Raw genomic sequence first — 487,587 nt, 5'->3', positions numbered from 1 at the left:
AACACCCCAACAAGAAACCCTGTACCCAGTAGCAGTCGTGCCCCATTCCCCAGCCCCAACTAATCTACTTTCTCTCTCTTTGGATTTGCCGATTCTGGACATTCCATAGAAATTGGATCTTACAATATGTGGCCTTTTGTGGCTGGCTTCTTTCACTTAGTATATTTTCAAGATTCATCCATATTGTAGCATGTGTCAGTACTTCATTCCTTTTTAAGGCCATATAATATTCCACTGTAGTTAAAACATTGTTTTTAACCTGCTTTAAAAAATAACAACTTAAAGAAAACCCCGCATATTAGGAAAGTAACACACATCATTGCAGGCGGTCTCCTCTGAAACATGAGTCATGCAAGAAGCTTAGAGATCATGGCAGGGAACAACTTTGTCATTCACTCATTCACTCGTTCATTTATTCATTCAACAAACACCTGCTGAGCCCTGACGTTGAGTTGGGCCCTGGAGACCCAGAGGTGGAGCAGCCCTGGCCGAGACCTTGCCTGGGTCCGTCCAGCAGGATAGCCCAGCCTGAATACAAACACTTGAGATCAATGCAGATGCTCTGAGGAGAGATGGTAACAGCAGGAAACTAGAGTGAGGGGGGACCTTGTGCTGGGGCTGAAGCAGGTGGAGGCTTTCCAAGGAGTTGGGTGGGGGTGGCAGATGGGGCAAGGGCATGGGGTGGAAAGGCCTAGCAGCGGGAACAGCATGTGCAAAGGCCCAGAGGCATAAAAATCGGCCCTATGCTTCCCTTTCAAGCAGACCCACCCAGTCAGGAAGGCTTGCCTCTCTCTGCACACACCCTCCCCCGCTCCTCTCCTAGTCCCTCTTTCACAAGCCTATTACCAGAGCAGGCCTCTTAACCAGGCTTCACAGAGAGAACCGCAGGGAGGGGAGACCGGAGGCTAGAGAAGCCAGGGGTTTCTGAAATTGGACACAAAAATTTTACATCCTCATCTCCACACACCTCTGACTGATATTTACTTTCTCATCAGTTAGGAATGGGGGCAACAAACTTCAGTGGTGTCAGCTGCACCCGTGACTTTGTCACCAACAGAAACCCAGATATTTTCAAATCACATTTCAACTGAAGAAAAATCTTTAAATATCATTTACACTCACTGCTACTTTAAAATGATGAATTTTAATTTTATTTATTTAATTTTGGCTGCCTTGGGTCTTTTTTTTTTTGCGGTACACGGGCCTCTCACTGCTGTGGCCTCTCACGTCGCGGAGCACAGGCTCTGGATGCGCAGGCTCAGCGGCCATGGCTCACGGGTCCAGCCACTCCACGGCATAGTGGGATCCTCCCAGACCAGGGCACGAACCCGTGTCCCCTGCATCGGCAGGCAGACTCTCAACCACTGTGCCACCAGGGAAGCCCCTGCCTTGGGTCTTTGTTGCTGCACTAGGGCTTCCTCTAGTTGCGGCGAGCAGGGGCTATTCTTTGGTGAGGTGCGCGGGCTTCTCATTGTGGTGGCTTCTCTTGCTGCAGAGCACGGGCTCTAGGCGCGCGGGCTTCAGTAGTTGTGGCCCACGGGTCCCGCCGCTCCGCGGCATGTGGGATCTTCCCGGACCAGGTCTTGAACCCGTGTCTCCTGCATTGGCAGGCGGATTCTTAACCACTGCGCCACCGGGGAAGTCCTAAAATGATGAATTTTGGACTTGCAGCTTTGGTCTTTTTATTTAATGTGCTAATAAATAAAATACACTACTACATTGCACACGTGTTTAAAATTTTTTATTAATTGCTTTTCTATATAATTGGTTTCCTCCATCTACTCATTTTAAAATACTGTTTAGAGAAGTCCATAGGTTTCCCCCAGACTGCCTCTGGGGTCCGTGGCATGCAAAGTTCAAAGGTGCCTGGTCGAGAAAGAGGAAAGTTCTCAGGGGTGGCAGTGGAGGCCCCAGGGGAGGAGCAGGGGCAAGAGGCCAGGGCCCGGACCGTGGGGAGAGCCCGTAAAGGGCCTGCCACCCGGCCTACGGAGGGCGCAGACGGGACTGGTCCTTGCGGGGAGGGAGGAAGCCACTCCGGCCACTAACCCGGTTAATCTAACCGGACCCCAAAGCCCGACTTGTGAGGATGGTCAAGGCTGCCGCATTTGACAGCCTACAGCGTGCCAGGAGCTCCAAGCGCATCCCGTGTTACTTTCGCACCTTCCGATGACACAGGCCGGGAAGGCGAGGCGGAGGTCCCCAGGGCAGCCTGTGGTTCCCTGACGCCGCAAGTCACCCCCACGCTCCGCCAGCGCAGCCTCCGGACCCTGCCTGCCTGTCCCGCCCACCCTGAGCGCAGGTGCCACGGGGCGAGGGGGCACAGCGTCCGGAGCCACCGCCCTCTTGGGACGCTTGCTGGTGCTGATTCCCCCTGGCCTGGGGGAGCGGCTTTCCCAGCTGCTGCCATGGGCCTTCGGACCCGGACGCGACGGGGCGCACCGGCCATGCCGGTGGGGGGAGGTGGGCCCCATGGGCCCAGATGCGCCGCGGCGCGCAGCCTTGGACAGCCCAGCACTCGGCAGAGATCCCGAGAGTGCCACCCGCTCAACAGAGGGGGCTCCTCAAGGCCGGCCTGTAGTGTGACAGAATCCCATCTCCTTTTTTACAGGTGGAGAAACTGAGGCTTAGAGAGGCTGCGTGACTAGCTCGAGGTCACACAGTGAGTTGGTGGCAAGGCGAGAAGAACCCAAGCTCCTGAACTCCCCGGGCGGGGCCTCTCCCCACGACAGTCTGAGAAGGCAGCAGGTAGAGCCCATGAGGTGTGATACTAAGGTAGGGGCCAGCTGCACATTTCGGTGTTCCCAAGGTAAGATGTGTGTCGTAAGAGAAGTGAAAAATTTGGGCCCCCAAACAGGGACACACAGTTTGACCCATTATATTTTTTAAAGGGCCGGTGGTGTGGGGTGGGAACTCAGAGCCAGGCTACCTGAGTTAAAACCCTGCCCTCCGTCTTCCCTGTGACCTTTAATTTAAGAGCTCTGTGCCTCAGGTTCCTTACCTGTAATAGACATACCTAGTCAGGCAGGTTATTAATGCATTTCTAAAGCTGGGAAGAAATGCACCAATAGTTAACAGTGAGATTTGGGGTGATTTAATTTTGCTTTATTTATACTCATACCTGTACAGTGCAAGCTGTTTTAATTCCTGCTCACTGGAAAGTTTCGAAACACTTGGAACCTGTCTGTCTTAGTTACTGACGTATCCCAGCACTGAGCATGGTGCCTGGTGCACTGGACATGTTTGTTGACTGAATAAGTAAACTATCAAAAACAATGCCCGCCCTCTTGGAACACTCATTTGAGTAAAGAATAATTCTACCCAAAGCAATTTTGATAATATGCAGAAATAGAGAAAGAAGAAGAAGAAGAATGTATGTATATGTATAATTGAATCACTTTGTTGTACAGTAGAAATTAACACAACATTGTAAATCAACTGTACTTAAATAAAATAAATTTTTAAAAAATGAGGGCAGCACAGAAAAAGAAAAGAAAAGAAATAGAGAGCCACAGGAGGGAGGGGACCCATAGCTAAAGGGAAGGGGCAGGCTGCCTGGAAGAGGTGATGTTAGTGGCAAAAGGGGTACGGACGTGACAGCCTTTGGTAGTGTGTCCGCACGGACAGAAGCTAGGTGTGCCACAAGCTCCGCAGGGCACAGCACTAGGGAAGGGTGGACAGGTGGTCCAGCCACAGTTGAGGGCCATGAGCATCTTGCTATAAGTCTGGATTTTGCCTGGGGGCAGTGGGGACCCATGCATGCTCTGAAGCAGGAGAGAGCTAGGATGGAGATGGAGCTTCGGGAAGACTAGCTGGGGAGGCCCAGGGCAGTACCCCTTAGGGTGCCACAATGGTCCATTTGTGAGGTGGTCTGGTCTGGGAGGAGGAGAAGAAAGGGAAGACATTTCTGAGAAAGTTGATCAGGAGTCGAACTTCCCACAGAGCAAACGGCCAGCCCAGATGGCTTCACCTGTGACTCTCACATGCATTTAAGGAACAAAGAGTTCCACTCTTACACAAACTCAGAATGTAGAAAAAGAGGGAAATGCCCCAGTCCTTCTGTGAGGCAGTCATAGCCTTGACACCAAAACCTGATAAGGGAAATGGGAAAAAGAAAAAGTACAGGGCAATCTCATGCATGAAATACAGGCAAAAATTCAATGTGAGTAACAAACGGAATCCAGCAATACGTGAAAAGGATAACAACACAGCCAAGGTGGGTTAATCCCAAGAGTGCAAGCAGATTGGTTCAACATTGGTAAACTCAGCATAATCTATTGCTTTAACAGAAAAAAAATGAGAAGTCATACCATCCTCTCTATGGTTGCAGATGAAATTCAAGCTCCATTCATGAGAAAAACTGTTAGCGAACTAGGAATGGAAGGGACTTCCTTGCCCTGATAAAGGGCAGCTACAAAACCCTATAACAAGCATCACATACAGTGCTGAAGCACTGAAAGCTTTCCCTGTGAGACTGAAAACACGACAAAGATGTCCATTGTCCACTTCCAGTATGGTTCAAACTGTCCTGAAGGTCCTGGCTAGAGCAGTAAGGCAAGGAGAAAAAGGGTATAAAGATTCAAAACGAAGAAGCAAAATTGTCCTTATTTAGAGAGGATAGAAAAGTCACAGAACCAACACATAAGTTACTAGGACACAAAGGTTTTAGCAAGGACACAAAGGTTTTAGCAAGGTTGCTGGATATAAAAATCAATGTGCAAACCCCGCCCCCCCCAACCCACCAGTGTTAAAAAAATTCTAGCTAAGACAATTAGAAAATGAAGGAAGAACAACCATTTACAATAACGTCAAATATAAGCCTCTTAAAACACGTACAAGACCTCTTTGGAGAAAATCATAAGACTTGATAATGAGATAAAGAGGCCTCAGTAAATGGTGAGATATACCATGTCCATGGATTGGAAGACTTAACATTATAAAGAGAGCCACACTCCCCACATGATACATACGTTCAATGCCATCCCAGGTAAAACCCCAATGGGCTGCATCACAAGGCTCTGCACTGGGCTTACCTGCAGGGAGAAGGGAGGATCATGGTCAGGACAGGGCAATGTCTCTGGGGTTCAGCAGTGTTTTTATGGGGGGGGGAACATTTTCAGGCGAAACTGGTCCATTGCTGTTGGCCTTGTAAACTGATGCATCCCTTTGGGGGCAAAATTTGATAATTGTATATATCAAGATCTATGAAAATGTGGAATGCTTTGACTCTGTCATTGCTCTCCTGAGAATAATCCAAAAGAAAAAAAAAAGTAATTTATTCCTTGCCAACGTTATTTTAATCCTGAAAACTGGGAGGAAAAAGCCCCTCAGTATCCAGCCACGTGGCTTGAATTCTGGCCACCTACTAGCTGCTTGACGTCAGGAAAGCCCCCTCTTCTCTGGGTCCGTTTCCTCCTGTGTGGAATGGAGGGAATGGTGTCCAGCCCTCGGAGTGACTGCAAGGCACCTGGCACCCAGCCAACAGCTCCCTGAAGCCTTTCTGGAGTAAGCATGCCCCATGCTCCCGGGAGGTGACTCTCCTGAGGTTGATGCAGCCAGCTAGGCTCGGCTACCAGCCCAAGTGCCCTGGAGACAACGTCCCCATGGCTGCAAAACCCCACCATTCTGCTCTGCTCAGCACTCCCCGACCACCCCGGCTTCCGGCACCCCAGTGCTGTTCTACAAGCCGCTTCAGCTTCCCAAGCACCCACCTCCACACCCCATCCAGAGGCGCCCCGGCCAGGGCCAGCTGCTGCAGCTCACCAGAGTGGATAGCAGCACCTGGCTACAGCACAGCACCTGCTCACACACCTGCTGGCCCTGGGCTAGACCCGGCTTCAGCGCAGCTGCCCGCCTGCCCACCGTCACTCCCGTCTGTCTGGATCAACTGCCATTTCCTGCATTTCCTGTGCTCTGACCGACTTGGCAAAGGCACAGGGCGAAAGGGAGGTGGCCCCCGGCCTCACGAGCTCCTGGGTAAGTTAACGACAAGCCTCCAGGCTCGTGGCTGTCTTCCATGAGGATGGCCTCCACAACCAGCTGATCCCACCACAGAGGCCCCATCTAGGAGCCCCCGCCCTGGTCCTGCTGAGGAGTGCTCCTTGGTCTGCAGTCTCCCCACCCTGGGTCCTGAGCCCCTGGATGCTACTGCAAGTTACAGATAAAAGGCCATGTAGAAACTAGCGAAATGGGCCACGTTGTGACTTTTTTGGGGTATTTTTCACAGATATCACAAAATAAGTCCATTTCAACCCAGAGGGGACTGACTTACCCAAGGTCACATGGAGTTAGCAGAGACAAACAGAATCCAGGTCTCTGATTGTGGGCTAGGGCCCGCCCCGCGCGCCAAGCTAAGGTGCTTTACATACAGAACCTCACCTCATTCTTACAAGTGCCCTGAAAGCCAGGCCTGTTTCCCCACTGTGGCTCAGAGAGGTTAGGTCACCTGTCCAAGGTCACACAGCTAGTAAAGAAGCAAGGGGGGCCCTGTTCTTCCTAGTCAGTGTCCAGCTTGGGTCGCATTTAGGACGCAGCCACAGAAGCAAAGAATTGTCAAGCTGGAGCAGGCAGGCACTGGAGAAGCCCAGCTCATCCACGGTCAAAGCCCAGCAGGACACAGCAGTGAGCGGGAGTCTGTTTGGAGGCGCAGACAAGTTCCTCCGTGCTATGTGGGGACAACAACAGACACTCAGAAGGACGTGCAACCCCCAAAGCAGCAGATGATGATACATATCTGTGGAGAATGTCCCACAGAAAATGAAATAAAATCCAGGGATCCAATCTGACGCAGAGAATGCAGATACAGAATAATGCACAAGGACTAAAAGACTGGTGGTTTCTGACGCTCGATGAAACGTGGAATTCAGAGGAATATCTCCATTTGGATTTGGATTTGCTGTTAATGTTGTATAGCTTTTGATTAGTGTACTTTATGAATACAATGCTATACACATGATTTCATTTGAAAAACCATATTGTATTTGGGTATCTATTAATAGCTTATATTGGGCCCGGGTTTGATCCCTGGTCGGGGAACTAAGATCCCGCCAGCCGCAAGGCACGGACGAAAAAAAAAAAAAAAGAAGAAGAAAAAGTTTATACTGTATAGAGAGATTATTTTTTAGTTCAATTTAAAAAAAAGAAAAGAAAAGCACAGCAGATGCGGGGCGCTTCCCACGGCTCACACTTAGCGGCTCCTGTGGCGTTTCCCTCCCCAACCAGAAGGTAAGGCGGGGTCAGGCTCCCGTTGCAGGAACCCAGGAGCCCCCACAAGCACGCGCTGCTCAGCCTGCTCTCCCCTTGCCTTCACACCCTTTTGTCCCAGTTAACTCGGAAAGCTTTAAGGTCGTTTGGGAGCCCGACAGTGCAGATTCCCACTGGAAGGGACGGCCGGCCTACTGTAGCTCCAGGAAGGCGCCTCCGTCCTGTGTGCCCCACTTGCCTCTCCTGCAAATCCAGGCGGCTTCCTCACCTCACCTGGATCCCGAGGCAGTTGTTCCACTCCAGAAATAGCTCGTATTTGTTTTACAACTTTTGAGCTGATACAGATTCCAGCCTCATTTAAGGCAGAGGAGTTTCTTTGTCCCTGAGGTAGGCCAGAACCTGCCCTGAGGACAGAGCCACACCCATGACCCAGGTCCTGCTAGAATTCCTTGATGGGCTTTGGAATCAGAGCTTTGTTAAAACCAACCAGCAACTAGGTTTAAGGGCAGGGGGCCCGGCCAGGTGTTAAACCACCCCCAGGTATATGCAGTGTGTAAAGGACGGGCTGAGTTTAAAGCAGGAAGTGACAGCTAGTTAGTTCTACCCCTTCCCTGACCCATTTTGCATTGGGAATTAGAAAGACGGAGGCTCTGGGAAGTCACTTTAGTCCAGATTCCATATTAAGCACCTCTCTGTACAAGCCCTGGGAAACCAGCTGCTTGCTAACAATGGAAGGAGGAGAGAGAAACAACAGGTACCCAAGGCAGTACAGAACTACACGCCACGATGCTGCAGGGGAAGGGAGAAGGAATAATGGGGAGGGGTTGCTGCCCAGTGCGGATGGTGAGAGACGGCTCTGTCTGGCCAGGCCGCTGTAACACAGTGCCATAGGCTGGGTGGCTTATAGACAACAGATATTTATTTCCCATAGTTCTGGAGGCTGGAAGCCTGAGGTCAGGGTGCCAGCACGGTCGGGTCCCGGTGAGAGGTCTCCTCCTGGCTGCAGATGCCCGTTTTCTCACTGTGTCCTCACAGGGCAGAAGGAGCAGAGGAGCTCTCTGGGGTCCATTAGGGCACTAATCCCATTCACAAGGGCTCCACTCTCATGACCTAATCACCTCCCAAAAGTCCCACCTCTTAATTAATACCATCACATTGGAGACTGGATTTCAACACATGAATTTTGCTCGGGGAAACATTTAGTCCTTAGCAGGCTCTCTCTCTGCAGTGGTTATATTTCTTATTTTATTCATTTATTTATAAAATAAATTTATTTATTTTTGGCTGCGTTGGGTCTTTGTTGCTGCATGTGGGCTTTCTCTAGTTGCGGTGAGCGGGGGCTACTCTTCACTGCAGTGCGGGGGTTTCTCTTGTTGCAGAGCATGGGCTCTAGGTGCGCGGGCTTCAGTAGTAGTTGTGGCTTGTGGGCTCTAGAACGCAGGCTCAATAGTTGTGGCACACAGGCTTAGTTGCTCCGCGGCATGTGGGATCTTCCTGGACCAGGGCTCGAAATCGTGTCCCCCGCATCGGCAGGCGGATTCTTAACCACTGCACCACCAGGGAACCCCTGCATTGGTTATATTTTAAACCGACAGGGGTTAACACAGGGAATTAATTTACAAAATCACTGGATGGGCTGAAAACAATGGGCCAGAGATCCAGGGATGGCTGAACCACGAACAAGGGCCGAGACCAGGAAGGCCACCACCGGGATTGCCGAATTCAAAGGTGTGCAGCAGGGAATTGACCCAGGGATCAGAAGGCAGGGTGACGGCTGGAGGTACAGCCGTGGATGCGCTGGTGTCTCTGTGATCTTTCTCGCCAGAAAACCAAGTACTGAGAAGCCTTGCACGGAGGGGTGCTCAATATGGGAACTGGACTGGAAGTGATTTCCCTCCAGAGCCTCTGTCTTTCTAATTCCCAACGCAAAACAGCCCTCAGCGTCAGAGAGGGGGTAGAACCAATGAACAAACGAATGAAGGAACGAACTAACTGCACTGCCACCTCCTGCTTTAAATTCAGCCTGTCATTTACACACTGCATATGCCTGTACACGGCAAAGCTGACACTTTATTTCAGCCTTCCAAAATTGAGTATCTGATCGAAGAAACCCAATTTTCACCCAGAACCCCAGCGACCAGGGAGTCTGGGAAGCAGAGCAGGGAAGAAGGTGCCCAGCCCATCCTCCTTCCCAGGAGGCAGAGGGAGAAAAACTCCCCACAGGCCCGACGCTGCTGGTGCCAGGGACTGGATGGGGAGGGAGAAGGCCTGTTCCCAGGTTTTGGTCGGTGCAGTGGGTGGGCGGCGGGGAAAGCGTGGAGCTGGGGGGCCGGAGAGGGCCAGAGTTCAGCTCCCACAGAGCTGAGTCTCTGGGCCTCTTTCCCAGGCCTGTATTTCACAGGGCAGTGGGGAGCTTTTCTGTAGAAGATCATTGATCAGGGGAGAAAAATCAATTAAAGCCCACTGACTGGAAAAGTAACTTGGGCTGGAATTTTTCTAGGGGAAAAGCAGCTCCAAACCATAACTTATCTACTGCTCTATTAATAACACACGAAGCCACAGCCGATAAGCAGAACAAGCGTGAAGCGTATACATTAACTTTATACTGAAGAGGGAGGAGCCAGTGAAGCCGGGGAGGGAAGGATGACGTATGGGGACAGGAAAAGGGAAAGCAACAGAGGAGGAGAGGAAAGCCCGGGAAGAAGCCAGGGAGACAAGGTGCAGAAAGGAGAGAATCAAGAGGAGGGAGAGCTGGGTGCAGAGGGGGAAGCGTTGGGCGACAGGGCCGCAGCCCCACATAGGCAGCGAGAGGCCCGGGTGATGAGAGGCTGACTGTGCCTGTTCTCCCATAAATAAGAACTCTATTTAGTTCACCAGGAATATAAAAATACGCCATGCTTCTGGAAGCAGGCTCCAGCTCCTCTGCCCCGAGTCGCTGACGTAACCCATAACCAGCAGGAAGAGCCGTGATGCGATCCTCAGCCTGCTTCCTAGTGACCCAGATGTGCGCTGCCTGCCTCCTTCCAGCTTATTTCCCGCACTTGCTCAGAGCTCAGTAGATAAGCTTGTTTTCAATTCTTTACATTCTCCCTTGCCTCGCCTAAGGTGACCGTTACTAACTAAAGAGTGGGTACATTCCCGTTCCTTTCTTCGTGCTCATATAACATAAAGATTATCTGTATATCTATATCTGGGGGGGGGGTGGGGAGAGGATGGGGACGATGGAGGGGAGAGAGGAGCCGACAACATATACACACAAGCACAACCGCAAGCCTGCAAGCCTGCTGCCACACGGACCATAAACGGCGCACCGATCAGAGAACAGAGGTGGATCAAACAGGGAGGTCTTCTGCCCTGCCCGGCTGGAGTGCTGAGGAGGTGGCCTTTGAGGTGGAAGTTGAAGGATCCAGCGGGCAGAGGTGGAGCCTGGGGAGGAAGACATTCCAGAAGGAAGGAAAGGCAGGGAGGGACAAGGCACACCCAGTGTGACCGCAGAGTGACATCTTGCAAAGGAGGAAGGAGTAGGGCTGACAGGAGGCTTGTAAGAGGAGGTTAGGGCCAAAGAGCTGACTTGGGTCTGCCTGGATGGTCAGAGCTCACAGACGATGGGCGTCAACCAGGATGAGCGCGGGAAAGGCCCTTTCAGCTGAACCTACAGCCTGAATGCCTCGCCTAAGTGTCTCACGTGGCTGGACGAAATCAGGTCTAGGGGCTCTGGACTCAAATTCTTTTTTTTTTTTTGGCCACGCTGCGCAGCTTGCAGGATCTCAGTTCCCCAACCAGGGACTGAACCCAGGCCACGGCAGTGAAAAACATCAAATCCTAACCACTAGGCCACCAGGAAACTCCCCTCTGGGCTCAAATTCCACGACGCCCACCAAGTTAGTGGATTCTAACACTGCCTCTTCCACCTGAAGCAACAGGTTCCCTGAAGGCCGTCTGGTACCCGGTGGGCCTGTTCTTCGCTGACCCCTGGGTGCCTAGCGGGGTGGCTGCCACGTGGGAGCACCTAATCTAGTGACTTGAACTTGCTGCTCTCTCGCTTTCTGTGTAGTTCGCTGGGGAAACTGATGACGCCACTACACCTTCTGAGTGCTGCAGGAACACCCAGGGCTGTGGGCACAGTGAGCGGCTCTCCAGGGACGGTCTCAGAGGCAGGGGGCTGACAGGTACTAGGGGAGCATTCTCAGGTGGTAAGAAGTCAAATAACCTGCTCTTTAACTACGAGGGAAGGGGGGAGATAGGTAGAACGCTTGAAAATGGTTAACCACTTCACTACTCTTAGGTTTTTAAATGGGGAGAAAGCTCCCAGCCACCATTCTTCCTTCTGATAGGGAAATGGTACAGTTAGTTGTCTAAAGTATCCAAAAGATCTGATACAAAATGGGAAATGATGGGAAAAAAGCACAAATTTAATATGGATAATTTGGCTTCCACAAGCTTTTCTTCATTTGCTACTTTAAAAAAAATTATAAAATACTTATTTGTACACCCATGTTCACAGCAGCGTTATTCACAACACCTAAAATGTGGAAACAACCCAAGTGTCCGCTGAGGGATGAGTGGATTAGCAAAATGTGATATGTACATACGAAGGACCATCATTTGGCCTTAACGAGGAAGGGGATCCTGACATACCTCATGACGTGGATGAATACTGAGGATATTTTGTTAAGTGAAATAAGCCAGACAATAAAAGGACAAACACTGCGTGATTTACTTACATGAGTGAGGTACCTAGAAGTCAGATTTACAGAGACAGAAAGTGAATGGTGAGTGTCAGAGGCTGCAGGGAGTGGCAAGTGGGGAGTTACTGTTCGACAGGAACAGAGTTTCAGTTTGACAAGATGAAAAGAGTTCTGGGGACGGACGGTGGTGAGGGATATACAACAATACAAACATACTTAACACCAACGAACTGCACACTTAAACAGGCCTATGATGGTAAATTCTATGTCTTTTACCACAATAAAAAAATCTAACAGTAAAAATACATGTGTGATAACTGCACACAAATATAAACAAACAAACAAAAACCTACCACATAAACCCCAACTGCTCAAAATCCTAGTTCCCGGAAGCAAACGACACTGTTTTGACATGTTTACTTTCCACTTCTCCTATACCTTTCCCTCAAAAGAGCTGGGATTATAATATATACATAAATGTGCTACATTTTTGCTTATTATTGTATCGTAGCATTTTTTTCATACTAAAAACGTTTACAAAATTAAAAATCATTACATATAAAATCTATCCCGTGGATTCCATATGGACGGACCATAAAATTACCAAGAGACAACCCTTTAGACACGCAGAACGGTAACACCCCCTTCAATGTCCCTTCCCCTCCATCCCATTCCCTGGTCTCTCGTTCCCCAAGGGAACAACTTACAGTCTCCCCTGTGGCAGTAGGTCAAGAATGGGCCCCTGCAAGTTCCTCGCACCCCAGGACAAGGGTTTACGTGAGAAGCCCAGTGGGAGCAGTGGGTTCACGGCTCCACAGGGCCTGACCCCTGACTCTGCAATTCCCTTCGCCTTTCCACACAGTCACAAGATAACGCCACAGTCCTCGCCATCACGCCAGTTTCTGGGCAGGAAGGAAGAGGGGCCGTCTTCTCTTGGGGCTTTATCTTCTTATTAGGGAAGGGAAGCCTCTAATGTAACATGTTTTCCTTAATATTTCACTGGCCAGAACTGGGTCACGTTCTCCCCGACTCCTTTTCACATCCATCACTGGCTAAAGGAAGTAAGACTGCCTTGGGGGGAAAAGAAAGGGACTTCCTGGCGGTCCAGCAGTTAGGACACTGTGCTTCCACTGCTGGGGACCTGGGTTTGATCCCTGCTCGGGGAACGCAGATCCCGCAAGCCATGTGGCGTGGCCCAAAATTAATTAAAAAAAAAAAATTTTTTTAAAAAAGGACTGCCTTCGCTGTTTAGCCAATTATGATTTATCCCGCGAGCTAAGATAGTTCCACCCTCTTCCCGAAGGAGCAGATTTCTACCTGCTACCCGAAGAAAAAACTGGGGCTCTGTAAGGAGGGAGCATTGGATGCTGGGAGAAGAGTGGTCGCTGGCCAGACACCAGAGTGGATGCCACAGGGACCTGATGTATTCTGCTAAACAAATGCACACACGTACATCCGCGTGACATACAGTAACGTGTTCAACCACTCCTCGAGGCTATTTCTAGAAGGGATTTCTGATGTACGACCCCAGCTTACATAAAGGCTATGTGAGAGTCAGCAGCTAACATCGAGCTGGTGGAATAACGTGATGGACGACGGTCAAGACGCCTCCTGTCTCCACAGGCTCCTATGACAGACACAGCCAATAAGATGAAGATCCACATATTACATCTCGTATGTAACAGGTAAGTCACTAAATTTGGATCCAAAGAAAAGCAACGGTTTGAATAGAGGATGGGGAAAGGCGATTTAAAAGCTACATACATGTGAAAGCAAGCAGTGGCTGGTTTGCAGCTCTGAACACTGAAAGGGATGAGTTCCAGTGAACCTTGACACCATGAAGTCACAGCTGAACATGGCCAGGCCCGCTACAGGTGGAAGCCAGAAGCGGACAGACTGTAGTCTTTCATCGAGTAGGCTTTGCATCTAGAATTCAGTGGTTTGGGGAAAAAAAAAAAAAAAAGGGATGAGTAAGCGTCCAAGGGAAACTACCACTTCATGGCTGGAGAGATGTGTGTGAGCAGATCTATAAAACACCTCTACCTGCCTGTAACACAAGCAGCACTGTTACCTGCTTACCACTGGATTAATACATGAATCAAGGCATTTACTTCGGCAGGAAATGGTCTTTCTATGTGGACTCCCTCTTTGTTGTGGCAGTTGCACTGGGGGTTTGCTTGTAGTAAAACGTTTGCTTTGAGAGGGCTGGAGCAAAGACTGTGTGGGCTTTGTGCAGGTCAAAATAAGACCGTTTTTCCAAAGCACAGTCTCCTTAAAGGGTTTCATTTTTGAAGACACTTTTGAGAAATAATTAGAAATATACACTTTCATGTAGTTTGGAATAAGCAATATTCTTTACTTGTTTCACATTATAAACCAGTTTTCACTGTTTGAATTTCCTAGAATTATGTCTAATTTCCAGACACTTATTTGCTCGCAAACGTGGAAATTCCTACTACTCAAAAAATCTTAAGGACGAGTAAGCTAAATTCAGGGTTCCCAGAGTCTGATTACTTTAAGACTCTGCCACGCTGCTTAGCCCATGAAGCAGCATTTTCCTGTCCCCACCAACCCCCATCAAAGTACACCACCATTCATTTAACACTTAGGGCGTTCCAGGCCCTGAGTAACTCAGATGCAGGAACAGCTACGAGAAAGCAGAAGAAACATCCCTACCTTCCGGAAGCTTCCAACTCAGGAACTATCTACAAGTAATTAAAGTAAAAGACAGCTAACTGCTTAGCAAGTTGGGAATTTTCCATGCTGCTGGGAAACGGAAGACCAGGGAGGGCGTTATTTGCAACTGGAGGGTCTAGGACGCCTTGAGGCAGGCTCCGAACTGAGCGTGAGGAAGGCATTCCTTAAAGAACGGGAGTATGAACAAAGGCGGAAAACGAAGGGGCAGATTCACCAACAATGACGCTTCTGTGAGGCGGAACTGCGGGGGTGGGGTGGTGCCGGGAAGCAGCAGGAGGGAGAGTGAAAACCAGGAAGAGGTGAGGGAATTTATTTCGCACCTATTACATGCCAGGAGCATTGTGCGTATTATTTAGATCAAACGTTACAACAATCTTGAATAGTAATATTCTGATTTTACAGATCAAGAAACTGGCCCAGAGGGGGTCTCCTGGTGGCCTAGTGGTAAGGATTCCCAGCTTTCACTGCCAGGGCCCAGGGTCAGTCCCTGGTCGAGGAACTGAGATCCCACCAGCCAGGTGGCCCGGCCAAAAAAAAAAGAGTGAGAAATGCGAGTAGAGGGAGGAAAGAGAAGACGACTGAAAATTGGGGCATTATTCCAAGGTGAGGTTGCCAGACAAAACGCAGGACAGCCAGTTAAATCTGAATTTCAAATAAACAAGGAAGACTTGTTTATCTGAAAAACCAAAAAACAGAAAGAAACTGGTCCAGAGAGTTCAACAAACTCACCTGAGATCACTTAGCTTATAAATAGTGGAGCAAATATTCAAAACCGGGTCTGTCTGATCAGAACTCCTATTTTTTTCCTGCTATGCCATGCTTCCTTTGAGCCCAGCCAAGGATTCGGGACTTTATTCCACGTGCAGGAGGGCTGGAGGACACAGAAGGAGCATCATGGGCACTTCTGCTCTGACAGGGCGGACGCAGGTCCGGCATTGGGCAGACGAGAAACTCCCTGCCCTCAAAGCATGTGCAGCTTTGTGGATGAGCAGAAACATTAACAGCCGTTTTCATTATAATGTGAGGACAGTGAGAGCGATTTGGTCAGAATGCTATGGAAATTCCCCCCCAAGGAAGGCTTCCTAGAGAGGTCATCTGAGCTGTTTCGGAAGAGGAATAAGGTCGAAGGAGGTGAGAAAGGATCTCCTAGGCAGAGAAAAACAGTCTGAAAACAAAGGTGTGAGCTCTTGTGGTGCATGTATTTGGGAGTAGCGGGAAGGACAGAAAACGAGGCCGGCAGGTTTAGGAATGCCCGGCTGAGGAGCAGCTCCACCCCGAGTTTGCACTGGAGTAACGTGGTCCCATCTGCATGTTAGAAAAACCCAGGAGAGCCTTGGGAACAGAGAGGGCTGGAGGCAGGTAGAGCGGCTGGTCGCCAAAGCTTTAGGTGAGAGAGCGCCAAGGCCTGCACCAAGACAGTAAGAGCAGGAATGGAGAAAAGTTGGTTTGAAAAATATTTAGGAGGACTTGGTGGCTACACACGGGGATTACGGAGCCAGAGGAGTAGATGATTTCCAGATTTCGGCCCTGGGCAACTGGGTGTGACTGGTGAGAGGGTAGGTGCCCGAGAGGAAGAGGGCAAGAAGGTTGTTAGGGAGACCCCGTGGGACACTGAGTGGGGACAGTGGATGTACGTCGAGAGCTCTGTGGAGAATCCAGACTAGAGACAGAAGCTAAGACTGCTCAGCACGCAGGTGGCTGTTAAGGCCACAGGGATGGATGAGGTGACGCAGGACAGCATACAGAAGAGGGCCAAAAGGAGGAAAAGTCAGAAGCGAGAAGATGGACAGCAGAGCTAAGGAAGGAATCCGGGGACCGAGCAGCCGGCCACATGAAGTGCAAGAAAGGATGAGAAAACGAGGTCAGAAAAGCCTCACCTGGGCAGGGCACCACAGCAGGTGAGGACACAGTACCTGCGGCTCAACAGATGGAGCAGAGACTCTCAACACAGACCTGGTCTCATGAGGCTTCGCTGGGAATGGAAGGAGATGGGCAATGGTTACAAGGAGACACAGGGTCAAGAGACAGCCTTGTTTCTGAAGACCAGGAGAGGGATTTCCCTGGTGGTGCAGTGGTTAAGAATCCACCTGCCAAGGCAGGGGATGAGCCCTGGTCCGGGAGGATCCCACATGCCGCGGAGCAAACTAAGCCTGTGTGCTACAACTATTGAGTCCACGTGCCACAACTACTGAAGCCCGCGCACCCAGAGTCTGTGCTCTGCAACAAGAGAAGCCACCGCAATGAGAAGCCAGCGCACTGCAACAAAGAGTAGCCCCCGCTCGCTTGCAACTAGAGAAAGCCCGCGTGCAGCAACGAAGACCCAATGCAGCCAAAAATAAATATATTAAATAATAATAAAGACCAGGAGAGACTTAATCCAAAGAAAAAGAGCCAGGGACAAGAAAAGAGCCAGGGACAGACAAGAGATGACAAGTGATGGCACAGAGCCCGAGAGGAAGAGGAGGAGGGAACACAGGTAGAGACAGGACACAGGCTCATCCAGGAGCGGCCACAAAGGGAGAGCTGGTGTCTGAGGGAATGAATTCTGACCCTTCCAACTTTCTTGAAGTAGGAGGCATTGGAAGTGGGCTACTGCAGTGGGGACGGAGAGAAGGACACAAGCAGATTTCTTATGAACTTTGAGGCAAGTAATTTAAAGAATCTGCTGAGCAAAATGGTGGAGGGGGGCTGAGTCGGGACAAGTAAAAAGAAATGTCAAGTGACATCACTTAGGTGATGTCGGGGACCATAAGTCACTGCAGAACTCTACATACACAAGTGGCGTTTCTTCCAGTAGATGCCAGGATCTCAGAAGTATACAGACAAAAGTGATACAGACAAAAGGGTGACGTTTTATCAGCCATAAGCAGTGCGGGAAGCTGAGGATGCTGGTAATCGATTGTGGAGTTCTGGTCTGGGAAGGAAAGAGAGATTAGAAAATTGAAGGTTTGAGGCTGAAATAAAGGGATAACAGGAAAGACGGTGTGAGAGCTGGAGAGGATAGGAGATTGGGAGTTTAATGTGCCAAATGTGGGACTTCCCTGGCGGTCCAGTGGTTAAGACTCTGTGCTCCCAATGCAGGGGGCATGGGTTCGATCCCTGGTTAGGGAACTAAGATCCCGCATGTTGCACAGCGCAGCCAAAAACAAACAAAAAGAGATTCCAAATATGGCACTGCTCCTAGGAATGACAAGGACCAGGATATGGCAGCCGAAGAGGTGGGAATGAAGGTAGCTGGAGTTTTGGAAGCCAACGTAAAGAGGCTGCAGTGACTCAGACGACTCAGGGGCTGGTATGGCCTAGGTTTGAGAGAAAGATATTACACAAGTTTAAGCGCCAGGTCTTCGATGAGCACGGGAGACAGTGAGGTGATGATAGAGAGGGGCATTGTGGGGTGATGGCTTTAGCCTCCAACCATGTCAGTCGGCACTGCCTTTGGTATGATTTGGTCAGTCACTAGGAAAAGATCCAGGCGATCCACGATCGCATTCTCGCTGCAATGACACCGCTGTTTACTCAAAACAGTGCAAGGACACTCCCAATCCACCCCTCGGGGAATAAGGGGATGGCATGGTTTGGAATATGATAGTTCTTCCTTTGCATCCACCCTTTAAATCCCCCAATTAAAACTGTACACAAGCGCTAAGGAAGTTTGTTGGCAACCCTGTACTGGGACGTGGAGAGAGGAGACCGATGCTCATCCTCTTCTGTCTGCCACCTCTGGACTGCTGTTTCCCTGAGTGGCAGCTGTTGACCCCTCCGTGACGACGATACCCTTGCCAAGTCTTCCTGGGTCTACCCTTTCCAAAGCACCTCTGTGTCACAAGGGGAAAAGTGACCAGTAAGACACGAGCAGCTGGATCCCAATGTCGACCCACTTCCAAAAAGAGCTCCAGTGTTGAGAAGTTGAGTTCTGATTGACACAGAAAACACAAAAGCAGTTGTTTAGCCTACTTTTAGTAGACAGTAATCCACCTAGCTCGGGGAGATTCAAAACTTATCCCTGATATGACAAATCTCTTTAAGAAAAGTCTGGCTAGCAAATGAATTCTTATCTGCTCTAAGAAACCAAGTAAGCACTGGGTCCAGCCTATAAGGATGAGCCCTGAAACCAGCACAGAAACTGAGAGGTGAGTGGCAGAGGCTAGCTCACCTGGAGCGAGCTGGTAAGAAGGAAATATAATCAGTCCTGGGAAGCATCAAGCCTTCACACGGTTTACTTACCGCCACGGCGGATTCCTATAAGCCTGAAGACTGGCACCGTTAGGCCCGTTTTGAAGCCGAGGAAATGAAGACCCGAGAGGCTACAAGACCTTGTGGATGTCACCTGGATGACAAAGGGCACAGCCAGGCCCCGACCTGTTTGGACGGCACTGCTCTGCTGCTGCCACTCATCAGAGTACCTTTGTAGCTGGTCTACCTTCCAAGGCCTGGAACTCCAAGACCATTTCCATTATTAATCCCCAAGTTCAAGTGGGACTCTGAACAAGGAATGGCTCATAAAAAACGAAAACGAAAAAAAAAAAAAAAGGACATGATGTCAGTAACCAAGTACTGAGAAAACCTCAGGCATCTCAGTAGCAGTTTTGGTGGATTAATTTGCTCATTTGATGAGTTTCTGAGACAAAAATAGCCCTTTTACACTGAGTGTTGTGGGCTTATCGCAAATATTTACAAATTTATCACTTAATTTATTTTATCTACTTTCTTTTCACATAGAAATTAACATTTCAGGGAAAAAAAAAAAAAGCTGGTTTGCAGCCAAGCACTGGCCTTGGCACTTCGTGGTTTATTTAACTCTCAAGTCCCAGGTGAAATGTCCCCTCCTCAGGAAGGCCTTTATCTGACTAGCTTGGCCTAGGTCCACTTGTCCCCAGACTCTCCACTTCTTGTCAGGACTGCCAAGTGGAAGTGAGACCGGTATCTCTGAGCTCTCTGGTCATAGCCTGTCTCCCGTCCGGGCGCATTGTTTGGTTAACGGCAGTATTCTCCAGCCTCGAAGAGCAGGTGCTTGACAAACAGGGATGAACAGCTGGGCTCACCTAATCCGCCCGTCACTCCTCTTTAGCAAACGGAGAAAATCCCTAACAGAGGCTGCGTGTCCAGCCCACTCTCACTGAGCTCCAGCACTGACCTGCCTCACAAACCGATGCAGGAGTGGCTCGGCTTCCTGTATTTCTGCGCTGCAGTAAGTATGCCGTGAAACAAGGTACCGCGGATTGAGACAGAACTTGCCATTCATTCTGTTCAATCACACGGGTGACATTCATTTGGATGGGCAGGTGGCAGGAGCAACTGCAGTACAAAGAAGCTGATTTAGCTTCTACTTTGGAGGGGCACACAACGAGCGAAGTAGAGAAAAACAAGGCGAATTTATCACTAGAGATTTCAACTTTCCTTAGACTTATGGGCAATAACCAGATTCATCTACTGTACTAAACCACTTAGCCTCAGAAAAAGAGTCTAAGACCCTATAAAAGCGAAGGACATAAAACGTTGCAGAAATGGTGCTAGCTTTACAGACTTGTATGGTTAAGGTATTTCACCACAATTTAAGCTCCAAATCTAATGTATGCATTGATTTGGGGGGAAGGGAGGAGTATCCCCTGAATAGCCCAGGTTTCAAAAATTCCACAATCAAGAAATAGTTTAGATGATTAGGAAAATGTGTTCACACCTATGGTCAATTAACTTGTATTGATCCAAACCAGGGGTAACTAATTTAGATGCAGAAACACAAATTTTCATCCTGATTTTTCTACATGTTTCATAGGAAACTCGGCATGGATCTGGAACAGGGTCCGACCAGCAAATGTAAAAAGACTTCTAGCCTAACAAAAGGCAAAGCTCTAGCTGCAGCCCCATCACTACGCTGCAATGTGACCTTCAGCAGCTCCTCTCTCAGCTGGTTTCCTTAACTGCAAAATAGAGACTGGGCTAATATTCTCCATACAGTAACCGATGCACAGCACCAACTACCTGCTAGAAGTAACTCCAAAAGAACTAGACATTAGAACTAACCAAAAAGCAATTTCATGAGACAGCCAAACTAGTTTGCGGTAAGGGAAATTACTTAGCATGAGTTCACTGCCTGAATCGTTTCCGATCTGTTAGAAATAAAAATAAGGTAGAATCAGATTTCATCGCTAGCCTCCCTATAATTAATAAATGAGAAGATACTCTGAAAAAAGGAGAGAAAGAGATACTAGGTGTCTCTCAATTCACATCCTTTATTCTTCCACCCACTCCCACCCTCTCCCCTCCTCTCCACGCATGTCCCTTCCTAAACCACATGGTCTTAAAGCTGAGTTGGAAATTTAATGGAGGTTTCCGGAAAGGAACCATTAGGAATGAGGGAGGAGAGAAGCCATCCAAAGAGCTGTGGGTAACAGTCCACACCTTTGTCCTGTGCTGTCCTGTCAAGGGACACACTCCTTGCAGGATATGTGTCACGTCTCCTCAGCCATTAGTGAGCTGTGACTTCTCAAAGATTCTAGAAACTTTACACAACTCAGGATTCTTCCAACCTTCTACTTTCTTCTATAGTTGTTGACATTCATTTCCACGGTGGACTGGAAGTCGTTGGAGCTTTTTTTTTTCTTCTTTTTTTGCGGTACGTGGGCCTCTCACTGTTGTGGCCTCTCCCGTTGCGGAACAACAGGCTCCGGACGCGCAGGCTCAGCGGCCATGGCTCACGGGCGCAGCCGCTTCGCGGCATGTGGGATCTTCCCGGACCGGGGCACGAACCCGTGTCCCCTGCATCGGCAGGCGGACTCTCAACCACTGCGCCACCAGGGAAGCCCTCGTTGGAGCTTTTGAGACACCTAAAATGGCCGAGCACTTTCACACAGAAGTCCTCTCTGTCATGGTGCCTTCATTTTTTGATGAACCAACCAACCAACCATCATTCCATGTACAAGGCATTAGGCTGTAGACGGACCCAGCCGTGGTCTTTGCCCTCAGTTGGAAGGATGAAAGCACGCAAACATGGCTGTAAAATACCCAGTTTAATTAAGTGGGGTCAGTCAATTTTCTTGCTGCCAAGACAAAAGGACTCTAGAAGTTCCGAGGGAAGGTTCATTGGCCCAGTTTACTCTGCCCAAACAGAACAGGATAAAAGCAGTGAAATTATCCCTACCTTTAGAGGCCCATGGCTCTGGAACTGCACTTTAACCTGTCCTTTTAAATGGATTTTCACCTTTAGCAGCAAACGCAAGCAAGCTAGAGCAAATACAGCACCGTGTCTTTGCATGCCTATTCATAAGGTACTCCACAGCTAAAGAACACAAGACGAGAATCTCTCCCACCATGGAAAACTCAAGACCTATCTAACAGGTCACCTGCTCTGGGGCAATTTTTAAAAGCTCTTCATGCAGCAGGTGAATAGCTGGACCGTCTCAGTGCTTTCTCCCACCTACTACCCTTCCTGACAGATAAACCCTTTTCAGCCTTCTCCACTTGACTGTGAAGTCTGTAGACCTATGACTCAGGAGCTAGGCTGCCTAACTGGGTACTTCCCCCATTTCCCTTGTATCTATGGGGAAGCATCAACTACTTGCAAAGACATCCTCCTATCAATTACTAGAGAGTGGGGAAAGTGAAATTAATTAAGCCACACAAAAATTCTCCCACAATTCGTTTTCATTTGTGAAATATTTATGCAGAATTTATAAGCTACGAAGCCAGAAATGACTTATTTCAACAGACTTGACTTTGTCAAACTGTGTGGGTGTAGCACTCCAATGGGAATTACTCAGAATTTAAAACTCAAAGAGACAATGATCTAATTTTTCACTCCCTATACCAACATCCTCAAATATCAAGTCCAATGCCGTTGAAAAATAAGCACGGACTAAACGAGATTGACAAAGTCACTTTTTAATCAGAACACACAAACCTCTTTCTCTAAAGGTTCTCAAGAAAGACACCTGCTTGCTTTAATAAGTTGGATCTAAGATTAATGTATATATTACAGTTCAGAATAATCACGGTGTTCACCTGCAAGAACACTGTTCCAAAAGACAAGGCTAAACGTTGTGAATATACACGTTTGAGAAATGCACTCAGCCGTTAAATTGGCCAAACGGGTACAACAAAGACACACCTTCCCAGCTTCTCACTTTCACATGATTTTCTTTCTTAAAAACCAGTTTTTATTTCCGTTGCTTCAAACTCAAAGTCAGGTCGACCAAAACAATGAATAAGGGCAAAACCACTTCACCGCAGCTATTCAGGAAGGGTTAATTGCTGCTAATTCGTGCCAGAAAAAATATAGGCTCTGCTGCAGGTATTAAGGAGAACAGTGCGGGAAAATTGTGGAATTTTCAACGAGGAAACAAATGCAAAGCCTGGTGGGCATTAGGAGGAGCGTCTATGCAAGTGAGAAAAAGGTGAAGACGGTGGTCGAGGGAAACAATGATTGGCTGGAGAGCGAAGAAAGGGAAGCTCAGAAGGAAATTTTCGAAAGCCACAGAAAGCCAAGCTACCGGACCAGCGGCCGGGACCCTGCTGTTCTTAAGACCTATGGGGAAGCAGGCACCCAACGGCTTCGTCTCAGGTTTCCGCGGGTCACAAAAGGATAACGGACATCCTCCCAACGGTGGACCTGGGGGCTCCGCGCGCCGCTTCCGCCCGCCCCGCCCCGCGTGCAGCCCACCTGCGCTCAGCCCCGGACCCAGCGGGGACGGGGCGCTCGCGGCGATATGTGCCGACCCGCGGCCGCCGGCGGACGTTTCCCTCCGCTGCCCGCCCGCCCACCCTCCTTTGTTCGCCTGGCCCTCCTCCCTCACTCGGCCGCCATCGCCCGCCCGAAGCTAGGCGTCAAGAGCGAGCGCCGCCCGACATGAAAAAGGAGGCACAAGCGTTTCTCGTCAAAGCAGACTTTATTGGGGCGCCGGGACCGCCCCGCGCGCGCCGCCCGCTCCCCCTCGCGGCCCCCGGGCCGCCCACCGGCCGGGACCCTGCGCTCGGCCGGCCCCGCCCTGCCCCGCAGGCCCCCTCCCCCGCGGCGCCGGGGGCCGCGCGGACGGCTCACCGGCTCCAAGGCGGCGGCTGCAGCGTCGACGCCCCGCTCCCGAGTGCGGCCCGGGCCCGGGGCGGCGGGCTCCGCAGCTGTGGCACCGCGAAGGGCGGGGGCCGCGCGACTCGCGGCGGCGGCGGTGGCGGTGGCGCGCTGACGTCACGCGCAGCGGCCAGCCAGCGCGCGCGGAGGCCGTCCCGGCGGCCCCAATCCGGGAGGAGCCCGGGTTGAGTGGGCTGGGCCGCGGCGGCGAACGGGCAGATCGATTGGCAGAGGAGGAGGAGCGAGAGGGCGAGCAGGCAAGTAGGAGCGAGGCGGGGCGGGCCGAGGCTGCACGGAAGTCTCGCGAGGCCGAGCTTGAGCGGAGTGTGGCGGCGGCGGCGGCGGCGAGATCTGGGCTCGGGGTGAGGAGTTGGTATTTGTGTGGAAGGAGGCGGAGGCGCAGGAGGAAGGGGAAAGCGGAGCGCCAGCCCGGAGGGCGGGAGGAGGCGCGGCCAAAGCGGGCGGCCGAGGCGCGGCGGGGCGCCGGGGCGAGCAGCGGCCGAGCGAGCGCGGGGCGCACCGAGGCGAGGAGGCGGGGAAGCCCGCCGCCGCCGCCGCCGCGCCCGCCCCTTCCCCCCGCCGCCCGCCCCCTCTCCCCCCGCCCGCCCGCCGCCTTCCTCCCTCTGCCTTCCTTCCCCACGGCCGGCTGCCTCCTCGCCCGCCTGCCCGCAGCCCCGGAGCTGAGGCCGCCGCGGCCGTGGCGGCCGAGCCCTCAGTCATGGCCTCGGGCGACACCCTCTACATCGCCACGGACGGCTCGGAGATGCCGGCCGAGATCGTGGAGCTGCACGAGATCGAGGTGGAGACCATCCCGGTGGAGACCATCGAGACCACGGTGGTGGGCGAGGAGGAGGAGGAGGACGACGACGACGAGGACGGCGGCGGCGGCGACCACGGCGGCGGGGGCGGCCACGGGCACGCGGGCGGCCACCACCACCACCACCACCACCATCACCACCCGCCCATGATCGCGCTGCAGCCGCTCGTCACCGACGACCCGACCCAGGTGCACCACCACCAGGAGGTGATCCTGGTGCAGACGCGCGAGGAGGTGGTGGGCGGCGACGACTCGGACGGGCTGCGCGCCGAGGACGGCTTCGAGGACCAGATCCTCATCCCGGTGCCCGCGCCTGCCGGCGGCGACGACGACTACATTGAGCAGACGCTGGTCACCGTGGCGGCGGCGGGCAAGAGCGGCGGCGGCGGCTCGTCGTCGTCGGGCGGCGGCCGCGTCAAGAAGGGCGGCGGCAAGAAGAGCGGCAAGAAGGGCTACCTCGGCGGCGGGGCCGGGGCGGCGGGCGGCGCGGACGCGGGCAACAAGAAGTGGGAGCAGAAGCAGGTGCAGATCAAGACCCTGGAGGGCGAGTTCTCGGTCACCATGTGGTCCTCAGGTGAGCGCCGGCGCGCGCCGGCCCCCGGGATGTTTTTGTTTTGAAGGGAAGCCATGTTTTATGTGTGTGATGGGCGCCGCCATCTTCTTCGCGGGGCAAGTATGGCGGCCCCAAAAGATGGCGGGCCGCGGCGGGGGCGGCGGGCGGCGGCGCGGCGAAGATGGCGGCGGAGGCGCGGCGCCGCCCGCTAGGCCGCAATGGCGTAGTTTGCTCGGGCGGGGCGGGGCGGGGCGGGGCGTGCTCGGCCAACAGCCGGCCCAGGGCCCGTTGTTCGCGGCCCCCGGCCGGCCGGCCGCGAGGCCGTCTCCCCGCGAGGCCCGGGGGTGCGGGAGGGCGTTGGCGGGGCTGCGCGGCCTGGACCTCGCGCCCGGGCTGGGCCGCCGCCTTTCCCCGGCCTTCCTCTGGGGGGCGTCGCTGTCCCGGCTCCGCCCCCGCCCCTACCCGGAGCCTCAACTGATCCCGGGAGGCGCCTTCCGAGGGGGGCGGGGGCGCCCGCCCGGCCCTCCTCTCGCCCGCCCCGCGTGCAGGCCGGATCCTGCCCGCGGCCGCGCTAGCCTTGCCCGCCTCGGCGGGGCGGGACTTGGGCGGCACGTCGAGCTCGCGTGTGTGCGGGCTCGGCGTCGGCGGGGCCTGTCACCGCGCTGCGGCGAGGGCCTTGCCTCTGCTCCCCCCGCGGCGCCTAGCGAGAGGGGCCGCGGGTTTTTGCAGATTGTTCTCAGTCCTGGGCGTTTGGGGGAGTTTTCTTTCCCTTCTTAAGTATTTGGCTCTTTGCAGGAAGGCTGGTTAGTTACACAGCTAGGAACGTTTGCCACTAAATTGATCAAATCGAGTAAAGCTGCCAGATGCTTTTTACTTGACAGAAAACTCCTTATTTTTCCCGTGAAAAGAAGGATTCTGGAAAGGGTCTTTCTACTGTTTTAGTACTGCTTTGAAGGAGGGCCAGAAAAAATATCTGGCGCAGAAAAGCCTTATCTGCATATGTAAATTTTCTTGTTTTTAACTTCGTAACTGGTGTTTTCAAGTCTTTGTCCTATTATTTTATCCACCGGCTATCTTGTTAAATTGTTGGAATAGTAAATAGACTGAGAATAATCCTACCATAACTAGTTAACCTAGTACCTGTGATAATTAGATTTAAGTGGTAGAATCCTTTACGGCATAGTTACTCCAGCGCTGTCTTAATAAATTCTCACAGTTGGATGGAGCCTCAAAATGCGGTGAACGTTGAGTATTGAAGCGTTGTTAACATTCTCAGGAACGAATGAAATAGGCGAAAAGTCTGGACTGAGAAGCTGGTCTGGTTGTATCGTATCTATCTACCCCAGGCGGAGGTAACTAAAGCTGGATGGATCTGTGACTCAGGACTGAGCGAAGGAGCGGAGGTTCTGTCAAAATGTAATAGCAAGTGCTAACAGCGCTGCTGTTCTGGATTTCGGAGGGCCTGGTAGAACTGTCAGTACTTTGAGTTTAGCGGGGGCTATAGGTTTCAATGAAACATATATTTGAGTACTTAAAAGGTTATCAAAAGATCCTTTCTGTATGCATTCTGGTAGCGCAGAATGATTGCACAGTGATCATGTTGGAACTAAAAGCCATGTTTTCCCATTATTAATCGGAATGGAATAAGAGAGGGGGTGTTGGTTATTGATGAGTTTGCTGAATTCGGGATATCGTTTGAAATTTTTTAATTTTTTAATTTTTTATTTTTTTTGCGGTACGCGGGTCTCTTACTGTTGTGGCCTCTCCCGTTGCGGAGCACAGGCTCCGGACGCGCAGGCTCAGCGGCCATGGCTCACGGGCCCAGCCGCTCCGCGGCATGTGGGATCTTCCCGGACCGGGGCACGAACCCGTGTCCCCTGCATCGGCAGGCGGACTCTCAACCACTGCGCCACCAGGGAAGCCCAGGGTATTTTATATATTCTGCATTTGATCTTATCAAATTGTTAATCCACTTTTCCATACTCAGAAAACTTGGTGATGTAGGCTTTACTTGAAGTGGTACATATCAGGTTAGCTTAAAAGTCATTATTTTCTCTGTGCAGGTGGTTGCTGCAGGGTTGTACAGTTTAGGGGTATTGTAATGTCCATTTCTTTAAATTGTTATCTTGGCATGTATGGTTGGTATCTTTTGAATGGAACAGCAGAAAGGGAATCTAGTAGTTCTGTAGTAGAGTAGTTATAGATCTGAAAGAGTGCCTAGAGATCCGCTTTTTTTCTTTTCTTTTTATTGACATAATTCCCACGTGCACAGTTCGGTGGTTTTTAGTGTATTCACCAGTTTGTGCAATCATCACCACTATCTAATTCCAGAACATTTTTATCATCCCAGAAAGAAACCCCATAACTGTTATTCCCCACCCCCACCCCCAGCCCTTGGCAACCACTATCTCACTTTTTCACCGGATTTGCCTATTCTGGACATTTCGTTTGCATGGAATCATATAATATGTTGCCTTTTGTGTCTGGCTTAGTCTGTTTTCAAGATTTCATCCAAGTTGTAGAATGTGCTTCATTCCTTTTTACGGCTGAGTAATACGCCATTGTAGAGAGAAAACAGCAGGAGCTGCTTATTTTTGCAGATGAGAAAAGTAAGGTCTAGTTAAGGCTGAATATGTTTTAATATTTAATCACGGTTTAACTGTGTTTTGAATAGTTTTAATCCTTTGCTTTAAGGCTCGTGTTTGTTTTTGCTTTTTTTCCCTGGCATGTAATTAATGAACATTTCATTGTTGCCAGATTTAGGGCATAGTATTATGTATTTTTTTTCCCCTAGATGTTCATCACTATAGTTTGGGAGCGACATCCTCTTTTGTAGAACTTACTAAAAACTAAACCACTTAACTAAATCACTGGGTCGAGTAGGAAAGCTAAGAATAAGAGCTGAGTATTTAAAACATTTAGTTTTGAGAGAACCCTAAGAAGCCTTTCAAATCTTGAGGTTTCAGGTAGTTAGAATTCGTGATCTTCACTGTAGGTTGTTGGTATTTTAACTATCTTCGGTTAGACCAAATATAGAAGTGCTTTGTGCTAGATCGAGTAAAACATCTCAGAGCAGAAAGCCATTGACATCAGAATCAGCAAATTGAAAGAAAGTCAAAAAGTATTAAATTTTTTCTCACTTTCATATATTCAGAAGGTTCAGGTTTGCCAAAAATTACTAATCCTGACCATTCCATTCACTATTTTTTCCTTTTTTACCATGCTCTTTAACACTAAGGAGAGATGCCATAAATGTAAATTCCCATGGAGCCAAGCCCAAGAAACCGTCCAAAGTAATCATGTCAACCCCATGACCTACATAGGGCAGCCTAAGTCATAGAGCCCAATGCCTAACCTGGTAGCTCTGGAAGCCTGGCTTACTGATAAGCCTCGGTGCTGTCAGATTGCATCTCCCGGTTATTAACCCTCCCTCCCCACCACCCCCAGTCAACAGCTGTCTCCCCCAGTAGGAAAAGAAAAATCCGTGTCGGAAGAGGCCCCAGCTCCTGACCTACCTACAACTAGCATTTTAGGCTTTTGGAAGAGAATGAATAATAATTTTTTAAAGTATGCCAGACTCCTGGGTTGATATTTACAAAAAGCTTTTCTATTTGTTTTGATGCCTGCTTTAGTAAGATCAGTTTTATTTATTTATTTATTTATCTAAAAAATTATTTTGGCTGCGTTGGGTCTTCGTTGCTGCGCGCAGGCTTTCTCTAGTTGCAGTGAGCGCGGGCTTCTCATTGTGGTGGCTTCTCATTGCGGAGCACGGGCTCTAGGCGCTCGGGCTTCAGTAGTTGTGGCACGCGGGCTCAGTAGTTGTGGCGCACGGGCCTAGTTGCTCCACGGCATGTGGGATCTTCCCTGACCTGGGATTGAACCTATGTCCCCTGCATTGGCAGGCAGATTCTAAACCACTGCGCCACCGGGGAAGTCCGATCAGTTGGTTTTGAGGCTGGGAAATTCAGGGCCCACAACAGGTTATTAGCAAAAACAATTATCAAGAACGAACATTTCCTAAGATCTACATTCTTTTGTCATCTCATGACCTTCTCTTTCTAGGTGACCAATTTATAAACTGCTCTCACTACTTCCCATGGGAAGAGTGAATAAAAGTGAAAACTTTTTATAATTTTTAAATCTGAACATTTACCAGTGAGTTGTGTCCTATCGTATTACTGGATAAACACGCAAACATTGTATTTTCAAAATTTGGCATCAGAAACACTACCTGGATGTTGAAGAAAACATTCATGTCATTACTGTTAGCAGACTATTAGGAAGATGTGGGCAGGTCTTGGAAGTTAGTCGACTCTGTTGTGTAAGGTTGTGCCTTCCTATTTATGGTGGACTTCACAGGTCAGGAGAGGAGCCATTTTCTAGTCCTAGGTGTCTTGTGTTAGTAGGTCCCATTCTGTTTAACTTTATGATTAATTATCAGTAACAGCAAGCCCAGTGGTTTCTGGGAATCTTATAGTAGCAGCATCAAATTTCCCTTTAGAGGGCACTGACCAGAGGTCTGACCTTGGCATATCTTAACTTCTGACCTTGGGATCTTTGTAAAATGACTTGTTTGAGTAGGAGGACCCCAAAAGGCATTTTTCATTTCCTTTACAGCAAAGAAATTCTACTCCTTTATGAATTCTTATGTGACAAAAGGAAGCAGTAAACTCAATTTCTTAAAGAAAACTACCCAATTTTAACATGATCTGGTGAGATAATAGGAACTCTCTTGAGTAAAATTCATAGTAACTATTCAGTTACTTTAGTCTTACAGTGTGGTTTCAGATATGAATAAACATTAATGTAAATGGTTGTGATGGGCTCTTTTCTTTCTTGTGTAAGTTATTCCCCTCAAATATAAGAACTGAGGGGCAGGGAAAGAGGCACTGTTGTGCTGGAGGCTGTTCTGTGGTGTCTGGACCCTGTCTCCTCTCCTAGGAGAGCCATAAACTTCAGGTAGAATTTCTAGCGTCTCACAGTATCACACTCTTAAAAACACTCCAAAGTGTCTTTCTCCTTTTACAGTTCTCAACTCTGCCCCCTTCTTTCCCCTTTTTGTCTTCTAGATTTTAAGCACCCCCAAAAAATAGAAGCTGCTGCCATGACTCCAAATTGAGAGTTGGTTTTTAATTTTTTATTTTGTTGATAACTCACTTGTAATTTGCAGTAATGCATATGGTTATTGTACTAACTACTGTTTTATAGATTCTTGACAAGGATTGAATACAAACTGCTGGATTTTACTTCTGGGGATCTGACTGGATCACACACACACTATTCCTTTCTGAATTAGATTCTAAGGCTTAAATTATGTGAATTCACTCCCTTGCATAAAAATCCCTCAAGCACAACAGTGAGGATATACTTGATACCACTGAACTGTAAATTTAAAAATGGTTATCAGAATGGTAAATTTTATGTTTTATATCTGCACACACACACACATCATCATCATCACCATCATCCCAGAGACATATCATTGCATTCAGTAGAATCCAGGCTTCTCATAAGCCACCAGCCACACGTGATGTGGCCCTGCTTCCTCCCTGACTTCCTTCCTTGTCCCTATGCTCCCATTATGCTCCAGCCTTCCCGGCCTTCTTTGGGTTTCTTGAACTTGTTTCTTTGGACTTATTCTTACCTCTGCTTCCAATGCTCTGACCTCAGATGTTCACCTTCTTAGTGCCATCTGTTTTTCAAGTCTCAGCTCTAAGAGGCCTACACTTTCATCCTTTCAAATTAGCACCCCCCTCGCCATCGTTCTCTCTCAACCCTGTTTTTCTTTGTAGCACCGTCTGAAATTGTCTTGCTTTTATCTTCTAACTTGCTGCTTGTCTGTCTACTTCCTCTAGAGTATAAGTCCTGGGCTGTAACCCTGCAGCCTTACGATGGTACAAGGCACATAGAAGATTCTCAGTAAATAACTTAGTGAATGAGTGCATGGAATTGTGCTATAAGGCAGAATCCTAGTCTAGAGTCCAAAATACCACTCTTACCTGTTACTACTTTCAGAAAAGGAGTAGTGAGTGTGGGGGAGAGGGTGGAGAAGCATTCCTTTTTTAGAAAACGCATGGACTTTAGTCAGTTCTAGATTCAAATCCTGGATCTACCACTTTGCCTCTTTAGATACACTACTTGGCATTTCTCCCCTGCCCCGGCCGCGCCATGCAGCATGTGGGATCTTAGTTCCCCGACCAGAGGTCGAACCCTCACCCCCTGCATTGGAAGCATGGAGTCTTAACCACTGGACCACCAGGGAAGTCCCACTACTTGGCATTTCTGAGGCTTGATTTCTTCAACCAAAAACTTGAGGTTAATACCATAAAAGTTTTGTTTGAATTGAGGAATGTGACAGTTGCTGGCATGAAACAGGTACTCAGTAAATGATAGTATCCTTTCCTAAGGTCTCTGTTAGTGGGGAAAAGTGGAAACAGCCTATGTCTGATTTTTGTCTGTTGCTTAACAATGAATCTCAAGTATTAGCTCCCCCCCATTTCGGTGAAGGTTTGGCTTCATGGCGGTGGTGAGTATATAATGTCATTTTGGTCAAAAGTTACCTAGAATGGTCAGACCAAAGTTAATGGCCTAAGATGGAAGGTGTGGAGAAACAAAATCTAGCCAACCCACAAATAAATAAATAGGGAAGTAGGTAAAAAAATATGTAAATTGGTGAAAATCAGGATCACAGAAAAAAAGGAAGCGTTAGGGTCAACCCTAATGAGCTTCCTGGCAATCAAGATAAACAAGGAAATTATACTACTGTTAGCTGATTCTAAGATAGAAAAGCTTCTAAGGGAATCAAACTTTTCTTAGGACTGAATTCTAAAATAAACTGTTTTCTATATAAGGGGCCCACTGAGTGATAGCAATGCACAGATTCCAGCTAGTATAGTGTCAGATTTCATGTAGTGTCTTGGAGCAGCCAGAAGACTTAAATGTAGCCTAATTGAAGGTGATTCTTTACTTGGCTTACTACAGTTTTTAAAAGTTCAACATTCTTTAAAAACCATAAGCGTAGGACCTACTCTTCCCCTTAGGCCCAGGAGGGAGGGCAAAGTGGAATAAAGGTTTTTTGTTTGTTTATTTTTTGGAATAAAGGTGTTTTTGCACACCTCTTTTCCAGACACCATGGTTCCCATTTAATGTGTTACCTTGTTTCAGCCTTATATATGATAGGTGGTCTACCCTTTAATAAGTAAGGAGACCAAAGAAGGGTCAGTGATAGCAATGAGAGGCCTCTTGAAGGAAAGAGATCTTGATCTGGGCTTTGGAAAGCCCAGGTGGGGGATGAGAGGTGGGCAGGAAGGGAAGGAGCGTTGTGTTTATTCACATACCTTTTATCAGACATTGAATAACATTGCAAGCAAACCAGTTTGGTGGGAGCATGGAGGGCATGTGAAGCTCCACTCATGAACCTGTTTTCTAGGCCTGTAGAGTGCTCCCAGCCTTTACATTTAGTTCAGTTCCTTAGTCATTTCTTTTTGACTGTAAATGTTTTGAGTCTCTTTGCTTTGCCTCTCAAATGACTGAGAGCTTTGGTAACTTAGAAACTGAATAGCTAAGAGACAGGGACTTATTTATGTACCTTTTTAACCTTTTGAATAGTTCCATGTACAGAAAAAAGAATGTTTTTAAAATGTAAATGAATAGATTGTCCTGCTGAAACAACTCAAGGTGTGCCACCCCATTGCTGGATGGTATTGGCTAGAGTTTGTTTTTCCAACACCTTCCATCTTAGGCCTGGTTGTTGTAGGTCATTTGCCTCTAGCCATAGTATTAGTGAGCACGGGAATCATCTAATCCACACTTTTGACTAGAAGTTTTCTCAATATTACGTTTTTCCTACCACCCTACTTCTTTGAATCAATGACTTGTTTTCTCAGTTTTTTCCAAACAGGAATTCTGATATTTGGTTTTCATTTGCACTGCCCAGTTGTGTTGTATAATCACAATTATAAGTTTAAGTCACACTGATTATAGAAACTGATTTTTTTGTTTGTTTTGGAGTATAGTTGATTTACTGTGTTACGTTAGTTTCAAGACTATAGAAACTGATTTTGGTGACACTTCTAATGTGGATTAACCCTGTCCCCTTGAAACAATGAGATAATTAACTAAGTCCTACCCTCAAGGAAAACTCCAGAGAATAATATACAAAACAGATTTTAAAGCAAATTTAGATACTTTGCTTCATGAACATGCTTTACTTTGATGTGTATTTGTTTGTTTGTTTTTAATTTATTTTATTTTATTTATTTTTGGCTGCGTGGGTCTTCATTGCTGTGCACGGGCTTTCTCTAGTTGCGGCTAGTGGGGGCTACTCTTGGTTGCAGTGTGTGGGCTTCTCATTGCGGTGGCTTCTCTTGTTGCAGAGCACGGGCTCTAGGCGCTTGGCCTTCAGTAGTTGTGGCGCTTGGGCTTAGTTGCTCCGCAGCATGTGGGATCTTCCCAGACCAGGGCTTGAACCCGTGTCCCCTGCATTGGCAGGAGGATTCTTAACCACTTTGCCACCAGGGAAGTCCCTTGATGTGTATTTGATAATTACTCTGTTGCCAGTCACTAGAACTCAGTAACACATATAAGAAACTTGATAATCAGAGCTGATCAGTGAACACCTTCATTCTCTTCTATACAGTGAATCTATTTCAGTAGTCATTCTGAAATGGAAGGAATATAATAATGGCCACTGCAGGCAGTGAAAATCTGTATTTGAATACATATTATAATAGTAAAACATTTTAAAATAAAATTGTACAAAAAGAAAAAATGAATTAATACTTCTCACTTAGGTGTTTTGAACAAAGAGGGAAGCTTATGTACATATGGTCTGTAAATGCCGTTATTTGTCTTTCAGTGCATCATAAATTTCTATTTGGCAAAAACTTATGAAGATTTTCTTTGCAAAAATCAGATAAAATGGACAAAGTATAGCAAACAGTGACATAATTTGATCTGTTGCTTTAATATGTGTCCAGTTCTTGGTGAAAATGAGGCAGACATCTTTGATTTCTTCTGGCAATAGATCCTAGCATCTTTTGTCATTTCTCTAGCAGTCTTCTTTGAAATGTGATTTTTTCCCCCTATATAAATAGTTTATTTTCTCAAATTTTGCTGTTGAATAGTTAACAACCGTCTGTTTTACAGTTTCTGTGCACTGGTCTTCAAGGAGTTCTCCAAATTAACTTCCATGAAATACAGTGTTTGTTAAGGAATAAGTAAGAAATATGTGATGATAATTTGAAGTTTTAAGTATATATTATGAAAGCGTACAGTAACCACAGCAATTATTTAGAACTTAGGCCAACAAAAGTTTTTTAAATTTTTTTTTTAAGGAAAGAATATTGTATCACTGACATTGCTTTCAAAGTGCAGGTATATAGTGATAATCAAAAGCAGACTGATTTTTAATCAGTTTAGTTGCGGTTTTTAAAATGATGTACAGATCATGCACTTATTGTGTGTACTTCAGGGCAGATTGCTTTCACTGTGTGCCACTTTCACTTGGTGTGTCACTGATTAAGATTCTCATTAGACAAAGGTAGTTTTCTCTCTATCTGAACATATCTCTTTAGTCTCCTTTGCAAAGTCCTCCTCATTCTCTCAGTATTGGAATTACACAGCTTTTGGTTCTGAGCCTTTTCTCTTCCTATATTTTTTTTATAGATAAGATATATTTCTGCAGCTTTAAATGCAGTTTGTATGCCAGTGATTCCCATTATATTTCTCTCCAACCTAGATTTCTTTTTATCCCCAGTACGTAGCTATGTCTTACCTCCTTGAGGTCTGTCCACTAGGTGTCGCACAGTTAGCCAGTGGAGCCAAACGAAAGTGGGATTCCAGATCCTCTACTGCAGGTTGTCTCTTCCCCCATTTTCCATCTTAGCTAATGACACCACTGTCCTCCAGGAAACACAAACAAGAAACTGAGATGGCATACTTGACATCCCTCTTCCACGCCCCCCCCCCCGTCTGATTCATCACCCAGCCATGTTCATTCCTTTTCCACAATAAAACTTGAATCTAACCTGTTTTGTTTTTTTTAAATAAATTTATTTATTTATTTTTGGCTGCATTGGGTCTTCATTGCTGCACGTGGGCTTTCTCTAGTTACAGCGAGTGGGGGCTACTCTTCAGTGTGGTGCGTGGGCTTCTCATTGCGGTGCTTCTCTTGTCGCAGAGCACGGGCTCTAGGCGCACTGGCTTCTGTAGTTGTGGCACGTGGGCTTATTTGCTCTGTGGCATGTGGGATCTTCCTGGACCAGGGCTTGAACCCTTGTCCCCTGCATTGGCAGGCTGATTCTTAACCACTGTGCTACCAGGGAAGTCCCATGTATTCTGATTCTTAATCATTTGATTGTTTTCTGGGTATTTTATATTCTTGAATGTTGGAACTAAGAACTGATCCTCAAGAAGTATTTCCTCATTCGACTTCAGTTTGTGTCACCCCAGAATTCGTACGTTGAAGCCCTAATCCCTGATGCAGTGGCATTTGGAGGGTGGAGCCTTTGGAAAGTTATTAGGTTATAAAGCCCTCATGGATGGGGTTAGTGCTTTTATAATAAGAGACAGAAGCTATGTAATGTGATGAGAAATGGTGTGTATGTAAGGATACAACAAGAAGACATCTGATGTGTGGGAACCAGGAAGAAGGGATTCAATGGGCTGGCACCTTGATCTCCAGAACTGTAAGGAATACATTTCTGTTTAAGCCACCCAGTCTAGAGTATTTTTGCTGTAGCAGCCTGAAACAACTGAGACCACTTCCCTCGCCAGAATGTAAGTCCCATGAGGGCAGAGACCTGGTTTTGTTTCTGCTGCCTAGATCAGTGCCAGGCTCACAGGAGGCCCTCAGTTATTACGTGTTGAACTAATACAAGGAATGGTTGAGCCTGTGATTCCTTTATGCCAAGAGTTCAGCTTTGTTTCTGCCCCAGCACACTTGAGACATAATCCTTATCAGTGGCTTGCTCAGAGCAGCAGTGATTCTCAACCTTGCCATCATTCTTATATTTATTAGAAAGATACCAACAAGAATGTGTCTTCACTGTGAGAAGAAAAATAGTTTCAGTGAAGAAAAATAGCCTCCCTAACCACCAGTTTATTTCGATACCACTAGAAAGTTGATGTGGTAGTAGTTGTGCCTAGGCTGGAGCGATCAGAGGGTAAAGGAATTATCACAGCCCTGAGAAAAGAAATGAAAGAATCTGGTTACAGTGCGGAATCCCAGCTTTGTAACTTGTGATCAGTAGCCACATTTCCTCTTCTTTTTTATTAATGCATCCAGCGAGATTTTCTTAGGCTTCTTCATATGTAAACGGGTAACCTGGGTTATATTATCAGATTCTTTCTAGTTCCAAACAAGAGGCGGCTGAGCCTAACTGTAAAGCGCTCAGGTCTTAGAGTTCACCCGTCAGTTACTAACTGGTTAACCCTGAGCAAGTTACTTAACCTCTCTGTGTCTCAGCTTTCTCTTCTGTGAAATGAACTTGCTAATTTGCCCACCTCATAGGGTAATATGTGCAGTGATTAAAATAGTGCCTTCCCAGAAACATTCAATAACATGTCAGCTGCTATTATATTCTGTGGTTCCTTGTAATGACCTATAATGTTCCCTGAAGTGAAGAGCGGTGGGAAAGGAGAAGCATTTAAAGTTTAAAACTGTTGTATTCTGTGCTTTTCATTGTGAAGCAATTTGATGGAGAAGCAGAAATTTTCAGTTAGCATCGAGAGTTTTGAAGCATTCTATTTTCTGCTTTAGTCACCAAAGTAGTAGAAGACTGGTTTTGGTCTCTGGGCGCTTCACTCTAGTTTGAGAGACAAGGCCAACAAAAGTTCAAAACAGCGTGATTTAGAGTTCATCAATGTTATTATTCAGAAATAATCCAGGAATTCAAAGGTAAGGATCTGAGGTTGGAGCGATGGAATCAGCCAGCCCTTAGAGAATTTGAGCTAGACTCCAGAGGGTAGGCTGGGTTTGGAGAGAGGTGATGAGAAAGAGCAAAGGCAGAAACTCCTTATTCTTATTGAATATTTCCTTCCAAGCACTTCTGAATTAACCTGTGTGAAAAACAGACTGGTTGGAATATAGAGGGCATGTGCAAAGGAGAAATAAAATACTAGATATGGTAAAATGAGACCAGACAGCATAGGACCCAGAATGGTCAATAGTATTTGGTGTCTAGAATATAGGAGACTCATTGTGGGGGTCAGTATTCCTTTTCTTTTTTTTTTTTTAACCTGTTGGATTTGTGGTGGTAGTAGAGCTCTCCTACATTCTTTGAACACATATTTTATTTATTTATTTATTTATTTTTCTTCATTTCTTTGGTTGCGTCGGGTCTCAGTTGTGGCACGTGGGGTCTTTGTTGAGGCATGTGGGATCTTCTGCCGCCGCGCGGGGGCTTCTCTCTAGTTGTGGCGTGTGGATTTTCCCTCTCTAGTTGTGGCACACGGGCTTTCTCATTGAGGCACACAAGGTCAGTAGTTGAGAGGTCTGTGGGCTTAGTTGCCCCGAGGCATGTGGGATCTTAGTTCCCCAACCAGGGATCGAACCCATGTCCCTTGCATTCGAAAGTGGATTCTTTACCACTGGATCACCAGGGAAGTCCCTGAACACATATTTATTGAGGACCAACCTACATGCCGACTCAGAGCAAGGCTCTAGGGATACGGGATACATGGGGATCAAAACGGACAAATATCCCTGTCTTCGTGGAGTTTACAGTCTAGTGGGAGTGGGTGACGGAAATCACACAGCTCTGAGTACACGTCGTAGTCAATAAAAATTGCACGGGTAAAGGCCATGAGGTTAGGGTGGATGGGCCATGGTACCTTGGAGGAACTTAAAAGGCCAATATAGCTGGAGCTAAGAGTGAGCGGAGAAGAGTGAAGAATGAGGAGGCTGGAGCGGTAGGCAAGAGGCTAGCTAAGAGGTGAAGGCTAGAAAATCAGATCTGAGTCAGCGTTGCAGAGTTGCTGGTTAACAGGAAGTGTGTGTGGTGGACAGAAAGCAGAACTCTGAGAAGTGGTAGGAGGAGAAGCAAGGAAGCCGAAAATAAGCCGCCAGTTAGAGAAGTGGGCGTAGAACCGGGAAAAGTGGACGCTGAGGACAGTGATGGCCAACGCTTCCCACTAGGCTAAGAAGGAGCAGTGAGGGAAAGGTTGTTGACTTTGGCATTGAGGATTTTGGTGACCTTCAAGCAGAAACAGGGTTTTAAGAGATTGAGGAGAAAGACTGGGTGGTTAAGAGGTAATGGCTATAAATCACCCATTTAAGAAGCTGCTAAGGAAAGCATTTTTTATGGTTTTAAAAATGTGTTTGCTTACATATACTTCTTTACTCAGCTAAGACGATCCATCTTATGATGTTTTTCAGATGAAAAAAAAGATATTGACCATGAGACGGTGGTTGAAGAACAGATCATTGGAGAGAACTCACCTCCCGATTATTCAGAGTATATGACAGGAAAGAAACTTCCTCCTGGAGGGATACCTGGCATTGATCTCTCAGATCCCAAACAACTAGCAGAATTTGCTAGGTAAGTTATAAGAACTTTTCCTTTCTTTTAGTTAAAGAAAGTACTTGAGTGTTGCCAGCTGTGTTTTTTGGTGCCTAAGTTACAATAGTGGTTTGTATTCTTGCTCTAGGGAAGCTTCTGAAAACAAAAGCAGTTGGTTTTTATTTTCAGTGGTAACTATGCTATGAATGTAACTGGCACCATTTTAGATTTGAATAAGATGAAGCAAATACCTACTCTTTAATTCTGTAATTGATGTTGCTTGTGAATAAATAAAATTGCGCTTAATTTGTTTGGAAATGGATCTTTACACTGCCTCCTGGCCTCTTTGTATACATTTTAAATTTGCGTGTATTGTCCTGGTCTGAAGCTGCTGGAGGCCTGGGTCTGTACTGGATTTGTACAGCTGACCGCTGGAAAGGACTTCATCAGTTCCAATTTCAGCAGGTCATCAGTTAGGCTCCCGGTGTTTTGTTGATTTAAGCTGGCATGACAGGAAGAGATCAAATATTTAGGGCCAGGACCCTGTGCCTGACTATCCAAGGTGAGGAGCAGGAAGGAAGGTCTGAACCCAATGGTTGTTTATTTGTTTTGCCTGAAACCAGCCAGATTCCTATAGAAACCTTGGCCCCTTTTTACATTATTTTCTAGTATAGTTTGGCAGTTTTTATAAGGACGTGAAAAAACCCACACAGATGTAAAATTCTGAATAAAATGAAATGAACTAATAAAATCTAGAGTAGGAAGTATACTCCTTTTCCCTACTTGAGGTTGAATGGAACCTGGAACAGCCCAGGAAATTGAAGAAAGACAGAATCAGTAAGAAAGAAATCTTTGTGCTCTCCTGTCCTGTCTAACAGAGTGGAGCACCTTTTCTTTCCGCCCCCCTCTCTTGAGAGCAGAGTAGGGAAGAGCTGGAGACCCTGGGGTGTACTGGTTCCTCCCAGCCTGCCAACAACAAGCTGGGCGGCCTCTGGCCATTTGGAGCCTCAGTTTCTCCACATGTCACGTGGGTATAAGAATACCATTGTGCTTTGATAAAAGGGTCTGTACACTTTTCTCCTTTCCAGTGAACTGTAGTTATAGGGAATATAAACATTAATTTATTTCTGACTTATCATGGCTTTAAAAAACTTAAGGCCCTATCCTTTTGTTAATGACACCGTGTTCCAGCTTTTTTTGCTGTTTGTATTTTAAATACAGATATGTGAATTGAATATTAACTGCCCTGCTCCCCTCCCCACCAGAAGTACAAATAAAAATGGAATCTGTAGGGTACATAGTTAGCAGTGAGGTCAAGAGTTTTTGGACAGATTGAGCCAAATATCATACCTGTGTTTAATGTTGTCATGTGTTCCTAAAGTTAGTCACATCTTCCTTATGGTACTCGGATTTATTAGGGTATATGGGCTGCTATCCCAGCGATAGAGAGCTGGAACACGGGAATCAAGGAGGGCTTTGTGGAGGGGCCAGCATTTGATTTGGGCCTTGAAGAACATAGAGTTGTGACAGGTGGATGGGGCTTTCATGGTGGGGCCTCCATGCCAGAACAACATGAACACAGAATACACATTCGCTGTCCAGTATATATTCAGAAAACAGAAGTAGTCAAGTTTGGCTGTGAATTAGGGTGCTTACAGGGAAATGACTGGGTTTAGGTAAACATAAACCAGATCATTAGAGCCTGTGAATACTGGGCCAAGATACGGGCTCTTTAGTATGTAGTAGACAGCTGGTGAAGGTTTTTGAGCAGTAGAGAAGGGGTTGTATGATCAGAGATTTAATCTGAGAGAATTACTTTTCAGCTGTATCCAGGCTGGATGGGTGCAGGGACACCCAGGAAGCGGGAGAAACCAGTTGAACAAGAGCTCATGAAGGCCTGAGCCAGAATTGTGGTGGGTGGCGGTCAGACTATGTAAATGTGAGTAAATGTGACAGAGATGACAGGAGACAGTGGAAGACAGAGACAGTTTGGCTGTATGTCTAGAGGGAGGGGCAAATGCACATTAATTTTTTTAAAATGCACATTAAAAGCTTTGCTCCATAGGTGACAGGGAAATTGGGAGAGGGTGCTGGTGTGCGGTTCAGAGTATGCAGTGTTTGGTTTTAGATGCTGAAGAGACATCCGTGCTGGACTTGAGATGGATTCAGGAAGTAAGTTAGGGCTAGAGCCGTCTGATGGGGGCCAGCTAAGAGCATGAGAGTGTTCTGTAAATAAGCTCTTGGCGGGGGGCAGTAGGAGGTTTTGGAGAGAAAAGAGTAAAGTCTTGGGAAGGCCCTTGTATTCAGAACCAGTGACAGAGCCAAAGGATCATTCAGACTCAAGAAAATAAGTACAGCGGACTTCCCCTGGCAGTGTAGTGGTTAAGACTCCGTGCTTCCACCGCAGGGGGCACAGGTTCTACTGCATCTCCCTGGTTAGGGAGCTAATAAGATCCCACATGCTGTGGGGTGCGGCCAAAAAAGAAAAGAGAAAAGAAAAAGGTAAGTACAGCATTCCAAGAGCCAGTAGAGTTTCCAGAAGGGCCAAGAGAGGGAAGAATAAATATTTCTCTAAATAATATATTGTGAAGTAATTCTGGTGGAGGAGCAGAGGGCTGAGGCAAGATTTTGCAGAGAGGTGGGGCCCATGGGTAGTGAGCAGTAGAAGTAATTAGGTGTTGGTGACCCTTAGCCTTGTTCCCCTTGCTGGAGAATTGGGGCAGCAATCTTAAAGCTTGTCCCCAGTTTTCTGAACAGAAACTCCAGGATGTTTCAGCTCTAAACTCAGGCACATGTCGCTAAAAGCTTCCAGGGAGAAAAGATAGGTCTACAAAAGGATGATAATTAAACCTGAATGAGAATTTTCTTCAACAGCAATAGATAATTAGAAGACAAAGGAGCAATGTTCTGAGGAAAATTATTGTAAACAGAATTCTTGATCCAGCAAAGCTATCAGTCCAACACAAGGGCAAAACAATGACAGTTTTAGACACCTAAGGATTCGTTTTATGTTACATGCATCCTTTCTGAAGAGGTTACTTGAGGGTGTGCTCCAGTATAATGAGGATGAACATCAAAGGGAAGACTTCCTAAAGAATACAGTGAACAGAAAATCAAGAAGACTGCTGTGCAACAGGCTGGAAAACTTGCTCAGTTTAGAATAGGAAGTCAGTGGGTTGTAAGAATTTCTTCAAGAAAAGTCCATTTCATTCAGTAGTGGATAGAATGAGCAAGGAGCTAGAAGATCTTGGTAGTATGGGAAAGAGTCTTCTAAAGAAGAGAAGATAGAAAGTCCATGACAAGCGTGGCAGGGTTAAGAAAACCATGGCCTGAAAATGGGGCATAATCTTGACCATATTTAAAGAGAGAACACTCATTTGACTCGACTCTAGGAAAGTTCTCTCCTTGGTAACTGAAGCTCTACTGTATTGGACTTGCAGAGCAGGAAATACGATCCTAGCACACAGTTAAATTCTTTAGTAAGCATTACTTATGTAATTACCTGAATATAGTGTGTGTTTATTATCTTTTATAATCAGCCTGTTAAAGATTCCATTTTGTATACAGAATAGAATGTAATCTTGCTCCCCTTGACAACATGTACAAAGTAAAGGTACAGGATTTGGGCAGTTGTGAGGTTGGGCTCATTCTCCTCCCCATTTTCCATAGTATCTCTTGAAAAGATGAGTAAAACCAAATAAATCTCTCTAATTGGGCAGTGGTGGTGAGAAATAGTTGAGCCTGGAATGCCCTATTCTGTTAGGGCTTCACATTTTGACAATGTAACAGCTGTGAATAGGACTTTCCAGAGACCCCAGAATGCTGACTGGGTCTCAAAGCTGTTGACAAAGAAGCACCAAGTTTCAAACTGTTGGGGGCCATATCTTATCTTCTTGGCTCATAAAAATGCACAGAAGGGCTTCCCTGGTGGCGCAGTGGTTGAGAGTCCGCCTGCCGATGCAGGGGACACGGGTTTGTGCCCCGGTCCGGGAGGATCCCACATGCCGCGGAGCGGCTGGGCCCGGGAGCCATGGCCGCTGAGCCTGCGCGTCTGGAGCCTGTGCTTCACAACGGGAGAGGCCACAACAGTGAGAGGGCCGCGTACCGCAAAAAAAAAAAAAAAAAAATGCACAGAACTTGTTCTCCTCTTTTCATCCACCTCCACCCTGTGACTCAGTTCTCGGCTTAAGGTGGCATGTTAGTTGCTTTCCCCTCCCCTCCATGTACTGGCATGGTAGGATTCTAGACTGGACTTGGAACTGACCAAAGAATGTTCAGGTTCCTGCTGCACTGAGCCTAGACCGCTTGTAAATCACTTAGTGTGTGTGAACAGGTATAAGAAATAATGACTTATTTGAAAGTCATGGTATCGCGGAGGTGGGACTATGGTGATTTTGTTCTTTCTTGAAATGTGTTTTTAGTAAATACTTCAAAAATTGGTCAGTGGGTGGGACCTAGAGAATTCTGTTCCCTGATTAAATTTTGTGCATTTTTCATTAACTAAACTTAGCCCTTTGAAACCTTCTGAGCAGGAAGATCAGAATAACACGTGGTTCGATCAGTCCCGAGTGGGCGGTGGTTTGTTGTTGTGGTTCACTACCCACCCTGAGGCTTTTTCACTGGTTTGATATAAAGATGAGGTGTGATGGTGGAGCTGAAATGCCATAAAACCCCTCAATATCACATGAACGTACACATAGAGAGAACCCCTTGAACAAACTTGGGCTCGTTTGCCTTAGGCAACACAAAGAAGGGAGGTGAACGGTGCTTGCAGATGGCAGCGCTGTTACACAGGGCCTCCTGTCCCGTCAGCACAGCTGGTTCCAGTCTGGAGTCAGCTAAGCTGCTTATTTTCATTCAGGAATCACTTCTTCAGAAATGTTTCATCTTGGCTTCTGGGACATTTACAGATTTAACTTAGTCAGAACTTCTGGTTTACATAACGCCCTGCTGAAAATTGTCCAGGAAATTCCTGCAGTTAGTGGTACTGGTGTCCAGCCTTCACAATGTATGCAGAATGGCAGAGTGTAAAATCAGCAGTCACGTCATAGGGCACGTAGTCTCTATTTTTAATTGAATGGGAAACTTCTGTTGCCTACCTGGCTCCTCCATATCATTTCTAATACATGGAGGGGCCTTTCCACGTTACCTGTGCAGTTCTTTCTCAGTCTCTCAGTCCTTTATTTGACAATGGTGGTTTGGAGCCACCAGTACCTTCTGGGTTGTTAAATACAACTGGCATTTTTTTAAGGAATGAACTCAGTTTTGCCTCGGCCCATTTAGCACAGGTTGGCGGTAATAAAAGCCGTCATTTCTCAAGAGCTTAACGTACATCATCTCTTAATTTCCACAGCTTTAAGTAGGTAGCATTAATACCTTTTTACAGAATAAGAAACTGAGGCTGAGAAGTTAAGTGATTTGCTCAAGGTCGTGCAGCTGGTTGCAGCCGGCACCCAGTCACACATCCCATTCCACCTCGCTCACGATGCTAATGCTCTTGTCATCGTCTCCGGGTCCAAGAGCTTTGTAAGCTTCTCAGTCAATGAGAAACTCGTATCTTGGTTACTTGTGACTGACTAGTTTAGGTGGGTCAAGAAGGTATTCTAAGTAGTAGTATATAATTTTAGTCTTTTTAAAAAATTACTCTCTTTTTTAGGATTTCAAATATATATATATTTTTTTATTTTGTAGGTTTATGTACCAATTGTTGCCACAAAGATTTTAATTTTAATCTTTACTCACAAAACAGAACACTTTCAATCTAGGCACGCTTGTTTGGAAAATGCCCTTTTTAGTGTTTGCATTCGAATATAATGTAAAAGGTACCTGCGTATACTGCCACTCTGAAGTGAACAAGACTGATTTGCTCAGGAGCTTAAGAGTGGCTGCAATTAAATACCTCCACTTCCTCCTTGAGTCCAAGGGTGTTTGCCCAGATGCGTTTTAAACTCTAGTTCTAAAATTAAGTATATTGCTAAATATTAGCACACATTTTAAAAATGACATTTTAAGAAGAAATGCCACTTAATAACATTCAAAAAATGAATCAAGAGTTGGGTGAATGGCACATAGGACTGTTCTCTTTACTTTTGTGTATATTTGAAATTTTCCATGATAAAACAAAATTAAGTTCCTAGGAATGAATTTAAGAAAATTTGTGAGGTCTGGGGACACTCGTAGGTAACTGGGCCACACCTATCCTACGGTCATAGGCATTTGACTGCCACTGTCCCCACGTTCAAGCCCTAAGGCGGGTGGAAGAGGGGAAAGGTTGTCAGTACGACGTATTTGTCAACCCAGTGAATGTGTTTTTAAAGTCAGAGTTTTTTGTTTTTGAGATAATTTGCATACAGTGAAATTCACCTGTTTTAGGTTAGTACCATTCTGTGAATTTGGACAATCATGTAGTTATCTTCGCAGCCAAGACAGCATTTGAGTGGAATCATCAAAGAGTAAACATCTTAACTGGGAAGATTAAAGCTTGGTTCTTAATATACAGTTCTTATTATTAACATTTGATTGGTGTAGAACCCTGTCGTATGAATCACTATTATTTTTCAGACTCTGTTATTATAACCTCCAGGTGGCGCAGTGGCACCAAATTTTTGTGTACCTGGTTTTGTGAACTCAGACCCAAACTCTATTTAAGGTAACATAGGCTAGTTCAGAGCCCTGTACACAGCAGGCACTTAGAAGATGTTTGCTAACTGATGTGGTAATCTTCCAAGTACAAGAAAGAACAAGTATCTACACGGTTGGACTGGGGAGGATACCAGACTGAAAACGTTCTCTTAGAATTCCCAGTAGGAAATTTGTACTGTCTTGAACAAACTCCTTTAGAGATAAGTTATAGGTACCAGATGAATTGTTTCACCTCTGCTCATCCAGGATGTGGAAAGTTTAAGGAGGTGATTTCATGAGTTCAGGTTTTAATAAAGTAAGGAGCCTCAGGGAATCCTTTTCTCAGATCAAGAGTGAAGAAGGATGATACTGTTAGGGCCTTTGCTCCCTTCAAGATGACAGCAGCAGTCTTTCATAGTAAAAGAGGGGTGGTAAGTGAGCCTGCTCTCAGGGAGCATCAGCTTAGTTGTGTATTAAATATGCATCCTCACACAGGAGTGTGAGATGGCAAAGCTAGGGACAAGAACATCGGTTTCAGAGATTTTAAATCTTTTTTTCTAGTTTTTCTAGGAACTCTTAATTTCTCACCCTCTGCCACACACAGATCTTTAGTGAGTTTTGGAGAGAAAGTTTTGACAAAAGACCAAAGGTTGGTTCAGTGAAAATAGCAGGTAGGTAAGTTACCAAATAAGCAAGCTCTGGGTAGTAACTCCACAAGCAGGACTCTCCCTGACTGCCCAAGTGGTCGAAACTATAATCTCCCTCCCATCACCACCAACACCAAAACTAATAGTATGATAAAAATTAAACAGTGTGAAAAGGTTTGGGGGTTTTCCCGCCAGTCCCTAGGGGCTCCTCCCCAGAGTAACCATTACTCACAGTTTGCTGTGTTTCCTTCTAGAGCTATTATACGTATATGTATATAAATAATTCTCTGTTTAAAAGGACTTTTCTGTACCCTTTTTAAAAAAGAGTCTATTATAAAGATCATTTCTGTCAGTATGAGATGGACAACCCCCCCTTTTTTAAGCAGTTGTGTAGGATATATAGTTTTAAGACCCCCCTCCCATATCTTCCTTTTTTAAAGCACCCTTATTATCACAGCAGCTGCTTTTGGATACCTCACTTTGCTTACCTCACTTTGCTCCCACTAGGAGTTTCATCTGTGGTTTTGGGGCTGTTGGTCTTTTTTATTTTTTAAAGAGTTTGGGGAAAAGAGCAGATACTTAAATCATGCAGCTCGCAGTGCCATCCTAAGCTGCACCAGCTTATCAGCTACGAGACCATAGGCAGCCACTCAGTCCTGTTTGTGCCTGAGAATACTTACCTGTAGGTTGGAAGAGTGCTTCTTCACAGTCGCAGGTCCTCGGAGAATGTGAGTTTTCTCATCCCTTCCCCTTCACGGAAGCATGTTGTAATCTTAGTTTTTGTACCTATAGGGAAAGCATTTTAGGGACTATACGATTTATGCCAGATGAGTCTACCCATTCCTACAAACCTCTCTCTCTTTTTTTCCCCCCTTTGGTAAGAATGAAGCCAAGAAAAATTAAAGAAGATGATGCTCCAAGAACAATAGCTTGCCCTCATAAAGTAAGTAACGCTAGGGGGAAGGTGTGCATTACTGTGGATGAAGTTAGAGAGCCTGTAAGAAATCGCACTTTCTGTTTCCATCTTCATAGTTGAGATTCAGTGAGGAACTATAATCTGGTTTCTAAATTCAAGAGACTGTATCTTGTGATGTAAGTATTGTTGTTCCATAAAGCCACTTAAATTTAAGTACCATTAAATGGGGTTACTGTAGGGTGCCAGTGTTTTTATTATCACTGTACTGAATATACTCTGTTAGGATTTTCTTCTTTTTGGATTGTTAAACAAGTCAGTCTTAAGGCATTGGGTTGTGCCTCACCCATGGACCTTTATGGGACTGTGGGCTCCTTATGGAAATTTGGAAATCTTTTTGGATGTGGCTGAAGTGACCCTAATAAGACTTCATCATTTCCTTCGCAATTTTAATTTACCCTGTTAATTGTGTGTTGCTAGGGAGTACTTAATTGTTTTCAAATGTGGCTGTTTATTAGTCTTTAATGACAGCCTAAAAAGTACTTTGAGATATTGATTGGGTCTGTTTTAAACGTAATTGGAGGTGAAAATAAAGTATCAAGTAGGTGGTACAGAAAAACAGGAGGGGAGAGATTTTGAATGGAGTAAAAAATTTAAAAAGACAACAACAATTGGAGAAGGATAAATTTACTTTCGTGGTCTCCTCTCTGATGGCTGTGCACCCATAAGTTCTTTTTGTCTCTTTTTTTAATGTTCTTGCTGTGGAAATTTTGATATGTAAAAGCATTTCTGTTGAGGCCAAATACTAATAAGCTTTTGAAAACAGTTATGCCTTAAGTGCTCGTCTTCTCTCTAGCTTCTCTCTGTACTTCTTTTCCAGAAAGATTTTTTTTTTTTTCCAATTCCATTTTCTGGATGGAAACTCAGCCTAGGGGGTCAAGGTGAAAAATCTGTGGTGCCCCGCCCCCCTTGCCTGTGAAGCTGTGCAGTGTTGACTCGTGCTGTCCTTCTGTCCTGCTGTCTGATCATTTCCCCATTCACTCCATTATTGGGCAACAACTGCAGAAGAAATGGTGCAGGACATGCTTCTCCCGAGCATCGCCTACCCATCTACCTCCCCCCCCCCCCCCGCTCTGGTATCAGTTTACCTGCTTCTTTTCCTAGTGTCTCACAAAATAAATTTCTTCTGTAGTTGCCATTCCTTGGAGACCCTCTTGCTTCTTTCTCTGTCAAGAAGGGGAAAGAGGCAAAGAGAGAAGAGGGAACAGTAGGCGATGGAGAATGACAGCCCATTCTTGCAGCACAGAATACGGGGCCCACCAAAGGTAGTGGTGGACTGCCGTCATCTTAACTCCGTTTCTCTCAGTGCTTCTGTTACTTCATCTGGGGGCATAGCCGGGTGAGGCGGCCGTGGTGTAGCCGGCAGCCAGGGTGTCTGGGTTCTACTCCCAGCCTGGCTCCTACTACTAGCGTGACCTTGGGCAAGTCTACTTAAAGACATCTCTAAGCCTCAGTTTCCTCACTGTAAAACAGAAGTTTGCATTTCATGTTAAGGCCTTTTTCAGCTGTTTTTTGGGGTTTTTTTGTCGTAAATAATATTTCTACTGTAATATGAAGTAAAATGTATGTGGGGAGGTTGGGAGGGTCGTTGTATTGTGTCAGTGAAGGCTGTCAGGCGGTAGAATCGTTTGTAACAGTTTGCAGTGTGAACCACTAAGCTTCTCTCTCTGTTCAAAGGGCTGCACAAAGATGTTCAGGGATAACTCTGCCATGAGAAAACATCTGCACACCCACGGCCCCAGAGTCCACGTCTGTGCAGAGTGTGGCAAAGCTTTTGTTGAGAGCTCAAAACTAAAACGACACCAACTGGTTCATACTGGAGAGAAGCCCTTTCAGGTAGAGCCAGCCCTCCTCCCCTCCGCTGTCCCCGCAGGTGTAGGCAGGGCGGCAGCCTGCTGGAGAGATGCCGCCCAGAGAGGCCACAGTGGGGTCCTGGTGACTCACTCGGGGGGCTGCCCCAGCTCTCGCCTCCGCTGCGTGTGATCTGTGTGGTACCAGAGACGGGATGTATCGAGGTGTTTCTGGAGTGTACTTGGCGTCAGGAGAAACACGGGATTGCTCAAGAGCAAGCCTAAAACAGAAGTTCTCATGTGTTCACTGCGGGATTAAAGCAATTTACTTGCTGTAGTTAACTTATTTTTTAGAGTATATTGAACTGCTAATTGACAGGGAACTTCTAAAATTTTTCCTGTAAGAGAGTAACTTTGAAAATAGTGTTTATTGCCTTGTTTTTAGAAGCCCATGGACAAGTGAGCGAATTAGCAGTGCAGCTGGTAAATCTCACATGGTTCTTTTTGATACTTGACACCAGGAACCTTCCTAACCATTTGCCTCTTATTATTTGAAATATTTACACAAATGTTAGGATCCTAACATAAGATTTAGGAAGATTCTTGCTGTTTTGCTGAATGTTTCTTTTACGTTGTAGTTAAACAATTCATGAGGGCTACGCATGGGTCCTGGGAGTTGTCTGGGCAGAGTTACAGCTCCCTGCCCCCTAATTTAGACTGTATCTCAAAAGCTTCCCCCCAGGGCAGGGCAGGGCAAGGAGGGGCAGGGAGGAGCGAGTGAGGTAGAAGAGGTAGGCTGCTCTCCCCCCAGCAGTGAGCTGCCCCCTCCCGGGCCTGGTCGGAGTCTGAGCGGGTTGTCTCTGGTCTCTCCTCGACAGTGCACGTTCGAAGGCTGCGGGAAACGCTTTTCACTGGACTTCAATTTGCGCACGCATGTGCGAATCCATACCGGAGACAGGCCCTATGTGTGCCCCTTCGACGGTTGTAATAAGAAGTTCGCTCAGTCGACTAACCTGAAATCTCACATCTTAACACATGCTAAGGCCAAAAACAACCAGTGAGAAGAAGAGAGAGAAGACCCTTCTCAGCCTCGGGAAGCATCTTCCAGGAGTGTGATTGGGAATAAATATGCCTCTCCTTTGTATATTGTTTCTAGAAAAGAATTTTAAAAATGAATCCTACATACCCAAGGGACATGTTTTGATAAAGTAGTAAAAATTTAAAAAAAAACTTTAATAAGATGACATTGCTAAGATGCTCTATCTTGCTCTGTAATCTCGTTTCAAAAACACGGTGTTTTTGTAAAGTGTGGTCCCAACAGGAGGACAATTCATGAACTTCGCATCAAAAGACAATTCTTTATACAACAGTGCTAAAAATGGGACTTCTTTTCACACTCTTATAAATATGGAGCTCACCTGTTGCTTACAATTTTTTAATTTTGTATTTTCCAAGTGTGCATATTGTACACTTTTTGGGGATATGCTTAGTAATGCTATGTGTGATTTTTCTGGAGGTTGATAACTTTGCTTGCAGTAGATTTTCTTTAAAAGAATGGGCAGTTACATGCATACTTCAAAAGTATTTTCCTGTAAAAAAAAAAGTTATATAGGTTTTGTTTGCTATCTTAATTTTGGTTGTATTCTTTGATGTTAACACATTTTGTATAATTGTATCGTATAGCTGTATTGAATCATGTAGTATCAAAATATTAGATGTGATTTAATAGTGTTAATCAATTTAAACCCATTTTAGTCACTTTTTTTTTTTCCGAAAAATACTGCCAGATGCTGATGTTCAGTGTAATTTCTTTGCCTGTTCAGTTACAGAAAGTGGTGCTCAGTCGTAGAATGTATTGTACCTTTTAACACCTGATGTGTACATGCCGTGTAACAGAAAGGGCAACAATAAAATAGCAATCCTACAGAAAGAATATGGCAGAAAAAGATCTGTAAGCACAGTCTTATTTCCTTTTGTTGTCCAGAATAATTATAATTCTTGAGCCTCCCAGAAATTGGAAGTTAAATAAAGCAACTCAAGTTTCCTTTATTTTGCACTCAATTCCAGTGACTTGTGATTAAAGCGATGCATGGCTATTTTAATACTTCCCATGTGTACTGAATTCTGAGAGAGTAGGTAACAGGCATCCCGAGTTAAGGAACTACCTCAGAGTACCCCACGCCAGGCCCGTTGGTAATAGGATTTTGATTTTAGCTCCCCCAGCAAACGTGTGACCGAAGCAGTTTGTGCTACCCTGGCCTGTGTGTGTTCTCAAGGTAAGGTGTTACCTGGCAGGGGACGCGAGCAGAGGGGAGACCAGGCATTTCCATTGCTCAGGCCGCCTTCAGGGCAACTCCCGCAGGTCCTGGCTTGTCTAACAGGAAACGCTTATGGTTATTGGCTATTTGGTTTGAGAGCCTTGGTTCCTCCATCTAGTGGAATCTTGCAGCCCTAGCACATTGTAGCAGTTGAGCGCCAGTAGCTTACTTTTGTGCTTCTAAACAAACGGATACTGAGTGCAGATTGGCAAGGTGATTCGGTTATTAAGAAAACTGTACTCAATGAGTACTTTACCTCTCACATTGTGACCTCTTAAATGTACGATTATAATTTTTGGATTTTACTTAGAGTCAAATATCAAACTCATAAGACTGTTTTATAAACTGCCATGATACAGCAAAATCCCATTTATTCAAAATGCAAACATACTGTGTGTCTTTGTGCTGTATGCTTGACTCTGCAAAGTAATTGACGGACTAGCTAATACCAGAGATTCAGGTACAAGACGTCCAGGACATCATCAGGTCAAAAACAGAGCCCTGTCTCTTACAGCTTCTCCATTGGTCCTATACAGGAGGATTGGTGGCCTAATGACAGTGACCCTGTGGCCCTCCGGAATTTTGAAGTGCCTTCTGAATCATAGATGAAAAATTTAACTTGAGACACTTTTTTCTATTTGTTCAGAATCTGTTATCCATTGAGTAGTTTGATGGAACTGAGTTAATCAGAAGACCCCAGCTGTTCTCTGGGTAAGCCAGGCTTTGCTGTATCTGGCAGTCAGGAGAGAGGTAAGCCCATGGCGGAGGTCCCCTTCAAAGCTGAGCGTCCCAGTGCGAACCTGTGGTTCTTTGACTAGACCTGGGGCAGAGGCCTCCACCGCCGCCCGTGGTGTCAGTGCCCGTGCTTCCCTCCCCACCCCACCATCGGGTGAGCAGTCCCCGGCTGGCTGCGTTAGGCATCTGGAGCTGCGTCACCCTCACCCAGCGTTGTGCCACACTGGAGCCTGGTCCTGGCACCGTCCTCAGGACTCCTGCCCAAGGGCCCACGGCAAGACAGACTTGGGCTGTGGGGAAGTCTCCCCGGCAGCCCCGAGAGCCATGTCATGACCTACAGCAGCCAGGCTCCTGAGCTGGAGGGAGGTCCCTCTTCCTCTGTGCCTTGACCCCTTGGGGGATACCTTTGGTCATCTCTTCTGTCCCTTTCTGTCTCTGAGTGGAATAGCCATCGCTCCCCTTGACTCTTTTCTCTGTTCACATGTTTGCTCTCAATCTGCAGTTAATTTGTGAAAGGCATTTCATTGGGCGTTTGAGGAAAATGTAATGCCCAAGCTCCTCATTGACAAAGCACTCTCAACTTAACACCGGTAGTGTAGGAAACTGATAAATGAGCAGCAGCTTACAGAGTAGGGGTAGTTCTCCTTGGGTATAACATACCCATTTTGCTCGTGGTTAGAATTTATAATTTTGGTAAAGATGTAATTTACTAAAATTTAAAATCATGTTCTCACAGTGAGTCAATTGTTTTGAGGATTAATCTGATTTATAAGTAATACTGATAGACATATTTTCTTACATCTGAGCTGAAATAAATGCATGTTTCTAGCATATATAAAAACTCCAGAGGATAAGTTTACATTTAACAAGATGTTGTTTTCTATTTTTGGATTTCTTATTATTTTCCCCTTTTTTTGGTGGTAGGGGTTTAGGGGGAAGCATAATATTTGTATAAAGAACTGTCACCCCAGAGTGACATTTATTTTCCAAGGTGACATTGAGCTCTCTGTTGGTTTCATATGGTGTTTGTGTGCTGTGCGCCTAGGTTCAAGGCCTGCGGATTTGAGGAAAATCAAAGTTGTTCTTGTGGGGTTTTTTTATTTGGTTTTTACGTACATTCTTTTAAATGTCGACTATTCTGCTAAATTTGAGTAAAGCGAGACCCGTTCGATAGTACCCTGGACGCCTGATGGTGTTGCTGAGTTCTGGTTTGTTTCTTCATGATCTATGAGACCCTTCATTCAGAAGGGCGCCTGTAGAGACCGGCGGCTCTGCCTGAGCAGCCGTTGAAGCTCTTTAAGGAGGTTTACTGCTGCCGGCGCTGCTTAGCCAGACTTACCTACTGTACCTTAACCTCAGGATCGGTGTCTGTGGCGCAGGAAGCCCTGGTCTCTCTACGTTTTTGAGTTGGAACCCTGATAATCCACCCGCACAACAACTACAGGAAGGGAACACGGATCACTTCTTGTGTCTGGTTCTTCTGGTTTGGGATCAGCATGCTTAGTAAGGCCACGTTACTAATCCTCAGTTCCTTCTATATTCTTGACATCTGACCACCAGCAAAAGCAAGGACCCCAGAGGGCAGAGCAGTGGCGAGAGCTGAAGCGGTTCGTGGGCGTCCGCTGGACGCCGGGCCGCACCGCGAGGCTCCCTCTCCCTGCCCCACCCCGCCCCCCCCCCCCCCGCCCGCCCCGTGACTGCCACTGGATGGCCTTGACCGTGGCCTCCCGGGCACCTGACTGCAGAGCCCCTTGCCCTGGCTCCCGTTGGCAGCGCTGCAAGTGCAGCACATCGTCAGAGCTCAGACCCGGCAGGTCCAGGCAGGTGTGTTCCACCCTAACTTTGACCCCAAGAGGTTGAGGAGGAGGCGCGACCCCCCAAGCTGTGCTTCCTCGCAGCCGAGGTCGCGCGCTCCACAGTCTGCTCCTCTACTTAACAGAGGGTGGCCTCGGGGTCCCTCGCGCCTGCGCAGAAGCACTTGACTGCGTGGCTGGCTAGGTCTCCTGCACTGCAGCTTCCTGCCCTTTATGGGCCTTGACTGTCACTGCCCGGACTGTGCGGACTGTGCTCGGGTTCCCTGGTTGCCTGAAGGCCTGTAAGTGCGGGCCCTTCAGAGCCACGGCAGCAGGCAGGAGGGGCGGGCCCTCCACGAGTGGGCGTGTCCTGCCAAAGGCTTCCGGTGTCTGTCCTCATGACCGAGTGGTCTCCGGAGGGCCGGAGAGGATGTTTGCTGGAGCTGGGGCTGGATGGAGACCTGATGGGAGGGGCGGGCGGCGTGCGGTTGGCACACTTCATGCGCTCCCATTGGAAAAACCGGAAGTGATAGAACGTTGGCGTTAGGTCAGCAGGCAAATCAAAATTCGCACAGGTTGGTCACCCGGGCCCCCAGGTCTTCAGCCAGCATTCGGGGAGTCCGCAGAGGAAGGTGGGTGTGGTGGCATCACATTCACCTAAAGCGCGATGATTGGTTTTCCACAAAGTGGCAGGTTTGATCAGATTGACTGCTTTTCGTTCAAGGCACTCAGACGCCGTAAGAAACAGCCTTGGGATGTCATAGGGAGGGGGCCAGTCGCTGTGCTGTATTCTGTTTGCTGCTCTATCGGGGGGCTGCACGATGTCTGCATACAGTATGGAGGGGGAAAGGGCATCAGTACCAAACAATACCCTTTTTTCTACAACATCCAAAACTGGTGTGAGGCTCTGTTATCTACAGATGGTGATTGGTTAAACTATTTTCATAGAACAATTCTGTTTTTATTCACTTTCTGGTAACTTCTGTAGGCCCTGGTTCAAGGACTTAGCATTGCGTCTCATGTACATCTTTTTCTTAAATGTTCTTTGCCATTTCTGGAATTGTCCTTGGTTTTTCCTTAGCTCATAGGTCATAGATGCAGAAATATTAATAGTATTTAAGGCATCCGCATCAAATGGCTTTGCATCCAGAAAAACATTTAACAATAACTCAGTTTGAAGCACCAAGCATGTGTAACATGGCTCTATAAACTATAATAAACGCATAATATTGTTAAGCTTTTTAACGCCTGTGCTTCTTGTTTGTTCCGCAGTCTCTAAGCCACCTCTTTTCCTGAGTTTCATCACACAGTACAGCTGGCCGCAAGCTCCCGCTTGGTCTGCCGGCTGCCTCGGCTGCCCGGGGCAGATCCTTGTGGGTCTCCTTCTGGCACAGGAATGGGAACTCCTAGGATTCAATCTTTCTTGTGTTAAGAAATGCTTTCATAACATAACCTCAACTCCAAGATGGACTAATGGGCCAGAAGGAGTTTAAATGAGAACCTCACCCGCTTTTTTTTTTTTTTTTTTTTTAAGAATTCAGAACCTTTAAGACCCAGAGCACGGTTTCAGGCCGTAGTAAACAGCAACATTATTATAATTTGTCGTTTTTCTTTTTTGGGTTTTTTTTTGGCCATGCGGCATGTGGGATCCTAGTTCCCAGACCAGGGGTCGAACCTGTGCCCCGTGCAGTGGAAGCGTGGAGTCTTAACCACTGGACCGCCAGGGAAGTCCCTTCACCTACTTTTTTTTTTTTTGCGGTACGCGGGCCTCTCACTGTTGTGGCCTCTCCCGTTGCGGAGCACAGGCTCCGGACGCGCAGGCTCAGCGGCCATGGCTCACGGGCCCAGCCGCTCCGCGGCATGTGGGATCTTCCCGGACCGGGGCACGAACCCGTGTCCCCTGCATCGGCAGGCGGACTCTCAAGCACTGCGCCACCAGGGAAGCCCTCACCTACTTTTTAGAGGGCACAGCCAAATGAAATTCTCATGCACTTGGGTCCATGACCCTCACTCAGTGTTAGTTCTGGAAGCTTCTGTGGCAAAAAGAAAAGCTTACTAAAACTGAGCTAGACTCTTTAACACTTGGTAAATATACTGAGAACTAGATAGGATTTAGGGACTGGGGAACGAAGTACTCCCCCACCCTCACCCAGCCAGGCTCCTGTGACTTATGTACTGCAGATCAAGGTTTATTATTACCCCTTAATTCATGTGACTTTACCTCCTCTTTGCTAATGATGGAGGGGCTGCTGACAGAATGTGGCTGAGGGGGCACGTCCACGTGAGGCCCAGACTGCTGAGTGAAGGGCCAAGGTCGAGCTGAGCCGAGGAGCAGCCATGGTGAAAAACTGCGCATCTTCAGGCGTGAGATGGGAAGGACCTCGGATTGTGAGGGCTTTGGCGTTGCTTTCTGTGGGCACCCCCAGGTAACAGCGAGACCAGTGTCCCTCCTCCACGTGCCTGTACCCCCACCCGGCGAAAATACCATTTGTTGAGAGCTGTGCCCAGGACCGTGCCCGGCATTGTGAACACCCTCTCAGTCATTCCTCCAAACTGCCCTTGGAGGAATTCCACAGATCACCCCATGCCATGGATGAGGGGCACTGGTGAAGGTTCGGGCAGCCACAAGTCAAAGCCCAGGCTACCTGGCTCCCAGCGGCACTCTGTTTGCCCCAGAACCCTCAGCCTGAGTTCATCTCCAACCCCCTTTCAAAGAAGCCCTGGTCCCTGTCTGTGGTGGACGCCATGGCCTCTGGGCTCCCAGCTAGGCAGCCTCTCTGGCTCTTAGAAGAGAGCATCTCCTGGTCTTGGATCTGGCTCTCCAGGCACTCCCACTGCCAGCAGTTTTTCAGCTCCTAGATCTGGCCCCTGCGGCCTGCCGTCACTGCCGTGCCAGGTTCCAGCGTGGGAGCTGTCACCGCACCGGAACCTCCAGTGACTCCCTGCTTGTACCCGGTAAAACCCTAAGCCCCAGCCCCGACCTACTTTTCCAGCCTCTTGCCTCCCTCTTGGACGTTTTCATTTCCAAAGCTTCCCTGTCCTTGAATTGCCAGGTTTATTCATACCGCTGAGCACCAATGATGTGTCACGCCCCGTTTCAGGTGCTGATGGGACCGCACTAACTAAGGGTACTAGGATTACATCTAGTAGAGGAGATGGCAAGAGACGATAAAAGATAAGTATGGGGGGGTGCTGTGAAAGAAAAGAGAGAAAGGGGCTGGGGAGGGAGGGCAGCCTCAGGGCAGGAGGCCCCAAGGAAGGGTGTGCTTGCCTGTCTGGAAGCGACCTGCCTTCTGCAACGTGTTGCTTATGTACTGGATCCCCCGAGTGTCCCCGGAGCTGGTGGCCAGAGACCCGCTCCAGCTCTGCCCACCACTCCCCCACACCCCAGGCTCTGCCATGGCGAGTTCAGGCTCTGGTCCCAGGTCCCACGCTGCCTCGCACCTCCGGCTTTGGAGCAGCTCGGCCGTGGGGGGACCGCGGGTGGGGCGGGGGGTCGTGTCCGGGCTGGTGGGGACAGGTGCCCGCGTGCGCGGCGTCGAGGTGCCGGGACCCCGAAAGCCAGCTCCCCTGGAGACGCCTGGCCATTTCGGGAGCCCGAGTGCCATGGGAAGCTTAGGGGCCCTCCGCCTCGGCACCCCATGGCCCCCATGCCCGCCGCGGGCCAGGGGGAGGGGACACGGTGGTTGGAAAGGCCTTGGCATTCGACCAACACGAAGGGCACATGACCTTGGGCCTGTTGACCTTGGGCCTCAGGAGCTTCCTCTTCCTGGATGGAAGATGGGAGGCCTGCTCCACCGTGAGGGGCCGGCAGGGGGACCAGGGGCCAGCCTCGGAGTCCAGGAGGACGAGGCACCCGCCCTCCAGGGACCGAAGGCAGGAGGGGAGTGGGCGCTCGGCTGGCCCCCAGGAGAGGCCGGGAGGGCGGTCGGGGGGGCGTCGGGGGTCATCTGAGCGGGCCTGGGGCTGGGAGGGCTCCTGGCACACGCCCAGACCAGGGAGAGGGCGGTGCCTGCCCGTGGAGGGTGGGGCAGGGGGAGCAGCGGCCCCAGGAGGCCTGGCCATCTCGGCTGAAGTCAGGACCTGTATCGGGAGGGTGGGAGACGCTGAGGCTTCAGTGAGGGGGGCGTGGGAGCCCCCCAGGCCAGCGCTGCTTTGTCTCCGTCACCCTCCTTCCGTGGGCCAGGGGCTGGGCTGCTCATCTTCCCTCCCCCCCAGCCCCTCTCTGCTGCAGTCACCCCCTTCTAGTGCCAGGCCTCAGGCTCCCCACCACCCCTGGTGACCTCAGCATCTGTCCTAGGATGGCCCACCCCCGTCTGGCCTGTCTGTTCCTTGGCTTCTTCCTCCTGATGACCCCACCCCTGAATGCACTGCCATGGCTGCCCCCAAATTGCCTTGTCTTCACTGACACCCGCCCCCTCCAGTCTGTCCCTGGGCGTCCTGCTCTCTGATTGCCACTCCTGCCTCAGCCTGCAGGCTGCCAGCAGATCACCCGTCGCCATTCGGCCACTCAACCCCATGTCCCGGCTTCACTCTCCTGCATCCTTGCCTTCCCTCCCTCTGCGTAGGCTCAGCTCCCAGCAGCCGTAGCTAGTGGCCCTGGTCACGGTGGACACTGCCTCCCCCACGGAGCCCGGGTGGGTGCCAAGAGGTCAGGGTCTGGGTACCAACGCAGCAAGGGAGTTGAGACCAAGGCTCGCACAGAGTGGGCGCTGGCCTGTCCCAGGCTCCTCTGCTACGTGAACTGCCACTCCAACCGCAGAACTTGACGAGTCGGCCGCCAGGAGTCGGCGGGGCGGGTAGGGTGGGAGCCCAGGCTGATCCTGGTTCTTGTGAAGCTCCCGCCGGTGGGTGGAGGACGGCCGGTCGCCGTGAGGGCTGTGGGCCCACAGGGCCTGGGGCTCTGGCCTCGTGACCCTGGACAGGGCCCCCCGCCCCCCGCTGGTGTCCTCTGTTGGGCTCTTGGGAGTATTAAAGTGTGTGTGTGTGCAAAGGGCTGATCCGTTGTTCCTGCAGTCACAGGAGCCCGCCCCCCATGGGGGAGCCATGAAGGCCCCAGCTCTGTGTGGGGCGAGGGGCTTTTGACCAGGAGAATTGATTACATCAGTGAAGGCGGGCCAGGTGGGGCCAGTGAGGATGGTGTCAGGAGGAGGGGCATGCTTTGTTCACTCCCTGTGCCTGGGGCCCAAAGGATAAAAAAGGAAAAGGAGAGAGGCGTGAAGGGGCACGGGGAAGGGGACGCACTTTCCCACGGCCGGCCTCCGTGCTGCAGAAATCGGGGAAAACGGTTGGTGGGTTGACTCGGGGTTTCCCTCAAACTGCATGGGGGCTTCACCGGTCTCCCTTCATTCCCCAGTGGCCCCGCCCACCTGCCACTGGCACCCTCCCTTCCCAGTCTGGAACTGCCCTTTGGCTCAGATGCCCCCATCCAGGCTTGCCTCCTCTTGCCCAGTGTAGCCCACTCACCTCACAGCCTCCTGGGGGGGTCTTCAAGGCATGACCCAGATCACCCCCCACCCCGGGCAAAACCTGCCAGCTCCTTACCGGGTCGTGATGCATTTGGCTACAAATGACAGAGAAACCAAGGAAGAGTGTGTGACTGGCCTTCCGCAGGCCAGGCTGGTTCAGTGGCCCACCAAGGCCACGGGGCCAGCTCTATCCCCACTGCACCTGCAGGCATCCTGTCCCCATTTCATCAGTAAAAGGGGGCAGGGTCAGAGGGCAAGGGATGTGTCACAGCTGCGTGTGTCCCTTTCACAAAGCTTTCTCAGAAGCCCCAGCCACAGCTTTCATCTCACTGGCAGGATCTGGGACCCATGGCCACCTCTAGCTGCAAGGGAGTCTGGAAAGGTGTTTTTTTATTTTTCTGGACACACTGAAGCACAGAACAAACTGGGATTCTAGGCACCTGGGAGCGTCTGCCACGCCGCCCTTCCTTCCCGTCCTCCCTCCCAGGCCTTGGCTAAATCTGCCCCCTCAGCTCCAGCCTCACTGTCCCTCTGTGGCCTGGTCAGCTGTTGCCCTTCCTCCAAGACTGTTCAGCTGTCCCCATCCAGTTACTGTCCCAAGCGTAGCTGAAAGAATAAAGTAAGGAATGCTCACCCGATGAAAGGCCATGCAACTGTTCACAAAAACATGGCCGACTGGAACACACTGATAAGGAAAGGTGTCTGTTGTGGATTGAATTGAGTCCCCTCAGACGTGTTGAGGTTCTTAACCCAGGTGCCTGTGAATGTGACCTTATTTGGAAACGGTCTTTGCAGGTGTTATTAGTTAGGTCATCCAGGAGTAGGTGGGCCCTTAAGCCAACGCCTGGTGTCCTTATAAAAAGAGAAGACAGGGAATTCCCTGGCTGTCCAGTGGTTAGGATGCCCGCTTTCACTGCCGGGGGCCCGGGTTCAATCCCTGGTTGGGTAACTAAGATCCTGCAGGCCGCATGGTTCCGGGTTGGGGCTGGGGAGAGAAGACGGAGACCCACAGGGGAAAAGGGCACATGAAGATGGAGGCAGACACTGGAGGAGCGATGTGCTTACAAGCCAAGGACTGCTGGTCACCAGGTGCTGGAAGAGGCCAGGAGAGATTCTCCCTCAGAACCTCCAGAAGGAACCAACACTGCTGACACCTGAATTTCACACTTCTGGCCTCCAGAACTTAAGAGGATAAATGTCTGTTGTTTTAGCCACACAATCTGTGGGCTGTTGTTATGGCAGCCCTGGGAAACTGCTACAATCTCCAAGATAATTGTCAACTGAAAAAAGCAAAGAACAGAACGGTCAGTACCTGGGCCGTGCTTTGCGGGAGCGTGGATGTTCCCACGTGCTGGGACTCGCCTGGGACGTGCCGGGAGGGGTGCACGGCTGGGAGGCGAGGACCCGGTTTTTCTCTTCGCAGCATAGCCTGGGTTCCGTTTGCATTTTTTACTTTGTAATGTTAATATAGTATTCATTGCAAATAAAACAAGTAAAAATTCAAATCAGGGAGAAAATAAAATGTCAAAAAATCCACACAAACCCTACACCTCTCCCAAGCCCTCCTCCCGCCTGAGTCTTTGGTAAGGTTTAACCATCGCAGCATGGATGGGAGTGGGGGACCCTGGGCTTTAGCAATTGCCTGGTTTCTTTCAGAGGGAAGAGAAGTGAGAGAGAGGCCAGAGGAACCTCACGGGGGAAGGAGCTGCTGCCTGGGACCCGGGGGTCAGGGGGAACACCGCTGGGTTAACAGAGCCTGTGACGTGTCTGAGGACACCCTGCCCGGGGTCACCTGCCAGCCCCTTCCCACCCTCCTGTCCCCGGAAGCTGCAGACAAGCCTGACGTCACAGGCTGATGCTGGGGATTCAACGGGGTGTGAAGGCCCAGGAGAGCTGGCCCCTCCTGCAGCGGAAGCTGGGCCCTCTCCTGCCTTCCTCTGCGGGCGGGCGGGGGCTTCTGGCTCAGCAGTTGGAAGGAGCGTCCAGGCTGTAGCTGTGGAGACTCAGCGTGTCCAGGATTGACTGCAGGAAGCTGGGCAGAAGTGGGGGTGGGCAGACATGAAGACACTCCTTTGGCAAGCGAGGCTTCCTCCAGGAAGCCCTCTCAGATCACTTAGGTTGGGCTAGGTCTAACCTCAGAGGGACAGGTCCATTCGCCCTTCAGAGCTCCACTCAGACCTCCCCTCCTCCGGGAGGCCGAGTCTGGCCTCAGCTCGTGTCCCCTGAGCCCTCCCACCTCAGTACTTGCAGAGAGCTCCTAGCACAGGTCGCCTGCCCTGCCCAGCGGGAGGATGGACGGGGCCCAGGCCTCCCATCACCCGGTCACAACAGTCACGGAGAAGCGCTTGCTGCCCGGCTGCGACTGTGCTCAGCATGTTTGTGAGCCGTACTCCCTTAATCCTCACGCCTCCATTAGCCCCATTTTGTAGATGAGGAAACCGAGGGTCTGGAGGTACCCCGTAGCTGGCCCAGGTCAGGCAGACCACCACCATGCTGGCCCCTCTGACTCGTGTCGGGGTGGGACTGAGACCTCTTCCTCTACGATACACAAAGCCCCGCTGTCTTAAAAAAACAAAGAACACTTTATTCCCTTGGCGGTTTCTGTACAATGATGCCACGTGTACAAGGTGGGAGTCCTGTCCTTCCTTGAGCACAGCCTGCCTCCTGGGAGAGCTTATCACTTTGCCCAAGAGGCTGAGCGCCACTCGGGGCAAAGGAGGCCACAGTCACCTCCAACTTGTGCAGAAGCATCCTCCTCCCCGCCTATTCCCACGGCCATGAGGCACTGGATGCGCCCGGGCTGCCCTGAGCTCACACCACAGCCCCGCTTCTAGTGACAGCCCCTGGAGCGTGGGCTCAGATGCCCTTCGGCCTGGAGGGGCCCAAACTGGCGGTACCTGTGCCCACTTACAGGCCCTGCGATGATTCACAGGGACACGAAGCATTGAGGTTGCCTGGGAAAGACACCATTTCCTGGGGAACCCTGGTGTTGGTTCCTGGCCGTTGGTAGTGGGCCAGAGCCCCAGACATCCGCTGACCCACGTCCCCATTTTACAGATGGGCAGCCTGAAAGCCCAGAGGGTGAAAAGACTTCTCCTTGCCATGGCTGTATTTACCTGTTGAGATCTCCCCTCCCACTGACCTGTGCCCGCTCCCCCACCCCGGCCCCTAGGCCAATACGGAGCTTCCAGAAGGTCTCATGGCTTCTTAGTGGTCCCCCAGATTACCCTCCAGTGGGAGCGTCAGGGGTAGGGGTATTCCCAGCCTTGCCACATGGAGAAGCTGGAGTGCACTGGCAGAGGATTCAGTTCTATGACACCAGGAGCCCCTGAGCTGCCTCTCTGTCCCTAACACAGACTGGACAGGTGGCCGAGAAGTGTCCTGAGAGCTCCGCCAGGTGGAGGATTTGCAGCGTTAGCGAGTCTCTGGCAAGCTCATGGGTGGGTCATCAGAGACCCCATAGTGGTGTGGCTGGGACCCCAGGAAAGGGCTGGCGTGTTGGCTGGGTTTCTGGAAGACTCCAAGTAACAGTGCCAGGCTGGGCGCCGCAGGGGCATCATCTCTGAGCTTCCTGACTGTACAACGTGGGCATGAGGATCCCCATTTCACAGAGGAGAAAACCGAGGATGTCAAATTTGTGGCCAGGGTCACCCAGCTCGGGCGTGGAATTCAACCCAGGTCTGATGGAGTCCACAGCCCACGGGGTCTGGGAGTCCGGTGCAGGGCGGTTGGCGTCGGGGGCCCAATTTATGTCTAGGCTGCGTTTTGGAAAAGCGGCCCCGGGAGAGGTCGGGCCCTCGGGTGCCGGGGGCCCCGGGTGTCACAGGCTGGAGGGCTGGGCCAAGGCGGGCCCCGCCGGGGCGGCGGGCACGGCATCGCCCTCGGGCCGGGCCTCCTCGCCGCGCGCGTAGCTGAGCACCACGGTGACGGTGGCGAAGGTGGCGGCGTTGACGGGGAAGGCGCGCAGCAGCGTGGAGGCCAGCCCGCGCGTGAAGACGCGCCAGCCCTCGGCGCGGTAGCTCTGGCGCACGCAGTCGAGGATGCCCCGGTAGCGTGGGGCGCCCCGCAGCCCGTCAGCCTGCAGCCGCGACTTGACCACGTCCAAGGGGTAGGTGGAGAGCCAGGACGCGATGCCCGACGTGCCGCCCGCCAGCAGCAGCTTGGGCACCAGCAGGCGGTCGCCCGGCTCGCAGCCCAGCGCGCGTGTCAGCGTGTCGTAGGTGAGGAAGTAGACGCCGAAGCTGGGGGTCTCGCGCAGCAGCGTGGACACCATGCCCCGGTTGACGCCGCGCAGGCCCTCCCGCCGGTAGACCTGCGCCAGGCAGTCCAGGGGCCCGCGGTAGGTGCGGGCCGGCCCCGCCTCCTGCAGCTGCAGCCGCGTCTTGGCCAGTTCCATGGGGCAGCAGATGACACACTGGATGGCGCCCGCCGCCGCGCCCGCCAGGAACTGGTTCAGCGGTGAGTCCCGGCCCAGGGCCCGGAGGGTGTTGCCCTGCACGCCGAACACCAGCGCGTTGATGAAGGTGAGCCCCAGGAGGGGCGAGCCCAGGCCGCGGTACAGGCCCAGCACCTGCGGGGCGCACAGAGACGCGTCAGGGGCGTTCCCGCTTGGAGTCCGGGGTTGCCCAAGCCCACCTCTCCAGGGACCCTCCATGCAGCTGGCAGCTGCCCCGGCCCACCCTAGCGGTACACGAGGATCAAGCAGAATTTTAGTAGAACCGAAGCCCTCAACCTGAGAGGCCTGGGCACTTGCACCCTGCCATTCGCAAAGCCCGGATTTGCCCGACAGTTGCCCCGACGCCTCTTCTTCCAGCTCTGTGGTCTGCGGAGGGCAGCATCCCAGAGGCTGGTTCCCCGCCACACCCCCACCGGCCCCAGGCCACTCACGCCTTCCTGCTTGATGATGGCTTGGAAGCAGTGCAAGGTCCCTCGGTACTGCGGCTTCTCCACGCTCTGGACCTGGAGCCGCACCTGGAAGGAGGGCCCGGTGAAAGGCAGGCTAGTGGAGCCAGGACGCCCAGCTCCCCGGAGCCAGCACTCAGGACACCCGGGGAGGCGCTCTCCAGGAGGCCCGAGGCCAGACCCAGAAGGCAGGGAGCCAGGGAGCTTTCTGTGGCTTTAGGAGTTCCGGGGGGGGGGGGGGGGGGGCGGGGGGCAGGGCTGGGTGTCTGTGCCTCTTCAGGGAAGGCTATCAGCGGGGAGTCACAGGGACAGCCAGCTGCAGAGGGGCAGGGGTCCTCAAGACCCCTGCTTCACTATCTCTGCACCGTGTAGTGACAGTGGGGCATGAGACATCTCTCGAGACCTCCCCACCCTCCCGGTAGCAAATCGTGGCCGACGCCAAAGGGGCTCAGGATCTAACATCCCACCACGCACTCCCTTCATCAGGGGCTGGCAGCGCGCAACGGGCACTGAAAGTGAGGAGCCTCGGGCCTCGTGGGCCTTCCGCTTGGTTTCTGCCAGTGCCCCCCGCTGAGGGCAGTGGTCATGAGTTAGTAAAGCGGTGACAGGAGAGCAGCTGGCAGCCTCCTTGGGGACCGTGTCAGCAACTCTGGGGCCTGGGGGATCAGGCTGCGCTGCCCTTGGAGCCCAGCGGGCCAGAACCTCACTGTGAAAGCGTTCTTTGTTGACCGAGAGCTTATCTCTGTCCTTGATACGCAGGCCCCACAGTGCAGAGCAGAAGCACATTTCCTGAACTCCGAATCCCTGTCACGCGGGTCGGGGTGAGCTAGGTTAGGTCCCATTCCGGGAGCTGGTCTCCGGCTCTGACTCAGAGATTATCACCATTACAGGCATAATCACTGGCTGAAGTGGGTTCGGTCACTCCCATTTCAAAGGTGGGAAGACAGGCTCGGAGATGTTTTGCAGCTCGGTCAGGCTGTCCACTCCAGGGACCTGAGTGGCTGTGTTGGTCGGGGCCAGGGTGGGGTAGGGGTGCTGGCGAGTGCACTTACAGGAACTGTTTTGTAAGGAAGAAAAGAATATACCATCTCGGCACACGAGGACCTCAGCCAACAGCTGGCAGACACTGCTCTGAGAGGCAGCTGACCACCGAGGGCACCCTGCGACGTTCACCCCAGCACCCCTCCCTGCCCTGGCTGCCAGCTCAGAGGAGAGAAGCACAACCACTCGATGAACTTGGAGAACATATTAACACCATGAGCTCTGTCTCAGGTTGTTTTCTGTGATGGGAGGCTCTTCATTTTCCCTTCAATGTTCTGGGGTCTCTGGGGGACTGTCTCTTCCTCCTGTGGTCCCCCGACACTGACACCAAGAGGGCTGTGTCAGCAGACATGACCTGAAACGGAGCTGTTCCCTCCGAGGCTGGACTTTCAGATGCCTCGGGGGAGTCTTTTAAGTCTTGACAGGATGTCATTTGAGGACTGAGGGACCCACCCCTGGAAAAGTGGTCATTCGCACACAAGCCCCGGAGGCTCCCAGCTCCCCGACGGGGCTGGGAGACCCTACGTGAAGACTCCCTGATCCAGAGGGGACTGATTTTTCTCAGCCAGCCCCCAGGGCTCCCACCCCAGGATCTGGGCTGGGCCCAAGCTCACCTCACACCCTCCCTGTCCCTAGCTGGGGAGAGACCTCTGGGGCATGGGGGGTGGGGAGGGGCGTGGCGTGGCGGGGTCCAGGCCCAGGGTCTGATTGGGGGGGCGGGGAGGGGGGAACGACAGAGAAGAGAAGCGTTGGGTTCACCTGGTCTGTACTTACTAGCGCTCTCCGGGGTGAGGCTTAACGCTCATCTACAACAAAGTTACATTTTGCTATGGATGGAGACAGCCCCTAGCTCAGAAAGTAAAGGCGGTTAAAGCAACACAAAATTTCAACATCACATCCAGGCAGGGACCCCCGAGGCCAGCCCCCAGCCTCCCCGCCCCCTCCCCTGCCCGGGCCGGCTGTTCCCTGGTGAAAGAGGGCTCAGACACGGTGTCCCTGGTCACTGTCACATCCAGTGACACAGGACAGAAAATGGCCTTCCCACAGAAACATGTGCGAAGGCGGTGTGTCTGCGGACAGCGGCTGTGGTTCTGGGTGCAACAGAGGAAAACCAAACTTTGGACTCAGATTTTAGCCCCAAAGACCTGGAGGAACAAGCTGCCAATGTTGCAGCCATAAGACAGCGTGGATGGCCATGGAGCACGGGTGTCCCTGCGCGCATAAGACAGCGTGGATGTGGCCATGGAGCACGGGTCTCCCTGCGCGCATAAGGCAGGTGGATGGGCATGGAGCACGGGTGTCCCTGCGCGCATTCCGGAGCCCAGGTCCGAGTTCATGAGGTTCAAGAGGTAAAACAGACCACAGATGAGAAGTTAGGATGGTGGCCGCCTGGAAAAGGGGAGGGCGGAGGTGTCAGGAGGGGAGGGGGGCTTCGGGGGGACCGGCCTCGTTTCTTCTCCCAGGTGTGTGCTTCACGGTGATTCATAGATTCGTACACGGAGCGCGTGCGCACATTTCTCTGTGTGTGACACTTCAATTAAAACAACCACCGCAGAGCTATGAAGTAAATCCCACCTTTGCCAAAAGCAAGCAATATATATGCGCCTGTGTACATGTCTGTTTTTTGGTAGAAATCATTAACAAGGTTTGGGGGAAAGGTTACATAAAGGACTGTTGTCTTTTTGTTTTCTTTTTAGTTTATATGTCTCTGTTACGGTGAACATTTTTTATGACCTACATTACTTTTGTAATAGAAAGTCAACGAAAAAAATGTGTATGTACCCGATGATTAAAAAAGCCATCAAAAAAAAATCACGTTTCCCAATTTTCTTTGAGAATGCTTAACTTTTATAATGGAAAACAGTAAAAAAAAAAAAAAAAAAAAAAAGGCCATTGGTGATAGAGCATTAAATCAAACCAAATGAGTGTCTCCCGAATCAGCACAATTTAATGGTACCTGAGCCCATGGGTGGGACAAGAGTGTCAGTGGTGACTGCTGGGGGTGGGTTTTCTCCCCCTTCCGAATAAAAAGCTTGGCTTTTTTTTTTTTTTAAGAAGGAAACAATGTAAATATTTTAATAAAAACAATCCCACAGCATTTATTGTCATCTGGTAATAACATAAAGGTGAGCAAAACAACACGAATAAATGCTTTAGAACTACACTCCTAACAAAGGACACCTAAACACACTGCATTGCCTTCTCAACAACTTCTCACTTCACTGATCATCTCTAGCTGGAGACACTCTGGAGCACAGTAATGTTATCTCCTTTCAGCGTGATCCGACTCAGCTGTTTTCTTGACTTTGTTTTAGCATGAATCTCTTCTGCATCATCTAATACGGAGTTCATATACTCATCAAAACCAGTGATACAGCCCTCTATCTGCATATTCACTTGCTCATAAAGCCACACCTGAATCCCAGATTTTGCAAGCATCGGACGATAAGATCGATGGGATGCACCTGCACCTTCCGCACCTTCCGGCCCCGGCCCCGGTACGCCATGGTGGAAGTTCACGAAGACCACACTACCCCGCACACCAAGAGCTTGGCTTTTTAAAGACAGCTTTGCCCAGATGGGATGCTGGTGGGCCACGGTGGCAAAAACACAGTTCCAAACGGATCTCCTCAAAGCCCACCCTCCAGGTGCCAGGTAAGGTGGGGGGAGAGGGGTGTCCCGGGGGCAGGAACCCAGTGGGGCAGAGGCTCCTGTGCTCAAATTACTGCCGGGGGTGCTGGTCATGGTTCAGAAGGTCCGAGGGAGCTAGAGACGCCAGAGCAAAGTGCCCCCCAGCCTGGCGGGCCTGACTGAGGGGCCGGGGGCGGGGAGCTGCAGAAGGCCTGGCCAGGCCTGGCCGAGTCCTAGCTCAGAGAGGCCTCTGCAAAGCTGGGCTGAAGAAGTGACTCGGAGACACTTCCTGGCTGGATGCAGCTCCGAGAGGCATTCGCAACACATGAACACGCGACAGAAACACAGCACGACGTGGACCCTGCTCGGCTGTCCTGGGCTGCTCTGGCCCGTGGGCAGGCCCCGGGGGGTGGCCAGCTGGGCAGACACCGGAAGCCGTGCGGACAGGCTGCCCCAGCACCTCACTCTCACAGGCCCATATGGGGGCTCAGGGGCTGCTGAGTGGCCAGAAAGCCCGGCCTTTCCAACTCCTCCCCAAATGCGCTGAGTGGCTTGGAAGGAATAAGGAATTCCACGACCTTCGGAACCAGCACTTCACCCGGCACAAACTGCACTGTCGAGCACCGGGCCCAAAGGCCTCAGTAATCTTGCCAACCCCTCACTGTGCAGGTCAGAACTTTACCCAGAGGTAAAGTGACTGACCCACAGTCCCATGACAGATCAGCCGGGCAGGGGGCCCGGAGCTGCACAGGCCCAGGGACAGACTTATTTTTTTTGGCAGGGGGTGGGGTGGGGGGCGGGGGAGACTTTGCTGAGTGGCTTGAGGGATCTGAGTTCCCCGACCAGGGATTGAACCTGGACCCTCAGCAGTGGAAGTGGGGAGTCCTAACTACTGGACCACCAGGGAATTCCCGGGACAGACCTTTTTAAAGTCAGAGCCAGTGCATAAGGCAGGGCCCTCACGCCTCTGCTGGAGAAAATCCCTGCCCTAGTTCACAAGACTTGTTCTCAGCCCAGGAACACCTGGGTTCCTGAAGAAAGAGGAGACAGGGAGTCCTCTCAAACCCACCTAGGGCTGACGTCCTCGCCTGCGCTCTGCCCTCGCCCCCCTGGGAAGAGATGCCAAGTTCAGTGTTCACAGCGGGACACCAGGTCTGGCCGAGTGCCTGCTGCTGGCAGCTCACCGGGCTCCCAGGGGAAGCCCGCAAGGAAGGGTCCTGACGTGGCTACAGCTGAAGGACCAAAAAGCCCCAGAAACGGGGGTATCTTATTTGGGAATTTCCAACTGGGTATGCGGACTTCCTTGGTTTCCGTTGAGGTGCCGGAGAACCTGGGGCCCGACGACGTGCCAAGGTGTGGGCTCGCAGAGGGGAACTGGGCGCCGGCCCCGGGGCCATGCTCAGGAGCCACCAGCACCCTACAGGTGCACACCAGCCCTCGGGAAACGACTGCTCAGTTTCTCAGCCCTGATCACCACCGCTCTGTGAAGATCACGGTCACGGGAAAGGCTGACAAGGTTTGATTTTTCTGCATTTTCTCCCTGAACTTTCTTTCTTTTTCAGGAAGCTGTCTGGAGGAGTTCTGTGTAAAAACGGGGGGTGGGGGTGCCCCTTGCTCTGGGTGGGAGGAAACCTGTCCTTCGGCCCCTCAGTCCCAGCTGGCCAAGCCCCAGAATGGAGCTCCAAGTTCAGCCCCAGCTGGGAGACTGCAGGGACAAACCTGGGAGGAAAGGCCGACTTGGCCCGGTGGACAAGCTGCCTCTCACCTGGGCAGCAGGGAGAAGAACCCTGACTCTACCTTCATTCTAGAACCTGTGGGAGGACCTTGGAAGGGCTCCCAAGGTGGTGCCCAGAAAGGGGGGTCCAGCCACCAGGACGCTGCAGGCCGCCCTCCAATGTCTGTGCCTCCACGAGGGCCTGAGAATAAAACCTCGACGAGAGACTCACCTTGACCGTGTCAAACGGGTGTCCCACCAGCACACCTGCCACACCTGGAGGGAGAAGGGAGGACGTGTGACCCAGATGCCTCGGAAACCGCAGCGTGGGGCACGGTTCTGGCAAGGACGTGCCTGGCACATCCGGAGAGCCCCTTAATCCTCCGCGTGAGGGTAAGTGAGGGTGACCGCCCCGAGGTCAGGCCAGCACCTGGCCAGCTCAAAGCTGGTGACCCTCCCTCCGCCCTGCTGCTCACTGCAGGTGACAACAGAAGCTCCCCCTTGGGAGGCTGCACGTGCCATTTCTAAGATGCTCACATCACTCCAAATACCTGGCACGGCTGGGGGCTCCAGGGCTCTGGACTTGGGGCCGGTCCCTCGCCCAGATTTGAACTTTCCCTGTCATTTACCAGCTGCTCGAGCTCACAGAGAACTCGGTGTCCGAGCATCACTCTCCACCTGTACAGGTGTGAAGATCAACCTCCCCAGGGCTGCTCCTGGCCCCGAAGTGCTGACCCAGGACCTGAGGCGTTCATGCCTGGTTATGTACCAGTCCAGGACCTGTCCGAATCCAGCCCCCCTCAGAGGACAAAGGCTCCCCCTCCAAATGGCCCACAAGCACCTGTCAGAGTCCTGCGTGCTGTGTGCGTTACAAACATCCCTGTGAATCAGGCAGTCTTGTTACTCTGCTTCATGGAAGAAGTGAGGCTCAGTGAGGTCGGGTGACTGCTGCGCTGACTCCCATGCTTTCCTCCCTAGAATTTCATGTGTGTACATCTTACAGTTCTTTTTTTTTTTTTTTGCTATATTTAAATACAGCAATTAAACAGGCTAACATTTGTTGAGTAACAAACAGTAACGTTTCTACCTTCTGGTTACCGTTCTTAGTTTTGTCCGTGTACCAACTCTCTTTCTTATGTATGTAAAGAAAGGACCATTAGCCCGTTTTACAGATGAGGAAACTGAGGCATAGAAAAGTAATATGTCCATGCCACACAGCTAGGTAAGCGGTGGAGCCGAGATCTGGACCCAAACCTTCTGGCCCTGGAGCCGCCCTCCTTAACCACTCAGAGCTAACTCCCTGTCAGAGCTGGTTAGCATGTTCATGGATGCCCAGAGTCAACGGGAGTTACTACGCTTCTTCATAAATTGAATTTTTAAAAATTTATTTATTATTATTATTACTTTTTGGCCGCACCGCACAGCATGTGGGATCTTAGTTCCCCGACCAGGGATTGAACCCGTGCTCCCTGCACCGGAAGCGTGGAGTCTTAACCACTGGACTGCCAGGGAATTCCCCCATAAATTGTATTTTTAATCCTTGTATAATGTCCTCTTCATCTTAATGCTTCGGACCTTAAAATCCACTTTGTTTGATATTAGCTTTGCCAATCCTGCTTTGTTTTTGGTCACGTGTGTCTGGTATAGTTTTGTCCAGTTCCTAATTTTCAACCTTGTCTTACTGCTTTGTTTTAGTTGTTCCACAATCTACAGCTGGGTTTTGGTTTCTACTCTGGCCTGCAGCAGTCTCAGATTTTGCCAAGACAAGAGCTCTGACGTGATTCCGTCGTATTTTATGGGCATGATCTATGTACTTCCTTTCTTTTCGACATTTTTGCTGGTTCAGGCAAACTACTATTTATCCCCTTTCTGCTTGCTAATTTCTAACTTCAGCTAAGAGTTACTTCTGCTTTTGAACACTCATAACCCTTATGTAGAAACAGGGTGAGAACCGTCCCTGCCATGGGGTGAGAGTAGGAGGCTCTCTCTGCCCTCTACTGCCCCACCCTACCCCCAAGGGGGTTCCCACCCTGCCAGCTTCCACTGATCTACAAACCCCACGGGACTCGGGGCTATCCCATCTCCTCTTCACCTCTCCCGCCATCTCGGGGTCTCTACTCCGATCGTTGGAGCCTTTCTTGACTATGGCCCTCAGTTGTAACACATGGGAGACATGCCCTCTGAATTCCTGCTCATCTGCAAAATCTGCTTCTTTAACGCCATTAGGGAAAACAGTCCTGTGCTCTGGTGAGAATTCCGGGCCCAGGCCATTAAGGGCGGCAACGTCCCAGAATCTTCCGGTTTCCAGTGCAGATGAGAAATCTGTTGTCAGCGTGTCTGTTCTCCTTTATCAATAACTTATTTATTCTATGAAGAAGCCACTGAGATTTTATCTGTAGATTTCGGGAATGTCACCAGGAGATACCAAGGGTGTTGTCTTTTTCCTTTAAAAGAACCCAGCCTGGAACTCTCCCAGCACAGACTAGCCTTTTCCTGATCAGAGAAAATTTCCTCTATTATCTATTCATCATCTCCAGACCTTTTTCTCCCTCTGGGACCCCTAACATTCAAGGTGGGTGAAAAGACACCCCAAGCCTGTCTTTCCCCTCGAGACTTCCACCTCTGTGTTTCTGATCTTCGAGACACACTTTGTTTTTATCGCTTGAGATCTACCTTCTTTTTCATTTCATGTTTCGAATTTTCTGAATTTGAAAATCCTAATTCTAGGACCTCCTCTCGTGGGCTGTAACTGGATCTCCTCGGGTTCTGGAAACCTAACACTGCCTGGGGTGCGTTGCCTGGCCTTCCTTCTCTCTCCAGCCGTGCCCCCTGCAGCCAGGCCCAGCTGGGGTGGGGGTCCCCTTCCTGTGGGTGGATGCCCCCGCCTCTGGTCCCAGACTTGCCCAAGTGCTAGTAACAGCCTTCATCAGCCTGTGGGGTGGGAGAGGCGCCCCTCAATCCCACCAAGGGCTCCGAGAGCAGGCAGCTGCATTCCTATTTTCTCCCTTGATCTGAGGGCCCTCAGGCGAAGGGCTGGCGCCCCTCACCCTAAACATCTCCATCTACAGAAACAAGAGTCGGCTACGGGCCTGCCTCCATCAGGGCCTCCAGTCCCCCAAATCCTTACCCTTTTAACCTCCCAGTCACCTTGAGAGCCAGGAAGCCTGAGGGCCGTCTCCCTGAGAGGGGCCTACAGTCACAGCAGCCAAAGTGGACCGTGTCTCCCAACTCCAAAGCCGGTGCCCACTGCCTTACATAAGCTGGCCTTTGAGGGGCAACCCGCATCCCATGACCCTCAAGGGCAGGAGGTGGGACCACTGTCCTGGAGGCGCCTGGCAGAAGAAGTGGTGGGAAGGGACACCAGGATGACTGACCTGTCCCCCATATGCAGGGTCCCACTGCCTACTGTTGAATTTCTCTCCTCCCATCCATGCCTGTGGCAAGGGGACCCCCATTCAGAGCCCAAGGTCAGACCAGGAACTGACCCGTGGTGGGGGAGTGCAGGCGGGCATTGGGACCCTTCCATCCCGGGAGACCTCGGGGAAGCTGGCAATCAAGGTCCCACCCGCACCTCCCCGGAAGGCGAGGTTGAACACGTGGCCCACACTCAGCCAATCAGAGGTGACGTACTGTCCTTCCTCCGGGCAATCTGAATCAAGAGGCACCCCAGCTGCGGAAAGGCAGCCTTCATCTGCCCTGAGCCTCTAGGCCTTGAGGAGCTCAAACCCCAAGGAGCCAGGCAGCTTCTGGGGGACAGGCCCCAGGGCAGGGGCGCCACCTGAGCAAGGTTCCTGGACGGCCCCTCTACTCCAGCCAGGCCGTGCCAGGGGCCCGGAAGGCAGGCCTGGGACACAATCCGGTCACTGTCCTGTGGGCCAGCCCCTAGCGCCCGTGAGGCTGGGGGCAGGGAAGAGCTTGGCAGCCTCTCTCCACTTCTGAGGGCCTAGGTTTCTCCTGGGTCAAATATACCAGGAGAGGGTCTCTCCTACCCTTTCCCGTCACCGCTCACACAGTGCGGGAGAAGGTGGGCACCACCCGCCCCAGGCTTCCACCTGGATCCAGGTAGGGCAGTGGGTTTGGGGGTTGTGGAGTACCTACAGCTCTCCCGGGTGCTGGACCCTGGCCTTGCCCCAACCCTGGGGCCTGGACAGGATCTCTCCCAGGTGGGCTTGGCGAGGATGGGCAGAAGGCATTCCAGGCAGGGTCCTGGGTAAGCAAGAGCCCAGAGTGACTTAACAAGTGTGTCTGGGGGGATGGGCCTGGCCTTAGGATGAGTGTTCCCAGCCCAATCCCCGTGGATCCCAGGACGCCTGCGTGAATACAGAAGGAATCCTGCGCCTCTGGGGAAAGAACCCACTCTGCCTAGCGGAAAGGGGTTGGAAGGGGTGTTGGCCCTGGGGCTGAGCCACCACTGGGGGTGGGTAGAGAAGGGTCTGGGGCCCAGGAGAAGCTGGCAGCCTGGCGGCAGGACGCTCAGGGAGGTCCCTCGAGGGGGACAGGAAGAGCAGAGAGTGGAATGGGGATGGGGGGGATTGAGAGCTGGGTCTACAGAGGCCAACCCCTCCTGTCTCCTCTGGCACCCTGGGCTTGGGAGAAATGCTCCCCAAATTACTGAAAGCTCTGGGGCCTGGAGGCCTGATTGGGTGACCGTCTGGGACACTTCCTGGGCACACCCCCTTCTCCACCAGCCCTCCTCTGGTGCAGAACAGGAAGCTAGCAACGCACTGGTTTAAATGCTAGATGCTCTCCTCTTCCTCCAGGGTGCCCACGGCTGGCAGGCAGCTGAGAGCTTTATTAAAGACAACAGGGGCAGGTGCCGGAGAAGAGAAGCACCTGATGTCAGAGACTGGATGGGGCCTGGGGACACCCAGCCAGCAGCCCTCTCCCCGTGAGGCAGAGCCCTGCCACTTCTGTCCACTCTGCTGAATTCCTGAGGGCTAAACCTGGCTCCCAGTGAATACCTGTTGAATAAATTAACTCTACAAGTGAAAGCAGAGAAACTAAAGGCCAGAGAGGCCAGTGCAGAGCCCGACGCCCGACGGTCAGGCCACAGCAGAGCCCGCACAACACACTGACTCAGGTTCTCCCGGGGACACAGGACCCCAGCGCCACGCCCCGGCTCCGGTGACACGCACGCGTGAGACCAAGGCCTAGCTCGCGCGGCGTGTCAGGCCCACTCTGCCAGCCGGGTGGAGTCTAACCACCAGCAGAACCACGTAGGAAGGGGGCGGGGCGCCAAAGCGTGACTCGGTGCCTGGGGTCGTGCCGGCGCCTTTTACGCCATCTCCCTAGGGCATCGTCCAGTGGCCCCGGCCCCAGCCCCACCCAGACGGCTACGGGAGAGGGGGTAGAGCCAGCTTCAAACTTTCTGGGTCGAGGGAGGGGACCCTGCTCCAGGTGGGCGCGGGCTGGGGGAGGGGGAGAGGGAAATGGGCTCGGGGCCTCGCCGTCCGCCGGCCTCGGGCGAGGAGGGCTGTGGGGCATCCTTCTGGCAGTCCCCTGGCAGCCACGGTACTGTCCCGGAGCGCCAGACCTCTCGTCCGAACGTGCCCTGAAGGACTTAGAAGACACCTGCCCTCGCGGACAGCGTGCTAGGCACCCTCCCGGCTTGTCGGCAATTCACGCCCACGAGAATCCCGTGAGACAAGAGCACTGTTAACCCATTTTACAGACGAGGAATCCCCAGCCTCAGGGTAAGCCACTGGGCCGAGAGCTCGCAGGTGAGCTGGCCTCCCAGCCCGGATGCCTCGCCCCGGCGTCCCGGCGTTCCCGGCCCCCGCACGCGCCCGGGCAGGACCCGCCCGCCTCCTTACCCCCAGCGCATCCAGCCAGAAAGTCGAGCGCCATTGCCGGGTCCTCGGTGAGGCCGCCCTTCCTCCTTGTCCTCTTTCTCTAGCCCCTCGCCGGGCTGGTCGCCGTCGAGGGCTCCCCCTGCCCTGCTGGGCCGGGACTCGGCCTGGCCGCCTCCAGGCACAGAGCACCGCGCAGGCTGGGGTCTGGCGGCGGCGAAGGCGGCGAAGGCGGCGAAGGCGGCTCAGCGCGCGACTCCTCGCCGGGCGCACGTCCTTCGCTGGCCGGCTCGCCGGCCCTTGCTGTCGCCAGCGCACCACCCGTGGTCCCTCACCTCGGTCGGCGTGTCCGGCCCCTCGGACCTGCCGGCCGGGCTCGGGCGGGGCGCAGAGCTCAGCCAACGGGCGGGCGAGGCTCGGACAACACCCCGGGCCCTGCGCGCCGCCGCCGCGCTTCATTGGCTGGGCGGACCTGGGGCGGGCGGGGCGGGAGGCACGTAACAGGCAGGCGGGCGGGCGGGGGAGCTGCCGAGGCGCTGCAGACAAAGAATGTGCTTCGTGCGCCCGCCCGCGCCGCCCCGGGCGGGAGAGGAAGCCGGGTGTGTGCTGCTGCGGGAAGGTGGGGCCCGGCCCGGACGGGGAGCCAACGGCCTGCGCGGCCCAGGAGCTTCCCGGCGTGCGCGATGCGGGTCAGCGGGGCGGGAGGTGGCGTGCGCTCGCTCCGGATTGGGCCTGGGATCCTGGGGCCTGGGTTTAGATCCCGACTCCGCCGCCCAGCCTCAGGGTCCTCGCCTGTATAATGGGGACACGCCGCGGTAACGAACGTGGAAGCGCCAGGACCCTCCAAGGCCTGCAGGCTCGGACACTAATTGTCACACTCCTCGAGCGGCGAAACACCCCCTCGGGGAGTCTTCGCCCCTCCCGTCTGTGCGCCCTCCTGGCGGCGGCCCTGCGGCTTCCGGCCGCCTGGCTCACCTCGGGAGGGGCGAGGGGCGTGGTCAGGCCCTCGCGGGCCCGCACCTGAGCGCGAACTGCGGGAGCCGCGGAAGGTTGTGAGGCGGGGGAGGTTCCTGGACTGGTCCGAGAGCCGCGAGGCGGGAGAGGCCAGATCGCGGCGCCTCCATATCGGCGGCCAGGCGCTGTGTGGCCGGAGGGGACGGTCCTCGAGCCGCGGCTCTGGGAGGCCTGCGGGCCTGGAGAGCCGGGCGGAGGGGAGGGAGGGTGCGAAGGCGAAGTGGGAGGGCGCTGGGCTCCTGTCTACGCGGGTGGCTGGGCGGCGGGGGGTCGGGGGGGTTAAGTAGGAGCCGAATCCGACGCCGCTCCCCGCCCCTCCCCCCCAGTCCCCGAGATTGGCAGTGGCAAGGGACCCCCTCCCTGCTCCCTGGGGAGGGTCCTGGTCAGAGACTTCCCCCCTGCCCTCCTTCCCCAGCGCCTCACGAAGTCCTGATTGGCCGGTTGGGACCGGGCTTGGCTGGACGCTTCCTCACAATGGGAGTCAGGTGACACCTTCAGGCCTGCGCCCAACTTCCTTCTTCGTGCTCCTGTGGTCAGGACCACACCTTGCGGTGTGGCAGATCACACAGTTCTTTTATTTGCATTTTACTGTTTCTGAAATCGACACGGGGGTTGCCGTGGACATGTATCTCATGGACAGGTTTTAAATATTATATATACTTGGTACTAGGGGGTATATGTCAGGAGAATGTACAATAAGTAGTGAACCCTGGTGGTACAGAGGCCACTAGGAATCCGACGATTATGTGCGGTTTCCTTTTCTTCTTCTTAGAATCTAAATAGAACATTCCGTAAGCAGAGACCCAAACCCAGGTCTGCTGACTCCTAGTCCAGTGCTTGTGATGGCTGGTGGGCCCTGAGCTAGGGGTCTGGAGGCCTGGGTTTGAACATCGCCAGCCTCTGACCCAGCTCAGGCCTCAACAAGGCCCATGAGCCAGAAAAGCATGTGGGCCCCAGGAGCAGCCCAGACTCAAAACAGGGGCAGGAGTTGGCTGGAGACCTCTGAGGCCGTGGCGATTAAACTGGACAACCTACGTCCAGGTGACTCACCTCTAGGAACAGGGGGTCCCTGGGTGACTGAGGCCTCAGGAGATAAAGCACAAATGCCTGTAGCATCCGTCCCTGTTTTTGGAGGTTTGAGAGGAGAGTCAAGTGCCTTAACAGGGCAGTGAGTCAGAAGATTATTATGGACCAATTCATAAGGAGACAAAGAGGACCCGCTTTGTTTTGCTTTTAAGAGAACACAAGTGCCTTTAAGTTAATGCCATGCTTGGGGCAGGTGGCATGAGCCCTGACTCCTTGGGGGGGGCGGTCCTTGGGAAGGGGCCCAGCAGCCTGGTGCACAGTAGGCACTCAATATTTGAGCTTCAGAAAGCTCCTTGGAGGGAAGCCCTGTTCGGGCCGACCCTACAGGGATCCAGGTGGGGGAGCTGGTAGCTGGAGGGTGGGATCCTACAGGCCAGGGAGGAGGGGTGAGGTGTGAGGCCTCTAGCTGTGCATCCTGCTGGGAGGGCTTGGAAGTGGGGCTGGGCTGCGGGGGAGCCAGCGTTCAGGCTGAGGCGTGTCGGGTCTGGGGACAAAGGTCCAGTATGTGGTGAGCAGTAGAGGGGTGGGCTCTGGGGCAGGTCTGCCCACAGCGGCGTGTTGGAGAGGCCTAGGCTGTGGGTGCTGGGCAGTGGCCTCCAGCTGGGAGCACCCCAAGGGCAAGTCCAGGGTCTGTCCCGTTCATCCCAGGGTGTGCTGGAAGCAGCATTTTCAAGGCCGTGAGGAAGGAGTAAAAGCAGGCACTGCGAGGGGTGCGCCGCTGGCTTACTAAACCCTACGACCACAGCTCCTGAAAGCCGCCTCTCCCTGAGAATCACGCATGTCCCCGCTGCCCGGGAATCCCTCCCCCGGCTGGTGCTCTGGGCCTGGAGCAGACCCTGGACCACATACAGTGTCACTCTAGGAACTGGACGAAAGCAGGGCATGGGGATGGGGTGGGGGGAGACCCTCCTCCCTGACCTCCTGGGCCTTCGATGACAGCTGGGGAGAGACCCAGAAGCGAAGAAGTCGTGGCCAAGTAAATGAGTACGTCCAGACAGGCCTGCGTTATTACATCAGCCGCTGGGGCCTATGTCTGTTCTTCTTCATTTCCTGAGGCTAAAATTACAGCACAGAATGTGCTCTTTCAAACTTCTCACGTTCCACGGGGCCCCAGGACACTTCCCCCTCCCAGGGGAGGCCACCTTGCGGGGCTCAGACCCCAGCCTTTAAGAGGTGGGAGGGGCCCAAGGCCAGAGCAGTATGAGGACAGCTGGGAGGGGAGAAGTGGCACAGGGGACCAGGGGTCAAGCCAGGTCACTGAATGCACGGTAGAGTTTTTATTTTGCACAGCTTTTATAACTTCTTCCACAAGACAGTTTGGGTTTGGAAAATTTAGAAACACGAGCAGGTAAAAAAAAAAAATGGGTCGTAAATGTTCTCACCTTGGAATCTGATGAATTCAGTGACGGGAGGCTATTTGGACCCCGGGTGGGGTGGGGAGTGAGGTTGGAGCTCAAGGTGTCACAGGGTGAGTGGGGTGAGGGTGGACCGAGGCACCTGCTGTGTAGACCTTCTGGGGTGTTAGGCCATGCCGGAGGGTGCGCAGGGCGAGGCTGGGGGCCAGGGCAGGCGTGATTCTAGGATGGAAGCCACCGGAACAGGTTCCAAAGCTCCTGGGCAAAGGCTGGTGGGGGGGACAGGGCTGTCAACTGGCCCCCCTCTCACTTGGAATAAAACCCAAGCTCAGTGCCTCAGAGCCCAAGGTGACCTGGCTGCACCCTCACAACTCCAAGTTCATTCCCACCTCAGGGCCTTTGCACTGACTGCTTCCCCTGGGTGGCAGCTCCTCCTCCCAGCCTGGCACAGGTCATCTCCAGAACTCAGTTCCCTGCTCAACTCTCAGCTCCTCAAAGGGGGCTCGGCTGGGGGCCCCCCCACCCCATCCCCATGCCCTGCTTTCATCCAGTTCCTAGAGTGACACTGTATGTTCCTCTGTGTTTATCACCTCCCTTCCTCAGGCATGTTAGCTCCACCAGGGCCGGGACTTTGCCCCTCTTTACTAACACTAAACTGGGCCTGGCACACAGCAGGGGGTGAGCAGGCAGCCGAGGAGCCTGCCCTGGGTGAGTGAGTCCTGCCCTGTGGCCACGGGTCTCCCACCCCAAACCTCTAGGATTGGAGTCTCCCAGAGAGACCGCTAAAATGCAGATTCTAGGGCCCCACCTGGGCCCTCGGAGCAGGCAGAGGCAAAACCTGCATTGAAACTGACCTCTTCAGGGGCTGAGACCGTCTCCAAGGACAGGTTCGGGAAGCTCTGGCTCAGTTTTGCTTTTCAGTCTCAACTTGGACCCCTCCTGGCTGTGTGGCCCTGTGAGCCATCTTTGTCTCAGGTTCGTCATCTGTCAGATGGCTTCAGGAGGATTCTAGGGTCCAGAGCAAGTGAAGGAGGCCACGCAGAGTGGGCACAGAGCAGGCGCAGACCCGGCCTTGCTGTCGTTCCTCCAGAGCAAAGTGCCCGGCTCTCTGCCTTTATCCATTGACACCTTTGCAGGAAACATGGAAGATCAGAATTAATTAATCAGCTGAGGTACTGAAGGGTTTCCTAAGGGCCTCTTTTTTTTTTTTCCTAAGGTCTTCTTAAACCCTGACCCCACAGCTGGGCTCCAGGCCCTGGCTCAGGAGGGCCCTCTAATGGCTGCTGAAGATGCTGCAGTGAACAGGCGTGGTGGCTTTGTGCCGGTGCCGATGAAGGGGCTCTGCCCAAGGGGCGTCTTTCTCCCGGTGGATAAACGTCTGCCGTCTGCGTGACCCTCTGGCCTCTGGTCCAGTCTGCACTGGGAGTGACTCAGCCACCCCAGTGAGGGTGTCTGCGCTGGGCCTCAGAGGGTGGAGGGCCTGGGACCCCTTAGGGACAGTCAGCCAGTGTCCTGGCGGCCCCTCCCGAGTCCACGGCGCCCAGAGTTCTCCTGTTGGGTAGATTTTGTGGAATTCACATCTCAGTTGAATTTAGTCATCCCCAAAGCGGCCACCGCGCTGTGTGGGTGGGTTTCTTGCATCTTCCTTCAGCTGCAAACAGTCACAGTTTTCCCCAGGGCCACCTCTCCAAGTGAGCTGTGGCCTCCGCTGCGCTCCGCACCCACTTGGCCTTGGAGTGAGTGGACCGAGAGGCAGGATCGAGGGAGGCTCTGGCCAGAGTATGAGATGAACAGAAACTCAAGATGGGGAGTGACATAAATAGACACGGCAAGTGCTCCTGGTGTAAAAATAGAGCTAAGGGGAAGTGCCTGGGGCGCCCTGGACCCGGAAGGCCAGTAGGGGTGGACCCCGGCTTGGGTTGGGCTAACTGGCCAGCACAGAGGGGCTGGGCTGGGGGGAGCTCGGCCAAGCGTGGACACGTGTGCTTGCTGCCCACGGGCCTCCTGGGGCCAGGCCTGATCGGTGCCCTCTGGGGGCTCCACTGTCATGGTGGGGGCAGCTGGGTGAGCAGACCGTCCCCGGCTGACGGGCAGTGTGAGCAGGCACCCAGCGCAGTGGCCAGAGGAGGGCCGTGTGACCCCACCCAGGCGGAGTCGGTGGGAGGGTGGGGCCCCGGGCAGGGGTACTGGGTACTGAGCCCAGGGGCGTGTCCGGACGGCAGGGTGGCAGGCAGGCTCCTCGCCAGCGCCGGAGACCACGGAGAAAGGGGCTGAGAGAAAGACCTCGGCACCCTGGAACCCAGGAGCCCTGCTGTGGTTGTTGGACCCAGAGTCCAAGCTCCCCTTTTGCAGAACCTGTCCGGGCGGGAGGGGCCTTTGTCAGCGCTGTGTCCCTCCTCCCTCCTGTGGCTTCCTCTGTCCTGCCTGCCCAGCCTGGGGCAGTCACCCAGCCAGACGTGAGCCAGCGCCCGACTGGGGCAACCGAGCAGGGAGAACGGTCCCCTCTGCCCGAGCCAGAATCCCCCCTCTGCCACCTGCCCTGCTGCTTTGGGCTCTGCCCTCTGGAGCCCCTGCCACGGGCCCGGCCTTGGGCCCCTTGGGTGTCTGACACTCGGCTCCTGTGCCACTCAGCCAGGGGCCAGGCTCACCTCCCAGGTGAACCCCTCTCGGGGCCTTGCTGTCCAAATGGAGGGTGGCGGGCCGGCTTCTGTCATCCGCCTTTGAGCATCTGTTGTGCCAGCGGGGGTGCAGGTGAGCCTTCCCTCAGGGGCTTCCTGTCAGAGCGTGCCTCTCTCTCCTTCGCAGCTGGCTCAGGCGTCTCCTCCGCCCTGACACTTTGTCCCAGCCCCCCTCCTTCACTGGCCACTGCCCCCCCAGGCCCGCCGCTTCCCCTGGATGTGCCCGTGCCCACAACCAATGAGATGTGTCCACATGCTCCAGCCAGGGTGGTCCAAGCCCCTCCCAGTCCTGGCCCGCCTTCGGCCTTCCCCCACCGCGCTCCCTGCCGGTCTCGTCCAGGTCTCATGTGCTGAGGACGCCCGTCCAGGCAAGCGCTTCTCTTGCTGCCTGTGAGCAATTTGTCTTTTTTTTTTTTTTTTTTTGGCTGCACGACGTGGCCTGCGGAACTTCCCCAGCCAGGGATCAAACCCAAGCACCCTGCAGTGGAAGTGCGGAGTCTTAACCGCTGGACCACCAGGCAGGTCCCCCTGTTGCTGCCTGTGCAGAAACCACCCCCTTCAAGAGGGCCACGACTGCATAAAGGCACTGTGGCCGGACCCCGGCTGTGTGGGAAGCTAGGCGCCGTGTTTTGAGCCTGCTCAGGCGGTCCTGTGGAGCAGGTCCATTTGGCCAGGAACTGAGGCCCCCAGCCGACAGCCGTGTGAGCGAGTCAGCCTGGAACACGGTCCTCCGGCCCCCGGCAGGCGTCCGATGGCGCATCCCTGGCTGACAGCTTGACTGCAGCCTCACGAGAGACCGTGAGCCAGAGCCCCGAAACTAAGCTGTTACCGGATCCCCGACCCTCAGAAATGGCGAGATAATAAACATTTGGTATCATAAGCTTCTGAGGAATTTGGGGATAATTTCTCATGCAGTAATAGATAACGAATACACTCCCCAGCCAGGCCGGGGCTGCCGGGCAGCATCTGAGTCATTTTTGAATCCCAGCACCCAGTGTGAGGCCTGCACAAGAAGGTGTGCGCTGGAACGAATGACTGACAGACGTCAATAGCTTGCTCTCCCCACATCATCAGATATGCTAGGCCTCAGGCCCTGCTTGGGAGAGAACCTCATTCCTCAATCCACGCCCCTGGGTCTTAGATCTGGGTGGTGTCAGAGGTCACCTTGTCCAGGCGAGAAGCCTGAGGCCCAGGGGGTATGGTCCTCTCAGCCCTTCCAGCCAGTGGACCCCAGGGTTGAAGATGCCTCCTGGGCAGGTCGTGAAGGGGTCACAGGGGACTGGAAACAGGAGACGCTGCAAGAAGTGACCAGAGGGTTTTGGCTATGGCCTGGGTGCCGGGGAACTTGGGAGACAAGGCCGGCGTGTGGGTGGAGGCAGGGCAGGACTGGAGGAGCCTGACCGCAGGCCCAGGAGCAAGCCAGCAGCGGAGCCGGGCCTGAGGCTGCTGGCTGGCCCTTCGAGGGTCTCTTCTGCTCCGTCTGACAGCCGGTGCCTGGAGCCTTCAAAGTCCTTACTGGCAGTGGGACTTCCCTGGCCGTCCAGTGGTTAAGACTCCGCGCTTCCACTGCAGGTGCTGTGGGTTTGACCCCTGGTCGGGGAGCTAAGATCCCACATGCTGTGTGGTGAGGCCAACAAAATAAGAAAAAAAGAATTTTAAAAGTCCTTATCTGCATTAACCCTGCCCTAGGTAGCTGTCGTCCCTGTTCGCAGATAGGGAAACTGAGTCATGGGGTCCAGTTCATCGGTGTCACCGGTGGCACAGCGGGGCTCAAATTCCAGGTCTTCCCCTAACTGTCGCTGGTTGTTTCTCTCTGGCCCACGGTGTCCTCATCTGTAACACAGGGGTGGCTCCAGGGGGCCTGGCGCTCTGAGCTGAGCTCAGACGTAAAGGCAGCACCATCTGGCACCCCCACTGGGAGCAGTGGGAGCTGGGGGCAGCCCTTCCTGTTCACCCCGTTGCCAGGGTGGAGGTGGGGGCACGGGAGACAGCAGGGGACGCACTGTCATATGCTTTGTGACCAAGGCCCTGGGAGCCAGGGCCCTAACGCCTCAGGATATCAGAGGGGGGCTAGGGTGTCTGGGAGAAGTGAGGTGGGGACTCTTCCACCCCCTTTCCCCCGAACCAGTCACACCCTAGAGATAACCCCCCCCAAAGGTGGGTGCAGCCTTGCCTCCTGCCCGTGGCCGTGTGGTCTCAGCGCCCAGCTGGGCATGGTGCCATCGGGCAGAGCACGGCTGGGGTCGAGCCAGAGTGTACAGGCTTCTCTCCTGTCCCATTTTACAGATGAAGAAACTGAGGCTCGGAGAGTCACAGAGTAAGCCAGGAGAGCACCTGGGCCCTCCTGACCTCGTCCAGTCTTGCCAAGGAGCCCCGTTTTCTGGAAATGCCAATCTCCGGGGCCAGCCCGGTCCTCCAGTGCCCATTCTGGACTCATTGCCTGGAAATCCCACTGTCCCCCTCACCCCCGCCCCTCTAAATCCTGCCAAAAATGGCAATGTACGTGACAGATAAAAATAGTTCAGGTATCCTTGACCCAACAGGCTCCTCTCTGAGAACGTGCCCACTGAAACTCCAAAGACTCCAAAGCGTGATTATTGGAGCACTTTCTGTAATAGACCAGAGTATCAAGTACAGTCCAAAGGACGCCACTAGCTCCAAGGACACCACTAGCAAGTTGAATCATAAGGGTGATGTTCAGAGCGTCTCCTGGCTGAAGGCATGGCTCCAGGAGCCTCGTGGCTGCTGACGCCTTAGCTCTCTCAAAGCCATACGGTGGGAAGCAACAGAACTGCTCTCTTACAAAGACACTGAGGCCCCAGTGGATCACACAGTGAGAAGCGCAGGGTGAAGGCCACGCCCGGGCAGCCTGGCTCAGCCTCCTGTCCACCCAGGCCCCGCGGCCACCCCATGGGCACTGTGTTCATGCAGGAGAAGGAAGTGAGTCCCCAGGTGCCACGGTGGCAAGGCGTCCCAGATGTACTGATAAGGAAAGGAAGCAAGTCGCAAAACGATGGTAAAAAAGAACTTGTATCTGCCTGCGTCGTGCTGGGTGGCGGGGCTCTCACTTCTGTGCCGGCTGCATCTCTTTGGTCTGGACTTTTTGTTAGTAACTTGCAGTCATTCCTTTTGCTACGAAGTGTAAGAACGCGTTTTAGGATGTGTCAAGCTCCTCCACGGCGCCTCGGCCAGCAAACAGCCCCGCCGTGCCCGGGGGGGGGGGCTCGCTCCCCCGAGCCCTTTGCATTGGCGGGGCCACGGTTGTTTGTGCCATGTCTGTCTCCCCCTAGAGGGCGGCTCGGAACTCCTCGCTCGGGCTTTGTAGGGCCGCACGTGGTGGGGCTCTGCCGTTGGTGGAGGAGGCCTACAGCTGACCTTGCTGCTAGTAATAGTAACCCTTGCCACTGGGAGGCGTGGCCCCAGCAGCTGCCCATGGGCTCTGTCTCCTGCCATCCATGCAAGACTCAGAGAGGTCACACCACTGTCCGAGTTCACACAGCTGGGAGAGGTGGAGCCAGGAGCCAAGTCTAGGCTGGGGTCTCCCCCAAACCATGTGGGGTTCTCCTGAGCCAAAACCCCTGCCCACCCTGCCACCAGACGGCCTCTTTGCCAACTCCTGTGTCAGGGGTGAGCACATGACCCTGCCCTGGGTTCATCCATCTGTCCATCCACTATCCATCCATCCAACCATCCCTCATCTACCTACCCATCCCCCACCTTTCCATCTCTCTGTCTGTCCTTCCATCTACCAGTCCTTCTCTTCTTCCGTCTATCCATCCATCCATCTCTCCATCTATCCGCCCTTCCATTCACTGACGCATTTTTTTCACGCATTTACTCATCCAGTTTCGCCAGGGTGCTCGCCCTGGGCTGGGCGCTGTGGGCTCAGGGACAAGTCCAGTACGACCCTGCCTGCAGAAGCTCACAGCTGGCTGGGGAAACGCGTAGACCTGCACAAAGCAGCCTGAACAGTGAGGTGGCATGTTTTCTGTTTCTGCTGTGGAGAAGGCTAAAGTTTGGGCATGTTTGTTCAGGAGACAAAGGGCAGGTGAAACCTGGCTGCAGTGACCAAGAAAACACGCCTGTCTCAAATGCCACCTCTTGGGGTGCCCTTTCTAGCACTGTCCCCGCCCCCACCAACACCCCCTGTCCCCTCCCTACTCTGACTCTCACTGGCACTTATCGCCCTCTGGCAGACTCTTTATTTTGGTTATTTATTGTGTTGGTTTTCTGTCTCCTCCCCTGGAACGTAAGAGCCAGGAAAGGACCTTTGCCTGTGTTTACTGCAGTGGCCCAGTGCCTAGAATGTGGCATGTAGCAGGCTTGCAGCGTGTGTTGCCCAGGTGGGGGGCATGGGTGGGGTGGGCTGTTGTCCAGGGGTGGAGACCATGCAGCTGGGGGCTGTGCACGTGGGTAGCGGGAGTGGATCCCAACGTGAACTTCAGAGGGTTGACCTCAGGACCGGGTGCCTCACAGGATGTGGGGTGCAGGGGGAAGGGTGGCCAGGGCAATTCCTGGGCTCTGGCTCAGGTGCCTGGGGCTGGGTGGCACTTAACTACATTAGACACTGCAGGAAACATGAGACTAGACAGTTCCCTGTTCTTTCAGTTAGACAACACGCCTCAAGCTCCCTCATCATCCAAGGTTCCGGGCCCTCAAGTGTAACATCTGCAGTTGAACCCATGTCCCAAATGGATTTGCCCTGCTCAGAACTGTCCTGTCGTCACCTCCCTCCTTCTAGAACCTATGCTCCTACTAATGCAGCCTTAGTGTCTGGCTGGCCACTCCCGCAGGGACACACGCGGGGTTTGCCCTGAGTGCTCACAGACAAGAGGCAGGCACTGTCCTCATTTCATGGGTGCAGAAACGGAGGTTCAGAGAGGTCAAGGGCTTGCGCAAGGTCTCAGAGCTGGGATTTGAAGGCAGACAGCCTGGCTCCTAACCAGATGCTAGCCTGAACCTCTCTAAAGGCCAGGATGGATATCAGGACTGGCCTTGGAAAGGCTGCCTTTTGCCCTTTGTCCTCTGTCGTGGCAGCGGCCACTGCCAACCTGTGTCCCCCCACCTTGCTCCACAAACAGCTGGGCAGGTGGAGGCAGGGCTCCCCCTCTGTCAGCACCAGTCAGTTCAAGGCCAGCCTGCAGATCCTTCCGTCAGAGGACAGGAAATGGGCGGACACATGGCCCCTGCCCCAGGGCCGCCTGGACAGGGCTGCCCAGACACGGCCCTGTCAACACCTCTCCCCACCGGGGTGACCCTGGGCAAGTGCACAGCCTCCCTGAGCCTCAGTGACCTCGAAGGGCTGTGTGGGGTCACGTGGGGGCGTGTTGAGCACACCACTGGGTTGATGGCCATGAGCGCAGGGCTCACGGGCGTCAGGGCCTGGCCCTCGGCAGCAGAGAGGGGCTGGTTGTGCAAGTATCCAGCAATCGACTCTGGCCCTGCCGCTTGCATGGCCCTGGACGAGCCCCTTTTCCGGGCCTCAGCGGCTCCATCTGTAAAATGAGACCATCAGCCCTGCCTCCCTCCCGGGGCTGTGACGAGGACCCCCTGAGCTGGTGAAGGAGGGCTTGGTTAACTAAAGTGGGCTGCCGCTGCCGGGGGGTGCGTCACCATTCTTTACAGTGGTTTCCAGTGCCCAGCAGACAGAAGTGGCCTCTTATTGGAGCGGCGTCCCCTCCAGGAGTGCCCTGGTTTGGTTAGAGGCCAAATCAGCAGCCCCTGCCCCCGTCCTTCTGTTCAGTGAGCCCTGCTCAGAGCTGGGTCCGTGTTGGGCGCTAGGGACTCAGAACAGAGGCAGACCTGGCTGGGGCCCTGGGCGCAGGGAGAGAGGTATGGAAGCGGCAGGGGAAGTGTGGGCCCAGGGTGGTGTGAAGGGCGTGGAGTACAGGGTGGGCTGCCCGTGACCTCTGTTGGGGCTGCTCACAGAAGGGCTCTGGCCAGCCTCCTGGATGCTTAGTCGTCGGTGGCCTGTCGCCCTCAACTCCCTCCCTGCTAACTGGAGCTCCTTGGGGACAGGGCCAGGGTCTTATTTGCCTCAGTGCAGCCTCAACTCAGATAGTGTTTGTTGAATGAATCAGCGACGGAGCTTTGAGGGTTCCCTGGGCAGGAACAATTCCAGGGGAGTCGAGGAGGCCCCAGGACACGGATAAAGTCTGAGCTTGGGCTGGGAGGGATGGGGGCATCACAGCCTCCCAGGAGCGGTCTGGACGTGGCCTGGGGCCAGGCCTGCAGGCGGTGCAGACGGTGATCCTGCTTCCCGAGCTTAAGCCTCCCGTGGTCTCCCACACACTTCCCGACACCTGGGTTCTGAGCACACTGGAACAAGGGTCCTTTGGGGTAGTGGGGAGGGAGTCCAGGTGGGCACTGACCTGCCTGCTGCCCAGCACGGCCTCTGCCTTCGGGGCCACTGGTCAGCAGGCTCCGCCCCCCACCGCAGGTATAAGGTCTGAGAGGAGCCAGCGGGGAGCTGTTGAGGCCACCCTGGTGGTGGCAACGTACCTTCCTCAGGCACGCCGACCGCAGGGCCTTCCCCACCAGCCACGCTGTCCATGGAGTTTGCTGCTGGAGCCATCGGAGGTAACAGTGGGGACAGAGGGGTCTCGGGGGGGACGCTGCTCCTGGGGCCAGCAGGAGGGGCTGGAGGGGGTGCTCTGCCCGGGCAGCAGTGGGGTTTGAAGCCCCCCGGAAGTGGCCGGCACCTGGTGTGGGCCACAGGTGCTGGGAGGACAGAGCAGTCTTCCCGGAGGCTCGGGGCAGGCGACACAGGGCCCAGGAGGAGCTTTTGGGGGGCCGGCGGGGGGGAGTCTGCACTGGCCTGGGGGGGCTCAGCCTGGGAGGCTGAGGGGCTGCTGGGTGGGAGCAGAGGGTGGTCTCTGCGTGGCCAGGGGGAGCCTGGGAGCTGTAAGCATGGAGTGGGATGGCGGAGTCATGGGAGGGGAGGGGAGGCTCCAGGAGAGGGTGGACAGTCAGGACAGATGGGGCCTGGGGCCTGCCACACTGACTGCAAGGGTGGGCGCGGAAAGGGAGGGTCCCAGCCGAGCCCAGCACCCCCGTCCGCTGGCTGTGTGCACACACAGGGCCAATCCCGGCCTTGCTGACCCCCGGACCTTTTCACTTTTGGGGAAAGGGCTATTGTGAACGCCCGATCCAGAGGTAGCCGGCCCACGGGGAACGGGCTCCTACCGGCATCGATCACACACCCAGGCTATTTTGGGCGAGGCGCCCTTGGCCTTGCTCCTCTTGTGAAACAGCAGCGGCTGCCCGTCAATACTTCTGGGAACGGTGTGGGGTGTTTTCAGAAGGGGAGGGCGGTGCCGAGCCAGGAAAGACCAGGGCCCTGGCCTCATCAGTGGGTTTCCTGAGGTCCCGCTGTGGGCCGGGCCTGAGGCCAGCTGCTTCCCTGGACATTAGCCCCCTAAGGAGGAGGCTCAGAGAAGGGGCTTGACTTGCCCAAGATCACACGGCAGGAAGGGCTCCCGAGTCCTGCATCTTTTCTCCAGAGCCCAGGGAAGCCCTAGGTGGCAAGGGCTCCTGCTCTGTGCCTGGCTCCGGGTCATGGGGATCAGACCTGGGCCTCTTCCTTGAGGAACTCTAGTTCTGGAGTCAGAGACGGCAGGCGGTGGGACAGCAGCAAAGCCATATGACAGGGGCTGTGACTAACGTGTTTTCTGGCACAGAGGCAGCCCGGAGTATAGGGGTCAGGGAGGGCTCCTGAGAGGAGGTGATGCTACGGCAGGGCTTTGATGGATGAGTAGGAGTTTGGTGAGGTATATGTAAGGGTCAAGGAGGGGTAATTCTACCCAAGTCAGTCAGTCAGTCTTTTGCTTCACTCTTTGTTCCTTCACTCATTCATTCAGTTTATTCTTTCATTCATGCGTATTTCGCGAGTCCTGGGATACACAGTAAATAGGGCACAGCCCCCACATGCCTTACAGTCCTCAGATGGCCCTCACCGCCCCCCCCAACCAGGGATGAAATCCCAGGGACCTGCCCACTAGCTCTCTGTCTTTCTCATGGCAGTGCTGGGGGCTTGGACGTTGAGACCCTGGTGTCAAGACAGGAGAAAGAGATAGGCGGGTGGCACCTGGCCCTCTTTGCAGGAGGCAGAGGGTCCTGGTCCAGGAAGCCTTGAGTCCTACTCTGTCCCATGCAACCTTGTGTTTCCAGGCAGTTCCTCACAGAGGCCTGGGGTGACCTGGACTTTCCCAGCCCCCAGCCTCTGCTTGGGCTGTGTCCCCCCGCCATCACCCCCAGAGCTGTGAGGTGCAGCTGCCTCCTGGCTTGCAGACAAACCCTTCACAGACTGAGACTTGAGGGCGAGCTCGGCCTGGCTTGGAGACAGGGCCCAGCAAATTTTGGACCAAGTCTCCCAAAACACACCGCCAGAGGGGAGGCCAAGGAGTGTCCCTGGCTTTCAGAATGCGGCTCCAGTGGGCCAAGCCTCGGGAAGGAGAAACCACTAGCAGCCTGGCAGACATCAGTTCACCTCTCTGAGCCTCAGTTTCCTCATCTGTAAAATGGGGTCACGCTCCCTCACTGATGAGACACGGTGTGGAAGAGAAGAGCCAGGTGTGGCCTTTCTCAGCAGGAGCACCGTCAGGGTTCACCCACCCCCTCTCCCTGGGACGGCTCAGGCTCCCGCTCCTCTCACCGGTTCCTCTGGTTTCCTTCCAGGCGTCTGCGGTGTTGCTGTGGGCTACCCCCTGGACACGGTGAAGGTGCGGTCATCACCAGGCCCCTGCTACCCATCCCAAGGCCCCTGCCTGGGCTTAAGCCCCCCATTCATGGCCAGAAGACCTTTCTAGCCTGCTATTCAGAGCCAGTCGCCCCATGCTCCTTGGGACTGTAGTGCCCCTTTCTCCCCCTGTGCCTCAAATTTCTCATCTTAAATGGGGCTCACTGTCCCTGCTCTGCCCACAGTCAGCAAGGCTGCGACAATCAGGTGTTGGCTCTTCCCCTCCCCCAGGGCCTGCCAACCTTGCCCCTGGCCTGGAGCCACGCCTTCCTGAAGCCCACTTCTCCCACAGGTCAGGATCCAGACAGAGCCCAAGTACACAGGCATCTGGCACTGCATCTGGGACACGTATCGCCGAGAGCGGGTAGGCCTGGGGAGAGGGTCACAGCAGCAGGATGTTGGGGCCTCGGACCCCAGGGCTGCCACTCACCAACCAGCCTGGCAATACTGAGCTCCTCTCTGAGCCTCAGTTCTCTCACCTTCCAAATGGGAAAAGTTGTACCAACCTCCTGGATTCCTCCGAGAACAAGAGCCAGGGTGTCTGGCACACAGGAGGTGCTCAGAATGAGGTCCTGCCTCCAGAAGAGGGTCTAGAGGGGACATCTGGGGACTTGGAAGGTCTGGGGAGGAAGCTGTTTGCATTTCTGTCCCCTCCAGCCTGGGCACCCCTTGAAAGAATGCTGGGTGGAGTCATCAGGGGTCCCAGGGTCCAGCTCGGAGCCCCGTCCAGAGGAGGGTCTCAGGGACACTTACCAAAGTGAACTTGGGAATCAGTGCCGACCAGGGGTGAGCAAAAGAGAAACAGCAACGACCAAGCTGCTAGTTCAATGTCATCGTCATCAAACAGCTGCCCTAGGTCAGGCCTGGCCCCCCGCCCTTCAATCCCTCAGCACAACCTCACGAGTCGGGGGTTACAATCCCCATTTTACAGCCAAGGAAACTGAGGCCTGAGGCAGTCTACATGACTTGCCTGAGGGAGGACAGGGCAGGGGCTCAGGACCCCCTCGGGCAGCCACTCCCCCCAGCTGGGCCTCTGGCCTGACTCGAGCCCTCGGGCCCCCTCCACCTGCCGCCAGGTGTGGGGCTTCTACAGGGGCCTCTCGCTGCCCGTGTGCACCGTGTCCCTGGTGTCGTCCGTGTCTTTCGGCACCTATCGCCACTGCCTGGCACACGTCTGCCGGTTCCGCTACGGCAGCGCCGACGCCAAGCCTGCCAAGACGGACATCACGCTCTCTGGATTCGCCTCCGGCCTCGTCCGCGTGAGTGGGGCGGGGTGACGGGGTCCCGGGACCGCAGGGGTGGGGAGAGGCTGGATGGATCCTGGGGGACTGCGGCTGAGGACACAGCTGACTCGGTAACTGAGGGCAGGCTAGGGAGCCTCTCTGAGCTTCTGTCTCTTCATCTGTAAGAGGCGTGGTGAGGTCACGCACGTGAAGCCCCCAGCACAGGGTCTGACAGGTATGAGCGAGCACGACATGTAGCCAATGTTATTAGTAAAATTATCCTTTATGTTATCTATTAACTTTATCAATGCTTACATTAAGTGTTACGTTATTCTTACACTAAATACTTACATTAATTAAATAATACATTAATATGTCATTAATAGATTAATGATGAGATTAAGCGCTTCCGTGAACTGGAGTCACATTTACCCGACACCTACTGTGTGTCAGGCCACTCTGCCAGCAGAGAACGTGTAGCTAAAGGAAGCACTGCCTCCGGCTGGGTGGGCGCAGCCGGCTTTGAACCCCACTCCACCATGGCCCGTGGGCCAGCCCGGAGCCTCCTGGGGCCCAGGCTCCCTGGCGGTCACCACGGGCCACAGGGGCGGAGGGAGGCCAGGGGCAGGGAGTGCGGGCAGCGGGCAGCGCTGCATCCTCATCCCTGTCGGCCCCGCCCCTGCTCCAGGTGTTCCTGACCTCGCCCACCGAGGTGGCCAAGGTCCGCCTGCAGACGCAGACGCACACACACACGCAGATGCAGACGCAGCAGCGGCGCCCCTCGGCCTCAGGGCCCTCGGCTGCGCCCCCCACGTGCCCTGCGCCCGCTGTGGGTCGGGCGCCAGGGCCCAAGTACCGCGGGCCGCTGCACTGCCTGGCCTCGGTGGCCCGGGAGGAGGGGCTGCGCGGCCTCTACAAGGGCAGCTTGGCCCTGCTTTTCCGGGACGGTCACTCCTTTGCCACCTACTTCCTCTCGTACGCCGTCCTCTGTGAGCAGCTGACTCCCGCTGGCCGCAGCCGGCCAGGTGAGCGGGGGCCAGGGCCTGGGGCGGTGCTGGTGGTGAGGCTCAGCCTGGCGGGGGTTGACGTGGGGGGAGGAGACGGGCTGAGGTCACACTGGCACCCAGGGCCTCCCAGGTGGGAAGCTCATTGCCCTCAACAGGAGTCAGGACAGGCCTGCTCTGGGTGGCCCTGGACAGGTCATGTCGGTGGCGAGAGCCCAGGGCTCCCTCATGGCCAGGCCCCGCCCTGGGTGCACACCAGCTCTCCTCGGGGGCCCCAGTGCAGCTTCCAACCAACGTGCCTGTGGGGCCCTCCCCGCAGACGTCTTGGGCGTGCTGGTGGCCGGTGGCTGTGCAGGGGTGCTGGCCTGGGCCGTGGCCACCCCCATGGACGTGATCAAGTCGCGCCTGCAGGCGGATGGGCAGGGCCAGCGCCGCTACCGGGGCCTCCTGCACTGCGTGGTGACCAGCGTTCGGGAGGAGGGGCCGAGGGTGCTCTTCAAGGGGCTGTCGCTCAACTGCTGCCGCGCCTTCCCCGTCAACATGGTGGTCTTTGTCACCTACGAGGCCGTGCTGAGGCTCATGCAGGGCCTGCTCTCATAGCTGGCGCCCATCCCCCCGGGGCCAACCCGCCAGCAGCTTCCAGAGGCCGCAGGGGCTGGAGGGGGCGGAGGGGAGTGTCGGGGTCTGGGCCCCAGGGGGCCATCCCCTCGGCTGACCACGAGGAGGTCAAGGGGCCCAGGGCTGGCCTGAGGGTCACAGGAGCCAGGGAAAAGCGGGCCTCTGGGATGAGGATGCGGCCGCCTGCAGCCGTCTTTGCGTGTGGTCAGTGGCTCGTACCGGCTCCCCTCCCACCTCGTCCCGCCGCCCCCTCGGCTCCCCATCCTTCTCTCCCCGCTCAGCTCTCCCTGCTGGGCAGCGTGCTCTTCATTCCTGGTCCGCAGACGCAGCCAACTGGTCTCCCCACCAGCCGGAACCCGGGTGCAGCCGCCTGGCACCCGGCACGCTCGGTCCCCACACCAGCATGCTCAGGGAGGTGTCGCCCGAGCCCCGTCACCCCCCCTCACTCCGCCTGTGGACCCGAGACTCAGCGGCGAGCTGTTGCCAATAAAACGTTTCTCGGGCAGTTCGGTGGTGTTGCTCCGTGGTCTGCGGGGCTGGTGACTGGGTCCCCATCTCCAGCTTGTCCTCAGAGGCCAAGCCCTCCAAACCTGTGTGACCAGGGCTCCCACTGCACTGACGGCACGCTGAGGCCCCGCCAGCTCTCCGGCTGGCCCCGCTCCCTCGGCCTTTGGGGCCGGGGGCCACGCCTGTGCGCTGAACCTGCCCCAGGGGGCCGTTCAGCGTTCAGCATGATGCCTGCTCTCCGCACCACCTCCATCCCAAACCCACCCCCTTTCTGAGTGAAACTGATCTCCAGCCAGTTCCAGACACCAGGATGTGAGCTGCCTTTCCATGGGGCCTGGAGGAGGGAGGCTCCGTGTGTCCTCAACACTGCTGGGTCCGTACACAGGTTATCACAATGGCTCAGAGAGGACCGGCCTACCCAAGGCCACCCAGCAGGGAGAATGGGGGTCTCACACCTGCACTTCTGAGGCCCCAGCCCTCTCTCTGGCATCACGTGGCTTCCGGTGACGGTCCAACACGAACCTTCCGGGTGCCCACCACAGCAGCCCTCTGGTAAAGCCAGACAGCACCTGCCTCGACGCTCACTCAGACACTAGCCTTGACCGTGACTTTGGACTGAAGTCCAGTGTTCACTGGTCCACCTCCAGTGTTCTGGCTGAACACAACTCGTTCCTGTTCCCAGAACACGTGGGTGGACCCTCTCCTCCGGCCTCTGCTGTCGTACGGACCCAAGCATTTGCTTACACCCTGTGCTCCCTGCCAGGGACGCCCTTCCCTCCGCTCTGCCTGGCTAACTCCACGCATCACTAATCCCAGACATCACTTCCCCCAGGAAGCTCAGCTGCTTTGAGGCGTCTCCTGCTCTGCTCCGTGGGGCCTGGTTTGTGGTCTGGTCACTTACCCACCTCCTGCCCCCCCCCCGCCCCCGCCGCCCCGAGACGATGAGCCGCGCACGGGCTGCACATGCCTGATGTCAGGGCCCGGCACGCAGCAGGTGCTCAGGGAGTGTGGAATGCATGAATGCACGAGTGAGTGAACGAAGGCCCGCAGTGGATTCCTGGAAGTTCATCAGGCTTGCGGTTAAAGATGCTGGGATGCTTTGGCCAGGTGCTGGGAAAAGGGGGTCTCCTAACAAAAGGTTTCAATATTCGTCAAGCCCTGTGTCCACTTGTGGCAAGAAGACGACTAGTGTGTCCTCCTGCTTTGGCCCTGGAAGGAGAGTTACTCCTTCCTCATGGGGAGGGTGGGGACCGTCGGTCACGGAGCACCAGCTCTGCTGTGCTGGGGAAGTGGCTCTGCAGGAAGGCCCGGGCCTTGCTCCGGCTGCATCCTCTGGGAAGCAGGGCCCTTCGGAGGGCGGATGTGAAGGGACAGGGAAGAGAAGGGCTGGGCCCAGTGTCAGCGGGCCAGAGCTGGGCTCTCCTACTGAACGGGGCCACCCTAACCACGTCCGGGCTGCACCTGAAGTTTCAAATGGGAGATAAAGGGTGGTCACCCAAGGGCTCCCAGAGCCTGTGCTGACTGGGGGTCATGGGGCCTCCGAGCCGCATCTGCCGCAGCCTGCGCAGGGCCTGGCCCAGCTCTCCACTGCCGTCAGCGGGCTCCTCAGTGCCCCTCAGATGCAGCTCCACTGGGCTCCCCCAGACTGGGGACAGAGGCGGAGCAAGGTCTGAGGGGTGGACATTAACAGTCACGGGGGCTGGGGACCGACCTCCCACTTCAGCCCCCAGACACCGCCGGGCCGCACACCTGCCCATCCTCATCCAGGGCGTCTCTCGGGGAACTTTAAGAATCTACTGGTTTGCAGCAAAATGTGGCGGGTGGGAGCGTCTGTGGCCCTTACCAGCAGTGACCTTGGGCAAGTCACCTGACCTCTGGCCCAGGGCCCGGCTGACCCAAACATGAGGTGTCAGTGCTCTTGTTTTACGGGCAACGGGGGGTCCCGCCCAAAGTCACTGGCCTGTGTGGGGCCTCAGCCCTGCCCTTCTGTGGCCCCGGGATGACACCCACTCCTTCTGGAGGCTCTGGCTGGTGAAGGGGCGGCTCTGCCACCCCGGGGACTTTGTTGTGGTCCCTCCTGTGACGTGGACACAATGGAGCAGAGAGAGGTTGTCTCAGCTGCCCAGGCCACACAGCCTCGCCACCTTCTGGGCTCACCTCCACGGGCCACATCCGGTCCAGCGGGAGCTGAGGCCGGGAGAGGAGACGGGATGAGCTCGTGCCGCACACGGCACCCGGCCACCCAGGTGGAAACCTCAGGGCCCTCACGTGTAAAACAGCCTGTGCGAGGGGACAGCACACGAGACAGGGTGGGCGCGTTGGGTCGCAACTCACTGTGTGGCCTCGGACAAGTCACATTCCTCTCCTGAACCTCAGTTTGCCCACGTGCAGTACAGGGTGGGCGGGCAGAGCGAGCCCAGGGCTCCATTCCGGCTGGGCCCCTGGCCTGGGCCCTGTCACTACATGGCGCTGCTCTGATGCCCCCGTGCTGTCCGCGAAACAAGGACATCTGCTTGCATTCTCCAGCAGCTGCTGGGAACCTCCAGGAGGGTGGAAACCAGCACGGGGAGACCGCTGAGCGCCAGGAAGGCGCTGCTTCCAGCCTATTCCCGAAGGCTGCACCTCCACACCGTGGGGCTCCTGGGACCACGCTTCCATCCCACACACATCCTGGTATGACCCGTGCAGGAGCTAGGGCATCCACGGAGGGTCAGGCGCAGCACGGCCCTGGGCTGGAGCGAGGCCTCTGCTCACCCCTCAAACCCCAGACGGAGCACAGTGACACAGGCGGGACCAAAGGAAGTTTATCTGTCACGAGTGAGACCAGAGCGGGGCACCCAGGAGTGGACCCTGCACCTCCAGCCAGGGCAGGCTCTTGGACCCAGGCTTCCCCGAGACAGGCCATTGCTTTTCCGAAAGTACACAGGGCGCTTGGTTAAACAGGCCTCCCACAGACACACAGCTGAGGGCCTCGAGGGCTGCTGCACGCTGCCTAGCTGTGCCCACCCGTCTGGGGCACAGGCAGGGCACTGCTCTGTGCAGACAGACTTCCACGCCAGTCAAGTGTCAAAACAAAAGCACCTGCAAAGGCGGCAGACTCCCCTCAGCGTCCGGCACCATCAGAGTAAAGCAGCCATCAGTTCTCAGGATGGAGTGTCTAGGATTACTTGGTGCAAACAAAATATTAGTATGTTCAGGGAAAACAGCTTGATTTCTGGAGTACAGTACATGCACGGTCTGGAGTCTGGCACGCAAACTGGGAAGTTTCACCCACAGACGACTCAATTTAGTAAAAACTGGCCCACTCTGGCCAATATTCAGAAACGTTCAAGGCCACTTCCAAGCCGAGAGGTCTCTTGGTTAAATGCTTAGCAAAGTTCTTGGCCAGCACTTCTTTTTTGATTTTGGGGGCATTGCTGAAATGCCTCTTGTGCCCATTAAGCTTCCCCACAACAATTTTTCGAAGCACTTCTTTTTGGTTTTATGATAATAACATCTTTTTTTTTTTTTTTTTTTAAGGGATAATAACATCTTGATTCCAGGTATGCATACACAGACTACATATTCTTTGATAGAGCACGTTTAAGAGTATGTTTGGATGTGGGATGCTTTCAAACAGGAGCTGTCCTGTGGACCAGAACAGGCTGGCCAGTGGACATCCAGCCCAAGGCTGCACATCCTTGGGGCTGCTTTGTGGGAGAGACTCCAGCTGGACTTGCCTGTGTGACCACTCAGTGTTACCCGGCACCCAATCACCCCACAGGGTTATGCTCACAGGAGACAGGGAATGACATTCAGCAGAAGAAACAGCATTGATACACACAGAGGGCTTATAGACACCAGGCCAGTAATTACCGTGTGACACAGCCTAAGGGAAGTGGTGATTCGACTGGGCTGGGATTCTTGGTAAATTACATCTCAGTAAATGTATAGAAAGTGAGCGTTACTCAAAGTCGTAGGACAGCTTCCGGGGAGTCATGAACTCTTTCACTATCTCGTCTGTGACCTCCTTGCGCCGGGCCTGGTGCTCGGCGATCAAGGGCTGCAGAACTTCTATGAGCTCCTTCTTGAGCTCGCCGGTGAGCATGGCCCCGCTGGTATAATCCTGCCCGGGAGGAGACAGGCCATGTGAGAAACGGCTGCGCACGCCCTGGGTACCTCCCTTGCCCGGGCACCACCCATGCAGAGCCTGGCACACGGGCGGCACAGAAAAACGAGAACCTTAAGCCATGCCTTTCTTAAAATGACTCTGGGCCCTGGTAAGCAGCCGCGACTCAGGCTGGCACAGCGAGGGGAACAACGGGGTCCGCCCCCCCACCTCGCCCACCCTCCTGCGGGGTCGGGGGACTCCAAGCCCTGAGCCCGGGGCTGCCCCCTTCAGCCTTACTGGCTTCTCTAAAATCTCTGCCGAATCTTTTTTCATTTTCTGATCGTGATGGTAACATGTACTTACTGAACAAACTTAACAAGGTACCGAAACCACAGAGCAGCAGCAAAGTAAAGAAAAAAACCCCCTGCGAAGCCAGTGCCCAGAGGCTAAGGGCCACTGCTACTATCCTGGCATGTCTCCTTTTAGACTTTTTCTGGTGCGTTGTATTTAAACATAGTGGATCTCACTGCACGTCCAATTTGGGGTCCTTTTATCACTGTCACTGGCATACTCCCCCGTGTGATCATAAACCTCACACCTGTGTGATAATCCCTCCTGACGATTCTCAGTTAAGGTTTCCTCTGTTGTACAGAGTCTCTTCTGAACTTTTTGCTACTGTCATTTTTACCGTCTTTGCATAGAGAGCTCTTTCTTATTCAGGATTAGTTTCTTGGAAAAGATGCCAAGAATTGGAAAACCTGAAGCAGGAGCTATGAACATTCTTCGGGCTCTCTGGCTCGCTGAGAGGCACGCAGGGAACGCTCGACTCACCCGGGTGAGCCCCAAAGCGTCTGGATTACAATCAGTGCAAATACGGCACAAACCCGCTAAATTGGTAGTGGAACTGTTTCAACACTGAAGGCGTCCTGATTTCACTTCTGTTTCTCGATGACTCGTGGGATTAAACCTCTCTGTGTGGCTACTCACTAGCGGTTTGTATTTTCTCTTTTGGGAACTATCTGTTCAGGAGGTTTCTGGGCACGTGGTCAGAACACGACCGACCTACTCAACTCTGATCTGGTCTCAGCTGAGCGCCTGCCCCCCAGGCACCAGGGACACCGGCTGCCCCCAGCGTGGCTGCCAGGCCTTCCCGGTCCCGTGTGGGCACTGGGCCCCCGCCTCACCTTCCTGATCTGCTCCAGCCTGTCGTCATCCTCCAGGAAGAAGGTCAGGTACATGAAGGACACGTCCACGTCGCAGTTGCCCCCAAACTGCCGGTGCTCCTCCGTGGTGTCTCTGCCTCCGGAGAACGCGTGCTTGTTGACCTGCGCCAGCGAGAGGACACACATGCTCGTCGGGCCGCCGCCCTGCGCATGCAAGCCGGCCCGAGCAGTGGGGGGAGGCCTCGGGCTGCTCCTTCCCACTGAGCCCGGGACGGGCCACCGCGGGGCTCGCTGCGGAGAAGGGGGGACCGGAGGGGGGATGAGCTCTGACCCCCCCACTCCCCAGAGACACAGAATAGACTCGGGAAAGCCAAAGCACCACCTGTGCTGAAATTTGGGGAAAATGTCCTAAAGTGTCCTCGGATTCAGTAAGAGGACAGATACGAGCCATCTTCAGAGCAAAAGGGACGAGCAGGGAAGGGCGGCTGCTGCCTGGGAGGGCGCGCTCTTGGCGGAGGACAGGAGAGCAGAGCACGCCCCCACCAGCCCCCCACCGTGGACGGGAGGACGCGAGGCACAGGACCGGGCTCCCGGGAGGGCAGAACCCGTGAGGAGCGCCGAGGTGGACAGGGCCCGCAGGCGGTGCCCACCTAAAGACAGGCACTTCGAGAAGCTGAAGAAAGACAGACTCAGAAACTAACAAAATGGTTTGTAGGATTGAAGAGAATCTTAGAGAAATCAGGATCAAGAGGTAAGAGAAGAAAAGCCAAAAAGGGGAGACAAAGTTCCTTCAGTGTTCTTTCAACGACTATTTGAGAAACCTATCACGTACAAATGTCACCCTCATTTTCTTCCGGAAAAGGGTGTGTCAGCAGTCTCAGTGGAGACGTTTGGTACAGCAGGACTCCAGAGAGGATTCCTAACCGGATCATCCAGAATCGCAGACTAACGTTGGGGGGCAGAGGCTGGCGGCCACGAGTGAGGCCAGAGAAAGCTGGACTTTCTGGTGGAGTGCCAGCGGCTCTGAGGGACAGCAGAAGCTCCGACCTGTCCCTGGGCGTGACGTCCCAGGGAGGCGGGAGGCACGTTTTGGCCCGCATGACAAAGGAGCGGTCCAACGATCCACATTTGAACTGAAATCTTAAATTTGGGTGGTACTCTACAGTTTGCAACCACTTTATATGTGATCTCATGCAAGCCTTGCCCCTAGTCTGCAGTTTTGTACAGCTGCTCCCACTTGACAGTGACACCTGGACAGCCATGGTCACCCACCAATGGCAGGTAAGTGGCGGGGCCCAGACAACCCAGGGCTCCTGCCTCCAGGCCACCCGAGGGCCCAAGCCGTGCGGGACCCGGGTTATGGCCCTGCCCCACTGCTTCCCAGCTGTGTGAAAGTAGGGAAGCTGCCGGACCCCTCTGAGCCCTACGTCCTTGCTTCTGAAATGGACGCAGCCCCCGGGGTGGCTGTCAGGACTCAGTGAGCTCGCACAGGTGAGCACATGGCAGGTGATCACGCAGCCAAGCTGCCGTGTCCCCGGCACTCTACTGTTGTTATTCGTGGGAGGGGCCTGGAGCAGATGCCCCCTCTCCTGGCTGGCGTGGAGATTCTGCTTCTGGAGTTGAAGGTGGGCTTGGGGATTGGGAACAAGGGCCTGGCCTGACCCTGTCCTGCCCCACAGGGTGCTCATGACCCTGGCAGCCTGGGTGGCTCCCGACCCTCCACTCACTGCTCACCCAGCCCTTGGGTCTTTGCTGGTCCTGAGTGAATGAAAAATGTCCCAGAGCCAAAATGACTTCTTTAAAACTTCCAAAAACAAAACAAAATGACTTCTCTGCTAGAGGGAACAGGAGCTTCCCGTCCCCTCTAATGCACTCCGTGCTCTGGAATTTTCGGCCAGAAGTGAAAGAGAAAGGAAAGCCCTGCCGAGGCTGGGAAAGCTGGTGGCTACCACTTCCTGGAAGACAGTTCTGATACTAAGGGTTCCCCATTGTCAACCAGAATCTGGGACTTTCCAGAAGGCGTCGGGGCCTGGTGGTCACTCAGATGGGTGCACTACATGCCTCAAATCCAGTTTCTGTCACTCCTGTTGTGATCGTCCAACCCGCAAACGTGCACTTGGTTCCAAATGAAATGTCAACAGCTTTGTGGAACAGAGAGGGGACTGAACACACACTGGCAGTTCAGAACTGAGCAGCAGAAGTGCGGCCCTGAAAAGCAAGGAAGTTCAAACTCATTCTGACTTCCAGTGTCTCTGGTGACCCGGAAAGTATTTACTGAGCTCCTGCTGCACGCCGGGCCGGGCATAGCACTCCCAGGCGGGACCCGCCTGTGGAAGGAGGCTGATCAGTCCTGAGTCTCAGTGAGAACGCTCCGGAGAAAACCAGCCCCTACCAGCTTGGTAACGGCAGCTCGTGGGCCGTGGGCCAGGAGGGCATCTCCTGGTTTCCGGTGGAAACCTGGTCAAGCTGGTCATCCTCTCCGGGCCTCATCCTTCTTGTCTTTAAAGGGAACACACCACTATCTCCCAGTGAGGATTAAAACCTAGAAACATAAAGAAAGCACCTGGCCCAGCTCCTGGAATACGGCTGATGCCCAGAAATACACTACATTTTTTCTATTGTTTAACTGTAACTAAAGAAAATTGCCGTGATTTTGCTTCCCAAACAGTGTTGGTGAGGAAATCAGAGAAGAAAAAAAAAGAAAAAAATTCCAAAGCCTTGCCCACATGAAAAGACACAAATAAGAAAATCCCCCTGTCATCTGGGAACGGGGACAGGCTGCCTGGACCCTGGAATTCAGGGCCCCCGTGGCAGCGGAGGCCAAAGGACAGAGCAGCACCACGTGTGCGTGTCTCCCCGGGGTGTGGCCCTGCGCAGGGGCCGCCCGCGCCCCAGCTGCCGCTCACCTTGGTCTTGATCTGCTTGGCCGTGTCTGTGAGGAAGATGGAGGAGTTGGGGTCGCTGGCGCTCATCTTGGTCTGGGCCCCCTGCAGGGCGGGGAAGAAGGTCGAGTGCAGCAGGGCTGGCTTAGGGTAGCCGATCCTGGGGGCCACGTCTCTGGTCATCCTGAAGTATGGGTCCTGTGGGGAGGGAGGGGATGGTGGGAGGCGTGGGCCAGCTGCTAGCCCGTGAGCAACCCCACGCTTCCGGTGAGCGCAAAGAGTCAGCTCCGCCCCGCGGCACCTTTTCGACCCTCCTTTCCCACCGAAGAGGGCAAAGAGCCTCCTGCAACACCCAGGATGACACAACCCTGGCCCTGCCTCCTGACCTGGTCAATGGCACACGGGATGAGGCACTGGACATCTGTCCGGTCTCGGAAGATCTGGGGGAACGAGTTGCTGAAGGAGGGAGCGGCCTGGATGGCAGGAAAACTGATCTTCCCTGGAAAGGAGGACAAAACATCTTTATACACGAGACCGCTTCCTGCTGGAACTGTAAAAGGGGTGAACAAAAATCGGCTTTCTCCCCACTGGAGAAGTAACAGTCATTAAAGAAAACCTGAAAACTACAGAAGAGCAGAAGGAAGAAAAAAACCCCTATAGTGCCAGTTTGTGTCTCTTTTCACCCATTTCCTCTCCCTCTCACACTCTGCCTTTCAGTTGTGATTCTCCTCCGGTCTGTTTTTACAGGCTCCACTTTGTACCCACACTCTATCCCATCCACGTGCCCTGGAGAGTCAGCGGTTCTCCACCCCCGGGCGTCTGGGGTGTTCCTCGGCTTTAATTATGATACATTATGACCTCCTGGTGCATAAAACGTTCTCAATATTTTGGATGCTGCTGCTGTTAACACTGCTACTGCTATTTGCTTAGACCTGCAGAAGCGGAACTCTGGGGTCAAAGGGCATGGATCTTGGTGTGACCCTTGATAAGTGGAGCTGGGCCAGTCTACCCCTCTGCGCTGCTCAGGCATTTCCCAGGTAGCCCACGTGGCTCCAGCCCTGAAACGCTGTCTCTGTGATGCTCTTTCCCGGCAGCTGTTCTCTCCCCTCTGCAGAAAGACATGCCTCATTTCTGGGCTCCTTTCTGCCTCTGGGTGTCCGCGTGGCAGCTGCCACTGACACCAGCACCCCCTTTACAGCACTGAGCAGCCCCGGCTCTGGCTCAGGGCCTTCCCTGGGCTCGTCTACGCCCCACGACTCTATGGAGAAGGTGTCACTGTCGTCCCCATTTTATGCACGTGGACACCAGGCTCAGACTGCCTCTGTGGTTTCCTGGGACTAGTGTGCAGTCAGTGAGTGGCTGAGCCAGGGTTCGAGCCCAGGTCCCCTGGCAGCAAAGTGTGTGCAGCTCCTCGTCGCGCCTGCTGTCTCCCTACTCACTTGGGCAGCCTTCAGGGAGACACCTCTCCACTCCATGCCGGGATTCCCAGGGTTAAAAAACCCTTTCAAAAGCACCGGGTTTATGCCCCAGTTGTCAGGAATGATCTGACCGAAACATCGAAGGGTTCTGCTTATGTGAAAAGCCTCCCAATAAGGCCTCTGCGCATTTCTCTCTGCACTCTTCCTTACAGGCCCCTCACGGTGGGCCCTGGAATGTGCTCCGTCCCAGCAGGCACCCCCGGCACAGAGCGCCTGCAGGCACATCCTGGGAGCTGCCTGGGGCCGTGCACCGAAAATAAAGGGGAGGGGGTCCGGAGGCCCAGCCGCTATTCTCAGGATTGATTCTCTGCCCAAGGAGCTAAGGGTCTCAAAGGAGAGAAAGCCAACGCATCTGAAGGGGGCGTGGAGGGAGACACAGGGAGAGGGGCGTAAACGTGGGCAAAGGGGCCTATCTGCTGCAGACAAGCCTGGAAGGAGAGCGAGGGAGCGCAGGTAGGGTGGGCTTCCCAGGGCCTCCAGTCAGGACCCTCCTTTTGCAGGTGGGGAAGCTGAGGTCCAGGGAGACAAAGACGGCAGGTTCCGGCCATAGAGCAGGCCCTCCTGCAGCCCCTGGGCCCCCACCAAGACCTCCCACGCGGACTGGCGTCCCAGGAGCAGGCGGAGGACAGAAGTCATCCGTACCCTTCTCTTCCTTCTAAACCTTAAAACGAACGGATAACTAAGGAGAGGGACAGAGGGTGTCCCGAGGGATAGCTCCACATGGCCCAGAAAAGGGGCCAAAGGCATCACACCAGCTCTTGATGTTCCAGGGAAAACCCACCTATTTAAAGAGACAAACTGCAAATGCTACCACCTCAGAGAGAGCTCAGCCCCGGGCAGGCACCAAGCGCGTCAACCTGCCCCCTGCTGAGCTTGGCTCCTGTCTGAGGGCAGCGGGGCGGGGACCGCGGGCAGCAGCGGCTCCTTACCGATGCAGTCACTGTCAGTGAAGCCGAAAATGCCTTTCACCTGGTTGAAGGTGACGTGCTTCTGTATCTTCACCACGTTCTTGTAGAAGCCTGGGCTCATCCTGCAAAGACAGTCAGAATCAAACTCCGGACCCAGAGGGTGGCGTCCACTGAGGGCAAAGCGGCAGATGGTACAACATGGCAGGCCAGACACAGGCCGGAACACACTGGGGAGGAAGGCGCTGTGACGCCCCCTGTACGCAAAGATGCCTGCGGCAGGCGAGGCGAACACACCTCTACCTGTGGAAGGAAATCAACATGAAGCTGATAAGCAACTAAGGCAAGAACACACCGGATTCAGTGGTTGACTCAGCGGCTAACATGAGATATTGAGATTCTGCCAGGGTCACTGCTGAGCTTATGGGGCTGTAAGTTTGGGGGCCCCAGTGCAGCTTTTCTGTTGAGACGGACCGTGTGCTTTCTCGTGGGAGATTACCGTTGACCCTGGAACAACGCGGGTCCACTTACACGTGGTACTTTTCAATAGTTAACACTGCAGTGCTACATGGTCTTGGCTTGTTGAATCCACGGATGTGGGGAACTTAGGCTGTGGAGGGCCGACTGTGAGTTATACGTGGATTAACCTTCTCATTGTTCAAGGGTATTTGCAACCTGTTGCTGGATGTAGTGTCCGGATAGCAACTGACGGGCCCAGGAAGGAGGGTCTGTCTCAGTGCAGCTGGTCCTCCCTGCATCCGGCCACCACTGTCCCCTCCACCGTGGGGCAGCCAGGCTGTCTGGACAGGGCGAACTCTCCTGGGTGGTGAGGGGTGTGAATACAAGGCCTGGATCTGTGGCAGCCATTCTGCTATTAGAAGGAACTAGGCTGAAGGGGCAAAACCCAGAGGGGCTTCCTACACTGCATCTTTTGACTGACATATTCAGTAGCTTTTCCTCCAGGCCCTATTATGTGTCAGGCACCATAAAGATAAAAGGAAAAGGCGGGAAAGCTGCCGTTTACTATCGGGGGCAGGAGCTGTGCTGAGTGCGGGAGATACACTGCCACTGCCCCGCTCCCCTGTGAGGCGGCAGCTTTGCCTCCACTTTCACAGAGGCTCAGAGAGGTTATGGTCATAGACCTAGTGAATCTAGGACCTGGGATCCAAACCTAGGCTCGCCTGGCCCCAAGGCCTGTGCTTTTCTCACCACATCTCACAGCGTTTGAAGAGTTTAAGGCTTCTGGCCTGACGGAGGGCCACCGAATGCCTCTGGGCAGGCACGGGGCGCGCGTCAGAAGCGCAGGGATGCCGGCTGCCTGCGTCTAGGGCAGCCACAAGGCAGGGAGGCCGGTAAAGGCCAAGGCCACCGCAGCAGGGTCTGTTTGAGTTGAGCAGAGTCCCACTCAGACAGGGAGCAAGGGCGGGGGAGGGATGGTGGCTTCCACTTCAGCCCTGGGGGCACCGGCCAGGGTGGGAACAGCGCTGCGAGGACGCGCCAGGAGCAGTGGCAGCAAAGCGCTCCCAGCACAGGTCACCCCCCCCCCACACCCCCCGACGTACACTGAACACACCAGAGAGCAGAGCGGGATAGCCACCTGCAGAGATGCCCGCTCGTTCACCCTGCGGGAACAGGAGCGACCTCCGTGCCAGGGGTCTCCTGGGGGAAAGCAGCAGGCCTCGTGCTGCCTACGCGGGGCGAGGACCAGCGCTGTCCACCACCGGGGGGGGATGGGCAAGAACTCTGTGCATCCTGGGGTTGAGGCGACCCTCAATGCTAGTCCCCTGGGCAGGTCAGCCGGTAGGCCCATCCTCTTGTGTCTGGGGTCGTGCTGCATAAGATGGCCTCCAAGGCCCACAAGGAGGGAAAGTCTACAGCAGCCCTAGTATCAGAAGCAGTGCTTCTGAAGAAGACCGCCTTGCCCGTTCTTGGAGGCCGGGTCGCTCTCTGGCTGCACCGAGAGCATGGCCACCCCCCGCCACCCCCCCAGGGATGTCTGTCCCCCGGGCTCGCCCCTGTGCCGATGCAGCGTGACGCACCCCGAGGCTTCGCCTTGGGGACCAGGAACAGACCCAGCTGCATCCTGTAAATGAGGGCTGGGTACCAGTTTGTCCCCCGAGAACACCTGCCCTTCACACTCACATAGCTTGGAGAACATGGCCTGGATTTCCTCACACAGGCAGGCAAATGAGCGACAGGGTTCTAAGTTGGAAGAGATTTTCAAGAGTGACACTGGGCACTCACCAGGGCCAGGCTCTGCTGGAAGCGCCCCACATGCAGCAGTTCAGTGGTCAGTCCTCATGAAGCTGCAGCGCAGGTGCTCCCGTCCACTGAGCTAACCACCCTGTCCTTTCTGTTCTTCCTTTGTCCTCACAACACTCATTCTCACCTGGTTTACTACCTGTTAAGTCCCGTTAGAGAGAACCTGACGGAGCGGCTGGATAACTGTCTTGGCTGCTGACCCCCAGCATCATCTGACATGTAGCAGATGCTCAATAAACACCTGTCCAACACTCACTGCCCGAGTCACACAGGAGGTGGCGGTCAGGATGCGAGCCCAGGCGGGCACTCTGAACCCCTCAGCTAGACCACCCCTAACTAGTAGTAACCCCCCACTGCATAGGAAAACGGGAGCTCAGAGAACTGAAGGACTTGCCCACAGGAACCAAACCAAGCCCGGCACAGAGCTGGGTCTGGACCACTGGCTTTCAGCGTCCCGGAGCAGTGTCCTTCCACCCCTCGGGGGTCCTGTCAGGAAGGCCCCTCTGGGCCCAAACGTGTGGGGGGACAGGGTGGCGGGAAGCCTCAGCCCCAGCACCGACTCCTTCCCCCATGGAGCCCCCCGAGGGGGTGGAGGAGGCTTTGTTGTGTTTCTTGTTCGTAAGGAAGACTGGCTTGGGAAGGAGCTTTATGAAGTCAGAGGTTTAGATTTTGAGTTAAACTTCAAGAAAAACAGTAAAATGCCTGAGTGTTTAGAAGAAACTCTTAAAGGGAAAAAGACACTTGAAAACAGACTTTAACATTTAAATGTCCCTCCTAACTTTAGGTTCAACATAAAATACCTAAGAAAAGCTAGGACAGGCCCTTTGTCTGGGCTTTCATCTTTACCCCACGTTCATAAAGAAAAAGGGAGTTCTTAGGGAGCAAAGGTGGCAGAATTGAAGCTGCAGGTACCAGAAAGACAGGGTGGAAACCAGTCGCCACAGATGCCACATTCTCTCAGAACGAGCTGAAAGCACGTGGGCCATGGTGGTCTTCTCACGCGGACTGTTCAGAAGTTCACGCCCCCGCCCTGACATTCTCACGGACTCGTCAGAGGTGTTTGTTTCTGTCCTATCAACATCTCAGCACCACAACAGGGGACTTTGTTTTGCTCAGTGCTGTGTTCTCGGGGCCTCGGGGGGCACCTGCCACGGCGAGCACCCCATGACGGCTGCTTTACTGGTCTAGTGTGAGAGGACAACCCCTCACACTGCACCAGAGGGGGGGCCCGGGGCGCAGGGGGACCAGAGAGGGGTATCTAAATCTGGCTGCAGGAGGGACAGCTCCCAGGAGAAGGTGGTGCTTGACCACGTGTTTGGAAGGCAGCATAGGAATCCGCGGAGCTGGGAGTCCTGGGGTCAGGGCAGAGAAGAGCAGGGACAAAGGCGAGGGTGTGGAACAGCAAATTGTTCTGTATAGCTGCAGGGGGCGGTGACCAGAGAGGAACACAGGTCAAATCACAAGGGGCTGGTGTGCAAAGGAGAAAGCGAGAACTTTATCCTGATGATGATGGAGAACCAGGAAAGCTGTGAGCAGGGGACTGAGCCACACCTGCCTTTTAGAAAGATCGCTGGCTGGTGGGGGACCAGAGGCTGAGAGGGGCCACGGTGGGTGGGAAGAGGCTGCACAAAAGGATGCCAGTGACTGTGTGATGCCAGTACTGCCTTGTCCGAAAAAGAGCAGAACCCATGGTGTGTCTATGGGTTCAAGCAGTTGAATCAGGTCCTTTTAAGGAATAGGGGGAGAGAAATAAAACTAAGTGTCATGAAAATGATAATAACAGTGACAACTAAGGTCTCATCTAACCCTATTTCATGGACCAGACTTGCTGACTCACAGACCCTGAACAGAGGAGACCTGGGACTCGAACCCAGGTCTATTTTCCTCCCTTGGAAGGTCATGTTTCTTCATGGACCCCACAATGCCTCTGTGCCCACAAGAGAGTGGTTAAAAAAATGTAATAGGTAAAATTAGAAAATGCATTCATTTACTGGCTGCTAGAAAGGTCAGATTTCATACCAAGGCGTGTATTCCTCTCAATGGCTATAAAGGTCCCCCTCAGATCTCAGTAGTTACAGAAGGGACCCTTCTGGGCAGTGTTAACCAGCAAGCTCCTCTGCACCTACTGCTCACGCAGCCTTTGGTGTTTCCGCTACACCCCGTCTGGGCCTCTAACGAATCTCCTAACAGGGGCCACACTCCACCAGCAAGGTGGGCCCTCAAGCACTGTCCCCCACGGGCGGCCAGACCCGTGCAGGGAGCGCCATATCTTAGGGGCTCATGCAATACTTGGTGACCTGAAGAGCATTCTTCTTGGGACGGTGGACAGAGTCTTACTTTTCTAACACACTTCTTGGTAGTCGTCTGGAATGAAGTTCAAAACCGCAGAAGTTACAGTTTGAGGACTTCCAGAAGGAAATCTTTTGGACTATTAAGTGTCTGGTTTAACTAGACTGTGAGGGAACTGTGTCACCAGTGAGTCTTTTCTCTGTAGGGAAAAAGGTACACTGAGAAAGAGAAAGACACCCAAATTGGCACAACTGACCATCCGTGGAGAGAAACTACGACACAGATGCACATCTGTCACAAGCTGAGGATGGAAATCGTATTTGTCAATAAACCAATAAACCAGACCATAACATTTAATAAGGGAAGAAAAACACCTTCCAGACCTCGAGATGCTTCAGGTGTTTCAGCTGCAGCCGTGGCCATGATGACTTGTCTACAATCTGCATCTACTTATTTAAAAGGCAGGCAGGCGTTCTCTCCTTACCCCATGTAGTCAAGGTCAGAGAAGATGAAAGTCTTCTTGATGTCAAAGCCGCAGGCGATGATGTCCTTGGCGTTCTCCACAGCGTAGCCATAGGCCTGGTCCAGGGTCAGGTCCTTCCACAGGTACTTCTCGTCATCGGTCATCTGGATGACCAAGGGCACATTGAACACATCCTGCAGCCACCTAAGAGAGGGGGGGAAGAAGGCCGTCATCTCATTTCCCTGCAGAAAAACGCCACTGTGCCTCTGAAAACACGGTTCCTGCTAACAATGTATGTCAAAACGTCCCTGCCCACAAAAATCACACGCTCTGATCACACTGTGAATTTGACTCCTGTTAATAAGGGCTACAACTGTTTATTACCATGTCAGCTCTGTGCCGGTTTCCCTGCACACTTTATTTTGAAGCCTTACGAGAACTGTAGGTGGTAGGTATTATTACTCCCTCTGGCAGATGTGGAAACTAAGGCCCAGAGAAGTAACTCTTCTATGGTCACGTGGACAGGGGAAGAGGAGGACGCAGGTCCACTGACTCCAAAGCAGTGCTCTCTCTACCACCCACATCCCGCTAAAGCGACACCAGGAACAGGGTGAAGAGAAGCCACAAAGGCAGCAACTCCCCAAGACCTTGGTTGTTCAAGCAGATGTGAACTAGTACTGTCTTGTCAGTTCTAGACAAGGTTTGTGACTAACATTTCTTTTTTTTTTTTGGCAAAATAATACATATATTATCTATGATTGGCAGATATACTGCTGATTTAGTCTCTCCATGGTTCAAAAGAATTTCAAAATAACAAAGTAATTTTATACACCATACTTGATCAGTAATGTGACTAACATTTCTGATTCACTAATACAAGTGAGAACAGTCACACGACGCAATACTTACTTTGTGAAGATAAACGGGATGAGATGACCTACGTGCATTGCTTCAGAAGAGGGGCCCCTGCCCGTATACAGGTAAAATGGTTTCTTATTTTCATAGGCATCAAGAATTTGATGCATGTCTCTAAAGGAAAAAGGAGAAAAGAAAATAGTGTGATGTTCTGAGAAAAAAATCGCGGTGTGAATGCTCATTTGGAAATGATAAACAGACAAAACAACCCGGATAATCACTAGAGCTTGTTATCCTTGGCGCTTATGCTGTAAAAACAACAGGAAACTTCTTCTGAGCTGGTTCTCCTGTGATTGTTTTAAAAGTGGAAGACATGCAGATTGGGAATAATATATTTAAATGTTGGTCAGACGCTGGATCTCTCTTGGAATTCCTCCAAGTGTCGATGTTGACGTACTGCCTGCTTCACACACTTTCCTGGGAGCGACACCAGGCCAACACCACCCCGTCCTTGTTGAGAACCACACAGCGCCGACACTCTGCTGGCCCAGATGGGGGAAATCACAGGGCTCCCACAGTCCTGACTTAGGCAGGGAAGTGAGGGATGCCCCCAGGTGGAGATCTGCTTTGGGCTCCCTCAGCTACACTGGGACCAGGTGTCTTCATCTGGGAGTTATTCTGGAATCATCCACCCTCCCCAAGGACTGGGGTCCACTAACAGCGCACACGAAGAGGCCTCCTCCCTGGCGGTGCATCAGAATCACCTGGCCGGCTGTTTCCACACCACATCTGCCTGAGCTGTGCCTCCACAGACTCTGGTCCAGTGGGTCTGGGGTGACGCCTGGGAATCTGTATTTTTAAAACCCCTGCCGGTTCAGAATGGCCATCATCAAAAAATCTACAAACAATAAATGCTGGAGAGGGTGTGGAGAAAAGGGAACCCTCTTGCACTGTTGGTGGGAATATAAATTGATACAGCCACTGTGGAGAACAGTATGGAGGTTCCTCAAAAAACTAAAAACAGAACTACCATGTGACCCAGCAATCCCACTACTGGGCATATACCCAGAGAAAACCATAATTCAAAAAGGGTCATGTACCACAATGTTCACTGCAGTTCTATTTACAATAGCCAGGACATGGAAGCAACCTAAATGCCCATCAACAGGTGAATGGATAAAGAAGATGTGGCACATATGTACAATGGAATATTACTCAGCCATAAAAAGAAATGAAATTGAGTTATTTGTAGTGAGGTGGATGGACCTAGAGACTGTCATACAGAGTGAAGTAAGTCAGAAAGAGAAAAACAAATACTGTATGCTAAAGCACATGTATGGAATCTAAAGAAATGGTACTGATGAACCTAGTGGCAGGGCAGGAATAAAGATGCAGATGTAGAGAATGGACTTGAGGACACGGGGAGGGGGAAGGGTAAGCTGGGACGAAGTGAAAGAGAGGCATGGACATGTATACACTACCAAATGTAAAACAGCTAGCTAGTGGGAAGCAGCTGCTTAGCACAGGGAGATCAGCTCAGTGCTTTGTGACCACCTAGAGGGGTGGGATAGGGAAGGTGGGAGGGAGATGCAAGAGGGAGGAGATATGGGGATATATGTATATGTATAGCTGATTCACTTTGTTATACAGCAGAAACTAACACACCATTGTAAAGCAATTATACTCCAGTCAAGACGTTAAAAAAATCCCACAAAACAAAACAAACCCTGCCAGTGACTGCAACGTTTGGCAGGGTATGAAACCACCCTTCCAGGGTGTGAATGTTCTTTGTTTCTGGGCAAAGTATGCCCAAATAAAAGAGGAATAGCTGCCTTTTCCAGAGGTCTGGGCAGGAGAACCCAGACAAGAGTATTCTGAAAGTGACTTCTCCTTATGCCCCAGACCAGGGGCTAACAGTGCTTATCTCTGGGCTGATAGGATTAGGGGGATTCTGGTTTTCGTGCATAGTTTTGATTTTTCCCCAAGGAATGATCACCCAGTGCTTCTGAGATAAGGAAAGAATGAAACACTTGATTTTGGAAGAAAAAGAGTCCTTCTTTGGTTCTCATGAGTAACCAAATCAAACTTTTATCAGCTTATAGAAAAGAAAAAGAGCACAGCCGTCCCATGAGCTGCTCTTTTTATTTTTTTGCCGCACCGTGTGGCATGTGAGATCTTAGCTCCCCAACCAGGGACTGAACCTGTGCCACCTGCAGTGGGAGCACGGAGACCAGGTCCCGGCTGCGCTGCTCCAGATGGCTTTGCAGGAAGTCTCTGAGCACTCACGATGTGCTGTCCCGAGGGGTGCTGTCCCGAGGGCAGGGCGCCGACGAGGCTCCCGTGCTGGGCTCAGCTTTGTGAGGATGGCTTCCCGCAGGGCCCCCTCGGCTGCAGAGGGAGACAGCGCGTGGCAGATCTCATCAAACGCCTACTTCACAGACCTGAGAGGCGTTCTTAAATCTGAGCATGGCCAAAGCTTCAAGTCCTATGCCTCCCTAAACCAAGAGCCCACAGCATTATTATACTGAAGTAAATACGTCACAGGGCAGTGAGAACTGTAAAATGCTAAGATAAAAATTTGATTTAAGATCAACAAAATTGATAAAGCTTGAGCTAAAAAAACAAAAGACTCAAATTACCAAAGTCAACAGTACTAAACACTTTATAGGAGTAAAAAGGATTATAAGGGAATAATACTAGGAACAACTGTATGCCAGCAAGTTAGACAACCTTGATGTAATAGACACATTTACCAAAACTGACTCAAGAAGAAATAGAAAATCTGAACAGATCTATAGCAAGCAAAGAAATTGAACTAGGAATAAAAAAAAGTCACACAAAGAAAAGCCTCGGGCCAGATGGCTTCACTAGTGAATTCTCTCAAATTTTCAAAAGAGAATTAACAACAATCCTTCACAAACTTCCAGAAAAATGGAAGAGGGAATACGTCTCAACTCATGCTATGAAGCCAGTATTATTCTGATACCCAAAGCAAAGACATCAAAAGAAAACTACAGACCAATGTCCCTTATGAATACAGATGAAAAAATCTTCAGCAACTCACAAACCAAATCCAGCAACATATAAAAAGGATTACACACCATAATCAACTGGAATTTGTTCCAGGAATGCAAACTTGGTTCAACATACAAAAATCCATCAATGTGATACACGGTATTAATAGAAAGCATGACAAGAGCCACATGATCATCTCAACAGAGGAAGAAAAAGGATTTGATAAAACCCAATATTCTTTCATGATAAAAATACTCAACAAACTCAGAACAGAAGGGAACTTCCTTAAAATGAAGGGCATTTATGGAAAACCCAAAGCTACTCAATGGTGAAAGACTGAAAGATTTCCCCCTAAGATCAGGAATCAGACAAGGATGCTCACTTTCACAAGGACTGTACTAGAATTTCTAGCCAGAGCAATTAGGCAAGAAAAAGAAATCCAAATTGGAAAGGAAGAAGTAAAATTATCCTTACTCGCAGGTGAAATAATGCTATATAACAAAAATGCTCCAGAATCCACAAAAAAAGAAAAAAAAAAAAGAGAATGTTAAAAAGAAAACCACAGGCCCACATGGTATCATGTTAAAGCCCATGACACTAAACCTAGACTTAATATCTGATTTAACTGCACTTTCCACCTTCCCCAGAAATGTAATCTTAATCAACCAGTCTGGAATTTCCTGCTCAGCACCTATGAGGTAAACTGTCTCCTGCCCTACACCTTCGATCCCTCAAGAATCAATCTGCGTGGTAAAACCCTTGCCATTCCCGTCCACAAAAAGATGTCCTGGCCTAAAAATAGTCCTTTTTTCCCTTTTGCTAATTCCTCCCTTGCCCCACCCCTCTCCCTGTAAAAAGCTTCCATTTTGTAAAACCCCTTGGAGCGCCTTTCTAGTTGCTAGATGGGAGGCTGCCTGATTTATGAATCACTGAATAAAGATAATTAGATCTTCAAATTTATGTGGCTGAATTTTGTTTTTTTTAATAAGAACTAATAAATGAACTCAGCAAAGTTGCAGCACGTAAGATCAACAAACAAAAATCAGTTGTGGTATTTCTCTACAGTAGTGCAATATTGTGATTGATTGTAAGAAATACACAGTTGGTCTTCGTTCTATCCTGTTTCAAGCACAGAGCTCCTTTAACCATTGTGGGAATTTCCTACGTGAAAAGAATGATAAAGATAGGAGTGTTATTCATATAATAAGCTCCTTTCAACCACACCAAAATTTATGTTACTTAAGTGACTTTTGGAAAGCCCATAGATAACCTAAGGAGGCGGGCTGGTTCCCAGGGGAGCTAACTCTGATTAGAGGATTGGAACTTTCAGTCCCCCCTGCCTTCGCCCCACTTTCTGGGGAGGGCGGAGGGGCTGGATATTGAGTTTAATTACCAGTGGCCAGTGATTTAAATAATCACGTCTATGTAGTGAAGGCTCTATAAAAACCCAAAGGACAGCTTCAGAGAGCTTCCGGGTTGGTGAACACATGGAGAAGTGGGGAGAGAGGTGCCCAGCGAGACCATGGAAGCGCTGTGCTCCCACACACCCTGCCTTGTGCACCTCTTCCATCTGGCTGTTCTTGAATTATACCTTTTATAATAAACTGGTAATCTAGTAAGTAAAATGTTTTCCTGACTTACGTGAGATGCTCTGGCAAATTCACTCCACGAAGCAGTCATGGGACCCTCTGATTTATGGCACGGGTAACAGTCCAGACCCGTGATTCCTGTCTGAAGTAGGGAGGTGGGGGGCAGTCTTCTGGGACTGAGCCCTTAACCTGTGGGATCACACGCTATCTCCAGGTAGACAGTGTCAGAACTGGGTATAATTGTAAGACACCAGCTTGTGCTGCAGAACCTGATGTGTGGAAACCCCACACATCCAGTATCAGAAGTGAAGCAGAGCTGCAGTGAGCACTGAGCTAGAGGAAACACACAGGAGTGTGCTTTCCCTTCAGAAACAGCAATGAACAATCCAAAAAAGAAATGAAGAAAACGTTATCTTCAACAGCATCAAAACAAACAAAACCTTAGGAATAAATCTAACAAAAGAAGTGCAAGGCTTGGGGCTTCCCTGGTGGCACAGTGGTTAAGAATCTGCCTGCCAATGTCGGGGACACGGGTTTGAGCCCTGGTCTGGGAAGATCCCACATGCCACGGAGCAACTAAGCCCGTGTGCCACAACTACTGAGGCTGCGCTCTAGAGCCCACGTGGCACAACTACTGAAGCCCACGCACCTAGAGCCCATGCTCCACAACAAGAGAAGCCACCGCAGTGAGAAGCCCGCGCGCAGCAACAAAGACCCAATGCAGCCAAAAATAAATAAATAAATAAATAAATAAATTTATTTAAAAAAAGGAAGTGCAAGACTTGTACACTGAAAACTATAAAACACTGCTGGAAGAAACTAAAGACCTGGTGAATGGAAAGACGTCTATGTGCATGGATAGGAAGACTTGATATTTTAAGATGGCAACACTCCCCAAATTGATCTATAGATTCAGTGCAAAATCTCTACCAAAATCATAGCTGCCTTTTTTACAGAAATTAGCAAGTTGATCCTAAAATTCACTTGGAAATGCAAGGGACCTAGAACAGCCAAAATAATCTTGAGAAGAACAACGTTGGAGGACTCACACTTTCCAGTGTCAAAACTTACTACAAAGCTACAGTAATCAAGACTATGTAGTATATTTAATAAACCCTTAAATATACGGTCAATTGATTTTCAACAAGAGTGTCAAGAAAATTCAACAACAGTCTTCAAAAATTCGCGCTGGGACAACTGGATATTCACATGCAAAAGAATGAAGTTGAATCCTCCCTCACATATATACAAAAATTAACTCAAAATGGATCAGAGACCTAAATGTAAGGGCTAAAAGAATAAAACTCTTAGAAGAAAAAACAGGTGTAAATATTCATGACCTTGAATTAGGCAATGGTTTCTTAGATATGACACCAAGCAACGAAAAACAAACAGAAGAAAACTGGATTTCATCAAAATTAAAAATTTGTGCTTCTAAGGACACTGTAAATTAAGAGCTAATATTTGAAAATCAAGTATTTGATAAGAAACTAGTATCCAGAATATATAAAGAACTATTATAACTCAATAATGAAAAGATAAATAACCCAATTAAAAAGTTGGCAAAGGATCAGAGGAGACAGTTCTCTAAAGAATACATAAAAACAGTCAATAAGCATATGAAAAGGTGCTCAACATCATTAGTCATTATGGAAATACAAATCAAAATCACAGTGAAATACCACCTCACACTTACTAGTATGGTTATGGAAAAACACAAAATGGAAAAGAATAAATGTTGGCGAGGATGTGGAGAAACTGGGACCTTTGTTTGCACTTTGCTGGTGGGAATGCAAAATGATGCAGTCACTGTGGAAAACAGTTTGGAAGTTCCTCAAAAAGTTAAATGGTTAACTTATGACCCAGCAGTTCCACTCCCACGTACACACTCAAGAGAACTTAAAATATATGTCCACATAAAAGCCTGTATACAGGACTTCCCTGGTGGCGCAGTGGTTAAGAATCCTCCTGCCATTGCAGGGGACACGGGTTCGAGCCCTGGTCTGGGAAGATCCCACATGCCGTGCAGCAACTAAGCCCGTGCACCACAACTACTGAGCCTGCGCGCCACAACTACTGAAGCCCGAGTGCCTAGAGCCTGTGCTCCGCAACAAGAGAAGCCACTGCAGTGAGAAGTCCGCCCACCGCAACGAAGAGAAGCCTCCGCTCGCCGCAACTAGAAAAAGCCCACAGACAGCAATGAAGACCCAACACAGCCAAAAATAAATAAATAAAATAAATAAATTTATTAAAAAAAAAAAACCTGTATGCAAGTGTTCGGAGCAGCATTATTGATAACCCAAAAGTGAAAATACCCCAAATGTCCATCAACTGTTGAATGGGGGGGTATGTCCATTCAATAAAATATTTTTCAGGTATGAAAAGGAATGAAGTACTGACATATGATACATCATGGAGGAACTTTGAAAACATGATGCTAAGTGAATGAAGCCAGACACAAAAGGCCACATGTGGTATGATTCTATTTATATGAAATGTTCAGAACAGGCAAATCCACGGACACAGGAAGTAGGTTAGTGGTTGCCAGTGGTGCTGGTGGGGAGGGAGGAATAGGGAGTGACTGCTAATGGGTAGAGGGTTATTTTTTGGGGTGAGGAAAATGTTCTGGAATTAGACAGTGGTGATGGTTGCACAACCTTGTGAATACACCAAAAAAACCCACTGAATTATGTACTTTCAGAAGGTGAATTTTATGTCATGTGAATTAAATCTCAATTAAGGAAAAAGCTTTGATTGCATTCTGCCCAGAAAGAGGGCTGAGCGGGGCTTGGAGTTCTCGGCCTGTAGAATTTAAAGTGTTCGGCAGACTGCCGAGTTCTGTCCTGCACGTGCTCTCCGTAACCCTGATGTGCGGGCAGAACAGAACAACCCTACCTCGGACTATAAACTCCACGAACATGGCCTTGAACCCAACCCGAGGCGATGTGTGGGGTGGGAGAGGCAAGACCTCACTCAGAAGCCGGCTGTTCTCTGATGTTATCTGCATGGAATTTATGATCTCAGGTAGGGATATTCTGTGCGTGTTCGCTCTATTAGTTTCTCTCTTTTTTTAACTTTTTTTTTAACTTTTAATTTTGTATTGGTGTATAGCTGATGAACAACGCTGTGATAGTTTCAGGTGCACAGCAAAGCGACTCTTTGGCTATTATTTATGAGTAGGCCAGAACAATAGGAGGAAGAAGTATGTAATTTCAGGAAGCCTCCTGCTTATCTCATGGGAAATGCTGAACTTGGACACGTTGATCTCTTTTGTTTTGTGACATTTTATAGTTTATTGCACGTAACCTGGCATGAATCTCATCTGCTGTGTACTTGACCTTCACCTTGTGAGGTGGGCAGTTTACAGGTGAATAAACTAAGGGCCAGAGGTGAAGGGACGGGCACCATCCCACGGCCAGTCACTGCCAGCACAGGAGGTGGAACCGGCCTTCTGCCAACTGGCAACCACTCGCCGCAAGGGCCTGGAGGTCTGAGGGAACAGCACCCTGATAGTTTTCTTCATTAGAAGAAGAGGAGGGGTGGGAGGCCCTGCAGTGAGAAGACCCTGACCTGTGTGAGAAGAAGATTCCCCTGCGCAGGAAGCGGTGCGGCCTCTGACCCGTGGCTCTCTCTATTCGGTTTATCAGCTCCTTGTCAATTTTACTGCTTCCGAACCGAACTGGAAAAAAAAAGAAGAGATGCCGATCTCAGGTGGTGGGAGGTTTGGTGATATTGCTGAAACGAGAGGGAAAGCCTTGTGATCCACGCACAGTCTCAACAGACCCAGGCCTCTTCAGGCCTGAGGCTCTGGTCCCTTCCACCAGCCCAGAGTGGAGGTCACAGCCAGCAGAACAGAGAATAAATTACAGAACAAAATGCTCTTTTGTCTGGGATGGGATTCTGACAGGAAACAGATCCAGAATGCAGTTTAGCCAGCAACTCCAGGCAACCACACACACACACACGCACACACACACACGCACACACACACACGCACACACACACGCACACGCACGCACACACACACGCACACACGCGCGCACACACACGCACACACACGCGCACACACACACGCACACACGCGCACACACACGCACGCACACACGCGCGCGCACACACACACGCACACACGCACACACGCACACACGCACGCACACACACGCACACACGCACACATGCACACACACACACACACACACGCGCCCCCGCTGCTGACTGCTCATTAAGCTATCATTTATATTCACTCACAACCATAAATTTAAATAGTCTTTAACCGAATTAACAGCTGTCTTCAAGAGAATTTTCCCTCCTTGATAGTCTATAATAAATCATGGAAAATGGCTTAGACTTAGGTAAGAACATTTTAGTTCTGTTTCTTTTTTGACAGCCATCAATGTTCTCAGAGTAAGGATTTTCCTGAGCAGGAAGCCCTCCAGTGAAGGGCTTGGCAGTGAGGACCTGCCCCCTGTGAGGAGTCATCTTTCTTAAGCTGACTTCCAGATGTTTAGCTCCACACTCAGTATCACACTGGAGGAGAAACCTTAAGTAATCTATGACTGACTTGTACCCACTAAGTTAGAGACAACTTAAGTGACTGTAAAGATGCCCAGTTCCATGGACCTTCCCCAAGTTCTGAATTGCTCAAAAAAAGGAAAAAGCTTCTACTAAGCTCTCTACTATAAATCATTATTTTGAGATTTATTTTATATTGTTATGTTAATTAACAATAATCCTCTGGGAATAAAATGCACCACAAAAGATTTTAGGATCTATTTTCTCCTTGGCATTGAAGCTTGACTGGATGTATGATTAATTCAAATTAGAAAACATCAGTGGAATCAACTCAATGGAATCACTCCTAAAAGCTGGGGCTTTTCCCATAACGTACCGATGAGCTTGTCATAGTCAATGCCTTTTGCACTGCTTGTCTGTACTGTCCATGGGTCCACAAAATCCTCGCCTGCTTCTGTGGCATCCAGGCCACCATCACTCCCAGGTGCCGGGTCCCTTGGAGGGTAGTCAGCCTTGTAATCCTCCCCCGTGGCAGCTTTGTAGCTCATTTTCAAGGATAACAACATCTCCACTGCGGAATCAATTTCATTCTGCACAAAGGAGCAAGGGTGAAGGCTGAGTGTATTAACAACGACTAACATTTGCCGAATGTTACTGCTGTGTGGCAGGTGTTGTGCTAACTGCTTTCACACACATCACCTCCTTTAGCCTTACAATGACCCTACGAGGAAGGCGTCATTGTCACTGTTCTTTTCCAGTTGAAGAACGTGAGACTCAGAGAGGTGAAGGAGCTTGCCCATGGACACACAGCAAGTCATGGGCCTGAACTTATTTTAATTCATGATTTTAAAAAAATCTATTTATTTTATTTATTTATTTGTGGCTGCGTTGGGTCTTCGTTGCTGCGCGTGGGCTCTCTCTAGTTGCGGAGCACGGGCTTCTCATTGCGGTGGCTTCTCTTGTTGCGGAGCACAGGCTCTAGGCGCGCCAGCCTCAGTAGTTGTGGCTCATGGGCTCTAGAGCGCAGGCTCAGTAGTTGTGGTGCACAGGCTTAGTAGCTCCGCGGCATATGGGATCTTCCCGGACCAGGGCTCGAACCCGTGTCCCCTGCATTGGCAGGCGGATTCTTAACCACTGCACCACCAGGGAAGCCCCTTTGTTTTTTTTATCTGTTGGTCTAGTGCTACGGATTACTACCACAAACACTATAGGATACGTGTAGCGACACAATTTACACCGTTGTTTATGACAGAGTTAATGTGCTAAATGTTACTTAAACACCACCAATGCCAGCGAACATATGGGACAAGCTCCACTAATCAATTACACTGAGCTCTGCACTGGAACTTGTTTTTACAATCCACACAGGTTGAGATGAATATTTATGGAAACTTAAACAACGATGCCACCAAGGACAGCAACAGCAACTCAAGTAGACATTGTGAAAACAGATAAAGGCAAGGAAAAAATACAGACTTTCAGGTCATAAATTAAGGAGGGATTCACTGGGAAACAGTTATACTACAGCATTTTGGAGTCTTATCAAGCTGTCCAAAGTGTTTGCACATTTAGTGTTTTAAAATAAGCATAAGAAAAACAAATGTAAAATATATCCTTGGGTAAGCTGGAAACCTATTAAAGACCTCCTCTCTTCCAGGAGCCCACACTAGCCACCCCTGGAAGCCTGGCATTTGAAAAAGCAAACCTAATTAAGCAGATCAGTCATGCTATGCCCTAAAGCTCTACTCCCACAATTGGCCTTGCTGGATTAGATCACAAAGAATATACACAGTCCAATCTGCTTGCCAAGGGAAATACAAACACTTCCATTTAGAGTTTATACACAATGTGCTATAAACTGGGCTTCCCAGTGGAGAAACATCACAGCACCAAACTCCATTCAGAGAGAGCTCCTCTGTCAGGTACGGCACCTGGGCCACAGAGGACTGTTACTGTAGGGTGATTTCGCAAGCACAGATTTGTGTTTCAAACTCCGAAACCATCTGGAATTCATCGTTTAAACGAGTCAGAGTTGTGGCATCAATAGCCCCATGGATAGACCTCATGCAAGAGACAGGATGTTGGCCTACCTTAGACAGGCAAGCATGTTTTCCTCACCTCATTACGGTAGTGCCTAGGCTGTACGTGCAGCAGAATAAAGACTTAGCAAGCATGATCTATCAAGTTATCTATGGGAGAATTACCTTGCTTTGAAGTGCCCTGAAGTCACTACCCTTTAATCACCAGCTGTGTGACATTCATACTCTATGTGGCCTAACTCAGCTTCCAACCAGGTGGCTCTTTGAAAGTCAAACATCTAACCAGGGTCCCAGTTCAAGGACCACCTGTTAACTGGAATGGGACCGAAACAGACAAGCAGGCTCGTCTTGTCCGTTTTCTTGTTCTCAATCTAACATGGACCAGGACATTGAAACAGATTTTAAAAGCTGATGTTCTGAAAAAAGCCAGACATGAAAGACTCTATATACACTACCTGATTAAATAAAGTTCCAACACAGAAGGAACTATCCACAGTGGGGGAGACAGGGTGGAGGCCTCTCTTGGGAGAGTAGAGGCAGGGCCTGAAGCGGCCCGAGGGTGGCTTCTGTGCCATTTCTCCAACTGGATGCTGGTTACACAGGTTTGGTCATTTTGTGAAAATTCAGTGAGCTGCCTGTTTGTGATCTCCATATTTTTCTGAACGAATGATGTATTTCAATTTAAAAAGTTTACTTAAACTAAAAGAAGAAGAAAAAAGGCTCTGTTCTCTACCTTAACCCCTACAATCCAGTGTCATTTCGTGAATCCCGCTCTAACTGTCTCCCGTTAGAGCCCCCAGATTCCGACCTACCCGCCAGGAGAAGCTTTGTGAGCTACTGCTTCTGAAAGCAGCGGGTGTTATTCTCTTGGTACACGAAGGAGAAAGAACGCCGAGGGCCATGACCTGGACAGACGGCAGAGAGAGTGGAGGAAGAGCCTGCGGCACCCTCACTGGACCAGAGATCCCCGAGTAGCTCAGCTATTTCACTTAAAGTGAATTTCCAAAACATCAGGTGCTTCTAGTATGATACATTTCAGGGTCAGATACAAACTTACTCCATTTAACTCTGGTTTCATCATGTAACCTCTGATCTCTCTTGTTGAGTCAGCTGACTATGCATTAGTCAAAGACCACCCTCGAAAGAGTTATTCTAAACTGTGTTAACAATGTTCATTGCAGCACTACTTACAATAGCCAGGACATGGAAGCAACCTAAGTGTCCACTGACAGATGAATGGATAAAGAAGATGTGGTACATACATACAAGGGAATATTACTCAGACACAAAAAGGAACGAAATTGAGTTATTTGTGATGAGGTGGATGGACCTAGAGTCTGTCACACAGAGTGAAGTAAGTCAGAAAGAGAAAAACAAATACCGTATGCTAAAGCACATGTATGGAATCTAAAGAAATGGTACTGATGAACCTAGGGGCAGGGCAGGAATAAAGATGCAGATGTAGAGAATGGACTTGAGGACACGGGGAGGGGGAAGGGTAAGCTGGGACGAAGTGAGAGAGAGGCATGGACTTATATATACTACCAAATGTAAAATAGCTACCTAGTGGAAAGCAGCTGCTTAGCACAGGGAGATCAGCTCAGTGCTTTGTGACCACCTAGAGGGGTGGGATAGGGAGGGTGGGAGGGAGACGCAAGAGGGAGGAGATATGGGGATGTATGTATATGTAGAACTGATTCACTTTGTTATACAGCAGAAACTAACACACCATTGTAAAGCAATTATACTCCAATCAAGATGTTAAAAAAAAAACCATGTTAAGTATTGTTTGCTAAAATGCTGAACATAACTGGAGTCACTAAGAGTTACTAACTAAAAGCATTTATTAACATTATTCGAATTTAACGTTAAATGACAAAAATATCACCGTCAGGTTCCTGAAATGGGTTTATAGAGTAAATGATCAACATTTCGGTCCTTTATTTATTTTAGGTTTTCAGATTTTTTTTTTTTAAAACAACTTAGCCTCATCTATTGAGCCCTGCCTGGTGTTGTAAACCCCTTTCTGTGAATAATCAACTCCTTTTTTTGGATATCACTGTTTCTTTCTTTTAAAATGTAATGGATTATTTAGGGTCCAAATAGTCAAAGTAAACTACTGGAGTGACTGTGATATGGTTGATACCATCTGGTGAGAATCTAGGAAGAGATTTTTGAAAAGACGACGACAGGGATTGGAAGTGACAGACGAGGAAGTCATGGACATGAAGAAGCTGGGTGACCGAGAGTGAAAGAAAGTGCTTAGGTGATGGTTACAGACGCAGACTGAATGGGTTACACTTCTAAAACCCACTGCAGCAACAGCAAAGAGATCTTTAAAAAAGGCATAACCCACGAGGACCAAGGGAACAGGAAGAGGATGACAGCAACAAGATTCAGAAGCTGGAAAGCGGAGGGATGAGTGGTACCTGACCGAACACGGGAGAAGAACAAATGCTAAGACAACACGGGGAACCTGGGCAGCGACTGGACTTACATTGCTGTGGAATCCCTGAGAGGTCTGGGCATTGGCGGCCCTAGATACTCAAAGAAGTGAGGGTGAAAGCGGGCTATAAAACTAGGAGCACTTTGAAAGTCTGTCTAAGAAGCAGTTATTGAGATCTCCCCCCTACCCGGTACATCCCCCCTCCCCCATCCAGAGGTTTAGTGTCTCATCAAGGAGAGTAAAAAGTGTCCAGACTGGAGGCGCTTTGCCCAGCGGGGGCGGGGGCGGGGGCAGTGCACAGAGAACGGGGGCTTCAGCGAGCGATCACACAGCCCAGCTCCTCTGCCCCACTCAGCTCACAAGGCTGGCGGCCGGACCCGTACCCTCTGGACAGCAGACTGGAGGAGTCCTCTCTGGGGACTCTACAAGCCTCAAAGAAGAGCTCTAAAGACCCTGACACTGAAGCCTTCCCAAGGCCAGAGAGCAGCGTGGCTGCCGTCCAGGGAAGGGAAAGCCACAGGACAAGCCCCTCCCAGCTCTGAGCGCTCCCGCTAAAGTGCCGCTACACGGCTGAGCGTCACCAAACACCAGACGACGGCATCTAATGCAAAAGGCAGAAGGAACAAAAAGCTAACTTGGAAGAAACCGAGTTTATAAAGTGGGTAGAGAACACTGGGAAAACTATCACCAAGATCTCAGAGACAGAAGGACAGTGCACCCATGAAATAGGAGCAGAGAGCTATGAGGAAAGGCATGTTCAGAGGTCAAACGAGCTCTTGGAAGTCAAAAATGACAGAATAAGTGAAAAACCATAGGAGGGTTAGAAGTTGACGAAACATACCTAAAAGAAGAACAAAAAGAAAAATAAATGAGGAAAATAAGTCAAAAAATAAAAAATTCAGAGGACCAGTCTTTGAATTAAAAAAATACACAAAGAAACAGAAACCAAAACAAAAAACCCAGGATAAATCAAAGAAATGATATAATTTCTGAGAATTAAAGGTCATGAATTTCTGGTTTGAAAGGAACAAACTAAAAGATCCTGTACGCTGCAACTAGATCCCACGTGCTGCGACTAAGACCTGGCGGGCGCAGCCAAATTAAAAAGGAAAAAGAAAAGCCAAGCAGGGGAGTTCCCAAGCGGTCTAGTGTTCAGGATTCTGGGCTTTCGCTGCCGCGGCCTGGGTTCAGTTCCTGGTTGGGGAACTGAGATCCTGCAGGCCGCAAGGTGCGGCCAAAAAACCCCAAAATGAAACAAAGACAAGCCAAGCAAAAAGCAATTAAGACAACTATCAACTCTGGAGAAAACAAAAGTTGGGCAGGAAAGGAGAAGCACTTATGCTATACCCAGTGGGTCAGCAGCGTTTACATGGAGACTGGGGGGATGGGAAGTGCTTACGAAAGTGCTAATTCCTTGTCGTCCACAGTGAAAGCCCCAAACCCGAACACCTATCAGGAGCAATATAATGTGTGGGGTTTTTTTGTTTTTTTTTTTTTAATGTGTGGTTTTGAGAGACGTAGGGGTTACATAGCCAAAGAATCAGCTAAAAGAATTGAAAATCGTTGTTTCTGGGAGCAGGAAACAGAGAGAGGCGGGATGGACGGCTGCTGTGTTTCCCAGGGGCTTCCCTTTAGACTACACGCATCGATGCTGATAAAGGAGAAAATACATTTAAATTGAGAGCCAAAACACCTCAGGTGGTGAGGGAACGGAATCCTGGTAACATGACCCTACAGACGTGGCTTGGATGTGTGTGTGTGTGTGTGCGTGTGTGTGTAGGACCCAGCTAAATGACATACCTTTGCCGCGTTTCTGGCTTTGAGGGCCCTCACGAGCTCCCCTTGAGCAGCAATGTTCTTGAACAGCTCCAGTGGAGACCCACAGCCCTGCTCACCGTTGGGCACATCTGCCATTTTCCAGGACCTGCGTTCACAGCCGGCTAGGGTGTTGGCAGATTTGCTCAGTGGTCCAGACAAGACTGTGGGGGGAGGAGAGAGAGAGATTAACAAACCATCGCAGCTGTTTTTCCTTTACCGTAGCTAGTTCTTCTTTCCAAAAAGGTTGGAGATGAGTTATAAGAAAGGGCATAGATAATATAACATTAATACAAATATAAGCAGAAATTTGGAGCCATGAAACAGGGGAAAAGAGGAAGAACAAATGCTAATGATGAGGTCGAAAGGAATCGCTGTGATATACAGACTTAGGGCAAAGAAAGACCCCTCCTAACCAAGGGCAAGTGTGCATCTGCCGAGGTGCCCCTGTGCCTCGGCCAGTGCCCAGGACACAGGAAGGACTCGTGTCTGCTCAGGCAGCAAACACCAAAGTACTTTAGTAACCCTAAGTTCACCACAGCTAGAAACATTTGGCAAATGGCTATTTACTCTTTATCTTAATTGCTTTCGGGATGAATTCCCAGGCCTTTGCAGTCATAACCAACATACTGCTGAACAAATGGCTTCCTTTGCTGGCCAGCTGTTCCGTTCTCAGACGAAGGGAAGTCTGGGTGGAGGCAGGGCCTTATCCCTTTTGGGTTCCAAATGAGGTAAGAATCATATACAGCCTGTCCACTCCACATGCTGCCTTATTTAACTGCAAACCTCTGAAGAAGGTGTCCCTGCACCTCCTATTGGTCATTATTTACTATTAACCTTAAGAAAGGTGGGGCACACGGCAGGCTACCTGAGGCCGCCTTGGGGCCCCTTTTGGGTTGGTCACTTCCCTTTTCTGAGTGTCAGCTTCCTCAGCTATAAAGCAGCAGCCTCGGGAACTCTGTCACCTACCTCAAGAGCTGTTATGAGAAGAAATGAGAAAAAACGACATGGTGGCATTTTACAAAATGTAAAGCAAGGCACAAACCCATTGCAAGCATTATTTGTTAGGGCTCCAGAGCTTGGCTGAGCTCCAGTTCCATCTGTAACTTGCTGTTACACCTTGGACGAGGAGGATGACCGTGACAGTGCGGCTACACCAGAGCAGCTAACCTCCAGCTCTTAAGTGCCTGGTACTCTTCTAAGCACTTAAACCTACAGCAATCCTATGGGACAGATTTGTTATCTCTGTTTCGTAGATGAGCAAACTGAGAGGCTGTAACACTTGCCCAAGATAACGCAGTTAGTGAGTGGTCGAGATGAGATACAAACTCAAACAGTGTGACCCCAGAACCTATGCTCTCAAACATTATCCTATGGGCTACTTAACTATCATACGCCTCAGTTTCTCAACTGTAAAATGGGAATAACAATAACAACACTAACTTGCAGGACTGGTCATGGAATAAGTGCGATAATGTGGGTAAGTAAATAGTCTAGCACAGCATCAGCCACAGAGGAGAGGTTTAACGAATGACTATTTTGTGTCTTTAATCATTAAAATTTTTTTTTCTAGCAGCTCTATGAACAAAACACAAATTTGAGGGGGTAATTTATTTTTATTCATCCATTTGTTAAATATCTGTTTAAAAAATATGTAAAATTTAAACCAATCTTTATATAAGTCAATGAAACTGTAATACTGAAACCAGGATGGGACAGCAGCCAGTTTCTTTCTCCTCCTTGCTGAGAATTGCCTCAATTCCTGGAAAGGGAGGCCCGTAAAAAAGAGAAGGAATGTGGAAGAAGCTTCTGACTAGCGCTGGAGAGGAGAAACACTCAGGCCCGTATCAAACAACAACCAAAGTGAGGAAAATTCCTTCTAGCCACCAATGCTCGAACATCACGCCCAGATGCTTTACCCATGATGCCCAATTCTCCCAACCTTCAAAGCTGGGTGGTACAGTATCTGCTCTGCATTAGCGACCAGAGGCGGACGGCTCAGGGAAGTTAGAACCGTCCTCTGAGGTTCCATGCCAGAGTAGCCGAACCGGGATCTGATGCCAAAGCCCCCCTCGAGCACGTGCTCTCTCAAATTCCAGCTGCTCCCCCTGCCCGGAACGTCTCATACCCTCCTCTGCCCGCTGTCTTACTAATTCAAACCTCGGCTCCTCTTTGCGGCCTTTCCTGACCCCTGCACCCAGGGGCCAAGCTGGTTGCTCTGTCCTTGGTGATCCCTGAGCGCTCGTGAGTGAGGTTATTAGAGCACTCACACTGCATGTAGTTACTTATGAAAATCCGTCACACAGAGAATGCAAGTACTGGGTTTTATTCTTTCATGTGCTTCTAGCACCTGGTACAGAGTAGCTCATCAACAGACGTTTACGGAATGAATGTCTCACAAATCATCTAGTTTACTTTTCCCCTTCTGGTTTATATCCTCTTATAATACCTCTGCAGTATTCCAGTTTAAGGTAGATTTCTCCTACCTGGACTTTAGAAGTCCTCTTAGAACGTCCTGACACTGCACTGAGCCTTCCGAGACTTGAGAAGAGCCAGGTTAATCCCACGTACCCAGTCTTGTTTCCTCACCCATTGCGAACATCTGCCCACTATCCTGGTCATTCTTTTTGGAATTCCCTTCGGTTTACCCTTGTCCTTCCAAAAATGTGGTGTCCTGCACGGAAGGCAACAAGTGGCTTTTGAAGTCTGCTAGTAGGACCCAAATCAAGCACAGATTAAAATTACCCTTAAAAATTCCTAGGGAAAGCGCCAGGTAGAATGACTTGGTGAGCCCCAGACGGCTAATCTACCCCTGCGAAGGAGCAGATAACTGCAGAGGATCAGCTAGATGAACTGAGCCTGCATTTAGGGTCCCTGTTGTAGGGAAAAACATGTATCTTTAACTATCAGAATCCCATTTAAGGAAGAAGAGGCACACGGGAATGAAACTTGACTGAGGAAACAGCAGGTGAGGTCTCCCTGCTCTCAGGATCATGAGGCATGTACTCACTGTGTGGGAATCACCCACACTGTAATCTCGTGTGTGTGCGCATGATGCAACTTCCTGAGTGATTACAGTGCTTCGGCAGTGATCAGAGACAAAGAGAATAGAACTATCACTTCCCTCATGTCAGGCATCCATTCATTAGCCCATTTATGGGCACATACTCTCCTTTTGTCCTCCTATCTAGTCAACATTCTCCTTTATTTCTTTGTTAACTAACTTTTAGAATTTAATTTAGCTTCAGAGGTTTTTAACCCAGAGTTCAGAACCTCTGAAATGACGTCAACGGTTTGCCCGCACGTTTGCGGTTCTAAGCAGAGTATCCAGGCTTTACTACTTTCTCAAAGTGGTCCGAGATGCCAAGAGACTAAGGACCACTGCCTTCAGTGTTTACTGTGTAAACTGCAAATAGGGCTTTGAATTTTTGTCAAGGAAAACTGCTTTATCTATTTCACAAATACTACAATCTAAAACAAAGAAATGAAGCTGTATCTGTGAAGTAATGTATCATCTCCTCTAAAAAAGGACTGGGAGTGAAAAGAGCAAAACTGCAGAGTCCACAGCAGGTCAGCACACAGCTAAGGAGGAAACGACAAGACTCTTCAAAATGAACTCTCCGTCCCTCTTTTTAAGGAACTTGAAACTTGTGCTCATTTTGAAAGGTTCCACTGTTCCCAAGGAGCATAACAGGCACCTGAAGAAACTGTGCACAGTTTTGGGATGAGGAATGGAAAGAGGAATTACAGAACTGTTTAACAGAACGGCAGGACAATCCCTTGGGCCACAATGAAACCATCTCACAGATAAGATCAGAATACACTGATTCTGCAATTTGGGGGAAGGGTGGCATTACGCACTACAGCCAATTCTGGAGCAGCTGAGAAGAGTGGGGTACCCAGAAGTTCCTGGATGCCTGGAATATTACCAGGAGGTGGGAGACCATCTTCCACATCCTGACCCCTGAGTGTGGATGACAATGGCCTTGGACTGTCAAGTTTCCAGAGGACAAGAAAATGATGTCTTACCAGCTAGGAGTCCTGTAACGCTTCAAACATTGGAACAGATTGAGGTCACTTTTTCTTTTTTAAACACTGAGAGGAAAGCTTACTTTCCCCTCCAAATAATAAAATGAACATCATCTTAAAAGGCAAAGAGGACATTAATTTATATGAAGCCAGGCATAAGCTACTTATGAGTATCACAATGAGATACCGTGGATGGATATCGACTATTTAAGGAGGGCTCATCAGTGTAAAATAGGATAGCCAACATCAAAGTGCTGAAAGTCAAGCTACGAATCCAAATAGGCAGCTACTCTTCCAGTATCTCCACTCCCTACAGAAGCTGTGAGCCACCTGAACTTTGGGACAATGAGATGAAATAAAATGCACAACACCCTGGTCCTAAGAGATGCTACTCCTCATGCCCTAAGCCAAGGTTTCCAGTACTTTGGGAAAAGGCTGGTAGAAATACTAATAAACTCTAAGCCTAGCAAAAACGGCAATACATACCCAGGTTGCAGGAGGTGCTGCAGAGGTGGCCACTGGTCACGCTGGGCAGTTGAGAAGCTGAGACTGCCCAGTGCAGCTCGAGCTCCTCTTTAATAGTCTTTCCCTTTTTCTTTCAGTTTCCTTTCTAGAAAAGACTCTTCTCTCTCTCTTTTTTTCCTGTTTACCCCACCCTTTACTACTTGCATGTAGGAGCTTCTCGTAAATCACCCAATTTCTCAGAAACACTTGAGCCTCTCGACCAACCTCTTCGATGAGACTGTCCAATCAGGGGTGGGCGGAGGGGGGGATGCGGGTGGGGACCAGGGAAACTCTCTCGGGAAGCAAGACATTAGCTGGTCATTGCATCAGCCACCCCGTATCCCAGGTTGGCCTCCATATAACCTCCCCACCCTCTTCCCGTTCCCTATTCTCAGGATCAGTATGAATAACTGTGTTTGTGTATAGTCTTGGGGCGGGGAGGGAGGGGGTTGGGGGGGAAGGCGGATGGTAAATTCCTCGCCGCTGCTGTTCACGGAGGCGGCACAGGGCAGTGGAGAGATCATGAGTTCTGGGGTCAGACCCGGATTTCAAACCCAGTTTGGGAGTCTTCTTGTTACAAGACCTTGCGCAAGTCACATTCCCTCTCCGCTTCATCCTGCGTTTCCTCATTTGTGAAATGGGCATAAAGAAGCCTCGTAACTTTATCGTGGAGGAGACTAAGTGCGATACTACCGGCAAAGCCCCTGTCACATGGCAGGCACTCGTTAAAAGTGAGGGCCTCTCCCCTCGGCGAACGAGGAGGGAGACGATGAAAGGTCGGTGCCGGTGGCAGTGGGCGACAGGCCAGGTCGGCAGCGCTGGGGAGGACGGGGGCGATGGGCGCCGTGGCAGCCTCCGCGCACCCCGTGGTGCCAGAACCCGGCGAGCAGCGAGCCGGGCTCTGAGGAGGATACTCCGGGCCTTGGTGTGCAGGAGGCTCCGGGAGGGCCAGGTCATCTGGCGCCGCCCCGGCCTCCCTCCCTCTTTCATCCCCTCACTTACCCGCCCAGCCGGGGCCGTCAGCGCTGCCGGCTCAGCCACGGGTGGCCTCCTGGGCGTCCGTGGAAACGCCTTCCGGCCGGAACAACTTCCGGCCTGGCTGCGCCATCATTGGTTGTTCGCGTCGCGGGGCCGGACGGAGGCCGCCGCTGATTCGCTGGCGGCCCCGGCGCCGGCAGAACGCGACTGGGTTGCGGGGTACAGGCAGGACAGCCTCCGGGAGGACCGAGAGCTTCCGGTGCGTGTGGTGAGCGGAGGGCCGGGGGCGGTAGGGGACTGGGATCTGGCGGTGGGCCGAGCGCTCCACGCCACTCCGCGCGGGCAGTTCACTGCCGCTCGCCTGTCCTGTGTCTCCGGTTACTTCCGAACGCGCAGTGCTCTGGACGATCCTCACCTCTCACTCTTGACAGCCCGGCTAACTCCTTTGCATTCTTCAAAACCCATCTCTGGTCGTATCTTGTTTGTTGCCTTCATCAGTCTGTGGCCTCCGGCGCAGGATCCGTGTTTTGTGCTTAATCTCTGTCCATAAGACCTAACGTAAGACTTGGCACAGAGTAGGTAATCAGGAATATTTGTTGAATGAGAATATCCTATTCCTTTTACTTTCTCTGTGCCCCCCCCCCCACCCCCCAGGTTGCATTTCACAAATATTTCTAGATGCTGGCGATCAAACAGTGAACAGAACACAAAAAGTCCAGCCCTGGTGGAGCAGACATGCTGAGGACTGCCAATGCCACTCCCCCCTTTTGTAGCCTTATTTCTCCAAAGATGACTTTTTCTTCTGGCTGTTCTTCTTGGTTTAATCGCTCCCTCTTTCCATGAAAAAGTTTCCTTTTCTTCCCCCTTTGCCTTAGAAACATAAAAGGCAGCAAACACTTTCCCCCTAAAGTTTACATTGTCCCCAGTGGCTCACAATCTTCTCCATTTTTGCCTGTTTTTCTTGAGTCATCCTTGCCTCCTTCTCTCTCACCCCATTTGATCAGTTTTGTTGGTCCGGTCTTCAGTGTTTTTTTATCACCTCTGCTCCCTCACCTGCAGAGCATCACCTTCTGCCTTAGGCCTGCCTCGGCCTCCCAATGTTAAACTGCATCCCAGGCCCACTACCACGCCTCCTTTTCTTTTCTGTTTTACTTTTCTCCTTAGGATTTCTCACCTCCGGACATGCTCTGTTTCGCTTGGTTCTGGTCTGTCTCTCCCCACTGGCATGTGAGCATGGCGAGCACAGGGCATCGTCGACTGTCTCATTTGCCCTGGTGTTCCTGGTGCCTCGTGTGGGGCTTGGCTAGTAGCCCATGCTCCGTCAGTGTTTGTTGAATGACTGAATGAAATGTACATGAAGCAGATGGGGAGCCCTATCATCCACCTGCCTGCATTCATTCAGTCCTTGCTGCCTTGCCTTGTAGGAAGTGGGGCTTATGGGCCCCAAGCCCACTACTCTCTGATCTTTTGCTGTAGACTTCATCTTTAGTTCTGGTCATTGGCGTCTCCTGTGATTCGACAACTGTGGACAACTGGGTGGGTAGGAATCCATCCCAGTGGCTGCAGACAGGAACCTTTGTGGTGGGAACCTGGTGGGTTCCCTCTGGCAGGACGGAATGCTGTGGTGGGCGGTCCTGTGCATAGGAATTGAGACAGATGAAATGTCTGATCAGGATGCAGGACCAGACTAAGTAGTGAGAGAAAAGAAATGCCAAATCCTTCACAGTGCACGCTTCCCTTTGTTTATAATTCGTCCATTATATTAGTTCCATTTGAGATGGGCTGGCTTGTTGTGGAAGTTTTATTTAGATAACGGCTCTGTGTGTGGAAGGTGTTACCTGCCTGGATTGGGCTACAGGTGGGGGTGGGATTTTTGGAGGAGGCAGGCAACAGACATTTTTTGAATGATGACATAACTTGTTTGGTACCCTTTATGGGAAAGGCATGGAAGGGGTGGGATGGTTGATTCCAGGGGACATGAAACCCACTGCCCAGGGGAAGACGTGGGTGATAGACAGGCTGTCTGGAATGGCGTAACCGAGGACCCCCAGGGAGTCTTCAGGCCTCACCTGACCCCACGTGTGGGAAGAGGAGCTCAGGATGGTTTATTAAGGTAGGGGACGCAGGCTTTCCTGGAAGTGGCCTGTTGCCTGAGCTTTCAGGGCTGCTCCACCGCGCCCTCTGCTGTCCTGGATGTGTGCAGCAGCGTTGTTTTCCTCTTGATTACTTGCTTCCTGTTAACTGCACAGAATTGAATTCCAGGAGGAAGTACTTCTTTGTAGAAACTAGTTGGCTACAACTGATTCTGTAGGATGTTTCAGAATTCCAGGAAGAGTTTTTTAGAAAGGGGAAGTTGTTGTGTGAGCCTGTGTTTGGAGTGAAACTGGCAGATTTGGTTCACACCCTTGGAATCGGGTGGACCCATGCCTCAGGCACCTCTCCGCCCTGTGTTGCCGGTCTATCTCTCCGACTGGCTTGTAGTTGAGATGGGATATCTGGGGAAGAGTGTTCTAGGCAGAGAGAATAAAAGGAAGGACTGGAGCATAAAGGGAGGACAAAGGTGAGGGCAGCTGCTCTTAGCACGTGGTGGGTCCTGGTCATCTTTGCATTTCGGTATTTTCAGAACTAACCTCACTCGCGTTGATGAGTGTATGCTCTTCTTGTCTGTTGCTCATAAACAGTGCTGCAGGCTCTCTGTACACCTATCTTTGCAAACACGTGCTAGTATTTGTGTAGGACAGAGTTCCAAAGTGGGTTGTGGCAGTAAAAGCTATGTGTGTTTAAATTTACAATAGATCCTGCCCAAAGCGCCCTTCCAAAACGTCTCTTTAAAACCATGAGTCTTTCTGTCCAGGCACCCTGTCTCCATTTAGTCAGGTCCTCTTTTATATCTTTCAGTACATTTTTAGTTTTCTTTGTGTAGGTCTTACTATTTTCTTGTTGTTAAATTTTTTTTTTTTTTTTTTTTGGCCGTGCGGCACAGCATGTGGGGGGATCCCCGACCAGGGATCGAACCCGCGCGTGGAAGCACGGAGTCTTAACCACTGGACCCCCAGGGAAGTCCCAAGGCCTCATTTTTAATGTGTTTATTCTTATGGGTTTTTCAGTCTTGGATTTGCTCTGTGGCACGTTTGCTTTTGGCACGTGGTAGGAAACATCCTGCCATGCACATCTTCTGACACTTTGTTTGACCTTAGGTAGTTTGCCCTTGACGCACAAGGAGAAACTGTGTCTTCAATGGCTTCGCTGGTGGCTTATGACGACTCGGACTCAGAGCCTGAGACTGAGCCTGGGGGCAGTTTTAATCCTGCCGGCCAGATGAAAGATGCTTCAGATGCCATCAGACCTCCTGGGCGGGATTTTGCCTCGGAAGTCCTGGATGCGAAGGACGGGGGCGCACTGCCCACAAAGCATGGTTCTTGTGAAGATGCAGCCAGCTGTCGTCTCCCTCTGGCTCGGCTCTGGAGCAGTGACTCAGGATCTTGCCCCAACCAGAGGCTGCAGTGGCCCAGGACAGAGCCTGAGGTCACCTTCCCCACCAGCCAGCCTGCTCGTCCTTCCCTGTGGACCAGCCATGCTCCAGCTGGCCACGTGCCCCTGGCAGCTGCCCGCTTAAAGCAGGTGAAACTCTCCTGGGGAACTTCTGGCTCCCCTGAGCCATCTTTCTGTGCCCGAACTGGATCTGAAACCCCAGGTAAAAACGGCAGCTCTCTTCAGAGGCAGTGGTGTGAGGACTGTGTTGTACCCTATACCCCGAAAAGACTAAGACAGTTGCAAGCATTAAGCACGGAAACAGGCAAGACTAAAGACATGGAGCCCCAGGGTCCCTGTGCAGGGCGTGCCCCAGCCCCTCTCTGTGTGGCGCCCCAAGTGTCCGAGTTTATTCAGCCGTATTTGGACTGTCAGTATAAGGAAACCAAGATTCCCAGGAAGGTACTCTTCCATCTGAGAGGCCACCGGGGCCCAGTCAACAACATTCAGTGGTGTCCAGTCTCTTCCAAGAGCCACATGCTTCTCTCAACTTCTATGGATAAAACCTTCAAGGTAAGACTTGAGTGAAATTGCTCTTTTCAGCTGCTCTTAGGAATAAACTGCTGGGCTGTTTTGTTCTTCAAAACGGTGAGGTGGGGCCTGGTTACAGGTTTCTTTTTGGGCATTTCTGGAGTTCTCTTTGTTGCCTTTGGGAGAGGGTTTTCAATGGCCCACCTGGACGGCTGGTGCGTCCTGTCCCATCACCGCCCCCCTCCCCCGAGGCGGCCTTGCCCAGGCCACCAGAGGATGCTAGCCCTGCCCCCTGCTGGGGGCGCCAGGGGCGCCCAGACACACTCACGCCCCCGGAGGATGAGGTCGCTGAGTGAGAGGGAGCAGAGGGGGAAGAAAGGCCCAGGCCAGGCCCCAGGACCTTGGGGACATCCACTGCGACCCCCACTGAGTGCCGAACAACAGTTAGCTCTGTACCAGGTGCTGTGCCGGATGCAGGGGGTGTAAAGGTCGCTGAGCTGACCCTGGCTTCCAGGCCGGCACAGTGGACTAGGGGCCACGGACTAGCGGAGAGGCGCTCACAAGCCCGCGTCGGGGCCGTGAGGATGGGGCCCCAGGGGGTTCCATGGGGGCTGAGGGCACCCGGGGGAGGGCAGCAGCTCAGCTGGAAAGGGCTTGGTGAAGGCTTCCAGGAGGGAAGTTTCACTTGGTGAAGGGAGTGGGCTTGGCTCTAAGCATGGGCAGCTATGAGGCCCATGATGGGGTGAGGGGCCCGAGGCTGGGGAAGAGGGCAGGGTCAGAGCAGGGAGGGCTCTGGATGCCCCGCCGGGGACTTCCGGTTTACGCAGAAACTCTTTTTTGGTTGTTATTTATTTATTTTAAAAGCTCCCGAGGTAAGGCAGACTTGTAGTAAGCAGTGCCCATGTGGACAGGTAGGTAGTGTGACAGGTGTGTCACACCTGCCTGGAACCTGCCCTCCAGCCCCCTCGCCTGCCCCCCGCCCCACCCCAGACTGTCCTCTGTCCCCCTCCTCACTTTCCTCGGCCCCTAGCAAAGCCCAGTACATAGTTGGTGCCAAATACACGTGAGCCAAGCAAAAGCTTCCTGGAAAGAAAGTAGCTTTGGAGTTGCAGGGACGGGGCTTCGGGTGCAGCTTTGCTGTGAGTGGCTGGCCAGCTGCCCAAGCCGCCCCCTCTGAGTCTGGAGGCTCATCTGTGAAGGGCCTGGTTGTACCTGGGTCATGGGACTGTGTGATGAAAACGCTTCCAAAGCCCCTGGCGCAGAGGCAGGAGCCCCATAGGTGCTCAATAGATGTCAGCTTCCCCGCCTGTTTTCCTCACGGTTCTGGATCCTGCCTGCCGAGGACACTGTATTTGCACGTTTCATTTTGAGCTTTTTTTCTCAGGAGGCATTTTTGGAAGCTAAGAAAGGAAGCCCAAGTACAGTGAAGTCTTGGAAACGACCTCTGTCGATGAGTGTCATTTTAGGTGGCACGTTTGAGTCCTGGAATGACGTGTCTGTGTTCTTGTCTGCGAGGCTGATGGAGTTCTGTGGGGACAGTGTCGTGTCCCGTCTGCAGCCTGGAGCCCCAGGGTTTACATGCATATTTTTGTTGCTTTTCCTGCGAGTTCGGGGGCCCTGTGGTCCGCTCAGGAGGCTCCTCACGTCCCTGGTGTGTGTTGTCACGTGCTTGGACCCATCCCCCAGTCCTGGGGCTTCTTGGCCCTTCCTCCCGCGAGCCTGCACCTGTCCCTCTGGTCAGGAGCCTGTCTGGAGGGTTCCTGGTGGGCAGTGTCTGGCTGGCCCCTGGAGTTAGAATGATCTGGGCTCAAGGGCTGGCTCCATCCCCAAAGCTTCGTGATCTTGGGCAAGGCACTTGACCTCTCTGAGCCTCTTTCCTCGATGAGACAAGCTTGTGAGACCTACGGCCGGGGCTTCTCAGGTGGGACACACGCCCAGGTGCTGTGTGTAAAGCCCCCAGTCTGATGCCGGGCCCGTGGTGTGGTGGAGTTCTGTGGAGAGTGGCATGGTTACAGGTGGGCCACCTGAAGGGCGTGGGCAGCCCCTTCCTAGGACCCCAGGGGGTGGGGCCAGTCTGCCAGACATGGGCAGCCCAGGCTTTTGTGTGTGTGTATATGTGTGTATAGTATGTGGCGTGATGTGTGTGTGTGCACGAACATGCAGGTATTTAAATTTTTTCCTTTTTTCTTCCTATTTTTTTAATTTTTTAATTTTATTTTTTTATACAGCAGGTTCTTATTAGTCATCCATTTTATACACATCCGTGTGTACATGTCAATCCCAATCTCCCAATTCATCACACCACCCCCACCCCGCTGCTTTCCCCCCTTGGTGTCCATACGTTTGTTCTCTGCATCTGTGTCTCCATTTCTGCCCTGCAGGCCGGTTCACCTGTACCATTTTTCTAGGCTCCACATACATGCGTTAATATACGACACTTGTTGAGGAGGAGGCAAGCTTGCCGGGGGCCTCAGAGGACAGGCTGGGTCGCTGTGGGCAGAGCTGGGTGGAGGGATGTGTCTGCCCACCCGCCCTCGGGGCTGTGTCTCCTGGTGGGGAAGGGCAGGCCTGGAGCCCTGTGGGGACCGGTCTGCACCCGGCCTCAGTCAGGTGCTCTGCGGGCCCTGCTCCGGTCACTTTTGCCCAGAAAGTTTAGATTTGCTGAGCAGGGGCATCCCATGATAGTTTTGGAACACAGAGCGTCTGAGTGACGCCTCTGACTCGGGGCGTGGTGTTTGTTCGAACGTGTAGCGGGTGTTCGCGCAGAGATGAGCCTGCGGGCTGTGTGCTGGGGAGGCGGGGAGGCCCCGCGGAGGGGACCTGGGAGCAGCCAACCCGCTGTGACAGCTCATGACCAGAAGAGGGCGCAGTTGGTCCACCTTGGGACGGCTGCTCAGGCAGAGGGACTATCTGTTACAGGAAAGCAAGCCCTGCTTGGGGCAATTCCCTGAGGCCTCCCCTGGCCGTGGGGCTGCCCTGGGCGGGGCCTGGCACCGCTGCGTCGCCCATCTGTCCCGAGGACGGTGGTGTGTGCTGCAGGCAATGACGCGGGCACTGGCTCCTTGCTTGGCCTGGCACCCTCCAGGGAGCCCTGCCCCCGGCGCTGTCCGTCTCTCATGGTGGGGCTGCAGAGTGGCGTTGGGGGTGGCCCCCGGGGCAGAGTGTGGCTGCCGTCATGGCTGCTGCGGTCCGCATCTCCTGACCATTTTCTTACCGTGGGTGTCTCGAAAATCAGGGCCTCTACAAGCCATAGATGCAAATAGTCTGGCCAGGGTCCTCTCTGCTTTATGATGTTTGACAGTTTTCAGTGACAGAATTATTTGGCAAATCGACCTTAAGCAACTTTTCAGTGTGAAGACCTTGAGGCAGGGCTGGAGGAGCCAGGATGGGAAGATGGATGGAGAGCAGCTGGGGGCGGGGGGCTGGAAGCCCGGGAGGGAAGTCCCGGCTGGGGCCTTGGAAGCGCTGGGCCCTCAGGGTTGTGTGTGTACCGGTGGGCAGCTGGCAGCTTTTCCCTCCCCGGTGTCGGAAGGTGGGCCACGTGGGGGTCCTTGTGGTCGGGTAGGAGCTGGAGGGGTGCTTGGGAGGCACTGCGTGGATGCTTCATCTGAGGTGGGGACAGGATCGTGGGCGCAGGCAGGAGTCCTGGCTTGCTGCAGCCCAGTCCTGGGCGGAGAGCAGATGCTGGGTGAGTAGGGAATGAGCTAGAAGAGGTGGGTGCGACAGGGCACGCCCCCCCCCCCTTCGCCACTCTGCACTCTCTTTGGAGGGTACCTTCCCCTTGTCTTTCAGTTAAAGTCTACCAGAGTGCCTTCTTACCGGCCCCCCCGCCTTGGTCAGGAAGGAGGGGAGAGCTTGGGGGCTGGGGTCCTAGGACTTCAATTTGAATCCTCCCTCTGCTGCTGACTGGCTGTGTGATATCAGGCAAGTTACTTCACTTCTCTGAGCCTCAACCTGTGTTATGTAAAGTAGAGGTAGTTATGCATAGCTTGCTGGGTTTTCATGAAAAATAAATGCTATTAGTTATGAATTACCTGGTGCGGCTCCTGGCACATAGGAGGCACTTACTGCGTGCTCCCTCTCTTGCTCTCCCTGGGAATTTTCACCCTTCCTTAACCATGGGGTGGTATCTCTTTCTACCTGCATTGCCATGGAACCGTGTCTGCTTGTAGATTTTAAACTTCTTGAGCATGGGAACTGTACCAAATCCACTTTTATATTCCCCAGAGCACCTGGCACAAAGTTTTGTACATGTTAAGTGATCAATAAAGATTAAAAAATTATTTTGGATTTTACTTCCAGCCTTTGGGAAAGGATTCTCTTTGACGTGCATAAATGCTCTTTGCCACTAGGGGGCACAGTAGGACAGTATAAGCTGCTCACCCAAGCTTCTAGAACGTGGAAGAATCCTTGATTCAAGGTAACATGTACAGAAATACGATTTCCTTTCTGATCAGGAGAAAAACAGCACAATCCATGTGATTGATCTAAAGAACGTGGCGCGCCAGTTCCTTCATTGCCTTAAAATGCAGCTTTGGAATTCACAAAGTTCAACTGGGCACATTACGGCAGAAAGATACTTATTTTAATATGTTCTAAATGTTCTGTGAGCGGTAAATTATGGTTATATTAGTTTTGAAAAATTTACAGCTGGAGAAATTAAGTAAAACAAAACAATGACTCATAATTCCTCATCGATGCTCCGTTTTCTTTCCTGCCCGTCCCTCCCTGGCCCTGTCGGTACTGTGCGTCTGTTCCCGTAGTTGTAATCCCAGCATGAATACCCTGCTGTACACTCTTTTCATTTCCCCCCTGTCTTCACTTGGCTCAACATGCTTGAATACCCATTCCACGTAAAGGTAGACTTCAGACTTTGAGGCCCTTTTTGAAGGAAAAAGCAGAAACGGAATGGATCCTGCTTTGGCCAAACACGGGCAGCCCTGATGGTCAGCCAGCCCTCTGCCAGGCACCGAGAAGACTCCCAGAGGCATACGGCATGTTTCTTGCTGCCAGGGACCGACTTTGAAAATGCAGAAAACTCGAAGAATGAAGGAGAAAACAGAAATCACTGACAATCCTCACCCGAGCCAGCAGCTCATTAACACAGGGAGCTCCCCTGGTCAGGACAGCGCATCCCTCTGCGTTTACAGAATCGGTCTGGCGCTGCAGAGCGTGTGTGGTTTTGACTGTTTGCTTCCCCACCCGCATCTTTTTTTTTTTTTTTTTTTTTGCGGTACGTGGGCCTCTCACTGTTGTGGCCTCTCCCGTTGCGGAGCACAGGCTCCGGACGCGCAGGCTCAGCGGCCATGGCTCACGGGCCCAGCCACTCCGCGGCATGTGGGATCTTCCCGGACCGGGGCACGAACCCGTGTCCCCTGCATCGGCAGGCGGACTCTCAACCACTGCGCCACCAGGGAAGCCCCCCACCCGCATCTTTTGTACTGTTTGTAAGGGGCATTTTTCTACCTCATTCAAAACTTTCCCCAAACATATTTTTCTCACTCTCTCAGATTCCAAACTTTGATTGGTCATTTCCATGTTGTGTCCTATTGTTTCCTGCTTTTGTTTTTCAAATAGCCAGTACGGCAGTGAACATGGTTATACATAAATGTCTTTTTGCTGTTTTAATGCATTAAGGAGGGCTTTGATTTGAACGCAAGCTTTAGCTGAAACCTTTGTGTGTGGTGAGTAGAACCTGATTAGATTGGCCAACCTCCATCAGTGCCATTGTTATTCGAGACTCCTGGGTTGCCATTTCGTATCTGCTGCTTGGTAGCTTTGTGACTTTGGGAGAATCACCTAGCCTCTCTGATCCACATTTTTTTACTGGTAAAATGGGGATAATGGCTACCTGTTAGGGTTGTTGCTGTGGAAGAGAAATGAGAAGATGCAGCCCAGTGCCTAGCAGTGGGAGGGGCTGAAGAAACAGGTTCCCGACTCCCCTGCATCTGGATCTATTAATTAAAAACAACTGGATGAGAGACAAGTCACCCAGAATCCTCCGACTTCATGTAACTCTTGTTCTTGTGAATCTCTTCATAATCTGTCTATAGCTATATAGTTTTCAAGAGTTTCAATATTACTTCCTGAGATGGCTACTTTTAAAATTTAGAAAGTTTTTGAGATTGTCTGTAGCAAGCCATTTACCCGCTCCGTTTTCATGCACCGTGCGCTTGGAAGTTTATATTGGAGGGCTGGGTCCACGTCTCCAAACTGATCGCGTTCAAGTGTGATGGAGGAGCATGGACCCAGCGACATTCGCCAGTTTGCAGAGTGTTTCTGTGTCTGGGCCTCTGGCAGTGCTGGGGGCAGCGATTTCCCACCCGAAGAGACCCAGGAGAGTGAGTGCCCGGTAGGGTAGGTGTGCCGCCAGGTGGGCCTCGGGTCCCCTTCTTATGTACGTTGTCCTGGAGGCTGCGACCTCTGCCTGTGATACAGATGAGAGGATGGGGAGAGCCAACCATCCTGGAGCGCCCACCACCTGCTAGGCACACCCCTAAAACACCCCATCTCGTCTTCATAACAGGCGTACAAGGCAAGCGCTGTTATTATTCCCATTTTACAGGTGAGGAAGTCGAGGCACAGAGGGTTAAGGGATTTGTCCACGGTGACACAGCTGGTAAACGGTAGAGGCAACTGGCTGTCAGGCTCCAGAGCCTGAGCAACAAAAGCTAGAAGACCCATTCTGCTCCTCTGCCTCTGAGAATAAAGGATGGAAAAGCGTATCCCCTCGCCTCGGGGGTGCCCAAGCACTGCCCAGCTTCAAAGCCTTGTGGTTCTTGTCAGGGGCATCAGGAGATGAGGTGATTTCCGTGGTGGTTTGGATTTGCATTTTTATGTATTACAGGATCCCGTTGATTTGTCATTGTTAGCGTATCAGATGATGTTAGGGTATCTTAAATGTGCTTTGTAGCAAGTAGTATATCTCAGATTCAAAGACAAGGAATTTATGGATTCAAGTGCCAGAGTGAGGGTTTATTTCAGTTTTGAAAGAATTATTCTTGACGGATTTTACAAAATGAGATTGAGAAAGGACGTGGTGTGTACAGTGAGGAGTCGTGGAACATTATGCAGATGACCGGCAATGTATTCCAAGCACGAGGCAGACCTATTGGAAATGAGAGCCGCACAGCTGGGGAGGAGGGCTGGGTTGTGGTGGTGGGCGTTTGGTATTTGGGGAGTGAATGATTAACAGTGCATCGAGGGTAATTAGGTGAAGGCGAGGAGAGAATGGGTGGTGTGTGCGCGCGCGCGTGTGTGTGCACGCAGAGATCATCTGGTTCCATCTGCATTTGACAGAAGCCCAGAGAGGGGAAGACACTTGCCTGAGGGCACGCAGGGAGGTCAGGTGTAGGAAGTGTTCGGCTGCTCCCCTCTCTGTACCCTATGTTTGCTCCTCTCTGTTCCCATCCTTTAAGGGTTTTCCTTCCAGGGAAAGTTCACGACCATCTGAATTGTAACAGACCGGGGAGTGAGGGCTTTAGGCTGGTCGACAGCAGGGCTGCCGAGCCTCCGGGAGGAGCTGTGAGATCCTGGGTTGGAACCTTCTCCTCGTGGGAAGTGAAGTTTTGACACTCCTCTCCCCCATATGAAAGCTGCGACGTTTCTGAGGCCAACAAATGAGATATTTCCCACTTCTCCCTCGCCTGCCAGAAGGGCCTTGTAAGCTTGTGACTTGCAGGAAAAACCCTGGGTTGAAAGAGGGATAAGAGAGGAAAGTGTGGCAGAACCCAAGCTGTGTTTTCTTTATGTCTTTTGAAAACTTCATTCGGTTTAACTTAAACAGTTCAGTGTCCCCAGTGCCAGAGGCTGATGGGGAGAAAACAGTGCCGTGTGAAGGTGCAGACTCTGTTCTCCGGGAACCGGCCTCATCCAGTCTCATCCTGTGTCATTAAGGGAAGAATAGAGCAATTTGGGAAAATGCTTTTAATGTAATTGAAAAATGCTGATTGCAAAATTGGCACACTTAGGAGTTGAGACAATCTAGTAAATTATTTCTTGCTGCTTTTAAAACTTGGACACCGAAGACTCTTAAAGGCCCCTATCTAGTGCCCAGTGATGGCTTTGTCCTCCTTTTTTTTAAGAAAAAAGGCAGAAAATTAAAGATATAACCATAGACCCTCCACTCAAACATATGGACTATGAACATCGGGCAGGGAGTGTTTCCCTCCAGTCTTTTTCCCCATGTGCATCAGCTGATTTTAATCATAGCCTAGGTACTTTATTTGTGTAACCAGCATTAAAAACTGTCATGGTGGTCATTTCCTCTCCCAACTGCTAGGATTTTTATCCCTTAAAAGAAGGAGTGGATGAGTCTCTCCAACTTCTCAGCCTTTTCTCCCGGCTTCCGCAGTTTGTAGTTTCGTGTCTCTCCCAGATGAACACGGCTCTAGCAAAGACCCCACGAACTGGGGGAGTAGAGCGGGTTGCAGGGGCCAGAGCCCTTGAGTGAGGCCGCGGTGTCAGCCCAGCATCCCTGGAAGCCTGCCTTCACATAGCTTCCCTTTGGCAAGCTTCCTGAAGTTTCTTTACTCGACAAGAAAAAAGAGAGCATGCTTCAGCCCCCTCACAAGATACTGTGACCCAGCATGAAACGGAGGAGGGGCAGGAGGGCTTTGGAAACCTAGCACCGGGGAGGGTGTAGCTCTGCTTTGCCAGGGGTCTTGGAGCTGGTCCAGGGCTGTCTTTCCTCACGAGGAGTGAGGTGTGGGGACCTCAGGCCCTCGCAGGGAAGGGGGGCCACAGGGAGATGGGCGACACCCCCCGTCTATTGCCGGTCAAGGGCGTTGACTCTGGGACTCTGATTAGTTAGATGATCTGCGTGTCCCTGGGTTGCGCTTCTAATTTTTCTTATCTAGTTTTCTGTTGCTTTGCCTTTTTCTGTTTTATTTTTCTGGGGAATTTCCTCCTTTATCTTTCAATCCTTTTTTTCCTGGGATTTTGTTATTTCTGATGTCCTATGCTTAAACTTTTCTATTGAAGTATAACATATATTCAGAGAAGTATTCCGTTCTATCATATTTTTACATTCCAAGAGCTGTTTATTTTCTGAATGTTCCTTTTAAAAGATATTCATAGGGTATTATTTTTTATTGCATGTTTACAAGGTCTTTTCTTAGCTCTCTGAGTTCTTTGAAATTTTTCCCATGTTTTCTGAAATGTTTCTGTCTTTTTTCAGCTCCTTTTGTCTTTTTTTTTTTTTTTTTTTTTGCGGTACGCGGGCCTCTCACTGCTGTGGCCTCTCCCGTTGCGGAGCACAGGCTCTGGACGCGCAGGCTCAGCGGCCATGGCTCACGGGCCCAGCCGCTCCGCGGCATGTGGGATCTTCCCAGACCGGGGCACGAACCCGTGTCCCCTGCATCGGCAGGCGGACCCCCAACCACTGCACCACCAGGGAAGCCCTGTCTTTTTGTTTTGGTGTCTGTGTTTCACATTAGAGATTTTCTGCTGCTCATTCTGATTCAGGAGGGAGACCCAAAAAAGCTGATGTGACCATAGGCTCTGTGTGTGCGTGTGTGCGTGTGTGTGTGTGTGTGTGGCTTGTCCACAGTGACGTTGTTACAGAGTGATGAGGTAAGCTGGACCCCCACATGTGAACATCTCTGATGATTTTCTCTCAGCCTAGTCAGCTTCCCAGAGAGGAACCTTCCACTCCCTGGGGTGCGCTCAGCCCTGCTACCTGCATTCTGGCATCTGAGTGGGAAAGAGGACTGGGGTCTTTGTTTAGCGTGCAAACTGCCCTCTCCGTGCCGTCCTCCAGCTGGATTTTTCACTCACGTGTGGTGCACATCTTTCCCTCTCAGTGCCCAGATCTACTTTCTTCTTTCTTTTTTCTTTCTTTTAATTGGCGTATAGTTGCTTTACAATATTGTATTAGTTTCTGCTGTACAATGAAGTGAATCAGCTATATGTATACATATATCCCCTCCCTCTTGGACCTCCCTCCCCCCGCCCCCAATCCCACCCATCTAGGTCCCCCCAGAGCACCGAGCTGAGCTCCCTGCGCTATACGGCAGGTTCCCACTAGCTATCTGTTTTACGCATGGTAGCGTATATATGTCATTCCCAATCTCCCAATTCTGTTTATGGCACACAGCATCATTTACGAATGTGATCATGTCTCCTCATCCGCGACAGCGCTAGAATTATTACATTTTTAAACGCTTGCTAATCTAGTGGTATCTTGTTTGAGAACCAAATGAGTTCATTTATGTGCAGCTCTTTTAGAACTGAGCCTGGCACCTCGTTAAGGCTGAAGGAGTGTTTGTGGTGGTGGTTCTTGCCCATTAATCTCCTGTAGTCTTGGTGTTTCTCTTACCAGAGCAATTTACATACTAATGCTATTGACCTGTCAAAATAATCGCCCCTCCCCACCCCCTGCCATGTGGTGTTTGACTTTGGTATTTCATCGTTTTATTTTATTTTTTGCAGAGAAAACCTAACATTTTTTGTGGTCAAGTCTGTGGACCTTCCCCTTTGTAACTGTCCTCTGGCTTTAGAGCATGTCCTCTCCCATCCGGGTGCTGATAAATAGTCACCTATATTTGACCTTCATCTAGAAGTGATTGGCTGGGGCCCGCTTCAATTCTCGTCATCTCTCCCCGGCTCTCCGTGGGTCTGGACAGGCCGTGCGTGCTGTGATGGATGTGGTCCGGGTACCAGCGATCGATGGGTATACCAGGAGCAGCCGCGCTTGGTGACGCTCCCCACACGGATGCTGGCTACCAATGATTTAAAATGACCTTCTTCCCATCGGCTGCTTCCGTAGGGCACGGATATACCGCGGCTACCCAAGCCATTCCTCCAAAAAGAAATGTTGTTTTTGACCATAAAAGAAATATACATACACTATGGAAAAAACAGGAAGGCATAAAGAAAGAAATTGCCCAGCGCCTTTCCACCCAGAGGCAATGACTGCAGACTTTTTAGTATATTTCCATCCACTCTTCAAAAAAAATTCCACGTTGTTGAGTTCCAGCTATACATATAATTTTAAAGCGCCCCCTCCCCATTACAGCAGCAGTTTTCAATGCTGTAGTTTATTGCAGTGGTTTTCAGTGTGTCTGCAAACCCCTAGGGGTCCTCGAGACCCTCTCATGGGGGTCTGTGGGGTGAAAATTATTTTCATAATAACACCTAGAAGTTCCTTGCCTTTTCACTCTCATTCTCTCATGAGTGTACGTGGAGCTTTCCAGAGGCTATGGGATGTGTGCTGTTGCCGTTGATTAAATGCAGAAGCAGCGATGAGAACGCAGCTGTCTTGTATTAAGCCGGCCATTAAAGAGATGGCAAAAATGTAAACAGTGCTTTCTCACTCGTTTATTTTTGCCTTGGAAAACAGTTATTTTTCATAAGAGATACGTTATTTATGTTAACGTGTAATGAGTTTATTATTGTTACTTTTACATAAATTAGTAAATATTTTAAAATGTCCTCGGTTTTAATTTTTAATATGCTAAATGTGGAGGGATTAAAACTCACATAAACAGCAGCTCTTTGGAGTCCTCCCTCGCTTTAGAGAGTGTCAACGGGACCAGAGGGTTTGAGAACTGCGGTTTTATCCTCATCTGTAATTCCATCTGGGGGCATGTTTGTAGTGTTCACAGCGGTGTCACATCCCCGCTCCGGCGCGTGTGTGCAGGTCAGCCCCAGCTCTGCCACTGCCGCCTCTTGTTTGGTTGGATTTCCAAACTGTGTGACCGAAACACGACCCTGCAGGGTGCAAGCCTCGCTCGGTCCCCCTGCCTCTCCTCCCTGCCCTCCATTTTGCCCTTTACAAAGATGATTTAACAGCATTACAAAATGATGGGGGAAGATCGCCCAATTCCAACGTACACTAAAATTATGATTATCCTTTTAACACCCTCCCATCAATTTCTGGTCCATATGGGCTTGTGTTTCTCACAGGGTGCACGCACAATTTTGCAGCCTGCTTTTCCCACTTAACATTCTCTCCCAGCCTCTCCTGCCACAGCGCTAGCGGCTGCCTCTGAGTCGTTGGAGGGCCGTCAATTTCCACTGGTTCCATGATACTCTATCGAGTTGATTAACTGTAATTTACTTAGCTGTCCTTGGACACTTAGGTGGTTGCTAATTTTTGCTATTATAGATAATGCTGAAGTGGTTATCTTCATGCATGAAACCTTTTCTGTTGGATTATTTCTTTCAGATTGATTCCCAGAAGTGGGACTGCTGGGTCAAAGGGTTGTACATTTTCATGGGTCCAGATACATCTCCTGTCAGATTGCTTTCCAAAAGGATTATACCAATTTGCACTGCCACCACAAAGCCTGCGTAATAACCAACTATTTTGCTTAACTATCATGCCTAGAATTTTCCCTTGGAGCCCCGAGGGGGCAAAGGCTCTTATCTAAGTGAATGTGACCTATAATTATTTAGACTAACACCCAAATTGCTTTCAGAACATTTTTAACCTGCTGAGTTTAGGATTCTAATTCACATACATGCCAGCATTAAAAGTTTCACAAGTAGCAATTTCTCTCTCCCCGCTCACAGTGTGTTTACACAAGCCCTGGCAACTGGAGGAAAACTCAAGGGCTTTTATAAACAGAAGTGGTTTCTTTCTAAACTAGCTGAAGTGTTATTTTGAAAGGTACAAAAACACAAATTAAAACTCATTTTCATTGTAACCTTTGGTTAGAGAAGTTGTTTGTTCTCATCCTGGTTTCTTTTCATGTTCTTTTGCTCTCACCCAAGTGTGTTCTGAAATGTCCTGGCTCCTCAGGGTCTCGTTGTGATGCTCTTAGCCAGGTGGTGGGGGGGACGAGTGGGGAGCACGTGGTGCTGGCAGGGCCTTGGTGGGGAAGAGGAACGAGACGCACTCTGATTTGCTCCTAGGGCAGGAGCAGGACTAAAGGTGGAAATTGCAGGGGACAGAGTCAGCACAGGGGAGGGAGAACCTTCCAGCACTCAAGAACTGGTCACCATGGCGAGTGGATTCCTCTCAAAAGGGCTGAGGATGGAAGGGTTCAGGGCAGGCTGGAGCCCACGTGGCCAGTGGGCAGGGAGGTGGGTGCGGGTGTGCGTCAAGGCTCCAAGGCCCCTTCTGGAACGGTGGCTCTGCTGCCCACGGCCAGCCCCAAGCTTGGTCTTGACACGCGGCAGCCCTGGCCTGCACGTGCTCAGAATAAGGTCGCGAGTCCTCCCCTGATTTGTCTGGGCTTCCGTGTTCTCATCTGTGAAATAATTACCTCGCAGGGCTGTAAGGATCAGATGAGGTTAGATGTGTGAAACCACTTTGTAAACTCTAAACCCTTACAAATGGAAGGTGTTATCAAGAAACTTCAAGCCAGGGTTTCTTCTGTAATTGCCTCCTAAGCCTCGTTCCTAAGCACACGGGGCTGGCGGTCCAGTTTGCCTCCAGTTGCCTCGATTTGTTGAACGAATAACCTGGCGGGCGCCCACTGACGCCAGCAGCCTCTCCAGGCACCTGGGCTGCGCCTGCCTATTTTCCGGCTCAGCAGCATGACGTCGGCCGCTGGTCATTGGGGTGTAGACTTGGGACGTGCAAGCCAGGCCTTCTGGACTCTCTGTTGTACGGCCAGTGAGTTGCTTGGACCTTGTTTTAGGCTCTGTCTGTGGTGTGAGCGGCGAGGGCCCCAGAGGGGCACCAGGTGCCAGGGTGCATGAGTTGCCCCTCCGAGTCTGTATCAGGAGACCTGCTTCCCCTAGCACTTTCTTTGATTGAGCATCCGTTGGTCCAGCCATTGATTAAATGCTGGCTCTGGACAGGCTCAGAGGGGATCAGACACCCTTGCTGGCACGAAAGCTAATGGGGGACAGGCATCAAAACAGACTGACAGTGTGACAGGCCCTCCAGGGGCCCCCTGTGCTGGGGACGGGAAGACAAGGGCAGTGGGGTGGCTCTCTTGGGGACAGGGGCTGAGGACCAGCCAGACTTCAGGGAAGGGGAAGGTTGAGCCGGGTCTTAGAGGACGAGGCGGTGGGCAGCTGGCTGGGTGACAGGGATGGCCCTGCGCCGTGCTGACTGCCACGCTGTAGGGGGGCCAGGGAGGGTGGGCCTAGGCAGTGCTGGGGCCCACCGAGGGGAGCCAGGTGGGGGTTCTTGTGGGCTCTAGGCCTGGACAGTCGGTGGCATGAGGCCAGCACCTGTTTCCTGTGTCGGGTCAGCCTCCATACTGGGCTTTTGCATCTCATTTACCCCCAGCTGCGGCACAGGGCAGTCAGCAGAGCTGGAGTCTCACTGTGGTGGGTGAGGGTGTGTGCTCAACCCTGGCCCCCGCACTTTCTAACTGTGTAGCTTTGAGTAAGTTACATAACTCTTGGGACCTCAGCTTCTCCATCAGTAAAGCAGGGGTAGTCACAGCATCCATCTCAGTCATCTGACAATTAAGCAAGAAAACTCGTGGAAAACTCTTTGCCGAGCATACAGCAGGCGCTCCCTAATGTAAGCTGGCACCGCCATTAGCAGCATCCTTATGTCCATTTTACAGATGAGGAAACTGAGGAGCAGAGAGGGGCAAGCACAGAGCTGGTATGTGATCTCCCCTCTCTCTGCTCTTGCCTTCTGGGGTTGTTCCCTGTGCCCTTCCTGCTTGGGAACTCCAGAAGGCAGTCACATGTGTGTTGGCAGGGCCCTTAATCTTCGTGAGTCTTAACTAGTTCATCTGTGAAATGAGAAGAATTCTAATAACAATTCCATGACGGCAGGGAGTTTATTTTCTTCCTTTGTTGTATCTCCCCTTCTGGGAGGTGAGCTGAGCACATAGTAGGTGCTGAAGAAACATTTGGGAATGAATGAATAACACCTACTCGGTCTGCCGCACTTTTGTGGGCCTCCTTGGACCTCAGGGGCATGGAGGCTCTTGGGGCTGGTCTTGTCCACACACCTTGACGCCGTCCCCCACCTCCAATCCATGCAGGAAGCATCCCTGCAGAGGTGGCTGGGCTTTGGAAAGGGCTTCGAAGATCATAGCTGGACACTAAATCAAAGCAATGATTGTTCCCCATCTGTTGAGATGTTTGCCTGTACACTCTCAGGTAATGGGCTTGGGCCGACGCTTGCAGCTTGTATGTCTGTTTATTTATTATTTATTTATAAATCATAAATCGAGAAAAGGTTTGAGGAGGCTTACTATAAAAGACACGAATACAGTAAAGCTGTTAAAACAAAACACAGCATGAAAAGCCACCCTGAACGGAGAAGGAGGCCCCTAAATCAGGGCTGAGCACCGCCGTAGGGCTGGCGTGGCTCTGCGTGTCCTCGCGGCCCCAGGGCAGGGGTGCAGGGATGCGCAGTCTTGCTGCCTGAGCGTAGCCACAGCAAGTGGTCCCGAGCGGGGACGTGGGCTGGCAGGACGGTGGGGCTTGGGGACAGGCATTTTATTCCAGGGCCTTGGCTGCCCTGCGATGAGATCTGAGGGTCAGAGCGGAGGCTTGGGGCAGTTGTGTAGAGACAGCCTGAGGAGTTCGTGTGCTCTCCCCGGGGCCCTGGGCCGAGTGGCCTGGGATGCCCCTCACTTTTCTGCACCTCAGTTTCTCTCCTGTCAAATGGTGCTGAGAATACGTACCCGGCTCGGCGGACCATTGTGAGGATTAAACGTGGCCCGAGACCTGGCACTTGGCAAGCGCAGTTGTTGCGAATCTGACCTGTGTGGGCTGATTCCCCTGATGAATGTGGTCCTGGGCAGGTCCTCACCCGGGCCCCCGGGTTCAGAGGGGGCCCCGCTGGAGGCGGTGGCAGGACGGGGTGCCCCCGCATGTCCTCGGCTCGTCCGTACTGACGCCGTGCACACTGAGCCTGGCCTGTTCGTTATTGCTTATAAACACTTAAGGAGTTCGAAGCAAAGAGAACATACTTTTTAATTATTTCCCTGCTTGTCTCCAGCAATGCTGTTGTCAAGGAAACCAAAACCTTTGAAAAGCTTTTCAGCTCTCTGGTCAGAAGAGGATACTTGTGCGGGACTCGTGTTATCTGTGGAAACGGACCCGTCATTCTGTAACAAAAATCTGTTTCTCTTAAAAGGGCTTGCTTCCTTCACTTCTGACAAATAGGACCCTTTTTTTTTTTTTTTTTAAATAGGACCTTTTTGACCCTTTAACGGACGATGGAAGGTTGTATACTGGTATTTTCTCTTTTAAAAGAGTTGCCCATATTCTTGACTCTGAGGCTTTCATTCATTGAGTATCTGTCCCAAGACTTGGGTGCTGGGGATGGGAGTGGGATGCAGAGATGAATACAGCGTCTCACCCTTCCTTGAAAGACTCCTGGCCTCTTTGGGAGAAAGAAACAGGTGGACGTATACTTCTAGTGCATCATAGCTGCTCTGGTGGGTGGAGGATAAGATGCCCTGGGGCACAAAGGATAGCCCTGGGGGCGCAGTTTCAGCCAGAGTCACAGGGGGTCTTAGAGGATGGGTAGAAGTTGTTCAGCAGGAAAGAGACGGAAGAGCATTCGGGCAGAGGGAGTGGACTGTGTGAAGGCTGCGACGCGTGCAGGAGCCTGCAGATTAGGCAGGGCTGGTCGTTGGACCCATGGACCGAGGGGAGCGAGGTTCTCTGGAGAAGTCTCAGGAGGCAGGGAATCCAGAGCGTGCAGTGTGAGGAGGTTGTAAAGGCAGGTTCTTCAAAGCTGTTCTAGTTCTGTCAGACAGAAACCTCGCTCCTTGATGCGCGGGGACACGCCACTCCTTATATCCCAGGTGCAAAGCGCAGGGACACTGCTAACATGTTCCGAGTTCAGTAATTCACTTTTGCTGCAGGAGTACAGCTTTCGCTATAATGTTTCAGTCAGCCTTCCAGTAAAGCTTTAGGATAGTTAAACCCTATCAAGGGCGTTGGTTTTATATGAAAAAACTAAATCAGTGTGAGAAAAACAGGAGTCTCGTTTTTAAACAGACCTCGTTGTTTTTCTTTGAAAACTGTAAAAAATAATTTTAGATTTATAGAAGAGTTGTAATCCAGAGAGTTCCTGTATACCCGTCCCCAGCTTACCGTGGGGCGTTTGTCAAAACCAAGATGATAACATCCGTATAATTCCGTTAACTAAACTATAGACTTTCCTGGGGTTTCACCAGTTTTTCCCCTCATGTCCTTTTCTCTTTCAGGATCCAAGCCAGGATCCCATGTTGCGTTTAGAGCGCTTGTTATTTTTATTTGTTAATTATCCGCTCTTGGGGGGGGGGGAGCTGGGGGGACAGGAAGTGACTGAATCTTGTCCTGGCCACTTATTCTGAGCTCCTTGCACTGAGGCCCCCCACCCCCTGTCCCCCAGTCCCTGGCTGCTATCCCCTGTCAGAGCCCCACAGCCAAGCTCAGGCTGGACACTTTTTGGTTTTCAGGACCTGTTTCCTTGTGGAATCTCGAGCAGGACCCGCAGGTTGGCCCGTTAATGAGGCTCAGCGAGCACACTCACTCATCAGGCACCAGTGGGTCCCTGTCCTAATGGCTGTAGGTCAGTGATAGCAGGTCTCCGGGGCCTTTTCTTTTTTCTTTCTTTTTTCCTTCTGGATTTAAGCCAGCCAGACCTTTGGGCTGATGTTGACATTAGTGAGGGTTTGGAGTTAGACCTCTCACTGCACGGACGTTTTTACACAGCTTTCCTGGGGTTTATCAGATAATTGAGCGTGTCTCGGGGCACTGACTGAGAGTTGAAATGTGTTACATTTAATGACTGAAACTAGAACATTCTTTGCGGACAGATAGAAGCACATCTGTAGGTGATTTGGCCTGACTGAAGTCTCAGCTTCTGATGTTTCCTCCCCTCCCTTCCCTTCCTTCTCTCACACCCCTCCCCACATTCCCCCATCCTTTCTTTCGCTGTCTTTTTCTGTACTTCCCCCCCGCCCCCCCCCCCGCCTTCCCCCACGTCCTGTCCCCGTTTGCCCTCTTTTTAGCTTTTCCTCCTTTCCACTCCCCCCTTGCCTCTTTTCCCTCTCCCCCTCCAGTTTCCTCCTTCCATTCCTTTCTGTGACAGGCCAGTGAAGCTGTTACCACAGAAACAGAAGCCCAGCAGAAGCTCTGCTCTGCTTTCCGGATGCTTCTAACGATGATGACGCAGATAATGTTGAGCTCTAGAATCAGCTGAGCCCCGGCCTGTGGCCTTCAGAGTCCCTTCATTTATCAAAGGCCAAACTGTACCACGGCTCGTAAGTCTATTCAGTAGACGGTCCCTTTTGATTTGGCAGCTTCAAAATTTTGAGTCATCCACTTCCCCGTGGCCCCAGAAGACTGGTTGCAACCCGTGTGAAAAATACTCGGTGGAGTTTACTTATATTAACGGAGGGAAAACGCCAGGGGAAAGGCAGTGGGGCTGCCCGGTTCAGAGAGTCATTTACATTCCACCTGGGAGGTGGGTGCTGCACGGTGGTCGCGTTCTTGGGGTGGGTGCCTGATTGCTTTTAAAGGAGGTTGGGGGAAAGAGAAATATAGTTGGGGCCTTAAAAAATCTTCAGATACTTAGTTTCACTCAACAAATGTTCAGTGAGGACTTGCCAGTTCCAAGACAGGCGCTGCTCCTCTGGAGAAGCCCGTACTTGAGTAACAGAGCTGGGGTACGTGTGTGCGCGCACGTGTACGCAAGAGTGCACGCGCGAGCACACACACGCACACACACACACTTTACTGCAGAGTCACATTCCTTGATATTTGTCATAGTAATCCAGTGAGTCCAGCTGTTGTCAGTTCTGCGGAACAGCCCGCATGCCTGCACATTAAGTAGGCTTTGTGGTCCCCTCAGAGGACTATTGGCTTCTGCGTCTTCGTGGAGCTGGTTTATAGTGGTGGCAGCGTTGCTCCTCTCTGTTTGTTCAGGGTCTGACTTAGGCCCAGCTTGTTGGCATTAGCTCAGATTTGGAGTTTTGCCATTCAGCCAATAACCCAGCTAAGAACCCAGCAGGGAAGAGTTAGTTCATGGATTATATTTAAGTTAGTACTTATTCCCAAAGGTAACTTTACTTAATGAAAACCTTAAGCCTTTATTACTGTGCTTATGGGTATCTTAGCTCCAGGGTGTAAAAATAAGACTTGTAAAATCCAAGCATTATTTGTGGAAATGCAAAAACATTTTCATTAATAGAGGGTGTGATAAAAAGCAAAAGGTGCTTCTCGTTGATGCCTAAGTGGTCTTTCCGCACTCGGGTCTTTTTATTTTCATAGTCATTTCGAGCTTATTTAAATATCGTCCTTTCAGCGGTGAGTTTTAAAGGAAGGAAGCTTTGGTGTGTGAATAACTTTATCACAACCCACGGTATTTCCAGCCAGTTGCTGTGACTTAAGTTGATAATGGACCCCACACAGCAGTCACTAATGGCTGATAATCTGGAGTGTTTTTGTTATTGTGGTTTTTATTTTAGAAGAAAGGATTGAAATTAGCATAGTAAATCTCTGTGGGATCTTTGCAAATAAAAGAATATTCACGTTAAAAACAACTTTCAGGAAAGATGTATGGTAATGAATAAAACATCAGTGAGTGAAAATAAGCGTGTTTAATTATTCAAGTAGAAGTAGTAATTTAAACTAATTATTGCTTGCGGATTTCATAATTCAGTTTTTGTCTTGCAATAATATTTCCTCTGGGCCTCTGGGGCGCATCGGCGGCTGCTCCCATTCCCGGGGAGGGGCCCCCCTCCCTCCCCACCACAGCCCCTTCTCCTCTGCACGGCCTCCTGGGTGGCCTCGGGCCCGCGTGGATCCCCCCTTGCACTGCTTGATTAAGCATTTCCTTGCTTATGGCTTTCTCTGGCTGCTTCAGGGAGTCCCAGACCAGTCCTGCCCACGGGTCCTAGGTGTTATGGGGGCAAGACACCTCTCCCCGCCGCAGTGTCTTAGACTTCTCTCCCCTACCCTGGCAGAAGTGACCCCAGGGCCCACGTCCCTGCATCCCCAGTTCTTCACGAGGCAGGTCCTTGCCTTCCTGGGCTGCCGCGAGTTCCCTCTCTGCTGGATGGCCATCCTCACCCCCTGCTGGAATTGATCATTTCTTTCTCCTCGTAGCTTTGGACCAGTAGGCTCTTAGGACCAGTGGTCCGTTAAAAAATTTTTTTGTTTGTTTACAGTTTTTTATTTCTTTGGCTTTTCACTTTGTTTCTGATTCTAAAAGAAAAACATGTTCATGTGGAGGAATTGAAAAGTCCCGGAGAGGACAAGAAACTGCGGGTGATGAATTGCCCGTAACTCGCGCCTGGGCCTCTCTCCTCCTTCCGCAGCTGCCCTCTGCCCTCGTAGTTCAGCTCATCCTCTGCGTGCTGGTGCTTGCCATCTTCCCCCTGGATTTTGGGGGGTCATCTTATTTATTTATTTTTGGCCGCACCGTGCGGCTTGTGGGATCTTAGTTCCCCAACCAGGGATCAAATTCGGGTCCACGGCAGTGAACGTGGACCGGGACCGCCAGGGAATTCCCTCGGGGTGTCATTTTAGCACGACTCCTGGGAGGGGCTCTAGCTCACTCTCCTTGGTGCACCTTTCTGGGGTCTGACTGGCATTAGTAGGTGCTGGGGAAGGAGTAGTAAGTGCTGGAAAGGACTCGTGCTCCATCGTGTGGGGCTTTTAAAACCCAGTGATTACTGCTGCCGCCATGAATGCCTGCGATGGTGCGGGAGCTCTGGAACCTCCCTTTATTACACATATGCCACCCTGAACAAGTCTTGACGATTCAGGTGAATTATCATTCTACCCCTCAGAAAGTAAAGGGAAAGCTTTCTCTTTGTAACTTCTTCTTCCCGAGTGCCCTCTGTCAAAAGGTAGTGACATCTGCTCTCCTGACATGCGACAGCCATTATTAGCTTGGTATAATCACACACCATTCCATCTCATGCCCAAAAGCTTTCCATCCATCATGTCAGGAAGGACAGGCTTTATTTAAGACACCCCCCCTGCCTCTGTTATTACTTTTTCCTAAAAAAACAACCTTCTGATTTTACAGGCATGATCTGGGTGAGCAAGTGACTCATTTCTTTGTGCAGCTATTACTGTGGACGGGAACAAGACAGGAGAGCCACGGGGGTGGGGAGAGCCGTGGGCTGGCTGTCGGGGCCGGAGTCCACGTGCGGATCTGCGTCTACCAGCTGAGACCCTGAGAAGTCAGGCCAGCTCTGGCTTTGGTCTCTTATTGGGAAAACAGGAAGGTTCCACGGATCTCCAGGGCCCTTTTAAGTGGTTTTGTGATCTGCAAGCTAACTTTAGCTAAATGAGGTAATGAGAGGATTACAGGTGTCACCCCAGCTCTTGCTGCAGAGTCACTGAAATGAGCTTTCCGGATGCTGAATCGGAAGTCGTTAAGCGAGCAGGGAAGTTACTAACACCTTGTGACCACCGTGAAAGAAAATGCCACGGGGATGAAACCGAGGCAGCAGCACCGTGCGGGTCCTTCCCTCTCGGAGGAACTGACGGCTGAGTTTCACTGCCTTTGTGACCTGTCTGGCCGAGCTCAGGGCCTCCATAACACAAGAGCCCAATAAATGGTTGTTGGGGTGAATGAAATTTTTCCTGTAGATCAAATCTCATCTCCCCTATTTGACTGTAAGCTTCCTCAGGAGGAAGAAACCATTTTTACTTATGTCATTAAAAAACTTATTTTTAAGAGTAGAAATACATGAATTTGGTACAAAATTCAAAAGAAATGGGTGAACTGTTTTTAATTTTTTTAGTTTAAATAACTTGGGAAAAAAATAGGCAATTAAAAGAAATCAAAGGAGACAAAGGCTGTACAGAGAAAAATGGGTCTCCTCCTCTCTGCCCTCGTGCCCCCCGGTCCCCTGTCCTGAGTCTGGAAGAGCCACTCATCACTCATCTCTGAACCTTGGGGAGCAGTCCGCCCAACCGCAAACTGACTTGGGCTCAGTCGAATTAGAAGGACCTAGCTGCCTTTCCAACCAAAGCACTTATGGCCACATATTGAGAGAGTGAACTGGAGGCAAAAGCCTTCGGAATTATTGGGATCAGTGGGACTCCTGGAAGAAGCTAGCGGACTTGTCCTTTAGCGGCCGGTCTACCTGGGGCCTAGGGAAGGCCCTTGGCCTCTCTCTCCTGTGTCTCGTGAAGTGAGGCTAGTGCCACTCCGCCTGCAGGGCTGCTTTGCACAGTCAGCAAGATGGCAGCCCTGAGTGACGCCCGGAGCTTCGCGCAGCCATGGTAACTCCCGGTTCCTTCCCGGTGCTTAAAATTCAAGATGGAGAATGAATATGCATCGTTTTGAATGATAATGTAAAATCATTGTGGAGGTGTGATTCCATTAATAGATTGCTGATTAACGCAACTTTTTAGGAGCCCATTTGTTGCCCAGGGTGAAGCTGGCTGGAATGAAGTGGAATTAGAATGGCCAGCCTACTCTTCTAATTGAAACGTACATAAAGTGCTTGGCCCTCAGACTTCCATCGAGATGATTGCGGCGATCAATATTCCAGTTTGTTTGGCTGGCAGCTTGCAGGGAATAGAATGGATGACGGACCTAGGGAAGCACTGCCAAACGGAGCATTAAGTTAATTCTCGTTGGCCTGGTTTCTGCCTTGCCTGATGAAGTGTCTCGAGGAGAAGGGGCCCATGCTGGTGCAGACTTTACCATGGGCCGCCTCTCGTATCACCAGAACTCAAGGTGAGATGGAATTTTGGTGGGATGATAAGTCCCACTGGCTGAGATCCCACCATGTTCCCAGCTCAGTGCTGGCGTCACACACATGATCAGTCCTCCCCGAACCTCTGAGATGTTGATGGTCTGCCCATCCTACAGTCAAGGAGCCCAGGGCTCAGGCCCATCCTACAGTCAAGGAGCCCAGGGCTCAGGCCCATCCTACAGTCAAGGAGCCCAGGGCTCAGGCCCATCCTACAGTCAAGGAGCCCAGGGCTCAGGCCCATCCTACAGTCAAGGAGCCCAGGGCTCAGAGGGCCCAGGGGCTTGCCGCTAGCAGGTGGCGGAGTTGGGACTGGAGTCCGCGACTGTTTACTTCCAAAGCCAGCGTTCTTCCCACCCTCGCGTGCAGAGTAAGTCACATATTTGGATTCTCCCAAGGCTTTGAGGCTCCAACTCAATCAAGACGTGTGGGCCCCGAGTTCAAAGCAAAGGACGGAGAAGGGAAGTCTGGAGTCCTCGTGCTCACATGGATAGACGTGTGCCCGCACTGAGACCTGGATGACTGGCTTTGGAGGCCGGCTGGGCTGCTGAGTACTGATGGAGTGGGCTCGCCGCAGGAGCACAGGGCAAGCGTGTGTCCTGGTCGTCATACACCCAGGAGGGGGTGTGGGACGATTCAGTGACATAATTCAGCAGCAGCTGTTGACTGTTCACCGTGCGCGTGGACCTCCGTGCGGATAGCCCCCACTTCTTCAGGAGCCACTTTTAGGTGTTCTGTCTTCATTCTGCGGTTGAAGAAATTGAGACTTAAGCTGGCGGTGTCTGTATTTAGTGTGAGGAGCTGGGAGTTGAGTGGGAAATGCACGTGTGGCAGCAGGTACCAGGTCCCTCCTGGGCGGCTTGCCCAAGGTCAGGCTGCTACCGGTGGTAGAGCAGGAATCCGTGCCACCCAGCTTCATTAATCCCCACCCCGCCCCACGCACCTCCAGAATTTGTGCCTGTCGTATGTGCGCAGCCTGGGTCCCCTGATCGTCTTCATGTGCTTTTGGACTGGGTTCTTTAAGGTCGGGGCCGCGTCTGCGCTTCCCGGGCTCTCTGCCTTGCACAGAGCGGGTGCCGGCTAGGCATTGGTGCCGTGAGTGAATGAATGGCACACCATGGGGACAGAGAAAGGAGGGGCAGGCTCAGGGCAGTTGGGCAGATGCGAAACATGATTTAAAGACTCGGCAGTAGATCTGTAGTTGGGTCCCCTCGTTCTCCATTCCCTTCTTTTTTCCTCATTGTGACTCAGAATTGCTGTCTGCGCAGGGGGCCACCGAGCAGGACCAAAGGTGGGGACCTGGGATGAGCCCAACTTGTTAGGGAAGCCCCGAGGCGTGCGTTGTGGGGATTCAGCATGGTGGTGGCTGCAGTTTGGGAGTGGAGTGAGTTAAGCGCAGAAGACAAAGTCTGCTGAAGTCCTTTCAGGGGAAGAAGCTCGATGCCGGGCTGAGTCTGCAGTTAACGTCGTGATAGTAGCCAAAGAGTTTCTCAGAGATTAGGTATATATATATATACACTGATGTATGTGCAGTGCTCAGACATATATATATATATATACACTGATGTATGTGCAGTGCTCAGACATATATATATATACACTGATGTATGTGCAGTGCTCAGACATTGAATTTGCATTGTGTCCTATATTCCTGGAAAGTTGCTTTCACATTCTTATTGATGTGCTCCCATTGGGCGGGGTACTTGTTCTCCTTTGACATGAATAACTCCCCTGTTTACTCTCAGGCCCACATACCTCTCACAGTCCGGGGGCAGTGAGGAAAAGCTTTTAATTCTAAGCGCTATTCACCTTCCCAGCTCAGGTGAGATGGGGATTGGAAAGTCAACTTGGCCTCGATCAGCGAGGCTGGCCCCTGGCTGGCTGCTGTGGGCTCCCTCGACTCCTTCTTCCGGGTGCCCTCGTTGGGAGCTGGTGCGTTCCCAGGGCAGCTGCTACTGGTGGCTGCTTATTACACGCAAATCAGAGAAACCTGCCAGGCCACCTGTACTCTGGGAGCTCTGGCTATGTCCTTTCTGGAGGCTTTGGAGGCAGCTGTCCCCTGAAGCATAAATGTATTAAGAGCGGGGACCACAGTTTCACACTTCGGTGCCCGAACAGGCTCCGATGCCCAGTATTGCTAGGTTGAGTCTGGGTGCCAGAGATTGGAGCGGGGACAGAGATGTGGCCAGGCCCTCCCCTGAGCGCTCATGGTGTCTGATGAACGTCCAGACAATTATAATAACGTGGGCTGTAGGAAGGACCCTTGGCTGGCGTAAACCGGGTGTCGGGGAGCAACGAGGAAGAGAGCCAGTCCTGATGGGGGCGGGAGGGGACAGGTGAGCTGGGCCTGGGGGTTGGGAGGTGGTTGGGGTGGGAGAGAGACTGCAGGCCGAAGGCCCTTGGGTGCAGAGTACAGATGCCTGCACATCAGAAGGGGAGGAGGGGTCTGGGGTGGGGAGCCGTGGTCATGGTAGTGGCCTGTAGTGGGGGGTCGGGGCTTTGTGGGGCATGTGGCTGGATCTCAAGTGTTTCGTATAAGAAGTGGGAGCCGTGGCGAGTTTGTGTACCGGTGTGTATGCAGTTGGAGGGAAAGCCCCCTGGGGAGACCTCTTCTGAGGCTCCTGTGATAATGTAGACCCCGGGGTAGAGCAGATGGGGAACGGGTGTAGCAAGCCCGACTTCAGACAGCTTTGCCCACTCCTTTATTGCAGACTCCCGAGATTTAGGTATAAATGTAATCAAAATTTAGGGGCTTAAAAATGCCTGCATTTACTGAAAATCCACTTGTACGTACATTGAGCTGCAGTATTGCCTGGCCCTGCGTGGCGGATGTTAGGGGTGAAGAAACCCGAGGTGTGGGAAGGCCGAGATCTTCTGGAAGCTTCCACAGAGCCCCTGCCCTCTTAGTGCCGGCTCTTTTCCTTCCGGTGCCCCCCCTCCCGCCCCCAGTCTCTAAAGCTGAAGGCGGCTGGGGTTATGAGTGTTTACGCAGGCCTGCACAGGGCTCGGTGACGCAGCAGAGAGCCGCAGAGCGCTGGGTGACTCATCAGACCTTTCCAGACACCGTGGTATTTTGCTGCTCTGAAGGGACGAAAGCAATTAGCTGTTAACGCTGGCAGATGACGCTGGAAGAGTACAAAAACCTTCCCGGCTGGTCTCTTCTGTGCCTCGGGTGTTTTTGTTTTGTTTTTTTTAAAGCCATGTGAATTATTTTCTTTTTAATAATGTTTGTTTTCTTCCGGTTATTAAAATAATGTATGCTTATTGTATAAAATACATAAATGCATTAAATAGGAAATAAAATGCATGAATTATTTTTCCATTACAGTCCTATTAAGAGCGTTTTGCTTGTGCAAAGGAAACTCGGAGCACTAGACTTATTTTATTGGAGGGTCCGGTCGAGATAACTCAGATGGTTGGTTTGCAGACTGTGCTTTGGGGGCTCTGAGGGCTTCATGGAAATTTTCGGGGGCTGCCGCCAAGGAGGGTGAGCTGGGGGGCTCGAGCACCCTCCCCCCTCGCCCCGCATAGTTCTGCATTATCTGTCTCAGGTGGGCTTCCTCACATGGCTGCCTTGGAGCAAATGGCTCCGTGGCTTATATCAGGATGGGGACTCAGTGATCCGGGCCCAGCCTGTCATCTCACAAGTGAGGAGTCTGAGGCCGTGGGGAGATGTGTCTGGCCTAAGGTGACATGGTGGCTTGGGGCTGGTCTCTGTGCTTTCTGACTCTGCATCGCCTTTTAGAATATGCATCAGAAATATTGGCAGACTTGAATGTCGTTATCCCAAGCTATGCCACCGTGCAGAGATCCCCCGCAGGGTGAGCAGGGATCTCTAAAGGGCGTGCTTTGGAGGGAAGGGGAGACCTCAGAGCAGCTGGCCCTCGAAAAGATGAAAAGCAAAAGCGCCATCATGACTGTTAGGCACACAGAGGACGAGAAGTTGCTCTGGGTGATCCCTGGTTGTATGAATAATGAGAAGAAATTAAGTAAAGGCCGTGTTTCCTGACACTGATGTATTAGAACACAGAGTAGCTTTCTACAGGAAATTGGAACAGGGATCCCTTTAAATTGAATTTGAAGCTGTGAATAGCAAGCCTACATTGGCCCTGCTTGTCCTAAAGCAAGTTAAGTAAGCAGTTTCCTGGGTAGGAGTTAAGTACTTTAGGGATACAGGTTAATGTTGAGGCCAACATGGCACGAGTTAATAAATTACCTCTCCCGTGTACTGTCTGTGAAGACGCAGAAGAGTAATTTGCTGCCCGCAGAGCCGCGCCAGATTTCTCCTACTTGTTTTATTAGATTTTTGGCCCAATACATTTGTTCCCTCTCGTTGGTTTCGTTGATAATAATTACCCACCCTCCTTCCATCTCCCCATGGATCGCTTTCGATTTTAATTGTTCGCAGTAGCTGAAAAAGTTTACCATTCTAGAAAACAAGTGTTTTAAAATAAGAACAGTCGGGGCCAGAGCCCTTCTGAGTTTCCAGAGGGAGATTGTTAAAGCTCTGTTTTAAAAGGTATTCTGAGGATGACAGCCACTGAGATCAGGAAAAAGAGCAGCCCCCAGCAGCCGCGTGAGGCCAGTCCCTGGCCTCAGGGAGCTGCTTCCTGGCGTTTGGAGCTGCTCGAGGGCCTCCCAGGGGAGGATGGAGGCCAGAGCGCGCGGCCTCCGCTATGCTGCTCAGGTGTGGCTCTTGACCCTGCGGGCCCAGGGGAAGACAGCCGTGGGTAATGGCAGCCGTACTCACTGAGGGCCTCCGGGGTGCCAGACGCCATGTGGGGCCGCTGTGCCTAGCTCACAGTCTAATAACTTAACTCATTTACAAGGTAATTGTAAGTAGCAAAGTGCTCTTTACTGGGAAATAGAGGAAAATGGCCAGCAGGTAGGGGAGAACCCGTGGAAAGACAACATGGAAGCTGAGCTTGGAGGTGTGAGGGAAGGACTCAGGAACGAGAATGGAGGGGGCAGGGCAGGCGGTGGGGCACGGAGGCTGGGGCTGGGGGTTGGTGTGGCAAGAAGGGAGACAGATGCAAGAGCCGGCTCGTCCTCAGGTTCTCCTCAGACGAGGCATTTCCTGTATAGTTGAGTCTGTTGAAGTTTCTCAAATTAGAGGACACTCTCTTAATTTTGGACCACAAAGTTTAAGCAGATCTTTTGATATTTTGTCTATCACTTAGTTTGTTCCAGCCCATCTCTCTCTCTCTCTCTCTCTCTCTCTCTCTCTCTCACACACACACACACACACACACACATACACACACACACACACACACACACTCATACACACAGTCTTGATAAAGCATTTAGCAGTAAATGCATCTGTGAAGGCCATGTTGCTTTGTGCTGGGTTTGGACCCCAACTTCTTAGCTCTGTGATTTTGGGTGAGCAATCGCTTGGTGCCTCAGTTTCCCCATCTGTAAAATAGAGACAGTGGCGCAGAGGGTCTCAGTTTACAACGCTCTTAGTGTCACAGTAACGTCTCCCACCTTTCTCCAGGCCAAAGGAAGCCCCTTAGTGGTCCTGTTTACTAAGGAGTTCGGGCCAAACAGCTTAAGTATTTGTGTCCTAACAGCTCGGCACCTGTTGGACACGCACAAGTTCTCCAGTGTCAGGGGCGGGCCGGGCACTGCCACCCACATGTCCTGTTCCACCTTGATTTTCATGTGATACTTGCTTTTTATCACAGAACCTCTGATGAAAACCCAGCTTTGCATAGATATGACCATGGAATATAGAAACGCAGAGTGATCTAACGTTGAAACGGTTAACGACCTCAGCTAGCAGTCTGCATGGTGTCAACAGATAGTACTGCGTTTCCTTTAAAAAGTTAAAATATCTCTTGACACTCACCCTGGTGAGTTTGCTGGTGTGCCTTGGGGTGCCCTGGTGCAGAGTTTGGGAACTGCAGTGATGTTTACCTCTTGTGGTTTTGTGAAGGTTTAAATGAAGTGTTCATTGCAAATGCTCAAGGCAGTGCCCTATACTAGGTGCTTAGTAACCGCTGGGTTCCCTTTTGGACACGCGTAGAATCGTCTCCTTGGAGTGGTGAATACACTGATCTTGAGGATGCCTAGGGATGGCAGTGGAAGGAGACAGTATTTCTGCACTTGTCATAATAGGTGATTCTAAATATGCATGTGTGTAAGTTAATAAATTAAATATAAATATTTGATTATTTCCTCAGTATCTCTACAAGTGTATATGTTCAAGATGGCCTCTCTCCTTTTTGTTTTGTTTTTAATCTTCTCATTGGGAAAATGAGGGAGTTCCCTACAGTTTGCCTTAGGTTTGGGATATTAGCAAAGGGGAGAGTGGTGTGAGTTGAGGTTGGTGACTTAGGCAGGAACCAGATTGTGAGAGGCCTCGAAGGACATGACCGGGCCTTAGGGTTTTGTTTTAGTTTTTAATTTTTTTGCTAGGCACTGTTTTATTTATTTATTTTTTTTTCCTTTTTTTTTTCTTTAACTTTTTATTTTATATTGGAGTATAGTTGATTAACAGTGTTGTGATAGTCTTAGGTGTACAGCAAAGTGATTCAGTTATACATATACACGTATCTATTCTTTTTCGATTCTTTTCCCATTTAGGTCATTACATAATATTGAGCAGAGTTCCCTGTGCGGTACAGTAGGTAGGTGGGATTTTATTCATAATGAAGTAGAGAGGTTTTACATTTTTAAAAAAGTGAATTAACTTTATTAAGGTGCAATTTACATGTAATGAAAGGCACCCATTTTAAGTGTGCTGTTGGATGAGTTTTGACAGATCTGTGCACTTGTGCAGTCATCCACCCCTTCTGCATCATCAAGACACGGAACATTTCCACGACCCAGAAAGTTCCTAGTGTCCTTTATCAGTTACCCTCTTCCTCCTAACCCCAGCCCCAGGCAACCATTGATCTGCCTTGTTATTATAGATTAGTTTTGCCTGTTCTAGAATGTCACGTAAATGGAATTATGCAGCGTGTAATCTCTGTGTCCGGCTTCTCGCACTCGGTGTAATGTCTTGGAGGCTGGTCCACATCACCGTGTGCATCAGCAGTGCGTTCCTTTTTATTGCTGAGTAGTACCCATGGCATGAAAATGCCACCATTTGTTTATCTGTTCTTCTGCTGATGGGCATTTGGTCTGTTTCCAATTTGGGGCTATTAGAGTTAGGACTTTTATGAACACCTGTGTGTGGACATTTGTTTTCGTGCCTCAAGTAAATATCTAGGAGTGGAACTCCTGGGTTGTATGGTCATTGTACGTTCAACTTTGCAGGAAACCACCTATCTTGAGCAGGGGTGCGACCTGTTACCTGTGGGCATCTGCTGTGCCGGGCCTGTGCCGACACCAGCTGAGGGAGGAGTGCTTTAGCAGGACACTTAACACATGCTGGAGGCTTCGAGTTCCTCAGTCTCCCATCACCCAGTGAGTCCCTGGGGAGGCAGAGGACCTCAGGCCTGAAGAGCTAGAGTTGGAGCCATGTTTGGGGCCAGGCTCTTTCCCACAACCTGGGTGACTTGCCCGGAAAGGGCCTGAGCCTCCAGGCTGTGGATCCAGCCGCCCTGGCCCTGGCCCTGCCCCTGCCCTGATGCTACTGTGAGCATCTCCCTCCCACAGGAAGGAGAGCTGTGAGCATTACCTCATCCTGCGGATAGGGGTGCTAGAGACCGAGCCTTGTGCCGGCTGCGTCTGCCTGCGAGGTGGGAGAGCGAGCCTTTACCTCGACGCTGCCTGGTCTGTCTGTGTGACAGACACAGAGCCGCCATCGCATTTTCCGCCCGACTTCTCTGGGGCCGCAGTGACCCTGAGCTGTTCCTGGCCACTGCCATCTACCTTCCACTGTCTCTGTGATGGTGACCTTCTCCCCGCGCTGGGCCCCGACACTTAAACTCCGTGCGTGTGCTTTTAGGTTGGCATGAAGGTCATTACTGAATTCCTCACATCCTGCTTCCCTGCCCGTGATTTTGTACATTATGCACACAATGACGGCCCTGCATTCACTTCCCTGCATCTATTAAAAGTGACCACTTTGAGCAAAGTGGTGCCGTAGTCCCAGCCACGTGCGTAAAAGGCAGGATGTGTGACTGGGACACACACCTGGGACAGGCCTAGGGGTCACCGCAGGCCGTACTGAGTGGAAGTCTCCCCCCTGCCAGCATCACCCACGATGGCAGAGCGGGCCGGGGAGTGGTCTCCACGCCGCAACTCACATGAATCCCGTCCCCTCTCCTCTGTTTTCTCACGTGGGACCCCGGCCCTGAAATGCCGCGCTCCAGGGAAGCTCTGTTCCCCTCTCCGTGGGGGCTTCGTCTCTCTGGCTTCCTGGTGCCTCTCACGGCCTGCCTCTCACTGCCTGCCCTGTAATGTGATCTCCTTCTCAGGGAGTCTTCAAATGAACAGTTTTTAGAATTGTCAAAAGCTCTGTTGGAAAACAGAAAAGGCTATTTCATGGGAAGATGATGCCCTTTTTAACTATAATTAGGCAATTCACAGAGGTTTCCAGTACAGTCCAGCATCTCGCCTGGTTGAAATTCGGGGAAAATTCTATGGTAATGTCTTTGGGGATGTACTAGTCTTTAACACATTAACAGTTTAATTTCCTCTTGAAGGTTTGGCAGCCTGGTGTTTTCATTTAGCAAGCCGAGGTAGAGTTTTACAGTCATCCACATTAATATAATGATTATAATTGTGAGCAAGTCATTTCAGACACTGACATCAGGAGCTGTTTTTATAGCGGGAGGAGATCTCAGGTAAGAAGGTGGAGCCTCACGTCTAATCTCCCACGAGAAGCATGATACGGCAAACACAGGCGGTTCACGTCTCTGGACTAGACTTCATATTTCGGGCCGGGGATGTAAAGGCTCAGAAATTCTTTCTGCACTCAGTCCTCAGAGAACACGCGTATTTGAAGTTAATGGGAAACTTTCTTTCCTGAAGAGTTTCAAGTACATGAGCCCATGCTCTGAAATTCCTTCTGGACTCTTTGTATCAGGTTGCCCCGTGCCCTGGGCTTGTGTGAGGATGCACCTGGGAGGGGGCAGCACCCACCGAGTCCCACGAGAGCTTCCCTCACCAGGCTGTGTTGCCCAGACCTCTGAGGGCCCCTGGCAGCCTGGAGCTGCCATCTTCTGGGCAAGGAGGCTGTTACTCCCCACCCCCCGGCCCCCTGCACCCCTCCCCTCCGCACGCATCAGGCCCTGGCCGCTCCCTGTCCTCTCAGCTCCTTTTGCTGGCTGGGCCGTCCCTGCCCACAGCGAATAACCTGGGTTTTGTGTCTCACCTTTCCCTTGTGAACAGATTTTTTACAGTTCTGTAGGTATTATTCATATATCATTTTGGATCCTGTTTCTGAAGCTTAATGTCTCTCCTCTTTTTATAGGCTTCCAAGTAGACGACTTCTTTCATGTGGTTGCGCCACAACTTACTAAATCGTGTCCCTATTGCTGAACATTGAGGTTTGTTCCAGCAGGTTTTTTATTGTTGTTTTATAGGCAAGGCTGCGGTGATCATCTTTATGTACATAATGTTTAGCTTCTGTGTAGTTATTTTCTTGGGCTTGGTTCCTAGGGCTGGAATTTCTAGCCAAGACTCGGATCAACTTAAAGAAAAACATAAAAATTTTCTTATCATGGTAACAGCATTTGGAAAATAGGAAAAGGGAGAAAAGGGAGAATAAAGATGGCCAGTTGTCCCCTCACTTGGCGTTTGCACCCTGTGGACTAGGAGTGCCCTAGGCTGCACATAACAGGAAACGCCCCCCCCCCGCCCCCCCAGGGCAGCTCAACCAGGTGGAGGCGCGTGGCTCAGGGGACAGGATGCTCGAGGGGGCCCGTGGCTGGCTCCTGGGTACCGCTGAGCCGTTAGAGGTGCTGCCTGTTCTCTTCCACCCCCCGTCCTCAGTGGCTTGGCCGTGGTCCACAGCCCGCTTCCTCGTCCTCTGCTCAGCCTTCCCCATGCAGCAGCTTCCTCCTTGCCTGGCTGCAGCCTTCCCCATCCCTTCCTCTGGATGAGTCTTTTGATTTCTGTCCACTTCTGCTCCTCAGACAGACCGTCTCCGTCTCCTGCATTTGGGCTGTTATTATAATGAGATATTTGCTGCTATTTTCTGTACCTTCTGCATTTGCAGCTGCCTGTGTTTGTGACATACCGTTTGGCCAAAGCTGCAATCTTAACAGTGTCCAGGCAGAGAAGGGGGAGCCGTGCGCCTCAGGCCGAGGAAGGGGCTCGTCTTTCTCTTTAGTGGAGCTGTCTTTCATCCTGCGTTTTGAGGCCTGCCGAGTCCCTTGGGTTAATTAGCGCATCTCCTTTGCTCTCTGCTTGGCTCCCATGCACCAGGGGAGGGAATGCACTCTTCCTGCGGCCTGTTGGTTTCTCCGGTCGACCTGGCAAAGGGAAGTCCGTCAAGCACCAACCGCGTGCAGTGGCGATCTCGAGCACAGTCCTTGCCTCAGGGAACTCCCAGGAGAGTGGAGGAATCAGCCAGAAATGCCATCACCAGCCTATCATCGTGTAAACCAAGCTGAGCGGCACAGAAATGAGCAGTTAGTGACCTGCTCTAATCCTACAGAAAATAAAAGATAATAAAAGGCTCCCATGGACCCCCACCGGATCTAACTGTTACTAACGTTTTGCCGTGTTTGTGTTGGGTCCCTCTTCTTGTTTTGTAAGGAGTAAAATATTTCTGATATAGCCAAAGGCCTGCCTCCCTCCCTGGCAATGGCTGCTCGCCTGAGTCTGGTGGATCTGCTTTTGAACTTTACTGCATGTGCTTATCCATAAACAACGTGTAATATCGGCTTTGTACTTTAAAGATTTATGGAAATATTACCATGCGCTATATCCTTTTGTAATTCGTAAAACATTAAACATTATGTTTTTGCAGTTTTTCCATACACACAAACACACACTCGCATCTGTCTGTTTTTCCGGATTATTCATTTTTAACTGCTGTGTACTATTCCACAGGATGGACTAACCTATAGTTTGTTTATTCATTCCGCTACTCATGGAAGGTTGTTTTTCGCTTTTTATCTCTTGCAAACAATATTTCAGTGAACGTGTTCCAGTCATCCACTGCTGTATAATAAAGCACCTCCAAATTTAGTAACTTAAAACAGTAATGTTTCTTTTGCTTGTGAATCTGCAATTTGGGCCGGGCTTCGTGGGGAGAGCTCATCTCTGCTCTGCTTGGCATCATGTGGGGTGGAGTCCTCTGAAGGCTGTGCGCTCACATGGCCGAGGGTGACTCTGGCTGCTAGCCAGGTCCTTGACTATGCTGCTGCCTGGAGTGCTGTGGCCTGGGCTTCCTCACAACGTGGCGTCTGGTTCTGTGCGCGAAAGAGCCAGGCCGTAACGGGATTGCTTTTATGATCTTGGCTCAGAAGTCAGGAAGCGTCCTGTTTGCTGCATTCTGTTCGCTGGAAGCCAGTCACCAAGGCTGACTCCCATTAAGGCTGGGGGGGATCCGGCTCCATCTTAACGGGACAAACGTCACAGCTTTTAGAGCTGCTTTAAAACCGACAGCCTTAGCTCTGCTTCCTGTACACACCTGGGAGGGGCTCTTGGACCCCTCTGGGTGGGCTGACAGGCCTTGGCGTGGTGCCCCTTTGGCCCACCCTGATGTTGCCAGATTGCTGTCCTGGGTGTTTGTTCTCCTGACGCCACCACAGCACTCGAGAGTTCCATTACTTCACACCCTCTCCAGCCCTTGCTGGTAGGGATTTTGAGTTTTGCCCCTCTGGTGGGTGTGAAACAGGATCTTGTTGTTTTAATTTGTCTGTCCACCAGTGAGGCCAAGCGCCACACTGCCTCCTGAGATGGTGTTGTGTTCCCTTTCCCACCTGGTTGCCCTAAAGAAGACAGAAACGTCAAAGGGCTATTTTTTTGGCTTATGATGTCAATTTTTCAAAAGAGAAGTGGTGAGTATCCCACAGAGTTTATTGAAAACTATTATAAAGACCTTGGAGTTATTATTGGTGTGACTCACTTATGAAAAAAATATGATCTCAGTAACTGCAGGCTGAATTTGTAATGTGATAGATTTTCATTTAATCTCTCACCTCTCTATAATTTGCCCAATTTAAAAATGCCCTGAAGCTTGCTTTCTCCTTGTCTGGGAGTCCTGTTCTTGCTGTGTGTTATCACAATAATAGTAATAAGAAATGATGCCGATATGAGTCTGTCTTCGAGCCTTGCTGCCTCCTTGGTCATTTAATTACTTCTGGTACCGATTCCCCCACCCTGGTCTCCTGCTAGAACAGCGTGTACGTGAAGCTTCTGGGCAGAAGGCCATCCAGGACTGGTAGCCATCGGGGTTGGCAGGCCCCAGGTTGGGAGGCTCACCGTGACCCCCAGGCTGGGTTGGGGTCCTCCCTGGGCCGCCTGGCACCCCACTACTCAAACACACCTTGCTTAATGACGCTGTGAGGTCCAGTGGGCAGTCTATCGCCTTCAGAAAGCCTGGCACCTGGGAGCGTTCAGGAAATGCTCACTGAACCAAATAATTCAAAACGCTTGATTATTGTAATGATCAGTCTGACCTACTGGCTTCTCTCCCAAACATCTGGAAAATAGCCACATCTGATCACGAGTTTTAAAATGAATCCCTAGGCCTTCCTTGAAAAGCGAACTTTGGGCTACTTTTAAATTTAATCAGGTTCCGTCTGAACACTCTCTCCGCGGCTTGCTGGAGAACATTATCTTCTCCATCGCCCTCCTAAGGGGCGCTCGGCTTCTTATCTGTGCTTAGAGCCGGAGCCTCTGTGCCGGAAATGAGGCCTCGTCTGTGTGCTGAGAGCTGGCTCAGATCCTCTGCAGACGCTCTGGAAGCAGCCTCTGCCTCCAAACCAGGGCCCCCGGTGAACCGTGCATGCCACTGCCTGGAGCTTCTAGGTCGGGTGCCTGCAGCGTCCTCATGCCATCGCTGCTGCCTTGCTGTCCAGACCTTGCAGCGGGCGCACAGGTCACTGCAGGAAGCTCAGGGGAGCTTCTGTCCTGGCCAGGCTCCATGCTGGTCCTGGGGAGCTGGTGATGGGTGTTGCTTCACAGAACAGGGCGGCCAGCCAGGACTGTCAATGCTGGTCTCACGGGGCTTGCCCTGTACCAACCAGAGTGGGTATAAATGAATAGTTCATTATCTGTATTTTTCAGGGGAGGAAGGCTTTGTGGTGGTTCGTTCGCTCCTACGTGGAGCCGCTGGGTCCTATTTGGGTTCTACTTGGGCAAGGCCTCCTAGGCTGGGGGGGTGGGTGCCCGCAGCTCAGGCACTCCCAAGACCATCCCACTTCCGGGGGGCCAAGTTTCCGAGCCTGTGGAGTTTTCACACCACATTCCAGGGGCCAGCAAAAGTCTAACAAGGGCAGGGCATTAGCTCCATTTTTGTGACAAGTTTGTTCACGGCCTAACAGTTTGTATCCCGTGTAAGCAAATACAAGTACCTGCTGTCTTAAACTCAGACCTCATTTGCATAAGGAGAGTAAGCAGGACATATCCTTTGCTGTTGGGGACCTACCCACTGACCCCAGGGCTTCCTTATCTGATGACCCAGGTGTGACCTGACTATGCTTTGCCAAGGGGCCCCAACCTCCTGTGGGTCTTGAAGGCGAGGACCCTCGCCGTTGCTTGGCATTTGGGCCGGAGCATCCTGGGCCCAGGGGTCTGGGGCCTGCGTTCTGGGACAGCCCTTCCCAGCTCGGGTCTTGGTTTCCTAGTCTGTGAGATTCGTGGGTTGGGCTGATTTGGGGCTCCACCCAACAGCAGCTGATGCTGTCATCACCTAGAGGGCACCCGCGATGGACCAGCCTCTGCCAGGTACCTTGCAGTCACGCAGGGTAAGAGTTTAATCATTCATCGCCCTGGTAGGGGTACGTAGGTCCAACAAGATGATACCTTGCCCGGCACACCCGCCCCTCCTGCCTGCCCCTCACAGCGAATGATCCCACCTCCTGCTTGGTGGTTGGGTGAAGATACAGAGGTTGCTGTGGGGTGCACAGCTAATAATTAGGGAGACCAGGATTTGGACCCGCATCTGTTAGATTCCAAAACTTCGAGGTGTGATGGGGAACGATACCCAGGCCAAAGCCCGCCTTGTGTATTTCGAAGGAAGCGTCCCTGGCAGCCTGACTCGCCTCTGTGTGAAACCCATTAGGCAGGGCCGTCCCATGCTGACGACGGTGGGACCCGTCCCGCGTTGACGCGCACTCGGCAGGCGGTTATGAAGGCCTTGGCAAATTTTTGTTTTAAAAGAGTTCTCGAAAATGACAGCCGTCATTTCGGGGGTCTTTGTTAATCTAACAGTGTTTCCTGGCTGAAATGTGTGGACTGTTTACCAAAGTTCTTGCACATAATGAGCTCGGGGCAGAATTAAAACAATTCTGGCTTGTTTCAGGCCCGGTGTGCAGCCGGAGAAGCCATCTGGGGGAAGGAGCCTTCAACACGAGCCCAGGGCTATCCGGGTGGTGCCAGGGTTAGACCTTGAGGCTGTCGAAGGCCCCGTGCTAACATTTTCACCCCCAAGTGGATTTGCATCAGCACAAAGCAGTGCCCGGTTATTCTCCGCACGGTGTCACTGCACATATGCATTCCACGGCTTCGCATGGCGTAGTTTAAAAAATTAATAGACGAGCCTTTATTTCTCTCTCTGTGAGCCAATGCTTAGAATTAATTTTTTCTGGCCCACTAACTCCTGTGGTTAAAAGTACAAATTAAGCTTTCTGGGAGAATCCATCACAAAATTATTGAAAAGTCAGTGTGGAGAAGATAATGGGGCCTGTATTGGGTTATGTCTATAGGGTTATTGTTTTCTGCAATTACACTTTTCTTTGTTTTTCTTTTTCTGTGCTTTGGGAAATCAACCCGAGAATGGTCTTCCAACTCGGAAGAGTTATGGGCTATTTTTCCCGAATGGGATTGCCCTTCCCGAGAACAGTGGGCATCTATTTGACAACAGGTTATAAATTTGTGCTCCAAGTTCTCTGAAGAAAGCATGAATCTCAGACAATGGTGCTGTGGCGCGATATTTCAGGCGGGCGTGTAGAGGTGTCAGAAGTCAATAAAGTCCTCAGGCTCCAGCGTGTACCCAGGCAGCATCTGTCAAGCATTCTGTGTGGACTTTGCGCGGGATTAGAAGGTGGATTACAGCGAGTTCTCCAGCGTTTCTTGCCCTGCAACTTCCCTGTGCCCCAAAGCCCATCCTAGAGCGTGCTCCGCTCGAGCCCCAGCCCTCTGGGGGAGTGTGCCCGAGCCGCGCCATCTGTCGGCCACGCTCACAGCATCTTTCCAGTCACTAGACCCTGCTGGGTGCCAGGCGTGGGGCCGGGCAGTAGAGCACACAGAACGCAGGTGTGCCCTGCCCCGGAGAGCAGCTCCCCTGCCAGGTGGGCCCTGTGCCTGTTTCCCGCTCGTTTCTCTAGTGGCAGCTACTGAAGTTGCAGGCAGAGGGGCTCAGAGGTCCTTGATCGCTCCCAGTCTTGCTTCAAACCATCCAGAGGTGCCCCTGCATCTCCAGAAGAGAGTCCCGATTCCCCCGTGCGCCTCTGAGGCCTTCTGGGGCCTTCCTCTTCCCTTCTGCGGTTTCATCCGCGTAATTCCAGCTGGACCTTTTCCCAGGGTCCACCCCCCCACACTGGGTTGGGTGCCCCTCCCAGCGTGTCCCCACTGCCCCTAATCTCTCCCCTCACCACACTTGTCTGTCACCTCTTGGAATGTGTCCCTTTGGTTAACATGGGGGCAGGGCCGCGGGGTCTTTCTCATGGCTGTGTCCCCAGCATGATCATGGTGCTTTGTCAGTGTTTGTGGAGTGACACACGGTGCCCTGCGGGATGGCGCCGGCTCCGTGGGCTGAGCGTGACGGCCCAGCAGCCGCCAGCATGTTAGCGGAGGTCTCAGGGAAGGAGCTGGAGGTGGCGTGTAGGTGAAGGATGTGTGCTGGGGTCCCAGTCATCACTTTCTTTATTAAACTGGGCCTATCACTTGACATCCTTCGCCACTGAGGGAAAAATAGCCTGTTTCAAAGTACAAGTTCAGGGGTGTCTGGGCTGCTGCCGCTGGGAGAAAAATGACTCCTGGCGAGAGTGCTGGGGTGGGCGGGGCTGCCGTTAGGCTGCATTGACGGGCTTCCTTCCTGCTGCCCGCTCCGCTGTACCCACAAGGACACTGGGGCCAGAGGGCAGGGGGAGGAGCTGGGGCCCTGGCTGCCTGACTCCTGGTGCAGGGCTCCTTCCTGCTGTTTTTCCAGGCAGCGGAAGGGCCGAGCAGGCAAGAAGGCAGGCCTGTGCGCTGGAGTGGACGTCTTTGGCCCAACGGCCAGGTGGGTGCTTCTGGTGATTCTGCTGATGCCCCGCCTGGGGTGGGAGGCTCCTCCTTTACCGTTCCCAGCCTGGTTCCCCTGGGGAGCGCCCACCAAGGCCACTTTTCCCTCCCGGGGAAACACCTGTTGTGTGCGCCCATCGCGAGATTTGAGGCTGTGCTGTGGGTTCCCAGACGCCGGCTAGAGGCAGGCGGCGTCCCCTCTGCCCCTGGACGGTGAGGGTGGCCTGGGGCCCACGGGCAGAGGGCCGGGACGACTGGGCTCCGGTGTGGGTGGGCTGGTCAGCGTGGAGTGCGCGCTGGTGGGTGTGCGGAGCCACTGTCCCGGCCCCTCTGGGCTCCGTCCCCTCGTCTGCGGAGGGCTGGCCCCTGAGCTCTGTGCCTGTCGAGGGGAGCAGACCCCTCCGTGTGGTTCCTCCCGGTGCCGTGCCCTGCCTGCAGCTGCCCCTGAGCGGCGCCCTCTCTTCTCTTTCATCAAGGGGATGCGCGTGTGTTTTGTTTTCATCTATAACACGTTTTTCAAAAGTGCCGCACCTTAGTTTTTATTCTACTTTGAATGTAAGTTTAATTTCAATGCACATTTATGTTTAAACCTCATATGTATTAACTTCATGATACTGGTTTGCTTTTCTTCTCACCGTCACGAAGCAGTATTATTGAGCGTTCTCCTGCCTCTCTGGCACCCGCGTCATCACGATCCCCCAGGCCACTCTGAGACATCTGATAGAGTTTTCCAGAGCGTGGCAGCTTCACTTCCACCTAAGTCATTTCAGATCCTGCACTTACTGAATCAGTGAACGGTGCTGTCACTGGAAGCTTTCTACCGGGCCGCAGGTGCTCATTTGTAAAACTTTTGGACATTTTGTTTTTCTATTTGGCACTTTGTGGACGTGGTCCACCCACCTTCTAGAACTCTGACCTTCAGCTTGTCACCACTCCCCCTGTCCTTGGGGACCAGGGAGGTATGGGGGCAGGGTAGCACAGCAGAGGGAAAGGGGGCCTTGCATACTCCCACCGCTTGGGGCTCACAGGAGACCTACCTACTAGCAGGTGAGCAGGGCCCAGAGTGAAAGGAAAGAGATGGAGCCATCCCCTCAGGGTTCAGGGGCTCGAGTGGTACAGGATACAAGCCTGTCCTCTTGTAGGACAATCCACTGTTTATCTGCAAGATGCCTTTTTTTTTTTTTTTGAGGTACGCGGGCCTCTCACTGCTGTGGCCTCTCCCGTTGCAGAGCACAGGCTCCGGACGCGCAGGCCCAGTGGCCATGGCTCACGGGCCCAGCCGCTCCGCGGCATGTGGGATCTTCCCAGACCGGGTCACGAACCCGTGTCCCCTGCATCGGCAGGCGGACTCTCAACCACTGCGCCACCAGGGAAGCCCTGCAAGATGTCTTTTATAAACAAGGTCCCAGTGGCTTGTGGGGAGGCCTAGGCAGTCCTACACATACAGCTTCTAAGAGCCTCAGAAAATCAAAGATTCAACCCAGTGATGTATGTGAAATGCCATGTCTTAGTCTGCCCGGGCTGCCATGACAAAATACCACAGACTGCGTGGCTTACACAACAGAAATTTATTTTCCCACAGTTCTGGAGACTAGAAATCCAAGATCAAGGTGCAAAGGGTTGGTATCTGGGGAGGGCTCTCCTCTTAGGCTGCAGATGGCCACCTTCTTGCTGTATGCTCACGTGGCCTTTTCTCCTGCATGGAGAGAGAGTGAGCAAGCTCTCTGGTGTCTCTTACGAGGACACTAATGCTGTCAGATCAGAGCCCCACTCTTATGACCCCATTTTATCTTATTTACTTCCTTAGAGGCCCTGTCTCCAAATACAGCCACGCTGGGGGTTTTAGGCTTCAACTTATGAATTTTGGGGGGACACAATTCAGTCTGTAATATGTTTAGCACATTGCCTGACACATGGTGGGTGCTGCTCAGTGAACATTTGTTGCACGTGAATCTGAAACGTCTTAGGTAAGATGGAATTTGCCCCAAAGGCTCTAGCCAAATCCTGAAGATCAAGAGGCCCTGGGGAGTGGTGTGTCTTCCTAGGAAGGCACATCCTGAACCTGTGCCCTTTAATCTGAGCCATCTCCAGATGCCTTGGTCTCTGACTTCCTGATCCTCCTGGGGAAGTGGAAGAGTTGCAAGGTTTGACCAAGGTGAGGGGATGATACTAATGGGGCCAAATACTGTGAAGCCCAAATTCTTAGTCTGTTTGTTAATCATAATACCTTATTTCTGAGGAATTAGCTCCAGGAAAGCCAGGAGTTTGACTGTTTCATGACCAGCATGTTAAACAGTGCCCCGCAAAAATTAGGTGCTCCCTGAATGGATGTTGAATGGGTGTTGACTTAATCGGAAGAGTTGCAGGGTCCTCATGGACCGCTTAATGCTTCCTGCACTGGCAACTTCGGACGAGGCTGGCAGGGCTGCTGTCCCCGCTGGTAGGTGAGGACACAGAGGCGCAGCCGGGACCGGGGACCGTGTAGGTGATCCAGTAAGGAAGCCTGGGCCTGCTGGACTCAAGGGGGCGACGTGGGGCAGGTCCCAGGAGGACCGGGCTGGGCAGGCGTGCACGGGAGGGGCTTGCTCTTCGGTCCCCCCCCCCCCCCCCCCCGCCCCCGGCGGCCTGTGCCTTTCTGGCAGGTGGGGAGGGCCCCGGGAGGTGCCCACTCTGCGGTGCTCCAGTCCTCAGCCTGCAGGGACAAACCGCTGGAGAAAGCCTCCCTTCTGGCCTGCCTCGGGTCTCCATGGCCAGCCCGAGGCAGGGGTTTCCTGAGTGAGTGAGTGAGTCAATGCAAGGACACGTTAACCACCCTCGCAGGTTTAAATGGAGGCCATTTCTGCTCAGCTGGTTAACCTGTCACTCCCTTTGGCCCCTGACATTCATTCTGAGGTGCATTCTTCTTTTATTGGTGTGGCTAATTAATGCATGACATTAAAATATTGACATGGATTGATTCGGGTATCTGAACCCTTGGAGCCTCAGTTAATAAAACAACTTTTGATAAGACTAGTGGTTTTAAAACGTTTAGACTTAATTATATTTTCTAAAGGATTTTTCTAGACTCATATGACTGCCTGGCAAGGTACTTCAATTCCCTAGTTAACTGAAAGAAATTGGTTTTTCATTTGGTTTTGCTTAATACAAATTAAAAGTCATATACATTTGATGCAAGTAGTTAAAGGATTATTTATTAAAGTCTCCCTCTTTATGTATTGGGGGAAAAATCTGTCAGAACTGAATTAACTTTGAGCATGATGTGAGGAGAATCTGACAGTTGGAGAGCTGTTTGGCCTGGCGAAAGCTCATTTCTGTCTAGAACTCCCTTTTCGATTCTTCCTCCGGGATGACTGCATTTCTTCTTTGAGTTTCTTCTGTGCGGTAGATGTGTTAGCCCACGTGCATCTCACTTTCAGCGTCAGCAAGTTGTGAATTAAGACAGTGCTTGAAATGGGAGAGCTGAGGAGAATTCAGGTGTTTTATTCTCATCTCACTCAGGTTAGGAAGCCTGCCAGAGGTAGCAATTTCAAAAGAAAGAAAAAAAGAGAGGAAATGAAAAGGAAAGTATCCTCAGAAACACTAACTGTAAGAGGATATAATAAGTCAATGGATATTACCCCACTTGTAAGAGTCAACTCCTCTCATTAATTATTTTCAGAAAGCTCACTGTCACAATGCCAAAATCTCCCAAAAGCATAGCCTAACAAAAGACCTTGCAAATAACTCCATCAAATTTACCAGCCTTCAAAAGAAATCTTTTCTCCTTTCTTCTTCTTTTTTAAGGTTTTGACATAATTTCAGCCTTACAGAAAAGTTTTGAGAGTAGTGCAAAGAATTTCCAGACACCCTTTACCCAGATTCCACTACTGTTAATACCATTTTATCCTCTCTCTTTCTCTCTCTCTTGATATATAGATGTACGAGTATATACATTCGTACATACATACTTAGGTACATTTTTTTTTCTGAACCACTTAAGAGTAAGTTGCAGACTGATGGCCCTTTACCTCTAAATACTTCAATGTGTATTTCTTAAAAACAACAAATTCTCTTTCATAACCACAGTGCATTTATCAAAATCAGGAAAATAACATTGAAACAACATTATTATCTAATCTCCTGTGTATACCTTACTGAGATTTTTTTTCAACAGTGTCCTAATAATGTCCTTTATAGTGAAAGAAAACTCAAGATCATGTGTTACCTTCATCGTCATGTCTCTTTAGTCTCCTTTAGTTTACAGCCTGTAAACATTCCTGTATTTCATGACATTCACATGTTTGGAGGGTACAAGCCAGTTATTTTGTAGACTATACTTCATTTTGGGTTTGTCTGGTGCTTCCTCATAGTTAGATTCAGGTTGTAGACTTTTGGGCAGGAATGTCCTAGGGGTGATGCTGTGTCCTTCTCGGTGCCTTGTGTCAGGAGGCACATGCTGTCAGTTAGTCCTATTGTTGGAGTTACTGGCTTTGTTTGGTTAGTGTGATGTCTGCCAGGTGATGTCTTTCCATTATAGTTACTGTTTTGCCTCTTTTTTTTTTTTTTTTTGCGGAACGTGGGCCTCTCACTGTTGTGTCCTCTCCCGTTGCGGAGCACAGGCTCTGGACGCGCAGGCTCAGCGGCCATGGCTCACTGGCCCAGCCGCTCCGCGGCATGTGGCATCCTCCTGGACTGGGGCACGAACCCGTGTCCCCTGCATCGTCAGGCGGACTCTCAACCACTGCGCCACCAGGGAAGCCCGTTTTGCCTTTTGTAACTCAAAAGTATCATGTAGGGAGAAACTTTGAGACTAAATAGCCTGTTATCCCTCAAACTTTATCCACTAGTTTTAGCATACACTGATGATTCTTGCTGTATCAGTTCCTATGATGATGGTTGGAAAATGGTGATTTCTGACTCTATCATTTCTTCCTACTATAAAGAGACCCCCCCGCTCCCCATAAGTTTATTTATTTTATAAGAGTGTGGGTTCATGGACTCTTTGTCTAACAAATTCTAATTTTTTTTTTAAATAGAATTGCTGGGATTCTTTCTCCTGTGGGTTTTTTTTTTTAATTATTTATTTTTGGCTGTGTTGGGTCTTCATTGCTGCGCGCAGGCTTTCTCTAGTGGTGGCGAGTGGGGGCTACTCTTCGTTGCGGTGCGTGGGCTTCTTATTGCGGTGGCTTCTCTTGTTGCGGAGCACGGGCTCTAGGTGTGCAGGCTTCAGTGTTTGTGGCACATGGGCTCAGTAGTTGTAGCGCACGGGCTTAGTTGCTCCGCAACATGTGGGATCTTCCCGGACCAGGGCTCGAACCCGTGTCCTCTGCATTGGCAGGTGGATTCTTAACCACTGCGCCACCAGGGAAGCCCTCTAATCTGTTTTTATCATTGGACCAGTGGAAGCTCCTTCAAGCTGGCTCCTGTGTCCATTTGTCTCCATCATTCCGTGAACACCCACTTACTATTTGGCACGGCAAAATAATCCGGTCTCATCTTGTTCTATCCCTGTCCCATCTCCAAGGAGCTATCTCCAAGGAGCTCTAAGGAGCTCTGCCTTCTTTTAGTGGAGAAAGGCATTTAGAAACCAAGATTTGGGTTTTAAGTGTGCTCACCACTGCTGGGGTGTCAGTGCATCTCAGAAGACAGATCAGTAGATGTACACGTGCACATACCCATATATACCTCTATCTAGTTCTTTCCATTAAACCCACGAGTTCATGTGGGTTTCTCTGAATCCTACCCGGTGTTGTGGGGTTCATTTCGCCCTTTTCCATTTCCGTATTTGTGACTTCCTTCTCTAGTAATGTGAGACTTAGCTCCCATTTTCACAACATATTTATATACTTGCTCAATTCTAGAATGTCAAAAAGCCATTTCAGAATTGTTAACCTCTGTAAAAAAGCCTACTAATTAGAATTCATTATTAAGAGTTCTTTTATGCCTTTAGCCTGAGGGTATAGAGTCCAAATGTATTCAGATGTTCCTTGGGCTAAGTTCTTTTTCTCTTTCCCTTTCAGTGTGATTTTGTCGTTTGTTTGAAATACCATTTGGTGCATTTGTTTTTCTTTGTGTTCTATTTTTTCCTTTTCCCTCCCTTCCTTCCTGCCTCCCTCCCTTCCCCCTTTCCTTCCTTCCTTCCATCTTCCATGTGAACCACTCACATATATATGCAAGTCAAATCTATAAAAAAAAGTTCTATTTAGAGAGGTATCCCCCATCCCCACACCATTTTCTCTATCCCATCTGCCCACTTCCCAGCCCTGCCCTGTAGGTAACCAATCTCATTAGTCTTTGGCTTTTCCTTCTATGTTTCTTTTTGCTCAAATGGGTAGTTTCTTTTTTCTTTCTTTCTTTTTTTTTTTTTTTGATGTGGACCATTTTTAAAGTCTTTATTGAATTTGTTGCAGTATTGTTTCTGTTTTGGTTTTTTGGCCCCGAGGCATGTGGGATCTTAGCTCCCCAACCAGGGATAGAACCCGCACCCCCTGCACTGGAAGGTGAAGTCTTAACCACTGGACCACCAGGGAAGTTTCTTTCTTCTCCTTTTTTTTTTTTGTGACTGTGCCCTGAGGCTTGTGGGATCTTAGCTCCCCGACCAGGGATTAAACCGGAGCCCCCGGCAGTGAGAGTGTGGAGTCCCAACCACTGAACCGGCAGGGAAGTCCCTCTCCTTCTTTCTTCATGAAAACATATTAGCATATTATAGATCCTCTTTCACATTTTGCTTTTTTTTTTTCCCCTCCCACTTAACAATGTGTCCAATCAGGCCACACCAGTCCCTAGAGCTCCCCTGGTAGCTTTGTCACAGCTGCAGAGTATTCCATTGCATGCTCCTTCCTTTTGGCTATCATTTGGGTACATGAGAATGAACTATACTGCGTGTATCTAGGTGCTGGTAATAGTACAGTCCTTCCTGGATGTCACCTCGTTTCCACCTGATGGTGGAAGAGTGGCAGTGTGCTTGGAGGAGGAAACTGAGGCTAAGAGTAGTAGCACTGACCCCATGTTATGCACACTGAGCTGGATCCTGGGGTTTGAGGTCCGTCTGTGTGGTGCTGGAGATCGAGCTCATGCACGACGGCTACATTACACGCCCTAGTGGCCCGTCCTCTGTCAGGAGACGGGGATCAAACGGAGGGTGCTCCTAAAAGCAAGGCTCACATCCCTGGGTGCCATGGTCCTGGGGGAGGGAGGGTAACCCAGGAGAAATTGTTGTGCATTCCATTTAGAGCTACTTTTCATATCATCATTCTGAAATTTCTGTTTGTGTGTGTACGTGTTTTATTTTTTTATTTTTTATTTTTTATTTTTTTGCGGTACGCGGGCCTCTCACTGCCGTGGCCTCTCCCGTTGCGGGCCCAGCCGCTCACGGGCCCAGCCGCTCCGTGGCATGTGGGATCTTCCCGGACCGGGGCACGAACCTGTGTCCCCTGCATCGGCAGGCGGACTCTCAACCACTGCGCCACCAGGCAAGCCCTGTACGTGTTTTATAATGTATCTAATGTGTCGGTAGAATAGTATTTCTGTACTCGAGGTTGTGTGCTCAAAAAAAAAATTTTTTTTTTAATGCTAGTGATAAGTGATCAAAAAAGTTTGGAGGCTACTGAAAGAGTTGTTCTCTCAGCTGTCCTGGAGTGGAAAGAGCCTGGCTGGGCCTTTGGTCCAGAGGTGACTCTTGTGACCCGACCTGTCCCTGCCAAGCGGGGTGAGGAGCTGGGCACTCATTGATTCATTTACTCAGCTCTGCTGGGTGGTGGGTTAATGCGGTGAGCAGTGCATTGCCCAGACCTCATCTAGTGGCTCCCAGTCCAGATGGGAACTCCCAGGCCTCTCAGGAAAGAACACGGTGCTGCGGCTCACCTAGGAGAGGCGCCTAAGCGAGATTTGGTGGTTGGACACGTCTTCCAGGGAGAAACGAGTGACAGCGCAGGAGACACCTGCGAGCCTTCAGCTGAAGAGGGGCCTGGAGGAGGGAGAGCGCAGCTGCGGGTGGAGTTCACCGTGCACAGATCTTTAATCTCCCCGGGGCCTCAGTTGACTGCTGTGCACCACCAGCCCAAGGGCGAGTCTTCTCAGATGAGTGTAGATGCTTCCAGCCCAGACTCAGGCGTCACCCTTCCAGACTCTTCCTTCTACTGACCAGCCACGTGAGCTTGAGATGTGTAGTGTCTGAGCACGTAACTTTCTCCCTCTCCACTCATCTCATTTAACCCTCCCATCAACATAGCATTTTTTGCATACGGGATCTTGAGGCTCAGGGAGGTGAAATGCTTATGGAGGGTCACACAGCTAGCTGGGGATTGAGGCCAGGCGGGAACGCAGGGCTGATTGCCAAGTCTGGGCTCAGCTTTTCACCACAGACTGCGTGCTTTTTACTTAGAATTCTCTTGAGCTTGAGAAAGGGGTTGTTTGCTTTAACGTTACTTTAATGTTTCTTGGAATCTATTTCCTTTGTTTATTTTACAGCAGTATAATTTGCAATAGAATAGTTTTGCATTGAGCTTCCATGTTTTAATGGTGTTTTAATGGCCTCTTAATGGTGTCTCCATGGATTTGTAGTCAGATACTTTTGTTATCCTAACTTCCTCGCGGCCTGAGCGCCCCTCCAGGCCTGTTGGACGGCTCTGCGATGGGTGCCGCGTGTCTCAGGGCGAAGAGGCCTCTGTGCGCTGGGGAGAGGAGAAGGGGACGTAGGTTGCCCGTGCGCCTGGGTTTCACTTTGCCACGTCATTGGGTCGTTCCTGGGGTTGATTTCCACCTAACAGCACCTGCCCGGGCATCATCTACATAGAAGAGAAAGTCCGAGTCTCTGTCCCCGAGTCCTTGGGGATGTGGAGGGCGTGCACCCACCCTGGAAGCCAGGACGCTGACCCCACAGGGCCTCGGTTTGCTAGGATGCCCTGCTTGCAGTTGTCCCTGTGCCACACCATAGGCTGAACCATCTGTTCTGCCTTTCTGTTTTGGAAACCGTGACACAACAGTTAGGGTCTTGCCTGGTGGAGCACAGAAGGCCCTTTAGGTCTGCGGCTGGGCCTCAGCCTTTTGGGTCCCCCCAGTGCTTGGCATGGAGCAGGGGCTCAGTGCTTGCTCATTGAATGAATGAATGAATGAATGAAGGCTTGAATGCTGAAGACGATGATAAGAAACGAGGAGGTGAAACCCAGTCCCGGGGACTTCTGTTCAGGACGAGCCCACTTGTTGGCCTTGCTCCTGGGACAGTGTCCAGCTACAGAGAGCAGGTCCCTCCATCTCTACCGCCATCCAGCCTCAGCCCTACTTTCTTCTTGGCTTCAGCAAGACCCACCTCCAAGGTACCAGCCGGTGCTCGTCGAGGGCCGAACCTTGCTGTTGTGGTGGTGTTGGCACCCAGTACGTGGTGCTCGTGCGCTAGGGAAAGCTACCCAAAGCTGGGCTCGTACTCCCGCTCTGGCGCTCACTAGCTGCGTGGCCTTGGACCAGGTGGGTGCCGAGCTCCGGCACCTCAGTGCCCTTATCTCGAAGTGGGGACAGTGTGTCCCCGTTTGCAGAGAGTGGCTGTGGGGACTTGGAATGCTGTGTGTCCTGCCCAGCACCCAGACACGCGGACATTAGTTGCTGCTGTCATCATTGTCATTACTATTACTGTGCCACCCCAATGCGATTATCTGCTGTCCCCCACTAGCACACTCCCCCCACTGCGTGTTCACCCACAGCCCTGGCGCGTTAACTCTCCCTCAGTGAGACAGGAGAGACGCTGGCGTCAGTGTGTATGTCTGCTAAGCTGCTCAGAGGCCCCAGCGGATGACTGGGGATTGAGGACCGGAGGGGCTGGAAGGGAGCGGCTGCCCTCCCTTTTCCTCGCCTTCTCTCTCTCTCCTCTCCTGACGCACCACACTTTTCTCAAAAGAAAAAAAGACATGGTTTGAGTCAGGGAGAGAAATCCCCGGGGCCCTGTTTCACACAATTGTCCCATTTCTAAACTTGAGTTAATAAGAATAAACAAAGTAGTAGGAGGGTTTGCACAGAAGAATATTATTCTGACGATTATGTAAATATTTATGTGTTCTGGCTTTCTCATTTTGTTACTGGTGTCTAATTTCTGAGTCTCATAATGAAGTGTAATTTGGAGAAGATTTGCAAAGACAGGCGCAGCCGTGAAATAATTTGATTTGTTCAGTAAACTTGGTTTCAGCTATTCCTTTTCATCAGTTGTTTTAGAACCGCTTCAAGTTCTTTGTGATTTGACAACCGCTTTTAGCCTGATGAAGATATGACTCTTAAACATTGCCAGGAATTCAGAAGAGGTTTATAATATCGTTGCTTAATAAGAAAATGCATTCATCGGCAGGATATAAAATTTATGGGCTTCAAATGGATTTGAGTTTGTAGTTTTAGCCTTCTGTGCTCCTGCCATTCTTGAGGCTACGAGTGGGGTTTTTTCATTAAGTTAAATTGAATTGAATGAGCTTTTACTGAGCGCCCACTCCCTGCTAGACACAGTCTCCTTAACCCGTGCACTGCCTGTACGGTGGCAATGGGGGGCGAGCTAGCGGAGGCCCAGCGAGGTTCTGCCCCGCGCTCACGCACATCCGGCTGGCGAATCTGGGAGGTGGGATCTGAAGTTAGGGCTGAGGCGTCTGCTCTTTCATCCCCTGCTGATTCCAGGCAGAGCTGATTAGAGAGAAGAGACGGGTTGAGTGGCTTTGCATATGTTACCTGGTTTAATCTTCTCAACCACCCTGTGAAGTTCAAGTTTGTTACATTTCCTTTCCTTTACATCTGAGGAAACTAAGGCTCCGAATGGTGTGGTGACACGCCAGGTCACAGAGCTGGTGAGAGACGGAGCTGGGATTTGAACTCAGAAGCCTCTGGCTCCAAAGCCAGCGTTCCTTCTAGAACTCCTGGGGGGAGGTGGGGGGAGGAGTGTCTGCATTTCCTCCAGCATGTGGCTGACCGCCTGCCGTGAAAGTGGCCTAGCACTAGTGACTGGGGCACCCTCCTGTAAACCGAGGCAAGGGGAGGTATGGAGGCGGGGCTGGCCTTCAGTTTCCTGGGCACTTTCTAACTCTCTGCCCCAGCCAGGGCCATCTGTCCTCTCTGACCCTCCCTTTTCCCGCTGGTGAATGAATGGCCACGATGACACATCCTGGGTTGTTGGTGGGATTACAGAGAGTATGTGTGAGGCACCTGGCGGTGTGTCTGGCGCGTGGCGGGCCCTGCAGTGAGGAGCCCTGCCCTTTAGAGACCCGCTCGCTGCCGCGGCTGAGAAGCTGCCATTGCTTCAGCCCCGGGACTCCTGTGCATCATGGAGCTGATTGCCAGTGGAGACGGGCGATTCATTCGACGGCCTTTTGTGTGGCATTGTGCAGTTCAGCCTGGCACAGCACGCCACGTCCACAGCAGGTATTCAAGAGCCATTAGTGCTTATGAAGGTGGTAAAATTGCTGAGATGGAGGGAAGCCGTCAAAGTAAGAGCCTCTGGCTGTCTTGTGAAAGTTAACTCGCAAACCTAATGACTGTTGCGCTGTCGAAAAAGTGTCATCTGGGTTTCTCGCTGGAGATGGAACCCTCTGGAAGGGTAGTCGGGCAGCCCCTGATGGCTGCGCGGGGGCGGTGCTTTTTCTATGACAGTGAGTTGGAGAAATTAACAGTGGTCTCTGAGGAGCCGCACTCAGCTTAACCCTTCGAATGGCAAAAGCTTTAAAATGGATCCTGGAAATAGCTGTATATTCTTCATACCCCGCCATGTTTTCTCTGAAAATGAAAGCGACTTTGAATGTTTGAGGTTTTGGTGACAAAGATCCCTCTCCTTCGTAAAGCATGTTGCAGTGGTTGGGAACGAAACCAGCACAGCGTGTTCTGTGCTGTAGGGGAGGCTGAGAGATTCGTCCAAGCCCCACTTCTGTTCGGTGGGGGGGAAACAAGGACCCCGACTTTTGGTCCGTGTCCAGATCTATGTCAAGGAGAGGATTCATTCTTTAGAAACAAATGTGAGTAACAGCCCCTGAATAGTCATTTTCAAGTCATTCTCTGATAAAGATAGAATGCTTATTAATTGAGGCACATTGAATGGTTTCAGGGCATTTGGAGTAGTCCCAGGGTGGAACGTTTCTACCTGACTTCATTCTGCCATGTGGGTTAAGTGTCGTTATACCAGGGGAGCATTTTCCTCTTGGCTGCGTTTGTACCTGGCAAGTTGCGCAGGAATTCCTTAATTGCAAAGTAGCTGCTCTCAGAATGCAGCCAGGCAGCCGCACTCAGTAGCCTCTTGGCCACGGGCAGCGGGCTGGTGCCAGCCACCTGGGCTTGAGTCCTGTTGCGCACGCTGCTTAGCTGTTCTCAGCTGCCATTTGCTCGCTTGTAAAATGGGGCTAGGATGGGACCCCTCGGAAGGTTCTGGGGGGCACGGAGGCCGGCTAGTGTGATGCGGTGTGTTAGCTCTGCGGGGGCCGCACCGGGCGCTGAGGGACCGTGGGACAGAAAGACAGGCCCCGGTCCACTGAGGTGGAAGAAGCTCGTGTGTCCGGGGCCGCGCGACACCCACCTTTCCCGGCGACCTCTACCTTCTGGGGTATTGCGAGGCTCGTTCCTTGTTTTTGTTCCCTTTTCTTATGTAGGGAGAGTCGGAGCAGCAATTCTCAGGTCAGATTATTTGGAAGATCCATATTACCACTGATTATTTACGAAGGGACAGGCCAGGGGGAGGTAACCAACTCGATTAATTTGTCAGCGAGGCAGCTGGAAGGATGTGTGACAAACAGACCAAGCTGTCATTTGGCCAGAGATTGTCAGCGCTGGGGTTGTTCCCCCAGGAGAGCCATGATGGCAAATGTAATTGACATTTTTTATTAACCCTGAAATGATTAAAGATGCCACTGCTGACTTTGTGTCAAAGTGCCCAGTCCCTGGCATTTTGAACCAGGGTTCTGTGTTGGAGCCAGTAAACAGCCTTGTGTTTACTTCCTGCTCATCGCTTTAATCAAACAAGGCATACAGAGATCTGCCTGATTTGGTCTTGAAACCAAGCCAGGGAGCCAAGGCTCTGCTTCCTGGCTTAGGTTCTCAGAACATTCTGGTACGAGCGTCATGATGGACACTTAGAAGGCACTCTGTTCATTGACCCACTTAGGCATCAAGCGTTAGCTGAGCTCCTACTGTGTGCTGGGTACCGAGGTGTACAGAGGTGCGGGTTGGGGGCCGTCCTCTCGAGGGAGGTGTCACTACAGAGCGGGGATGGATAAATGTTCATCACTAACTGCGTGACCCAAGCTGTTGGGACCGCGACCAGGGCTGCCCTCATTGCCGGGGGAGTGAGAAAAGTGGCACAGGGGTGATTTGGGTCTCAAAGGGAGAGCGTCTCCTCGCCATGCAGGACTCACCTCAGGGGCTTTCCAGGCAGAGGTGGAAGCAGCCGTGCCTGGGGTGAGCGGGCACGTGGAGGGGCGTGAGGGGGGAGGGTGAAGGGCACATAGGGCCGCTGGCAAGAGCATCCCTGCAGGTGGGCTGGGGGCTCAGTGGAGAGCGGCGTGGGCCTGCTGCTTCCTCTCCTGCCGCCCAAGTTACTGAAGCTCTGTGTGCTCAGTTTCCTCATCTGTGAAGTAGAAGCAGTCATAATCTCCCATCTGTCAGGGCTGCTCTGAGGAGGGAATGACCCTGGGGGTAAAGCTCCCGACCAGCCCGGGCCTGGCAGAGGGCCTGCAGGCACGCCGACGGGGGAGGAGGGAGGTTTGCGGCCATGCAGAGTCCTCACTCTGACTCTCTGTTAGGTATTTTTATTCCCATTTTATAGCGGAGAAGCCTCCTCGTAAGAGGGTCAAGCAGCTGCCCAAGGTCGTACACGGCAGTGCAGGGGCTGGGAGGGTGCAGGGGGGCTCCCGGAAGAGGAGCGGGCCTGTGTAGCAAGGGGGTTAGGACGTGGCCCATCACGGCGAAAGTCGGTTTGTCGCACCGCCCCTGAGTGGAGCAAGGACTCGTATGTTTCCTGAGCACCTGCTTTGTGGCCCGCTCTCAGATGGGCGGTACACACGTTCACTCAGTCACTGAGCAGTATTTAGTAGGCACCGACTGCATCCCAGGTATTCTACCAGATCCAGAGTACCCTAGTGGGTACCTGGCGGGGAAAGAAGGAAAGAAAATAAAATTATGACATGTCCAGCAATGTGGATAATTGCTGTTTCAGCCTTGAAATAGTGGGTGCGTGTCATTAAAGTTTTATATACTAGCTCCCCTACAGCCCCAGCTAAAGCCCCCCCTGTCGCCCTCCCCCACTCCCCCCCTCCTCCCCACAGTACAGGCTTAGAACGAGATTTATCACTTGTGACTTAGACCTGTTGCTTGGGAGCCTTCCCCATCAGTTTAATCTCTTCTCCCTTTTAATCCTGTGGCTGGCAGGATGTTGCAGGGGCAGTAATTTAATAAAAGTACGCAGTTTGTAAAGCAGCTGCTATTCTGTGTACTAAGCACATTTGCCAACCTTTTCGGGGAAACCTCCAAGCTGTTCTAGGAACTTGGCGATATTGCAGGAAGAAAAAAGTTATATTTAATTTCATCCTTTGGGTTCTGCGGCTAATAGAAGCGTAAATGCGAGCCATGTCTGAAAGCCATTTCTTTATGTGATTCAGAGAATCAGGACGCTGCAATTACCCCGTGTATGAGATTTATGAAAACATTAATGCCTAACGAGAAGAAAACATCTCGGTAAGTTATTTAATTTGAAGTTGCAGGCCTGGCTGCTGGTTCCTAATTCAGACCTCGTGCTCTGCCGCCAGCCCACAGGCACTCACTGCCCTCTGGCTCGCCCAGGAGCAGGGGTGGGGCAGGGCAAGGCGGAGCTGGGTTTGAATCCCGTCCGTCTGATTCCGAGCCCACCCCTCGCTCCCCAGCCCTGCACGGGCAACCTCTTTAGGTTTGTCACATGTGGCAGCTGCATGATCTGCACACATTTAAAAAAATTTACGTGCCGCATGCTTTTCCTTTCTTTATTTCGCTTTCCCCTGAACTGACATAAAAAGGGGAGTCACACACAAGCAGATGTCAAAATGACTGCCGTGCTTTGCCTCATCAACTGGAAAAGCCACCGACTGAATTACTCGCGACACCATTTCTGTTTACTCTGTTTACAGCAGATGCAGAGCGGGCGCTCGGGCTGGAGGCCGTATGTTTTCCTGTTTTTGGCGGTGGCTGAAGCCTTAATTCAAAAACAAATTAAGTCCTTCAGCTGTCACTTGATTGTTCCCTCCGATCTTTGGGGATAAATATCATCGCTCCTACCTCGTATCTCTTCTCTCTCCTTTTCCCCAAAGGTTTTCCCCCCTTAATTTTTTTCTCTTTGCCCAGAACTGAACATTTTTTTTTGACAAAAGCATGCATTATTTAGAGCCTGTCGCTTCCTGAAGTTCTTTAATTACAGAATTAAACCAAAGTAATGACAGTTTAATTTGTTCTTTCATTAATTGGGAGCGCTCCGGGCCGATGTGAAATGAATGCATTTGGAAAGCATGAGGAATGTGCGTTGAGTGATTGGAGCATGGTAATAATGATCGCTGTCGTTTAACGCCTGGCACTGGGCAAGGCGCTCTTAAAGCATGTTCTCAGTTTATCCTCCTAGCCACCTTGAGGAGGGGGTCACGCTTCTCTGTCCTGCAGATTGGATCTGGAGGCCAAGAGAGGAATGACAGGGCGAAGTCCTCCCGGGTGCCCGGAGGGAGAGTCAGGCCCGCACACCAGGTCGGGCCGCCGAGCCCCTGTCCTGTCCACAGCACCCCTCGGTCCTCAGGCCCGAGCGGTGGTCTCAGTTCTACAAGGAGCCGCCCACAGGAAGACAGGCGCAGCCTGGTGGGGTGGGCCTGCGAAGCACGCACCCGCGCCAGGCTGAATGCTGAGGTTGAACCCGTGGAAATGAAAGGAAAGCTGGGCAGGAGGGGGCTGATGCTTCGCCGAGGCTGCTGGTGGTTTTTCTACTTTGAAAGTAGCCATGGGGATGCAGAGAGGCGCGCTTGCAAGCACGGCCCGTTCCGTTTCGTTGTGGGTCAGGAGAGCTGCCCCAGAGAACCACAGGACCTATGTCTCTCTGAAGCCTGTGGTTCAGGGTGGAACCCAGGTGTGTGGGGCTCTGTCAGGCCTGCACTCCTGGGCTCCACTCTGTCCAGGGCCCGGTCCAGGTCTGCTCCGGCTTAGGACGGGTCTCATCTCCAGCTGAGGCCAAGGCCAGGGCAGCTGCTGAAGCCAAGATGGCAGTCATCAGGGCAGCTGCCTTTCCACGGACACACGTGGCCCGGGCATCGTCCTCCTCACACTGGCCTCAGGGTCCGCCAGACCTTTGGACCCTTCTGTGCAGACTTCGGATGTCCCCGTCATGTCTGCATTGGCCCTGGGCTGGGGCTTTGGTACTGGGCTTCTGGGACCGAACTGAGGGTGGACACTTGGTACCTTCACTTGTGCAGCTGAGCCATCTGGCCCGGCCAGCATCCCGAAGGGAGGCACTCAAGAAGGACCTTACTTTGTAGGGTCTCGAGTCCTGTTTGCTCCAACAGAGGGTCATTTCGGCAGCAGGTGGTAAAAGACGGGAAAGAGAACAGACGGCTAGTGGCGCCTTCCTTTGTACCTTCTACTTTACCGTAATGCCCTCTGAGCCTCCCTGCAGCTCTGGGAAGCGGTAGGCCTGGCCCCATTTTCTAGCTGTGGACATGGCAGCTCAGAGACGTGGTCGTCTGCTCAGGCCATGTCAATAGAAGGGGCACAGTGGGGTTAGGATTCGGGGTGTCTGAAGTGCCCTGTGGAATCGGACCTTGATGTCCTTGTTGCTTTCATCCGGTGTCCCCCAGGCCGCCTGCTTGCTCTCACGGTTCCCAACCCCCGGGACTCTCAGAGCCCCGCGCTACAGTTCCCCTGTGAACTTGGGATTTTATTATTAATGCGTTCTCTGCAGCGACGTCTAGATGAGTTTAGGATTAGAGGATTCAGTTACACTTTATTATTGTTTGCCATTAAAAATCATGCAAATAAGACAGAGAATAAAGCAACTTGTATTGTTTTGGACAGCAGATTTACATGTTTACTGCAAGAAAAATGACACCAAACGCCTGCAAGGTGGTAATAAGATTGTACCTCAGAGCTTTTGCTTTGTTGGTCTTTATTCATAATTTATGCCACGACAACTTCCAAAAGAGGTTTTAGACTAGTTTATCATAAAAACTTACAGCACAGCAAGAGGATTTTAAAGCTTACTGTTGTAGAGATGAAAAGAAAGCCTGGAAGCCATGTAGCTCGGGGGAGGGGGTGGAGGCGGCAACACATGCTGTAGCCGGCTGACCTGGGCCCCGAAACTGCCGCAAGCTTCCTGGTCGCTAGAGCTGAAAGGAGGCCTGCTGGGTGGCAGGCTTCTCAGTTTTGGAGTAACAGGAAGCTTTCCTCCACCTCCGTTCTCAAGCCCTTGGGTTGCCTTGTTGGGCTTCTGACTTCTCTCTGGGAAGAAGTGGGCACGGAGCCTGTCTGGGAGCATCTGGGCGGAGAAGGGCTGGTGTAGAAAGACACTCTGTTCCATCCTAACCCGAGTGTCGGAGGTGGTGCTGGGGAGCTGTTACCACGCCTTGGAGTTTAGAACCCTGGGCTTCTGACTTGGTGGTGGGGCTGCCTGGGCGATGCCAGCCTTAGGGGCAAGGACTTTAGGTCGGCCACGGAAAAGGAGGCTCAGTCCACGGTGACCCCAAGCCTTCAGTTAACTGCTACGTCTGGTGCTTCCCCAGCACTGTGACCACCTGATGTTTCAGCCCTGGGCCCACCTTCCGGCGGGCAGGGTGGGAAGGATCGACCGAGGCCCAATCAGAGTCCAGAGCAGAAGCGGGCTGGCCTTGTGCGCCTGCTCCTGGGGTCCCCAGGGGTCTTCACAGATGATGTGGAGCCACAACAGGTGCACTGCCGACGTTGATGGTCACATCAGTAAAAATATATAAATCACAGCACACGGTACACACAGCGCAGTACTGGTAATAATTAACTCAACAAAGGACAGCTCGAAAGCTAAGCAGCAGCTGTCCTGCTTTCCCTCTTCCAAAAAAAAAAAAGTTGGAAGCCGCGTGCCATGTCTGAAAGCTTGTGATCAAGAGTGTAGGAGAGACAGATTGACTAATGGCCAAATGAGCCTCCTGTAATCACTACAGGTATTGCTGACCTCACCTGGCTCTTGGGGGAACTGCTGTTCTCTGATGTGTGAATCCTTGTTGCTGTCAGCACAGGTTCAGGTAAAGGGATTTCTGGCCGTTAAACTCCCAGCCAAGCAGCTTCTGTAAACTACAGGCTGTGTGACCACAAAAATCATTGACCTAAGTGCTATGGACTTATTATCCTATTATATAACTTTTCTTAATCCTTTAGAATCACTTGTTAGACTTTTATAGGTAACATAATTTTGTGCTCATTGAAGTAATGTAATTATACAGACTAATTCAAGACTATTAGAAATTTTGGGGACACCATTTATAATACCACCGAATGCATTCCAGGCACAGTTTGTTAGGGAATAATGAATATTCAACCCCCAAGAACCCCAGGCCTGGGCGTGAGCTTGGGCGCTGAGGAGGTTTGAGTTGACCGAAAGCTACTGGAAACTGGTTAGTTAGTCCTTAGCTGGCCCCTTCAGAAGCCATTAGACTTAGGGGTTGTTTCTGAGAAATGAACTTGAGACGCATAAATGTACTATGATTTTATTTTTGGGCACCAGCCTGGAGATATCACAAAGATAATTTCTGGGGAGTTAACAGCAGTGCCGGCCGCAGAGCAGGAACTTCTGCTGCCGGTGGGCATGGTGGGCATGCGAGCTTTCCGGGGGGAGATGGGACTTGTTCCTTGTCAAGTGTCAGCAGCTCTTTTACTGTCTGTGAATTGAGCAGATCAGAACCATCTCCTTGTCTTTCAGGAGGGATTTGGGGGTGATCTGGGCCGAGGGGCTCAGCCTGCTACCACCCCGGGTGCGAGTGCTCTGAGTTTGTCTAATGCAGCGCCGTGGGGCACCACTGGGCGGGTCGGGGAGGTGGCAGAAGCCGGGCCTGCAGAATGACATTTCTGTGGCCTAATGATTTTCAAAAACCATTTGTGAGATTGAGGTAATGTATTTCCCAGGCACAAGCAATTTACTCCTTCCCACCGTGCTGAACCAGGCTGTTAAATCCTCTTGCTGTGTGCATATAGCTGTCGGCACCAGGGGGAAATGGTCAAGTTCAGTGCCCTTGCCATAGCCATGCTTGGCTTTTCTGGAATTGATGAGTAACTGCTCTTTTGGAAAGGAAGTTTTTAAGAACACTGGAAAGTGTTAAGTGAGGAAAGCAGGAGGCCAAATTGTATATTCAGTGAGATCCCAGGAAAAACCAAGCCTGCAGAGAAAAACACTGGGCGGGTGCTGGCAGCAGGGTCACAGTGGCTCCTTCGCCTGAGCACAAGGATTAGATTCAGTGTCCCCTTCTGTACTTTTTCAGTCCCTTACCCACTTCCCACTGCCTAGAGTGGCAACACCTGGCACCCAGGCGAGGAGCACCCCAGCGAGAAGCACACAGATTTGGACACTGGCCATGAATCCTGGGCCCGTTACTTGCACATTGTGTAACCTTGGGCAACAACTCTCTTCATACCTCAGTCTCTTCACCTATCAAATGGCCCAGTTACATCTACCTCAGAGGGGTGCTGTGAAGATTCCATCACTCGGCTCAGCACCTGGCAGTGTGGGGCAGGTGGGGGTCTAAAGAAGTGATAGCCCCGGGCTTCCCTGGTGGCGCAGTGGTTAAGAATCCGCCTGCCAATGCAGGGGACATGGGTTCGAGCCCTGGTCCGGGAAGATCCCACACACCGCAGAGCAACTAAGCCCGTGCGCCACAACTACTGAGCCCACGTGCCACAACTACTGAAGCCCGCATGGCTAGAGCCCGTGCTCCACAACAAGAGAAGCCACCGCAATGAGAAGCCCGCGCACCGCAACGAAGAGTAGCCCCCGCTCGCTGCAACTAGAGAAGAGCCTGCACTCAGCATCAAAGACCCAACGCAGCCAAAGATAAAAAAGAAATAAAATAAATAAAAAAAAAGAAATGATAGCCCTTGTGGGGGTTATTATATAAGTGCATGTGTTTCTTTCATAATCTTAAAAACATTATAAATAAATAATGGGAGAAAGGAGTAATGACTGAAAATGGAAGAACAAAGCAGTCCCTCTGGCTGCACAGTGCCACCGACCACTCTGTCCCGACCACAATGACCACTCTTCACTTGTCTTCAGGAAAGAGGTCAGAGGGCAACCACTGCCACATGGTGCATCCAGCCCTCCAGGAGGGAAAGCGTGGAGCGCGATGGGAACATCCACTGGGATTATATCCCAGATAGTCAGGAGGGCTTCCTGGAGGAAGGAACATCTCAGCTGAGACTGGAGGGAAGAGTAGGGGCCAATGTGGTGGAGAGGGAGGAATTTGCTTCGGGTACAGGGAAGGGCATGTGTAAAGCCACAGGTCGCAAAGAGCAAGGTGAGTTTGGGAAGCCTAGCTAGAGGGCGATGCGCAGGTGAGGTGGTGGTGAGAGGTGAGGCTGGGCAGGTGAGTAGGTGGCTCTCAGGCCAACTGGAGGCTTTCCCACTAGACTGGGTCCATTTGCAACCCGTATGGAGTCCCTGAGCGTGGCCAGCAGAAGCCCACAGCCAGATAAGGCCTTAAGGCCAGAAGGCTCTGAGCGTACCTCCTTGCTGGGTGTCTGCATGCGTTTTAGGGTGAGGGGCCTGCGTTTTTTGTTTCGTTTTGTTTTTTAATGCATAGTGAGAAATCATAATGAGAATGACCACCCCCATCCAAACCCCCTCACGGAGGGCTGGTGAGAACCGTGGCTTTGGTGGGCAGTGTGGGCCTGACGGAGCCTGCCCTCAGGGCTGCCCTGGAAGGCCTCTTTGGGGAGCAGAGACAGCCTGGCGCTGGCCTGTGGCGGTTGCCGTGGCAGCAGGACCTGAGTGGCCTCACTTTCTGAGAGTGGTCACCCTGTTGGGGGGTCCTGCCCTGGCTGGCGTCAGGTGGGGTGGGGGACTTAGCTGGGTCTCTGGAAAAGCTGTCAGGAGGTGCTCCCCGGGGACAAGGCTGTGTGTGACAGCCAGGACACCAGGGCCCCCCAGCCTGGGCCTGCACAAGGATTAAGTTGGAGGCCACTGGAAATAAGTCAGGCCGTGCTCTCAGGGGCCCCCACTCAGTGACTGCTGCACGCAGCCCCTCCCTGCCCGTGGGTGAAGCAGACACGCTGATCACGAACCGGCTCCTCCCCCGGCTCAGGTGGCGGGTGTCCCACCTCCCTGCCACTACTGTCCCTTGTCCCCGTCTGTCTTCCCTGCCACTCCTCCAGTGGTGCCCCCTCTGTCTGCAGCACCCCACCTTCTCAGCTTCTCTCCTTCCACCTCACTGCCAGTCAGATCCACCCCCAGGTCCTGGTGACACTTCTCCAAAATGACGTCCAGTGTGTCCTTAGCCCCGGCCTGCTCCCTCCCCTCTGGTCGTCCTCTTCACTGGTCTCCCCACAGGTTTCTGGCCTCCTGTGCAGCAGCCAGACTGTTCTTTCAAAAGGAAAGCTGACTCCTGCTTTTCTCTCCTATGTTTAACCCTTCAACAGCTCCCCATCTTTTGTGGAGGGAGACACTTCCAAAGTTCTCCGATCTGTTTCGCCCGCCCCTGCTGCGCTCCCATCCACATGGGGCCCCTGGCCTCTCTGCAGGCTGGCTCTCCCCGCCCTCCCACCTCCCACCTTCCTCAGCAGCCCGCCCACCTCCCCAGTCAGAATTAAGCTTCACCTGCTATTATTATCTCTTGGAGGCCAGCTCTTTTCTCTTAGCACTGTCCCCAGTTGTAATACCCGTTTGTACATTTGCTTAATATCTTTTTCTTTCATTAGACTCTTGTGAGCTGTTTTGTTCCCCGGAGATTCTAGCAGTGAGCAGTGTTCTTGGCACGTAGTGGACCCTGAATATATAAATATCTGTGGAATAAACCCAGTGAATGAATGAGAGTTGCCCAATTTTCAAAGCCTCTGTTTGCACATCTGTAAAATGGAGGTAACTTCCCTGCTGACCTCATGGGTCTATGTGAGGGTCACATGGTTCCGTAATTTGGAAAAGTACTGTGGAAAGTGATGCACAGAAGTTAAAGTATGATATTATGACTCCTTCTAACCAGGTCACACCCTCCTCTTTCCCCGGGCATTTTTTGAGAACGAGTACTTCTTAGCATAAAAGAGTAGGGAGCAGTACGAAGCCCCTTTTGATGATCTGGCTTTAGGGTAGGTGCGCCACGGAGGAGAGAGGCCTGCGGCTCAAGGGCAGATGTGACATTCAGCCTGGAAAAGTCCCTAACTGCCCTTCCTGCTCCCCCTGAGGCGGGCTGGTCTGGAAGAGCACCTGGCAGTGTTTCAGTGGGCTCCAGCACTGAGACCTAGAGCATTCTACCTATGTTGATGGGCTGCGGTAGTGCTTAGAAACTGTGGCGAAGGGGGGAAATTTGAGGAGACTAGATGGGCTTTCCAAGAGAGAGAAAAGGTGGTGTTAGAAGCTAACTATCAATAAAACTAACATTGACCTCTGGAAAAATTCTACAATGGATTTGTGTTAGAACTCTTGGTTCCAAGTGATAGAACACTCAATTCCTAGTAGCTTAAAGCAAAAAAGTGAATCTGTTGGTTCAAGGGTGACAATGCTGAGGGCTGTTTAGCTTCAGGCGTGGCTGCACTCAGGGGTCAGATGTCCTCATGTCTTTGTCTCACCTTCTCTGTCTCTAGGTGTGCCCTGGTCCCAGGGACACACCACCCCTGTGGTGGCTCCCTTTCAGCCTCAGGGCTACTGCTTCGCAGCCCCAATAGAGAGGAAATGCCTCTTCCCCTCTACTGCCTGCTGCATCCCTGGGCTTGTACCCCAGTGCCTCGGGTTGTCCAGGACTGGGTTACGTGTCCTTTGTAGAAGCTTTGAGCCAGTGCCTCGTGCAACACACTAGCCGAGTGGGGCATGCGTGGTTCTCCAAGGAAGGTGGGCGCATGGACACCAGGCAAGCAGTAGAATCCATGGCACTGCAGGACTAAAAGACAGGTGTGCTGCTGGGAGCCAGCATTCAGTCACCAAAACCATTCATTCTTTTTTGAGTTCTTAGACTCATAGGATCTGTGTATATTGAGGCCGGAGACCAAGTGTATCTTAATTTGCAAAGGCACCTGACACTCATGGGGCCCAGGTCTTTAGAATCTTGACGATTCTATCTCATCCTTATTTTGCAGAAGAGCTGGAACCCCAGGTTCTCCTGGTGCCAGAGAATCTCAGGCTGTTCTTGCGAACATGGCAGGGTGGTGGTGGTGGTGTCTACCATGCGATAGTGTCCAACTAGATGGCCGTGGCTTGTTCAAAAATAGCACCCAACCTAAAGAATCAACGATTTACTTCTAGGGTGGTAGAGGTTTCTCATGACCAAAGGGCACGATACTTAGCATTCTTCTGTTCCACAGCTTAATAATAAACAAATTGGGTAGCATTTCAGAAGGGAGGTCTGCTTGTCCAAGCTATAGAGGACTCAAAACTAGGATAGCCATCCTTTGGTTCCTCTGTCCATTCGTCCATACATCTGTTCATCTGTCCATTTGTCTATTCATCCGTCCCTAAAGGGCTGTCAGTGGGAAGAGGGCTCCGTCTGACTTTTTGTTGTATTAGTCCAGAGCCGTGTATGGGACCGCAGAGCACACTGCAGGTGGGAGGTGGGTGAGCATTGATGGTTAAGCCTGAAGGCTTTCCAGCCAGTCTGCCTCTATCTGATTCTCTGCTCCACCCCTCACCATGTGACCTGGGGCAGATAACCTCTCTGTGCTTCAGTTATCTCAACTGTCAAATGATGTTTATAATAATACCCATCTCCTTCTGTGCGGTAAGGATTGAGTTAATTCTTGTGAAGTGCTTAAAACACGCTTCTGTGTAGTACGGTTGAGTGCGTGATTACTGTTACCTGGAGGTATGAGGTGAGGTGGTATTTTGTCTCAGAATAATGTCCAAGGTTGCAGTGCTCTCAGAAGGGTCTCCAGCTCCTCCTGGAGTCGGGCAATCCCCACTGCTGGACAGGCTGCACCACCTGCTGGGGGCCCTGCAGGCCGCCGAGGGCTCCTCCCCACTCCACAAGGAGGGTGGAGTGATGACCTCTAGAACCCCCGCCTCCACTCTCCACACATTCTTCAGCAACCTCTGCAGACATCTTGCTCTTAATCCTTTTTACGCAAAGAAAACTCTTTTTTGCTCCTTTACATCTTCTACTGGCATTTAAAACTCCTTCCCTTTGTTCTGACCTTATTGAACGAGAGAATAATTTCTTGGAATTCTCTGTCTAATGAAAATGCTCATGTACTTACAGATTCTGATCAAGTTTCTCCTCAACCTTTACTTTGAGGGAACTTGCATCATTTGGTATAGAAAACATTTTTTTTTTTGCGGTACACGGGCCTCTCACTGCTGTGGCCTCTCCCGTTGCAGAGCACAGGCTCTGGACGCGCAGACTCAGCGGCCATGGCTCACGGGCCCAGCCGCTCCGCGGCATGTGGGATCTTCCCAGACCGGGGCACGAACCCGTGTCTCCCGCATCGGCAGGCGGACTCTCAACCACTGTGCCACCAGGGAAGCCCCTGGAATGGCATCTTTAAAGTGCTGATAGAGAAATAAAAATTCTCAACTCATGATTCTGTATCCTTTAAGAATGAGGGTGAAATAAAGACATTTTCAGATGAATGAGAAGTAAGTGAGAATTCATTGGAAGCAGATGTGCACTACAGAAATGTTAAAGGAAGTTCTTTAGGATGGAGGAATATGATACCAGATAGGAACTCATATCTTGAGGAAGGATTGAAGTGGCTGTCAATGGCAAATATGTGGGAAGATATAAAAGACTATTTTTTCCTCTTAAATTAAAAGAATACATATGACTATTTAAAGCAAACGTTTTCACATTGCATTGTGGGGTTTATAACATATATGGGTGGAATACATATGACAACTATAGTGTAAAGAATGGGGGTTGGAGAAGACATTTATGGTTGCAAGCTTCTTATATTTTATGTAAACTGGTACAATTTACTATAAGAAGGCTTTAAAATATTAAGCATGACATATATACAATGGAATGTTACTCAGCCGTAGAAAGAATGAAATTGAGTTATTTGTAGTGAGGTGGATGGACCTAGAGTCTATCATACAGAGTGAAGTAAGTCAGAAAGAGAAAAACAAATACTGTATGCTAACGCACATATATGAAATCTAAAAAAATGGTACTGAAGAGCCTAGTCACAGGGTAGGAATAAAGACTCAGACGTAGAGAATGGACTTGAGGACACGGGGGGCACAGGAAGCTGGGATGAAGTGAGAGAGTAGCATTGACATATATACACTACCAAATGTAAAATAGGTAGTGGGAAGCAGCTGCATAGCACAGGGAGGTCAGCTCGGTGCTTTGCAATGACCTAGAGTGGTGGGATAGGGAGGGTGGGAGGGAGGCTCAAGAGGGAGGGGATATGGGGATATATGTATACATATAGCTGATTCACTTTGTTATACAGCAGAAACTAACACAACATTGTAAAGCAATTATACTCCAATAAAGATGAAAAAAATAAAATATTAAGCATGTATATTATAATCCCTAGAGCAACCACTTTAAAAAGGTTAAGAGGCATAGCTAAGAAGCCAATAGATAAAATGGAATTCTAAAAACAGGTATTTCAAAAGAAGGCAGTAAAGGGGGAAAGGAGGAATAAAACAGAGGTAAAACAGAAAACTAATAGCAAAATGGTAGATGTAAATCTGCTCATATCAACAATTACATTAAATGTACATGGACTAAACACTACAATCAAAAGAGATTGTCAGGGCTTCCCTGGTGGCGCAGTGGTTGAGAGTCCGCCTGCCGATGCAGGGGACACGGGTTTGTGCCCTGGTCCGGGAAGATCCCACATGCCGCGGAGCGACTGGGCCCGTGAGCCATGGCCGCTAAGCCTGCGCGTCCGGAGCCTGTGCTCTGCAACGGGAGAGGCCACAAAAAAAAAAAAAAAAAAGAGATTGTCAGAATGGATACAAAAGCAAGACTAAATTATATGCTGTTGACAAGAGGTGCACTTCAAGTAAAAAAGAAACAAATAAGCTAAAAGTAAATAGGTGGAATAAAGGGATATCATCCAAATAGTAAGCATAAGAAGACTGGAAGTATTATAATACTAACCAATAAAATAGACTTCAAGACAAAGGGTATTACCAGAGATAAGAGGGACTTTTCATAGTGATAAAATGATTAATTCATCAGGAAGACGTAACAATCTGTGTACCTAAAAACAGAGCTTCAAAATACATGAAAAAGTTTTCATAGAATTAAAGGGAGAATAAACAAATCCATAGTCATAATTGGAGATATTAACACTCTTCTCTAAGTAGTTGATAGAACAACTAGACACATCAATAAAGATGGAAGATCTGCATAACATTATCAACTACCTTAACTAAACTGACATTTATGGAACACTATACGTAACAATGCTGGGTACAGATGCTTTTCAAATTCAAATAGTACTTCTCTAAGGTAGGCCACGTGCTAGGACATAAAGCAAATATCAATACATTTAAAAAAGCTTAGAGACTTCCCTGGTGGTCCAGTGGGTAAGAATCCATGCTCCAAATGCAGGGGACCCGGGTTCAATCCCTGGTCGGGGAACTAGATCCCACATGCATGCTGCAACTAAAACATGCTGCAGTGAAAATCCTGTGTGCCACAACTAAGATCCGGCACAGCCTAAATAAATGTAAATAAATGAATATTAAAAGAGGGTTTAAACAATAGAAAGCCAAGTCTTTGATCACAGTGGAATTAAATTAATAATAAATAATAATAAGATACTGAAAAGTAAGAAAAACTCCATAAACATTTGACGGTTAAATCACATACTTCTAAATAACTTATGGGGATTTATGCTTTCGGCTAAGATGGAGTAATAGGGACCAGATTTATGCTTCAATCTTAAATAATTAAAAGAAACAGGTAAAATATAAGGAACAGTGGTTTTCAGGCACTGAACACCAGGTAGTGTAGACAGTGATCCCTGAGAGAGGGGAAACAAAATGGGATGAGCCCTGAGATTGTTGCAGCTTACAGCCCGATGAGAGTTTCTGGACTATAGCACAGGGAGAAGAAACCCAGATGGGTCCCAGTGATCTTCCTGAGTTGAGGAGACAGAGCTGGAATCCAGGAAGGGCAAGGCAGCTAGAGTTCTCAGAGTTCTCTCTAGAGTTCTGGTTCTCAGAATAGAGAACCAGAGACTAGAGAGCTGCCCAGAGAGAGAGAGAGCTCCAGAGCCTACAGGAGGTTCCCTCAAAGTCTTCAGTGAAATACTGATCAGCACACGTGTAGGAGGAAACTCCCCAAGGTGGGGAAAGAGCCACTTGAAAGGAACAGGATGAACAATCCCCAGAGCTCACAGGACCAAGAATACGTCATATTCCCATAAGCCAGAGTGGGAAATCCTTGTAATTCACAAGGGTATTGCCTCAGGAATGGAGTAAAACAACCCTAGATAAATGCTGCTCTTTTTCCTCCTATCAAAGCTTAGAGACTATCCTGGCGAGAAGTGAACTGTTTCCAAGTAATTTAATTGTGTCCCAGAACAAACCTCAAGACTATTATAGGAATACAAAAATAAAAAAAAAATCCACTAAAGTAAAATTCACTGTGTCTTGCTTCCAAACAAAGATTACAAAGGCATGTGAAAGAAGAAGAAAAATCTGAACCATGATGAGAAGAAAAATCAATAAATAGAAACATACCTAGAAATGGCAAGATGATACAATTAGTAAATAACGTTATACCAGCTGTTATAAATATGCCTTATATATACAAAGAGGTGGAGAAAAGTATGAACAGAATAAGGAGAGACATGGAAGACAGAAGAAAGGTCCAAATCGAACTCTAGAGGTGAAAAAAAAATGTTTTGGATGAAAACTACACTAGATGGAATTAATTGCAGATCATAAACTGTAAAAGAAAAGGTTAGCAAATTTGAAGACATAGTTATAGAAACTATCTAAAATGCAGCACAGAGAGTAAAAAGCTTGGGAAAAAAAAAAAACAGAGCACCAGTGAACTGTGAGATAACTTCAAGCTTACCCAATATACATGAAATTGGAGTCTTCAGAGGAAGAGAGAACAGAAAAAATTATTTAAAGAAATAAAGGCTGAGGGCTTCCCTGGTGGCACAGTGGTTAAGAATCCACCTGCCAATGCAGGGGACACGGGTTCAAGCCCTGTTCCGGGAAGATCCCACATGCCATGGAGCAACTTAGCCTGTGCACCACAACTACTGAGCCTGTGCTCTAGAGCCCACAAGCCACAACTACTGAGCCTGCACGCCTAGAGTCCGTGCTCCACAACAAGAGAAGCCACTGCAATGAGAAGCCCACATACTGCAACAAAGAGTAGCCTCTGCTCACAGCAACTAGAGAAAGCCTGCATGGAGCAACGAAGACCCATCACAGACAAAAATTAAAAATAAATAAATAAATAGAAAGAAAACAATTTTAAATAAAAGAAAGAATGGCTGAAAGTTTTCCAAATTTGATGAAAATTAGAAACCCATATATCCAAGAACCTCAATGAACCCCAAGCACAAGAAATATGAGGAAAAAGTTTACCAAGGTACATCATAATGGAATTTCTTATAATCAATGATAAAGATAAAAATCTTAAATGCAGCCAGAGAGGGAGAAAAAGACAAGTTACATACAGAGGAACAAAGATAAGAATGGCAACAGACCTCTTATTGGAAATGATACCAGTGGAATAGCATACTTAAAGTACCAAGAGAAAACAAACAGACCACTGTTAACCCAAAATTCAAAACCCAGCAAAACATCTTTTTAAAACAAAGGCAAAATACTGTTTCAGACATTTAAAAGTTGAAGCAATTCATTTCCAGCAGACCTGCACTAAAGGAAATGTTAAAGTTCTTGAAACAGAAAGAAGGTGATGCCAGATAGAAATTACATCTTCACAGAGGAATGATGAGCACCAGAAATGGTGAATATGTGGGTAAATGTAAATATTTTTCTTTTTATTAAAAAATCACTTTAAATGATGATTTATGTTTAAAGTAAAAATAATAACAATGTTTTGTGGAGTTTATAACATATGTAGGTATAAAATATATGATAACATGCATAAAAGCTGAGATAGGAGGAATGGTGTATATTGTTATTATGATTGTTATGATTCTTAAGGCAAGTGCTAATATTACTTGAAGGTAGACTGTGATAAATTACAAATGTATGCTGTAAGTCTTAAAGCAAATAGTAATAAAACAAAACCAAGATTTACGGTTAGTAATCTAACAATGGAGATAAAATGAAGTAACAAAAGATACTCTTAACAAAAGATAAAATGAAGTAACAAAAGTTACTCAATCCAAAAGAAGGCCAAAAAAAAATTAGGAAAGAGGGAACAATCGAGATAAATGGAAAACAAATAGCAAATTTAAGCCCAAACCATATCAGTAGTGGATAAAATGGCCTAAATACCCATTTAAAAGACAAAGTTTGGGGACTTCCCTGGTGGTGCAGTGGTTAAGAATCCACCTGCCAATGCAGGGGACATGGGTTTGATCGCTGGTCTGGGAAGCCTGTGCCACAACTACTGAACCTGCTCTCTAAAGCCCACGAGCCACAACTACTGAAGCCTGCACGCCACAACTACTGAAGCCCACGTGCCTAGAGCCCATGCTCCGCAACAAGAGAAGCAACCGCAACGAGAAGCCTGTGCACTGCAACGAAGAGTAGCCCCTCCTCGCCACAACTAGAGAAAAGCCTGTGTGCAGCAACGAAAACCCAACACAGCCAAAATAAATAAATTAAAAAAAAAAAAGACAAAGTTTGTTAGGTTGGATAAAAAGGCAAGACCCAATTATACAATACCCGCAAGAAACCTTAAATGAAAAGACACCAAAGGTTAAATGTAAAAGGATGGAAGAAGATATACCATACTAATAGTAATTAAAAAAAAGAGTGGCCATATTAATATTAGACAAAGTAGATTTCAGAGCAAAGAATATTAGCAGGGATAAGGAGAGACATCTTATAATGAGAAAGGGGTCAATTCATCAAAGGACATAACACTAGATACTTAACTTCGGGCACATAAACATTAAGGGCATAAATATGTATACATCTAATAAGAGAGCTTTAAAACACATGAGGCAAAGCTGATAGAACTGCATGGAGAAATAATCATATATACAATTATAGTTGGAGCTTTCAACACCATTTTTTCGATAATCAATAGATCAAGTAGACAGAAAATCAGTAAAGGTGTGGAAGACTTGAACAACACTATCACCAACTTGGCCTAATTGGCATTGATAGAACAATCCATGTAACAACAGCAGAACACACATTCTTTTCAAGTGTACATGGAATGTTTACCAAGATAGACCATATTCTAGGCCATAAAACAAGGCTCAGTAAATTTAAAAGGATTGAAATTATTCAAAGTATATTCTCTAATGGTGATAAGATTAAATTAAAAATCAATGACAGATATCCCAAATATTTGGAAACTAGACAGCACACTTGTAATTAACCTCTGGGTTCAGGGAGAAACTGATAGGGATATTAGAAAGTATTTTGAACCAAATGCAAATGAAAACACAACATATAAAATTTTGTGGAATATAGCTAGAGTAGTTCTCAGATGGTAATTTATAGCATTAATGCCTATATTAAAGAAGAAAATTTCAAATCAATGATCTTAGCTTCCACTTTACATACAAAAGAAAGAAAAGCAAATACAACCCAAAGTAAGCAAAAGAGAGGAGATAAAGAAAAAGCAGAAATAATTGAAAGAGAAAACATAAACAGTAGAGAAAAGTCAGTGGTGCCAAAAGCTGGTTCTTTGAGATCAGTGAAAGTGATAAACCTTTAGCCACTCATCAGGAATAAAGAGAAAACATACAAGTTACCAATATGAGGAATAAGAGAAGTGACTTAATTACAAATTCTAAAGATATTAAGAGAGTGCTAAGGTAATATTATGATCAACTTTCTGTCAATGAATTCTACAACTTAGATGACCTGGATAAATCCCTTGAGAGACTCAAGCAATAAAAGCTCACTGACAAAATTAGATAACTCCAAAGCCTTGTCTCTATTAAAGAAATTGAATTCATAGTTAAAAGCCTTCCCATAAAGAAAACTCCATGCCCCAAAACTTCACTAGTGAATTTTACTGAACATTTAAGTAAGAAATAGGACCAATTTGTTATTGGTTGAATCGTGTCTCTCTCAAAATTTGTATTTCTAAGTCCTAACCCCCAGTGCCTCAGAATATGTCTTTATTTGGAGATGGGATCTTTTTTTTTTTTTTTTTTGCGGTACGCGGGCCTCTCACCTCTGCGGCCTCTCCCGCTGCGCAGCACAGGCTCCAGACGCACAGGGTCAGCGGCCATGGCTCACAGGCCCAGCTGCTCTGCGGCACGTGGGATCTTCCCGGACCGGGGCACGAACCCGTGTCCCCTGCATCGGCAGGCGGACTCTCAACCACTGTGCCACTAGGGAAGCCCTGGAGATGGGATCTTTATAGAGATATTCAAGTTAAAATGAAGTCTTTAGGATGGACCCTAATCCAGTATGACTTTCATTTTCTTTTCTTTTTTTAAAATTTATTTATTTATTTATTTATTTTTGGCTGCGTTGGGTCTTCGTTGCTGTGTGTGGGTTTTCTCTAGTTGTGGTGAGCAGGTGAGCAGAAGACTGCTCACCACTCTTCGTTGTGGTGAGCAGGCTTCTCATTGCAGTGGCTTCTCCTCTTGCAGAGCACAAGCTCCAGGTATGCGGGCTTCAGTAGTTGTGGCTCTTGGGCTCTATAATGCATGCTCAGCAGTTGTGACGCATGGGCTTAGCTGCTCTCTGGCATGCGGGATCTTCCCGGACCAGGCTTGAACCCGTGTCCCCTGCATTGACAGGTGGATTCTTAACCACTGCACCACCAGGGAAGTCCCTATGTTTTCATAAAAAGGGGATATATGAAGACAGACAGGCATAGAAGGAGAACACCATGTGAGCGTGAAGACAGCCATCTACAAGTCAAGAAGAGAGGTCTGGAACAGATCCTTCCCTCACAGCCCTCAGAAGGAACCAATCCTGCCTTGATTTCTGACTTTTGACTTCCAGAACCACGAGACAATACATATCTAGTGTTTAAACCAGCCAGTTTGTGGTATTTTGTTATGGCAGCCCTAGAAAATTAATACACAATTCTTTTCAAACTCCTCCAGAAAATCAAAGAGGAGGAAGCACTTCCCAACTTGTTCTGTGAGGCCACCATTACTGTGGTACCAAACCAAGAGAAGAAATAAGATTTAACAAATCAATCCAACATTTATTTATTTATTTATTTATTTATTTATTTATATGTCATGACTAAGTAGGATCTGTCCCAGGAATTCAAGTTTAGCTTAATATTTGAAAATCAATTAATATAATACAGCCTATTGATGAACTATAAAAGAAGAACCATATGATGATCATCTCAAGAGATATAGAAAGAGCTTTTGACAATATCCAGCTTTCATTCCTGATAAAAACTTTCAGCAAACTGGAAATAGAAGATAATTTTCTCAAACTGTTAAGGAGCATTTATGAAAACATAACCTCTAGCATCTTACTTAACTGTGTAAAAGACTGACTGCTTTCCCCATGAGGTCAGGAACAAGGCAGGGGTGTTCACTCACACCGTGTCTATTCAGCATTGTTCTGGGGATTATAGCCTGTGCAATAAGGCAAGAAAAAGAAATAAAAGGTATCTGGATTGGAAAGGAGGAAGTGAACTTGTTTTTGTTCACATATGTGATTGTCTATGTAGAAAACTCTTCTGAATCTACCAAAAAAAAAACCCTTTAGAACTAATAGTTTAGCAAGTTTGCCGAATTCAAGGTCAATATAGAAAATTAATTGTATTTCTACATTAGAAAAGAACCTGAAATTTAAAAATTTTAAATACTATTTACAATATCATCACAACATGAAAAAAATAGGGATACATTTGACAAAAGTTGTGCAAGATTTTTTCATCAAAAAACTATAAACCATTGCTTAGAGAAATTAAAGACCTAAATATTGATAAAAAGAGAGATATATCCTGTTCATGCATCAGAAGACTCAATATTGTTAGGACATCTCCCCAAATTGGTCTGTGGATTCAACGCAATTCCAGCCCTTCAATACACACACATCCTGAAGGATTCCCAAAACTTTTGCAGGTAAATGGCCTGAGGAAGGCTTGGGCACTGGCTGCACCGGCTTGTGCTAAGCTGTGCAAGCCTGACAGCGGTCTCTAGAATGATATCCTGGGACAGCAGAGACTGTCGAGGATAAACAGGAGTCCATGAGCTGGGACTGAACTAGGAGGGTCTGTGAGGCAGGAGCTGGCAGGACAGGGCCAAACGGGAGGCAAAGATTCACCCAGAAGTCTGACAGCTATTATCTCCAGGTAGTGGGATGATAGCCGCCTCTTATTTTCTTCTTTGTGTTTTTCTGTTTTGTTTGTTTGTTTTGAAAAATTTTTTGCAGAACACTTATTTACAATGTAGTCAGAGAAACAGCCATCCTGTTGTTGGTTCCTATGGGGTTTTACTTTTTGCACTTTTGTATAATTTGAGTATTTTTTACAGAGATTGTATTTGTTTTATAATATTGGGTTGGCCAAAAAGTGCCTTCGGTTTTTAAGGAAAAATAAAAGACACATTTTTCATTTTCACCAAGAACTTTATTGAGCAACATATTCACCCTTTCGTTCCACTACCTTCTACCATTTTTTTAGGCAACTTCATAATTCCATCTTCCCAAAACTTTTTATCTTTTTGAGCAAAGAACTGTTCCAGGTGCCTTTTACAGTCTTCTAGGGAATTGAAATTTTTTCCCTTAAGAGAATTTTGTAAAGACTGAAATAAATGGAAATCCAAAGATGCAATATCTGGTGAGTAAGGCGGATGAATCAGAACTTCCCAGCCAAGCGGTAACAGTTTTTGCCTGGTCATCAAAAAACATGCGGTCTTGCGTTATCCTAATGGAAGATTATGCGTTTTCTGTTGACTAATTCTGGATGCTTTTCGTCAAGTGCTGCTTTCAGTTGGTCTAACTGGGAGCAGCACTTGTTGGAATTAATCGTTTGGTTTTCTGGAAGGAGCTCGTAATAGAGGGCTCCTTTCTAACCCCACCATATACACAACATCGCCTTCTTTGGATGAAGACTGGCCTTTGGTGTGGTTGGTGGTGATTCATTTCACTTGCCCCACGATCTCTTCTGTTCCACATCATTGTACAGTATCCACTTTTCATCGCCCATCACAATTTGTTTTAAAAACGGAACATTTTCGTTATGTTTAAGTAGAGGATCACATGTGGAAATGCAGTCAAGAAGGTTATTTTCACTTAACTTATGTGGAACCCAAACATTAAAGTGATGAACATAACCAAGCTGTTGCGAATGATTGTCAACGCATGAGTTGGATACTTTGAGTATGTCAGCTGTCTCCTGAGTGGTTCTCAATTAATGTCTCGATTTGATTGGTATCAACTTCCACTGGTCTACCTGACCATGGAGCATCGTCCAGCGAGAAATCTCCAGCGTGAAACTTTGCAAACCACTTTTGACATGTTCAATCAGTCAGAGAATCATCTCCATACACCGCACAAATCTTTTTTAGTGTTTCAGTTGCATTTTTACCTTTCTTAAAATAATAAAGCATAGTATGCCGAAAATGTTGCTTTCTTTCTTCCGTCTTCAGTATTAAAATGGCAACACAAAAATTCACCAATTTTGATGTATTTATTTTTATCGGGGTATAGCTGTTTTACAATGTTGTGTTAGTTTCTACCGTACAGCGAAGTGAAGTAGAGTTCCCTGTGCTATACAGCAGGTTCTCATCAGTTATCTGTTGTATACATATTAGTGTATATATGTCAATCCCAATCTCCCAGTTCATCCCACCCCGCCTTTCCCTTCTTGGTGTCCATACATTTGTTCTCTATGTCTATGTCTCTGTTTCTGCCTTGCAGACCGGTTCATCTGTACCGTTTTTCTAGATTCCACATATATGTGTTAATAGACGATATTTGTTTTTCTCTTTCTGACTTACTTCACTCTGTATGACAGTCTCTAGGTCCATCCACGTCTCTACAAATGACCCAATTTCATTCCTTTTTATGGCTGAATAATATTCCATTGTGCCACATCTTCTTTATCCATTCGTCTGTCAATGGGCATTTAGGTTGCTTCCATGACCTGGCTATTGTAAATAGTGCTGCAGTGAACATTGGGGTGCATGTGTCGATAAGTCTTTTTTATAAATGCATGCTGATATGACAGCTGTCACATACAATCTAACAAAATCGTTTTGAATGAAGTTAAAGACAACTAAGCGCTACTAGAGCCATCTTATGGGAAAAACTGAACAAACCTTTTGGCCAACCCAGTAAAAAACAAAAGCCAGGCAGGTAGGCAGAGAGAAGGTGACCCGTGGCTAAAGCTATAGGTCTTGAGAGACTGTTAGGAACTCCTGGTGGGGCCATGTCTCAGTAAGCAGAACACGGAAACTGCAGTGAACGTGCACCTGCACCACATTTCACTTGTCATGTTCTTTCTAAACCTGACTTTTGTTGGACACGTAGAATGTCTCCAGTTAATACAGCAAGTCATCTTAGCACATGTGACAGAAGACTTAACTCCTTAATTCCATGAAGGCAGATTGGGCTCTCTAATTACTTAATTGAAAAAAGGTACACACTTCAGGCTGCGCGGTGTTTGGGAATTAATCTTTAAAACCTGACAGCAAACATTAAATTCAATTAGGGAGAGCGATTAGCAAAGATTCTTCTCTCCCTCACCCTGGTTACTTTGAGAAGTGGCTGACTGGGGTGCATTGATTCTGATGCTATCGTTGTGTATATATCAACCAGGAGAGCCAAGTATGCATTTTTCATTTCAGAGGGGAGTTACTGGATAATTTACGGATTGATGGATTTCCTTAAACATGTCTCCGCGGCTGATTTAGGAGGCCGTGGCCAGGAACTCAGACCTCTCTGGTTGCTGCTTTCGGCCTTTGTGCCACAGGGTTTAAGGTCTCTTTTTTCCTCCGTCTTTGATTAGGGTTATGAGCCACCCCCTCCTCGTCCCCCACCACCTCCTTCTCCTCCTTTCCCAACACCTAGCTGATAGCAGGTACCCAGGAAGTGTTTGCTGAATGAATGATTAAATGAATGACTTTAATAGATGGGGACATTTGGGCATGTTTGCTTTGGAGCACATTCATTTTCTCACGCTCTCTCTCTTTTTTTTTTTTTTCTGTACGCGGGCCTCTCACTGCTGTGGCCTCTCCCGTTGCGGAGCACAGGCTCCGGACGCGCAGGCTCAGCGGCCATGGCTCACGGGCCCAGCCACTCCGCGGCACGTGGGATCCTCCCAGACCGGGGCACGAACCCGTGTCCCCTGCATCGGCAGGCGGACTCCCAACCACTGTGCCACCAGGGAAGCCCTCTCACGCTCTCTTTGCCTCTCTTTAGGGGAAATACAGTGTAGTGTTCACAGCTCCCATCCCCCAACCCTGCCCCTCTCCCTCTCCCCTCTCCAAGCATATTTTTTATAGTCTGACTACAAGTACACAAAGAAACATGATAGAGTTTTGCTTCATGTGTGTTTTTAAAATTGTGGTGAAATACACGTAAGGGTTACCAGCGTAGCCATTTCTAAGTGTAGGTTCAGCGGCATTGAGTACATTCATTCACGGGGTTGTGCAGCCGTCATCGCCATCCACCTGCAGAACTCTTCATCTTGCAAAACTGAAACTCTGTCCCCATTAACAAGTCTCCATTTCCCCCTCCCCGCAGCCCCTGGTAACCACCGTTCTACTTTCTACGTCTATGATTTTGACTGCGCCAGGGACCCCACATATGTGGAATTATACTTTCTGTCTTTTTGTGAGTGGCTTATGTCACTTAGCGTGTTGTCTTCAAGGTTTATCCATGTGGTGGGTTGTGTCAGAATTTCATTTCTTCTTAAGACAGTAATATTCCATTGTGTGTGTATATATATATATATGTATATATATATCACATTTTGTTTATCCATCTATCCATCAGTGGACACTTGGGTTGCTTCCACATTTTCACTGTTGTGGCTAGTGCAGCTGTGAACATTGGGATACAGATATCTCTTTGAGATCCTGGTTTTAATTTTTTGAGCACCTACACACACGTGGAATTGCTGGATCACACTGTAAGTCTATGCTTAATGTTTTGAAGTTCTGCTCTGCTGTTTTCTCTAGTGGCTGGACCATTTTGCCTTCCCACTAACAATGTACAAAGGTTCTGATTTCTCCACCTCCTTGCCAACACATATCTTCTTCTTTTTTTTTTTTGATAGAAGCCATTCTGCTGGGTGTGAGGTGGTGTTCCATGTGTTTTTAAAACTTAGATGGCATCGTACTGCATATATGCAGTTGCCTTATGTATTCAATATTATCTTTTCACTGTTTAGCCAAGTTAACCCTGTAGATCTAGCTCACTCATTTTACTTTATTTTTTCCTTTCAAGTCATACTTGCACATCGTTTTGAGAAAACAGCAGTTCCCTGTGCTCTGCGTTTCTGCCATGAATTCTCACTTCACTTTGAAGTCTTCTGGCTCTTTCCTCTGTTACCTCTGTTCGTATTTCTAAATGTAAATGTTGCTACTTTTTGCTTTTCAGTCTGAAACCCCAGCTGTTGACCCCTAATTAGGAAGAAAGGAACTGAGCTGTCTTAGCATTCTTTCAAGGCTACCCTTGACCTCTTGTTTTCTTAATCTTAGACATTTCCGTATGCCCGGGAAATACGCGTTCAGAGCTCTCATCCTATGCATTTTGAGAACCTTCAGGATGTGGCGGGGTGAACTTTCTCATCTTGAAAGGGGAGCTTATCTCTCACATCCAGTTTGTGGATCTGTGTGGGCACGCTTTGGGTTTACTCTTATCAAGGGAATAAGAGAGGGTCAGGGAATCCTGCTGTTAAGAACCGCATGCACTACCTGCCTCAAGAAGCACAGGCTCCGGCGCCGTGGCTCCTGCTGTGCTCCAGCTGCGGTGCGGTGTGCCCAGCCCTCGCTCATTCCTCACCACTGCCCTTGGGACGGGGCTCTTCTTATGCCCATTATATGGACGAGGAGACTGAGGCCTGAAGAGGCCAAGCTTCAGCCAAGTCACAAGGCTGGAAGCATCACACAGGAGGCCCTGTGGGTGCCTTCCTGCTTCTGTGTTCAGTCCTCTGACCCACCTTGGATGGCAGGTGAGAGCATCCCTTTCTGCCAGCAGTGACACCACGGGAGGACAGTAGCACTGCTGAGCACCTCCGCGTGCCAGGCCCTGGGCCAGCCTGGTTGGGCTCCTCGCCTGCCGGCCTTTCCCTGGGGTGTGTGGTGGTCGGCAGAGTTTCCTGGGAGAGCTGGTGGGAAGCCGAACGCAGCCCTTTCATGCACAAGTGGTCCTGGCCCTTGGAATGTACAGTTCTATACTTGAGGGCCTAAAAACACATTTCAGAGGTCATTAAGTATACATAGGGCTTTCTGCCACAAGCCTCGCTCCCCAGGGAAAGCAGAGGGGAGTGAGGGGCAGTACTTTCTCTCCCAGAAAAAAGGCCAGCTTGCCCCTCGGGCAGAGATCTGCTCTGCCTGGTTGCAAACACAGGTGTGGCAGACTCTATTTTGGATCTTAGTCTTAAAGCAGGACCCGTGCAGGTAGCCTGGCCTGGTGCGGCATCCACTACAGGTCTCAGAAAGTCCTGTCTCGGAGGACACATGTCAGAGGTGCAGGTGAGGCTGGGCTGGAACTTTTTGGTGGTGAGCAGGTGTGAATCAGGTGTGAAGGGCTGGGCAGGTGAGCGGCAGAACACAGGACATGCTGTTTCCTTGTGAGCTCCCTTAACCCCCAGAAAAAATTTTGTGAAAGTCTCCCCCTCGACTTGCCAGTCCCAAGGCCTTATTACATTTCCACGAAGAGAAGTTTAACATCTAGATGTTGCTTTGATGGTAAAATATTGGGAATCTAGTTCCACTGTGAGAGCCTTTTCCCCGTGCACAGGGGCTGAGCTGAGCCCCCAGGATCAGGCCCCCGCTTGTGACATCTGGCGCTGTGTTTGCCTCGTAGGTGTGGAACGCCGTGGACTCGGGAAGCTGCTTGCAGACCTACTCCCTGCACAGTGAGGCAGTGCGGGCCGCCCGGTGGTCCCCCTGTGGCCAGCGCATCCTCAGTGGTGGCTTCGACTCCGCCCTGCACCTAACAGACCTCGAAACAGGTGTGTTTCATTACCCCGAGGCGCCCCCTCCTCCGAGTTGGCGCCTTTCTCACTGGGGAGGTTTCTGGGAGGGGGATTCTGCAGCCGCCAGCTGCAGACGGTTTCAGGGCAGGGGCAGACGGGACGAGGGGAGACTCATACTCGGCAAGCCTGTCTCCAGGCTGTTTGCCTGAAACCGAGACTGGCCCGTAGGCTTCACAGTGGACCTCTGCCAACCTGCCCGGAGGACAGAGTCCCAAGGTTGTCCCAGCCCCAACCTGTGGAGCTGGATAGAGGTGGCTTTTTAATCAACTTCTGACATGCAATTTGTACTGAGATAGATTTAGCTTCATCACAGCGTCCTTTGGTTGGAATCAGTTTAGAATTCCTGTCAATTCACTGTCGCTGAAAGGCTGTAAGGAATGATTCCAGCTCGTACGGAAAGCCAGCAAATGAGCTCTGCTTTCATGCCCACACTGAAAAGGCATTTGGGCGAGATGGATTCGCGCTGGCTAAATCCTAAGGGGGCTCTCAACAAGCAGCGCGAGGAGGAGAGAGGAGTCAGTGGGAGGAACTTTCCATTCCCCGGCATTCCGATGCAGCCGGCACGTTGAGCACGAATCCCGCCACAGCCCTGGAGCGGGGGCCTGTCTGTGCTTCGGGCGAGAACAGAGCCAGCGAGCGCAGACCTGGGTTCCAGCCTTGCCCCTGACCCCCGGGCCGGCTGCCCTCAGCGCCCACGTTGCCTTTTCCTCCCTGGGTTCCTCCTGGGTCACTTTTCTGCTGGGCATCGCTGCCAGCACCAGGAGGGGAGGCCTGGGTTCACACCAGTGCCCGGGGCGTCCCTCGAGCCCTCAGGCAGCCCCTGCCTGCCTGGCCCAGCTGTGGTGGTCCTGGGGTCCGTGCCTCTCCCAGAGCCTGGCAAACAGTGGGTGATCACTCCGGGGTCCAGCCACCCAGCTCCGCCCCGCAGCTTGGATGCAGCGGGTTTGTTGCTACCTGGAGTGTCCTCCTCTCTTGCTGGGTCACTGAGGGACGACCCTTTTGAGGCCATGCAGCTCCTTTGGCTGGGCCCCGTGTGCCGTCAGTGGGGTGTTGACCAGGCTGTTGGCTGTGTCGGCGGCTGGTACTGTGCCACAGGCTTTGCACACATTTCAATCCTGCCAGCCATTGTTATCCCCATTTCACAGGCGACTAGACTGAGGCTGCAAGGGCCGAGAGACTGGCTCAGGGCCTCCAGTGGTGCAGGGCAGGTGGGGGTTTGGAGCCACGTCCGTGCAGCTGCAAACCCTGGGCCCTTTACACAGTGCTGAGTGTACGGTGTTCTTTTTGGCAACAAAGACCACACTCTTCCTGTGAGCCCCTCTGAGAGGGAGTCGAGGCTTAGGGGGTTTGGTGCCCTGGGTGACGGTGACAGTTGGGTCGCTGGTGCCAGCAGTAGGTACTGTCACTGAGCACCGACTGTGTGCAAGGCATTCCTCTGCAGCTTAACATGTGGGGTGAGGGCCCATTCACCCTTTGAGACTGGCACCACCGGAATCCCCTCGTCACACACAGGCACGGGGCACAACCAGGAAGTGGCTGAACCAGGATGCACACAGGTCTGCCAGGCTCCGAAGCCAGCTGCCTGACTGTTATACTTTGTTACCTGTGTGTCCAATAAGCCGTGCTCGGTATTGGAGACACAGAGGTGAATAAGTCCCAGGATCCACCCTGGAGGAGCTCACATCCACTGGGGGAGACAGAATTGCAGAGAGTCCCAGGGTACAGTGATGGAGAGAGATATAGGAACCGCAAGGACATCTAGCCTGGGAGATCAAGGAAGGCTTCCTGGAGGAAGTGGGACCCAAGCTGAGGCAGGAACTGGGGGACAGCGAATCAGGATGGAGTGGGGCTGGGGAGGGGGAGGGAAGTGGGTTCTCAGCAGATGGAATGAGGACGGAGTTCAGGAACATGAACCACGTGGTGTGTGTGGAAGTGTGGGGTGCAGGGAGCTGGGGGAAGTGAGTTTGTGGGTGCAGGAAGGGGAGCTCGGGCTCCATGCGCTTCCTGGCCTGTGGGGTGTGCATTCCCCAGATGCCGCTCCCCAGTCCAGTGTCACTGAGCACCCATGGGTACCTGCACTGCCTGCCCAAGAGTGGAGAAGGGATGCTTCTCACATGCTGGTGATGCTGTCGTGTTAATCAAATACAAGTTCATTTGATAACATTAATGGATTCCTAGCGGCCCTTTGTCATGATCTATCTTCTCAATCAACAGATGTTAAGCAGACATTGCCATTGTGTGTGTGTATGTGTGTGTGTGAGTGAGTGAGTGGGGGGGGGCTCTGACATTTTCAGACGTTCGAAGAGAGTCCTCTCACCTGGCCCGTTAGGCACTGCCGCAGCAGGTGGCAGTAGGGGCCATTGCTGAGTTTGGAGCAGGAGAGAATCATGGCTCCATGTGCACCCTGGGCAGGCCTCCCTGGTGGCTGTAGCGGGCTGGGGGTGACCCGAGGCTGGGTGGGGAGCTTCAGGAGGGGATGTGGCAGCCCTGCCCAGCTGGTGGTAGAACTCGCTGGAGGGAACATTGTCTGGCCCGGTCCCAGCTGCTCCTCTAGCTGTGGTGTGTTGGGTGGGACAGGGAAAGCATGGCCGGGCCCTCAGGGCTTTGCCGTCCCCCCGGGGAGGTGAGGGGGCACTTTTGCCCCCCACCCCTCTGCTGGGAATGGGCTCACCACCCGGTTTGCCTATTGAAGGCCCCCTCTCATTCCTTCAGCAGCTACTTGTACAGGACCTGGGCTGGGGCTACCATGGTCAGCGTGCTGGATGTCCTTTGTTGCTTGGTGCGTAGGGTCCAGGGGTCTGGCCTTGCCCTTGGGGAAGGCCGCCAACCCCTGGGTGGGGCCTCTGCCACTGAGAGGTTTGGTTTCTGTGTCCATCTCCATGGCTAGTGTGGGAGCTCCTTGAGGATGGGGCCCATCCAGGTGGTCTTTGTGTCTCTGTCACGTGGCCAGGCCTGGCTCGGAGCAGCTGCTCAGCGTGCGTGCACGTGAGGCAGAGCTGAGGCCCTTGCCAGGCGGGGGTGGGTTCATCAGGGGCCGCCGGAGTGGGGTCTGCACGCACGCCCACGCCGCATTCCGGCACCCCACCTGGCCCAGGGCGTGCGGGGGCTGTATACAGCCCCCGTGGCTCTCGGCCTCGTTTGACTTCTGTCCTTTCTTGTCACCGAGTCTGATCTTCCTTTTCACTTGCTTTGCCTCTTTCCGCCCTTGGTGATTTGGCTGTTCCATTTCAATCTAATTAGAACTCCCCGCCAGGAGAAAGCAGCGCAGGGCGTTCTCACCGCAGCGCTCTGGGAATTAGTCACTCGGTGCCCATTGTCGTTAATGGGAATTTGGCGCCAAGGCCATTTATCCTGGTGTCCTCAGTCAATACAGTTAAAAATCTGTGGATTCTAAAACGTCAATACCCGGCCTGAAATATGGAGGGCCAGCAACATTTTATCTCGTTAATTTATAGTTCTGACGGGCTGTTGGCTTAGAGAACAACCATGAATCAACACTTAAATAAAATCTGCTCACAGGTTAATTATTTCTGGTGCTATCATTTCAGTCTGTAATCTTCCTAAGGAAACGTCTCTGGTGCGTCAGGCTGAGGCGGCCTCGGGGAGCGCTGGTCTTCGACTCCACCAGGGCCCCGAGTGCCGCCGGCTTTATGAGTCAGCTGTCCGGCACACCACATCGGCCAGTCTCCTCAAAAGCCCCCGAAGAGCTTGAGCTTGTTCAGTTCTAAGTGGTACTGGTTCTTGCAGATTCCACCCCTTAGACCATCGCCCCCAGCCTGGCTGTTAAGGCCTGGGAGGCACACGAGGCCTTGAACTTTGCATTTGTTGGCTGCAAAGGAGATGGTCCTTTCCCTGGAGCCTCCAGGGCCCTGGATGGGCAGGGCACCCTGTCCTCCTTCCTGTGCCCAGTCAGCTCTCCTGACGTGTGTCCAGCCCATCCGGGGCATCCAGGCCGTGCCACCCGGTCCCAGCTCCCGGATGCTGGAGGCAGCCCCGTGTGGTAGGAGGAACTTGGATGGGGTGGAGACACGGCTCTTCCACCTACCCAAGCCGGGCGTCCTCGGGGAAGCTTCCTTTACTTCCGTTTCCGCATCTGTGAGATGGGTAGCAATGCCCAGCAGCTGAGGTCATGGAGGGGAACAGCTGGGATAACGTATCCAGAGTGCTGCACGGCAAGCACTCAGCAAAGGCTGCCCTTCCCTTCCCCGCCCCTGCCCCACAAGGCCCTTCAGAAGGTAGGAAATCATAGCCGTGTTCCTCTGAGCATCCGGAGAGCCGCAGTGGCTGGACCACGTCCCCAAACGGGGCAGCTTTGGTGGCTCAGTTCCAAAAGCCCCCAGAGGTCCCCCCGAGCCAGCTTCCTGGTGTCGCTCTTGATCCCACGTGTGGGTCTGGGGGCAGACCAGCAGGAAGACCGCCTTTCAGGGTCTCCCAGCCTCTCCTACGTCCTCCGCTGCTCCGTGACAAAATGGCCTGAGCGGGGTAGCAGCTTCCTCCTCGTGATGGGTCGGCACGTGCCTTTCACTTGAGCTGGCGTCCTCTTCACTCAGACCCCGCTTCCCGCGCCCTGCTGCCCCCGCCCCTGCCTGGCTCCTTCTGCTCTGGGGTCCCTGTGTCTTTCCGTGGGGGTCATGGTGCGTGGGCCCGAGTGACCGACTGGAACTGGACCCATGAATGATCATGACTTTTCTTTTCCAAGAAGTGTCTTCTGGTGTCTCCCTTGTTTTTGCATCATGACTGGGGCCTCCATCACAGGAATGCTCCAAGGAAAAGGGGAGTGACAAATCGGCTGGGCGCTCCCTGTGGTCCAGACTGTGAGCCGTGTAGCCCTGGTTCCTGGCACCCTGCCTGGCCTGGATCAAGCCAGAATGAATAAGTGGATGTTAGGCTCTCTGCTTATTACATAGTTAGTCTTCACGCTAACCTATGGGGGAAGTGTTTTCATCCCTATTTCATGGGCTCAGAAACTGAGGCTTGGAGCGTTGGATGACTTGCAGTGACAGAGCTGGGGTTCAGCTCCGGCCCGTGTGACTGGCAGAGGCTTTGGCTGTTCAAGGACAAGAGTGGGTACCCTCAAGCACGTGTGTTTCTGGGCTGTGACCGAACAGTTTGCTTAAGCCGACTCCGGGGGAGCCCGCTCTCACCCGGGCAGCTGGCTCACCACCTGCCGAGGATAACTCGGGGCCTCTGGGAAGAAAGCGCGCCCAGACTGATCCCTCTGATGAAGTGACTGGCTGAAGGGTGCTTCTCCGGCTATCAACAGCCGCCGTCCCAGCAGGAGAAATGTTTGCCCTGACGATTTTAAAACACTTGTCAGAGGAAGGGTGAGAAGCGTCCATATTAAAAGCCCGGAGAAGAGTGTCAGGGGCTCACTCGGCTTTGGAGAAGTGGCGGCAGGGGGGCTCCTTGTTGGGCTAAAGCCTTCAGAGTGGTGCCGCCCCCTGACCCTGGGTCTCCTGGGAGGCGCTGGTGAGAGGGGCCTGGGCTTTTCCAGCCTTTAGGCTTTCCAGCACCATGACTATTCTCTGGAACAGCTCAGAGGAACCCGGTTAGGTGTCCTTCACGCGCCCGCGGACAGCAGCGGGCATGGACATGGAGCTCCCGAGGGTGTGGGCACGTCTCGTGTCATTGCTCCTTTGGTCCTCGGGGTTTTACTACTAGATCCAGATATGGAGGCTGTGCAGAGCTCTGTGCCCCAGTGAGGTCTGAGCTGATGGCGGTCCCTGGCTGCCGCCCCTCCAGTGCCCTCTTGCCCTGGGAGCAGCCGCCTGCCCTCCTGTCCTCCGTCCCACAGATACAGGCGGGACCCCGCAGACTCCTCTACACAGTGGAGTCCCACTTTCTCCTAAGCTCGCTCCTTCACCGGCATCCCTTTCCCAGCCCTCCTTTAAACTAGTCTGTTCTCAAGGCTGTGCCCTTTTGATCCCGGGCACCGGTCCCCATTCCCACCCACGCTCTTCTCCTCCGCTGAGGAGTATTTCTCTCCAGTCCCAACCTCGATTTCTCCCCCTCTTTCCATACAGCTTTGGAGTAAGAAGCTGACCTAGTTGTGGATATTAAATCAGATGTTACCAAGCTTGAGTAAAGCCCCTGCCAGCCCCGTATCTCACACTTTAGAACCTGCCTTCGAGGTCCTTCCACGCCTCCACAAACCTCTGACTAGTCATCTGCCTCTAGTTAAGCTCGTGCCAGCCCTCTGGATAAATCAAAGGTGGTTTTTAATCAACGGCACTGTTTCATTCATTACCATTATTGCACAGAGGTGATGTTTTTATCTGTGTGTGTGTTTAATTGTGCTTGCACTGCAGTTTGGCTCCCTTTGTAGGTAGGACGACCTCTGTTGACTGACCCCGGAGGCTAAACACAGTCACGGCTTGTTCGTTGTCCTGGTGGTGACTTCTGAGTCCCAGAAAACCAACATAAGTTGTACCTTTGGGACCTGTTTGCAAGTTGAGAACTTTTTTTTTTTTTTTAATTTTGGAAAATTCAGACTTGTCCAGTTAATGAAATGCAGTGGCCAAACTTGATATGAAAGAAATTTCTACAACAGCTACTGCTGTTTCTGCTATGACTACTGCTGCAGCTGCAGCCGCTGTCTGTCGGGCCTGTCGTTTGCCTGGGGCTTGCTGTCTTATGTGCATTATTTCTAATTCTCACAACAAGCCCTGAAGGTAAGATTGATTCTCCTGAGTGCACGTATTAGGAGCCCACGGATCTGAGAGGCTTGCCGGCGGATCCCGGGGCTGCTAGCTTACCTACAGGGAGCGTGCAGACGCGGGCCCGTCTGACTCTGGCCTGGACCCTCCCCGGGACTCTGCCCGGCGTGCCAAGATGGTGCTCGTTTCTGATTCACAGAGTTTGATTTGAAAGTTAGTAAGCTCCTTTCTTCGTTAACTTTGAGTCAGGAGGGTTAAATTTACGGCTGGCTGAATACTTCCCAGAGGATGAGTGTAACGATATTGATTTTCACAGGATGAGTCATACACCGCCTGCCTGGGAACACGAGCTCAATCACCACCAGCCGACAGCACCAGCCAATCCCTCGTCAGCATCTCCCCTACCGGCTCCCGAGCCTGTGATGTGCGCGCAGAGCTCAGCGGAAGGAAAGGTCACGAATCGCTCGCGGGCGGGCTCCGGGGTCACAGGGGTCCAGCCTCTGTCCCAGCGTGGCCGACTCACAAGGCCCTGGACGAGGCCTCACCTCTCTGGGCTTCCATCCCTCATTCCCCCAACGCTGAGAAATGGGGTAATTACACCTCCCACGCAGGGTTGTGGCATGACACGTGCAAGCCCCAGGCAGGCCTGGAGGCGATAGGCGCCATCTCTCTGGAGAGGAGGGCATGAGCTTCCCTGCTCTTTCTTGGGGACCCGTACTTGGGTTTCACCTGACCTGTGTCAAGTGCTTCTTACGTGCCAGGAACTGGGCCGGGGGCCAGACGTGCTGGGACAGAGGAGGCCCCTCAGGGCCCTGGAGCCCTCGTGACCATAGGGTCCCACAGGGGAGGCGTTAGGGTTGACAGGCAGTGTTGCCTGGCCACGCAGGTGGTCACCCTGGGAAGCTCAGTGTCTCCACCGGAGAAAGAGGGGGGCTCCCCGAGGAGGAGCGCGGCCAATGTTACAGCTGCCTTATCACAGCAATATTGGTGACGGTGCAGTGCCAGCGCTAGTCGTGTCAAGAGACCCAGTTGAGTTTCTGCGTTCTGTCTTAAACAGGCTTTTGTTTTAATGGCGATTTATAGTTTATCTGTATCATTATGGATTCAAGGAGGAAAAGAAGTGGTTTTTCCTAACTCCAAGAGAGTCTGAACAGTTCTTTTATCCTGGTTGAGATCATTAGAACAAGATCAATAAAGTCAGTGTCAGTGGACTAAATATTTTAAAACTCGGTTTCTTATAAGCAGCATGCAGTGAATAAATGGAATTTTCCATAACAAACATGTAAACAAGCCAGATAAGTCTCACGGTTAAAGGTTATATACAACTAACCATTGTGCTCAAAGTAGCATTGCCCAGGAGGGGGTGCGATAAACAAGCTACTCCCGGCTTCCCTGGTGGCACAGTGGTTAAGAATCCGCCTGCCAATGCAGGGGACACGGGTTCGAGCCCTGGTCCAGGAAGATCCCACATGCTGCGGAGCAACTAAGCCTGTGGGCCACAAATACTGAGCCTGCGCTCTAGAGCCCGCGAGCCACAGCTACTGAAGCCCGCGCGTCTAGGGCCTGTGCTCCGCAACAAGAGAAGACACCACAGTGAGAAGCCTGTGCGCTGCAAGGAAGAGCAGCCTCCGCTCACCACAACTAGAGAAAGCCCGCGCACAGCAACGAAGACCTAACACAGCCAAAAATAAAAATAAAAAAAATAAAGAAAATAAATAAAGAAAAATTAAAAAAAACAAAAACAACAAACAAAAAAAGCTACTCCATTTATGAAAAGTTGCAGAGTAGGAACACATCTGACAGCAAAGGACCTTCACCTCCAGCGTGGCTGTCACCTTCAAGACAGTTTCTGATAAATATTTACCAGCCTTTATTTGTATCTCTTTAACTAAATGTAAAGGCAGCCCAAGGCATTGTATTCTCATAGCCGCAGAACAAAAACTCAACGTCAGTAATCTCTCAAGTTCCCTGCTCTTAAAAACTCATATCCCTTGGCTTTAGCTTTCAGTTTAACTAAGGGTGGATTCAATAATTGGAGGTTTAGTTTTTTTCAAACTGTAAGAGTTTTCCCCTTTGTTGTTTGCTGTCTGCCAGGCCCTCTAGAATGCTTTCCGTACAGCCCTCCCGACAGACGTGTGTTTATGAGGGCGTGTGACACAGCAGGGAAGGGCCCTGCCCAAGGTCGCTCCACTGGAAGTGACAGAGCTGGGGCGGGACCCGGGTGTGTGTGACTCCCCACCCCTCTGCTGTATCACCTCCCACTTTGAACAGGTTGCTGGGTGACAATGGCTGGGGTCCTGATTTCTGTGCCACAGTCTCGCCCCAGACCTCCTTACCTCGTGTTTCCCAATAGGTATCTGTAATTATTATTCAAAACTGGAAAAATTTCATTTTGGTCCCTTTTAACAAAGAAGTACAGTGAAGGCCTAGTTATTACAAGTAAAAGTAGGAAAAAGTAGAAATTACAGCTTGTCTTCTAACTGGAAAATTTTAGTACTTAAAAGACATAGATTCTCTCTCAGTCTCTTTGGGGGATTGAGGATGAATAACGTAGTCAGAAATACATTTTTTCAGCAAAAAAGTCCAGTCATTATCTTTTAGCAACTCGACTTTCACTTTTCCTCTCATCTTTTTCCCCCATTATTGGCAAGACTGTCACGGCACTTTTTGAAAAAAACATGGCTAATTCACTGCTTTTCCTGAAATAAGCATATGGTATATGCTATGGTCCAAGAAACAGGGAGAATTTTTTCTCCAGGCATATAGAGTTTGTTTTTCCTTTTGGACTTAAGGGTTGGCAGTGAGTTCCAAATGAGCAAGGAGTCGGCATTAGGCGCGGCTGTATCTGTCTGGAGAGAAGACTTCTGGCCTACAGGGGCCTTCTTGCGCCGGTGTGAGGGTCGCAGCGACATCTGTGCTCCTTTTCCATCGAGGGGATGTAGTGATAGTCCCTCGCCCTTAGCCCCCATGTGGCTCCCCCAGCCCCCTGGCTGGAGCGAAGCTCCTGCAGCCAGCGCTGCAGGCACGAAGCCCATCCCCAGGGCACGCGGTACCGCACGGGTGGGCGGCCCCCTGCTCCATCCTCCCTGGGCGGGGGGCTTGCTAACCGGGCATGTCACGCTTGCTTTCTGACCCCGAAGTGTAGCAGAAAAGGCGAGGAAGAGTTTGGGTCCCAGACAAGTTTCAGGAAAGGAAAAGAAGAATAAGAACTGGGAATACCAGGTTTCCAATTAGACCAGTTCCTCAGGAAGTGATTTTTTTGGTCTACTTGAGAGTGTTGCTTGTCTCTTGACCTAATGAGAGGGACACAGCACACAGCATACGACAGGTCTGCTCATCTTCCTCGTGCTTTTATAGAAGAGTTCTTTACTTATTAGAAAAACAGTATTATGACAGCAATATTAGTATAATTTAAGAAGTTACCTTACTACCCCTAGAACAGCTCATTTCCTGTGGGTGAATCACGTCTTCCCTATCTTTGTTCATGTCAGTCCTTCTTTAATACTCCTGTAATTTAAGAACGGGTATCGAGCTTTGTCCCTCTTGCCACAGAATGCTATTTATCATTCCAGTTGGAAATGGCTTTTCAACATCCCACCAGGCAGAGAACCACATCTGCCTTAACTGCCCTCTCAGCTCGGACAGCTAGGCTGCTGTCCATAGTCCCGTCACCGTAGTCAGTGCAACGACCCAAACTGGCCAGGTCTTGACAGCATTGTGATGACATAGGATGACCGTGGAAATCTTTGTGAGTTGCATTTTGTAGCAAAATAGTTAAGGGGCTTGTTGAGCTTAAAGAGGTATAGAGTCTTCATTTACAAAAAGCCAAGTGTTTCCAGAGTTTTCTCTGATGACAACTGACTGCCAATTGTAGGCCCTTAGAAGATACTAGAAAAAAATCCACACAGTTAGTCATCCATCAGGGTAAAGGTGATGCTTGAACAAAGAACAAGGGAGCAGCCTCTTTCCAAGAAATCTGCGCTTTGGAGAGAACACTTTGAAAACAGATGTTTTTAATTGTTTATACCACTGTAATTTTTGTTGCCAAAAACTATGTGAACGTGTCACCTATTAAAAACTTCAGTGTCAGCACTGTTAACCTGGGAACAGTGTTTTTCTAATCCTGCTTTAAAATCCTGTAAATGAAAATTTCAGTGGATTTTGAATTAGGTTGTTAGAAATAGGAGCATATACAGCAATACCCGCTGATTAGTGGCGGGAGCCATTATTTGACATTAGGGGAACTGGAGCTTTACTAGCAAATTGTTCACAAAATCCTTTGCATCAGTGGTAGATGGAAGCGGAAAATGTCTCCCCTGTTGCTAGTGGTAAACGTCTCTTCCATTCTGGGTCCTCACATCTCTGGAAGGAGGCTTTGGGGCTCTGACAGTGTTCAGTGTGTAAACTTAAGCTGTAACCGGGCTACCGTCAAATCACTGACTCACAAAAAGGTCCCTACATTTTAAAAAAGTGTAAGCATATTCAGTCCTGTTGCTCTTACTAAAATTATTATAACTCATTTGATTTAATAATTTCCAAGAGGTTTGTTGATACTCTTAGTAAATGGCATATTAAAATATATTTTAAAATATTGTTTGTTTTATCCTTGTCTCATCTTTCAAAATGTTCTTATTTTGGTAATTGCTTTTAGACTCATAATATACTGGTACAGTAGCACATAAATAAATATACACGTGTTGGCGGTATGCGCCTAAGGGTTTCTCATGGCTGGGATGTACTGTCAGACAAGTTTGGAGACCAAGGATCTAGGCAAATTGGATTTGTCAAGGCTTCTGCTGTAACTCTCGAGAGGACCAATTGATGCCTTTCATTTCCTTACCTGGTGAGCCGGTGGAGCATTTAACTACAGTGTGGTCCTAAACACAGAGCAGGACAGCCTTCCGGAAGTGCTCTCTGAATTGAAGGACCAAGTGTACTTCCTGGGTTCCCGTAAGAGGAGGTGATGCTTGAGATCTTGGCGTTGCATTGGTATCCAGCTTCTTATGTCCAGGGGAAGGGTTTCAAGCTAATTGAGTACCAGGTGGCCAGAGAGTGAGGGCAAATGCCGCTGCTGTTGTGTTTCCAGAAAGTCTCTGTTGGCCGCCTCAGGCCCAGGGGAAGGGTTTCAAGGTTGTCCCTCCTGGGCTGTGGCACCGTGTAGAGGAAAGCATGCTGGCTTTCGAGACCTGGGCTCAGCACAAAAGATCTGTTCCCCGAGTCTGACCTGTTCTAAATGATCGACATTTCTGGCGTTTTTATGGCTTACCTCTAAGAGAGCTCAGTGACAGGAAGACAGTTTCCACGGCAGAGGTGTGTGTGTGCACGCAGACGTTTGCACAGCATCCAGGAGCAGTTGACAGCATTTCATGGCAGATAGAAAAGGTGGTCCACGCACCCCCTCCAACCTGTGGCCTGAGCCACTGTGATGTCACACTCGCATTTATTGCCCAGACGCTGACGCCACCCCACTGGCCACGCTCTATGGAAAACCGTCGATGGGTTATCATGAGGGTGTGACTGTAAGATGCTGATCCTAAAAAGAATCACTTTGGAGCATTCTGCTTTTTTTGTTTTTTTTTTTTGCGGTACGCAGGCCTCTCACTGCCGTGGCCTCTCCTGTTGCGGAGCACAGGCTCCGGACGCGCAGGCTCAGCGGCCATGGCTCACGGGCGCAGCCGCTCCGCGGCATGTGGGATCCTCCCGGACCGGGGCACGAACCTGTGTCCCCTGCATCGGCAGGCGGACTCTCAACCACTGCGCCACCAGGGAAGCCCCTGCTTTTGGTTTTTAGACTCCCAGTAAATAATCTAACAAAATTAATTGTGTAGCTCTGGAAATGTTATTCAGTCTCCCTGAGTCTTGGTTTTTTCAACTGCAAACTGGATTATGTGCTTGAAATGAGTTGATGTGCATGATGTTTACAGAGCACCTAAAAGGTGGATTCAGACGTCTCGTTTATCCCTGGGGGTGGGGGGATTCAGCTAATTGAGTACCAGGTGGCCAGAGAGTGAGGGCAAATGCCGCTGCTGTTGTGTTTCCGGAAAGTCTCCGTTGGCCGCCTCAGGCCCAGGTGGGCTTGTGCTTTCCCGTGGCTCCGTATCAGATGGCATCTTAGTGTCAAGGTATTTCGTTTGTGATCTGAGTAGTTTCTAACCCTCTCTTCTCTTTTCGTGTTGTAGGAACCCAGCTCTTCAGTGGTCAAAGTGACTTTAGAATCACTACCTTGAAATTTCATCCAAGAGACCACAACGTTTTCGTATGTGGCGGCTTCAGCTCTGAAATGAAAGCTTGGGATGTAAGGACCAGCAAGGTAACACCCCTCTTCCTCACATGGCCTTTCCAGCAGAGCTTGCCTGGACATTTTGAATGACTGGGGGTGGGTCAGCATCTATATATAGGACCCTTGAGATGGAATAATTACCACTTAATATTGAATCAGTGGGAAGCATAATTTTTAGATGTTTTGAAAGAACATTCTTGAGTTGTTAGATTATTAAAGCACTATAGGTGCAATTCTATACAGCATGTTACTAAACATATTTGTTGAGCACCTACTGTGTGCAAATGCTTCCTGATGTTATAAGATGAATCAACCTCAGATTACTCAGGGGAATAATATGTAGATACAAATAAGTGGGGTGGAGAAGTGCTCTGTGTGTGTATGTGAGTGAGAGGAGGGGTGGTGGGGAGGGAGGGGCTGGCATTCAGAGCGGGTGAGCTTTCAGTTCAGCTCAGTGTAAGGAAGGCTTCTCGGAGGAGACAGTGTTCCCGTTGGGGCTTAAAGGCTGGTCGCCGTCAGTCCCATAGAGAAGTGATGTCCACTCCCGTCCTTCACCACAGCCTGCCACTCCTGTTGCTTCCCTAACTTAGGAAATGGCAAGTCCAGGACTTCCCTGGCGGTCCAGTGGTTAAGACTCCACGTTCTCAATGCAGGGGGCATGGGTTCAATCCCTGGCCAGGGAACTAAGATCCCGCGTGCCACACAGTGTGGCCAAAAAAAAAAAAAAAAAAAAAAAAAGTGGCAACTCCATCTTTCTGGTTGTTCAGGCCCAAACCATCAGAATCATCCCTCTCTCCACTCTTCCTGTCATCCCCCCAACACCCAAACCATCAGCAAACCCAGTCGTAACTCGGGTTTAAGCTGCCGTTGTCTCTTGCTCAGATAATTGCAGTAGTTTCCTCTCTGGTATCTGTCTTCCCCCACCACACCCCCCACCTCCCCCGACCCCTTACGGTTTGTTCTCAACCCAGCAGCCGGCGTGGCCTGTGACAGTGGAAGTCAGATGTGTCACTCTTCTGGTCAGAACCCTCCAGGCTCAGGTCTCACTCACAGGAAAAGCTGTGTCCCTAGGGCGGCCCACAAGGCCTCCTGATCTCCGCTCAGCCTCAGCCCCACCCGCCTCCTTGCCTTTCCTAGAACACACCAGCACAGTCCTGCCTCAGGGCCTTTGCACTTTCTGCCTGGAATGCTCTCCTCCCAGTTTTCTATGGAGAGGCTCCCTCCCTCCTACAGGGTTCTGCTCAAATGCCACCTCTGCAGTGAGGCCTTCCCAGACCACCATGCCAGCCACCCCTGCATTCACTAGTCCCCCTGCCACCTCTTTTCTCCCCATAGCACTTATGATCACCCGGCACACTATGGATTTTCGTTGTCTATTTGCCTTGTCTCCTTCCCCTCGAATGTAAGCTCTTCCAGGGCAGGGATTTTTGTCTGTTTTGTTTGCTGCTGACTTCTAGCTCCTAGAACAGTGCCTGGCACATAGTAGGCACTCATCAGACCGTGGGTGACCGAATGAGTGGACGGAGGCAGAGGGCAGCCACACGGGATGGGGGATACAACGTGTGTGCAGGGCCAGTGGCCTGCTCGACGTGGGGGATACAACGTGTGTGCAGGGCCAGTGGCCTGCTCGACGTGGGGGATACAACGTGTGTGCAGGGCCAGTGGCCTGCTCGACGTGGGGGATACAACGTGTGTGCAGGGCCAGTGGCCTGCTCGACTTGGGGGATACAACGTGTGTACATGGCCAGTGGCCTGCTCAACTTGGCCAGGCGTGGGCCCCAGGCAGTGGGACAGGCCGGGCAGAGAGGTTTTTAATGCCATGAGTCTGGGTTTGGATCAGCAGCGGGGAGCCATGGGAGGTTTGTGAGCAGGGGTCTGGGATCAGGGGTGCAGAGGGGCTCAGGGAGGGGCAGTGGGGAAGAGCCTGACTGCCTCCTGCCTCTGGGGGGGCTCAGTGATTTCAGGATGGCTGTTTCAAGCTCTGAGAAGCACCGCCCTGGTCTGAAGGAGGCACACAGCCACTAGGATGCTACAGGGTAGTTCATGATGATACCGGCATTGATCTTGACCTTGAAAGAAGAGGGTGTGGAACGTCAGAGAGTGTCCTCCTCCATTAGGGATTCAGGGGAGTCAGTGGTCCCACACCAAAGGGCTCTAGCCTGCTGCATCTGCAGCGCCAAAGCCTCTACCTAAAGGCATCCCCCTCCAGGGCCGCCTCCTGCCCCATCCTGGGCAGGTGCAGCCCCCCATCAGGTCTTCACTGAGCAGAGGCCGTTCTGCGTGGCCAGGATGGAAGGAGGTGGGACACGACCTCCAGTGCCGGATTCGAAAGGCGAGTTGGTGCGTCAGACCGGCTGCTGCAGAAAGACGCTTTCCCCCCAGGCTGTGGGAAGGGGCTGCTGGTGTTTGCAGGAGAACCTAAAACCAGAGACAGTTTCCTTAAAGAGAACAGGATGTTCTATCCGTAGGTATTTTGCCTAAAGTACTAAACAAGTGGGAGAATTAGAGCATAGAGAGATGTACTCTTTTTAAAAAAAACACACATTTTTCTTTTACAAGACTTTTTAAAAACAAGAACATTTGGAAAAGAGAGAAAAGTTACCCGTAAAGAAGTGGATGTGTGGACTTTTAAAAGCACTTGAACACTTGTATATGGGATATAAATACATGATAAATGAAAGAAGACATTGGAAAGTGCTGCTGGAGTTAGAAACTCTTAGTCATGCTGTTTGAAGCGGGGCCTCCTGATCAACCAGCCCCTGGTGACAGCCACGTCCCTTAGAGGTGTGCTGTTTTTAGCCTCAAAGAGCAAACACGTAAGAAATTACTCATCAAGGACGCCATCTGATTTAAGACTTTGTTAAAAATATCGGATTTTCTCCTAGGGCAGACGCCAGCTGACGTGTTCTGAGAATGCTGGGGGAGAAGCAATTAGGAGCAGATGTTGCTGTGACTGGTATCGGCATGTTTGCCAGTCTCTCCCCAGCTAATAATGTGGGTAAAGGGATCTGTGCAATATTTGTTTCTACTTCCTTTTTACCAACAATCTGACTGCCTGTCCTCCCTTGCTGGGTCACAAGGACTGTTTCCATGTGCATCAGCCAGACTCAGGGGACCAGTCTCTTTCCTGCTTCAGTTCTGTTTCCTCTGATAGGTGTGGCCCAAGTGCCTAGTACGGACCCAGCAGGAGGACCAGAGAGGAAAGGTGTGGACAGCCACCTGGGGTGGCTCTCTGCCCTCCTGCTGGGCTCCCGTGGGGCCTGGGGCTCTGTCCCAGGTGCTGAACTTTCCAGCCCTCCCTGGTGAGTGTAGGAACACCTAGGGCTGAGCCGCTTGTCTTCTGACTGCCTTCAGGGGCAGCTGTGGAAACTGCAGGAGGGACACAGACCTTAGCTTAAAATCAAGACGGGTTTCCTCTTTTAAAAACAACGGAAGGACTGTTATTATTATAAAAGTAATATGCGATTATATGAAAAAACAAATAGAAACAGAGAGAAGGGGTAGTTGAGCCAGCCAAAGGTAAACATTAGTAACATTTAAATATTTTTATTTCATTGTTCTTTTCCACTGTGTGTTTTTTAAAACACTGTTTGGTCTTATTTTGCTTTTCACGCAGCATTGCAAGGGTTTTCCTCGCAGTGAAATGAACTCTTGTAGGTGTTTTAATGCGTCCCTCTGACGCAGCTGCTTGGCTAATTCGCTCCATGTTTTAGCCTCAGCGCTCGGGGCCGCGTCTGACACAGCAGGCACTCGATAAATATGGATCGAATGAGTCAATTTCAGATGGTTGAGCTTATTAAGCCATTTCCTGAGGTTGGATTTTAGGACATTTCCTTTTGTTTGGTTTGGTTTGCCATTTAAAGTTAATAGATGTGAAGGTGGAGATCAGGGATCGGCAAGTGCAGCCTGGGGCTAAATCTGACTTGCTGCCTGTTTTTGTAAATAAAGTTTTATCGGAATGCAGTTCCTGTCATTCATTTGTGTAACGGCTGCAGCTGCTTTCACACCACAGTGGTAGAGTTGAGTAATTGCACCGGAGACCACATGGCCCGCGAAGCCAAAAATACTTAGGATCTGGCCCATCCCTGCTAAGACGTATCTGGCTGTGGTGTGTGTCACGCTGTGGCTTGTGGGGACTGATCCTTCTGACCTGGCTGACAAGATGGGTGCCCCTGTGCCTCACCCTATTATGGGCACCCTGTGGAAGCCGTGTGCTCAGAGAATGTCTTTTCCAGAGAACCGTGCCTCAGTCAGGGGTATATGGGTCGTTTCCCCCTCTTCTTTTAATCTCCAGACAAACCATCGCAGTCTACTTTGTGATACATTCCACTGTGGGACACGTTTGTGCATCTAGTGTTTTCCACATTTGCAGTTTCTTTCCTGCAGCTTGTGCCCCAGAACTCAAACTGCTGGGTTAAAAGTGAGTCAGCATTTTGAAGGTAAGGGGTAGGTTTCCGACGATGGAGCTGAGCCCACCACTGGAGCAGGACGGTGCGGCCAGACCGCCTCTTGCCGGGTCTGAGGAGTAGTTGGAACAGATAACTTTAAAGCTACTTTCCAGTCATAGACTTTCATTCCTTAAGCTTAGCCACACGATGAATGTTGGGATTCTGGACTTCTCTGGTCCAGCCCGGTGCATTACAGCAAACGGGCTCTTTGGTTCCCCTGTCTTTTCTTGGTCCATCTCTCTCTGCTCTGGTTTGATGAGTGGATCACATCCCTTGTCGCCGCAGAGCGCCTGGCTTCATTTCCGGCAGGTCGGCAGGATGTGTTCTGCACGAACCCTCCGAGCCTGCTTACTCGTGCCGGCCCCGTGCTGCCAGTGCAGGGTCTTCTGACTATTCTGTCTCCCGACGGTCTGCTTGAACGTGGGTCTGGTCTGGAACCCAGGATGTCTGTGGTCTGACCTTCATGTTACCACGGGGGTCCAAGCCCCTCCGGGCTGCCAGTGCTTATTGGCCTGAGATCCAGCAGCCCTGGGTTCCCATCCTCCCTCTCCTACTTGCTTAGCTGGCTGATTTTAGGCAAATCTCTAAACTCAAGCCTCTCCCAGTCAAGGGTTTCCCCCGTGGTATAGTAAAGGGGCAGGATGAGGTCATCTTTCAAGCAGGGCCTCTGAACTCTCCTGTGCGTAGGAGAGCGCCTGGGACTCTTGTTAGGATGCAGACTCTGTTTCAGCAAGATGATGTCTTAGCTCAGACTGCTGTAATGAAATACCACAGCCTGGGGGGCTTAAACAGCAGACATTTATTTCTCATTGTTCTGGAGGCTGGAAGTCCGAGATCAGGGTGCCAGGGTGGTCGGGTTCTGGTGAGGGGGCTCCTCCTGGTTTGTAGATAGCTGCCTCTTGCTGTGTCCTCACATGATGGAGAGCGAGCAAGCTCTGGCCTCTTCATCCCTTAGAAAGGTCCCATCCACTCCCATCATGGGACCTCCACCCTCATGACCTTATCCAAACCTAATTACCTCACAAAGGCCCCACCTCCAGATATCATCACACTGGGGATTAGAGCTTCAAAATATAGATTTTGGGGGGGACACAAACATTCAGTCCTTTGCAGGTGAGATCCTGCATTTCAGCAAGCTCCCAGGAGATGCAGAGACAGACGGCCCATGGACCACACTTTGAGAAGCCAGGTCTCAAAGGGCCTCTGAACACAGAGGTCCCATGCTTCTCTCACATGGGCACCCTTGGTCTTCGTCCTCGATTGACCTGCACCACCTGTGACCTATCTCAGCGATAAATAGGTTGTGAGCACCTTCACCTGACAGCTATTCATTTACAACTGCCTGTGAGGGGGGCTCGGTCCAGTCATGTCTGCGCCTTGGCATCTTCCACAGGACCTGGAACCGGAGCAGGTGCTCAGGGGGTAACTTGGAGTGAGCTGCTGGGGTCAGCCGCCCCTCCCATCACGATGGAGCCCTGCAGGAGCATCCACCTGCCCACATTTCGAGGGGCAGTGGCCTCCCTGGGATTTCTGCAGAGGGAGTGGGCCCTCCAACAAATGGGAAATAAAGGCTAGCTGCAATTCAGCTGTAACTGTTCATTCCAGAAGTGTAGACAGAGGCCGAGGACTTGGGAGATCCTGGGCCAGATGAGGGCTGGTGCAGTGAAGCTGTCAGCCAAGTCTGAGCTCTCATGTGCCCCAGTGTCTCGTAGATGACGGAGTGTCCAGCCTCGCAGGGCCCTGGCTCTTTGCCTGGCCGGGAATGGGAGCTGGAGAGTTCCAGATCTGCAGGGCCCACCAGCACTGTGGGAAAGGCTCCAAGGTAGTTACTTTTAGGTTTGCTTTAAGATGACTATGTAGTTTGAGCCAAAAGTTAGGATAGGTAATAAAATTTCTCCCTTGTATCATGCATTAAAGTTGTAGAAAAACTCCTACAGAGGCTTAAAAATCCTGTTGCATATTTCGTGAATCACCCTTTTTGCGAGACTAAATTCTGGAACCCCAACCTCAGCAAATGACCTCTCGGTCAAGCAAAACTGAGCACTGCCAATTGGAGCAGCCCTGGAAAATCTGGGACATGTGGCTCCCGACACTGGGAGCCTGGCCTCTGCTCCAGTTCTCTTCCCTTCCGTGGGCAGGGCCGACACTGGGCAGGCTAGGGCCCAGCACGACTTCCGATGCATAGGTCTACTCTGCTCCCGAGAAGGAGAGTCTCAGGTGCCCTCAGGTCCCCACTGGGCCTCGAAAACACCGACCCCCACCCGCTCAGGTAGTTCTCAGGATGAGATCTACTCTGACAGACCAGCTCACTTTCTTTGCTCTAGTGTTGGTTTGACCCGAATCATCATCAACAGTCCATGCTTGTTCTACATCTTTCTTTCCTTTTAAGTTTGTAAAGGGCCGTCTTGACTTCCAGATCTTGAGTTCATTCCTTGACCTCCTTTGGGAGCTTTGTCCCAAACCCACTGCAGGTGTGTGTCCTATCATGCAGGTGACAGTGGGCGAGGCCTCTGGCTCGTCCTTCCCACCTGCTTGGGTTCTCATCTCTGCCTGTTGTTGTCACAGCCCCTCACCCTGCTGCAGTTTCCCCACAGAATGTAAGCTCCCTGAGGGCAGGGATTTGCTCCTTTCCTGCTGTTTTCCCTGAGCCTAGCGAAGTGCTGGCTGGATGGGATGGGACTGTTGCAGGAATGACTAACGGCCTTAATCCAGGCCAATTAAAAAAAAAAATCCCAAGTGATAAGCCTACCCAGGTGAAGTGGAAGCTGAGTCAGCATCTGTTAACACGCTCTTCTCCGGCACCGACCGACCTTGGCCGTCCTGCCCCGAGGGGGAATGAACCAGCTGGTCACGCAGCCAGTGGTTGCCGGTCTGGACTGGCTGCCCTGGTGCCATGGTTAGAGCACCCGGAGCCTTAGAGGATACCCACCCGCCCCTGCAGGTGGCCTCGGCCTCCAGCATTGTGAAAACTCTCCAGGTGGTTCTAATGAAGAGCCCGAGTGGCGAACCACAGCCCTGGGGGCCAGGGTTTGGGAGCAACAGTGCGAGTCCCGAAGGGTGTTTTGCAGGGTCTCTGCTGGTGTAGGTGAGGGTGTCCTGAAATGTCCATTCCTGCAGTGGCAGCTGTCGGGAAGACTCAGCACCTTCACCTCCTGGTTCCTGGGCGCCATCAGTCTTCGTGGCGTTGTAGGCCGGTTGCTTATTTGCCCTAATGAGGTTCTGATTACTCTCCATTTGTCTCTTTCATCAGCTTTATACTAAAAAGCCTTTTGTTTGGACTCTCCATACTTCTGCAGTTCTGGCTAAGTTTTGCCTTCGGCCAAACTTTTTATGAGATGAGAGCGGGAGCCTAAGGGAGGTGGAGACGGGGAAGGGCGTGGACAGCCTGGGGCTGAGGGAAGCGTGGTCGCCGCTCCGTGTGACTCGCCATGGGTCCTTGTCTCTTCCGGGCTCCCATTGCCCCACCTGTCAGGTGGCGGTGGGGTGCGCTCGGGTGGCATGGACTGGGCGGCCACCACCTGCCAGGCTCTGTACTGGACCCTCCCTGTGTGTCATCTACCGCGACACAGCAGTCCTGGGAGGTGTACCAGGTGCTGCTGTCACCCCATCCCCCTGGCGGGGTGCCCGAGGTTCAGCAAGGTTCCAGCAGCCAGCACACGGCTGGTTGGTCGGGGGGTAAGACCTTGACCCGGTGCCTCGATTCCCGCGCCCTTGCAGGCCCTCCTGTTCACAGGTCGAAGGAAGCGCTGGTCTTGGGTGTAAATAAAGCTTTGGCAGTGAGAGCCGTGTGCTTTCTTCTTGGAGAAGCCTGCAGGGGGCAGCCCTTGAGTTCAGACGCCTGCTCGGTCCCGCCGCTTGCAGCTCGATGCCCGGTGTCAGGGGCCCCCCTGTGAACTTGACAGTGGTCTGCCCTGCGGCCTCAGGCCTGAAGTCACAACCCCGGCGCCTCTGTGAGGGCAGCCCTTCGGCCTCCACAGGTGGATGTGGAAACCAGTCCTGAAAGGCTCAGCTTTCAGCGCAGGGGTGGACGGCCACGGTGGGGCTTGGACCTGATCTGTCGGCCTCACCGGCTGCCTTCACAAGCGGCCAGGGGGTCCCCATGTGTCTCCTGGGTCATCCAAAATCTTGGGCGAAGCTGGGGAAGGGGTCCCTGGAATCCAGAACCTCAGACCCCTGCCCCCAGCCCAGTCCTCCTCTTCACCTTCACTCGGCAGCGCTGTCTTGGGGTGTCAAGCAGACTCCAGTTAAAAACCTGAAATGTGAGTTGCCACCTGGAGCTCAGTGTGTGACAACGGGAGAGCATGGCACTCAGGAGGGCCACGTCCCTGTGTGATCACTTGGGCTCTTAAAGATGCAGTAGGATGTATCAGAAAATATAAAGCAGACTCTGGACCCGTAATGATTATATAAATAAAATATTTATGTAATGCTAATGTATATGACCTTTGTAATTCGTTTTGCCGCTAAAATAAGCTGTGTTACATACACTGAACATCTCTCGTTGAGATTTTTTATCTCCTTGAGATTTTTAAAAATTTAATATCTTTATGAAATAGATTCACAGTTTTTGTTTTACCTAAAAACTTATTTTAGTTTGCCATAACTGATAGTATCCAAAAAAAAATCATGGGTTTGATGCCCTAGTTATTTTTTTGTCTTAATATACTTTAAATACTTATTAAATTTTTTGGTAGCAACATTTTTTCTTTTAATTAATTAATTAATTAATTTTTTTGCGGTACGCGGGCCTCTCACTGTTGTGGCCTCTCCCGTTGCGGAGCACAGGCTCCGGATGCGCAGGCTCAGCGGCCATGGCTCACGGGCCCAGCCACTCGGCGGCATGTGGGATCTTCCCGGACCGGGGCACGAACCCGCGTCCCCTGCATCGGCAGGCGGACCCTCAACCACTGCGCCACCAGGGAAGCCCTAATTTACTTATTTACTTGCCTGCTCCAGGTCTTAGTTGTGGCATGCAAGATCTGGGTTGCGGCGTGTGGGATCTTTAGTTGCGGCATGCAGGCTCTTTTAGTTGCGGCATGCAGGATCAAGTTCCCTGACCAGAGATCGAACCCGGGCCCCCTGCACTGGGAGCGCGGAGTTTTAACCGCTGGACCACCAGGGAAGTCCCAGTAGCAACTTTGTTGAGATGCAATTCATATACCATACAATGCGCTCATTTAAAGTATACAATGCGTTCGTTGTTAGTATATTTACAGAGTTATACAACCATCATCACTGTCAGTTTAGAACATTTTCATCACCTCAGAAAGAAACCCTCTACCCTTTTTAGCAGTCACCCCAACTCCCCTGCCTCTATCCCCTACCCCCAGCCCCTGGCAACCACTGATCTACCTTCTGTCTCTATAGATTCGCCTATTCTGTACATTTTATAGAAACAGAATCATACAGTATGTCACTTAGAATAATATTTTCAAGGTTCACCTATGTTGTAGCATGTGTCAGTACTTCATTCCTTTTTACGGTCAAATAATATTCCATTGTACGGATAGATGCATTTCGTTTATTCATCAGTTGATAGGCATTTGTGTTCTTTCCATTTTTTGGCTCTTATGAATAATACTGTTATAAATATTCATTTACAAGTTTTTGTGTGGACATGTGTTTTCGTTCCTCTCGGACTCCACCTGGGAGTGAAATTGCTGAGTCATGGTCCCTCTATGGGTGACCTTTTGAGAAACTGCCAGACTGTCTTCCAGAGTGGTTGCACCATTTTGCAATGTATGAAGGGTCCGATTTCCCCCTGTCCTCACCTTACTTGTTATCGGTCTTTTTGCTTTTCCCCATCCCAGTGGGTGTGAGGTGGTGTCTCCTTGTGGTCTCCTTAAGGTTTGATATAGGACTGTGCAGACTGTATATTTCTTCATGAATGAGCTCTGGTAGTTTGTGTCTCTCAAAGAATTTGTTCATTACATCTAAGTTATCAAATTTATAAACATAAACTTGTTCATAATATTCCTTTATTATCCCTTCTGATGTCTTTAGGTTCTGTCTTCTCCTTCATTCCTGATATTGATAGTTATGTCTTCTTTTTTTTCCTTAGTCAGTGTGGCTAGAGATTTATTTTCTTCTACTTGCTTTGGGTGTAATTAGCTCTTCTTTTTCTCATTTCTTAAGGTAGCAATTTAGATCATTGATTCAAAATCCTTTTTAATGTAAGCATTTTACATTTCCCTCTAAGAATGCATCCCACAAATCTTGATATGCAGTATTTACATTTTCATTCAATTAAAACATATTTTCTAATTTGATTTTTGCCTCCTCTTTGAACTATGGGATATTTAGAACTTATTACTCAGCTTCCAAATTTGTGGGGATTTCCCTGATATCTTTCTGTTGTTAATTTCCTTGTTATTAATTCTGTTATGCTCAGAAAACATACTTTATATGATTCAAATACTTCTACGGCCCAGAATATGGTCTGTTTCGCTGAATGTTTCATGCGCTCTTGGCAAGAACGTATATTTCAGTGTTGTTGGGTGGAGTGTTCTATAAACGACAGTTTGGTCAAGTTAGATGATGGTATTGTTCAGTTAGTTCTTCTCGATCCTTGCCGATCTTTTGTCTACTTGTTCTTCCAGGTATTGAGAGAGGAGTGTTGAGGTCGCCAGCTAGAATTGTGGATTTGTGGATTTCTCTCTTCAGTTCTGTCTTTTCTCCCTTATGTATTTTGAAGCTGCTACCACAGCTCCACTGGGGGCCTGCTTGCTGGTCAAAGCTGTTAGACAAAAGAAGACGAAGAAGAAGAAAAAAAAAGACCAAGGAAAGAAAATAGCAGCTCGTCCCCATGCTGCGCACTCCTCCAGCTTTGCCCTCTCTCCGGGGTCTCTCTGCTTGTGTCCACTTTCAGTGTTCTCAAACGCCAGAGCCTGTCGTAATCAGTGGGCAGAGAGGCTCTGGTGGGCTTACTGGATCCCACGTGGCCCCAGGTGGACTTTGAACATATTTTTTTCCTGGCCTTGAGTTTCCCCTCTTCTGTTGGCTGGATGCCACCTGCCCGTGGGCCTCCACTGCTGTCTCCTCTCCAGGGGCTTTTCCCAAGCCCCCCTGGGTCGGGTGCCCCCCTCCTTCTCTCAGTCTGGGTTGTAGCTGCTTGGCAAGTGTCACCCCCGCACTGGAATGTGAGCCGCATGAGGGCTGGGGGACACGACGGCCTTGTCCTACCTGGCATTGTGTCCCCAGACTCTGTATTGCTGGCATGGGGTCAGCGGCTCAATCAGTGTTTCTCGAATAAATGGTCACAGCAACCTCCGTGAATCTGCAGCCTAACTCTGCAAAGATGCTATGACTTTGGGAAAGTTTGTGCGATCCAAATTCGTGCCCCAACCAAGAGCCCCCCAGTTAGAGGGCGGTGTGGACAGCTGTGCTGTTTCCAGTGCATGGATGTTCTGTGTACCCTGCCAGTGGGCAGACTCTCCCGGTGGCCACAGCCTTCCCTACCTACCCTGAGGGAAGACTGCCTGGTGCCTTTCACAGACGTAGTGCGCAAGCTGAGAAGGATGAGGGGACGTGTGAGAGGAAACCTCGTGGTGCATCCTGTAATTAGGCTGTGCCGAGCTGTCCACTCATCACGCTGGATTCAGAGAGGAGATGAAGGGTGGACATCTCTCCTCACCCGCTGTGTGCCCTTTTTATATCAAGTGAATTTCTCAGTTTTTAATTCTAGTATTTCACTTAAAAAATTTTTTTAAAAAGATGTGGTTACCTGGTTTGCCTCATTCATTTATTCATTGAACATTTGCTGGGCACCTGCCACGTGTAGGACATCTTCCTAGTTTCCAAGACTCAAAGAAGCTACAGGAAACGCCTCACGCCTGCTGTTGCCACCGTTATCCACCAAGTTGCTAGACCATGTGGGAAACCTCCCTGGCAGCTTTAGGATTGCCCTCCCCATACCACCCCCATACCCTGTGCTTCCCTCTTCTGGGGTCGTGCAGGCTGTCCACTGCGCACAGGCACCTGGCCACGGGGGTGGCTGGGTGCTGGAATCCAGCCTATGCTCCGCTGGCCAGGCGATGCCCCTAGCATGGGGTGATCTCCACCTGAAGGAGGGTCTTTTCCCGATATGCACCAAGGGGCCAGGTGGGCCAGCCGTGGCCGCATCCCTTCCCCTCTGTCTGCTCCATCCACTCCCTCTCCATCCCCGCAGCCTCACCAGGTCTGCCCCTCGCCCTCTCCCCCCGGGATGCCAGCGCTGCCCGCTGCCCACTCCCCACCGCCTTACGTCTTCCACACCACGGCAAGTATCATCATTTGGAAACGCAAATCCGAACACATCGCCCTTGGGCTCAGGGCTCTTCCCGGCCCAGCACCCTGCAGTGCCCGTGAGAGCAGGCCCAGGTCTTCCTTCCTGGTGAGGACAGCTCCACACCGCCCAGCCCAGCCTCCCTTACCAGGCTTGGCTCTGAGAGCCCAGCCTGCCCCAAGCCACCACCTCACAGGACTGGGGGACTTCACACCTTTCCAGACTGTTTGACTTGTCTGCCACGAGTGGGATTTACTCTTCAGAATAAAAGAGTAGATACATTATTTTCCAAAGAAGATAGAGGAAGGGGAGCTTGCAAAGGAGCAGCCAGAGACCTGGGAGGAGAGCTGGGTCCAGGGCTGCGAGCTGATGGGGATTGGGGGAGGGACTGTGGACTCGGGGTTCCAGCAACATGCAGAGGTAGAGGTGTGAAAGGATGTCAGGGACCTGGAGACGTGGTGTGCCCGTGACATGAGAGCAGAAAGGGAGGCTGTTCTCTAGACGTTCAGATTACAGAAGTAATCTGTGCTTTTTGCAGGCTACTTGCAAAATGGAAAACTGTAATGAGGACGATAACGCATTCAATTTCAACACAGCCAGAACCACCGTTGACAGTTGGGGTCCTTCCTTCCAGTTTTTCAATGCATATATTTACATTTTTAAGTAATTTCCCCCCAACTGAATATATCCTTAGTGTTTCTGTATTGTTAAACAGTTTTTGGGTGGTGTAATTTTTAATAGTTACCCAATATACTGTCATGTATTTAACCAGCCCTCTATGATCGGGTATTTATCATCTTCCCAGTGTTCCCTTTATGACAGCACTAAGGCGAACATCCCTGTGTGCAAATTCCCAGATGCAGACTTGATCAAAGGGTACGTGTGCTTTTAGGTTCTGGATCGCACTGAATCCAGAAGCCACTCCTTCCAGAAGGGATTACCAGTTCACCCTGGGAACGGGCTTGGTGGGCTAGCTCGCTTGTTTTGGGCATAGGCGAGGCGCATGCAGGCTCACCACCGTCCGGGGAAGAGCTGGTTCAGGGGGAGGGGCTGAAGGTTGGGGTGGGCGGGGCGACCGGAGGTGGAAGGAAGTGGGGCGGGGGGCCAGGGCAGCCAGGCCAGGGGGGCCTGCTTCCTTCCAGGGCCCCTGTCTCGGCCATGGACTAGGTCCCTTGTGCTCTGGTTTCCTTCTCTCCGGCCCAGGCAGGACAGCCCCACACTCTCCGTCCGTCCTGTCCAGAGTAGGCCTGAGCCTCTGTGCGTTGCCCCGTGTTGCTTCTTGAGGGTCCGAGACGCCTGGAAGAGATGGGTGCATACCGTGCACGGCGCAGGCGCCCAGACTCCGCCGAGCTGCGCTGCCCTTGGAGGTGGCTGCATTGTTAGAACCCTATTTTAATTCATACCTCCATTGTAAAGTGAGGAAAACCAATTTTTCACTTGAGAGGTTCAGCAATGTGGATACATGTGTAATTGTCTATTTCTGCCTTTCTTCCTTTCTCTCGTGTTCTGTAGCCGTAATTTAAAATCTCACGGTCTCCAACCTGATGGCTTCTCTGTGGGCATGTTCAGATCCGCCTCAGGTTCAGCAGGCACTAATTGAGCAGCTACTCTCTGCCTCTGGCTGGGCAGCCTGTGGGGTGCGGTGAGGGGTGGGGACGGGCTCCGGTGTCGGCCGCAGATCGCATGTCACGCCGGCTCTGCCTCTACTCAGCTGTGTGGTCACCGGCAGGCCCTTCCCGTTTCTGAGCCTGGGTGTCCTCGTCTGCACAGTGGGGCTGGTAATCTCCACCCCGCAAGGTGGTCATGAGGATTAAGTGAGGTCACACGTGAAGCCCCTAGCAAGGCGCATGGCACACAGTAGGTGTTCAGTTAATGCACCCTGCCGTCCCCGATGATCACCACAGGGTCGTGCTTTCCATGAGCTTGGGATAATTGGCAGTCAGGAGCTGCCTTCAGCTTTGCTAAAAGCTGAGTGGGGATCGTACCTTTCCCCCAGCCAGGCAGCGCGCCTGACCGAAGTGTCAAGTGCCTGCTTCCGGCTGAAGACGTTCTAACCGGTTGTGATAACACCGGCTCTCTCAAGCTGATCAGAGGCTCAGATATGCATTCCCCCGCGCCTCTGATTAATTTTTAAAAGAGAGAAATGAATTAATTATTGCCTAGTGAGCATGGATGCTCAGAGCACAGGGGAAGAGCAGACAGCGGGACCGCAGGAGATGCCTCGTTGGGAACCTAGCCCCAGGCGCCCAGGAGTTGTCCCAGGTCCGGTGAGTCCCAGAAAACTGGCCAGTGCAGAGACAGAGGAAGGTGGCGACTCAGGCCCTATCCAGGGGTGACTGTGTGGGTGTGGGTTTCCTGGATTCCCTGGGGCTCCTGGACAGTGAGATGCAATTGGCTGCTTCTCTCCAGGTGTCCCCTCATGTCCCCCTCCCCCAGGCCCGAGGCCCACGACCTGCCCTGCTACTCCCTGGCCAGCTCCTCGGGCTACATTGTGGAGGGTCACACCTAGGAAGGCGGTCCTTGGGGGCCATATCCTGCTCCTGCTTGGCCGTGGTGGAGGAGCCTGAGGCAGTTTCTGGAGGTGCCGTGTGGGGAGAGGTGCGGTGCCCTGGGCCTCCCACCCAGCTGCAGACAGCTGGTGGCTTCCTTCTCCACGTGGTCTGAGGGACAATCGTCCCCGCCACTCCTCCACCCCCACCCCCTTGGGGAAAAGGCCCGTCCTCTGGGCCGTAGTCCTCCCATCGGTCGGGAAGGGGCTGGACTCTGTGATGGGGTCTGCACCGAGCAGAGCCCCCTCCGCACAGGGTGTATCTGGGAAGGGCTCAGCTGAGGCTTCATGCTGCAAGCAGTCAGCCTCCTGTCCCGCGCTCAGGGGAACTGGAGGCCCAGACGGGGCTGCTCCCCACCCGCTGACTCCCCAGGGTCCTGGAGTGCTTGGTCTAGATCCATTCATCAGGGGCTCCTTCAGACGCTCACCAAATACCTGCCGGGTGGCATGTGGCCACAGGATGGAGGGAAACGAGGCTCATCCCTGCTCCGAGCCCTGAGCTCACAGTCAAGGGGAAGAGACAGAATCAGGCAGAGTGTAGTGTGATGGTAGCTGCCGTGGAGGGGATGACGAGAGGCCCACAGAGGAAGGAACTGATGAGTCTGCCTGGCACTTTGGGAGGCTTGGTTGGCAGAGGGTTTTAAAGGATGCATAGGAGTGTTCTAGGCATCAAGTCTGGGTAAGGAATTCTAGGCATAAGGAATGCACAAAGGCACAGAGGCGTGAAAGGGCTTGACAGGTGAGGGAATGGTGAGGGGTCTGTGTGGCTGGAGTGCGCACAGGGTGTGTGTGTAAGTCGATGTGGGTATGTTTGTGTGTGTGTGTCCAGGAGGGTTAGGAATCAAGGTGGCTGTCTGTGCAGGGCCTCCACCCCAGCCATGTTTAGGTTGTGGCCCAGGGCTGAACACCTCGAGGGAGGCTTTAGAGACAGGGAGCCCTCGGACACCCCCGGTGCCCTCAAACAGGCACGCAGGCACCCCCAGTGCTCACGACATTGCCTTTAGGGAAGGCTCAGAGCAGAGGCTGGTCCTCTGGGAGCCCGAGCCAGCTCATCAGTTACACCTAAATGTAAAAGGGAAAGGTGTCCTCCCCCAGCATATGGTTATTAAAGCTCGCCATCTTTAAACCTCATTAAGGAGTGTTAAATGCTAATGAATTTACAGAAGGGCATCTTGGGGCCTCTGTTTCCTAGGAAACATTTGAGAGCAGGTGCTTTATAATGAGCTGTACCTATTTTAAAAGTGAGCCACGAGGCCCACTTTGATAGGCTGGATCTCAGATGCTGATGGGTAAGTGTGAACAAAGCCGGTGGAGGCCAGTGGAGATGCTCTGAGCTCTCTGAAATATCATTCTCTGGTGGTTTCTATAGAAACCACTGGCACCTAGGTAGGAGAATTGCCGAGCTCTGGAGTCTCATTTACGCAACACAGCGTTGCCTGCAGCCTCAGCAACTCGGCCCCAGCCTCTGAAGACCACTGGAGTCCTGTTGGCAGGTTGGGACTGGGTTCTGGACAAAACAGGACAGATGTGTGTTGCCACAGCTGTAATTTTGCTTTAATTATGTCTGTTCTATACCTGCTGCTTGATTTCCGCTGGTCCCCACTCTGCTTGTTATTTCAGGCCCACTGACAATGAGAAGAATTAACATTTGTGGAGCTCATTCCTCCCCACAGAGCACTTTAAAGAAACTTTTTATTATTGAAGCAGTTAAATATATACCAAAGTAGAGAAACTGATGAACCTCCAGCACCCTGTTTAAACAATTATAAACATATGGCCAAGCTTCTTTTAGCTATAATCCTACCCGTTTTCCCAACAGTCTCTCCCTCCGTGCCCCCGCTGCTGAATTATTCTGAAGCAAATCCCAGAAACATGCTAGTATTTCATTTGTACACACTCTTGTTTCTTTAAAAGATAAGGACTGAAAAAGATGATTATCACACTGTTGTCCCTTCTAACAATTTAGCAATAATTCCTTTATGTCATCAGATATTCAGTACATATTTAAGTTTCCCTGATTGCCTCATAATTTTAAACATTTTAAGACAGTTGCCTTGTTCAAATGGGAATCTGAACATTTGGTTGATAAATCTCCCAAGCCTTGTTTAATCTCTGGGTTTCTCTCCTTCTTTGTTTTCCTTGTAACTTATTTACTGGGGAATGAATTGGTTGTTTGTCCTTCATTTTCCTCACTGCATCCCCTGTGGTGTGATTTAACACATTCCTCTGTTCCCTGTATGTCTTATAAACCGGCAGTTAAGGCCAGACAGGGCTTCTCATGCTGTGGCGTGCATGCAGATCACCTGGGGAGCTTGTTACTCCAATTCTAATTGACTCTGTGGCTCCAGAGAAGGTACATTTCTAATAAGCTCCCAGGTAATACCTATGATGGAGGCTTGATAAGAGTCAGGGACTTATTTTCTCTTTCCTTTTTTAAAAAAAAATTTTATTATAAATTTATTTATTTATTTATTTTATCTTTGGCTGCATTGGGTCTTCGTTGCTGCGCGTGGGCTTTCTCTAGTGGCGGCGAGCGGGGGCTACTCTGTTGTGGTGCGGGGCCTTCTCATTGCGGTGGCTTCTCTTGTTGCAGAGCACAGGCTCTAGGTGCGTGGGCTTCAGTAGTTGTGGCGTGCGGGCTCAGTAGCTGTGGCTCATGGGCTCTAGAGCACAGGCTCAGTAGCTGTGGCGCACAGGCTTAGTTGCTCCGTGGCATGTGGGATCTTCCCGGACAGGGCTCGAACCCATGTCCCCTGCATTGACAGGTGGATTCTTAACCACTGCGCCACCAGGGAAACGCTCTTTTCTTTTTTTCAAGAATATTTGATCAGATTCAGGCTCAGTTTTTTGAAGACGAGGTCATAGGTAGTGGTACATACTTCCATCAGGAGGCACCTAATGTCTGCTTGAACCATTTTTGATGATGATGTGATTGATCAGGGAGTTCAGGGGTTGTCTGCCTGGTACCTCATTTATAAAATCCTCATCAGCTTTGCACCTAATGGTCTCAGTAGTTACTAATGATCATTGTCTAGATCTATGAAGTCATTAGAAGTTGGAAAATACTGGACTACTTCTATAGAGAAAGATTTGCTTTCAAACTTAGCTACCCTGAGGTCAGGAAAGCCAAGAGAAAGGCTTGAATCTTTTCCTTTATTCACAAGTTTTCAGAATAATGGGTTGCTTCCCTAGCATCTCCAAAGGTACCTAATTGGGTTTTCATGGGTGTTCTTTTTTTTTTTTTAGTGTCATTATGAACTTTTGGCTTTATAAAATATTTGCTATGTCTCAATCAGTTGTGGCCCTTATTACCGCGGTGGTCAAATTGCCCTGTATTTCGTGAGTGAGTCTCTTTAAATATGCTTCTGAATCTTTTTTTTAAACTCAGCTTTACTGGAGTATAACTTGATACAGTTAACTGCCACCCATTAGGGCGCACAAATCAGTGAGTTTTGACAGATGTACACATGTGTGGGGCCACCGCTACAATCAAGATACAGAACATTTCCATCACCCCAAAATTCCCTCGTGCCCCTTTGCGATGAATCCATTCCTCTATTTCAGCCCCTTGGTAACTACTGATCTACTTTCTGTCACTAAAGAGAGGTTTGCATTTTCCTGGACTTTTCTATAAATGGAATCATAAGTAGGTAATCTTCTGTATCTGGTTTCTTTTAGCATCATTATTTTTGGGTTCATCCATATTGTTGTTTGTATCAGTATTCCTTCTTATTGCTGAGTAGTATTCCATTGTACGAATATGTCACACATTGTTTATCCGTTTACCTGCTGATGGACATTTTGGGTTGTCTCCAGTTTGGGGCTGTTACAAATGAAGCTGCTGTGACTGTTCATGAGCAGGTCTTTGCGTGGATATGTATTGATATTTTCATTTCTCTGGGGTATGTAACTGGGAGTGTAGGTGTTAAGTGGTCTAGTATGTGTAAGTTTACATTTATAATAAACTGCTAAGCTGTTTCCCAAGTGGTTGCACCATTTTGCATTCCCATCAACAGTGCAGGAGAGTTTCGGTTCCCCCCACGCTCTGACCAACACTTCGCGTTGTCGATCTTTTCCATTTTAGCCATTGTAGTGGGTGTGTAGTGGTATCTGATTGTGGCTTTCATTTCATTTTCCTGATGACTAATGATGCTGCTCATCTTTTCCTGAGTTTGTAAACCAACCATTTGAATATCTTCTCCTGTGAAGGTCTGTTCAAATCTTTTGCCTATTTAAGATGATGATGATGATGATGAAGAAGAAGTTCTACGAATTCTTTGTATATTTTCTTCTCCCATTCCATGGCTTTTTGTGTCCTAGCTAAGAAATCTTTGTCCACTGTAAGGCTGCAAAGATTTTCTCCTGTTTTCTTATACAAGTTTTATAGTTTTTCCTTGGTTTTTTTTTTGTTTTTTTTTTTGGCTGCGTTGGGTCTTCGTTGCTGCGTGCGGGCTTTCTCTAGTTGCGGCGAGCGGGGGCTCCTCTTCGTTGTGGCGCGTGGGCTTCTCACTGTGGTTGCTTCTCCTGTTGCGGAACACGGGCCCTAGGCTCACGGGCTTCAGTAGTTGTGGCGTGCAGGCTTCAGTAGTTGCGGCACATGGGCTCAGTAGTTGCGGTGGGCTCAGTAGTTGTGGCTTGCAGGCTCTCGAGCACAGGCTCAGTAGTTGTTGCTTGTATTTTTAAGTCTATGATCCATTTTGAGTTAATTTTTGTGTATGGTATGAGGTAAGGTTTTTTTTTTTATTTTTGGCTGTGTTGGGTCGTCGCTTCTGCGCAAGGGCTTTCTGTAGTTGCGGCGAGCGGGGGCCACTCTTCATCGCGGTGCGCGGGCCTCTCACTGTCTCGGCCTCTCTTGTTGCGGAGCACAGGCTCCAGACGCGCAGGCTCAGTAGTTGTGGCTCACAGGCCCAGTTGCTCCGCGGCATGTGGGATCCTCCCAGACCAGGGCTCGAACCCGTGTTCCCTGCATTGGCAGGCAGGTTCTCAACCACTGCGCCACCAGGGAAGCCCTGAGGTAAGGTTTTTATTTTTGTCACAGTATTTTGTAGGATACTCAGTTGCTTTAGCACCATTTGTTGAAAAGACATTCCCTTCCCCATTAGATTGTTTTAGGACCTCTGTATGAAAATCAATTGGCCATGTAAGCATGGTCTCTTTCTGGGTTCTCAGTTCTGTTCATTGATTGATATAGCTATCCTTTTACCAATACCATTCTCTCTTGGTTACTGTAGCTTTACAGTAGTTCTTGAAATTGGAGAGTACAAGCCCTCCAACTTTGTTTTTCTTTTTCAACATTTTTCTGGCTATTTTAGGTTCTTTATCGTCCCATTTCAGTTTTATAATCACCGTGTCAATGTCTACAATAAAGTACCTCCTGATATTTTGATTAGGATTATGTTTAATTTATAGATTGATTTCAGGAGAACTGACATCTTAACAATATTGAGTCTTCTGACTCATGAGCATTATATCTTTCTGTTTGTTTAGACCTTCTTTAATTTCTCTCAGCAGTGTTTTGTAGTTTCCAGTGTTGAGATGTTTCACATATTGTATGACATTTATTCCTTGGTATAAACTATATTTCATGGTTTTGGATACTATTGTGAATGAATTCTTTTAAAATTTCATTTTCCAATGTTTGTTGCTTGTATATAGAGATACTATTTACTTTCTCATTTGACCTTGTATCCTGTGACCTTACTAAATTAACTTCTTAGTCCTAGTAGTTTTTTCATAGATTACTTAGGAATTTTCATGTACATGATCATGTTGTCTGCAAATAATACAGTTTCATAGCTTCCTTTCCAATGTATATGCATTTCTATCTTTTTCTCACTATATTGCAATGGCTAGCACCTCCAGTACAGTGTTGGATAAAAGTGGTGAGAGTGAACATCCTTGTCCTGTTCCTGATCTTATGGGGTTTTACCATTAAGAATGATGTTATATGTGGGGGTTTCTAGATATCTTAAATTGGCTTAAGGGACTTACCTTCTAGTCTTAATTTTCTGAAAGTTTTTATCATATGTTGGTGTTGAATTTTGTCAAATCTTTTTTTCCTAGATTCAGTTAATATGGTGGATTACATTGATTTTTTTAAAAATGTTAAATCAATATTTATGCATTTCTGGGATAAACCCTACTTGGTTGTAATATATTATCCTTTTTATATACAGTTTAATTCTAGTTGCTAATAATTTGTTAAGGATTTTATATCTATGTTCATGATGATTATTGGCTTATACTTTTTTCTTATGTTGTCTTTGTCTGGTTTTGATGTGAGGTTAATATTTTCCTCACAAAAATGAATTGAGAAAGGTTCTCTCCTTGTATACTTTCTGAATGTTTGTGTAGGATTGGTGTTATTTCTTTCTTAATGTTTGATAGAATTCACCAGTGAAGATACCTGAATCCAGGGTTTTCTTTGTTGGAAGGCTTTTACTTATAAAATAATTTTTTTTAAGTATAAATAAGGAAACCATAAACAAAATGAAAAGACAGCGCACAGAATGGGAGAAAATATTTGCAAATGAAGCCACTGATGAGGGATTATCTCCAAAATATACAAACAGCTCATGCAGCTGAATATCGAAAAAACAAACACCCAATCAAAAAATGGGCTGAAGATCTAAATAGACATTTCTCTAAAGACATACAGATGGAATAGACACATGAAAAGATGCTCAACATTGCTAATTATTAGAGAAATGCAGATCTAAACTACAGTGAGGTATTACCTCACACCGGTCACAATGGCCATCATCAAAAAGTCTACAAAAAATAAATGCAGAGAGGGTGTGGAGAAAAGGGAGCCCTCCTACACCGTTGGTGGGAATGTAAATTGGTACAACTACTACGGGGAACAAACAGTATGGAGGTTCCTTAAAAAACTAAAAGTAGAAGTACCATAGAATCCAGCAGTCCCACTCTTGGCCATATATCCAGAGAAAACCATAATTCAAAAAGACACATGCTCCCCAGTGTTCATTGCAACACTATTTACAATAGCCAAGACATGGAAGCAACCTAAATGTCCATCAACAGATGAATGGATAAAGAAGATGTGGTACATATATATACAATGGAATATTACTCAGCTGTAAAAAAGAATGAAACAGTGCCATTTGCAGCAATATGGATAGACTAGAGATTATCATACTATGTGAAGTAAGTCAGACAGAGAAAGACAAATATCATATGATATCACTTATATGTGGAATCTAAAAAAAACGATACAGGTGAACTTATTTACAAAATAGACTCACAGACTTCAAAAATAAACTTATGGTTACCAGAGGGGAAAGGTGGGGGTGGGGGGCTTCCCTGGTGGCGCAGTGGTTAGGAACCCACCTGCCAACGCAGGGGACAAGGGTTCGAGCCCTGGTCCAGGAAGATCCCACATGCCGCGGAGCAACTAAGCCCATGAACCACAACTACTGAGCCCGCGTGCCACAACAATTGAAAGCCCATGTGCCTAGAGCCCGTGCTCGGCAACAAGACGAGCCACCACAACGAGAAGCCCGTGCACCGCAACGAAGAGTAGCCCCCTCTCGCTGCAACTAGAGAAAGATCATGCACAACAGCAGAGACCCAACTCAGCCAAAATAAATGAATAAATTAATTAATTAAAATTTTTTTCTTAAAAAAAAATCTGAAAAAGAATGGATATGTGTATATGGATAACTGAATCACTTTGCTGTACACCTGAAACTAACACAACATGTAAATCAACTATACCCCGATATAATATAAAAAGTAAATTAAAAAAATTATATATAGGGCTATTCAGGTATTCTATTTCTTCCTCATTTTTGTAACTTTTTTCTTTCAAGGAGTTTGTCCATTTCATCTAAGTTGTCAGATTTGTTGGCCTAAAATTGCTCTTATCATTATTTCTTTCAATTTATTTTTTAATTGGCTGTAAGGTCTTCATTTCTTCCTGTTGATCTGAGTACCAATCTGCTGTCATTACCCTTCAGCCTGAAGAACTTCCTTTAACGTTTCTTGTAGTACAGGTTTGCGGGTTGTGAATTCTCTCAGTTTTTGTTTATCAAAAAAGTCTTTATTTTGCCTTCATGTTTTCCATGTCAGCCCTTTAAAAAACACCTTTATAGAAGTACAAATGACATATAATAAACAGCACATATCTGAAGCATACAGTTTGATAAGTGTCGACATGCACATATGTCCGTGAAACCATCACCACAACCAGGGTTAAGTATGATACATCCATGACCTTCAGCTGTTTCTGTGCCCCTTCATAATGCTTTCCTCCTACCCCTCCACTGATCTGTTTCCTGTCATTGTAAGTTAGTGTCCATTTTCTAGAATTTTTGTGTAAATATGGTCATATGGCAGGTGATTTTTGATTTTGCGTGATTTTTTTTCCCATTCAGCATAATTATTTTGAGATTGATCCATGTTGTTGTGTATCAGTAATAGTTCATTCCTTCATATTGCTAAGTATTCCATAGTATTCCATTGTAAGCATATACCACAGTGTATCTTTTTACATATTGATGGACATTGGGTTGTTTCCAGTGTTTAGTTATTACAAACAACGTTACAATGACCATTCATGTACATGCCTTTGTGTGGACACATGTTTTCATTTCTTTAGGTGTTATGGGCCGAATTGTGTCCCCACCCCCCGGACCCCTTCCCCCAAACTAAACTGGTATGTTGAAGACCTAACCCCTAATGTAACTATATTTTGAAAGCAGGACTTTAAAGACATAATTAAGGTTAAATGAGGTCATAAGAGTGAGGCCCTAAACCAATAGGACTGGTGTTCTTAGAAGAAGAGGAAGAATCACCAGAGCTTTCCCTGTGCACCGCATAGAGAAAAGGCCACGTGGGAACACAGCAAGAAGGCACCGTCGTCAAGCCAAAGAGAAAGGCCTCCCCAGAAACCAGCCCTGTTGGCACCTTGATCTTAAGACTTCCAGCCTCCAGAACTGTGGGAAAATAAACGTCTGTTGTGTTAAGCCCCCAAGTCTGTGGAACTTTGTTACGGCAGCCTGAGCTGCCTGAGACATTGGGTAAATACCTAGGACTGGAATGTCTGGGTCATATGCTGGGGTACGTGTAACTCTTTTAGAGAAACTGCCAGTTTTCCAAATGATTGCACTATTTTACATTCCCGCCAACATTTTGTGAGGATTCCGTTGCTCTCTGTCTTAGCCAACATTTGGTATGGTCAACCTTTCTAAGTTTAGACGTTCTAAAATGTACTGATACATAGTGTGGTATCTCACTGTGGTTTTGATTTGCATTTCCCTAATGACTAACAATGTTGAGGATGTTTTCATGAACTTATTTGCCATCTGTTGATTTTTTTGATGAAGTGTTTGTTCAGATTTTTTGCTCATTTAAAAAATCGGACTGTTTGTTTTTGTAATACTGAGTTTTGAGTGTTCTTTATATTTAGAATATAAGATGTTTATCACATATGTGATGTGCAGATACTTCCTCACAGTCTATAGGTTGTATTTTCATTCTCATAACAGTTTTTTTTTAAAAGAGCAAATTAAAAAATTTTTGGTAAAGTCCGATTTATCAACATATCTTATTGGTGTACAATCTAAGTAAACTTTGCCTAACCTAAGGCCACAAAGATTTGCTCCTGTTTACTTCCAGAAGTGGTATAGTTTTGGGCTTTATATTAGTCTGTGGTCCATTTTGTATTAATTTTTATTTTTGGTGCAAGGTATGGATGGAAGTTAATGGTTTTGCATATAGATACTCAATATTCCTGTAACATTTGTTGAAAACAATATCTGTGCCTTTATGCCTCTGTGGAAAATCAGATGACTAAATATGTGTAGGTCTTTTTTGAACTCTCTCTTCAATTCCATTGTTTTCTTTGTCTATCTTTACCCCATTGTTTCCATTATTGTAATCTTATAATGGGTCTTGTAATCAGGTAGTGTAAGTCTTCCAATTTTTTTCTTTCGCAAAATTGTTTTGACTATTCTAGGTTCTTCGCATTTACATTTCAATTTTACAATCACTTTGTCAGTTTCCACAAGAAAAGCCTGCTTAAACGTTGAATGATATTGCATTTATTTAATCTACAGATCAATTTGGAGGAGGACTGAATTCTTTTTTCTTTTTATATTGACTTACAGTTTTGTTTCAGTGTTCTTATGTGAGCTTATGTGAGCTTTATGAGGGAGGACTCTACCCTAGTTTTATTTATACCTTAATTACCATTCCTCCAAAAACCAACCAGCCAACCAACCAACCAGCACTCCTTATTGCTATCTAAAGGGACATTTTATATATATATATATATATATATATATATATATATATATATATATAAAATTTTTAATTTTTGAATTTTATTTTATTTATTTTTTTATACAGCAGGTTCTTATTAGTCATCAATTTTATACACATCAGTGTATACATGTCAATCCCAATCGCCCAATTCATCACACCACCATCCCCACCCCCCTGCGGCTTTCCTCCTTGGTGTCCATAGGTTTGTTCTCTACATCTGTGTCTCAACTTCTGCCCTGCAAACTGGTTCATCTGTACCATTTTTCTAGGTTCCACATATATGCGTTAATATACGATATTTGTTTTTCTCTTTCTGACTTACTTCACTCTGTATGACAGTCTCTAGATCCATCGATGTCTCAACAAGTGACCCAATTTCATTCCTCTTTATGGCTGAGTAATATTCCATTGTATATATGTACCACAACTTCTTTATCCATTCGTCTGTTGATGGGCATTTAGGTTGCTTCCATGACCTGGCTATTGTAAATAGTGCTGCAATGAACATTGGGGTACATGTGTCTTTCTGAATTATGGTTTTCTCTGGGTATATGCCCAGTAGTGGGATTGCTGGATCATATGGTAATTCTATTTTTAGTTTTTTAAGGACCCTCCGTACTGTTCTCCATAGTGGCTGTATCAATTTACACTGCCACCAACAGTGCAAGAGGGTTCCCTTTTACCCACACCCTCTCCAGCATTTGTTGTTTGTAGATTTCCTGATGATGGCCATTCTAACTGGTGTGAGGTGATACCTCATTGTAGTTTTGATTTGCATTTCTCTAATAATTAGTGATGTTGAGCAGCTTTTCATGTGCTTCTTGGCCATCTTTATGTCTTCTTTGGAGAAATGTCTGTTTAGGTCTTCTGCCCATTTTTGGATTGGATTGTTTGTTTCTTTAATATTGAGCTGCATGAGTTGTTTATATATTTTGGAGATTAATCCTTTGTCCATTGGTTCATTTGCAAATATTTTCTCCTGTTCTGAGGGTTGTCTTTTCATCTTGTTTATGGTTTCCTTTGCTGTGAAAAGCTTTGCAGTTTCATTAGGTCCCATTTGTTTATGTTTGGTTTTATTTCCATTACTCTAGGAGGTGGATCAAAAAAGATCTTGCTGTGATTTATGTCAAAGAGTGTTCTTCCTATGTTTTCCTCTAAGAGTTTTATAGTGTTTGGTCTTACATTTAGGTCTCGAATCCATTTTGAGTTTATTTTTGTGTATGGTGTTAGGGAGTGTTCTAATTTCATTCTTTTTCATGTAGCTGTCCAGTTTTCCCAGCACCACTTATTGAAGAAACTGTCTTTTCTCTATTGTATATCCTTGCCTCCTTTGTCATAGATTAGTTGACCATAGGTGCATGGGTTTATCTCTGGGCTTTCTGTCTTATTCCATTGATCTATGTTTCTGTTTTTGTGCCAGTACCATATTGTCTTGATTACTGTAGCTTTGTAGTATAGTCTGAGGTCAGGGAGTCTGATTCCTCCAGCTCCATTTTTTTCCCTCAAGACTGCTTTGGCTATTGGGGGTCTTTTGTGTCTCCATACAAATTTTAAGACTTTTTGTTCTAGTTCTGTAAAAACTGCCATTGGTAATTTGATAGGGATTGCATTGAATCTGTAGATTGCTTTGGGTAGTATAGTCATTTTCAGAGTATTGATTCTTCCAATCCAAGAACATGGTATACCTCTCCATCTGTTGGTGTCATCTTTAATTTCTTTCATCAGTGTCTTATAGTTTTCTGCATACAGGTCTTTTGTCTCCCTAGGTAGGTTTATTCCTAGGTATTTTATTCTTTTTGGTGCAATGGTAAATGGGAGTGTTTCCTTAATTTCTCTTTCAGATTTTTCATCATTAGTGTATAGGAATGCAAGAGATTTCTGTGCATTAATTTTGTATCCTGCAACTTTACCAAATTCATTGCTTAGCTCTAGTAGTTTTCTGGTGACATTTTTAGGATTCTCTATGTATAGTATCATGTCATCTGCAAACAGTGACAGTTTTACTTCTTCTTTTCCAATTTGTATTCCTTTTATTTCTTTTTCTTCTCTGATTGCCATGGCTAGGACTTCCAAAACTATGTTGAATAACAGTGTTGAGAATGGACATTCTTGTCTTTTTCCTGATCTTAGAGGAAATGCTTTCAGTTTTTCACCATTGAGAATGATGTTTGCTGTGGGTTTGTCGTATATGGCCTTTATTATGTTTAGGTAGGTTCCCTCTATGCCCACTTTCTGGAGAGTTTTTATCATAAATGGGTGTTGAATTTTGTCAAAAGCTTTTTGTGCATCTATTGAGATGATCGTATGGTTTTTATTCTTCAATTTGTTAGTATGGTGTATCACATTGATTGATTTGCGAATATTGAAGAATCCTTGCATCCCTGGGATAAATCCCACTTGATCATGGTGTATGATCCTTTTAATGGGTTCTTGGATTCTGTTTGCTAGTATTTTGTTGAGGATTTTTGCATCTATATTCATCAGTGATATTGGTCTGTAGTTTTCTTTTTTTGTAGTACCTTTGTCTAGTTTTGGTATCAGAGTGATGGTGGCCTCATAGAATGAGTTTGGGAGTGTTCCTTCCTCTGCAATTTTTTGGAAGAGTTTGAGAAGGATGGGTGTTAGCTCTTCTCTAAATGTTTGATAGAATTCACCTATGAAGCCATCTGGTCCAGGACTTTTGTTTGTTGGAAGATTTTTAATCACAATTTCAATTTCAGTGCTTGTGATTGGTCTGTTCATATTTTCTATTTCTTCCTGGTTCAGTCTTGGAAGGTTATACCTTTCTAAGAATTTGTCCATTTCTTCCAGGTTGTCCATTTTATTGGCATAGAGTTGCTTGTAGTAGTCTCTTAGGATGCTTTGTATTTCTGCAGTGTCTGTTGTAACTTCTCCTTTTTCATTTCTAATTTTATTGATTTGAGTCCTCTGCCTCTTGATGAGTCTGGCTAATGGTTTATCAATTTTGTTTATTTTCTCAAAGAACCAGCTTTTAGTATTATTGATCTTTGCTATTGTGTTCTTTGTTTCTATTTCAATTATTTCTGCTCTGATTGTTATGATTTCTTTCCTTCTGCTAATTTTGGGTTTTGTGTGTTCTTCTTTCTCTAGTTCCTTTAGGTGTAAGGTTAGATTGTTTATTTGAGATTTGTCTCGTTTCTTGAGGTAGGCTTGTATAGCTATAAACTTCCCTCTTAGAACTGCTTTTGCTGCATCCCATAGTTTTTGGATCGTCGCATTTTCATTGTCATTTGTCTCTAGGTATTTTTTTATTTCCTCTTTGATTTCTTCAGTGATCTCTTGGTTATTTAGTAACGTATTGTTTAGCCTCCATGTGTTTGTGTTTTTTAGGTTTTTTTCCCTGTAATTCATTTCTAATCTCATAGTGTTATGGTCAGAAAAGATGCTTGATATGATTTCAATTTTCTTAAATTCACTGAGGCTTGATTTGTGACCCAAGATGTGATCTATCCTGGAGAATGTTCCGTGCGCACTTGAGAAGAAAGTGTAATCTGCTGTTTTTGGATGGAATGTCCTATAAATATCAATTAAATCTATCTGACTTATTGTGTCATTTAAAGCTTCTGTTTCCTTATTTATTTTCATTTTGGATGATCTGTCCATTGGTGTAAGTGAGGTGTTAAAGTCCCCCACTAATATTGTGTTACTGTCGATTTCCTCTTTTATAGCTGTGAGCAGTTGCCTTATGTATTGAGGTGCTCCTATGTTGGGTGCATATATATTTATAATTGTTATATCTTCTTCTTGGATTGATCCCTTGATCATTAGGTAGTGTCCTTCCTTGTCTCTTGTAACATTCTTTATTTTAAAGTCTATTTTATCTGATATGAGTATTGCTACTCCAGCTTTCTTTTGATTTCCATTGGCATGGAATATCTTTCTCCATCCCCTCACTTTCAGTCTGTATGTGTCCCTAGGTCTGAAGTGGGTCTCTTGTAGACAGCATATATATGCGTCTTGTTTTTGTATCCATTCAGCAAGGCTGTGTCTTTTGGTTGGAGCATTTAATCCGTTCATGTTTAAGGTAATTATCGATATGTATGTTCCTATGACCATTTTCTTAATTGTTTTGGGTTTGTTTTTGTAGGTCCTTTTCTTCTCTTGTGTTTCCCACTTAGAGAAGTTCCTTTAGCATTTGTTGTAGAGCTGGTTTGGTGGTGCTGAATTCTCTTAGCTTTTGCTTGTCTGTAAAGCTTTTGATTTCTCCATCGAATCTGAATGAGATCCTTGCCGGGTAGAGTAATCTTGGTTGTAGGTTCTTCCCTTTCATCACTTTAAGTATATCATGCCACTCCCTTCTGGCTTGTAGAGTTTCTGCTGAGAAATCAGCTGTTAACGTTATGGGAGTTCCCTTGTATGTTATTTGTCATTTTTCCCTTGCTGCTTTCAATAATTTGTCTTTGTCTTTAATTTTTGCCAATTTGATTACTATGTGTCTCGGCGTGTTTCTCCCTGGGTTTATCCTGTATGGGACTCACTGCGCTTCCTTGACTTGGGTGGCTATTTCCTTTCCCATGTTAGGGAAGTTTTCGACTGTAATCTCTTCAAATATTTTCTCTGGTCCTTGCTCTGTCTCTTCTTCTGCTACCCCTACAATGCGAATGTTGTTGTGTTTAATGTTGTCCCAGAGGTCTCTTAGGCTGTCTTCATTTCTTTTCATTCTTTTTTCTTTATTCTGTTCTGCAGCAGTGAATTCCACCATTCTGTCTTCCAGGTCACTTATCCGTTCTTCTGCCTCAGTTATTCTGCTATTGATCCTTTCTAGTGTAGTTTTTCATTTCAGTTATTGTATTGTTCATCTCTGTTTGTTTGTTCTTTAATTCTTCTAGGTCTTCGTTAAACATTTCTTGCATCTTCTCGATCTTTGCCTCCATTCTTTTGACAAGGTCCTGGATCATCTTCACTATCATTATTCTGAATTCTTTTTCTGGAAGGTTGCCTATCTCCACTTCATTTAGTTGTTTTTCTGGGGTTTTATCTTGTTTCTTCATCTGGTACATAGCCCTCTGCCTTTTCATCTTGTCTGTCTTTCTGTGAATGTCAGCACTGAATTCTTAACTTCAAGTCTTCCAATCCTTAATCATAGTATATTTCTCCATATATTTAAACCTTTATTTTTTCTCACCAGTGTTTTGTAGTTTTTATTGTACAACTCCATCACATTGTTTTTGTTTAGATTTATCCCTAAGTATTTATATATTTTTATGCTATTGTAAATAGTATTTTTCAATTTCAATTTCTGGTTATACATTGTTAGAATATAGAAATATAGTGGATATTTGTATATTTACCTTGAATTCTGCAACTGTGGTAAGCTCATTTATTAGTTCTAGTTGCTTCTTTGTAGGTTCTATTTCTGCAAAGATGATCATGTCATCTGTGAATAAAGGCAACTTTAATTCTTCTTTTCTAATTTGGATGTAATTTCTTCTTTCCTTCTTCCTCCTGTTACCTTATTGCACTGGCTCAAACCTCTAGAACAGTGTTGACTTAGAAGTGGTGAGAATGGACATACTTGCCTTTCCAATCTTAGAAAAAAAAATTTCATTCTTTTTCATAGTTACATATGATGTTAACTGTAGTTTTTTTCGGTAGATGCCCCTAGCAGTTTGAGGACATCCCCTTTTATTCCTAGTTTGTTGAGATTTTTTATCATGAATAAACGTTGGATTTTGTCAAATGCCTTTCTCACATCTATTGAAGGGATAGTGTGGTTTTTCTCTTTTATTTTGTTAATATGGTGGAATTTCTTGATAGATTTTCAAATATTAAAACAACATTGTATTACTGGGATAAATCTCACTTTATTATGATACATTATCTTCTTTATATCTTTATGGGATTCTATTAGGTAAAATGTGTTAAGAATTTTTAATGTATGTTCATCAGGGGTATTGATCTATAGTTTTCTTATAATATCTTTGTCTGGTTTTGGTATCAGAGTAATTCTGGCCTCATAAGTAATTTGGGAAGTTTTCCTTTCTCTTCAGTTTTCTGGAAGAGTTCATGTATAATTGATATTATTTATTCCATAAATATTTGCTAGAATTGACTAGTGATGAGACTGGCTTGGCCTGAAATTTTCTTTGCGGAAAGATTTGAAACCTCAAATAAATTTATTTAGTAAATATAAGGTTATTCCAATTTTCTGTTTCTCTTTGAGTGACCTTTAGTAGTTTGTATCCTTCAAGAAATTTATCCATTTCATCAAAGTTATCTCTTTGACATAAAGTTTTTCATACTATTTTAATTATTTAAAAATATCTGTATAATCTGTAGTGATGTCACCTCATTTCTCTCATTCCTGATATCGGTAATTTGAGTCTTTTCTCTTTTTCCTCTGATCAGTCTGGATAGAGATTTATCAATTTTGTTGATCTTTTTTAAGTATACATTTTTGTATCATTGATTTTTCTCTATTTCTTGTTTTTAATAAATTTATTTATTTTTGGCTGTGTTGGGTCTTTGTTGCTGCACGTGGGCTTTCTCTAGTTGAGGGGAGAGGGGGCTACTCTTCATTGTGGTTTGTGGGCTTGTCATTGGGTGGCTTCTCTTGTTGCAGAGCATGGGCTCTAGGTGCATGGGCTTCAGCAGTTGTGGCTCACGGGCTCTAGAGCACAGGCTCAGTAGTTGTGGCGCATGGGCTTTGTTGCTCTGCGGCATGTGGGATCTTCCCGGACCAGGAATTGAACCCATGTCCTCTGCATTAGCAGGCATATTCTTAACCACTGGGTCACCAGGGATGCCCTGATTTTTCTCTATTTCTTTTATTTAAAAAAGTGATCAATTTTGCTTTTAAACATTTTTTTTCTGCTTAAAATTTAGGTTTATCATTTTTTTCCATCATAAAGTGGAAGTTGAGGTCATTATTTTGGGATTTTTATTCTTTTCTATTGTAGATGTTCAGTACTTTTAATTTTCCTCTAGGTTTTGCAGCTGCATTACACAACTGTTGATATATTGTTTTTCATTTTCATTCAGTTAAAAATACTTTCTAATTACGTTTTGTATTTCTTCTTGATTCATGGATTATTTAAGAGTGTTTAGATTACAAATACTTGGGAAATTTCTACATACCTGTTAGTGATTTCTAATTTAACTCCATTGTGGTCACAAAACATACATTGTATGTTTGAATCCTTTTAAATTTATTGAAATTTTGTTTGATGTCCTATAACATGGTCTATTTTGGTAAATGCTCTGTGTGCATTTGGAAATAATGTATATTCTACTGTGTTGTGTGCAATGTTCTATAAATGTCAATTATCTCAAGTTGTTTAATAGTGTTATTCAAGTATTCTGTATCCTTTCTGATATTTGTATTTGTTCTGTTAGTTATGAGCACCTAGTTGAAATTTGTGACTATAAGTGTAAATTTGTCTAATTTACTTTTTAAGTTCTGTTAGTTTCCCGTCACTTATTTTGAAGCCCTGTTATCAGGTGCATAAACATTTAGGATTGTTGTGTTATCCTGATGAATTGATTCTTTTATCATTGTGAAGGACCCTTTTCATCCCTGAAAATATTTTTTACTGTGAAATATTTTTTACTGTGAAATTTACTACTTTGTCTGTTACTAACAGGCATTCTTGGTTTATTTTGATTACTGTTAGCATGGTATATCTTTTTCATCTTTTTACTTTAACCTATTTGTGTCTTTATTTTTAAAACATGTTTCTTATAGACAGCATTTAGTTGGGTATTGCTCTTTCATTTTAATTCTGTATAACAATCTTTTCCTTTGACTTGTGTATTTACCCTATTTTAATTTAATGTAATTTTTGATATGGCTGGGTTTAAATCTAGCATCTTGCTATTGTTTTTTGTTTGTTCCATCTATTCCTTTTTCTCCTTTTTTTTGTTTTTATGGTTTCCTTATAGATTAATTTAGCTTTTATTTTGTGATTTCTTTCTTATCTCCTTTGTTGCTTTATCATCTGTGGATTTGTGTTGTGGTTTATTTTTAGTGGTTGCTTTAGAGTTTATAATATATATTTTTATCTCATCAGTCTACCTTCAAGTCTTAACTCCTTTTGTATTGTATGAGGACCTTGGAACAATATGCAGATGTTCAATTTTACCCCTCAGGGTCTTTGTGCTGTTTTTGGCATACATTTTACTTGTACGTATATTACAATCCCCTACAATACATTGTTATTATTTTTGCTAGAAACAGCAAGTTATCTTAAAAATATTTTAATAATAGAAAAGCATTTTTTATTTTCCTTCATATTTACCATTTTTTGCTGCTTTTCATCCTCTTGTGTAGATTCAAGTCTGGTATAGTTTTCTTTCTGCCTTAAGGACTTAGAATTTTTGTTTTCAACAGTCATGCATATTTTAAAGAACTTAACTGGAGAAAAATGACCTTTTATATTTGCCCAATCGTATGCCATTTCTGTTGTTCTTCCTTCATTCCCGAAGTTCCAAGTTTTCCTCTGCTATTATTTCTCTTCAACTTGAAGAACTTCCTTTAGCGCTTGTTTTAAATAGAGCAGGTCTCCTGATGACAAATTCTCTTAGTTTTTCTTCATCTGTCAAGGTCTTTATTTCACCTTCATTGCTGAAGGATATTTTTACTGTCTATAAAATTCTGGGTTGACACTCCTTTCTTTCACCATTTTCAGTATGTCCCACTGCCTTTTAACCTCCATAGTTTCTGATGAGAAATCCACAGCATTTAAATTGTCGTTCATATAATGGTTCATTTTTTCCCCAGGTGCTTTCAAGATTTTTTTCTTTGAGGTTTTCAGCAGTTGGATTGTGGTGTGTCAGGGCTTGGATTTCTTTGATTTTTACCCTCTTTGTGGCTTGCTGAATCTCTTGACTCTAAATTTATGCCTTTCACCAAATTTGGGCATGTTCAGTCAGTATTTCTTTTCTGCACTGCTCTCTTTTCCCTCTCCTTCAGGAACTCCATTGACAAAAATATTTAAGCTTCTGATATTATCTCACAGGTTCCTAAGTCTTTGCTTATTTTTTCTTTAGATTAAATTATTTCTATTGATCCTTTTTCAAGTTCACTAAGTCTTTCTTTTGTCACTTCCATTTTGTTATTGTGCTTATCCCATGATTAAAAAATTTTTTTTTCAGTTCTAAAATTTCTACTTAAAAGTATATATATAATTTCTGTTTCTCTGTTGAAATCATCTCTCCATTTATTTCAAGGGTGTTTATCTCATTGATGATTATTATTTAATAGCTGTTTAAATGTGTCTGATAATATGGGTCAAACATCTGGGTCACTTCAGGGTTGACATCTATGGTTTCTCTTTTCTCAAGGGTACTGTTTACATTTTCCTGGTTTTTGTGTGTCAAGTAATTTCAGAATATATCCTGAATATTTTGAACATTATGTTGTAAGATCCTGGGTCCTATTAAAATCCTGTAGAGAGTAGTGATTTGTTTGTCTTAACAGGCAACCAAACCTGCTAGATTCATATTGCAAGTTCCTTCTCTCCTGTGGTCAGTGGCTCCATTTTCAGTTCTGTATTAAAAACCTTTGTTATGCGGAACCACTAAAGGGTTAGTTTCGGACTGAGGCAGCAGTTACATGGTACTCCACGTCTCAAAGCTTTAGCTGTGCCCCTTTGGCCGTGTTCCATGCACATGTAGCTTAGGGATTGTCCTGGGATGTGTGTCAGTTCATACACAGAAGTAGAGGATTCCCTTCTCAGCTATCTCCTCTTTGGAATTTCACCCACACTGCCTGGCTCCCTGGGCCTCCTTTCCTGGTTCTTCTGCCCGGAGCAATGGAGTTCTTTCAGAATGTTAGCCTTCTCCCTTGTCACACAGTGTCCATAACCGGGATCACTTTCAAAGCAAATGGGCCAGAGAAGATAGAGGAAAAAATAACATGAATTTCCGTCCCTTTTCCCAGTTCTTCTATTCAGGTTTTTTTCCCTTCTGGTTTTTAGGTATTTGCGCTGCACTACCAGAGCTGTTGGGATTGGCATCAGGGCAGGGCTAGGAGAGCAAGGGGATATTTTAAAAATTTCACCCGATACTCTCTGGCTCACAAGGACCCACTTTCTTGTTCCTCTGGCCAGGATGATGGATTTAGTTCAGAAGCTTTGCTGTCCATGTCTACTGTGTAATTCCTTGATTCAGTCTGTCTGTGGGTCAACACCAGGAGTTAAAAGACAAAAAAACTCCCCCAAACCCCCAAAGTAAAAACTAAAACAAAAAACTAGAACCTTACCTGTCATATGGGTCTTTCTTCAAATTTTGACTTCCCTCTTCAACCTATCAGCTGTTATTTACTTTTCAGAATCTTCAGGTAGTTGCTTCTTGAATTTCGTCCAGAGTTTTTAGTTGTAATTTATGAAAGAGAGTGAGAGACCATAGTGGGTTTGCTCCATTTTGGTTTAAAACTAGATTTTGTTCATTTTAAAAATTCAGTCTTTTTTCTCTCCAGTATGTTTTGGAATTTTCCATTGCTATGTCCTCTAGTTTCAGTAATGTTCTCTTTTGCAATGTCTCATCTGATGTTAATGCCATCTAATATAGCTTTTCCTCAAACATTGTGCATTTCATCTTTGGAAATTCAGTGAGGGGCTCATACATCCTCCATGTCTCTACTAACCTTGCTCAGTCTTCCTTCTACCTTCTTAAACATATGTTATGTATAGCTGTGATGACCATTGTAATGCCTTGCTCTGTCATCTATGTCACTTGTGGGTTTAGAGACCAGAATCTGAGTGTTGTGGTTGGTCATTGCTTCTAGACTTCTTCTGTGGGCAGACCTAAGAAATGTTTTTCTTATTAAGAAAAAAATATATCATTGTTTATGCTGACTTGTCCCATTCAAATTTAGCATTACAGAATTTTTCTTTAGCTTCTTTGTTTTTATATGTTTTTGATCTCTTTTAAACTGAAAAATTTTATTTCTGTCTTCCTTACCACAATTTTTTGGGTGTATATGGACACTAGCAATGTAATGACTGAAAACAATTGAAGATTTCTCACAGTTCTTTTTGTCCATAAGGTATATCCAATTAGGGTTTACCATCAGATTACTGGTTTTCTGTTCATGATGTATATTCAGCTGAGGATCTGCCTTAAACTACTGTGCTTTAATGTCTCTTAAAATAAACCCCATTTGTGTGATTAAGCTACCAACTCAATACATGTTTAGTTTCATTTGCTTAATTTTGCTTTCACATTTTAGAGCCTGCTTTTTAAGTTAATTTTGTTGTATAATTTTATAAAATACGTACATGGTTCTGGAGAAGGGATTGGAAAACTACAGCCCATGGGCCCAGTCTGGCCTACGGCCTGTTTTTGTATGGTCCTTGAGTTAAGAGTGATTTTTGCATTTTTAAATGGCTGTAACACACACACACACACACACACACACACAAAGAGAAGGCAACAGTGACTAAATGTAGCTTCCAAATCCTAAGATATTTACTGTCTGCCCCTCTACAGAAAGCCTCTACTTTCTGCCTCCAGCCCTGTCTCCCCCGTTCTGTCCCCTCCCCTCTAGAGGCAGTCTGACTGATTTATTTATTTAGTTTCTGGTTTATCTTTCTACTGTTTTTTATGGAAGCAGACACAAACCTCTCGTATTTGCTGTACGCCCTTTTGCTCTCCACCTTGCTTTTGCACTGAGCAGTACCTCCTGGAAGCCAGCCCACAGCAGGCGGGGAGATGGGCCTCTTTTTTACAGCAGCACACATGGTATTCCAGAGTGTGTCTGGACTGATGTCTGTTTAACTGGTCCCTTCTTGTACATTTGGGTTATTTCTGCTTTTTAATTTTACAGGTAGTGCTGCTTTCAGCGGCCTTGTGCTTGTGTTTTCTGGTGTTTGCTGCTGTAACTTCGGGGTCAGTTCCTACAAGTTGGTTTGCTGGGTTATGTATATTGCCGAGTAACAAGGCACCTGCTGCTTTGCTTGGTGTCACCCGAATTCTCTCCATAGGGACCGTACCATTTTGCATTTCTGTCAGCAGTGTGCAAAGTAAGTAATGCCCAACAGCCACCTAACGGAGTGTGTTGTCAAACTTCTGGCTTTTCTAATCTGACAAGTAAGAAATGATACCTCCATGTCATTTAAAATTTCATTTCTTATGAGCAAGATTGAAGGACCAGTTACATTCCCTCTCATATGAACTCTCTGTTCACTTCTCTTGCCCATTTTTCTGTAGAGCTCTTGGTCTTTTTCATTGATTTTTAGACCCTGTCTGTGTACTAGGGACAGTGACCTTTGCCTCTAATATAAGTTGCAAATATCTCTCCCATTTGTCTTTTTTATTTTTCTTAATTATTTACCTGTTTTTTATGCCGTGCAATAATGTTTATTATTATTATTACTACTACTATTATTTTCATGTAGCCAGATTTATGCATCTTTTCTTTTATTGCTCTGGCCTTGGCGTGATGACCAGGAAAGTTTCCCCTACTCTCAGATTGCACAAAAATTCAGTCATACTCTTTTTTCATACTTGTATAGTTTCTTTTGTTTTAATATAAATTTCTGTTTTTTTAAAAAAATTATCCACAGAGCACTTTTTTTTTTTTTTTTTTTTTTTTTTGCGGTACGCGGGCCTCTCACTGTTGTGGCCTCTCCCGTTGCAGAGCACAGGCTCCGGACGCGCAGGCTCAGCGGCCATGGCTCACGGGCCCAGCCGCCCCGCGGCATGTGGGATCCTCCCGGACCGGGGCACGAACCCGTGTCCCCTGCATCGGCAGGTGGACTCTCAACCACTGCGCCACCAGGGAAGCCCCACAGAGCACTTTAGGTGTACACTATCGCATGTGATTGGCTACTTTTACTTGTGTGATTTTAAACCGTAGAAAGGGGCTCTCTACTCACCTCTCCAGTTTGCCATTGTGCAGAGACTCCTCGCATCTTAGAATTTGAAGAGGCCAATATATTCAAGGGGAAGGAATTGAAATCTGGGGAGAAGGGACTTGCCCAAGGACCCCCAGCCCCATCCCAGGGACTAGCTCTGGCCGGCCTGGGAAGAGGTTTGTGAGCATCTGCTGTGTGTTGGCCTCTTGGCCAGGCCTGTCACCGTCCTTCACGCCCAAGCTCTAGGTCCTGCTATTAGCCCCACCTTATAGGTGTGGGGACTGAAGCGCTGAGAGGTGAGCTGCCTGCCCAGCGGCGCGCAGCCAGTGATAGGCCATCAGGCTCAGATACCCGGGTGTCTGCCTGAGAGCTTGGCCTTCCCGCCTCCGGATGTCTGGTGGTGGCGTGCATACACTGAGCCCTTCCCTCCCCTCCCCCCTCCACGGTCTTGGAGGACCTTGGCGGATGAGGTGTTCTTGTCTCCACGCCGAGGGCCATGGAGGGCCCCGTGAATGAACATCATCTCCCAGGGCGCCTGCTGGAGCCAGTGGCGGCAGGTCCACGTGCATTGCCTCAGCCCCAAGGGCCTGCCTGTTACTGGCAGCCAGAGGCCTTTCAAGCTGTCCTTTCGTTCGTCCGTCCATTTGGTTATCTGCTCATTCACTTATCCAGCCCTTAATTCAGCACAACTTACTGATGCCTGCAGTGTGCAGACCCAGTCCTGGCCAAGGGTGTCCCAGAAATGTGACAGGCGTCTGTCCCCAGGAACTCACAGTCCTGTAGGGCGGGCAGGTGGCCTCGGCCGTCCTGGGGGGCCCAGAGCAGTGTCTCCCTCATTTTCCCTCCAGGCTTGGGTGCAGAGGACTGGCCGGGGTGGAGGGGAGGGGGGAGCTGGGCCCCCAGCCTCCCTCTTTCTGGGGTCCGGTAGCACATAGACGCGAGAGGCTGGCTTGTTGTCCAGTCCAGGCCCCTGGTGGTGATGACTCAAAACCAGCCGCGGAGCGGGCAGGGATGCCCCAGGCACACAGTGAGTCAGCAGCGGGCCAGGACCGGAGCCTGCCCCCCAACCCCGCGCACCTCGGAAGCGGCACGGCCCGGGGAAGGGAAAGGCGAGCCTTCGGAGGTCTGTTTGGTGGGCCAAGCAGACAAGATTTTAAGGATATTAGGTGATTTTCATCACACCTGAATGTGTCTTGATCACGTCTTCCATTTTTCCCAAAGCCGTAGACTTTTGGCCAAGTGTCTGCAACTGTCTGCCGACAGGGGCCCTGGTTGCCAGAAGGGTCTGAGTGAGGTTCCCTCCGGCTCCAGCTAGTTAGGCCCTGCAGCGCTGTCCCACGCCCCTGGGATGGGACGTACCAGCTGTCGGTGTAATTAAGGTTGCCATAAAACCCACCAGCTAGACACACAAATGGCTCCTCTGCTCTTTGCCGGGGCAGCAGCAGTTGTGAAGGCAAGTGAATCATGCTCGGCGGCAATCACTTCAAAGGTCAGCCTTCCACTTACAGCAGCGCTGTTGGCAGGGATCGCCCGTAACACGGCTTGTTTCCCGGCCATTCGATTTTACGACGCCCTAATGAATTGGGCCATTTCCATCCATTCTCAGGAAGTGTACAGAACGAGGGTTTTCGTTCTCCTGGAAAAGGCAGGTGGTGTGTCGGTGGGCACGTGGGTGGTTCTGCCGGGGACAGGCCGAGGACCCGTGGCACGTTGCTTCTCTGGGCCTTCGCACCGCCCTCTGGGATCAGCTTCTCCCTGCTGCCATCAGGAGATGATTTCTGTGAAACCCCCGGCCTGTGGCTGGAACTCAACGGGCCCTCCTCTTCCTCCAGGCTTTCCTGGGTCAGTGTGTTTTCCGAGTGCGTGTGGGGATCCAGGTGCCGCCGCTGGAGAGGGGCTCAGGTGCCCACAGATGTCACGGTCCTGCCCATCGGCAGCCACTCCCTATGGGCTCTTGGGGCTGTGTCCCCGCTGCCCGGGAGGAGACGCGCCTCAGTGCACAGGCCACATCTAGGGACGTGAGTTGGGCCGGACTTATCACTCTCCCTTGATTCCCTGCTCCTCGCCTGGACTGTGGTGATGGGGAGGGCGTCGGGAAAGGCGGCAGGAAGGCCTTCAGGCCCCACGTGGCCTTGGCAGATGGAGGCCTGGGGCTGCTGGTGGAGAGGGTGGTTTAAGTCAGAGGTGACCGTGGCGCTGGGGATGGGAGGTGGGGATGGACCTGGAGCCGTGACGATGGGCCTTGCTCCCTCCCCTCCCTTCTCTTCCCACCAGAGCAGATTCCAAACCCTGCCCTGGGACAGCGCTGTTCTTTGAGTCGGGATGTTGTGCACTTCTCAGAGCACGTGTTGGGGACTCTGGTGGTCCACGTCCCCTCCCAGGCCCTAGACCGCTGCCCCAGCTCCAGACTGGGCAGGCCAGAGCATCTGCCAGCAGCACGGCTCCTATGCCCCTCCTGGCGGGGGCTCTGGAGCTTTCCTTCCAGTCCACACTCCAGGAGACTCATGGCTACCTGGGAGGGCAAAGCGGGCATGTGGGATCCTGGTGCACAGAGTGGGAGAGGAAGGGAGGGAGGAAGGTGGGCAGTTCCACGCTGCCTGGGGCACAGCTACACAGGCTGGCCAGTGTTCAGAGGCCTGCAGGACTGCCTTCACTTTTCTACCCCTGGACTACTCCTCAGGCTCCAGGGGGCCCACCCTGAAATCGCCCTAGCTGAGGGCTGCTTCTGAAAAGGCTCAGAGAAGGTAATCGTTTGTTCCCCACCCTCCACCAGGAATTTGCCCCAGCGTTTACTGAGGCAGGACTTGGCCAGAAGGAGACGGGGATGTAGGCCCCAGAGAAGCACCACACCCTGGCCCGGCGCCCTGGAGTAAATCCCTGCATCTCTCTGAGCCTCAGTGTTCCTCATCTGGAGAATGGGTCTCAAAATACCCCTCTGTCTAAATTGGATTTATGGAGTGCTGCATTTAATGTGAATTTGACTTATATATATTTGAAAGAGGATGATAGAAAATCTATGTCTGAAACATTTTGAAAGTTTGTAAACTCCAGTTTTTATTTTATTTATTTTTTTAGATATTTACTATTTAAAATTATGTTTATTTATTTCTCTTTGGCTGCTTTGGGTCTTCGCTGCTGCGCGTGGGCTTTCTCTAGTTGTGGTGAGCGGGGGCTACTCTTCCTTGGTGTGCGCGGGCTTCTCACTGCGGTGGCTTCCCTTGCTGCAGAGCATGGGCTCTAGGTGCCGCAGGCTCCAGTAGCTGTGGCGGACGGGCTGAGTTGCCCCGCGGCATGTGGGATCTTCAGGGACCAGGGCTCAAACGCATGTACCCTGTCTTCTCAGGCGGATTCTTAACCACTGCGCCACCAGGGAATCCCTAAACTCCAGTTTGTAAGTAAGTGTGAAGACAGCTCGTTGCACGGCCGGCTGCCAAGGTGCCGGAGAGCTGTGTTTATGCTGTGGCCACATGGTGGCGCCCTGGGAGCTGGTAAACAGGCCGCCAGACCCGGCAGGCGGGCCCGAGGCACTGTGCCCGCGGCCTGTTGCTCACTATTGCAATTTGAAGTCGTGTTGCCCAGGAGTTTACTGGAGGTGCGTGTTAGTCCGGGCGCTGGGACCTCCACCCTGCCCCTGCCCAGCCCTGTTGCTGTAGGCTGGAAGGTTCAGGTGAGAAAACACCCTGAAGGAAGCGGGACAGCAGCTTGCCGCTTGATTGTGTTAGTTTGGAGACAGGAGGCTGTGCAGTGTTGGTGATGACGTAAGAAAGAAAGAGTGTCTTTAAAGCTAACTTACATGCTGCGGTTCTGGTTCCGTGGGCTCGAGAACACTGGCTCCCACAATGCACTTATCACTCCAGGGACGTTAGGCTGAGGCTTTGAAAGCTGTGAATTACGTGACCTCTTCAGAAGCCAGACCCTCGCACAGAGTATCGCCCTGGCATTGATGGGCATCACTGGTGCCTTTAGGTGCCCTGGGCTAGGCGTGGGCCCTTCCCTAAGCTCTCCTTCGCTGGACCCCTGCTGCTCTCCAGGGCACCAGTCTGACTGGGGAGATCTTCATGCCTCCCTGCACCCATGCGCCAGTGGGTGTGGGGAGGGGACGCGGAGGACTGCCCACTGTGGAGGTATCACGGGGCAGGGCCTGAGGTCACCCCGCAGCAGCCCCACCTCCACGCTTGGGCTCCTCAGCCTGGGGGCGCATTTTCCAGCACCAGCCTCTCCAAACTCTCCAGCCCTCGGGGCACTCAGCGGCCCTCCTTGTCCCTGTCTGTGGCACCCGCCCTGTACCCCTGGGGCCCACCGGCATGACGGGTGCCCACTCTTGCAGGTGGTGAGAAGCTACAAGGCCACCATCCAGCAGACCCTGGACATCCTCTTCCTCCGGGAAGGCTCCGAGTTTCTGAGCAGCACAGATGCCTCGAGCCGGGACTCTGCCGACCGCACCATTATTGCCTGGGATTTCCGGAGCTCCGCCAAAATCTCCAACCAGATTTTCCACGTGAGAAACCCTGTTTGGCATTGCTTCCAGTTTCAGGGTGCATCCGTGTAGTCCCAGGCTGTCCGGGGCCCCAGGTCACTTCTGCGGAGATGGTTCAGCAGACAGGACCTTTGGAGACAGATGGGCTGCCTGAAATCTGTAGGGTCGGGGAAGGCAAAATGCAGGTCCAGGCCTGCGCAGAGAACCTTCCACTGGCTCGCAGATCGGAGTGACTCCCTAACGGTCCTCTCACTCATCCTCCGTCCAGCACAGCCTGGCTCCGGGGTAAGCGTGTGGAGGGGCGGTCCAGATCCACGGGAACGCGGATGCACCCCCGAGACACCCCTACCCTCCCTCTGCCACCCCAGCCAGCCTGCAGGGTTCCACCTTGCCCTGGCTCAGTGGTTTTGGCAGGGGCTGTGGCTCAAGGGTTCAAGCAGGGACCCCGAAGGTAGACCACCTGCATTAAAATCCTGCATTCACCACTTATAGGCAGAGGGCCTGGGCCCGTTATTTACCCTCTTTGATTCTCATTTTTCTCTTCATAAACTGAGGGTGAGAATGTTTCTTGCCTCATAGAGAGGCTTTGAGAATTAAAAGACATAAAGAATCCAGCACAGTGCCAGGCACAGGGAGTTCTCCATAAAATGCACTACCTGTCATCACCCCACCTCTATTACCATCACCACTGTCATCATCATCACTACCGTCATCACCATCACCATCTCCAACACCATCACCACGCGTCACCGCCATCACCGACATCACTATCGCCACCCACCATCATCTTTTAAGGTTTCAAATTAGCAATGGCTAGTCTCTTTGGTGCTGCCACCCTGAATTTAAAAATACATGTCACGTGTATATATACACCATCTTCCTCTCCCTGCTTTTCCCCTTGTTCTTAGAGGATTCTAAGTGACCCTGAGCCAACCTGCCTCTAGACCTTCACTTCAGGGTTCTAGTGCAACCCACCGGGAACAGTAAGCCCTGGGAGGGCCCGGAGGGTCATGTGTAGCCATTGGGGCATCCTGCCTCTGACGGCCCTGCAGAGACCAGGGAAGCAAGTGAGGTAGCGAAAGTGCTGTGTGCCTGAGCCACCAGCCCTCCTAGGGTCACACCTCCTCACCTTCTGTGCAGGCAAGCAGGCACTCTGCCCGGTAGCATCACACCAGGAGCTCATCATCAGGTTCCCATGTGCCTCTGACAGCACATCAGTCTGCAGCCATGGTTCCACCTGCTCCTGACGTCACCCTCTGAATTTGGGCTCAGTTAGAGGCTGTGGCTTCAGGACATCACCTAGAACACGGAACGCGTACAATGGAGAAGGGAGCTTTTAGGGGTGTTTCTGTGTGGCCGAGCCTGTTAAACAGTGAGATTTTCCCTCCTGTTTGGAACCCCTTGTGCAGGCGTTTACCTCCCCGCTTGGCCAGTCACCTTCTCACTTACTATGTGTTCTGGCTGCGTGGGACCCTGGGCTGGGCCGGGGACCCTTGACGGCTCACTGTGGAGGTGGGGAGATGGGCGTGTGGATTCGTTTTCTATCGCTGTATGACAAATTACAAATTACCATAAACCTGGTGGCTTAAATCAACAGAAACGTACTTTTTCAGTGATGGAGGCCAGAAATTTGTAAAAAGTATCACGGGGCTGAAATCAAGATGTCGTCAGGGCCCGCTCCCCTTGGAGGCTCGGGGGAGCGCCTGTCCCTTGCTTCTTCCAGCTTCTGGTGATACTGGCTTGTGGCTGCATCACTCCGGTCTCCGTGCCAGCATCTTCAGGTCTCTCTCTGCTCCGTCTTCACATCGCCTCCTCTGTGTGTCTGATCTCCTCTGCTTCCCTTTTATAAGGGTGCCTGTGATTTCATTTAGGGCAGTAATACGCGACAATCTCATCTCAAGACCCTTAAGTTAATTATACCTGCAAGCTCCCACCGCCTTTTTTTTTTTTTTTTGACATATAAGGGGACATTCACAGGTCCCAGGAATTAGGACATGGAAGTATTTGGTGGGACATTTTTCAGTCTACTCCAAAGGCCATGAGCCGAGGAGTGCAGGGGGCCCCTAGAAGCCAGAAAAGACAAGGGAACAGATTCCCCCCTGAGGACTCCGGAAGGAACGAAGCCCTGCCGGCCTCTTGAGTTCAGTTAGCCCAGAGAGCCCGTTTCGGACTTCTGAGCCCCAGAACTGTAAGATGATACATGTGTTGCTTTAAGCCACGACCCTGGAGGCATTTTGTTACAGCAGCAGCAGGAAACCCACACACCCCTAAGCCAGGTCTGGGCAGAGGGCCCGGGGCCCCGCGGGCAGAGTCTGGGGGGCGAGTCCGTCAGAGGCAGAAGCCCAGTTGGGAGCCTCCTCCGCCCTCTCTGTGGCCCTGCTGTTTCTCAGGAGCGGTACACCTGCCCCAGCCTCACCTTGCACCCGAGGGAGCCTGTGTTCCTGGCGCAGACCAACGGCAACTACCTGGCCCTCTTCTCTGCCGTGTGGCCCTACCGGATGAGCAGAAGGCGGCGCTACGAAGGCCACAAGGTACCTCGTCCCTGTCCCCCAGGTGGAAAATGGTCCCACTGACAACGCCAGCACGGGGCTTGCGGCCCCCGAGGGCAGGGACCCTCTGTCCAGGCAATTCGTGTTTTCTCTTTCCTGGGTGACCCCCATGCCACGTGGCCTGGTGTCCGCTCGAGGCCCTGGGCCACATCTGGGCAGGGACAGTTTCGTTGATCTGTCAGCTCACATGGACAGGTCACGGGGCTTGGGGAGGGGCGCAGGACGGAACGGGAGTGGGGCTGTTTCTCCATCTGCCCCCTTTCCCTGCTGAGGGCTGCCTCATGGGGCAGAGCCAGTGGGGACCCAGCGCCTGGCGCGGAGGCCAGACGCCATCAGCTGTGCTGGAGCTGGGCTGTCTGGGTTACGCTAAACCAGCCTTGTGACACAGGCCGATGCCGGGGCCCTGGCCTCAGGGCAGGAGCTCGGCCGCTGGGTGTGAGGCCCAGCCCTGCTCCTGGCCGGCTCTGGGCCCCAGCCCGCTCCCCTGTGGGAGGGGCGGGCGAGGCCATGCGCCCTGTGCCGCGCGGCCTGCTCACCCCGGGTCGCCCTCTGACCCCGGGTCGCCCTCTGCAGGTGGAAGGCTACTCGGTGGGCTGCGAGTGCTCTCCAGATGGTGACCTGCTGCTGACGGGCAGTGCCGACGGCCGGGTCCTCGTGTACAGCTTCCGCACCGCCAGCCGCGCCCGCACGCTGCACGGACACACGCAGGCCTGTGTGGGCACCACCTTCCACCCCGTGCTGCCCTCCGTCCTCGCCACCTGCTCCTGGGAGGGCGACGTTAAGATCTGGCACTGAGCCTCCCAGCACGGAACCTTCCAGACACCGGCCGGGGTGGGCGTGTGTGTGTGATGAGGAGGCTCTGAGGTTGGCTTCGGGGTCAGGCTCGGGTGGCCGCTGCCTTCTCCACCCTCTGAGCCTCAGCGTCCTCATCTGTAAAATGGGGACAAAATCCCGTGTGCCTCGGGGTTCTGAGGACTGCGTGAGAGAAAGCGCCTGGCGCGGTGCTGGTGACGCTCAATAAACGAGTGTTTTGCTCTTTCTTAGGTTATTTCAGCGACAAATATGTATCGGCTCCCCAGTCGCAGGCCTGCTGGAGCTTGGAGACAAAGCCTGGGGTGGGAGCTGGAGGGGGGGCAGCCCCCGGGGGCGCTGGGTCCGGGTCTGCCCACCCCCGGTCTCACAGGGCCTGCTCAGGCGCGGGCCGCCCTCTCCCTCCCCCGAAGTGTGGCCAGCGGGGTCCCCGGGTTTGTCCGAGCCCTGGGCCATCTGCGCTCCTCCTTGCCCACTGCCTGTCAGGTGTGCGCGCTGCCCACGGGAGTGCGTCTGCCCCGGGGGAGGGAGCAATGTGGAGAAGCAAAGGTCCCTTGAGGAGCCGCAAGGAGCCCTAAACCCCAGGAGCCCAAGGTCCACCGATGGGTGGGGGTGGGGACCGAAGGTGCGCACGTCTCAGGACAGGGGCGTCCCCGAAGCCTTGGACGTCTCCCTGGAGGGGGCAGACCGTGAGCCTGTGAGGAGGGTGTCCCCGGCAGGGGGTCAGTGAGAAAACACAGGGGACCCGAGGAGGAAGCCACGGAGCAGGTGGTGCCCAGCCTGGCCTCTCCAGAGCCTGGGCTCCAGGCCCAGCTCTGCTGTCCGTGTAGCCGAGACCAAGTCACATTTCCTCCCGGAGCCTCAGTTCCCCCCTCTGTAAAGTGGTGTCAGGATCCCCAGCCTGCAGGCTTGCTGTGAGGGTCCAAGAAGGTCAAGTGTGTGGGGGTGTCAGCACCCTGGGAGCTCCAGTCTGGGAGGGGCACTGGGCAGATTGGGGGGGGCTCTGGGGCTTGCTGGGGCTGGTGGTAAACGTTTATTTCAGTGTGTCTAACCCACCCCCGGGCCCTCGGGAATCTTGGGGTCCACAAGCAGGGCATCCCAAGCGGAGGGAAGGGCAGTGCAAAGGCCCTGAAGCGGGACTCATCCTGAGGGCCGACCCCTTTTCTGTCCTTCGTCCTCTTCCCCTGCAGTCAGCACGAAGCCTGGCCTGCAGTGGGTGTTGAGCGGACGCTGTGTCCCCGAGCTGGGCTGGAGAGGCCAGGGCCAAGCGCGTGGGTGGGTGGCGAGCACAGGATCCCGGGTGTCCCTCACACCAGGGAGGTGAAGAATGGCTCAAGAATGGCTCAAGGCTCAAGAATGGCTTCTTTGGTGGAGGGAAAGATAACCGCACCCCACGCTCAGCCCTGGCAGAAGTGGAGGCCCGCACGGGGGGCTGCCCCAGCCTGAGCAGAGGGGAGGCTGAGTGTGCATCCGCTCAGAGCCTGGGCAGGCAGTGGACACTCCTGCCTCGCCCCTCACGCCCCCAGGTGGCTTCGCCTGCTCTGAGTGGGGAGCTCTGTGACCTGTGAAGCCCGCCCCGGGGTCACTTCCTCTGTGAAGCCTTCCCAGGTTACAGCTGCCTCCCGCCGCCCCCTGTGCTGGGCCCCTCTTCCCCCCGCACCCCGCACCCCGCTCCTTCAGGGCCCCGAGTGTAACAGGCGCCCTGAGCCCCGTCCCCTCCTGACGCTGCCTCCCAGCGTGCGTGCTCAGTGCAGTGCAAACTTCCCGGGCTCGCAGGGCCCTGCTCCCGGCTGCATCCCTGGCCCCTGCGTGCGGGGGGCATTCTGTGAATAACTGCAGGTAAGACCTGCCCACAGGATGTGGGCTTTGGGATCAGACGGCCGTGGACTTCAACCCCGTCACCCCCTTTCGCTATTGCGCGGTCACAGCCAGTGCTGAGCTGCCCCGTGCCTCCGTGTCCCCTGCTGTAAACGAGAACTCACAGCACCCAGCTTGTGGGGATTCATGAGGTTGGGTGCGATGGCTCTCGGCAGGACGTGTATGCAGCAGGCGCTCAGGAGCAGCAGTGGGAGTATCGGTATTAGCGATAGTATTAGCATCAGTGTCAGCCCAGCCACTGGTGCAGGAGTTGAGCCAGTTCAGGCCAGAGGGCGCGGTTGGGTTCATCCTCAGACCTGGTCTGGCGAGGCCCCCTCTGGCCAGCTCTGGCTCACTCTCACGGCAGAAGCCCCCCGTGAGCTCCTCCCACTTGACAAGTCTCAGGGAAGGCCTCTGACTGGCTGGCTTGTGTCACATGCCCGCCCCAGACCAGGGGTCCCTGGCCAGGCATAGCTGCCACTATGCAGCTGGAGGGGAGAGTGACGGGACCCCCACAGTACTGTCATGAGGGTGTGTCCCCCCAGGTCCAGCCCGAACAGCCCCTTGGCTGGCATTTGTCGGATGGATTGACCACGTGTGAATGAGCCCAGACACAGGCCGGAGGGGAGGCTGTGCTCGTCTGGGGCGTAGCGGGGCCCGGCCTTCCCAGGTGCCTCTCGCCCGCCTCTCCTGCCCCCACCTTGCATCCAGCCCCAGATCCTGGGGTCCAGACATCCTGCTTTCTAGCCCAGCCCGAAGCGGGCGTTTTTCTGCCTTCCTTGTTGTGGAGTGTGTACTGAGTGAGAATTTCATCGCGTGGTTTGCTGACTGCTCTCCCCGCTGTGATATGTCAATATGACCACTCCTTTGTTTAATGAGCATCAGTTACACACGTACTCGACTGGCTTTGGCGTGGCTGCTGGGGTGTGGCCAGGGGATGACCTCCCTGTCCACCGAGCTGCCCGGCCCCTCCCCTGTGCTGAGTCCACACCCCGGCTACCTGCAGCCCTGTGGGACACCATGGGTCCCAGACCCGTCACCTGCTTGCATGGGGCCTTTGTGGGCTGGGACCCTTTCGACTTCTCTCGGGGCAAACACCAGCCGAGTCTCTGTCCTTGGAGGCCGTTTCTTTACCACACTGGTCACCTGGAGCCAGCCGAAGCTCTGACCCTCCTGGGACAGGGATATCCAGGGATCCCCGGACACCACTGCAGCTGCTTCTTAGCACCCCTCCCCTGTGGATTTGATTTCCTAACTACGTGCCCTGCAAGCCCTACCCCTTCTTAGGTTATTTTACTGGGAAGAATGGCAGGTGCTCTCCGTACCCTGATCCTCTGCAAGGCGTCTAGGAGTTCACCATTTGCAATTTTAAAATAAGAGAGCTAAATTTAGAAAGTATGGAGCAGGAAAGAAAAAGGAGTGTGGGCTGCCCCTCCACCCACCTTCCTGGGGCTGAGTGCCTACCTTCGCCTCACCCGTGAATCTGAAATACAGATCCGAAGCCATCGTGGGAGAAGAACGCTTTCATGTTGAGATGCCAGCGTGGCTGTGTCTGTTGCTGAGCGAGGCTGATGCTCGCAGCCCCCGTGAGGTGGCTGTGGGCCCCACCGTCCCGGTGGGCAGAGGGACAGGCCCGGGAAGCCTGCGCTCCTCCCCTCCCTCGGGACCCATCTCTGGCCCAGCCTGGGGCTCTCCGTGCAGTGGGACAGCCACCAGTCTCGAGGGCCCCTGGGAATCTCACGAGTCACAGTCCTCAGGCTCCAGAAGGGGAAACTGGCCCAGAGGGCCCAGGACTTGCCCAAGGTCACACAGCCCTGCACTGCCTGCTGTGGGTTGAGAAGAAACATGGACAGAAGGGTCGGTGGACGGTGGGTGCACAGCCAGGGTCCTGTTGGGAGTGAGGCAGGACCGGAGTGGAGCGAGGGGTGCTTGGTGAGGGAGGGAAGGAGGGAAGGAGGGAAGGAGGGAAGGAGGGAAGGAGGGAAGCCCATCCCGGCCGTGGCTGGCTTCAGAGGCCATGGCAGGACAGCTCTGTGAGGCCTGTTGGCCGCCTGCAGGGACGAGCAGTCAGACTCTGAAGTGACCATGTAGGGGCCCGCCCTTCTGGGCCCAGACTGCAAAGCCCTCGGGGTTCCCAGCCCTGCTGTACAGTCTCACAGCCCACGTGGTGCTGCCGAGGCTCAGGGCCCCTCTGGGAGCGTCTCTGAGCGAGAGCCTGCTGGGTGCCGGGGGCCATGTGTTTTCCCCTCCACCCACTCACTTGCCCCCCAGTTCCGTGAGGGTTGCTTCCCCACCTGCCCACAGGGAAACCGGGCCCCACACAGGGGAGCCGACTCCGGAGCCTCTCCACAGCCCCTCCCCCGCCAGCAGGCTGCTTCCTGGGGCGCATCTGCTCCTGGGGGTGGGCAGCCGGGCCTGCAGTGGCAGCTCAGGTGCAGGCACCCTGGAGCTACACAAAGCTGGGTGGGCCGGAGAACTTCAGGTGTGCACCTGGGCCGAGGCGGTCCCCTCCCAGTGGGAAGAAGCAGACATAAAGCCCCCTGGAGGAGGGGCCCTCCATCCTAGGCCTTGCAGAACGTTCACAAGTACTTTCTCAAGGGCATCAATGAGCATGCTCAAAGATAACCAGGCACACACAGAAACAAGGCGACATGGGCAGGAGCCAAGATAAACAGTCCACACAGACCCCACCTGATGGACGTGTCAGGCCCAGACCGTGAGCCAGCTGTGCCCGCTCTGTTTAAGGAAACAAAAGACAAGCTTGGAAATCTCTCCAGGGAATAGGAAACTATTAGAAAGTGGCATAGTGGGTTTGTAGAATGATCAGACAGAACTTCTAGAAATGGAAAACATTAATAACAAAAACTAAAAACGTGGTGGCTGTGTTGGGCAGCTGAATGGACGCAGCAGAAGAGAATTAGTGACCTGGAAGAATGCAGGTTGAGCACGGTGACACCAAGGTGTGGGTCTCAAGGAGGCAGGGACACGGAGGTAGAGGCAGTCCCAGGAGGAGGGACGGGTGGAGAAATAGTTTAAGAAGCAGCTGAGGATTTTCCTCAACTACTGAGATACACCAATCCACAGATGCAAGACTCCCTGTGAATTCCCAGCAAGGAGAAATCCACAGCGAGACACACCTCAGGGAAATTGCAGAAAACCAAAGGGAAGATCTTCCACCGCTGGAGAGAAGAAGACAGATTAGCACCAAAGGAACAACTCCTGGGAAGGGGGGGGACTGATGGCGAGTCCCACCCCAGCAGGAAGCCAGGGGACATCTCTGTGCACTGAGGGTAAGAGACGCCCGCTGACATTCTCCCCAGTGAGAATATCCTTCAGAAATGGGGCAAAGACATCTTCAGAGCAAAAAAAAAAAAAAAACCCAAAAGAGTTTGTCACCAGCAGAGCCGAACTAAAGGACATCCTAAGGAAGCTTGAGGCAGAAGCAAAGTCTATAAGGAACATCGTATGAAATGGCAAAAACAACGTTTAGTGGGTTGAGACGATGGAAGAATTCAAACACTGGACGACACGGTGCCAGGGCGGGGGAGGAGTGTTATCATCAGGCTGCCCTGGCCTCAGAGAGGGGAGGATGGGGGGAGACACCCAAGGCCACACGTCCCGAGATCAAAAGGCAGGGGGGAGAAAAAACTACCGAAACCCAAATTCTTTCCACCGACGTCTTTTATTAATGAATGCAAAATACAGTACTGAGACGGGGCATGCATCACAGACGACAGGAAAGCAAGCTACAGAAACCGGGGTCGGAGGGCCTCATTACATCTGAGGTAGAGCGAGGTGGTACCGGGGAGCGGGACACTGGGGGGACGAGCACCGGCCCCACTTGGGACTACGGACCACGGGGGAGCTGGGGGGTGGTCGGTCGTCGGCCACACGGCAAGAACAGCTGAAAACGTTACACATCCCTCCACCCGTTCCAGTCCCCCTCTTTGTGGACAGAGCGTCAGGGTTCCCTTGTCACTGGCTGGCGGGGGGTCTCCGCGGGACACCGTCCTTCCCTCTGAGGGGCAGGCCCCACTCACCCTCACCCGAAAATCAAGGAGCGTCGCGTCGAAAACGCCTAGGCCACCATCCAGGGAGCTGGAGGCTGAGTGCGTTAAGAAAGACCCTTTTGCTCTATAAAAATAGTTGCACTTTATAAAAGGGGGGATGCTCATCTCCGGTGGGGAAGGAGGCTGCTGTGTGAGAAACGGTCCACCGTGGCGGTGCGGGGGCGGACGAGACACGTGGGTGGGGTGCCCCCCCTCCCCCGGCTCAACGGGGTCCTCGTTTGCGGGGCCGGGAGGACGGGTATCAGGGAGGCGAGGCAGCACCCCTCGGGACCCGGTGTGCGGGGTGGCCACGGCCGAGGCCTGCACGTGGGTGCTCAGTTGAGCAGGGTTCCGTAGAGCTGGGCTTTTGTGAGACTGTCCTTGCGGCTGAGCCCCGAGCCGCCAGTCCGAGGGAAGGCGGGCTGGGGGCTGAGGCGGGCGCCGGGGTGCATCTCCGGGGAGGCCTCCATGGAGCTGGGCTCCAGGGAATCCCTGGAGCTCCGAGGGCTGTGCTCGGGCTCGGGGCTGCCCCCCGCCCCACAGAGCTGCACCCCGAGCCTCTCCCGCTCCCCCTCGCTGGCCGCGTAGCTGGGCAGGGGCTCAGCCGAGCGGCCGGGGCTGAGGCTCAGGTCACCGGCCGCCCGGAGGTAGCGGGGCTCGGCCAGGTGGCCCTGGGAGAGGTCATCGCCCTCCGAGAAGCTGTCAGCCTTGTAGCTGGCATAGAGGGGGCTGGCGCGGCCCTCGGCCTTCTCGCCCGGGCCGCCTCCGGCCCCGAAGTAGCGGTCGTTGAAGCCGCCGGGCGAGGCGCGGCCGGGGGCGGCGGCGGCCGCAGCGGCGGCCGGGAAGGGGTAGGCGCCGATGTCCTCCACGCTCAGCGGCCGCCACTGGCCGCGCACGTCCTCTGCGGCCAGCCGGGCCGACCCCGGCTTGGCCCGCAGGTTCCACAGGTTGGGGGGCATCAGGGCGGGCTGGGGGCCGGGGGAGACCGGGAAGCGGTAGGGCTCGGCGGGGTACGGCGACACAGTCCTCGCGAACCCCGGGGCCGCCTCGGCCTCGAGCGGGGCGGCCACCGCAGCCGCGGCCGAGGCATAGCGCGGGCTGCTCCCGTAGGCCGCAGGCGGCGTGCGGCCGAAGAGCTCGTCGCGGCTGTTCAGGTAGATGGCCTGCTGCGAGGCGGTGAGCGTGCTGGCCTGGGCGTGCTCCTTCTCCTCCGACGCGGCGCTGAAGCTCGAGTAGGAGCTGGACGTGGGCAGCGAGGCCGCGTAGCCCCCGAAGGCCCCGTGCCGGTAGCCCGCGGGGTAGGCCGCCGCCTCGGGCTCCTCCTCCTCGGCCGCGCTGTCAGTGGAATTCTGGGCCCGCAGGAAGCCCACGTCGGTCACGGGCCCGTCCGCACTGGGCCGCCGGTCACGGCGCCGCTCCTCGGGGCAGTAGAGGGCCGTGTCGCTGCAGTAGATGTCCCCCTTGTAGGGGGGCCGGGGGCCCGGCTTTTCCAGCCTGTCGCGGAAGGCCAGGTCACGGGCTGAGGCATCCGACAGATGGGAGGACAGGCTGCCGGGGTCTGGCTTCTCCAGCACCTTGGCGAGGACGCAGGGGGGGACACTGTCAGCGTACGCTGGGCGGCAGAGCGGGGAGGGCAGGCTGCAGCCTTGCTTCTCCATGTGCAGGCTCACGTGCTCCTGGAACTCTGAGGGCAGCTAGAATGGGATGCCGCGAGGAAGAGGAGGGGACGGGGGTCACGGTCGGCCCCGGACCGGCAGCCGAGGCTGACCCACCGGGGACCTGCCCAGGGCCTCTCTAATTCCACCAGCTGGAGCCGACGCCCGGGATGCTCTATTTCGCAAGCTCCCGGGATGTGCCTGTGAACCCCTGGTCACCGCCACCCACCCAGGCCCACTCCAGTGGGGCACTGCAGAGCCTGGAGGCTGGAACCCGGCTCTGACTCAGGCCTCTCTCGGGCCTTCCCCTGAGGGGCTGACTTGCTCTCCCAGCCCCAGGGTCTCTGGGAGGGCACCCCTGGCCCACGCACGTGACTTGGGTGCTCCCAAACCAGACAGACTCAGAAACAGATGCGACAAAGATTGAGGGCCAGGCGCCCAGCGGTTTCCGCAGGAGCGCCTGGTGCCCTGTGGGGGGCGTCCCACTACTGTTTGATCTATTTTGTGAGCGTCTTAGGTGTGGCCCAGGCTCGGGGAGGCGGCAGGTGGAAAGGCCTGGGTGAGGGGAAGGGCAGCCTGGCTGGGGTGGGAGCCCTGGGTCCGAGGCTGGGCCCTGTGGCCTTGGCCCAGTGACTCCCGTGTGAAGCCAGTTTCTTATCTCTGAAATGAGCACTGTTAGGAATTGTACCCAAACCAAACCACAGGGTTTCGGGGGGGGGCTCACACAGCAGGTGGGGACTGGGGGCTGTGCCCAGAGGAAACGGGGTGGGGGGTGCGCTGGCTGTCTGGGCTTGGCGGGGAGGTGTGTATGCGGTGGTCCCTCCACCACGTACCCAGAGAGGCCAGGGCACGGCAGGATCGAGTAGGGCCAGGGGGCCTCGGGCGCAGCCAGCCCCTTCGCTCTCAAGGGTGGGACCTGCGAGGAAGGGGCCCCGAGTGGTGGCAGGGGCAGCGGTGGGCCTGGCCGGGGCGGGGCTCACGTTACCTCGGACACCTTATGGCCCCTGCCGTACGTCTGGCTGCACTGCAGCAGCTGGGCCGCTAGATTGCAGTCCTTCCTATAGAGCTCCTAAAAGACAAGAGAAGCTGTTCTGCACAGGCTCGCCCCTCGCCAAGGTCGCTGCCACCCTGACCGGTGCCCAGTGGCCAATGCGGAAACCGGCGGGCAGAGCCAGCTGTGCAGTGGGCAGCACGAGGACCCTCTCTGGGCCTCACACTCTCGCCTGCAGAACGGGGGCCCCTGCTCTGACCTGGAGCCGCTGGTGCATGGAGGGCGCCCTCCCAGGCAGTCCCACCACTGACCCGGGTGGGAAGCTCCCACAGGGTGGGGGGCAGTGGGAGAAGAAGGGCCCGCAACGTGCCCTAAAGTCCCAGAGGCCCCAGGCATGGACACCAGGCCCGGTCTCCCTGCCCGCGGCCTCTGAGTCCCTCCCAAGGGAACACAGTGGAGAGCGCCGGCAACGGCGAGGGACGAGGAACGGGCCTGCCGCTCCCACGTCTCAGAGTGAGGCCTGGACTCGGGCGTGGCTGCAGGGCCGGGCAAGGGTCAGGGCGAGTGGGGGGCAGAGGGCCTGTGTGACCCCGGGTCCGGGCGGGGACCAGCTCAGCCTCCTGAGCTGAAAACAGATGCAAACAGTAGGCCTCGAGGGGTTTTGGTTTCATCTTTGGAAAATCTCTGTTGCACGTGCCTGCCTCTGGGCCTTGGTTCCCACTGCCGGCCAGGGACCCTCTGCAGCCAGGGCTCTGACGGGGGCGGGGGGTCTGGGGTCCACGGATGGGCCCTGAGGTCCACCTGCTCCCATAGTCTCAAGTCAACCAGGCCCAGGCGTCCTGCAGCTCAGGCGAGCTGCTGAGGGCGTGGGCGCCCCTGCCATGCCCTGACCCTGGTCCTGGTGGCTGCCGCCCCTCCACCTTCTGCACTGAGGCTGGTGCCCCGGCTTGGCCTGCACAGTGGAGGGAACCCGGGTCTCCCACTCCTTCATGCATCCCTGAAAGGGTATAGTTGGTTGAGAGCTGGGAACTGGGCTCCTGTGAGGCCCCAGACTGGCTGCCGCTGGCATCAGAGGGCTGCAGGCACCGTCTGGCCAGCCCAGACCTGCCACCAAGCTGTTAACAGTCTTCTGAGAGCCGCCCCTCATCTCTGTGCACTCTTCCGCCATCTCCTACCTGTGGCATCTCCACCTGGCTGTCCAGGGCCCGGCTCCAGCCCCACGCCTGCCACCCCTCCCACGTCTCCCCCAGAAGGTCCCAGCCCAGGAGATGGCAGGTGGCTCCCTTCCAGCAGACTCGGACCCCTGCAGTCGGGCTGGACCCATTTTTTCTTCTCATAACCCACATCCCAAATCAGTCAATCACTTTGGTTCCAGCTTCAAAATATAACCAGAATCCAAGCCCCCCGCTTCCCACCTCCCTGGCCGCCATCCTGGCCAAGCCACCATCGTCTTTCTCCCAGGTTGCTGTCTCATTGACCTTCCCACTCATGGCTTTGTCCTCTACGGTCTGTCCTCAGCAGAGCAACCACTGGAGCCCAGTAAGAGTAAGTTCAGTCAGGCTACCCCTCTGTTCAAGAACCTTCAGTGGCTCCCTACTTCACTCAAAAAAAACCCCCAGATTCCTATCGAAGCCTATACAATGCGGCCTCCTGTTTTCCTTCTGATCTCAGACCCTCGGCCTCTCCTCCCCACAAGAGCCCCTTCTGGTCTCTTTGCTGGTCTTCAAGTTACTCAGACCCACCTTTGCCGCTGTGGCTCTTTCCGCCTGGGAAGCGCCCTTCCCCGCTGTCGCATGGCTAGCTCCCTCATCGCTTTCAGGTCTCGGCTCCAGCAGCCTCTTCCAGAAGCACCCGACTGAGATTCCCTAACCCTGCACCTGGCAACTCCCAGCGCCATCCCCTGCTTTACTTTTCTCTGCAGCATTTAGCACTTCTAAGTCACTACACAGTTGACATATCTATCCTGTTTACTGTCCGCCCTCCCCACTCCCCTGCTCAGATGTAAACTCCACGTGGGCAGGGCGCTTGCCTGTGTTGTTCACACGTATTCTCAGAGCCTCGTAGGGTCTGGCCCGGCGAGCAGCAGAGGCTAATCAGTGAGTGTGTGCTCAGCTGACGGGTCTGTGGCAGGCAGCGGGGCCCTTCTCGCGGGACCCTGGAAGTCAGGACCCACGGGTAGCCACAGGACTCTGATGTCCACTGAGAGTGGCCGAAGGCAGGAGTCCTGAGTGGCCACGCCCCAACCCTGGGGTCAGGAAGCCCTGCCTTGACTGGGACAGCGTGGCCCCATGCTCCCTATCGCAAGTCCCATCTCCTTCCAGTAGAGGGTCTCGCGGGATGCAGTTTGTGAGGCAGCCCCCGTCCTTCCCCGACTGCCCAGGTACTCCGTGAGGTCCTGACCATCCCATCTGTCCACCCGGCCCTGCGCCAGCCCCTCAGGGTCAGAATGGCCCGGCACTCACGTTGTCCTCCGATAGCTTGTCGATGGTCACCTTGGCCTCCAGCAGGTGGCTGTTGAGGGCGACGATCTCGTGGCTAAGCGCTCGTTTCTCTTCCTCATAGTGCTGGCCCTGGAGGTGGGGGACAGGCAGAAGAGGGAGGCGCTCAGCAGCCAGCCAAGGCCTGGGGGCTCCTGGGTCCCCTCTCGCAGCCGATAACGAGGAGGAGCTTGGAGGCCAAGGCACACAAGGGTCGGAGCACAGAGCAGCCCATGTTCCAGTCCCGCTCCGCCAGGGAGGAGCCAGACGGCCTTGGGCAAGTCACGGCCTCTCTGAGCCTCAGTCTCTCCTCTGCACCATGGGGACAGTGATAGGTGAGTGCTGGAGAGCACCCAATCAGGGCAGAGACAGGTGGGACTGGCCCAACCCCGGGGAGCAGGGAGCGGGCAGCGTGGAAACGAGGCCTTTGGCCCAGCTCCTCATGGGCAAGGGCATGACCACCAGGCCCGAGGTCCTCACCATGGTTCCAGAGCTGGGGGCCCAGGGCTGGGAGTGCTGGGGTGTGGGGGTGTGTGGCGTGCCCTCACCATGCGGTACAGCTTGTCCTCCAGCTCCTGGTTGATCCTCTGCAGCGCCATGTAGTTGCTCTGAATCCTGGAACGGAGGCCTTGACGTCACTGCTGTGCCAGGCCTGACCCTGACCCTCCCACGGCCCCCGTAGCCATACAGCCCGCTGAGGGCTGAACACAGGCCCCACCCTGCTCTAACTGCTCCTGTGCTAGAAAGCATCTGATTGAAGCTAACTTGTTGCAACATTTCCTGGGCCAGGGCCGAGGACCCCTGTAGATGAGAAGGGAAGGCCTGTTATTCACAAGGGACTCTGTCGGGTCCTCACTCAGAGCCGGTTAACTCACAGTTTACACACAGTCCTTACAAAGCTGGCGAAAGGGTTCACAGTTCAATAGCAGTTTAGCAGGGGTCTAACCTGAAGACTGTGTGATGTGCCCTGGGGTGAGTGCTGGGGACACACAGTGAATAGGATACGGTTCCCCCTGGAAGAGGCTGAGACGGAGGCAGGTGTTGGGTGGGAAGCCGTTGACGCCATGCGGTGTGACGGTGGAAGGGGCAGTGTCCATCCTCTCGACAACCTATGTGTAGTGTTATTGCCCCTGTCTTGCGAGTGGGGAAACTGAGGCTGGAGGTGCTTAAGTAGTGAGGGACAAACAGCCTCCCTGCAAATCCAATGCTCTATAAACATTTATAACAAACCAAGCCAACAGCAAAGTTTGCGTTTCCTTTCATTCTTCCTAAAAGAAGCCTGGAAAGCGTGTAATAGTTTTTAGAAGAATACCCATCTTACACGTGCAGCACGATGTTTACAGAAGTTTTGTTTTTAAGGGAGCCATTGCTCAGGGTCCCGCACCCTAGCCTGCTGTCACTGGCTGCTGTGCTGCTCAAGGGAACCGTCTCTAAATGCTGGTTCACCTCCAAGGCTGGACATCATTTCCCGGTCAGAGACCCAGGCGCCAGTGGCTGGGGTCTGGGTCTAGGGATGGCTGCTCCTGTGTCTTGCTGCCGCCCCACCACATAGATACAAGAGAAGGAATGAGCAGGGGACGCAGAGGTGCCTGGGAAGAGCCTGTACCCGGCAGTAGCCAGCGCCAGTTCAGATCCTGGTGTGGCAGCTCTTGGCACAAAGCGCGACTCTTGTCAGAGCCGCCTGCCCTCGCTGAGCCTTGGACTCCCCGTGTACGAATGGGGTCACCAGCTCGGGTGGGAGGCACGGCCCTGCTAGCGGCAGGTCGCCGGCCCCGCGCCCCGCGCCGCCCAGGCCCCGCCCCTCCCAGGCCCCGCGCCGCCCAGGCCCCGCCCCTCCCTGGCCCCGCACCGCCCAGGCCCCGCCCCTCCCAGGCCCCGCCCCCTTACCTGCGCAGCTTCTCCGTGACCTTCTCCAGCTCCTCCTGCGCTCGGCGCAGCTCGATCTCCAGGTAGTGGCGGGTGGAGTCGAACTCGGTCTCGAGCTTCTCGAGCTTGTGCGTAGTGTAGGACAGCCGCTTGCGCAGCTCGCCCTTCTGCTCCTGCAGCGCGCTGCAACGACACGCGGCGGCGGGCCGGGCCGCGGCGCTGAGCTCGAGGCGCCGGTGGGTGCGCACGGGGTGCGCCAGGCCGCACCAACGCACGCGCACACGCACCACAAGCACGCACACCGCCCAGCCCCCGCCCCGGGGGTCAGGGTCTCTGACCCTGAGCCAGTCTGGCACTGGGGGGGGGCAAGTGCTTGGGGCGGCTTAAAGGACCCTGGTTTAAAGAGCACCCATCGGCACCCAGTCTCTCGGTCTGCGAGCCGACCTCCAGATGGCATCGCTTACAGGGTCCCCCACTTTTGCTCCTCCACAGCGCTGGCTGGGGACGCTGAGGCCCAGAGGCACTAGTGCCACACCCTAGACCAGAATTGTCTTCCCCAAATCGACTGTGTGGTCCCAGCAGGCTGTGTGATCTCTGGGCCAGGGAGAGGATGAGCCTGGATGCCCCACGTCCAGGTAGCATCCGCCACAGTGGCCAGCTAGCTGCACAGAGCATCAGACACTCAGAAAACCACTGGCCTGCTCATGTCTCCCTTCCTCCAGGAAGCCTTCCAGGGCCAGGCTTGGCTCTTGAGGCGCTATTTTCCCCACAGACTGAGGGCTCCTCTGGGACCCCAGGCCGCCGAGTTCCCATGCTCAGGAAAGAGGAACGGGATGATTCACCCTCTGAGCCATATGCCATCAATTCACATCAGCTACCGTTGGGCACAAGGCAGGAGGGACAGGTGTGGTGGCCACACCCAGGGGACTGGCCGCGAACTCCACCAGGGCAGGGGCCACACCCTCCTGTCGGCAGCCACCCAGGTCCCAGGGAGCACCTAACCACGGGCCGACCTGAGGCACCTTTCCCCTGACTGGCTGAACACGCAGAAGGGGCCAAGGGGGAAGGACTCACCTTAAATAGCCGGGAGGGCTGATTTCTGCAGGGAAGGGAGAGCGGCCCGGTGGGTGAGGGGCGCCAGGGGAGTTCTGCTGGCTGTTAGCCACGAGTGAGGCTAAGGTTCAAGCTGCCGTTCAGTGCCCTGGGTGTGCACTTTGCTCTGTCACTCCCTGCACTTTGCCCCCGTCACCCCCTACATTACAGTCACAACGAAGCCCAGAATGGTGCAGCCTGAAGGTGAACTCCATGGTGTCACGGGGTGGGCGGGGTCCCTGCCATCACACAGACCTGGCTGCTGGTCCCCGCCACGCACCCCCCCAGTCCACCTGCGACTGTCCTCATCTTGCCCTGGGGACACAAAGCCCTGGCTTCAGAGAGGTGTCCGGGTCGGAGTAGGGGCCCAACTGGGCTGTTTGCTGGAGGAAGCCCAACCCTCCTCAGGGGACCATTTGGAGCTAAGACCCTTTGGATGGTAACTTCTGGTGGGTTTGCTGTGGGCAAGCAGGAGGCTTCCTCCAGAGCCCGGGGTAGAGTGGGCTTCAGTCTTGGGCCCTGTCTGTAAACCACGCGTGTTACCATAGGCGCACACCCAGAGAGCCCCGATTAAGCCTTCCTGGATTCCTGCCCAGGTCTACATTCTTAAAAATAAATAAAAATAGGGCTTCCCTGGTGGCGCAGTGGTTGAGAGTCCGCCTGCCGATGCAGGGGACACGGGTTCGTGCCCCGGTCCGGGAAGATCCCACATGCCGCGGAGCGGCTGGGCCCGTGAGCCGTGGCCGCTGAGCCTGCACGTCCGGAGCCTGTGCTCCACAACGGGGGAGGCCACAACAGTGAGAGGCCGCATACCCCCACAAAAATAAATAAATTAATTAATTAAAAAAATAAAGCATTGCCTACGTTTTGAGAACCTCAGAGAAGGGCGGGGTGGGTCCTCCCAAGAGTTGGTCCCCAAGGAAGATGCAGAGTGACAAGCAAGGAGGGAGACCAGTGGCAGAGTGCCCGCCCATGGCTGCCAAGCAGGCCCTGCCGCTTCCTCCAGGCAGCACGCCTGACTGACTCACTCCAAGCCCCCTGCAGCTACAGGTCCCAGACTGCCCCTGGCCCAGGCCTTTCTCCCCAGGGGGCTGGCGAGCTTCCTGGGGGCTCTCCCATGTCACCCAGGGCCCCCTGCACACATGGGGTCAGGCGTGGGAGTGGGGCGGCGGTCCCTGAAGTCAGTCATCCTGCAGGGGCTGCAGGTCACCCACAGCCCTCGGTCACAGGGTACAGGCGGGGTCCGCACCCTCGGAAAGAGGTGAGAGCACCCGTGGGGCCACCTGAGCCCCCGCCCTCCCCCACCTTGGTCACTCGCCTGCAGCCACAGCTCGGACCCTGCCGTCAAGACTCTCCACACCTGACGTGACCCAGCCGTATCCCCCTACGATGCATCCACCCGTCACCCTCCTTCCTTCCTTTCCTGCCCTGTCCCACCATTCCCTGCGCCTCACAGCACGAATGAGACAAATGTGGTCCCCGCCCCGCGGAGCTTATAGTCTCGAGGGGAGACAAACAGTGAACAAGGGAGCAGGTTCACCAACAAGGCACGTGTAGGAGGAAAATATGACAGGGCTGTAAGGTGGGCTCCGAGCAGAGCCGGGACCCGCCAGACGGGCATCTGAGCCGCGACGGCCCCTCGCGAGGCAGCCAGCTTCATCGAGCCGGCCCACCCCAGCCTCAGTTTACCCTTGACCTCCGGATGGCCTTCCAGACATACTGGGCGGCTCTGTCCCACCACCCGTCAAGTACTGCTCTCACCTCCTGAGCCCCTCACACCCACCCACCCACCCCTCAGCCGCAGCGGGTCCGGCCCTGGGCTGCCACAGCCCCCAGCCCGCTTGCTGGAGGTACCTGGGCCCTGGCCCTGGACACGCCCCCCTGGTCCCTCAGTCACAGCAGCGCCAACCCCGGTGCCCCACCACGCCTCCCCACCTCTGCCGCTCCAGCTCCGTCGCCCAGGCTGATCCTCAGGGCCCTGGTTTACCCCTCGCCCCCTCCCCGCACATCTCAGGCCTAAGGTCCTCTGTGCCCAGCCACACACGAACCCCTCCCCAGCCTCCATCTGCAGCCCCGACCTCTCTCTAGGGCTCTACTGCCCTCCACGTCCAGCCGCCCACCGGCCTCTCCTCCCAGAAGGCCTACAGGCACCTCACAGCCAGTGCGTCCAGTGCTGACTCTTCTCTGCCCCCTGTGCTCCCCAGCCCCGGGAAGGTCACAGCTACCAGCGGTCCCCAGTCAGACCCTGAGAAGCCGTGGTGACCCCTCTCACTGCCTGTGGCCACCCTTCACAGTCCTTCACCAAGTCCTGGCCATCAACTACTCCAGAGCTTTGGACATGTCCCCTCCCCTGCCTGGTCCAGGGAGGGCCCTGGGCTGGGCACCCTGAGGTCTTCAGTCACCTGTTTGGTACCACCATCCTTTCCTGCCTTTCCCTCCCAGGGAATTTGCCCGAGCCCTGCCTGACCTCAGCCTCAGTCTCCACATCTGTAAAAGGGGGATGTGTGCACCCACACGCTGAAGCACCCGCCCTCAGGGAGCAGGGCTGTCACCGTGGTCCCTGCATTCCCCGGATCATCAGAACTGCCAAGAGACGATGCCGGGGGCAGGCACCATGGGGGGAATGCTCAGTGCCTCTGCCTCCCCCCTGGTGTGGAGTTGGCTCAGGGGGCCCCTCAGCAGATGCACAGGGAGGGCCTGGAAATCCCTCATGCGCCACCCTCCGGATCAGGGTCACCCTCCCGGCTGGGGGGCTCGGGAAGCCCTGCTCACACTGCTGCCCGGGGGGGTCCCCTCGCTTTGACCTGGGTCCTGGTGAATTGATCAGTATCTGGCCTCACCCGGCAGGGTGTGTGCTGGTGGGTGCATGCTTCGTGGTTCCCTCCTTGCCCGTGGGAAGCCCCTGGAAGGCTTCCCCACCTCACAGGGGAGAAAGATGAGCTCCCTCGGCGCAGAGTGGGACCCCGCCTGCCTCCCACCAGGAGCCCCTCTGGCTGCTCAGCAGAGGCCTGAGCCCGATGACCGAGCCCAGGGCTGGTCTGTGGGGACACCGGGGCCTCGCCTCCAATACCAGATGGCCGGGAAGCAATGGCGAGGGTGTGCTGGCAGCCGACACCCTCCCCCTCTCTGGGCCTCATCGGGGGAGTTGATGCAGATGTGGGATGGACGTCTGGGGACAGGCGCAGAGACACCGAGGAGCCGGGGAGACAACAGGTGTATTACCTGTCCCAGAGCGAGGGTGAGGACCTGGCCAGTCGGCCCTGCAGGACGCGGGGTTGCCCGAGGCACGAGGGCACCCAGGGGCTGCGCAGCCTGTGGGTGAAGAGGACAGAGCTGCTCAGAACGGGGACCGGGGGCCACGCCGGGCCCGCCATGGGCACGCAGTCACAGAGAGATGGGGGATCGTCCCCCACCGGCAGGAGAGCTCCTTGTCATCAGCAGGGTGGCAGGGTAGGAGCGTAGGAGCTGGGGGGTAGGCACCTGCCAGCCCCGGCTGCCCGACTGCATTGCTGTCACCGAGTCCCACCCCAGGCCTGCATCCCCATCTCAGCCTCAGAGGGGAGCCACGGGGGGCAGGCTCCCCCAGCTCCAGGTTTCTGTCTGGCTACTGCTCCTTCCTTGCAGGACCTGTTGGTCAGAGAGCCTGGGAGGCAAGGAGGATGGAGGGCGTGTGACCCCCGACCTCTGCTGACGGACACCAGTGGGGTATTCTGGAGGTTGTGGAACCTACTGGATGTTAGGGGTCCAGGGCAGGACCCACTTCACCCCTCCTGGCACCCCTTCTCACTCACCCTGCCCGTGGCCTGTCTGGGCTGGGCGGGGGGTGGGACAGAGGCGGGTGGATGACCCACCCCAGCCCCATGGTGCCACCCTGCTTGGGGGCAACGGGACGTACATCACAGCTTTAGGCGCAAGTCGGCTTGGTCGCCCCCTTCCTGTAGTCTCTCCAGGGAGGGCTCCCGGTGGCCTGGCTGGCCCCGGAGCCGGAGCAGAAATCTGACGGGAGGACGCTGCCCCGGACATCAGGCGTCCAGACAAGGCTTAGAGACACGGGCGAGTGTATGTGCTAAGAGAAACCCCATTTACAAAATAACTGCGTACAGACGCCACACAAGACAGCAGAAGGGAAGGAACGTTAATGTCGTCTTGGGTGGGTGGTGGGATTCTGGGCAATTAAAAAATTTTCTTTTATACTTTTCTGGATTTGTCATATTTCCTACAGCGAGGATGAAAAATCCTCACTGGCGGTCCAGTGGTTAAGACTCCGTGATTCCACTGCAGGGGGCGCGGTTTTGTTCCCCGGTCAGGGAACTAAGATCCCACATGCTGTGGGGTGCAGCAAAAAAAAAAATTTACTAAGGATCAAATTTTGCCCCTCCCCCCAGAGAAGGTTGAAAGTGTTGATTTGATAGGCTGGGGGCTGAGGGGACCGCGAGCTGCACGTCGATCACCACTTCCGTAAGCCCCCATCTGCTCATCTGTGAAATGGGCTGCCCCTGGCCCTGGCCTCCTGGGCTGATCTGCAGGCTGGGCTGGGGGAGGGGTGGGGGGAGAGGCGGCCGCTTGATCTCCATTTGAACTGGACTTTGGAAGTCCAGGCCCAGGGTTCACTCTTGGCCCATGACCCCGACGCTGCTGAGTGAACGGAGAGGAGGGGCAGGACTGGCCCGTTCCCGTGGGAGCAGCCAGAGACCCAGTCTCCCCTTTGGCGGCTCGGCTGGGTCCAGCAATCCCTGGGGGAGTCCCCGTCCCAGCCCTCGCCAGCCAGTCCCCACCCCAGAAGGCCCTTCCGCTGGGGACTCCTGGCAGGTGAGTTCTCAAAAGAGTAGAAGGGAGGCTGGGACCCTGGGAAACTGAGGCCCAGGGAAGGGGCGGGGCTTGCCTGGAAGCACAGAGAATGGGGGGCATGGCTGTGACTTGACCCAGACTCTGCCGCTGGTCACACACAAGGCATTTATCCCTGACAACCGCTCTTGTTCTGACCCAGATTCTCATTTCAGGCCTATGGCATGGGGGAGCGCCTCTTCCTAGAGTTAAGAAAACTGGGGCCCAGAGAGGTTAAGCAAGATCACACAGCAAGTCTGGGATGCGGCTGAAATCCCCCGATGCCTGTGATGCTGTGCTGGGCACGGGGTGGAAGGACACGTGAGCTCTGGGGCCCGGGGGCCATCCTTCCCTCCTCCGCGGTGTGAACAAGGTTCCTGGGGGCAGAGGTGCTCCCTGGTGGGCTGTGGTGATGGGGCGGGTGGGGCTAAGGAGTGTCCGCCCTCCGGCTCCCAGGTACCAGGAGCCGGTCCCCGTGGCACCCCCGTGGCACTGCCTGTCTCCACACGCACTGTCCGCGCTCAGGCTCTGGCCCCCAGTCATGCTCCAGTGACACCAAATTGCTTGTCATTCTTCACACGCTGCAGGCAGCTTCTCATCCTGGTGACTTTGTCGCTGTGTCCCCTCTGCCAGGACGGCACTACTCCTTCCCGCTCAGGTTAACTCCTCCCCACCCAGGGCTCACTGGTGGGACCCTGACACCCATCCCGCCCCAGCCTGCCCGCCAGGGAGCGTCACTGGGGTTGAGCCTCTGTCCCGGGGCCCGGTCTCCTGCCCCGTGCCGGCCCCGAGTCCGGCCTCTGCCCTCCGCCAGGTCACGAAACCCAGCCAGACCACTCCCGCCTCTGGGCAAAATTCCCCGAGATTCCTTCCCGAAGCCCCCGTCCCCTCAGACCCCCACGGCCCCCACCTCGCCCTGCGCTGGCCCCCTTCCCGCGCGCTGGCTCCAGGCTGTGCCCGAGTTACCCTGAGCCCCTTCCTCTCCACCTCAGGGTCTTTGTCCTCGCCGTCCTCTCGGCCAGGTACCCCCCCCCCCCCCCACCTCAGGCCCCTGCAGCCAGGGACAGCATTCCCTCCTCCACCCTCTCCCATTCCTGCGGGGACAAGGACCTGGGGACCTACCTGCCTGCCCTCCCCTGGGACCACCTCCCTCCTTCACCGACTCGTCCCGGTGCCCCGTGCTGTGTCCACGTGGAGCCAGGGACCAGCAGCATGCGCTGCGTGAACGGCTGCAGAAACATCTGCAGAAACATCTGCAGGAGAGGAGCCGATCTTGTCTCCGGGGCTGCAAGGTCCGGTGCATTTTTATATCCCCGGGGCCTACTCTGGGGTTGGATAAATGGGGGGGTAAGCCCCCCCAAGTCCTCCTTGCTCCCCTGAGGTGCTGGTGAGAGCACCCGGTCCCTCCCCCACTGGCCTCTCCCCTTCCCGCAGGGGCCGACACCCTGGAACTCATGGCACAGGGACTCGTGCCAGCTCCCAGTGTCAAGGGCAATGGCCAGCAGAGGCAGACACCATGGAACCACCCTCAGAGCTACCACTGACGGGCCACCTTGGCCAAGGTGAGCCCAGCCCTGGGAGAAGGTCTTTGCCCCCAGAGCTGCTCAGACCCAGCTGGTCCTCTCCCAGCTGGGTCTCCAGTGGGCACCTTGGGACCACCGCATCAGACTCTTGGGATGCCCTGCGTGGGCCTGGGGGCGGGTCCCTGGAGGATAGCCTCTGGCCCTGTCCCATGCTGGCATCATCTCTGAGTCTCCCTGTAGAAGGTCTGGTACCACCATCCTTCCACAAAAGGAGCCAGAGGCAACCCCTGCAGGGCCTCAGAGCCCCCTCGCCCCTGCCGCACCCCCCGTGCCCTGGCCTGTGCCCCCGTGCTTGGTGGCCACCGCTTTTCTGTGTCTCAGAACAAACAGTCTTTCTCTGTTCCCCTTGAACTTGTTCACTGCTGCACTGATTCCATCCTGTGTCCCCAGTGGGAACCTACTGAGGACCCTTCTCGAGGGGCAGGTGGGCATGAACGGTTCACCAACGCCCCCAGCACCCGCCGAGGGCCTGCCGTGCCCCAGGTGCCCACACGCACCTACTCATCTAGTCTCAGGCCACCCTGTGAGGGAGGCGTGCGCCACACCCATGCGACAGATGAGTAAACTGAGGCTCACGGCAACGACGCCACACAGCCCTCCTGGGGCTCGACACCGGGCAGCTGTTCTTCCCCTCACGTTGAGCCAGGTTTTAGCGCCAATCGCAGCCCTTTACTCTTCCTTGAACCGCCTCCCACACGTCAGAATCACAAGGCACAGCCACGGGCTCCCTGTGAGGGTCGACCGCGGCCAGCTTGACGGGGCAGAGGCTGGAGTCTAAGAGGTGAGCCACCTGGCGGGGTCAAGGGCAGGGGCCTGGAGTCCCACAGGACAGCTCATCCCGCTTCCTGGTGGGCCGTGAGCTTCTCCTTGGAGGGAAGCAGTCCTGGGCCTCCGGCTGGCACTGGTCTGCGGCTCAGACACGCCTGCGCAGCCCCTGGGCAGCCCCTGGGCTGACTGTAGCCATTTCACCAGCACCGCCACGTGCACGGAGAAGGGGACTCTGGACACGCCAGGCCACTGTGCAACAGCGTGTGCGTGTGTACTGGGGGAGGGGACTGTCACAGGGCTGGCCTGGGGGCCCACAGCCAGGAGGGGTCACCCACTCAAGCCAGACAGGGGGTGACCTCAAACTCTACGCCTGCTCAGGCCCTGCTCTCTCCTGGTTTGCTGACCGAGGTCATCCAGTGGAACCAGTCCCTCTTCCCTCCTCGCGGCCCGGTGACACGGACGCTCCACTGCTCTCCTGCCCAGAGACAGGAGATGGGAGACGCTGCAGGGAACATTTCATCTCGCTTCCGCCTCATCTTATCAGGCGGCTGCAGCCCTGCTCCTGCCACCCCCTCCCCCCACGCCCATCAAGGCAGAACCACGTGCTGGGAGCTGGCAGCTCTGCAGCCTGGGAGCCCTCAGTGGGCGGGTGGACCCAGGGGTGCTCAGGGCCAGGACAAAGAAGAGCAACCTGGGCAAGTGGGCGGAGCAGCTGCAGAGTCACCGCCGGGCCTTTGCACATGCTGCCGCTCCTGCTGAGAACACCCCCTCCCTGTTCTTTAGTTCATTCTGTCTACCTCCTCCAAGAAGCCCTCCCGGACCTCCCAAACCCCACTCTGGTTAGGGTCAGCTCTCCACAGACTCGGCGCCTGCACCTGTACAGATGGCAGGAAGTCACACGGCCGAGCTGACAGGCCTCCCTTTCTGCTCATCCGGCAGACTGACCCGGGAACCTTACCACATCCCCTGTTCCGTTCCTTCACTTTCTCCTCCCTGCTCAACCTCCCAACGCCTCCTCCCGCACCGCCACTCACAGCTGATGACCTCGCTTCCTTTTCCTCGGGAAAAAAGAAGCCACCCCTAGGGAACTTTCGCAGATGCCACCGCCAGGTCTCCCCACCTACCAGCATCTGCCCGCCTGTTACTATAGACAGCCCGCCAGGCAGCCCCTCCGCCCACTCCAGGCGCGGCTCCAGCTACCCTCCCCTCACTCCCAGACCACCAATTTTCCCCTCTTTACTGCATCATTGTCTCCAGCACAAGAACATGCAGGTACGCTTGCCATATTGAGAACAACCCTCTGCTGACCCTCCTGGACCTGTCCTCATTCTCTGCTCCAAGAAACGTTGCCTGTCCTTGCACCCAGCCTGCCAGGACCAATACCCAACCTGGCTCGCGTCCCCTCCACGCGACTGAACCAGCTCTCGCCGGTCCCTGAGCTCAGTGCCCAGGCGACCTGAGCCCTCAGCGGCCAACGGCACGGTCGACGCCTCCCTCCTCCTGCAAACACCATCCTCACCTGGCCGTCCTTCTCAGCCCCCTCTGCGGGTGGCCCTCCTCTCCCTGGCCTCCTAACCAGCAGGACCCAGGAATAGTGCCTCCAATCTCTCTCCTGCCCTGGGTACACTCACCCCATGGTGGCCTCAGCCACAAATACCATCGCTCCACTGAGGGCCCCCAAATTTGTGTCTCCCCGACTCCAGGCGTGCATACCCTCTGCTGCCTCTGACTCTGCTTGGATATCTCGCAGGTGGCACAGACCTGTGGGGCCCACTGTATCCCACTCCGCTCGCCCTCCCCAAATCCACAGCCTTCCCTCCCCAGTCCCTGCCCCGACCCAGCAGGGCCAGCACTCCTCCCCGCGCCTGGAGGCACCCTTGACTCCTTTGCTCTTTCCAGCGCCGCCCACCACCCTGAGTCCAACTTTTCTTGTGCGGCATTGCTACACAGCCTCCTAACTGGCTCCTGCCCTCACCTGCTCTCAGCCAGAGGGGTCCTGTTGAAGGCTAAGTCCAATCCGCCCTCCATCTCCAAAGCTCCTACATCGCCAGGGTCAGGCCCAACGTGTTCACACTGATCACTGATGGCAGGTAGCCTTCCCATTGCCCCCTGGACCTCACCTTCCAGCCGCATTCAGCACGGCCTTGCCTCAGGGCCTTTGCACGTGCTGTTCTTCTGCCTGGATCTGTCTCCCAGATACCCCACGGCTGCCCCTCTCCTCCTTCACTCAACATTCAAACGCAACTTTATTGGCGAGGCCTTTCCTACACTCTGCAGGCATCCTCTCTCCCCGTTTCCCTGCCGGGCCTGTGTGTCCTTGGCCTCACCCCCCTGGAGTGGCAGCTCCCCAGGACAGGGATCTCTGTCTGCCTCGTTCCCTGCTGGGTCCTCAGACCCTGCAGCAGAGGCTGGCAACCAGGAGGGCCCAATAAACATTCGCTGAATGAGTGAAAAACACAGAGTGAATGCATTTTACAGATGAGCAAACTGGGGCTTCGAGGGAGAAAGCGCGCCCCGCCCCAGGTCAACAGGCTGCGGGCCTCCTGGCAATCAACCCGAATTCCCCTCCGCAGCCTCCAGTGTTTTGGGCTCTTCCTTGCCTCTGAGGTCAGCGGCTTTAGGGGGTTGGCTTTGTTTGTCTGGCTCTGCCAGAAGAAGTTGCTCTCTGATTTCCATAAGGGCTGAGCGCCCTGAAATGATCATGAGAGGGTGAGATGTGAATTTCAGGTCAATAATGAGTGTTCAGTGTAAGCATGTGCAAAACACGGCATGGAAGTACTTACACTAAGTAAGCATCCAGCTGTTTATTGAGGCCGGGGAGCCCGACAAAGTAGAGGATGCCCAGTGAAATTTATTTAAACTCGTTTAAATTCCACTGGCCATTCTGTACTTTATCTGGCAGCCCGAGTACGGAGACAGAGGTGACCCCATGCAGGAGGGCCTCCAGCACCGGCAGGAGAGGTCATCCCGTGCCCGTCACGAAGAAGGCCAGCCATCTGCGCGGGAAACACAGCTTGGGCAAAGGCCGGGAGATGAGTGTGGCCAGAGCCCAGGCCTGGGGCAGCTGGCAGGAGGCCGAGAGCGCCTGGCCCTAAGTGTGGGCCAAGTGTCCGGTCCCCTTGCTCGGGGCGCCGGGAGCCCCAGGGGAGCTCCACAGTGGAAGGGACTGGCGACAGGCTCCGGCCTGGGGCTGTCCCTCTGGTGGGTGAGTCGGGACAGGGAGTCCCAAGGAGGCTGCCTCAGGAGAGGTAGGGCCAGCCACACAGCGGGCCCCAGGAAGCCCCCAAGGCCCCCCTTTCTGGCTGTGTTGGGGCTCCTTGGGCACCCCCGCCTGGCCTCGTCTTTCCTAGCACCCAGCCCAGCACCGCTGCTCATCTACTCTCTTTCCTCACCCCCTAGACTGAGGGGGCCTGGAGGGTGGGACTGTGCACACGTTGGCCCTGGACCCCTCCCCTGCCCCAAGGCCACACCTGCTCTCTGCCCAGAATCCGTGTGCAGGGGGCGTCCGCTGGGAGGACAGGTGGGTGGTGTGGTGCGACCGCGGGTGAGGCTCCCAGATGAAGCTCCCAGCGCCCGCCACGCTGTCCTGGAGCCCAGGTGAGAAGAGGCTGCCGTGCAACACTCTGATGATCAGGTTCTGCCCACCACGGAGCCCACGCTAGCTTCACTCATGTGACCACCCCACCACAGACACGGGCACGCATTAACTGGACCGGCGGTGGGGCCCGCTTTCCAGAATTCTGGGGATCATAAAGGTAATCAGGGCTGTGGGAGGCTTGTTGATGACCCTGGAGCGCGGGGCATAGGGTGGCCTGCCCAATCCCAGCACTCTCTACGTGCCCCTGGGCCCCTCCGGGATGCCCTTGGTCCCTGGTCCCTCTGCCCTCACCGCCCCACCTACCCCGCACCTCTCCACACCCACAGGAGACAGTCCTGGGGGCCAAACTGAGTCTAGAAGAAAAGAACACTGGCGTTATGATCATAGATTTTAGCAGCAGCTGGTGGTTGCAAGGCACTGGGGCCGAGGAAGGAGGCTGCTTTTCTGGGCCTCAGTTTCCCCATCAGTAACCAAAGCCCAAAGGACACCTGTGACCATCACCTCCTCTGGAAGCTTCCCCCGAGATCACCCCCATTCAATCACTCAATCACCCAGAGAGACCTACTGCGTGCCCTTGACAGTCCCCTCACTGAATCCTCACCCGAGGCCTGGCAGGGAGTGGGGAAGCTACCCATTGTACAGATGAAAGAATTGTGGCCTGGAGGGCCAGGGCCTTTCTCAAGGGCACCCAGCTAGTGAGCATGGGAGCCAGGATAGAACCCTCCCCATGGCAGCCCCTCTGGCCAGGACACAGGACACAGAGGCGCAACCCCCTGCCCTGGCAGGGCACCCCCCCATGCTGTCTGCCACGAGGGCTGAGGATCCCAGGATACCTGCTCCCGAGCACCCATCCCACAGACATCTCGTGCATCCCCGCCTGCCCCATCTCCATCCTCCCCATGTCAGGTAGCAGCAGCTCCATCGCTCAAGAAAGACACCCAGGCCTTGCCCCCGACACCGGCGCCCTGATGGGCAACGCCTCCAGAGCCTCAGTGGGCCTGTCGAGGGATGCAGGCAATGCAGCAGCTCTCAGGCTGTCATGAAGGTAGGGTGAGAGCGTGCAGGAGGGGGCCAGAGATCTCAAACAGTCAGGGCTGGCTTTCTGCCCGTGGTGAACGGGGGTGAGGCAGAACGCTGAGAAACAGGTACACGGCACGTCCTTGCTCTGAAATACTCAGCCACCACCAGGACTGGTGATGCGCCCGCTCTGGGAAAGATGCAGTCTGGGGGCACAGCAGAGCCGGCCCGCTGCCCCCGACCCTGAAATGCTCTCGCAGTCCTAATTCAGTCTAGGTCTGCAGGTCACAGCCCGACACCCCCCCCTCGCCAGGCGGTCCTCTCCTTCACGATGGGAATAATGCCATCTGCCCAATGGCTGGGGAAACAGGGTCTGGGAACAAATGAGACCATGTGAGAGGCGGGCAGGAGGCTAACAGGGTGAAGCGGCCCACACAGCGCCAGCCACGTGCCCAGCTCCACGTTCACGAGTTCATTCGCAAAACAACCTTCCAAGTTAGGTGCTATTATTATGATCTGCGTTTTAGAGATGCAGAAACTGAGAATCAGAGAGGTTCAGAAACTTGCCCAGGTCCACACAGCCAGTAAGTGGCAGGTCTGGGATTCAAATCCAGGTAAGTCCACCTTCTTAACCACGTACTTCATCAGGGAGCCTTTGCAGAGGAGTGGGACTCAGATGGGCTGTGAGGACAGGAGACTTTGAAGGGCAGGGCAGAAGAAGGTAAGAGAGAACAGTCCATGTGGATGGTCCCTTTATAATGCCCTGACTCCCAAAGGGAGAAATCAAAGTGAGGCAGTCATTCACAGCTTAGTAAGAATTAGCGCATAAGACTTCCTCTGCTAGAATCATGTTTAGAAGTGAGGCAGAGCTGGGAGGAGCAGCTGGGTCCAGGGCTCAGGTGGCCACACAGAGGGGCGCTGGGTGCCACACAAGAGCTTTGGGTTTTCTGAAGGGTCAGTGGGGGCCCGGAGGCCTCGGAGGTGCATCCTCACTCTGGGCTTCGGGAAGGGTGTGGGTGTGGCCCTCAGGAGGGAAGGGGCGAGTGGGCTGCAAATTTTGGCCCAGACACAGAGAGGCCTCCTCCCACTGGGCAGTGTCCAGCTGCTCTGGGAGGCTGTGGCTGTCCTGACCCCGGAGACCTAGACAAGCCCCTTTCCGCCTCTGGCCTCTGTTTCCCCAAACCCCTTCGGCTCCGTGATCCCTCCTGGCTGGCAGGGGCGGGAGGCCGAGAGCCCGAGAACAGCAGAGCTCAGCTGCCAGGTGAGGAAGAGCATCCCCCCTGCCCGCGGGCCTTTGCCCACGACGGACCCCCTGCCGGGAATGCCCTCCCCCCACTCCTCCTTATCTCCGTCCAAGCATCTCCCTCTCAGGAAGGCTCCTCTACATGCTGCTGAGGCCAGATCCCTCCGGTGGAGGCTCTCACACCTCTGAGGGCCTCTCACGGGGTGATTTTTTTTAAAAAACACTACTCCCTGAGGGGGTGGGGGGCAAAAGTGTCCCCAACACTCCCCTTCCTGGGGGGCAGAGTGGAGGCCCCCCTCTCGGGCATCATGAAGCGTGGGGAATCGCTGTTCCCCATCCTCCTTCCTCACTGTGCACCACACTTTGGTCTCATTCCAGAGCATTTACTGAGCATCTACTACGTGACAGCTCTAAGTGCTGGGGGTCAGCAGTCAGTTGCTGTTCTTGGCGGGGAGACGGATGTAAATAAGATAAATAAATAAGACAAATTGAGAGTCAGGTGGGGATGAGGGAGATGGAAAATCAAGGCAGGGAGGAGGAGGAGGCTGGGGGAGGGGCTATAATTGTACATGGAATGAGTGGTCAGGAGCACCACCCTGACCAGGGATGACATTTGAGAAAGATGTGAGAGGAGGGGAGGCAGGGAGTCACGTGGATATCTGGGGATGAACATTCCACGCAGAAGGAAAGGCACCTGCAAAGGCCCTGGGGCAGGAGCCTAAAAAAAAACAAACCCAAAACAAGGAAAACCAAAAATATTTAAAAAACAAAAAACGAAAAAATTAAAAACACAACAAAAACACAAAACAACCCCCCAAACAAAAAAAAGCCAAAAAACAAAAAACCCCCAAACTCCCACAAAACCCCAAAACACACAAACCCAAAAAAACACAACAAAAAAACCCAAACAAAAAAACGAAAAAATTTAAAAACACAAAACCCAAAACACAAAAAATCTCCAAAAACCAAAAAAAAATTTAAAAACAGAAAACCCAGAAAACCAGAAAACAAAAAAAGCCAAAGAACCGAAAAAAATTTTTTAACCCCAAAAACAAAAAAATCCCCAAAACCAATTAAAAAAAACCCAAAGTAAAACCCCACAAAACTCCAAAAAGCAAAAAAACACATACACACAAAACGAAAAACCAAAACCAAACCAACCAACCAAACAACAGCAGCAACAAAAACCCACAAAGAACGACGACCAAGAGGAGCCTGACCTCAAAACCATACGCGAAAATCACTTTCAATAGCTTCATGACGACAGAAGGGTTTCTTAAACAAGACACGAAAAGCTTTCATCAAAAAGTGAAAGTCTGAAAGATTCAAGAGAAATTCAACGGAATTAAAATTAAGAACTTCTGTTCATCAGAGGACCATTGAAAGAGTGAGAAGCAAGCAAACCAGCGGGAGGGGCATTTGCCACACGTGTGACTGACAAGGGCTCTCTGAAGAGCTCCAAATCAATAGGACAAGCGATGGAAAAACACACAGAAGTCACAAACGAGGAAGCCCAAACGGGCAGTAATCCAGGGCCGTGCAATTAACGCTACAGCTACCGGAGGAGCAGCTCCCCGCCTGTGGCCTGAGGGAGCCCAGGGAGGGCAGGCTGCGGAGACACAGGAAGTCCCAGTGCCGCGGGGAGGGCGTGGCCTCATCTCCTAAAGCCGGCGGTGGGCGTGCCCTGTGCCCCCGCAGTGCCGCCCCGAGGTACCCCAGGGAGGCTGCACGAGCTCCCCAGCACCTGGACAGGCACGGTCACAGCAGTTTCATTCAACAATGGTCCAGGCTGGAAGCCGCCCGTCCGGATGGCCATCAGTGAACAAAGAGGTATAACTTCACTCACAAATGCCGTTCCCCAAGACAGCCAGCAATGGGCAGCTCCACGCACTCTAAGGACACCTCTCGAAAACATGATGCTTTAGTGGAAAAAAAAAAAAGCCAATCTGAAAGCACAGGCTAATAGACACCATGTATGTGAAGTTCCAGACCGGGCAAAACAAAACGATCTCTGTTAGGGATGCTTTCAGGCAGCCAAATCGGGAAGAAAACAAGCAACCACTTTATCACAAAAGCCAGGATCCTGAAGACTTCCGGGGGAGGGGGGGGGGGGCTGTGACTGGGGAAGGGTCTCGATGGGGGCTGATCCCTGGGAGGTTGGCAGCATTCAACGTGTTGACCTGGGTGGCGATCGTCCTAAAGTTAACCTCTAAACGGCACAGATGTTTATTACTTTTTCTAGATGCCTATCACAGTTCACAACTTTGAACAATTATATTGTGGGGGGAGGGATGGACTTGGAACAGGAATAGCTCTGGGTTTCCTAGGTACCTTCTGTGTCCCAGGTGCCATGTGAGGCGACTGACCCACTTTGCTCTATGACAGAGGAGAGAACTGAGGCTCCCACAGAGGAAATGGCTTGCCAAAAGGCATGCAGCAAAGCGGCCACGGCGGTTGTTAAAACAGGCGGAGCCGGGGCAGACAAGGCAGAGGAGGGGATTAACTTGGGATTAGCGGTGCAGCGGCTCCGCGTGCTGACAGCCAGCCGGGACTCGCTAATATCTGCAAATATTTGAGTGTCACGGGAAGAGTTTTTCAAGCAGTCAGAGGCAGGAGAGCTGGGTGAGCGAGGGACAGGGGGCATGCATCAGGCCAGAGCAGAGGCGGCCAGATCTGGGGCTGGAGAAATGGACCCCATGCTCTGCTCCCAGGGGCTTCCTTATGGGGTGCAGAGGACAGAGGACACCCCACCGACCTCCACTCCCCACCCCTCACCGGTCTCCCTGAACACAGCCTTGTTTCTTCAGGCCCCCAGGACTCTGCACCTCTAGGAAGGCTTGTCCTATCTGTCCTCCTTGCAAACTCCTATTCATTCTTTAAGCCTTGGCTCAAGTGTCCCTGCTTCCAGGAAGCCCTCTCTGATTCCCCAGGCTAGTGTCTCCAACCTGGGATCCCCAGGGGCCTGTGTTTTGGGCCTGGGTCCCTGTTCTGGAGGGCTGACCTGTCTCAGCACGAGCGCAGGACCTGGTACACAGAGGGGGAATGAGCCCATCTGGGGGTGAGGGATAGGAGAGTCACAAAAGCAACAGAGAAAAGTGACAAGGAGGATAACTAGTCTGTCATGTGGACAAGAAGGTGGGTGGAAGGGCATTCTGAGCAGAGACAACAGCATGGGAGGCCTGAAAGGCAGAGAGGCATGAAGGTGACAGCTAGTTCGGGACTCAGAAGTGGGGCTGCAGCGTGGGGTGGTGGTGAGGAGAGAGGCTCGGGCAGAGGGAGCCCCAGCTGGGTACCTGCTCACAAAGGGAGCCGCTGAGGGTCACAGGACATAGTCCTTGTGGTTCGGGCACTGCGGGTGGGTGTGTGTGTTGCGTGACAAGTGTTGGACGGGGCAAAGGGCCTGCCCTCTCGGAGCTCAGTTCAGATTCCTAGGCCCAGCCTGCGATGCGGGCCCCAGGACAGGAGGAAGGACCCCGGCACAGAGCCATCCTGCTGGACAGCCAAGACCCCTTCACTTGGACCACAGATGAATCTTCTCCCGCCTGAGAACCCAGAGTTGTGCAGGTCGGATGCCCCACAGTGAACCTCTACCTGGACACCTGCTGTGGGCCAGGTCCTGGGTGAGGCCCGCCAGACCCCAGTATCTCAGGTCGTCCTCCCAACAGCCCTGCAAGGTGGGGGTGCTCAGGATACCCACTTTACAGATGAGGAAACTGAGCCCCAGAGAGGGTCAGGACTTTGCCAGAAGACCCTGTGACCTACACCATGGGAGGCCATGCTGACCAGCTTCCCCTACATCCCTTGGGGCCTCTTGGTCCTGGACCCCCAACACTAAATGCAGGGCAGAACCCTACAGGGGCAGCCCCAGTACTGGCTGGGAAGAAATAGTCTGGAAAGGCCCTCGAGGTCGCTCTGAAACTACTAATAGGGTGAGAGGGAGAGGAGAGCAGGATGCTCCCCAATTCTGGGAGGCTATGCTGTGTCCTGGCCACACGGGACCCCCAATCCCACCAGCTCCTGAGCTCTGCTTCCGATGCCTCAGTGAAGCCAAGAAGCCTGGGCCCTGGCCACTGCGACCAACCTTCAGGATTCCGCTCAGGGAAGCCCTCAGACCACCCAACAAAGAGATGCTCGTGCCCTCAGCAGCTGGGACAGTGGATCTGCCCACCCGGCTCACTTGTCCACCTGTGTTCCAGCCAGGCTGGGCCATGTCTCTGTCCCTACTGCTCACAAGCTCCAGGCTGGGCATGGAGAGAGAGGGAAAGAGAACCAGAGAGGGGCCCCCCACCAGGCTGGCCTCAAGGTGCCCCATGAATACTACCTTCTTTTCAAGTCCCAGCTACGTAGTGATGCCTCCTCCACAGACAGCCCCATCCAGTAGGGGTACTGGTGAGATGATAGCTGATGGGGGTATAGAGGAGGGTCCTGGCATGAGGTCAGAGGCCCGAGCTCATCTATGTGGCCAGAGGCAGAGCTGCCGCTGTCTGGGCCTCATAAGCCCCACCTGGACCTTGACCATGATAAGGTGGGCCTGGCTGATGGACGTTTGGTTTTGTGTCTGAGCTCCTACGACCTAAGAGACTGGACTCCTCCTCCCAGCCCAAGACAGATGGGTTCTGGTCCTGTGGGACCCACAAGGGAGGGCTGCACTCCAGCTCAGCGGCCAGAAGAAGGCCCTGCTCTCATGTCCAGTCTGGGGCCTCCGTGTGGGCCCACCTGTCCCCAGGTCCCCCGGGCATTCCCGAGTGACTCATCCACAGCACTGAGGGTCACTTGGGAAGGCCCCGGGGCCCTCTCCCCTAGCCCGTGGGGCCTGCCCTGGAACAAGCTGGGCTCTGCTGGGTCCCTGCCCCCTGGGGAATGGGTGCACCCGCTACCGAGCTGCCTCCCCAGGGGTGCTGATCCTGGCCTTGGGAGGGGGGAAGAGGGGGAAGGAGGAGGCCAAGAGACCCTCCAGGCCCCGCGGATCTTCCTGAAACCCAGCAGCCAGAGCTGGGCCTCGGTTCAGCTTCCGGAAGGAAGACACAGGAGGGGTGATCCCAAAGTGGGGGTCAGGGCGCCCAAGGGAAGTTGTGAATATTCAAATCGACTGATCCCGGGCCAGCCGAGAAGGGCGCCCAGTGGAGTCCTTAAGGCTCAAAGTTTAGCACCTGGAGGGAGGCCGAGGGAGACTCTCCCCAGAAGCCCTCTCGGGATTCCCCTAAAATGGCTCCAAGACGCGACTGCCTGGCCCGCCGGGAGGACCCCATCCCCCGTCCCTGCCCCCACAAAGTGGAAACTTAAAAACTCAGAACAGGCAACTGTCAGCTGGGGGATGGGAGACCGGCCGGCGCGGGGGACTGATGCGTAACGGCAGGAGCAGGGTCCCGGGGGACAATCCAGAGTCCAGGGCAGGGCCGGGGGTACCGCGTAACCCCGCGCGCGCGCAGACCCGGCCCTGGGTGGCGCACTCCCACCCGCAACCGCATCGGCCCAAGCCCGGCCGGGGACCCCCCGCGCGGCGCTCCCCGCGGTCTAGCCGAGCGCGCGCGCGCGCACACACGCACCACACACACGCATACCGGCCCGGGCCAGCCCCGCCGGGCGGCCACGGGCTGTAGATGCGCTCGGGCAAAGCCCTCTCCCGTCGCCCTCCCTAGCGCCCCCATCCCCGACCCCGGCCCCGGGAGCCGCGGCACGGAAGACGCTCCACTCACCTGAGTTTCTCCATGTCTGCGGCAGAGGCCTGCGAGAAACCAAACGAGAGGGTCAGCAGGCAGGAGGCGTGCGCTCCGCGGCCGCGCCGGGCGGAGCTGGGCACCGCGGGCACAGGCGGGCGCGGCGGCGGGTCACCCCCGCGCGGCTCGGTTGTTGGAAAGTCCGGCCCGCGCGCCCCCAGCCCACACTCACTGGCCGCAGTCCCTGGGACTCAGTGGGTGCGCGGGGCCTCGGCCGAGTAACAGGTGAGCCCGCCCGGGCCGCCGCGCACCGAGTTACGCCCCCCGGGGAGAGGAAGGGGCTGGCCCGGGGACTCGGGACCGCGCTGACCGGGCCGATCCCAGTCTCGCCTGCCCGATAAAGAGGGGACCCGGACTGGCTGCGTTAACTCTCCGGCGGCCGCGGTCCCCGCTGCACCCCCCGCCCCGCCCCACCCCGCCCGTTAACCCTTCCAGCCCCGCGCTCCCTCCCGGAGGAAGCCAAGCCCTGAATTGCAGAATCTCCGAGTCGGAGAATGTTCAAATCGGGCAATTGGGGGCCATATGGAAGTGCAGAACCTGACACGCACACGATCCGAGGGTGCTAGCAGTCGGGACCTCAGACTCCTCAATCAGGGACCCTGCTGCCCTCAGCTCCTGGGGTCCGGGCCTGGCTCGCCCCTCCGGGCCCAAGGGATTAACCCTTGCGCGCCCTGTTCGCCAGCGGGGCTCCCTGCCGGGCTTGCGCAGACCCGCCCGCGCGCGGCTTGGAGACCCTCCCCGCCCAGCCCGGCGCAGCCGGGAAGCCCCTCCGAGGGCCGGACGGGGGGCCCATCGGCTGCCATTAACCCTGCGGGCGCCGGCGAACAACCCGGACCGCTAGCGGCCCGGGCGGGATCGCACTTCCTGCGCGAAGCGGGGGGCGCGGGAAGGGCTCTCCATCGCCCGGGAGAGGCCGCTCCCGGGGGCTTTTCCCCGTCCTTCCGTACCATGGCCGGCATTAAAGGGGGACGGGGGGCTGAGCCCAGGGACCACGCGACACACCTGGGAAGACTGATGGCTGCCCATCCCGGCCCCTCGCGCCAGGAGCCGCCGCCGCGTCCGCCGGGAGCGCGCTCCGCTCCGGTCGGGGCCCCACGCCGCCTCCCCACCGCCCCGCCGGGCGAGGGCGCAGCCCGGCAGCCAGCGCCGAGCTGGAAGGCCCGACCGGGGGCCCTCCGCCAGGCTCGGCCACCAATTCCCCGGGTGCTGGTCAGGCCCTCCCGAGACTCCCCTGGCCTCAGTTTCCTCACCTGCGAGCTGGGCTTGGGGGCAGGGGGAGCAAGACAAGGCGCTCTGCTGCCCTTCTGCATCGCGGACTGCGGAGGGGCTGGGGTGCGGGAAGGAATTCCAGAGGAAAGGATCCCCGAGGCGTCTGGACTGGCGGCCAGACACAATCCCCGACGCTCTAAAAGTTGTCGGAGACCACGAGCCCAGACCCCTCTATATACCCTCCTCCCCCAAGACAAAGAGCTGGCCGATTGGCCAGCATCTCCCCGACGCCCCCTATGTACCCAGGCCCACCTTTCCCAGGTTCCCATCACCGCGCTCAGCACACTAGATCCCAGCATACAGCAGGCGCTCAATAAACACGGATAATGCATGCTTGAATCCTACACCTCTCTGGCGTGTCTTTCCTGCCTCTTCCCTTCTGGCTGTGAGTTCCAGGCAGGAGCCCGGTCCCTTCACCAGGGCACCCCCAGCACCCAGCAGGCCTGGCTTCCACCCCGCCAACGCAGGGTGGGAGGAGCCCTGCGCTGCGAGGGTCAGCCCCAAGCCCCAAAGTCCAAGTGTTCCATCATCCACCCACGGTGTCTCGCTCATTCATTAGCTCTGGGCTTGGTTCTTGCGGTTCGGAGGCGGCAGCAAATGAGGCGAGCCCTGCCCTCAGGGGCTAATGGTTGAGAAATGAAACCGCGGCTTGCCTCGCGGGAGTGTCCACTCACAGCAGAACGGCAGAGATAATAAGGACACCACCGCCCAGCAGCCCCGCGTTCACCGCACTGTCCGGCTCTTCCTCAGGGAAGCAGTCACTCGCATTTTACGCGTAAGGAGAGCGAAGCTCAGAGACAGAGCCCAGCCGGGCCTGGACCCCATTCCTCAGAGACCTTTCCCACCCAAAGCCTGGGGACACCCCTCAGATGCCTCCAGTTGCCTCAGTCACTCACAGTGAATGACCTGCCAGGGAGTTTGTCTAAAATTAATAAGAATGTATTAAAATTTAATTATAAAAATCTCACATTTATTATTTATATTGAATGTTTCAGCTCTTCTCAAAGGCCTGTCTGGGGATTTCTTCCCCAAGAAGGGACTCTAGGAGAGGCTGCTGAGTCGCCCTTGTGGCAGGGGGTGGGGTGGGAGGGAGGGAGGGGGGTGGGAGGGGCAGAAGGCTGACAGGGAATGGGAGGGGGGGGGTCCAGCCGCAGCACCTCAGCAGCCCCTGCCTTCACTCTGCTAATCCAGACCCCGAAGCCTGGCTCTGATCCTACCACGCAGTCTCCCCAGACCCAGTGACTGTGTGGTCACCACCGCCCTCACCCTTAAAGGCCGCTTCCTCCAGTCAGCCCTCCATGATGGAGGCCCAGCGGAGTAGTTGGGTTTGGCCTCCACACCAGTTCTGTACTCCCTGGGGCAGGGCCTGTGTCTTGCCCAGCTGTGTCCCGGGGCTAGCCCAGCACCTCACCCAGGGGGTGGGAGCTGTGCGTGAAGCTCTGGGTGTATGTGCAAAGAGTGTCACAGCTGTGTGTGGCTGGCCCTGTGCGGAGGGGCTATGCCTTTGGCAATGGTCTTGGTATTGGGGCCAGAGAACCACGTTTGAGTCTTGACTCTGCAAATCAAAATCACAAGATTTGGGGATACTCCTGACATGCCCCTCTTCTGGATGAGGAAACCTGGGCCGGAGCATGAAGTGGCTTGCCCTGCCACCTGAGGTTAGCTGAGGCTGCCTGTGGGGCTGGGTGCAGGAGAATGGGGCACTGCGTGGGCCTCAGACCACAGGTGGTGCCTCCATTATAGGAGGGGGGCCGGGGCTGGTGGAGACCATGACTATGAGGGACCTTGAGATGTCTAGGGTCCCCAGTGTGAAATGATGGGGCAGGAAATACCCTCAAGGTCCTATCTGGCCCCTCCAGGGACCACAGGCAAGTGGGGTCCCAGTGCTCTCCTGATACAGGTAGGAACACAGGCTGGCACTCCGGGTGCCCTCAGAGGGAGGGTTCATCCCTGCCCTGGGCGCTGTCCCTCTGGTTCACCCCATACTCACAGCCCCACGCCTATTCCTGCGACACACCTGTGCCATTGTCACTGTCTGTCCTAGACGCTCCTCTTGTCTCTTCTAGGTGGTCCAGCCCGGTGGCCATCTTTATTTCACAGAAGCCCCACTTGTTGGCTAAACCGGACCACACCATGCATCCCTGCCTCAGCCCACCTGCTACGTCTTCCTCCATGCCTTTGCTGGTGCTGGCCCCTGCCGCCCCGAATGCTCACCCTCCTTCACCCCAAGCCATATTCTGAGCTCCCTGCCGACCACCACGGCCCCACCACCTCCCTCCTTTCCCTATTCCCTGAGAGACTCTGAGCTTCCCGAGGGCCAGAGACAGGCCCCTCCACCCTTAGTTGCCTACTGTACAGCCCGCGCAGCCTTTGGCCCTGTTAAGGAAATCAATCCCGTTTAATCCCCATCGTGACTTGCGAGGCGGGTCTTACAACCCCCATTTTACAGATGCCAAAACAGAGGCTCCAAGAGGCAAACCCCTGCAGGTCGGGTGCAGAAGCGTGGAGGGTTGGGGCAGCTTCCCGAGCGGCCATCCTCCCGGTGGCACCTGGGCACGTGACTGATGCACACAGTAGGTGCTCCCAAGGGCAATGGAGGGAGGCGACTCTGCGTCACAAGTCAAGCCTCAACGAGGGGTCGGTAAATACTGACTGGGCCCGGCCTAACCCTCTGACCACACCCCCACCACCTGCCCTTCACTTGGCACACATTGGCCACACTGGCCACTTTGCTGGTCCCAAGCTCACCCAGCTCACTCCTGCCTCAGGGCCTTTGCACTTCCTTCCCTCTGCCTGGATCTTTCCTTCTCTGACTACCCACCTAAAGTAGCTCCTCTCTCCCACCAAATGATTTCTCATCACGCCCTGTCCCTTTGGACGCATCCTCCGTGTCCGTTTGCCTGCCCCCGCCCCTGCACCTGCACTACAAGAGACACCCCTGACAGCAGGGTCCCTCTGCTTCAGCTACGGTGTCTCCATCACCAGGGCCTGTTGCAGAGGCCTCTGATGAGCCGTTGGTGACGCCCGAATGAATGCAATCGCTCTTAATCCCCAGCCAGTGGCATCTGCTCTCCACCTCGAGCAGCCTCTGGTCTGCTCTCACGGTCCCTGTCACTCACCCGTCGTCCCATCCCCTCCCCCAAGCCCACCCCCATGTTGGGGGCACCTGAGCCCGCTTGGTACCCAGCACACACACACCTGCACAGAGCCCTGCCCAGGGAACCCCTCTGCTGATGGGGGTCAGTCCCACACTGGCTCCCACGAGCAGATGTGTGAACCCTCTACTGGACCATCTGGCCCGGGTGTGTTGCTGCCCTTTCCCACCCAAATCTTGTGATGCCTGGAAACTGTCGCGAGAAGGAAAGCGGGTCCAGGTCAGGGAGGGGTCTGCTGGGTGCTGAGGCCTCCCCTCTGCTTCCGACTCACCCTGTGACCCTGGGCGAGTCCCTGCCTCCCTCAGGGCCTGTGATGGGTCCCCTGGGCCCTCCTTAGATCTACTCTGAGCTCCAGCTTCCTTGTTCCTGACCCTGTTCCCTCACCCTCTTCTCAAGGGGAGGAAACGAGCCGAAGAGTACAGAGGGCAGAGATGGGGGGGGGACCAAATCCCAGATGTGGCCCAGGCAGCGGCCACCCACCTCCCACTGACGGAGACTTGGGCTTCCTATGCAGCTTTGTGAACTTGGGCAAAACCCTCAACCTCTCCGAGCTCAATCCCTCATCTAGGGAGGATGGAAGATCTTCAAAGGACGTTGTGAGTGACACGGTGGCCACGCATGCGTATGGGCCTGTCTTGGGGATAGGGCTGCAGCCACTCCCGAGCCAGACTCTAGACGTCATCACTCAGGGTGGACCCTCTTCTAAGAGGTTTTACATCACTCCTTGCCTTCTTGCATTCACTCAACAAACATTCACTGTGTGCCCTGTTCTAGGGGACTCAGCAGTGAACAGACTAAACTAGAGGACCTTCTCTGCTCTCACGGTGCTGAGATTCCCACCGCGGGGAGGCAGATTAGCCAGGGCATCAGTGCAGTGCCCGTCCTGCCCTGAGTTCAGGAAGCGTCCGGTCACCAGTGGGCAGCAGAGGTTGAGCTGGGGGCCCCTCGGGCTGCTGTGCGGAGGACGCACTGAGGGGTGAGGGCAGGGCCCGAGGAGTCCAGCTGCAGGCACCTACACAAATCCAGTGGGGACCAGGGTGGAGGCGGGAGAGGCACTCAGATGCCCTGACAGACTAGAGAAGGGGGTGGAAGGAAGAATCGCCAAAGATGAGGCCACGGGTTTTGGCCTGAGCAGCTTGAAGGGGGCTGGGGAGAAGCTCGGGATTCGGGTCCAGACATCCCAGCAGGGATACGGACAAGAGGGTGGGGACTTGGGTTTGGAGTTCAGAGGAGGGTCCAGGAGATGTGAATCTGGGAGTGGCCAGCATGGAGACAGCAATTAGGCTTGGAAACTGGATGAGGTCGCCAAGGGAGCAAGTGTAGATGGGGAAGAGGAGGGGCTCTGCCAGGCGAGGGTTCAGAGAGGGGGCGGGGCCAGCCCAGGGCACCGAGGAGGGGCAGGCGGGGAGGTAGGAGGAGAGTGTCACGGGTGAGAAGCCAGCCTCGGGTCCCTCAGCATCCCCCGCAGGGCTCACTGCGCTGGGCACACAGTGGGTCATCCTGATACCTCAGTCGGAATACCAAGGTGAGCACAGGTGGACGGGAAAGGGGCGAGCGCTGGCCCAAGGTCACTCAGCAAGTTGGGGGCTTGAACCCGTACCTTGGCTTGGGGCTGTCCCCAGATGGGGCCAAGAATGTCCTTCCCCTGGGGATTCTGGAGGACCTCGCTGCGGGCTGAGAGGTGCCCCGTCCCATCCCCCCGGCCGGGCCCCAAGCTTCTCTGCGTGGCCTGGGCAGGGCCTCGGCTTCCCAGCCGTGCGCCGGTACAGACGGACTAGGCCCGCGGCAGCAAACTGGCCCACTGAGCTAAATCGGGCCCGCCGGCATGTTGTATTTGGCCTGCGAGAGGGTTTTAATTTTTTTTTTTTAAACGTTTGAGCCAACATTTAAAAATTGGGAGAGTTTACATTTTAAAATCCGTATTTTTGGCTTCTACTGAAATTTTGGAAGATCTGGCAACTCCGGCCCACATTCCCACATGGCAACAGTTGGGGAGCAGGGAAGCAGCTGCCCCCTCCAGAAGCACCTTGGGGGTCCCCCACCGGGGAGAGGCGCTATCACACCTTACGCTGGCCCTACAGACGGGGAGCCTGAGGCCCAGAGGGTGGAGGGGGCTCGCTCGTGAGGTCTCACGTGGGAAAGCCCCTCAGGCCGGATCCAAACGCAGCCCTGGGGAGTTCCAGGCCTGGCGTCTGGGGTCTTGTCACATCACTGAGGCCACTTCAGAGCCGCCAGCCCGCCTCTCCTTCCTTGACCCCGGCCTGTGCTTTCTGCTCTCTTCTGCCCGTTTTGTTCTCAGGAAACGCCTGGCTTCAGTCATTGACACTGTAGTACGAGTGAGCCTGGTACCAGGTCTGTGACAGTGACGGCTGGAGGTCCCTGAGACCTTCCACAGTGGCTTCTTGTTTGCTGGACAGTGAAGGGGCGGACCAGAGTCCCCCACGACCATGCCGCCAGACGGGGCAGAGGCCTTCCCCCACCCTTGCCTGCTCTGCCACTTCCTCCCTGAACTGGCTGACGGCGCGGCTCCAGGCACTGTCCTCCAGAAAGGGCTTTCAGACGGCTGCCTGGAAGCCCGGGGTCTCCCTACCTTCCCGAAGCCCCACCTGCACCCTGGGAACTGTTCCGAGGACACAAGCCTGTCCAGGCTAGGTAGAGGGGCCGTCGTCATCACCTTCACGGCCACCATCGTCCCAGGGACGGGATTCCTGTCGTGCGCCAGGCACCTCCACTGGCCACACACACGAAGACACTGGGGGATGTGGCTTGTCCGGGTTCCCTGAGCCGGGGCACAGCCCAGCCAGAACCCTGCCGGGCCCTGCTCGCTGAGCCTCAGTTCCTAGTCTGAGAAATGGGCCAGATCCTAGTATCTCTCACTGGCCTGTTTGGAGTATTCGACGCGAGGCTGGAGCTGACCACATATGACGCTGGGCTGGGCTGGGCTGGGCTGGGGGCTGAGGCCCACCTCCCGCTTCAAGGAGCCAACACCAGCTCCTTGGGAAGGACATGCTGGCCGGGACCCAGGACAGAGCCCTGCCCCCCAGCACCTGCTGCAGGACCCCGACAGATCCCCGAGGCCCTGTGCTGCCTTCAGACAGAATCTTCCAGAGGCCTGAGCATCACGGGGCTCCCCCGGGCCCAGTGGTCCCTGGAGTGAGGTCTGCATGGTGTGCAGAGCCTAGAGCGGAGGGTGGGGAGGTCCCGGATGGCCAGGCCCACGTGGAGGGGGCCGGGGACGCGATCCTTACTGGGTGCCTGCTGGATGCTTTCCCCGTGACAAGGCGAAAGAAAACTCGTGACCATGACCGCTTTTCCACGGCCGGGGAAACCGAGGCCCCGAGTGGGTGGGCAACCTGCCCAGGTCCTTGAGCTGGGTCCCCCTGAGCTGAGAACTCCCCGGCTGCACTTGGCCCAGCAGACCCCAGAGGAAGGGCTGGTGGTCTTCAAATACCCAGAGCTTCCCTCCAGCCACGCTGCTCCCTGGCTCTCCCTGGAGAAAGGCAGGTCAGGTCATTGGAGGCAAGTGACGCGGAGAAGCATAGGTGCAGAGGGGGAGGTAAGACGGCCTGTGTCCAGCCCCGGCTCCTCCCGTGACCTCCCCTCGCCTGTCGCCTCCCAGTGCGCAGTAGTTCCGCAGCACAAGGATGACACCGACCCGCTGGGGGTGCACAGGGATGGAGAGTTAGAACAACTCTGGTAAGCACTCGGCAAGCATCAGCTCTCTGCTACCGCTCAGGATCTTATTTTTAAAAGAACCCCTCCGTGCAGGGCGGCCATTCCGGGAGGGGCCGGGACGAGATCTCCACCACCTGGCCCTGCAGCCCCACCTCGAGCCTGTGGCCAGGACAAGGCCCTCAACAGCCCATAAGGACCCGCCCTGGTCCCTGGGGACACAGGTGGTTTGGGAGACGAAGGCTAGCAGCGAGGTGGGGTGCCGTCATCCTGACACCTGCACGACCCGATCCCCCAGGACGGCCGAGCAGGTCTCACCGAGTCCTTCTTCCCACCTGTCTGAGGCTGAAGTGTGTGTGTGGGGGGGGTGATGATGGGCTACTTAGATTCCAAGACCTCAGTCCAAGCCCAGACTCCCCAGGGGGCCCCGGGGCAACTCAGAGCCTCAGTTTTCCAACTCCATAAAATGGGCAGCTAGGAAGGACGTGGACCCACCCGTCTGCCTGACAGGACTGTGACATCCGACCTCACGTGGACGTGTCTGAGGTTCAAAACTTCAAAAGAATCATCATATAAAATCCCGCGGTGAAACACCAAGGTCTCTGCCACTGGGGGTGTGATATTATTGTTATCATTGTTTACTCGTGCGCACTCCAGAAATAGCCTGCCTGCCCCAAAGCCAGAAATCTCATCCTAGAGCTGCATTCTTCGGGTGCTTAAGGTCTTTCCCGTGACAGTGATTATGAAAGGGGGGTGATGAGGGAACTCGGAGGGGGTCAGCCAGAACTTGTGAGGAAATGGCCCATCAAGGAGAAGGGAAGGGGCCCCAGCAGACCTCTGTCCAGCTGCCCCCTGGGGGATGGGCGGGGGCTGAGACTCACCGGGCTTGGAGGCCTCTGGGGGGAAGCAGCTGGGCCTCCATGCTTGCCGCCGCCCACGCGAGTCTCTGTGGCCCGGCCCGGCCCCCCTCTGCTTGCAGCCTCCGGGGCCACCTCCGAGGACAGCTGGGGGCTCAGGGCCAGGGTCTTCTCTGGGGCTGCAGATTCTGCGAGGGGCTCCCGGGCCAGGCCTGGGTCTTGCTCGCCTGGGGAGGGCTCCGGGCTGCGGCCTCTGGGGCCCCGGAAGGCCTCCAGGGTCCCGGGGTCCAGAACCCGCACGGCGACCTCATCCAGGAATCTGGAGAAGGGCAGCCTGGCCTCCTGTCGGCGGCTCAGCCGGGCGAGAGGGCCGGTGGCAGCCCTGCTGCCAGTGCCCAGGGGCTCCGGGATGGACAGCGGGCCAGGTGATGCCTTTGTCTCCTCCTGGCCAGGCTGTTTCAGCCAGCTGGGGTGAGATGGTGGGCCCTTGGGGTTCTGACCTGAGCTGGGGCTCAGTCTGCAGCTTTGAAGGTCCTCTCTGCAGACCTCCTTCCTGGGGGCTTCGGCCCTAGGCTCCACAAGGGAGCCGTGGCCATCCTGTCTGCGGCTGCCGGGGTCAGAGCCCCGTGCCTGGAAGCCGGCCCCTGAGAGCATCCTCCTTGGGCAGTCCAAGGCCAAGCCTCTCCAAGTACCTCACTGACACCTACTTCTCTCCTCCCACGTGGCTGGGACCCCTTTGCCCTCTGTGGGGGGCGGCGGCAGGGCCACCCGTCCCTCACTGGCCAGAGTGATCAGCTGAACGCTCGCCCCCATCGATCCAGAGAGCACGTGGCAGGGGGCCTCCCGCCCCCTAAATTGATTCTCAGTAAATAGGAGCTGGACTCCAGGGCTTAGAAAGTGCTAGAGAAGGGAAGGTCATGTCCTGGGCTCTTCATCTGCCTGGGGAGGCAGCCTGCACTGAATGAGCACCTGCTGTGTGCCGGGGGGCGGGGGGAAGCCCTGGGCTGGGCCTCACACCCTGCACTCCCCACGTCTCCTCATCTCTGCCAGGTGTGGGGTTGGGTGCAGGGACATGGGTGAATATGGGGCCTGAAGGAGGGGAAATTAGAACCACAACCATCTGGCAGAATGGGAGGGTGTGGTGGAGACTGCTGGCTGCCCACTGTCCTCCCACTCTTCCTTAGTGAAGAACCCTCCTTTTATTCTGGGAGGCAAGATACCCAACTAAAAGACTGCATTTCCCAGGCTCCTCTGCAGCCAGGGGTAGCCAATGAGATATAAACAGAAATTACTGGGTGTGACTGCTCCTTAAAAGGGATCAGAAAGCTTGGCTGTGCCCTTTTTGCTCCCACTCCCAAACTCTCCTGCTTCTTATCTAGAACATGGAAGTGATGGTCGGAGCTACTGCAGCTGTTTCGCACTGCGAGGCAAACTTGAGGCGGAAGCCATATATAAAGGCTGGAGGAACAGAAAGACAAAAAAGAACCTGGGTTCCTGATGACCACTGAGTCATCACACTAGCCCTGGACCACCTGCCTCTGGCACTGCCTTAACTTGACAGAAATAACCCCCTGTCTTACTTAAGCCCTGGTTATTTCCAGTCCCTGTTACTAGCAGCTGTGTGCAATTCCTCACTGATACACAGGGGATAAGGTTAGGAACCATGGTTGACAGCGCTACGAGGCCAGAGCCTTTGGCACATGGGGGCCCAGGGTGCAGTTAGATGGGGAGTGAGGTGGGGAAGAATACCCCAGAGAAGGGCCAGAGCCCTTGCTCCTTTGCGTGAAGGGAGACACACAGATCCCTGGCATCTCAGGAAGCCAGGGGTCCACGCAGAACTCCTGGGATACAGCTGCATGAGTCAAAGGAAGGCTCGCTAGGGGGTGGCAGCCCCAGGCTCTTGGCCATGATCCCCAGCCCTGGCTTCTGGTGCTGCTTGGAGGATGGCCTAGGCTCTCTTTGGCACTGCCGGCTCACGGCTGTGTACCTGGGGCCTCTGCCCATCTGGCAGTGCCGAGGTGCCTCACATCAAGTGCTGGGGACCCTTCTTTTCTGAGCTCGGCTGGACACCTCTCTGGACGCCTCACAGCACCTGTGACTAAATGTCTGAAAAGCTTCATGAGCTCACCTGCCCAAGACAGGGGTGGAAGCTGCCTGGACCTGCCCTCTCCCTCTCCCCCTTTCCCCCACTGTACCCCTAGCCGTCAGGCCCTGACTATTCAGCCTTTCTCACACCTGGCCACCTCCCTCCATCTTCAGCATCACCTTGCTGGTCCCAGGTGCCACCATGTTTCATCCGAACACCTATAATCACCCCTCCCTGGGGTCCCTGACCCCAGCTTGGTCCACCCCACAAACGAGCCAGTGTGAACTTTTAAAATCACAGACCAGATAACCAGACAACATCACACATTCATACGCCCTGCAAGGCCCCAGTGTCTTTTCTACCCTCCCCCACAGACCACTCCAGGAACTTCCGTCTAGTTCCTGGATGTGCCAAGCTCTCTCTGGCCTCAGGGCCTTTGCACTTGCTGTTCCCTCTCATCATCTAACTCCCAGCTAACTTTCAGGGCCCCAGTTCAATAGCCTGTCACCTTCCTGGCCCCAGTTCAACAGCCGGTCCCCAGGCTATTGAACTGGGGCCCTGAAAGTACATGATGCTAGCATGTACCCATTCACACCTGGTCTGATCTGGACTAGCCCCAGATCAGATCAGGCACCCCTGCAGCAGCCTCTCATAACCCCTGCTCTTCTTAACATGACGCCTACCTGTAATCGACATTGCAATTATTTGTTTATTATCTGTATCCCCCTAGAATGTAAGCTCTACCCCAGCTCCCCGCACAGGGCCAGGCACATAGGGGGCACTCAACAAGTAGTTCTCGAATGAATGAGTAAGTGAGGCACCCCAGGTCCGACTCTCTCTTCACAGGCATCCCCAGCCTGGTGTGGGCCTCCTCTGGGCTGGGCACTGGGCAGGAGAACGTGGGGAGTCAGGGGTCTCAGGCTCTTTGGAAGGCCACAGTGCTCCCAGCCACTGCTGCAGGCCCTGGAAGGCCACCCCTTTACGCATGGACACCCCCCTCCCCCGCAGCAGTCATCCAGCCCTGCTTCATTACTAGTGGGAACTGAACTTGGAGGCCGGCAGGTCCAAGGTCAAATCTACCTCCAACACCCCAACTGATCCTGGGCAAGTCACGTCCCCTCCTCATTGCCACGTGGGGACACAGCAGTACCCCGCCCCGGGCAGTGATGTAGTGACAGTGCAGAGAGCGCGCTGGGTGTCTTCAGCACAGAGCCTGGCATCTCGTGGGACCTCAGAACCCATCAGCCCAGGGCTCTAAGTTGGCCATTCCCCTACTATGTGCGGTCACAGGAATGTGCTGGGGGCCCTGGCCAGCCGGTCCTCTGAGCCTCTCCCAGAGTTGCTGGCTGTATCAGACAAGTTCCTGTTGTCATAACAACCCCCTGGCTGTCCGCCGCCTGGGCCCGAGGCCCCGGAGGATGCTGTCGGCTGCCACGGCTCGCAGCCTGGGCCTGCTCACCTCTTAGCAGCCCGGGCTGCCTCTCCTGAAAGGGCTTCCGGCTCCCCTGCCTCTTGACTCATCTGCTCCAGCCCCGCTTCCTGAGCCCCTACTGTGTGCCAAGCTCCACACCATCGCCCAGATCCTCACCCAGTCCTGTGAGGGGGGACAGCCGTGAACTGTCTTATGCTTAAAGGAGCAGCCTCTCACGGGGGGCAGGTGACTTGTCTGAGGTCACGTGGCTTGGAGGCGGCAGACCCAGGATGGGACCCCCAGAGGTCAGGCACTCATGCCCTGTTTCACTCCTGGACCCCCTCAGTCCCTCCTCTACCACCCAGACCCACCCTGCTCCCAAGGATGGGAAGCTGGTGTCTGTGAGCTCCGAGGGAGGAGGGACCCAGCTCCTGGTTGCCTCCTGGGGCTGGAACAGGAAAACCCGGCCACAGGGCACTGGTGGGACCCTGCAGCGGGGGCTGGGGGGTGGGGAGGGCAGGCTGAGCATTCGCTAAGAGCTCCAAACATCACCTCACTTATTCTCACGGCACCCCCCAAACTGGGCCGTGCTACCCTATTTTATGGAGGAGGGCACGGGCTTCGGGGGCTGAATGGTAAACAGCCATGGCCTGCCACAGGCCAGGGACTGCAGCCAACACCCACAGAGCGCAGTCACCTTCCAAGCCTCCCTCAAGCCAGCGCAGAAGTTCCTATTACCATCCCCTGCTTTCATAGATGAGGACTTTCCGGGTCTGAGGATTCGCACACTTTTCATCACCCTGCCTCTGCTTCTGGTTATTTCTGTGCTGGCCTCAGAACCCTCGAGGGCGGCCACAGGCCCCGCATTCATGCTCTGTGCCGTCATGCCTGCACTCTGAATTTGGCCCCGGCCTTTGTTCCTCAGAAGGGGGGTGCATTTGAGCCATCCAGACCTTCCAGAAAGTCTCCCGGGACAAGGAGCTCCATGCAGGAGTCCCCGCTGGTCACCTGTCTTTACAGAAGGCTATACTGCGGCTTCATCGTTCCCTGAGCATGTCTTCCAGCATAACTGGAGAGGCCTCATGGCCCCCTGCCCTCTCCCCAGCTCTGCAGCCTCCCTGCTATGGGATCACGGAACAGGAGGGACGGGGGGTTACATGAAAAGAGGCTCCACCCATCCATCCCCGTAACCATTCATCTGCTAGCACGTACCCATTCACGCCTCAGTGCGTCCTTCCGTGCCTGTACGTGCCATCCGCCTCCCATTCACCCATGTATCCATCCTTGTCATTTGTATCTCGTATCCACACATCCATCTGTCCATCCACGGTTGCATACCTCCACTGACGTGTGTCTATTCGTGCACTGATCCACCCTCAAGCATGTCTCCATCCACTCTTCCTGTACCCATCCATTCACCCATCCGTTCTTACATCCATCCCCTTATTGACATCATTCAAGTCCCCATCCATCCAGCCCGGCATTCACGTGTTGCTGCAGTGGCAGCCTCCAGGCGCATGGCCTTTGGGGGCTGGAGCCACTGCTGCGTCCCCTTCCTGGCTGGGGGCGGGGGGACAGTGAAGGTCCCCGTCACTCTCCTAACACCTGCCACACTAGTCAAGGTCCATGTCTCCTGGCGGTAGACTGAGATCTTGAAAGGTGAGGTCTGTATCAGAGTCACCTAAGTGGTCCCAATGAAAGGGGCAGAGGGGTACATGGGGAGAGCGCGCTAGGGGGATGGAGAATTCCTTCATTTATTTGCTCACTCAGCCATTCATTCCTGTAATATTGAACCAACAGAGACAGCTCTGGCCAGCTCTTCCCACCACCAGCTACCATCGAGGGCCTGCTCTCGGGTCACGGAAGCCACTCCTCTGACCGAGAGAGGTGTTGTGCCTCAGACAGTGAGCCCCAGAGGGGGCAGGGCCTTGCTCAAGGTCACACAGCAGAGGAGGAACTGGAACCCGCGACTCCAGACTCCTATCCAGGCCTCTCCTCCAGGCTAGTGACCTGCTCTGCGGCAGGAGGGGGAACCCGGAGGGGACCCTGGGGGTGATTCTAGGCCAACACAGTGAGCCTGGGGTCACCCTTGGATTTGTCTCCAGAGATCTTTACCTGCTGTGAGGGGAGGAGACACACACACACACACACACACACACATGCCGACCCATGGCCATGCCCTTGACCTCCACACTCCAGCTGGACTGACCCTCCTCTGATCCTCGCACGCCCCCCTCTCACCCCCAGGCCTTGACTCAGGCTGTGCTTCTCAGGCTCTTCCACCCCTCCCCTGTTCAACTCCTACTCACTCCTGGGCTTCACGAGCCTCCTGGGATTTGGGAAATTGTGAACCATCTCCAACCAAGCCCTGGATCCACGGACTGCCCTCCTCCCCTCTCATTCATTCATTCTTAACCATCCTTAAGTGCCTACAGGAGTAGGGGTGCTACTTCAAAGTGTTGCCGGGGAGACGATGCGTGAAGATGTTTATACCGGGCCTGGCACGTAGTAGGTGCTCAATAAGTGGCAGCTACCTGGGGCCAGACCCTGTACCCAAGGGTCTTTGAGAGAGGATGGGGTATCGATCACCTTCCAGACTGCTTTGACTCACTTCCGCTCCCTGACCCGGAAACGACCCACTCCCCACGCCCGGCGCATGGAAAGCCAGACCCACACCACTGAGGCTCTAGGCACCCCTAGCCCTGCCCACTCAGCATCCCAGGTGCGAACAGCTCCAGGTTCTGAGGATAAGAGGAACTCGAGCGCAGGAATCTATAAATATGAGACAATAGCTCGGGAGGGTCCCTCTGCAGCAGCGCAGCCTCCCCTCGCCCGGCGCCAGCGCTTAGCAGCCGGGAAGAAGCCGCATCTGCCACTGTGCCTGCTTTTCTGTGCCGGCCTGATTATAGTGAGACTTGGGGAAATTAAGGGTTTTCGGGGACGCTGCCAGGGCCCAGGCTGCTGCCTTCCCGCCCTGTGCGTCACAGATGCCAGCGGAGCCGCCTCCATGGGCCACTTGCCCCAGCCGGCAGGGCCGCACCCGGCGTGCCTGGGACGGCACACCACAGTGTATAAGGGGCTTTCTTCCACAGTCCTCCCTGGCCCTGGGAGTGCAGAGGGCTCTGCTGCAGGCAGTGGGCAGGGGAACTGGGGCCCGGTGAAGGGCAAGGACCTGTCCCCGGCCCCAAAGATCTAGGGCACTGGGGCCTCCATAGGAGCCAGGCCCATGGAGACCCTGTCCTGCTGGCCTGGGGCCCCAAGGCCTTGACCCCTGGTCAGCTTTCGGTCTGCACAGCCCAGGTCTGTGGCTGACCTTGGCCATCCAGGGCTCCTCCTTTGTAGGCACAGCTCATTCTGCCACCCCCGCTCACTCCTGGGTGCCTACTCTGCTCCCCTCCTGCTGGTCCAGGAGGCTCCAGGATGTCGCCCACGCTGTTCCTGCCCCAAAGGAACCACACTGGGGATGGGGTGGGGCCCAGACAAGGAAGGAAACACCTCTAAACCAGGCAGGAAGCGGAAACGCTAGGGCAGCAATTCCCATCCAACAGGGCTGGGGTTCAGGGAGGGAGAAAGCTCCAGTGGAGCGGCCCTGGCCGAGCCCTCCCCTCCCTGAGCCTCAGCGGCTTCGCTTCTTACTGAGGAGAAGGGGAACACCTGCCCCGCAGGTGCCGAATGAGACCACCGAGGGGGTCTGGGGCCGGCGCAAGCCCACGCGCTGCAAACGCTCAGTGAACCAGCCCCTGGTCCAGCCTCCTTCCGGCTCCTCGACCTCTCCCAGGCGGTCGGCCTCACCGAGCCCTGACCCCGGGCAGGAGGGGGCCTGCCTGCACCGCGGCCACCCGCCGGGCACAGCGGAGGGTCCCAGATCCCTAGGCCCCGCCCTGCCCCCCTCCCCCGTCCCACCCTCCCTTTCGCCGCAGGGACGCACGTGTTGGGGGGCGAAGACCCGTCAACTCGGGCCCAGGTGCTGAGGCCGGCCGCGTGGGGGGCAGGGCAGCGCGCTGAGGCCGAGTCCCCGCCCCGCCCCGCCCCGCGAGCGCGCCCCGCGAGTGCTCCCCGCGGCCGGGCAAGCGTTCCTGTTGGGGCCTCGGCGCACCGGCACCGGAGGGAGCGCCACGGGCGGGGGAGACGACGCTGGACCGTCGCCCCCCTAGCGGGAGGGGGCACGCGGGCCGCCTCCGGCGCCGCGCGGAGACCGCCCTGCCGCGTGGGTGGTGCCCGCCCCGCCTCCGCGCCCGCGCCCTGCCCTCCCGGCTCGCAGGTACTCACCGCCCGGCGGAGCCGGCCCGGCCGCCGGCCACCCGTCCACATGGCCCCGGGGCAGCCACGCCGCTCGCCGCCGCGCTCGGGTCCCGCCGCTGCCGCCGCCCCCGGCCCGCGCCCTCCCCGCCGAGGCCGAGCGCGCCCGGAGCCGGCGCGGCCGGGGCTCCCCCACCCCGCCCGGCTTCCCGCAGGGAGCGCCCGCCCCCCGCCCCCAGCCCGGCTCCTCGCCAGCCCCGGCCCCGCGCAGCCGCGGCTGATTCAGCGGCTCCCCCCGCAGCGCCCTGGTGGGGCGCACTCGGGGGCCGCGGGGCCGGACTGGGGGCGCGGGGCGCCACGTGCGCACGGGAACCGGGGAGGGAATGGCGGCGGGGCAGGGAATGAATGAACCTGCGTGAGCATGAATGGCAGAGCGCGTGAATGAATGAGTGCGGAGCGTGCGGGAGGAACGAATGAATGAGGAATGAATGCACGGGCCGAGCTTTGAGGGAAAGAGTGAATGAGCCCTTGAAGGCGGGAACCCTCAGTACTCACCTGTCTAACCCATTCACACATTCACTCAGTCCATCCCTCAACATTTATTGAACACCTCGTGTATACCAGCCCTGCTCTAGGCCCTGGGGATACTCCGCCTCCTGGAGCTCACGCTTCCCAGATTTAGAAAATTCAGGGCGAAGGGTGCGACCCGCCGACTTCCCCCTGTCCCTTGCTCTGCCCCACTTCCCACTCGGTGGCCCACTCCAGCACTGCAGATGTCTGCCCCACTTTCCCTCTCTGCCTGACCCGGCACACGTGTGCCAAGGTAGCCAAGTGATGGGGGAGGGGCACTCCCTTCCCCCACCCCGCCAGCAATCAGGAAGGGGAGGTGGCCTCTGGATGGGTCAGTGTTGCTCCGGGAACCTCTAGCTGGAGCACCCCTATCCCTGGCCCCAGCGGAGCCCAAGGCTGGCCCTTTCCTAGCCCTGAGGAAGGGTGCAAGGCGAGCCTCAGCCCTTCCTCCCTGAGGCACTGGGCAAGGTGACCTTGCTGGTCCAAGCCAGGCCGGGGCCTCCTCAAGAAGCAGCCTCAGTTCTGAGGGCATCAGAACCCCCTGGGGGCAGCTGGACAAGTCTGCCAGCCCACCCAGCCCAGCAGCAGCCGGTATTCGAACCCTGGAAACAAACACAAGGGGGCCAGGAAGGATCCTGGCTGGTGCGAAGAGAGGTCACAACGCACAGGCACTTGACTCGTGTCCTCCCTCAGGACCTCCGGGCCCATCGTTCACACGTGTTTATATAATTCCCAAGCACATGCTACCAATGAATATATTTCTTGACTTTTTTTCATCATATGGTAAAACATACACACAGAATGTACCATCTTAACCATTTTGCAGCGTACAGTTCAGTGGCCTTAAGTACATTCACCTTGTTGTGCAGCCATCCAGCTTATATTTTATGTGTTGTGTACTTTGCAGATTCTATTCACTCATTTAATTAGGGGAGTAGGTTGCGACATTCAGGCATAGGACAGTGCTGTGAAAAGGCATTGAAAGCAAGGGAAGTGAGAAAAACAATAAAAGGAGACAGGAAAAAGGAGCCAGCAGCTGACTGGAGGCATGAATGTGGAGGCAGAGTCCTCTCTCTCCTCCCCCTCAGGCCCTGGGGACATTGTTGAGTAACAAATGGAGAAAGGGAGGTGCAGGGCGGGGTGAGCGTCAGAGGACAAGCTTCTGTCTCCAGGCGGCACACAGGGTCTACGATCCGGACAAGAGGAGAGGTGGCGGCTCCGTGACCTTCACTCCTGCCCTTTAGGGTTCTGACACCGTTCAGGCCACAGGCAGGGGTGGGAGTGGCCCACAAGAGGCAGTGGGAGCCCAACCCCCCACCCGCCAGCCCTAAGGTCCCTGCCCTCCCAGGTCCCAGGGGGACAACAGTAACGGCGGAATGTGGATGAAGTGTGCACACAGGGCTCTGCCCACATCTCCTGCCCAGACACTGGTCCTGCTCAGATGGTGCCAGAACATTCGCCAGCAGCCCTGGCTCTGCTGCTGCCAACGCTGCAGATGGCTGGGGAGGCGGGGGAGGGGCGGGGGCGCCCATGCCCAGCTCTGGCAGCTTGCACCCTTGAGCTTGGGGCCGGCTTGGGGAGGCCCCAGGAGAGCCCTTCCCCCACGCTGCACACCTAATCCCCACCCAGCAAGCCCTCTCTTCTCCCCTCCCCCAGCTCACTGGTGATGGGAAGGAGGGGAGAATGCCAGCACTGGCTGGTGGGGGGGGGGGGTCTCAGTTAACCCCCATGGGACCTTGTGAGGGAGGTGGCACTAGCCCTCTTGGGCTGATGGGAAAACTGAGGCTCAGAGAGGCAAAGTCCCTTGCCTAAGGCACTCAGCAAATAGGAACTAAGCTGGGATTTAGTACCTTGGTCATTCTGGTCAGATGTTCACCCCCATTCACATCTCACCTTAGGACCCACCTCTAGGCATCTCTGAGGAGAAGGTCCAGTTGATGCAACCTGAAGATCCTTGCAAGACGGGCTGGTCTGGAAGGGCCTCTGAAGCCAGTGTAGCAGGAGCCTGGAGCATCAGTGGCATCCAGGCAGGCTTCCTGGAGGAGGTGGGGTTTCAGGTGAAGGTGGGAAGAAGAGATAAAAGTGGCAGGGCTTGGAGACCATGCCCTGGGGCGGGGTAGGTCCCTTGTCCCCTGGCCTCCTGCCCTCATTTGGGCGTCTGTGGACCACCCTGGCCACAATCCCTGCCCTCTGTCTCTCAATCCCATTCCCTGGTTTTATCTTCTTCATGGCTCTTGCTAATCTCTGCGGTTACCTGATTTACTTGTTTCTGTGTGTTTACTTGATCTCCCCAGCCGGAGTGTGTGCTTTGAGATGAGAGGAGGGGAGCTGGGGAGGAGAATGAACAAATGAGTGGAGGAGTGATGGAGGGCGGGGAGGAGAAGGAGGGAGGGTTGGAGGAGGCCTCTGGTTGCGGTGGCCGAGTGGAAGAGGGAGGACAGCAGATCAGGGGTCATTGAGAGTGAGGTTCCTGTAGACACCCGGGTGTAGGAGTCCAGCCCGTCCCTGCCTCGGGCTCCAGAGTTGGCCGGTCTGGCCAGATGCGAGCCTTCTGTGTTTCCTGCTGCCTCTCAGGCTGGGATGGAGAAGTTTCTTGGAATGTGAGCTCTGGACCTTGCGGCAGCGGAGAGGTTTGTTCACGCCATGCCCCTACGGATGCTGTGACTTAGCCTCCAGGCTGCCCTGCAGGGTCTGGTGGAGCTGCCCTCTGCAGGGCCAACGCCCCCAAACCACTGCTGCCCCATCCTGTTGCCCTCACCGTCCCTCACTCATTTCTCCTGGGAACACTTTCTTAAAAGTCAAGGATTCAGGGAATTCCCTGGCAGTCCAGTGGTTAGGGCTCTGTGCTTCCACTGCAGGGGGCATGGCTTCCATCGCTGATCGGGGTACCAAGATCCTGCCTGCCGCACGGTACGGCCAAAAAAAAGTCAAGGATTCAGTGTCTGCTTCTGGGGGTAACCAGACTTCCAGGCAACCAAAGAACAAAATTGTACCCAATTCACTCAAAAAAATAGGGGAGTCAACACCATGTAGCAAAGGCTCCAAGAAGAGTCCTGCCCTCTCCCGCCTCCCGCGGTCCTGGGCCCGCCTCACGGGATTGCATCCCACCCACAGGTCCCAGGACCCAGCTTCTGGCCCAGGGCTGTCTTTGGGTTCCTCATCCTCCCTGCTGTGTCCCCACCCTGGGCCATCCCTGTGGGAAACGGCAGCAGCCTCTCCAGGACTCTGCCCCGTGCTGGGCTGTTCTACCAGGGAGGATGGACTGGGCGCTGTGACCTGGGCTCAGAAACTATAAGGAGGAGAAACATTTCTACCAAATATTTATCAAAACAATACATGTGAATATACTTACTTATCACGCAGAAATAGACAAGCCAGGTGAGGCAGAGAAAAATGAGGGCAGCCCTCCTGGAAGGAGGGGCTTCCAGGCACCACAGGACATGGATCATTTCATCCCACCGGGGACAGCTCTGGTCAGTGCCTTGTTCTCCCTCTGGACCACCTGTAGCCCCTGGGGAAGGGCAGCGTCCAGATTCCTGCTGGGAAGGGGCGCAGGCCTGGCAAGGGAGCCTCTCTCTGGGCCTGGACGTGGTGAGAGACACGGAGCACGGGATGGTACCAAGGTGGCCTCACTGGGACGAAATTGCCACTAAGTGTATACCTGCCGCCAGTGGGCAGGTGTTAAGTAAGGCCACACCTGGGGACCCAGGCTTCTTCAGCAGCCCACCTGCTTGGTCCTGGTCCAGGCCTTGGCTCCTGGGGTGGGTGGGCTCCCGCCCTCCTGCCAGGCTGAGGGCCCTTCCGCAGCTGGCCTCAGCTCCAGCCCCATTGTCAACGTCCACACGCTCCCGTTTCTGGGCCTTTGCACCTGGTGTCCTCTCACCGTGGGATGCCTTTCCGTGGAGTGTCCTCCTGGAAAACTCCTCATCTCAGCTCCCAAAGTTGCCTTCTCTCAGGAGGTGTGACCCCAATCGCTGTGGGTGGCTTCCGAACGGCAGCATCCTGGGGGTCACCAACCAGGTCGTAGGAGGGGGACCCTGCAGGGGCCTGGGCACTGGGGCAGGGAAATGGAGGCCAGCCCTCTGAGAGGCTCAGGAGGCAGGAACAGACCAAGAGGCAGAGCCTGAGGTCAGGGATGGCCACAAGCCAGGTTGCCTGGAGGCGGAGCGCCGACTCCTGGTGTGCTCGTCTGGCACTGTGCTGAATGGCATGGCTGACGGCGGGGGGCAAGGCAGTGCCAAGCGGGTGGGCTGGTCCTGGATCTGGGCAGGTCACCACACCCACTATTCCCAGCCCAGACGCTCCCATCTCCAGGGAGCCCCCCCAGGTTCCCTGGCGCTCCCTCTCTCTGAAACCTGCCTTATGTCTATTCTGGGTCCTGGACAGTGTCCCCAGTACCTTTCTCACCCTGTCCCTCTATTGTTCAGGAACCTGCAATGGCTCCCCACTGCCTGACACATCCCATCCGGCGCTCAAGGCCTTCCGTGGGCTTCTATGAGTCTCCGGGAACCTGCAAAGGCTCCCCACTGCCCGACATGTCCCATCCGGCCCTCAGGGCCTTCCACGGGCCTCCCTGAGTCTCCGGGAACCTGCAATGTCTCCCCACTGCCTGACACGTCCCATCCGGCTCTCAGGGCATTCCGTGGGCTTCCCTGAGTCTCCGGGAACCTGCAATGTCTCCCCACTGCCTGACACGTCCCATCCGGCACTCAGGGCCTTCCACGGGCCTCCCTGAGTCTCTGGTGTGACTTAAACTCTTGACAGAGGTGGAGGCTCTTCTGCTTCCTCATGTCCCTTCCAGACTGCCCGCTGCCCCCCTCCACCCCCAGGAATGCCCACTCAGCTACTTTTCCTCTTGTCCCAGCTCAGAACAGGAGACAACACTCCAATAAAATAAAGGCTCATGGGCTTCAGAGCCCCTGGAATGGTTAGGGTGGGCCCCGGGTGTGGGGCGGGGTCCGCATGGTGCCACCTCTGTCCAGATGTCCCCCCTTCCTGGCCCCCAGCACACACCGTTTCACCACTTCATTCTTCAATAGCTGTAAACCCTCTTCTCCAACCAAAGGGTGACCCCTTCTTGGTGGCTCCCACCCAGGACGATGACAAGGTATGGGTGACCTGTAAGTCCCCTACATGTCCAAACGGCCACTGGTTAGGCCTCTGGCCTGGGCCCCAGGAGACCGCGGTTCCGGTCCTGTCTGCCTGGGATTCCCCGGCAAGACATTCTCCCCTCTGATCTGTTTCCTCACCTGGGGGATGGGAACCAAGCCTGTGAGCCCAGGGACAGAGGAGTTTGCAGCCTCGGTCTGGGGGTCAAAGACCCCGGACGCCCCGTCGCTGGGACGCGGAGCCACGCAGACGGCGAGGTGGGCGTGCAGGCCGGGGCCGCTGGAACTGGGCGGGCTGCACTTGGTGAAACTGGGCTGCAGAGGCGGACGCCAATTTTCCCCACTCCACTGGGCAGGAAAATTATTTCTTCGGATTCTTCTGTGTTCCCGCCGGTTCCGGGCCTGCAAGAGATCTAGAGGCTGGTCGGAACAGTGGCTGCGGCGAGCCTCAAAGTCACGCAGCGGCAGGGACACCCGCTCCGGCCGCGATTGGAGGCCGAGGCAGCCTGCCCGCAGTGGCCGGAGCTCTTCGGGGCCCTGGAGCATCTCCAGCTCCTCTTTCTGTGGGCTCTGCTCTGACGGCCCCCACGCCAGGGCAGTGGATTCGCTCTGGGCTTCTTACGTCCAAAACGAGGGACCCAAAAGAAAAGCGAGTGGGACCGCCCCGCACGTCCTCTGCCCATTATTGCTGATCCCATGGCAGCCTTGCCAGGAAGAGTCTCAGCCCCACCTTAGAGGGGAAACCGAGGCACAGAGGATGAGGTGAAAGTTCCCAGCGGGAGTGAAGAGGCTGCGATTTGTCTGCCACAACATCTGAGCTCTTCCCCGTAGCCAGTGGCCTCGCTTGTCCACAGATGGGGCCAGCCAGGCGGAGGGAAGCCGCAGCATGTAAAGCAATGGAGATGGTCCCTGTACTGAAGCGCCCAGGACAGAGAAGTCACGTCCGGGCGGTCAGACGCAGGGAGAACACAACCAAAGCCTCGCGTCTGAGGATGCGGGCCAGGGGTGGGGTCACAGCTGAGGTCTGGGAGCCCAGCGTGCTGCTCTGGGGCTGGGGGGCGGGGGCGCCAGGGACCAGGGCAGCCTGGAACACAGCTAAGGTGACTGACCCAGTTGGCACAGGACTGAGTGGGTTCCCGGGACCTGGGGCTTTCGGCTCTCAAATGGGACAGTCCTGGGCAAACCAGGATCAGTTGGTCACCCTAGGCAGATAAAGAACTTGCAAGGGTTCAAGTCCAAAACGGTAGACTGGGAGGTAGCGGAAGCTGCAGGGCTAGAAGGAATCAAGTGGAGGGGGGGAGGGCTTTGCCTCTGGAAGCATTTCTGGCTGGGAGGGAGGTCAGGTCGGCGTGTTCCAAGGGTCTGCCAGGAGCTGAGCACAGTCCTGAGGGACTTGTGGGCTTTTCCTGGTGGAGCTGCCCCTCCGGGACCCGGTGTTGGACCCCACCCCTCCTCAGGGCAGCCACCCCCGGATGCTGGGTCCGGCCTCCGGGCCATCTGGATAGCCATCCCTTCATTGCTAGCGTCTCTCTGGCCAAACGAGCAAACCAGGAGGCAGAGGGAGCACAGTCAGGGCTTCGTTCAGTTCTCAGCTTGGCCTCCTCCTTTCCCTGGGAGAGGCCATTGCAGCTCGCGCCTTTGTTCCTGCATCTGCAAGACTGCATACTGACTCTTCTCTGCAAGGATGCTGTGAAGCTGGAAGACTTGAAATAAGGTCTGTGGAGGCCCTGGCATGGACCCCGGCGCACCGAGGGAGTGTAGCTTCCCCTGGGCATTGGGTCCGGGAGCAAGGAGCTTGGAAACGAATGGAACAAGTTTGAATTGCTGAGCAGGAAGACAGGGGCTGGATAGGGGCTCCCAGACCCCGGTCAGCCCCGGGGACCCATCCACAGCCCCCAGGGGGTGCTAACCCAGAGACTGCACTTGTGGCCAGTGTCTCCCACCCACATGGCTCCCTCCCTCCCTCCTGAAGAGAACCTTGTTCTGGGGGCGGAGGCCCAGGCCCAGCCGAAGGACGACATTTTCCAGCCATCCTCACAGCCAGAACGGCCAGGTGAATCGTGTGGGGAATCGTGTGGAAGAAGGTGTTAAAAGGGATTTTTTGTCGTCGTGGTTTTCTTACAGCATTATTAAGGCACAATTGACTTACAATAATCTGCTCACACGTAAACTGCACAAGTTGATAAGTTTCGACATGTATGTCAGGAAACCATCACAATCAAGATAGCAAACATTTCCACCAACTGCAAACACTTCCTCCTGCCTCTTTGCAAGCCGTGCATCACTTCCCCCGTCCCCAGGCAACCCCTGATCTGCCTTCTACCATTACAGATTAGCTTGCACTTTCTAGAGTTTTATATAAGTGGAATCCTACAGTGTGTATTTGCTCTCCTTTTATTTTTTATTTTTGGCTGGGGGAGTTCTGGCTCTTTCCACTCAGCATCATGATTTTAAGATTCGTCCATGCTGTTGGGTGTATCAGTAGTTCATTCCTCTTTGTTGTTGAGTCATATTCCACTGTATGAATAAGCTATCATTTGTTTATCCATTTCCCTATTAATGGACACTTGGGTTTTTCCACTCTTTGGCTATGATAAGCAAAGCTACTATGAACATTTGGGTCCAAGTTTGTGTGTGGACATATTGCTTTAACTTCTCTTGGGAAAATACCTCCGAGTGGAATGGCTTGATCATATAGTAGGTGTATCTCTAACTTGTTAAAACATTGTCAAACTGTTTTCAAAGTGGCTGCACCATTTTACCTTCCCAACAGCTGAGTATGAAAGATCCAGCCGTTCCACATCCCTGCCAGCACTGGATATGGTGAGTCTTTTAAATTTTAGCCATTCATAATGGGTGTGGGCTGATACCTCGCTGTGCTTTTAATTCTCATTTTTTGAATGACTGATGATGTTAAGAATCGATTTTAGTGAAGCGTCTGTTCAAATCATTTGCTTATTTCCTAGTTGGATTGTTTGGGTTATTATTATTCAGTTAGAACTGCTCTTTCTCTATTCCGGACATGAGTTCATTGTCAGAGACCTGTTTTACAAATACTCTCGGGCTTCACTGGTGACACAGTGGTTAAGAACCTGCCTGCCAATGCAGGGGACACAGGTTCGAGCCCTGGTCCGGGAAGATCCCACATGCCGTGGAGCAACTAAGCCCGTGCGCCACAACTACTGAAGCCTGCGCGCCTAGAGCCCGTGCTCCGCAACAAGAGAAGCCACCGCAGTGAGAAGCCCGCACACCACAACAAAGAGTAGCCCCCGCTCGCTGCAACTAGAGAAAGCCCACGTGCAGCAACAAAGACCCAAGGCAGCCAAAATTAAGTAAGTAAATTAAAAAAAAACAAACCAGACAAATACTCTTTACCAGGCTTTTTTTTTTTTTTTGCTGTACACGGGCCTCTCACTGCTGTGGCCTCTCCTGTTGCGGAGCACAGGCTCCGGACGCATAGGCTCAGCGGCCATGGCTCATGGGCCCAGCCGCTCCGTGGCATGTGGGATCCTCCCGGACCGGGGCACGAACCTGTGTCCCCTGCATCGACAGGCGGACTCTCAACCACTGCACCACCAGGGAAGCCCCTCTTTACCAGGCTTTTGCTTGCCTTTTAACTTTCTTAAAACTCTTTTTATTTTTTTTATTTTTGGCTGTGTTGGGTCTTCGTTGCTGTGCACAGGCTTTCTTAGTTGCAGCGAGCAGGGGCTACTCTTCGTTGCGGTGCGTGGGCTTCTCATTGCAGTGGCTTCTCTTCTTGTGGAGCACAGGCTCTAGGCACCCAGGCTTCAGTAGTTGTGGCTCACAGGCTTAGTTGCTCTGTGGCATGTGGGATCTTCCCAGACCAGGGCTTGGACCCGTGTCCCTGCATTGGCAGGCGGATTCTTAACCACTGAGCCACCAGGGAAGTCCCAAAACTGTCTTTTGAAGAGTAATGTTTTGATAAAGTCCACATTATCAATTTTTAAAAATAATTTGTATTTATTGTGTTAAGAAATCCTACCTAGCCAATCGTTTGTTGCTAGTATGTAGAAATACAATTGGCTTTGTATCTGGCAATCTTGCTAATCTCACAGATTAGTTTTAATAGCTTTTTTTGTAAATTCCTTAGAAATTTTTACGTAGGTGACCATGACATCTGTGTGTAAAGTGTAGCTTTACTTCTTTCTTTACATCAGTATGATTCTCACTTTGTTTTGTTTTCTTGCCTTATTGCACTAGCTAGGAACTCCATTACAGTGTTGGATAGAAGTGGTAAGAGTGGACACCCTTACCTTGTTCTCTGTGTTGGGGGCAAGCATTGAATTCTTCACTATTAAGTGTAACTTAGTATTAAGCTGTTAGGTTTCTCTTAGATGCCTTTTTCAGGTTAAGAAAATTCCTTTCTGGGACTCCCCTGGCAGTCCAGTGGTTAAGACTCCACACTTCCACTGCAGGGGGCATGGATTTGATCTCTGGTTGGGGAACTAAGATCACACGGTGTGGCAAAAAAAAAAAAAATCCTTTCTGTTCTTAGTTTACTGAGTCTTTTTTTAAATAAATAAATAATTAATTATTGGCTGTGTTGGGTCTTTGTTGCTGTGTGCAGGCTTTCTCTAGTTGCGGCGAGTGGGGGCCACTCTTCATTGTGGTGCGTGGGCTTCTCATGGTCGTGGCTTCTCTTGTTGCGGAGCACGGGCTCCAGGCACGCAGGCTTCAGTAGTTGTGGCTCGTGGGCTCTAGAGCTCAGGCTCAGTAGTTGTGGCGCACGGGCTTAGTTGCTCCGCAGCATGTGGGATCTTCCTGGACCAGGGTTCGAACCCGTGTCCCCTGCATTGGCAGGCGGGCTCTTAACCACTGCACCACCAGGGAAGCCCTACTGAATCTTTATTAGGAATGAAAGTTGAAATATGTCAAAAAAATTTTTGCGTGTGTTGAGATGATCATATATATATATATGATCATATATATACACATATATATTTTAGTTTGTCAATATGCTGAATCACAATGATTGATTTTCAAATGTTAAACCAATCTTATATTGCTGGGATAAACCCTACTTTGACATGTTGTCATTCTTTTTATACTTTGTTGAATTCCACTTGCAAATATTTTGTTAAGAACTTTTGTGTCTATGTTTATGAGGAATATCGGTCTGTAGATTTCTTCTCCTGTAATGTTGTTGTCTAGTTTTGGTATCAGGGTAATGCTGGCCTCAAAAGATAAGTTGGAAAGTTTTCTCGTCTTCTACCTTTTGGGAGAGTTTCTTTAGAATGGGTATTATCTCTTCCATAAGTGTTTGGTAGAATTTGCCAGAAAAGCCATCTGGGTCTGGAATTTTCTTTGTGGAAGCTTTTTAACTACAAATATAATTTATTTAATAGATATGGGGTTATTCAGATATCAATTTATTCTTCAGAGAGCTTCGGTAGTTCAGATCCTTCAAAGAATTTGTTCAGTTCACTTAAGTTGTCAACTTTTTTGGCATAAAGTTGTTCAAAATATTCACTTGTTATCCTTTTAAGTTCTGTAGGATCCATTGTCCCCTTTCATATCCCTGAGATTGGTAATGTATGTTTTCTCTCCTTTTTTCTCTGATCAGTCTGGTCAGAGATTTGTCAAGTTTATTGACTTCTTCAAGACCTAGCTTTTGGTTTCATTGATTTTTAAAATTGTTTTAGTGTTTTCTATTTCACTGATTTCTGCTCTTTATAATTTCCTTTCTTCTGTTTACTTTGGGTTTTTCTCTTCTTTTCTCTGGTTTCTTAAGGTGAATACTGATATCACTAATTTGAGACTTTTCTTCTTTTATATATAAGCATTTAGTGCTATGACTTTCCCTCCAACCATTGCTTTAGCTTCATCCCACACATTTTTATATGCTGTGTTTTCACTGTATTCAGCTTAAAATATTTCCCAATTTCCATTGTAATTTCTTCTTTGACCCATGGCTTGTTTAGGAGTGTGTTGTTTAGTGTCCAAATGTTTGATGAGTTCTAGGCATCTCTCTGTTATTGATTTCTAATTTAATTCCATTGTGATAGGAGAACATACTTTGTAGGATTTCAATTCTTTAAACTTCACTGAGATTTGTTGATCGCCCAAAATATGTTTTATCTTGGTAAATGTTTTGTGTGCACTTAAGAAGAATGTGTATTCTGCTTTTATTGAGTAGTGTTCTATAAATGTCAAGTTCATTGATATTATTGTTCAGATCTTCTATATCCATATTGATTTTCTGTCTCTTCTATCAATTATTGAGAGAATAGTGTCAAAATCTCCATTGTAATTGTGGATTTGTTTATTTTTCTTTGCCATCAGCTCTTGCATCATACATTTTGAAGTGTTGTTACTAGGTACACAAACATTAAGATTGTTAAGATTGTCCTCAAGCTGAACTCTTGAGGAATTAAAGTCTTTATCATTATGAAACTACCCTCTTTATTCCTGGTAATATTCTTTACTCTTAAATCTACTTTGTATGTTCCTAGGATAGCCACTTCAGCTTTCTTTTGACAAGTGTTAATACAGTATATTTTTCTCTATATATTTTACTGTTAATTTATCTATGCCTTTATACTTAGAGTGGGTTTCTTGTACATACTGTATAATTGAGTCTTGCTTGTTCATCTTATCTGAAAATCTCTGCTTTTTAATTGGTGAGTTTAGACAATTTGTATTTAGTATGATGATTATTATGGTTAGGTTTAAATTGATTATCTTAATACTTATTTTACTATTCTTAATTCCCTTTTCCTATTTTCCTGCCTTCTTTTCTGATTAATAGAGTAATATTTATTATTCCATTTTACCCTTTTTTAGCTTAACAGCTGTGCTTCCTTGGTTGTGTATGTGATGTTGTGGTTTAGTGGTTTAGATCTTACATCTTTAATTTATCACAGTCTACCTTCAAATAACATTGTATTATTACTTCATGGTTAATATAAGAAGCTTACCACGATACACTTCCATTTCCCCCCATTCTAGACTTCAGGTTATTTTGTTGTACATTTTACTTCTGCATATACTATAAGCTCCACAATTTGTTTTCCCCCCCTTTAAACAGTAAATCAGTTTGTAAAGAGATTTTTAAAAATAAGAAAAAAAAAAACCATTTATCTTTACCTACATAATAGCCATTTCTGGTGCTCTTCATTCCTTTTTGTAGATCCAGATTCCTTCTGTTATCATTTTCCTTCTGCTTGAAGGACTCCCTTTAACATTTTGAGCTGTTCTGCTGGTGATGGGTTCCTTCCAATTATGATGGTCTGAAAAAGTCTTTATTTTACCTCCAAGTTTGAAAGGAATTTTCACTGGGCATTAAATTTAAGGTGGTCAGCTTTTATTCTTACGATAAAGCTGTTGCTCCATTTCCTTTTAGCTTGGATTATTTCCAACAAGAAATCTACTCTTACTCTTATCTTTTTTTTCACTGTACATAATTTGTCTTTTTATTCTCCTTTTATGGGTTTTCAGCAATTTGATTATAATATGGCCTGGTGTAGTTTTCTTTACCTGCTTCAGGTTCAGTGAGATTCTTTGCTTTGTTTTTTTCCCTGCTTGGGGTTCATTGAACTTTTTGGATCTGTAGATTTATACTTTTCATCAAATTTAGAAAATTTTTGGTCATTATTTCTTCAATTATTTTTTCTGTCCCCTCTCCTTTTTTCTCCCTGTGACCCCAGTTACACGTGTGTTGGGCCACTTGATGTTGTCCCACAGGTCAGTGATCTTCTGTTCATTTTTTAACCCAGTCATTTTCTTCTCTATGTTTAATTTTGGGTAGTTTTTATTGCTGTGGCTTCCAGTTCACCAGTCTTTCGTTTTGAAGTGTTTAATGTGCTGTTAAATCCCACCTAGTGTATTTTTCCATCTTGCACTTTGTATTTTTTTTGGTTTGAGAACACCTTTTTTTTTTTTTTTAAATATTCTCTTCCATTACGGTTTATCACAGGATATTGAATATAGTTCCCTGTGCTATACATTAGGGCCTTGTTGTCTATCCATTCTATATGTAATAGTTTGCATCTACTAACCCCAAACTCCCAGTCCATCCCTCTCCCTCCCCTTCTCTCCCTTGGCAACCACAAGTCTGTTCTCTACATCTATGAGTCTGTTTCTGTTTTGTAGATAGGTTCATTTGTGCCATATTTAGATTCCACATATAAGTGATATCATATGGTACTTGTCTTTCTCTTTCTGACTTACTTCACTTAGTGTGATAATCTCTAGTTGCATCCATGTTGCTGCAAATGGCATTATTTCGTTCTTTTTTTATGGCTGAGTAGTATTCTGCTATATATATGTACCATATCTTCTTTATCCATTCACCTGTTGATGGACATTTAGGTTGTTTCCATGTTTTGGCTATTGTGAATAGTGCTGCTATGAACATAGGGTGCATGTACCTTTTTTGTTTTTTGTTTTTTTTTGGCTGAGTTGGGTCTTCATTGCTGTGTGCAGACATTCTCTAGTTGCAGTGAGCGGGGGCTACTCTTCGTTGTGTTGCGTGGGCTTCTCATTATCGTGGCTTCTCTTGTTGCGGAGCACAGGGTCTACATGTGCAGGCTTCAGTAGATGTGGCACGTGGGCTCAGTAGTTGTGGCTTGTGGGCTCTAGAACTCAGGCTCAGTAGTTGTGGCGCATGGGCTTAGTTGCTCCGTGGCATGTAGGATCTTCCTGGGCCAGGGCTCAAACCCATGTCCCTTGCATTGGCAGGCAGATTCTTAACCACTACATCATCAGGGAAGCCCTCATGTATGTTTTTGAATTATAGTTTTGTCTGGGTATATTCCCAGGAGCGGGATTGCTGGATCATATGGTAATTCTATTTTTAGTTTTCTGAGAACCTCTGTACTGTTTTCCATAATGGCTGTACCAACTTACATTCCCACCAGCAGTGTAGGAGGTTCCTTTTTCTCCACACCCTCTCCAGCACTTGTTATTTGTAGACATTTTTGATGATGGCCATTGTGACCAATATGAGGTGGTACCTCATTGTGGTCTTGATTTGCATTTCTCTAATGATTAGTGATGCTGAGCATCTTTTCATGTTGCACATTGTATATTTTAACTCTAAAAGCTCAATTTGGGCCTTTTAAAATATACTCTATTTCTTTCATTTTCATGCTCATGGTTTCTTCTACCTTCTTGCACATATACCTATTTTATCATCCTTTTTCCTCATTCTATCATCAGGTCATTTATGGATTCATTTATATTGATTTATTTGTCTTCTTATGGATCCTATTTTCCTCCTTCTTTGCATTCCTGGTAATTTTTTTTTTTTGTGGTACGCGGGCCTCTCACTGTTGTGGCCTCTCCCGTTGTGGAGCACAGGCTCCGGACGCGCAGGCTCAGCGGCCATGGCTCACAGGCCTAGCTGCTCCGCGGCATGTGGGATCTTCCCGGACTGGGGCACGAACCCATGTCCCCTGCATCAGCAGGCGGACTCTCAACCACTGCGCCACCAAGGAAGCCCATTCCTGGTAATTTTTGATTAGATGCCAGGCATTGCAATTTTCCTTCGTTAGGTGCTAGAGTTTTTCATATTTCTTTAAATATTTTTGGCTTTGTTCTGAGCTGTAGTTACTTGGAGACAATTTGATTCTTTCAAGGTTTACTTTTAAGCTTTGAGGCAGATCCAGGTCAGCCTTTAGTCTAGGGCTAATTGGGCACAACCATGAAGGCAATAGTCTTCTGAGGACTCTACTTATGCCCTATTGTTATGAAATCTTTCCACTTGGGCTGGTGGGAAGATGAGCTATTCTCATCCCTGTACAAGTCCAGGGGATTGTTCTGCCTCTTCCATTCTTTCTTCGGCCTTGGTAGTTTCCTCACACTCATGCACTGATCAGTACTTAGCTAAAGACTGGAGGAGAACCCTCTGCAGATCTCTGAAGCTCTTTACCTCTGTGCAGCTCTCTCTTCTCTGGTGTTCTAGATTGTGAATTATAGCTGTCTTGGACGCTCTGATCTCTGTGTCCCAGCTCAGAGACACTGTTGGGCTCTGAGTAGGTCTCCCTTCTCTGGATGTGGCCTGGAAACTGTCTCTAGGGGACATTGGTAGTGCTCACCTCATTTGTTTACCTTCTCTCAGAGCTCCCTATCCTGGGCTGCCTTCTATCCACTGTTTGAAAAACCACAGTTTCATTAGCGTGTGTGTGTGTGTGTGTGTGTGTGTGTGTGTGTGTGTGTAGATTAAGATTGGAGGGTAAATCTTATCCCTGTTACTCAATTTTGGCTGGAAATGGAAGTGCTTTGCATGACTTTGGCGAAGGGAGACAGCTGGGCAAAGTCTCCCTTTGCATTCCCCCATCCTCGTTCCTGTTATCTGGGATTAAGACACGATGGCTGGAGCTCCAGGAGCTTTCTTAGATCAGGAGGTGACTTACAGCATGGAAGCTACCTTCTAAGGATGTAGGAAAAGAGAGATGGATGGAAGCAGCCCAGGACCCAGCCGTGCCAGCTCTGCACGGCCAACTTCTCAATTTCTTTTCCTTGAGAAAACAAATCCTTGTGTGTTTAATCCTCATTATTTTGTGCTTTCTGCTTTGCAGCCAACCCTGATTCTAGTGGATACAGCCCCTCATCCCATCCCACCCCAATCTTCCTCTCAAATGTCCAAAGAGTGCCCAAAGGACGTGGCTCCACAGTGAGGAGTGGCGAGGCTGGCATTGCCCCCGACCACCGCTCATTCCATCTGGCTTGGGTCTGGGCAGGTCTGGGCTTCCCTCCCACCCTCTGTAGCTGGCCCATGGGTGGCCTTTGCTCTGGGCTCTACTTCCTGACTCTGCTCGTGCTCCTTGGATCCCACCCCCAGCCATGGTCCCGCACTCCTGGGCCCCACTCACCTTACAAGGTGCAGTGGTGGGACTTCCCTGGTGGTGCAGTGGTTAAGAATCCGCCTGCCAATGCAGGGGACATGGGTTCGATCCCTGGTCCGGGAAGATCCCACATGCCACGGAGCAACTAAGCTCGTGCGCCACAACTACTGAAGACTGCGCGCCTAGAGCCCGTGTTCCGCAACAAGAGAAGCCACCGCAATGAGAAGCCCGCGCGCTGCAATGAAGAGTAGCTCCCATCCGCTGCGACTAGAGAAAGCCCGCGTGCGGCAACGAAGACGCAACGCAGCCAAAAATAAATAAATAAATGAATGAATAAATGAATTTTTTTAAAAAAAGGTGCAGTGGTGCAGATGGTGTGGCTGTGTGGCAGTGGGGAGGGCGGTCCAGTGGGATGAGTGGTGCAGTGGCAGAGTCGTGCAGGGGCCAAGGGTTTGGTGGTTTGGTAGCGCAGGCAGGCAGCAGAGGTGGTGCAGGTGATGTGGGTGGTGCAGCGCAAGGGTGTGGCTTTGGTGCGGATGGTCTGACTTCGCTTCTACTTCTGCCTCCTGCTGACTGTGGTCCACTGGCAAGGGTGGCCGACACTGACTGGGAATTGTCCACCCACACCCTTCTACTCACTCCCTTGCCCGCCCTTCCTCCTCGCCAAGGGAACATCTATTTGCTCTGGTCACCTGGCTTCCTGCACGCAGCCAGCAAGCCAGTCACAGCAGTGCCATTGCCCTCCCCAGCAGTGGTCTGGGAAGGCCACTGGGACAGGTTGAGGAGACCAGAGGAAAGTATGCAGGGGTCTGTGGGGACCCATCAAAGAGACTCACAGCAAAGACAGCACCTCTTTCCCCTGAAGATGTGTTGTGGATGCAGGTGACATCGGGAACCCGGGGCTACCCTAGGGCAGGTGGAAGCCAGGTCGACACGCCACGGCTAGGAGAACAGACAAACGGAGGGGTCTGAGTCCCGGTGATGCCGTCAAGGTGTGTCCCCTTCCTTGGGTGACACGCCTTCCTATGGCTTGAGGCAGTCACATCCTGCAGGTCAGTGTCCCTGGTTGTGAGGCAGGGACAAGAGTCACCATTTGCCACGTGGTCATGAGGAGCAAAGGGCCCGAGCCGGGGACCCCCAACCAGCTTGGGCAAACTGTGCACCCCCGAAGTGCTTGCTTTCCTCCCTTGAACGGGAGGCGGCGTCCGTGGCAAGAAACCCGTGGGTCCTGGATGCCCACCTGGGGGCACACAGAGGACTTCAGTATTATCTGTAATGTTTCTATATTCTGCATTGAAAGAGAGAAAGAGTTGAAACAATTGGAACAAAATGCCAGTGATTGTCATGTCTGCGCGGCGCGTGCACAGCTGTGCGCTCTTTGTTCCGTGTACTTTTCCAAAAAGAAATCAGAGGCGGTGCGGAGCTGCCCTTCCTCCCTCCCCCGTGCGGGTCTGCAGGCCCACTGGCGGGGCAGGAGTGGCCCCTGCTCTGCTCACACCGGGGTTGGGGGGGGGGGGTCACTGCCAGCCCAGCGGCCCTTGCCGGCGTCCTAGCTGCCGGCTCACGCGCCTCTCTGCAGCCCACCGTGCTCGGGGCACAGGAGCAGATGGCGCTCCAGGGGCCTCCCTGACGCCCTCCAGCTTGTCCCTGATCCCTGCCATTGTGCCGGGGCCACGCTGCCTTCCAGCAGCTCCTGGGCAAGGCTGCGCGAGGCCTGCCATGGGCTGAGAGCCGGGAGGTCCCTGCGGGGGGCCGGGGAGGGTCGGGGGAGATGGGGGCCAGGGGCGAGGGAGGGTTGGCGCTCTCCGCTGCTCCTGAACCAGCAGCTTTCAGACCACAGCTGTGTGTGCGTGTGTCGGGGGCAGGAGACAGTCAAGAAACCTAGTGTCACTGGGGGTCCTGCTTTACTGCTTGGGGGTCAAAGGATGCCCTCAGTGGGGTCCCAAAGAGCAACTCGTATATCCCAACACATGCACAGTGACAGGAAGCCCCAGGAGGTCCCCTGGCTCCAATCAGTGTCATGTGTCCTCAGTCCCTCCTGCACGTCTCGCTGCCCCTGCCAGGTGCCCGGGTCCACGGGGGTTTGGCAGAGGATGACTTGGAGGAGGGGCTGGGTTGATGGCAGCAAGGTAAGGGATGGCGCAAACTGAGCATGACGGGAATGGGTTTGGGGAGGATTGGACTCTTTGAGGGAGAAAAGTGGGGCTGGTGGGTCCGGGTGGGTCAGAGCAGGGTTCAGTCCCGGTCTGGTTCAGAGTGGCTGAGTGACCTTGGGCCCGTCATACTGCCTCTCAGCCTCGGGTTTACCCCTTCATAAAATGGGTCTAATATTGACAACTCAGGGGTCAATAAAATGTATGTAAAACGTCCACCCTGGACTTCTCTGGTGGTGCAGTGGTTAAGACTCCACCCTTCCACTGCTGGGGGTGCAGGTTTGATCCCCGGTCGGGGAAGTTCCGCATGCTGCGGGGCAGAGCCCCCCCCCAAAAAAAAAAGAAAGAAAAGAAAAACCAAAAGCGTCCACCCTGGTGCCTGCCTCATTCAATAATTCAATAACTACCACCCCCTTCCCCTCCTCCGTGGGCGGGCTGGCCGCCCGGTTCCAAGCACCGAAACTCGCAGAGGCCCTGCCCTCTGCCTACTGGGAGCATTTACTTGCTCTCTGTTTGGCCTTCTCTGGGGTCTCATGGCCACCGGGTCACCTGCACGCGGAGCAGCGGACACCTTGGGAACGGGGCTGAGACATCCCATGCGCGCTGTCTCCGTCCTGGACAGGCAGCTCCGGCCTGGCCGAGGAGCCGGCTCACGTACGGGTTAAACGCTGAGCCCTTGTGGCTATTTCACTATTATTGTTGCAAAAAGAAAACCCCCACAATTCTCACACCCGTCCTCCTCAGCAGCGTCTCTGGAGGTACAAACGTGTTAACCGTGTAAAGCAAAGCTGGAGATTTCTAAGCGCAACTGAACCGCAGGACTCCTGGCCTCCATCTTCCTCCCACACGCCCCTCCCCTCCCTCCACCCTCTGTTTCCGGGCTGGGAGCGGCGCCTGAGGTCTGCAAGTCTTCGAAAAGTGATAACAGCGATCAACGTGGGCTGTGTCGCTGGAGGTTTTCTCCCCTTCTGAAATTATGGAGAGGGAAGGAAAGAGCTCCTGTCTGTCCTCCGTGGCTTGTGTTTGCCGAGTGGCGTGCTGGCTGCGTGGGACTGTGAATGTGGGCGGTGCTCACCTTCCTCGTTGCCGTAGCTTCGTCCCTGGGACAGTAGTTACACCCGGAGGCTCCTGGCCGGCCACCAAGCCAGTCATTCATAGTGCCTCTCAGATTCATAGTAGCTGAACTGAGTGATTTTGCTGCAGTGACGAGCAGAAGCCCAGCTGAGCTTTCCAGCCTCCTCTCCTGCCCACTGGCCCAGCCTGAGAAGGCCTTGCTTTTTGTGTCTATTCAGTGAACCCTGTATTTTATGGCCCTGCCCTTGGGCCTCAGGCAACCAGGAGGGATGCTCTATCTCTTATAGGACTCTTTAGGTTGCAAAGGACAAAAAAACAACTCCTCGTGGCTTCAACATAAAGGGAATTTATTGGCTCATATAACTGAAAAGTTTAGAAGCTTCCGGTCAGGCTTGATCCAGCAGCTCAAAAGACTATCACCATAACCCAACTGTATTCTGTCTCTCCACTTGTTTTCCTCTTTGGGCTCCAAATGGTACCCCTAGCAGCACCAGCTGCTCTCCTCTTGGTAGCAAAATGTCTGCCCCACATGCTTAAATCTCCCCATCACCCTATCCCGGGGCAGAGAGAGAGAGTCATTTTCAGTAGCACCAAACACATCCTGAATTTTCTTCTCTTATTGGCTAGAATTAGGCTACATGCCCATCCCTGACCAATCACAATAGCCGGGGCGGGGGGAACATGCTGATTGGCTTAAGCCAACCCTGGTCACTTTTTAGAGTGAGGTTGGGGTCAACTGTGGAAAACTGAGGCTCAATTGGCCAGAGACGTGGGCAGCCAAGGGAACACAGTGACAGTGCACCGTCATTGATCGAGCATCTGTGATGCACAGGGTCTGTCTGCCGCGCTCACACGTTATCATCTCATTTAGTTCTCATGACAACCCTGGGGGTGTGTGTGTATTACAACAAGGAAGCTAAGGCTCAGAGAGGAAAGCCATGCAGCCACGGCCACACACCCAAAAGCATGGAACTGGACGGAGGGGAGCCTAGGTCTGGCCCTTTGTGCACCGCAGGGCCCTGTGCAGGAGCCAGAGCTGGCGTCAGTTAGGCCCTCAGTGCAGCACTGGCCATGCCCTCCGCCCACCCCGGGGGATCCTGAGCTTGTGAGCAGTGTCTGGATAAGCTGTCCCCATCCCACCTCAAGTACCTGCATTATCCTGCAGAGGGTTCCCTGGCCTCGGAGCGCTGGGCAGCTGTGAGGTGCCTCTCCAGAGCTGGGGGTGGGAGTGGCGGATAAGCACCCAGTTTCTTCTTCTGGCTGTGGGTTGTGCCTGAGGGTGTTCCCCACCTTCTCTCTGAGGGTCCCCTGCAAGGTGAGCCACAGTGGTAACGGATCATTGACACAGCCCGTATGAACCTGCTGCCCACCCCACTCCTTTCCCTGTGTGCTTCCTGGAATCTCCTCCCGGATAAACAACTTGCACCCAAATCCTTGTCTCAGGATTGCCTTTGGGGACCCAAACTGAGACAGCAGCAGCTGGGACTGAGTCCCTCCCGGAGCTCGAGGGGTGCATGCTGCCAGGCACACTGGGATCGACCCTCTATCCAGCCCCTGGGCTCAGGGCCTGAGGACGGGGTCTGGGCATGGGGCATGCGGCAGGAGAAGATGGGGTCCAGCCCTCCAGGTCCAGCTGAGGTCAGAGGCCTGCACATTGTCCATAATCTGGCAAAAGGGGGCTCAGTGGACACTCTCCTGCGCTCCCTACCTGATGCGTAAATTCTCTGTATGGCTTCCCTGTCCTAGTCATCCACTCTGTTTGCATACCCCTAGGGATGGGGAGCTCACTACCACTCCAGCAACCTCCTCCATCTATCAATGGTGATTTCTTAGCACAAATACTGTGTGTTGGGTAAATGACTAACAAAACAGTTATTTTAATATCAACTCTCCCAGTGCCTCTGTTTGGAGGCAAAGAGTCAGAAACACGATAATGCTGGGAACAAGGACATTAGGGAGCACTTCTGTAATCTAGTTCAGAGACAGCCAGTGGCTTGAATCCAGCCTATTGTCTGTTTTCATACATCCTGCAAGCTAAGAATGATCTTTATGTTTTTAAATGGTTGGGGAAAAAAATAGAAAGAAGATTTCATGACACGTGAAATTATATGAAATTCAAAATCCAGTGTCCATAAATAGAGTTCTACTGGAGCAAAGCCAAACGAATTCATTTACATCTCGTCTGTGGCTCCTTCCTTGCCACCGCAGCACAAGTGTTTGCGACAGAGACGGTTTGGCCCACAAAGCCTAGAATATTTACTATCTGGCATTTTACAGAAACACCATGCCGGCCCCTTGTCTACATGCCTGTGAGCAATGTCACCCATTTTCCAGTTGAGGAAACTGAGGCACAACCGGGTCAGGGAACCCCGAATCCACACACGGCAGGACGTGAGGGGCTTGGCAGCTGGGACGGACAAAATGACCCCAAAGCCTCAGGACCTCTGACAGCCGGGTCGTCCCTCCTGTCCTAGTGAGCCCAGTGGCCTGGGCCTGCCCGGCCTGCCCTGCCCAGAGCTCCCCTGCGCTAGGGGCCAGAGCCAGCCGCAATCAGAGGCGCATTGAGGTGACAGCAGTGCACATCAGAAGAATCGATGCTGCCTTGCCGGGCAGCTGGTGACATCTCTGAAAGTGGGTCAGGCCCCAGGAGGGGAATTCCATTTTTAGCTTTTCATTAGGGCCTCATTCATTAATTCCTTCATTTAATATTTACTGAGCAGCTACTCAGTGCCAGCCCCTGTGGTTGAGGGTGGGGGGGCTGGGGGCCATATCTGGGCCCTAAAGGCACCTCACTCTGCTGAGGGGACGATCACAGAAACAAGCGTGAAGTGGGTGTGTGATCCAGGCAGAGAGCACCCCCCCCTCGCTGCCTTTCAGATGAAGGCTGGATGGTCAGATGCCAACGGCCTCCCAGCTTTGAACTGGACTGAAAGGAGGATTTTGCCGGCTGGGGTGACAGGAGGGCCTGCTGGGCAGAAGGAACACTGCATGCAAAGGCGTGGAGGCGAGACAGAGTGGCACGGGCTGATGCCTGTGCAGGGTGGTGAGGCGGCACTGGGAGAGGGTCACGGGAGACACGGAGCTTGCCCTGTGTGCTGCAGGGGAAGGGGGCCCAGTGACAGCTGAGGGTGCGGTCGGGGACTGGGTCAGGCCTGCAGCCGAGAAAGCTCACCCTGGAGCCACAATGTGGAGGGGGCACTGGACACCAGAGTGAGCAGAGTCCGGAAGCAGGCAGCGGGGACGACAGGACCCACCAGCCCTCAGCCGCCAGACCAGGGCCCCAGTGCCCACCTTCCCGCTGCAGAGCCGTGGCCCCTTGGCTCCCAGCCCTGCTGGCTTTGGGGAGGCCCCCTCCTGCCTGACTTTTCTGACCTCCAATGTGCATGCCTCCCAGGACCCCACCCCTGGGGCCTGGCAGGCTCATGGCCACCGCGCTTGATTCCAGACGAAGCACAGACACATCCCGCTTCGGCCGGGAGATGGCGGGGGTGCTACCATCAGCGCCTTCCCTTCCTGAGGGCCGATGGAGGGACCCGGGGCCAGACCCGCCTTGGGGGAGGGATGACTCGGGGTTACTCAGAAGGCAGCCGCCACGCCTCTGCCTGGGAGGCCACGCTCACAGTGTTTCCTCTGATCTGCCGAGAGCCTGGGTGGATGTGTGTCCTCCACCCAGCCCCCACCTGGGGAGAGAGCACACTGCCACTCTCACACTTTCTTCACCTAATCATAACTCTCGTGTGACTTATGTGCCCCCGGGAGGCTGGGTCCTTGGGCCACAGTTCCCACCCTCAGCGCTGTCACCCAGGGCCCAGAAGCTGGGAGTGGGGTCACCAGACAGCCAGGGCCACGTGGCCGGGGTGGCGGGCATCTCAGGGATAATCAATGGGGTGGAAATGGGCTTCCTGGAGCTCGGCCAGAGCCTGCATCCGTACTGTTGGTTTCCAGCCTGGGGCAGGGCCCAGGGAACACGTGCCTGGATGGAGGGAGGGTAGAGAAATGTGGGAGGTCGTCAGTGACTGAGGAGAAGGGGAGGCCCCAGGCAAGGCTCCAGAGGCCCCTCTTCACGATCCCTGGTCCCAGGTGGACTTCCTGAGCACCCCGGGCTGCTCGCCAGCCCCTCAGTGGCCGTGAGCCCCGGCTCCCGACACTGTAGGTGAGGGGTCCCATCAGGCCTGGGGGTGGACCCCCTCCCTACCCAGCATCCCCTCCTGGAGTTGAACTACCTGTTCCGCCTTCTGGGTGTGGCCCGGGTATTTTTCCGGTGGGGAATCGCCACGGCTCCAGCAGCAGAAAAATAGGGTTGAGTTTGAGTCACCTAGGAGGCTCTAGCGGCGTGAACGGGAGAGCATGTCCCCGGAGGTTCTGAGTCTGCGGGTGAAGCGCCCCCCAAGCAGGAGGCAGCCGGAGCTCCGGGAAGAGACCCTCTCCTCTGTGCTGACGGTCGGGCGGCCTGGCATGGGAGGGGGCCGTGCGGAGCTGAGGGCCATGCCCCGGGCCGTGCCCGCCCCTGTCCACCACTGTCACCATCATCACAGTGGCCGGCTATGTCATGGAGAGCAGGGCAGGCACTGACGCCTCTGGGCACGTGCCCGGGAAGCCCCCACCTCAGTTGCCTTCAAGTCACGACGGTGGTCGTCTCAAGGAGAAGTTTCTAGAAGGATCTCTCGGGGAAAGGCTTTGATGAGCTCCTTCATCTCTTCTGGGATCTCAGCACCCAGACTGAACTTTGTCTTGGGTCCTGTCCCTCCCCCTGGTTTTCCATGGTGAGTCTGAGGTGGACTGAGGTCACCAGGTCAGTAACCCTGTACTTTACGTTCAAACTGGGACACTTGTTACTAACAGGCCGGAGAGACAGGGGAAACCGAGGCAGACTGTGTCCATCCCCACCCCAGCCCTTCATCCTGTCTTGGGAAGGGATGCCCCTACCCAGGCTCAGTTCTGCTCCCCCCACCACATGATTCCCTGCCGTCATCCGTGGGGCCTGTGCATCACGCCCCCATTCATTCATTCAGTAGCCGTTCTCTGTACACCTACTGTGTGCCGGGCTCTGATGTGGCACCTGGGGACATCGCCATGAAGAAGCACCCCCGCCTTCACGTGTTAGTAGGGAAGACATAAGTCAACAAGCAAATCAATCGTGGGCGGGTGTAGGGGGAGCGGTCACTCCTGGCCCTCTATTTGGACCTGGAGACTGCAGTCAGGGGAGGCGTCTCTGCAATATAAAATTTCCCATCTTAACCGTCTGCAGGTGTTCAGTTCAGTGGGATTAACTAAATTCACAGGGTTGGGCAACCGTCACCACCACCATGCCCCAAAAGTGAGGGCCGGGTGGGGAGAGCGCTCCGGTAGCAGGAAGGTCATGTGGCGGTTTTGGAAAGAAGAATCTGCCGCTCTTGGCAGTAGGGGAGGAGAGAGGAAGCGAGCCCCGGCTGCCCAGGGTGGCCCCAGGCCAGCTCGGTCCCTGGTTCCTGGCCATGCAGAAGCCTTGGTCCTGATACGGGCTGAGGCGGGGTAAGTTTGGGGCAGGACAGCGTCTCTCGTTGGCGTGGGGGGCGGGGGGGCGGGTAGAGGATGAGAACCCACCTACCAGCATCCACGCAGAGCACCCATCGGGACCGGGACCTACGACCACCACGTCCACAGGAGGGGCTGCTCTAGGACGCTCTTGCCCAGGAAGATAAGATGGAGCCGTGGATAACTTCCTCATGTGCTTTCCACACTCCCTTTGCTGCTGCCTTCTGTTTATAAGCAAGTCAGGGTCCCGCCCACACTCGGAGGCGTGAACACCAGGAGGTGTGATCTCAGGATCAGCGGCGAGTCTGTCAACCACAGGATGACGTGTGAACATCAAGTTATCCACACAGTGGGTCGCTCAACCCACCCCCTTCACAGGACAGCGGGTGCCCATATGGGCCCACGTTTCCTTCTCGGGTCAGTGGATCCCTCAAAGGGGGGAGGGCTGCTCACTTATGGATCCACTGTTTACTCATCAAGACCCACTTTCAGACCCTCCCCTCACTGTGTCCACCCATCCTAAGCTGTTATAGCAAAACCTTGACCAAGATTCCTCCAAAAATTAAACATAGCATTCCCAAATCCAGCAATTCCATTTCTGTGTGTATACGCAAAAGAATTGAAAGCAGGGAACCAGATAGATATTTGTACACGCTTGTTCACAGCGGCGTTATTCACAATAGCCAAGAGGTGGGAGCAGCTCAAGTGTCCATCGATGGCTATGTATAAACAAGATGTGGTCCATTCATATGACGGAATATTATTCAGCCTCTCAAAAGGAAGGAAAATTGACACAGGCTACAACATGCATGAACCTTGAAGACATTATTCTAAGTGAAATAAGGCAGTGCAAAAGGACAAATATTGTATGATTCCACTTAGAGGAGGTCCTCAGAGGAGTCAGATTCGTAGAGACAGAGAGCAGAACGGTGGTTGCCAGGGGCTTGGGGGAGGGGGCTGGGGGTTCGTGTTTAATGAGGACACAGTTTCAGTTGGGGAGGATGAAAAGAGTTCTGGGGACTTCCCTGGCGGTCCAGTGGTTAAGACTCCGCACTCCCAATGCAGGAGGCTGGGGATCGATCACTGGTCAGGGAACTAGATCCCGCGTGCCGCAACTAAGATCCCACGCGCGGCAACAAAGATCCCGTGTGCCACAACTAAGACCCAGCGCAGCCAGGTAAATAAATAAATAAAATAAATATTTTAAAAAAGAAATGAGTTCTGGGGACAGATGGCTGCCCAAGCATTTGAATGTACTTAATGCCACATAAAAATGGTTAAGATGGTAAATTTCATGTTATGTGTAGTTTAAAAAAATCCTGAGGGAAAACAAAACAAAACAACCTTTGCCAACCCCTGCATTGAAAGGGTTGTCTTCAAATCACCCAAGCCCAGACCCCCAACCCCTATAGGTATTAGTCCCTCAACTCCCCCTTCCGAGACGCAACAAAGACTGTCCGGGTAGCAGGTAGCAAGAGGTAGGAAACCTGGCTTTGCTTCAGAACAAGTTATTCCGGGGCTCTTTTCTTTTGGGCAATCGGCAGTGCCTATATTATATTATATATAGGAGTATATATAGGTAATACATATAATATATTCCCAGAATGTCAGAGTGCGAGAATGGGGGTGCATACGTTGGGGGGTGCATCGCTGTGCTGGTACAACTTGGAGGAAGCCCCGCCTTTGTTCTCTCTCCTGGGATGACTTCAGAGAGGCCGCCTGAAAACACTTGTCTGGAACATATGTCTGGGGGATGGAAGGGAGAAAACACTGTCCACAGGTTCCCGTCGCCCATTGGCCAAAGCAACTGGGAAGATCTCTAAGCTCTAGGCAAACTGGAGAAGGGAAGTCTGATTGCCCTGGGTGTGTGAGGGACGGAGCCAGGGAGGGTGGGAAGCTGCAGTTTTGCGGGGAAACTGGCAGGCTGGTCCGGGCAGGGCTTTCCAAGAGCAGTGGGAGGGGTGCTGGGGCTCCCTAAAGGAACACCCCTTTTTTAAAAAAAATTATTTATTTTTGGCCGCATTGGGTCTGCGTTGTTGCGCGCGGGCTTTCTCTAGTTGCGGCGAGCGGGGGCTACTCTTCGTTGCGGTGCGCGGGCTTCTCATTACGGTGGCTTCTCTTGTTGCGGAGCATGGGCTCTAGGCGCGCGGGCTTCAGTAGTTGTGGCTCGCGGGCTCAGTAGTTGTGGCTCGCGGGCTCTAGAGCACAGGCTCAGTAGTTGTGGTGCACGGACTTAGTTGCTCTGCGGCATGTGGGATCTTCCCGGACCAGGGCTCGAACCCGTGTCCCCTGCATTGGCAGGCGGATTTTAACCACTGTGCCACCAGGGAAGCCCAGGAACACTCCTTTTTAAATGAGGGTGGAGCCTTAAAGATTTGGGTCCCTGAGGTGGAACCAGAATTAACAGCGTTTGAGCTAAAAACCAAGGCCCCTTAGGGAGGGCGGGCTTTTAGAAAAAGCCTTATTTGTTTGGGAAACTTTCCTAAAATAACACTGTTCAGAAGAAAGACGAGAGCCCAGTTGTGCAAACAGAGAGGAGTTTAGCATGTGTGCCCGCTTGTGCCCCGCCAGCTCAGCACGTGCTGGACTCGGCGGCCAGGCTCCCAGGGAGGGGGGCGGGTGGTGACATGAATGAGGCCTTCATTCAGAAGCCAGAGCCGCCTCCCTCGCTTTTCTGAAGGATGTACAGACACAGAAACGGGCTCCGGGGCCATGAATGGGGCACTGATCAGCCATGTGGATCCTGTCTATAATCCTTTCTAATGGACTGTTCCTTTTTTAACGACTCTCGGGTTTCACTTGGTGTTTCTGTATTTCTAAAGCAGGAGACCGCCTCCTGCCCCCCTCACGCACCCCGGGGTCTGGGGGGAAGCAGGAGCGGCCACTGGGAGAGGTCTCCATTACTATAGAGCACGGCTGCCTGCCTGGGGCTTTTGGGGCACTGCAGGCTCGAAGCTGGGGATCCACGAGGCTGTCTCCACCCTGGGGTGAGGAAAATCAAATGGGGAAGTTGTGTCCCTTCTGCCCTTCCTGGAAGGAGACTGCTGTGATGTTTGGCTTATGTCACCTCTGTGAAAAGGACTCTGAGTCCAGAAAGGGCAAGGTGACTTCCAAGGCTGATTGAACTCTGGGTGCCAACAAAGCCTCCCCAAATTCTGCTACCCTGTGTCCCCCTTAAGCCATCTCCATCCGCGGGATGGCGGCAAGGTCAAGTTTACCGGCAGCTGCAAATGCCAACGTGTTTGTAATTGCTTCCAGAGGACCGGTGGCCATTGCAGGAATCGCTCTGGAGCCAGGCCTACTGCCAAGCACTCAATCATCGTCCGTAAGCCCCCCGGCAGCTCTCCCCACACTCCCGAACCCACCAAGCTTGAAAACTGAAACTGTATTCCTAAGCTTGGCCGCAGAGCCTGGCCCCAACTGACCAGAGGCCCCGTGGTCTTTATCGAGGACGAGGGGGGAATATGCACTCATTTCAGTGTGGAGATACTGACGTTTGATTCCGGGGTGCTCCCCCAGGTCCTGCGGGGGTGTCAGACAATAGTTGGTATGTGTGCTTGATGACTCTCTGAATCTAAGAATTCTAAATCCTACAGGGCATCTGGCCTTGAGGGTCTAGATGAGGGATTTGGGCCCTTCTTGTTTCACAGAGGGGCCTGTGAGATATTGGAGTCAGAAAGGGAAGCTGGGATTTGCTCCCAGGCCTGTGAGACCCCAAAGCCGGGCACTTTGTAAGGCTCCTGTGAACCCAAATCCCGTCTGGCCCCCAGGTCCAGACTCAGTTAGCGCCAAGGAAAGGGTTTCTCCGGCTTTCTCTGGCCGTGTGGGCTTTGGGAGGTCACAGGGCTGTGTTCAGCTCGTTCAATGCCATCAAACATTATTAGTAAGTGACCACTGTCACCACGGTCACAGTTACTCATGGCCCAGGGGACAGTGGCACCATTTTACAGTGAGACCCAGGACTCCTGTCACAGTGCTCACAGGAGGCCCAGCCTGGAGGAGAAGCAAGTCTCTGGGCTTCGTCCCAGTTGGGCAGAAGTTTCCGCTACGTCCAGGAGGCAGGGGAAACTCATTAAACAAGACTATTTTAGATGCCTCTGGGACCAGGAATGGGTCTGACCTGGCCGCTTCCCCCAGGGAGCCCCTAGTCTACTTCAAGGGCGAGCTGCAGCCGGCAGAGGGGCAGAGCCAGCGTAAGGCGGGGCACCTCCAGGGCCTGACCAAGGGCTCTATGAGCCCAGGTGTCTGTGGCCTCACGCTGTACCCTCCCCGCTGCCTGGAGCCAGGGGGGAAGGCCAGCCAGGGAAGGGGTGAAGAGGAAGCAACCTCTGCTGGTTAACCCGTGCCAGGAGCCGTCAGCGCCTCTGGCCTTCCAGGCCCCCCTGTAATTCAGGAGAGCGGCTTTTTGCAAGTGCTAATTTTTAGCTCTTGCGTTCATGTGGAACCTGGAAATTAATTAGCTCAGACATGAGCTCCGCAGCATAAAAAGGATCCTCGTTAGTAAAATGTTGCTCTTTGGCTGGCGGTGGTTGGCTGCTGGAAGTCAGAATGTAGAGCTGCAGCTGGGCCGACAGTGATGGTGGGAAGGCCACAGCAGGTCCCCAAACCCTCCAGCTCAAGCCCACCTCCCTGCCAGAAAGGGTGTTCCAAAGCCAGTCACCACCTGGGGGTGTTCCTGAGCGTGAACCTAATGGGGATTTGGGGAATATCACAGCAGGCTTCCAGGGGCCCCAGGCTATGCACTAAGAAACCCTGCAGTGGGAACCTCCTTCGGATGGGGGCCAGGGAGGGCCTATATATGGTGACTTAGATAGTGACGGTTCAGCAGGAACCCAAAGTAGGAGTCAGTTAGCCAGGCAAAGGGCAGAGGGAACAGCATTCCAGGCAGGGGAACAGCCCTTGCAAACACCCTGAGTCAGAAATAAGCTTGGCAGAAAGCCAGGGTGGCTAGAGCACAGGAGTGAGGAGCGCATGGCAGAGCTCAGAGGGGGCGAGGACCAGCCTAGGTGGGGCCTCGGAGGGCTGCTGGGGTGTTTGCTCTTCTCTCTGACTTCATTCTAAGAGCACTGGGATTCTGCAGGGGTCGGGCAAGGGAATAAAGGCCCAGGCATCTTCCCCAATGACCCCCCTCCTCCAGCACCCTCTCCAGAGGAGGAGAATTAGCTCATCCCCCCTCTCCCAGCCCCCTCCCCCACGGTGCCGCATCTGGCTCCATCACCATCATCATTGTGGGTAATTGCTAGGTGGGCTGGGCATACGCTTTCTCTTCTGCTGAGCCAGCGAGCAAGCGATAATCACAGCTTTTCACACTCCTCCCCCCCCACCCAGCACCCTGGCCCCAGCTCCTCTCAGATCCTTTATTTGGCAAAGCGCAGAGGAGACTGAGCAAAGTGGCTCAGGGATTAAGAGCTAGGAGGGTCCTGGGAGACCACTGAAGATGGGTCAGGTGCCGCGCCAGTCTTCCCAGTGATAATGGTGACGATACGAAGAGGCAGCCAGTGTTTACTGAGCTGTCACTATACTCAGGCCCAATTATGTGCATTTCCTCGTTCATTCTGTACTTCAAACCTGACGAGATGGGGCCATCATCAGCCCATTTTACAGAGAAAAGAGAGATCCGAAAAGGTGGAGCACCTTTCCCAGGCCACGCTGCCTGGCAACCCTCCCCACTTCCTCAACCACTGCCCTGCTCTGCGGGTCTGCGTTAGCACCGACCACCATTTGCGCCCACTCAACAAGGGGCTCCTACACACCCCACTCGCACCAGTTGGGGCTGAGGCCTCATTATGTGGGCCTTGCCCCAGCCTCCACGGGGGGCGGCCCCAGGAAGGCCACGTGCCCCACCCATGGCCCCAGCTGATTGGTCTAGGACAGACGCTCGCCTGGAAGGCAGCCAATCCGCATGGCAGGGCGGGGCATGCAAAGCCGGGCAGGACCAATCGGATTCCAGTTCTCAGGCCTGGAGGGGAGAAGCAGAGAGGGGCTCTGGCCCAGACCTTGCCCAGAGGGCAGGTGTGCAGAGAGGGTCCGAGGTGCGGGGGAAGCCAGACTCCAAGGCCGAAGGGAGGAAAGGAGGAGGCTGGTCCACTCCCGTCCTGGCCTGCGTGTTTGGCTGTCCTGAGTCCTCCAGGAATGAGGAGGTGACCTCAGGGACAGAGGCCACACCCTGCCATCCAGCAAGGAGCCTGGGGCCGCCAGACGTCCTGCTGCTGCCCCACCAGTCCCCACCTCCCAGCCTGCAGACCCCGCTGGATGTGACGGGCAGCCAGCCCCCCATGAGCCCCGGTGGGGGTTACTATTGCCTCTGCTCCATGGTGGCAGCTGAATGCAGTTCCGCGTCCCTTCAGCGGCCAGAGGCTCTGACCCCACACTTCAAAGAGCCGCGCCAGGACCCTTGTAACAGCGACGTGAGGAAGGAGCTGTTGTCCTCACTTTAAGGCCCACGTGTATTATTAGGGATCATGGGGACTCCCTCACCCGGGAGGAGAGAAGCTGGAACGAGGGATGGCAGAGCGGGCAGGCGGGGGCTACGGAACAGCCGATTCTTAAGAACCGCAACTACGGCTGCGAGCCCATCCTCAGGCTGCCCTTCCTCTGAAGCCTCCCCGGCTTGCTGCCCCCTCCCCTTCCCTGCCCCGCCTGCCTCCAGCCTGCACTGCAATGGAGGGCAGGGCCGGGGTTTCTGTTTGAAGGATTCTCATGCATTTTAAAGTTTGCCTTCACGCTGATCAAGAAAAACCAAACCAGAAAGGCTGATGTGCAGCTGACGGAATAAATGACTGCCTGCCTTCCAGAGCTGGCGAGGAGGGACCGGGGAGCTGATTAGCTGCTGCGGGGGGCGGGGTCCTCAGAGATGCTGCGGTGTGTGTCTGTACGGACGGCAGGTTGGCATGAGTACCTTGAGGCGGCCGCCCAGGTGGGGAAACGTTCTATTTCAGGTTGGTTTGTATTGCTTTTGGCCAAACCTTTTCAAGAACGCAGGAGCAGAGACCTTCTGGGAGGGCCAGAGATCAGGGCGGTTTCTTTCAGGAATGACTTAAATGAGGAATCCTCAGGCGATGCGTCTTGGGGTCGGTTTAACCTGTGGCGTCGACATGGATGGCAACTCTGATTAGCAAGAAGGCTGACTGGGGACCCGGGGCCTGGCCCTTGCTCATGGGGCCTGTCGGCAGCCCCTGCCTTCCCTGATCTGGCCCAACCCGGCTCTCACTAAGGCTGCACCTGTAGGTCACCTCTTCCCCTGACCCTCCACGTCAGGTGCATCAGACAACATTGGGGGCCAGCTGCAACTCGCTCCACCCCTCCCAGGAAAAGGGAGACCTCAGATGGAAACCCTAAACTCTTCTGAATTATAGACAATTAAGGCACTTGGTTTTCTTTCACGCCCTCTGCCCCATGCCCTGGCTGCTCTCTGAGCACTGGCTTCCCGGGCGCTTGGTGCCTGCGTTTCTCGTACAGCCTCCCCGACTAGACCTTGAAACCCTGCGGCCTGATGCAGCACCGCATCCCAGTGCCTCCTTTCCAGATGCCCCTGTCTCCAAACTACGCATGTTCAAATCCGTTGAAGCAACCAAACTCGAACACCCGTACTTCCCAGGAAGCCCTTTCCTTTCCAGTCTCCTTGGCTTTGCTCCAGCTGTAGCTGCCACCCAGGACACTGTTCCTGAGGCTTGGCCGCTTCTGATCTAACCCATCTTTCAAGGCCTACTCAGGCCATCTCGTCCTTAAGGCTGACCTCCATCTAGTTGTAGGGGAATGGCTCCACCCTGGCGCTCTGGCAGCTCCGTACAGCTCCACAGAAGCCATGTATACAAGGCCGGACCACAGCTGATCTAAAGCCTGGCGGGACGTCCTGTTGTCCCCCTAGAACAGGAGGGTTGGGGGCTTCTGAGGAGCTGCCACGAGGCTGTTTCCCATTCCCCGCCCCACCTATCAGGGCGGCCGGCGTGAGACGTGAAACTCTTACCCCTCCCAGGTTCTGGCGGGGTCTAAAAGCTTTTACAAAGGGTACAAAGGGTACAGCCGCAGGCCATAAAAAGGCTCGTCCTTAGCAGGGTGTCCACTATCCGTGTTGCGGTCATTGCCCCATTTGTTTTGCTGTTCCCCTGTATGACGGTCAAGCGGAGCTGACGCCATTGGCTGCTCTCACTTTTGCTGTCTGTGGAAGGAATAAGTTGTTTCTTTGCCAGCTGAATCTCTTAGCTTTCACCTCTTGACACAACCTGAGGTGTCAGGATCTGGGATCCCAGAACAAAGAGCTTGTCACTGACCCTAAGTTTATGATACTTCACACCCAGGGGCCCCAGTGACACGATCCTGATGAACCATAGACGCTTCAAGGCTGGGATGGTAGTGGTGGTGACAGGCACACTGCCTGCCGTTTATAAGGTAATGGGCGAGGTGCCTGCTAAGGCCCCGACGTGCAGCCCTAGCAGGCTGGGTGCCATTATTATTTCCATTTTTCTAATGTGGTAACTGAGGCACAGAGGGGTTGATAATTTGCCCAGGGTCACACAGCAGTGAGTGAGTGATGGAGAAGAGAGTTAAGTCCCGGAGGTCTGGCTTCTGAACCTGCACCTTTGACTTACATATCAAAGGGGTCATCGTCTGCCCCCACCTGGGCTGATTCTGAATTCCGTTTTCTCGGACCCTGAATGCTTGGCCCTTGTTTTCGTCTGCTTGAGCTGTCATAACAATGACCATAGTCCGGGTGGCTGAAACGACAGCTCTGCCGGGAGCGGGTGGTACCCCCCACAGCTCCTGACAGCCCTGCACCCATGGCTTTTGTTGAAGGCCACCTGGCCTGTTGAAACCTAGGTGGTGGCCTTGATGGTCTCTGAATCACCTTGGGGACCATTCTCCTCTTTTCTTTGATCCCCCCAGTTTTATTTATTGAAATAATTGATATACATCACTGTATATGTTTAAGGTGTACAGCGTGATGGTTTGATTAATGTATATTTTGAAATGATTACCACACTAGATTGAGTTAACGTCCATCATCTGATACAGATACAATAAAGACAAAAAAAGTGTTCTTCCTCTCAATGAGAACTCTTAGGACCAACTCTCTTAACAACGTCCCTGTACGTCACACGGCAGTGCTAAGTACAGGCGTCACGTACTACATCACATCCCTGGTACTTATTTATCTTGCGGCAGGAAGTCGGTGCCTTTTGACTACCTTCTTCCAGTTCCCCTTCCTCTTTTCTTGAAGAATAGCGCACACTCGCAGCTGAACAGCTTTACCGTCCTGTCCTACAGAATTTAAGTAGTCCACAGCTTTCCTTCATTCTGTCCCATCTCCATCCCCTTCGGTTCGAACTGGGCTGGCTGGTTCACACCTGCAGTAAGGGCTAGTCAGCCACGCCCACAGGACTCTTCCCAACACGCTTTCTCGTTTTGTACAATATGGAACAGGCGGAGACTTTTCTAGATATTTAAGTTCTGGCTCCTTTTTGCTTAATAATTCCTTCTTCAATTCACTTCTGTCTCCTCTCATTTTACAGTCAGCAGTCAGGAGGAACCACTCTGCTTAGGCATCTCCTCAGGTCAATGGCCAGTTTCATCCCCTGCAGGTTCTGCCTTCCACGAAACACTAGAACACGGACATAATACAGCCAAATTCTTTGCCACTGGTTGCAGGATCAACTTTTCTCCCTTGTTCAGCAACACGTTCCCCATTTCCATCCTCAAGTCCCCCTTCACCTTCACAGTTCTACCAGCGTTCTGTTCGTGATCATCTGGGTGCTCTCCAGGAGATGGAGGCTTGCTCTGCAGCTCTCCTCTTTTCCTTCTGAGGTCTTAACAGAATCACCTTTCACTGTCTGCTCGCAATATCAGCTTTTTCTAGCATGTTCTAGCAGAACTCTTCCAGCCTCTTCCCATTACCTGGTTCCAAAGCTGCTTCTGCATGTTTCAGTGTCAATTACAGCAGCACCTGACCTCTCAGTACTGATTTCCGTCCTAGGCAGCTCGGGCTGCTGTAATAAAATGGCACGGGTGGCGTGGCTTACACAACAGATATTTATTTCTCACGGTGATGGAGGCTGAGAAGTCCAGGATCCAGGTGCCGGTTGATCTGGTCCCTTGTGGAGGCTCTGTTGCAGATGTCTGCCTTCTTTCTGTACCTCCCATGGTGCTGGGGATGGGGAGAGGGAATGAATTCTCTGGTGTCTTCTTAGAAAGGCACCAATCCCATCCTGGGACCTCTATCCTCACGACCTCGACCTTATGTAAACCTAATCACCTCCCCGAGATCCCCTGCCTCCAAATACCATCACGTGGGGCACGAGGGCTTCAACAAACGAATTTTGGGGACACACAAACACTCAGTCCATAGCAGCCCCATAGCCAATGCTTAGGAGCCCCATCTTACTTTGAATTTTAGCTGAATTGGCCTCCGGGTCACTGTGCAATAGGTATTGTCACCCCCTTTGTAGGAATGAGGACTGGAGGCTCAGAGAGGCCGGCCAACCCGCCCAGAGTCACACAGCAGCTGCGCAGAGAGAAAAGAAGCAAAGTCCGAGGCTTGCTGTCTGTTGTCTCCTGGGATGCTGTCGGGGTTCTCCACTGTGGCCCACTCACTGTGCTCCTGATTTGGGAGAGGAGTTGTGGAGAAGAGGTGGCGTGGCCAGCGGTCAGTACCTGCTGGCCGTACAAGATGTGCTTGAAACATCCCCAGACCCTTCAGAATCAAGGCTCTACTGAGCCATGAAGGGAATGCCCACACCCTCCTACCTGGAAGAAGGAGAAAGGTAAAGGTTATCACCAAACAGGGAACGTAGCGACAGCCAGCCAAGGAGGACCCAGCCCTGGATGGAGGCACAATGCAGAAAAGTCCCTGGACCCAGCCCCCCCTTCCCGTCCTCTGCCGCTCACTGGCCCCACTGACCTAAAGGGCCACCTCAAATATGGACCCCAGTCATCAGAGGCCCAAGCCCCCAGCACCCTCCACTCTCTGGTCCTTATATCCATTCCGAGTCCCCCCAAGAACGTTTAGACTCAGAATCTGGTGATGAGCACGTGCGTCTGTTTTGCTCTTGACAATTCAGTATGTTCTTATATATGATTTTGGTGTCTTTTCTGATGTGCCTTTGGTGCGAGGGTCTTTCCTTATTGTGTGACTGAACCCTCCCAAGGACCCTGGTGGGCGTCGTGATCCCTGTTTCGCAGATGAGGAAACAGGACTCAGAGAGGGTAACTGGCTCACTCAGCGCTTCCCAGCTAGGAAGCAGTAGAGCCTAGATCCCAACCCAGGACGTGCTGACTCCAGTGCCTGTGTTCCTGGCTTCCGTGTCCATTTGCCTCCCCTCCCACAGGTCCGACAGGCTGCAGATAGCTTACTTCTCAGGCAGCGAGGGCATAAGATGTGTGGAATTTCGACTAGACAGCTTAGCAGGGGAGTGGTACTCTCGATCCCGTTTCCCTTGGGGACAGCGCTCTGGTCCTGCCCACCTGCCCAGGACGGCTCCTCATGAGACAGCCCCTGCAGCTGGACTCAGCTGTGTCAAAGTCTTGCTGGAAGAGCTCACCCAGGCAGGCTGGCTCTTGCCCAGGGCTGACGTCTCAGTGGCCGGGCTGCTGCTCTGAGCCTGGCAAAGGCATTGGGAAGCCAGCGCTGGGGGCCGAGGATCACAGCGGACCAGTGAGCTGGCCACAGGACAGACAGCCCAGGAGCCCACCACGAGATGCAGACAGAACACACAGGTGTTCCCTCTGGATGTCTGCAGGGGTTGGGACAGTCCCACTCCCGGCCCCAAACCAAACCCTCAGACATGGCAGTTGGGATGGGCAGGGCGGTCTGTTAGAGACATGCTTTCATGTCATTTGCAGCGAGAGCAGCCAGCTCTTCCCCGCAGACTGGACGCTAACGCAACGAATGCTCCAGCATCAGCCCGGTGTGGGCCCGCCCCTCCTCCCCTCACCCCCATTCACGCTGCCATTAGCTGCCCTTTTGTAGAGCAGAAGGCTCTGGGGTTATGGGCCCTGCCCAAGCGCACAAAAACCTTGGCCCCAGCACAGGGGTGTCTGCGGTAGAGAGTCCTCTTCTACTGGCCCCTTTGTCGGTAGCTCATCAGGAAACAGAGCGAGCCGGGTTATGTGGGGAAGAGTCAGGAGGCACCGGCGAGTCACTTGTTTCAGAGTGGGTTCCTTGTTCTGCCGGCGTCTGAGTGACGGAGCCTATACTTGGCACATCACGATTGTGAAGGGCCGCAATTGGCCTCTTGGCTTCTGAGGTGCAGAGGATTCAGCTGGGGCTGTGAGCATCCTCGCGCTGAATCATCCCCTCATCATCTCTGTCCCCGCCTCCTCGCCCAAAGACCCCTCCCTCACTGCAGCCCCCGAGCTGGGGCTCTGTCCCTGGCGGGACTGGAATGTGACAAGCCCATCATTCCACAGTGGGGAAACCGAGGCCGGGAGAGGGGCGGTGACTTGCCCGAACCTGGACCAGAGGGGACCCAGCGGCAGCTCCCCGGCCCAGCCCGTGTTCTCTGGGCCGGGGAGTCGTGAACTCAAGGATGGCCTGCTGCCTTCAAAGAGGCTTATGGGAGTAGGGTAGGGAATTGGTGGCTTCACCTCCCGAGTATTTGCAGGGGGACTTCTAGGACCCTGAGGCTGGAGAGAAGGGAAAAGGGTTCTACTGAGGGCATCCCTGTCCGAACATGTGTAGGGATGAGTGAATGCTGGTCATAATAAGGTGACAATAGCAAGCTCGCTGTGTGTGCTGGGTGCTGTGTAACCCTGGGGCCATTCTTGACTCCTCTGTTCCCTCACACCCTGTATCCAGGAGGCAGGTTGCTCTCTTGGTGCTCTGTATCCTAGGGCAGCATTGCCTAGTAGAACTTTCGACGAGGAAGGACACTGTCTGTGCTCAACTGCATGGCTACTGACCAGTTGATGTGTGGCCAGTGTGACCAAAGAACTGATTTCGTTTTCCTTTAATTTTAATTAACTTAAATAGCCACCTAGGGCTAGTGGCTACCATATCGGACCGCATTGTTCTAGATAATATCCAGAATCTGACCGCCTTTCCCGCCTCCTAGACGCCCACCGTGTCCCAGCCATCATCTCCCCTTCGAGTCTCCTTTGCCCTCCTGCCTTTGCCCCTGCAGTCTCTTATCCAATACGTCTGCTCAAAACCCTGCAGTGGGGCCACCTCCCCAGGCCCTCACGTGTCCTGCAGGCCCCTGTTATCCTGCTGTTCCTCTGATCTGCACACCTCGCCCTCTCCCCTGCTCTGTCCCACTGCCCTTACCTCCTTGCTTTTCCTATACACATAGTCGTGCTCCTGCCTCAGGACCTTTGCACTGGCTGTTCCCTCTGTCTTGAGACTCTTTCCTTAGTAGCTACATGGCTCATGCCCTCTCCTCCTTCAAGCCCCTCATCAAACCCCACTTTCTCAAAGAGACCTTTCCTGACGACGGGTAAGGGACATAGATTGGCAATGTTCCCCCTTCTCCTTCTAGTATTTTTCTTCAAAGCATTTACCACCACCTGGCATTGTAAGGTTTTTTGATTTGTTTATTTTCTACCTCCCCCGACTAGAATGTAAATTCCATGAGGGCAAGTTTATCCCCTCTGTTTTGTTCATCGACGTATCCCACGCTTCAGGAACAGCACCTGGCATACAGTAGATGCTCAATAAATGCCAACTGAATGGAGGAAAGATGATCTCAGTCAGTGCTCACTGTCGCCCAAGAGGAAGGTGTCCTTACTCCCAGGTTACAGGTGAGAAAACTGAGGCTGGGGGGGTCAACTTTAAACCCAGGTCCATGCAAATGGGAAGCCCACCTGCACAGCCACCATGTTCAGCAGTGAGACAGAGCGAGTCATTCCACCTGGAGCCTCAGTTTCCTTGCCTGGGAGTCCATGTGTCACACGCGGGGTCTCCACGGGCTCTGGGCCGAAAGGGGACTGACCGCGGCCCCATGTTAGGGAGAAGTCTTGCCAGACAGTGCAGGAAAAGCGTGTCCTCTGCCTGGTAAGCTGCCCCCTGGGCAGACGAGAAGAGGGGTGTGTGGGGTGTGGCCAGTGGCAGGAGCCGGGGTCTGGACCAGGGTGTTGGCGGCTTCCACAGGGTTCTTATAAAGCGCCTTAAGCTTCCTGTCCCTGACTTCCACACCCAGCCATTTCCATTTTCTCCTGCTGCCATGGTGTGGAGAGCAGCATCTGGGAACCGAGGCTGGGGCCGATTCCCCGGCAATGTCGCCCTGGGGGGTGGCTGGACAGGGAATGGCCAGGAGGAGTGGTGGACCGAGGCTACGAGGGTCAGGCCTTGAATGCTGAGCTCAGAGTTCTGGGACACGTGTGAGAGGTACGAGGAGAAAGGAACGGGGGGGGGGCCGACATCAATTACGCACCTGCTGTGTGCAATGTGGGGCTGGCCATGGGCTCTCTCACTTAGTTCTTATGACTCACCACAAGCCAGTATTCCCACTGCTATTCATTTGTTCATTCATTCATTCATTCATTCACCATGTGCCAGGTCTGCTGACAGCTGATCCAGTGCTCTTATCCAAGGGTGAGACAGAGGCAGGGAGCTGTGAGGACAGGTGGCCACAGGGTGGCCCTGTCCAGGGGGTCCATCAAGAGAAGGACACTGAGACTCAGAGAGCTGAGGGGACACGCCCAGGTCTTGGGGCTCACAGCCTGCGCCCCACCCCCTGGTGCCTCGGGCTGGGCAGGTGCAGCCTGGGCGGGGATGCCCAGAGTCCCCTGGGCTCCAACAGCCAAGGCTGCAGCTCTCACTTTCCCCATCTCGGCAGAGCAGAATGACGGGCTGGTTGCTTTCCTTTCCGGGTTTCGGGGCTGCCCTCTTTACTCTGTCTCTGACTCAAACGCTAATCTCTCTGGAAACAACCAGAAAGAATGTTTTGCCAGCTCTCTGGGCATCCCTTAGCTCAGTCAAGTTGACACGTATAAAACGGTCACATTTTCCTCCAAAGTCCATAGTTTACATTGGTGTTCACTCTTGACGTTGCTCATTTTATGGATTTGCACAAATGTGTAATGACATGTATCTATCATTATGTTATTATATAGAGTATTTCCACTGCCCTAAAAGTCCACTCTTCTCTGCCTAGTCATCCCTCCCTTCCTTCTAACCCCTGGCAACCAGTGAACTTTTTACTGTCTCCACAGTATTACCTTTTCCAGAGTGTCGTATGGTTGGAATCATGTGGTCTACAGCCTTTTCAGGCTGGCTTCTTTCACTTAGTAATATCCATTGAAGGTTCCTCCATGTTTTCTTATGGCTTGATAGCTCACTTCTTTCTGTGCTGAGTAATATTCCATTGTCTGGACGGATCACAGTTTATTAACCCATTCACCTACTGAAGGACAGCTTGGTTGCTTCCAAGTTTTGCCAATTATGAATAAAACTTCCATAAACACCGAATTGCAGGGTTTTTGTTGTTGTTGTTGTTGTTTTTTGCTGTACGTGGGCCTTTCACTGTTGTGGCCTCTCCCGTTGTGGAGCACAGGCTCCGGACGCTCAGGCTCAGCGGCCATGGCTCACAGGCCCAGCTGCTCCGCGGCATGTGGGATCTTCCCGGACCGGGGCATGAACCCGTGTTCCCTGCATCGGCAGGCGGACTCTCAACCACTGCGCCACCAGGGAAGCCCTATTTTTATTTTTTAATACATTTATTTATGGCTGTGTTGGGTCTTCGTTGCTGCGCGTGGGCTTTCTCTAGTTGTGGCGAGTGGGGGGCTACTCTTTGTTGCAGTGCGCGGGCTTCTCATTGCGGTGGCTTCTCTTGTTGCGGAGAACGGGCTCTGGGCACGTGGACTTCAGTAGTTGTGATGTGCCGGCTCAGTAGTTGTGGCTCGCGGGCTCTAGAGCGTAGGCTCAGTAGTTGTGGCGCACGGGCTTAGTTGCTCCGTGGCATGTGGGATCTTCCCGGACTAGGGCTTGAACCCATGTCCCCTGCATTGGCAGGCGGATTCTTAACCACTGTGCCACCAGGGAAGTCCCTCTCACTGTTGTAATTAGAATTTCCTTGATGACATATGATGTGGAGCATCTTTTGATATGTTTACTTGACATGTGTATATCTTCTTTGGTGAGGTGTCTATTAAGGTCTTAGGCCCATTTTTTTAAATTAATTAATTTATTTATATTTATTTTTTGCTACGTTGGGTCTTCGTTGCTGCACGCGGGCTTTCTCTAGTTGTGGCGAGTGGGGGCCACTCTTCGTTGCGGTGCGCGGGTTTCGCGTTGTGGTGGCTTTTCTTGTTGCAGAGCATGGGCTCTAGGCACGCAGGCCTCAGTAGTTGTGGCACACGGGCTCAGTAGTTGTGGCTCACGGGCTCCAGAGTGCAGGCTCCGTAGTTGTGGCGCACAGGCTTAGTTGCTCTGTGGCACGTAGGATCTTCCCGGACCAGGGCTCAAACCCGTGTGCCCTGCATTGGCAGGTGGATTCTTAACCACTGCGCCACCAGGGAAACCCCTAGGCCCATTTTTTAATTGGATTGTTTGCTTTCTTATTATTGAATTTTAAGAGTTCTTTTTATATTTTGGATAACAGTCCTTTATCAGGTATGTCTTTTGTAAATGTTTTCTCCCGGTCTGTGGCTTGTCTTTTCATTCTCTTGGCAGTGACTTTCACGGAGCAGAACTTTTAAATTTCAATGAAGCCCCGTTTATCCGTTTTTTCTTTCATGGAGCATGCCTTTGATGTCTAAAAAGTTATCACCAAACCCAAGGCATCTAGATGCTCTCCTATGGTATCATCTAGAAGTCTTAACAGCTTTACATTTTACGTTTAGGTCTGTGATCCATTAGGAATTAATTTTTGTGAAGGGTGTAACGTCTGTGTCTAGATTCATTGTTTTGCTTGTGGATGTCCAGTTGTTCCAGCACCATTTGTTGAAGAGACTATCTTTTCCTTATTGTATTGCTCTTCCTCCTTTGTCAACGGTTAATTGACTATATTTATATAAAGGGTCTATTTCTGGGCTCTCTATTCTGTTTCATTGGTCTGTTTGCCTATTCTTTCACTGATAACACACTGTCTTGATTATTGTAGATTTTTAGTATGTATTTTTTGAATTTGAGTAATGCAAGTCCTCTAACTTTGTTCTTCTTCCGTGTTGTGTTGGCTATTCTGAGTCTTTTCCCTCTTATGTAAACTTTATTTATGTATGTATTTATTTTTTGGCTGTGCCACACGGCTTACAGAATTTTAGTTCCCCGACCAGGGACTGAACCCAGGTCCATGGCAGCGAAAACTCCAAGTCCTAACCACTGGACCACCAGGGAGCTCCCATAAACTTTACAATCACTTTGCTGATGTCCACAAAATGACTTGCTGGGATTTTGACTTTTTGGAATTGCATTGAGTCTATAGATCAAGTTGGGAAGAACTGACATCTTGACAATGTTTGAGTTTTTCTACCCGTGAACATGAAATATCCTTTTATTTAAGATTTTTTTAAAAAAAAATCTTTCATCAGAGTTTCCTTATGTAAGACTTGTGCATATTTTGTTAGGTTTATATTTCAGTTTTGGGAGCGCTAATATAAATGGTTTTGTGCTTTTTGTTTCAAATTCCACTTGTTCGTCACTGGAATGTAAGAAATCAAGTGATTTTTGTACACAGGCACACCTCATTTTATTGTTCTTCGCTTTATAGTGCTTCACAGACATTGCATTTTTTTCAAATTGAAAGTCTGTGGCAACCCTGCATCGATCAAGTCTGTTGACACCATTTTCCCAACAGCATTTGCTCACTTAGTGTCTCTGTGTCACACTTTGGTGATTCTCAAAATAGTTCAAACTTTTTCATTATTATTAGATTTGTTATGGTGATCTGTGATCAGTGATTTTTGATGTTACTACTACTACTCACAGAAGGCTCAGATGTTGGTTAGCATTTTTTAGCAATAAAATATTTCTAAAGTAAGGTAGGTACATTGTTTTTTAGACATAATGCTATTGCACACTTAATAGACTACAGAAGAGTGTAAACATAACTTTTATATTAATTGAGAAACCAAAAAAATTGCGTGACCTGCTTTATTAAGATATTTACTTTATTTTGGTGGTCTGCAACAAAACCCACTGTATCTCCAAAGAATGCCTGTATTAATCTCGTACTGTATCTTGCAACCTTGATATACATAATCACTTGTTCTAGGAGGTTTTTGTTGTTGTTGTTGTTTGTTTGTTTTTGGTCAATTCTTCTGGATTTTTCGCATGGACAATCATGTTGAAAAAGGCGGTTTTATTTCTTCCTTCCCAATCAGTGTACATTTTATTTCATTTTCTTGTCTTATTACATTAGCTAGAACTTCCAATACAATGTTGAAAAAGTTTCAACACAACAGTAAACTATTCCTAGTTTGTTAATTTTTTTTTATGATAAATGGGTTTGGGATTGTATCAAGTGATTTTTCTGCATCTGTTAATTGACCATGTGATTTTTCTTTAGCCTGTTGATGTGATTGATTACATTAATTGATTTTCAAATGTTGAAACAGCGGTGCTTACCTGGGATAAATTCGACTTGGTGTGGTCTGTAATTCTTTTTATGCACTGTTGGATTTGGTTTGCTAATATTTTGTCGAGGATTTTTGCATATATGTTTATGAGAGATATTGGTCTGTAGTTTTCTTTTCTTGTAATCTCTCTGCCTGGCTTTGGTATTAGGATAATGTCAGCCTCACAGAATGAGTTAGGAAGTATTTCCTCTGCAAGAGATTGTAGAGAATTTGTATAATTTCTTCCTTAAATGTTTTGTGGAATTCACCAGTGAACCCATCTTGGTCTGGTGCTTTCTGTTTTGGAAGGTTATTAATTATTGACTCAGTAATCTTTAATAGATGTAGTCCTTTTAAGATTGTCTATTTCTTTTTGTGTGAATTTTGGCAGATTGTGTCTTTCAAGGAATTGGTCCATTTCATGTAGGATATCATATTTGTGGGCATAGAATTCCTTGATTCATAGTCCATAGTATTCATTTTAATGTCCATGGGATCTGTAGTGGTGTTCCCCCTTTCATTTTTAATATTAGTAATTTGACTCTTCTTTCCTAGCTAGCCTGTCTAGAGGTTTATTGATTTTATTGATCTTTTCAAAGAACAGGTTTGGGTTTTGTTGATTTTCTCTACTGAGTTCTTGTTTTCAATTTTATGGATTTCTGCTCTAATTCTTATCATTTCTTTTCTTCTGCTTACAGTCATTTTAATTTGATCTTTTTCCAGTTTCTTGAGGTAGATTAGATGATTGATTTTAGATCTTCCTTCTTTTCTAATACAGGCACTCAGTGCTATAAATATCCCTTTAAGTACTGCTTTTGCTGCATCCTACACATTTTGATAAGTTATGTTTTCATTCTCATTTAGTTCAAGATAGAGTTGACCCTTGAACAATGCAGGGCTAGGGGTACTGATACCCTCACAGGTGGAGATCTGCATGTAACTTTACAGTTGACCCTCCATATCGCTGTTCCACATCCACAGATTCAACCAACCAAAGATTGTGTAGTACTGTAGTATGTATTTATTGAAAAAAAATCCACATTTAAGTGGACTTGTGCATTTCAAACACATGTTGTTCAATGGTCAACTGTATTTTTAAATTTCTCTTGCAATTTCTCTTTTGACCCATGTGTAATTTAGGAGTATGTTGTTTAATCTGTAAGTGTTTTGGGATTCTCCAGTATTCTTTTTGTTATTGATCTCTAGTTTAATTCCACTGTGGTCTGAGAGCAGACATTGTATGATTTCTATTCTTTAGAACTTGTTAAGGTATGTTTTATGCCCAGAAGTGGTCTATCATGGTGCATGTTGTGTGTGAGCTTGGGAAGAGTGTACAATCTTCTCTTGTTGGATGAAGTAGTCTATAGATGTCAATTTTATCCAGTTGATTGATGGTGTTGCTGAGTTCAACTATGTCCTTACTGATTTTCCACCTGTTGGGCCTGTCCATTTCTGATAGAGGGGTGTTGAAGTCTCCAACCATGATAGTGGATTCAGCTATTTCTCTTTGAAATTCTATTCGTTTTTGCCTCATATATTGTGTTGCTCTGTGGTTAGATGCACACACATTAAGGGTTATGTCCTTTTGGAAATTTGGACATTTATCACTTTTTAACACCCTTCTTTATCCCTGATAAAACTCTTTGCTTTGAAGTCTGCTCTGAAATTAATTAGCTGTTCCTGCTTTCTTTTGATTAGTGTTAGCATGGTTTATTTTTTCCATCCATTTACTTTTAATCTATATGTGTATTTATATTTAAAGTGAGTTTCTTTTAGACAACATATAGTTGACTCTTGTTTTTTGATCCACTCTACCAATTTGTCTTTTTTTTTTTTTTTTTTTTTGCGGTACGCGGGCCTCTCACTGCTGTGGCCTCTCCCGTTGCGGAGCACAGGCTCCAGACGTGCAGGCTCAGCGGCCATGGCTCACGGGCCCAGCCTCTCCGTGGCATGTGGGATCTTCCCGGACCGGGGCATGAACCCGTGTCCCCTGCATCGGCAGGCAGACCCTCAACCACTGCGCCACCAGGGGAAGCCCCAATCTGTCTTTTAATTGGTGCACTTAGACTATTGACATTCAAAGCGATTAGTGATATAGTTGGCTTAATATCTACCACATTTGTTACTGTTTTGTATTTGTTACAATGGTTCTTTGTTACTACTTTTTTCTTTCACTTTTTCTGCCTTTTTGTGGGGTTGTTTTTTTTTTTTTTGAGTAAGAAATAAATATTTATCAAGTCCTTGATATTTGGAGATTTTTGTGTTGGAGTAACTCTTCTCTTTTCCCCCAGTTTTATTGAGGTATAATTGACAGAAATAAATTGTATAAATTTAAGGTGTAAAACATGATGATTTGATATACATATATATTGTGAAATGATCACCACAATAAAGGTAGTTAACACATCTGTCACCTCACATAGTTACCTTTGTGTGTGTGTGTGTGTGTGTGTGTTGAGAACTTTCAATATATAATACAGTATTGTTAATGATGGTCACCATGCTGTACATTAGACCCCTGAGCTTATGCACCTTATACCTGAAAGCTTGTATCCTTTGACCAGCACTTCCGCACCCCAGCCCCTGGCAACCACCATTTCACTCTCTGTGTCTATGATTTCAACTATTTTAGATTCCACATGTAAGTGAGATCATACAGTATTTGTCTTTGTCTGACTTATTTCACTTAGCATGTTTTCTCAAGGTTCATCCATGTTGTTGCAAATCTGCCTTTTGTGGTTTTAACTGAGCATTTTATATAATTCCCTTTTCTCTCCTTTCTTACCCTATCAGTTATATTGCTTGTTTTTAGTGGTTGCCCTAGAGTTTGCAATATACATTTACAGCTACTCCGATCCACTTTCAAATAACACTATATCACTTCATGGGTTGTACAAATCCCTTATAATAACAAAATAATCCTAATTCCTCCCTCCTATACTTTGTATCATTGCTGTCATTCATTTCACTTATACATAAGCATTCATAAGCATATATATTATGTATATAGTCAAATACATTGTTGGTATGATTATTTTGAACACATCATTATCTGTTAGTTCAAGGTTAAGAATAAAAAAAATAAAGGTTTTATTTTACCTTCACTTTCTTTATTTCTTCCCCTATGCTCTTCCTTTGTTTATGTTAATCCATGTTTCTGACCCATATTATTTTCTTTCTCTCTAAAGAACTGCTTTGAACATTTCTTGAATGGCAGGTCTACTAGCCACAGATTCCCTCAATTTTTGTTTGTCTGAGGAAGTCTTTATTTCCCCTTCACTTCTGAAGGGTAATTTCACAGGGTACAGAATTCTAAATTTGGGGGGCTTTTCTCTCAGCACTTTAAATATTTCATTCCACTCTCAAGGAGCTGGGAGTAATTCTTACCTTTGCTCTTCTATAGATAATGTGCTTTCTTCCCCTCTGGCTGCTTTCAGGATTTTTTTTCTCTTTCTCTTTGCCTTTCTGAAGTTTGAAAATGAAATGCTTAGGTATAGTTTATTTGGGGCATTTATCTTGTTTGGTGTTCTCTGAGCTTCCTGGATCTCTGATTTGGTGTCTGACATTAATTGGGGAAATTCTCCGCCATTATTGTTTCAAATATTTCTTCTGTTCCTTTCTCTCTTCTGCTGGAATTCCCAATTACACATATGTTACACCTTTGTAGCTGTCCTGCAGCCCTCGTATATTCTGTTCTATTTTTTTTAAGTCTTTGTTCTCTTGGCTTTTCAATTTTGGAGGTTTCTGTTGAGATATTCTCAAGCTCAGAGATTCGTTCCTCAGCCGTTCCTCTACTAATAAGTCCCTCAAAGGCATTCTGCATTTCCTTTCCAGTGTGTTTGATCTGTAGCATTTCTTTTGGGTTCTTTCTCAGGATTTCCATCTCTCTGCTTACACGTCACACCTGTTCTTACATGCAGTTGACTTTACCCATTAGAGCTCTAGCATATTAATCATGGCTGTCTTAAATTCCTGGTCTGATATTTCTAACCTCCCTGCCATATCAAAATCTGGTTCTGGGGCTTCCCTGGTGGCACAGTGGTTGAGAGTCCGCCTGCCGATGCAGGGGACACGGGTTTGTGCCCCGGTCCGGGAAGATCCCACATGCCGCGGAGCGGCTGGGCCCGTGAGCCATGGCCGCTGAGCCTGCGCGTCCAGAGCCTGTGCTCCGCAACGGGAGAGGCCACAACAGTGAGAGACCCGCATATCGCGAAAAAAAAATCTGGTTCTGATGCTTGCTCTGTCTCTTCAAACTATGTTTTTTGCCTTTTAGTATGCCTTGTAACTTTTTCTTGAAAGCCGGGCATGATGTACTGGGTAAAAGAAACTTCTGGAAATAGGCTTTTAGTAATGCAGTGGTGAGGTGGGGGGAGGGGAAGAGTTCTAGGTCTCAGTCCTGTAGTGAACCTGTGCTTACGGAACTGTGAACTTCATGAATGTTTTCATCCCTTCCCACCCCCATAAGTGGGGAGGGATGGCTAGAGTGGCTTGGAGTTGGGTGTTTCCCCTTTCTCACCTCTGTTAGGCTCTGATAAGACCCAGGGAGATTAGGCTCTGATTAGGTTAAACTAATAGATTAAATCTGATAGATTAGGAGGGCTGGCCTTGTTAAGAACGGATATTTTGGTGTATTTCACAGTGGTTCCTTTTCTCCTCCCCTGCTGGAAGCACACGGGGATTTTCCCTCCAATATTCACTTGTGAGAGCAGACTGGGGACCTGGAGGTAAAGTTCACAAACAGGTGAGGACCCCTCTGGCACTGGGCCCCCTCTGGAGTTTCAACTCTCAGCCTCATCCACACTGGGCCTCCAGCAGCTCGTCAGTTTCCGTTCCGGTTCCCTTCCCTAGCCCTGGTTCCTGGGCAGCTTTCTGCTCCCGGAGCCGTGGTTCTCTGCGCTCACCTGTCGGTGCCTCTGATGCGGTTTGCCCTGTGGCCTCGCTTCTTTCACGAATCTAACAAGAGTTGTTGATTTTTCAGCTTGTTCAGTGTTTCACTTGTTGTTAGGACTGAGGGGCAGCTTCCAAGCTTCCTCTGTGCTAGGCCAGAAACTGGAAGTCTGGGATTGGGTTTGGAACAGCTCCCCTGGCTTCGGGGTGGAGGATGGGTGGGCAGAGTGGAAGGGGATACTGCAGGGTCTGGGGGAGGGTGATACGCAGAGTTACCTGAGACATTTCCCTCTGCCGTTTGTAGACTCGCCCAGTGGCTCCTTGGGCAGCTTCCAGGGCTCTGGCCACGTTCCTGGAATTCCCTGGGGCGTTCAGGAGACCCTCACTGCTCCCCCCCCCCACTGGCTTCCAGCTTCCACTTCCAGTCAGGTGGGAGGTTCTGTGTGTCAGAGGCTCCATCTGCCAGTCCCAGGGACGCCCTGTTCCCAGGGGAAGGCTCCTTCCCGTCTTATGCTACTCCCTCACCCAGCATCTCCTCCTCTCCTTGGTCGCCCTCTTTCTAGGGGTTTCCGCTCCCAAGAAGCCTTCTGGGGCCTCCCAGGTGAAACCGAGGAGGACCCCATGGGGCTGCTGGGCATGGAAGCATTTTGGCCCCCCGTTTCTTGTAGGCAAGACTCCAGCCTCCATGACCTCCCCTGAGTGCCAAAGGGAAGGTTCGAACAGCTGCTAATCAAGGGAGGAGCGGCCAAGAAACCACCGGAGGCGGAGGCGAGATCACAGGGACCCGAGAAGCTCGGCAAGGCCTCGAGAAGCTCATCAAGGAGGCCCGCGCCTGAGACCCCGCGGCCCCTCATCTTGTCAGCAACCCCGCCCTTGGGAGGTATTGTTATAAAACTCCTTACCAAATCCTCCCGGGCTGGGACACATAGTTTTCGAGGGCAGGAGCCCACTGTGTTCCTCCTTTGCCTGGCAAAGCAATAAAGCTATTCTTTTCTACTTCACCCAAAACCCTGTCTCTGAGGTTCGGCTTGGCACCGGTGCGCAGACGCTAAGCTCTCGGCATCCCCGGCGAGCGCCCTGGGGGGGCTTCCCCTGCTCCTTGTGCCTCACGGCAGTGTCATTAACTAGCGAATCGTGTGATGATTTGTTCGGTTCTGTCTCGCCCGCTAGACCTGGTCTGTCTCGTCCACGTCTGTGTTGTCAGCATCTGGAGGGATGCTTGCCCCATACAGGCACTCAGTGAACTTTGTTAAATAAAGGAATGAATGTTGAACAAATAGGTAAAATGGATAATGGCTCGTGACAGACTGTAGCTAAAATCACCCGATGGAGACCCCAAGGTGGAAGACCGTTCCCCGCCCTGTGGGGTCCTGTTCACTACACTGATGATCTGGGGTGAAGGGGATGCCGGTCTGCGGGCGGCCGGGCTCTGCTTTCATACCCCATCGCTTGCTCCAGGGGCAGGTGGCGGCTTCAGCAGCCCCAAGAGACTCCCTGCTCTCTGCTCTTAGAGTCCTGGCTGCGGGGAAGTGGGAATTATGGAGATGCCCATCCCTCAGGCATGGTGCTCCGTCAGTCCTGGGCTATCCTGATAAATACGCTCTTCCAGTGTGGGCCCCAGATAATGTACTGTTCTTGCAACATGGTTTCTCCAGAAGGTGAGTCACAGCTTAAAGAGAAAACAAGCCACGGTCCTGCTGCGGAAGCTTCCCGCGTCGGGATGCAGTGGGAGGCTTGGGGTCCTGTCCAGCCCTGGCCGGCCAGGTGTGAAGAGCTTGGTTTCTGGAGTTGGTGATTTGGTGGACGTGCCGGCCCTGCACTGCCTGGTGGGTGTGTGGGCTGCCCTGTGCCTCTCCTTCTAGTCTGGTTGGTGGGGACTGACATTTCTGTCATTCATTGGAGCTGCTGCAGGAAACCCAGGCAGCTCCCTTCCCTCTGCCGGTCAGTTTCCTCACCTGTAAAGAGGGGATAGTGATGTGGTCATCCTCCCAGGTTGCTGTGGGAGGACCCCTGGAGGTAATTATTAATAACAGAGATAATAATGGAAGTTGGTGACACTTGTCAAGGACTCACCGAGCACCAAGTGTTTCTCAGACCACCTGGGTGTCCCCATTCTACAGATGAGGAAATGGAGGCACGAGGCATTACGTGACCTGCCCAGGGTCCCACGGCTGGAAGTTTGGGCAACTGAGCTTCACGGCCAGCGCCCTGTCCCTCCCCGTCCAGGGTGGTGGGAGACAGGGCGGCTGCCTCGAAAGCCCCATGAGCCATGGGGGTGCTGAACGCCTGCCTCCCTCCAAGTCCCCACCCTCAGGTCCGGCTGAGCCCCCCTCAAGGCCACTGCCACTTGCAGGAACTTGGCTCTCCTCCCCCTGCCCCCCGCCTCCAGTGCCCCCTGCGTCTCAGCCTCCAGGCAGTGTGGGTCGGTCTGGCTGGGCCCCGCAGTCCAGGCCGACGGCCACAGTAAATGCAGCAGGAACAGGGCCTGGGACGCAGTCCTCTAGGGGTCTGCAAAAATGTGTTCATTTTCATTTCTCGTAGAATCAAGAGGAAAAAGATAAAATACTATGAATCCAGCCTGGATTATATTTGTCTTTATACCAGTGCAGTTGTAAAATGTAATTTAAAAAATTTTTAGGGCTTCCCTGGTGGCGCAGTGGTTGGGAATCCGCCTGCCAATGCAGGGGATACGGGTTCGAGCCCTGGTCCTGGAAGATCTCACATGCCGCGGAGCAACTAAGCGCGTGCTCCACAACTCCTGAGCCCGTGCGCCACAGCTACTGAGCCCACGTGCCACAACTACCGGAGCCCGCACGCCTAGAGCCCGTGCTCCGCAGCAAGAGAAGCCACCGCAGTGAGAAGCCGGCGCACCGCAACGAAGAGTAGCCCTGCTCGCTGCAACTAGATAAAGCCCGCGTGTGCGCAGCAATGAAGACCCAACGCAGCCAAAATAAATAAATAAATTTATTTAAAAAAATTTTTTTTAATATTGGAAGGGGCTCACAAAGGCAAAAGGCACCTCAGGTCCCCGAAAGCCACCACGTGGCCCAGACTGCAGCGTCTCCCATCACCGTCAGGTGAGGGCAGACCCGCCCTCCGCAGCCTCCCTCCTTGGCCCTAATGCTCCAGACACAGCCGACCATTGGCAGTCATCCTGTCTCCAGCCATCACTCCCGGGTCCCCCAGACACTCCCCTCGTGCCTGGCTCAGCCCAGCCTTCATGGGTCACCCCCCTGGAGACATTCTCTGGCTGTCTCTCACGGGTCTCGGAGCGGCTCCAGACTCACGCTGTGTCCTGGTCGCCGGGTCACCCTGCCCAGGCCAGGCCTGGGGGGGCTCCAGGGGTGCTGGGGAAGGGGTGACGGTGTGGCAGACACTGTTGTTTAGAAGGCAGGAAGCACAGAGGCAGAAGCGGGCCATGCTCCCGGGCTTAGGGCAAGATGGAGGCCTGGGGTGCGAGGACTGCGGGGAGACGGGCAAGTTGTAGGTGGGGGGACGTGGGACAATGTGAGGAGGGCCCAGGGGCTGGGAGGTGACGCTGACCCTGATAACTGAGCTCACTCCTGAAGCCCACACCCCAAGGAGCTGATCCCTGAGGGGACAGGCAAATAAGCAGACTGCTCCAATCCAGAGGCCCGAGGACAGGGGTGGGGCAAGGCCTTGGGGCTGGGGGAGCCCAGCGGAGCATCTGCATCCCCGGCCAAGGGTCTGGTGGGAGCCGGAGGACAGGCATGGTTCCAGGCCCGGGAATCGGCATGTGTGAAGGCTCAGAGGTGGTGCTGCTCTAGGTCTGAGTGGGAGGAGGGCCTGGGATGTCCCCTGCTGCACGGGACCTTGAAAAAGCATGAGAGCCGCTTGCAATCATCTGTGGGAGAATTTCACTGTGGTCAGACCGTGTGCCCATACCTTCTTTCACTAAGAATAGGGAGGTGGCCATCCTCGATGTCAAATACCCACAGATGCCGACTACAGACCTGGTCTTGTGAGGGTGCTGGGGACACAGATGTGGCTCAGTCCCAGGTCTCCAGCCGGTGGATGAGACGCATGGGTGGAGGCCATCGGCTGTGTCTGCAAAGAGCTTGGGAGGTAGAAGGGGAGCTGCATCTGGCTGGAGGGTGTGGGGACACTTCCTGCAGGAGGGGGGCTGGGGCAGGCCTCGAGCGAGGCAGAGGGGTCCCCAGGGGAGCCTGCAGAGTGCGGGTGCTCCTGAGCTAAAGCATAGAGGGAAGAGAGTGGGGGAGACCGGGGGCCAGACTGAACTGGAGCCGATGCGGCATGACGCTGGCATCGCCCTGGGCGGACGCAGGGTGGGCGGCCGAGGGGAGGAGGAAGCGGGGGTAGGGCGTGGGGCGGCCTGGTTGGGGGCTGCTGGTGAGCTTCATCTCAGACTCTGATTTTCTAAACGAATGAAGCCACGTCCTGGCGAGGCAGGAGGTGTGGTCAGAGCAGGAAGAGAGAAGCTTGGATGTGGAGGGTCTCCCGAGATGAGGCCTGGGTCCAGCTGGTACGACGTTAGACCCCGTGTCTCAGTGCAGGTTTCCCCAGCAGCAGACCCTGAGAGGATGAATGGGAGCTTATTTGGGAGGTGATGAGCGAGGCACTGTGATGGGAAGGCAAGGGAGCTGCAAAGCCACTCCAGGAAGTGGAGCCCATGCCCGCAGGGGTCTTCAGGGTACAGCGTGGAACGTGCAGCAGAGCTGACCCATCCAGGGGTGAGGGTGCTAGGGCCACTGGCTGAGGGCTGATCTGGTGGGAGGAGCGTGATCCTGGCCCTTGGGCTGCCCCACGCTGCAGCTGAGTGGGCTCTGATGGCTGGAGGAGCTGCAGGTGAAGGGCCCAGGAGTGTGGAATTGGAATCTGCTGGTTCAGTGTGCTGGGGACAGTGACGGCCGAAGGGACATGGGAAGGGCGTCGACTGCATTGGCTGCACCCTGACTTGAGAACTCAGGGCCCCACTCCCTGCCAGAGCCTGGGGGACTGATGGGACTCTGTCCCTCTGAGCAGTGGGGGTGAGGTGAGGGGCACCTGGACAGAGGGGCTTGGACAGCCCCTCTGAGCTTCCCCACTCCCAGGGGGGCTGCAGAAACAGCGGGAGAAGTGGGGATGTGGACCAGAGAGGAAGGAGAAACCTGGAGAAACTCTGGGGTCAGGACACCGGTGTGACTTGAATGGACCGAAAGTCAGGATCCAGGTGAGCCGTGGCCATGAGTGCCAGCATGGACCCTATAATGGGTTGAATAGTGTCCTCCAAGTTATGTCCATCTGGAACCTCAGAAGGTGCCCTCATTTGGAAATAGGGCTGCTGCAGTTAAGATGAGGTCATCCTGGAGGAGAATGGGCCCCGAATCCCACGTCTGGGGTCCTATGAGATGAGGAGAGACCCACGGCAGAAGATGGAGGAAGAGATGGGAACGCTGTGTGCGCAAAGCCGAGGGCTGCGGCTGCCACCGGAAGCTGAAGAGGGTGTTTTCCCGGAGCCTCAGAGGGCGTGCAACCCTGCCGACACCTCGATCTCAGACTTCTCGCCTCCAGAACTTTGAGAGAATACATGTCTGTTGTTTTAAGCCTCCCCGTTTGGGGCAATCTGTTACAGCGGCCACGGGACACTAATACAGACCCCAAGGCACCTCCGAATCCTTAGTCCCAGGAGGGCTCTGGGGCAGAGACAACCCCCAGGGGGATCTCAAACCCACTGAGATTGGGAATGATGTGCAACATGAACATGAATCTCTGTTTTAGGAAAGCAAAGCACGGCATTTCTGGCGCACCTGAGATCACGGACGGGGTGGAGGCTGCCGCCATGTGTGAGGACTCTCTTCTCAGGCTCTGGAGGGAGGGCACGGCTACCTGGGCCCTCCCGGTCGAGTCTCTGGATCCCAGGCTGGCGACATCCCTGACCTCCAGGGCAGCACTGGAGAGCCAGTGTGTGAGCGGCCACCGTATCAGCTGCCCCACATTAATATTTGATGGTGTTGAATCGCTTTCTTCTGAGACAGAGAAAAAGAGGCCATTACACGTGGGTAATAAGATGCGCTGGGTTATTCAGCGAGCTTCCGGCTGTCCGGAGCCTGAGGAGGTCGACGATTCTGTGAATAATTCATCTGCCTGTAATGATTTTTCTAGTTCTGCATCCCTCTCGGCCAGCGAGAGCTTGGCTGCCCCCTCCCTGGCAGTCCAGCCCAGTCACACCAACGTGAGCGTCAGAGGCACGTGCTCCCCCCTGCTGGGGGATCTGGGTCTGAGGCCTCATCTGCACTAGCAGGGGTGCTGTGCGCTCTGCCTCGGGCCCTCTACCCCCCAACAGGAGGTGCAGGGAGGTGGGGAAGTACGGCACTCAACCCGGAGTCTGAGCCATCCGTGTGATGTGCGACCCTGAGCACGTTGCTTCACTTCTCTGAGCCTTGGTCTTGTTCTGTTAAATGGATTTAGGAGAACTTCCTGCCCTGCCTATCTTACTGCTTTGGTTAAACATCTCTGACCACCTTCCCAGGGCCAGGCACAGGATCAGCTATAGCCCTTTAATCTTCTCAATCAGCAGGTTTCACATTCTAGATCCAATCCAACCATCCTACTCACCTGAGCCCGCATTCTCTCCTCCACGTCATCCTGAGGAAGCCCTGGCATCTCAACTTCATGAGCTGTGGGCCACCATCGAGGCCAAGTTCTTCTGGTCAACCAACCAAATAAGCTGTCAGAGCCACTTCGGGCCGGTGGTGGGCAGACTCGAAGACGGCTCCCAGGGACCCCGCCTCTTGGTATTCATGCTTCTGTGTGATTCCCTCCCCTTAAGGATGGGGGAGCCTGTATCAGACTTCAAACCAATGGACTATGACAGTAGGCTGTCACTTCCGGGACTAGCTTACACAAGACTGGGTCTTCCGTCTATGTCTTCTCAGCTTGCAGGCTTGGGGACAGTGACCAGGTTGAAGCGGTTCATGAGGACAGCAGCCAGCTGGTCACTGAGGCCTGCAGGGAACGGAATTCTGTCACCAACCATGTGAGCTTGGAAGCGGATCCTTCCCAAGTCAAGCTTTCGGATGAAAGGGCAAGACACTGCGGTCCCGCCCGACACCTGGGTTATAGCTCTGGGAGAAGCCTTGAAGCAGAGGACCCAGCTAAGCCATGTCCAGATTTCTGACCCACGGAGACTGTGAGATAATAAAAATGTATTGTTTTGAGTCTCTAAGTTTGTGGTAATTGGTTATATAATTAATACATAGTTACATAAGCTGCCACATTAAATGCAGAGTCTCTAGTAAGCGCAGCTATGCCCATCTTATGTGGCCTGATCTAATGTTATGTTCCTCCCTTTTTGGTCCGATCCCCTTAGAATCCATTCCCACACTGGTTTCCCAGGTTTCTGCCCGTATGTACCAGCAAAGCCTCACAATTCTTCTGCTGGTTAAGCTTTCGGTGGTCAAAGTGTATACCTGTGCTCCTGGAGTGTATTGAAAATGGACCTAGTCATGTATCTAGTGGCAACAGGGCGGGGCTGTGATGGGTCTGGAGAGGGCGAAGCATCCCTTTTCAGGGCCCCAGGTGAGCTTCCACGGAATTTCCAGGCAGAGGGAGGCTAGTCTCTTCAGACACAAAAAGGAAAGCTACTTCCCCTGGCAGGGGTGGCTCAGCGTGATTTGGGGGTTCAAGGCCAACAGTTTCATTTGGATCCAATCCGATGTCCCCCTTCCAAGGTTCAGGATCCTATCCTCTGCGAACCAATGCCCTATCTGTGTCATGAGACATTTTTTGAGACTATGAATTCAATGGTTGTATTTCAGCAAACCTGCACAATTAAATTTTGTATTTGCTTTCCAGTAATACCAGGCTTGCGGCTAAAAGAAACCTGAGCTGCTTTAGAGCTGTCAGGGAAGCTGGCTGGTTCCCAGACTGCGACTCGAGCTGAGAGCTAACGGGGCTCAGCCTGTCCTTTTCTCTTTGAAAGTTCTCAAGTGCCCTCGAGAGGACCCGGAGCTCGCCCGAACCCTCATAGTCACCGTGACTGCTGTAAGCGGCAAGTTCAACATCTCCTCAGGCTCCTGAACCCTTTCATTGACATCAACAACAGGTGATGGTTTGGTTAACGGTGTTGCTGTTGTATATACGGATTACTGACACACCGCTTCCTGCAGTAGGAAGCTCAGCGCCGTGTGCAAGCCCAGAGGCATAACCAATCCCATCCCCACATCTCATCGACCACCTGGGACCACTCCTGCTACCAGTGTTGTATCAGTCAGGGTCCAGGAGACAGAAACTACACATTAATTTGTTATTGTATTTTAAATTAATTAATTAATTTTATTGGTCTGCGCCGGGTCTTAGTTGCGGCACGCGGGATCTTTCATTGCGGTGCCCGGGCTTCTCTCTAGTTGTGGCGTGTGGGCTCCAGAGCGGGCGGGCTCAGTAGTTGCGGCACTCGGGCTTAGTTGCCCCTTGCAAGTGGGATCTTAGTTCCTAGACCAGGGATTGAACCCGTGTCGCCTGCATTGGAAGGCAGATTCTTAATGACTGGACCACCAGGGAAGTCCCTACACATTCATTTGAACAAGGAAAGTCTGTCCTCCGGGATTACTACCTATAACAGGATTGTAATAATGAGAGACTGGCTGGTTAGAAGTAAAGAGAACTCTGAAGAATAGCAGATAGAAGGAGCAGCCCCTGCTCTTAGGGCTGAGACAGCGCCCAAAGAAGATGCCGCCCACCCCTGGACTGAGCTCTAGATATTATTGTGGGAGGAGTGGTTATGTTTTACTGAATGGCGAAGGGGTCACTGTGGTACCAGGCTGGCAGAAGCTGGAAGTCCATCGCAGGGAACTTGCTGGAAATCTGCCCTCTGGGGTGTGGGGAAAGCTGTCCATGGAGAAGTGGTCCATGGCCAAACCGCCGGGTAGGGGCCGATGCGGGGAAGCCGGGCGCGCTGCAGGACCTGCTCCGCCACCGAGCAGACCAGGAATGAGCTCTCTTCCTCCTGCATGGACTCCAGAGCCTTCTGGGACAAAGCTCAGTACTGTGCCAGCAGCCCGGAAAGTCTCAGGGGCTCCTCGTCCTTCACTAGGAGAGACATCAAGGTGGCTTTGGAGCTGAAAGGCAGTACGGTGATAACCGGCGCACAGAGAACCCAGCAAGGGCCCCTCGGAAAACTGAGACATCGCTCATTTCTCCCTTTGCCCCAATTCCTGAGTTCTGTCCACTAGATTGTGATTTTTCATTTTTCCTATTGGTTTTCTTCTCTTCCTCTAAATAACGTTCCAATAGCTGGTGTATCAGACCACTGAACTCAGTGGGATACAGACAGGAAGCGGCTGTGCTCTCTGCCCGTGGACTTTGCAGGCCTGGTCGAAGGGTGGGGAGAGCGGCTCTGTCTCCCCGACCCGACCCCCCCCGTCCTAGTCCCACTGGGCTGTTTCGGGGGGACTTCTTTAGAAAATGGGGGCCCTCAGGCTAATTGCCTGCACTTTGGGGGTTAAGGTCTTACTCTGAGAGGAAAGTCCCCATTCACCATCCTTGTCCATCCTCGAACCCCTGGGTCCCGTACCTCAGATGGTCTCTTAACTCCTGTTTGGGTTGAAGTGTGTTCCCGCACAAATTCGTATGTTGGCGTCCTAACCCCCGGTGCCTCTGACTGTGATCTTATTTGGAGACAGAGTCTTTACAGAGGTACTACGTTAAAGAGAAGGCATCAGGGTGACCCCTAATCTAATAGGACTGGTGTCCTTAAAAGTAGAAATTTGGACACAGAGACACATGTAGAGGGAGATGGCCATGTGAACACAAAGATGGCCGTCTACAAGCCGAGGGGACAGGCCCAGGACAGTCCTCCCTCGGCCTCAGAAGGAACCAACCCTGCCGACACCTTGATCTTGGACTTCCAGCCGCCAGAACTGAGACAGTACATTCTGTTGTCGGCGCCAGTCAGTTGGTGGTATTTTGTTATGACAGCAGCAGGAAACTGATGCAACTCCCAAATGCAGACGGAATCAGGATAGCATGGTAGTCAATTGTTCGGCCTCTGCGGTTGGATTTGCTGTTTCTAATCCCATCTCCCACTCCCTAGCTGTGTGACCTTGAGCAAGTTGCTCAGCCTGTCTGTGCCTCAGTTTTCTCACCTGTAAAGTGGGACAATAACCGTACCCACACACTGGGCTTACACGCCTGTTACTTACATAAGTGATATACGTGGACCACACAGGACAGTGTTTAGCTTCTTCCAGGGGGTTGGGGAGAGGCCAGCAGAGGAAGAAGAGCCAGAGAGGGCACAGTTGGGTCATGGCCATGAAGTAGTGGCTGATACTCAGGATGGACAGTCATGTCTGGCCTCGGACCCGCCACCTTCACTGACCCTCACCCGCCTACCTCTCACATACTTCCGTCATCTGGTCCCCACACAGCCCTTGGGGTGGCTGGGGAGAGGATGGGGAAACTGAGGCTCAGTGATCTCCAGATCACACGGGGAGGACACCTCTGAGTCGGAACTTGAACCCAGGTCTCTGGGCTCCAAACTTGGTGCCCCTGCTCTGTGGGACACTGTCTCCTGGTGGCCGCCTCTGTCAGGAGCGGCTCTGGATAGCGGCGGGGGCGGGGGTGGAGATTCTTCCTGGAGTGCGCACGCCCCACGCAGTACACCCCGCCTCCAGAGGTCTGTGCTCATCCTGGCTCCCCCTTCCCAAGGAGCAACTTGGGGCTCCTATGGATTGAGACCCCACTGTGTGCTTTCATTTCACCCTCACCACAACCCGGCAAGATGGGTGCAATCACCCCCATTCTAAGCGGGGGAGGAAGTGAGGCTCAGAGAGGCAAAGACACTGGCCCAAGGCCACACAGTCGGGAGGTACTGGCGCTGGGGCTTGAATCGACACAGGAGGAAAGATATACCTGCCATCCCCACCCCTGGCCTCGGGGATCCCCAACCATTCTCCTCCTGGCAGCAGAGCTGGGTGCAGGAGGGGTACAGAGGAAAAGCCCCTCAAAGGGATGCCAGTCTGGGCCCAGCAAACAACAGGTGCTCGAAGCAGGTGAGGGTGGAAGATGACCAGAAGTGGGGGTGCCACCCCCAGGCTATGTTTTGGGTGGACTCCCTGTGGGGTTCTCTGTGGGCAGCGGACTCCCCTTCAAAGGGTTGAGGAGCACTTTGAAGAGAACTTTGCCAGCCTCTGCTCGCTAACGATCAGAGTGGAAGTTAACTGGCCGGAAGGCTCTGAGCCCTGCCAACCTGGGGGCGTCAAGGCCGAGCATCCCGGAGCCAGGGCTCCGGAAGAGGCAGGGGCCGCCTCGCACCCGCTCTGCCCAGGACTAAACTTTCAGCCACTGCTTTTCAAGGTTCCAAAAAGAAAGAAGGGGGGCAGAGAGGGAAGGCGTTGTTTTCATGCCTCTTGCCTCATTTGCATAAGGTGAAAAATGTTTCCATAGAAACAAGCAGAGTCTGTAATTTTTGAATAACGATTTCTGCACAAAGCACAACCTGTCTTTTTGCGAAAGGGAATTAAGAAATTCTCAGCAGCGTCTCACACCACGACAAGAAGCAGAGTCGCCCGATGCTGGGAGCGCTGCTTGGCTGGGGAGGGTCTTCGCTCAAACCCCTACCTCTCTGGGCCTCAGTTTCCCCACTTGTGAAGTGGGGTGACTGAGCATTGGATCAGGATCGGTGGTAATTAAACTTGGTGCGCATCAGAAGTGGGAGCGGGGCCTGGTGTGAAATTCCCATCCCTGGGCCCTCAGCCAGGATTCGGACGCAGGGGATCTGGCTGAGTTTTAAAGAGCTTTCCAGAAGAGGCTGGGGCAGAGGCCCGAGGGCCATCCAGGCTGCAGGGGAGAGGTCGGCCCCTGCCCAGCGCCTGGTCCCCTCTGCAGACCAGGACGGACAGACGCGTCCCGGTGGTGCCCGACCCAGCTCGCTGGAGCAGAGGCAGGCGCTGTGCCTGGGTGCCTCTGCCCCCTTGTGGCCCAAGGGCACTGCAGCACTTACTGGCCTGGGGCTGCCCTTCCACCACGGGGCTTGGGGTCAGGTCAGGCGGAGAGAGGGACCCTAGGATCATCCTGAAACTGGCCCTCCTCCCCAGGTCTCTAGGCAGCCGGCCCCCTACAAACGGTCCCATGGAGAGGGTACCTGGGGGCCCGGGGGAATGCAGATCCCCAGGTGTGCCTCTGCAAGTCTGACTCTGAGTCAGGATGTGCAGGCTCAAGCCGGCAGGGCTGAGCCCAGAGGGACTTGTCTGCTCCCCCATATTACAGATGGAAAAACTGAGGCCCTGAGAGAGGTCGGGCACTTCAACGGCCTCCCCACTGAGGAGGCCCTGCAGCCTCTGTCCATCTCGAGGCCACTGTCACAGTGTCCAAGGCAACAGGGTGCTCCTGGGGTCCTCAGAGCACGGTGACGGGGGCAGGGGGGACTGTCATCCTCGCAGGAGTCCGGGGCGTCTTTATTTATCCACGTCATTTAACTGTGGGCTGAAATATTGTTCTGCGACTGGAGCTGAGCAGGCAGAAATGCTCCGTACTGCGAGCTTAATTATAGCCGGAGGAGACGGGAGAAATGAGCCGTGAGCTGCCGGTGGCTCCAGGCAGGAAACAAGCCTTCGGACGTTCTTCCTTTTACTTTTACGAAATACACATAGGATGCCTCCCTGGCTGAAAAATATTGAATCCACTGGATGGTGACCTTTTGGGGAACAGGTGTATCTGCCCCCACCCAGCGCTTCTGGAAACTTCCCATCGTCCCGCTGCTCACCTGGGTGCCGGGTTGCTGGGCATGGGTCGGGATGGTGGGGGATGGGATGCAGCCTCAGAAGAACCCGTGTGGAGCCTGGCCTTGGGCAAGGACCACAACTGAGGGTGCAGATGAGGCAGAGAGCCATGGTGGAACCCTGTGCCAACGGGTCATGCCCTCTGGGAGTCCAGAGGGTGGCCCCTCACCCTGCCCGGAGAGTTTCCTGCCTCACAGGTGCAGAACCCCTATCTACTAGAAGGTCCTCCGCCCATCTGGTGGCAGGGGGCAGAGGAAGGAAGGACAGAAGCAGAATCTAGGTCGCCCACCCCAGCCTTATGCGTCCAGCAGCAATACAGCCTTTAGTGGGAGACCGAGCAGAGGCCAAAGGGCAGGGGGAGGGTGACCACAGGCCATACAGATGGCGGCACGTGCCGTGTCACTGAGAAGGGGCTTTGCTGCTAGACAGACCAGACCTTATCTGCTGTGTGACGTTGGGAAAGTTACTTCACCTCTCAGAGCCTCAGTTTCCTCATCTATGAAATGGGGCTTTTGTAAGGGCTGCTGGGAGGATGAAAGGTGAGTGTATCTGTGAGCAGCCAGTTCAGGGATGAATTCCCCTCAGTTTCGGGGCAGCGAAAGAAGACGGGGCCTTTTTCCTTCCCCAGCTGGAGTCTTGGAGGAGAGCAGCTGCCTCGTAGGAACAGAAATGTAGGTCCACTGGCTACTTTGAAACAGCAGGGGGCTGGTTGTCCTGAGCCTCGGGGCTCCAGCTGCAGACTGAGCTCTCATCCCCGTTAAGCTGTCGATGCCCCTGATGGTTGGTTGGTGAAATGGGAGACCGCCAACCTCAGCGTGTTCTTGTGGGAATTCAAATCCACGGTGCTGAACTCATTTAGAAATAGTGACAGTTCATTGGAGCACGAAGTATGGTTTCTGTGATGTAACTCAGACCTCAGGATGCTCTGGGGGAGGGACAGGTGAGAAACTGAGGCATGTGACCCAAGGCCACACAGCGGGGACACATCACAGCTCAGATCTAGGCGGGTCCAGTCTTGGTGGCATCTCAACTTATACAATTTGGGGGTCCCTCAAAGTCAGGTCAAGGGTGAATATTCAGAAGGAGAAGAGAAAACCCAAAAAAAGTCAGACAAATGTCACAGATGTCAACACCGCCAGGTCCTCCTGCCGGGACAAAGCAGCCCTGGCAGTGACTCAGACCCACATCTCAGACTCCTTCTCCAGAGCTCTTCCTGCCAGAGCAGCTACCTGTAAGGCACCCAGTTTTCTGTGAATGAGCTTCTTTACCTCTGGAATGAACCAAATATTCAGATAAGGCTTCCGAAATAAATGGTTTTGCCCTGCTTGCCTCCACAGTGCCTTCCCAGCACAGGGAGCAGAGTGAGGTAGAGATGATGCTCTATCTCGGAGGTGGGGTGGGTGGGTTTGTGGGGGGACGAGACAGCCTCTGAGTTCTGTGCCCATTTACACATTTACTCTGTTCACTGTCAAGAAACTCCCTCCCTTCCCAGGTTCCTGAAGGCACGGCTCCCCGAGGCAGATAAAAGCTTAATGGAGTTTTACGACATGAAAGTCAGTCGGAGGGAATAGACTTGAACAACCTGCGTCGAGGAGAAAGGCAAACAGGATGTGGGAAAGATGAAAGCGTCCTAAATTATTTTATGACAAAGGCAGCCCTCGTGGCCACAGAGGTGAGGAGAGAGGACCCCAGGAAAGAGGGATAATGTATTTCATGGAAAAGTGGACACCACTCTGAAGAGTTTGGGCAATGTCCTGTGAAGTAGTGACACCTGCCGAGGGGAACACAGGGGCTCCTTACCGGGAGGCAAGGAAGAGCAGCTCACCTCCGGAGGTTGGGGAAGGCGACCGTGGGGAGGCTGGGGGACGCGGAGCCCATTGCCGGAGAAGGCCACGCTCTCAGGAGCGTAGGTGGGTCCAGCTCAGGTGGCCCTGGGCCAGCCCAGGGCAGGGAAGCTGGGGCAGCTTAGCCCTGGGGAGGAGCTGTGGGCTGGGGAGGTGCCAGGAGCCAAGGGTCTGATGAGCCCCTTGTTGACTTTGGGGTTCCACTTTGTCCGGAGTGAGGCTGCCTTCAAGGTGGACACTTGGTGGAGGCAGTGGGAGGGGAGGTGTGCCGGAGGACAGCGCTGGTGGCATCTGGGGCAGAATGGCCCTTGAAGGGCGTTAATATTTCTGCTCTGCGTGTGAAAGGGCAAGCTACCCCCTTTCTAGGTCACTTATTTATTCAACAAACATGTACCGTATCCTATGCTGGGCCCAGAGAAGCTCCGAAAGTCACTGGGGCTGTCACTGCCCCAGGAAGCCCCTGTCTGGGGCACAGGCTGACTTGTGACAGTCCAGCCCAGTATAGGGTAGGGCCTGGACAAGGCAGAGTGGGGCTGCCGTGGACAAGCCAGGGGGGTGGGCAGGAGCCCAAGATGGCCACTGAGGGGTCGTAGGGGATGGGCAGTAAGTGGGAAAACCTTCCAGCAGGAGAAGACAGCAGGAGCTCCCCAGCACCTGGGGCTCTGCTGGGTCCCCGCAGACAGTCGCAGACAGTCAGGGTTCCGGCGTGGCCGGGGTGGGGGAGGGTTGGCAAGGAGCCGGAGGGAGGGCCGGTGAGGTCGCGCCACGCTGGGTCCCGGTCCCTGGTGGGAGGAGTTGGGACTAGCCCGTTGGACCATGGGGAGCTTCCGGAGGGTCTGGCTGGGGGTGACAGAGATTCCATTTGTGATGTGGCTCAGGTAAAGAGGGAGCGGGAAGCCCACGGCCAAAGAGGAGGGCGCTGTCATGGGGGAGAGAAGAGTTCAGAGGCACCACGCTGCTTCTGCACTGGCCAGCCTCTGCTCAGACACCGCTGCTGCTTCCGGGGCTTTCCTCCCAGCCCCTTTCTTCCTTCCCTCCCCCCTCCTTCCTTCTCCCTCCCTCTCGGCAGCTTCAGCAGAAGGCCTTCGACAGCAGCTCAGGAGCAGGGGTCTGCCTCAGCCTCCCTCCCCTCCAGCCCAGATGACTTCCTCCGGAGCCCCTGCACCCCAACCAGCCTGTGTGCCCCTTCCCAGGCCTGGGGACCCCGCGGAAGCAGGGCAGGGCCCCCTGAGCTGAGCCCAGATGTCATGGATTTCCTCTGTTTTTTCTGTCTCGGCTGCAGACCTGTCCCAGCGCCGGCCAACCGGGCAGCCGTGTGGGGCCCGCAGACACGGGCGTGACGGAGCCCACCCTCCTCCGTCCAAGCTTAGTGGCTTAGGACTGGGTGGGGGCAGCGCCCCTGGGCCTGGGCAGGGGGTGGTGCCTGCAGATTCACCCAGACACCACCCTGGGGGCCCTGCTTGAAGCGAAGCCCAAAGCCCTGCGGGATGGAGCTGGACGGATGGGGCTGGTCTGAAGGGAGTTCCCAGGAGCATTAGCCGTCTCCGGAGCACACCTGCTGGCCGGGGGTCAGTTCGCTCAGTCTTATCCTCAGTCCCCCCACCTGTCAGGGGGCTGCTCTGGGGGGGGGGGTGTGGGGTGTTGGGGGATACACTGAGGCCAAGGTAGGGGAAGTCGTTTGGAGCCACCAAAGGCCCCTAGAGAGCTCGGGGCTGCTGCGGCGTGGACACTGGGACGTGGGACCCACACAGCGTCAGGACAGCAAGAGAGACCCACACACAGAGCTGCTGGCCCATCCGAGGGCCAAGGCAGGAAGAGCTGACCCACCTTCAGAAGAAGACAGGGGGCTCGGGAAGGGGGGAGTGTGGCTAAGACAGGTGTTCCAGGGCCTGGGGCCCCAGCACCGGGCCCTGGGCTCCATATAAGGAGACACACTGCCCCTCTGCTCCCCTCCCACAGGGAGCGGAAGTGAGCTCATCCTGCCCTGTGGATTGGAAAAGTCTCCGATCGCCTTCCCACAGGGCGGAGCTGGGCCTGGCCTCCACTGCGGGGCAGGCCTGGGCTGCAGCTGGGGGCCACGCTGCCCGCTCCCCGCCCCTGCACCGTCCCCGGCCCTGCCAAGCCTCGTCCGGCCGGGCCTCCCCCGACCAGGCTCTGCTGTACAGGAGGGGAGGTTCCCGAGGCCAGGAGTACCCAGGCAGCCTGCAGTAACACCGGCCAAACGGCAGGGTGGATTTTCCATGGGGGGAGCCAAACCAAAGCTCTGGGCTCCGTTTTCCTGAAGAAGTAAAACAGAAAATCTGGAACCCATCAGCTGTCATGGGGATGGAGTGTTAAGACCGCCTCGGCCGAGGAACCCGTGATGGCCCAGGTGTGGGTCTGGGGGTGTGCATCCTGCCTCGGCACTCCCGTCCCAGAAATCCAGGCTTGGTGACCTGGGAGAGCCAGAGGGGACCGCAGGTTGAGGCGGGAGAGCCTCCGCCCCACAGGGCGTGCAGCAGGCAGCCACCCACCGCCGTCCTGCACCTGCGTCTGCTATTTGAGCAGAGGCCCAGCAGCCTGCATGGGGAGGGGCAGCGTGGCTTTGTAGGAAGTGGCTGGCTTCAGGATGTCCCTTAGCCTCTGTCACTCAGCTCAGTGGCCTCCTTGCAGACCTATATGCCCTGGGATCTACCTGAGATTCAAAGACTGTCAGAAATCAGAGTGGAGTGGCCGTCACCATCAGGGCCATCTCCTGAGAGATGGAGAAGGACAGGACAGGGTAGAGAGCCCAGCAAATGACTCACCCTCCCCCATATCTCAGTTTTCTCATCTGGAAAATGGGTATAATACGAGTACCCCTTACAGACCTGCAGGATTAAGTGAGATAATGCGCCTAAAGCCTTCAGTGTGGGTGGCCGGTCACATAGTAAGTGCTCAATTAAAGGTGGTGGGGTACCAGCTATTATTCATAGCATTATTAATGTCCCAGAGCTCCACGAGGTGCCCTTCAGCTTCTACAGGAACACACGCTCAGTCGACCTCACTCCAGAGATATACTTGGGCTCGTCTTTTTGAGGAAATTGAGAACTGGAGGCCCGGGGGGAGGTGCCTGGCCCAGCGTGCTGGTGATGGAGTTGAAGCAGTTTCTCGGGTCGCCAGCCTCCTAGTCCAGGCTGTTTCCCTTCCCTGGGGTCACCTCGGCAAACCTTTCAAAACAAACAAGGTTGTACCCCCTCGTGGGTCGGTGAGGGAACCAAAGGCAGCTTTGATATGTGGACTTGGGGAACAAGCTGGTCACAGCGGATAATGGGTGCTACTTTCTGCCTGAGGAAATGACTCTAAGTGATGCTCTTCGGGTTCTCCTCCTAATGTGCTCGGTGTTTATGATTTTTTTTTTAAGGGACTCATCAAAGAAGATGCAATAATGATGTTTCTAACTTAACAGCAGTGCTTTAGAAGGGATGAATTATTCACATCAGAGATGAAACAGGGATTCTGCAAACTGGGCCAGCTGAAGCAGTCCCTTTCCTTGGGACTATTTTTATCTTCTTTTGCAGTCTTTCATCTTGGGAGACTTGCAGTTCAGAAAGTACGGGGAGCCCATCGCGCGGAGCCCAAGTTGGCAGGATGTCAAGCCTGAAGTACTAGGCATCTTGGAGCTTCTCCCTAGAGTACAAAACCGAGGAAACTTCAGAAAGTGTGAACAACGGGGCAGCAGCAGTGCTAACGAGGATGATGGAGGAATTCTGAAGACTCCGTGTTTTTTAATCTTGGAGGACCCCAGCGGACCTGGTCCCCCATCGTGGACCAAAGTACTGTGGAGCCATCTGGCCTTTTCCTTCGCTGGCATCCGACGTATCTGGAATGATGCGTGGAGCTCTTGGGAAAGCATATGTGTGTTCTGTGCGGGGCACCTGGAACAGCCTGCCCCGAGGGAGGAAGGGATTTTGTGATTGCAAGGCTGCTCAGGGTCAAGTGCGGCCCAGCAGGGTCCCGAGCTCTCTAGGCCGTGCCAGTCCAATGTCAAACTTGTCCACGCCCATTTGCTTAAAAAAACCCCTCTAGACCCTCGTGGTCCAATACAGTAGCCACAGACCTCACGGGACTATTGAGCGCTTGAAATGTGGTTGATGCAAATTGAGATGTGCTGTGATTGTAAACAACACCCTGGATTTCAAAGATTCAGCGCTTTTAAAGAATGGGAACCATCTCATTCATCATTTTTTATATTGATTATGTGTTGAGATGATAATATTTTGGATACGTTGGGTTAAATAAAATATATTGTTAAAATTAATTTCACCCGGTTCTCCTTTTTTAAACGTGGCCACTAGAAAATTTTAAATTACCCATGTGGCTTGCATTGGTGGCTTGATTTATACCTCTATTGGAGAGCTGCTCTAGAAGGGAATGTAGGAAGCTAGGAACCAGCCGCTGTCTCTTTTTGGTGGAATTACAGAAGACTCTTTTTTCTCTTTTATACTTTGTGTATTTTCTAAGTTTTGCAGAAACTTCAAAACTAGCCACCCTTGCTTTATATCTGAAAAGCCACAGCTACTACGGGTTTTTTCTTTTTTTAACTGAAGTATAGTCGATTTACAATTTTGTATTAGTTTCAGGTATACAGCAAAGTGATTCGGTTATACATATATATTTTTTTTCCCGGTTCTTTTCCATTATAGGTTATTACAAGTTATTGAACACAGATCCCTGCGCTATACAGTAAATCCTTGTTGTTTATCTATTTTATATATATTGGTGTGTATCTGTTAATCCCAAACTCCTAATTTATCCCTCCCTCCCCCCACTTTCCCCTTTGGTAACCGTAAGTTTGTTTTTTATGTCTGTGAGTCTGTTTTTGTTTTATAAATAAGTTCATTTGTATTATATTTTAGATTCCACATGTAAGTGATATCATATAATATTTGCCTTTCCCTGTCTGACTTATTTCACTCAGTATGATACTTTCTAGGTCCGTCTGTGTTGCTGCAAATGGCAATATTTCGTTCTTTTTCACCGCTGAGTAATATTCCATTGTCTATGTATACCACAACTTTTTTTTCATATTCTTTTCCATTATGTTTTATTACAAGATACTGAATATAGTTCCCTGTGCTATACAGTAGGATCTTGCTGTTTATTTTATTTTTTTTAATTTTTTAAAAATTTATTTATTTTATTTGTATTTATTTTTGGTTGCATTGGGTCTTCATTGCTGTGTGTGGGCTTTCTCTAGTTGCAGCAAGTGGGAGCTACTCTTTGCTGCGGTACACGGGCTTCTCATTGTGGTGTCTTCTCTTTGTTGCAGAGCACGGGCTCTAGGCTCACGGGCTTCAGCAGTTGTGGCATGCGGGCTCAGTAATTGTAGCTTGCGGGCTCTAGAGCACAGGCTCAATTGTTGTGGCACACAGGCTTATTTGCTCGTGGCATGTGGGATCTTCCCGGAACAGGGTTCGAACCCTGCATTGGCAGGCGGATTCTTAACCGTTGTGCCACCAGGGAAACCCTATTTATTTTATATATAGTAGTTTGTATCTGCTAATCCCAAACAACTAATTTATTCCTCCCCCACTTTCCCCTTTGGTAACCATAAGTTTGTTTTCTATGTCTGTTGAGTCTGTCTCTGTGTTGTAAATAAGTTCATTTGTATCATTTTTAGATTCTACGTATAATAATTGTCTTTCTCTGTATGACTGACTTAGTATGATAATCTCTAGGTCCATCCATGTTGCTGCAAATGGCAATATTTCATTCTTTTTTATGGCCAAGTAATATTCAGTTATATGTGTGTGTGTGTGTGTGTGTGTGTGTGTGTGTGTGTGTGTGTATCACACCTTCTTTATCCATTCTCTGTTGATGGACACTTAGGTCGCTTCCATGTCTTGGCTATTGTAAATAGTGCTGCTATGAACAGTAGGGTGCATGTACCTTTCAAATTAGAGTTTTCATCTTTTCTGGATACGTGCCGAGGAGTGGGATTGTTGGATTATATAGTAACTCTATTTTTAGGTTTTTAAGGAACCTCCATACTGTTCTCCATAGTGGCTGTATCCATTTACATTCCCACCAACAGTGTAGGAGGGTTCCCTTTTCTCCACACCCTCTCCAGCATTTACTATTTGTAGACTTTTTGATCACGGCCATTCTGACCGGTGTGAGGTGATACCTCACTGTAGTTCTGATTTACATTCCTCTAATAATTCAGCTACTATTGCTTTTAACAAATTCCAGGGCTCTGTGGGAATTGGAACTGAGCTAAGCAGCTGCCCTGGAAGCGACAGTATCACCATCTGTGTAGTGAGATGGGGGTGGGAAACAGCCAAAGAAACGGGGGGTGCTGCTTTGAGGCCATCAAAGATTAGAACTGGGGCTCAGGGTCTGCGAGCTCAGGGCTCTGGCGGGCAGGGACCCAGATGGGAGGAGGGTCACAGGGAGCTCTGTCGGTGTGACACAGGAAGCCGCGATGGGGGAGCCGTTGGGGAGGGGCACACTATAGGAAGTTGTTCTCTTCCTGCTGGGGGCCGGCTGGGCTTGCCTATCTCTTCCATCGCTCCTGCAAAGAGTGGAGGCCACTCTGGCGTTGGGCCAAAGTCAGGAGGCCCAGGAGAGAAAAGGGCCTGGGCTCCACTTCCCAGTCAACAAGTTGTTAAAAATAGAGCCAATCCTCGCTTAGCACTTACTACCATGTGGGGCTCTCTTCTATATACTTTACATGCATTAATTATCTATTCCTCAATCGCAATTTTATGAGATAATAACTGTTATTATCCCCATTTCACAGATGAGGAAACTGAGGTGCAGTGCCGTTCAATATTAACTTGCCCCGGGTCACAGCTAGTAAGACAGGTCCTCGATGGGCTGAACTTCCCCTTCCCAGCCACCAGGGGCGCTCTTCACAGCAGCCTAAGCCCTGGACCAGCGCTGTCCAACAGAATAACGAGCCACACAAGACGGGAATAAAGACACAGACCTACTAGAGAATGGACTTGAGGACACGGGGAGGGGGAAGGGTAAGCTGGGACAAAGTGAGAGAGTGGCATGGACATATATACACTACCAAATGTACAACAGATAGCTAGTGGGAAGCAGCCGCATAGCCCAGGGAGATCAGCTCGGTGCTTTGTGTCCACCTAGAGGGTGGGATAGGGAGGGTGGGAGGGAGGGAGATGCAAGAGGGAGGAGATATGGGAACATATGCATAACTGATTCACTTTGTTATAAAGCAGAAACTCACACACCACTGTAAAGCAATTATACTCCAATAAAGATGTTAAAAAAAAGAATAATGAGCCACATTTTTAAAAAGGTAAAAGAAAGGTGAAATTAATTTTACTACGATACTTCCTTTAACTCAGCGTATCCAAAATATTATCATCCTGACGTGCAGTCAACATAAAAGTTGTTAATGAGCTATTTTACACTTTTCTGGCTGTGCTGCATCTTTGAAATCAGGCATCTCCTTCGTACCTAGAACGCATCTCCTTTAAGTACTCTACGCCGCTTAGGCACTCGGTAGTGTGGCTAGTGGCTACCATACTGGACATTGCAGGCCCAGAATCTGGGAACTTAAAATCGAAGAACTAGCCTGGGACGGCAAAGCCCAGCCCGTACCATCAGCCAGCCCTGGTTGTTGGTGCCGGCTACCGGGAGGCCCGGTGTGAGGAGGGTGCTGAGAAAGTGCCAGAATTCTGTGTGGAAGAATGCTGTGATAGAGGAGCAATGCCTGCCGTGAACGTGGAAGGGGACGATAGAGGGGGTCTGTGCCCCTCCAGCGTGTAGTGAGTCCAGCCTGCCTCTGCAGTCCCGTAGGCGGGCCCGTGGAACACACATGGAGGGTCATCTGGTAAGCACCCCCTTCTCTGCTTTCCTGAAGTTTTTACTGTCCACATTGGGCCAGGCTCCATGTACACAGCCTGGGTTCTGGGCCCAGATCCCTGTACTTCCACTTTCTGCCCATGTGACTCCGGAGGAGCTAATTTGCTTCGTGGAGCCTCAGTGTCCACATCTGAAATATGGGCATAATAACCCCTACTCAGCAGGACTGTGGTGAGGCTTAAAGGGCATGGAGCGTGTGAAGGGCTGGTGCACAGTAGGTGTGGAGTAGGAAGTAGCTCCCTGGTCTCCCTTCTTTTCATTCTGTGTCCCCCCCCTCCCCCCGCGGCCCCATCCTGCTCTCCATTCCACTCAGAACACAGGCAAAGTCTGCCCCCACTCGAAACCCTCTTGGGAGGCACACAGCTCCTTACTGCGCCTACCCAGAGATTTCTCCACCCCATCCAAGACTGAGGGAGGCCTCCTGCACACTCGCTCCTAGCCATGACCCTCTGACAACCCCTCCTTCAAAGCCAAGGACGGCCTCAGCTCTCAGCAGCCTAGCCCAAGAGCCCTAGCATCTTGGGGTCCACTGGCAGACATGCCGTTACAAGCTCTGAGTGGGGCCTCCACACCTATCAGACGGCTGATGGGGCTGAGACACTCTGCCAGCCCCATGTTTCTTAATTACTCCCTCCCGGCCACTGTAGACAAGGACGTCTGCTTCCCAGCCTCCCTGTAGGATGCCGGCTCTCCTCCAACCGAGCGCACAGCGGTCTCCTGTGGCTCGCGCCAGTTAACACCTCTCCCAAGACTCTCCGGGTTCTCTTCGGGGGAGGAATTTACATCCAGCAACATCTGGCAGAGAACGCGCGGTAAATGGCGAACACGCCGGCGAGGCAGTGACTCCAATTAGGAAACAACCAGCTTTCTCTGAGTATGATGGGGAAAGTAATTCTCTGGCCAACAGAGTTTAATCAAAATGTTTTATGCAAGACGTATCCCTGACCCTGACAAATCTTCCCCCTCTTGCTGGAAATTAAACAAATATATTGTCAGTGAGGATTCCAATGAGCGCATAAACAGATGCGGGGCCGGTGGAGTCATGAGGTTATGGGTTTCAACAAACTGAGATTAGCAAAGATCAGGCCTGAGGTTTTTGTATTGTCCTTTGGGCTTTCAGCAGCCCCTGCTTCCCGCCTCAGCCTTTGTGTCTTTCTTGTGGCATCTCCCATTCCCCCCCCCCCCGCCCCCGCACACACACACCGCTGGAGCCGTGCCCTCTGCCTCCTCGCGGCCCTGTCGTCTGAATCATATCCTGAATTCGCTTCTGTTCTGACTTGTGCCGCCCTGTCCTGCGAACATTTGCTTCAGCATCTGTCTTCCTGGCAGCCTGCGTCCGATTTGTCTTCGCACCCCTGGCACGGAGAACAATGCCTGGCACACAGAGGACCTTGAACAACTGTTCGTGGGAGGAAGAGAGGGGAGCAGGGAGGGCGGGTGAGGTCCAGGGACCTTCCTTCAAGGGCCTAACACGGTCTAGACATGCCCAGCATCAGAGTCTGGGGAGCAGAGTTGCAACTCTGCCAGGTCTCACCTCTGTAAGTCTCAGTTTACTGACCAGGAAAGTGGGCATAATGACCCACGGCATCCGCTCCGGTTGCGGTGCGAATGAAGTGAGCTAGCAGATGCATCTGGTGCAGACGGGGCGCGAGGTGGTGGTGATGGGAACAGAGGGAGGGCGGGAGAAAGACAGAATGGTTCCATTGCAGAGAGGGTGCTGCTCGGTCTGGCTCTCAAAGGTGGAGGGACCAAGGTCCAGAGAGGTGGCTCACCTAGTCTCCCAGGGAGGACGTGTGTGTGGCTTGTCCAGGACCCTCTGATTCTAATGCCTGTATGTTCCCTGTTATACGTCCCCAGGTATTTCTGGTGGAGTGTAGACACGGATCCTAATGTGGGTCTTCCCAGTGGCTGTAGGAGAATCACGCTTGGAAAACTTTAAAAAAGTCCAGTTCCCCTGCTCCAGCCCCAGACATTCTGACTCAGGAGAGGCAGGAGGGGCCCTGCCTCCATCTTTGGAACACACTGCCCAGGTGATTCTGATGCCCAGGGAGACTGGGGGCAGTGGGTGTGGACCATCAATTTTATAAATGACTGTAAGTACAAGTGCTTTAGTGACACGGGTGCTCAGCTGTGTCAAGATGGGCAGAGCTGGTGGAGGCAGGATGAACGTGATAAAACCAGCCTGGCTGAGGCGCCCGCTTTCCGCTCTCCCAGCCCCTCCCCCTCCCTTCTCCTGGGGACCGGGGATTCCCATGGTGCAAGGGGTACCCAAGGCTCAGGAGCAATGCGCGGTGCCCAAGGAGCCTGTGGGTCCCCGCCCAGGGACCTGAATGCTGCCCACAATGTTCTGCCACGGAGAGGCCTATGTCTTCCTCCCTCTTCAAGATGGTCCTGTTGTCTCAGAGGTTTTCAGAGCGAAGGTCAGCAGCCGGCCAGGCGGGCATTGCCGAGTGATGGATTCTGAGGTCAGACAGGCTGGCTTCCTCCTAACGTTATTGATGGAGAAAAAGAGCCCAAGGTCAGAGTGGCCCCCATCAGCATTCTGGCCGTGGGTATATGAGACTGAACTCCTCCTTGGGTTGAATCTCCTCAGGATTGAACAACCCTGAGGTTGTTCTCCTCAGGGAAGAACTCGGGGAGTAAGCCAACGTGCCAACCACTAACGGTCTGGCCTGGGTCTCAAGGGGTCTGAGGGGACACCTCCCAGGCCCACTCCTTCACCCCCAACCCGGCCCCACCTCTTCCTGGCTCATGGTCCCCTCTCTCCCTGCAGCCTACACAGACAGGATCCACCACTGTGGGTCTGAAAGGCACAGCTCCGGTGGGTAGTGTTTGAGGCTCTCCATTTGACAAATGACGAATGTGTGCCCAGGGAGGCCAAGGACACAGTCAAGCCTGAGTTTCACCAGAGAAGGGGATGCGTGTGTGACCCAGGATATCACCTCTAGCAGGAGGAAGATGTCACCCCATTTCTCAGGCAAGGGAACTGAGGGCTCAGAGAGACTCGGCCGCACACCCAAGGACAGTGGCGGGAACCTTGGTCCCCGGCCCCCACCCAGGGCTCTGCATTGCCCCCCCTCACCTGCGGGGCCCCAGCCTACCTGGGCCACTTTGATCTGTTTTGTGCATTTGGGGCATGTGTGTGAGAGCGTGTTTGAAGAATTATGTTCTAAAGTGAAAAAGTTTGAAGTCAACAGACTTAGCCTTTCACTGCAGAGAGCCTCCCCGGGTTGTAGAGAGGGTGGGGTTGGCCCTCTGGGTCTGGGCCGGACACGGATGTCCGCACAGTTGTTAAGAAGGGATGGCCGGGCACCCTGCCTGAAATGTCCCCAGTCACCCACTCACGTTCCAGGAGGCGACCAGGCCCAGGACCACATTCTCCAGGCCTTCCGCGACGCCATCCATTCGCCACGGGCACAGATGGAGCGTCGGGAAGCGGGAAGCATACCCGTGCTCCTTGCCAACAGATCAAATGTTCCCTGGCTGGGCGGACGTGGAAATCAGTGCTCTCTTGTCCCCTGAACTCCAATGCCTGGTCTCATCTTGAAAATACTCTCCCCGTGGCAATGCCAGGCAGCTGGGCTCTCACGGAGGGGGCCTCTTGGCCCAGGGGACCCAGGGCAGCAGTGGCCGGATCTTCCCATGGCCCATTTGGCCTGCCCTGACCACCTGGCCAGTTGTGACCACCTGGCCAGTTGTGTCCACACCTGGGCCCATCCTCAGTGGTCCGGGCCAGGAGTCTCACCCAGGGCCCGGGTCAGGGGACTGGGGGGAGTGGTGACCCCTGGCCTCTCAGATGGACGCTCTGGCGAGGTGTGTAGAAAGCACTGCTCAGCGTAGTGGGGGGATTGACGGGAAAGGGAGGGTATCACGGACCAAGACGGAGCAGGACAGGGGCAATGGGTGGGCATGAAGGAAACTGCTAGAATCAGGCTTGGGAGGGGGAGGCCCAGGCCATGCCCTGGGAGCAATGGGCCTGCATGTTAGCGCCATGGACAGTACGGTCCCCGCCTCCACTCGTGCGTCAGGGAATGCAATGGCCGGGGGAGGAGGGGGCCTTGCTGGGGGGTCTGGCTGTGCCCCAGCACTTTTCTTGGGCCTGAGGTGAGGAGGGGAAGACGAGCTGGATATCGAACACGGGACCACTGGTTTCAGCAAGCTTGTCATTCCACACGGGCGTCCTGTCTGTGCCTGGTTCCTGGAATCTCAGTCTGTCTCGTAAACTGGCCATACGTCATGGGCTGCACTGGCCTGGCTGAGGCCTCCATGGCTGCGTCTGTTTTAATGGCTTTTACTTTTAGGAGGTCCAAGCCTGTTGCAAAGTCCCAAGTGAAAGAGCGTCTTTTCCAGCAAAGAGCATCTTTGCAGCCCTTGCTGCAAAGCAAAGGGCCTGGGGGGAATGTGTCTTCCTGGAGTCTTCTTTCATGCATATACCCCATCCCTAGCAATAACTATTTAAGACTACCAGGTGCCAGGCGCTGTGCAGCGTTGAAGCAATTGCACTGAGACCACGTGCTTGCCTCGCACAAGCTACATCCCGGCTACAACCCCCTATTCCTCTTTTTCTACCTGACAAACTCAGGTTCACCCTACAGTCCCAGGGGAGGAAACCATAAAACATCTTACCCAGATGGAGCAGACAGAGGAGGAGCAAGGACTTGGGCCGGGTAATTGATGGAAGTCTTCCTGGAGGAGGTGATGTTGGAGTTGGTGCCTGATGGGGCAAGAGGACTCTGATGGCCAGACAAGGTGGAAGAGAGCTTTCAGACACAGGAGACTGCGTGTTAGGGTAAGGAGGAAGCCAGATCTACAGCCCTGGAGCTTTGGGAATGCAGCCTCTTTCTGGGAGGGCTACTGAAGGCTTCAGGAGGGCTGGCTAGAAGCACTGCCCATGTGTCCACTGCTGCATCCCCCTACCTGGCACAGTGCCTGGCACAGAGTGGCGCTTAATAAATATCAGTTGAATACATGACTGTGCAACCCCCCTCCGCCCCCCGGACATACACCACATACTCTTGCAAAAGTAGCATGCTGAATGCTGGCTGATACACAGTGAAATAGGAACAACTGGGGGAAAACACTTCTTCCAGCCTCAGGATCTTTGCATATGCTGTCCCCTCTGCCTGTAACCCTGTTCCACACCCCACTTGCACCGCCATTTTTCATAGTGTACTGTGTCTCGCTCCCATTGTGTCCGCCTTGCCAAGCATAGGGCTGTCCGTTGGTAAATATTCATTGCCTGATTTCATGTGCGCAATACACAGAAGTAAATGTTCAATATCTTGTATGAAATAAAGATTTAGAAACGCGTAGGTGTGTGAATACCCACACAGAGATCCTGGCTGATGTCAGGAGACTGACTGATATCCAGCAAGGGAAGAGACAAACTAGGGGGAGAATGCAGTGTTTCTGTTTAGCAACCTGTTTCCAAGGCTAAGAAACCTGGAGAAATGGTTCCTGGCTGCTGGTGGAAGCCACTGCCTCTTCCTGCAGAGCTCGGAGCGTTCTCTGTTTCTCGGCACTTACTGAGCTACCCTTCAGCTTCAGTTTCCTCACCTGCAGCACGAAGCCAGTGATGACCCTAGAGGGTCATTGTGAAGATTACTCACAGTAACTCGGGCAAAATACTCAGCCCAGTTCCCTGCACAGGGCAGGGGCACTGGAAGCGGTGGCGGTCGTTACTGAGGTGGGAGCAGCCCCCCACTTAGAACCAGGAATGCCACTCTCTTCCAGAGACGGTGGCAAACCTCTACCAGGTCACCTGGCCGTCCTGCAACACTGGTGTTTGGTCCTGAGCCCAAATCTGCCCCCCACCCCGGGGCTCCCCCAGCACCTGGCATCCTGAGCCGCTCTTGGGCTACTTGGTCCCAACCTGGTCGCTCTGATCTGACCCCAACGCAGATTTCTCACCCTGCAATTTGGGGCCTATTGAAACGGGCTGACATTTGCCAACAAACAGCCTGCGATTCTATCGCCATCTGTTACAAGCGCATCTTTCACTTTCTGCAAAGAAAAAATCAATCTCCCGGCTTCCTGGCATTCTCCGGCTGGCTCCTCGGGGGCGGAGGCGGGCAGGACCCAGAGGTGGGCCTCTCCTCGGGGGTGCTGTCCGCAACCTCCCCCGGGGCCCATCTCTGAGAGGGCGGCTGGAACGAGAGAACCAGACTGGCTCTCCATTGCCCGCTGCACCCGCCGCTTCCAGCCCAGAAGCAATTTGCTTTCATTACGAAGGCCACGCGAGTATGTTTGCAGAAGGACTCAGCTTCCCAGCCGCCTGGACTGTGGGGAAAATTTTCCTTAATTATTTTTTTATAGCCTAACTTTTGTGTGAGACGGTTTGTTATTATCCCTGCCTCACTTGAGAGTCATAAGCCTGCAAGAAGAACCATAAATAAAACTTTACTTAATATTCAAAGTCCCCGTGAAGGGATGATGGATGGGGGGGTGGGGAGGCAGCCCCTCCCCCTCCCCCTCCCCCACCACGGTGGTGGAGCCGTCCTGGCTTTCTGCCGGAAGGCAATTACTTTGAGCTCCCTATAATCAGAACCACTTACTACCTCTGCATTTTGTTTTTCTAACTTTCTCATTTAAAACACGGATGGGCGAGATTGTATCCCATTTGTATTGTGCAGAGAGAGATTACTCCAGGTGCTGCTGGGCGCAGGGCTGCTGGACTGCAATATTTTACCTGGGAACCCGCCTCTGAAACATTGAAGTGCGACAACTACAAAGACAGGGCCATGATTTGATCCCCAGCTTCCCGAAGCTTTGGGGACAAATGCCTGGCAGTGGAATTAATTTTTCTTGGGGAATAGGAGAGCTGTAACTTTCCCCTCTATTATTTCAAATCCGCCAGACTGACTCTCCCAGGGTCAAAGTAGAAACAGAGGGGGCTATGGTGGAGGAGGCCCGGGTTCTCTTGGCCAGGGCGCGCTATGTGACCTTCTGTGTGGTCCTGCCCCTCTCTGGGCTGCAGTCACCTTACCCAGAAAATGGAGGTGCTGGACAAGACAATGATACTAATATCACCCTTTTCTGAGTTGACATTTTGTTGAGCACCTACCATGTGCCAGGCACCATACTAGGCTCTTAATGTGCATTATGGTGAGAAAGCCACAACAGCCTGACAGGCAGGGCCATCCACAATGCACTCCCAAATATTATTGAGGTCCTACTGTGTGCCCAGCATGGTTATAGGCACTGAGTGCCCAGTGATGAACAAGAGAGGTAAGGATCTGGCTCTCCTAGAGCTTCTGTTCTGGAAGGGGAGAGAGAGCATAAAAACGTAAACAAAAGAGATCCTTCTGGGGAATGAGGGGGTGAAGGCTTTGGGGAAAATAAAACAGGATGATACAGCAGATGGTGACCAGAGAGAGGTAAAATGAGAGAGCGTGATCATCATGACAGGCTCTTTGAGGAGGTGATAACCAAGCAGAGCCCTAAAGACAAGGAGATACCCAGACACATGAAGATTGGGAAAAGCATTCAGGTAGAGTGAACAGCATGTGCAAAGGCCCTGAGGTGGGTGCAGTAGACACCACAGATCTCTTCACCCAGCACCATTCCATCTACCACCTGCCCTTGCCTTCTTGTGCTGCAGAGCCTGGAAAGCTAAAGCAGTGTTTCTCTATAGAAACCTTGGTCCTGAGGTGAAGGTCGTACATGGGACCTGCAGATGCCCCTGCACACGACAGGGAAGGGAAAGGCAGGTGACGGCAGAAAATGACTTTCTAGTGCACCTGGGGGCAAGTGTCACAGGTGCTGTGTGGAGAGAGGTGGCGGCAGAGGGGTCCTGCTATGACAGTGGGGGTCAGGGCTGCCACAGCCCCCCTGCACCTAGGCTTTCCCTGCCCTCTGGCCTGACTCCCCACTGGAATCACCGGCAGTGCTTCCCCTGAGCTTTCCCGTGCACAGGGCAAGTCCAAGTGCCAGAGACTTTCCCTCGCCCCCTGGGAGTAGCCCTCAACCAGTCACCGACCCCGGGGCACCCGTTGGCAGGATGCCGAGATGCGTCCCCTCCAGCGAGGGCCCGCGGCGCTGGCTGTGGTGGGAGCACCCCCTGCCCAACCCCATGCTGGCTCCTGGCCTCCCTGCCGCCTTCCTCGACCCAATGAGTCCTGCCATAGCCTCCCAAATAAATGGCTTGCCCTCGAGTCCTTGTCTCTGGTCTGCTTCTGCGAACCCCAAAGAGCTGTTCTTTCCTATCTCTTCGCTGTTTTGTTTCCCGGAGGGTGGAATCAGGCTTCATCGCCTCGAGATTCCACGAGACTGCTAATCTCCCCTCACGAAACCCTCCTGATTAAATTAGCGAGAGTGGATTCTGACGTCGGCCACTGAGAACCTGACAGGTCCCTTAGGTGTCATCACGCTCATCACCGCCTTTTTACTGGCAAGGGCGCGGAGGCCCCGGGCGGGCCCAGCGGCCACGCTGTGCTCCAGGCACCGACCTCCGTAACTGCCCGGCACCGCTCTGCCTCTAACAGAGCTGGATTCTCAAGCCTTGGTCCTAGGCTGGCGCATCTGGAGCAGAGATCCCTCATCTCTTGGTAAACGTGCTCTTTGAAAGAGCTGAAAAGGGTAACGGGGCTTCTGCAGGCCACCGGCCAACTGCCAGGTAGCGGCTTGGGCAGCCCATGCTGTAGCTCTTTAGGTAGCAGATAGATGAGGACGCAGCCCTATCTCGCTCCTCGGGCTGAGAAGCCGCCATGGGCCGTCCTGCCAGCCCCTCCGTCGGCTCTGCAGATCCCTCCGTGTTGTTCTGCTGTCGGCTCCGCTCACGGCTCACGTGCACACGCAGTGCACCTGCTCTGTGCCTGCCCGGGGCTGGGCTGGGGGCTCAGAAGCAGCTCGGCCTCTCTCCAGGGGCTCCCAGCAGACAGAGGAGGCCCCAGCTAAGACCCCTAATAACAGGGCACAGGCTCACCTGCCCCTCCCCACTCCCTCCTGCAGGCTCAGAGGTAGGAACCAAAGTTGTCATCTTGTGACAAAAGACTGTAAGCTAAGAGTGGTGGGGAGGGGACAGAAAGAGCCTGGGGTCCACGAGGGCCTCCCTGAGCTGTGGAACGAACACCAGCACGGCCTGCCTCCAGGCTTCTTGCTAAGTGAGAAAAAAAGCCTCATTTGTTGTAGTCGCCGTTAGCCGGGTTTGCTGCAACTTGCCTCCAATATCATTCCTAATTTATAAGCCCAGGTACTGGCCCACAGAGGAAATCTGAACGCACCGTAGAAATTTAAATCACTGAGTCATGTTCTAAACATTGCAGGTCCCCTCCTAGGCGCCCTCAGGAGGTGACCCAGGACTGACCACTGCCCCCTCCACGCCCCCACCCCTGACCTTGGCCGTCCCGTGCTCGGAGCATTTTACGCTGTTGCCGTATACACGTGTAACACTCCCATCGGACCGTAAGCTCCTGAACCCTGGGGCCCAGCACGGAACTGACTTGGGGAGGTGATCAGATACTGTTCGAAGGACTGTGTGAGGGGCCTGTATGCACGGGATGATACTTTTCCATCCTGGGAGTCCGTAAGTCTTAGTTGAAATGGGGGATCGCGTGGGCAAAATTGGGAATTCAGTTGGTGGTGAGCCGGGAGGCTGGTTCTCTGGGGAATAAAAAGCCCTGGTGTGTAGCATTTGCCAATTTCCCTGGTATAAATACTCCCACCGTGGCCAGTTTCAAACTGCCGGGTGTGCAACCACCGACTCACAAAAGCTCTTGGCGATTTCGCGGTTGGTTCTTGCGAGCCCGTACAAGCCATCTTCAGAACATAGCTCATTTCCAATCCCCTTCCTTCCTTTTTTCCTTCCTTCCCTCCCCCTCCCTCTCTCGCCTCCCAGGACCCGTCTGGGTGCTGGGCCCCTGGTAACTGACTCTGCTGTTCTGGTGGGGCAGATGGTCCCGTCCATAGAAACAACACAGTCATTCAATAGAAGGGAATGATTGTACTCCGATGAAGAAGATGCGGCGGTCAGAGAAGGGGCCCCTGCTCCAGCCTTGGGGGAGGCAGTTAGGACAGCCTGGAGGAAGCATGGGGTGTCTCCGCTGAGACTCCAGAAAAAGTGAGCTTTGCCCAGCAGAGGCTTGGGGGGAGGGGTCACTCCCAACAGGAGGAACTGGGGAGTCTGGGTATCTGCCCTGGAGACGGGGAGGGGAGGGGGCAGAGGGTGGGCAGTGCCGATGTGGTGAGGGGCTTGGCCTTCGTCCCAAGGGCAAGGTTAAGCTATTTCTTTTTAAGTGGGGAAGGAGCAGATTGGCATTTTAATAAGCTTCCCCCAAGTGCAGAGAGGAGGGGGCAGGCAGGCTGCGGGCCAGTCCTCGTGGAGGGAGAGGGAAGGATGCAGGGAGCATTGATGAGACCGCCATGCTGCAGGCTCAGGACCGAAACAGGCAGTGATGGGGGGTGGGGGGAGGGGCGCTGTCAGAGGAGGGTCAAGAGCTTGGCCACCTAGTGGATGCTGGTGCCTCTTTCCAGGATGGGGAAAAAATGGGAGGGGGAGTGAGATCTGGGGGAAAGAAGGAAAACTCTTGCCTACTCCTGGCTTCTCCCCTGTGGGCGGCTCTGTTCCAGGGCCGGGGGGCCCTTGCGCAAGGCCCAGCCTGCCATCGCTTAGTAGGGGAATGGGTAAGAGGTAGATCAGATAGGCGGTGGCCGTATCTATACGCACAGGGGACTGACGGGTCCTGACACGATGGGGTGCTGGGAGGGTACCCCATAAACCAGCCAGGGGAAAACAGGAACCCCAGCTTGAGACGTGGAACAGCTCAAGGCTGAGAGGACTTTGAACACCAGGGAGAAAAATGGGTCTGAAAGTGAGCAATCAGGGGCCCTTGGGCTGGGACCCCATGGCCAGGCTCTGAGTCATCCCCCCTGCATTTGGGGGGCTGCAGGGGTGGCGGGAAGGCCAGCTCCGGGCTGTTTTCCTGGGCACAGGGACACAGCCATTCCCCAGGCCAGACAGGTACACAGGATTAATAAGGCTGACACGCTCTCCCAGGGGTGTGCGCTCCCCCGGGGGTGTGCAGCGGGGCTAGCAGCGCGGCCTGAACCATCAATCACTGGCCCCTAATAGCTCTGTAGCTTGCTCCCCCCGCCGGATTTAAAGCGAGGATCCAGGCCGCCGGCAGAAAGATGCCGCAGCCCTTAACCACCGTAATTATGAAGTCTTCGTGGAAAGAGATGCTTATCGTTAATGTTAAGTGAACAGAGCAGGAGACCAGATGCCCTGCCGGTGTGTGTGCAGCCGTGTCCGCAAACGCCTGCCTAGAAATAGGGGGGCCAGGAGAGCTGCCACTTCCATGGTGGGAGCCAGAGGGGACAATCTGCGGCTTTGAACAGTTCAAAACCGCAATTAGTAACATGGACGCATCATCCTTTTATTAAAAAGTGTATCTTTTTTTTTTGTCTGATTATTAAAGGAATCATCTCACTGTGGAATCAGTGGGAATTGTGTGAGTACAAAGAAGAAAATTAAAATCCCCGTGATCCCACCCAGAGGCAGATCGCCGGCGTGAACGCGCTGCAGTGGTTTTGTTCCCACGGCTCTGTGCCTATCTGTTTGCTTTGGGTTGTTTTTACACTATGGAGATGATTCATTGTATTTTTAATACTTTTTTTTTTTTCTGTGGTACGCGGGCCTCTGACTGTTGTGGCCTCTCCCGTTGCGGAGCACAGGCTCCGGACGCGCAGGCTCAGCGGCCATGGCTCACGGGCCCAGCCGCTCCGCGGCATGTGGGATCTTCCCGGACCGGGGCACGAACCCGTGTCCCCTGCATCGGCAGGCGGACTCTCAACCACTGCGCCACCAGGGAAGCCCCACTTTCCAGTTTTGTTCACTGCTGTGTGCGTGGAGCCTAGAACAGGGTCTGACCCAGCGTATTGTGAAGTAAGCGACTTGTCTCAGGTGTGGGGCTGAACTGATCGTGAAAATTTTGTCCATTTGACCAGTAAATCCAATTTACGAGGGGAGAAAGGAGAATAGTTTATACACCTAAAATCATTATAGACCTGTGCCCCCCGAACCTAGCAAGATCGACCGTCTGTTCCATGCACACCTCAGGAGCCCCTCGGGCATGCAGGGTCAATGACAGGAGCCATGGAGGGGACCCGCCTCACCCCAGCCTCCACATTCCTAAGAGGTAGAGACACCATTGGCGGCTTGAGGAAAACCTGAGTGTCCCTGGGGTTTCCGGGGCATCCGGTGGAGCCCCTGGAGGAGGAAGCTCCCCTCCAGCTGTGGTTCTCTGTGGCTTAGAAAGGCAGGGACACACCTAAGGTTTGTGACGGCTCTGTCCTGGAAAGGCTTTCTGGGTCAGGGGTGGTAGCTTGAGCAGAAGTGTGGAGGCCAGAGGGCCCCTGGTCCAGCTGGTTTGAAATGCAGGTTGCTTTTTTTCTGGTGCTTTCCATCTTGTGTGCCCGACTCCCTCTTTGAAGAAAAAAGACTTCTTGCTTTCCATGATTACTGCCCACTCTTCCTCCAAGATCCAGTGCCACTTCCTTCAGGAAGGCCTCCTTGGTTTCTTGGACTGAGCCAGCTCTCCTACTCCAGGCCTGCAGCACTTAGCACTACTGAGATGCCAGAGTCACATGATTGATTGGTTCACATGTGTTGCCCCCCTCCCCCACTCCCACCAGTAGACCATCAGCCCCATGGTGCTGGGGATGTTTTGCTCACTGTCACCAGTGCCAAGCCCAGGGTCCCCCCGCGGTGGCGCCCAGTGGTTGAAGAACAGAGCTCACAGTCTTCACGACCTGTCAACCCACTTTAGGAGTAGGGGGTTCAGGGGCCCAGGCACCTGCATCCCCTGCCCCACGGGGCTCCAGCCTCTGTTCTCTGCTTGTCTCTCAGCTACTTTGTTGCAAAGTTCTGGGCACGGAGGGGAAGTTTCTAGGGACTCTGGCTTTTGTTTCTTTCTTTTTTTTCTGGTGACCTTTCCATGTAATTAAAAGGCAGCTATTCCAGGAGGCGAGGCAGCCGGAAGCAGAGACGCTGCTCTCTGTGTACGTGTGTGGAAATTTATTGTCTGGAGCACAGAATTCTGCTGGAGGCTGCTGTGCTGAAAACATCTGCTGCTTCACTGCGGGTGGGGGGTGGTAAAGACCCCGATCCAGAAAACGTCCCCCCTGCAGGCCTGCAGACCAGCAGGGTGCACGGCTGGGCTCACTGACCCTCCAGCGGTCCCGCATGGGGGATGGCGCCCCTGCTTTTTTCTCGGGAGACTAGCTCTCCTGAAGGCCCATCAGCCCAGTGATGTCCATGGGGTCGGCCTCACCCGGGCGGCCACTGGGTTGATGAGCCGTGCCCCGCCCCCACCCCCGTCCCAGGATTCAGGTTTGCGGCCTTTGTCCGTCAGCACAGAGCCGGCGCTGGGGGGCCCTGGGGGGCACAGCACAGCCCTGCCCTTTTCTTGGATGTGGAATCTCATGCTCGGGCCCCTCCTTGGCTTGCCGTTTGAGGGGGACTCCCCTTGCACTAGAACTAGAGGCAATGTCAGGAGATGAATGTCCAGCTTAGGGAAACGTGTTTCTAGACAGCCCAGGCCAGAGCACGGTGGGTGTAGCCCTCGCCTGGGAGGACCTGGTTCAGATCCCAGCACCCACTTCTTCGTTTGCCACATGACTCTGGATGAGAACCAACCCCTCCTCTGTCGGGGCCTAGCCTGCTCCCCACAAAGGTTGTGTGCACAGCACTCCCTCACTCCACTCTGGTCTAAGAATGCTGGGAAAGTTTATTTTCTGGACAGAAATCCTTCCTGGGCTGTGCCTTCCCTGAGCTGGGTCTGGGGCCCGTCTCTTCCTTCTGGTTCAGGTCAGCACCTCCCCAGAATGGTACCCCTCCCTCGAGTTACTGGGCCCCTGGGTGCAAGGTCTAGAGGTCCTGCGGCCCCTGAGCCCCCTGCCTGGCCAGGCCTCCACCCCTTGGCTCTCCGTAGCTGCAGCTGCTGAGGATAATGCAGGCCTGGCCTGGGCCCAGCTCCCCTGTGCCACGGAGAATTGCAATTTAGCAAGTCTGTCAAAATCCCGAGGCAGGAGCCCAGAGCCACATCTGTGACATCAAGGCATCCCAGCGGCATCAGGGGCCTTCCGTCCCCATCCGCCTCCTCGCCCTGGTCCACTTCCCACAGGCCTGGATTAGGCCCCAGCAGCTGGGCGGGGGCGGGGGCCAGGGGAGCCGGGGGCGCAGGGCTGGGCGCCCAGGCCAGTGGGGCCCTGGGTCTCTCTGGCCCAGCCTTGCCACGTGGTCCCTGGTAGGGTGCTGCGCCCTGGACCTCAGGCATCCCATCGGTAAATGGGGGCGGAGTCTGCCTGCCCATCCATGGGGTCCTGGAGGCGGTAGCCACGCCCTGGCAAACCCACATGCCAACAAAGGGGCTGGTGGAGGGCTCTGAGGGTCTCGGAAGAGCTCAGGTCACTCAGGAAGGGGGTGAGTGGAGATGACATTGCAAGTGGGGCCTCAGGGCGGGAAGGGGCTGAAGCTGGAACGCGGTGGGTGAGTCTGGTGGTCAGGATCTTGCACTGGGCCTCAGGAGCTGGCAGAGCTGAGGCAGGAAAAAGAGAGAAGCTGGGGCCTCGGCGGACTGTGCGCAGGCCCCTCCTCTGCCTTCTCTGCTTAGAAACTAAGAATGTGGTGTTTGTAGCAACCTATGTGGCCCCTTAAAGCATCTCTGATGTGTACCAGGCACTTGCATGGCCAGGAACAGCACAGGCCTCAGGAACCACAAGGCCGAAGGGACAAATCCCTCCCTCCAGACCCCCTGAGGATCAGAGCCTCTGCAGACCAGAGCGCAGGGCACACACAGAATCCCAGAATCCCACACACAGATTTGCTTGCCTCCAGGGATGGAGAGCTCACTACCTCATTGGGAGCCAACTCCTTCGTGGAGGAGTTCTCATCATTAGGAAAGAGCTTTCTAGAACTGCTCTTGGGTCCCAGTGCATCTGGAGATGGCAACCTGAACCTCCTGGCCTCTTTCCTCCAGACCAAGCCTCAAAGCTTCTTTTATCTGTTCCTGCATGACGCACTTCAGTGCCTTCCTCTGAACAGGAGTCATTTGTCAACTTCTCCCGGAACTGAGCGTTAGTGCCCCAGCTGTAGTCTGCAGCAGACTCTCACCTCCCTAGCTGTGGAGACCATGCTCCTATTAATTAAACCCTAGGTGTCTTTTTCTGACCCATCACACTGTTGAGTCTTGCACAGAGTGGGGTTGGTCATTCTGATGGGGATAATGGATGAAGCAGGAGGACAACATGTGCAGCTTGGGGAAACTGAGGCCCAGAGAAGAAGGACCCTGCTCAGAGTTACACAGTGCACCATCAGTAGGGCTGGGGGAAGAACCAGAGCTCCTGCCTGTCCTCTTAGGACACGGTGCCTTCATCTAGACAGAGAGAAGGGCCCCCATGCACCCTTCGCTCCCTCCTCCTCCCTCTGCTCTCCCGCCCTCACTTCCTGAGAACCTCCAAGCTAAGCCAGAGAAGGTGAGGCCCACGGCCTTCAGATGGTCATGATTACGCGTGGAGGGGTGAGCGCAGGGCAGGAGGGGACCCGGGCCCCATGTCCTGCTAACTGTTCCAGGGAATCAGCAGCGCCCAGGGGCTTGGGGGCCAAGGTCCTGCACAGCTGACCTCGTCCAGCTCATTCTGCAAACTCTGGGTGTTTCTGAGATCGCTGGGCCTGCACATTCCTTTCTGCTGAGGGAACTCCCGGCAAGTGTGGAGAGGCACCGGCCAGCTCCAGGAGGGTTTCTGGTGGGAAAAGAAAGGCAACTCGCGTTCGCTGGGTGCTAATGTGCACCAGGTGCCGATGCGAGGGAGGGGGGCGTCTCTCCTGTGCCACTCGGCCGTGTTCTCCTTGCCGAGGGGGCAGTGACCTGACATGGGGGTGGTGCAGGACTGTCGACAAAAGACTTAGCTCACGGGGGGGCCCAGCTCAGAGCCCGGAGCCCGTGGGCGGCCACTGAGTCTCGCTGTTACTGTCACCAGCCCCGTAGCAGATCTGGGATTCGAACCCGTGTCCACGAGCCAGGGCAGCGCCTCCATGGTAGGTGGTAAAGGCCACGCTGTTCCGGAATGGCTGCCTTCCTGCATCGCCACCAGTCTGGTCCCCGACCTGAGGCTTCCAGTGGTCCTGGGGAAGCAGTGGGTGTGGGGCTATGGCCTTGGCCTCTGTCCCAGCAGAGAACATTCCACAGTGGGAAGCTGCAGCCTTGGGCCCCCCTCCCCCTCCCCCCTCCCCCCTCCCCCCTCCCCCCTCCGCCCTCCGCCCTCCCTGCCCCTGCCCCTGCCCCCGCCCCACCAGAGGCCGTGCGGGTGTCCTACGGGCAGGCTGCCGCCACCGCTGCAGAGGGCTGGCCGGCAGCCCTTGAGTTTCCACCAACTAATAATTTTTACAAACCTCCAGCCTCGTAAAAAAGTGCACAGTGGCCCGAACAACCTTGGCCGCGAGCCTTGTGGGAAAGCGGAGGCACTGAGGCTGGGCACCAGTGATCTTGGCCAGAGGCCACCTGTACTCGGGATCTTTCCCTCGGGCCTCAGACCCGGACCTGTCCACTGTGGCCCTTCGGATGAAGGCTGCCCCACTACGTGGCTCAAGGAGGTCCTCCGTGCCGGCCACCCAGCCCCGCCACCCCCATGGCCTCCCATCTGGAGCTCTTGGCCCACCGCCCTGAGCCGCCTGTAACCCACCCCTGTGCTCCCCTCCCGCTGGGCACAGGGCTTTGCATGTGCTGTTCCTTCTGCACAGAATGCCCTTCCCCTCCCTCCACAGGAATGCAGAGATAATGACATGTCTTTATCCAAGAGGGCCTCCTGTGCCTGGGGACCTCGGAGGAAGGGACATGTGTCTGCCTTGATGTTCTCCAAACAAGGGATGGGGTGTCCAGGAGAGAAGGAAGGCAGGGCAGGTGCTAGGGGCCCCGAAGCCTGAGCCCCGTCCTGGGAGTCACTGGGGAGCTCCTTGCGGGAGGGGGTGGAGCTGGGCACGGGAGACCAGACAGGCGGGAGGACAGGGGAGTGGGTGGGCTGGAGGGAGGCTGCTGAGGCAGAAGTTTGGAGACTAGAGATTACCTGGACCTGAGGGATGAGGGAGCTGGGTTAAGTGGAGGCAGGCAAGCACTTTCCGCTTTGGCCCCCGATCCCAGGAGATGGGATCCTGAGTCACAGGTGCCAGGTGTGTGATTCTGGGGTGCTTGGTGGCGGCAGGGTCCATGAGGCGGGGGTGGCCCCGGGGGCGAGCTCAGGCTTGAGCGGCAGACAGGGTCTGGGATTCCCGGGCACACAGGTGGGGTGTAAACGCTGGGGGAGGATAGTCTTGGGGGGGCGTGTCACAGAGAGAGGGCTGGGCATCCAGGATGACCCTTGAGGAAAGTCTGGGAGGGTTTCCAAAGAAGCAGGAGGAGACCCCGGTGGGTCCCAAAGCCAAGAGAAGACAGTGTTTTCACAGGAGCGAATGAGCAGCTGCAGGGGCTGGGGTCAGGGGACGGCAATGACCGGAGCCATGAGGGGCATCCGTCAGACTTAGCACTCTGGGCTCATGGGCACCCTTGTGAGGGTGGAGGCAACAGGGGGTGGGAGCAGCTCTGTGAAGGGGGAGCACCTCACCCTGGGACCCTGGTGCCCGGATGAGCAGCTGGGGGTGGAAGGTTCCCTCGGGCCCCTTTTCCTGTCCCTCCATCCGCTGCCAGGGACTCTCCGGTGAGGGGGTCGAGTCTCCAAAGGACCTGGATCAGCTCCTGGGAGGCAGCTGGGGCCATGGAGGGGGGACACCGTCCTCCCCCGCAGGATGGGAGAGCAGCCGCATGCTCCCGGGGCGTGGTGAAGCCCCGCTCGTAGGTTTCCCTGCACCTGCGGGAGGTGGTCAGGGCCCCTTGGTAGTCATGCCGTAGCTGCAGGTGGGGATTCAGCGTCCCCGGCGCAGGAGGCCTCTCTGGGAGCCCGATTTACGGGCCGCCCCTTGGTGCACCCGGATCTGGCCCTTCTCTAAGTGCGTGTTCAATCCAATTAAAAGTGCTGGAGGTCAGAGGAAACGTCAATTACCTGAGTCTCTCGGCAGCTGTCCCCACACTCAATACGCCCGAGAGGCTGGGAGCCACGTTCCTCCTCTCCCACCTACAGAGTGGCCGATGGGGAGGCCGACCCAGTCTCCAGGAGGGTCACTGGCCTCAGTGGCCCCATCTGTAAATGGGGACTCTGGGTATGGGAAAGCAGGACTGGAGGCCCACGTCCCCTGAATCTTGGTGGGAGGGTCTGTAGTGTGTTGCCTACTGCCAGGACTTCTGGGGGGTCTTGTCCCAAGCAAGGGTCTTCCTGCGGCTGACCTTAAAGACAGGCCTATGGGACCCGGGCACAGCCAGCCCACAGGGAGGGAGCCAGGCCCACCTCCTGCCCTCTCTGCATGTCACTGCCCACCGTGCCTCAGTTTCGTCTCTGGAAACCTCTCTCCAGGGTCAGTGTGTGTGAGAGGCTCAACTCTGCTCCCAACTCAGACGTGTTTTTATAACCTGCTTCGTATTTGTACCCCTGTGCTCACAGCAGCACTACTCACAACAGCCAAAAAGTGAAGCAACTCGATGTCCATCGACGTATGAACAGATAAACGAGACGTGGTCCCTCCATACGGTGGAATATTTTCAACCTTGGAAAGGAAGGAAATTCCAACGCAGGCTACAACGTGGATGAACCTTGAGGACGTGATGCTCAGTGAAATGAGCCAGACACAGAAGGACCGATGTTGTAGGATTCCGCTCACATGACGTACATAGAGCAGGCAAGTTCCTGGAGACAGGAAATGTAAAGGTGGTTTCCAGGGGCTCGGGGAGGGAGAGGATGGGGAATTACTGTTTGCTGGGGACAGAATTCCAGGTTGGGTAGATGAAAACATTGTAGGATGCCTGGTGACGATGGCTGCACAGCCATGTGAACGTATGGAAAGCCACTGGAGCGTACACTTAAAAATGGTTAAGATGGCAAGTTTTCTGATTTGTATATTGTACCACAACCGAGAAAAAAATCAAGATTTGTATTTCACGAAGCGTTTATTAAACCAGGGTGCCTCACAGCCCGGAGAGCGGGATTGCTCGCGTCACCAGCCCGCACGTCATTTTTCTTTTCTCCTTTTCCCCCTCCCTTCACGCTTGCCAGTAAAAGCCACCTCCTTAGGGAACCGTCTGAGAATTAAGCCCGGATCTCCTGGCATCTAGCCCAGAGCTCCTGGGAAGGGACCGGATGAGCCCGGCTTGGGAAGAGACTGCAGAAGGTAGGGGTCTCGGCGACACCCTTCTAGCTGGAAAACCGCCCAAAGCTCTCTGCCAGCCGCCCACCTAGCCCGGGTCAGAGAAAGCCAGACAATTACTGGATGGACCAGAGTCGTGCAGCCTTGTCGGCCCCTGCGATATCAGATGCTTCGGAGACCTCCGCTGTCTCCCTGCTCAGCTGACACCAGCCTTTAGAGAACAAGCAAGTCAGAGGATGGAATTAATTTCCTAAAATTGAGTGTTATATCGAAAAGTCACCTCAGCATCTCTCGCCGGGGAGGAAGAAGAAATGGCCATTTGGTCCTTGCTCTCTTGATAGCTCATTGCGGCTTGCACTCAAATCTTTAGTTTTGGGATGAAATGTATGAAATTGTCTTCTCTGTAGGGCAGAGATGATAGAATCTAGGCAATTTTATGTGGTTCTATCTATTCGAAATAACTATGAAAATACTGTACCAGAGAAAAAGGGAGAAAAATACCTCTGCTATCTATTTTCTGGGTAAGTGGTATGACTGAGATTCACATCAGATTATTTTGCATCTACTGAATTAGCCGAATGCAGTCAACCCTTGAACAACACGAGAGTTATGGGCGCCGACGCTCCGTCCAAAATCTGCATATGACCTCTAGTGGCCCCTTCGTATCCGTGGTTTCTCCATATCCAAGGTTCTGCGTCTGAGGATTCGACCAACCTCAGATCACGTAGTAAATAGTATTTACTATTGAAAAAAATCTGCATAGAAGTAGACCTGCGCAGTTCAAACCTGTGTTGTTTAAGGGTCAACTGTATATACCTTTAATTACAATCCCAGAGACAAACTCGTCCCAAGGGCGGGAGGGGGATGTGAAAATGACATGGCCCCTTTAGAGGCGCATGTGAAAATAGGTACAAAGAGTTGTTATATATGTGTTGAGGCCCAGTAGTCCAGCAATCCTACTTCTGGAAATGTGCTCCTAAGAAAACCCCCCTAAGAAACCCTCGTACCCTGTTGGTAGGACTGTAAATTGGCACACCCTCTGTGGAAAACGGTATGGAGGTTCCTTAAAAAATGAAACCTAGGGCTTCCCTGGTGGCGCAGTGGTTGAGAGTCCGCCTGCCGATGCAGGGGACACGGGTTCGTGCCCCGGTCCGGGAGGATCCCACATGCCGCGGAGCGGCTGGGCCCGTGAGCCATGGCCGCTGAGCCTGCGCGTCCGGAGCCTGTGCTCCGCAACGGGAGAGGCCACAACAGTGAGAGGCCCGCGTACCGCAAAAAAAAAAAAAAAAAAAAAAAATGAAACCTAGAACTACCATATGCTCCAGCAATCCCACTCTTGGGTATATATCTGGAAAAAACAAAAACACTAATTTGAAAAGATATATGTACCCCAATGTTCACAGCAGCACTATTTACAGTAGGCAAGACATGGAAACAGCCCGAGTGCCCATCAACAGATGATTGGATTAAGAGGATGTGTTTTACACACACACACACACACACACACACACACACACACACAATGGAGTATTACTCAGCCACACACACACACAAAGAAATACTGCCAATTGCAGCAACGTGGATGGACCTAGAGGATATTATGCTTAGTGAAGTAAGTCAAACAGAGAAAGACAAATACTATATATCACTTACATGTGGAATGTGAAAAACAATAATATGCATGTGTATGCAAAACAGAAACAGACTCACAGACATAGAAAATACACTGTGGTTACCAAAGCAGGGAGGGACAAATTAGGGGTATGGGATTAACAGATACAAACTACTATATATAAAATAGATGAGCAACGAGGATTTACTGTAGAGCACAGGGAATTATAGCCATTGTCTTGTAATAACCTATAATGGAATATAATGTGCAAAAATACTGAATCACTTTGCTGTGCACCTGAAACTAACACAATGTTGTAAATCAATTATATTTCAATTAAAAAAAAAACCACCCAAGAAAAGCAAAAAGGCATTTGCATGAAGATGTTCACTGCAGTGTGAGTCAGACTCTGAAAAACAGACCTAGACCTTTACTTCCAATGGCAGGGGGATAACCGAGCTGGTAACGAGCCACAGGGAAGCAGAATTTGGAGGCTCTTCCAAATCAGACCCGGGCGGTGCCCGAGCCCCCTGGTGACCCTGCCGCGGGAAGGTTTTCCTCCAGAGTCTGTTACTTGGGTTGGTTGCACTACAGTTCAAATATGTCAGTTTCACTACTCCAGAGTGGAAACTTCAGGGGTTAGACCTGTGTGTGTGTGTGCATGTGCGTGTGTGTGTGCACACTTCTTAAACTAGAAAATGGAGATGGCTAATGAAACATGACAAAATGAAAAAGCAGAGAGCAACCGTGTTCGTGCCTTTGACTGCGGTGGGCAGAGAGCAGACAAGGCAGCCGAGCGCAGCGGAGCAGAGGGGGCGGGGTCAGGCCGGCGCTTCTTCCTCCTGTCAGCATTGACTTCCGTGCTTAATGTTCATAACTTTTTTTAAGGTGAAGAGCCAGGAAAGCTGCCCCCCGTCTGTGCTCAGACTTGTGAGGTTGCCTCATACTTCCCATCCCTGCCAGATCTCCTCTGGTCCCTCCTAGGACCTCCCAGAGCCTCAAGGGGACCAAACCCTGCCGCCCCCCTTCTACGTCAGCACACCCTCACCGCTGCCACGGCCCCATCAGGCATGTGGGGAGGGGAGGGTGGGAGCAGGCGGTGGCCAGCTGGAGGGGCCTGGGGCTCACCTCTGGGGTGCGGGGTGCACCCCCAACTGACTACACCTACTATCCGCCCAACCCGTGCTAAAGGCAACTCCTCGCCCGCCGCCAGCTGCCCTCTCCAGGCCTGCGAGCTCCTTGCCGGGAGGGGCGGGTTGACTGTCCCCAGCTGGCAGCCACGTCCTCCTGGTCCTGGGGTCCCAGGTGCCCTCCCCTCTCCCAGGACGCCTTGAACCAGTCATACCCTGGGTCCTGGAGCACGGGTTGGGGGTGAGGGTTCAGGCAGGTGCTCTCTGGGGTCTCCTTCCTCCATCTGACATTCGAGACCTTTTTAATTCTAAGGGAGACCGATTAGCCCCGAGGGAGAAATGGAAGTGACCTGTGTGGGCTGCTCCCCAGAGGCTGCCGAGGATGGGGAGTGAGACCCGGGAAGCTCTCTCTGCTGCTCTGCACCCTCCGTGGGGGGCCCAGGGAGGGATCCCCATGCCCCCCCCCCACTCGCTGAGGGCATGGGCTCCGGGGAGGTGGCAGAGGCAGCTGTGCATTTCGGGACTGCAAAGCAGGAGGTGAGACTTGGACACGGAATCGTTCAGGACCTGTCAGCTGCAGACCTGCCTGAGCTCATTGTCAAACGTGAGGAATGAAGGGTCTCTCTCAGGCAGGCGCCGTCAGGTGGAGAGATCTTCCTGTGGCCTCCAGTGACCTTGGCGTGGCCAGCTCCCGTCGCTGCCTCAGTGAGTAGCTCCAGGAACTCCCCGGGAACGACATTTCTGGCTCCACTGGCCCCTCTCCAGGCTGGGAGCCCTGAGGACACCTGGGGATGTCCCGGCCTCCTCTTCTGAATGGCACAGCACCATCAACTCAGCCTCCAGGGTGCCCTTGACCATCTGCCGATCCCAGCCGCGCAGCCAGGGCCCCAGCTGAGGCCACGTCCCTCCCACCCAGACCACCTTCCAGGTGGCCGCCAAGCTCAAGTCTCACATCTATTCTGAGCCTGGGCAAGCGGCCTAGACCTCCACGCTGACCATGCCGCTGCCCTGCCCACAGCTCCCGGGACCCAGCAGCCTCGGGGTTCAGCCTGAGTCCACGGCCCTCTTGAATCGGCCCCATCCCCCTCTGGCTGCACCAGCGGCTCCTCCTGTGGTCCAAACATTCAGGCCTTCGCATCCCCCACCCCACCCTACCCTCCGCTGCCTGGCTACCTGTATCCCTCGGGAAGCACAGCTCACCTGTCCTCTCCTCCAGGAAGCCTTCCCTGACCACCACCCTCATAGAACTCCCCATCCTCTGTCCTTGTGACCCCCACCTCCACCCCAGTCTAAATGGGTTTAGTTCCAAGCAACAGGAATGCGAGTGAAGGACGGATGAGTAGATGGCCGTGAATGAGTGAGTGAATGAATGAATGACTATATGGATGTGTGAGCTTAGAGATGCCTCTGCAAGGCTTGGGGGTGGGCGAGGGTGCAGCCCACCAGGCCATTCTCCCCACGGCCCCTCGTGACAACGTGGGCCTCTGTCTGACTCACTTCCTGATGCCCACCTCCCCTTCCCAGCAGAAAGCAGAACAGAGGTCTCTGGGGCTTGTGGCAGGGCCGTGGCTCCGGCCCCCTCCATTTCCTCCTGTCAGTGTGGGCGTCCTCCTGTCTCCCCGGCTCAGGGTTGGGGGGGGGATTAATCACCCTGGAAGGCGAGGCCCAGTGGCTGGAGAGGAACGGCGGGGAGAGTGACCTGGTGTTGCTTCCCCGGGAACCTGAGGACACGCGGGGATGGGGGCTGCGTCCCTGGTGGGGTGCTAATCGCTGCAGGTGCCCCCTCCCCTGCTTCTGCAAGGTCCCCGTGAGCCTGTGCAGGGCCCCACCCGCAGGGCGGCCCGCATTAGTATTCCCTGCACGGGCGCCTGCAAAGAAATGACTCACACTCTGATTGACTAATTTGAAAGTAAGCTGTTTTTGCTGCAAGTGGGAAGGTTCAGTGAATCTTAAGAACTAAGCGATGGAGATTTTATTCCTCGTTCTAGACCTTTCCTTCTGTTGGGAAGGCGGCTCTGCCACGGCCGCTGTTCATGACAATAGAAACGTCTTTTGTTGGCTCACCTTCAGTGGGCGCGAGTGAGACGCCGAGTCTCAGCTTAGCTCCCACCTGCTCTGTGGCCTCGGCGAGTTACTTAACCTCCCCAGGATGCCAGGAACAGTGTATAATGAGGATAACTCCGGAGGAAGCACCGCCGCACACAATGTGCGTTTTGTGGGGCGGGGACGAGGCCCAGGCCTGCAGAACCAGGGTGAGGCTCTGGCACGTCCCCGCCTCCTGTGGGCTGGTGGGCTGCAAAGAGGGTGTGCATTTCCCCACGTGTGCGGGGCTTAGGGTAGCCTCCCATTTTACTGATGGGTGATTATCCTCCCATTTTACTAATGGGGGGCCAAGAGGCACAGAGAGGTTAGGTAATTCACCTGAGGTCACACCGCTTCTATGTGCAGAAGGTGGGATGACAACCTAGGCTGTCGGCTGCAGTCTGTCTTCCCAGTTTAGGTCACCCCATTGAGCTAGAGAGGGGGACAGGGGCTGGACCTTTGGAGCTGAGGGATGACTTTTATCTTTGTCCTGTGGCAGGTGGGGTGTGAGAAATCAGACCTGAACACACTGCAGGAAGCAGGAAGGCCCTGGAGGAGGTGACTGAGGAGTGGAGGTTGAAAGCAGAAGTCGGCTGGGCCTGGGTGGTGGCAGAGGAGGCAATGACATGGTGAAATTCAAGACACGCCTCCAAGGTGGACCCAGTGGAACCCTGGCATTCGTTAGGGAGAAGATGAGAGAAAAAGTGGTCAAAGGACTCTTGAGAGTCTGGTTGAACACCTCATCTTTAGGACCCCGACCCCCTACCCTGAATTGCCCACACCCAGTGGGCCACCTGCCTCCCCTCCCTGGCTACCTTCATCAGACACACTGTCTAGGTGTACCGTCCGTCTGTAGCACAGAGGGGGCAGCCCTGGCGAGAGCGACAGCTGCCATCTCCTCCCACGCCCTTCCGTCTGACCCCAGAATGGGGAGGCACAGAGACCGAAGAGGTCAGAGTAGGAATTCTCTGGATCCTGGGCTCTCAGGCCACCGAGCGCGACGCCCTCTGTTCGCTCCATGACTTTGGGAAAGTTTGTCAAACATTCCCTCCTCCAGGTCCCCACCTGCACATGGGAATCCTACTGACCGCTGATTATCATGTGATTCTTACTCTTTACCTTCTTAGCCCTTTCAGGGTTCACAGTCACACACTTCCTCCAGGGCTGAGCGAAGGGATGGGTGGGCTGAGCACTTGGGACAGGCACAGAGGAGGCATTTGATAAAGGTTTGTGGTGATGTTTGTTTTTCCTTACTCGCTGTGTGTCTTTGGACAAGCGGCTCTGCCTCTCTGAAATGAAGCTGTTTTGTCTGCAAAGCAGTGATGACATGGTCCCTGTTTCCCAGGAAGGAATTCGGGACGTCTTGACTAGGTGGCTCATGGAACACTCTTGGCGTGGTTCTGGCCCCTTTCACGGGCTCCGTCAAGGCTCGCTGGGATGATGATGAAGTGGCAGAGCTGGGCCTGGCAGCCGGCCTGGGCAGGCTCCCCTGCTCTGCAGCGCCAGCCTCCTCTGCAGCCACCTCACCTTCCCCGGGCAGCACCTTGTACTCTGGCAGCTGGAGGATGAGCAGAAAATGGAAAAACTTAATCAAACTAGCATATTACTTTCCTAGAGCCTCCCGCCACCTCTCCCCTCCACCGAAACACAAGCCAGAGATAACACCTTCCCAAATAGGTTTACTGAGGTTAGCCCATTACAAGTGCGGACATGCCCGGAGATAAGAGAAGCCTGTGAGTTCTTAATATCCTGCCCGGCATGCAGAAGGAATAAATGAGGGACGGAGGCGAGACAGCCCCGACTGCAGACACTCTGTCGTGTCCTTTGGACATCCATCAGCCCATGTGTCAGGCAGTGTCTCTGGCCCTGGGCTGGGGAGATATGGTCACCATACGATTGAGTCAAATGCGTCCTTTCCAAGACAGATCTGCTTAAAATTCATTAACGTAGACACTCCAGCACGAGAAGCGATCAATTCCTTGAACTCTATAATCATGCTCCTCATAGGGATCTTTTTGCCTTAATGTTGGTTAAGCTAATAAAGGCTGTTTGGGTCCACTGGAAAGAGAGGCACGAGAGGGCACAAGGCAAGGAGTCTGGCCTTGATGTTCTGCAGCCAGCTCGGACCCAATTAATTCCTGGTGCCTTTGTCTCTGGACTGAGTCATTCATCACATCAGCCAGGGCTGGGGGCCCGCTCAACCCCTGCTGGGCGCCGGGCTGGGGCCAAGGGTGCCGAGCAACCCAGAAATGGTCTCACTCACAGGAGCTGCGGTTAACCAAGGAGGAGATCTGGGGACAAGCGTCTGGGATCGCTCTTGGTGATCTCATTCTGCACGTGGCCATAAATCCCATTCCCTCGCTGATGAGTCCTGAATTTATATCTGCAGCTGGGACCTCCCCACTGAACCCCAGACCCTGCTATCCCAAGGCCCACCCTGTATCTCCACCAGGATGTCTAATGAGCATCGTAAACCAGCCACGTCCGAGTGCAGCCAGACCCATCTCGAGTTCTTCCGGCGGCTCAGGCTGGAGATGGAGGGTCCCTCTGGGACTCTTCTCTGACTCTTACATCCCACTTCCAGCTTGTTGGGAAGCCCTCCGGGTCCTGCCTTTCGAGACCAGCCAGATTCCAGCCATGTCTCCAGGCCCAAGCTGCCTGCCCACAGCACCTGGATGACTGTGGGAGATCCTACCTGGTCTCCCTGCTTCTGCCCGTGCCCCTCCCCCGATCTCAGCCCCAGCTGGAGGAATCCTTTGCACATGTAAACCACAGGGCCTTTCCTCTGCCCAAAGCTCACCAAAGGCTCCTGGGTTACCCACGTCTCTCTGAAGCCCTCCAAACTGCCTGTGCCTCCCTGGCCTGACCTGTTACTCTCCACCCGCTGCACTCCACTGCAGCCACCACAAACACCCGGCCACACTCCTACCCCAGTGCCTTTGCACTTCCGGCCCCCTATCTAGATGCTCTTCCTGGGTCTGTACCCAGAAGTGAGGCTTCCCTCGTCACCTTGTCTGAAATTGTACCTCTCCCTGAGCACTTTCTGCTAACCCCAGACGCCACCAGCAGAGTGTAAGAGCCACAGAGCGGAAGGGAGTGGCGGGGGTTTCCGTGTGGTCCCTGCCCTGGAACACTGTGGGCGCTCAGGAAGTACGCAGGGAATGAATGAATGAATGAGTGAATGAATGAAACTTGTCTCTCTCTCCAGAGGGCTGCTCCCTGCCCCCTCATCAGGGAATCAAGCTCTCGGCTCCATTTGGAGACTTCTGGTCGTGGCTCTTTCACTGTGGTGACATCCTTTCCCGCCTGACGAGTCGGACACTGGCCCCCATCTGACCTGTCCCATCTGTTGCGTCCAGCCCTCGTCATGCCTGGTGTGGACTCTGGCTCAGTCAGCCACCCACTCTCCGTGCCCTGGCTACATCAGCCCCCGCCCCACAATTCCCTTCTGGAAACTTCTATTCAACTATTCCCCTTCCGGTCCCTCTGGATACTCCCTCCTCCCGGCTCTCCCTGGGAAACCTCAACTCACGATTAAAATCTCTTTCTCTCACAGTATGGACGTTCCTTAAAAAACTAAAAATAGAACTACCATATGACCCAGCAATCCCACTACTGGGCATATACCCTGAGGAAACCATAATTCAGAGTCATGTACCACAATGTTCATTGCAGCTCTATTTACAATAGCCAGGACATGGAAGCAACCTAAGTGTCCATCAACAGATGAATGGATAAAGAAGATGTGGCACATATATACAATGGAATATGACTCACCCATAAAAAGAAACGAAATTGAGTTATTTGTAGTGAGGTGGATGGACCTAGAGTCTGTCATACAGAGCGAAGTAAGTCCGAGAGAGAAAAACAAATATCGTATGCTAACACGTATATATGGAATCTAAAAAAAAAAAAAGGGTTCTGGAGAACCTAGGGGCAGGACAGGAATAAAGATGCAGACGTAGAGAATGGACTTGAGGACACGGGGAGGGGGAAGGGTAAGCTGGGACGAAGTGAGAGAGTGGCATGGACATATATACGCTACCAAATGTAAAACAGATAGCTAGTGGGAAGCAGCCGCATAGCCCAGGGAGATCAGCTCGGTGCTTTGTGTCCACCTAGAGGGGTTGGTTAGGGAGTGTGGGAGGGAGACGCAAGAGGGAGGGGATATGGGGATATACGTATATGTATAGCTGATTCACTCTGTTATAAAGCAGAAACTAACACACCATTGTAAAGCAATGATAACTCCAATAAAGATGTTAAAAAATAAATAAATAAATAAAATAAAATCTCCTTCTCTCCCAACCTGCTCCGATAGCGTCAGCCCCCACCCCAAGGTCCAGATGGAAACCTGGGGACCCTGGGTGCCTCCCCACCCACGGCCCTGCTCCCCCTTTCCTCTGCCCCCTCCCCTGGACTCCCAGGCCACCGCTGCTTCTCAGCCACTGTCCATCCAGCCTGTGAACCCGCCCCTCCCCTCGTACCAGGCGGGCGAGGGCAGGGCTGCAGCTTGTGGGTTGGAGCGGGCATCCGTGTGGCCCAGTGCCGGTGTTGCTGGGGTAATGAGGTACCACTTATGCATTCGACAAACCCCATTAAGACGAGCAGGAGTACAGCGTGGCCTCGGGGCATGTGCAGCGAGCCTGGAAGCTTCCAGGCGGTGCGCCTCGCGTTCTCTGTTGATACAATTCAGTTCGATCCGCTTAACAAACATTTACTCAGCGCCTGCAGCCCATGCAGAGCACCGGGCCAGGCCCTGCGGGAGGCTCCCCTCCGCCGCTGCCCCGCCTCTCCTGCTCCGCCTGCGGCTTTGTTTCTGCTCCCCCGCTTCCTCTGCCCGACCCTGTCCTCCCACCCCCGCCTTCCCTCCTGTCTCCTCTGCCCCTTGGAGGCGCAGCCTCTCAGTTCTCACACTCAGCCTCACACGGGGGCCTCTGATGGAGGGGGCGGCAGGAGGAACAGGCTTCCTCAGCGTCCACGGGACTGGTGGCCATGCTGTGATGTCCCAGGAAAGGGGCATCCAGGCCGGGAAACCACCTGGTCCAGGCACACAGAGGGGAGCTGGGGGGTGTCCAGGCGACTGGAACATGCAGGACCCAGAGAGCAGCAGTAACCACAATGATCCCGTCACCAGCCGCTGCCCCCAGCCCTACACTGTCCCAGTGCTTTGACAGTGCATGTCTGGGGCACGTATGGGAAACTAGGCCAGGAACACATGTGGCTGAAGGTCGTGGGCCTGGAATGCGGGGCTAAGGATTGGAGGGAACTCCCGTTCATCTCCGCCTCCCCCCATGGGCCTGGCTCAAAGCCAGAATAATAAAAATGCAAATCAACCCAGACCTCAGGCTTACCACGCTCCAGGCACCCGTCCAGGCACCTTTGCATGGATACAAACTCCAGAATGCTGCCAAGGAAGGTGCCGCTTTTATCCGCATTTTACAGATGGAGAGATGGAGGCACAGAGAGGTTTACTAACCTGGCCAAGGTCACACAGCTAGTGAGTGACAGAGCAGGGGTTCAAACCCTGGGAGATGACCCAAAGCTGTTTGTGATGTGAGTGAACAGGCTGAAATGGTCCCCACACACCTCTGACAAGGGGGATGGTGACGAGTGGTGCTGGGGCAGGGACAGAATCTCTTCTTCTCAGCTTGCCCTTTGGCCCGATGATGGGGAGAAGTGAATTCTCTCAGCCATCTGTGTTCATTCATTTGTTCATCCACCCATTCATTCATTCACTCATTAAACATAAAGTGAACCCCGAGCCCTGGGGACTCAGGGAGAACTTAGACGCCGCCCTGCCCTCACTCCTGTTGCCACCCAGACACAGGGCTCCAGGAAGCAGGTGGTGTGATGAGAGAGTGACCCTGGAGGCCTGTGGGCCGCGAGGAGGAGGGGGTGAGCTGAGATGCAGGCAGGAAAATGAAGCCTCTCCTTTGTTCCGTCTCGGGGAAGGGGGGGGCGAGGCTCAGAGCTAAGCCGCCCTGGCGGGGGTGGGGCGGGGTGCAGGGTGGAGGCTGGCGCAGACACCCTATGGCCCACACTCACCCGCCTCTGACTTTGTTTTCCGTTGCCTCATCTTCCTCGCCCACTTCTAATTTAACTGGCTGCTCTGGTGTCACTTCCTAAGCCCTCCTAAAGCTTCTGCAAAATGAAGCGGGGATAAATAACATAACTGCCGCCAGCCTCGGCCCGGTGGGACCGTCGTACCTGCCCTCGATCCCAGGCACATCTGCCCAGACGGTGACCAGAAAAACTTCGAACGTAATTGTTCCGAGACTCGATTTTTCTATTATGGCCAGGAGACTGAAATTGTTTCCCTGGCCACGGCTCACCTCTTCTGTCACCCAAAGTTCTCCAAACCGAATACCAAAAGAAAAAGTGTGTCCTGGAGGAAGTTAAATTGTCGAACAAGAGTATTCAGCCTTGAAAAACTGGCCTCCATGTCCACTGGCTTTGCGAGTCACTCTTTATCATTAAGATGAACGGTGAATTCGTTCATCTTCTCCATATTTTTGTCCTTTGTTTTATAGCACTTTTCCCTTCACTCTCTAAATAAAAATAGCCGCTTGACCCTGAGTTAGAGAGTGAGGGGGCCCCGTGACCCCCCAGCTCACATCTGGAACACAGAGCAACTTTCAACACTGTGGACGGTTTCTCTCCAGATTCTTCTAAAAGATGAGAGTTCTAAACTCTGACAGTTGGTAAAACTGGTCACCCGCCCGCCCACCCTTCCCAACAGTGTGGCTGTTGATAGATTCAGGGCAGCAAGGCCAAGGTGAGGGTTAGTCCAATGCCACCTGTACTCCCTTAAAAAGCTCTCGCTCTTGACAGTTCTGTCCCTTGTTATTTTACCATCAAGCGTCTCTCACATCAACACGTCTTCGTAAACACAGCTGCAAACCTAACATCCAGGGGTCAGAAAGAAGGGCCCCAATCACCAGCGCCACTTTTACCTCACATCAAGAACCAGAGCGATGTCACGCCCGGACTGGTTAGTGGAGAGTTAGGTGGCATTAACCGGGGCGCCCCTTTCAGCCTCGACCACCTCTCACAGACACATCAGCGGTGTCTGACGTTCAGGGCTTCTCAGCAAGTTCCCGTGTTGCACTGTCTCCCCCCACGTCCCCACACCGGGAGATTGTGGAAATGACCTTGAAGGCAGCGGTGGGTCTTTGATCTGCCGAGAGATTGTGCTGGGACCGTGCTTTCCGCTGGGCTGAGCAGAGTCAGGCGCTGTTTAGTAGCAAAACCCTCTGGTGTTACTCCTTTCCAACGTGCATGACCGGCTTGTAAATATCACTGCCAGGGGCTGGTTTCTTGCAGTTTCTTATTAAAGAAACTACCCAGGTTTTACCAAGTACTGGGTTCATTTCTTGGATGCTTCTAAACCCGCGTCCGAGAACACCCTCTGCTTTCAGGCGGCTGCCCCTGACTGTGGACTGGGTTGTGTTTGGAGGGGCGGCTCTGGGAAGAGCTAGCGCTTAGCCGGCGCCGACTGTGTGTAGGCTCCATCCCAGCGCCATGGAGGGAGGAATTCATCTAGTTCTCCCCAGCATCCCATCAGCTGGGGACCATTTTTTTTTTATTGAGGTGAAATTCACATAACATAAACTGAACACTTTGAAAATGAATAATTCAATGGCATTTCGTACATTCACAATGTTGTGCACCATTGCCTCTACCCAGCTCCAGAAGGTTTTTATCACCCCAAAGGGGACCGCATACCCATGAATCCATCAGTCCCTGTTTCCCCTGCTCCCAGCCCCTGACAGCCACCCATCTATTCTCTGTCTCTGTGGATTTGCCTATCCTGGACATTTCATACAATTGAAATCATACAATGTGTGGTCTTTTGTGCCTGGCTTCTTTCACTTAACACGTTTTCAAGTCCCATCCATGTTGTAGACTGTACCAGAACGTCATTCCTTCTTATGGCTGAGGAATTGTCCATTGAACGGATGGGCCACATTTTGTTAACCCATTCATCTCTCAATGGAAATGTGGGTTGTTTCCACCTTTTGGCTACTGTGAAGAGTGCTGCTACGAGCACGCTTGCGTGTGTATTAGTTTGGGGGCTATTCCTCATCATCCCCATTCTGCAGATGAGAAAACTGAGGTCTTGAGACGTTCAGTGACTCGCCCTACCTGCATGGGACTGATGGCTTCGGGGTCGCCGTGGAGAGGGGGTCATGGCCACGTAAGTTTGAATATTTTCATCATTCGCATCGTATTTTCCCTGCTTTCAACCTTTCCCTTCACGTTCCATTTTTAATCCGTGATCCTTGCTCCCAGTTGAAACACCATTTAAGACTTTATAATTCAAAAAGATGCATGTACCCCAATGTTCATAGCAGCACTGTTTACAATAGGCAAGACATGGAAGCAACCTAAATGTCCATTGATGGAGAAATGGGTAAAGAAGATGTGGTACATATACATAATGGAATATTACTCAGCCATAAAAAAGAATGGAATAATGCCATTTGCAGCAACATGGATGGACCTAGAGATTGTCATACTGAGTGAAGTAAGTCAGACAGAGAAAGACAAATATCACGTGATATCGCTTATATGTGGAATCTAAAAAATGGTACAAATGAACCTATTTACGAAGCAGAAATAGAGTCACAGATGTAGAAAACCAACTTATGGTTACCGGGGGGAAAGGGAGGGAGGGATAAATTGGGAGATTGGGATGGACATATACACACTATACTATATATAATATAGATAACTAATAAGGACCTACTGTATAGCACAGGGAACTCTACTCAGTACTCTGTAATGACCTATATGGGAATAGACGCTAAAAAAGAGTGGATATATGTATATGTATAACTGATTCACTTTGCTGTACAGCAGAAACTAACACAACATTGTAAATGAACTCTACTCCCATAAGAATTAATTAAAGAAAAAAACCCAAAACAGTGCCCTTTGAAAGGTAAACCAAAGCTGCTTAGAGAATCTCCAAATCCCATCTTGTCGGTTCTCCTGCGTCATTGATGTGTCTCACTGGCAGGCGCAGAGGACTGACCCTCAGCAGGAATGTGTGTGTGAGTCCCAGAGGCTGATGCAGGTTGGGGGCTGGGGATGGGAGCCCCGCCGCCTGGGGCTCAGGGGTGTAGCGACGCCAGGGCGTCCACAGTCAGTCCTGGGGGCAGGGGCACTTCAGCCTCCTTACTGGGTGGGCGAAGCCCCCGCCAGCAGCAGCAGCAGCAGGTGCTGCCTGTTGGAGGAAGGTCCAGTGAGGGTGGGGCTCCTCGGACTCTGAAAGATTCCCCCATTTCCTACTTGGGAAAATGAGGCACAGATAATGCAACTCGCCCAAGGCCACCCGGCCGCTCAGTGGCAGAGCTGGGGTGGGGGCAGCTGGGATGAGGATGGGGAGGGGGGCGTGTGGGAGCCAGGGGCTTGCGGGGGACCCCAAGTCCAAAAGGCATGGGGTCCCCAAATGACAAACTCGTCTTTCAGAAACAACATGAGCTGTGTAGACACATGCAGGATGTGACGAGACTGGTTCCCGGTCCGAGATGGCTGACTGGCCAGAGCCACAGCATCACCTGATATCGAAAGCCGGTCCCGGGTCCCACAGGGGCACCGAGCTCTCCAATCCGTCCGGCCTTCAGCAGAGCACGTGGCTGGGTGACGTGGAAAAGCAGGACGGCACCAGTTTTGCTGTGGCTGTGACTCAGCCCCTTAGAAGAGCAAAGTGTCATGACCTTCTTCCCCCGCAGCCTTGGCATGAGGGATGTTCTGGAAGGTACGTCCTCAGCCCCGTCCTGCCCACCCTTCTGCCCGGGAGCCAGGCTGTGCTTCTCTCTCCCCTCTGGGCCGCGGAAGTTCAGAGAACCTAGGATCACGCAGAAAGCCTTTCCAGTCCCCGGAGGCCTACTTTGTTTCTTTAACAGCTTTATTGAGACAGAATTTATGTATCATAGCAATTACCATTTTAAGTGCGTAATTCAATAGCGTTTAGTAAATTTGCACAGTTTTGTACAACCATCGCCAGAATCGAATTTTAGAACATTTCCATCACCGAAAGGAAACCCCGAGCCCTCCTAATTTTGTATCTTCACTGTCGGAGGCTTTCCTCTCCGCTCTGAGTAACGGCGGACTCTCGGTGTGCACTGTACCCCCTACCAGGTCCTGTTCTGCGGGCTAAGGACACATTCAGTAACCGTCCTGGCAGCCATGCTGGGCCGGTCCTGTTATCATCCGCCACTTATGCCCACGGAAGCGGAGGCAGGGGAGTGGCTGAGTTCCCTCCTGTGTGGCTTGAATGGGGCCTCCCCCGAAAGCTGTGTCCACGTCTGAAACCTGAGAACCTGTGACTGTGGCGTCATTTGGGGAAAGGGTCTTTGCGGATGTAATGAAGTCCAGGATCTCGAGATGAGATTATCGGGGTGGGGGGGCCCTAAATCCGATGGCAAGCGTGGGAATAAAGGAGACCAACCAGATGGGAAATGCAAAGGCTGTTCTTTCGGAGCCGCTCGAGCCGGGGGGCCAGCACCCCTGCTTATGACTGGGGAGCCTCACGGGCAGGCGGAGGGGGAGCTTCACGGCGGGAAAGGCAGGCTCCTGACCCGACGGGGCTGCTGCTCTGGGACGGTGGGAGCAGCTCGCTGGAGGAGGGGCTCCTAGGTGACCCGTTAGGGGGCGTACTTTGCTCTCTCTGTTGGGTCCCAAGTTGGAAGCGGGGACAAAACTTAGGGCAGCGGTGATTTATTGATCAAGTCCCGGCCATTTGGGGCCGATTGTTACAGCGTCATTGCTCCCGCCTCCTGCTGGTCTGAGCTCCTGCAGGCTGGCTTCCTGGGCTGTTTACTGCAGGGGGGGGCTCGGCTTCCCGCGCAGGTGGCTGCGGGCTGTGGGTCAGAGTTCTGTTCCCAGGTACCGTCTGGCTATTGTTCCTCTGTGCATTTGGTCTCTCCACTGTCCTTATAGGAGACCCACAGACGAGGGACACAGAGGAGGAGACAGAGACTGGAGTGATGCAGCCACAAGCCGAGGAATGCCGGGAGCCGCCAGAAGCCGGAAGAGCCCAGGAAGGATCCTCCCCGGGAGCCTCCGGGCGGAGCGGCCCTGCCGACACCTTGATGTTGGATTTCTGGCCTCCAGGGCTGTGAGGGGAGACATATCTGCTGCTTTTAGCCACCAGGTTTGTGGCAATTTGTCACGGTAGCCACAGGAAACAGATACACTTACCGAAGATTACACAGTTGGTGACTGCCCTGTGAAGGCAGGTGGATGGGGGGCAGGGAGGACAGTGGACGGGCGGGGGGACTCGGATTCCCTACAGGAACCGGGCAACGGGGCTTTGTGCTGGTTTGAAGTGGGAAACCTGGGGCCACGGGTCTCGTTAATTCAATCTTCACTGAGATCCCTGGGGACCTTGGGCTCGTGGACTCTGAGTGTTGCCCTGACTAAACATGTCCTTCAAGCAGTCCTTGGCCCTGTCAGAGGTCCCCCGGGAGACGCCCTCAGCCCATGTGCCTGCAGGAGCCCCTTGCAGACTGTCAGCCCCCAAACGCCAGGACCACTCAGGCTTTCCACTGTGCTGATACCCTCAGAGTTGAGGGAAAATGCAGCTGTCACACCTGTGTCACCATTGATGGCCTTGTTTCATTCTTCCCCTCACTCTGTTCCAGACGGCTTTAAAGAGGCTTAGGAAGCAATGACACCCACACAGCAATTTCACTTAGAGAGAGGCAGGGAAACTGGGCAGGGGGGGAAGGAGTGGGAGCTCAGAAGGCAGTGTGAGCTGTGCAGACCTCCACGGGCAGGACACAGGGTGGGCACCAAGCTTCCAAGTAGCCAGAGGGAAGAGGGGCTCATGGGCAGTGTGAGATACCGGCAGAGAGAGGGCTAGGGCTGGACAATGGTGTAGGGCCACAGCGCTGCTTGGGTCAGAAAGCCTCAGGCTGGACCCCCTCTCTCTGCTGGGCTGGCCAAATCTGGCCTGGGGGAGGGGACAGATGGTCCATTTTGGTTTACCATTGTTTTTTCCCTTGGAAAGCTCTCCCTGCTCATCATGGAGCCCCACCTCGCCTGCAGGGGTGAGGGTGTGACTTGAGAGGCCCGTCAGAGTGGGTGAGGAGAGAGATGCACGGTTGTGCGGGGGGGTGGGGGAGACTGTGAGCTATGGTGACAGTGTAAGTGGGAGGAGGCTGTCCCGTCTATCTTCCAGGACTTCCCGGAGGTGGCCATCTGTTTCAAGAAGGAATGAGGCCAGGGCCCAAGGGAGAGCAGGGTTGAGCAGAAAGGAAAGGTGATGGGATAAAGATAGAGTCTCAGTGACATTCCTCTTGCTCCTGGATCCAGCCATGCCTGACATCCATCATCTTTCCGCAGACCTCCCAGTTAAGAGGGTCAACAAGGTCCTCATAAATTTCTTTTACACAGATTGCTCTTGCAAGGAACAACTTGAGCTCTGCAAGTATCTCACATGAGAAGGATGGGGGTGAGGGAGAAGTACTCTTCAGGTGACTGCTAATTCCTGTTTCTTTCTTTGATGGTCACTGGGCTGTGATGGGCCCCAGCTGTGCTCCCTGAACCTAGGATACGGTGCCCCTCATTGGCCTCACTCCATGGATAATGGGCTGACACTGCTGAGGGTTCACTGTGGGCCAGGCACTACTTAGGTGTGTTTTGGGGAGGCGCCTAGAGTAAGAATGAAGACAGACAGGTCCTGACCCATGGGGCTCACAGACCACTGGGCAAGGGTCACAGAGACCCCGCAAGAACACCGTGTGCCCCTCTCCCCCCCGAGTCAGGCCAGGGAGGCTAGCTAGTGCAGAAAATAAGAATATGATTTTTTTCCATAGAAAATATTTTGTTTCTTCGGCAGGACACAGAGGAGGAGAGAATCTAGGTATTTCTGAAGCACTAATGTTCTGTTTTTAGCTATCTTCGGTCCTTCCCCCAAAGCAGGGTTTCTCAACCTTGGTCCTTGACATCTGGGGCCGGATCACCGTCTGCCGTGGGGCTGCCCTGTGCACTGGAAGGCATTTAGCAGCGTCCCTGGCATCTACCCACTGGATGCCAGTAGCATCCTTCCCCACTCCCAGTTATGACAAACAAAAATGCCTCTAGGCAGTGCCAAATGTCCCCAGAAGGGGGACAAATTCGCCTGGCTGAGCGCCTCTGTCCTAGGGACTCCTGCATTCACAGCTCAGGCACTGGACGATACAGTAGAGAAGGGGCAAGAAAGAAGTTAATTTGCGTGTGCGTATGTGATTTTTTTTATTGTACTGAAATATGTATAATATAAACTGTACCATCTTGACCATTTTAAAGTGTACTAGATTCAGTGCCTTTAAGTACTTTCAGGTGTTATACAACCAACACAATGACCCATTTCCAGAACTTTGTCATCCTCCCAACCAGAAGCCCTGTCCCCATGAAACACTAACTCCACCCCTTGCAGCCCCTGGCAACCACCATTCTACTTTCTGTCTCTACGAATTTGACTATTCTAGGGACTTCACTGAAGTGGAATCATAATATTTATCGTTTTGTCCCTGGCTTCCTTCAGTTAGTATAATGTCCTCAAGGTTGTAGCACGTGTCAGAACTTCGTTCCTTTTTAAGGCTGAATAATATTCCATTGTACAGATAGACTACATCTTTTTTTAAAATTTATTTATTTTGTTTTATTTATTTTTGGCTGCAGTGGGTCTTTGTTGCTGTGCACGGGTTTTCTCTAGCTGCGGCGAGCCGAGGCTACTCTTCGTTGCGGTGCACGGGCATCTCATTGCAGTGGCTTCCCTTATTGTGGAGCAAGGGCTCTAGGCACACGGGCTTCAGTAGTTGTGGCACGCAGCCTCAGTAGTTGTGGCTTGCGGGCTCTAGAGCACAGGCTCAGTAGTTGTGGCACACGGGCTTCCTTGCTCCGTGGCATGTGGGATCTTCCAGGACCAGGGCTCGAACCTGTGTCCCCTGCATTGGCAGGCAGATTCTTCACCACTGCACCACCAAGGAGGCCGCATATAGACTACATCCTGTTTATCCATTCGTCCATCAAAGGCCATTGGGTGCTTCTCCCTTTTGGCTATTGTAAACAGTGCTGCTGTGAACAGGGGTGGAAAATTATCTTTTCTTCAAGTCCCTGCTTTCAGTTCTTTTGGGTATATACTCAAAAGTGGAATGACTAGATCATATGGTAATTCTATGTTTCGATTTTTGAGGAACCGTTGTACCGTTCAGAAGTTCATTCTTGACTTTTGAATTTCAAAATAGACTTTGGAGGTTCACTTGTAGAGGCGGAAGGAGAGCTTGGGGCAGGTATGTCATGGATCTTTAAGATCTCGTCCCCCCCACCCCGGGCCAGAGCTGCTCATTCTGTCAGCCCCTCCCCCCACCACAGTTCCCAACCTTGGGAATGGGATGTGGGATGAGGGGGGTGGCACTGACCTGAGGGCTGGCTTTGCCACCCACAGGGTGGGTCCTCAGAAGGGCTGAGTGGTAGAAAAATAAAGTTATCCTTCTTGTGTTCCTGAGCTTGTGGCCTGAGATCTGTACCGTTACACTGGGCCCCAAAGTTCTCCACCGCGGAGCGTGACTACGGTATTTTTAGCCTGGAAATGTCTGAGGATGGGAGTCGCCCAACACCTACACGGGCCATAAAATAATTTCCACAAAGCGGCCGTGGAACACCTCTCGGAGCCCTGCGAGTGCCTGAGAGCCCTCCAAGATCAACACGGCCCCCGAGGCCACCAAGGCCCCGAACAAGGAGAGCTGCTGTAAGGGGCCAGACGGATGCCACAGGGAGCCCTGTGCGGGCCACCTGGAACAAGGCTGCGGTCTCAGGCCTTCCCTCTGCAGCCCTCTTCCCCGGGGGCTGAGCGGTGGCAGGACCAGGTGTTTGGGAGGAGCCGATAAAGGCCGCCTGTCTGTCCATTTGGGCCCATGTTGACCCCGGAGGGACTTCAGTGGCCCCGGCCTCAGAGGTCTGGGCTCTGCCATCGTGAGTCACTCACAAGGGTGGGGCCGGCAGAGTCCAGCAGCTTTCTCAGAACCTCGGGTGACGAAAGTGGCGAGCTGCCCAGTTCACAGACGAGGAATCTGTGCTCTGAGGGCGCAAAGCCAAGTCGGCAGGAACCTCAGAACTGCCCCCGCCGAGCCCCTGCCCTCACCAGCTCTGCGCCGGGGCTTGGCGTCCTGTTTGCTTATTTCTGGGTCGATTTCTCTCAGCGCCACAACTGTGAAAAGAGCCCAGGGGAGGCTGGCGTGGAGGCCGGGGAGGGGTCTGGGGAGGGGTGGGGGCCGGGGAGGGGTCTGGGGAGGGGTGGGCGGCGGCTCCTGAAGACCCTGGGCATTTGGCCTCTCAGGCAGGTGTTTGATGAGGCTGGGCTGTCCACCCCCACCCCCCAAAGCAGGGTGACTTTGAAGGGAGGGGCCTCTGCCCCACTGACTGGCCTGTGTGTCCTGGGGAGAGGCCCTTAACCTCTCTGTGCCTTTGCGCCCCTGGACACATGGGGACTGCTGTGAGGCAGGGTGGTTGTAAGATGAAAGGGGACGATGCAGGTGAGCCTGGCGCTGGGTGAGTCTGCAGTAAGCGTTGGGTGGGGGGCGCTCTGGGGAGGTACCAACATCAAGCTGTGAGTCTGGTGTAGGGTTGGCAGTCGGGGAGGGAGTCCGCGTGGGTCTCCGAGGGAAGGAGGACTCTGGCAGTTTTCTGGAGCCTGACTCCACCACGGGGAGGGGACCGGGCTCAGGGGGTGGACAGGGAATTCCAGACCTGAGCTGATGCCCCCTGGCAGCCCTCCGGTGGCCCCTTCTGATGCCACCGTGCAGTGCCAAGGGACGCGGGAGCCGGTGGCTGAGCACATGTCCTACCTGCAGCCCAGGGGTGCAGGAGCTGAAGGGCAGGCAGGGCCAGCTGGAAGCAGCGTCACTCTTGACCCAACAGAGCAGGTTCACCCCACGTGGGCACTGACTGCAGCGCGAGGGCCGAGCACCCTCAAGCAGACGCGAGAGGCAGAGGCCGGCCTGCGGTGAGATGCACGTGGTTGATCTGAATGGATTTCAGGGGGCCGGTGTCCACGGCTGGGCTTTCCTCACCACAGGGTGAACCGACATGGTGGGTTGAATCTGCTTCAGGGGGCTGGGCTGAGACCCCAGGGCACCCGAGGTGCAGGCCAGCTTTTTGCCAGTCCTGGGGCTCAGGTGTCCGCACAGTCCCTGGCACCCTCCCTGGCAGAGCGGGGAGGAGGAGACTTCAAAATATTGTTTGCAGAGCTGATTGAGGCGTGGCTACCCCAGCTTTCGGGAATTCCCCAGGGTCCTGGGAGAACAGACAGAGGGAGCACGGGGTGGGAATCTCTTTCCTCTGATGTCAAATGGAGACCAAGAGAGGTAGGGACTTCGCACCTGGTGGGTTCCTTCCTCCTTCCCGGGAAGTGGGAACAAATCCCTGCCCTGCCTGCCGATGGGATGGCTGTGGGTATCTGATGAGGTATGAAGCTTTGCTGGTGGTAACGTGCTAAATAAATGAGCAAATCACTTGATAAACGACAAGTGCTTGGAGAAAAATAAAGCAAGGAAGTTGACACGTCACTGAGAGGGTAAATCTGACCAAGACCTGGAAGAAGTGAAGGAGTGAGCCGCGTGGCGATCGGGTAAAGCGCACTCGGCAGAAGAATGAGCCCGTGCGAGGGCCCGGGAGTAGGGGCTTAGGCTGGTGTCCGAGCACCAGCAGGGGCGCCAGTGCGGCTGGAGACGAGAGAGAGGGAGGAGAGAGAAGGGCTGTCAGGCGACAGGTGGGGGCTTGGGGGCAGGTGGGGGAAGAGCAGATTACATGGGGCCCTGGTTGATGCCCCCGAGGTGTTCTGGCTTTCACAGGCTTGCCCTGCAGGGGAGAAGTTGGGAGTCCGTTGCTGTGACGCAGGCGGCAGACGCTGGAGGCTCAGGTGGGTGGTGGCACAGAGAGGGTGAGAGGTGCCTGGATTCTGGACATATTTTGAAAATAAAACCAGCAGGACTCGCTGATGGCTTGGATGTGGGTGTGAGAGGAGGGCCGCCAGGATGCCTCCGGGCTTCGCGCCCAGAGCAATCGGAGCACGAGGTGGGAGCTCACCTCGTGGGCCCGTGAAGGTGATGAGGGGGTGGTGGAGACACGGGGATGGCCAAGCTGGACCAAGCGCACCTCCAGCTTCCCGGGCGATGGTGGTGCTTCCTGTGGGCTCCCAGAGTGCAGCTGGGAGCCTTCCAGACCCGGTAAAGCCGTGGGACCCATCTCACGTAACATGTTGGCTGATAAAGCTTGAGACTGTCTCCCCCTCCATGAGAGTGTGCGTGCACTGTCACACTCACACGCACATGCTCACGTCTGGGTCCTCAATGTATAAATATTGACAAGGTTCCTGGTGTCTTCCTCTTTTTAATCATCTCTATCTTCTACGTTTCCTAAAATGAATACATATTGCATCAACCCCGAAAAAAGCCCTATTGTTTTCCTTTAAAAGAGTTCCATCATCTTAGATAGAGAGATTCTACTTTTGAAAGGAATTCATCTGAAGTATGAGAGTACCATTAGGTACAATGACACCGTGTCCGAACTGCCTCTACTAATCAATGGTAAAATGTTCAATCCTAAATGTCTCCAATAAAAAATTACCAGCCAACTGCGCTGCAAACCACACAATGAACTGTTATGTAGCCATGGATACTTTCTCTCTGTTGAATTAGTATAAACAGAGGGAAATATTTCTGTATGGGAACCATCAAGAAACGAGATTACAGATGAAGTCGGATTCCTGGCATGTGAAACCAGCCTAAGAGAAAATGAACAGAAAAAAGACTGGAAGGAAATGCTTCGGCGTCAATGTTTTCTGTGTAGGGAAACCATGCTTTTTTTTCTTCTTGATTTTCAGCCTTTTCTAAAATTGTCTTTAAGCAGCACATATTCCTTTCAGGAAGAAAAACAACTCCAAGTTACTTTCATTTTAAAACTCCTACTCCATCTTCAAAGCCCATTAAAAGATGTCTTGATCCCCACACCTGCAAGGCGTCTTGTCCTGTCCGTTTTGCAGGTACACGGGGAGTCAAAAGGTGTCTGGATTCATCCTTCCTGCACTCACAGAGCTTCGGGCCACAGGGGCAGCCAGTGGAACCGGAGGTGACTGCCACCACTGGGGCTGCCTCCGAGTGCCACGGGCACGTGGGGCACAGCCCGAGGACGCGGCAGGGGCTGTGGGAGTTGGGAGTGCCCCTGGCAGGGCCCAGGCCTCTCTGCCCTCACCTGGTCACCTGGTCCGGAGCCTCCCTGAGGTAGAGCGCGCGTCAGTTACTGGCCGAGGCCTCTGGGTGGCTCCACCTGCCCTAGGCTGGGAGACTGTCCCTACCCTGCCTCTTACCCCTCCCAACGGGCTCCTTCCCGGAATGTGGAATGTCTGTCCTCCCTAGCGGCGACAGCTGAGGGCCTGAGAGCAACAGGGCTGGGGGGGCCTAGAAACATCTCTCTCCTTATTCTATTCAAGGTGGCCCTGTGGGGCATCAAGTGACCCCTGTGCACCCCAAATCCCTGCATGCTGGGAAGTAGGCTGGAAATATGCTCCGCTTCTGTGCAGAGAAGTCCAGGGATCTGGGACGCGTCACCGCGGGCGGGTGGGGGGCGGCGGCTGGACAAAGGTGGAGAAATCCAGCTCACTTTGGCCGCGGGCAGGGTGGATCCCAGGCCGGGCAGTGGGCTTCTCTCTCCCTCCTCCCCTCCCGCATCCCTGTCGCACACTTTGGGGTGGCCACTGGCTTCTCCCCTCTCTGTCCTCCCACACATCTGCTGACCGCTGGGACCGACCTGGGAACCCCTCCCGTGTGCCCCTCCAGCCAGTGTGGCCAGACCCGAGGTCGTCATGACGCCAAGGGAGCCGTTTGGCTGGGCTTTGCGCGGCCTGATGGGAAGTTTTATTGACCAGGCCCTGCAGTCTGGGTTTTGTCTAACGCAGCTGTCTGTGCGTGCTCCCGGGAGGGGTGAGAACATCTAGCCACCTGGCTGCGCTTGCTGGGAACGGACGTCAGGAACAGTAACTGGAAGGCCTGGGCCTCCACAGGGGCCTGGCAGGGGGAGAACAGCTCCACGGGGCCCCGGGGCGCCTTCCCGCTGCACACAATTGCCAAACTCCGTGACCCGTAAGACAAAGACCTCTCTTGTCACTGTCCCCGTCCTGGGCCTCGGGGTCACCCCTGGCTGGGTCTGTCGCCCTCCAATCCCACCCCCCCGGCGTCCGCAGGGGCCCATGGGAGTGTTTCCCGCCGCCCCCCTCCCCCGCCCCGCCCAGCCTCCGCCGCCAAGGCCGATAGGGATGGGCGACCGGGAGAAAATAATCCAATGCATTGTCATCTTAATGCTTGTGCAATGAGGTGTGAAATTCTGTGTTTCCAAAATTTGTTATCAGCCGTGCGCTCCGTCCTCCCGAGCGGGGCCGCATTCAGGAAATTCGAGAGAAGCGGTGTGACTTCTGTGACATGAGTTATGACACGCCTGCGTCTCCATGGCTGGGAGCACTCGGGCCCGGGAGGGATTTATCACTCCAGGGAGAGCCTTCAACAGGCTTCATTAGGCTGAAAATGATAATGAATATCTTCCCCTAACCTGTTTTCATTAATTATGGCTTCCCTCTTATCTTCTTGCCACACGGACCACCCTTTTCAGAAATATACACACACCAGCGAGAGAAACGGGGCGGCTGGCAGGGAGAGCAAGCATCCCCTTCGCCCCGGCCCCCTCCTCCTCCAGCAGGGGGCGCCGCGGGCTCGCCGAGAGCGGGGTGCTGGCCAGGACAGGGCGGTTGTGGGGACCTCCAGGGGGACGCTGGCAGTGGCCAGCTAGACGTGCAGGGAGGAGAGCCAAGCCTTCTGGAAACTTCCAGGCCCTCACCACCTCCTGGATGGTCCCCCAGCCATGACTGATGGTCAGGCAAAGGCAGGCCTTCTCCAGCCATGTTTTCCGCCTTTACTAGCTGAAAAGCAGGGCCGTGGGAGCTCAGGCCTTTAGCGGGGGGAAGAGGGGCCTGCGCTGCAAGGGAGCGAGAGTTGGGGGCAAGGCCCGGAAGTTACTCCGACTTCTAATTCGGGGCACCTGCCTCTGGGTCTCTGACTGACGGACGAGGCTCCCAAAATAGCTGGGCACGGCGGCGCCCTGGCCTTCCCTGGCGCAAGTTTGTCCCGCTGCCGGGAAGGCCTCCCCCTCCCCTGCATCTGGCAAACTCATTGGTACCCTTCGAGGCCCATCCCCAAGGTCACTTCCACTGGGAAGCCTTCCAAAGGCTCTCAGGCCTGCCTGGGCCACCCAGGCACTCTCATGGCTCTGCCGGTGGGAGAGGGTCCTGGGCTGGCCCAGCCCTGGGCTCCCCAACCAGCTCAAGGCTGTGCCCTTCTGGGGGCTCTGGGTCAGCTGTGCCCTCCTGTCCCTCTAGGCGCCACTGGCGACCAGCTGTCCCCGGGCACTTACCTTGGGCACAGCAGACCTAGGTCGTTGGTCCTAATGTCGTTTCCATCTTGCAGGTCAGGACTCAGAGGCTCAGAGGGGTGTAAGCTGCTCGCCCAGATCCCGCAGTCTCTCAGTCTGCCTGTCGGTGCTCTTCTCTACGACCCTGCCCTCCCTTTACGAAATTCCAGCTTCCTCCAGTAACCGGGCGCTTGCTCCCGGGGCTTCGCCGGAGGAAGACTCGCCCGGTCAAGACCTGTACGCGAGGTCCCTGTTCAGTTACTCTGGGGTCCCCGGGAGAAGGCGCACATCTGGCACTTGTGACTCTGGGCCCAGAGTTGCTGCTTTGTGAGGTGAACATGCCGGGCCGCCCTTCCCCAGGGGCCCGTGGAGAGCTGGTCAGGCTGGCGTTTGTGCTGCGTCTCCCCAAGACCGGCACCTGCAAGGTGGGCTTGTGTTTTGACCGGTGACAAGGTTGAGGAAGGACACTCAGGTGGAGGGATGAGCGCGAACTGAGGCCCAGAGGGGGGACCTCGTGGGGATGTGGGAAGTGGGCAGCAGGCTGAAGTCCACATGGCTATGACATCAGGACAGGCAGGCTGGCCCTGGCAGGGGACAGAGGGCTGGGAGACCCTCGCTGCCAGCCTCGTTTGCCTCAGGTGAAAGGAAAGGAGGGAGGCGTGACAAAGGTGTTCGAAATGGGCAGCACTGTGGGACGGGAGTGTGGACCAGGATCCAGATGGTCTTTGGGTTTTTTTGTTTGTTTGTTTGTTTGCGGTACGCGGGCCTCTCACTGCTGTGGCCTCTCCCGTTGCGGAGCACAGGCTCTGGACGCACAGGCTCAGCGGCCATGGCTCACGGGCCCAGCCTCTCCGCGGCATGTGGGATCTTCCCGGACCGGGGCACGAACCCGCGTCCCCTGCATCGGCAGGCGGACTCTCAACCACTGCGCCACCAGGGAAGCCCGGTCTTTGGGTTTTGTCATGACCATCCCCCCGGTACGGAGGGGGAAACTGAGGCCTGGGCGGAGGTGCGGTGACGGCTCTCTGTGCCACTCTCGCCCAGAACACCCATGTGTCTGCACAGGCTGCTCCCCGCCAGCCTGTGGACTCCCAGTGGCCCGTCCGCAGCCTGCCGCCCCTGCCCCCGGGCCTGGGGACCATGTGAAGGAACGCAGTGGCATCTGGGCCGCCTTGCTGGGCCCCTTGGTCACGGACTTGCTAATTAATTGGTAACTACATACCCCGAGAAATGTGCCCGTTTTGATTCCACGCTCAGCTTGCCAGCACTCCGGTTTGCCTCTTTCCCGGCAAGACCCGGAGAAAAAACCCAGCAGCTTCCCTTCTCTCGAGGAAGAGTCACCCGCAGATGTTTTTACAAAGTCGGGGCCAGAGAACATACGAATAAATGCCACGATTCATGTTTGCAAACCCCTCCCCGCCAGCTTCTGTCTTGACGAGCAAGGGGGGGCTGGGGCGGAGGCAGGCAGATGTGGAAGCCGGGAACTGGGCCAAGCGCTTTTTTCAGACAGCGTTCCCCATCACAGGCAGAACGAAGCGGCGTGCAGAACCGGGGAAGCTCCGTGACCATCGGGGGCTCCGGGGTGCCCGCAGGCCGGCCCACTGGCCAGTCATCGCCTGGCCGCCCCCAAGCAGGTGGCCAGGCTCTGAGGAGGGGGGGGCGCCTGTCAGGAAGGCTCTCCCGCCCTTGAGAGAGGCTCGGTTACCCCAAAGGTCAGCGGGCACATTCCTAATTACTGTAATAACAATTAGCAGGAGTGGTGATAGTCCAGTCCAGGCGCTCTGCTCCCAGCTCTCCCTCCAAGCCCAGCCCCACGGCCTTGCCGGAGCCCGAGACGGGCCCTCGGGGCAGGGGTCCTTAGCTCCATCTTACGGATGTGGCCACGGAGGTCGGTGGGCTTCCAGAGCCCCGTTCCAAGGCACCAGTCGGGCAGTGGTGGGTGGGACCGCGTGCCGGCATTCCACCTGCTAACTTTGGAAGTGCACGGTGGGGTGGTCATCAGTCCGGGGGGAAGGTAGATACTTTCTGGGTTGGGAGGGTGATCCCTGAGGTCACATATAGAAGGTGATCGCCTGCACTGGTTTTCTGCAAAATCAACCCTGGTCTCTCTGACATTTATTGAGCACCTACTGTTTGCCTCTGTGGGACACTCCTCCCCCACAGACTCCCACAGAGGGGAGGGGCACTCTTGTCCTTCGGGAGCACCCCCAGCAGCCAGAGACCCTCCTGGCCCCGAGCGTGCATCTCCCTGGCAGGGCTAGGAGCAGGAAAGGGCCAGGTGCTGTGACCTGGAGGCCCAGGAGGTTGGGAGGTGGGGGGAAAGCAGGAGGAGGGATGCTTCCCCACATCCCGTGGGGAGCAGAGCATGGACAGGTCCAACGGGGCCACCAAGGCGGCCGAGCTCAGAGGAAGGATGGTAGGCTGCCCGGTGGCAAGCTGGCCGGCTGACTCCCCCCGGGGCCTACGACGATGGTAAAGGAGTGTGGCCGTCAGGGGCTGAGCAACTGGCCACGGAGCTGTGAGCCACTGCCCCTGGGGGAGTGGGGACAGACCCACCTCTGGCCTGACCCTGGGAGAGAGATGTGCATCTGTGAGGGGGCTGCCTGGAGGAGGTGGCGGGGTCTGAGATGGAGCCAGGCTGCAGGGAGGTGTGTGTAGTGGGGGCCCCCTGCTGTAGCACATACTCGCCCACCCCCGGGGGGCCTGTTGGCTCCTTGGCCCCAGGCTTCTGGGGCCTGGGTGCACTGCGCCCTGTGTTTGCAGAGTGGAGCTGCTCCGGGAGGGCAGGGTTCTCCCAGGGCTGGAACCAACCACAGAGGCTTCCCTCGGCAGCCCCAGAGCCGTGTTTTAATTAGTCAAGTTCTCAAATCATGTACCGCTCCCCACACACGGAGGGTTTATTAAAAGCCGTGCCAAGTTAAAAATACTGGTGACAGGGATGTGCAGGCCCAGGGAGCCGCCGAGACAGGCGCCCCGACCGCGAGGAAGCCGGAGCAGCTCCTCCCAGGGGAATCCCTGCCCACGTCCTGCCCGTCGCCCAGCTGGAGGGAGACGGGGCGGCCACTGCAGCTGTGCCAGCCCTGCTTGTCCACGCTGAGCGCAAGTGGGAGAGCAGCCCTGCGCCCCTGGGTGCTGAGGGGCTGTGGGCAGGGGCTCCGTGTGGCCACCACCCTGCTGCACCCCTCCCCTCCCCTCACGGACATTTGCAGCCTGCATAGAAGCCTCAGGTCGGCACAAGTGCAAGGAGCCTGGCTGGGTGTTCACGGAAAGCCCACTGGAAGAGGTGGCACTCAGCACAGGGTGGCCCCGAGGGGCGGGCAAGGAGTGGACGTTTCAGGAACAGCCCAGCAGGAGCCAGGGCTCAGGGTCAAAGAGGTGGGTGGGCTTCCCTGGTGGCGCAGTGATTGAGAGTCCGCCTGCCGATGCAGGGGACGCGGGTTCGTGCCCCGGTCCGAGAGGATCCCACATGCCGTGGAGCGGCTGCGCCCGTGAGCCATGGCCGCTGAGCCTGTGCTCCGCGGCGGGGGAGGCCACAGCAGTGAGGGGCCCACGTACCGCAAAAAAAAAAAAAAAAAAAGAGGTGGGTGTTTGGTGTGTCCTGCTCACGGACAGTCCTTGGAGCCCAGGATGAGGTATTGGCCTTCATGCACAGGCTCAGGGGCAGTGACAGTATCGGGGAGAAGCCCTGTGGCAAAGCACTCAGTACCCTCCCCAGGAGTAGGCCGTCTTGCGTGGGGCTCCCAGAGTCAACACATCCATGGATGGGGGGACGCAGAGCCTAAAGCCACCCCCACCACCACCTTTCAGAGGGAGTGAAGAGGAGGGTGTCCAGGACTCCTCTGGGGGCAGCGGATGACTGACTCTTGGCCTGAACTGATCTGTCATCATTGTCATGCATTAATGCCTCCAAAGATGGGCACTCTGCCACATGCCCTGGTCACCAGGCCTCAGTTTACCCACGTGACAAGAGAGAGAATTTTCCTATTGGACACTCCACAGTGACATCCATCAGTCCATCCATCAATCCATTCGTCATCCATCCATCCATCCACCAACACATCCATCCATCCATCCGTCCACCCATCCATCCATCCATCCACCAACACATCCATCCATCCATCCATCCATCCATCCACCCATCCATCCATCCACCCATCCATCCATCCATCCATCCATCCATCCATCCACCCATCCATCCATCCATCCACCAACACATCCATCCATCCATCCATCCACCCACACATCCATCCATCCATCCATCCACCAACACATCCATCCATCCATCCATCCACCCACCCATCCATCCATCCATCCATCCATCCATCATGTATTCACTCAACAAACATGCCTTGGACTCTTACTACATGGCTGGGGCACAAAGGAGAATCAGCCGTCCTCCCCAGCCCCGCACTACACGAAGTGGCTCACTAGCATCTAAAGCTGAACGTGACAAACGCCGGGTTCTGGGGAGTAAATAAAATCCATGTGAAACCACTTTGAAAGTTAAAAGCACAATTGTTAATTAACGCAGGCGCTCCACCTGTAAAGACAGTTGTCGAGCGCTTTCCCTTTACCCGTGGTGTATCGCCGGGAGGGAAATCATGGAGCACTTACTATGGCCCAGACGGCGGCGGCTGGACATGGTAATTTAATTATGGCGAGTCTCCCATTAGCGGAGGTGTCAGTTCAAATCCTCCTCTCCCTACCAGGCCAGGAACTCGCAGAGGGGAGAGACCGTGTTCTCATTCAATTAATCAATTACGCCCTCACTCCACATCTGCAGCCTGTCTGCCTGTAATGTAAACACGCTCTAGTCTCTCGCATCTTTAAATGTAGACACACACACACACACACACACACACACACACACACACACACAACCTTTTGCAAAGTGAAGCCCTTTCCCATCTCACCCTCTCTTTCTTCCCGCTCACAGCTGTGGTTTATGGCCTCCAATGCCTCACTGCTTACTCACGCCCTCTGCAGCCTGCCCCTCCCGCCCCATCACCTCACCCATCCCGGTGGCTACCTCTCCACCTTGGTCTTAACTGATGTCCCTGCCTCATTGGGAACCAAAGGCCACCTCCTTCCTCACTTGCTGTCTCTCTTGGCATCGGGGATTCCTCGGTATTTACAAAGATGAGGGATTTGAGACTGTTTATGGGTGTCAAGGAGGGACGGGGGGGATGTGTGAAAGGAGCTGGAAATTCGGAGCCAGGGGGGGAATGGGGTAACTGGATGAGAGGAGGCCTGTCGCTGGTCCCCGCCTGCCTTTTGACAGCGTCTTCTGTTTCCGTTGTGAACTCCTCTCCTTCCCCATTGCTGAAAGGCTGCTGTGTCACGGGGCTCCGTTCCCCACCGAATCTCTTGACTCCCCTTCTCCAAGGGTCACCCCTCCACTTTCCATCACCACGGTCTGCAGCTCCCAGCCCCGGGCTCCCTCCTAGAGCTGCCGTGCTTGCAGCTCACACTCGCAGCTCAGCTCAGTCCACAGGGACCGTCCCCTTCCCCTCCCACCTCCCCCAACCTGGTCCACGGCTCCTCCAACCACCCAGGCAGCAGGGTATGTGCACGGGTGAGAAGTCAGAGCTGGAGAACGTCAAGTGGGAAAACTGAGGCCTGAGAGGGGAAAGACTTTGCCCAAGATCACCTTGGCCCTACCCGCATCCTGACACCTGGCCCCAAGCCGCGACTCTGCCAACGCGGGGCTCTTGCTGATTTCAGCCCCCCTTGCCCCCAGCCCAGCGCGTGGCTCAGCTCACGTGGTGTTTCGGGTGCTCCCCGAATTTGTGGCCCACTGCGACCCTCCCGGTACAGAAGGCCATCATTTGGGCACTGCTCCAAGCAGGCACACACCCCAGAGCAGTGAGGGCCAGGATTCCAGCCAAGAGACCTGGGTTCAAATCCCAGCTCTGCCCCAAAGAGGCTTCTCCAGCCTCAGTTTCCCTGACTGGGAAGGAGGCAGTTGGGCTCGGCCATGCCCCCGGTTGTGAGGGCTCTTTTCCTTTTGTCCTTCGGCCCCTGCTCTGTGCACCTGGAGGCCCACCTGAACTTCTACGTCAGTGGCTCCAGGCCTCTGCTCCCAGCTGGGTGAGCCCCCAGGGCCTCAGCACATCAATGGATGGGAGGGGTCATCCAAGCCCCACCCTCTCCAGCAAGCTCTATGCGCTTCGAGCTCAGGTGACAGTGCACCCCCTAAGCCCCTAGGCCCACAGGGTGACTGGGCCTGCTGTTATCCCTCCAGTTCCCTCACACCCTGCCCACATCTCTGTAAATAACCCTTTATTAAAGTCTCCCTGAATCTACCATCTTGTATGCACCATCTGTTTCCTGCTGGGACCCTGCCCGAATCCTGCAGCCTCCCCGGCCCTCCGGTTTGTATCTCCTTGTTGACTCAAGCAGCCAAGTGGGGAAGGGCGAGGCTGGGCCCAGATCCCCAGGGAGGGATCCAGGTGCCTGATCGGGGAACGGCATGACCTCAGGGCACGTGGGCCTGGAAGGCAGCGAGCAAGGAACCCGGATGGCAAGTGACCTTTGCCGCCATCATTAGCACCCTCATTTCAGAGGCGGGGCAGGATGGGGCCCTGAGCCCCTATTGGGGACCCAGTGGGGGTTTCCCTCCAGAGCCTCCCTTCCCTGCCCAACTCTTCCACGGAGCGGTTATAGCCTCACAGGGAATAAAGAGCGTCCCAGGGGGCCCGAACCAGCTTCCCAAGCTCACCCACCACCCACACGCTCACCCACCCGCCCCCCGTGCCCTTTCCCTTCTCCTGTCACCCCCTCTTAGGCAGAGAAAATACTCAGAAAACAACAAATGCGGGACTGTTCCTCGTATCTTCTCTAGTTAGGAGGGAAAAAAACCCACCATGGCCAGGGTGAGAATGAACCAGCGGGGGCCCCTCCGTGGTGTGCACGGATCAATCGGGGCCCCTTTGCTGGCGTGGCCAGCGAAGGCTGTTGCCCTCCGCTCATGGAGGGAAGGCAGAGTTAAGTAAAATACAATCAGAAATAATTGGCTCATTGGAGAGAGGCAGGAAAAAGGTGCTGAAAAGAAACTCGTCTACAGGATGGAGGCAAATCTTTGCAGGGAAGAGGGGCTCCCTTTTAAAGTGGTTTTAAAAGACCATTTCCGATCCCCAAGGTGTCCCCCATCCCTGCCAAATGCATCCTCATCTATGCCTTGATAAGATGGTGCAATTCAATTCCACAAACTCTTAATGAGAACCTACTGTGCGCCTAATTCTGAGTGTGCGGCCCTGGAGGAGCTAAAATGGGTTTCTAAGAGGCGGGAGTCCTCCCTCTCTCCCTCCCTCCCTCCCTCCCTCCCTACAAACCCGGGGGAGCTGGAGTTTGGAGGACTGGTGACTGATGCAAGGCTTGGTAAGAGAGGCTGGGAGATTGGACCAGGGTGGTGGCAGCTGGGATGGGGGTATGGGAGTGGATGGGAGAGTCTTTGGGGAGGTACAGTCCCCTGGACTTGGGGTCTGTGTGTTCCTGGACAGGTAAGGCCGAGGGAGATGGTAACTGCAGGATGGCGGTGGCCTTCAAGGAGGCCTGGGGATGACAAATGGAGATGAGCATTTCAGAGAGTCCTTGAGGGCAGGTGCTCCAAGGCAGTGGGTCTCCCACCCGGACACCAGCTTTGGAGTAAAAAAGCCAGAGAGAGCTGGACCCCATCATGCAGATGGCTGGGCAGGCCAGAGACAGGGCAGGGAGAAGGAAGGAAAGAGAATGATGGTGGGGGGAGAGTGCGGCTGTCCCTGGAACCAGTCTTGTTTCCCTAAATTCGTCCCAGCTAGAATCCTATTCTCATGACGTGATTTCTTCTCTGTTTTGAGTCTGTGGGCTTTCTGGTCAGATTTCAGATGCACCCCTTTAAACAAGGGAACCTGGAGGTTCCTCAAAACACTTTTTACAATCAACTTTTAGAGTCATCCTGGCGGGGCACCAGGCACCAACATTCTGGTCCTGTTCATTCAATACCTGGCTGTGTGACCTTGGGAGAATGGCTCAGCCTCTCTGGGCCCCAGCCTCAAGCTCTATGGCTAATAGGGGAGCCCCTACAGGTGGAGAGGGAGGAGGAACAGACATTTCTGTGCAGGTATCAAATTAAGGCTCGTCTTGGAAGACCATGCTTGAGTTTGGGGATAGCGAGAAACCCCACGTGTGTTGGGTGGGGTGAGCTGGGTCAGCTCAGGCTGGGTGTCCCCTGCCCCCCATCCTTAGCTGGAGCTTGGCTGCAGGCAGCTAGGTAGGGCCGGTGAGGCGCAGAGCGTCACCATAGGAACAGGCTTGTGGAGAGCGGCACAAGGAGCCAGGCGCTGGGGGAGGTGGGCGGGGGGCAGGTGACAGTGGGGGCCCCGGCTGAGGTTTCACTGCAGCTGCTCCCCACATTCTACTGGGGGGTCCTGGTGGGGAGGGAACAAGGTGAGGTTATCACTGCAACCTTGGAGGCCGCCCTTCAGGAAGCCCAGTTTGAGGGGGTCAGCAACCCCTAGAATGCAGCAATCAGGGATGGCCAGAAGGTGCTGGGTGGACAGGGCCCCGGCCCAGGCCAGTTGCTAGGACGCAGGACCTTTGCGAGGGGCCTATGGCTACCCCTGAGGACACTTGGTGCCTCATCCATTTATTCATTAACTCACTTAATCCACAAACACCCTGTGGGGAGCCCTGCGGGCTGCCGGCTGAGGGGCGCAAGGCTGAGCAGGCGCTTCTGGTCCTGCTGAGGTCAGGCACACGTGCAAAATCTATTAACACCAGGCGGGGGAGATGTGCTCGGGCTGGATGGTGCTGCTGGGTGGCGGGGGGCGGGGGGTGGCTGAGGGGAGGCCACAGGCTCACTGGTTTCCAGTCCTGGGTGGGTTGGAGGCGGGGAGGGGGCAAGAGCTGGGAGGACCTGGCAGGTGGTGGCGAAGGCCCCGGAGGGGGAGGGGAGAGAGGACAAATAGGTGATGCCCTGACCTCCTGCCCGGCTGTCCCAGGGCCCTGCTTGGGCACAGGGCAGTGTCTTTCTTTTGCCAGAGATCCCTAACGCCTGGGATGCAGAAGGACACCAAGAACATTCTTTGAATATAATGGAATGCAAATGCTCGTGCTTTCTTACAAGTAAGAGAATAAATATAGTACGGGACCATCTTAAATTCCTCGAGAGCTGTGTGTGTTCACGTCCTTAAACTTGCCAGGTGTGGCAGGCCGAGCCACGATGCACAGCCTCTTTTTCCTAGACCCGGACTCTTGGAGATGGAAAGAGGCTGTGATCCAGCCATAATCACCCCCCACCCAAACTCCTAAACTGGGGCCAGGATGGGTGTCCTCCTTCTAGGGGCTCAGCGCTTGAGAAGACGTTTTCTTCACTGGCTAAAGGAGGTCCCCTGTTTACACTGATCTCCGGGCACTTTGTCGGTGCCTGTGAAGGGTCTCCAAGCTGGACCCTCCTGGGAAGGTGTGTGGGCGGGCACAGCAGGGACCACTGGGGGCGGCTCAGCCCAGTTCCCAAGACTTGGCACAAGTCTGGGCGAGAAAAGGCGGGAGTCCTTTTCTTGTTCATGGGTTTCTTGTTTCTTGTTCTTGGGTTGACCCTGGTATGAGAAAAGGGGGGTTTGTGTTACCTGGACTGCTTGCTGAAGAACATTCAAGAATAGGTCAGAAGGATTCATATCCAAAATGCTGCAAGTTTTGTCGTGGTCTCTCTCCAGCCTAACCCTGTCCCAGTCACAATGAACAACCCACACTCCTTAGCCATCACACGCGTGCACACCCAGAGGTCCTCCCGTAATGGCACACCCTGGAGAATTGTGCATCCTTACACACTCCCCGCCCCAGAGAAGAGCTCAACCCCCTTCCCCACATGTGCACGGCTCTCCCAGCACGCACACCCTTGCGGGTCAGAGGCCCGTAAACGCTCTGTCTCCCCTGCCCCTTCAACTCTTGGCGGTGAGGGACCACCTGGGGGTCTATCACTGTATACACTCCACCCCCAGCAGAGCGCCAGGTACACAGTAGGAGCTCAGCCAATGCTGAATGGATAAATGACTACGTTTAAAGAGGTCCGCCTCTGTTTTACGGAAAATTAACTTCTGGGAATTTCTGATGAATGAAGAATTACTGTGCTCTTTGCCAAAGCCTGCATCGACAGACAGGCTAAGTGATGAAAAGACTCCTTTTTCCTCTGGTCTTGATTTGCTCGCTCCTGGGAGGGGGTGAGTTTACCTAGAGAGTATGGGGGTGGGATGGGGAGTTGTCATTAACCCTTCTGGGGACCCCAAGAGCTCCCCCACGCGCACAGCGTGACTCAGTGGCGCCCTTTAAAAGGATAATTTGATTGATGACGTAGACAATTAGACTTGTGAACTTGACATCCATGTCGATTCCAACGGCGAGAAAGGAAGCGAGAAAAATCTATTTTTGAATCCTACCATCCATGATGAGAAATTGGCTCTGCTCGGGGGAGAGGCGCGACCTGGCAGAGGTCAGCACTAAATATGGCCCCAGACCAAGACGCCTCTTGTATTCTTCCCTCCCTGGAGCTTCTGGTGGGGCCTGGGGGAGCTGTGCTCCCTCCCGTGTCACATGCAGGCCTGCGCAGGGGGGCTCGGGGAAATGGGCCGGCTCTGTGCTCCTCCGCAGCCCCACGGAGAGCCCTGCAGTGGGCCTGGCGCTGTCACGCGCCTCTCCAGGCCCCGCGCACGAGGCCGGAAGCTGAGCGTGCGCCTCCTCGGCTGAGCTCAGTCCCACTTCAGACTGAAGAGGCTTCTCTCTGACTGAACTTGAAACCAAGCCGTCATGTTCTTGAGCCCAGCCCGAATGTACCCGGGTGTGTCTCTCATTTGTCTCCGCCCCCAAGCCCCCTCCCCTTGGCAGGAAAAAAAAAAGATAATTTCTCTCTCCAAAGATGAACTTAAGCTTTGGAAAAGAATCGTAATCGCGGCAGCTGTGTGGCTCTTTGGTGACTGCGAGAAGCCCCCGAAGCCTCCAAGGCGGCTGGGCTGCGCCCTCACCCGAGGAGGGGAGAGCAGGGTCCCGGGACTGTCCTCGGTGTCTTCCCACTTGTCCTCCCTGCCCTGCTCTCTCTTACCCCGCGGCTGGCTGCGCAGAGAGCCCGGAGCTTGGAATCCCCGTAGACTCGGATGTGAATCCCAGCTCTGCTACTTATTAGCTGCACACCTGTCTCGGGGTCTTCAAGCCTCAGTGTGCTCATCTCTGAAGTGGGCCTTGCAATCCTGACCCAGCCCAGCTGTGAGGAGGCCCCGCTGAGATTCGGCTAAAACCGAATTTAAGTCCCAGGCGTGGGGTTGGGGGGTGCGGGGGTGTCAGGGAGAGGCAGGAAGGCAGCCCCGGTTTGCCTGTAAACGCCTAGCCTGTGGCCTGGTGGCGGAGAGACCACGGCCCCACTGTCTCTAGGATATTTCAGCTCTAGGGCTCTAAGCAGGTGCCCTGAATTTTGGGCACTGGGCTCGCCTAGTTACAGGAGCCGTCCCTTTGGGAAGAGCTGCATCTCCGGCAGGGCCAGGCAGCTGTGCCCTTTCCTGGAGGGAGAATGGGGAATGCACAGCGTCCGGGGGGCAGAGGGGAAGAGGGGACAAAGGCTCCTGTGAGTCTTCATCGGGCCTCAGTTTCCCCAGCTGTACAATGTCCCACTAGGACTGGACCAGTCAGGGTGCAGAACTGGATGCCCCAGCTGCCTTGCCCCTGCTGTGCACGCCCAGGATTAGCTGGTCTCTGAGGCCCCTCCAGCTGGACCCTGCTGGGCTGGCCTGATCAGTGATTCTGTCTTTAATCAAGGGCAAAATGGTCTGGTGCAGTCTGGGGGCCGTGTTAGTGTTTGGAGAGGGGGGAGGGGGAGAGGAGGAGGGGGCGTGGAAAAGGGCTGGAGATAACATCTCTTTGCTTCGCTTAGAAAACTTTCACCCATCACCAGCTTCCTTGCTGCCCCCTGGGAGACTGAAGCCCAGCCTCTGTTCCTGCTTACCAGAGGACCACTGGCTTTCTGGGGATGGGGGGAGTAGTAGGCAGAGCCAACTCGGCCTAGCAGAAGGATAGAGTTCAGCTCGGTTGGCAGGTCTAATCCCTGCTACCTGTGTAGACCGCCTGCCACGCCAGGCTGTGATGACCGGTGGGTCAAGCATTTCCCGAGGGCGGGGGCTATTCGCCTCTTCTGTGATCTCAGAGGCCTGTACTTCAGAGAGGAGGGGAGTGAGGGGAGGGGAGGGCAGCGGGGAGGGGAGGGGAGGGTTGCACAGATAGAGGAGGGGCTGCCCTGTGCTCCTCAGCCCCCAGGGCCCGCTTGCAAACAGCAGACGGAGTCGACTTCTCCCCAAGGGACCCGACTGGCATTTTCGTTCTTCTGTGCAGCCTTGAAGCCTGCGATAGTCACCAGCCACCCTCCCCATGGCTTCTCAGCTACCCTTTCTCAGCGTCTGCTTGCTGAAAAGAAATCTCAGGTCTCCTGAATTTACAGGCGCTTTATTGAGACTAGAGCAAACCAACAGAAAGCTCTAGGCTTATAGATACCGTCAGGCAGGAATCCCTCTCCCTGCAGCGGCCCTGCCGGGGGCTCTGGTAGAGGGCTCCATCCACAGGACCCTGTCCCCACCCCCTCCGCCGCCAGCTCTCTCTGGCCACCTGGGGCCGAGGCCCACTGGCAGCTCTTGGAGGAAGGGCAGGAAGGGGCCAGGCCTTGTAAGTACCGTGGTTTTCTACTTAGGAAAACCCGAGTTCCTTTTGGGGACAGGTGTGGCATCCCTGTTTATAGACAAGGAAGCTGGGCTCTGCGTGGCAGTGGTCAGCGCTCAGCAGGCAGGGGATGGAGCTGGGATTAACGAGCAGGTACCAACTGGCCAGGGGAGTGCCCTTTCCGCCTAAGCTCCTGACATTCAGGCTTGGAAGCTGTGGAGGGAGACTGCCCTCCCGAGGCCTCCCTCCCTTTCCAGAACTGGAGAGGGCAGCGGTGGGAAGGGACCCAGGTGGGGAAGGGAGGGGTCTAGGTGGGGCACACTCCATGGCTGCGGGGGGAGGGGGGTCCTTGGCGCTCTGTGCTGTCCCCACGGGGCACCTCGTGACTTGGTCTGGAGGGCAGGGGTGGGCCCTCACCTCAGGCCTCTCGGTCCTGATATCCCCGCTTCTCCTTAGCGTCTGGCTGGGAACGCAGCCCTCCCTATCTGCCCGCTGCCTAGGATAATTTTGGAGGCTGAGGTCAGGGTCCTCGGAGGGAGGGGGCATCAGAGAAGCCGTGCCATCTCCATGCAGTGGACAGTTGGACCTCCAGCCACTCCCGCCGTAGCCCAGAGGACTTGGGCAAAAGGCCTTCCATCTCTGGACTCAGTTTCTTCACTTGAGGAAAGAGTTCGTGGAAGAAGATGGGGTAACGGAAAGGCAGGCATGTGGGGTGGGGAGCTGGTCGGGGCGGCTACTGTGTGACTGCTGCCCTCCAGCCTGTCACCAAAGCCGTTCCCAACGCACCCAGACCCCGCTTCCGGGTCTTCGGCAGACAGCAGGGAAGAGGCGCCGTCCACAAGGGGGTCAGGGGGCTTCCCTCCAGCCTCCAAGAGTCCTCCCAGAGCAGGTCCTGCTTCTGGGTTGCAGACTTAGGGCCTCAGGGCCAGCAGGGTGGGAAGTGCGGGCTCCCCCTAGCCTGACTTCCCAAACCCATCCCAAGGACAGCAAGTCTGTCCTCAAACCTGCCAGGGCACTGTGAGATGGCCCAAAGGCCAAGGCCTCCCAGCCCAGGTTCATAGTGGCAGAGATCACCCCCCACCCCAGCGCTGTGGGCAGGGTAGGCCAAGAAATGGGTGGGCGTCCACTCCCAGTCCTGTGGCATCTCTGTGCAAACTAATCAATGCAAATGAAGCACACACAAAAGATCCTTCTACCGTCAGGACCTCCCGGTACCCTCCCCAGAGGTTAAGCACCTCTGATTCCCTTTCTGCCACCTGCCACCGCCTACCAGGTCCTTCCCCATTTCCCTAAACCTCCCTGATAGGGAGAGGGGTGGGGGGGAGACAGCCCAGCAGACTGTGGGGCTCTAAGTTCAGGCTGGGGGCTTCTACCAGCAGTTTTTTGGAGGGGGAGGGTCTGTGGCAGGGTCACCATCCCCCAGCCGCACTTCCCTGAGACCCGAGGCCAGAAGCCTCCCGGTGGTTCTGGAATATGTGCTGAGTGCCGGGTGTGCAACCGCGCACGTCAGTGTGAGCACACATGTGAACTTGCCCACATGTGTCAGTGCGGGCAAGGATGGATGTGTTGGGGTCTGCGTGTGTGTGTGCGCGCGCGTCCGTATGCGCTGGGTGACCGTACCTGCGTGTTTTGATAAGCGTGTAACCAAGAGCCTGAGATTTGTGAGTTTCGGGGACTGGGTATGTGTGTGTGTGTGTGAATATCAGATGTGTGAGAGCCTTCCGGCAGGCCTAGGGCCTGACTGCGTGTGTGTGGGTGTATGTGACTGAACATGTGCCCGGGTGTCTGTATGTTTACAAGGGTATTCGCATGTTCAGGTGTGCACGTGGCTGTGCACGTGCCTCTGTGTGGACGGCCGGGCACATGTTGACGGATGTCCAGGGTTTCATAACTGTTATGTCCTCAGCCCCTCTGCGTGCCTATGACTGAGCCTGTGGCGCTCCCGACTATTTCTAGGACGTGCGCGTGTGTTGCAGTGTGTGTTTGTGGCGTAGCACTGTGTGTCGGGGTTGCCTTGTGTGCTGCTACGAGTGTGTCTGCATTTCCCTGCGTCTTTATGGCTACGAGTGTTGGTGCCTAAGGCTCCTCATAAGTGTTTTTCCCGGTGCGTGTGCGACAGTGTGCGTTTTCCCCGTCTCTAGAGCGTGCGTTTGGGTTTTTCTGGGTGCGTGAGCCATGGCGTGCGTGCTCGGGACCTTGGCGATAAGTGTTGTGGTGTTTCTGTGCGTGTTTCTGTATTCCGAGCGTATCCTCGCGTCTTCCTGGGGTCTACGGCCCAGCCCGTGTTTAGCTCATGCGACTTGTCCTAAGCGGGCCCGTGTGTGCGCGCCCGTGAGCCGTCCTGTGGGGGGAACGTGTGCCAAAGGCGCGCGGGGTACCGGTGCCCGTCTAGCCAAGAGTGCCCCGCGTGCGCGAGCCGGTTTCCGGGACGCCGCAGTGGTGGGGGGCGGCCCCGCGAGGGGCGGGGGTCACCGGGACTGGCCGGCGCCGGCCCAGTGCGCGCGAAGGCGGGGGCGGGGGGCGGGGGCCGCGGGGGGGCGGCGGTACGAAAAGGGCGGCGCGCGCGGCGGCGGCGGCAGCTCGGCGGCGGCAGCGGAGAGCGCAGCGCGCAGACCGGTGCAGCCCTGGCTTTCCCCTCGCCGCGCGCCCGCGCCCCCTTCCGCGTCCGCAACCAGAAGCCCAGCGCGGCGCCCGGAGCCGGACCCGCGCCCGCGCCGCTCCCGGGACCGCGACCCCGGCCGCCCCGCGATGACCGCGACCGCAGCCCTCCTGCCCGTCCTCTTGCTCCTGCTGGCCTTCGGCCGCAGTGCCCATGGTGAGCCCCCCGGCGGCCTGGCTCGCGCCCCCTCTGGGGAAGCCTGCGACGCCCCCCCGGCCGCCGTGCCCCGCGCGCCCCGTCCCGCGCGCCCCGACTTCCGCCCGTCCCGCCTAATCCTAAGCCCCGCGCCGCGCCTGCCTGGTCCTCCCTGCCACCCTCGCATGCCAAGCCCGGCCCTGGGGTCCCCGGGGGCGGGGGAGCTGTGGGACCCCGGCCCCTTCCCGCCCCGCAGAAGTGGCGCTCGCAGGGTGTCGGTGTGCAGAGAGGAGGTATGGAGAAACGAGGTGATGCTGGGGAGCCCTCTGTGAAAATGCTCTGGGGTTCAACTTCGGGGGGTCCCTGCGTGTGCGTTCGGGAACAGGCCTGTGGGGGGGTAACTTTGCCGTCGTCGCCTCAGATTGCCAGCTGGGAGCCCAGCCCGAGCCCCTCCTGCGTGGCGTTTGTCTAGGTGAGGGGCTGCGACACTCCTGTCTGTGGCGGCCATATGTCTCTGACAGCGAGAGAGTTGCCCCCTTCCCGCAGGGTCCCCCAGCCCGCTGCACCAGTGGGGACGGGGGGTCCTGTCTGAAAAGCTGGCGAGAGTTACAGGCACTGCACACAGTAGGTGCCTATTAAAGTGTCAGAATCTCTAAGTAGTGTCAGAATTACGGTCTTTTCCGCAAAACCCTTGTTTGTCTTTTTAATACGAAGAGTCTGGCGTGGGGAAAATTGGGAGTTTGACCTGGGTGCCTGGCTTAACTGGGATTAACCTTTAAAAACTCCAGACGCCTTACCTGTGAGCCCTCCAGGTGAACCTGTCTGGGCTTCCCCAGAGCTGAATACCTCAAAATCTGGCCCCACCCCCCCTCGCCTTTAGCTCACTTGGCAAAAGTGAGGGTCTGGCCGAGTGCCCAGGGGTCAGAATCTTTCCGTTCTCGTTCACTGTCTCCTCATTCCTGCTTTTAGGATTTGGCGTCTGTAATTTCTTGGAGGGACCCTGGGTGTCTGACCTGGTCCTGGGAGCTGGGCAGTGGGCTGCGGTCACTCCATAACCAGGGACATGCGGAGATTTTTCTCCTACGTGGGTTGGGATGCAGTGCCTACCGTGTGCCCAGTGGGGAGAGCCACAGAGGGTCGGAGGCTGCCTCCGGGGAGGCCGTCGTGGCCTCTGCCACAGCCTGCAGGGCCTCGTGGGGTGAACGGTGTAACCTTTCTTGTGCCTCAGGAGCTGAATGCTTCCCGGCCTGCCACCCCCAAAATGGATTCTGCGAGGATGACAATGTTTGCAGGTAATGGAGCGGCTCCCCAGAGGCAGCGTGTTGGAGGGCCAGGGCAGAATTCTGGGGAGTCATGACGTCAGGCAGAAAAAACGGGGAGGGCTTGGCCCCTGGACTGCAGCAAACAGCTTCCTCGCCCCCGCAGGAAACCAGTGACAGTGACGTGTGGGGGGAGGTGAGGGGGACAAGAGGACCGGGAGGCGGGGGATGCTGGGAGCGGTGGCGGGGACAGGACGGCGTTCTCAGGGGGGTGGGTGGCGGGAGAGCCTCTTGCAGGTGAGACCACTGCAGGCCACTGCGGCAAAACGCAGCTCTTCCTCTGGCTCTCGGGGACCCCTCTGCCTGCTCCCCAGCTGATCTCCTGTTTAAGCTTTTCCATTCAGGTGACTGGTATTGGTTTCCTGGGACCCACCGGCCGGGCACTGGGCAGAGACCCGCGAGGGCTCTTGGTTCCACAGAAAGCAACCGGAGCCCCTTCTCCATCCCTGCCCCCCCACATACATCCGCACCTTTCTTCCCCAACTCCCGCAGGTGCCAGTCTGGCTGGCAGGGTCCCCTGTGTGACCAGTGCGTGACCTTTCCCGGCTGTGTTAATGGACTCTGTGTGGAGCCCTGGCAGTGCATTTGCAAGGACGGCTGGGATGGACATCTCTGCGACCTAGGTTGGCACCTGCCCCGCCCACCCTGGCCCCGGCCCCCTGCCCCCAGCCACCTCCTCCCAGCCTGGTGGCTGCCGCCCCTCCCCCTCTTGCCTTAGCCCAACACACCCCAGCGCTCTGTATGGTAATGATCTGTTTATACACTTCCTGCTGGTGCTGGGAGCCTCCTCACAGGTAGGGACTTCATTTTGCTCCCTTCTGCACTGCCAGCACCGAGCACCAGGGAAGGCACTGGGGTAGGGGGGCTGCCAGTTGAATAAAGAGTCGCAAACACGCCACGCGAAGCTGAGCGGGTGGGGACCACAGCCTCGAGAAACCTGTTCGGGGCACTGAAGCTCTGAGAGGGGAAAGGACTCAGGGGGTCGCAGAGCCAAGACTCCATAAAATTCACCCGCCAGGCTGTTCAGGATATGCTGCAACAAGCAAGCAGACAGACGCGGGGAGGGGTGCTGGGTGCCGAGTGCTGGGCGCAGCGGGAGCTGAGTCAGGGCCGCTGGGACAGGGCCGGGGGCTGTGCTGGAAGAGGTCAAGTGCAAGGGGAGGTGGGGGGTCGGGAAAGGCTGAGAAGTAGCTCAAGTGCAGCTTGGCGTGATCTGTTGATTTTGTTAACTTATGCAGTCTTTGCCCTCCGTTACCCTGAGCAATTGAGAGCTGGCCGTCGCTGCACCTTCAGGCTGCAGAATGTTCACCCGAGCCCATTCTCACTTGGCAAAACCTGCCCTGAAGCCCAGGCAAACCAAGCGTAGGCAGCTGCCGCGGGCTCTCTGTCCCTCGGTCCCGACGGCAGCGTCAGTAAAGACGAGTGGTACCAGTAGGGAAACTGAGGCTTCGGGAAGCAAAGGGGTCTGCTCAGGACACCTAAGAAGTTGGGGGGACAGCCAACTACAAAACCCCTCCCTCTGCCCCAGAAATGGGTTCATTCTCATCTGAGGCTGTTTCTAACACCCTCCCGTTAAGAAAAACCTAAGAGCACGTCGCGAGCACCCCTGCCCCGCGTAGCCAAGGCAGTGGGGCGTTCAAAATCCCCCATCACGTTGTCTCGGGACTTTAAAGTCTCCCCAGCCAACATGATGCAGGCTTTGCCCCACAGCTGACTCACGCTCTGGCCAACAGAGCTTGGGCTCTGCACTCTTGAAGTACCTCTGAGCTGTTTTGGGGACCCAAGGGGTCCCAGAAAAGCCACCATTCGGGATCAGGGCTTTTAGCCTGGAGCCCACTCTTTCTGATATCTAATCCAAGACGCCCCCCGTGGAGTTCTCCAGACAAAAGGTCCCTTCCCCACTGGGTTGACAAAAGCTTGGGACGGCTGGGTCCAGAGGAAACAGCCCTCCGGGTAATCGCCGGCCCTCTCCCTTTTCACCCGTCTCTGAGGCTGTCCTCGCCACAGCTGCTGCCCCGGCAGGCAGGCAGAGACACCCCCCCCCGCCCCCCGCCCGGCAGCTTTCTCCCGGTGGCGGCTTAATCCACCCGACTTTGGGGTCAGAGGCCCAGGAGAGGAGAAGGTGGGCTGATCCTCGGCTCACGAGGCTTGACGCCGTGGGAGAGGAGTAGGGTGGTCGCCAGCTCTCCAGCTTAAATTTAAGATCCCCATTGACAGGAGAGCCCGGAGCAGGGAATTAGAAGCTTGCCACGGAGGCGCTGCGTGCGAACGCCTGGCGCCTTCCCGTAATGATAAATCCTCTATGTTTCCTCGCACCAAGCCGGGCTCCCGAGGAGCGCCTCGTGTGCTCGGGATAAGCCATCAGCTTGGCGTGCGAGCTTTTCCTTCCTGATTGATTGCCATCTACTCCATGAGGGTGCGGGGCTCTTGAAAAGAGGGAATAGATCTGCACGTGTGTGGCCTCAGCCCCCGGGGACCCGAACCCAGGCTGCCTTCGTTCGCTGCGTCTCTGGTTGGCCCTGGCTTTCTGTTTGGCCGATGCGGCAGCTCGGGTCGTAGATAAACAAAGCTGATGGGGCTCTCAGAGATGGGCCAGGGAGAGCCCCCCCTTTTCTAACTGGGGAAAGTGAGGCACAGAGTCGGGGCGGTGGGGGGAGGAGGGAGCTGAACTCGGCAGCCGGCTGGAGATGGGCACAGAAAGGGTCTCTCCCTGGCCAGGCCTGGGGGCTGGGGGCTCCACTGTCAGAGAGCCCCTGACCCAGGCCCCTTTGTTCAGCCCGTCCCTGCCTTGCTGAGCCCCGAATAATGAAGCGTGCGTGACGGGAGGTGGTGGAAACACACCAGCGTTCATGGAAACCCGTGCTTACAGGCGAGCACTCAATAGTTCTCACTGCGTTGCCTTCAAAAGATGCAGCCTTTTTATCCCGGACCCCCTTCGTTCAGAGAGACCACCGAGCGGTGGAGGCGGCGCTGGGTCTAAACCAGGTCTCTTCATTCCCGACAGGGGGCTTTACATCTCATTCCCCCCCTGCTCCTTTTTGATGGAGGAGTATGAAGGGCAGCTGACGTTGCTGACAGTTGGGCTGCACTAGCCCCCCGAGCGGCAAGGACCCCCTTCAAACACAAGAGACTTGTCTGGGAGGCAGCCGTTAGGAGATCTCAGCTCGGCACAGTTTTGGGGGGAGGGAAGGGGTCTGCGGTGAAGGTCAGTGTGGCTGGACCGCAGAGGTGACCTGGCGCCAGCAGAAGGGCACAGCTGGCCTGTTGAATATTAGTGAGTGGCCGTGACTCTCTGTCTCTGTGACCCTCGAGCTCCCTGAGCTGTTTACTTATATCAGGGTTCGGGGGGTCGCTACACCCTCTTCCTCAGGACCCCGCTGGGTGGCCCTTGGCAGTGGACACAAGCGGAGACATCTCGGCAGCCACACGGGGTCCCCCTCGACCAGACGGAGGGGGCTCTTCCTGTCCCCACCCAGGATGCTCTCCGTCCAGCGTCTGTGTCCCCCTCATCTCCCTGGTTCTCTCTCCCCACAGACGTTCGGGCTTGCGCCTCGACCCCCTGTGCCAACAACGGAACCTGTGTGAACCTCGATAACGGCCAGTACGAGTGTTCCTGTGCCCCTGGATTCTCAGGAAAGGACTGCCAGAAAAAGGACGGGCCCTGCGTGATGAATGGGTAAGTGTTCTCTCCGGGCTATGTGTGCTCTGATAAACGCCGCTTTAGATTCCTTTTCACACCCCCTAAAGACCCTTTCAGCCTAACCCAGTCGGACCTGTCGCCTGACAAAAGACCAAGTAAGTGCTCGTCCTGCACCCCGTGGGGGGCCGCCCTGGATCGGAGTGTTTATGGGGGAGAGTGTCATTTCCATAATTTTTTCAAACAATCCCGAAGGCGATTTCATATTCCCCTGACGTTCCCGAGTCCTGATGTGTGTGAATGAGAGTAGATTGGGACTGTGAACCAGAGCTCGAGCTGCATAATTTTCTAAAGGCGACGTAACAAGAGATCAGAGTTCGGCAGCGCCCAAGGCTGTTTGTGAAGCCCGCTCACCGTGTTTTAGGGGCGGGTTTGGGGGAGCTGGTAGGCTCTGCTTTGGGGTTTTCTGGGATGTCTTAGGAGGTGGGGAGAGGGGGCTGCAGCCAGCACGGGGCCCCGGAAGGTGGGGTGTTCGGCCCTCAGCTCCCCTCGTGGGGAGGGGGCTCTGGGGCTCTGGGCAGCGCGCCTAGCAGATGGAACGGCCCCTGGCCTCTCTGGTGCCTCTGAGCAGGCTTCCCAGCAGCTCAGCCATTTCCGGCCCTTATCTGCTCAGTGCGTGGAGCCAGTCCCACCCTCCGAGGGGGCTTAAACGGAGACCAGGAGAAATCTCGAGAGAGGCGAGAATTCAAAGTAGACTCCAGGCCTGGGCCAGTAGCTGTGGGTAGGGGCGCCCCCGTCCCGTGAGGAAACCAAAGTGTAAAATGCCTTCCAGGGGTGGGGCAGAGAGCCCCGAGCCGCAAGGGCCAGGAACCAGCATTCTTGCAGCATCTCAAGATCAGTGTCCTGGGCGGGCTCAGAACTCCATTTCTGCTTGCTGGTGGGAAGGGGAAATACGGAGCGAGACCTTTAAAATATTTTGCTTTTCTCTCTAACAGACTGGAGCCAGTCTGTCAAAATAGAGCCCAGGGTCCTTGAAATTCCTTCAGAGCCCCGGCTCCTGTGCCACCCTCATCCCTGAAGCAGCAATGCTGATTTCTTGCGCCGGGAGCCCCTTTCTTCCCCGGAGTTGTGGCATTTATCAGATGACAAAGCGTCTGCTCGTTTAAAAGCACTTACATTAAATGCCGTGTGCGCTCCGCTTTGAGCACACAGCTTCGGTCTGCAAGCTGTGCTTGGGTGAATGGGCCACTGTTAAGCAGCCGGGCACAGACACCGCTCCAGCCGGTGCAGACAGAGCGCGTTTTCTTTTACTCTGAGAGTCCCCAAGGGTTTCCTGTACAATAGCCCGCAGGCTCACTCCGCTGAACGTAAAAATAATAATGAGGGGCTGGGGATGGTGGAGGTGGGAGACCCTGAGGGATGCCTTGCTTTGCTCGGCCTCCACGGCCTGGGGACAGAGCTGACGGGGGCAGCTGGCTGCAGCCCTGGGGTGTCACTCACTTTGCCTCTCTCAGCCTCAGTTTCCCGACCTGTGCAGTGACTAACCGTCAGGCCTCTGGTCGGAGAGATGGCCTAAGAGGTGGGAGAGGAGATGGGCATCCTGACTCGGGAGGTCAGGCATGTTCCAGGCTGGCAGCGTGATGGGGGTGAGGCACACACCCCACTCGGGGGGCGGGCCTCCCACCTCGGATGGCCCCGGGGCCCCTCGCAGGCAGGGGTCATGGTGCCCGGTGCTCCCCGGGGCCCCCCTGGCTGGCTCTCACTCCCTCACCTCGTGCGTTCTGAGCACCTGCCCTCTTGTCGGGCCCCAGGAGGTTTGCCACGTGGCACGAGGGGGAGCGGAGCGTCCGTCCCCACTCCCGGCACCACTGTCCTAGCTCAGTGCCCGAGGGCCCTTTACCGTGTCCCCCTGTTGTGTTGCAGTTCGCCCTGCCAGCACGGAGGCAGCTGCGTGGACGATGAGGGCCGGGCCTCCCATGCCTCCTGCCTGTGCCCCCCTGGCTTCTCAGGCAATTTCTGCGAGATCGTGACCAACAGCTGCACGCCCAACCCGTGCGAGAACCAGGGCATCTGCACCGACATCGGGGGCGACTTCCGCTGCCGCTGCCCCGCTGGCTTCATGGACAAGACCTGCAGTCGCCCGGTGTCCACCTGCGCCAACGAGCCGTGCCTCAACGGGGGCACCTGCCTGCAGCACTCCCAGGTGAGGTTCGGGTGTCTGTGCAAGCCCGAGTTCACGGGCCCCATCTGCGGCCGGAAGCGCGCGGCGGGCCCCCAGCAGGTCACCCGTCTGCCCAGCGGTTACGGGCTGACGTACCGCCTGACCCCCGGGGTGCACGAGCTGCCGGTGCCGCAGCCCGAGCACCGCATCCTCAAGGTGTCCATGAAGGAGCTCAACAAGAGCACTCCGCTCCTCTCCGAGGGTCAGGCCATCTGCTTCACCATCCTGGGCGTGCTCACCAGCCTGGTGGTCCTGGGCACCATGGGCATCGTCTTCCTCAACAAGTGCGAGGCCTGGGTGTCCAACCTGCGTTACAACCACATGCTGCGCAAGAAGAAGAACCTGCTGCTTCACTACAACAGCGGGGAGGACCTGGCCGTCAACATCATCCTCCCCGAGAAGATCGACATGACCACCTTCAGCAAGGAGGCTGGCGACGAGGAGATCTAGGCAGCATTCCCAGCGGCCCCTCTCTGTTCTCGGGGTCCCGCAGAGCTCACTATATGCGGTCTGTTCTCATCTTTGTGGTGGAGTTTGCTCTCCTTTGTGTCAAATCTGGTGAACGCTGTGCTTCCCTCTATTACCTTTGTGTTGCAGTGTGACAAACGCAATGCCAGAATCCGCTTTCTCCCTTCTTAATGCATGATACAAAAAAAAATAATGGTAATAATAATGTCATCTTTAAACGAGTAAGAGAAAAAGTATGTTATTCTAAACTCTAAACCTAAAATCAAAAAGACCAAAAAAAAACATGGCAACAGAACCAGGGCTCTGTGCCGACGTCCCTCTCCGAGGGGTCTCGGCCACAGGGTCCTCGTGAAACCGTTACGATTGCTGCCATGACCAACCACTGTGAAAAGGGCTAAAATCTCTTTCGTTCGTTAATTCTCACACGCCACTTCCGACTCGCACTCACATCAACACCGCAAGCCCTTCAGTCTTTCCGATTGAGTTGAGGTCCAGCAGAGTGCAGCGGCCGCGTGTCAGGCAGAGAGAACCCCGGGTTGGCTGCTGGCGGGGGTCAGGACCCGATCCCAGCCCTGCCACTAACTCGCTTGTGTGATCCTTGGCGAGTCCCCTTCCCACCCCGGGCTGCCCTTTCAGCCCCTTTCCAGGCAGGGGCTTGAACACAGTGACCACCAAGGCCCCTCTCTTGCTCTCAAACTCTGAATTAGGAACGAGGGGGTGATGAGCCAAAACAGTCCCTGACCCTAAACAATCAGGATCTGACGGACACTGATCTCATCCTGGGATCCGAAGGTTCGGGCCTATCCTGGACGTACACTTGATGTATTGCGATAGATTGTAACTGCATTTCTCAAAGCGGGGAGCCTCCTGGCCCACTGCCCATCTGGAAACGATCGCCCCCTTTGAGTCACGATGTGCGGTCAGGGGCTGCCCCTTCGGCAGCGCCTCCGCCACCTGCCTATCTACCCACCTCCCCAGAGGCCCAGCAACCGTATACCTGCCTCCTACCCTGTAGGTTAGGGAATGTAAATGCACCTTGAACCACAAGTGCCCCGGCGAATCTGAGCAGCAACACAGCCCTCACCAAGGTTTTCACAGCGTTTAGCGGAAATTGTCGCTCGTGGGGCGTTTTCTCGTTCTGTGCCCACAGTGGTGCCAGACCTGGCCTACACAGCACGAATTTCATTTGTGTTGCTCAATTAATAACCCTCAGATCCCCAAAGACCTAGCCAGCTTCTTAGTGATAGATTTTGACTTTTTTTAAAAAAAAGAGCATCTATATTTTTTGCAAAAAAATAGAAGGAAATGGGACAGAGCTCTGTTTAGCTTTCCGGCTCTTAGAGTTGGGCAGCTAAACAGCGCTTGAGTGCCAGTTAGGAATATTTTGCTTCTTAAATTATTTGGATAAGAATCTATATTAGCTTTATGGACTATTAACTACCTGCTGTGTTTACCCTGCTAAGCCATCATCACCTACGTCATCTCGGTCATTCAGATCACCCACACGCGTCACCGCCATCACGTGACCACTGACTTCATCTCTCTCAGCCACCGGTTTACCGTCCCAAGTCCCTTGTCATCCTGATTCAGAGCCCGACCCTCATCTCCCCTAAGCTCCTCCCGACGTCTCACCCAAGACATCGTCCCCACCACTCCAGGCACTTTATCATCCCCAGCCCAAGACCCCCACTACCCTCGTCGCCTCGTCCCTGATCACCCTGCACCCCACAGTCCCGTCGCCCCCCCAGGTGACCCCCCTCCCACCATCTCCCCAAACCCCTAAAAGCTCCCCAACCTTCTCCACCCTCCTCCCCACAGTTCACCCTCAATCCCCAAACCCTGTCTCCCTCACTCGCCACCCTTGTCACCACTGCCAGCCCCCCCCACCCCGATCACCAGCTCCCTTTGCCACCCCCCTGCCCTCCCCTCCCTGGCGCCCACCCCCGACCTCCGAAAACCCTCACCCCGACCCCTTCCTCCTTCCCCCCCTTCCAGGTCATTGGAGTCACCATCTCATCTCATCTTGAGTTCGTTTTAAGAAATAAAATTTTAAAAAGACAAAAAAAAAGAACTGTTGGCACAGTCGGGCGGGTGTCTGGTACCCCGCCCGGCCTCTCGCGTGAGACCCCGATCGAGTCTGCTGACGGTTCTGATCCTGTTTTCTCCCAACGCCAAATTCTAAGATGGGACGCAATGATCAAATTCTCTACTTCACGTTTTTGGTCTCCGTGCTGTAGAGAACAGCCACGTCCCGCGATGACAAGGAAAAGACCCCCCACAGTCTATCCTTGACCAAGTCCTCATTGGTTCATCCATCCGTCCATCATCCATTTGATCAGGAAGCATTTCGAAGCACCTGCTGAGTGCAAGGTGGTGCGCAGGGAGCTGAGGGCACGCAGGACGCGGGGCCGCCTGGGAGGGTTGGACGCACAGCGGTCCCCAGGGAGCCTAGCACAGTGCAGGTAAATTAACGTGGGAGCGGAGAGTCCTGAACAGACGCCTCCCTTACAACCTGACCATCTCACTTGCCCACGTGACAAATTCTCTCTTACCAGCACTTGAGGCCTCCCCACCCAAATTCCACGCGCCCACCGCACACATCCCGCGAGATCAGAACAGGGTCAGCAGCCTTGCCACGGTCTTCACGTCACGCAGAAATGGTCCATTCCATCCTCTATGGGGTAACCAGATTCTGCTGAGAGTGTCGGGATCCTTGACTGCCCATCCACACCTCGGGTGTGTTTGGAGTAGTGTGTAGTTTACGTCAATAACGGGGAAGCTTAAAGACAGCCATCGGAGACATGATCACCAATTCGGTCCCCAAACTGAGAGAGGAGCAGGCGTTATGATCTTGTGACCAAAAAATTTCAAACATGTCAGTGATGAGCTCTTTTTAGCTTTCCCGTCTCTGCAACCAGACATGCAAAAAAACTTTTGTTTATTGAAAAAATAAACAAAAACCAAGGGCTACCTCATGTGTTGCTTTGGTTTGTCGTACGCGCCGGGCTACACACACGTCCCTCCCTGCTGGTGGTCTCTGACCTGGGCAAGTAGGGTCAGGGGCCCACACTTTGGAGGGCCTTGCTCTGGCCCGATCCAGTCCTTCCCATGCAGCAGAGGAGGCCACGGGCCTCGCAGACCACGCTCTGGGGCTGGGAGCACAGGCATTTCCTGCCCATCGGGCCCACCTCCAGGGCCTACAGGGCCTCTCTCCTCTGTCTCCAATGGGTGGCTGTTTGTGGGTGGTGGGGATGGAGCTGGGGCGTGAGGGTGAGGGGTGCGGGGGTGAGGGCTTCCACATGGGAGCACTTGAGGACCCTCGAAGCAGAGCCGGGGGCCAGCTCTCCCCAGGTACCAGATTCCAGACCAGAACTGCAGGGCATCCGAGAATTCCATGCTCACCTCTGGCCTTCCGGGATTTAGGGAAAGTGGGATTGCCCAGGTGAGGGAGTGGAACAGATTTTGTTTGACACTAATTTAAGGGGACTTGGAATCTCTTCATCGTTGGCACATGAGGAATATGGGCCCCGTGTACACTCCTGACTTGGGCCCCACTCATGACCGGAGGGACCCGCCTCTCTTCTGGCCCCAGGCCGCAGGCCACAAGCATGTCCACTCAGCTCAGTAAAGCCACCCATGGAGTATCCACCCGAGAAGGGTCAGCCAGAGTCCCCACCGAGGGCAAAGGAGCCTCATTCAAGTCCTTTATCCTTGCTGGCCTGGCAGCCCTGGGGTGGGGTCTCCTTTCCACGTCCTCTCTGGGGCTGCCTCTGCCAGGTCACTGCCACTGTCCACCCAGCTGCCCCTCCGGGCCCCAGGCCCCCTGAGAGTCCTCCCCTCTCAGACCCACCTCTTCCCTCCATGCTGCTCCGGTCTCCTGTCTGGCCACCCCCCCCACCTAGCTGGGAAGGTGGGTGGTGGGTGTCTCATCAATGCAGGGACACACTAGAGGGATGGCCAGGGCGATACAACCTCCGGGACGGATGCTGTTCCGGAAACTATAAGAAAAATAGGATGGCAAAGCTGAGGTTATAAACATGGAAACTTCTATGGAAAGAATTTTATATTAATGATCACAATTCCTCAATATGGCCAGCAGGACTAGTGCTGGGAGAAGACCCCAAAGTGGCCCAGCTCTGTTACCTCACTTGGGGTGCGGAATATTTGACCCTTTGGTGGAACAGGGGAGGCCCAGGCTAGACACAGTCCCAGAGCAAAAAAAAAAAAAAAAAAAAAAAAAGAAGATCTTCCGATTCTTTTTTCAAAGCTAGGAGAACCCCAAGGCTAACCAAGTTAACCATCCTAAGTAGAGAAACACAATCTTTGATACAATAACAAACCCAAACAGGCAAATGTTTTTTAAAAACTCATGACCAAGTGGAGCATTTTCTGGGAAAGCAAGTCTAACTTCGTTTTAATAAATGCACTCATAGACAGTGAGCCCCGGAGCGTCCAGGAGGGAGGCAACTATGATGGACAACTGGGGTGGCTGCTAGACAAGCCGAGGGTCAGGCAGGTGACTTGGGAGGAGAAGCCAACCAGCCTGCGGGACCTGCCCCCTCCCACGGGGCAGCGGTGGCTGGTGGGCTGGGTCAGCGGGGGGGGGGGGGGGGGGGGGGCTGGGGTGCCCTGGGGGGGAGGGACTGGGCTGCTGCAGTGTGTGGGGTGTGGGCTCAGCGCCGGGTGGTGCCGGCCACGAGGACCCAAGGATGGGGAAGGCTCAGTGGTGGGGCGGATAGGGGTGAGGCTGGGGCATCAGGAGGGATTGTTGCCATGAGGGGCCCTTGCAGGGGACACAGAGCGCGGGGAGCAGGCCAATGAAAATACCCAGTAGACTCCAAGTGGAGGAATAAGCAGGAGCTGCGCACGGGGGGAGCCAGTGGCTGGGGGCTTCCCGGAGGAGAGGGAGGAAGTGGGCTCCGTGGACCCAGTCCAGGCTCCCAGCACTGAGCGGCCTGCATGGCTTCAGGTTCCACGACCCTCTGGCCCCTGGGTCTGGGGAAGGTCCGCTACGCCAGATAACACACTTGTGATCTCCGGCCCTGGGGCCTTCTTCTCTTTAGTGACTCTCTCCTACTGCTGAAGAAGAAGGCTTTGGACTGCATATCGCTCATCCAAGAACCTCTCGGAGCTCAGAGGAGGAAGGAGGGGGAAGGCCAGCCCCAGGCCCCAGCTTGGGGGAGGAAATTCCCAGCTAATTCGGAACCACTGAGGGCCCTGCCCTGCGGAGAAGCACGTGTGGCTCCAGGCTCTGCTGCCCTGTGACCATGGCGAAGATGCAAGCGTAAGAGTGGGTCAAATTTCAACCCAAAATATAGGCCAAAAGAAAAAACTAAAATAAACAGCTCAGTAGATGCCAGAGGGAATTTGATAAAATACGTCTCTGATTTTTAAAAAAATTAAGCAAACTAGGAAAAAATTCATATCTCCTCAATGTCATTAAGAACTTCTGTCTTAATCAATGTTCAGTATCCTACTGATCAAGAAAACCCAAGGGCAGGGAAAGCTGTGTTTTATACAGCAGGAAGAGGCCCTGGCTTTCGGGTCAGAGGGGCCTCGCTCTACACTTGGCTCTGTCCCTCGGGCCACCTACTATCTATATGTCTACTTCCTCTCTGCAAAGGAGCAGTGTCTCAGTCAGCTCTGGCCACCAGAACAAAATACCATAAATACCATAGACCTGGTGCTTTAAACAACAGACATTTATCGTTTATTTCTCACGGTTCTGGGACTGGGAAGAGATCAGGGTGTCAGCATGATAGGGTTCTGGTGAAGGCTTGCAGATGGCCATGTTCTTGCTGTATCCTCACGTGGGAGAGAAAGGGAGAGAGAGACAGAGACCGAGAGAGAGAGACAGAGAGACAGAAAGAAGAGCAAAACCCAACTCTTCTTAGGAGGCCACTAATCCCATCATGAGGACCCTCATGACCTAATTACCACCCAAAGGCCCCAACTCCACATACCATTATATTGGGCGGTTAGAGCTTCAATATAGGAATTTGCAGAGGAAGGGGACATAATTCAGTCCATAGCAAGCAGGTAAGGGGAACAATTAGTGCTACTATTATTCTAGAACTTCTAGCCATAGTAATAAAACAAGAAAAAGTAAAACATAGAAAGGAGATTAAATGTTTATTAAAGATGACATCATTGTCTACCACAAAAGCTCAGGAGAATGACCCGAAGATAACCGGAGACATTAGCAAGGTAGGACACACACTCTACATCTATAAAAGCCTATATACCAATAACATCCTGTTGAAAACATATACTGGGGGAAATTCCCTGGTGATCCAGTGGTTAGGGCTCTGCGCTTTCACTGCTGAGAGCCCAGGTTCGATCCCTGGTCAGAGAACTAAGATCCCACAAGCTGTACCATGCAGCAAAAAAAAAAAAAAAAAAGTATATATATATATGTGTGTGTGTGTGTGTGTATATATATATATATATATACTGGTCTGAGTAGTTAAGTCCAATATTATAAGAATACTAATTATCCCCCAGATTAATTTATAAGTTTAATGCTATTTATTGGCATTAGATCATTAGACAATATGATTTTAAGGTTTATCTTTTAAAAAGTGAAGTGGTAAGAATAATTTAAAAAACAGTGAAGGGGCAAGATGCACCATCAGATATTAAAACCGAAAGCCATAAAAGTAAAAACAGTGTGTCTTGCATGAAGCAGACACATAATATTGGTTTTCTGAATAGGGGAATAAAGAAATGCATGCATGAGTGATAGCTTTGAAAGAATCTAATCTCCAGCCTCACCTCCTAATTTACAAATGTGGAAAGAGACCAAAAGAATACCTAGCCTGAAGTTTTTCACCTTTGCCCCTCAGGAGACATTCAGTAATGTCTGGAGACACTTTTTTTTGTCAAAACTGGACGGGCGCTGCTGTCACCTAACGGGTAAAGATCAGGGGTGCTGCTAAACAGTCTACAGAGCCCAAGATAGCCTCCACAACAAGTATTATTCAGCCCCAAATATTAATGATGCCCAAGTTCAGAAACCCCGGCCTAAGATGGTAGGACAGGAAAGGAAGTAACACGAACAGCCCATGACGAAGTCTATGCAGTTAACATGGTGCAAAGTAACCTATTCCACATCCCACAGCTTTTCTGAGATACAACTGACACATAATATTGTGTAAGTTTAAGGTGTACAACGGGATAATTTGATACACGTATATATTGCAAAATGATGACCACAGTAGGGTTAGTTAACACATCCTTCTCACCTAATTACCATTTTTGGTTGTTGTCGTAGTGGGAATATTTAAGATCTAGTCTTTTAGCCAATCACAAGTATACAATACAGTATTGTTGACTATAGTCACCATGTGTGCATTAGATCCCCAGAACTTATTCATCTTATCATTGGAAGTTTGTCCCCTTTGGCCAATATCTCCTCATCTCTCCCACCCCCCAGCCCCTGGCAAGCACCAATCAAATCTCTGTTTCTATGAGGCCAGGTGTTTTAGGTTTCACATATACAAGTCATACAGTATCTGGTTTTCTCTTATTTCACTTAGCCTAATGCCCTTCAGATTCATCTATGTTTTCACGAAAAGGAGGATTTACTTCTTTTTATGGCTGAATAATATTCCATCGTGTATGTGTGTATATGTATACATTTTCTTTATCCATTCATCCACTGACGGACTCAGGTTGTTTCCATGCGTTGGCTGCTGTACGTAGTCCTGCAATGAACCTAAGGGGGCAGATATCTCTTCCAGAGAGTGATTTCATTTCCTTTGGATAGATACACAGACATGGGATTGCTGGATCATGTAGTAGTTCTATTTTTAGTTTTTTGAGAAACCTCCAGGGTTTTCCATAGCGGCTGCACCAATTTACATCCCCACCCACAGTGCACAAGTGTCCCCTTTTCTCCACATCCTCACGAGCGTTTGTTATCTCTTGTCTTTTTGATAATACGTGCTTAGTACAGCATCACCTTCTGTAATTCACTCAACAACCCAAGAGGTAGATAATATCATCTTCTAGTGCTACAGATAATGAAACTCAGGCTCAAAGGAGGGAAAACATGTGCCCAAGATCATCGGGCTAGAAAGTGGGTGAGCTAAACCCAGCATCAAGATCTCCAAATATTTAGCCAATTCTCTTTCTGCTACCTGATCCTTTCTTCTATTTTTTAAAATAATGTATTCCCAATTTTCTTAGTATTAGTAAACGTGCTTCTCTTGGAGTTTCTGGGAGACAGGCAATCTCAGTCTGTCATTCCTAAAGCTTGTCAGGAAGAATCTTGGGTCGAATGAGCTTCCAGCCTTTGCCATTTCAGGGTGGAGCAGCTCTGCTTACCTCCCGGTCCACATACTCTCCGACTATGAAGTAACTCACTCTGCCTGTGATGCCTCCCCCTGACCCCCGGCCCCGCTACCTAGTGGCATCCCCAGATGTCACTCTGCCAAGTTGTGGATAAGAATGGAATCAGAACCGTTTGCTGTCATTATTATCATCAATCATAATAATACCTAACTATTCTTAAGGCTAAGGTACTGCACTCCTTTTATTGGAGCATAGTTGATTTATAATGTTGTGTTAGTTTCAGGTATACAGCAAAGTGATTCAGTTATATATATATATATATATATATATATATATATTATATATATATATATATAAATAGATATATATCCATTCTTTTTCAGTTTCTTTCCCCATATAGGTTATTACAAAGTACTGAGTAGAGTTCCCTGTGCTATTATACAGTAGGTCTTAGTTAGTTATCCATTTTACATATAGTAGTGTGTATATGTTAATCCCAACCTCCTAATCTATCACCTCCCCCGCAACTTTCCCTTTGGTAACCGTAAGTTGGATTTCGAGATCTGTTTCTCTTCTGTAAATAAGTTCATTTGTATCATTTTTTATTTTTATTTTATTTTTGCAGTACGTGGGCCTCTCACTGTCGTGGCCTCTCCTGTTGCGGAGCACAAGCTCTGGACGTGCAGGCTCAGTGGCCATGGCTCACGGGCCCAGCCGCTCAGCGGCATGTGGGATCTTCCCAGACCGGGGCACGAACCCGCGTCCCCTGCATCGGCAGGCGGACTCTCAACCACTGCACCACCAGGGAAGCCCTTTTTGTATCATTTTTTAAAAATTAGATTCCACATATCAGCGATATCGTACGGTATGTGTCTTTCTCTGTCTGACTTACTTCACTTTAGTATGATCAACTCTAGGTCCATCCATGTTGCTGCAAAAGCCCTTCATTTGTATCTTAGACTTTTCAGGGATTCCTGAACACTGACTCTGAATTAATACTAATTCCTGTGGACCCAAAGCACCACTGTGGTCCACCAGTCAGAGTAGGGGCTTTTGGAAGTCAAGTGATTAGTGAAACTTTATTCAGGTCTGTCTCATAGTGGGCCTGCTGGGTCCCTGAACCCTCCCTGTGGCCATCTTCCCATCTGCAGTTCATAATTGGAAGAGACACGCTCAACAACGTTCAGAACACCCACGTTGATTCTCTGATCCATGGAGTGGGGGCTATGATGGTAGGAAAGGCCAAGTGGAAGCCTCTAGAACTCCTTCTTTCTATGAAAGTCATACACCAAAAGTAATACTGTATTCTTGGAGGGATTGCTGAGATCATTGCCACCATAAAAGATGTGAAAGATGCCGGGGTGGTTATTCCTACAATGTTCTCATTCAATCCACCTATTTGGTCTGAGAAGAAATAGATGGGATCTTGGAGAATGACAGTAAATTATTATAAACTAATCAGGTGGTGATTCTGATTTGCAGCTGCTTTTCTAGCTGTGGTTTCACTGCCGGAGCAAATCCACACACTGCCTGCTGACACCTAGGATGTAGCCGGTGCACGAGTGCATGCTTCTTTCTTTATACCTGTTAGTAAAATCAACAAGCTGGCGAGGCCAGCAATACATTACCACCGTCCTTCCTCTGGGCATGTCAGTTCTCCAGCCCATTCATAATCTACTCCCCAGGGATTTTGTTTGTCTTTCCCTTCCCAGGACACCTTGCTGATTCATCACATCGATGATATTCCACTGATTGGACCTGGTGAGCAGGACAAAATGCATGCATGCCAGAGGGTGGGAAATAAATCCCACAAAAATTCAGGGGTCCTCCACCTTGGTGAAAATTCTAGATGTTCAATGATTTGGGGACATGTTGATATGTTCTTTCCAAGGTGAAGGACAAGTTGCTTCATCTGCTGCCTCCTATCAGTATGAAAGGAACACAACTTCTAGTGAAACTCTTTGGACTTTGGAGGCAAAATATGTCCATTCTGACCCCTTTATTGAAAGACCTGAAAATCTGCTGGTTTAGAGTGGGGCCCACAACAAGAGCCCGGGCTGCCATCCGAGCTGCTCTGCCTTTGGGGCCACAAGATCCAGTGGGTCCAGTGGTGCTGGAAGTGTCAGTGGCAGAGAAGATGCTATTTGGAGCCTTTCACAACCCCTCCTAAGTGAACCACAGTGCAGACCATTGAAATATTGGAGCCAATTCCTACCATCCTCTGTGGGTAACTGCTCTCCACTTGAGAGTAGTTGAGAAACAATTTTTTATTTGCTGCTGGGCTTTCACAGAGATTGAACTCTTGACCATGGGCAACCAAGCTACCCATTGGGGACTAGGTGTATTCTGACCCCCTAAGCCTTATTCAGGCCCACACAGCAGCACTCCATCATCAAATAGAAGTGGTGTCTATAAGTTCAAGTTCAAGCAAGACCTTAAGGCAAAAGTGAGTCATAAGGAGAAGTGACCCAGGTACCCGTGGCCCCTATTCTTTGCTATATCACCTTCTCTCTGTCAATGTGTATTTGTGGAGTTCCCGTAAATGGGGAGTTCCCATAAACTTCCAGCTAAGTGAGGAAGAAAAATTTCCATCCTGGTTTATAGATGGCTCTGCATGATATAAAGGTACCATCCCAAACTGGACGGCTACAGATCTATAGCCCTACCCTGGGACAGCCCTGAAGGCCCGTGATGAGTGGAACTCCTACCAATGGGCAGAATTGCGATTTTTCATTTTGTCTAGAAGGAGAGACGGCCAGAGATACGGGTCTGTATTGATTGATGGACTATGGCTAATGGTTTGGCTGGGTGGTCAGAGAATTGGAAGAAATCAGTGGATAGACCCCTCCAAATCGGCACAGAGCATGAAGATATTTGTGCCTCGTGGGAATGGTCACCAAGGTCTTCAAAGGTTGGCCTCAGTAGAGGGAGGTCTCATTAACCAAGTAGCTAGGATGCCTGTTTTGTGGCTACTGGACCGTTTTCTTTCTCTGCCACACATTGTCCCAGAGGCTCAGGAACAAAGCAGCCATGTTGGAAGGGACGGAAGTTGTGCATGGTCTCAGCATCCTTTACTTCCACGCTCCAAGGCAAGTCATCGCCAGCCACTGCTGAGGGCTCAATTTGTCAACAGCAGAGATCAGCACTGAGTCCTGATACAGCGTCATTCCCCGAGGGGTCATCTGGCTACCTGGGCGCAGATTGATTACATTGGACCCCTTCCATCAGGGAGGGGGGAGTGTTTTTTTCTTACTGGAACAGATATTGACTCTGGATATGCGTTTGCCTTTCCTGCCCTCAAGGCTTCTGCCAAAACGAGCATCCGTGGATCTGCAGAATGCTTCCATCATTGACACAACAATGGTTCTATTGAGCGGGTGTTGAGACCGCCATCTGGCCACTTGAATTCCCTATGGCCCTGAATCAACAAGCAAAGAAGGGGGTTACTGTACTGGCTGGGGCGATTGGTGCTGACTATCAGGGAGAAATTGGGTTGCCACTACACGCTGGGGGAAAGGAGGGGTATGTCTGGAATGCAGAAAGTCTCTTAGGGGCTTCTTATTACTCCCAGGTCCTATGATTAAAATCAATGGAAAACTTTAATGACCTAATTCATGCAGAACCTCCAATAGCCCAGACTCTTCATGAATAAATGCTCGGGCCACTCTGCAAGGCAAAGAACCGTGAGTAGCTGAGAGGCTTGCTAAAGGCAAAGGGAACACAAAATGGCGTGGGAAGAAGATAGTTATAAATATCAACACCAGCTACAACGGCGGAGCCAGTTCTAGGAATGACTGTGGGAATTATGAGTAGTTCTTCCTTATTTTGAATATGTCTGTGTATCTATATGCCCGATATTCTTGTTTTCTCCCATTCTCTCATCTCCGTTTCATTTAGCCTAAGATAGGGCAAAAGTCATTAACGTTCTATCTCAGTATTTAAGTTATGGGATTTAAGAAGAGGCACGTCCCCAAGTCCTGGCCGGACGTGTGTGTTTAGCTCCATGGGAAAGGTCTAGGGTTCTGCACGATGCTCATATCAGCAGCTTCACAGGCAAGGAGGACTGACCTCGGTCTGTTTATCCTTGTGGGGTTCCAGCTCTGCTTATGGATTCCAGCTTGCTCTTCATCCCCGACCCCCCTCACATTCCTCTTATCTTCCTGATTGCCTGCCCTGCGTTCCTTAAACTCCAGCAAAGACAACAGACTCTGCAGAGCCTGCTTACCAGCTCCCCCAGCTGCGCAGGGTCAGAGCCCCCCCTCTCTCTGCCCCGTCCCTCGGAGTTGTTCAACTCCTAGGGTCGAACCCTGAATAACACAGCTCCCAAGCCACGCCTCTTGACTTCTGTGTGATCCGAACCCACTCTTGGAGTGGGCATCGGAGGAGACCAGTGCAACGAAACACACGTGAAAGAGTTTTTTACCTTCATTTAGTTTGCCCATGTGTTCCAGACCCCTCTAAGGGCAGTGCCCGGTGCGGATGTACCCCGCTCAATCCACAGTCTGAAGTTATCTCCAGCTCAGGCCTCCTAGAGGTTATTGTCAAAGTCCCCAGAGGTCCCAGTTTTATGCAATCACGATTTTTCATCATTTTAGACATTGATGTCCAAAAGCGGTTCAGTTACCCGTTCATAGAATAGTTGCCCTCATTTTTATCACCTGTCTTTTAGGCTTTTGTTTTGTTTTGGTTTGTTTTGTTTATCGCCACCCCTCTCTCCCTACCAGCTGCGAGGAAAAAGGAGGAGGGAGAACTGATTCATGATAAATGCTGGGCTTAATTGTGTATGATTAAATGAAGAGTGAAATGCCAATTGTTGCAGGTTGGATTCCCCTGGAAACATACTCTAAGTACGAGAGATTTGTTGAGAAACATTCTTGAGATCAGCACCCGTGGTGGGCGGTCGGGGGGGTTGGGGAACGAGGAACCAGGTGTGGATCGTGGCGTGGGGTAACCGCGAAGGACTCAGATAACTATGTGTGGGGTTTGGGAGCTGGGATGGCCCTTCAGAGTTGGCCCACATTGGGACTTCCCTGGCGGTCCAGCGGTTAGGACTCTTTCATTGCCAGGGCCCGGGTTCGATCCCTTGTCTGGGAACCAGGATCCCAAAAGCCGTGTGGGCAAAAAAAAAAAAAAAAAAGAGTTGTCCCACATTGGAGGATGGGAGCTAGGGCTTTATACCTCCGTATTGACCAGTCATTGGATGTGGATTGCCTCAGAAAAAGGGCTTTGACCTTGGGCAAGGAGGTCCTCGGCAGCCGAGGGCAATGGTAGAAGCAGGAGGTGGGACTCAGCCGACAGCTGTCGGCCATGACCCTCCCAGCCCCCAGGGGCAGCCAGTCCAGTCCAGCCCCGGTGTCCCTGGATCTCACTTGCTTCATGCAGCAGTTTCTGAGAGCAACTCCTCCAGGACTTAGGGGCCTCATTTCCCTAGGGAAACCTCACAAGAGGAACATTATGGGATGAACTTTCTCCCCCTGCAGCTGCAGTTGATCTCGAGGTCACGCATGACACTCAGTGTCTTTAAATTTTCCCACCCAGCCTACATTCCTCTCATCGTTCCAGGTATGCAGTGCCTGTCATGGTCTAGGTGGCCCACAGGTAGCGGTACCCAACCCTCAGCCCCGTGGGATCTGAAACCTTGGTCACTGTGCACTGCTCAGGCCGTGGTTCTGTACTGGTCCATTTACCACCAAACCAGGCGGAGGTGTTCTTAGAGGGGCCCAGAAAATAACCTGGGTGCCAAGTCTGTTCCTTCCTGTTCCCATCATTTCACTGAAACCCCATCTCCTCCTGATAATCAATGTCAATTTCTCCTGCCAAACGGTGGCTCTTTTCCTTGTTCACTGGTCTCTGTGCATAAAGAGCTGGACATGACTGGGCAGCAACTGAATTCGAAGTTTAGTGAGGGCAGTAGTAGAAGGAGGACCCTAGCAAATCCTGTCTCTCGAGAGGCAATGATAAGATTGGACGATATTGTCAAAAACAACCATTTCAGAAACTCTGGAATTAACCAAAGACATATAACAAATTGAAAGACGTTTATTCAAGGAAAGCTACTTAACCCTGGTTGACAATGATGGGATCCATGCCACTCTAACGTGGGGCTGCTCCCGTCTCCCCAAATGCATGTGGCAGCATGAAGACCAGCAGTCTCGCTGCTGTTGGATAGCGTTGATTTAATTTGGAGCTCCAGAGAAAAGCCCCTTCTCTGGGGGCACTGTCAAAAGCAATTGCTGTCTCTCCAGAAAACAATCAAGAAAGGCCAATATCACAGCTGCCCAGGGCTGTAACACTGATTCAGAAAAGTGACAGACCAGCCAAAATTTTAACAGATCTGGGGGATGGGACAGCCGTAGGGGGTTTTGTGAAGGCCCCCCACATTCCTGGGGATCTGGAAGGCTGTGCACATGTGTGCGTTCAGGAAAGATGGGAGAGGGTCTGGTTATCTACTTGTCTCTGGCTGACGGTGCACAAGCAGGCAGGGAAAGCCAGGACAGGCTTGCAAATTGCCTGGGCTTTGAATGTGTGCCTGACCACAGCAAGCGTGGGGAACCCTTACTGGCTCAGGGTGTTTAAACGAAACCTACAACCAGCTGTTGGCTGACTATGACGCTATGCTTACCCAGATCAATTTATAGGAAGCCAGGTTAACAGTGAAGCCAAGAACATTTTTCTTTTTTAAAAAGCATAGATATTAGTGCTTATACACTGGAGGGGAGAGAGTCTCTAAATAATTCATCCAGGCTAGTCACTAAACAAACAAATAAATTCAACAACAACCCCTGGGGGAGGCAAATCAGGACCCAGCTTTCTTATAATAAATTATCCAAAATGTCTAGTTTCTAACAAAAATTGTGAAACATACAGAGAGAGATACGCAGTCACACACAGGAAAGAAGCAGTTGGTAGAAGCTGCCTCTGAGGGAGCCTAGGTGTTGGACTTGTAGGCAAAAACCTAAAGCCAGCTATTATGAATATGTTCAAAGATCTAAAGGAAACTGTTTTTTAAAGAATTACACAGTGAAGGAAACTATCAACAAAACAAAAATGCAACCTACCGAATGTGAGGAGATCTTTGCAAATGATATATCCAATAAGGGGTTAATAGCCAAAACACACAAAGAATTCATACAACTCAACATAAAATAACAACCACGCTGATTAAAAATTAGGCAGAGGACCTGAATAGACATTTTTCCAAAGAAGACATACGGATGGCCAACAGGCACATGAAAAGATGTTCAACATCTCTAATCACCAGGGAAATGCAAATGAAAACCGTAATGAGATATCACCTCACACCTGTCAGAATGGCTATTATTAAAAAGCCAACAAATAACAAGTTTGGCAAGGATGTGGAGAAAAGAGAACTCTCGTACCCTGTTGGTGGGAATGTAAATTGGTGCCGCCACTATGGAGAACAGTAGGAAGGTTCCTCAAAAAACTAAAAATAGAACCACAGCTAACCAACAAGGACCTACTGTATAGCACAGGGAACTATACTCAATATCTTGTAATAAGCTGTAATGGAAAAGAATCTAAAAGAGAATAGATGTATATGTATAACTGAATCACTTTGCTGCACACCTGAAACTAACACAACATTGTAAATCAACTATATTTCAATAAAATTAAAAAACAAAATAGAACTACCATAGGCTCCAGAAATTCCACTTCTGGTTATTTTCCCAAAGAAAACGAAAACACTAATTAGAAAAGATATATGCACCCCAATGTTCATTGCAGTATTATTCACAATAGCTAAGTTATGGAAGCAACCTAAGTGCCTGTCGACAGATGAATGGATTACTCAGCTATAAAAAAAAGAATGAAATCTTGTTTTTTTGGGATGACATGGGTGGATCTAGAGGGTATTATGCCTAGTGAAATAAGACAGAAAAAGACAAGTGCTGTATGATATCATTTATAATTGGAATCTAAAAAACAAATGACCAAACAAAACAGAAATAGAGTCACAAATACAGAGAAGAGACAGGTGGTTGCTAGAGGGGAGGAGGGGCAGAGGATGAATGAAATAGGTGAGGGAAATAAACAGGTACAAACTTTCAGTTACAAAATAAATGAGTCACGGGGATGAAATGTACAGCCTGGGGAATATAGTCAAGATTAATGTCATATCCTTGTATGCTGGAGACTTCCCTGGTGACGCAGTGGTTGAGAATCTGCCTGCCGACGCAGGGGACACGGATTCTAGCCCTGGTCCGGGAAGATCCCACATGCCGCGGAGCAACTACGCCCGTGCACCACAACTACTGAGCCTGCGCTCTAGAACCCGCGCGCCACAACTGCTGAAGCCTGTGCACCTAGAGCCTGTGCTCCGCAAAGAGAAGCCACCGCAATGAGAAGCCCGTGCACCGTAACCAAGAGTAGCCCTCACTTGCCGCAACTAAAGAAAGCCCGCGTGCGGCAACAAAGACCCAACACAGCCAAAAATAAAACAAATAAATTAAAAAAAAAGAACCAGATAGAAATTCTGGAGTTGAAAAGTATAACTGAAATGAAAAATTCATTGGAGGTGCTCAAGGGCAGATTTGAACTGGAAAAAGAAAGACTCAGCAAACTTGAAGATAAAGCAATAGAAACTAAAGAACAGAAGGAAAAAAGAATGTGTGCTGTGAACAGAGCTTCAAGATCTTGTGTGACCATCAGTGAATGGCAAAGAAATTTTCTCTGAAGAAATAAGAGCTGAAAATTTCCCCAAATTTGGTTTTAAAAAACCCATCAGTATATGCCTGCAATAAACTCAACAAATGTCAGAGGATAAACCAAAAAAAGTTCACACCTACACGTACCATAGTCAAAGGTTATGACTATCATATATGTCATCAAAGACAAAATCTTGAAAGCACCAGCAGTAAAATGACTCATCGTGTACAAGAAAACCACAATCGGATTATCTTTGGAAATAATGGAAACCAGAAGGCAGTAAGATGACATCGTCAAAGTGCTAAAAGAAAACACAGTTGAGTTTTCTACATCTAGAAAAATTATCCTTCAAACATGAAGCAAAATAAAGACACACCCAGATAAGCAAAGGCTGAAAGAATTCATTGCTAGCAGACCTACCGTATAAAAAATACTGAAGGATGTTCTTCAGGCTAAGAAGAAATGATACCAGATGGTAACGTGAACCTACATGAAGAAATAAAGAGCACCCACAAAGGTGATTATGTAGGTAAATATATAAGATATGATCGGGACTTCCCTGGTGGTACAGTGGTTAAGAATCCGCCTGCCAATGCAGGGGGCACGGGTTCCAGCCCTGGTCTGGGAAGATCCCACTTCCCGTGGAATTACTAAGCCCGTTCGCCACAACTACTGAGCCTGCGCTCTGGAGCCTGAGAGCCACAACTACTGAGCCCTCATGCCACAACTACTGAAGCCTGCACACCTAGAGCTCATGCTCCGCAACAAGAGAAGCCATGGCCACAATGAGAAGCCCATGCACTGCCACGAAGAGTAGCCCCCACTTGCTGCAACTAGAGAAAGCCTGCGTGGAGCAAGACCCAGTGCAGCCAAAAATAAATAAATAAATAAAAAATATGATCAGTGTATTTGTTTTGTCTTGTTTTGTTTTTTTGGCGGTACGCGGGCCTTTCTTGTTGTGGCCTCTCCCGTTGCGGAGCACAGGCTCCGGACCGCAGGCTCAGCGCCATGGCTCACGGGTCCAGCTGCTCCGCGGCATGTGGGATCTTCCCGGACCGGGGCACGAACCCGTGTCCCCTGCATCAGCAGGCAGACTCCCAACCACTGCGCCACCAGGGAAGCCCTGATCAATATATTTTAAATCTTTTCTTCTCTTAATTGATGTAGAACACAACTGCATACAATGATAATTATAAAACTGTATTGTTGGGCTAATCCAAAGTTGTTTGTTTGTGTGACAAGATTAGCACAAAGGAAAGGGAAGGGAAGGGAGATACATTGGAGCCAAATTTCTATATCCCATTGGAATTTAGTTAGTATTAATCCTAAATAAATTGTTTTAAGTTAAGATGCATATTGTAGGACTTCCCTGGTGGTGCAGTGGTTAAGAATCTGACTGCCAATGCAGGGGACACGGGTTCGATCCCTGGTCCGGGAAGATCCCACATGCTGCAGAGCAACTAAGCCCGTGAGCCACAACTACAGAGCCCACGTGCTACAACTACTGAAGCCTATGAGCCTAGAGCCCGTGCTCTGCAACAAGAGAAGCCACCGCAATGGGAAGGCTGCTCACCAAAACAAAGAGTAGCCCCCAACCACAGCAGCTAAAGAAAGTCTGCATGCCACAACAAAGACCCAACACAGCCAAAAATAAATAAATAAATCAATTAATTAAAAAAAAGATGCATATTGTAATCCCCAGAAAAATCACTAGGAAAATAATTTTTAAAATATTGTTTTAAAAAATGAATGACAATAGTACAATAGGAAATATCCATTTACCACAAAAGAATGAAATAACCGAGGAATAGATGAATGAAAAAGGCATGAGACATATAGAAAACAAATAGCAAAATAGCAGACGTATGTTGAACCATACATTACATTCAGTACGAAAGTAATCATTACATTCAGTATAAATAAAGACTCACAAAGCAGAGATTGTCAGACTGTTAAAAAACAACAACCACCAGGATCTGATTTTATGCTCTTTACAGTAAATGTGCTGCAGATTCAAAGACAGAAATAGACTGAAAGTAAAAGTAGAGAAAAGATATACAGGCACACCTCGTTTTTTTGCGCTTCCTTTGATCGCACTTTGCAGATACTGAGATTTTTACAAATGGAAAGTTTGTGGCAACCCTGAACTGTGAAAGTCTATCAGCATCATTTTTTAACAGCATTTGCTCACTTCATGTCTTTGTGTCACAATTTGGTAATTCTCACAATATTTCAAACTTTTTCATTATTATTATTATATCTGTGATCAGTGATCCCTGATGTTACTCCTATGACTCACTGAAGCCTCAGATGATGGTTAGTATTTTTCAGCAATAAAGAATTTTAAAAATAATTTTTTGTCCTTTTTTTTTGAAATAGAAGTTATCTTTTCTTTTTTTTAATATTTACTTATTTCGCGGTGCCGGGTCTTAGCTGCAACACATGGGATCTTTGTTTGCCGTGTGCGGGATCTTCAGTTGCAGCGTGCAGTATCTTTTTTTAGTTGTGGCAAGTGGGATCAAGCTCCCTGACCAGGAATCGAGCTGGGGCCCCCTTCACTGGAAGCGTGGAGTCTCAACCACTGGACCACCAGGGAAGTCCCTGTACATTTTTAAAGACATAATGCTGTTGCATGCTCACAGACTACAGGGTAGTGTAAACATAATTTTTATATGCACTGGGAAACCAAAAAATTCATGTGACTCACTTTATTGTAACATTCACTTTATTGTGGTGGTCTGGAACCAAACCCGCGATATCACTGAGGTCTGCCTGTACCAAGAAAACAGTAACCATAAGAGAATTGGAGTAGCTACATTATTAGAAAAATAGACCTCTAAGACAAAAAAAAAAAGTTACTAGAGACAAAGAAGGGATGTTTTATAATGATAAAAGGATCAATTAATCAAGAGGATGTAATGATCCTAAAGTTGTATGTGCCTCATAACAGAGTTTCAAAATACATGAAACAAAAGCTGATATATATGCCAAGAGAAGTAGACAATGTCACACTTACAGTGGACAATTTCAATACCCCTTTTAAAATAATTAATAGGACAAGTAGACAGAAAATCAGCAAGGATATAGAAGCCTTGAACTACACTATCAATTGGCTTAACCTGGGACTTCTCTGGTGGTGCAGTGGTTAAGAATCATCCTGCCAATGCAGGGGACACAAGTTCAATCCCTGGTCCGGGAAGATCCCATGTGCCACGGAGCAACTAAACCCAAGTGCCACAACTACTGAGCTAGCGCTCTAGAGCCTGAAAGCCACAACTACTGAGCCTGTGTGCCACAACTACTGAAGCCTGTGTGCCTAGAGCCCATGCTCCACAACAAGAAAAGCCACCGCAACGAGAAGCCTGTGCACCGCAACGAAGACTAGCCCCCAGGGCTCACCGTAACTAGAGAAAGCCTGCACGCAGCAACAAAGACCCAACGCAGTCAAATAAATAAATAAAATTAAATTTTTAAAAATTGGCTTAACTTGACATCTATGGAACCTCTACCCAGCAATAATAGAATACACATTCTTTGCATTGTCCATGGGATATTCTTGAAAATAGGTATCTAGAAGATAGGCCATAACACATTTTAGTAAATTTTTTAAAGCTGAACTCATACAAAGTATGTTCTCCAGTCACAACAAAATTAAATTAGAAAACAACAGAAGGAAATTTGGGAAACCCAAAGTATTTTGAAGTGAATGAAAACAAAATCACAATGTATCAAAATCTATCAGATGCAGCCAAAGGGGTGCTTAAAGGAGAAGGTATAGCTTAAATGCCTGTGTTAGAGGAAAAGAAAGATCTTAGATCATTGATCTGATGTTTTGCCTTAAGAATCTAGAACAAGAAGAGCAAACCAAACCCAAGGCAAGCAGAAAGAAGGAAATGATAAAGATTAGAATGGAAGTAAAAATTGTAGAAAAGAAGTAAACCATAGAGAAAATCAATGGAAACAAAAGTTGGCTCTTTGAAAAGACCATCCAAATAGGCAAACCTTTAGCTAATTTGATCAAGAAAAAAAAGACAGAATACACAGATCACAAAAATCATTACTGCAGCTGGGATATGACCTCTGATCCTACAGAGTTTAAAAGGATTATAGGGGAATACTCTGAACCACTCTATGCTGACAAGTTAGGCAACTGAGGAAATGGATAAATTCCTAAAAAGACACAAATCACCAAAATTCACTCCAGAAAAAATAGAAAATCTGAATATGCCTATAATAAGCAAAAAATATATACTAGTAATTAAAATCCTTCCCACAAAGGAATTCCCAGACAGCTTTCACTGGTGAATTCTATCAAACGTTTAAAGAAGAAATAGCATTAATATTCTATGAACTCTTCCAGAAAACAGAGGAGGGAGGAACACTTCTCAACTCATTCTTGAGGTCAGTATTACCCTGGTACCAAAGCCAGACAAAGACATCACAAGAAAATAAAATTACAGACCAATAACCCTCACGAATATAGATGCAACAATCTTCAACCAAATATTAGCAAAGTGAATTCAGCAACATATAAAAAGAATTACATACTATGGCCAAATGAGATTTATCCCAGGAATGCAAGGCTGGATTAACATTCCCAAATCAATTAACATAATGCACTCTATTAATAAGATGAGAAACAAAACCCATGTGACCAACTCAATAGATACAGAAAAAGCGCTTAACAGAATTCAACATGCATTCGTGATAAAAACAAAAACTCCCGACAAACTTGGAATAGACAGAAACGTCATCAACCTGATAAAGGGCATCTACCCAACTCCTATATGTAGGGTCGCATGTCAACGGTGAAAGAATAAATGCTTTCTCCCTAAGATTGGGAATAAGGCAAAGATTCTCTTATCGCTTCTAGTCAGGGTTCTACTGGAAGTTTTGGACAGTGCAGTCAGATACAATAAAGAAATAAAAGACGTCCAGATCCAAAAGGAGGAAGGAAAACTGTCTTTACTCCATATGACATGTTCTTATACGTAGAACTCTCTACTATAGTAAACAAATTCAGCTAAGATATAGGGTACAAGATCAACATACACAAATCACTTGCATTTTTATATATTGGCAATAAACAATCTGAAAATGAAATTAAGAAAACAATTCCATTTAGTAGCATTCAAAAGCATAAAATACTTAGGAATAAATTTAATAAAAGAAGTATGAGACGTGTACTGAAAACTACAAAACATTGCTGAGGGAAAGTAGAGAATATTTAAATAAATGGAGACATTTCATGTTCACGGATTAGAAGAATCAATATTGTTAAGAAGGCTCTTCTCCCTGAATTGATTTATTGAGTCAACACCACCCCTATCAAAATCCCAGCAGGTTGTTTCATAGCAGATCTTAAAGTTTATATGGAAATGAAAAAATCCAGAACAGCAAAAACAATTTTGAAAAAGAACAAAGTGGAAGGACTTTCACTACCCAATTCCAAAATTTGCTATGAAGTTTCAGTAATTGAGACAGTGTTAAACCAGCATAAGGATGGATGTATGGATCAATAGAACAGAGCTGAGAGCCCAGTGATAAGTTCTTACATTTACAGTCAATTGATTTTTGATAAAGATGCCAAGACCGTTCAAGTGGAGAAAGGATAAGCTTTTCAACCAAGAGTGCTGGGACAATTGAATAGCCACATGCAGAAAGATGAACTTGGATCGTCACGCCACACATAAAAGTTAACTCCAAAGGGGCTGCAGACACAAGTGTAAGTGCTCAAGCTATAAAACTTTCAGGGGAACTTGTAGTAGAAAATCTTCATAACCTTGGGTGAGGCAAAGGTTTCCTAGATTCAACAACCAAAGCACAATCTAACAAAGAAAAAATTGATAAATTGGACTTAATCAAGATGAAAACATTTGCACCTCAAAGTCATTATTAGGAAAATGAAAAGACAAGCTGTAGATTGAAAGAAAATATTTGCAAATCATGTATCTGATAAAGGACTTGTATCCACAATATAGAGGGAACCCAACGAAAAGACAAACATTCAATTAAACAATGGGCAAAAACTTTGAACAGACATTTCACCAAAGAAGATAAACAAATGGCTAATAAATACTCGAAAAGATGCTCAACATCATTAGTCATTAGGGAAATGCCAATTAAAACCACAGTGAGATTCCACTTTACACATACACCAGAATGGCTATAATTATAAAGATGGAAAATAACAAATGTTAGAGAGAGAAATGGGCTCCCTCATTCATGACTGATAGAAATATAAAATGGTACAGCTACTTTGGAAAATGGTTTGGCATTTTCTTTTCTTAAAAAGTGAGCCATAAATTTACTAAATGACCCGACAATTCCACACCTAGGTATCTACCCAAGGGAAATATAAACACAAGTCCACGCAAAACTGGCATGTAAGTATTCATAACAGTTTGATACCTAACAGCCAACAAGTAGAAACAACCCAGATGTCCATTAACTGATGAGTGGACAAACAAAATGCAGCTTATCCGTACAGTGGAATACTATTCAGCAATAAACAGGAGTGAAGTACTGATGCATGCTACAATGTGGATGAACTTCAAAAACGTATTAGGCAGAGGAAGTCAGACACAAAAGATTACCTACTGTATAATTTTGTTTATATGAATTGTTCAGAAGAGGTGAATCTATAGAGACAGAAAGTAGAGTCGTGGTGGTCTGGGCTGTGGGTTGCAATGGAAATTAACTGTAAATGGGAGAGAAGGATCTTACTGAGATGACGGAGCTGGTCTAAAACTGGATTACGGTGCTGGCTGCACAACAAAGAAAATTTATTGAAAATCATTGCTATGCATACTTAAATGGGTGAATTTTAATGAAGCAATGATGCTGTTAAAATAAAGTTTATTGGGACTCTTTCTGTGTCCCTGGCAGAAGGATCCCCCTTTGAGAACCAGGGCCTCCATAATCACAGGGCACTGAGCTGTAGGATGGATCACAAATTCCCCAAATGGGCCACAGGGAGTGATGAGAAGCAGGGCCGTTCCTACTTCTGCCCTTGGTTCCTGGACTCATATATGTGTCCTACTGGGGGCAGAACACCATATAAGGGTCATCCGTTTAGATTCTATGTGCCCTGGAGGATAGCCATCTTCAAGCTAGCATCTCAGCTGTGCCTTCAACATGCCATCCCACCATCTGTGTCCGGCAGCTTTTGGATGGCCCGGTCCGTGACAGGATTGTGTTCAGTTGGCCATACCTCCTTTGCTAGGATTTCATGTGGGTTCCCGAGGTGATGGATCAAACACTCTCTAAACCTTCAGATGGGGTTGGGGGGGCGTTGGCTGAGGTTTGGGGGCCAGGAAAGGCAAATCCCTTCCTGGATGTGATGTTTAATTCTATGTCAACTTGGAGGGTGTTTTGGATGAGGTCAGTATTTAAATAGGTAAATTCCAGGTGAAGGAGATTGTTCTCCACAATGTGGGTGAGGTGCATCTAATCAGTTGAAGGCTTGAATCGAATGAAAAGTTGGGTTCCTGGGGCGAGAGGAAATTCCCAGCAGACTGCCTTCAGACTTTATCTCTCCATCAGATTGCCGGGATCTCCAGGCTGCCAACCTTGGGACTGCAACTGCCCCATCGGATGTCCTAGGTCTCGAGCCTGCCGGTCGACACTGAAAATGTGGATGTGCACGTGAGCCAATTCCTTATAATAAAACTGTTTCTGTAGAGACACATATCCTATTGGTTCTGTTTCTCTGGAGAAGCCTGGTTTATACACTGGATGTGTCCATTCCCAAGTTGAATGGCTGCCTTTTCCAGGGTAGAAGGGTCCAACATAATCAGTGAGCCACCACGTGGCTGGTGGTTTCCTCAAAGGATGTGTTGTATCGGGAGCTCCGTGTTGGACTCTGTTGCCGGCAGGTTGGACATTCAGCCTTGGTCAGTGGGAGGCCATGCTGCCGGGCCCACGGCTGCTCTGGTCGTGTGCCCTGTCCACATGGAGGCTGGCTGACATCAGCCCGGCCCAGTCATCTTGTCCCCTTGGGTATGTCTTGCCTCTTCTGTTGTAGATGCTTTCAGGTGGTGTCCACTTGTAACCCAGAGGTCTTCCTCCATCGTGCCTTCTCCTAAAGGCTGCTCACTTGCCTTATCCTCAGACCTACTCTTTCCTCATCTTCTAATCATTCTCTTTCTTGGTCCCCATGGAGCCAGTCAAACCATTGGTCGCTGCTCAAGAATCCGTAGATGTCCTAACCTCTCCATACTTATGGATTCTCTTCTTTCCATCCAAAGTGGATGGCGGGGTTCACCACCAGAAGCTCTATCAGTGGGAAGATTTCCCCTAATAGACCGTGGGTCGGTCACAAAAGGCTGTACTAGCCTCCACCTTGAGGTCTCTCCTTGGGACACTTGCTCTGGAGCCCTGAGCCATCATGTAAGAAATCCAGCTACTGCTCTCTGTGGACAGACCACATGGAGAGACACATCAAGATAGAGAGAGAGGACGAAGGAGCACAGACTCTTCTGGCTCCCAGCTGGTTGCCTTTCCAGCCCAGGTGCCAGACATGTCAGTAAGAGAGCTTGCAGGTGATTCCAGCCCCCAGCCCCGGCCCCGATGCACTGGATCTGCCTAGGTGGAGAATTCAGCCTCTTTGAAAGCTTGGCAATCTTTATCATAAAGTCCTGGGCCAGATCCTCCGCTCTTTCTGCCCTCCAGCTTCAAGAGATGAGAGTCTCTAATTTGTATGGTGCTCAGGAGACCCTCTGGTTATCCTAATTATCCATGAATTGGTGATTAATCACCCTCAGGCTTTTCTTGTCTTCCTCCAGTGCTTCAGCTGCCCCCAGCAGCAGCCATGAATTCCGTAAGCAGTAGGATGACTGGTTCTTCCCATACCTGACGTATTGTACTCTCCTGGGCATTCCTTTCTTCTGGTCTTAATTGCACCTCCGCCGCATGCCAGGGGCTATCAACGCTCCCCTATCACCAGTGATAGAGTCCTCATTGCCAGCCATCTGGTGGCCGAGCCAGGTCCAAAATCCCATTTCAGAGCTATTTGGACCACTCCTGGTACCATCTGTTGCTCCAGGTCAGTTTCCCTGGCATTTAGTCTCTGAGATGAAGATTCGATTGGGAAGAGTCCTTGGGACCATCCTATGCTGGGTGGGGGGGGGGGGGCGCTGAAAAAAGTGGGATGTAGCAGAAGAAGTCGAGCTGCAGTGCAGTCACAGAAAAGACCTCAGTCAATCCCCCAGGGGTCCCTGGTGCAGGGATAGCTTGTCAGAGTTGTCCCAAGTTAGGGGAAGGATGCCAAGCCCTTTTTGTTTAAATTTTATTTATTAGTTTTGGCTGCGTTGGGTTTTCGTTGCTGCTCACGGGCTTTCTCTAGTCGCAGCAAGTGGTGGCTTCTCTTGCTGCGGAGCACGGGCTTCAGGCGCGCAGGCTTCAGTGGTTGTAGCACACGGGCTCTAGAGCGCAGGCTCAGTAGTTGTGGCGCATGGGCTTAGTTGCTCCGCGGCGCGTGGGATCTTCCCGGACCAGGGCTAGAACCCGTGTCCCCTGTGTCGGCAGGTAGGTTCTTAACCACTGCACCACCAGGGAAATCCCATGGCAGGTCTCTTTGGATGAAGGCAACCCCCTGAGAGGACTCAGGGGAGAGCTGTATGCCAAAACCCCTCTGAGCAGCTGGGGAATGAGCGTCCCAGTCCTGGGGTGGTGGGGAGTAAATCTGGGCAGTGTACCCAGCATCTACATCAATGGTGAGCTGTCTCTATGCATCTCTCTTTTTAAAAGATTTTTTTGACGTGGACCATTTTTAAAGTCTTTATTGAATTGTTACAATACTGCTTCTGTTTTATGTTTTGGTCTTTTGGCCGCGAGGCATGTGGGATCTTAGCTCCCTGACCAGGGATCGAAGCCACACCCCCCCGCATTGGAAGGTGAAGTCAACCACTGGACCACCAGGGAAGTCCCCTGTCTCTGTGCAACTGATGTTGGGTGAAAACCCAAAGTTGGATTCTAGGATAGAGACCTAAGGTACCTTTGGGTAACTTCCTGGAAATCCTAGAAGAAACCACCATAAGACCACCATCTTGGTAATCAGTCTTTGCAGGCTCTGTGTGCCATGTTCTGAAAGATTGAAGTTTGCAGTGGTAAAGGCTGTGACTTATTTTCAATGCTGGGAAAAACAAAAGTCTCAAAGCCCCACATTCACGAGTACCTAAGGCAAAAAGAAATAAGGGTGTATGGGCTTCCCTGGTGGTGCAGTGGTTGGGAGTCCGCCTGCCGATGCAGGGGACGCGGGTTCGTGCCCCGGTCTGGGAAGATCCCACATGCCGCGGAGCGGCTGGGCCCGTGAGCCATGGCTGCTGAGCCTGCGCGTCCGGAGCCTGCGCTCCGCAACGGGAGAGGTCACAACAGTGAGAGGCCCGTGTATAGAAAAAAAAAAAAAGAAATAAGGGTGTTCTTTTAAAAAATAACACTGTACCCATTGCATTTACCAAACTCTATATTCATTCAGTTTTTATTAGCCAACGCTTGTACGCATGTAGGCAGTTCCAGATATTGTACTATGAGTTGAAAATATGCTTCCTGGGGAGGATGTATGACAACCAAACATTCTTGCTTCGGGGAACCGCTCAGGGAGGTTTTAGTGGGGCTGACAGCCGTGAATCTCTGCTCTCTCTCCACCTGGGCAATCATAGAATGGGACCCCCCAGAAATGGTTCAAGGGGTGGGCAC

At 52.5% G+C, this 487,587-nt stretch overlaps 7 protein-coding genes and 2 pseudogenes across 24 annotated transcripts; 5 read left to right on the top strand and 4 right to left on the bottom strand.

The window, feature by feature from the left end:
• Nucleotides 1–5,508: 5,508 nt before the first annotated feature.
• On the top strand, nucleotides 5,509–6,849 carry LOC307181831 (annotated as a pseudogene). Its single transcript has 2 exons — nucleotides 5,509–5,528; nucleotides 6,497–6,849. The product of its transcript is annotated as an uncharacterized misc_RNA (transcript).
• A 17,507-nt stretch (nucleotides 6,850–24,356) lies between these two features.
• Nucleotides 24,357–54,654, top strand: YY1 (YY1 transcription factor). The gene is made up of 5 exons (XM_079912318.1): nucleotides 24,357–25,037; nucleotides 38,395–38,557; nucleotides 46,669–46,729; nucleotides 48,437–48,595; nucleotides 49,428–54,654. The coding sequence occupies exons 1-5, from the start codon at nucleotides 24,365–24,367 to the stop codon at nucleotides 49,608–49,610; spliced, it is 1,239 nt and encodes a 412-aa protein (XP_079768444.1). The 5' UTR covers nucleotides 24,357–24,364; the 3' UTR covers nucleotides 49,611–54,654.
• Nucleotides 54,655–60,304: 5,650 nt separating this feature from the next.
• On the bottom strand, nucleotides 60,305–75,102 carry SLC25A29 (solute carrier family 25 member 29). 3 transcript variants are annotated; one of them, XM_079914410.1, is made up of 5 exons: nucleotides 74,965–75,097; nucleotides 69,993–70,125; nucleotides 69,384–69,427; nucleotides 63,751–63,834; nucleotides 60,305–63,433 (listed from the first exon to the last, which is right to left on the bottom strand). In XM_079914410.1, the coding sequence occupies exons 2-5, from the start codon at nucleotides 70,027–70,029 to the stop codon at nucleotides 62,684–62,686; spliced, it is 915 nt and encodes a 304-aa protein (XP_079770536.1). In that variant the 5' UTR covers nucleotides 70,030–70,125; nucleotides 74,965–75,097; the 3' UTR covers nucleotides 60,305–62,683. The 3 variants fall into 3 exon arrangements, with proteins under 3 accessions (XP_079770536.1, XP_079770537.1, XP_079770535.1); XM_079914411.1 differs by lacking the exon at nucleotides 69,993–70,125 and having other exon boundaries at nucleotides 74,965–75,102; XM_079914409.1 differs by lacking the exons at nucleotides 69,384–69,427; nucleotides 69,993–70,125; nucleotides 74,965–75,097 and adding an exon at nucleotides 64,240–65,565.
• LOC307182828 (small nuclear ribonucleoprotein E-like) lies at nucleotides 67,039–75,069 on the bottom strand (annotated as a pseudogene). The gene is made up of 2 exons (XR_013831807.1): nucleotides 74,965–75,069; nucleotides 67,039–69,427 (listed from the first exon to the last, which is right to left on the bottom strand). The product of XR_013831807.1 is annotated as a small nuclear ribonucleoprotein E-like (transcript).
• Nucleotides 75,103–87,514: 12,412 nt separating the features above from the next.
• Nucleotides 87,515–92,951, top strand: SLC25A47 (solute carrier family 25 member 47). Its single transcript, XM_079912737.1, has 6 exons — nucleotides 87,515–87,652; nucleotides 89,750–89,793; nucleotides 90,103–90,174; nucleotides 90,887–91,069; nucleotides 91,722–92,058; nucleotides 92,357–92,951. Exons 1-6 carry the CDS (start codon nucleotides 87,625–87,627, stop codon nucleotides 92,635–92,637), a joined length of 945 nt encoding a protein of 314 aa, XP_079768863.1. The 5' UTR covers nucleotides 87,515–87,624; the 3' UTR covers nucleotides 92,638–92,951.
• A 2,036-nt stretch (nucleotides 92,952–94,987) lies between these two features.
• WARS1 (tryptophanyl-tRNA synthetase 1) lies at nucleotides 94,988–130,560 on the bottom strand. 3 transcript variants are annotated; one of them, XM_079908145.1, is made up of 12 exons: nucleotides 129,481–130,483; nucleotides 127,452–127,639; nucleotides 124,951–125,129; nucleotides 119,042–119,255; nucleotides 117,724–117,832; nucleotides 109,604–109,723; nucleotides 108,716–108,898; nucleotides 103,705–103,805; nucleotides 101,684–101,796; nucleotides 101,322–101,495; nucleotides 98,437–98,577; nucleotides 94,988–97,267 (listed from the first exon to the last, which is right to left on the bottom strand). In XM_079908145.1, exons 3-12 carry the CDS (start codon nucleotides 125,062–125,064, stop codon nucleotides 97,106–97,108), a joined length of 1,431 nt encoding a protein of 476 aa, XP_079764271.1. In that variant the 5' UTR covers nucleotides 125,065–125,129; nucleotides 127,452–127,639; nucleotides 129,481–130,483; the 3' UTR covers nucleotides 94,988–97,105. The 3 variants fall into 3 exon arrangements, with proteins under 3 accessions (XP_079764271.1, XP_079764269.1, XP_079764270.1); XM_079908143.1 differs by lacking the exons at nucleotides 127,452–127,639; nucleotides 129,481–130,483 and adding an exon at nucleotides 130,501–130,560; XM_079908144.1 differs by lacking the exon at nucleotides 127,452–127,639.
• Nucleotides 130,561–130,690: 130 nt separating this feature from the next.
• WDR25 (WD repeat domain 25) lies at nucleotides 130,691–272,049 on the top strand. 3 transcript variants are annotated; one of them, XM_079911761.1, is made up of 7 exons: nucleotides 130,691–130,735; nucleotides 133,674–134,520; nucleotides 212,548–212,695; nucleotides 225,555–225,685; nucleotides 268,347–268,517; nucleotides 270,887–271,027; nucleotides 271,619–272,049. In XM_079911761.1, exons 2-7 carry the CDS (start codon nucleotides 133,714–133,716, stop codon nucleotides 271,838–271,840), a joined length of 1,620 nt encoding a protein of 539 aa, XP_079767887.1. In that variant the 5' UTR covers nucleotides 130,691–130,735; nucleotides 133,674–133,713; the 3' UTR covers nucleotides 271,841–272,049. The 3 variants fall into 3 exon arrangements, with proteins under 3 accessions (XP_079767887.1, XP_079767886.1, XP_079767888.1); XM_079911760.1 differs by lacking the exon at nucleotides 130,691–130,735 and having other exon boundaries at nucleotides 133,233–134,520; XM_079911762.1 differs by lacking the exon at nucleotides 130,691–130,735 and having other exon boundaries at nucleotides 133,233–134,520; nucleotides 268,358–268,517; nucleotides 271,619–271,780.
• A 4,899-nt stretch (nucleotides 272,050–276,948) lies between these two features.
• Nucleotides 276,949–321,353, bottom strand: BEGAIN (brain enriched guanylate kinase associated; the record flags this gene model as incomplete). 8 transcript variants are annotated; one of them, XM_079913789.1, is made up of 8 exons in its annotated part: nucleotides 276,949–279,455; nucleotides 280,402–280,485; nucleotides 282,870–282,977; nucleotides 283,433–283,499; nucleotides 284,772–284,933; nucleotides 289,065–289,154; nucleotides 304,572–304,600; nucleotides 321,312–321,353. In XM_079913789.1, the coding sequence occupies 8 exons, from the start codon at nucleotides 321,351–321,353 to the stop codon at nucleotides 278,097–278,099; spliced, it is 1,941 nt and encodes a 646-aa protein (XP_079769915.1). In that variant the 3' UTR covers nucleotides 276,949–278,096. The 8 variants fall into 8 exon arrangements, with proteins under 8 accessions (XP_079769915.1, XP_079769916.1, XP_079769917.1 ...); XM_079913790.1 differs by lacking the exon at nucleotides 321,312–321,353 and adding an exon at nucleotides 305,595–305,618; XM_079913791.1 differs by lacking the exon at nucleotides 289,065–289,154.
• A 130,678-nt stretch (nucleotides 321,354–452,031) lies between these two features.
• Nucleotides 452,032–460,144, top strand: DLK1 (delta like non-canonical Notch ligand 1). 3 transcript variants are annotated; one of them, XM_079913893.1, is made up of 6 exons: nucleotides 452,032–452,303; nucleotides 453,511–453,574; nucleotides 454,094–454,224; nucleotides 457,136–457,277; nucleotides 459,162–459,441; nucleotides 459,667–460,144. In XM_079913893.1, the coding sequence occupies exons 1-6, from the start codon at nucleotides 452,237–452,239 to the stop codon at nucleotides 459,907–459,909; spliced, it is 927 nt and encodes a 308-aa protein (XP_079770019.1). In that variant the 5' UTR covers nucleotides 452,032–452,236; the 3' UTR covers nucleotides 459,910–460,144. The 3 variants fall into 3 exon arrangements, with proteins under 3 accessions (XP_079770019.1, XP_079770018.1, XP_079770017.1); XM_079913892.1 differs by having other exon boundaries at nucleotides 459,661–460,144; XM_079913891.1 differs by having other exon boundaries at nucleotides 459,162–460,144.
• Nucleotides 460,145–487,587: the final 27,443 nt, after the last annotated feature.

This window comes from Stenella coeruleoalba (assembly GCF_951394435.1).
Source record: "Stenella coeruleoalba genome assembly, chromosome: 2".
In the NCBI taxonomy this organism is placed as follows: Eukaryota; Metazoa; Chordata; class Mammalia; order Artiodactyla; family Delphinidae; genus Stenella; species Stenella coeruleoalba.
Note: the sequence above shows the minus strand (reverse complement) of the source record. Positions and strands in the feature narration are given on the sequence as shown.

Bases quoted from the DNA above. Each gene is read 5' to 3' on its own strand.
- SLC25A29 (XM_079914409.1), bottom strand. From the start codon at position 64,551: ATGTGCTTCTGCTCTGCACTGTGGGGCCTGCGTATCAAGGACAGAGAT. The intron at 63,835-64,239 runs GTGCGTGGTGGG...CCCTCCTTCCAG, and splicing joins GCCAGCCCCTGATGAAGGGA to GTGCGGCTCCAGGTCCAGAG. The intron at 63,434-63,750 runs GTGAGTGGCCTG...TGCGCCCCGCAG, and splicing joins CCATCATCAAGCAGGAAGGC to GTGCTGGGCCTGTACCGCGG.
- SLC25A47 (XM_079912737.1), top strand. From the start codon at position 87,625: ATGGAGTTTGCTGCTGGAGCCATCGGAG. The intron at 89,794-90,102 runs GTGCGGTCATCA...CTTCTCCCACAG, and splicing joins ACCCCCTGGACACGGTGAAG to GTCAGGATCCAGACAGAGCC. The intron at 91,070-91,721 runs GTGAGTGGGGCG...CCCCTGCTCCAG, and splicing joins TCGCCTCCGGCCTCGTCCGC to GTGTTCCTGACCTCGCCCAC.
- WDR25 (XM_079911761.1), top strand. From the start codon at position 133,714: ATGGCTTCGCTGGTGGCTTATGACGACTCGGACTCAGAGCCTGAGACT. The intron at 212,696-225,554 runs GTGTGTTTCATT...TTCGTGTTGTAG, and splicing joins CCTAACAGACCTCGAAACAG to GAACCCAGCTCTTCAGTGGT. The intron at 268,518-270,886 runs GTGAGAAACCCT...GCTGTTTCTCAG, and splicing joins TCTCCAACCAGATTTTCCAC to GAGCGGTACACCTGCCCCAG.
- DLK1 (XM_079913891.1), top strand. From the start codon at position 452,237: ATGACCGCGACCGCAGCCCTCCTGCCCGTCCTCTTGCTCCTGCTGGCC. The intron at 454,225-457,135 runs GTTGGCACCTGC...CTCTCCCCACAG, and splicing joins TGGACATCTCTGCGACCTAG to ACGTTCGGGCTTGCGCCTCG. The intron at 457,278-459,161 runs GTAAGTGTTCTC...GTTGTGTTGCAG, and splicing joins GGGCCCTGCGTGATGAATGG to TTCGCCCTGCCAGCACGGAG.
- YY1 (XM_079912318.1), top strand. From the start codon at position 24,365: ATGGCCTCGGGCGACACCCTCTACATCGCCACGGACGGCTCGGAGATG. The intron at 38,558-46,668 runs GTAAGTTATAAG...CCCTTTGGTAAG, and splicing joins CAACTAGCAGAATTTGCTAG to AATGAAGCCAAGAAAAATTA. The intron at 46,730-48,436 runs GTAAGTAACGCT...CTCTGTTCAAAG, and splicing joins CAATAGCTTGCCCTCATAAA to GGCTGCACAAAGATGTTCAG.
- WARS1 (XM_079908143.1), bottom strand. From the start codon at position 125,064: ATGGCAGATGTGCCCAACGGTGAGCAGGGCTGTGGGTCTCCACTGGAG. The intron at 117,833-119,041 runs GTACGTTATGGG...TTTTTTTTCCAG, and splicing joins TGACTATGACAAGCTCATCG to TTCGGTTCGGAAGCAGTAAA. The intron at 109,724-117,723 runs GTCAGGGTCTTC...TTTTTCCTTTAG, and splicing joins GGAATCTTCTTCTCACACAG to AGACATGCATCAAATTCTTG.